Source organism: Macaca thibetana, chromosome 2 (assembly GCF_024542745.1).
Source record: "Macaca thibetana thibetana isolate TM-01 chromosome 2, ASM2454274v1, whole genome shotgun sequence".
Classification (NCBI taxonomy): Eukaryota; Metazoa; Chordata; class Mammalia; order Primates; family Cercopithecidae; genus Macaca; species Macaca thibetana.
The window spans coordinates 29,388,573-29,965,288 of NC_065579.1; the positions used below are offsets into that span (position 1 = coordinate 29,388,573).

The 576,716-nt window shown below is 37.2% G+C and overlaps 1 protein-coding gene, 1 long non-coding RNA gene and 1 pseudogene across 9 annotated transcripts; 1 reads left to right on the forward strand and 2 right to left on the reverse strand.

Annotated features, from left to right (window-relative positions):
- Positions 1-134,596: 134,596 nt before the first annotated feature.
- LOC126948115 (uncharacterized) lies at positions 134,597-380,660 on the reverse strand. Its single transcript, XR_007723343.1, has 6 exons — positions 380,650-380,660; positions 304,619-304,774; positions 286,460-286,524; positions 285,668-285,720; positions 283,973-284,049; positions 134,597-134,730 (listed from the first exon to the last, which is right to left on the reverse strand). It is a non-coding gene; the product is annotated as an uncharacterized LOC126948115 (long non-coding RNA).
- On the reverse strand, positions 201,697-203,915 carry LOC126948114 (UV excision repair protein RAD23 homolog B-like; annotated as a pseudogene).
- On the forward strand, positions 305,188-404,593 carry SATB1 (SATB homeobox 1). Of its 8 annotated transcripts, XM_050779535.1 has the most exons (13): positions 305,471-311,496; positions 313,191-313,273; positions 328,873-329,107; positions 332,763-332,939; positions 333,703-333,829; positions 334,603-334,726; positions 352,725-352,836; positions 355,097-355,551; positions 363,120-363,332; positions 371,715-371,870; positions 398,115-398,318; positions 398,905-399,000; positions 400,614-404,593. In XM_050779535.1, the coding sequence occupies exons 3-13, from the start codon at positions 328,897-328,899 to the stop codon at positions 401,124-401,126; spliced, it is 2,388 nt and encodes a 795-aa protein (XP_050635492.1). In that variant the 5' UTR covers positions 305,471-311,496; positions 313,191-313,273; positions 328,873-328,896; the 3' UTR covers positions 401,127-404,593. The 8 variants fall into 8 exon arrangements, with proteins under 8 accessions (XP_050635493.1, XP_050635492.1, XP_050635491.1 ...); XM_050779536.1 differs by lacking the exons at positions 305,471-311,496; positions 313,191-313,273 and adding an exon at positions 305,188-305,464; XM_050779534.1 differs by lacking the exon at positions 313,191-313,273.
- The last annotated feature ends 172,123 nt before the right edge of the window (positions 404,594-576,716 follow it).

The following is a 576,716-nucleotide window of genomic DNA, read 5'->3' on the forward strand; positions in this document are numbered from 1 at the left end:
TGGGAATGATGGGGTAGAGAATAGGAAAATCATGGGAAAAGGTTAATTTTCTTCTAGGATAGCAACATTTTGTTGCTATAGAACTGCATTTCCATTCTGTGTTTTAGGATGCTCACATCAATATGACATTTGGTTAAACTATGGCTATCATTTCAAGTAGAACCACCCAAGAGGTAAGTGAAACCCACTGAAATTTAAGCAGAGGTCTATCAGTAAACAGATGAGTGATTTTTGAACAAAGCACTCATGTCCGTTTCTGGGGTTGGATTTTCTCAGTTATGAAATGAGGGGGTTTGACTATAAAATAAGCCATAGGGCAAAAAAGTCATGATTACTTCCATCTCTAATGCTCTATTGTTTTTAACATTTTGGAATCATTGAGTTCCTTTGAGAATCTAATGAAAGCTATGGAACAAATGATAATGTTTCCAAATTTGAGACACAATGTAGGTATTCACAGATATTTTCTTCTCCCCTGACTCTAACCTCTCTTCCTAATCCTGAAACCCCTCCCCTGTTATTCTATAAGAAGGGGAAATTTTTCAAAGTGCCAAGGATGAGCACACAATAGGTACCCCAAAATGCTCCTTGAGCGAGCAAATGAACTGCATCTATCACATGATATCTATATCTTCTCTGTCTTCACAAATGCAATCATGCCACCATAAATAATTTATAAATATCCACTTGCATTTATTGTTAAGTTATATGCAAAGTATGTAGTATTATTAATTCTAAGGACTGATTCATGCTCTATAGAAAGTAGATCAAGGATGCACAGAAGTGAGAATGATCTGGAATGTCAATCACTTCACTGATCACCCGGCTTTCTTTAGCTATTCAGGCTGGTATGTACTCGTTCATGAAGTTCTCTATTAATTCAAAGAGTATGCTCTTTCCTGAAAGAGTAGAGCCCTTCTTACTCATGGATATCTGAGCAGATTTCCTCAAGAATCCCAACTGAAGCCACTACTTCGGTACAGTTTTCCAGAAGGCATTATGATGATAACTAACTCATTCAAATTAATTAGCTCTTTTTAAGACATTAGGTCATTTTCCTAGTTATCTTTCTACTTTCTTATTATTTTTATTACCTCGAACACTATATAATTTTAATAGAATCCAGTATCATTTGAGGGGAAATAAAGAGTAAAACTCCTAAAGTACTTAGCACAAGTGATAAGGAATGAGGGGTTTTTGCCCATAGATTAAAAATTGGCTGTCACTGTAGCATTTGATTGTGGTTATGATCCTGTTTATTGCCAGGTGGTTTGGGTGGGAGGCCTTTTTTTAGCTGTATCAGTAATACCAACCAAATGCCACCGTGGTTTCTCATTACTAAAGTCTGGCTTTTGACTCATCTCAGAAAAATCTGGCATAAATTGTGTGTTATACAACTGCACTCCAAACTCTGACTGCCTTGTATAAGCTAATCCAAAACATCTGTCCTGCACTTTGTGCTCAAAATCCCTAAAAGAGGATATAAGATAATGGGAAATAGAAGGTCTGCCTTCTGCGCTTTAGTTATTCAAAACTTAGGGCCTTAAACAAACATTCAGAAACAAATTTGTCTTCTATAATCAATTCCAAGCACATGTTGAAATAAATAAATAAGGGTGCATAGCCCTTCTCCAATACCCACCGAGCTGGAAGCAGTCTAGTCAATCAGTGTGTCTTCCAGAATCACCAAATTCTTATTATTCAGAAGATATTGCTTGTGGTTGACTGGTGCACTGGCAACCCCCAATAAGCAACCCTTCTGGTATTCATGTCCTTGTATATGCATGCTCCTTAACCCTTGACACTAGGCTTGGGCATGTGACTTGCTTTGGCCAAGCAAGTCTGTTTTTAGCAAACCTGATACAAACAGAAGCTTCATAAGTGTTCACACTGAGTATCTTCTTAGAATGTTCCATCTTGGAAGCCAATTGCTGTACCAAAAGAAGTTCAGTTTGACTACTGAGTGATGAGAGTTGTGGAGGAAGGCCCTGGAAGAGGGGAGAATGTCTTGGAAATCTTAGCCCCCCAGCAAAGCTCCAGGCTGAATGCAATAAAATGAGTGACTTCAGCTAATCTAGATGAGATAGAAAACTGCCAGTTCAACTTAGTCAACTCACAGAATGAAGAGTAATAATAGAGTATCATTGTTTCAAATCTCTAGGTAAAGTGACAGAAATTAAACATTAGTTATACAGGTTTCACTTCATATTTCAGTTTATAAACAATGAATGTATCTCATGTGTCATATACTACAACATATAATATAGTGTATATAAATAATTTGATATGAATGTCATTTCTTGTTTTTTCTTATTTGCAAAAGTCCAAACTCTAATGTCCATAGTAGGGGAAAAAAAAACTGTCAAGTGTAAGTTGCACTTTAATTCCAAAAGTATTTTTCTCCATGTTTGTAGTCAAAGTAAAAGCATCAACTAAGAATTCTTAAATTATAAAGTAATTTTATAATTTTATAACTCTCCCAGGCTGAGAGTGGTGGCTCATGCCTGTAATCCCAGCACTTTGGGAGGCCAAAGCAGATGGATCAATTGAGGTCAGAAGTCTAAGATCAGCCTTGCCAACATGGTGAAACCCCATCTCTACTAAAAAAGTACAAAAATTAGCTGGGTGTGGTGGTATGTGCCTGTAGTCCCATCTACTTGGGAGGCTGAGTCATGAGAATCGCTAAAACTCAGGAGGCAGAGGTTGCAGTGAGCAGAGATGGCACCACTGCACTCCAGCCTGGGCAACAGAGTGAGACTCCATCTCAAAAACTAATAATAATAATAATAATAATAATAAATAAAAGTATAGACAGATGAATGGACATTTTTGTTTATTAATTGGCTGTACTCAAGACTAAAGACATTAAACATACAAATGTGTTTCAAAACTGAAGTGCAAATCTAAATACATTTCACTACCTTGAAAACTGTGTTTTCTAATGAAAGACTGTAGGTCTAAACATTTTCTTTAGCCTCCACCAAACCAACGAGTTTAGTTGATAAATCAGGTAATTTTTTTCTACTTTTGTTCAGATTCAGATATAAACTACAGTAAATTTTATCTAGTATTGTCACAATAGTAGTAAGTACCACTTACTGATTGTTAAGCACTAGGAATTCTATTCATGGCTTTGCATGTGCTAACTCATCATCACAGCTTAAAAGGTGGATATAGTTATTCTTGCTCCATTTTGAGGGAAAAAATCAAGATCAGAAGGAAATTTTTCAAGGTCACAAAGCATATAGGTGGCAAAGGCACTTCTAAGTACTTGTCTTGGAACCCTCTGTTCCCACAGTTCTCTAAGCCAGGATTCAGAAAATTTTTCTGCAAAAAAGGTAGAGATAGTAAATATTTTTAGCTTTGCAGGATCATACATTCTCTGTTACAACAGCTCAACTCTGCTATTATAACACAAACGCTGCCTTAGGCAATAAGTAAATGAATGGGTGTGGCTGTTTATCAACGTAAGTTTGTTTATAAAAATAGGTGGTGCTGAGGTCAGGAGTTTGAGACCAGCCTGGCCAACGTGGTGAAACCCCATCTCCACTAAAAATACAAAGATTAGCCAGGTGTGGTGGCGCACACCTGTAATCCCAGCTACTGGAGAGGCTAAGGCAGGAGAATTGCTGGAACCTGGGAGCTGGAGGTTGCAGTGAGCCAAGATTGCACCACTGCACTCCAGCCTGGGTGACAGAGCAAGATTCCATCTTAAAAACAAACAAACAAAAACAAAAAAAAACAAACAACAATAACAACAACAAAAACCAGATGTTGGGTTGCTTTTAGCTTGCAGCTGTAGTTTGTGAACTGCCCCCACCTCTACAACTTCAGACAATGATTGTCAGACTTAAGCATGAATTAGCATCAACTGGAGGACTTGTTAAAACAGATTGCTGCACCCTCCTCCAGAGTTTCTGATTCAGTAGGTCTGGGATGGGGCCAAGAATTTACGTTTATCACAAGTTCCCAAGTAACACTGATGCTGCTGGAATCAGGGCCCACACTTTGAGTACCACTGCTCTATTCATACAGGACATAAGTTGCTGACTATAAGGTAGAACACTACTCTAATGACAACATTTATTTTGCCACATTTTTAATGAACTAAAGCATTCTGGGATGAGAATTTTTACTGGATGAGAATTTTTATTATTTTTATTCAGACAGGAGCTCACTCTGTTGCCCAGGCTGGAGTACAGTAGCACAATCTCAGCTCACTTCAAACTCAGCCTCCCAGACTCATGTGATCCTCCCACCTCAGCCTCCAGAGTACCTGGGACTACAGGCACATACCATCACACTTAGCTAAGTTTTGTGGGTTTTTTTTTTTTTTTTTTTTTTTTTTTTTTTTTTTTTTTTTTTTTTGTAGAGACAGGGTTTCCCAATGTTTCCAGACTGGTCTCAAACACCTGAGCTCAACCAATCCAACCACCTCAGCCCTGGCAAAGTGCTGTGATTACAGGCATGAGCCACCATGCCCCACAGAGAATTTCAATTAAAGTCTAATTTTTATTCCCATTTCCTCTGTCTTACTTTGGATCATGCTTGGAGGCAGTTGTGAAGGTCAGGAACAAAGGGAGGGGGAGATGTGATTAGGTGTGCTAGAGTGAGTTCTAAACACAGATTTCGAATTCTTGTCTCCACTCTGTAGGGTAAATGCCCCTGGCTGCAATAACTTAAGCATACCCTCAGGATGACCTTGTTTTGTATGGCAAACAGATCTGAATGTGTGTTCGGAGCTGGGGAATCCGGCGTGGCCAACGGGGAGGTTTGTCCCTCTTCGATAAGAAACATCTGAGCCCCTGTTTCATGGAACACAGGCAGTACAGGGGCTTGAGACCCTGAGTTTTGGGTTAAATAAAGGTTGCCAGGTGGAGGTCGTTAAGGGGAAGAGTGAAAATGCTACATAAACTTCATGCTCTTTGCAAGTGGTTGCAGTTTTCCTGCCAAGCCTGCCGCCACTGGACCATTTCTGTAGATAAGCCAGTTCTCCTGTCCGGTTTGCTGCCACTGGATTCTATCCCCTGTGTGTGTCTCCCTGTCTGACTCTGGGTCTCTTCTGTCTCTTGAAAACTGGTGCCTTTCCTATGGAGGTTAATAGGTATTCAGTAAAATACACTCCTTACTCCATCCCTTCATGACTGTTCCTTCTTCATTCTTGACGATATCTTACGTGTGACAAGCTTTAACCTCATCTTAGACAAGATTTACATATATTCATACATAAACACATATTTGTGTATGATATTTAATGTGAACTTTGAAGGTTATGGGCTTAGGATAACATAATCTTACAGAATAACCAACTAAGCTTTCTACAGAAGAAACAAAATGCCATAAGTCTCAATGTTGGAGTGAACCAAGAGGTAGATGAAACAGTGATTGTAAAAAAGCCAAAGAAAAATGACACACTGACTATACACTATCTCAGAGCCACGTTCTAAACTACTGAAGATATAGCAGAATTCATTTCTTTATTTTTCATAATAACCTTATAGTCTGAAAGACATCATCGCAGGTAGTTAAAAGAAAGGACTCCTGAGTCATCACATACATGAGTGAATTCCAGGTGTTCCCTTACTATGTCTGTGACCTTAGGCATAATTTTTGCCCTCTCCTATCTTCATTTATAAAACAGGATGTTGATTACATCTCTCTTGGAGGGTTATATCAGGATAAAATGAGTTAATACATGGACAGGAACTGAGTATATGGTAAATACTTATCAAAACGGTGCATACAGCTGACTACATATGGTAATTGAAGAGACTGAGTATAAGAAAGATTGAATGATTCATTCTAAGCTATTTTATATACATAGGAATCAACCAAGCAAGAGTTGAGCCTGTCTATGGCTGATTCCAAAGCTTCAGAGCCTAAGGGATAAAAGCACAAGCCAAAGAAACGGAGCATCCAGTCTCTTTTAGCAGGACAACAGGCTTAAGAACACACACCAAGAGATAATCCCAGTATCAAAAATACAGAGAATTACGCAGGAATGTTGGTTCATCGGAGAATAGACTTTTTGAGTGTGGGCCAAAGAAAAGAGTCCAGGTGGAGCCATATTTGTGTGAGGTGAAGAGAGGGCACTGGTACAAAGCAAAGCTCAACTGCCCTGGATATAAACGATGTTGCTGGAACCAGGAGAATATCCCTGTGGCATAATAAAGGCCACAGACTCAGGATGACCCACCCCAAAAACATACCCATAGCACAGATAAAATTACAATGAAGGAAAATCCCTAAATCTGAAAAGAATGCTTTTAAATGATTTATTTAAAAATTGAGTAGAAAGTGTTATTAAAATGATTTGCTACCCGTCAATAATAATAAACGATAAATGGGGGAAAATCACTATTCCTTTGCCATTGCTTCTCTCAGACTCCAGTTATTTAGCTAAGTAGGGCAGAGGGGAAGGAGTGCCTGAGGTAGCTGGGAAAATATTAAGGAAAAAAATTTGTGAAAATAATTTTACAAGCCTTTCTGTTTTCCAACAAGGGGCATATCTGTCCCAGGAGCCTTGCAGCTGTGCCTTGAATAGAGCAAGCTATTAGGTTTACAGCTCCCTGAAAATAGTTTCACACAGCTCTGATTGCATAGGGCCCTCTGAGGTCCTGCTGCAGGTTTGGTTTGGTTTCATAGTGATTTTATATTTCCTGTTCAAGTTTTTATTAGTTTTATATAGATACATAAGCATGAAGGGTCAAGGGGAAAGGAGAAACACAGTAAGACCAAATGGAGGTTTTCAGTTAGTAATAGGAATTTAAGGAAACAGGATGTTGCTCAATTCATAGGAGGTTGATGCTGGAGTCTGGAGAGCCAGACCCACATTTAGTCAAGGATCTCATGTCAAATATCTATGCAGAGTGGACCTATTGCATCTCTCAACTTGTATTCCCCTCCCCTTCTTCTACGTTCTTCTGTGTATGAAGACTGTCTTGCCAAAGCTATTTCATTGTTGTAGACATTAGGAACAGAGAAAAAAAATACCCTTGTGGACCAAGGTAATTCTAAATCTATTTCAATTAATGTTTAAAGGCAGGGGCCCAGAAGCCATACTGCCTGGTTATGAGTCCTAGCTTCTCCACATTCTAGCCATGGGATCTAGAACACCAGTATCCTCATACCTCACCTGTGAAATGGGGACAATAGAACTTACCTCATATGGCTGTGTGTATGTAGAAAGTCTCATTTAAAAATAAATGGGAGCCAAGGTAAAACTTACAATAAATTCTTCTATATATCCACATACACATATACTTAGAAAACTACTAGGCATACAATGACTGAAATAATATATGTTAAATATTTAGAACAGTATCTGTCTCATAGAAACTGCTCAATAAACATCTCTTAGTATTATGTTTATTATTATTTTTGCTGCTGTTACATGTTTAATGAAGTGTTAATTTTACACAACCAACTATCTCATCTTAGTTTCCTGAGATGCTGCTATATATGCTCCTGGTCTTCTAGTACCCTTGGGTCATGGTGGAACCATGCATGTGATTTGGTTGCATGAAGAATCAAGGCCAGTGGACAAACACTCATCTGTGGTAAACCACTCAGTACTTGTGGAAGTGAAAAAGTGTCCTCTAGAACCGTGCTTGTCAAATGTTAGTGTGCATGGGAACTGTATCGGAATCTTATGGAAATGCAGCTTCTGATTTAGTAGGTCTTGGGTAAGCCTATGTCTTTGCATTACTGCTAATCTGCAGACTATACTTTGAGTCACCAGAGAATCTATGAATGAGCAAACAACCTAGGCTCCAGGCCCACCTCTCCGGCTGAATTCAAATGGTATTTTTCACAATTCACTTATTTCCTTCACCCTGTCAGCCAGCCAAATAAACACTGGGAGCGTACAAGAACTGCAAGAAATGTTTTGAGGAACGCAAAGGTGACTGTGACATGCACATTCGTGCCTTTAAAGGATTTACCATCTAATGGTACAGAAACACACACACACACACACACACACACACACACACAAAGGAAGGCCATCCAAGACTGCAAGGAGGAGCCAAAAGTGTCCAGGAGAGGAAGAATCATACTGGCAACCTAAAGAAGCCAGGGCAAGTAACACATATAATGTTGTTTTGCCTCAAGATTTGCCCCTCTACAAAATGGAACTAATTTTTTTTTTTTTTTTGCACTTGGCTCCTAAGGCTACACTGAGGGCAAAATGAACTCATCAAGGTTAGAGTGCTTTTGCAAGCAGTATCCTATGTAATTGTTGTTAATATCAGCAGTAATATCCATATTCCAGTTATAAATAGATAACTCACTTGGAGTGATTCTATTTATTATTGTACATAATTCTAAGTATCACTTTTTGTAGTAGGAAATGGCTCTCTTTGCTGACTTCATGACTGTAGGGCAAATGCTGTGTTTTTGACATGGGAGAGGAGGAGTACCCTGCATGGGGACTCTGCATTCAGCTCATAAGTAACACGGTGGGGTTGTGGAGAAGGCAGTTCCACTTCTGTCTCACAGCCTAGGATTCTGGGTTATTAACTCGGGGCTGTGAGGAGTATGCAGGTTGGGGAGGGAATATTCTAAAGAGGTGTGGTCAAATTGTTCAGAGAACAGCAAGCGTCGGAAATAGAATAATAGAAACTATTCCATTCTTCTGATTATGGCAACACATAGGAAACCTACCCATCCCTTTTCCCACTTCAAGATGAACTGGTTACCATTTTTAGGGTTCGTTTTTTTGTTCTAAACACAATGAATTTTAAGTTGCTGGCCACCCACGATACAGAGCTCTCTGTGGGTTAGCGTGAGACATTCGTAGGGCCGGCATCACAGCTCAGCTTCTGCCTCTGCCCAATCTACTTACCCCTCCTGCATTTCCACAGATGTTGATCCTGAGGGCACTCCTTAATAAATACTCTGCTTGCTAATCCTCCCTTAGAGTCTGCTTCCTAGGGAAGCACAGCCTGTGACCTCTTTGACCATTCCTCTTTTTACCTTGTGGCACATCTAAACAAAATTGACTACTCTCAGTTCCTTGAACAAGCCACAAACTCTAACCTCTATGTTCATTTGCACATGTTCTGTGTCCATCACATAATACAATACCTAGCACGTGGCAAATATGAAATAAATAGTTATTGTTGAAAAAATACGTGTCCTTGTATCCGGAAAAGTCCTCCTTACCCTTCTTCCTCTAATCTTCCTTTCTTGAGTAACTACTTCATCCTCATCTCTTCAGATAATTCAACCTGAATGTCACTTCCTCTACCAAACATTTTCTGATTTCCCTTGTCCTTTTTCCTTTCTTGGAACTGCTATTGTTCTCTTCGCTCTATAAGAAATTTTGTTAAACTGTATCATAGCAGCTTATTTGCCTATTTCCCTTCATCCTATGCAAACCTTGAGTTGTTTTTGAACACCTTGAAGTCATGGCTGTTTTTCTCACCTCTGTTTATACAGCAATAGTTGTCTTTTTTTTTTTTTTTTAACCTTTTTTATCCAGGATCAAGAGGTGTTTAAAAATGAAACTTAGATCTGAGATATCCTAATACAGATCTGCATTAGAATCGCGGGAGAAATGTTAGAAATGTAAATTCTCATTCTTGACTTCTGACTCAATAACTCCAGGATGAGGGCCCATTTCTGCCACCTTTGGGAACTGCTGACAAAAATCTCAGCTTGACTATCCACCATTTCTACTGAGAAGAGATCCATTTAGTTATATTTTTTTAGTATGTTGACATTACAGTTGAACCTTGAACAACATGGGTTTGAACTTCTGGAGTCTAGTTACACGTGGATAATTTTCAAATAAATACAGATGAAAAATACAGCATTCATGGGATGCAAAACGTGTCTGCATGGACAGCCAACTTTCAGCATTTGCATGTTCTGCAAGGCTGAACGAGGGTCTTGAGTAAGTGCAGATTGTGGTATACATAGGGGTTTAGAACCAATCCCTCACGTATACCAAGGGGTGACTGTAGCTTGATCATTTACTTTTAAGCATGACTAAGCTCTTGGTCAGGAATACACCACCCAATTATTTCTTTGTCCCTATGGAAAATGATACTGTGCCTTCCAGAGATCCAGTTTGGTAACAGCATGAGAGCACCACAGACAGGCTGCCTGGGTTGACCCCTGGTCCCACCCTTTGCGACAGTACAACTTTAGACAAATTACATCTTTCTTTGTGCCTCAGTGTTCTCACCTGCAAAATGAGAATAATAATAATTTGTACCTCATGCAGTGATTGTAAGAATCAAATAAGTGAATGCATGGGGAGTGTTTAGAACTGAACTTGACACAGGGAAATCTCAATAAATGTTACTTATTTCTGTTACTATAATGATTACTGTTTTTTATTATGATCTTAGGAAATTATCTTCTAGAAAAATATATAACTATAAGGGACATATTGACTAACTGTGAATGTCTAAAAGTTTGGCAGAGGAATGTATAACAAAATTCACAATTTGAGATTCTAGTCCCATGACATACGTTATCTTCCCATTGTTAGTTGCTTTTCCATGATCTCCTGGTTCCTGGTGCCTGAAGATTTTTCTCACATCTTGTTGTTCTGGCAGGGCTTTCCAAGCTTAAACAATATGCTCTATAGTTCAACATTCTACAAGAGACTTGGGTGAAGGATGTTTTTTATATCTCGGAAGTTTAAAATTGCGCAATCCTTCAGGCATAGTGTTTCAACTGAGAGTGGCCTGTTTTCTGAAAGCAGTCTTCCGTACAGACAGTAGTATATCAATTTGTTACCAACTTGGAGATTCTGGCAGAAAACTGTGAAAATTACATACCTGTAATTTGGTTTTCTCATTATAGGGACCTTGACCAGTCTGGATGCTATAGAGTAAGGTCATTGACATTGAAAAGAGAGCAGCTGGACTTAAGAATTTGATGCCAAAACTCAGCAACCCCTCCTTTCCCCTCCGCCTCCACATCCCCCTCTGGCAGGAAATTACACCCAAACCACAGAAAACATTGCACATGCTTTCATCCAGAGAGAAATAATAAAGTTGATCAGCTTAAATTAAAAGGCTGTAACCTATTTTTTACTGGGTGTAAATAAGTCAGGTGTAATAATCTAGCTTACTTGCCTACAAAAGTGTTCATCCACCTAAAGGCGACAGAAAGCTGAGATTTCACAGAATCAATTTAGGGTGAACTTGAGGAAAGGTTTGCACATAAAAACTCCCAAAAATATTACTGTGAAAGTCTGTGAACTTTTTTCTCATTGAAAAAAATAATTGCCTCTCAGAGCCCCCAATTCTAGATAAAGACACGAAGGATGCTTGACCTGTAAAAGATTAGAACTATGTGATAGATTTGAAATCTGTCATGTAAAAGATAAATTCATTTTTTATTATTCCCCAGTGTAGAACTTGGGCAAATGAAGAGAAAGATATTAAGGCAGTGACTCTGGGTCAACATGAGTTTAGGATGTAGAAATGTCATTATATTAACAGCTGGCAGCCTATTTACTCCTAAAAAGGGAAGAACATTTGCTTACAGATATACCCTGACAATGTCTTAAAGAAGATGAGTATTATGCTGAATTAGGTTTGGAGAGTATGTTCTTTGTACAGTGACATCTTCTTTGACCCCTCAAATTTTCAATAAAATAAGTAAACCAGCACAAAGCTAATTTCTAGAGGATCTTTCATGGACTGGTGGAGGGATTCAATGTTGCCTCCAGGACAATGTAGGATGAAAACAAGGACTAACACGACAGCTGGAATGTTGATGGACAGATGCATGAGGAAGCAAACTACCAGGAATTTGTGAAAATTATGGATGGGGGCTCTGAATTTCCAGAGAAGTTCACAGTGAACTGACAAATCCCTGATAGACAGGGAAGCCCTGGTTGACAGCTTATTTTCAACAGAAAGAACTTTCCTATAATGCTCTCCTAGCTAGTAAAGTGACTCCCTAGCTCCTATACTTACTTCCTTCCTCAGGGCTAACAAGCCCTACCATGGCATCCTCACAGGGCTGGACTCTGATCCCCCTGGTCAAGGAGTTGAGAGTCCATTGAGGGAGATGAATTAATTAAGAGATTTACAGCTCAAAAGGCATAATGGAAGATGCAGCCCTGTTTATTGTGCCTCATGAACGCAGAGAAGAAGTCCCAAACTCAGCTTTGGAGGAAGATGGTGTTAGAGAAAGTTTCTCAGAAGAGGTGACAGTGGGTTGGGGCAGGGGTAAATTTAAACAAACAGTAAGTTCAAAATGTAAAATTGTTTGTACTTTGAGGGAGCAGCAAGCCCTTGAGTGTGGCTAGCTCACAGGGGCTAACGTGGGAGATTCAGGGCTGCCTTTCAAAACAAGCACAGGAAGGTAGCCAAAGGCCATGTCTAGAAGGTTTCCTAAGTAAATCTATAGAGCTTGGATTGTCATCCTGAAGACAATAGGAAGCCACTGACAGTTTTAAAGTAAAGAAACGCTGTGATTACATTTGGTGATTGAGAAAAAATGTGTTGAGGATCTCTAGACAGCTATTTTGTGGAGTTTAGACATTTGCTTGTCCAATGCCATCCTCCTAGCCTGAAGACCTATGTGTCCTTCCAGACATACCTCTCTTATGAAAAATTATGTGATCATCTCAACCCCCTCCTTTGATCTTTGTCACATTTGTTTTTCGCTCCTGTGTCACTTACCTCCTTGTATATTTTTTAAAACGAAGCATTCTTTAAGTGTCATTTCACATCTAAATCTTTGGAAATTTTTCAAGACAGACACTCACAAGCCTACAGGACGCAATCAGGTAAGTGAGTAAAGCAAACCAGGAATAAGAGGCATTTGTCTGCATGGTGCTGTGGGTTGAATGTGTCCCCCCAAAAGTTTCTGTGTTGGAACTTTTATTCCTTAATGCAGCAATGTTGGGAGGTGGGGCCTGGTGGGAGGTTTTTGGGTTACGCGGGCCTAGGCCTCATGAAGGGATTAATGCACTTCCCTCAGGGTGGGGATAGTTCTCACAAGAGCAGGGTTACAGAGCACATAACACCACTTTGTTTTCCTTTCACATGTGCTCACTTGTACTTCTGCTTTTCTCTCCTGCTGTGAAGCCCCACCAAGCCCTCACCTAACGTAGCCACCTGGTCTTGGACTTCCCAGTGTCCAGTACCATGACCTAAATACATTTTTCTTTAAAAATTACCCAGCGCCAGGTAATTTGTCATGGCAACAGAAAATGGACTAAGACACATGGTAAACATGTACTAATGCTCTTTACTTCCACAAAAAAAAAAGAGGTAAAAAAAAAAAAAAAAACGAACCACACGTTTATGTACCATAAGAAAAGCAATAGCACAAGGGCAGTGCTAATAGAGATGTGTAATTAACCACAGTATTCATGAAGCAATAGGGAGTGATGAGATCTGTAGTCAATCAGAGAGACCATTCACTTTTGTAAGAAAGGTAGTCGCTACTTGTCCCAAGTAATTGTTGACATGCAGAGTTAGAGATACGGTGTGTAAGATGTCTTGATTAAAAAGGGGGGAAAAAAATCAAACTCCAAATTTTTATATGAAATATCCTTATACTTAAAAATTGGTTGAAAACTTTTCTGAATATTACAGACTAATATCAGCATATCAGTGGCCCAGATATATCCCACATACCCTACAAATTACAACTTCTGTAATCCTTTTTTATATGACCGGGAAGTCTAGAAACTTGCTTAATATAAAATATAATTTGAAAACAAAGTGCTTTTGTTTCTGTGATATTTGATACCCTCATCTTTATCATTCATTGAGCCCTGACTTTGTGTTGACTTTCATTGCTGTTTATTTTTCATGTTTATTTTTAATGTTTTCAAAGAGATGAGACCTCCCAGATATCATAAATCACCACTTCAGCATCTTTCTCTCCCCAGCACATAGCATGGTAATTTTTCCTTTGATTAGGCTCTGTAATAATTATAAAAACTAAAATCCATTAATTGTTTACTACAGGTAAACAATTCATATTATCTCATTTGTTTCCTAAACCAATATTATAAAATAGCTACTGATATTTTGATTCGTACTTACAGATGAAGAATTCAAAGATTGAAAAGATTAAACGAAGTGTCCAGGCTTATGTAGTTACGAAGTTGTGGAGCTGGGACTCAAATATGGCAGGCTGGTCCCAGGAGGTACTATTTTACTACTAAAAATGCCAGTGATGTTGATGATGTCAGAGAACTTGAAGCAGGTATTTCTTTTGGCCCACTCAAGCTCTATGATTCCTCAGGGCTATTCCTTGAATGTAAGTCATTTCAAATAACTTTCAATGCATAATGTCCTGTACGAAAAAGGAAACTGGGGTAATCTTTTGATTTTATGAAGATATTTGTCATGTGGTAATTTATAAACCTTGGAAAAGTAGTTTTTCAGCCTTGGATTCACAAAGATGTGTCCTGATTCCATTCATATTCGATTTGAATATAATGGCTTCCATATGCATCCAAATATTCCTAAAACATTAATTTAAAAAAAAAATAAAAAGGCCGGGCGCGCAGTGGCTTACACCTGTAATCCCAGCACTTTGGGAGGCCAAGGCGGGCAGATCACAAGGTCAGGAGTTCGAGACCAGCCTGCCCAATATGGTGAAACCCCGTCTCTACTAAAAATACAAAAATTAGCCGGGTGTGGTGGCATGTGCCTATAGTCCCAACTCCTCAGGAGGCTGAGGCAGAAGAATCGCTTGAATCCAGGAGGCGGAGGTTACAGTGAGCTGAGACCATGCCACTGCACTCCAACCTGGGTGACAGAGGGAGACTCCATCTCAAAAATAAAAATTAAAAAAAAAAAAAACCCAGCAAATTCAAGTGGCAATTCAATCCATTAGCTGTCTCCAATGTGCTAACTAGTAGTGTCACTAACCATTTAATAAATACATATATATTTCAACGTGAAGTGCATTTATACTAATAAAATACCACTTTTCTCTGCTTTGCATATTGGAGTTCTATGTCAGATTTTGTTTGCATAATGCATTCTGCTCTGTGAAAAAGTTGGAAAGCCTCTTCCCTAAATATAGCTTCTTACTAAGTCATTCCCCACTCTCCCACCTAATTACACATGCTTGAGCAGTCAGTAGAGGCCGATTAGCATTGTATTATATTTATGGAGTCTAAGACGCAATGAATTGTAAGATGTACTATTATTTTATGTACCAAAAAGGGAGAAAAACACTCCCAATAAAAATGTGGTATGCCATCAATTCAGAGATATTAAATTGTTAAAAAATAAGATATTGAATAAATAGAATATAGTAATTAAGAGCTTGAACTTTTAGCTCAGATTACCTAAATTTGAATTCCAGGATATCTTATATTCTGTGCCCGTTGGAAAACCATTAAGTACCTTCAGCTGCAAAATAGGAATATTATTACAATCTAACTTAGAGAGCTATTGAGAGAATTAAATAAAAGAGGAAATGTAAGGTCAGAGGTTTGGGGTATAGTAGGTTCTTCATAAATGTTTGCTATTGTCATTATTATGAACCCTAAGAAAGCCCTTGCTATTGGGTTTTGTGTTCCTGCCCAGATTTATACGCTGAGATCTAATCCCCAATGTGATAATATATGGACAAGGAGTTTTTGGGAGGTGATTGGTCATGAAGATGGAGCTCTTACATATGGGATTAGTGCCCTTATAAAACAGGCCCAGCCTTGCCTCTTCCAACCTGTGAAGACATGGTGAGGAGGTGTCATCTATGATCCAGAAAGTAGGGTCCTCGCGAGATACGCAATCTGCTTGTACCTCGATCTTGGAATCCCAGCCTCCAGAACTGTGATAAGTAAATTTCTGTTGTTTATAAGGCACCCCATTTATGGTATTTTGTCATAAACCAAGAAATCCCTTGATCCTATGACTTGACTATATGAAAACTGTTATAGACTAAGAAATCCCTTAATCCTATGACCTGACTGTATAACGTTTTTCCCATTAGGGGCAGGGGCGGAGTGATCAGACTTGTGTGATACCCAAATAAATGCCGCCAGGAATCTATGCTTCTCCTTTTAATCTCCTTTTCAGAAGCTCTTTTCTTTTAGTCAGAAGGGTGAACACATACCTGATTGAACGGGCTTTTATCGCTAGAGGAGGAGGTTTGCCTGATGATATAAAGCTCTGTTCAGATGCCAATTTAATATTTTCTGATGGAGAGGTTTTAGAAGCTTTTAGCCCTCCTTGGTGACCTCCACATCACACAAATAGATTTCTCCTGATCTTATGTCCTACTGTCCCAGAGTTGTAAGGATGGAGTAGATTTTCCTTCTAAAGTTTTGGTCTTGAGTGCAGTGGTGGGGCAGTTTATTTAGATAAATGATGAAATAATGGATATGCTAATTAACTTGATTGTGGTATCATTTCAGAATATTTTCTTACATCAAACCATCACGGTGTATACCTTAAATATATATAATATTTTTATTTATCAAGTATACCTCAATAAAGCTGGAGGAAAAAAAAAGAAAAGTAAAACGTAAAGGTTTTTCAGAATTCTAGTTTTGGAACTAATTTCAGATGCAGTTTTTATCCCAAGTTAAAAAAAAGTTCTTGGTCCCTTTGAATTGTGTATACTAATTATTTATGTATGGAATTCTTATGTGGATAAATTTGGCAACAACTCTAGCCTATTTTTTTGGGGGGGGGGCGGGGCAGGAGGTTGCTCTTTTGCCCAGGCTGGAACACAGTGGCATGATCTCAGCTCACTACAACCTCGACCTCCCAATCAAAGGTCAATTCAACTTAGCCTCTTGAGTTACTGGGACTACAGGCATGCCCCCCCGCACCCCCCCCCCCGGCCATGCCCAGCTAATTTTTGTACTTTTTGTAGAGACAGGGTTTCACCATGTTGCCCAGGTTGGTCTTGAACTCCTGGACTCAAGTGACTTGCCCACCTTGACCTCCCAAAAAGCTGGGATTACCATTGTGAGCCACTGTGCCTGGCCTGACAGCTCTGGTCTTAACATATTCTTGAACTCCAACATGTCTTTCCAACTGCCTGATAGGTACTGCTAATGCCTCAGACTGTGGCTTCATCAACTCATCACACTGGAAACCAAATTCATAGACTTCTCCGAAAACAAGTGTATGAGCTAGGCTGTGCTTTAGTAACAAATAATACCAAAACCTCATGTCATAGTCCAATGGAGTGTCTGGGCTCCTTCCATTGTGTGGCTACCCCATCTGGTAAAATTTCCAAGGTCATTTCAGAAGGGAAAAGAGGACTTGGAGGTTACCAATCATGTTTAAAAGACCAGGACTATCCATGGTCTATCTCATTTCTATCCACATTACATTGGCCAGAATTCAGTCATCAGGAATCCCAAACCTATTGATTCTATCTCAATGGCAACTGAAAGTTTTTCCTCTTTTCCACCCCCATTGATATTGTTCTTTTTCAGATATTTTAAATATTTTATCTGTACCACCAAAGTAGTTCCTGCAGAGGTATTCTTGCCTAATGTCTTCTTTCTTCCCACCCTTGCAGATAAATCCTTTACGCTACTCCCAGCTTACCTTTCACAGACCTTATTTATCCTCGTGATTGAAAAGGGTTTTCTTGGAAAGCCTGTGGGGTAGGACTGTATTCCTTGCATGATGTTCAGGTGCTGTTAGGTGCCAGTGCACCCCCTCATATATAACACTTTTCAGCCTAACCAGATCTCTTGTATTCCTAGAAATATCCTTCTCCTATGCATGGTCTAACTAGTCAATATTTTTCTGTTTTTTGAAAGCCTACCTATTATGCAAGATTTGACCTAGGTGTATTACTTTCTCTTTCAAGTATGTCTTCATTCACCTGGTTGGAATGAAATGATAATTTCACAGGGGTCCTAAAGCATATTTTAAGAACTCTTTTTTTCAGACTTTTTTTCCCCATTCTGATGGAGACTTAAAGTTAATGACCTATGAACCGTCTCCCTGACTTGACTGCTTGCTCCTTACAGGACTGCAGTAGATACTAATCTTCTTATATTTACAGCATTAACCTCAATGCATTAAATATCATAAATACTAAATATATATTTTGTATATTAACTAACTTTCTAACACTTTTAGCAATTACTAGGACTAAAGGATACTACAAAATTTCAAGTATACGATTATTTGTTTTATTTTCTTCTATAACATGACACATTTTTGAAAGAGGAGTTTTGCTGCATTAATGCTTAAATTATGTTCTTTATATTAGATAACTTATAAAAGTATGCTCAAGTTGGAAAATAACATAGGTCTTTGTCATTTCCTTTAAAGTCTGAAAGCCCTAATGACTGATGACATCTGGGGCATTAGGTAAAAAAAACATAACAATAGCTTTCACATACAGTATTTAATCCTGCACCACTCTCTTCATCTACCTCGGATCTGCTCAACACATTTTCTCTATTCTCTGTTTCTTACCAAAGAAAAACTCTGGTTTTCAGATCTATTGGTTACTTTTGGCTCCACTTCTCTTACTTCATTCTCCCAAACTCGTGGCCTTCTCCTTGAGTCCTTAGCAAGATACTTTCTTGGATTTGTCTACTAACCATCTGGCTATATTTCCTTAATAACTTACTTTCTATTTGGACGCAAATATGTTTTTTTTAGCAAAAAAATAAGGGAGAAATCATGGAATAAAGGTGTATCAGAATGTTTTGGCCTGCAATCAGGAGCAAGCTGTAGCTCAAACTGATATAAATAATATGGAGATTTATGAACTCTCATAATGAAAGTCCAAAGGTTGGGATAAGCTCTATAACTGCTTATTAGCAATTATCTTTGCTCAGTTCTTCTTTGTGTTTGTTTCTTTCTTGGGCCAGTAAGAAAATGGATGTGGTAATTCTAGGCATCACACTAAGCAGAAGGAAACTATTCTTGTGTTTTCTTTTCAAAGAAAGAAAACCTCTCACAGAAAGTCCCTATAAGACTTTAGTCATGGTTCATTGGCAGGATTGGGTCATATGCTATTTATAAAACCAACCAATGGCAAGGGAAATGGATTACCCTAACTGACTAAAACAAATCATGTGGAATAGAATGAATTATGAGGGGTTAGCCTCAATAAGTACTGCAAAAAGAGAAGGCAAGAAGGAGGGAGAAAAGGAAGGAAAGAGGAAGGAAAGGAAGGGAAGGGAAGGGAAGGGCAAGCTAGAATTAAAAGTAGAATTAGTCTTTTTGTTTTACAAGCTCACCCTTTGTAAATAATTGTAGTACTTCAAAGATTTCTGTTAGCTCTCTAGATTTCAGTGGACCTTAGTTGCAAAACTTAACTTCTAGGCACTTCATCAGAGGGGATTATATCTCTGGAGGTTCATCTGACACTTGAATGCACCAGTCTGTAAGGCATTCATGTCCTCTCTGCTCACAAGTCGTTGACCAGAGCTAGTCATAGGGCTCAACTTAACCATGGATATCAGATGGCAAGACATTCAAATCTACCATATGCATGGAAGTCAGAAAGCTAAAAATATTTGATGAACAGCATTAACAACTGCCATAGTCCCCAAAATATTCAGCCCATTCAAACAATCAAAAAATCTTAGTGATTTATCACAACATAAGTTTATTTCTTACTCCGATTGCATGTCCATCATAAGTTGGCAGCAGAATTTTCCTCCTCTGAGTCACTCAAAGGCCAAGCTAACAGAGGCATGTATCACAACACAATTTTTCACAATCATCATAGCAGTCGCAAGAGAATGTGGCAAACTGTGCACACTAGCTTTTAATGCTTCTGTCTGGAATGACTCTTGTCACTTCCACCCACATTTCATTGGCAAAGAAAGCCATATGATTATGCCAAAAGAGGGAGCGGAAGTGAAATTCTTCTCTGTGCCCAGAAAGCAGAGAACTGAACTCCAAACTCTGCCTAGCTTAAAATCTTAGCACATACTCCAGTTGTGTCCTGTGTTGGATTTGGAAGACTTCCAGGGGTATGCATATACGAGCGACGGGGGCATGATCAGCTTTTTCTCTTTCTGGGTAAACTTCCACTTCCACTCATTACTGAGTCATTCTTTGAACAAGTAGCTATTAAGCACCTATTTTACCAGACACTGATCTAGATGCTTGGGATATAGCAATAAACAAAATAGACAAGGGTTTCCATCTTCACTGAGTTTACACTCTACTAGATAGATAAATTAAATATATGAGAGATATAAGCTCTAGAGTAAAGAACATAGTAGGAAAAACGAATGGAAAATATCAGAGAGGTGCTATTTAGGTAGGGGTGTCCGGAGAAGGTAACAGTTAAGTAGAAATGGAGGTAAAGGAGTGGATAAATGGAGGAAGAGTTTCCAGGCCAGAGAATAATAAAAGTAAAAGCTCTAGAGCAGGATGTGGCCTGGCTTATTGAAAAACAGTAAGGAGGACAGTTTGGTTAGACAAGAGTGATAGGTGTGGGGTGGGGGAAGAGAGTAGAAAGACATGAAGCCAAAGTGAAAAGGAAGAGCCAAGATCTAGTGTGGGTTTATCAAGATTTACTGCGAGGCGAAGCACTGCAGATTATTCTCTTTAAGCTCCACTCACTTTGAAGTGAAAAGGAAGCATGACTCTTCCCTATTAGTTGGGGGAAAAAGAAACTTGTAGCATGTTGACAATTTCATGGAAAAATGATTCTCCCTACTAACCTCTCCAAATTCTAGTTTATTCCTTGCCTTCTCTTACGCAGGCTGGAAGAGAGTGATGTGTTCATTCTGAAAGAACCCAAAGCTAGTCCTGCAGAAATATTTCACTACTTAGCTTTGTGAGACAGATCACTCATCACTTATAACCAGAAACTCCAGGTATTCAGAAAAGTTGGATTTCATAACTTCATATCATTGCAAGCACAAAGCTGGATCTGGAATAAAGTAAGTGAAGCACCTAGGGCACAAAATTTAAGGAGGCATTCACTTTCAGAGATGTGCAAGCACAAGGTTGAAACTTCATAACAAGATAGTAAATAATGAGTGCCTTCTCAAATTTTGTGCCTGTGTGTTTCAGTCTAGTCCCCATCTTGGAAAGCAAATATAAACCAATGAAAGTTAACTTAAACAGAAAAGGTATTTGTTAAAAAAGAAACTAAAAAGCATTTGTTTGCATAACCCATAGAATCACAAAGAGTGCTAAGAAAACAGGATTGGATACTACACAATGAGGAACAGGCCCTCATTCATGCCACAGATCCGGTGATTGCATCCCAGTTGCCACTGTTGAACATACATATCCAGCCTTGAGCTTCTCACCACATTAGAACTGGATAGTGTACCAATTTCATCATAACCACAGGCTCTGCAGTTTCTGAAAAATGGATTTAACTGCTGTTGTTGCTGCTGCTGCCACCTGTCTCACCAAAATTCATAACAACACTAGCTTCTAAGTCAAAGTTGGGGAAAAATGATCTGAATGGTACACCCTAGGTCATGTGTCCAAGATGCAGAAGACTGAGAAAGTTAGTATTTGCATTTGTGACTTCTATATTGAGGATAAGCTTAGATTCATTATATGGGAAATTCTCTAAATATATGGGAATTTAGATCCTGGATGGTCAAAAACTAATGGCAAGTGGCAATCGATACTATAAAATAATTGGAAGCTATGATAAGTTCTGTGAAAAAATAGGGATTAATAAAGAATAAAATAAGAGGAGTCTACTTGAAATACAGTGGTCAGCAAGGGATATAAGCTGTGACCTAAGAAAGGGAAGGATCTAGCTATGCAAAGTCTGGTTACAAGTAGAGGAAAGAACAGAGTAAAAGTCCCTAGGATGGGAAGGAGCTTGGTATGTTCCTGTAACTAATAACAGCTGGAGCATAAGTGAGGCAATATGGACAGGATCATACTGGGTCTTGTAGGCTGTGGTTAGATATTTGTATTTTACCCCAAACACAAAAGGAAGTCATTGTAAGCTTTTAGCAAGGAATAAAATTATCTAATTTCAATTTTTAAAGAAAATTGCTTTGCCAATGTCTAGAGAAGGAATTGGTAGGGAAAGAGTCAAATCAGAGATATTAGTTGGGAGGCTGTGTGGTATTCCAGGGAGAGAACATGGTCTGAAATAAGAAGGTGACAGCAGAGATCGGGATAAACGTTTGGATCAGATGCATATGTTTGGAGGCAGAATCAATGACTTGAATTTGGTAAGTTGGGGGAAAAAAGGAATCATGGACAATTGCTAGATTCCTGGACTAAGTAATTGAGTGAATAGTTGTAACTTTTACTGAAATGGAGAAGTGGAAACCAGTATGGTAGTAAAAGTTCAAGAGTTCTATTTGGGACATGTTCGGTTTGTAATGTTAGTATGTCATCAAATAGGCAAGGCCTCAACTCAAGCTGTGAAAGTACCACAAGACTTGTAACAAACCAATTTACAAATATTTCAAGTAAAACTAGTATTAAACATTCCATGACTCTTGGAGTCCAGAAATACTATGTTGGCTTTTCTCTTTGTTTTTTTTTTTTTTTCTTTATTTTTAAAAAAATAACCAAATGTTCAGACATACAGAAAAGTACAGGAATAAAAACTTGCAAGACACCTGTATATCCACCATCCAGATTTAACAAATGTTAACATTTTATTATATTCGCTTCAGATCTTTTTTTAAATACCTAACACAGTACACACACTCTACTCCCTCACCCCATTTCTCTTAACAGTATGATGTCATTTATATAAAATTCCAAAATACTCAAAACAATTCTATGGATTTTTAATGGACCACTGCACATCTAGTAAAATTATAAAAACAAGCATGTCAGGACGTGCCAACAGCAAAATATAGTTTTTGTTTTTCTAATTTACATTGAAGGTAGTGTCATACCCACACATAGGGGTTCTGAGAAATCACACCTCAGTCATTTTGGAGTGTGGCTTTTCCCCTCACTTGAAATCTTACAAGAAATCTACTGCTATGGCAACCCAGGGACATTGGAGGGAACCTCTAGCTTGCAGTTCATTGGAGTCACATCTGAAATGCTCTTTGCCTGAATTGACGAAGACCCTTTGGGAGCAGAAAGGTTGAATCTTTGCAGCATCTGCTCCCTCATGCCAAATGTGCCTCCAGAACCTGTCACCGCTCCCAGTGCCACCACCACTTGTGTCACCAGCATCCACAGTGCCTTCTCATCAGAAGTCCCAGAACTTGGCACACACAATCTCCAACCTCCCAATTCCAGGAAATGTAATTCTCCCTAAAGTTAGACCTCCCCTTTGCTCCTTCAACATTGCCAGCCTCTAGCTTTGGAGCAATGCAGTCCTCAGTCACCAGCTTAACAAACTAAAGGTGTCTTATTTCCTCTAGGGTAAGGGAAGCCAGCACTCAGAACAGTAAGCTCTGTCAACCTTCAAAGAAAAATGCAAAACGATCTCTTTTATTTTTTTCCCAATGAACTTATAAGCCACACTTATGGCAAAATGCCATTCATTTCTCAGACGGGTTATCTTCTCCCACTGAATGCACTTTCCCTTTTGCACATGGCCCTGCTGACCACACTCTCCAATGGAGCTCACCTGGAGTGTTCCCAGCAGTAACTTCAGTAGGTTCTTTTCTCTACCACTGTTCCTTTGCCCTCTTAGGAGATGGCGTGCAAACACTGGACATTTAACTATTTTCATCACTTACTACTCTGACTTCCTTCGTAGTTTCTTTCTTTCTTCTTGATTTCTTAATTCCAATCATTTCCTATTCTTTTCAGAGAGGCTTTCTCTTTTTTCTTATTTTTCTGCCTTTTATTTCATTGGTAAACCAAACATATTACTTGATAAATAAAAGGGTATTTCTAACAACACAACAGAATAAAGTAAAGGAAAACGAAGTACATTTTAAGGTAGGAATTCTAGTGTCCACTGATCCCTTACAAAAGAATATGAAACAAACAAATGCTCTAATCTACTCAAGCCAGTAACAGGGCTGAAAAATCCACTTCCAAATTTCTGCTGAATTCATATGCACCTATACCTTCATATACTTCCTAATTAAATTTGCTTTTCTCAAGTAACTGTTCACAAGTAATAATTAAGTAAAAAAACAAACAAAAACAACACCACCACCACACACACACAATGTTTTTTACTTAACTTAAAACATATCGATTTTGTGGGGAAAAAAAGTACTTGCTACATTAAAGAGCTGTATTACAGGATTTTGTGGAATAGATTAGAGACCTAACCACCACTAATAACATTGTTTCTCAGACACAATGAGCTCCAAGTTCCACTTAGAAATTTATTATTTTTATTATTATACTTCAAGTTCCAGGGTACATGTGCACAACGTGCAGGTTTGTTACATATGTATACATGTGCCATGTTGGTGTGCTGCACCCATTAGCTCGTCATTTACATTAGGTATATCTCCTAATGCTATCCCTCCCCCTCCCCCCACCCCATGACAGGCCTCAGTGTGTGATGTTCTCCTTCCTGTGTCCAAGTGATCTCATTGTTCAGTTCCCACCTATGAGTGAGAACATGTGGTATTTGGTTTTCTGTTCTTGCTATAGTTTGCTGAGAATGATGGTTTCCAGCTGCATCCATGTCCCTACAAAGGACATGAACTCATCCTTTTTGATGGCTGCATAGTATTCCATGGTGTATATGTGCCACATTTTCTTAATCCAGTCTGTCACTGATGGACATTTAGGTTGATTCCAAGTCTTTGCTATTGTGAATAGTGCTGCAATAAACATACGTGTGCATGTGTCTTTATAGCAGCATGACTTATAATCCTTTGGGTATATCCCCAGTAATGGGATGGCTGGGTCAAATGGTGTTTCTAGTTCTAGATCCTTGAGGAATCACCACACTGTCTTCCACAGTGGTTGAACTAGCTTACAGTGTAAAAGTGTTCCTGTTTCTCCACATCCACTTAGAAATTTTAGCAAAGTAACCCATTGGTAACTCTGTACACATACAATAAGACAAGGAAAACAATTCCTACTTTCAGTATGGAAAAATTACGTTTTCTATAAATATTTTATTTATTTCAGCACAACTGTTTTATTTCAATTATTACAGAATTATCTAAATGTCTGTCTTTCCCATAAGGTTTTTAAATACAGGACAAATACTTATTAAGGGAATACTAAAGGTGTCTGGAACTAAGTGAACAAGATAGGCAAAACTTCAGTTTTTTATAAACTGTGTATTTTCCTTCATTCCTATTTTCAGGTCCAAAGTTGCTAAATAATAAAAGTAGGGTATTTAATTACTCCTAGATTGAGTTCAGAAATTACTGAAATTCTTACATATCTGAAAGCTTTCAAAAAGTAGGATAAAATCATTTTTGTATCTCTCATGCTGAGAATATGTATGGCACACAATAGGCTTGCAATAAATATTTGAAAATGGAAAATTATCTATCTAGAATGCTATTAGATATAGCCCTGCCCAAAGGGGAAAAAAGATAATTCACAATCTCTTTGAATCCTTAGATTGTATTTTCTCAGCATCGTGGTAGTATTCCATGTTCCGTTTTTCTCACACTCTCCCAACCCCAAATCCCTAAATGGCTGAATTCAGGGAAGCAGGACTGGACAAATCAAATGCCTCATTAAAGATGCCTGCAGAAATATGCCTAAAGATGAAATTATAGCTCTTAGACCAGCACTCAAAACCCTGGAATAAAATAAAAGAGAGGAGGAGGGGGTGGAGGCAAAATTATGTGATTTGACTGTGGTTACTTATCCAGCAAATGTTTCTGAAAGCTACTAACTACTAATTGTGGTAAAGGTTTTTAAGCCTGGAAATGGTGAGTCTCTCTCTCTTTCCCTGACGCTCTATAATTCATGTGCAGTTTGGGAATGGCACTATGTCTTAAATACAATAATATTTTAGAAAAATTTGAACACTCTAAGTTAATAGGTATACCAATTTGGAGCCATAAAAGAGATGCAACTCCAGAGATTTCAAATAATTTAATAAGGCGTTACCATTTTTCTAAAGTTCTGTGGTACTTTTTTTCCACCAGCCTAGAAAGCTCTACCATGTGGCCTCATTCAAGGCTGCAAGCAGGAAAAATTACTGACTTCCTTACGCCTGCCGGGCGCTCTCCAGTAAAAGTGTTAGGCGTCAGGCATTGTCATTCTAGGAGGTTCTGTAGAAAACTTCTGCCCTGACAGATCTCCACTGGCTTCTTATGAAAATCAATGGAGAGAGGGAGGTTATGTTCTATTGTGTACCAAGCTTAGAGGTTTTTGCCCCCCACCCCACAACTCCTTTGCCTTAGAAAAGGCCCACAGCGGGGTCTAGTCACACTGTAGTCATAATGGCCCATAGGCCACTGAGCGACATTTAGGGCCTGCTGAAGAGAGATTAATGTTTATTATTATTGCCATTAATGGTATTACTGTTATTGTTGTTATTATCCATTGCTTATTGGAAATGAGCATTCTGTGGTCTTTTGAAACATTCCACTGCTTTCCCTGCAGTGCTCAGAACAGCCAGTTGCTTATCTACCAGGGAACAAAGAGTCAAAGTCAAGTCATCATTTTTCACTGTACTTCTTTTGGTGCCACTGGCCTTACATTTTACATTGCTAAGATGAATAAGAAGGCAGGAAAAAATGTTGTATTAGCTAAGGCGAAGCTAGGTATTTCTAGGAAGCAGACAACATCCTTCCAAGTGCTAACCAACAGACTCAAGTGCCTTCCATCTTGAAGCTCCCAAGTCCAACTTGGTGACTGACTCCCTTCCAGCCAGCTTAATGGAGGAAAGGCCATGCATGGGAGGTCTTAAAATTGCACAGACTGCTCCTACTCACATTAACTGGCCAAACTTAACCATAGAGAATCTGAAAAATGCAATATAGTAAGCAGTGAAGACAGGATTGGAACCTGAACAAGTAGACTTCAGAGACTTGGTTTTCAAGTGTTGGAGTGTTGGGTCACTCGAGGTACCAACAACATGGATGGAACTGAAGATCATTATGTGAAGTGAAATAAGCCAGGGACAGCAGTACAAACATCACATATTCTGACTTACTTTTGGGATCTAAAAATCAAAACAGTTAAAATCATGGAGACGGTGATTAAAAGGATGCTTACCAGAGGCTGAGAAGTGGTAGTGGGGTGCTGGAGGGGAGGGGAGGATGTGAGGGGCCTCGAGGTACCATTTCCCTGAGAAAGTGACATTTATGTGCAGACAGAGAGCACAGGGCAAGCAAATCAAACAGCTCCTTGCAAGTTGGACCATACATGGAGGGTTGAGTTTTGTTTTATCTTTTGGTGCTCCTTATTGTTTCAGGAAAGTCAGTATGAGCTCTCTTGAAGCAGCTTTTGCATTTCTGGTAGTGAATCATAAAATGCTAGACGCAGAACAGACAAGCAAATGCAAATATCTTTTATCTGGGACTACTGAGTTTCTTCAGAGGAAAAAGCTCCAGTATCCAACCTGGAGATAAACAGCTCGCTACTTGGGATCTGCTTGCTCTAGTGGGAGGTAGGGAGGTTAACTCTTCCAAATAGATTTTCATCCAATTTTCTGCTTTCTTCCTTTTCGTTGTTGTTTGTTTGTTTGTTTGTTTGTTTGTTTGAGACAGGGTCTTTCTCCTCTATTGCCCAGGCTGCAGTGCAGAATGCAATGGTACAATCATGGCCTACTGCAGCCTTGCACTCCAGGGATCAAGTGATTTACCCACCTCAGCCTCCCAAGTAGCAGGAACCACAGACATACATTACCTTCCCAGGCCAATTTTTGTCTTTTATCTATTGCTTATTGGAAATGAGCATTCTGTGGTCTTTTGAAACATTCCACTACTTTCCCTGCAGTGCACAGAACAGCCAATTGCTTATCTACAAGGGAACAAATAGTCAAAGTAAAGCCATCGTTTTTCACTGCACTTTTTTTGGTGCCACCAGACTTAAGTTTTTCATTGCTAAGATGAATAAGAAGGCAGGAAAAAATGCTGTATTAGCTAGGGCGACGTTAGGTATTAGCAGACAAGGTCTCACTATGTTGCCCAGGCTGTCTCGAATTCCTGAACTCAAGTGACCCTCCTGCCTTGGCCTCCCAAAGTGGTGGAGTTACAGGTGTGAGCCACCATGCCCAGCCCATTTCCTCCTGTTTGTAGTCCCCCAACTTGCTCCTGCTCACCCACCTTATTGATGCATCTGAGCTTATAGTGAACTTCTTCCTTCTTTTCTGTATCCCCTACTACAAAAAAGACTAAGCTGTGTCTTCCTCCACTTTACCTTACCAATTCCCACACTTCTATATGTTTTCTGTCTGGAGAATTTTTCTGTCTAAAGAATTAGCATCTTTTCAAGTACAATGGAACATTTTTCAGGATAGACTATATTCCAGGCCACATAACAAGCTTCAATACATTTTAAATAATTGAAATCATACAAATTATTTCCCCCAATCTCGATGTAATAACATAGAAATTAATAACATAAATAATATAGGAAAATCACAAATATGTGGAAACGAAACATATTACTAAAAAATGGGTCAGGAAAGAAATCACGAAGGACATTAGAAAATACTTTGAGATGAATGAAAAATTAAGATACAATATACCAAAACTTAAGGAATACAGCTAAGGCAGTGCTTAGAGGAAAATTAATAGCTGTAAATGTTGTATTTAAAAAGAGGAAAAAATTATTTTATATTTTTATTCTTTTTATTTTTAATTTTTGTGGGTACATAGGCATATAAATTTATGGGGTACATAGTAGGTATATAAATTTATGGGGTTCATGAGATGTTTTGATACAGGCATGCAATGTATAATAACCACATCATGGAGAATGGGGTATCCATTCCCTTAAGCATTTATCCTTTGTGTTAAAAACAATCCAATTATACTCTTTGAGTTATTTTAAAATGTGTAATTAAGTTATTATTAACTATAGTCACCCTGTTGTGTTATCAAATAGTAGTTCTTATTCATTCTTTCTATTTTTTGTACCTGTTAACCATCCTCCCCTCCCCTCCAGCACCCCACTACCACTTCTCAGCCTCTGGTAAGCATCCTTTTAATCACTGTCTCTATGATTTTAACTGTTTTGATTTTTAGATCCCAAAAGTAAGTCAGAATATGTGATGTTTGTACTGCTGTCCCTGGCTTATTTCACTTAACATAATGATCTTCAGTTCCATCCATGTTGTTGCAAATGATGGAATCTTATTCTTTTTTATGACTGAATAGTACTCCATTGTCTATAGGTATCAATTAATCTGATGATAGGCCCTTATGTTGCTTCCAAATCTTAGGTATTGTGAACAGTGCTGCAACAGACATGGGAGTGCAGGTATCTCTTCGATATACTGATTTCCTTTCTTTTGGGTATATACCCAGCAGCATATGGTAGCTCTATGTTTAGTATTTTTCAGGAACGTCCAAACTGTTCTCCACAATGGCTGTACCAATTTACATTCCCACCAACACGGTGCCATGGTTTCCTTTTTTCCAGATCCTTGCCAGCATTTGCTATTACCTGTCTTTTGGATAAAAGCCATTTTAGCTGGGGTGAGATGACATCTCATTGCAGTGTGATTGTGATGCTCTTTTCTCTGATTATCAGTGGTGTTGAGCACCTTTTCATATGCCTGTTTGCCATTTGTATGTCTTCTTTTCAGAAGTATCTATTCAAATAGTTTTCCTATTTTATTCTGATTATTACATTGTTTTCCTATAGAGTTGTTTGAGCTCCTTGTATTCTGGTTACAAATGAATTGTCAGATGAATAGTTTGCAAATATTTTCCCCCATTTCGTGGTTTCTGTCTTCACTTTGTTGATTGTTTCCTTTGCTATGCAAAAGCTTTTTAACTCAATGTGATCCCATTTGTCCATTTTTGCTTTGGTTGCCTATGCTTGCTTTGGTTCCTTATGCTTGTGGAGTGTTGCTCAAGACATTTTTGTCCAAATCAATGTCCTGGAGAGTTTCCCCAAAGTTTTCTTGTAGTAGTTTTATAGTTTGAGGTCTTACAGTTAAATCTTTCATCCATTTTGATTTGATTTTTCTATGTGGCAAGAGATGGGGCCTAGTTTCATTCTTCTGCATATGGATATCCAGTTTTCCCAGTACCATTTATTGAAGATACTGTCTTTTCCCCAGTGTGTTTTCTTGGCACCTTTGTTGAAAATTAGTTCATGGTAGGTGTGTGGATTTGTTTCTGGGTTCTAGATTCTGTTCCTTGGTCTGTGTGTCTGTTCTTATGCCAGTACCATGCTGTTTTCATTACCATAGCTCTGTAGTATAATTTAAAGTCAGGTAATGTCATTCTTTTTGCTTAGAATAGCTTTGGCTATTTTGGGTCTTTTTGGTTCCATACAAATTTTAGGATTGTTTTTTCTATTTATGTGAAGAACTTCATTAAAATTTTGATAAGGATTGCATTGAATCTGTAGATTGTTTGGGGGAGTATGGGCATTTTAATAATATTGATTCATCCAGTTCATGAACAGGGATATTTTTGCATTTGTTGGTGTCCTCTTTAATTTCTTTCCTCAGTGTTTTATAGTTTTTCTTATAGAAATCTTTCACTTCTTTGGTTAAGTCAATTCTTAGATATTTAACCTTATTTATGTCTACTGTAAATAGGATTACTTTTTAAATTTCCTTTTCATATTGTTCACTCTCAGCATATGAAAATGCTACTGATTTTTGTATGTTGATTTTTGTATCCTGAAACTCTACTGAACTTGTATATCTAATAGATTTTTGTGGAGTCTTTAGGTTTTTCCAAACTTGATATCATCTACAAGCAAGGATAATTTTACTTCTTCCATTCCAATTTAGATGGTCTCTATTTCTTTCTTTATTTATTTTTTTGTCTGATTGTTCTAGGTAGGACTTGCAGTACTATGTTGAATAACAGGGTAAAAATGGACATCCTTGTCTTGTTTCAGATCTTAGAGGGAAGGTTTTCAGTTTTTCCCCATTCAGTATGATACTAGATGTGGTTCTGTCCTATATGGCTTTTATTATGTTGACTAAGTCTGATGTTTCTTTGTTGATTTTCTGTCTAGAAGATCTGTACAATGCTGAAAATGAGTTGTTAAAGTTTCCAGGCATTATTATATGAGGGTTGATCTCTCCTTTCAGCTCTAATAATATTTGCTTTATATATCTGGGTACTCCAGGTTTAGATGCATATTGAAAATTGTTATATCCTCTTGTTGACTTGACCTCTTTATGATTATATAGTGACTTTATTTGTCTCTTCTTAAAGTTTTTGTCTTGAAATCTATTTTGTCTCTACTTTCTACTGCTCTCCTTTGGTTTCCATTAGCATGGGATATCTTTTTCCATTCTTTTATTTTCAGTCAATGTGTGTCTTTATAGGTGAAGTGTGTTTCTTGTAGGGAACAGATCAATGGGTCTTGTTTTTACATCCATTCAGCCACTCTATGTTTTTGGAATGGAGAGTTTAGTCAGCTTATGATCAATGTTACTATTGATAAGTAAGGACTTATTCCTGCCATTTTGTTATTTGTCTTCTTGTTGTTTTATGGTCTTCTCTTCCTTCTTTCTTTCCTTCGTGTCTTCCTTTATTGTTCTCTGGTGATATGACTTAGCTTCTTGCTTTGTATTTTTCTGTATCCATTGTATATTTTTTGGTTTGAGGTTACCATAATGCTTGCAAATACTATTTTGTAACCCATTATTTTAACCTGATAACTACATAACATTGTTTGCATAAACAAACAAACAAGCAAAAAGAAAACTAATAAAAACTCTACACCTTAACTTTGTCTCTCTGGTTTTCAACTTTTTGTTTTTTCTATTTATATCTTATTGTACTGTCTATGGCTTGAAAAGCTGTTGTTGTTTTTCACTGGTCACTGTTTTTCCTTCATACTTAGGATAAGATTAGTTTACACATCACAGTTACAATGTTATCATATTCTGTGTTTTTCTGTATATTTACTATTACCAGTGAGTTTTGTACCTTCAGGTCATTACTTATAAGTCATTAATGTCCCTTTTTTTCTCACTGAAATACTCCCTTTAGCATTGCTTATAGGAAAGTTCTTGCGGTAATGAAATCCCTTAGTTTTTGTTTGTTTGGAAAAGTCTTTATTTCTCCTTCATGTTTGAAGGATATTTTCACCAGATGTACGATTCTTAGGTAAAAGTTTTTTTCCTTTTGGCCCTTTAAATATGTCATGCCATCCTCTCCTGGCCTGTAAGGTTCCAACTGAAAAGCCTGTTGCCAGACATATTGGAGAGCCACTGTATGTTGTTTCTTTTTTCTTGCTGCTTTTAGGATCCTTTCTTTACCCTTGATCTTTGGGAGCTTGATTATTAAATGCCTTGAGGTAGTCTTTTTGTGTTAAATCTGCTTTATGTTCTATAACCTTCTTGTACTTGGACATTAATATCTTTCTATAGGTTTGGGAAGTTCTCTGTTATTATCCCTTTCCATAAACTTTCTACCCCATCTCTTCCTTTACCTACTCCAATAACTCAGATTTGCCCTTTTAAGGCTACTTTTTAGATCCTATAGGTGTGCTTCATTTTTAAATTATTTTTCCTTTTGCCTCCTCTGACTGTGTATTTTCAAATACCCTGTCTTCAAGCTTACTAATTCTTTCTTCTGCTTGGTCAATTCTGCTATTAGAAGACTCTAGTGCATTATTCAATATAACAGTTGCATTTTTCAGTTCCAGAATTTCTGCTTGATTCTTTTTAATTATTTCAATCTCTTCATTTAATTTACTAATTTATTTAATTTAATAAGTCAGATATAATTTCATTTACTAATTCATTTAATTTAATAATTCAGATATAATTCTGAATTATTTCTTTATATTACCTTGAATTTCATAGATTTTTCTCAACACAGCTATTTTAAGTTCTTTGTCTGAAAGGTAACATATCTGTTTCTCCAGAATTGGTCTCTGGTACCTTTTTTAGTTCATTTAGTGGGGTCATATTTTCCTGGATGTTCTTGGTGTCTGGACATTGAAGAATTAGCTATTTAATGTGGTCTTCACTCTCTGGGCTTGTTTGCACTCATCATTTTTGAGAAGGCTTTCCACATACTTGAAAAGACTTGGGCGTTGTCATCTATGCTGTATTTGCTTTAGGGAGCACCCCGAGCTCACTAACACTGTGGTTCTTGCAGACTCACAGAGGTGACACTTTGATGGTCTTGGACAAGATCTTGTAGAATTCTCTGGATTACCAGGCAGAGCCTCTTGTTCTCTTATCTTACTTTCTCTCAAACAAATGGAGTCTCTATCTGTTCTAAGCCACCCAAAGCTGGGGGTGGAGTGACACATGCACTACTGTAGCCACCACCACCACTATGACTGAATTGGATCAGATCTGAAATGAGCACAACACTGGGTCTTACCCAAGGTCTACTGTAACAACTCCCTAGTTGCTGCCTACATTCACTCAATGCCCTGGGGCTCTACAATCAGTAAGTGGCAAAGCCAGTCAGGCCTGTGTCCTTCCCTTCAGGGCTGTGAGGTTCTCCAGTCCCTGGGTGGGTCCAGAGGTGCCATCAGGAATCAAGAACTAAGGTCCAAAACCTTAGGAATCTATGTGGTATGCTATTGTACCGCAGTTGATCTGGCACTCGAACCACAGACACAGACCTTCCCACTCTTCCCTCCACTTTCCAAAGGCAGAGGAGCCTCACCCCATAGCTAGCATTACCAACAGGCCATGGGGAGTACCACCAGACTACTGCTGATGTTCTCTTAAGGCCCAAGGACTCTTAGGTCATCTTGTGGTGAATGCTGCCTGGCCTGGGAATTATCCTTCAGGGCAGTGGGCTCCCTTCTGGTCCAGGGCAGGTCTAGAGCTGTCATTCAAGAGTCAAGTCCTGAAATTGGGGACCCCAAGAGCCCACTTAGTAGTCTATCCCTCTGTGGCCATTCTGTACCTAAGATACAAGATAAAGTCCCCTTCACTTTTCCCTCAGCTTTTCTCAAACAGTAGAAGTTTTGCCCCACAGCCACCACAGCTAGCAATATGCTGAGTCTCACCCAAAGCTGGCAAGTCTCAGAGGCTCACCCAAGGCCCTCGATGTAGTACCTGAGTATTTCTCATGGTTATTCAGGGTTCAAGGGCTCTTCAGGTAGCAGTTGATGGATGACGCCAGGACTAGGTCCTTCCCTTCAAGGAAGTGGGTTTCCTTCTCACCAAGGGTGTATATAGAAATGTCATTCAGGTGCTAGGGCCTGGAACAGAAGCCTGCTGACTCTGACTGGTGCCCTATCCTGCTGTGGCTGAGTTGGTATCCAAGTTGCAAGATAAATCTTCCATAATCTTCCCTCTCCTCTCCTCAAATGGAAGAAAGTGGTCTCTTTTGGAGACGAGCTGTGCAGCCTAGCGAGAGGTGACACCAGCACTTTTAACTGCCCTAGCTGGTGTCTCAGTAGGTTGCATGCTTCCCAAGTCCACTGTCTCTGGGCTCAGTTCAGCACTAGGACTCACCTATGAGTTGCAGTCCTTATGGCCTAGATTGCCTTTCAAGTTTACTTACAGACTCAGAGAACTTTAGCTCATAATGACAAGGTCTGCAGGAATTTAAATTTGGGACTGGAGATTCCCCTCCAGCTAGAGCTGGTTTAAATTCTACATCAGCTGAATTTGGTCCGGTTTTCCTTTCTGCCCTGACAGAACATCAGTGAGTTTAATGCCTCACAATTGACAGGCTCTCCCGCACCCAGTGCCAAGCAATGCTTTCCACACCATACAGCCACCACTGCTGGGTGTGGGGGAAGGGTGACATCAATGATTCAAGACAGTTTTTTCTATCTCTTCTGTGACTCTTTCAGTGACGCAGAGTTAAAACGAGGTACCACAGGGATTACCTGATTTTTTTATTCCTATGAAGGAATGTTTTATGTGTAGATTGGTGTTAAATTAGTGTGCTGGTGGTGGGGAGACAACTAGTGGAAACTTCTATTCCACCATCTTGCTCGCCAAGATATTCCTTATTCCCTAATGAATCACCACATTCCTGATTGAATCAGAGAAAAGTTTTAAATCATAACCTAACCCCTCACTTTAAGGCACTAGTAAAAAAAAAAAAGGAAAGTACATTTAATGCAAGGATATGAGATGAAATAATAAAGATTGGAGTGAAAATTAATGAAATAGATAATAGAAAAAAGTAGAAAATCAATGAAACAAAAAATTGGCTGTTTGAAAAAAATTAACAAAATTGACAAAACTTTAGCTAAAAGTCCGAAAGTAAATGATCAAAGATTTAAATTATTAAAAGCAGGAATGAAAGACGGAACATCACTACTCACCTTACATAAATAATAAAGATGATAAAGGTATGCTGTAAATAACTGTATGGAAAAAATAGGTTATGATAAAATAGGAAAATTCCTAAAAAGACAGCAACTACTGAAAGTGATTCAAGACGACATAGAGTATCTGAACAGGTTGATAACAAATAAAGACGTGGAATTAGTAATAAAAAATTCCCTCAAAGAAAAGCACAGGCCCACATTGTTTCACTAGTGAATTATACCAAACTTTTGAATAAAAGTTTGATAACAGTATTAATGTTATTTTTCCTGAACAGCAATAAGGTTATGTAAGAGAATGTTTTTTGTTCATGGGATATACATACTGAAGTATTTAAGGGTAAAGAGACATAATATAATACTCTGAAATGGTTCCCAAAACTCTGTGTGTGTGTGTGTGTGTGTGTGTGTGTGTGTGAGAGAGAGAGAGAGAGAAAGAGAGAGAGAGAGTTGGTTTGTGTGGGTAAACGACTCTATGTGTGTGTGTTGTGTGCGGAAAGAGAGAGGGACAGAAATAAACAGAAACAGAGAATGATACAAGAATGCAGTAAAATCATAACAAATTGAAAAATTTAATTAGAAGTAGAAAGATGTTTTGCACACTATTTTTATAATAATACAAAGTAATTTTGAAGTTATTTTCCGATAAAAAGTTATTTTTATCGGAAGTAAATTTTGAAGTAATTTTGAAGAAAGTTACTTCAAAAAGTAATTTTGAAGTTATTTCCGATAAAAAGCTATTTTCCGATATATATATATATTTTTAAAATACATATGATGAAGTGAGAATTTCATTCTAGGAATACAGGGATTGTCAAATATTAGGAAATCTCTAAAATAATGTATCACAGTAACAGAATTGAGGAAAGCAATTATATGATCATATTCATATGTGGAAATTTGACAAAATTTAAGTCAATCTTGAATAAAGGTTTACTGAAATAAGAGCCAATGGATATTTCTTTAACACAATAAAGAATCTATATAGGACTACCAGCTCTGCCAGATATTAAAACCTAAAAGTAAATTTTTAAACATCTATATTTAAAACAGCAAGTAAATATTGTTGCATAAATATATGGAAAGACAAATAGAGAAAAATATACAAATAATAGTGGGAATTAAGTGTTTTCTAAAAATATCAACATACAACAGTGCAAGAAAGATGGAAATTTTTATAAATAATATTAGGTTAACTGAATAGTCATTTTGAAAATAAGCAAATATAAAGTAGATGTTATCTCAAATACACATAATGCATACATTTAGATTACAGTATTAAACATAAATTTTGAAACTGTACCAACCATAGAAGAGAATTTTATGATTTAGGAATGGAGAAATTATTTCTATGATTCTATGACTCAAATCTATAAATAACTGAAGATAGGTAAATTTTATTACATAAAATGTTTCTAAAGGCAAAAAATAAAGACAGCAAATATAAAAAACAAAAAGCACTAAAGAAAAGTTAGTATGCCATGGGCTCCTAAAACCTGAGGAAGGGAATGAGCAACCTAATAAATGAGGAAAGACATGACAGACAGCTTACAGAATAAGAAGTAAAATCACCTCCTTAAACATATGAAAAGATACTCAACTTCACCTAATCAGGGAAGTTAAAATAAAACTGCACAAGGTTCTCCTTCTCACCTACCAGTTTCACAAAAAATAATAATAATAATAATTGACAACCTAGTCCCCTTAGAAAGCTGTGCAAAAATAGCAGTTTTATATTTTGTTGATGGGAATATAAAATGGTAAAAGCCCAATGGGGGGAGAAAAATTACATATAAATTACCTTTCTGATCTTGTAACTCCACTTCTAAAAATCTATTCCTAAGGTAAGCTGGCAAAAACAAGCCAATTTATGCACAAAGTCTTTCCTTGCAGAAAATTTTATAGTAGCAAAAGACTGTAAACAACCCAGATGTCCATCTTTAGGAGACATCTATGCAATAAAGTACTAGGCAGCCTTTAAAAAGAATGAGAAAAATAACTGTATGTTGAATGATTTTTAGGACATATTTTTAGACTAAAAAAATTAAATATGCCATTTTTGATGTAAAAAAAATTGTGCTATATGAATTTATCAAATAGAACAAATATAATAAGGAAGAACTGACATCTTTATCATACAAAAGGAAGGTAAGTCGTGACTTCCAATTAAATTGAAGGATGTAAAACATAAATACATACATAGACATATATTTTCAGGTGGTCCCCGAGTTACAATGGTTTGACTTATAATTTTTTGACTTTACAATGGTGCAAAAGTGATAGGCATTCAGTATGTTCTTCGACTTGTATTGGAGTTACGTCCCAACAAAACCATCGTAAGTTGATAATATTGTAAGTTATTTGGTTTTATTGGGATGTAACCCTATCATAAGTCAAGAAACATCTGAAAGAGACAGAGAAGAAACAGAGAGAGACTTAAGGCATGGCTAATACACTTGTGGAAGCTGGAGGATACTCCAGCAGGCTGAAGACTCGCAAATGAACCAAGGCTGCAGTTTGAGTCTGAAGGCAGTCTACTGGCAGAATTCCTTCTTGAGGGAAGGTCAATCTTTTTTCTTAAGACCTTTAACTACTTGGATGAGGCCCATGTACTTTACAGAGGGTAATCTACTTAACTCAAAGCCTGCTGACTTAAATGTTAATCTTCTAAAAATACCTTCACAGAAACCTCAGAAACCTAGAAGAGGTTTCTTGTCACCATGGCCTGGAAAAGTTGACAAAATTAACCATTACAATATTTATTTCTGCTCCTTGCAAATTAGTACCACATAAAACAATAGTAAAGGAGAAAAATAAAATCTATAAACTCCAAGTAACAAAAAGTATTAAAAGAAAGCAACAATAAAATAGAGATGGCACCACTTGGAAACAACAAATGGAAAGTACATGGAGGAGTTGTGCATTAGTCTGCTCAGGCTAACATAACAAAGTATTATCCACTGTAATATAGTTTGGATATTTGTCCCCTCTAAATCTTGTGTTGAAATTTGATCCCCAATGTTGAATGTGGTGCCTGGTGGGAAGAATTTGTGTCATGGAGGTGAATCCCTCATTCCCTCATGAATGGCTTGGTGTCCTCCCTTGAGGTAGTGAGTGAGTTCTTGCTCTATTCATTCACAAAAGAGTTGGTTGTTTAAGAGTGTGATACCCCTCCTCCTCACTCTTGCTTTCTCTCTCGCCATGTGACATGCCTTCTCCCCCTTCCCTTTCCACCATGATTGAAAGCTTACTGAGGCTCCTGCCAGAATAATATGCCAGTGCCATGCTTTGTGTACAGCCTGCAGAACCATGAGCCAAATAAACCTCCTTTATTTATCAATAAAGGGATACCAGTTTCAGGTATCCCTTTTTAGCAATGCACAATGGACTAAAACAGACTGGGTGGCTTAAACAACAGAAATTTATTTTCTCACATTTCAGGAGGCTGGAAGTCCAAGATTAAGGTTCTGGGAGATTTGGTTTCTGGTAAGGGCTTTCTTCCTAGTTTATAGATAGGGGTTTTCTCACTGCATCCTCACGTGGTTTTTCCTAAGTGTGTGTGCTCTCTAGTGTTTCCTCTCACAAGGACACTGATCCTACTGGATTGACCCTATGACTTCTTCTAATTTTAATTACTTTCTTAGAGGCTATGTCTTCAAATATTTGCTTCATGTATGAATTTTGAGGGTATACAAATAGCCAGTCTACAGCAAGTTGTTATTAATTTAGCAGAGAAAAGAAAAATGAATCCTTCAGGTATAGGAGAATACCAAAGAGAAGCAAACAGTTTTGCCTTGCAGAATCCAAGGAAACTCAGATTTGGAGGTATAGGTGAAAGTAAGGTGAGGGACAAAACTGAAAATAAGAGAATTGATCGAAAGTCTCAATATCATTCAATGAGATCCCTGGTTGCTCTCTCCCCACCTCATGTAACCAGATGAACACTGTGCAGAAGACAAGAAATTTAATCTGTGAAAAAATTGAGACTGAGAACCTCCAGATTCAAAAACCTATGGGGTGAAGCTTAAGAATGAAAATAAGGAGATTAAGATAAACCATAGGCACAAAATCCGTCCACTAGCAACCTTCTCCTACCAGGCACCAGAGTAAAAGCACCTACTCACTAGCCAATCCAATGAATGAAAAGTGATCCAAAGCAAGGTACTCACCATAAGGTTCTAGAAAGAACAAGTCACATATCAAAGACTGAAAATCATAATGACTCAGGACTTCTCATTAACAATACTGGAAGCAGAAAGACAATGGAACAATATGTTTAAAAACCTGGAGAATAATAACTCCTAACATAAATTTTGTGCTCTGTCAATCATCAATCATGTGTCAGAGTAGAAGCGTGTCATCAGAAATAGAAAATGTTGTAAAATATACTTTCTATATTTCCTTTATACTTCCTCTATTTTCTTCTCCATCAAAACCAAGAGAACACTTGAAGATAGTGCTACATCTAAAACAGAGCATTACATTCAAGAGAGAAAAAAATTTCATTGGATGAGGGTGAAGGGAAGTCCCAGGATGAGTGTGTTGGTACTAAAGAAGACAAATCAGAATTAGAGAAACATGATGAAAGATTCCCAGAGAGAGATAAATATTATATAAACAGAATAAGAAAATTTAAAAAAATCAAAATAGATACAAACACCTGATTCATTTAGCTAATGGAAAAAAGTACTGAGAGTAGTTGTACATTTCCACTGGCATATTGAAAAAGAATTACTGATAGGTACAAGCAAAGCAGGAGTGTGAACACATTATACAATTATTTTATTGAGAAAATAAAACTGATACAAGTAAGAAAATTGAATTATGTGATACCTTTTGGTCTTGCAGTGAAGAATATTTAGAAAAACACTAACATGTAATAATTATGAACATTGATTTGATACCTCAATAATGGAGAAAGGAAGCACAGGACATAAATCCTCTTTTATGACAGTATAAACTCAGTAAATAATGTCTAAAATTGAAAAATTGGGAAATATATGTATAAACATGTTATCTGAACATATGGAATTAAATGTAAAATAACAACTATTAAGGGGTGAAAGTGGTTGCCTTTGAGAGCAGGTGTGTTGGTAGAGATGAGATAAAAGACTGTTGGCTTTTGTTATGAGCTTTATGGTTTCATTTATCTTTAAAAATTATGTGTAAATGTAACAAAGAAAATTTGAGCTGCAGTTTACAGTGACCTCTCAACACTGACTGTGAGGAACCTACACTAAGAGGTTCTTTTCTGCTTGAAATGGAGTCTGAGAAAACCAGGAACATAAGAAATTGCTCCCTTGAATGAAGCCACTTTGAAAATGTTTAGTGCAGTCAGTGGGGTTGTCATCAGGTCTTTGAAAAGGATATGTCCAGCATGACTTAGAGGAGAGGAGAGTGAAGCAAAATCAAGACAGAGCCATGAGTCTGCTGGATTTACGAACACCATTTGGTGGTCTTGGTTGCATAGGACTTTAATGTGGTGGTAGAGGTGGGAAGCTGATCACTGTGGATAGACATGCAAATAAGAAGTAAGACAACAAGGATAGACTTGTTTAAAATAAATTGTAGGAATGATCAAGCATGAAATAGAAGAGAATTTAAGGTCAAGTGACATAGTTTTGCTTGCTTGCTTATATATCTTTAATATGGAAGAGGCTTGAGCTTATTTCCATGCTGGGAGGGAGGAAAGATAAAAGGAGATTCTGGAGAGACGATAACAGAAGGGGCTATTTTGCAAGGTAAGAGATGGTAAAATCCAGAGCTGGGGGAAGCGATTCCTTTTTAAGTAGTTTGTAGCCATGGAAGGGTTTGATCACCTCTCTCTCACACACATTTTTTCTCTCTCTCTCTCATATTTTCTCCTTTAATTTTGATTGTATCTTCAGTTTCCTAATCTGAATTTACCAATAATTTCAGTATCAGTATTGAATAGTCTCAGCCAACAAAAGTGTCTATTCACACTAGTTATAAAGACTTTTGTTTCTGTCCTACCACAATGGGAAAATCTTAATTTTTTAAAAAAATATTTTTGCTAATGTTGAAATAAAGAAAAGTCCTGTATTTTCTTTGCTAAGCAATCAGCAACAATTCTGAAGCAATTCCAGACCTATGTTAGGTACTTACAAATATTAGATTATGAGAAGGTTATTAGTAACACAGCCATTTAAAAACAGAAAAGTCTCATCAGAAACAGGAGCTCTATTTGTACTGAGATCTGCAGATGACAAGCCATTTGATTTTGAAATGTGATGAATCAATTTTCGACAAAGATAAGGTAGACATATCCTGGTCAAATGCTGGTTGATTTCTACTGTAGAGTAATCAAGTTGACAACACCTAAGTCAATGACACTCAAACTTTTCCTTTTCTGATAGCCCACTACCATCACCATCATTTTCCTGTAAGTCTTTCCTTAGCCTTTCTCCCAATCACAGTTAATGGCATCTCCCAAAAATGCAACCATACAAAAATTTTACTAGCTATTACCTCCAAAAGTCCATGGATAACTTCAAAATCCTCATTTATTTTTTATAGCAGATCTTAAGAACTGAGAAGAAGAAAATATAGAAGACAAATGGAACCAGATTGTACTATCGATGCATGGTACCATCTAAAACATTATTTGGCTGCTTTACCCTTGATCTGATGAGCCGCTGACATTCCCTAATAGGCTCCTCAATTTTTCCCTTTAATTATTAAATCTATTCAATTACTAAAACCTTGCAAGCTTCAAATAAAATGTGTCAGGAAGACTCTGCTACTCACCTAGTCTGGAACTCAGAATCAAGAACAACATAGGAACAATCCAATGACTATTCTCTGAAAGGTTCAAAAGAATCAGGAATTGGGTTGTGGATGAACAAAACACAGCATATATGCCACTTCAATCCTCACTTTCCACATCAGCCCAGTCCAATACATCACAAAAAAGTATAGCATGCTTCTCCTCAGAGTCTGAACAAGAAGTCAGAACCCTTCTCAACTAAAGACTATAGTCAACTTCTTCCAATTAACTGGAGTTAGTACTTATGATAAAACTTATTTGCCATCACTCATCTAGAATTTGAAAAGAAATGATTTGTTATTTCCATTTTCAGGTACACAGAAAACTGAGAAAAAGGACTGGCACTTCTGCTGAAAGCAACTAAAGTATGACGAGTGAAGAATAGAAAAGCATCCATGATGTAGCAAAAGTGTGAAAATTCCTGGCTTAAAACTGACAGAAGGGAGACCCTAGAGAGGTAAGAAAGGCACCAAAACCAATTTCCTCCTCGAAATCATTTACCAAACCAGACACACTTAACCACTGGCTTTTCACAAGCTAGGATGACTTCAGGGGCAGAAAACGAAGCCTAGAGCCTACCCAGGAGGAGTCGTCCACAAAAAGATTCCCATACTGATTCCACCGAGACTTAAACACTTAATATAATAATAATCCCATCTACTTCAAAGCATCTAAAATATCGCCTGTCTTGAATCTTGGTTCTAAGCAGAAAGGGAAAATATATTTCCTGAGAATTCATAATCACAAGTCAGCTGCTAAAAGTTTATAGCCTAAATTCTTACTAACTGGGTAATCTGAAAATTTTCAGGTGAAGATTCAGCTTAAAGTGGTCCCGGACTGGTAATAGCATCAAGCACCTAACAAAAATAAATACAAGTTCTTTACATAAGATACCATTTTCATCCGAGACCTCAAAACATTTCCAAAGATAAAGTTCCAAGGGAAATGAGCAACTTTCAGTCAAAATTTACTAACCCTGCAAGGAAACCAGGCCCATAGCATGAGAATAATAAAAAAACTATACAATTATAGAAATATAGAAGCTATAAAGTATAGCATTAGACATAAAATATACAATAAATATATTTAATACGGTTCAAAATAAAAGGAGGCTTATAATATAATAAAACATATAATAAGAAGTAGATTTGTAAAGAGCCAAATATAACTTCAATAAACTGAAAATAAAATTGAAATTGTATTTTTAATGGATACATTTAATAGTAGAACCAATAGATCCTGCAGGTGTGTTAAGAGACAAAAGCTAAAAGATAAGGCAAAATATAGTATCCAGAATGCAAATCAGAGAGAAAAATATGCAGAAAAAAGTGCAAACCAGAGAGAAAAATATGGAGGAAAAAAAAGACATTGGCATAAGTGGGAAATAGAGTAATTAATTACATTAATATCAGATGAAACAGACTTCAAAATAAAAAGTACTGCTAGATTTTAAAAGGGTCAGATCATAATATTAAAAAGTTTCATTTCCCCAAGGCATAGGATGTTAAATATGAAAGGATCTAATATATCACTTAAATAAAAAATCGATAGAAGAGTAAATCCACCCTCATAGAGAGATAGTTCTATACTCCCCTCAGTAAATATAAAGCCATACAGGCAAAAAAATAATAATTTTGATGAAATAAACATATATTAAGCTCTGCAACCAGCATATGTACTGACTACATCATTTTTTACCCTATATGACATTTATAAAATTTGATCATATACTGAACCATAAAGCAGGTATCAACATAGTTCAAAGGACTGAAATAAAACAGAATATATTCTCTCACCAATATGCAATTCATCTAGATATCAGTAATCAAAAGATAACTATGAAAATTCCATAAGTTCAAATGTTAAGGAACATACTTCTAAGTAAACCAAGGATCAAAGAAGAAATTACAGTATACATTAAAAATTATTAGAAATAAAGAATTTTTAAATACTACCTAATAAAAATTGTGAGATGCAGCAAAAGCAGTATTTAGAGGGACTTGTATTGTCTTAAACGCTTATGTCAGAAAATAAGAAAAGTTACAAATTAGCAAGATAAGGTTTATTTCAAGAAGTTGACAAACACAAAGAAATTAAAAGAAAAAAGATAAGGTGGAAAATAACAAATCAGAAAACAAGTGAATTCTAGAATGGAATGGAACAAAGCAACCAAAAAAGTGGTTATATATAAATCATAATACAATGTGAAAATCTCTTTTCGGATTTATTAATAAGAGAAGCCACAAATAAACACTATCAGAAAGGAAAAGGAACACATAACTACACATTCCACAAATATTAGATATGTAATTTACGTCAAAAAGTTAAAAAACAGGTCAAATTCCTAGAACAATTTAGAAGAATTTGAAAGCCTGAATAATCCCATAATTAGAAATATTAAATTAGTAGTTAAAAATATGCCTATAAAGTAACCCCAGTCCTGGGGTTGTTTTTTATTGGATTTGTTAAGATATAATTTGTGTAGAGTAAAATCCATACTTTCTCTGTATAAGTTCAATAAGTTTTGTCATGCACAGGCAGTCATGCAACTATTACCACAATCAAAATACAAATATTTCCATCATCCCCCAAAGGTTCCCTTACATGCCTTTGTAGTAACTCCCTTCTCGTACTCCAGCTCCTGGTAACCACTGACTTGATTTCTGAACCTATAACTTTGTCTTTTTCAGAATTTCATACAAATGGAATTAGACAAATGTAGCCATTAGTCTGGCTTTTTGTCATTTAGCATAAAGGTTTGGAGATTCTTCCATGTCGTTTTGTATATCACTGGTCCATTCCTTTGTAATGCTGAATATGCCACTGTAGGGATGCACAATTTGTTTATCTATGCACCAGCGGATGAACAATTGGATTGTTTCCAGTTTTTTGGCAATTATGAATAAAGCTTCAATAAACATTCTTATACAGCTCTTTGTGTGAACATATGTTTACATTTCTCTTGGGTAAATACTTACAAGTGGGATTTCTGGGTTACGTGGGAAGTGTAAGTTTAACGATGTAAGAAATTGCCAAAGTGTTGCTCCAAGTGGCTGTATCAATTTGAACCCCCACTAGCAGTTCCCGTTGCTCCACATTTCTGTCAGTGCTTAGCATGTCATTTTGTCAACAAAGAAAAAGTTATTCCTCTTCTGATAGGTATGCAGTGGTACGATTTTACTGGTGAATTCTACCAAGAAGTCAAGGAACAAGTAATTTCAACAGTAAACAAAATCTTCTAGAGAAGCAATAAATGAAGACACACGCTTTGTTTTATGAAGCTAACATGACCTTGATGCCCAAACATGACGAGCACAGAACACAGAAGGAAAATTGCATAACAAATTTTCTCATAATGTCAGATGAGACTACTCTATACCAAATATTAGCAAACTAAATCCAGCAGTACATAAAAGGATAAAACAGATGACTAAGTTACGTTTATCTCAAGCTTATTAAGGTGCTTTAATATTAGAAAATAAGCTCACATAAATTAATACAATAACCCAATTTTTAAAAAATAAATTCTGGAAAAACTTTTCTAAAATTAACATTAATTCATATGAAAAAAAGAAACTCGGCAAACTAAGCATAGAAACAATCTTTTTTTTTTTTTAACCAGATAACAGGTGGTACAAACAAGGTACAGTGAACATCACACTTAATGGTGAATCATTATAGGCAATCTCTTTAAGATTTGGAACAAGAAAAGTGAGCTATCATTATTTCTGTGTGACATTTTACTGGGTTCCTAGCTATTAAAGAAAAGAAGAGAAAAAAAATAAGGATCAGGAAAGAAAAGTGATAACTCTTAATTATCACTTAAATAGTAAATTTTAATTAATTCATTAGTGTGCAAATGGAATGCTTAATCTCTCACTGTCCAAGATTTTACACAAAAAGAATGGGTTCTCATGTATGCTTCTGACACTAGCAGTTGTACCACGATGAAATAGTGATGAGTGATGAATAACACCAGGTTGTGGGATTCTCTGTTCTCTTTTATTCCCTGTAACCATTGCAGCCTGACTTTGCTGCACCATTATTTATTATGAGGCACTCAACAGGTTGCTGGAGGAAATTCATAAATCAGACCATAAAAGTAACATAATAAAGACAAAAGAGGAAATCTTGCGAGTAAAAGGTTAACAGAGGAGGTTTTCTTGTTGTTTGCTGTTACAGGTTGAGAATCTCTTATATGAAATTCTTGGGACCAAGAAGTGTTTCAGATTTCAGATTTCTTTTCGGATTACTAGTCGAGCATCCCCAATCCAAATATCTGAAATTAAAAATGATCCTATGAACATTTCCTTTGAGCATCATGTCAGTGCTCAAAAAGTTTAAAATTCTGGAGTGCATTTCAAGTTTGGGATACTCAATCTGTATTTGTTTGCTTGTTTGTTTGCTGTACTTGGGAATTCTTGAATGTCTTAGAAAACATTGAAGTACAAGGAAGTTTATAAAATCTTTAAAAATCATCAGTCATTTAATAAACCACAGAAACTGCCTCTTTGCTAATCTGCCCAATTTCAATATCCATGTAGGATGTTAGAAAGATTCTCAACCTCTAAAATGACTATAAGTTTCCAGCCAGAATTCGGGTTTCCAGGGTCTAACAAATAAAAAAATTGGCTATAAGTACAACCAACTATGCAGCCTTTCATATTTTCTGAATGTGTAGCTATGATTATTTTAATATGTATGGTATTCAGTATCCAAATCTATTCACTTGTTTATTCAACAAATATAGACTGAATGCTTCCTATGTGCCCTAGAAACATAGGTGTGAATAAAACAGACAAAAATCCTTGTCTTCATAGAGCTTACTTCTTGATTAGGGAGACAGACAGTAACAAAATAAAAGAACAACATAGAAAATGTCCGCTGCAAACAAGTTCTATGAATGAAAATGAGATGGGGAGTAGGGAGGACTGAGGATGGTGTGGAATTTAAAATTTTGAAGGTGTTTTCGGAAAAAGTTTCACTAACAAGATCAAATTTGAGCAAAGACTTAAAGAAGAATTTAAGTCGTGCATTTCAGAAAACAGTCAAAATCAGAGAAACTAGACACCAGTCAGTCATGCAAAGTTAACAATGTAACTGTGCTTTTGACACCCCTGTAATTCAATAATTTGTGCCTCTAAAGTATTTAAATTGAAATTGCTGTACCCACTGACCCTCTCAGCCATAACAGCTGTAGCACAGATCAAGGGGAAGGTCTTAGGACCAGAAACAGGACATGGGGTGAGACTGGTAGACTGTATAGTACAATCAGGGTTGGGGGGTAGGTAAGGTGTACTAAAATTGAAACTACGCTCATTACTAGATCTTGTCTTGGATTGAAGATGCTTTATGCATCTCCTTCAGCTTTTTGACAGCAAACTGCTATTAGAATATATAAAAAAAAAGATTTAAGAGACCAAAAAGGCAGAAGCTAATACTGAAGTCTTCATGTCTATGCATGGGCACACCTGTGTACATGTTTTCATTCACTGGCTTGACTCATTCAGGTTCTTTCTATGAAGAAAACTCTCTTAGTTTGGATTTTCCTTCAGAAGATATCGAGACATGGATTCAAGTCCAAGTAATTTATTAGGGCAATGATTCCAGGAAAGTACAGAAGGGAAATGGGGAAAGAGACAAAAGGTAGGTAGCCAATAGAGGTTTATGGAACAAGTTCCCACTAGGTCGATTGGAGCTAAATTCCACTGGGGAATTCTGGGAGCCAACGTGGGACATATCCTCAGAGTTATCCGCCAACCTTTGCTGAAGGATGCCTAGAGGGGCATTAATTTCCAAGCACACTTGGTCACCTGATACTCAAGGGGAATGATCTTGACTAAAGAAAGTACTCACACAAATAGTTGCAGCTGCTGGAATTTGGATGTCAGATAGTGGGTCCAGAAATGTGCTGAGGGAATGTGTGTACAAACAGCAACTGATAAATTGTTTAAGAGAAAAGACTCTAGGATTAAAATATTATTGGTCACGCTAATTCTTTAACTGATAATCTAGTAAGTATGAGAGGAGTAACCATTATGCACAAGGCACTGAGTTTTATTTATTTATTATAAATTATTTTATTTTATTTTATTTTATTTTATTTTATTTATTTTTGAGACGGAGTCTTGCTCTGTTGCCAGGCTGGAGTGCAGGGGCACAATCTCGGCTCACTGCAACCTCTGCCTCCCGAGGTTCAAGCGATTTTCCTGCCTCAGTCTCCTGAGTAGCCGGGACTACAGGCGCCCGCCACCATGCCCAGTTAATTTTTTCTATTTTTAGTAGAGACAGGTTTCACAGTGTTAGCCAGGATGGTCTTGATCTCCTGACCTCGTGATCCGCCCGCCTCGGCCTCCCAAAGTGCTGGGATTACAGGCGTGAGCCACTGGGCCGGGCCTATTTTATTTGTTTTTTTTTAAGTTCTGGGGACATGTGCAGGATGTGCGGGTTTGTTAAATAGGTAATCATGCGCCATGGTGGTTTGCTGCACCTATCAACCCATCACCTAGGTGTTAAGCTCAGCATGAATTAGCTCTTTTCCCTAATGCTCTCACCCACCCTGGCCTCCCCTGACAGACCCCAGTGAGTGTTGTTCCCCTCCCTGTGTCCATGTGTTCTCATTGTTCAACTCCCACTTAAAAGTGAGAATATATGTCCTTTGGTTTTCTCTTCCTGCATTACTTTCCTGGGGATAATGACTTCCAGCTTCATCCATGTCCCTGCAAAGGACATGATCTTGTTCCTTTTTATGGCTGCATAGTATTCCATGGTATATATGCACCACATTTTCTTTATCCAGTCTATCATTGATGTGCATTTGGGTTGATTCCATGTCTTTGCTATTGCGAATAGTGCTGCATACACATGCATGTTTCCTTATAATGAATGATTTATATTCCTTTGGGTATATACTCCAGTAATGGGATTGCTGGGTCAAATGGTATTTTTGGTTCTAAATCTTTGAGGAATCACCACACTGTCTTCCACAGTCGTTGAACTAATTTAAATTCCCACCAACAGTGTTAGTTTTATAATGAGACTAAGAAGAGTTGGCCCCAGTACTCACTGCAATACTGTATATTGGGAAGGCAGACACATAAATGATCTCAGAAATAAATAATTGTAACTGGTGGGTGCTAAATAGAGTAAGACACTAAGAGGATGTATTATAATGTGGCCTCTAGCCTTAGAGAATCAAGGAAAGTAGTCATACAAAGTAGTTTGTGGAGAGAGATAGGATAAGGAGTTCATTAAGTAATGGGAGAAGGGGTTAATGAGAGGACGACAAAGAGTAATTTCTATCTATACCCAGCAAATGGAAAAGAACAAGGCATTAATTTTGACAAATAGTAAAAATATAACACAGTTTTGTTTGGTTTGTTCATTCACCTTTTAACAGTGATGAAGAATTCCTCTTACCTAATTCCAATGGTCACCTAAAAATCCTATACCTGCATATAATTATCCACCTGTCGCCTTCAGCAGACCAGCAGGAAGCAAACACAGACACTGTGTTTCTCAGCCTCTGCCTTTCTTGCCAACAACATGCATCTTTGAAGCATCACTTCCTCCACTTGCCTGGGACAATCCTTCCCATTTCTGCTCCTCTACCATTCCCTCAATCTACTAGTATCATTGACATCCTATCTTCCACCAGTACAGTCTTCATCACTATTTCCCTGGCAGTCTTTGAACAGGCTCACTTATTTGACCTATGACATCTTTGTTTAAAAGTTGAGACTCCTGGCAGTTTCCCAAACATCTGCTCACTCTGCTTTTTCCCTTAAACCATACAGGGTCTTTCTAAAAACGGAGAGAGAAGTGTGGTGTACTCTTTGCAAATGACAACCTTTAACCTGAAACAACTCCTCAGAAAACTGTCTTAATATAACATGAAAGATAAAAGGCATAAACATTCAATTTCTTACTAAATGTAAGATCATTTGAGGCACTACCACCACATTGCCCTAATAATCTCTGTATTAGGGTCTGTTGTTAATTGAGTCCTCTATGTATTTCAGTTGATAAAACACCATATAAATTACTCATATTTAGGGATATGTGCCTTCCATCTTTCATTCAGCAGCAAATTCCCCCAGGCATCTGGGAGTAAACCTAGTAATTTAAATTTCATTTAATTATTTTGAATGAAAAATAGTTGTTACTATAAATGTTTGATAAATCTACCAGAAGTGTTTTTAGTATTTGGATGAGTATTGTATCTGATTTGTTAAAATATTACTGATATACATATACAATGGAAAGCTAGTCAGCCATAAAAAGAATGAAATTCTATGGTAACATGAATGAGTCTAGAGGACATTTTGTTAAGTGAAATAAGCCAAGTGCAGAAAGACCAACACGACATAATGCCACTCATTTGTGGAAGCTAAGTAAGCTGATCTCATAGAACTACAGAATAGTGGTGACCAGAGGCTGAGGAGGCTATGGGAGAGAGACGGATGAAAAGAAATATGTCAATGGGTACAACATTAGAGTTAGATAGGAGGAATAAGTTCTGGTGTTCTATTGCACAGTAGGGTGACTATAGTAAATAATATCATAGGGTATATTTCAAAATAACTAGAAGAGAGGATTCTGAATCTTCTTGCCACAAATAAATGACAAATATTTAAGGTAATGGATTTGCTAAATACCCTGATTTGATAATTACACAATATATACATGTATCAAAACATCACACTGTTCCCCATAAATGTGTACAATTATTCTGTGTCAATTAAAAATAAAAAATTTAAATAAAATGATGACAAATATAAATGACAAATGTTACTGAGAACTCTGATTCTTGAGCAGTCATTACATCAATTTTTAATGTCCTATTTTAATGACTATAGTTCATGTATCATACAATTATTGTTTGTTAGACTTTAGTCTATTAATAACAATATATGATCAATAATGCAACTTCTCTTTTATATATCATCTTTGAGTTTTAATATCAAAGAGGTAAACTACTCAGCAGCATTCTGACAATTTTTAACTACTAATTTGTTAGTTTTGCTTGTGTTTTTAAGGTATACTAGTAAAACTGACTCTCAACAATGCTGTATATTTTAACTTAAGATTTGCCATAGGGATCAATATACAGCAGAAAAATTAGTGAATATGAAAATGTCCAGGGCATAAATGAACTTTTTTTTTTCTTTGTCTTCAAGAGATTCAGGAATTGTGGCAGAAAAATAAATGGAATATATAACACTAAAATTTGGGGATCATTCTCCTATATAAAGTGGCTGCCTACCCAACACCTGAATAAATATTACCTGAAAAGCAGTTAGCAAAGGCATGAAGATAATTGATCCAGTCCCTTAAATTACAAGAAGTAGAGACCCACCTTGCCATTGCTTATAACTTTGAATGATCTAAGTCGTCAAAGCACTGAGCCCCTTATCTGACAAGGGACTAACATCCAGAATATACAAGGAACTCAAACAACTCGACAAAATAAATAAATACATAAATAAGTAAGCCCATTAAAAAGTGGGCTAATGACGTGAATAGACATTTCTCAAAAGGAGATATACAAATGGCCAAAAGTTATATGAAAAGTGCTCAACATCACTGAACGTTGGGGAAATGCAAATCAAAACCACAGTGAGATATCATTTTACCCCAATTAGAATGGCTTACTATTAGAAAGACCAAAAGTAACAGATGTTGGTGAAGACAGGGAGGAAAGGGAACTCTTATACGCTGTTGGTGGGAATGTCAATTAGTACAACCACTATGGAAAACAGTAGGAAAATTTCTCAAAAAACTAAAAATAGAACTACCATATGATCCAGCAATCCCACTATTGGGTATTTATCCAAAGGAAACTAAATCTGCTATCAAAGGAATACCTGCACCTGCATGTTTATCACTGCACGGTTCACAATAGCAAAGATATGGAATCAAGCTTGGTGTCTATCAACAGATGAATGGATAAATAAAATGTGGTCATATGGAATACTATTTGGCCATAAAAATAATGAAATCATATGATTTGCAGCAACATAGATGGAACTGAAGGTTGTTAAGTGAAATGAGCCAGGCACAGAAAGACACATACCATATGTTCTCTCATATGTGAGAGCTAAAAAAATTGATTTCATAGATATATAGACTAAAATTGTAGATATTACAGGCTAAGAAGGGTGTTGGTGGGAGGGTGGGGGATAAAGAGAGGTTGGTTAGCGGGTACAAGCATACAGGTATATAGAACAAATTAGTCCCAGTATTTGATAGCAAACTAGGGTGACTATAGTTGGCAACAGCATATGGTATGTTTCCAAGTAGCTAGAAGAGAGGACTTGAAATGATACCAACACATAGTAATGATAAATACTCAAGGTGATGGATACCCCAAATATTCTGACTTGATCCTTAGACATTCTATGCATGTAGCAAATACTCACATGTATCCTATAAATAGGGAAATCATTTTATATCAATAAAAACACACTCTTCCTGCATTTGAATTCACCATCTCATTCAGGGCAGCTGTGAGCTGGTCTGGACATGCTATGTTTTCCCCTCAGTTTCATTCTGCTGCCCCCTCTACCCTGCACTGCATCCCAGGAGGCTGACCTGTATAGATCACATCAACTGATTCCCTTGTCTCCTGGCTTCAAGTTGAGTTTGACCAATAGGAGGCACCACTGGGAGACTGGAGGGCAAAAGAGGAGGTTGGAGTCCCTTGACTTGTGGGTCACCACAGGTTTGTTGCATCCCTTTGTAAAAAGCCACATTTTCTCTCATGTAGACTTCTTACACAGCTACAGGTGCTCTCTCTGGATTCCACTAACCATTTCCTCCATTTGTCCCTTTAGATCAAGGGGTGGCAATGACTCCCTGGTATTGCTAGCTCTTGTATACTCTACCCCTTATTGGTTGCCTTTAACCCTGACCATATTTCAGTAAAGAGTTATTTTATTAAGTGATTCTTAATTAGCATGCTTCAGTATGCTATTTCTTTCTTGCCCAGACCCTGATTGAAACACTGCTGTTTCTGTCACACAAAGATTGAGGTCTCAGCCTTTGGTCCAATCCTGCAAGGAAGGGAAGGAAGTCTAATTAGGCAAGGAAGTCTAATGTATTCACTGCCATAGTCCATTACACAATGCTGCCTCCCATCTTGGGCATCACAGTACAAATTATTTACTTTTCATGTTATTATTGTAGGGATATATACTTCTCGAAGTGCTGATTGAAGCCATGACTGGCTACAGATTATGACTGTGAACAGGTCACCATAAGCCTCCTGAGGTTCATTTATGAGCCTGTATTTTAAGATTGCAGATTTCGGTTGGCCGGGCGCGGTGGCTCAAGCCTGTAATCCCAGCACTTTGGGAGGCCGAGGCGGGTGGATCACGAGGTCAGGAGATCGAGACTATCCTGGCTAACACGGTGAAACCCCGTCTCTACTAAAAATACAAAACACTAGCCGGGCGTGGTGGCGGGCGCCTGTAGTCTCAGCTACTCGGGAGGCTGAGGCGGGAGAATGGCGTGAACCCAGGAGGCAGAGCTTGCAGTGAGCCGAGATCACGCCACTGCACTCCAGCCTGGGAGACACAGCGAGACTCTGTCTCAAAAAAAAAAAAAAAAAAAAAAAAAGATTGCAGATTTCTCTCATGTTGTTTGAACCCAAGAAGCATCCCACTCATCAACACCCATTTTCTCTGCATTTGTATTTTACCACCTTGTCAGCCCCATACTAAAAGAAAAGACATGTTTGTCAAGGTAACACTGAGATCCAGAAATGAAGAGATTTTAGGCAGCAAATTAATATTCACTGCCCATACTCAGTTAAATTTCTTACAATTACTTAACACTACATATGGTACTTAAGAATAAGCATTGATAAGAGAAGTTCCCTAATCCTTCCCACATAGGCCAGAAGAGAAAGATATTAAAAACTTTAGTGAGTGAATTAAGATAAATATTAATACAGGCACACCTCGTTTTATTTCACTTTGCTTTATTGTGCCTTGCAGTTACTGCACTTTTCACAGATTGAAGGTTTGTGGCAGTGCTGCATTGAGTAAGTCTATAGTACCACTTTTCCAATAGCATGTACTCACTTCCTGTCTCTGTGTCACTTGTTGGTAATTCTAGCAATATTTCAAGCATTTGTATTATTATTATATCTACGGTGGTGATCTGTCATCAGTGATCTTTGATGTTACTGTTGTGATTGTTTTGGGGCACCATGAACCATGCCTATATAAGACAGTGGACTTAATTGAAAATTTGTGTTTGTGTTCTGACTGCTCCACTGACTGGTTATTCTCTCATCTCTCTCTCTCTACTTAGGCCTTCCTGTTTTCTAAAACACAACAATATTGAAATTTGGCCAGTTGATAACCCTACATTGTCCTCTAAGTGTTCACGTAATAGGAAGGGTCACTCATCTGTCATGTTATATCAAAAGCTAGAAAAAATTAAACTTGGTGAGGAAAGATTGTCAAAACTGAGATAACTAGACCTCATGGCCAAATAGTTAGACAACTTGTGAATGCAAATAAAACATTCCTGAAGGAAATTAAAATCACTGCTTTAGTGAACACATGAATCATAAGGAAGCAAAAACAGCCTTATTGCTAATCTGGAGAATGTTTTAGTGGTCTTGATAGAAGATTAAACCAACCACAACATTCCCTTAAGCCAAGGCCTAATCCAGAGCAAAGCTCTAATCCTCTTCAATTATATGAAGGCTGAGAGAGGTAAATAAACTGCAGAAGAAAAATTAAAGCTGCCAGAGGTTGGTCCATGAGGCTTAAGGAAAGAAGCTATCTCCATGACATAAAAGTGCAAGGTGAAGCATCAAGTGCTGATGGAGAAGCTGCAGCATGTTATCCAAAAGATATAGCTAAGATAATTGATGAAAGTGGCTACACTAAGCAACAGATTTTCAATGTAGATGAAACAGCCTTCTAGTTAAAGAAGATGCCATTTAGGACTTTCATAGCTATAAAGGAAAATTCAATGCCTGTCTTCAAAGTTTCAAAGGACAGGCTGACTCTCTTGTCAGGGTCTAATGCAGCTGGTTACTTTAAGTTGAACCCAGTGTTCATTTGAAATTCCTAAAATCCTAGAGCCCTTAAGAATTATGCCACATTAACTCTGCCTGTGCTCTATAAATGGAACACTAAAGTCTTAATGATAGCACATCTGCTTAGAGCATGATTTACTAATATTTTAAGTCCACTGTTGAGATCTACTACTACAAAAAAGAGATTCCTTCAAAATATTACTGTTCATTGACAATGCACCTAGTCACTCAAGAGCTCTGATGGATACAAAAATGTTAATGTTGTTTTTCTGCCTACTAACACATTGTTTATTCTATAGTCCATGGATCAATGAGTAATTTCAACTTTCAATGTTATTATTGAAGAAATGCATTTCGTAAGGTCATAGCTGCCATAGATTGTGATTTATCTGATCCATCCAAGCAAAGTAAATTAAAAACCTTTTGGAAAAGACTCGCCATTCTAGATACCATTAAGAACATTTGTGGCTGGGTGTGGTGGCTCATGCCTGTAATCCCAGCACTTTGGGAGGCCGAGGCGGGCAGATCGCAATGTCAGGAGATTGAGACCATCCTAGCTAACATGGTGAAACCCCGTCTCTACTAAAAATACAAAAAAAAAAAAAAAATTAGTCAGGCATGGTGGTGGGTGCTGTAGGCGCAGCTACTTGGGAGGCTGAGGCAGGAGAACGGCATGAACCAGGGAGGCGGAGCTTGCAGTGAGCTGAGATCACGCCACTGCACTCCAGCCTGGACGACAGAGCAAGCCTCCACCTCATTAAAAAAATAAAATAAAAAATAAAAAAAAAATAAAGAACACTTGTGATTCATTGAAGGAGGTGAAAGTGTCAACATAAACAGGAGTTTGGAAAGTTAATTACAACCATCATGGATGGCTTGGAGGGATTCAAGACTTCGATGGAAAAATTAAGTGCAGATGAGGCAGAAATTGCAAGAGACCTAGAATTAGAAGTTGTATTATTCCTTTCTCACTCTGCTGTAAAGAACTACTTGAGACTGCGTAATTCATGTAGAAAATATATTTAACTGACTTACAGTTCCACAGGCTGTGCAGAATGCATGGCTGGGAGGCCTCAGGAAACTGATAATCATGGTGGAAGGCGAAGGGGAGGCAGGCACATCTTACCATGGCAGAGCAGGAGAAAGAGAGAGAGCATGGGGAGAAGTGCCACACACTTTTAAAGCATCAGATCTCATGAGAACTCACTGTCACGAGAGGACAGCATAGGGAAACTCTTCCCATATGATCCAACCACTTCCTACCAAGTTCTTCCCCCAACATTGAGAATTACAATTCAACATGAGATTTGGGTGGGGACACAAAGCCAAACCACATCATTGCTCCTCTGGTGCCTCAAAAATCTCATGTCCTTCTCACATTTCAAACTCAATCATACCTTCCCAACAGTCCCCCAAAGTCTTAACTCATTCCAGCATTAACTCAAAAGTCCAAGTCCAAAGTCTCATCTGAGACAAGGTAAGTCCCTTCTGCCTATTACCCGTAAAATCAAAAATAAGTTAGTTACATCCAAGATGCAATGGGGGTACAGGCATTGGATAAATGCTTCCATTCTAAAATGGAGAAATCAGCCAACAGAAAGGGGCTAAAGGTCCCATGCAAGTCTGAAACCCAGCGGGGTAGTCATTAAATCTTAAAGTTCCAAAACAATCTCCTTGGACTCCATGTCTCATATCCAGGGCATTCTGATGCAAGGAGTAGGATCCCTAGGCCTTGGGCAGCTCTCCCCCTGTGACTCTGCAGGGTAGAGCCCCCTTGGCTGCTTTCATGGGCTAGTATTCAGTGCCTGTAGATTATTTATGCACATGGTGCAAGCTGTTTGTGAATCTACCATTCTGGGGCCTGAAGGATGGTGTCCCTCATCTCACAGCTCCACTAGCTGGGGCCTCAGTGGGGACTATGTGTGTGGGTTCCAACCCCACCTTTCCCCTACATACTACCATAGTAGAGGTTCTCCATGAGGCTCTGCCCCTGCAGCAGACTTTTGCCTGGACATTCAGACAATTCTATACATCCTCTGAAATCTAGGCAGAGCACTTCCCAAACCTCAACTCTTGCCTTCTGCACACCTGCAGGCCCATCACCATGTGGAAGCTACCAAGGCTTGGGGCTTGCACACTCTGAAGTCATGGCCTGAGACGAACCTTGGCCTCTTTTAGTCACAGCTGGAGCTGGTGCAGCTGGGATGCAAGGCACCATGTCCTGAGGCTTCATAGAGCAGCTGAGCCCTGGGCCTGGCCCATGAAACCATTTTTCCCTCCTAGGCCTCTGGGACTGTGGTGGGAGGGGCTACTATGAAGGTCTCTGAAATGCCCTGGGAACAGTTTTCTCATTGTCTTGGCTATTAACATTTGGCTTCTCTTTACCTATGCAAATTTCTGCAGCAGGCTTGACTTTCTCCCCAGAAAATGGGTTTATCTTTTCTGCCACATGGCTGAGCCGCAAATTTTCCAAGGTTTTATGCTCTGCTTCTTTTTTAAATGTAAATTCCAGTTTCAGATAATCTGTTTGTTCACACATATGAGCATATACTTTCAGAAACAGCCAGGTCACATGCTGCTTAGAAATTTCTTCTATCAGATACCCTAAATCATCTCTGTCAAGTTCAAAGTTCCACAGATTTCTAGGGCAGGGGCACAATGCCACCAATCTCTTTGCTAAAGTGTAACAAGAGTGACATTTACTCCAGCTCCCAATAAGTTATTCATCCCCATCAGAGACCACCTCAACCTGAACTACATTGTTCATATCACTATCAGCATTTTGGTCAAAACCATTCAACAAGTCTCTAGGAAGTTCCAAACTTTCCCACATATTTCTGTCTTTTGAACTGTCCAAACTGTTCCAACTTCTGCCAGTTACCCAGTTTCAAAGTCACTTCCACATTTTCAGGTGTCTTTATAGCAGTGCCTCACTTTCCTGGTACCAATTTTCTGCACTAGCCTATTTTCATACTGCTATGAAGAACTACCTGAAACTGGGTAATTCATGAAGAGAAGAGATTTAATTCTCCACAGGCCATACAGAAAGCATGTCTGGGAGGCCTCAGGAAACTAACAATCATAATGGAAAGCAAAGGAGAAGCAGGCATGTTTTACCATGATGGAACAGGATACAGAGAAAAAGCATGGGGGAAGGGGCCACATATCTTAAAACCATCACATTTCATGAGAGCTCACTATCATGAGAGAACAGCATGGGAGAAATCTGCCCCCACGATCCAGCCACCTTCCACCAGTTCCCTCCCTCAACACTGGGAATTACAATTCAATGTGAGATTTGGGTAGGAACACAGAGCCAAACTGTATCTGAAGTGGAGCCTGAAGATGTGGCTGAATTGCTGCAATCTCATGATAAAACTTGAACAGATGAAGAGTCACTTCTTATGGATGAGCAAATAAAGTGGTTTCTTGAGTTGAAATCTACTCCTGGTGAAGATGTTGTGTACATTGTTGAAATGACAGCAAAGGAGTTAGGATGCTACAAAAACTTAACAGATGAAGCAGCAGGAGGGTTTGAGAAGACTGACTCCAATTTTGAAAGAAGTTGTACTGTGAGTAAAAACCTATCAAACAGTACCACATGCTACAGAGAAGTCTTGCATAAAAGGAAGAGTCAATCAATGTGACACATTTTATTATTGTCTTATTTTAAGGAATTGCAACAGCCAAGCCAAGCTGCAGCTACTACCACCCTCATCATTCAGCAGCCATCAACATTGAGGCAAGATCCTTCACCAGCACAAAGATTACAACTTGCTGAAGGCTCAGATGTGTGTTAGCATGTTTTAGCTGCTGAGTGTTTTTTAATTAAGGTATATACATTGTTTCTGTAGGTATAATGCTATGGTAAACATAATGGATTACAGTATAGTTTAAATATAATTTTATATGCACTGGGAAGCAAAAAAATTCATGTTATTTGATTCATTTCAATATTCATTTTATCGTGGTGGTCTTGAACTGAACCCTCTATTTCTCTGAGGTTCATGCCTGTAGTTCCAAATGTGGGTTCAAAACTTTAACCAGTAGATATTTGGAGCTGGGAATTTGGTTTGTCATAAAGTTACACAGAATTAAGTATTAGCATTATTATATAATTGCTGTTGTTATGCCTTGGACATCTACAGGGTTCTTGGTGATGAATGAAACGTCTAGAAAGGTGTGATATCTGATTACAAAGAACTACCATTCTAAAAAGCCACAGACCAAGTAAGAAGGGAAACAGAAGAAAAAAAATATTATTTTCACTGTTCGTTTTGTCATTTCCTTTTATCCTTTCTTATTATGAAGAACAGAGGTGGTGGGCAAAGAGCAAGTAACTGGCATGTGCACACACAAATCCAAACTGTCAACAATTCTTCAGCATCTATTGAGATTTGCATCCATCTAAAACGGTATCTCCAAATATGATGAAAACAGGTAATATATCCTGCTCAGAAATGCAATTGAACTGAGAAACAAAAATCTCAACAGAGACGTTCATTTGAGAAATTTTGCTATAGCAAAAATTACCAGTGGTCAGAATGATTCCTCTAGATCATTGTCTAAACAATGCCTAAAAGCTAGTGAGAAAAAAACAAAAACAGTACTACTGTTTTTCTCCTTCCAATCTTTGGGCTTCCTTTTTGAAAAAACTCAAGGATTCAGAGCTGATTTTTAGTTGCAAACTTAATAAAGGGGAAACTTTAAAAATATATCTAGTGAACTTATATAGTATAGAGTTGAATGCCTGGGGATTGTAGGTTCACATGAGGATGTGAGTTTTGGTTTTGCTAAGAAACACAGGCACAAATAAAAGAGAGAGAATAAAGCATCATAATATGAAGCAATTTATAGTGTTTGTGAAACATACATTTATCTATAAACTATAATGTCAAATTACATACCAGTTAGAGTAAAGAAGAATGACTAAACATGATGGAAGGTAGAGGAATAACATTTGTTCTTTTTCTAATTTTTAAAAATAAGCCATGAAGAAGAAATATTATATCCCAGGAACAATTAATGTAGCTGAACAGGCATTGAATTTTGCTCCTAGGTTTACCAAGAAGTCGTTGGAAGGACTTTCCCTGAGGCCTTATTTTCTTTAACCTAGAATTTGGGGGAAGGGCGGTGAGGGGGTGGACCAGATGATCTTTAAGATCGCTTACTGTGCCAGAATCAAATGTATTCTAAATCTATCATAAGTTCCATTTTATACACATACGAACACACAAAAGAGATAAAAATGCCAGTTGTTATCTTTTTCCCAAGGCTTTGGTTTTGTTTCAGACCTTATTTTGGAAGGGGAAAAAATCACAGATGAATCACTGCAAATTATGATACCAGTCATGGATCTTATCAAAATTGACGACTCATCCATTTTCAGCAGTTTTGCTAGCCATAGGAAAAATGCAATTTTTTTCTCTTCCTCCTCCAAAGGCCAAAGGAACATGATTGCATCTTTTCTCCAATCTGTAAAAAAACAGCTATGATCATTTTTTATATTGTTTTGTACGCTTTAATGTTTAATTCATAGAAAACAAATTGTTTAAGTTCATTTCGAAGCCAGTCTTTTCAAAAGACTAATGTTTATGTTTTGATTTTCTGGCTTGTAGTCATAATATTTAATATAATGATTATTAATATTTATTGTAATTTATTATTATTCATTTAAAGTTGTTTGGTTTTAGTTTATGAAGTCCTAATATTATATAATAGTGAGAACATTTAATTTGAGTCAAGGGCATATATATTTGTGTATATCTTTTCTACTTATAGTGTTGTGACCTTTTAGGTTTTTTTATTTACTCATTTATTCCTAATTTCCTCACTGGTAAAATGAAGAAACTGATAAAAACATGTCAAATTTACTATCTAAGGATATTGAAAAATCAAGTAAAATAATTATGTGAAACCATTTAAAAATTGCTGAGCATGCTGCAACTAATATTTATCCTAATTATTATTCTCCTACTTGTTTTTGTACTCTACACAGTAATGAAATTCTACACATATTTCAAGTTGGGATTCACAATTAATTTTATAATTTCTGTGTACTTTTGAATTTATGGTTGTCCAGTTCTGCATACATAAATTCTTAAAAATTCAAAACATGTTTGGCTAATCCAGAACCACCATTAACATAAAATGTGAAGAAGTAGTCCAACTGGCTCAGACAGCATGCTGATAGCTCCAGTGTATTCAGCACGACTAAATGTTCACAACTGGTGGTTTGTTCAAATACACAATATGGAAATATCCTCGTAGATTAAAATCTTAAAGCAGCCAGAAGTACTACAACTGTGATGGCAAAATTTAAAGACAGGGCAAATTTCCAAATGTAACCTTTCACTCATGTCTGTCCAAAATGTAATTCTTTTCCATTCAGTGAAGTGACTATTTTGGCAGTTTTCCTGGGATTCCACAATGGAAGGAGTTTTTGATTATTGAGGCCACTATCAGGAAAATAAACTAAGAGTTGTGATTGCCATACACAGACCTATGGAGATCCTGAGAGTTCATAAAGATGGAAGATGTTATAAAGTGTCCGTTCTACGTGATGTGCAGAAACATGGTGACAAGGTTTATTTTGGATTTCTCAAAGAAAATCATTATAGCAACCTGGAAATTTAGTGTGGTTCCTTGAATTTAAGCAGTCTGGGGAATTATTGGGTTTGAATTACTGGCAATAGTGAAGAGGGCTAAATACAGTTTCAAAATGAAAATTAGTATTATGTTGTCAGGAAGTGAATGAGCAAAAAGGTGCAAAGGCAAAAAAAAAAAAAAAAAAAGAGAGAGAGAGAGAGAAAGAGAAAGAGAGAAGATCACTGGGGATAATACCAAAAAGTGTAACATAAATTCAGAGATGACAGAGCAGGTGAAGATTTTCAGTGTGGCCACGACAATGTCACCTACAGCTGAGAATCAAAGAAAGAAGGAGAGAGACAAAGCAAGGAAGCCACAGTGCAAATGTGAAGCAAGTTCACTTTACTACGTTACCACTTGAGGTCTAAATGAGATCTGATATTTTCTCTCCCGTCCCCTTTAATGCCCTCATTAGAAATAGTTGAAAGGGTTAGAACCCCCAAAATTTCTGGAGAAAACATAGCTGCAGTTCAGTTTTCTAACAAAAAGAGTTAACTCCAAACTGCCTTGCCTGCAACATTGAAGCCTGGCTCTCAAACAACAAATCGCAACATAACTTTTTTCATTTTGGTTTTTATTAAGCTTATGTCCACCCTCCAGTCAGGGATCACAATTTTCCCTCTGGCTCAATAGAAGCTTCAGGGAGAAGGCTTTACATTTTTCATTCCTTGAAGTATTTCTGATTCCTTGCAATTCAGATATCCTGTCCCACAATTTTATTTTACAGGTTCGTAAATTGGAAATGACCCATGGTAGAGTATTGGAATCAAAATCCTGAACTCAAAATGCTATGCTATGAATAGAGTGGCAATATACAGGTCATTTAAGTTTTTGAGTTCTTTGAACTTCAGATTTTTATCTGCAAATAGGAATAAGCTCATAATTTGAAGAGATATTTTGGGGATTAACTGAGATATAATAATTAAATTTAAGAAAAGATACTAGACTAAATGTTGGCTAGCTTCACCTCTGTCTGCTTCTTCTTAAACAATCCTTGGAGAGAACTGCATCAAGAAGTGAGTAAAAGAAAATCTTTCTGAATAAAAGCAAGGACTTTAGAGATACATAAACCTGTTTAGAATCCCAGCTCCACACTTAGTAGCTCTGTGAACTTTCTGGATTCTTAATCTCTCTGAATCTAAGTATCCTCTTTTGTAACAGGAGGATAGTACTTCATGTCCACTAGGATTTCTTTAAGTTGAAATCATTTATTCGATGTATTTGTTTTATTCATGCAACAAAATATTTTGGATTGTCCCAGGCACTGTTCTAGGCACATGGGAATACATTAGTGAACAAAACAAATAGAAATCTCTGCCCCATGGAGTTTTGAGTTGTGGTGGGAGAAGACAAATGATAGATAATAAATACAACAAATAATTTGAATGGCACACTAAATGGTTGTAAATGCTATAACAAAAAAGAAAAGGAAGGGGTTTGAAAGTTTGGCAGGAAGTTTTGTGAGTTGAAAGGAAGGAAGACCATGTTTCAGTGTGAAATGTGATGATCAGGGTGGGGCCCACTGAGACATGAGATTAATGCAAAATCCTGAGGAGGGTCAGTAACTCAGTCAAGTGGGAATAGGAGGGGAAGAGCATTACAAACTTCAGGATCAGATAAGTAAAAATTGCAACAGCAAGGAAGCCAGCGTGGCTGGAAATAAGTAAGTAATGAAGAAACTAGTAGGAAAAAGGTGAGAAGGGCAATAGGAACCAGATAACACAGGGTCTTAAAGGCCATTGTGAAGACTTTGATTCTGAAGGAAATGGAGACCCTTTGTAGGGTTTTAAGCAACACAGTGATGTAATCCAATTGATGCTTTTGGAAAATCCTTGGACTGCTGTGTTGAAATTTTTTCAACTGGGAGGACACAGGACAGTAGTGGAACAACCGGTTTAGAGGCAGAATATGGAAGACAAGTAAAGCAAGCAAAAAATAGTAGAATGATGAGATGTTGTAAAAATGTAGATCTAAGTCAAAAGTAAAGCTCATAAGATTTCCTGATGTAATTGAATATTACATGTAAAACATAGGGAAGTGAATGAAGACCTCTAGATTTTGTGGCTGGGCAACTGGAAGAATAGAATTGTCATTAGCTTGGATGAAGAAGACTATGGGTTGAGCAAGTTTCAAGGCAGAGAGATTAGGAATTAAGTCAGGCATAACCAGTTTCAGAGGTCTATTAAACACTCAAGAAAAGAGTCCAATGTACAATTGGATCTATGAGTCTAGGGCTCAACAAAGAGGTCTGAATTGGGTATTTCAACTCAGGAGTCATCAGCATTCAGAAATATCTAAAGCCATGGGACTGGATAAAATCAAAGGCAAGTGAGTAGAGCTAGAGAGAGAAGAGGACCACAGATCAGGAGAACAGAAAAGTAACCAGTGAAGCAGGAAAGAATTCAAGGGAACCCTCCTGGAAGCCAAATCAAGAAAGCATATCTAAAAGAAAGGAGGGAGCAGTGACTACAAATGCTGCCAGTAGGTTGTATAGGAAAAAAGGTGTGAGAACTGATTTGGATACAAAAAGATCATTGTTAATTTGATAAGAGCAATTTTGGCAGAATGGTGATGGGGGTGGAGGATGCCTAATTGTGCCAAGTTTGAAAGATAACAATAAGAGAAATGTTTGAGAAAATGAGAATAGATGCCTTTATCAAGAAGTTTTGCTGAAAATGAAAAAAAAAATGGAATGACAAATGCTGTGAAAAGTAGAGTCAAAGGAAGGCTTTTTGAGGTGGATGAAATTAAAGCATGATTCAGTGTTGATATTATATATGTTAAGCCCCTGTAAAAAGACTTGTCCCCTGGCGGTTAGTATTATCTATATTTCCTATGTACCAGTTCTTTTTTTCTTTTTTTTTTTTTTTTTTTTTTTTTTTTTTTTTTTTGAGACAGAGTCTTGTTCTGTTTCCCAGGCCAGAGTGCAGTGGCACTATCTCAGCTAACTGCAAGCTCTGCCTCCCGGGTTCACACCATTCTTCTGCTTCACCCTCCCAATTAGCTGGGACTACAGGCACCTGCCACCATGCCCAGCTAATTTTTTTTTTGTATTTTTTAGTAGAGAAAGGGTTTCACCGTGTTAGCCAGGATGGTCTCGATCTCCTGACCTTGTGATCCACCCGCCTCGGCCTCCCAAAGTGCTGGGATTACAGGTGTGAGCCACCGTGCCCAGCCTGTACCGGTTCTTAAACTGAATAACCCTGGCTATCAAAAAATATTTATGTATTCATACTTTCCAACATACAAGGACCTGTGAATATAAGTGACAAGATTGGCCTATACCTGAAAGGGATGGGAAAACTCAACTGGAAATAAAAGTCTTTTCCTGATTTGGAAATCTCTATCCTATGTTCAAGACAGTCACACTATTTCAAGGAAAAATACTAAAAAGAGTTACCGTGTTTTTTTGTAACCATTTTGGAGCCATCACTTTTGCATCAGGAGACACATGATTTTCCTGAAATATCTCATTCTCTTATTTATAAAACAAAACACATTTTCTCGAGATATAATGTCATAGTGATGCTTATATCCTTAGCTTAAGACTTCTAGCACTCTTCCAATCTATTCAATTCACAGTATAGTTGGAACACTATGGAAAGAAGAAGAAGAGAAAGAGTAGAAGAAAGGTTAGATCAAGAGGAAAAATAAAGTGATTAAGCAAGGAGAAGAGTTCCATACAAGTGACTGTAAGTGATTCAGCTACATGGGTAAGACCAAGTAACTTCCATTACAATTATTGAAGTTTATATAGGATTTGGTGGTGTTTGTTTTGTCCAATCTCAGTTTTCTGATAGTTGCACCTTGAATTTTCCCTTGAAAACTATCATTCCATTATCACCAACATATTTGGTGGAATGTAGATCTAGTTGCTGTGTCCTCTCCTTGACAAGCTGTAAGCAAAAATCCAAGCTGAAATATTAAACTCTTCATCTTGAAGGAAGTGGCATCAGGAAAGAAGAGTCGTCATTGTCTCCTTTCCATGAAAATCCCTTAAGAGATAGTCTATTGGGTCCAATTTCCCAAATGCAGGGCTCATCTTGAGTCAATATGCTCTGCTATGACTTCACTCATTGTTCACATAGGTATCCATTCCATTAGGTCAGTATCTGCACTGTACCTGCTGTTAAGTATTTTGTGTATAACATCTACATTGTCCTGGTCTCTGTCAATTTCAAGGCTCAGTTCTTCAGCTCTTCCTTTATATCTGTGAGTCATCACACATCTTAAAAATCAATTTCCTTCCACTCCTTTTTTCCTTTTAAAGTCAGGTACAGCTACTTGCAACCAAAGAATGCTAGAAATAGAGTGGACTAGTCTGGAAACCTGACTGTTACTGAAGACTTTCAAAATGACCTATTTTTAACACACCCTTTCCTAGGCTTATACCTGTCCTTGTGTGCAACTTTACTCCTTTCACTACTTTTACACACTGACTTGATAAGATCTCTCACTATCTGGTAACAGTTGGAATTTCTGCTTCTCCTACTCACCAAGTCCTCAATGGCACAAGAACAGATTAATGCTTAAAACTCTGTTCCCTTATTTTCCTTGGAATCAAGCAATGAAACAGCTAATGTGAACACAGAAGAATTCTTGAAATCATTTGTGTATTCTAGACCACCATTTTTGGAAAAAACAAGATCCTATGTCTATTAAAAATTCTTTTAAATATATAAAATGAAAATTAGTTATCTAATTTCATTAGATGCCACTCTCAAAAGCCTTTGCTCCTGGCTATGAAACCTTCATTTGAAAGCCTTTTCCTTTGAATTCTCTGGCACAGTTTTATGGGATGCTCAATGTAAACAGATGCCTCATATAAATTTCATTTTTATAGGTAGTTAATATACTAATATCCTACAGGGATAATTTAAACTCCCAGGTGTCCAGGTTTTAACTAGGCTACAAAGAAAATTTAGCCAAGGACAACAGGACAAACCACCTAAGCTGGAAATGTCATGGCTCTTTCACGAGGCATAAGGATTTTAGCAAACTTTAAAATAATGTCACACAAAGAACAATCTGGATAGGGAAGAGACTCATTAACTGAGGTGAATCAAATTTAGAGATTTTGTTGGAGCCATTTAGAAGCATGAAATCCTTGTATATATTATTTATATACAGAGTTCCACATTGGAACTTGGAGTAGTAAAATGTCTCATAATGAGATGGCATCAAAACATTAACTCTCCCTACCAGGCTGACTGTTCTGCAGTGATAGAAAAGGATCTATGCTATTTGAGATTGTAAAGTGCAAAAATATAAAGTAGATCAATAATATTCATCACACATATACATACATGTCTGCATGTAGTAAAGTTCCTGTTGAGATGAAATTTAAACCTCTGCAGGCATAGCTACCAGTCAAGCTTTGTATTGAGAAGTTAGCTGGAAGCAGATCTTTGTCTCTTCCCTAAACACAAAAGTGGTCTTTGTTGTTACTCAAATATAAGTTTGGGAGTCATTCCTTGCCCTGTTGTAACATCCTTTTGTAGCTTCCTCCTCAATGTGACATGGAATACTGAGCTCAGAACTGGAAAGGAAGCTGGTACCCTGACTTGAAGGGCAAGAAGCTTATTGGAGGAAAGAAATCCCTTTCCTTTGAAGAATAGCTATTCTAAGAAACTCTGGAAATTGTTAGCTTAGTAACAACAGTTTTACAAAAAGAACAGTAATGGAAATGGGATGCTGGACTAAGGGCCAACATAATAACTGGGATTTGCTGGTCCATGGGGTTTCCGCAGCATCTGTCCAGAGCCGCAGATTCCTTAGGCATAAAAGTGATGCCTTCGGGCAATGGTCCAGTAAAAGAGTGTGAATGAACTAAAAGAGCTGTAATGCTAGTATGCAAGCATAACACAATAATGCTACCTGTGCAGCAGCTGGACGTCTGCACTGCAGTGGGGAGCCAGTGAGTGAGAAGTGTTCAACCAGCTGACCAAAAGGCTGCAACAGAATGAACAGCTGCTTAAAAGTGGACTGGATAAGTCCAACAGTCCTCTCCAGTATCCTCCAAGGTGCACTTGGAAAGCAAGATGAATTATTTCAGGGATGGAAATCCCTGGAGGTCTTGACAATTTGGGGGTACAGTTGGCCTGAACAAACAATTGCTGAATTTTCTCCTAATCTAATACGATAGTTAATTTTAGGTGTCAACATGGCTAGACTATGGTGCCCAGTTGTTTGGTTAAACACCAGTGTAGATGTTGCTATAAAGTTATTTTGTAGTTGTGATTGACATGCATAATCAGTTGACTTTAAGTAAATGAGATTATCCTCAATAATATGTGTGTGGTCTCCTCCAATTGGCTGAAGGCCTTAGAGAAAAAAATAAGGTTTGAAGAAGAAAAAATGTTGCCTCAAGACTGTAACATGGTACTCCTGCCTGAGTTTCCAGGATGCCAGTCTATGGATTTTGGATTTGCCAGTCCCCACTATTGCATGAGCTGATTACTTAAAATAAATTCTTTCTCTCTCCCCCAACCCCCATAGACAGACATATAGAAGACACATACATACATACATATATTTTTATATATGCATATATACATATATTTATATGCATATATAAATATACATGCGTTTATAATATGTACAGGCACACACACATATATATATCTGGAAAAGTGAGTGAGTGAATCATTATTTGGAAAAATGCAAAATATATGACCTTGGGTGTACCTTCAGGCTGGTAAGGCAGTCTGTTTTGTTTACATACATATACACAGTTTATAAACATAGATTTATATTGTTCTATCACTATAATGCTCAAACCCTCACATGGAGTTAAAATGATTTATTTAGAGCTGCACATTTTGCCAATATAAGAATCACTCCTCTTTTGAAACATCCTTCATCTCTTCCTTTTAAAGTACATTTTCTGTAAATTATCTTTCTAACATTACACTCTACTCGAAACGAAACTACAAGAAAGGGGAATCTCAGGCAGGCTCTTTTTGTAACCATAAATTCAAATAACCCCAGAGCTTTGGCAGAATTCCTAAATTCTCTTTAGGTTTCAGAGACAAATAGGCAGAGACTGAACAAATGCTGGGGAAGAAGAGACCTAGTGTAGAAACTGAGAACACTAAGACCAAAAGAGAAAAGACAGAGAGCTATTCATCCGAAGAAAGGGAAAAGCCAAAGTTCAAACCTAAATAGAGGAGAGACCTTAACTCAAATTCATTCATTCATTTACTCATTCATTCAGAATTTGTTAACCAGTTACCATAAACAAGACTATATGCTTGGTATTATGAAGTGGTTCGGGGAAGGATAGTACATGGGCTATGCCCCCGAGGGCTGTAAAGTCTGCATTCTGGTCCCAGTTTACACATGAAGAAACAGAGTATGAGAAAGTTGAAGAAATTTGGTCTTCCTAGAATGTATCCTTTAAAGTAAGACAAATGTAACAATAACTGTAATACAAGATAGAAACTATGAGATCTCATTGGTGCAGAAGGGAAGTAGTCGATGAGTCTATAGAGGAGTAATAATAAGGTGCACTAGGATCGCAGGATGTAATGATGCCTTGCAAACAGAAGGTGGGTATCCAGAATTCAGAGTCAGGTTAAGATCTTTAGAGGCCCTAATCACCAAAGAGATTTATGGTGGTACCTATCTTCCTTCATCACCGCCACATGTAATTCTAAACAAAATAGTACTTAATGATTTTTAAATTAAAGAAATCCAGCCATGTCCAGATTATTTCTCCATGGTGATCACTTTATTGCTTTTCTTGCAATAACACATTCTTGCAAAAAAAATTTGGGGGGTGCTCCTATTTTGCTGTTCAACAAATTCATTCTCAGTCTGTCGATATCAGGATGCATAAAGTTTTATTGCTACACAGTCATGTCCATTCATTTATGTGTTATCTATGGCTGCTTTGCCACTACATTTGCAGAGTTGAGTGGCTGCAATACAGACTGATGACCTGCAAAGCCTAAGGTATTTACCATTTACCATCTGGACATGCACAGAAAAAGTTTGCCGACTCTTTTGATTCATAGAGTAATTCAACACAGGTAGAAATGCAAAAAGGTATGCAAGTAGTATTCGTTTACCTGGGAAGTTAGGCTAGCAACCTAATAAGAAGCCTCACAGGATGGTAATTAGGTAGTTAGTTAGGAAGGTACTTTACCTTTATGGACAGAACCTTCCAATTCAGTCTACTCCTGGGAGTAGATCACCCAAGGTTGGACTGAAAATTGATTAAACATCATGAAATTAATGTGTATGCAAAGTATATCACATTTATCAGACCATCGTGACCACGTGACTATCCCATCCTCACTTCACCCCAGTAAAGGCAATCATAGTCAAACTCACAGTCAGAAGATTGCTTGATCACCGCAGATTCAGAGGGAAGGGCTGAACTGAATTTTAATGGAGCCATAATTCCGGAGCCCACAGGTTCCTCCACAGTGTGTGGATAGGCATTGCTAGGGTTTGCCTTGGTAATCTTCCTTTTACTACGTTGTTATCTTCCCTTCCTGTGAACACAGTCTTTCTTTGGAAATCTAAGTCTATTTAATAAGGCCACATTCGAGTTTTGCAAGCCCAGTCTCCAGTCCATGCAATCCCTTTAGGCCAAGATTTGCTCTCATCTATTGCTTTTCTTTCTTAATTTTCAAGGGCACCTCAATGTAGACATGAAGTTCAACTCAGAGGGATTGATGGCTTTTTTTTCTCTTCATTCACACAAGTTTAGAGGCGATTCAGCCATTCTCATTGTCATGCACCTCACTATGTGAGTAATTACTTCCTCAGGAACTCATTTGATGCCACGAGCATGTGTTCACCTATTCAAGAATGTAGACAAAGAGCTCATTTAAAGACCCTAAAACCTTATCAAATCCTGATTTATACAGGTAACCACATCAATAAACACATCAAAATCCTGCTGGGTAAGTGACAGTCACTAAATAAAACTGAATGTGTCTTTCCTGACCCTGATTCCGAAGACACAGTTCTCGCTCTCTCTCCAACCCCTTTTGGACTGTAGCACCTCTGCATTGGTGGAAAAGTCCCACTGACCACACTGCTCTACTCTGTAAGGCATATGACACCAGAGCTATTTGGAGTTTTTAGTCATTTCCTTGTCCATGTGGTCAATAACTCAGGATAACACTTAATTATCATTTATCAGTTTCCTACTTCTTTTCATTATGCTGACATGGAGCAGTCTAGACTACCAGTTGCTCATTGAAGAAGTGTTTGAAAGGAAAAAACATTAACCTTCTCTAACCCTTTGAAAGATGGAGAAAAAAGAGAAATAACATTCTTAAAGTCAGTCACTGTGTTAGATAATTTCCACATAAAGTATTTACTTCAAAGCTCAAATCACATACCCATTTCATAGACTAAATTTGAGGGTCAGATAAATTAAGTAACTCACCCAAGTTTTCATCACTAGTAAGTGGTAAATGCAGGAATACAAACCAAAATTTTGTTCCAAAGTCTAACCTCATTCCATCAATGTGTTGCCTTTTTCCAACATCAATTAGTTGGTAGATTTGGTAGCTCTTGAAGCCACTAATGTGTTGTTACGAAAAGCATCTGGTTTAGAACTCATTCTTGGTTTTAGGTTTCACAAACTTACCATCACACTCACAGCTCTGTCAATTACTTTCTGGAATAAGGTGGAGATCAACAACATAAATAAAATGATATTTGCATTATCTTTCCACAATGTGAACTTCCTACTAGTCACCAAGGAACATCAGCTACCATCAATAGTCATTTAAATAGCTCAGCAGATATTTATCTAGTACCTACTATGGACCGGCCACTTGTACGGAGCTTTTAAACAGATTCTTGCCACAGATAGACCTAATGGCTGAACATAAAAACTAAAGAAAAGACAATGAACCCCATATAGGCTTGAACAAACTAGAGTTCTGAAGATGTTGAAAAAGAAACATGTTTTTAAATCACTGAAATCTTTTAAATGTATAGAAAAAGCAGCAAGGTACCAGGGTATGATTAAAACTCTGTTAACTGCACAGTTAATCTGCCTTCTACTCAGAGCAGCTGACACCAAACCTGCCCTATCAAGAGATCCTGTTTGGTAGTGAATGTTCACGCTTACTAAATCACAGCCAACCATTTCCAGTCAAAAGAGTCAAGCAGACCCTGGCAATGACATCAGCACTTGATGATATCTCAGCTGCCCTTCTTGGAAGCTTTCTTTCTGTCTTCTGACCTGTTTGGGGTGTGGTAGCCAGTACCACCTACAACATACCAGGATATTAAACAAATTAGATATGAAAGCAGGTTGAGGGGGCATGCACTGACTAGAAAGAAACTAGAAAGTTATTTGCTCTTTGAACTTCAGTATGTTTTTCTATAAAATGGTATGGTACCCTTGTCTCACAAGGGCATTGAAACATAAATAAAATAATGTTTATTCATTTAACAAAAAATAACCAGACACTTACTATAAACCAAATACTGTGCCAGGCACTGGGGATACAAGAGTAAACAAAACAGACACTGCTATGTGCTCGTAGGTTTTTGTGTGTAGACAGACATTAGACGGATAGTCACAGAATGAGCTAAGTAATTAACATTTATCAAATAATATAAAGAACACAAAGTTCAGAATGCTAGAGGAGTATATAATAAACTCGCCCTATAACAGACTGAATAACAGCCACCCCCAAAATATCCATGTCCTAATCCCCAGAACCTGTGAATGTGTTACCTCACGTGGCAAAAGAGACTTTGCAGATGTAATCAGGTTAAGGATCTGGAGATGGGAAGATTAGCCTGGATATCTAGGTGAACTCAGTATAATTACAAGAGTCCTTAAAAATGGAAGAGGAAGGCAGAAGGATATTTGACTATAGGAGGAAGAGGTCGGAGGGATGATATAAGGAGGACTCAACCTGCCATTGCTGATTTTGAAGATGAAGGGAGAGGGCTACAAGCCAAGAAATGCAGGTGGCTTCTAGAAGCTGAAAAAAGAAAGAAAATGTTCCACTAGAGTCTCCAGAAAAGAAAGCAGACTGCAGACACTTTGATTTTAGCCCAGTGAAACCCCCATCTGATTTCTGACCTGCAGAACTGTAAGATAATAAATTTCTGTCTGTTATTTTAAGGTACTTAGCTTGTGATAATTTATTAATAATATGGCAGCCATAGAAAACTCACACAGTGCTAAACTTAGTGGAGCAGGAAGAAGAGAGGGACAGAAAAAGCCTCTGATGAGTTTAACTGAAACTTAACAGGTGAGTTGGAGTTAGTCAGACAGAGTGCCATGCCCATGAATCCCCATCCCTCCCTCCTCACTTGATACCCCACAGCCTGGCATCAAGGTCCATGGCTTCCTCACTGATGGCTGCTGTAGGTTTTCCTGAAATAGCTGGTCCAGGAGGTCATATTCCTGACAGGGTCCATGGGGCTAGATAGTTCTGAGACTGAGACCACTTGCCACCATATTCCCACAGTATATGCTTTACTCTTTCAACAAGTATTTATTGAGCACCTACTCTGTGCCAATATCTGTTCTAGATGCTGGGGGTATAGCAGTGAACAAAAGAAAAAGTTAATGTTCCTGTTGGTGAAATATAACTGAAGTTCATCTTTATGCAAAAGATTAACTATTTGATCATAAATTTTTCTGAAAAGCAGAACCACACATGGAAAAATTGGTGTAATCTTAGAAAGTGCTATAGTTTGGAAAGTGCCAAGATAAAATAAGTTTAGTTCAATAGAGACCCCATGAAAAAAAAAATAAATGCAAGCCCTGGTAATTTAGTCTTGACAGCTAGAAGAATCAATTGACTTTTCTGTTTCCCAGTTTTTACCTGAATGTTTGACCAATGTGAACCGCAGCGAGCCACAACTCTGGCTCTTGGAAGTGCCAACGTTTACACAGGATCAGCCTCTGGATTTACAATTGGAGTAGCCTCCTCCTGAAATCCTAGTGTTAAGACTTAACAACAGGTTTTATTCTAAATCTCAAAAGTGTGAAACTCACAGATAGTTGAAGAGATAACAGAAACAAATGGCACCACACAAAAGAGCTTGGCATAAACACTATTAAGGTTATGTGCAAACACCTACAAGAATTTATTTTTGAGATGGAGTCTTGCTCTGTCACCCAGGCTGGAGTGCAGTGGCATGATCTTGGCTCACTGCAACCTCTACCTCCTGGGTTCAAACGATTCTCCTGCCTCAGCCTCCTGAGTAGCTGAGACTACAGGTGCATGCCACCATGCCTGGCTAATATTTGTATTTTTAGTAGAGATGGGGTTTCACCATGTTGGTCAGGCTGGTCTCAAACTCCTGACCTCATGATCCACCCACCTTGGCCTCCCAAAGTACTGGGATTACAGGTATGAACCACCACACCCAGCAAGAATTTATTAATTCAATTATTTTGTAGCCAAAAAATTCATTGGAATTTTCAATACTTAACAATATTGAAGGTCAAGATTGTTTTAATTTGTATTAACTTGTTTTGTGTTTAACTCATTAATATAACACTGGTCTAGCATAGTTGTGTGTCCTACGAAATGGACCCCCCAAAATGCCTACAAAATATGGAAGAGAGCGTCTCACCCCAGTTGAGAAAACTGAGGAAACCGACTGAGATCTTGGTGAAGCATGTCCTCGTCAGACAGTTTAAAGCATGTTGCAATCATGCATAATGAAAGAAAATTCTGAAGTAGCTTCAACTGCCTATTGGTTTGAGAAGGTGACCTGCCAGTCCCCGGATACTTGGGTGGGAGACATTAATCAAGCATTCCTTTGTCAGCGTTCGTTAAATATAGTTAAATGATCCTATCTGCCTGGGCTGTTTAGACCTGTCAGAAGTAATCTGCCCCTTTCTGAGGATTGCCAAACAGGTTTTCATCCCAAGTGACTCAGTCATTTATTCCTGTTTAAATACAAATCATACTTACCTCTGTAAGTCCTGGCTCACCCTTAAAAATGCCACCTGTGCTTTACATGCCACACCATATAAAGTGACTAGAATTGTTAGAGATTCTTCTCATTTCTTTGAATACTGCAAAGAATGTGGCCAAATTTTTCCCCAGGGATTGGGGAAAAGTAGAAAGTAAATTGAGGGCAAACAACAGAGGCAGTACATGAGGATTCTCAAGCAAGACTTGGAAGGATAAACTTGAATGATTTTATACTTGTTGACCCAGAACCTAGATCAGGAAAGCAGGTGCTATCCAAGCAATGCACAAATAACAGGTAAAAAAGCATGGTTAGGAAATTTCTGTTTGTACTACACGATGAAGATTTACAATATGGAAGAAAAAAATGAAATTCTTCTTCACTGGAACAAGTACTCTTAATATTGGAACAATGAAAGGAGAGCTGTTCCCTTCATTCTTACAGGGGTACTGTTTCGTTTTGTTAAAGCCACCAAAGTGGTTTATATTTCCTCCTCTTTGGAGCCAGGATATTTGCACAATGGGACTGCAGCAGGAGACGTCATGGGTCAAGAAGCAGGCATTGACAATTCTTTACCCAGAACCGGCTTCTGGATACAAGAGCCTTAGCAAAGTTCGTATACTTTCACCTCATAATTCCTCTTCTGGGAATCTCTTCTAACGGACTAATGAAAAATTTATGTGCAAAGATGTTCATCTTAGCTTTAGATGTAATTGAAGGAAAAACAAAATATAAAATAAAGGGACATACCTATATAGTTAACAAAAAGTTGTTGGTTTAATTATGGAGCATCCAAAGAAGAGGAATATTCTGTAGACATCATATAACGTTCTTATAGACATTATAAGAAGTTTTAAAAACAAAAAACCAATTTGTTTTTACTCATTCATACTTTTCTGTACTTCTTTCCAGTTTTTCTACAAAGATCATGATTGGTCCTGGTTAACAGGAGACAAAAAGCATGAAGATAGCTGTGAGAGTTCTGACGTATAACATGAAGGACAATTCTGAACAAGGCTTCTCTTTAAAGCAGTTACGTGAAAGACTCAGTATTTATTCTTAGTCGACCAATTCTTTTGTTGTTGTTGTTGTCGTTATTGTGTTTCTATTTTATTTTATTTTATTTTATTTTTTGGCAGGGATCTCTCTCTGTCGCATAGGCTGGAATGCAGTGGTGTGATCTCAGCCCACTGCGACCTCTGCCTCCCAGTTTCAAGTGATCCTCCAGCCTCAGCCTCCCAAGCAGCTGGGATTACAAGCACTTGCCACCATGCCTGGCTAATATTTGCATTTTTAGTAGAGATGGGGTTTCACCATGTTGGCCAGGCTGGTCTCGAACTCCTGGCCTCAAGTGATCCACCCACTTCAGCCTCCCAAAGTGCTGGGGTTACAGGCGTGAGCCACTGCACCCAGCCTAGCCAACCAATTCTTAATCACTCAATCATCTTTTATATGTGGCCGTATTTAAGAGCTACCAACTGATTTTGCCTCGCCCATTCTTTTACTTGTTTTCTGTCAGAAAAGCCTGATTGATAATTTATGTTATCCTCTTGGGGGGGAAAAAAAGTTGAAGGTATGATCTTCCATAATTATTTCATTAAACAAGTCCTTCACTTCATGTGATACAATTGAAGAGGTCTTTTTGTTAGTTGGTACTTAAATAAAAGGAAAATTTGCATTTATATACCCACAAGAGTGGACTGAACTGAGAATCTTCAGATAAATACACTTTCCCTTTACTATAGCGGTTTTCATGCCTTTCTTAGTAGATTATAAACTTATGTTTGAATTGCTCATATTGCCCCAAATAAGATTTTGAATTCTTATGTTTCAACAAATCCTGCTAAACAAATAAATGAAGCCCCTGTTTCAGTGGGCGTCCATATTTTGGGGGGCTTCAAAAGGCATTGTTTAAATTTTATGCTGAATTCTCAACATTGTGTGTAAGTCAAAGAGAAATTCATGTGATTGAAGTGGAGGTGGGAGAGGACAGAAACTGAGGGTGACCATATCTTATCATGCAAGCTAGGATACTCTTGGGAGGCAATATAAATAATTGCTTTGGGGCAACATATTTACAAATCATTCCTTTGTGCTCTAGGAAGACCACAAGTTCAAATTGACCAGAAGTAGTAAAGGAAGTAATTGGGAATTGTCTACATAAAATAAACATCCCAGTATTGGGGGCGGAGGATGAGCAGAGATACTATAACTGAAGTGCAGAACCAAACAAGAAACTGAACAAAAGTTACACTTGGAATACAGAGATAGAAGGCTAATTTGGTCAATTTAGAAAGTGCTTGAACAAAACAATGAGGAAAAAAATGAACCGTCCCCAGATTAGCAAAGGATAGCTGCATAGGCAGCTTATAGGGGAGGAAAATACAAATGGCAATGGTCAATAAAAACACAAAAAGATGTGCAATTTTACTCATAATTAAAGAAATCTAAATCAAAACAAGAAGTTATTTTTCACCTAAATAGATGGGCAAATGTTTAAGTGTGAAGATGTCTGATATGAGTTAGCCTGCAGAAAAGCAGTCTTTCTTAGCACTGATGATCAGAATATCCACAAGTTTAAATTTCTTAGATGGCCATTAGGCAACAGCTATTAAAATAAAAACATATTGTCTTTGACCTCACATTAACATAGCTAGAAATTGACCTGATAGATACATGTGCAAAAGCAAATACATGTATACAAGAAATACGAACCGTAGTTTTTCATAGCAAAAAGAAACATGGAAACAATCTAAATGTCTACTATTTGGGGAAGGATTAAATATATTATAGAATAGAATGTCCACATAGTAAAATACTGTGCGGCCAAAATAAAAACTGAGAAGTTTTGTATGTGCTGGCGTGGAAAAATCTCAGACATCGGTAAGACAAAAAAACAAAAGCGGGGTCAGAACACTGTGTTTACCATGGTTTTTATTCTGTATATTATTAAGAGGGTACTAACAGGTATTATGTATGGGTTTTTAAGATCACACCAGAGAGCATTACCAGTGGTTGTCTTTGTTAGAGGGATTGGCTGAAGGAGTGGGGGAACCGGGGGTGGGGGAGACTTTTACTCTGTTTTGTACCTTTCTGCCTTGTTTGAATTTTCTAAATATGTTCTTGCTCCTATCATAAATTTTTAAAATGTCAACAAAGGTTATCTGTGCAGTGGGATTACTGTAATAAATATTATAAAAGGTAGAGAAAGCTATGTGTGGAGAAAACAAAATGTTAAGCCCAAGTCAAGACGAATTCCATGCTTTCAAAACCCTACTGCCTCCATTAACTGTGAAAGAGTTTGAAACAGAAATCCCTTCCTTTGCAAAGTATTTAGCACTTGAGCCATGCATTGGCCCAAATGTTTATTACAATACTGAAGTTACAAAGATGCCGTTTGTTGCCCTTTACTGAAAGAATGACAGAAATATGCATTAGGGGTTGTGGAAGCAGAGAACATTCCATGATGGATGTCAACGTATTCAAAACAGAGCCTGGAATGTCAATTTCACCTCTATCTTTAGACCTGGCCCTCAGTAAACAGGAGAGACCACTATTTCTATGGAGCCTTTCCTAGTATCATTCCTTTAAAACATAAAAGCCATTGTTATCCATAAGACCAAATTATTTGATCTATAGTACCTTTCTGAAAAGGTGGCTTTGAGAGGTTGAAGTTAGAACTGGCAAATAGAGGCCTTCTCCAGTGACACAGTGAAGATCTTCTAGAAATCTACCAAAAGGACAGCTGTCTCACAGAAGCCAGCCAGTGTAAATCACCAGCAGAACTAAGGATATTCCGTTCTTAACTAGGTCAAGAATGAAATGTGAGAGTGAGGGGAGGTCTAAATATGTTCACTTTTCCTTTGGTGAGAGAAGGGCATCTCCTCCTCTCTAGGCCCAACCCTTCATACTGGGCTGGGGCTACTGAGGAGGAGATACCCCAAGCATTAAAGGGTAAAACTAAAGGGACTATGCCTTTTTAGATGTCCAGTTCTCCTTCATCTGTCACAGGAGACATATGACTTTTGACACCCTTCCATTTAATTTTTTTCAAACTAACATTCCTATCAGAAGCAAAATACTTGTATTTATGACATTTTTCTACAAGTCTTATTCCCAATTCAGTATTTTTAACAAACAACAGTTCCTCAGCAGTCCAGTTATGAGGCTTTGTTATTCCATGAAATGAATGTTAAAAGTAATAGTCTTTGGGCATCTACTATTGCCCAGCACTGTGATAAGTGCTTTACATAAAATCACCCTGCATGCTCATGGATAGGAAAAATCAATATTGTCAAAATGGACATACTGTCCAAAGTAATTTATTGATTCCATGCTATCCCCATCAAGCTATCATTGTCTTTCTTCCCAGAATTAGAAAAACTACTTTAAATTTTATATGGAACTGAAAAAGAGCCCATATAGCCAAGAAAATCCTAAGCAAAAAGAACAAAGCTGGAAGCATCACACTACCTGACTTCAAACTATACTACAAGGCTGTAGTAACCAAAACAGCATGGTACTGGTATCAAAACAGATATATAGACCAATGGAACAGAACACAGGCCTGAGAAATAACATCACACTTCTACAGCCATCTGATCTTTGACAAACCTGACAAAACAAGCAATGAGGAAAGGGTTCCCTATTTAATAAGTGGTGTTGGGAAAACTGGCTAGCCATATGCAGAAAACTGAAACTGAACCCTTCCTTACACATTATACAAAAATTAACTCAAGATGGATTAAAGACTTAAACGTAAAACCTAAAACCATGAAGACCCTAGAAAAAAAACCTAGGCAATACCATTCAGGATGTAGGCATGGGCAAAGACTTCATGACTAAAATGCCAAAAGCAATGGCAACAAAAGCCAAAATTGACAAATGGAATCTAATTAGACTAAAGAGCTTCTGCACAGCAAAAGAAACTATCATCAGAATGAACAAGCAACCTACAGAATAGGAGAATATTTTTTCAACCTATCCATCTGACAAAGGGATTATAACCAGAATCTACAAAGACCTTAAACAAATTTACAAGAAAAAAAAAAAAACATAAAAAAGTAGGCAAAGGATATGAATAGACACTTCTCGAAAGAAGGCATTTATACAGCCAACAAACATGAAAAAAAAATCTCATCATCACTGGTCATTAGAGAAATGCAAATCAAAACCACAATGAGATACCATCTCACACCAGTTAGAATGATGATCATTAAAAAGTCAGGAAACAACAGATGCTGGAGAGGATATGGAGAAATAGGAACACTTTTACACTGCTGGTAGGAGCATAAATTAGTTCAACCATTGTGGGAGACAGTGTGGCGATCCCTCAAGGATCCAGAACCAGAAATACCATTTGACCCAGCAATCCCATTACTGGGTATATACCTAAAGGACTATAAATCATTCTACTATAAAGACACATGCACATGTATGTTTATTGTGGCACTGTTCACAATAGCAAAGACTTGGAAGCAACCCAAATGCCCATCAATGATAGACTGCATAAAGAAAATGTGGCACATGTACACCATGGAATACTATGCAGCCATCAAAAAGATGAGTTCACGTCCTTTGCAGGGACATGGATGAAGCTGGAAACTATCAGTCTCAGCAAACTAACACAAGAACAGAAAACCAAACACCACACGTTATCACTCATAGGTGGGAGTTGAGCAATTAGAACACCTGGACACCGGGAGGGGAACATCACACACTGGGGTTTGTTGAAGGGTTGGGATTAGGGGAGAGATAACATTAGGAGAAGTACCTAAGGTAGATGACAGGTTGATGGGTGCACCAAACTACCATGGCACGTGTATACCTATGTAACAAACCTGCACGTTCTGCACATGTATCCCAGAAGTTAAAGTATAATAATAATATAAAAAGCACCCTGCGGAGTAGGTACTATTACACCTATTTTACTGGTAGAAAAACTGAGGCTCAGAAGGGCTGAACCATTTGCACAAGATTTTACAGCTAGTAAGCAGCTGAGTGTCTAGTTAAATGCCTTATGGATGTGACAGAATGTCTCTAAAATTAAACTGAATAAAGATGAATTTTCCCTAAGAGTCTGGCTTCCCTTGTCATACATAAACAAAAGACTGGACATTACACAACCAAGCAAAAGTGAAAATCTAAGAAAAGAGATGTTTCAGGTTCATTCAGCACGTAGGACTTTCTGCATTGATCTATATGTTCTACATCTGTGCTGTACAATAAAATAACCATTAGTCACATGTGGCTACTGAGAACTTGATATGTGACTAGTATGATTTAAAAACCGAATTTTTAATTTAATTTAATTTTAATTTAATTTAACTTTAAATAAACAAATGGCTATTGTTCATATTAGACAACGCAGTTCTAACCAAAGTCATTCAAGGAGTATTTATTTTTGGTGAAATGGAATCAAAAGAAGAGGAAGTAGAGGGAGAAGTAATCATATAAAATCACAAAGTATTTAGAGCTGGAAAAAACCTTTATGAGACCATCTCATCCAACCCACTCATTTACACAGATGAGTAAACTGAGACCCAGCAAGATCACACAATTTGCTAAGGTCACTCAAGTTAGTAAAGAGTCAGTCATAAACCCTGCCTTTTAATGAATTTTAAGCTATGCTGTTAAATTTCCAGACGTGGTGTTAATTGCATAGGATTGAGTTAAACTAAAAAAAAAAAAAAATGATAAAATGATTTTCTCTTTACTCTTTTTGAAGTTTTTATGAATTAAGGAACAAACGATAAACAGAGTTTTGGGCAGAATGCCTTTCCTTGCCTCTTGCCAAATCTCTATCAGTAAAAAACAATTTAAGGTAAAATTCCCACAAGGCAGGAAAGCATAAGTAAATATAAAACTAACCTGCTGCCTAATTCCATGGCCTTCTGTGAGGGAAACACTAAGCACTTTGGAATTGTATTTTGATGCCCCAATTCTGTTACCAAAAATCGGACTTCAAATTATAATATTCCCTAAACCATGCCCTCTTTCCCACCCTCTACCCACAAATGGGCAGAGTCCTGCATATCTTTCTCACTGAGAAGTTCTTCTATTTAATTAGGTTAATAGGTTACAGATAGGTTAATTGGGTTAAATCCTGGGCAGAGCAAAAGTGCTTTCTAATTGCTGCTGCCATTCCATTACCTGGAACTGAGATGGATCTTTAGCATATACTAGTCTATATTCCACTCGCAGGAGGCCTATTTAAGCACAGTACATGGTGGAGACTTACAGGGCAGTATCCCTCCCCTAAACTCCTGCAAAGGCATTTTTGAAAAGAGTGCTTTCTGCCTAAAATTATTTCTTCGAGGTTTCGAGTGAAACAAGTCATTAAATTTTTTTTTTTTTTTTTTGACAAATGAAAGGGGGAAAAATGCCTTTTCAAATCCAGGGCACTTGAAAGTTTCATTTTCCTGTTTTAATTTGCTTCAGCGTTTCAAGGGAATAATAATAGTTTTTTAATGCCAAAGGTGGCTTTCATCACTCAAAGCCTTCTAATTTCCTCCCTTATTGCAAGTAATGTGTTAATAGTTCTAAAATGAAATATTACCTAAAACACAACTTGGTAATTTTCCTCACAGTTCAAAGTTATTTGAAAAAGAAGCATCACCTTTTACAAATATTTACTTTGCAACAACGGAAGACGCTGCAAATTATCTGCAATAGCTCCTATTCTCTTCTTTTTTTGTGCTGTCTTTGAATCTTTTGTTGGGAAGAAAGAAATAAATGGGAAAAAGGAAAAGAAAATCTCTCCCTTCCCTTTCATGTTCTAATACCAGGTTCCACCTAAGGACCTAAATTCTACCTTTACAATTAAATAATGTGTGTGCGTATGTGTGCGTGTATATATATACACATATATATATGAGAGAGAAAAGCTTGGTATTCATGGTCTCATTATAGAATATGCACACCAAAGAAAGGATGTACATAGAGGCCATAGAGAATTTAAAAGATTTATTTATGATGTATTACTGTAATTTTTAATTTAGACATGCAAATTTTTTAATTTGCACCGACTGCTTTGCCTTAATGGTTTTGATTAATACTTGGAGGTAGTGTTTGTGAAAGAGATTTATACTGTGATTCATCTGCAAAATAATCAAATCATTACCAGCTAATGACAAAGCTGTGAAAAATGATATAGATATTGTGTAACTTCCAGCTATGGCTGAGCACGTGGAGGTACCCAATCCTTCCAGCAAATGTGGACTTGTGTTAATAACTGCTGGGAAGTTCGCTCTAGGTCCACTCTAATTTGGCAACAAAAAACATTGATCTTAATAAAGCTGTCTGATAAAAGAAGCAGTGATTAACATCCCAAACCCTCCATTCTACTACTCATGCCAAGGCCCTTTTTTTTTTTTTCCAGGAATGAAATTCCACTGCACTTCCTGCTTATCGCTTCATCTCACCTCAGCCTTCTCTGACTCTCCAGATAAGGCTGCAGACAGCCCAAGGAGGGGGTGGGGAGCAGGGAGTACCAGTGGGAGCCCACACTAGTGGCTGCAGGTGGCAGTTGCTGAGAAAGAAAAGCAAAGCACAGCACAGTGAATTCCCAGAGCCTGAACCCCTCCGGAGCCAACACCCATTCCTTCCAGAACTCAGCAGCATCGCTTTTTCTAGCGGGCCTTGAAAGACTGAGTGACTCTTGCTAATCCTGACAGCATCATCAAAGGTGTGGAGGAAGCTCCAGAGCATATACCCAAAGTCAGCAGAGCCACTCTCCAATGGTATCAGGAAGCAGAAGAGGGCACGAAGCAGAAACCCACAGATAATCCCCAAATCTTGTGACAGCCGCTCCTGTGACAAGCTGCTCCACCCCATCTCTCACCCAAGCGACTAACAGGCAAAAGGGCAGATTGGGATTTTACCTCCCTTCTGCCTTCCTCTGCACCACTACCACCAAACGATAAAAATTAACATTTCTTGAGGTACTTTTTTAAAATGACAATTAAAACTTGTATATGTTTTTCATGTACAACATGTTATTTTAAAATGTGTATGTATTGTGGAATGGCTAAATCAAGCTAACTATCTTGAGGTCTTACTATGTGCCAGACATTAGAGCACTTTGTACCTACTTTTTCATTAGTCCTCACCACAAACCTATGAAGTAAGTAACATTATTCCCATTTTACAGTTAAATAGTTCTCTTAATATTAATTTTAAAAATTGCAATATGATGGAGGCAAGACTGATTTCTGGTACATTCTAGCGTCATACACCCTGCCCCTCAAACCATGTCGTTATCTGTCTGAAGCTCTTAGTAAAGAATAAAAATACCCGAAATGAGGGCACTCAGAAGAGAGACGGAACGAGGTAGAATAAGGGGGGGGGGGGAAGAAAGGCATGTATCAGCCACAGTTAATACTGAAGCAATCATATTTTAACTAATTACCAAGAAATCTAGCTCCTTTTTTATTTCAGTATTCACAAAGGAAAGCCCCAGTAAGTTGATAATCATTAATATTTCATTGAATACCAATCCATATTTTCCACAATCATGACATAGACATTCCACTTCATCAGGAAGCCATTTTACAAAATTAGAAAAAGCCAGGCACCGTTCTGGAAAGCACAAGTCGAGACTACTTATCATTATTATTTATTACTTACTGGGTGCCAACTGGGTCCCTACTGTAGAGAAAAAGTTATAAAAGCCTCATGCAGAGGCAAATGGTCCCTGTTCACTAGGTTCACAATTCAATTCTCATTTCATGACTACAACGGACCCTGCGTCTTTAATTACTGGTAACTGTGACTGCCTTGGAACCACAAAAGGAAGATCAAAACTTTCTATCACTTTCTAGACATAAAGATAAATGAGAAGGGAAGCAATAAGTATAATTAATTTTAACCATAGCTGGGAGAAGAAAACTTTCGGCTGTGGTACCATACATAGCGTTTTATCAGGAGAACCACTCTCCTAGCAGAGCCCCTACCACTGATTCCCAGATATGAAACAGGCTGCCATTTCAAAGAGAACCAGGAGAGGAAAGCCAATGTCACATGGCTTTCATGACATTAGTTCAGCTCCAAGCGTCAGAAATAAGCATGTGATTTAACTGTACATGTTGCCCAGGAAAAGCAGGAGGAGTAAAGCCAGTAAGTTCAAAGCAAAGTTCAAATTGAAGCCATTCACAGTGAGGCCACATCGTAAGCCTTTGGACAGATGAGCATCTTGTGTGATTCAAGCAAAAGATGTAGTGTAAGTAATGAGACTGAAGTGATGAAGGAAGGGGAAATGCACTCTCAGAGGTAAACTTGCACTCAAGTCGTTGGGACTTAGCTGAATAACTTCCCCTAATGCTTAGACAAATAATACTGCTAAATTCTTGGGAATCAGACCATGTCTCCACCCCTCAGCTTCCAGGAGCTTCTAAAAACGGACTGAGCTAGCTGTAGGAAAAAAATAAATCCAAAATATATTCTTCATGATCATTTCAGAGAAGGGACATACTCCCTATCTGTCAATACTGTGATGAAAGGGGCAAAACTTGACTCTATATTCCAAATCTGGACAGCAATCTCAGATGTTTTTAAGGAAGGCCAGAGATCTTCCTTGGGAAAAGTTTTACTGGCTTCTCTTCTGCCACCAATTAACAGCAAATATTCTGAAATCCAGTCCCTGTCCTAGTTCCTCAGCCACCCTCCTCCAATATCATCAGCAGTTGGAGACTTTGCCATTGCCAAGGATTTCAGTTGTCTTTTATGTAATGTTTTCTACTTCCACCAACTCTTATGCAAGACTCTGCAAATCCTCAACTTTATCTAAAGAGTGCTGTCCAGCAGGACTTTGTGTGATGATGGAAATGTTCTATATCAACACTGTCCTATATGGTAGCCACCTGTCACATGGGGCTAGTGCTATGGGATAAAGTTTTAAGTTTATTTAATGTTTAATGATTTAAATTTAAATTGCCACATGTGATTATTGACTGCTCGACTGTGCAGTACAGTTCTAAAGAGAGCAACGTGGATTTTATCAAAGATGTAATAGCATAAATGGAAGAAGTTTATATTGCACATACCACAGAACTCTCTTCCCCAAGCTCCCTTGCAGCTAGTTGTGGCCATACGACACAATTCTGTCCAATACAAAGATAGCTGAGGGCTACTGGGAAAGTTTATTTCTTATATGGAATCCAATTTCCTATTCAGCCATTTTGCTTTTCTTCTTTATGGGTGTGTTCATAATAATCCTCACGTGTAGCAACCACCTTGAATGCTAATGCCATACATCAAGATTGGCAGGGCAGAAAGTTGGTAAAAGGGCTAGCACACCTGGAACCACTTCACTAATCCTGGACTGCCAACCTGTGAATTTTTGTGCCATGGGACAAATAAAGCTCCTACTCATTTAAACTACTCTTTGCCTGTTTTTCTGTACTTGTAGAAAAATGCACTAATCCTCCTGGATATAAGTAGGTCCCGGTATAAACGTTTGCTACATAATGCCTTGATGTCTACAAAACTGGTATAAAGTCAAACTGTAAAAGCTGTCTTATCATACCACTGCACCTACTCATTATCCTCACTGCTCTCTTTAAGGCCACCCCAGGGAAGTACTGTGAAGTAATGGAGCAGATTTTACCAAATTGCCCACCCCTCACTAGGCTTCCCTCCCTTGTGTTCTGTTTCTCTCCTGTGTTTCTCTTCTTAACTAATTCTCTGTATTTTTCCTCTCTCCCTTCAGCAGTGAGTTTACTATTATTCATTATTCTTGTGATACCTCCCGAAAATTGGGGCATGGAGGGAGGACAAGGTAAGCTTGGTCAGAGACTAAAGTCACTTTAGTCACAGAAGGGCAGGGAGAAAAGGGTATTTGCATATTAGGAAGGTGTTCCTTTCCATTAAAAGTACTTTCATGGCCAGGCACAATGGCTCACACCTGTAATCCCAGCACTTTGGGAGGCCAAGGCGGGCAGATCTCCTTAGGTCAGGAGTTTGAGACCAGCTTGACCAACATGGAGAAACCCCATCTCTACTAAAAATACAAAATTAGCCGGGCATGGTGGCACATGCCTGTAATCCCAGCTACTTGGGAGGCTGAGGCAGGAGAATCGCTTGAACCCAGGAGGCAGAGGTTGTGGTGAGCCAAGGTCATGCCATTGCACTTCAGCCTGGGCAACAAGAGTGAAACTCCATCTCAAAATATATATAACTGACATTTATTTATTTATTTAACCATCTTTACATCCCTGGGATGAATCCCACTTGATCATGGTGGATGATCTATTTAATTGCTGTTGAATTCAGTTTGCTAGTTTTTGTTGAGAATTTTTGCAATTATGTCGATCAGAAATATTGACCTGCAGGTTGATTTTTTGGTTATATTCTTGCCTGGTTTGGGTATTCATTTCTGGGTACCTATTCGAACGAAATGAAATCAGTATACTGAAGAGACTTCTGTGTTCTCGTGTTTATTGCAGCATTATTCACAATAGCCAAGATATGGAATCAACCTAAGTGTCCATCAGTGGATGAATAGATAATGAAAATATGGATAAAGAATAGTTAAAGAAAATATGTAGACAACGGAATACTATTCAGCCATAAATATATGAAATCCTGCCATTTGTGGCACATGGATGAACCTGGAAGGCATTATAGTAAGTGAAATAAACCAAGCACAGAAAGATAAATACCACATGATCTCATTCACTTGTGAAATCCAAAAAAGTTTATCGCATAGAAGTACACAGTAGAATAGTCATTATCAGAGGCTGGGAAGGGTAAAAGGAAGGGGATAATGAGGAGAAATTGGTCAACGAGTACAAAATTACAGTTAGAGAGGAGGAATAAGTCTTAGTGTTCTGTAGCACAGTAGCATGACTATAGTAAACAATATTATGGTGTACATTTCAAAGTAACTAGAAGAGGGGATTCTGAATGTCCTCTCCACAAGGAAATGTTAAATATTTGAGGTGATATGCTCAATACCCCGATTTGATCATTACATGATATATACATGTATTGAAACATCACACAGTATCCCATAAATTTGCACAATAATTGTTTCAAATAAAATTAAAAATTAAAAACATTTAAAAACTATTTTTAGTAAGTATATTTCCATCACGTGCCTAGGAAAAGGCTTCCCTGTTCTCACTTCTGAGATCCTGTTCACTCATCTTTTTTTCTGACTGATGACTCTTAGTTGGGTACCTGGCATGTACTAAGGCTCTGCTTGGCCTTACATCTATGTTATTTCTTTTTAATCCCCAGAACAACCCCAATAAGTGAGCCTGCAGAAGAACTTGGGGGCAGGGTAGACTTTTAAGGGTTTTTCAAGACCGCACTCTGTGGATACACACACCATGGATAGCCCTTCATCTAATTTCTTCAAAATTCTTCCTCTCGTGTGTATGCCAATTGCATCTATCGATCCCAGTTTATAGATGAGGAAAGAAGGTTCAGAGAACAAAAGCACTTTGTCTGTAATAAGTCAGAGTGCCAGGATTTGAACCTGGCATTTCTGACTGCAAGTCCAGGACTTTTCCACAGGAAGGAATAGGAGACTTGCAGTTTATTTTTTCATGTGAACCTTTCTATGCCAGCCACTGAAGGAAAGGGGTCAGCTTCCCTTCTTAGAAGAGAATGGGAATGCTAGGGTGAGACCTGAATGATTAGAGAAGTCAGGAAGCCAGCTCTGTGCCCTGTAAGAAGGGCACTCAGCCTCTGTGTCCTCCAGGATGTCAAAGGTGTTAATAAGCTTCCTAACCTCACAGGGAAGTTGTGAGGATTAATCTTATTTAAAAGCAGTTTGCAATCCAGTGATGAAAGATGTTCTTAGTGTGTTTTTTGGCCCTTCTCATTCTTCCTCCCTGAATCATGACTCATGAAAAGTAATGGAACAATACGTAAGGTGCAGGGAACAATGGGGACAGGTAACTGACAGTGAGTTAAAAGCAGAATAGGACAGAATAAAAAGAGCAGTGTCAGTGGTTCTAAAATTCATAGACTATGACCAGGAACCACTAGAAGAATATGCTCAACTAATCCCCCTTTTCAATAATGGAACAAATATGCTCAACTAACCCTGGACACTCAAAAGTGCAACAAGGGTATCTTTCACCCTTTATATCATCCCATCCCAAAGAAGGAAATCCAGTGTCAACTTTTGAGAAGTGCTTTTTAGGGGCAAAGTTTAGGTAATGTCCTGACTTCTGATTTTTTCCTGTTCTTTGCCCATTGGTAGATCTTGCCTGATGAAAATGAAAAGAGACAGGTCATTCCATTCTTGATCATTTGGTCACTTGGGCTTAGGTGTGTCCCCAAGGCTAAAACATCTTCTTTAAAAGCTTTCAGAAAGTTGAAGCCTTCTTTACATTTTCCCCTCCTTCTCTCTGTCTACCATGGCATCTGATTTTCTCTTTTTCTAATTTAAAAGGATGAGGGTGGAAATAGAAGGGCAAATTCTTTTCAGGGTCAACTTAGCATCAAAGTGTCTCAAACTCATGTCTAACGAAGGGATTCAAGAATAGAACCCCAGAGAGAGAGAGACCTTTAGGGACAAAGTGGCCTTTGAGAGCTTTTCAAATCCACATACTGTATCTATGAATAGCCCTTCACTAAATTTGCTGATAATTCAACCTCTTGTGTTTGAACCAATTGTATTTCTATCCCCAGTAGAAAAGTGTTACCTTGCAGTCATAGACTATGAAAGCAAATGTGTCTACCCTCCTAGACACTAGAGAAATGTGAACGGAATGGAAGGAAGAAAAAGGTTGCTTTCCTTCTGCCCACAATATGACAAATGTCATCTCTAGGACCTAAAGTGGACTGTATTCGTTCTTACTGTGATCTTTCAATCCATGTGAGCAAGAAAAATACACAATTAATCATTCAACAGACATTTACCAAGGACATTCTATGTGCTAGCATACATGAGATGGCAAATAAATACAAATTAAGAACAGAGGAGCAGAGAAAAAATATTTTGTTTTAGGATCAAGGTACCCTTGACCAATTTGTGGGGAAAAGACAACTAACTCAGAGGCTAAAGCTTTAAGAGAGAGAGATCAGGATGCCCAAAGTAGAGGCACCGTTCTTATTTGGGCAAAGAAAGGGCACCCCTGGCTTGACTAACGTATCCTGTGTCTCGTTCCTCAGTTTGTGCACTGTCCTGAGAGACTAGCCAAGCACGAGCTGGTACCGAGATTCTGCCTTCTGTGGGATTTTGCCAAACAGAGAGCCTATGGGCCACATCTGCCCAGACATGACAACTTTTACTCATTCACACAATGACATAGTATATGGTGTTGGCTTGTTTTCCTAACTAAAAAGAAAATGTCCCTGCTACAGTTTCATTTTTTAAATACAGTAACGATCCTGTATGGACCAGAAGAAAAGAAAATCACTGCAATACATTTCTCAGTTGGTGGATTAAACAAAATGTTTTATCATTGATTTCTGAGCACTAAACAATCCAGAGATGTTGCCGGTGTCTATTTAATAGAACTGCCAAAAGACATTTAATTTTTCATGTGACACACACCCAGAAAATTGAGCAAATTTCATCCAAATGCTTAAGCACTAGAAATGATTCAAATCTAATAAAGCATTAAGGCCTTGCTTTGTCTGTATGACACATGTGGCAGACCCTCCATAAACAACACAGTCAGAACCTAGTTTTTAATTCTTTTACATAAAATCACCAGTTTAGGTTCTGCTGGGAAACCTTTTGGAAGGGTCTCTTTGTAAATAAAGCAACCAATTCCTTAAAATAAAGTTGGCTGGTAGTACGGTTTCTTTGGGGTCTGAGCGGAATCTTTGCTGATCAAATGCTGAGGCAGGCCTGTACAATCAGCTGTTGTAACAGAATCTGTTGGTGTCTGCCGGCGCTCTGAGTGACAGCAGTGTGTAATCAAAGAGACACGCAGATACACATCAGACGGCAAGAACACAGAAATAAGCAGTGGGATGGGAATATTTTGGAACCTAAATGGACCTTGGCACAAAACACTTTGAAACTGCCATTTTGCAGAGTCTGATAATTTTGGTTTGTTGCACTTGAAATCCAGAAAGGGAAGGGAAAGGAAGAGAGGGGGATGAAGGGCTAATTTTTATGGAGCACATCCTACACTCCAGGTGCAGAGGACTTTGCTTATTTCATGGGATCTAATCCTCATACTCACAATATCATGTTAGTTGCTTTATTCCTATTTACGGATAGGAAAACCAAATCTTAAGAAGTGAAATAGCCTGCCTAAGGCAACACTGCTAATAAGTAAGGGAGCCAGAATGCCAATCCTGGTCTGTTAGACTCCCAGGTCCATACTTTTCCACTTCCTTTATTTCCACTTTGTGGTACAAATCAGGGGGAAAACACTTCCTTTATCCAGATGTTAGGGTTTCTCTGCATCTGGTGCTTTCTAAGTATTCAAGTGGAGCTGTCCTTCAGCAAGTACTCTTCACCTTGTCTGCCCTACCATACAAGAAGGGGAATGCATCTTATTCAAAAAGTAAACTCCAGTGAAAAGCTTGGCTAGGTTCAACTGGACAATCATCAAACAGTTTCTCTAATCAACTTTTGTGGAGAATGGGGGGCAGAACACTATGATATGAAGTTCAAGAGTGTGACCAGTCCCCTGCTCTGGGCAGTTCTCTCAGCATCATCTTCTCTACATTTACATAAGAGGAGACATTAAAGCAAAATTCTAGCATGCCCAATACCTGCAGGTTCTAAAAGTACAAATCAGTCATGAAAGCCAGGTTCCCCCTCTCTGAGCAAAAGAGAAGATTTACAAGAAAGCCAGTGATGTTCTTTGAGGGGAGTCAACCCACTTTATGTAAACCTGAAAGATCAGTTAGAGTTCCCAGAATTCACCCCCAGAGTGTGCCCCTGAAGTCATCAAGTGAGGGACTGTGAGAAACAGTATAAATGGACTCAAAACAAAACAAGACTCACCTGATTACAAGTTTCATTATGAACCTCGGGTTTTTTAGAGCTGGTGACGTCACATTGCTTTGAAAGGTTGAAAAGGATGGGGGCTGGTGTCCATGCTCAATGTTCACGTGAACTTGGCATGTCTTACAGGCTTCTCCACTGACATCACACAAAGCCTCATCCTCACTCAAGGCCTCATTAGCTTTCTAGGCCACCTCTGCCCTGCTCCTCTTTAAGAGGTGGTAAACAATCAAGGGTGGACTTTTTTATTTTCAAAGGCAGCTTCCATTACCACCTGATAGCATAATCATCCTCAGTGAATGCTCTGACTGTGAGCAGTGGAAAGGAAGCCCCAAAACCCATACATTTTTCATGTGACACATCCCCAACACATAATTTGTATTTCAGGTAATATGAGTTTTGCTGCTCAAGGCATGGTCATGGATATGCAGAATTGGCCTCAACTGGGAACCTGTAAAAAATACAGAATCTGAAGCTCCATTTCAGATCCAGTGGATCAGAATCTGCATTTTTATAAGATGACCATGTGATTCGTATGCATATTAAAGTTAGAAAAGTACTGAGATAGACCAGTGGTTCTCAAAGTGTGTCTCCAGGACTAGCATCAGCATCACCAGCAAGTGTGTTAAAAATACAGAATCTCACATCTACCCAATCAGAATTTTTTTTTTTTTTTTGAGGCAGAGTCTCACTTTGTTGCCCAGACTGGAGTGCAGTGGCACAATCTTGGCTCCCTGCAACCTCTGCTTCTGGAGTTTAAGCAACTCTCATGCCTCAACTTCCCGAGTAGCTGGGACTACAGGCACACAGCACTACACCTGGTTAGTTTTTTGTATTTTGGTAGAGAGAATGTTTCACCATGTTGCCCAGGCTGGTCTCAAACTCCTGAGCTCAGGCAATCCACCCACCTCAGCCTCCCCAAATGCTAGGATTACAGGTGTAAGCCACTGCGCCTGGCTCAGAATTTTCATCTTAATGAATCCCCAGGTGTTCTGTACCCACATTAAAGTTGGAAAAGCACTATTTTAGTTTCAGGCAGACCTGGCTTACAGTCTTGGCATCACCTCTTACTAGGGGGAATAATCTTAGGCAAAGTATATAACCTCTTGGAGTTTCAATTTCTTTAACAGTAAAACAAGGCTAATAGAACCTTCTCTCAAAAAATTCAAAAGGATTGAATTAGTTCACGTAGGTAAAGCTCTTAGCACAAGGCTAATGCATATTAAGAGCTTTGTAAATAGTTGTTTTTAGCTTTTGCTGTTTGTTCCTTTTCCCTTTGTCTGTCATTCTCTACCCTAAAAATATTTCCATGAGGCCTTCTTGGGTCCCTTCCAGCTTCAACATGGTCTGATTTAACAATTAGTTCTTTAAAAACAAAAAACAAAAAACTGCTGAGTAGCCACTAAACCAAATCTTGTAACTGTAATAGAAACAAAACTGGATTAAGAATTAGTTCCTCATATATGCACAAATTTCTTTTCTTGCTGAGTTCAGTTTTCTCCAGTGTAGAATGGAAGCAGCAGGAGGACAGAGACCATAGCATGTGTGCTAAGCGGTTACCACATACGAAGCACTCAGATAATCATACAAGAGGGAACAGAGCAGTCATGGCCCCTTCCCTTGTGGATTTTCCTTATTTTACCATGGAACTCAACAAACAAACATAATTGCAACTGGAGTAAGTATTGTGAATGAGGACTGTATGAGCCAGGCTAGATGGATATTAAAACTTAGATGGTGAAGGCAAAGTGAAGTGGGTGGAACAGGAGACATAACCTCTTGGAGGGAATGATATGTGAGTTGATACTTAAAAAGGGAGGGTAAGAGATAATTAGGAGAGAGAGAACTACAGGCATACGTGACTAGAAGTGCGAAGAGCCTGAGTCAGAGGGGACTTTGGAAAGTCAAAGAGCCCAGGAGAAGGTGGGTTTGACTGGAGCCATTCAGTAAGGAGACTGCTTCCTAGAGAGGCTGGGAAGGTAGATGGAGCCAGATTTTGGCTCTTAGCAAACCAGCTGTGTTATAACGTCGAGAGGAAAGGGCAGGACACTGCAGCAGCAAACTCATGAACATAGGTGGCTGAAACAAATTTCACCACTAACCGCATTAATGAATGAGCTCCTAGAACCTAAGAGGAACTCAATAATATTTGTGAATAAAGAAAAATGAATAAATGGGTGAGATATACAATTCAGAAGGGCCAATGATATAATTTAGGCAAACGTTAAAAAGTAGGAAAAGTGTTTTGGGAAAGAACACAAGGCATTGCTCCTCTAAATATGCCTACTTTCTCCTGCATTTTAAATTTTTCTTGCTCTGCTGGATTTTCTTATCCACCTACAAACTTGTTGTCATATCTCATGTCTTTAAAAATAACCTTGTATGGCTTCTACATTGCACTCCCGTTACTGCTCATTTCTCTTGTATCCTTTGCAGAAAAATGTAGAGTTGGTGATTCTCCCTTTCCCCGCTTTCTCTCTTCCTTTTTCTCTCATAGAGAAGCCACATAATATTAGTACACAAAGCAATATATGTGATGTATAGTTATATCATTAACCTTGATGACAAAAGTGGACACCCCACGAGTGTTCCACCTAAGTATTAGAGCCTTACCGATTCCATTGAAATGACTTGTATATTAGTCTCCATTCCACTCCCTGCCTCCATTCACCAAAACAACTACCTGAATTTTGTATTCATCATTCCCTTTCTTTTATACATAGTTTTGTCACAAATGTTTATATTCCTAAACAACATGTATTTAGTTTTACCCCACATTTTGTACTTTATAAAAACGAAAACCCAATCACACAAAATCAATTCTAACTGGAATTGTCAATGGCAAAATGTTCAGATTTTGAGGTGAAAATAAAGGACAGTATCTTTACAACTTGCAATTAGAAAAGGATGTTTTAAACAAGACACCAAAATCACTAATGGTTAAAAGAAAAAGCAAAAACTCCTCTCCTCATGCATAAACAATGTCTTCTCCCATTCTCTCTGAGATGTTACACCGCCAAGAAATTGAACCATTAGTAGCTCATTATTTTTAGTTAAACTTAACCCTAACACTATGGGATTCCTTTAAAACACAAATGTCCTCTAGAAATTGATAATGTATTACGTCTGCACTATACATTGGATTTTCTGGGAAGCAGTCTCTAAGACAAAGATTAGCATAGATAAATTATTATTATTATTACTATTATTATTTTAAGGAGGATCTTGAAATCAGCAACTAAGGAGTAATGACATTGGCAAGAAGGAAAGGAAATAGGATTAGACAGGGAGAAGTTGAGCTGTGATGCAGTCTCAACGGAGGCCTCACCCTATGCCACAGGTAGTTCAGAAGCTAGAATGGCCCCTCAGAAAATTTCCAAGTTGAAGCACAGAGGCCCTTATCTCCTCATCTACCAGGCATTGGAGGCAGTCGATCATGGGCATGAAGGCTCTCTTCAGTCAAGCCAGGTCCTTTAGGGATTGGCAACTGGGTGATATTTGCTGTCAGTACTTCCAGAAGCTGGGGTGTATGTTATTCCTGAAGGTAAATCTGGATGGCACGTCACAGCATTCACCAAAGTTTCTCACTCCTTAGACTGGTTGAGTGTATTAGATATCTTCTTGAGCCCAGAGAGATCTAATGGCAAGAGAACACCACGAATGGGTGGATTGACAAGGGAATGAGAGAGAAGAAAGCAGCTCTGAAAGCAACTTGGTACATGTTGAGAAGGGAACATTTGCTGGGTCATTGGTATTAAGTCAGGATTATGCAGCATACCAGCTTCAAACTATTTCCTGGGATCCACCCTGATCCTTGCCTCTAATTAATACTGAATTACCCAACAATCAGACAAGTATATTCTTAGAGAACCAACCCTACAGGAAAAACTATACACCTCACATACCCCCATTCATCTTAAAAAGTCCGCTTTGACAAACTTACCTAGAATTTTGCAATCAGAAAATCTAGAAAGGAGCTATTTTCATTTCAGCATGAACAAAAGTGTTGAATCATTTCAAAACATAAAATTTTGTACTTTGAATTAACAGGTGGGAGAGTGGCACTGAGCCAAGGGAGTAACCTAACCTTTCTAGCACTTTGAGTCCTTAGTCTCTTAATCAGAACCATGCCTCAAATGGAAACCCTGAGCTGCAGGTAACAGGGAGCAAGAGCAGCTCAATGAGGTAGATGCAGGCTTACAGTGGAAGCCATAATAGAATCCAGTGCCCTCTCAATAGATAGCATTGCAATTATCAGCTGCCACAGAACTCTACAATTTTTGAGAAAGTAAGAAGATTCTCAGCAATTTCTAAAGACTGACCCCAAAAAGAGAGCAAGACAAAGCCATCAAGAAATAGCCGGTCCTCCCTTTATGGTTATTTGATGTTGCTTCATTCGGGCTGAATAGGTAGAAACAATTGCAACTGAACATGAACATGCAGAGGGCAACATGAACTTGTAATTGTTCTCCAGAATGTTAGCGTTCAACAAACAGCATTTTTGCACGATAGTAATAGGTTTCTTACTTATAGCTGGGGGAAGATCTTCCAAGTACATTTGGGAAATTCTGTATATTGCACCTCTCTTCTGCATAGTCACAGTGCCCATTAGCTTATTGAAAGATCTGAGAAGTCCTGCAGCAAATAAACCTTTTCCATCTTGTTGGAATGTGTGGTCTTCAAGAGTTAAGCCCAGAACACGCTTTCCCTGGAACACCCATCAACCTTTTGCCAAACTAGCATATGAAGCACTCATTTGGGAAAATGCGGTTCTAACCTACCTGATCTATTTATAGAAAAAGAAGCCTGAGGATTGGAGAGGAAAGGGGTCCTTTCCAAGGTCATCACAATTGTTAGAGGTGGAGTTGAGACAATAACCCTGGCTTCATAGCCTTCCAACCAAGGTTCTCTTTCCACTAACTACTGGGAAGAAACTCAGATTTGCTATTTTATAATATGGCTATTGATTTAAGGTTGACTTAAGATGGCTGCAAGGATTCATCTTAAACAGAAAACATTTTCCTTGTTTTGGTTACTATGGGTTTTTATATTCTTAAGAGTACTTTCAACCCTGGTCTGGGAGAGAAAGAGACAAAGAAGGCATAGACATACTCAGCTTGGTAAGGGGAAAGAGTGTCTTACCTAGGCCGTTGAGGTCTATGTGTGTCCTTTAAGGACTTTTTAGACTTCCTCTGGGAGGTTGAATGACCCAGTTGAGGTTTAGAGAGGTGGGACCTAGAACAGTGGAAGGTGAAAATAGGAGAAAGCAATGGGACCCCAGTGATGCGGCTGCAGAACAGGCTCCTAGGAGAGAAACCACCATGAGAGGCCTCCCTGTGATGGACACTAGGAAAGGAATGTCTGCTTCCCAGTTTGATGTGGCCTCCTGTGGGGCAGTGCCCCTCTTTGGTACGCTCCCCACTCCCAAGGTCTGTAAGTGAAGGGCAATACGTAGCACAGATAAGTGCCAGCCCTGGAAAATGCTACCTTGATGAATGCAATGTGGGTCAGATCCACATTTGGAGTGCAAAGCATAAAAAAGAAGGCTGAAGCTCCAGAGAGAGTGGGGTACTGGAAGCCACAGGTGGTCAAAGGAGATCCTGGAATAAGAGTTTGGAGCAGGAGTTGGCAGGAAGCAACTGCATCTGTAAGAATTTGCCTCCCAACCAAGGGGTGCCTAGATACATTAGAGAAAGAGCTGAATGTCTTTATTCAAAGCAGGATAGAGCCTCAAATAAATTTATTTCAATATTTAGGTAAAAGGTGAGCCAGAAGGCTAAATGGGACATTTAAGGTATGCAATGAGATAGGCACAAAAAATTTCATACGAGAAAATCTCTCAACATGGCTCCTAATTTATTCAATTGGAATGACCACTACTAGCTTCCTGTCACCACCTACCCAAGAGGCTTCAGCCGCCTTTGCTGCATTTAATTGTTCAATGTGGACCCAGCCCTACTACAGTCACTAAAGCAACAAGCAAACACTGGGCCAGTCCTACATACTCCTTAATCCCTTAATCAAATACCCCTAGGATTAAGTAGCAAGATCAATGGGGAATGGGCATGGAGAAGACTAAGAAAATGCACACATTCAATTTTTAAGACTGAAATGCTACCAAGATTTCAAAATTAAAAGTCTTTAAAATCCTAAAGTGTCATGTCACAATCTTCTAATTGGCCTGATACTACACACTGCTGGCATAACAGTTCTGACTTAAGTTTTAATTCCAAATAGCCCTAGAATACCTTAAATCGCAATATGGTCCTCTACTTTTTTCCCAAAACTTTAGCGAACTTCATAACAAGTTGTTAAGTTAGATGTTTCCTGGTTGTGACCCACACCTTCCTGGTGGTGACACACATTTAAATCCTTTTTTCCACTTTTTCCTACAAGGTAGGCTTGGCTCACCTGTACATGACAGAGCCAAGTTTCTCCTCCCTATCAAAATTCAATATCCTTGAATGTAATTTCTGGAGCTGCCTGATATTCAGATGTATGCTTTCTCACAATGCCATGAGAAACCTGAGCATTGTTTTCAAAAATACCACTTTTGTTTTGTTCAAGTGGTATGTGCCTCCTCCCACAAGAAGCTTACATGAGCCAGTCAGTTGGAATCCAAGGTGGATGAGGTTTCAGAGTTATGTTAGTTGCTCTCAACATGCTTCAGAAGTTCCTGCTTGGGGTAATTGTAATGGTTATTCCAGACTATCCCTTTCTAAGCAGCAAGACTTAGAACCCTTCTCCACAGCATTTGCCCAAGCCATTGCCCTTCCAGAAAGTAAGTCCAAATGGTATCTTCAAAATCAGATATTAATGCCCCATGCATTCCAACAAGACAGCCCATCTGCAATTAGTTTTGTTTCTACTCCCTCCATAAGCAAAGCTTTTTCAGAGTGCATATCATAGTGTTTAGCCAAGAAGCCAGATGCTTAAATCAGTATTTCCTGTTCCAAAGGCCACTTGTCTGCCACCAGCAAGGCTGGAGGATTTTATCAGATAATGACATTGCTATCCTCAACCATTCTTTGTGGAAGAATGGCTATTTTTCAAAGAAACAATTCTGAAACATTGGTAGCATGTTCATTTTAAATGAGAAAGGTTAACGCAGTCAACCAGATTAAACACACTCAAAATTTTGAGGCCAGAGAGCTGAAATGAGTTGATGATTTCATATTTTAAGTAAATGTGGGTGTCAGATTTTTTTTATTATTCTTACTAAGGAATGGATGTGAGGAAAAGTTTCTAGGTGGCACAGCTGAAGGGTGTGTCTGTCAAGGAGTTTGTAATTTAGCGGTGTTGAGTAACACGGCATGTTGTTTCTTCTTTCTAGTGAGAAAAGCAAGGACAATATGCAAAGCTATGGGTCTGGAGGATCATCTGGGATTAAATGTTGAGAACAATGCAATAGAGATATGGAGCTATCAGAAACAAAGTCCTGTAGTTGCAAAAAGATATTCTTTCTCTTAGAAAGTTTGGGAAGAAGTTGCATAGGGAAATAATGGAAGCTATAAAGACTAAAACTTGTTCCCATTCTGCCGTAATTGTTTATTCATGTCCTAATTAGTCCTTTACTATTAAAGAAAAACATTTCTAGAAAAGTCAGTCATAAATCTACTAGACAAGAGCTTGCAAACTCTTTTGTAAAGGATCAGATAGTAAATTTTTAAGCTTAGTTGTAATCTGTACTAACTGCTCAACTCCACCATTGTAGAGGGAAAGAACCACAGTGAATGAAGTTGGCTGTGTTCCAAAAAAACTTTATTTACAAAGGCAGAAAAAAGGCTGCATTTGTCCAAGGTGGATTTTTGTTGACCTCTGCCTCAGACTATAAGTTTTATGAAGGAGAGAGCCTGTATTCCCAAGGCCTAGGACAAACATACCTAATTTTATTGTGCCTCACTTTACCGCACTTTGCAGATATTCTGTTTTTTTACAAATTGAAGGTTTGTGGTAACACGAGTCAAGGAAGTCTACTGGCACCATTTTTCCTATAGCATGTGCTCACTTCCTGTCTCTGTGTCACATTTTTGTAAGTCTCACAATATCTCAAACTTCTAAATGATTGTGAAATCTGGTATGGTGATCTGTGATCAGTGATCTTTGATGTTACTACTGTAATTGTTTCAGGGTGCCATGAACTGCGTCCATATGAAATGCCAAACTAACTATATATGTTGTGTGTGTTCTGACTGCTCCACCATCCAGCTGTTCTACCATCTCTTTCCCTCTCCTTGGGCCTCCGTGTTCACTGAGACACAACAATATTGAAATTAGGCAAATTAATAATCCTATAATGGCCCCTAAGTGTTAAAGTAAAAGGAAGAGTTACACAACTCCCACTTTAAATCAAAAGCTAAAAATGATCAAGCTTAGTGAGGAAAGTATGTTGAAATCCAAGACAGGCCAAAAGCTGGGTCTCTTGTACCACAAGGTTAGCCAAGTTGTGAATGCAAGGAAAAAGTTCTTGAAGAAAATTAAAAGTGCTGTACCAGTGAATATGAGAATGATAAGAAGCAAAACAGCCTTACTGTTGCTTCTTATCTGCTGATCTGAGAACATTTTAGTGATACGGATAGAAGATCAAGCCAGCCACAACGTTTCCTTAAGTCAAAGCCTAATCCAAAGCAACATTCAAACTCTCTTTAATTCTTGTAAGGATGAGGAAGACAAGAAAGCTACAGAAGGGTTTAAAGCTGACAGAGGTTGGTTCATAAAGTTTAAGGAAAGAGGCCATCTCTATAACATAAAAGTACAAGACGGAGCAGCAAGTGCTAATGGAGAAGCTGCAGCATGCTATCCAAAAGATGTAGCTAAGATAATTAATGAAGACGGCTGCATTAGACCACAGATTTTCAAAGTAGATGAAACAACCTTCTATTAGAAGAAGTTGCCATCTAGGACTTTCATAGCTAAAGAGGAGAATTCAATGTCTGGCTTCAAAGTTTCAGAAGACAGGCTAGCTCTCTTGTTAGGGCCTAATGCAACCAGTGATTTTAAGTTGAATCAAATGCTCATTTACCATTCCTAAAATCATAGGGCACTTAAGAAATATGCTAAATAGGCTCTGCCTGTACTCTATAAATGGAACAACAAAGCCTCTATGATAGCACATCGGTTTACAGCATGGTTTATTGAATATTTTAAGCCCACTGTTGGGAACTACTGGTCAGAAAAAGGAAGATTCCTTTCAAAATATTACTGCTTATTGACAATGCAGCTAGCCACCCAAAAGCTCTGGTGAAGATGTAGAAGGATTTTAATATAGTTTCCATGCCTGCTAACACAACATCTATTCTGCAGGCCATGGATCAAAAAGTAATTTCAATTTTCAAGTCTTATTATTGAAGAAACACATTTCGTGGGGTTCCTTGGGGTGGTTGTTGCAATAAGACAATAATAAAGTTTAAATAGGTCCCAAAGACAGTGTTCACCTAATCCATCTGAGCAAAGTAAGTTTAAAACTTCTGGAAAGGACTCACCATTCTAGGTACCACTAAGAACATTTGTGATTCAGGAGAGGCAGTCAAAATATCAACATTCACAGGAGTTTGAAAAAGTTTATTTCAGTCCTCATGGATGACTTGGAGGGGTTCAAGACCAAGACTTCAGTGGAAAAAGAAACTGCATGCAAATGGTGTGGAAATTGCAAGATAACTAGAATTAGAAGTAAAGCCTGAAGATGTGACTGAATTGCTGCAATCTCATGATAAAACTTAAATAGATGAGGAGTTGTTTCTTAGGGATGAGCAAACAAAGTGGTTTTCTGAGATGGGATCTACTCCTGGTGAAGATCCTGTGAAGACTGTAGAAATGAAAGCAAAGGATTTAAAATATTACGTAAACTCAGTAGATAAAGCAGCAGCATGGTTTAAGAGGATTGACTCTAATTTTGAAAGAAATTCTACTGTAGGTTAAATACTACCAAACAGCATTGCATGCTACAGCGAAGTTTTTCATGAAAGGAAGAGTCAATTGATGCAGCACATTTTACTGTTCTCTTAAGAAATTATGACAGTCACCCCAACCTTCAGCTAACACAACCCTGATTAGTCAGAAGCCATCAACACTAAGGCAAGACCCTCCATAAGCAAAACGATTACAACTTGCTGAAGGATGAGATGATCACTAGCATTTTTTAACAATAAAGTATTTAAAATTAAGGAATGTACATTGATTTTTTAGACATAATGCTATTGCACACTTAACAGACTACAGTACAGAGTAAACATAACTTTTATATGTACTGGGAAGCCAAAAAACTTGTGTGACTCAATTAATGGTAGTATTCACTTTATTGCTATGGTCTAAAACTGAACCCACAATATTTCTGAGGCATGCCTGTACGTTGTAGACACTCAGTAAATATTTGTGAATGACATCAAAATGTTGGAATATGGCCCTAGCTCTATCATTGTGTGATGTAGACCATTTAATCTTTTAGATCCTCAACTTTTGAAAATATGAAATGGAAAAAGCAATGTTTACACTGCCTGTTTTAAGGAATGTCTCATAATAATGTAAGATAACAAAAAAAACACCACATTTACTGAGCTGTTAATAAGTACCATATTAAGCTAAGTGCTTTATGTCCTAGTCTTCATTTGATCCTCACAAACCTACATTATTTCCCTTTTGTCAGATAAGGAAACCGAGCACCTAGAGATCTTAAATAGCTTAGGTCCCATAGCAAATGACAGAAGCAAGATTCAAACTCCCGAGCCTGCTTAGTTAGTTAATCACTACATATGGCTTAATTTTCCCCAAGCTTGGAAATTGAAATGAGTTGTTACAAAATTTGTTTGTTTTTTATGAATCATGGGATAACTTGCTCTGTATGACCAACAACTTCTTTGTACTTAGCTGTCCAATCCTCTTAACCTTCAGCCACCATCACTGGGGAACAGAAAGACATGCCTGATAAATCACTTAAGGTCTTTTGGGTAGTGGGTAATTGCTGGTGAACTAATGTAAAGAAGGGGAAATATTTATTAGAAAAGTACTAGATTGCTCCTAGAACTAAGGAAGAGTTAAATAATGCCTTGGGATGAAAGCAGACCTGTGCAACAGGACATTGATAATGAAACAATAGCTCCAAAGCATCTTCCTCTAAGTAGCTCAACTAATATTTTAAATTTCTTGGAAAAAGAATCTCTTTTCTCCTCTTGCAGCAGGCATTTCTGCCTTTATATTAGTCGTCTATGGTCATGGAACAAAACTAGTGGCAATTGTACAACAACAGATGAAATTAAACCATAAAGCAGGTAGCCACCTCTGTGGACCTACATAAGTGGAATACTTCATTTCCATGCCATGTTCTGTCTCCAGCTGACTCTACCCGACACACATTGCCCCCTTATGACATTTTGGCTTTAAAATAAGAAAATTCGATATTTAGTGTTTCTTCTAATCCTCCACTATAGCCTCCTAAACACACAAATAAGGGCACTGTTAAAAGTTCCAAATGCCACGACTACCCTCCCACATTCAACTCCATACCCCTTCTACCTATTTCCTTAATACACTGTCTTTTTTTTTTTTTTTTTTTTTTAACTTTTAAGTTCGGGGTATGTGTGCAAGTTTGTTATATAGGTAAACTTGCCCCATAGGGGTTTGTTGTACAGATTATGTCATCACCAAGGTATTAAGCCTAGAAGCCATTAGTTATTTTCCCTAATCGTCTCCCTCCTTCCACCTTCCACCCTCCAATAGGCCCCAGTGTGTCTTCTTTCCCTCTATGTGTCCATGTATTCTCATCATTTAGCTCCCACTTAAAGTGAGAACATGTATTTGGTTTTCTGCTCCTGTGTTTGCTGAGGTTAATGGCCTCCAGCTCCATCCATGTCTCTGCAAAGGACATGATCTCATTCTTTTTCATGGCTGCATAATATTCCATTGTGTATATGTACATTTTCTTTATCCAGTCTATCACTGATGGGCATTTAGGTTGATTCCATGTCTTTTCTATTGGGAATAGAATACACTGTCTTAGCCACCCATCTTTAATCTTTTGATCACATGACCTATTTATGCTCATAATCTTTGATCAGCCCTGCCCACTCCACCTATAATGGCATATAAATATGTTGATAGCAAAATTATCATGCTTGTTTGTTTCTAGGTTAGCCGTAGTAATAAAATTCATTCTCATGACTCTAATTTTGTATGTATCTGTTTTACAATTTCCATGACTGAAAATATAGCTTTAGTGTCACGACCCAATTTTAATGCAAAATGGAATAATTATTCTTATTCATTTTTGTTTTATAAATATATTCTTAATCATATTTCTACAATAATTTTTAGGATGTGAGCACTAATTTCTGGTCAGCACAATAACAGAATGCCTGATAAACTTGACCTTCCTTGGTACAGCATGCTTTCTGTTCTCATCACATAGGGAGTCAGAAACTTTGGGATAGTATTTGGATATATATGAACTATGGAAGGTTGGAAATTTGAGACTCCACTTTTGTGTTTTCCTTAATTTGTAGTTGCATTTCTGCCCCTCTGTACTTCTACTCCTCAGCCCAGAACCACCTGTTTCTTTCCACAAGCCAAGAACTTACACATTATACCAGAAGACAGGGCCCAGAATCCAGAGAGATCATAAAGCTCTCTGCCACAGAATATCTGGAAGGAGTTTGAAAGGGTCTGGGGCATTTTAACCCATGGTGTTCTGTACAGTTCAGTTTTTGTCGGTATTTTCTTCTTCAGATCTTTAAGTTACTGTGCCAAAAATAAAAACATTCCTAGCTAGTAATAATCACTTCAATTTATCATCCTAAACTAATTTCCAGGTACTTTGTTAAGAACTTAAAAAGCACTATCTTACTGAATTCTTACTAAATTCCAAAACCCATGTTATAGATGAAGACATCAAGACTTACAGAGATCAAGCAGATCGATCGGCCACACAGCTGTGAAGAGGAAGCCGTAGAATTTGGACCCAGGTGTTCTGATTCCAATTCCTGAGCTCTAAATCCCTTACATCCCTTACAGTTTTTTCACTCTTACCTTGCGACTTGCTTTGACCATTATACTACTGTTATTATATAATCACATTATATAATTATATTATAAAAACATGTTATAATCTACTATTATAAAATGTTATTTTGTTAAATGACTTGTAATAGTTTTCTATCTTTTCTGTCATTAAATTATTATGATTGATTCTATAGCCTCCAGCCAGAAACCATATCTCTAATTTCATCATGGAAATTAATAAATGGTAAAATTCATTCATTCATTCAATTTGTATATTTTGCTTATTATGTAGCAAACCCTTTGCTAGGCTCTATTATAGAGCTAGAAATTAGTGGTCCTTCTGTTCGTGGAGTTTGGAGAGCAAGACACTAGAAAAAAGAGGTGAGACAATGAGAGAGAAAGAGAAAGAAAATGAGAAAAAGAATTGGCAAAAAAATTACAAATATTTGCTACACAATAGGTCAATAGGTAAAATTTAATCAAAATTTACTCTGTAGACAACTTTTAAAGATTGATTCCAGTCCATAAATTTTATTCTGTAAGTATGGAAGTATCTGACATTCCTCTGATTAAGGCCTGTCTGAGCCACTGGATTCTGCGGGGAAATTTAGGGTTCTTTTCCACAAAATATCATAGCACATTCTCTGTAACTAATTCGTTACTATTAGCCAACTTCAAACTGCCTCCATTATTATAAATTTTTGGAAATCATGATGAATAAAGGAATGGAATTGATTTATAAACAAAGAAAATATATAGACCATTAAGTACTAAAGAAAATGAATTTTGTCTTCAAGACTGGGCTTATATGTGGGAAATCGCAGTAGTGTTAATCTAAGAAGAAATATCACCTCCTTATCCTCAGAAATAGAGACTACTTTAGTACTAACAGAGGGTCAAATTTAATTAACAGCAAACACCGCAGTAAAATTTTCAGAATGCAACCAATTCTTTAATTGTTTTTCATTTTCCAACAATAAGAGTACAATAAAATTCTGCTAACAGAATCTAGGATAGAAGTCAGTCCCCTATATTTTAACCTACATGACAGAGGAGCAAAATGTGTAAGAATATAAGAAAATCTTTTTTTTCTTAGACTTCTTAGTGACCAAAATAATGATACAAAATGACCAAGACTAAGTCAACTTGAAGTTTCAAGCTTTCTCTCAGAGTTAATTTTAGTTAAAATGATTTTAGAGCTTCTAAATGGGGACTTTTCCCCTCTTGTTTGCTTGATTTTTGTTTTGTTTTCTTAAAATTTATTTTCCCTTTGGACATTCCACTTATGCCAGGTTTGGGAGGAGAAAAGCTTCGATAATTCTGCAAGATGGTTGATTGCTATGTTTTGGTTGATTAGGATGAGGTTCCAATAAAACATCAAAACGTATTGGTGTGCCTCTCAGTTAAACCTTCAAATCCTTAGAGGTGTTTCTCATCACTCAAACAACAGACCATAAAGTTTGCTTTATGCAAGTAGATTGATTCCTTTATTTGTACTCACACACAACCATAAAGGTTTATCTTCTGATCAGAGAAAGAAAATAAACAAAGCAACAAAGGTCTTCACAAAAGTGAGTAACAGAGCCAAATGAACAAGTTCTTTGTTCTTTCCAGGTTAACAAGAAATAGAAAGAAAGCAAAAAGTAGAACTAGAACAGAATTCGGGCTCCATGCTTTTTTATGTTACTTTGATTCATGTTAAGCAAACTTCAGTGTGTGTTTAAAATCTTGGGGATTTATATTATTAACCAAACAAGAATTTTTACAATCAGGGAACATTTGTCTGGCTTCCCCCTCGCCTCCTCCCTCCCCACCCATCCCCCCAACCAGCACACACAATTTTTGTAGAATATTTTGTTGGCTATAATTAAACTATGTGTGTTAATTAGGATTAGATTTTAAATGCACTGCTTGGGAAGTTGAAAAATACAGGATCTGAATGAGCCCAAATTGAGATGACACTTGAATTTTCGCAGATGTTTCCATAATCCTAATTTCAAATTGATTGTACTTCCTGAACAGTGAGAAGCCATTTTCAGTTATTTATTCAGACGTGTGCACTAGTTTTCCCTCTGCCAGTGGGTAAAAAATATCTAGTACTTTCGTTAACTCCTTCAAATAAACTGATTTTTTGAGGCAGGTTTTATTGGGAAGGGTGCCAAATAAGTCCCACCTGCTCCCAGGGTCACCCCAGAGCCCATATATAGGCCCAAGAAAAAATCTGGACGCCAGCAATTTATCTTTTGCCTCCCACTCATGATGGGTTCAGCTGGCCTTTGACTATCGTTGCTCAACAGGCCAGGGAAAAAGCAGAGAGAGGGTAAAAGAACTTTGCAAATTGTTGGCCAGCAACAGCCCACAACATGTGACACTTGATTCAGCCGCAAAGATGTGCAGCATACTATGCTGCATAAGCCCAGGATTTGGACCCCACAGCAGAGCCACCTGTAAAACACATTCCCAAATAAATGGCCTGTAAAAAAGATAAGGCCCCGCCAAATGTAAGTGTGTCAGTACCAAGCGGCATTTCAGCTAATGCTGAAAGTCCAACACCAGACTTTGTGCCTGAAAAAGAGGGTGGTCTTCTCTTATGTATATGTAGGTTTGTTGCAATTTCTCTCTACATTTTATTTTATGCTCAACCCAGAATCCAGAGAGTCTTCAGAAATTCTGTCTTGGAAGCAACCCCATTCCCCTGACAAGTCTCCTATTTGATTGTAATTCCTTGCAGCTTTCCTGTTGGGGGGGGCCTCTGCTGAATTAGAGGCATCGTGCCTTCTTCCACCTGTAACGATTTCCCACTCAACTGTAAGACAATGGCCATGATTGATCTAATGAGGGACTGGAAAAGCCAGCTGATTGCTATAAATAGTTGAAAGCAAAAACTTGTGCTTGGTTTCCCAAAGAATTTCTCATCAACTCTTGTACCCTAACCTAAATAGGTAAGCAGCCGCATGGCAAATTAGGTGAAACATTTAAGCTTTTTCTTGGTGGGAGTTCGTACAGAGGGCAAGGCAGAATTCAGGGAGCAAGAGATAATTGATGGAATATTCATGTTTTAAAGTAACAATCACATGTAATTCTATATGTCCCATGAAGGCACAATTCCCTTTTTTAACAGAAAGCAGTTTGGATATTTTATGGCTGTTTTTAAAAATATTTGAAGTTCAGTGGAAACAGCTTTTGTGCATTCATTTGTCAAAGAAAATAGCAAGCTACAATGGTACATAAAAGCAATTCACATACTGTCACTGAAAATCATATAATTTTTTTCCTCATTGCATCTTTTAGCATATAATTCATACAATATAAACATATAATTCATAATTTATATGTTCCTTAACCCTGGCTGCACATTAGAATCACCTGATGATGACCATACTCCTGATCAATTACATCAAAGTATCTAGGCCTGGAATTCAGGAATCAAGTGTTTTAAGCTCCACAGGTGATTCCAATGGGCAGTCAAGCTTGAGAATCAGCTATTGTGCTAGGAGGTCTCCGATAATAAGATGGAGAATTTTTTCTCCTGTCCTATATGTGGAAGGAAAAGAGGCAAGTAAAATGGTCCCTGACTCCCTTGCCCTGTGATTTATCTGAGGATTAACATTTCATCTCAGGTATGCCTGCACTTGCTCCTGATCTCTCCCAGAGCCTCCTCCTCTGGCGATCACAGCGACCTCTTCGATGTTTTAGTTAAGTAACTTGCTAGGGCTACCAGCTGTTAAGTGGAAGAACTAGATATCAAATCAAACCAGTGTTGGCTCCAGTTCATGGTTTTTACCATTACAAAGGCAAAGGTTAAATACTGTGAACCCATGAGCCAAACCCAGCCCAAGACTTGTTTTGTTTGGCTTGCACAGAAGTATAAAAATATTTAAATTTGTGTGTCCATATGCTGGGTGTGGGATCTCCAGTTTACCTGAATGCCAACCATTCCCTATTGTCTTGACATTGAGCACATTTCAATCATTTACATTAATAATAGCTTGGTTTCTGTAGACATTTGAATTCACATCCCTGTGCTAAGGCAAGAAAGCCCCTTGTAAGTATGGGGAAGTCACAAAAGTGTAAATTCTGTCACATATTTATATCCATTACACATTAATAAAGACTAAAATTGACCTGCCTACTCATCTGATGGTAACAATTCTCATATGAGGAAAGTTAAGAAGGAAAGTTCAGATCTAAGGATAGGAGAAACAATTATATATGAAGATGTGAGTTCCTGAACACGAGTTATTTTTTATACTCTTATCATTCCAAATTTTTATTTTAGATTCAGGGGGTACATTGCAGGTTTGTTACGTGGGTATATTGTATGGTACTGAGGTTTGGGGTACAACTGTTCCTGTTATCCAGGTAGTGAGCATAGTGCCCAATAGGAAATTTTTTCAGCCCTTGACCCCTTCACTCACTCCCCACTCTATTAGTTCCCTGTGTCTATTATTACTATATCCATGAGTATTCAGTGTTTGGCTCCTACTTATAAGTGAGAACATACAGTATTTTCTTTCCTGATCCTGCATCAATTCACTTGGGATAATGCAAAGGACATGGTTTCATTCTCTATTTATAGCTGCATAATATTCCATGTGTATATGTACGATTTTTTCTTTATCCAATTCACCATTGATGGGCACCTAGGTTGATTCCATGTCTTTGCTGTTATGAATAGCGCTGCAATGAGCATATGAGTGCAGGTGTCTTTCATAGAATTATTAATTTTCTTGTGGATATATATCCAGTCATGGCATTGATGGGTTGGATGAGAGTTCTAAGTTCTTTGAGAAATCTCCAAATTGCTTTCCATGGTGGCTGAACTAATTTACATTCCCACCAGCAGTGTGTAAGCATTCTCTTTTCTCTGCAGCCTCACCAGCATCTGGTTTTGGGTTTTTGTTTGTTTGTTTGTTTGTTTGTTTTTTCTTTTTTGTTTTGTAATAGCCATTCTGACTGGAGTGAGATGATACCTCATTGTGGTTTGATTTGCATTTCTCTGATTAGTGATGATGAGCTTTTTTTTCACATATTTATTAGCTGCTTGTATGTCTTCCTTTGAGAAGTGTCTGTTCATGACTTTTTCTCACTTTTTCATGGAGTTGTTTGGTTTTTGTTTGTTGATATGTTTAAGTTCCTTATAGATTCTGGATATTAGGCCTTTGTCAGATGCATACCTTGCAAATATTTTCTCCCATTCTGTAGAATGGAAGAAGGAGGAGTCCAGTTTCATTCCCACATTCTTGTCTTTTATTCTGTTGAGAGTTTCTTTTGTTGTGCAGAAGCTCTTTAGTTTAATTAGATTCTACTTGTCAATTTTATTTTTATTGCGATTGCTTTTGAGGACTTAGTAATAAACTATTTCCCAAGGCTGATGTCCAGAATAGTGTTTCTAGGTCTTCTCATAGGATTCTTATAGGTTTTTCTGGTTTTGTTTTTTGTTTCTTTTTGATTTTGTTTTGTTTTTGCTTGAGACATGTTCTCCCTGTGTCACCCAGGCTAGAGTATAGTGGCACAATCATTGTTCACTGCAGCCTCTACCTTCCAGGCTCTAGGCATCCTCCCACCTCAGACTCCCAAGTAGCTGGGGCTACAGGCACATGCCACCACACTAGGATGTTTTCTGTTTGTTTGTTTGGTAGAGACAGGATTTCGCTGTGTTACCCAGGCTAGTCTCAAACTTCTGGGCTCAAGTGATCCTCCTGCTTCAGCCTACCAGAGTGCTGGGATTATAGGCATGAGCCACTGCACCCCACTGTATTCTTATAGTTTGAGGTCTTATATTTAGATTTTTAATTCATTTTGAATTAATTTTTGTATCTGGTGAAAGGTAGGAGTCCACTTTCATTCTTCTGCATATGGCTAGCCAGCTATCCCAGCGTCATTTATTGAATAGGGTGTCCTTTCCCCATTTCTTATTTTTCTCCACTTTGTCAAAGATCAGGTGGTTGTAAGTGTGCAGCCTCATTTCTAAATTCTCTGTTCCACTGAACACAATTTATAACAAGCATGTTCATTTGAAACTGGTGCTTTTTACTAATTCCATTCATTCACTCATTTATCCATTCATTCATTCACTTAGTACTTACCTGCTAGATAGAAGGCACTTTAAAGACAAGAGAGAATCCCAAAGGATAAAAATTAACCTGTGAGTTCCATTAAGTGCCAAGCATTTTGGTAGGCTTTTTGCAGACATTTTTTTCAGTTAATATTTAAGACATTCAACAACCTACCTACAAGTATGCATATTTTACTAATAGAGTAAACTGCGAGCATAAGGAATATGAGGGACATTCTCATTCATTCCTTTAATAAATATGAATGAGCAACCACCACATGCCAAGTGCTATTCTAGTGTTGATGACCCAGGAGTTTAAACAAGACTGACGAGTTACCCACCCTCCGTCAGCAATGTGTTGGAGCCATCTTGCTGATTATTGGAATTTCAGGAATTTTGCAAGCCTATTGCTAAATCACTGGCAACTTGAATTTTGTCATGTCAAAAGTATTTACACCATGGAAATCAGGAGAAAGTATAAATTAGGGCTTTTTTTTTTTGAGAGTCAATTTACAGCACACCACTATTTGTATGTGTGGTGATAATTTGTCTAAGTCAACTTATGAAGTCTTAGAATTCTAATTCATGTCTGTCTGCCTCTGAAACCAGAGTCATGTCTACTTTGTCACTGAAAAAGTCTTTACCCTCAAGAAGTCTGTAATACAGGCAGAGAGAAATACATCAACACATAAGAGCATGAATTCTAATATAGAGACCTGGATTTAATTCCACCTGCTACTCGCCATCCATATGACCTTGAGGATGTAACTTAACATCTCTTTACCTCAGTTCCACCACTGTAAGTGGAAGAATAATAAGACTTACCTTGTTGGATTGTTGTGAAGTAATTAATCAATACTATGTAATGGTTTTAAAACGGTATCTGGCACTTGGTAATGACCATGAAAGTGTTATTTATTATTATTTAAAAGAATAAGCAAAACAAATGAATGCGTGTGTCTACAAATGTCTGTACCATAGAGAAAAAAAGATATTTTGAGCGTATATATATTAGAGAATTATGACTCTCATTCCCTTCCATTTTGCTGAATTGTATAAATGCTCTTGCAATTGTTCAAAGGTTGTAGGAATCAACTGATTTAACTGTAACTATTTTCATCGTAGTGGAAGGAAGAAAACTGCTGTCTTAGGCTGGAGATTCATTTGAATTCAAAAGATTATTCAGTCTATATCACTATATCCAATCATAGGCTCACCAAAATTCTCAAAGATTTAAAGTAATCGAGAAGCTTGCACCCTCACTGTGTCTACTGGACTGCCTATACAAATCAGTGCACAGCCAAGTTGTATTCCATTTTTCTGTGATTCTTTAAAAGCAGGCAGCTTGAGTGTTTAAAAATATTTAAAAGCATGTAATCAAGATTAGTTGGGTTTTTTTTCCTCTTATTTTTTTGTTATTTGTATTGATTGATTACACCAGCACCTTTTTAAAGAGGTGTTAAATTCCCAGTGAAATATAAAAGCATTGTTATTCGAAGCTACTCATCTGATGGGAACAATTCTGATATAATGGAAGTTAAGAAAGGGAGAGAGGATCCAAGGATAGGAGAGACATTTAATCATCTATCAAGAGGTGTGTCCCTGAACACAATTTGTAACAAGAATGATTATGCTTCAAAGAAAATTAAACAATAAAGGAACTTTTACTTTAAAAATTAGATACAGTTATTGTCAGTTAATAAGATTAACTAGGATTTGAGCAATCTATCTAGAAGTGGCCATGCAATTCGTAAGCTCAAGATTGGAAGTTTCCTGATTGTTATTCAAGTTATTCAAAGATCTACAAAGATCAGCAAAAATCGAAATTTGGACTATTTCAGAATTTAAGTCCATAAAGAGCAAGTGTGTCATATTTAGTGTTGCTTATTTTGTCAGATATCAGATTAAGCAGTCATTAGTTCAATCAAATTACTTAATATTATTACTTCGTATAAAATGCTCCATAACTTCTGTACATATCAAAGTGTATAATTTATACCAAAATCATTACTTGCCAATATTTGGGGAGCTTAGTAGGAAATTAAAATGCTATCTAGTCTAGCCAGCTAGAATGAAATTTCTTTTATAGGGATTCCTCTTCCTCAGTCACTGTCATAAACTTTGTCAAACTTTTAGGCTAAATAGATATACAGTATACACTAATGGTCTAGAATAAATTACTCTGAATGTTGTAATATTCCAATGCTCTGAAACTTACTGCCTAGACACATAATGATATGTTTCAACTTAACGTTGAAAAGAAGGAAGAAAAGTTACCAAAATGATGTACAAAAGAAAATTAAAAGTTGAAGAAAGCAACAGAGAATAAGGTAAATCTTGAAATGGTGACCAAGCTTGATGGTAACTTTCAAAGAAAGCTGGCAGTCAGTGGTTGGGGGCGCTCACTCTGTTGCTCTCTCTTTCCATTTCCTTATTTTCTACCACTTGAAATTTTGAGGATTTTTGAGGATTGACATTTTGAGGATTTGTTTTACTTATTTTTTAACCTTATGAACAGCCTCATGACAAACAAAACTTTGTGTGGTTCCTACCTTCTCCAGAAACATCATCTACATTTAAGTCAATGAACATGATAGAATGTCTAGACTCTGTGTCATGTTATAAGAGTCTGGGTCTCCAGAAGATTCTCACAGATAGACACATACACCATATATTGAGAAATAGTTCACCTCAATGAATTAGATAAAGGGCATTGAGAATAACCAAATTAACAACTCAATAACAGATTTTATTACATTTTTATATTCTTTTATTCTGGTGATAATTAATTGTAAAAAAGTTGGAAAATTCAGAAAAGCCCTCCAAAGACAAGAAAAGTCTCCTAGAGAAAATCATTATTACCACCATTTTTATAGATAGACTGCTAGCCTCAAAGACAAATAAAAAAGAATAAGTGTTAGAACTGTTAAAGGTAGAACTGAAAAGTTTTTACACCTGATTAAATGTGGTGGAAGGAAAGTCATCAAAAATAACCATGATTTTCAAAACTAAACAACTTGGTACACAGTGCTACAATAAACTAGATAAGGAGCGCGAGATGAACAGTTGACTTAGTGGGAAAAGGCAGATGATAATTTAAATATCCAAGCTACAGGTAAACAGCAATAAAGCCACATGGAAATTCTATATATGTATGGTTAGGCCAAGAAAAAACTACCAGTGATACTCTTAAGATATCCATGTTTAAGTTGGGTACTTAAGTTTTTTTTTTTTTCCAATTTTTTTATTTTGTTAAAATACACACAAAATGTACCATCTTAACCATTATTAACTGTACAACTCAATACTATTTAATTTATTCATAATGTGTAACCATTACCACTATCCATCTCAATAATTATTTTCATCTCATAAAACTGGAAGTGTATACCCATTAAACAATAACTCCTCATTTCCCCCACCACTTCCTCTGGCAACCGCCATTCTGCTGTCTGTCTCTATAATTTTGACTACTCTAAGCACTTTATGTAAGTGGAACCATACACTATTTGTCTTTATGTGCCTGGCTTATTTCACTTAACATAGCGTCATTGAGATTCATCCTTTTTGTAAGATATGTCATAATTTCTCTCCTTTGTAAGGCTAAATAATACTCCATTCTATTTCTATACTATGTTTTGCTTATTTATTCATCCATCAATGAACAATTTGTTGCTTCCACATTTTAGCTATTGCAAATGATGCTGCTATGAACAAGGATGTACAAATATCTCTTCAGGACTCTGTTTTCATTTCTTGGTGGAATTGCTGGATCATATGGTAATTACATATTTAATTGAGAAGCCATCATACTCTTTCACACAGAGGGTGTACCATTTTACATCCCAACCAACAGTACACAAGAGTTCTAATTTCTCCACATCCTCACCAACACTTGTGTGTGTGTGTGTGTGTGTGTGTGTGTGTGTGTTTCAGTAACAGCCATTCTAATGGGTGTGAGAGGTGGTATCTTGTGGTTTTGACATGCATTTCCCTAATGATTAGTGACATCATGTTCTTGTGCCTATTGGCTATTTGTATATATTCTTTGGAGGAATTTCTATTAAAGTCTTTGCCCAGATCTGAATCAAGTGGGTTGGGGTTTCTTGTTGTTCAGTTTTAAGAGTTCTGTATATATTCAGAGAATTCATTCATTATCAGATAAATGATTTGCAAATATTTTCTCCCATTCTGAAGATTGTCTTTTCACTCTATTAATATTATATTTGATGCACAAACTTTTTAACTTTATTTTTAAGGATAATTTTAAACTATGTATGACAAGTTATGAATTGTGATGAGAATTAATGAAACAGACTGTATTTTGATCCTGCGCCTCAGTTCATATGAATATGTTAAATGTACGTATATTTTTTATAAGGCACACCTCCCAGGATCTTTAATATCGCTTAAGTCAAAGAGATAGGCACTTAAAGTCAAGAAATTGATTCACAAACACCTTCCATCAATGTTCACCAATAACTTCTAATCTCAAATACTTACAAAAATGTCAATTTATTAAAACTCCTGTGTCATGAACTTTCTTCCAGTCTAAAAACAAGACAACAACGTCACCAAGAGTTAAATTGTTAATAACAATAAAAATAAACCACATAGCTAGGACTGAGAGTGAGAAGCTTGGAGCCTTGACCACCCAGACATTGGTCACTGGGCCACTGTGGTTGCTACCAGTCCAAACACAAGTGACAGACCCATCCTTGCCTTCCCTATTTTTACAGACACTTAAGTGTCTTCCTTCAGTAGACTTAGCCCACTCAGATCATGAGCAAATAAATAAGTAGTAGATACTATTGGTTATCTACCCAGTTTTTATTTTCCCTTTATTCTTTGCTAGAAAATTCCCTATTCTGTTCATGCTGGTCATGATCCTAGACCTGGACAATTACTTTGATTGTTCTATGCCAACAATGAGACATCCTTTCCCTTTTCCTAGCTGTTAGTCTAGGAACATGTGGCCAATGAGATTTAAGATAAATTCTGATTCTGGGTTTTAGATTTGCCTCCTTAATGAAAGAGCGAGCGATGGGAGTAGAAAGCCCTTTTTCCTCCCCTATACCCCCACCTTCCACGATATAATACTTTAAGCTTCTGCAGCCATTTCCAATCACATAGAAACATCAAAAACATGCTTAGGATAGCAATATAACAAAAATTGGAAACTCATGGACCTTTTATGACATCTCTGGAATGCTATGTCAACACTGGACTTCTTACTTCAAAAGTGTCTGTTATATTTAACCATTAATTGACCTTAATTTGCAGTTAAAAGCAATCCTAACACAGTTTATAAGATGCCTAGTATATATTAGGCACTCATCATATTTTAATTTTAGAATAAATTAATAGGCAGTCAAATGATCACCAGCCTCAGACGCCCATTATAAAGCCTAAATTTAACCTAGCTGAAAAGTGTGCTTGGCATGGGTACCTACATCCCAAAGTCCTGCATACTTCACCTAACACTACTTTACTCACTATCCATATCTGGGTGTCAAGTTGTTTTCTTGATTTGCATCCCAAAGTGGTCTTCTTGATTTGTGTGCCTTGACACCCAGGCGGCTGAGTTTCTGCAACATCTTGCTTCCTACCTTCCAACCCTGCGGGGCTAGACAGTCTTCATCAGAACAATTTTAACTCCTCTGGGCATTGCTGTGAACCACTGGTCACCATATCTTCTTTTCTTGCTTCTTCTAATGCCCTTGAGAACAGCCAGGTTGGAATGGAATGAACAGGAGCCTGGCAGGGTAAGAGAAATGGAAAAGGAACACAGGCCTGAATAATCCATCAGCTGGCTAATCCATCTCTGAATAATTCATAAACTGACTAATCCAACCCTATCATCCTGCCTATACATCTAGGAAAACAAAAAGGAGCCTTCAGGCAGCTAGCCTTTTAGCTTCTTCCAATGAGCTCCAATATCTCGGGGCAAAGCCAAGAATTGTTCCTGCCACCACCACATCCACGGGGCTTGCAAGGGACAGCTATTCAGTTATATGTTCTCTGTGGTTTTACTAGCACCACAGTAAAATACTTCAGGCAGAGAAAACAAAACATCAAAGAATTCAAAGGAAATGAGATAATCAGAATCAAGTCTCCAGCGTTCCCAGGAAGAGCATCTTAATGGTTAAGTAAAAACGACACAAAAACAGCACGCTTGAAAATCTGATTCTACACCTCTCTTCCTTCTTAAGGACAAAAGTACACAGTTCTCCATCCCCTTTATGAACTCACTTGATAAAGATCCCAGATCATTCAAAAGGGAAGGCAGACTGTACCTCTTTATTAACCTGGCATGGAGGAATGGCTAAATACCAGTGTTATCCATTATCAATACACTGCCAGTCTTTGACATAGGGAGTCCGTGCTTTAGGGGAGAAATTGTTTAATCCACAGAATATTCCCCAGCAGCTATTATGGGACAGCTGTAATATAGAGAGATTTTTTTTTTTAAGTTGATGAAATTGGAAATCAGGTAGCCAATATCTACATCTGAACTTTGTTGAGGAAGATTGCTGTCATTACACATCACTATTTGTTGAGTTATAAAAATCCAGAGATGTTTTCCCCACTTGAGTGAAAAGGAAAACTACACTGGAATGAAAGCAGATAACTGCCATTAGCTAGCTTGGCAGTGGTAGAGTCTTTCATTCTCCACACCTTCTATCTTTTGCTGAGTTCACCTCTATGCTGGTGCTGTTCTGCGCATAGGGACTCATAGGAGAAACAGGCAAAGCTTCTGTCCACGAGAGTTCACAGATTCTGCTACAGAATCATTCATCTAGAAATCTTGAATTAATCATACTGGATACTAACTAACATTCTGGATTTGCCTTAATGTAACCACATATAATTCCATATACTGTTGCAGCCAGAGGAAACCTTAGGGACTGCCAGGAAAGGAGAAGAGATAACAGAAAGTTCCAAAGGCTCATCAACCAATTTGTTCATCTCTGAATAATTAAGAAACTGGCTACTCCAATGTAGCACCTCCAAACTAGAACCTGGCACACAGTAGAGATGTTCAATAACATTCGTTAAATGGATAAATGAACACTCTATACATACAAATATATAAAAAGGCAAATCCATTTCTGAGAGGTGAGAAATCAGACGCAGATATGAAGTGTCCCAATCTCTAGTTCATTACTTTGCCATGCAACATGCCATACAAACGAAAATAAAATCTTTTATGATTGATCTAGACCTTCTTTGTCATTCACACTTTAAGGTTCTTGTTATCATGCTTTGACCTGCTTCATAAATTTTAATAGAGTATTTTTTAAAGTAAATATTTTGTTGACTTACAGCATGCAGACAGAAAAGTGCACGAACTATAAGGGTGCAGCTCAAAGTGTTTTTACCATGTAATCATACCTGGTTAACCACCATCAAGATTAAGAAATAGAGATTACTAGCACTCAGATGCCTCCCTATGCCTCTACCTTTACCGACCGCCACACCATGCACACACAAAGTGCTATTCTGACTTTTATCATGGTAGATTACTTTGGCCTGTTTTTAAATTTTTATTTAGGTAAATTATTAACTGTGCTTTCTTGCATTTGGTTTCTTTTACTTCAATTTCTATTTATGAGATTCATTCCTATGACTGCGTATATTTGTTACTGTAGAATATTCCATCATATGCGTACACACACTTTCACATGCATGCATACATCACAATTTATTCATTCATTGTACCATTGAGGGACATTGGAGTTTGCTGCTATAAATATTCTAGTTCATATCTCTAGGCGCAGACATGTACCCATTTTTCCTTGATATATATACTGGGAAGTAAAAATGTTGGCCACAAGTGAATGTTAAACTTGATTAAAAATTGCCAGTTTTCCAAAGTGGTTTCAGTAATTTACATATCCATTAGCAGTGAATGAGAGTTCCAATTGTCCTTGCGAATATTTTCATTGTCAGTTCTTGTTTTGTTTTGTTTTGTTTTTATCCATGTGGATGGATATGTGGTATCTCACTGGTTTTAATTTGCTTTACCTGATGACAAATTAATGTTGAGCACCCGACCATTTAGATAATTTTTTATTAAGTATGTTCAAATCTTTTGTCATTTTAAAATTAGGTTATGCTACCTTTTTATTGATATATAGGATTTTAAATATACTTGGGTATGATTCTTTGCCTTATTTTGCATTGCAAATTTGCATTACCTTTGACCTTCGTAGTATGTCTTCTAATGAGCAGAAATTCTTCATTTAAAGAAGTCTAGTGTATCAGTCTTTTTCTTTATGGTTAGTTCTCTTTGCAACCTGTTTAAGAGAGCTTTGTCTACCCTAATTTCATGAACATACTGTCCTACATTATCTTCTAGAACTGTGTCATTCACTATTGTTGCCAGTAGCCACATGGGACTATTTAAATTTAGGTTAATAAAAATTAAATACAACTTAAATCTAACTTTTTCAGTTGCACAAGATATATTTCAAGTGGTCCATAGCAGTATGTGGCCAGTGGCTGATGACAGTGATGTTTCCACCATTTCAACTAAATCCAGTGGACAACACTGGTTCTAGAAGCTTTCTTGTTTTAACTATCACATTGGTATCCACAATCCACCTGCATCTAATGTTTTGTATGATGTGAAGTAGGGCCATTAAGTCTTTTGTTGGGCCCATCTATAAGATATTTGACAATCAAGAACATTTGCATGAGACTCCACTGGAGCAAAAAATAAACAAACTTTCATTGTGTTATACCAATGAAATTTTGGTGTCTTTTTTTAGCAGCTAGTGTTGTATATCATAATGAATAAAGTCTATAATGTCACTATTCTATCTGTTCTGGCTTTTCTTAACCTTCAGTTTCAATGCACGCTTTCTTTTGGGCTAGGACTTCTAATTCCTATCCTACTTGTCCTTCCTTTTCAGCAATTCAATTTAGATTGCCTTTGGAACCCCATTTGCAGGCTTCCTTCCCATGTCTGAAGCTTTGAAAATTGCTGCACTTATATTCACACATATAGGATAGGCTATACTTTACTGAGAATATGCTATGTGCAGACTACAGTCAGTCCTCCATATCCATGGATTCTGAATCTGTAGATTCAACCAACTACAAATCAAAAATATTGGGGAAAAAAAAGCATCTCTACTGAACATGCTGGACATGTACAGACTTCTTTTTTCTTTTTGTTATTTCCTTAACAGTACAACAACTATTTGCATAGCATTTACATTGCATTAGTTACAATAAGTAATCTAGAGATTATTTAAAATATACAGGAGGACACATACAGGTTACATAATATTATGCCATTTAATATAAGAGACTTGAGCATCTGTGGATTTTGGTATTGGAGCAAATCTTGGAACCAATCCCCTGAGGACACTCGATGACAACTGTTCTCTTAACAAATGTCTAACTCTCTGTCACCAGATTTTACAAGAATATTATCTCATACTCCCCTAATCTGATGGGTTCCACAAAATATGGCCCAATAATTGTAACATGTTCATGCTTTCTACAGAGGTTACACGTTTAAAAAGGACAATTCCAAGACATGTCTTTCACAGATACCTCTTTAATTATAACCTGCCATGAACTAAAGAGACACTATCCAGAATTTATAAATGTGGGACTGTATAGAGTGAGAAGTCCTATTTCTCTGTAAGTGGAGCCAGGTCAAATACATCAAGTAATTGGAGACTGGCCATCACAGCCTATACTAGAGTAGAGTCCTAGGGGCTCTTTGAGATTGGATTATTACATGAAGTTGACACCAGCAGTTGGATCATAAAGGTGAGATAAAGAAGTGCCATTGATCAAACATGGAAACCTAAATCTGTATTTGTGTGTCTTGGGTCAACTTTCCCTAAGCGGACCTTGAGATGAGGATCTGCATACAAGGAATTTATTAAGAAAATGCTCCGGGGAAGCGTAAGAAAGAAGCAGCAGCCAATCAAAGTGACAGTTTCAAGAAGAGTACCATCTTTAGTCTCATCTCACAGGGCAGTTCTAGAGTATAAATTACCCAGTTCATGGCAAGCAAACTGGGCTTTTATGTTCCTATCCTGGTTGATCATTGTTGGTGCAGAAGGAGCAACCAAACGCCAGTACAAGACAAGCTCCTACATGCACAGCCGGCAGTCTGTTCATGTCGGCAAAATGGCTACAGTAACCTGCAGACAAGCCTCCAATGTGAGTCACTCCGAGGTACAGGTTGTTAGAGGCAAAACACACACAGAAGCTGAGGAAGGGGCATCTAGAAATCTGGAAAATATCCGTGGGCTCTGAGAAGAGTAATTTAGTGTCTGCATATCAGCTTCAAGGGGGAAGGTTAATGGTAGGAGACAAAGTCAGAGGTCACGGTGCAGGTGAATTCAGAAATAGCCCATGATCAGGCCAGATAGTCCAGCCTTCCTTTTTACTGGTTGAGCCTGCTGAGCATGGTTGAGTTTGTCTAAGCCACAGGTACAAAACCAGAACAAACTAATTAGGTGGCTTGATCTGATTGACTTTTTTACATAAATTCCCAAGTAATTTTTCTTCTGCATGAGAGTTCTACAATTCAATAACTGCATCATTCATACTTTCATTCTCAAATATTGTCGAATTTTACCATATGTTAGACACTGCCTGAGGAATAAAATGAACAGGCCCAACATGGCTCCTGCCACATGAAGCTTATAATCTAATAGGAAGAAGCTAAAGTGCAGTGAGGTAAAGGAACTTGTCCTACGTGAGAAAGCTAGGAAGAGGCAGACCCATCATCTCAACCCATATCTCCAGACCCTGTACCTGGTTCTCTACATCCAGTTGCCTCCATGAAAGAAGTAAACAATCAAGTCACTCATGGCAATATGTACGGAATAACTACAGTTTCCTTCCTCCCAAAAAAGCCTCTTGTGATGGGGGTAGGGGAAGGAGAAAGATCAAATGAGTTTTACTATCTTATTAACAATTTTGAGAGAGGTGTTGATTTTCATTAAAAAGACAATTACAAGGCCGGGCGCGGTGGCTCAAATCCCAGCACTTTGGGAGGCCGAGACGGGCGGATCACGAGGTCGGGAGATCGAGACCATCCTGGTTAACACGGTGAAACCCCGTCTCTACTAAAAAATACAAAAAACTAGCCGGGCGAGGTGGCGGGCGCCTGTAGTCCCAGCTACTCGGGAGGCTGAGGCAGGAGAATGGCGTGAACCCGGGAGGCGGAGCTTGCAGTGAGCTGAGATCCGGCCACTGCACTCCAGCCTGGGTGACAGAGCAAGACTCCGTCTCAAAAAAAAAAAAAAAAAAAAAAAAGACAATTACAAAACTGTGCAAAAATTAAAAATCAAATTCAATTTTTGTGTAGAGAGCACAGAGCTTAAAAAAAAAAAAACTATCCTTTCTCTTTTATAAACACCTTTCCCAAGTTGTGAAAAGACTCGGTGATAGGTATATAATTTTACTGATCCTTTAGAAGCAGCTGAAATGTGGAAAAACCAGAGAGCTGGCTTAGATTAGATCCCCTGCCTTAGCTTCAGCTGCCTAAATGTGGTCATTTCAAGACAGATTCCCAAAGTTAATTATGTTTTCCTGTAAAATGTAGCATTAATTGTAAGTGTAGAGTATTAAAATGGAATGTATAATACACTATTCAGATGGTTTGTTGTATTTTTTTTCCCAAATAAGTGTACCGCACATGATGTGCCTGTAATGGTATTAATTATTTATCACTCTATGTGGAGAAAATATCAATTATAATAAAGTGTAAAAGGGTTATTAGCTTTTCTGAACAATAAATAAAGTGGAAGTTGTGAGATCAATATGATGAATATATTAAGTTAAAATTCTCTTTTGCCATCACTGTTGATAGGATTTTATGTACCAGTCTCATGAAAGTGTTATAAACATTTAAAAATGAAATATTTTAAATAAAAATAAAATCTATTAAGGAAGGTAATTTTAAATATTTAATGATATAATTAAGTCTTATTAATGTAACATTCTTTATTTTTCAGATTAAAAATTCACAGGATTGTCATCCCTTTCATCTTAATCAGATACCGTGTTTGTGGTAATTATTTGTTATGTATTTTCATTAACATTTGATGAATATTAACTATTTGAAATAGAACAGTTTTTTTTCCTTGTCTGTGATTACTAATATGGGCTACTTCACAGCTACCAGATGGAGAGCCAGAAACAACATAGAGAGATATTACCCCCACTCTACTATTTCAAGGGCAGAGAACAATCCAAGGTTCTTCAAGTTTAACCTCATACTTCCAACTGTGAAGAACCCATGGCTTTGTCATGCCTGAAAAGGCCCATCTCAGCATCCTATGGGAAGCACAGGGTTTAGAGTGATTTAAAACTGGATTCAACTCACTTCTTGTACTTTTCTCTTTAGTTTTGGAAAATTTGCTAGACCTCCTGAGCCTCTGTTTTTTAATCTATGAAGTGGGAATCACAAGAAATTGTTTGCAGAGTAGCCACATAAGTTAGAGAAAATATATAAAGCATGGCTCAAAATAAATCCTCAATAAGGAAAAAAACTTAGTATACATCCTCAAGTATTTTAAATGATGGTGTGAAAAGCAATAGAGTAGTTTCTGATTCACATTAGCTGGAGAAATAACAAAGGACAGTAATACTGTATATCCAATAACACAGTTCGTTTCAAAGATCATGCATTAAAAATTAGTGAGAACTGTTATGCTTCAAGGGACACCATTAGGAAAATTAAAAGGCAAGCCACAGGATGAAAGAAATATTTTCAAATTATATCTCTGATAAAATACTTGTATTCAGAATATGTAAAGAACTCTTACAACTCAATAAGAAGACAAAACTCAGATTTTAAAAATGGGCAAATTATTTGAATACAGGTTTCCACCAAGAAAATATACAAATGGCCAATACGCATGTAAAAACATGCACAACATAATTAGTCATTAGGCAAATGCTAATTAAAAGCATAATGAATTATTTACATTCCCACTACTCATCAACTAAAATAGTATAATCAAAAAAAAAAAAAAAAACAATGCTAGGTACTGATGGGGATGTGGAGAAATTGGAAACCTCAGATATTGATAGAGGAAATGTAAAATGGAAAACAATTTGGCAGTTTATTACAAGGTTAAGCATAAACTAACCATATGACACAGCAATTCCACTCTGAGGATTCTACTCAAGAGAAAGCTGTTTACCTGTCCTTTACAATGCCAGCACCTGTCATCCTACCATTAATGTTTTTCACATCTATTCACTCCTAGTTTCCTGTAGCCCCTGAGAAAGAAGTTAAAGGAAATGGGTGAAGGTACATGCTAATCACAAATAAGAAGGCTTCCATGAAAAGCTAAGACTTACAGTTTCAGCCATCAGCAAATTTATTTCCAATTTTTTCTCTTTTCATATGTCAAATATATTTAAGGATTAAATATCAAAAATTTTCTTTTTGACATCTAGGATGTACCGTCAATGTCTCATATCTAAGAGAGTACACAGTGAACTGACTCAACAACATTTATAGAACACCATGACACTATACAGAAACCAATTAAGCATGGACCATACCCTTCAGGATAGCCGAAAGTCATGGACTGACACTCGAGCTAGCTGCGTGTTTAACTTTTGGCAAACTTGACATTTAAACCACAATGGTTTAGTGCCATAAACTTTCCTAGGTACCTTAACTTTCATAATTTCACACTAAGAAAAATTGTATAGGTAAAGCTATTTAGTTGCCTTGCACTTTAGTTTACTTGTAGGAAAAACACATGCCAGAAACTTCAGTGTTCAACCAAGTGGCCTTGATTGTTTGAGGTTTGCCATCAGAACTTGTCTAAGTTCCATTAATGAGTTAATGTGTGTAAGAAAAATGTGCACGCATGTATACAAATGCAATCTTCTTTTTGAGGGGAGAGGAAAGATAGGTGTAGTCTTGACATCAACACCCTTGCACTACATTTATCACAGCTTTCCAAGAAATTTTGCACTGAATGAAATTTACAGCAGAGCCCTAAAATGAAAACTTGGTTCAGGGGATTTATGAGAGAATGAGAGAATGACAGAGTAGCTAATACTTCCTGATACCAATAGAGATGGTGTACCGAGGGAGTACAGAAGGTGATAAATGCTATCTAGATAAAAAAGAAAGAAATGTTAAGATTGCCTGTATCATCTTTGAAATGTTGCAATGGTATAATTCTCTATGTGTAATTAGAATTCTACTAATAATTCTACTAATAGCCTCTGTATCACAAGATACTTCTACCCCCTGTGATGCTGTAAAAGACCTCATGGGAGGAGAGCATAACGATATGGTGAGGGAGAGAAAGAATAGCAATCGACTGTAAAAGTAGACAAACAAACTACATCCAACCAATACTGTTTACACAAAACACAGTGGCATTGGGTCGTTTATTTTGAAGACTTGGTTTTGTCTCCTTTTTAATTATGAAGGATAAAATAAAATTGAGTGACTGAGAGGAATAAATAGATAATGAAGTATCAAGGGTTTTTATATAGAAGCTCCTTATTTAAATGACTGTCTCCTTCAACTGTTTAATCTAATTTCTGCAAGGCAGGTTTTCACTTGTTCGGCTCATATAAATGCACAGGTATTACAGGTATTATTAAGACACTGTGTAGTTCACACCCAGAGCTTGAAGAACTACTTTAACCCCTTAAATGCTCAATGAAGCAACTAATTCACTACTGGTCTTCTACTCTTTCTGTTCCCTCCCCTCCATGAATGCTTACAATAGCAACTGACTTCTAGAACGTGTTTTAACACTGTATATATTCAGACTTACGTGTAACATCCACCATGTACTATAAAATTCCAGTCAATAACATACCTTTATTTATCACCTCTATCCAGTGTCTTCATCTAGGTATTAGGAAATATGTGAAAGTTAATTCAAAGTGTATCCTCAGGATGCTTGGAGCCATAGATCTATAACGAGAAAACTTAATCTCACACACTTCCTTAGTAGCTCAAGTTACCATACAACTTAATGTACCAGGACATTTCTGAGAATAAAAGGAGGCACTATTAATCATACAAGGACAACAAGCATAAACTAGGAATGTCCTAGTCAAACCTGGGTAAATGATCATCCTAGTTATGGGTGTACAAACCATAAAAGCTATAAAGGTTTAGAGAACAGAAACTTTCCCATTGTCTAATAGGAAGCCCCATTTCCAATCTTGATGTCTTTTTTATATATGATTGCTGAAACAAAAGGTATTCAGATGGAGTCCTCTGTTCAATGCACACGGATTGCAAGTGTGGTTACACTTTTTGTACAGGACCATAGTGTGAGGACCAGGTACACAGGTGTAGTCTGGAGCTCAGACAATTTTTACTGTCTTCCACGAGTACTCTGTTTTTCCTCATCTCATGTTACTCCTATTCCAGCCATGTCTATCCTCGACGTTTTCCTCAAGGCCCAAATCAGATACTTCCTCTTATACAAGCATCTACGTGTTAGGTAGAATCACCCTCCCCACACACACTGCTGGATCTGTTTCTTCACTTGTTGGTTTCATCCATTTCCATCTTTGAGTACATATGGACATATCACTCATCCTAAACTTCTGGTTTGATGATATAGTAGCCAACCTCCAGGATGTCTCCAGTGATTCTCACCTTCTGATATGAATAACTTTAATGTAGTTTTCTCCTTCCCCTACCCTACCAGATACACAATAATAGGGCTGATGTGTATAACTAATGAAGTTTTGTCAAAATGACAGTGTGATTTTTTTTTTTTTTTGAGACAGAGTCTCACTCTGTCGCCCAGGCTGGAGTGCAGTGGCATAATCTCAGCTCACTGCAACCTCCACCTCCCAGGCTCAAGCAATTCTCCTGCCTCAGCCTCCGGAGTGGCTGAGACTACAGGCACATGCCACCACGCCTGGCTGATTTATTGTATTTTTAGTAGAGACTGGCTTTCACCATGTTGGCCAGGCTTGTCTAGAATTCCTGACCTCAGGTGATCTGGCTGCCTTGGCCTCCCAAAGTGCTGGATTACAAGTGTGAGCCACCACGCCCAACCCAGAGTATGATTTCTGATGCTACTTCATAAAGGACATTGAGGCTCCCTTCCTGCTCTCTGTTGGCTCTGGGAGAAGCCAGTTTCCATATCATGAGGACAATTAAGCACCCCTGTTCAGAGATCATGTGGCTTCGTGATGAGGCTTCCAGCCAATAAACAGCACTAATTTCTCAGGAGTATCGTGAACCACCTTAGAAGTGGGTCTTCTAGCCTCGGTTGAGCTTACAGATGACTGCAGAAAGTCTGACTGAAAACTCATGAGACCCTGAGCCAGAAGTACCAACAGCAATGTGGATCCTGAATTTCTGACCCACTGACCCATAGAAACTGTGAGATAATAAATGCATACTTGAGCCACTGAGTTTTGGGGTAACTAATTATGCAGCAATAGATAATATGATAAAAGCCAAAATGTTTAATTTTCCCAGTACTTAGTATGGTCTCCAGCACAGAACAAGGACACTATAAATATTTCTTGGATTGAAATGAGTTAAATTGAATTATGCTGTAAGACTGAGCACTGAGTTTACACATGATCATGCCTCTGAGGAAAGTAGGTACATTTCTGACCTGATGGGCAAGCTTTCAGGAACAATTCGCTCATGTAGGAATAGGTAAGAGTAATTAATAATATCTAAGATTTTTTGAACAGTTGTACAAAGCATTATGCTTCCAATGTATTAATCTCACTTTATCTGCATGAAATTCCTTTGAGTTAGATATTATTGTTTTTATGTGATAGACAAGGCATTGAGACAAAATAAGTTAGGTGCCTTGCCGTGACCACCTAGCCTAGCAAATAGTGGGACTAAGAGTTGAACAAATTGATTCAAAAGATTATCCTCTTTACCATTACATAATCTTGCCTATCAAAAAAAAGTCAGATGTTCAGAGTGTCCTTAGTGACAATCTCAGAATAGTCTCCTTTTTTTTATTTCAATAGTTTTTAGGGAACAGGTGGTGTTTAGTCATGTGAATAAGCTCTTTATGGTGATTTCTGAGATTTTGGTGCACTCATCACCCAACCAGTGTACACTGCACCCGATGTAATCTTTCATTCCTCCCCTCCCGCCCTTCCCCCTGGGTCCCAAAAGTCCATTGTGTTATTCTTATGCCTTTGCATCCTCATAGCTTTGCTCTCACTTATGAGTGAGAACATACAATGTTTGGTTTTCCATTCCTGAGTTACTTCACTTAGAATAATGATCTCCAACTCAATCCAGGTTGCTGCCAATGCCATTATTTCATTCCTATGCTGAGTAGTATTCTATGGTATATATAGATCACATGTTCTTTGTCCACTCATTGATTGATGGGCATTTGGGCTGATTCCATATTTTTGCATGAATTATGCTGCTATAAACATGCATGTGCAAGTGTCTTTTTCATATAATGACTTATTTTTCTCTGTGTAGATACCCAGTAGTAGGATTGCTGGATCAAATGGTGGTTCTATTTTTAGCTCTTTAAGGAATCTCCACACTGTTTTCCATAGTGGTTTTACTAGTTTACATTCCCACCAGCAGTGTAAAAGTATTCCCTTTTCACCACGCCAACATCCTTTTTTTATTACTATTTTTTAAAATTATGGCCATACTTGCAGGAGTAATGTGGTATCACATTATGATTTTGATTTGCATTTCCTTAACAATTAGTGATGTTGAGCATTTTTTCATATGTTTGACCATCTGTATATCTTCTTTTAAGAACTGTCCGTTCATGTCCTTAGCCCACTTTTTGATGGAATTCTTTGATTTTCTCTTCCTGATTTGTTTGAGTTACTTGTAGATTCTGCATATTAGTCCTTTGTTGGATCCACAGTTTCTGAAAACTTTCTCCCACCCTGTGGGTTGTCTGTTTACTCTTCTGATGATTTGTTTTGTTATACAGAAGCTTTTTAGTTTAATTAAATCCCTTCTATTTATCTTTGCTTTTGTTGCACTTGTTTTTGGGTTCTTGGTCATGAACGTTTTGCCTAAGCCATTGTCTAGCAGAGTTTTTCCAATGTTATCTTCTAGAATTGTTACTGTTTCAGGTACTAGATTTAAGTCCTTGATCCATCTTGAGCTGATTTTTGTATAAGGTGAGAGTTGTTTCATTCTTCTACATGTGGCTCACCAACTATCCCAGCACCATTTGTTGAATAGGGTGTCCTTTCCCCACTTTTATGTTTTTGTTTGCTTTGTCAAAGATTGGTTGGCTGTAAGTATTTGGCTTTATTTCTGGTTTCTCTATTCTTTTCCATTGGTCTATGTGCCTATTTTTACACTGGTGCCATGCTGTTTTGGTGACTATCACCTTGTAGTATAGTTTGAAGTTAGGTAGTGTGATGCCTCCAGATTTGTTCTTTTCACTTAGTCTTGCTTTGGCTATGTGGGCTCTTTTTTGGTTTCACATGATTTTGGATTATTTTTTCTAGTTCTGTGGAGAATTATGATGGTATTTTAATGGGAATTGCATTGAATTTGTAGATATTTTTGGAAGTAGGGTCATTTTCTCAATATTGATTCTACCCATTCATAAACACGGGATGTGTTTCCATTTGTTTGTGTCGCCTATGATTTCTTTCAGCAGTGTTTTGTAGTTTTTCTTGTAGAGGTCTTTCATTTTCTTGGTTAGGTGTATTCCTAAGTATTTTATTTATTTATTTATTTTTTTCTGAAGCTATTGTAAAAGAGATTGAGTTCTTGATTTCATTCTCAGCTTAGCTATTGTTGGTATATAGCGGTGTTACCAGTCTGTGTACATTGATTTCGTATCCAGAAACTTTACTGATTTTATTTATCAAATCTAGGAGCTTTTCAGATTAGTCTTTAGGGTTTTCTAGATATACGTTCTTATCATCAGTGAACAGCAACAGTTTAACTTCCTCTTTACCAATTAGAATGCCCTTTATTTCTTTCTCTTGTCTGATTGCTAGGGCTAGGACTTTTAGTACTATGTTGAATAGAAGTGGTGAAAGTGGGCATCCTTACAAGTTCCAGTTCTCAGGTAGAATACTTTCAACTTTTCCCCACTTCACACAATGTTGGCTGTTTATTTGTCATAGATGGCTTTTATTACCTTAAGGTATGTCCCTTCTATGTGATTTTGCTGAGGGTTTTAATCATAAAAGGATGCTAGACGATGTCAAATGCTTTTTCTGTGTCTAATGAGATGATCATGTGATTTTTGTTTTGAATTCTGTTTATGTGGTGTATCACATTTATTAACTCACATATGTTAAACCATCCCTGTGTCCATGGGATGAAACCCACTTGATCATGGTGGATTATCTTTTTGATATGCTGTTGGATTCAGTTCACTATATTTTGTTGAGGATTTTTGCATCTATGTCCATCAGGGATTATTAGTTTGTAGTTTTCTTTCTCGGAATAGTCTTTCTTAACTTTTTGAGAGTTGTCGATAATCCAAACTCTAGACAAGGTGTTCTCAAATGTGGCACTGCAGCATCAGCATTATCTAGTTCTTAGAGGTGCACTCAAGCCCATCCGTGACCTACTGAATCAGACTGACTGAGGAGACCCAGCAATCTGTGATTTAGCCAGATCTCCATGTGACTCATACAGGCTCAAGTTTGAGAATCACTGGTCTAGACTGCCTACATTTCAAGGGCGGTTTGACCAGAATAGATAGGGAACAGATATACAGCCACTGAGCCTGATTCTAAATTCCAACGTTGGCCCTTCCCCAGCTAGATACCGCCTCCCTAAGTCAGTCATTTAACCCTTAACAAGCTGAGTAACTGAGCTGCTAAACACGTGGGCAACTCCCGAAAGTTGGCAGGATACCACTGAGAAAGATATGCAAATAGGGGGTTTATGCAGGCTTTGATAACACTTTCAATATTCCTTCTTGAATTAGCAAAGTCTTTGAGTAGGTAAGGGACTGTACCTAGCCCTGGGAATTCCCCAGTGAGCGATAGGATCCTTGGAAAATCCAAATCTTAGTCTGATGGAGTTGCTGAAGAGTTTATTCTCAAAGGTTTAGTCCAAAGAACACTCAGCCTACAAACACAGACATGCATGCATGTGCATGTGTGCATACAGACACCCCACTAAAATCCAACCCTTTTGTTATAGAAATTCTAACACACCTCTGACTTCACAGGGAAATTGCTCTTTTTATTTGAATAATAATAGTAATTAATATAATAATAACAAGTATACTTAACTTAATGGATTGTCACCTGAAACTCTTGGTTTGAATTATGTTTGTAACATGGAAAATTATTACTTTTGAATGCTTAATAAAGTCATGGTGAAATTAGGTAAGCTTTCTGTCTCTTTCCACACCTTCACATAGCTATGGTTTTGTGTTTTTCTTCTCAGGTTATCATGAATAGCACACTCACCTGCCTTATTTTTTAATGTGCAAAAGAATAAAAATGGGAAACATTTCCATATGAATTTAAAGGCTAGAAATTATCAACACAAATTTCAGAAAATACAAGGTTTTGCCTACACTGTACACACATTATTCTTTTGTTACTATTTGAATACTTAAAAGTACAGTATAAGCCTTAAATATTTAAGCATTATGACAATATTTCAGTAACAAACACACCATCATGCTCCACTAAGAAACTTCAGCGAAAAGCCCAGTGTTATTTGTTTTGCTTTTATTTATACTTAGCAAAATCAGAACAGATGAAACTCAAGTCACATTGGAAATCTGGTGACAATTCATTAAGAAATGTCATCTTACCTAGAAAAGAGAATGAAGCTACTTCTAAGGCTGACTCTTAAGAGTCACTGGAGTTGGCATTGTAAAAGTGCACTAAGAAATGTACTTTAACTGGGTGCGTCTAGGCCTTTAAGGACCATAGGAATTGCCTGAGAGATCTTGTTAAAATGCAGATCTTCATTCAGTAGATTTGGGGCAGGGCCTGAGATTTTGCACTGCTAACCAGCTCCCAGATGATGCTGATGATCCTGGGCCCTGGACCACACTTTGAGTAGCAGGACTCAATTCTGGCTCTCCAACGGCAGACATTTCCCCAGAACAAACCTGACAATGAGAAGGACCACTGCCAAAATTATATCCTGATTGTTGAAAGCCAAAGTAAAAAGATCATTCCATTGTATTAATCATTATAATTTAAAAAGTTGATATAATGTCTTCCTTTCCTGAGGTAAGATCCCCAGGCAGTGCACCTGAGTTTATTTTCTGTGTAATCGTGGGTAAGATTCTCAGCTCTTGGAGCCTCAACCATTTAACTAATATTTAGTGGAATCCTCCCAGGTCTCAAGCACTGCACTATACCCTAGAGATAAAATGGTGGACTCAAAATCTGGAGAAGACACACATGGAAACGGGTGATTTCACAGATTCTGATAAGGACTATAAGAGTAATAGGGCCAGGTGCATTGGTTCACGACTGTAATCCCAGCACTTTGGGAGACCCAGGCGGGTGGATCACCTGAGGTGAGGAGTTTGAGACCAGCCTGGCCAACATGGTGAAACCCCATCTCTACTAAAAATACAAAAATTAGCCAGGCATGGTGGTGCATACCTGTAATCCCAGTTATTCTGGAGGCTGAGGCAGGAGAATCGCTTGAACCCAGGAGGGGGAGGTTGAGGTGCACTGAGATTATACCACTGAACTCCAGCCTGGGTGACACAGCAAGACTCCTTCTGAAAAATAAAAAATAAAAAAGAGGAATAGGCCCAGGAGATCACGGGATCCCAGAAGGAACTGCCAAACAAACTGACACCCGTATGACAGATATGAATTAGCCAAATGAAGGGAAACGTTCCTGGTATGGCTACTGTTTCAACAGTGGCCCACAATACAGGATGAATCTCTGTGTCCATAGCCTTTTGCAATGTGATGTTCTGATCTTCCTGGCATGAGATACATCTACTTCTCCTTTGACTCTCAGCTGCCTTTGTGACTTGCTGTGATGAATAGGAAGTAGAAGTGATGCCTGGAAATTCTAGAGCCTAGGCCTTAAACGCCTTGTAGCCTCCATTCCCACCTTCTTAGAATATAATTGTCATGTAAAGAAGCTTGAGCTTGATGCTTGAATGATGAGAAACCATGTGGAGAGAGATGTCCCAGCTTTCTAGCCATCTTTGCCAAGAGCCCAGATGTGGGTGAGGCCATATTAAAACCTCCATCTCCCGCTGGTCCACCAGACAAGTGCATCTGTGTGAGTGTTCCCAGGCAAGAGAGGCCCTGCCCCTAACTTCTTCTTTCCCCATTCTTCATGTCCCTTACTAACTGTGTCTGCCACCCTAGCTTATCCAGATTTTGCTGGAGAGGGTAACATCTCTGGCAAGGAAGAGATGATGTTTGCAATAGCAAGAAAAAGGTGAAAGTGTCAAAGCAGTAGATTTTGAACGTTCCACCAGGGTACCTGCCACTGGCATATTTTTTTTCTTTTCATTTCTCATGAGATGAGTTTTCTGGAAGAAAAGACTATGACCTGAAAGATCTCTTAAATCTTTATCCTCCATGATATATCCCTGGTTTGTCAATTAATAAATTTACCACTGAGGTCAGTGACTGTGTTCTGGAGGATTTAAACTACCTCTTTGGAATGGAAAAATGTTTCCAGTTCTCCATGAATGCCTGGAGAGGTGTTGTAGAGTTGAAGACAGTGTAACGGAGCTCTGCAAAGTTTAGGAGTTGCTTTTCTGAGAAACTTTGCAAAAATATAAACGTTATTTTAAAATGTCTTCAAGAGTTGAGGAAGGTATGAAGATCAGTGGAACCAAAAGCTAGGTTATCTTATCCCATCCTTGACTTAGGAGACAATTTAGCCCCTATCCCATAAGATACAATGTAAGACACATACTGTTGGCTTTTGCTGATCAGCATAATCCCATCACTGTCTATTAGAACAATCTGACTCTCTCTGGAAACTATTTTTACCAGGGCACAAATACCTCAAGCCTCATGCCCAACCCTCAGAGCAACTTTCCTTGTCCCAGCACAACTGCTAACCTGGAAAATGTCACCAAAAGAAAGTGCCCTCCCAGCAGGTTATCTGTATTCTCCTGAGGTTGCATAAAATGCAGCTGATGGGTTTAACTAAAATTACCTCAGAGAAAAATCTCAATTTCCCTGCCAACAAGAAACATTATGTGAGACCAGTGGTATTAGACTTTGAAATTCAAGAGGAGAATCCTTTGCAGTCTGGAACATTCTATATAGATAAGCTTCCTCTTTGGGGGAAATGCTTGGCCTGGAGCCTCCTGGGGGATTGACAGGTCTACTCCGTGTCACATTTATAAGTAAGAGCTATATGGTCAAAAGGAAAACAGGGAGAGACTTATGAGAGAAAATTATGTAACAAAAAAATAGTTTCAAAGGTTTTGTGGAGGAAGGCGTGGTTTGGGTGATGGAGAAGAGTAAAGTGTATGTTAGAGAGTATAGTTTTTTATAGGCTGAATTTATGTACACCGGTATTAAGTTTCTTTCTAATGAGCTAAAAGGACCTTCCACTTTTTCCTGAGTAGATTTCTATTCAAGTCCATGCTTGGTAAGAAAGTGCTAACCTCATAGTCCTGACATACTGATATGTTGCATGACTGTGAGGTATGTCTCAAGTAATTTTCTACTGATGCTAAAGTATGAAAATGTGAGGTTGGGTGATTTTTAATATATATATATTAAACAGATTTAACGTAATTCTATGAATTAAGCCCAAGTAGAATTATAGGTAAGGATTGGGATTAAAGACAGTATAGAACACAAAGAAGGGAGTATATCACTATTCCTGAGCCACACATCGTGTATATCACGTAAGGAAAAGATTAGAAACTTTTGGTCTAGTTCTAATATATGCCACCTACCTTTTCCCAGATCCCCAACCTTAAGTGCAAATCAATTGATTCTCTTCCTACTATAGGAGCACATTGATCCACACTTCCAACGGTCCCTAGAGATCAGTGTGTCACATGCCACTACAATAATTAGTACCAACAACTGAGAGTAAAGCAGTGAAAAACTTTAATAATAACAGTAACTAATACGTAAACCACACAAATCTCAAAATTGGCTTTTCATTCACACAACTGTCCAAGGCTGGTGTTCAGCTGGTCTTCTACTCCGATTCAGGGCTCCAAGCTCCTTTCCTCTTGAGGGTTACACTGTCTTCAATACAAGGGCCTACAGAAGGAAAAAGAGAAAGTGAAGAAGGCACACCCATCCTTAACTATATCATTGACACACATAATTTCCATTGCCATTCTACTCAGAAGAATTAGTCACACAGTCACATCTAAATACACAGCAAGCTGGGAAATAGAGACCCTGGCCAGGAAGCCAGCAGAAACAACTCTATACTACAGATGAGAAACATAAATATTTGTGAGCCCTACTCCATCTCTACTACATGGGAAGGGAAGTCACCAGGCAATATTTTTTCCAGCTCTCCTGAAAGTAACAGAACCATGGTAAGATTTAAGCCAATTAGATGAACTCAACCAGTATTTTGAATCTGGACCTGGCGGATTAAGGAAGAAGGAAGGAGGGGGAATTATTTCCGCCTACAGTGAAAGTGGCATCAACATACATAATGCCAATGTCTGCAGCCAGGGTCTATTGCTGATGTTATCAAAAGCAGGTGCTGTGGCAATACACACCTAGATGTGTTCTCATGATGCTGCGTCAAGGGAATTATTTGGGCAATCCTTCTGATTCCAGATGCCCTTAGAATCCACTTGTTTATAAAGCTTAGTTTTCCACCCTTCCCGGAAATTCTATGAGCTATCCTGTTTTCAATCAGGAAATTCCTTGTCTACTTGTATCAGTAAGTGTCAGTTTCTGTTGCTTGCAGCTAAAAATCCTGACTGATATAATAATGAATGATGCCATGCTGAGCGGTGGTGGTATAGAAAGATGGAATATTTATTAAAATAGTGATGTTGGTTTATTAGGCATCTCTTAAGTGACGTTAGTGAAATTCCAATTAAAATAACCTCCAAAAACTTTTCAAGAAATTTGCAGCATTGTTAGAACAAGTGCCAAGACTTCCAAGGTGACTGTATTGAAGGAGATGATGTTGCTTGGATTGACACATAAAAGGTGACACTTTGTGATGATTTTTAAAACAATTTGTAGCACATAATGATGGATGATTTAACCTATACGAATGAGGCATATTACACTATGGTTTATGCTGGTTTAAGAATTCTCAGCAATGTAACCAGTGTATCAATATATGTATATATAGCTTTATAGATATTCAAGTTTTTATGTTATTATTACCTTTTCCGATACTTTATATCTTGCCTTTATAGATAAATAAGGCTATATGACTGCAAGAAGTACATATCACTCACGGAATATTTCCAAATGGTTTTCATTTTCACCTCGGTGTAGTAGGTAATTTATCTGCTGACAATGAAGATAAAGTGTCCTCTCTTCCATGAAGGTTTTTTGTTTGTTTTGTTTTGTTTTTTGCTTAAAACATCACCGACATAATATTTTTTCTAAACCTATAGTTAATGGTTAGAAGGTTCAAACCTGTTTTTGAAATCCATCTCTACCCTCACACACAGTGGTGTGACCTTGGGCAAGTTACTTGTCCTTTCCAGCTTCAGATTTCACCCCATGAGAACGGGTTAGTGGGAGAGTGGAGAATTAGATGTAAGTTATCATCAAGGTTTAGCTTTCTTTTGTTTGAAGCTGATTATATATTTTAAGTAATTAAACAATGATATAAGTTAATTTGTTGCACAAGTATCCCTTATAAGAATGAATCATGAATTAAGGATTATGAGACATCCACTTTTGTGCACCTTAGCCATCTCTCCTACAAAAATACAGAGTGAAAACCTAACAAACCCGTGAAAAATGTTGTCAAGTAACCAAGCTAAATCAGTCACCTGTCTTCCTGAAAAATACTGAAGAATCATTGGCTTAGAAAATTAATTCACTAAACAGAGTTCTCATTTTTGCTATTTATACTGATGTATAATAAAGAGTCCATTTCCCACTCCAGATATAAAGAGATCAACTAAGCACAAAAGGTAGTGACTTCATATTTGCTTGTTTAGTTTAGCAATGCATCGTCCATTGCAAAGCAAACATTATTTAGAGGCTTCAATTTACTATTTGAAGTGGAAATAGAATGGATGGTGTTAATTGAAGTATCTGAGTTGTCATTTTATGAATATTTTAGTTCCATTATATATTACTCACTTGTTCAGATATGTCAGCTTTCTTCCCTCCACCCGCCCTTCCATGCCTTAAAACATCTCTACTCTGGTAAATAATTAAAGGATATCCAAAAAAAGTCAAAAGGAATTTGACATCAGGATATCTCATAATGGATAATGTTAAAGTTAGCCACAAATAACAAGTGTCTCTTAATTAGCTACTGCTAAAGGAATTACCTAGCAGATCCTGTCAGTGAAAACTCAGTCTGAATCGCCTCTCCATTTGTAATGTCTTAGAATGGTCAGAGCTGTTGTAATTCTCAAATGACATATAGGACCTCTGCTATGGTTTGAATGTGTCTTCTCCAAACTTCAGTGTTGTCAGTGTGATAGTAAAGGCCTTAAAAAATGATTAGGCCATATGGGCTCCTCTCTCAAGAGTGGAATTATGTGCCCTTTTAAAGAGGTGTGACGGAGGTAGTTGGCCCCATCTTGTTCTTCTCCTTCTGCCATGTGAGGACAAAACAAGAAGGCCCTCACCAGATGCCAGCAACTTGATTTTGGAATTCCCAGCCTCCAGAAATGTAAGAAATAAATTTCTGTTCTTCATAAATTACCTAGCTTGGGGTATTCTTTTATAGCAGCACAAATGAACTAACACAGGCTAAATAAGGCTTTCATTCAAAGGCTACTTGCTTAGACTGTGTGGGTCTTCTGACTTCCATCCCCAGATCCTCAAGCCTGACACCAAAAATGAAGCCACTAATGAAAATGTTCACCTATCAACACTGATGATCCTAATTGGCCACACCAGTCTTGCCCCTCTAGGCCACCTAAGCTAAAACAAAAAGCAAAAAGTTAAATAAAAAATATTTCAGATGGCAACAAAGGTAGCGAAGGACAAAGGAAGATGGAGGAAAACATTTCAGATAAGTGAGAAAGAATCCTGGTAGAAAAATGAACCAACACTGAGGTAACTCAAAGGGGAAGTTCTCTAATGTTCATAATTGTATATTGCCATTAATGAAAGCAAGTGGATTGAAGAGAATATTGTGTCATCTCTGATATACATCTCTTGTACAAAAGACAGGTTGAATTATTTTACTAAAAGATATTTCTGAATAAAATGTGTATTGATTTGGTTGTGGTGCTATTGAAAAGTAGCGTAGGCAATAATATTGAATCAATATAATATATCGAATCTATAATATATCAGATAAATATAAACCCACTGTTTTCCAAATCATTTAATAGTAATATGTTTTTAGTGAAATGTTACAGAAGAATACAGTGGAAAAATAGTACAGATGAGAACTTTTTATTTATTAATAAGCAATATAAAATGACAAACCACATAGTATCTACTGACTTGTCTCATGGAAAACTCCCTAAAAATATGCGGAATCATAGTCAGAACTATGTATTGAACATGCAGCAACTACTCTCTGCAACAAATTATGGTTTAAAATTAAGAAGTCAGTTTTTCCTCATTTCAAATACATAAGCTCAGTAAAAAATTTAGAAACTGTTAGTCCATAGACAAGGTAATGTAAGGCAAATTTTAAAGCATTTTCTACCCCGTAATTTTTTAAGAGATAGGTTCTTACTGTATTGCCCAGGCAATAGTGCATTAGAACTTCAAATTCCCAGGTTCAAGCAATTCCCCCAACCTCGGCCTCCCATGTAGCTGGAACTACAGGCATACACCACCATGCCTGTCCTTACCCAGCCATTTTTATTTCGAGGTTTAGTCCTTTTTTGTAAGCAGAAGTTGTACATTGTTCAAGATTTATATGTGATTACTTCTAATGGCAATTTCAGTTGACTCCTTAAAGTTTTTAATCTCTGTATCTTGTATTTAAAGTTCTATTTTCTACCTTCTTTTGGGATTCAGTAACTTGGGAAAGAATCTACTCAATCTTGGAAGAAGTTTGAATAATAAGAAATCTGAGTCAGCACCAACACTTGAGTGTAAATATATCAACAGCACTTATATCTACATCTAGTGAACTTAGCCAGGACTTATCTTCATTCATTATGTCCTGGAAGTCAGATTGTGTGGGAACTTTACATATTCCTGTGCTCTGTGTCACATTCCCATTCAAAGGTGATATCAAACACGGAGCAAATAGCATTAATATAATGTTCTTTTCCCCTGTACTTGGTCCAATTAGGCAGCATTGCTCCAAAGAATAAATGCTCATGAAAATAAGAAACATTTAGATAGGAAAGTTATAATTGCCTGTGGCCTAGAAATTAGATTGGTTCACATATGTTTACAGTAGAATCTTTAATTAAGATGTCTTTCTTATCAATACTTCAGCAATTATTTGTATTGATGATGGACTGTTATTATCATGGCAGGGTAATAGAGAACCTCACAGAGGTGTCTTAACTCATTACTTCTAAAATATTTTCTGCCTTTTGAATTTTTTATTTGACTCATTTACCTAAATGACCTGGCACTTATCAACTCCTTTCTGAACTGAAAATGAATTTGAGTATTCGCTTGTATAATATTTAAGGATACATTTATTTGGGCTAGAGACTTCTGCTCCTTAAGAACTCCATGGAGTAATTCATTGATTCATCAATTCAATCATTTGGCAAATACATATTAAGGGCCTATTAAGTATCAATCATGGTACTCTGATGGAGTTGATAATGAGAAAGATAATTGGTCTGCCCATTTGATACCTCTCACAGTTTAGGTGACAAACATGAATCTTGCATGGAACCCAGACTGAGACCAAAAATTGACAATGGGGAAGATGATTTGTCTGCCCATTTTGTACCTCTCACAGCTGAGGTGAAAAACATGGGCCTGCTTGCATGGAACACAGGCCAAGACCAAAAAAAAAAAAAAAAGAAAAGAAAATGATAATAGAAATTCATTTCCAGTGGACCCCCTTCAGCCATGCTGATGATATGTGGGATATTTGGGGGTTTGGCATGTCCTGTCTATTTTTGTTAAGGAGTCACCCTAGGAAGATATGCTGAGTAAGTTTCACATTAAGGGAATGCCTTCCACACATTTAACATTTTTTTTTTTTTTTTTTTTTGGAGACAGGGTCTGGCTCTGTTGCCCTGGCTGGAGTGCAGTGGCACAGTCTCGGCTCAATGCAACCTCCACCTCCCGGGTTCAAGTGATTCTCCTGCTACAGCCTCCCAAGTAGTTGGGATTACAAGCATCCGCCACCACGCCTGTGTGTGTGTATATATGTGTGTGTGTATATATGTGTGTGTGTATATATGTGTGTATATATGTGTGGATTACAAGCATCCACCACCACGCCTGTGTGTGTGTATATACATATATTTAGTAGAGGTGGGGTTTCTCCATGTTGGCCAGGCTGATCTTGAACTCCTGACCTCAAGTAATCCACCTGCCTCGGCCCCCCAAAATGCTTGGGTTACAGGCATGAGCCACCACGCCTGGCCCCACACATTTAACTTGGAAGAACATTTCTTCTCATGTCTTTACCCCATTGACCTCCACCTGACTACCTCTGCTATTATTAGACTCCCTTGCCTCCTGATTTAGTTGCCCCTTTCTGATTTGTACTACCCTCTTCCTTCCAATTTGATATACAATCCAGCCTCTCTCATATCTGACCTTATCTTCCCTCCCGTATCCTCCTTAGCATATTCCAAAATGGCCCTAAGGAAACCCTAAAATTTCCTCTTCCCATTCACTGTCCTGTGGAACTCACCCAGCCATATTTATCCCTGCTGTCTGAACCCCTTTCTCTATCTAGCGATGCTCATTCTGTCTATCACCTCTTAGGGCCTTCAGCCTTCTCTTGCTCTCTCTGCATTTCTTTCTTTCCCAGAATGCTCTCAGGTAATAAACTTGATTGCACGCATTTGTGCAATGGACAGAAGGTATCATCTTAGAAAAAGCCTCTTGATCTGTGCCCTTGGTGGGGAAATGTCTCTCCCATAATTTGTCCACCATTAAAACTTAAGCATGAGGGTGTAGTTAGAGAAAAATATAAGATAGGAAAAAGGTCTAGACAGATAAAAAGGGAAAATAAAAAGAATCATGTTTCTTTAAGACATGGAATTATGTAGACAAGGAAGAGGTAGAAGTATGAGATTGGAGAACTGCATGGCAATTGTATATCTGTAGGAGTAGGTGGTTGGGAATTAGGGGTAATGTTGGCCTGATAAACAAAGTTGAGATGAACACAGACATCAAGGGGCTTTCATCCTGATTTACATTTAGTACCCTGGGCTGAGGCTTCTGGCTCATCAATGTGGAGTCTGCCACATGAAAGTAGTCTTGCTGGTATAGGCTACCTTAACCAGATGGAGAGTCAGAGTTTAGTTCTCCTGAGTCAAACTTGATTCTCACAGGCATGGATGGGACTCAGATGTGTCTACATGGGTTGGAAGGGCACCTGGATGTCAGCTAAGGGTCTGGTATAGCTAAAGACTACAAAGCAGATGTTTGGGCCTGATACATAGGAGTTGTCGCTGTCTCTCAGCTGTATCCACAGCACCAGGGAGTGCCAGATGGTATCAAATATACAAGAGTAAACTATTGTGTTCTGACTAATCCAAGAAAGAACGGAGACACCAAGGACTACCAGGTGCATCCTTCAGCAGTAGATGCCAGCAGGGATGGAATTAGTTATACTTCAGAGCTCACCATTCCAGGAACAGCATAGATTACTAAACAAAGATCTGAGAATCTGTTTCCTCAACACCTTAAGAAGATGGTAAGTCTTTTTTCTACGTTCAGCTGTTCTGTTGAGAAAAAAAATGGTTTGGGGTCCAGCTATGGGAGAAGATTTTGAAGAAACATGATCTCCATTAGATGATGTTACTTAAAGAGAATGCCCAAATTACGGATCACATAAGGAAACATCCAAAAGAACTGATATTGGATAGGTGGGTACTTATGAGGAAGAGCCAATAATTGATGAAGAAATGTTAAAAACTGCATTTTCCTTGCATACTCAAGATAAAAATCAGTGTGAGTGATTTTTTGACCCAATTTCCTTTGCTTTTTTGTCTTAGCAATTGTAAAAGCAAATCCCTATTGCTTTGAAAATGGGTAGATAGAGGGCATCATAATGTCCCATACCTGATGCCTTTAAGATAGCCAAATAAAGGGGTCTTCCTCTGCTCAAGCTCCACAACTTATTTACATTTTTGTTATTCTTAAAATTTATGCACGTTTCTGTATAAATTTTAAGGTTTATTTAAATTGAAGGTTTCTGCCTAGTAGAGAACCTACTAAACATGTTTTTAAATATTATCTCTTGCCCCTATTCACACCAGCACCCAAGGGACTATACAAACTTTTTTCCCTGACATTTGAAAGCATTAAAACAGCTTCAAGGCTGAAGGAAACATTTTCCCTATAATCCCTGAAAAGTTTAGTTGCTAAGGAGACAGAGGCCTTAGCGACCAGGTAACAAGGCCTCTGCAGTATATTCATATGGTTATTCAATGCAGGAGCAGAAAGCAAGGGACCATTGGAGAGTAGAAACATAGATTTCCCAGCATCTTAAACCTAAAGACCTCACTTTGCACTTCTTAAAATAATATTGTTTTTGGAAAGATTGCAGTTAGGGCTCTGTGCCACCTTGATTTGTTATCACCCAATTGAAAAACACACATCATCCTCAAAACAGTCACTTTCTAGAGAAGAAAGGGTCCAAGGAGCAAGTTTCAGGTAATGACAGAATAAATGACAACCACCCACCATACACTCTACTTCCAAGGGAGGCCCCAAAAATCATCCCTCTGTAATGTAGCTAGAAAGGAAGTGAAAAGAATGCAATTCTAAAATAGAAAGAAAAAAAAGTTGATGAATAGATAGAGCAAAAATATAAGAGCAGTTCAAGTTTTTCTAAGTGTATCAAACAAATCATGCTTGTCCATACTGAGTGGCTTTTGTTCATATTCTTTTCATCATAGTCATAGAGTTGGTGATATGGTTTGGCTCTGTGTCCCCACCCAAATTTCATCCTGTAGCTCCCATAATTCCGTGTGTTGTGGGAGAGACCCTGTGGGAGATGACTGAATCACCGGACGTGTCTTTCCCATGCTGTTCTCATGATAGTGAATGGCTCTCAAAAGATCTGATGGTTTTAAAAACGGGAGTATCTCTGCACAAGCCCTCTCTTTGTTTGCTGCCATCCATATAAGATGTGACTTGCTCTTCCTTGCCTTCCTCTATGATTGTGAGGTCTCCCAGGGATGTGGAACTGTAAGTCCAATAAACCTCTTTCTTTTGTAAATTGCCCAGTCTTGGGTATGTCTTTATTAACAATGTGAAAATGAACTAATACAGTAAATTGCTACTGGGAGTAGGGTGCTGCTGTAGATGCCCACCAATATGAAAGTGACTTTGGAACTGGGTAATAGGCAGGGATTAGAACAGTTTGGAGGACTCAGAAGAAGACAGGAAAATGTGGGAAAGTTTGGAACTTCCTAGAGATTGCTGAATGGCTTTGCCCAAAATCCTGATAGCAATATGGACAACCAAGTCCAAGCTGAGGTGGTCTCAGATGGAAATGAGAAACTTGTTGGGAACTGGAGCAAAGGTGACTCTTGTTGTTATGTGTGTATTTTGCCCCTGCCCTAGAGATTTGTGGAACTTTGAACTTGAGAGAAATGATTTAGGGTAGCTGGCAAAAGAAATTTCTAAGCAGCAAAGCATTCAAGAGGTGACTTGGGTGCTGTTAAAGGCATTCAGTTTTATAAGCGAAGCAGAGCATAAAAGTTTGGAAAATTTGCAGCCTGACAATGTGATAGAAAAGAAAATCCTATTTTCTGAGGAGAAATTCAAGCTGGCTGCAGAAATTTGCATAAGTAATGAACAACTGAATGTTAACCCCCATGACAATGAGGAAAATGTCTCCAGGGCATGTCAGAGGTCTTCACAGCAGCCCCTCCCATCACAGGCCTGGAGGTCTAGGAGGAAAAGGTGGTTTCATGGGTTAGGCCCAGGGTCCCTGTGTGTGCAGCCTAGGGACTTGGTGCCTGCATCCCAGCCACTGTAGCCGTGGCTGAAAGGAGCCAATGTAGAGCTTGGGCCATGGTTTCAGAGGATGTGAGCCCCAAGCCTTGGCTGCTTCTACATGGTGTTGAGCCTATGAGTGCATAGAAGTCAAGAATTGGGGTTTGGGAACCTCTACCTAGATTTCAGAACATGTATGTAAATGCCTGGATGCCCAGGCAGAAGTTTGCTGCAGGGGTGGGGCTCTCATGGAGAACTTCTACTAGATCAGTACAGATGGGAAATGTGGGGTCAGAGCCCCCACACAGGGTCCCTGCTGGGGCACTGCCTAGTAGAGCTGTGAAAAGAGAGCCACCATCCTCCAGACCCCAGAATGGTAGATCCACTGACAGCTTGCACCATGCACCTGGAAAAGCTGCAGACACTTACCACTAGATGGTGAAAGCAACCAGTAGGGAGGCTGTACCCTGCAAAGTCACAGACAGTGAGCTGCCCAAGGCCATGGGAACCCACCTCTTGCATTGGTGTGACCTGAACATGAGATATGGAGTCAAAGGAGATCATTTTGGAACTTTAAGATTTGACTGCCCCACTGGATATTGGACTTGCATGGGTCCTGTAGCCCCTGTCTTTTGGTCACTTTCTCCCAATTGGAATGGTTGTATGTACTCAATGCTTGTACCCTCATTGTATCTAGGAAGTAACTAACTTGCTTTTGATTTTACAGGCTCAAAACCAGAAGGGACTTGCCTTGTCTCAGATGAAACTTTGGACTGTGGACTTTTGAGTTAATGCTGAAATGAATTAAGACTTTGGGAGACTGTTGGGAAGGCATGATTGGTTTTGAAATGTGAAGATATGAAATTTGGGAGGGGCCAGGGGCAGAATGATATGGTTTGGCTCTGTTTCCCCACCCAAATCTCATCTCGTAGCTCCCATAATTCTTGTGTGTTGTGGGAAGTGGGAGATGACTGAATCATGGGGCGTGTCTTTCCCATGCTGTTCTGGCAATAGTGAATGGCTCTCACAAGCTCTGATGGTTTTAAAAATGGGAGTTTCTCTGTCCAAGCCCTCTCTTTGCCTGCTGCCATCCACGTAAGATGTGACTTGCTCCTCCTTGCCTTCTGCCACGATTGTGAGGCCTCCCCAGGGCTGTGGAACTGTAAGTCCAATAAACCTCTTACTTTTGTAAATTGCCCAGTTTCAGATATGTCTTTATCAGTAGCATGAAAACACACTAATACAGTTGGTTAGAGTATGTGAAAGCTAATGAAATCCCCATGCCCCCAGAATGCACCACAAACTCTTCTTAGCTGTTTTCTTCTTGTGATTAGAGGAAGAAAAAGGAGAGTTAAGAAAGGGCTGAGAAAGGATGCACTATCAGGCAATATTCTCAATTAGCCTAAACTTTATGCATACTTTAATATAAGATGGAAAAGACTGAATATTTTACTTAACACATTCTAACACATGACAATGAAATAGATGTAATTTTGCATATTCAAACAGGTTGTTTCCTATATCAACCATCAACCAGGTTCTATTACTTCACCCTGTTCATTGAAATTAGCAAATAAAAATTTGAGAGTAGAAGCAACACTTCATCTTGTCTGACCTGCCTGTAATGCCCTCTTTCAATATAGAAAGTACTTTGAATTTAAGGGAACCAAAATGCCAAATCACAAGAAAAGGGAATTCTATCACCTGGCCAAAATTCCTCCTAATCAAAGGCCAGAAATAACTGTCCTCATAAAACATGACTATTTTTACCCCTTTCTTTTCTTTTGACTCCAATTTTCTCATATGATTAGCAAAAAAAATTATTCTAATAAACTGGCTCATGAGGAGATTTGAGGTTAGGCAACTATATTTATCAAAATACAAAGTACACAATTTGAACAAAGTTTATTGAATGGGCCTGGCACAGTGGCTCATGCCTGTAATCCCAGCACTTTAGGGGGCCAAGGTGGGAGGATCGCTTGAGCCCAGGAGTTTGAGACCAAGCTGGGCAACATGACAAAACCCATCTCTACCAAAAAAATGTACAAAAAATAGCTGGGGGTGGTGGCACACACTTGTAGTTCCAGCTAATGGGGAGGCTGAGGAGGGAGAATTGTTTGAGCGCAGAAGGTTGAGACTGCAGTGATTATGCCACTGCACTCCAGCCTGGGCAACAATGTGAAACCCTGTCTCAAATATATATATATATTTATATATATATTTATATATATATAAATATATTTATTTATATATTTATATATATATAAATATATTTATTTATTTATATATTTATATATTTATTTATATATATAAATAAATATATTATTTATATATAAATAAATATTTTATATATAAATAAATTATATATATTTATATATTTATATATATTTATATATATTTATATATATTTATATATATCTATATATATATAGAGAGAGAGAGAACTAATTTTAGTTCTTTTTAAAACAAAATTCTGTCATAATTCACAAGAACATCATTATTTTTAAGTCAAACTATTAAGCAACAGAACATGTAGCTAATGTAATGCATGTTTTCTTGTCTGTTTCTCACCACTGTTTAAATGAGTTCTAAGTTACATGGTTTTGGGGTTCCAAGACATGGTAGTTGGTTTTTGTGAAAACCTGTGCTCACAAGAGAATTATGTGTACAGTGAACACAGGGAAACCTTGCATGCATTTTTTCTAGTAATAATGGACAAAGAAGCAGCAGGAAAAATATGATAAACATAGTAGATGCTTAATACATAATTAAGTAATGAGTAATTGCTAAATGTATATATAGTACATTATTTTATGGCCATGTAATATTTAGCTTATTATTATATACGCAAGGTTGTTTTGAAAACTTTAAAATGTATTAATTTTTCAAACTTTTACCCCATAACATTAGCCTGGAAACATGTCATTATGCTTTATCTGTTAAGCAAATAAGTTACTAATGGCATTTTCAGAAGGCTATAGGCCATGAAAACAGACACTTTTATTCCAACTTCATAAAGATTCACAGGAAGAAGGTAAAATAGCCCACAAAAGGTGATAGAATGACTAAAATAATGACAATATCTTACACTTGTATTAAGAATTTATTTGGAGTAGTATTTTTTCCAATAGAATAATTCCAGAATGATACTATTCAAATGAAAGTTCTGAGTAGTGGGTACCTGAAACAATTTTAATGTTTTGACTTCTGACCTGACCTTCCCACCTTTCTGAAAGCTTTTTAGTCATTGGAATTTAAACTTTATTGCCCAAGATGCTGGCCCAATATTAATGCTCCCATAATAAGTCACTATTCCTTTTTACACAACACTCCATTTCCCTCATATAGATCAGAATTTTTCAATTAAACTCCTATTTAATTTTTCTCTTCCCTTTAGAATACTAAAAGGGATATTGTTTTCTGATTCTTCTTAATTGTTCTCCTTTTTCTGATCCAAATCAATTGAAACATCATAACAGCTTCAAAATTAATTACACGATTTCCCCTCTGCTTGGATAGATATGTACACATCTCAGAATGTGACGGCTGTGTTCGTATTACTAATTACTCACGAAACCCTTTGATGGCTATGTGTTTGCACTGGCTCAAATGAAATAGCCCACCTTTAATTGGGAGTTGCTTTGTTAAAAAGAAAAGAAAAAGACAAGATACAGGCATTGATGATTTTAGTTTTCTGTGATTGAATGGAATCTCCTCAGTATTTTTTGTCCCACTGGCTCAATTTCTGTTTTTCCTTTTTTAATCAAGTTTACATAAAAAGGAGCCAACCATTTGACTCAAAGAGAGTAATTTTTGTCTGGCGGGGAAAGCTGAACAGGTTCCATTCAATCAGAGAGAGAAGACCTGCCTTTCCATAGCCCTAACTAATCTATAATATGGGGAAGTCACTAGAAATTGTTTTAAAACTCTTCTTCATTGTTTCATCTTTCTCCCCATGTTAAGTAAAGAATGAACTTTAAAGAGAAAACACCTTAGAGAATCTGGATTAATTTGGAATTTTTTTGTTGATTTGTTTGTTTTAAGAGTAAGAGGAAATGTGGTTATCATATTAACAAAGAAGAAAAATTTCTAGAGAAATATATTAGAGATAAAGAGTCATTTTTTAATTGCCCCTAAGGTAAGTATCAAAGAGCTGCCTCAGAGGGCTGAGTAAGGTGGGCATTACACAACATCAACAGGGACCTCGTACAGAGGTCCATATGCAGAAGTCATCCTGTAGGATTGTGCAACATGGTGCCCAGATATTTGTGCAAATGGGAAATTGTTGTGTGTGATACTTTAAAAATCTTTTTTCTTACATAAGGACTTTGTTATTTTAAGATAAATCAGAAATTATTTTTCCTCTCAAATGAGAAAAAATATTATTTGTACTCTCCACAGTACCTAGTTCTTGGTGCTCTATAAATATTTTCTGAGGGAACAAATGAATGAGCAAAAACTACTATATTTTTGGTTTTCTTCTCTTTAGCCTTTTTTTCTCTACTTCTGCAATCATTTTCTAATATAACAGTTGAATATAAAACTGTTATATATTAGAAAAAGCAAAATCAGAAGGCATTTTTGCAAAGTACAATGTAGTATGATGGCTTTTCGTTTTGAAATTTGAATTATCCTTCTTAAGTTTAGGATGATTTGGGGGTAGAGGTGGGGAAGAGTCCTTAGCAAACTGGAACAGTTGCATCGATCATTTGTTATTAATTATAAGTTATATAAGTCCCAAAGAATTCCTAAGCCAACTGGAAGGGCTATGTTAGTCTTCAGAAAAAAAACCCATAACTTACTGTCACCTTGTGTTTAAACCAGAAGCTCTATAATGTTTCTTTCCTCCTAGCAGCTCACTACCATCTAATTTCCCAATAAATGTGACATCATTTTTCAATCCATAATCAAAATCAGATTTTAAATATTTTAAATATGTTTGAGAAAAGCAGCATCTATTTATATTTATATTTACACTATCTGATATCAAATTATTCCCTACAAATCTTGCATGAAAGACAGGAAGGAGAAAAGGTAAGGAAATAGATGCCTGTTATCAGGAGATGGATAAAAAGAAGGAAGGAGATGCTTCAGAAAAAATGAGTCTCAAACATTACAAAATAGCCCTTCTTTGCCCACTTTCAGTCCTTGTATCTCTGAAAAAGCTCAAACCTGAAATAAGGTCATACACACCCTGGGAAAAAAATTAATAAACAAGTTTAATTAGAAATGAACCATTGGTACATTGGTATTCTACTTCTGCCAAGTGTTTGGGTGGTTTCCATAGTACACAGCTGTATCATTGCTATGAAATTACTAAGTATAGAAGGGACCCACCATTATCCAACTCTCAATAATACACTCTTTTACAGTTTTCCAAAAAAATGGACACAAATATCCTTTGGGTATGACCTTCTAGTTCATCATCAAACCTATAAATGCATTCTTCAGCCCTTGGAATAAACATTTGTACTCACTGCAGAAACTTACTAATCAGCCAAGGGAAAGAATTAATTAAAACTCATCCAATAGATTTATATCATTCTTAACTGTGAACTAACAATATGGTTCCCAAGTCTGAGATAGAAAATGTTTTGGTAAACTCTAGATTTAAAAAAAAAAAAAAAAAATTAATTTTTTTAATTTTAATTTTTAGATTTTTTTTTTATTTTCTAATTTGAGGGGTAATTCTAGATTTTATCAGTGGGATGGAGAACAGGGAGTAACTAAAGTCATGTGCAAGAGGGAGTAGAAAGGAACAGCTGTAAGAAATAATACATGCAAAGACCGTGGTAGAAAATCTCCACATCTCAAGTCCTTCAGGGTCTTTAACGTTACTAAGGTTGCGTTTTAAGGTATGGAATGTTACATTTTTGTCTTTGTTTGTTTTTATTGATATAGCTTGACATGGCCCTGCTGAACTTTTGAATCTAGGAGGTGCATGATGAAGACCATAGGTGAGAGCTAAAAGCCTCCTTTAGTGTGGCTCTACAAGAGTTTATCACAGGGAACTGAGGAAGATGAGTCCCTAGGAAGGCAAAAAATTTAAATGTTATGGCGCAAATTAAAATCATTTTTATCAGAATATTTGTGACACATAATAGCATTCAATGAATACCCTCTCATTTCCCACTAGCCAGCAATAATGTCATACTTTCTGGAGAATGCGGGCTAATAAAAATAATTTTTCATCTATATCGAGTGCCTACTATGTGCCCAGCACTTTACTAGGTATCTTTGATTCTTTTTAAAAATTCTCTTTGTATGTAAGTAGTTGCCACTTTCAATATTCTCATCTGTTGAACGCGGCTGCATTTCCTGCTGCATTTCTTCCTCCAGAATGAGGAGGTTAAGCCTCTCTGTGGGATAACTCCTTTGCCTGCTCCCTCAGCTTTTTCCTGATCACCACAGCTATATCCTCCATGTTTATATAATTTCTTATCCATAACACTCTCCACTTCCAGTGCTAATCGGGTGCATTAAAATAAAATAGCAAATGTGATGAGTGAAGTGTACAGTACAAAATGATACTTATAACATCAAGCACTTTCAAAAGTATATAATATTTGCATCAGGTCATCAAATATATTTCCTACTGCAGGACAGTGCTTTTGTTCTCTGCTTTCTTCTAACGTGTTCCATCTCTCACAAGTGAAAATATACTTATCTTTACCAAGCCATTATTACATTATCTTCAACTTGCATGTGTTATTACTCAGAGAAGAAAATATCATCATTCTATATGAACAGAGTACAATCCTAAGCAAAATATAGTATAAATGCATTTGTCTATAGCAATGTTCCCTTTAAACATGTTGGAAGTAAAAGCCCTCAAATTCCTTCATTGTTTATAAGTCCAAAGCTAGGATTCCTTCAAGAATCTGGATGCTCAAAACCTCAAATTAAAAAGCATACTCTGAATGTAGCTGGATATCTTCCACCATACTACTTTAAAGAATATATTAAAGGGAGGGCGAAGGCAGGTGGTACATTTTTAACTGGCAGCTGAATATTTGCTTGGCTTAAAGCCAAATGAAATAACACAATCCTAACTGACTGGTACACTTTCTCTCTGATCTCTTTAAATTTCTCTTTTGCAAATTCTTTATGACATTGAAATTTCTTAGAATTCATCAATATTATAAAACAATGAGATGGTTATAAATGAAGACAGCTAGTAACAATAATCATAATAAAATGACTATCTTTTACTGAGGATTTAAAATGTTCTTAGACTTTCTGTGATCATTATGTCCCATGAAAACTGCAAGAGGTATACTGCACTCCCATTTTAAAGATGAAGGCACTAAGATTAGGAAAAATTACATCGTTTGTTCAAGGTTCTGGAGATAACTAGAGGGAAGACAAGATTCAAACTCAAATTTATTATTTGTTTGTGTATTTGTTTTGCTCCAAAGCCCATTTTTCTCTACTCTAGTCCCAATACTCAGGTTGCCTATATTCCCTTCCCTTGATTCCCTATCTTTATAGAGTGCTATCTGAAACTTTTTCAGGTTCTGTTGCTGACTCCAGAGAGAATGCCACTAGAAAGTGACTGTTTCCAACTCTGCTGTTCACAGAATGGCTCCCACGTGGCTGGTACTCAATCAGTGTTAAATAATAACAGCTCAACCCAGTAATGAGAAAGCAGGAAGTGCTCCCTCTTTATACTTTTAATGACTTCATAGGGTTCTTTTTTGTTAATTGTTTAATCACAAATTTCAGTTATTGCTATTTACATGCTCTTTTTCAACTTTTGAATACAGTCTTATTTCTATTTTGCCAAGCTTTCGGAAACACCAAATTAGAAACAAGCCTATTGTCTTTCACACAATTTCTGCGCTGTGAAGAATGAAAAACACCACCAGAGTGCCTGCGTGCCTAATAAGGGAAAAAGAAAGAAAGGAAAAGAAGCCATTGTAAGTTGTCTAAGGAATAATACCTTTAGGTCAAGTGTCTCAAAGGCCGAAAGTCACTCCTTCTGTAACAGAAAATACACCCATGCCACCTTCATAATGCTAACAGACAAACCAAAGAGGCTTAACTTTATACAGGTAGAAAATCAAATGGAAGTAAAGGAGTCATTGAATAAATGTAAAACAGATAGGCTTCTGTGATGGTTTGAGTGATTGACCTCTTCTTCAAAGAAAAAAAAAAAAAACAAACACAGATTTAACACTCAGTCTTGGTGAGTGAAATTAAAGATTAAAAGAAAAAAAAAATTACCCTGCCTGGAGAATTAAGAAAAGGGTAAGTACATTAAGTTTGAGCCAGCATTGTTACCATTTTATGATAAACCCCCTGTACACACTATATAGTGCTAAATGTTAGATGGCCTCCACGCCCTAAAACATTTGAAATAGATGTGTACCTCAGAGAAGCTGAATTTTTAACCCCACGCTGAAAAACAGATATCCTTCTCATAAAACCTTTTTGACATTCAAATACTAAGATGACAGATAATTTAGTCCCATTAATTACCAACTATACAAACTTTCCTACTATTGCATACCAACCTTGAAAATGAACAATAGCATATGTACTAGGAGAGTGAAAAGCCTTGAAAGAATGCTTGGGGAAGTCCAACAGAAAGCCTGAAATACATATTTCCAAAGGTGATTACATTTGTTCCTGAGGAATGCCTTTTGGTTCCTAAACCTAGCAACCATCCAAGGAGTAAAGGGTTTATTGGAAAAGTAAGAAAAGAGAAGATATGAAATAGGTTTCAAACTGGGCAAGCTCCCTGAAAAATTCTGTGTGACTATACAGTGCTTCTTTAAATTTGTATATTTTTTGCACCACACTTAAAATTTGAGTATTCTAAATAAAATCCAGATCATTAGGTTTCCTTTAAATATCAGAAGATCTGGAAAAGTGAGCACGTAATTCCACAGGGCAGTAAACAGCTGGGCTGAGAAATGGTTACTGCCTTCCATCCCCTTCATGGGAAGGGCTTGTGCTCTTCGGTTTGCTGAACTCTCTATTACTGACACCCCACCTTCTTGCTTCACTTCCATCATCTGTATGGCACCTGTGAGCATTTTTAAGGCTTTTACCTTTTTCGTAAACATTGGAGAGGGAATACATGTGCTATGTATTTGAACTTTTCTTACCTAAAGTTTTTAGAATATTTATTTGTGGATGTGAATATGTGGAAATAATAATACACTGAAAAGCTTCTATATTCATAGTTGAATGACATGACTTTCATCCCACTTCAACCCTTAATTAGGTGAGCACTCTGAGGCAAACTATTTTAACCTCTTGGATCTGGATTTCTTCTTTAGTAAAATAAAGATATCCTACTAAGTTACCTTTAGTTTCCTTCCAGTTCTAGATAACTGTGCCGCTCATGTGGCTAAATCATGTGGGTTCGGGAGTCGACCTGATGTGTATGTTACCTCTTGGCATGAGGGTGAGAGTGGATGGGGAAACCATCCTAACGACATCCTAATGACACCTTGTATGTGATGATAGAAAGGTGATTTTAATCCCCTCTAAACAGTAAAATTCTAAGGGAAAGGAGTAGGAAAGTTCCTTTTAATAGGACAGAAAATTGAGATATTTAATTTCAATTAAATACAAATAATAATTCTGTATGACAAAATCCTCCTGCTGTAGGTTGAATTATATCCCCCTCCAAAAAAAAATGACGTCATAAGTCCTAGCCCCTAGTATTTCAGAATATGACCCCATTTTGGAGTTGGGTATTCATAGAGAAAATCAAGTTAAAATGAAGTAATTAGAGTGGGCCCTAATCCAGTAGGAGAGGTGTCCTTATATATAGGAGAACTGTAGACACTGACAGACACATTCAGATGTAAAGACACAGGGAAGACACCATCTACACGACAATGAATGCCAAAGCTACCAGAAGCTAGAAGAGAGGTAGGAGTAAATTCTCCCTCATAACCACAAAGGAACCAACCAACTAGAGGAGAGGTAGTAAATTCCCCCCCCCCCCCCCCCCCCCCCCCCCCCCCCCCCCCCCCCCCCACCCCCCCCCCCCCCCCCCCCCCCCCCCCCCCCCCCCCCCCCCCCCCCCCCCCCCCCCTCATAACCTCCCCCCCCCCCCCCCCCCAGGTAAGCTCCCCCCCCCCCCCCCCCCCCCCCCCCCCCCCCCCCCCCCCCCCCCCCCCCCCCCCCCCCCCCCCCCCCCCCCCCCCCCCCCCCCCCCCCCCCCCCCCAACCGTGATCTTGGACTTCTAGCCTCCAGAGCTGCGAGACAATAAATTTCTGTTGTTTAAGGCAACAAGCATGTGGTACTTTGTTATGACAACTCTACCAAACTAATATACCATCTTACATCCATTTTCTCCAGCTAGCTAGAGGCGTGGAATTGTTTTAGAGGGAAGGGGGTAGTGAGGGTTAGTATCAGGGCAGAAAGGAAGTAATAGCCTCATGACCCCTACAAGAACATTATGCAGATCATCTTGATTTCTTCAATTGTACATCGCCAGGTAATAAACAAGGGTCAGTGTTTACAGTTCTTGCTAACTCTTATGAATCTTGAAATAATTTCCTAAACTGAGTGCAAGACCAACTATATAATCTACAAGACCTAGTGCTAAATCAAAATGCAGATCCCCTTGTTAAAAATTATTAAGAATTTCAAGATGTCAGTAGCAGAATGTTAAATCAACCCTGGAACCCTGTGTGACTGCACAGGTTGCATGACCATGAAGCTGGCCCTGACTGGGTCCTACCAGATATTTGAGAAGGCACAATGCCTTCATACCCCATTCTTCACTGGGTAATTCTGGAATGTATCTTCTCTTTGTGGAGCATTCTTGGCTTGTTCACAGTTGGTCAGTTCTAAGTTTTCTAGCAACTTCTCACCATCATTTTCTATAAGTACATTTATTTGCCAAATATATTGAATTCAGTGTTCCAGTTGACTACTGAAAAAGTCTGAAATCATGTATAGGGTAGAGGTGTAAATATCTGCACGCTAAGGAAGTGTGTGAGCAGTGAAATTAAGGAGACATAAACAATGCCCTCTAGGCATTCAAAAGAAAGGCTGTACTTCCAGTTAGGTTGCTCTTGGAAGAAGTAATATTGGGGTAGAACTGTGAAAGGATAGACTGGGTTTTGTTAGGCCTTTATGAAGACAATCCAGACGGGAAAAATTGTATATGCAAAAACGCAGAAATGAGACACAAACAAGCACATTTTAGGAACATGGCACTATGGTATAGGTGAAAATGCATGTCACCATCCTGGAATAAGTTGGAGCAGGAGTAGATCAGAAGGCCTTTTCCTGTCTAGGAGGGTAAGAGCACAAGAGAGCTGGCTTAGTTACACTGAATAGATAAAAAGAAGCAGTAAAGACAAGACTAATTTAACTTCAGATTAATTTTATGTCTGACAATAGATGGCACCATCCTTGCAGATGCATGTAACACTATCTTACCAAATAGTTTAACACTAATAATTATTTTATCCCCATGAGAAAAAAAAAAATCTTTACAGAAAATCTTTCTTGAGCAGAGAAAATCCCACCCTCTTTTGGTCCTTTCAACAAACTAGTACCTACTTTGTATTGAGACATATCATACTGAATTTCAATTATTTGTTTTCAAGTCCATCTTCCCCCACAAATGATGAGTCCTCCAAAACAGAGACTATGTCTTACAATTCTTTCTATCCCTGCATCTGGCATAATGCCTAGTTCATGGTGAGTGTTCAGTAAATATTTGTTGATGACTAAATAGATTGCTATTTTATATTATAAATGCTTTCCTTCTATCAATTCATGAATAAGGAGTATTCAATAAAAAACCCCAGAATATAAAAGGCTTCTCTTGAGCCCTGGTTATTAACAATAGTGAATTTTTCTACTTTCAAATACATTCTATTTCTGGAACCCATGGTACTTCACCTTCCAGTCTGGTTTCATCATCCCTCAAAGTCCTTGGCCTATGGTACCTGGTTGCAAAGTTATAGGGCACTACTGTTTTCTTACCCTTGGCGGTGGGCTCTTTTCTAGCAGACTGGCCCATATGGAGATGAAGGTGAGGGACCCCAAGATATATTTACCTAAATCAACGACAGCAATGATTTGGGTGTAACAGCCCCTTCCTGTGCAAAATGGCTCCCTGAAGTTCAATGCAAGGACTGAACTCTAGAAAGCAGTAAGCCTGAAAGGCAATGTGCAGCAGAGGCAAACTCATCCTTACCCATCACCTCAGGAGTTTCTTTGCCAGTCAGCTCGGAAAGGTTCTTTTAATGTTTCCTCCTGCCACCTTATCTTGTTTATGGTCCTTTAGTTTCTTTATAATTTCTGAGAAATCATTTGATGACACTTTTACTTAACGGCTTACTTCAGAGCATAAAAATAGAAAGAAAATTCCTCTGTTAGATTGCCTTTTGAAAGGAAGGCACTGTGACATAAAGAGTACTAACTGTTTATACCGATAAAAACTGCCTGCAATACAGGCTGGTAGGTGGGGAGTTTTTAGATGGCATCATGATGTGAAATATTATGTGAAACCCTTACCATGACATCCAGGGACCCAGTGGTGTTCCTACAGCTGCATCCTGGGTATCATGGCACTTACAAAGAACAATTTTAAATCACTTTGATTTTAAAGCAATTGAAATCAGGGTGAACATTAGAACATAGTTTTATCATTTTAAAAATCATACCATGGTGTAGCCCCTGAGTTTAGCAGTAGCAGCAGGAAAAGACACATCTTTGAAAAGACAGTGAGGTGGACTAGGAATTAAGAGTGAAGTCTTAAGATCTATAGATATGGATCTTAGCAAGGTGCTTCCTTTCCAGGGTTTAGTTTTCCCATCAATCAACTGAAGACAGTAAAAATGCCAACCTCCCAGACAGAATAAACAAAATAACACTCTTGAAAATTTAGTAGATTCTATAGCATATATTACTTATTCAAATTATTATTATTATTAGCATGGGTTTGGAGTTAGGCATCTTAAGTAGTTTGAATCCCATTTTGCTCAACAGCTATTTATTATGTAGCCTTCAGCATAACTTCACTTTGCCTCAGTTTCCACATCTATAACATTGGGCAGAATGTCTTCATAAGACTAGTGCGCAAGTATGAAATGAGAGGATATCTATGCAAAGTATTTGGCAAGGTGGCTGGTGTGTAATAAGCACTCAACAAATGTAAACTACTATTGTTATTATTACTCTTGATGCTAAGATTATTCAAAGGGCAAGATCAGTATTCCCTACAAAAAATAAAATAGCTCCTTGTACCCATGCTGATGATCTTGCTGAGGACCAAGAAGCTCTTTGCTCTTTGCTTCTTGGTCCTCAGAAGTGAAAATCTCCAAAGTGTAAACCTTCAAAAATGTTGTAATCCTTTTTTAAAAAATAACTATTTATTTTGAAATTATTTTTGATTTACAGAGGATGGTAAGGGTGTATATAGAATTCCTGTATACCTTTCACTAAGTTTCTCTTAAGGTTAACATCTTACATAACCATGATACAAGATCAAAAGTAAGAAATTAATATTGGTATAATGCCATTAACTAAATTACACTTTGTCCAGATTCACTAGTAATATGGTTTGGCAGTGTCCCCACCCAAATCTTGAATTGTAGCTCCCATAATTCCCATATGTCATGGGAGGGACCCAGGGGGAGATTTGTAATTGAATCATGGGATTGAGTCTTTCCTGTTCTATTCTTGTGATGGTGAGTAAGTCTCATGAGATCTGATGGTTTTGCAAAGGGGAGTTCCCCCGCACAAGCTCTCTCTTGCCGAGTAAAACGTCCCTTTGCTCTTCCTTCATCTTCTGCTATGATTGTGAGGCCTCCCCAGCCATGTGGAACTGTGAGTCCTTAAACCTCTTTCCTTTATAAATTACCTAGTCTTAGGTATGTCTTTATTAGCAGTGTGAGAACAGACTAATACAACTAGTTTTCCACTAATGTCCCTTTTTCATTCTATGGTCCAACTCAGGATTCACATAGCACTTTGTTGTTGCATTTTCTTAGTTTCCTCCAATCTGGCACAGTTCCTCAATTTATCGTTGTTTTTCATGACCTTGAACTTTTTGAAGAATACTGCTCAGAAAATTTGTAGAATGTACTTCAAGCTCAGTTTGTCTGATGTGTTCCCATGATTAGACTAAGATTATGAGATTTGGAGAAGAATATCACAGAAGTGAGGCGGCCCTCTCAGTGCATCATACCAGGAGGTATATGATATTGTTATGCTTTATTATTGGTGATAGTCACCATGATGGCTTGGTTAAGATAGTTTTCTGCCAGATTTCTCTACTGTAATGTGATTTTTTTTTTCTTTTCCTACTCTATTGATTAGAAGTGAGTCACTAGTTCCAGCTCTCACCCAAGGAAAGAAGAAATAAGCTTTCCTTCCTGGAGGAAGGAATTCATGAACATGGTGAAAACCACCATAGTAATTAATGAATATGTTGGAGAGATACTTTGGGGTAATGCAAAAGTTTCTCCTTTAACTTTTGCCCACTCATTTTAGCATTCATTAATGTGTCTTGGCTGAACAAGTATTACTGTAGTGTTCTAGTGATAATTTTCTATTTCTCTTATTCTGCCTGTATTTATTATTGGGAATTTCCATGTAAGAAAGTTTTTATTTACTTATTTATATAAATATGCACTCATAAATATCTATTTTCTTCTTTGGGCTATAATCCAGTACTACTGCTATTTATTTTTGTTGCTCAAATTGTTCTAGCTTTGGCCATTGGGGGCTCTTTAAGCTTACTGACTGTTATATTCTTTTAAATTTTTTTTTTATCACTTTCTTAACCACAAGGTGCTCCAATCTCATGTTATCTTTTTCCTGCCTCCACTCTTTCTCCAGGAATCCCTAATTCCTTTTATTGATGAATGGTGTTTAGAAACAATGTTCTGGGCACTAAGTATGTTTCTTGCTACTAAGGTGTCACTACTGCCTGTCCCTCTCAGGGAATATATGTGAGTGTAGTAACTGATAAACACACACACACACACACACACACACACATATACACACATGTAATTATTTATATATTTAACTGTATATATATATATATATATATATATATATATATATAAAATTAACAAGTTCATACTGATATATCTGAATCTAATCTACAACCACAGAGATCTTTGTAACAGACTTCTCCTATTTATTCGTAAACTTCTTTCATTGGCAATAAAAAGTATGGCATTAGTTTTCCACTGTATGCATATTTTTTGTTCACTCCTAGTATACATGTGAACTAGTTTTAGAATTGCTAATCTATATCACTGTGGGAAGCAATTTCTCAATTAGGGTAAGTAGTTTGTGTACAGCCCTTTTGCACAAAGGACTTATAGCATCCAGTTAAAGTAATGTTCTTTAAAAGTTTTGCTTCTTTCCTCCTTACCACTTTTAGTTATTATATCATACATTTGTTTTTACATTCTGTGTTCCTCTTGGCTTTCCCTGGCATCCTGGTTAATTTTTTAAATTTGTATGAGTAAAATTTATTTTTTGTGATGTACAGTTCTATGGGTTTGACAAATGCATAGAGCCTTATACACACCATCACAATACCATTCAGAGCATCACCCCTAAAATTCTCTCATGTTACTCCTTTGTAGTTCACCTCTGTCCCTACTCCCTCAATTCGGATCTGCTTTCTATGGCTATAACTTTGCTTTGTCCAGAATGTTATATAAAAGGACGCATATGACATGTATACTTCTGTATCTAGCTTGTTTCATTAAAGAAAATGAATTTAACACTCATTCAAGCCATTGCATGAATCAATAATTTGTTCCTTACTTTTGCTGAAAGGTATTGCATTCCAAGCATAAACTACAGTTTGCTAATCCATTCTCCTGTTGCAGGACATCTAAGCTGTTTCCAATTTTTTAGCAATTATATATAAGGCTGTTATAAACATTTACATACATTTTTTGTGTGTGAAGTTTTCAACCGACTTGGTTAAATACCTAAGAGTAGGATTGGTAAGTCATAAGACAGGTGCATGCTTAACTTCATAAGAAACTCCCAAACTGTTTTCCACAGTGACAATATCATTTTGCATTCCACTAGAACTAGAGTTCCTGTTAGTCTGCATCATCATCAGCATTTGGGTTTGTCAGTTTTGTTTTGTTTTGTTTTAACTATCTTAATGTAATGGCATCTCCTTGTTATCTTAGATTGCATTTCCCTGAAAACTAATGATTGTTGAGCATATTATCTTATCCTTATTTGTATTTATATATCTTTACTGATAAAGTGTTTGTTCAAATCTTTGCCCATTTTTTAAGCTGGCTGTGTGTTTTTATATTGTTGGGTTTTCTGATTTTTTTTAACATATTCTGGATGCAAGTATCCTATTAGACATGTCCAGTCTATAGGCGTATTAGTTGGGGTTCTCTAGAGGGACAGAACAAATAGGATAGATGTATATATAAAGGAGAGTTTATTAAGTTGTATTAACTCACGTGATCAGAAGGTGAGGTCCCACAATAGGCTGTCTGCAAGCTGAGGAGCAAGGAAGCCAGTTGAACCCCCAAACTGAAGAACTTTGGAGGCCAACGCTCAAGGGCAGGGAGCATCCAGCATGGGAGAAAGATGGAGGCCAGAAGACTAAACCAGTCTGGTCTTTCCACGTTCTTCTGCCTGCTTTTCTTCTGGCCACACTGGCAGCTGATTAGATTGTGCCCACCCAAATTGAGGGGATGGTTCTGCCTCTTCGAGTCCACTGACTCAAATGTTAATCTCCTTTGGCAACACCCTCACAGACACAGCCAGGATCAATTCTTTGCCTCTTTCTATCCAGTCAAGTTGATACTTAATAGTAACCATCACAATGGACTTTCTTTTCAATCTCTTAATGCTGTTTTTGAAAGAATAAAGGTTTATACTTTTAATAAGGCTCAGTTTATCAACATATTTTTCTTTTATAGATTTTGCTTTTGGTTTCATAACTAAACATCTTTTTTCCCAAACCAAAGGTTACATGAATTTTCTTCTAGAGGTTTTATGGTTTTATATTTTACATTTAAGTCAATGATCTATTTTGGTTATTTTGTGTAAAGTTTGAGGTATATGTCGAGCTTCTTTTTATTTTTTTTTTACATACGGATATCAAGTTTTTCCTCACCATTTGTTGAAAACCATCTTCTCTGCCTTAAATTGCCTTTGCACATTTGCCAAAAAATATGTTGACTGTACTCATGTGGGTCTATCTTTGAGCTTCATATTTATTTATCTGGTCTACGTATCTGTCTTTTTGCCAATACCACACTGTCTGTGTCACATCTGAGTCTGTTTCTGATGATTGCTTTGTCTCTTCCAAGTGTGCTTTACTTGCCTTTGCATATGTCACACATATTTTTGTTGAAAGCTGCTCATCTAGTGTAAAACAGTGAATACTGGGGTGACTATATATTATGCTGGGAGATGAGCATACCTTTCCTTCTGCCGGGCCTTTAGTGCTGAAGGTTTATGTAATCTATTCAGGAGTTGGCTGGTTGCCAGGTTTGTTATTGCTATAGTTACCCTTATTGTACTTCAGACTTCAAATTCTGCTAGTCATACCATCTCTTTAGGCTGGTGCTGGCTTCTAAAAGGTCATTTCCTTGGCATTTACTTCCCAGTTGGATTTGGGTCTTCCCTTTATGCTGCTCTCCAAAGACAATCTGTCTCTTGCAGCTCTCACAGGTCTATTCCACTGCTATTATTACTTGATGTTTGTTAGCCTGGTGTTGGGAAAGTGGAGGAGGGAAGGCATCATCTGATGCTCTGATTAATCCTCAATTCTAGGTAGGCATGGTGTCCCTGAGTCTGACAAGAGCGGGGGTGGGGGCCTTCGCAAATTCTCCTGCCCCTCTCCCAGCTGAATGCTGAGCTGTCATGCAGGCCCGCCCCTCCCCAGAGGTTGAAGTCTATTTTTTGTTTTTCCCTTCTGTTCTCTTCCCCCACCTGCAGTGTATTTCCACCAGTATATCAAGGCAACACTTTTTCTTGCCTTATTACAGATTAAAATTTTTAGTTTTTTGAGGAGATGGTTCTAGAAGCTTCTGCAGTGGCTGCTATTCCCCTCTCCCGCACAGCACCAGGAAGGAAGCTCTGAGCAACGGCGCAACAACAGTGGGAAGGTTTAAAACAGAGGATCAGTGACAAGATAAAGTTTACGGTTGAAAAACACATGGAGTCTGGTGTGAAGTAGGACAGGACTTGAGAAGACTGGTTACAAAGCTCTTATGGCAGAGTAAAAGGAAAACCAGTTGTCTTAAGAGCTGGCATGAGAATCCCTCTTAGGATGGGAACTGTGTCTATTTAACAAAATCTCATGAGGGGCCACTTAGGTGTGAAAAGATAGACCCTCAGAAGAGGAGAGAACAAAAGATCACTTGAATTTCTCAGTGGAATAGAATGCAATAAATTGGGCTTGTTTTGCTGAGGGAAAAAAAAGGGATAGGAAAGCAGATCAACAGTGTTCAGGCCAGGGCACCGTGTGGGAAGGTATGATCAGAGAAATATCCCAGGGCAGAGAGTATCTAAACTGCCTTTATGTATAAGGCTGTCTAAACTTTTAATATAAAGTGACTATGTTTCTGTGAGGTAAATGTCCTCTGTTGCACCAAATTTTCAGTAAAATCAACCCCATACAACAAAGAGAGTGTTCTAAGAAATTATTATCTGGGGGGAGATGGGGAGTCTTGGAACCAAGAGTAGAGACTGAGTCCATTCTGGATCAATTAAATACACAACAGCAGCAGTGCAAGAGGTTGGGCAAGAGATGCCATTAAAATAAGAAGAGTCAGGGGAAGTAAAAATTGCATGCCTAGAACAAGAATGACACTTGAACCTCCCTCCCAAAAGAGGACACATTTCGCAAGCCAGCTATTCTGGTATTTGAGACAGGGTGGTCTCAGCTAATCCTTTAGTTCATAGTAAGAGTATGAAAACTTAGAACTCTTTGCCAGAAATAGGAAAATGCTCAGGAATAGAGCATATAACTGAGGCATCTGTTGCACACATTATCTAATTTTAACTATATATTTTTAATACAAATATATGTACTTTAATAAAGGCACAGCAAACAGTGTATCAAAATAAGCCATTTGGTCTCAAATTTATACCATCAAAAGAAAGCAGCAGTGTTAGATTAACTTATTGAAACCACTTGGAATTATTTTAAAACATCATTATATCTCTGGAAAAGAAAAACAGTTGAGGTTACTGTCAGAGAATATTACTCTGGGAGAAGATAATGTACACTTCATAAATTGTTATGTTTAAAATTGAATCAGTCTACTCCAGAAGGAAAATTGGACATTTTTATGATGACCTGGATGAAAACAGAGGTGGGAAATGAGAAGTCTCACCTCCAGGTGACGGGATTATGAAAGTGCCTTGAACTACTATTCTGAAAATGTGTCCTACGAAGACACTCAAGTCTCACCGCACAACATACCGCTTGCAAAAGGCAAATTGGGCATAAAATGCCAATTATTTTACACCTGAGACACAAAAGCAAGACATATTACAAACAAGTATATTTTGGGAGATTCTTTCAAAACAGTTAATCACTAACTTTGGCTCATAGTCTGTTGTATGAACTTCAGTACCAAACAAGAGGCAGTTGGAGTTACTGTCAACAACAGAAGCACTACATAAGAAAGTCAAAAATTTTAAAGAAAACCTCCTGTACATTTATATTGTAAGAATACATCTTGTAAACAAGGCAGAAAATGTCACTAAAAACTCAAGGTATTATTCTTAGAAATATTCACATTTATATTATCTTGTGTGTATCTATGTGTGCATGTATGTGTGTGCGTCTCCAAAATATCTCATGACCTTTGCTGAAACTAACATGGAGAATTTATATTTCTCTAAATGTGCTTGAATTTGGTCCATAATAGAGATATCAAAGCAGTGTCAATTTAAGTACATTTCAGACTGAGAATTTTTAAAAATTAATCCTGATAGACTTAATGCCCTTTAGTATCTGTCTTGATTTGGTTCCCAGAAGCAGATCCTGACATAAGGATTTGAGTGCAGGAAGTATATTTGGAACATGATCCCAGGAAACTGGAAAAGGAAAGGGGACATGAGACAAGGAGGAGAAAAATCCCATAAGGCATACATTATCAAGCAGATAACTTGCTGTGGACAACTGAGACTCAATCCTCCCAGGGAACTGTAGGAGATAATATAGGAAACACCTCAGAGTTATCCCAGCTGAGGAATATGGAGAGCAGGTATTTATTCACCAGTTCCCATGTGCCTTTTGAGCACTGCTTCTAGAGGCATTTGCACTCTTCAGCCTGCCTTGTGGTTGGGCCACCCATCCTTCCAGAGAAAAAGCCTCTGGAGAGCACTGAAAGTGCTTTCATAAGCAGCTTTGGAAACGTGTAGAGACCAAAGCTGAGAGAATGTGTGCAGGACACTCAACGTTCCTACCACAGTGGCATCTAAAGGTCTCACAAACAACTGTGGAATGAAAGGATGACCAACTAGTAAAGAATTGAGTCTTTTCTATAGGTGGTTCTGATATCTTCTTCTTCCTGTTCAAGACCTCTTTGTTTTTGCAGTAAACACCTTAGTCTTTGGGAAGGGAGAAAAGGAAGAATTATGAGTGTATTGTTTGTGTTCCTGGCTTAGTCTATATAAAATTCATGTAATTGTATCTTAGGAAATGGGGGAAGGTGTCTTATGCTATTCCGGCTGCTATAGCAAATATCTTAGACTGGGTAATTTATAAACAACAGACATTATTTCTCCCAGTTCTGAAGGCTGGGAAGTCCAAGATCAAGGCTCCAGCAGGTTTGGTGAGTGGTCAGGGCCCATTCCTTAATGGCACTACCTAGGTGTCCTCATCTGACAGAATAGATAAAAGGGCAAAAAGGGGCACTCCCTTCCACCTCTTTCATAAGGTTAGTAATCCTATTTACAATGGCTCTGTCCTTATGACTTCATCGCCTCCTAAAGACCCCATTTCTTCATAATATCGCATTGGTGATTAAGTTTCAACACATGAACTTTGGGGAACACATTCAGATTGCAGCAGAAGGAAAGAGTGGAAAAATAATGACTTCCAGTACAAAGGGCAGCAGAAATGAGTAGAGAAAACAAAATTGATTGTATGGTGTCTGCTCCCCAGCCCCATCCCAAAGAGTCCTGCCAGAGCTCTATGTCTCATGGGAAGAAACCAAGAAACTCTGGTAGACAACAAAGATAAGAAGTTCTATTTGATGGATACGTGAGAAGCTGTGACACCATGGGAAGGGGAGTTTTCTTGATTTTTCTGTACAGATCACAATGTGTCCTCAAGGCTATGAGGACCACAGGGAATTCAGCACTGTTTGATATTCTGAGGGAAGGCATGTGAATTTCAGGACACTGGAGGCAGCACCCTCACAACAGGTAAGTATGACCTCAGGGTGGGTTTGGGACACTGTGGTCCGACTGAGATAGCCCTCTCAAATGCTTCCCAGGTAACCTACCACTGAGAGAGACAGAGTTTAAGATATGGGAGACATGTTCATGGGTACCCTGAGATATTGTCAAAGACTCTTGGAAATAATGAGAAAACCCCTTGGCGAGGGAGGGGAGGTTACCACTGGAGTTGGTGGAAAAACAGACGTCAGTGATGAAGTGAGGAATGGAATGAGGCTCAGATATTGGCTGGGGAATCTGGTGGTACACACATTCCTGGGACACACATCCTGGTGGTCCGGGATAGACCAGGTCTGGAGGGAAGTGCATGAATGAAAGAAGCAGGACAGGAGTGAGGCATTTAGTGGGGCTGTGCAATGGCTAAGAAACAAGGATCCATATCTTCAACAAATGTTGATTGTACTTCCATTACGTTTCAGGCTTTATTCTCCACACTGGAGATATATCACACAAGAAAGAAAGTTTCTACTCTCATGAAGCTTACAGTTTAATGCAACAATAGTATTCTGTGTGCATGATACTATGCAATTTATTCCACTTTTTAATCACCTTTTTTGTTGTCAGGTAATAATTTTGTAAGTGAAAATAATTCTTTTAGGATTAGGCCATGCAGTTTTTGCATATAGAAATGTCCCCAGGATGAAATAGGTTTTGTGTTTTATTTGGGGGGGGGGTCTTGTTCAAAACCTTAATATGCACAATGACTCAATTAGTATAAGCTATTCTTGGTAATTTGATCGTGCAAGAGATTGGCTAAGGTAATGGCCTGTGATACAACCCTGGCTAACGAGATTTACAGGGAAGTCTCCTAAGGAATTTCTCCCCAAAAAGTTCCTTCTCTGATAAAAAGAAACGTTTAAGGAGAAATTTCCTTTTTTCTGCCGCTCCATATGGTTGTGTGAGGACATGACACCTAGGGTCACAGCCATTACTTTGTGTCCATGAGGAAACAAACTGAGGGGAAATGCCAACAGAGGATGAGAGAACAGATCAGGGAAAGAACCTGGATCACTGGGATCATCTCTGGACACTGAATTAACAAGTCTTGGAAATGTCTATTTCCAGTGCTCCTGTTTTGTAACCATACAAATTCTTCTCATTATTTAATTTTTTTTTTTTTTTTTTTTTTTTTTTTTTTGAGATGGAGTCTTGCTCTGTCGCCTAGGCTGGAGTGCAGTTGCTCGATCTTGGCTCACTGCAAGCTCCGCCTCCCGGGTTCGCACCATTCTCCTGCCTCAGCCTCCCAAGTAGCTGGGACTACAGGCGCCCGCCACCATGCCCGGCTAATTTTTTGTATTTTTAATAGAGATGGAGTTTCACCGTGTTTGCCAGGATGGTCTCGATCTCCTGACCTTGTGATCTGCCCGCCTCAGTCTCCCAAAGTGCTGGGATTACAGGCATGAGCCACTATTTAATTCATTTTTAAGTTACTTGCAGCCAAAAGCATGGTAACCGATGGACTGAGTGAGTTTACCAAAGAATCAATCAAGAACACTTTTTAACCATTTGTACCACCTGGGTTATACCACTATATACAAAAGTGTTGTTTCTCAACCTGAAGTAAATCTAGTTATTTCAAGGCATTCTATAGACTGATTTTCTTTGCTTCAGTCTCATTTTTCTTGATATAGAAGCCTTATGTTTTTCTCCATATAGCTAAAAAGGTATGCTTAGTAAATTGAATATACTAAATACACCAATTGATATATTTTAATAGCACAGGAGTTACAATTCAAGTTCCAGTATTATAGTGAACTATTGTTAGAATTCCAGGTAGAGCGTTTGCTCTTTATAGTAACTCACTTAGCATCATAATCATACACTCTTAAGGTCCAGAGAATACCCTTTACATGGATCTGCCATCCCTCTCCTTCAGCACTGCTCCTGTCCTGCTCCCCACCTACTCCATGGAAGGATTATCTGCCAAAGTTATTTAACATAAGAAGCGTCATTAGACAGTATGATAACTCCTTATTACACCCTGACCTTATTTCTCCTGCAATGTCTTTATGGTCCCCTAAATCAAACCTGGTAAATCTTTAACACCACCTTTGAAAAGTCATATCAAAAAAATAAAGAAAAGAAGTAACCAGTTTCCCTCACTGTCAGATTTTACTGTTACATTGTGAAGACCTTTCAAGACTTTTCCAATATAACTATGTCAGGAGGAATCTTGAAATATATCATATGATCTGAATTGCGGATGACAAATGGCTTGAATTTCCCATCATCCCAATGTTGTCTATTTGGCCTTCCTCCTCACTGACTCAGGACAGACAGTGGGACTCCAGCCTCAGGCCTGCATTAAGTATCACATCCAGTAAATGAATTTATTTCTTTTACCAATATCATTGCATTAGAGAGACTTGGGGGAACACTGGCTTGGAAGAACATTCCTGGTAGCTGCAGATAGTTCTATTGTCTTCCTGTAGTCTTAATAAAGATGAAAAAAGAAGAAGATAGAACGAGTACAACTTTATCTCAGTTTTATAATTCCCCTCCATGTGTTCACACAAATCCACCACATGATAAAATCCAAACTTGCACAAGAGTGGGACTGTCTGGAGCCAATGAGTTCTCCACCTGCTCACCCTTCTCAGAACCACAGAGTTCACAGGTGATATGATGGGAGGTGTCTCTGGTGCTGGGTGCCAAAACCCCTGATCCAATTTATTCCCTTCCTGAAGGCTTCCTTCCTCATATGTGGTAATCACACCTCCTCACCTTCCTCCTCCAAGAGCTTTGTTAACTTTCCTGATTTGTTTTCCCCTGCTTAAATAATCCAAAATCTGCTACTGTGTAGTACATTGCAGAAGAACAGATGCAGTTGGGTGCACCTGGGGACAGCTGCAGTCTGGACTCCGGGCCCCCATCAATTATCACCCCCCTTACACTCACCCTCCCCTCCATCACCATCACGTTACCACCTGTGCTTCGTGTGTTCCTGTGACTCCTTGGGAAAAAATGCAATGAGTGGCATTTCAGAGTTTCTCTGATTCCCATATTGTGTACAGGTCTCCCTTCCATCCTTCTTTTTCAACATACTAATTGTAAATGCAGATACAAAGAAATGCCTTCAGAAAGCACAGGCTTTCAAGCTCAACCCAGACAAAGGTGTAGCAGCTGCCAGAACTCAAATACTATCTGATTTCAGTCTGAGGCATGGCTTTAAAATTCCTGCAGGCTCACAATTCCCCTTGTCTTCAAGGGCAGAACTGGGCCCAACCAGGAGGCAACCACTGTGAGTCTGAGGGCCGCCCAGCAGTGTGAGGTTTTTCAATATATTATAATCATTAAAACACCTGTGCTAAATAACCTAATCCAGTATGAAGTGTTCCTGAATCTCTGAAATTACTCATTTCTTAACTAGCCTGGCTCATTGATTGCTTTTCAGTCAGCACTGGAAAACGGAGGTAAAGCCAGGTTCAAAACCTCTTGAAGTACTTGCTCACCTGCATTGTGAGCCATGATACATCTGCTTTGAAACTTCTTGCTCTGTTATCCTCCTGCAGCTCTCGTGAAAACCAACCCAGATTTAAACGGCACTAGGAAGGCAACTATAAGCAGCCTGAAGAAGCCAGCTCAGAGATGAAAAGGTGCTGTTTATTTGGATTAAGAGTGGAGTGGAAACAGTCTTTCTTAGTAACATTTGATGCTCTGATGAAAGATAATACAGGGGTGAGTCATGCAGGAATGAGGGAAATGCAATTTTAAATGAATAAAATCCCTCCTGCTTCTCAAGATGTACTGACTGCCCATGTCGTATGCTTAGTCTATTTTAAAGCAGCTGGTCACTTAAATCAAAAATCACACAGATGGATGAAAAGTTCTCACAGGATTAGAAAATGTCTTTAAAATACCCATGGCCACATGGGCTCTGTGTCCATTGGCAAGGTTGGGACTTAAGCCTCTTTGCCCGCAAGCTTGTAGACTCCTATCATTCAAGTAGACTTCTGGCTGTAGCAGTGTTTTGCTTTCTTTAAATGCAATTTCTTCTATGGCCAAGATTTCTTTCTGAAACAGCAGGATTCAATTCAGGTATGGGTGAGTGTCATAGGGACAGATGAAAGGAAGTCATATGACATTCTTTAAAAATTTATTTTTTGTTTAATCTCTGATATACAATATGAAAATATGAAATTGGGCCCACCTCATACCAGGGTTCTACTGAACCTCTGGTATGGTTTTAAGACAAGCTATAGTTGTACCCTCACTTGAGCTTCTTGAGCATCTATAGACTTACGTACCAGGAACTGTATTAAGGTATTTTACATAAAACATCTCATTTCTTCCTCATAGCAAACTGGTGCAGAAGATCTTCTTGGTTTCTACATTTTACAAATGAAGAAGCTGAAATACAGGGTGTGAGAGTCCACAAAGCTAGTAAATACCAGAACCAAAACTGGACTCACACATCCTAATTCCAAAGCCTATACTGTACTCTACTATACAATTTGCCAAAAAGAAAACTAAGTAGTCACAACACAAAAATTGTTTAACCCCAAGAATAATGTAGAAATGTAAAAGTCAATAACAATGAGATACACTTTTCTTTCTCAAGCTGGAAAATATTTGCAATGACAGCATCTGGCTAGTGCAATAGGATGCAAGTGTTTTTAATTTATTTTTCATGTTTCTGAATTAATAACATATTATTTGTGTAATTAAAACAGGGTTTTTTTTAAAGGTATTGAAAATTGTGACAATAAGATAAAATGATTTTATAGATCAGCAAATCTCGACTACATTGTATAGGCAGATACAAATTTGGGATTAGTTATAAAAAACCAACATTTTCTTTTTTTTCTTTTTTTTATTATTATTATTATACTTTAAGTTCTAGGGTACATGTGCATAACATGCAGGTTTGTTACATATGTATACTTGTGCCATGTTGCTGTGCTGCACCCATCAACTCGTCAGCACCCATCAACTCGTCATTTACATCAGGTATAACTCCCAATGCAATCCCTCCCCCCTCCCCCCTCCCCATGATAGGCCCCAGTGTGTGATGTTCCCCTTCCCGAGTCCAAGTGATCTCATTGTTCAGTTCCCACCTATGAGTGAGAACATGCGGTGTTTGGTTTTCTGTTCTTGTGATAGTTTGCTAAGAATGATGGTTTCCAGCTGCATCCATGTCCCTACAAAGGACACAAACTCATCCTTTTTGATGGCTGCATAGTATTCCATGGTGTATATGTGCCACATTTTCTTAATCCAGTCTGTCACTGATGGACATTTGGGTTGATTCCAAGTCTTTGCTATTGTGAATAGTGCCGCAATGAACATATGTGTGCATGTGTCTTTATAGCAGCATGATTTATAATCCTTTGGGTATATACCCAGTAATGGGATGGCTGGGTCATATGGTACATCTAGTTCTAGATCTTTGAGGAATCACCATACTGTTTTCCATAATGGTTGAACTAGTTTACAATCCCACCAACAGTGTAAAAGTGTTCCTATTTCTCCACATCCTCTCCAGCACCTGTTGTTTCCTGACTTTTTAATGATTGCCATTCTAACTGGTGTGAGATGGTATCTCATTGTGGTTATGATTTGCATTTCTCTGATGGCCAGTGATGATAAGCATTTTTTCATGTGTCTGTTGGCTGTATGAATGTATACACCAGTAACAGACAAACAGAGAGCCAAATCATGAATGAACTTCCATTCACAATTGCTTCAAAGAGAATAAAATATCTAGGAATCCAACTTACAAGGGATGTAAAGGACCTCTGCAAGGAGAACTACAAACCACTGCTCAGTGAAATAAAAGAGGACACAAACAAATGGAAGAACATACCATGCTCATGGATAGGAAGAATCAATATCGTGAAAATGGCCATACTGACCAAGGTTATTTATAGATTCAATGCCATCCCCATCAAGCTACCAATGAGTTTCTTCACAGAATTGGAAAAAACTGCTTTAAAGTTCATATGGAACCAAAAAAGAGCCCGCATCTCCAAGACAATCCTAAGTCAAAAGAACAAAGCTGGAGGCATCACGCTACCTGACTTCAAACTATACTGCAAGGCTACAGTAACCAAAATAGCATGGTACTGGTACCAAAACAGAGATATAGACCAATGGAACAGAACAGAGTCCTCAGAAATAATACCACACATCTACAGCCATCTGATCTTTGACAAACCTGAGAGAAACAAGAAATGGGGAAAGGATTCCCTATTTAATAAATGGTGCTGGGAAAATTGGCTAGCCATAAGTAGAAAGCTGAAACTGGATCCTTTCCTTACTCCTTATACGAAAATTAATTCAAGATGGATTAGAGACTTAAATGTTAGACCTAATACCATAAAAATCCTAGAAGAAAACCTAGGTAGTACCATTCAGGACATACGCATGGGCAAGACTTCATGTCTAAAACACCAAAAGCAACAGCAGCAAAAGCCAAAATTGACAAATGGGATCTAATTAAACTAAAGAGCTTCTGCACAGCAAAAGAAACTACCATCAGAGTGAACAGGCAACCTACAGAATGGGAGAAAATTTTTGCAATCTACTCATCTGACAAAGGGCTAATATCCAGAACCTACAAAGAACTCAAACAAATTTACAAGAAAAAAACAAACAACCCCATCAAAAAGTAGGCAAAGGATATGAACAGACATTTCTCAAAAGAAGACATTCTTTTTTTTTTTTTTTTTGAGACGGAGTCTCGCTCTGTCGCCCAGGCTGGAGTACAGTGGCGTGATCTCGGCTCACTGCAAGCTCCGCCTCCCGGGTTCGCGCTATTCTCCTGCCTCAGCCCCCTGAGTAACTGGGACTCCAGGCGCCCGCCACCTCGCCCGGCTAGTTTTTTTGTATTTTTTTTTAGTAGAGACGGGGTTTCACCATGTTTGCCAGGATGGTCTCGATCTCCTGACCTCGTGACCCGGCCGTCTCAGCCTCCCAAAGTGCTGGGATTACAGGCTTTAGCCACCGCGCCCAGCCAAAAATCAACATTTTCTTATTACAAGTAAAACTGCACTAAAATTGGCAAATGCTTTGTGAATTTAACGTATTCCCTTTAACAATGTTTTTTTTCTTTTCTTTTCTTTCTTTCTTTTTTTTTTTTTTTACTTTATTGAATTCCAACATGTTCCCATGAGTAGAGGAAGATAGCAGGAGCTAGAATTCCCACTAGCCTGGGGAAGTGCATACCATCCACAGTTGATGTTATCCAAGAGGCAACCCATTACTCATACATCACCAGTTGGGTGAAAAGAATTTACAATGGGACATCTCCACCTACAAATTGATGGTTTAGGGGATGATATACAAAGATGGCATCTGGCCATAATAAGGGCAAGGTCAAAGTCTAGCTAGCGTCTTCATAGGAATCACTTTTCATCATATAGCCACGGCATTATGCAAAACAAAATTTGAGAGTAAAAGCTACAGAATACTCAGACTATTTCCAAACTAGATGTTGAAAGTCCACCAACTGCCCCAAACACTTTGTACTTACATGCCGAACTACTTCGATCCTTAACTTCTTAGCCTATACCCACAAATTAAAGGATGCTGACTATAACTCCTTCCCTACTTTTGCCTCTTTATTCATCCACTCTAATTTGGCTTTCCAAAAATTAGACTACAATACTCCTGGGGCCAAGGATTTAGGTCCAAGCTCTCTGGGTAACAACCAGTGTGGCTCTGTTCCATGGACTCATGCTCTAACTCCTGCCAACCTTCTCAAAAAAAAATGTGTACAATTTGGCCAAAGAAGCCCAAAAGAAATTATTTAGCTCCACTTTTTTTGCCAATGTGGCAACAATCAAAGCACGTACTCTATAAAAGGTAGTTCACTGACATTTTTCTGGACTGCAAAAACAAGTATTATACGGCATTAAACCATCCTGCAACCGGCACACTTTTGCCGTTTGTTTACTTCTTCATCTAACAAATGTGTAAACTGATAGTCAGAGGCACACTCTTTGACAAGTTCGAATATGCTGAAAATATGAGAGCCCAAATGAGTGATTGTTTCCACCACTTACAATAGGATTATGCATTTATCACATAAGGAAAATATTACAATTCGATTGGGAACATAGGTTACAACTCAAATATAAAATACTTATAATATGTGTCCATATCTGACAAACACTGCAATCTATTTTCATGCTGTCTTATCAATTTTATCTCATAGGAATTGTAAGCTTCTGTTTGTAAACACGGTGTACACATATAAATATTTATATTTGGCTATAAATAACTATATACATATATGCGTACTGTGTGTGTCTGTGGGTGTATATAAAGGTATATATCATAATGTGCTATAGTTCACACCAAAGTTAAGACTGAAGTGATTTTGCATAAAAAATCATATGTTATGACTTCAATAAAGATATTTAGTGAATGTCTTATATGTGCAAGGTCTTGTGCTAAGTGCTAGCTAGCAAGGGAAATAAAGATTAATAAAAAATTTAATATATATGCTCTCAAGTTGCTTACAGTTTATCAGGTAGTCAAAAAGTAAACAAACAACTATTAAGTAAATTTAGCTAAGTGACAATGATAGAGATGTAAACAAAGTGTCATGGGTATTTCAAAAACTATATGTAGATATAGATGTAAAGATGAATATAGATCAAGGTTTGCCAAACTTTTTCCATAAAAAGCCAGTTTGTAAGTAAATTAGTCTCTGTGGGCTATACTGGACTCTACCAGTTGTAGCCAAAAGCACCCATAGACAATATGTAAATCAATGGGTATAGCTGCTTTCCAATAAAACTTTATTTATGGACATTGAATTTTTAATTTCTTATAATTTTCACATGATACACTATTTTTCTTTTGATTATTTTTTCAACCATTTAAAAATACAGCAATCATCCTCAGCTGACAAGCAGTACAGAAATGGGAGGTAGGCTAGATTTGGCTTGAGTGCTATGGTTTGCTGATTCCTGATCTAGATATAGACATAGATAAAGAGCTAGAGATCACAACAAATTGGGGTGTGAAAAATAAGAACTCAGAAAAAAGCTTCCTGGAGAAAATAGTTTTTAATGAGAACCATGAAGGGAAATGTTTTGGAAGAGTTGGTAGTGTGATGGGAATGGTAATGAATGGCAAAGGAAAAAGTAATTTGAGGTTACAAGAGAGCCAGATTAAGGAGTCTAATGTTGGCATTGAGGAGTGCCAGGCTAAGAAGTCAGTAGGCCCTGAGGAATCAAGGAAATATTTTTAAATATGGGGGGAAAAACGATTGCAGCTGCTACGCAGTAGTGGAAAATTGGAGGATTTGGTGAGAAAAGGGATGGAGCTGTTATAGTCATCCAGCTGAGTTATGATAAAGGCTTGATTTTCTAAAGTAGCCATGGGACTGAGAACGGAAGGTGTGATTCAAGGGACAATAATTAAACCAGCAAAACCTAATGGGCAAATGAATATGACGCATGAGAAAAAGGAAGGAAGCAAAGCTAACTATGCGGTTCCCAGTCTAGAGGACATAGAAAAGCTAATGTCATGATCAGAGATAGTTCAGGAATAGTTTCAGAGGGATTTCAGGAAGGATGACTAAAATATCTGGACATACCAAGGAGGTGTAAGCACACAAAAGACTTGATGTTGCAGTGGTTTTGAAAATAGTTTACCAGGTATAACCTATCTTCTTTAACCTGAAGGCCATTGCTCTCATATCATGAACAGCTTGCCACGGTTTCGAATCATCATAGTACATTACCTCCCAGTAAAAGTTTTTTGGATGTTATCAAAATCTGGGTTCAAATGGTTGTCATTCATCTTACATGTCTTGGTAGAGAATGTTAAGTGTCACTGCTGCCAACTATTTCTAAACTTGAACTTTTAATATCTCATGTTAGCAAAAACATCTGAATAAGTGAATGCTGAACTTCTTTCCCAGCTTACTTCTCTGCTTGCAAACTGTAAGTGTGTTCCTCAAGGGAGTTTGGACTTCAGATGCAGTTTGGGAATCAGTAACATATAAAGTGACGCTTTCCTACAGAACACTCTGCAGTGGCGAAACCGTTTTGTATCAGTGCTGGCCAATGTGGAGGCCATTAGCCTATGTGGCTGCTAGTGAATACTTGGAATGTGGCTAGTCTGACTGAAAAACTGAATTTTAAATTTACTTGATTTTAATTAATTTAAATTTAAATAACCATTATGTTTATGTGACTAGTGGTTATTTTATTGAGCAGCACAGATATAGATGACAATTATAGCTGAGAGAGTGGTAAAAGAATTCAGTAGGTAATAGGAAAAGTACATACAAAATTCCAGAAAGAGGTGAAATTTAAGAGTGGGAAGAGGCAGAGGAGCTATAAAGGAAAGCATGAGAAAAGGTGGGTAAAAAAAACCTCCAAAAAAAAAGTAACTTAAGGAAATCTAAGAAGGATAAAAGTTTTAGAAAGGAAGTGTGGTTAACAGTTTCAGCAGAAATGTAATAGACAAGGAAGTGTAAGATGAGGACATTTCCATGGATGGTGGATATTAGGTGGTCACTGGTGACCTTTGATACCTACTAGAGTGTAATAGGTGAAGAATCAAATCACAATGGGTTTAAGAGTGAACTAAAATTAAAATAACAATTACAATCACATTCATAGCATCATGCACCAGAAGTATTTCAGAATGTAAATAAACAGAATACATCCTTTTCAAATTATGCGTAGTCTAATTCATAAGTTATCAGGCAAAGCAGACTAGGAAGTATATTGAAATGGCTCTATGTCCTGAATTCTAGCATGCCCCCAATTATAAAGTGTGCCATCAATGTAGCAACAGTTTTCTCTGGAGGGGAAAGGGGAAAATTACCACTTACCATGCACATACCAGTTCAAATAGCCAGCCCTCCTAGATTCAAGAGAATATAGTACATACAAAAGAAAAGTGTTTTTCTTTAAAATGTATGGCTTTTTTTCTATCAAAGAAGGAAACTTTGCTATATGGATAGATTCTAATCAATATTATCACAGATTTTCACAGAATTCTGGCTAAACATTCTTGTGTAGATGGGAACTACAGTAAAAGATGTATGAAAGTTGCCAAGAGCAGTAATAGTTTTAGAAGAACAAAGAGTATGAGACAAGCAGAGGGGTAGGTTGACTTGGGTTCCAAAAAAAAAGTGAAGACAGTATTATACTGTCATCACTGGTCTCAAAAGAGATGAGACTAGCATAGGAAACAAAAATCACAATGAGCACATTTGAAAGACCACATATGCTTAGGTTAACTCTGGTTTCATGTAAATTCACTTTTGAGTTCTAGTGCCAAAGTACCTTTATCTAAGGTGCTGCCAACATCCTTGGAACTGGCAGAGAGACAGCCAGAGGAGACACAGGCCATTTTTACCTCTCTTCTCCCACCTCATCCCCACTCCTGACTTTCCTGTGCTTCCAGCGGAGAGTCCTACAACTCAGACTTCCTTTACCTTCATCTGTGCAACGAACATCAGCATTGCATCCAGCTCATAGCTTCAGTTTTTATATACACACTGAAAAATATTCACTTGTATTAAAGAGTGTAGAACAATAGAGCTAGAAAAGACATTTTAAAAACCACTCCCAATCAGATACCTGTCTGAGACAGGTACTTTTTAACCTGCCCCCAAAGATAACTATTTTATTTCCTTCTTGCAGATCCCTAGGTACAGAAACATGACATTCTGCCTTATTTGTTTGCTGTAGGATTTTATCCAGTTGTTGCTTATCATGAACAGAGACTTGTATCTTCATGGCAAAATGCACCAAACTTGATACAGGAGCCTTTGTTCAAATGTGTACTATATTTGAATAAACACGTCTGGGTCACTAAGTTCTTCCCAACAAATGTTTTAACATCTTCCTGTTTATTTCTTCCATTTGTTCAATTCACTTCAAAAATAATAATCATTGTTCTTTACCCTTTTGTCCAGTTTGTTACTGTGTCTTGTATTTTTTTTTAATTAGGGAAATTTAGCGCAACATGTTATGCCTCTGATTTTAAATGTCGACAGTAAAGCTCTCCAAACTCATGATTTCCATGGCAAATGTAACTCAGTCTCATTGCCGAGTCACAGAGGCACAAGCATTAACATTTTATGCTATATGACAAAATACTGCACTTTTGGAAAGGGCCAGAATTAATGTTACTATGACAACTCCAAATTTCTGACTTTTATGCATGTAAAATTTCAAGGATATGGCTGCATTATAACACAAGGTTGTTTATAGAATCTCACTTGAGCACTAAGATATTTATTACCAGTTCTCACTGAGACCAATAGAAAGTGTCATACCCCTCCCAATACCAATGCACATTCAGTGAAATAGATGGTAGTGTATATGTGGTTGCAAAATATTATGAAATCGATTAAAATCTTATTTCTTTTCGTAGCTGCTGCACTTATAAACACATATATACAGTATGCAGCACTGGATATAAATACAAATAAAACATAAAGAGAAAACATATAAAACCTCATAAATATACAGTATCCTGCCTTATCAATATTCATTTATGCATATGTCTGCACTCACGCATTAATAAAAGCACATATATTGGATTTGAATGTGTGAGGGATGGATAGTGAAGCTGTAATCAAGATATTCAAGCTCTCCTCTTCATGGAGAAGTATTACATTATCTCTCTCGGTCTATTATGTTTTCTGAAATTTCCAAATGTATGTTTTGGCTTCTTCAACTTTAGTCTTTTGCATTTAAGTAATGAGAAAGTTAAGTGCAATAAATGGATCACTCAAGGGCATTACAAAGAATGTTTTGATCTATTTAGAGCCTTTAACTTCAGAGCAAAGGCCTGGTTTAGTGCGACCTTAGTGAATTCAAACTGTTTTGTTTCACTAACGAGTAAAGCATTTATTTCAATAGAATTAATGTATGACTGGCTTCTCAAAAAGGCTCCATTTCAGGAGGGTTGGGGACCTGATTTCTAAACCCTCTCAGATATATTTTTAAGAAAATGTTTTGGTATAAGTTTAACTGATGAAAATTTGAGAAGTACGTGGTCTTACAATTCCATTTTATTTGTATTAGTGATTACTTGTGAATATGTAGTTTTATTCAACAATTCAAAGCTCTGGGACGCCTTTGTGAGAAAAGTGGATTTTTTCTCAATAGACTCTTATGTTGCTCCCCAGGGGATGCAGGGGTGCAGGGTTCTGCACTCTTCTTTTCACTTGGTAACTGATAATATTGGGCCAAACCTAGATCTGAGATAAGATTACTTATTGCTTTCTGACACTTCCTGTCTCTTAGGTGTCTTCCTTTTCTAGGGCTTTTGTCATTCCTTTGGCAACTATGAATAATGCATCAACACCCTTAGGAAGGACCAGTTGTTTCACAGAGCCAGGATAGATAATTAGCGAATTACATCATTACTTTCCTATTATTGAGCCAATCATCAGTATAAGTAAAATGTCCATAGTTTATACAAGATGTTTGTGCGTTTTGAGTTTTTTCCTTTCTAGAAAGAGTTTACAAAGACATTTACATAGCACTTCTCATGTCTTCTTACTGAAACAACTGGAAGAATGTAATGGGGGCCAGCGGCAGCTTAGGACAGAGTGAGCCACAGGGTCCTGCGCAGGAAATAAAACCAAGCCTCAGAAATGGAGCCTTTGACTTAGTGATAGCTCACATTTACTGAGTTCTTACCAAGAATAAGTCACTATTCTAAGTGCTTTACAGTTACATATTTTAATACTCACAATAACTCCATAAGGATAAGTACTCTTCTCCTCATTGCATGAATGAGGCAGTGATGCAGCAGAGGGCTAAATGGCTTGCCCAAACAACAAGAAAATACGGAAGCCACAACCTGAACCCAGGCAGTCTTACTCCAAGCCACAATAGATTGCTTTTATTGCCTTAATGTTATCATCCCCCTTAAGGAGATTCACTTTTTCCAGCATGGTTTTGGATCTTCTTGAGGCCCCCCTACTACCATCTTTCATCTGAGGATGGATAGGTCTTACATAAGAGTGAAAGCTTACAAAGCAGTTCCTCTTACTTCAGATACCTTTGCCTTCTGCATGTTTGATATTCAAATATATCATTGCCCTTAAATCCTCCTTGAAAGAAGAAGAGACCAAACTTAAACTTCTTTATGTTTAAGTTTTAACAGTACAATTCTTCTTTACAATTTTATAGCCTTTTTTCTTATTAAAGTGATAATCCCTTGTCGAAAATTTGCAAAACACCAGAACAATTACTCCTAATAGTTATGCCATGTTAATTATCACTCCTAGTAGTAATGCTATGATAATTAACACTTTAACATATTGATTTTCCATCTTTTCCATGCACATTTTTCATACATTGTATATAGTCATTGCTAATGACATTTAATGCCAGTAAGCAATCATTAATATGTCAGACTATTCTAGGTTTCATAGGCAATCGTGCATATTTACGTTATATCATAAGCCTTAAGCCTTTATGTTATTTATTACCTGTTCAATGGCTTGGTATTTTATTATGTGTAATATCAAATGTGTCTACAATTGCACATTTGTTCTTTTCTATTTTTAACTGTTATCGATAATACTGCAATGAACACCTCTGGGTGTTCCAGATTATTACTGACATGGATAGGATACATTTCTAGACACAGAATTGCTAGGTCCATGGGCTGACCCATTTCAGGCTCTTTTTGGGTAATTAATACAAATTTTCTTCCTAGAACCTACCATAGAATTATTACTAGAAGCCTGAAACATTTAGTGAAACAACTATTGTTTGTGGAATTTAAGTTAACGGATATGCCGTTTCTGTTATCAAGTTAAATAATAGGAAAGTTCCATGTTTGAAACTCATTAATGTGGACCTTTCAGAACAGCTCTCTCAAAGTTACATGTCAAGAGTAAGGCTTTGGCTTTCACTGAGGACAATTAAGACCAAGTTCATGTGGAAAAAAATATTGAAAATATTGTCTATAGTGTTAGTCAATATTCCTTAAAAAAGGGTAGAAACAAACTGTCCTATCTAATTAACTGGCATACATTCATCTTTTTCCATAGAAAAAAACTGTAATTTTATTTTTGCTTTCACAGTCAGGAAATCCAGAACTAAAACTTAAGTAAACATCATGAAGTTTCCTACCAAATTAAATACAAACTTTTCATTGACAAAATGAAAGATGCCTATCATTTTACCCCAATCATTCTGCCCCGATCTAACATTCTAATTACATCTCCTGTTATGGCCATAAGCTAACTGTGTCCTAGACAATTTTAAGTTCCATCATTTTGGTGATCTCAATTGTCTTCAATATCGTCCTTATATGCACAGTGCCCTCCTTTAAACACCTTATCTGAGTCTTACCTGGTAGCCTATTTCCTTTAGTTGCCTTTTTATGTCCAACTTGGTGACTCAGTTATAGACCCCTAGAGGTCCTCTCTCATGTCAGTATCTTATAGGGAGATAAGGTCTCATATCTTAGATTTATTTAGTGATCTGTATGGAGTTCAATGTGTATTCCTGACAGAAATACAGTGAGGTAAGAAGAGTCTATTACTACCCTTTTATAACCCTTAAGGACTTGAAATTCTTTTTTATCATAATAACCTCTAATGAAGCCCTAGTCACTTAAGCTAGCAAGTCATTCTTCCATACAATAGAAACTTAAACTGCTAAACAGGTCCCACTTTCATTGTTAGGACTACAGTTTAGTATAAGATCTCAGCTAGAATTCACTGAGTGCTTAGCAAAAAACAAACGTTGACTCAGTACTCATTGTATGTATCTAACCTCTCTCTGAAAGAAGAGGACATTTCTGAAAAGCCCCTTTTCAGTTTACTAAAAGTTTAGGAAGTTCTTACTGTAACCCTGCACCAGAAAACCTTCCTCAGTAGCACTACTTCAACTAGAATAAGTATGTTTTGTAGAAACATCTTTGAAGAGTGCTTGTGTTCTATGTAGAGCCATTATTTTTCAATATGGAAGCTCAAAAAACTAACTAGCTTGTGCCCCTCTGTATCCCCTAATCATTTCCTCTCAAGTTTCCAGAATCACTTGAAGAGGAGTATTCACTTTGTGAACCTTTCTTCCTTTATAACAATTTGACCTGTATGCCTCAGTCAAGAGTAGAGCTGTAAAATGTGGCTAAACAAGGCACTTGAGGAAACAAATTCAGGGTCAGTATTCAAGTCAGCCTGGCAAAGAAAAGAATTCACTGAATGAAGTCACCAGGTAATGAGTAGGTTAGAGGCAATTGAATTTCATCTCTGGAGAAGTCTTAAACTCTTGGGAAGGCTAGGGAAGGAAAACAGACTTGTTGATCCAACAGGCTCTTTAAATCTCTCATGCCTCAAGAGTGAAAATGTCCAAAACTAGCCATTGAGATAAGATGAGGCAGCTTTAAAACAGGCAGTAACAGTTTCCCCTAATCTAATTTTCTATCAAAAACCTGAAACAAAGAAAATGCAGAAACCATCATCCAGATCCTAAAGACCGGGAAGTAGCTAATGGAGCCATATATTCATCATATTGATTGGCCCATTGATTTTTTTCCCCCTTCTTAAGCGCCTGTTTCTTGGTCCTGTGCCAAAGATGCTTTAAAAAGCTTAAACAAAACTTATACCAAATCTTGCCAATGGCTGCCAGGGAACCTACAAACTAACTTTCTCTGTTGTCACAAGTATAGTTGCACAGTTGAATCCTGCCAGAGGAAAATACAGAGTTTTGGATGCAAAAACCTGCTAAATCTATCTAATTAAGAACCCAAATTGAGAAGGGAAGAAAAAAAAAAGCCTAAGTAGTGAGCCTGTAATAGTTGAGTCAAGAAGGCATGAAGAGAAAGACATTTTCTTAGGTACCCCAGCTAATAAAGATTGAGGGAATGTGATCACAGAATCAGAAATATGAATGGAGCATATTCATTTTCCCAGGACCAATTGAAGAATTTTGAATATTATCAATTCCTTAATCCATTGGTTTCCAAATTCTATGGAGTTTAAGAATTATCTGAAGCATTGTCTAAAATGCAGATTCCTGGATCTACCTTCAGAGAGCCTAATTCAACAGGGAGCGGGACTTTGGAACCTCTCTTCTAACAAGCAGATTCATAGGAAAAGGGGGTCTTTGGATCAAACTTAGAGAAACACTATGAGTGGGTTTACAGAACAGCTTTATCTGGGGACCACTGTAGATTAATTGGAGAGGTATACAATGGAAGTTGTTAGATATTTGGATGATTGATAATTATCCCTTCATTCTTTGTGGTCCATTTATTCTTCTACACAAAGTAATCTAGAAAGTCTCTTGCCAATTTTGGAATAAAAGAGATACATAAAAACTGGTGTTAGTTAAAAAACATTTAACTGCAAGTAGCAGAAACTGAGTAAATGCAAGCAAATCAACAAAATTTTTTTCTGAGGCTACAGTGATGATATCCCATAGAGTTCTGCAGCCTTACAAAGACACAGAGAAGGGGAATTAGAAATTCGTCACAACACTCCACCTCTCTCATCACTGCACTCCTTCTCATGATCTCTCTCGTTATCTCTCTCTCTCTCTCTCTCTCTCTCTCTCTCTCTCTCTCTGTCTCTCTCTCTCTCTCGGGACTTTCTCTCCCTGTTTCTCAGTTTACAAGACAGGAAATGGCTGCCCCAACCACCAATCCCAACCAACTAATACATACGAGTTCCACACACTGAGACTAAATTCCAGGTCTGTCTTGGGTTGGTTGTTACCTATGATACAATCAATATGGATACATATTGGTCATCTAGAAGTCAGGGGCCCATATGAACGATAGAAGGTAATTCTGTGTGGGGATAGTTATGAATTTAAAGTTTCAATCACATGCTTTCAAGGGTCTCTTTCTACCTCAAATCCTCTCTTCCTGATCAGAGATATGTCACAACAAATCATGTAAAATGTAGCCTTATAGCAAGGAACTGTAATGGTCCACATCTTGTTCTTTCTTAGAAGGAAAATAAAATAGATGGACAGGATCTGGTCTCAGCACAGGGTCCGCCCAAGTCATGATTATCAAATGGATGAAAAGTATCTGATTCTCCTTAATTTCTTTCCAAGCTCTTACATCCCAGCTGGATCTATGTGCTTATCCCCATTCTTTTCAACGAGCAGGGTCTCTATTATTAGTCATTTGTAGCCAGTATGTATGGGCTAAGTTGATCTGTCCCTTATTCCATGGGAAAAGATGACCACATTAAGCCTAAATACACCCATTTGAATGACAGAACATTAATTTCATCTACCCTAAAGAGATCTCGCTTTTCTGAGGCATTGGATATGTGAGTTATTTCTTGTACTAGGATTTTGGTGACTCACATTTGAACAGTAAAGCAAATCAAAATGGACAAAGCATGATCAGGAGTCCTGATCTCAAAGGCAGACGTATTCTCAGATATATTTTTTGGTACTTTATGACCTATATGCCACTATCAGGAGATTTTTCTGTTTTTAAATATTTAAAAGGGGTGAAAAAGTTCATTTCAGCTTCAGCGACAGGCAAACCCCATGGTACCCTTCCACAGTCTGAACAGAATTTTCTTTCTGAAAAGATTCATCTTCCAAAGGTTGAAGGTAGAAGTATAAGGGGTTGAGGGTGGGGCTGAGCTCGATCACAACCTAGTAAACCTTGACCTTCCTTACAAATTCCGTTGTCTACTGCTCATGGAGCTTCTCATCTGCCCAGGTGTTCTCTACTAGCAGCCAGTTTTGGCAGGGGAGAGAGGTATGTGATGTGGGGTGTGTGTGTGTGTGTGTGTGTGTGTGTGTGTGTGTCTGTGTGATGCTTTTTAATCAAGCTACAAACTTCTCTGCTGGGAATTTTATAAGCTCTTCCTGGATTTGTTTTGTGCACTTGAAGAAATAATTACCAATAAGCATCTGGTCTCTTGAAGCTAAAGGTGCTTACAAAGACTCCAATTGGAAATCTGAGGTCATTTTCAAATGAGTCTCCTTTTGAGTCCAGTAAGTACAACTTTAAGCTTTCAGCCAAGGTGTGGCCCTTTGTTCTTTAAGACAGGGATGAGTTCGTGCTAGTGACATTCAGTTGGGCAGATAAGCTAGTGCCAGTGAAATCCAATAGGACAGGAAACAGCAATTTGTTCCTGCACCTTTTCTACCCTCTGGGAATTCACACTCAGAAGGGAGGTCACTCTACACTGAGCCACCTTGTGGCATGTGTGGAGAACAACAGCCAGAGGCAAAAGCCATTTTATTCTTGGCTGACAAAACAGTATTTTAAGGACACTCTCTGGGAAGGGTGTGGTGGTGATTCTGTGAGACGCCCCAAGAGAATAAGCAATTGTACAGCACAACTTGCTTCTGCTACTCCGTTTGTCTTCTATAACTGAACTCTTTAGAGAGATGATATTATTGTAGTGATTAAGAGAGAAAGCTTCGGAGAGCAACAGAAATGAGCTAAATCCTGACTAGTCAAATCCCGACTCTCCTTCTATCATATAAATGTAGCCTTATACTGGATACATAAACTTAAAGAAATTATTCAGCCTCTTGAGTCTCTGAAAAATGAAAATGGTAATGGTACCCAACTCATAGGTTTGTTGTAAGAACTAAATGAGATAATGCATAAGAAGAAATTGGCATAATGTCTGGCACGAAGAATGGACTCAAAAAATTTTTAAGTAGGTAACATGTAAACATTGTTGTCAAACTTCTTTGGGGATTTCTTACAATTTCTTCTTTGAAGTTAGAATCATGCTTTTTTGTATTGTTAAGGAGCTGATGGTAGATTGTCTTTCAAGGAAAGGGACAGAATCCTTTTTAAAATGCTATCAAGTCAGACTACGAGTTGTATGATTGTTAGCTTAGTTGAGTAGAAGCTATTTCTAGCTTCTCACCATTTATGAAGATGATGTCCGCTTGTGTCAAGGTAGGCTTTGAAAACTCCCCTTTTTCTTTGTCTTCACTCGGCCATTTTTGTCCAAGCTAGATATCTTAAAGCATCAGGAAATATTAGCCAGAGAAAACAGATCTGTTGACCAGTTTCAGGCACCTAACACCATGTCCATTCAGATGAAAATTGTTAGTCACTCCAGATCACACAGAATGACTGCATCTAAAGCCCAGCTAACCCACAACTAGTGAGTCAAATATTCCTTTCCCATTTCCTCTCTCTTACTTATTTCTCTTTATTTTAACTGTGAATGAGTAATTTTAAAGTGCTGATCTTCTGGATATATCCGAGAACTTTGCCCCTACCACAAACCCTTTGACTCTACAATGGACAATCTGTTGAAGACAAAAAAATACAATGGACAATCTGTTGAAGAAAAAAAAAGTTAGAGAAAAATATTATCCAAACCCAATAATAGGCTTCCATACTGAGTGATTCCCCCACCACTGTCTGGGCAGTATCTCAATTACAAAAATAAGTAAACATAAATATGTAGGTGATGGGGTTGAAATCTCATGTCATTATTGGAAGTCAACAGATACTCAAGGAGATGCTTCTCAACAGTATTGAGATTACTCAATACTGTTGGATAACTCAACTGTTGGATAACTCAACAGTGAGTTATCCAGTTAACTCACTGAAAGAAGATCTTAGGAAGATGGATTCAGCTGTTATAATAGCCAAAGTCTCAGGTAATGGGGTAAGGTTACTACTTTTCTTATCCACTTGGAATATAATTCAGATGGCATAGAAACCAGAGTCAAGGCATAAAATGAATAACCAAGTGTAGGGATCTCAATATTTCGAGTATTAATGACAGTACACATGTTATTTTACCCTCTTCCTACAATATATTCACTTTTATTTCAATATATTGTAGGTAATATGAGAGAGGGAGAAGGTCCGTTGGTTTTCCATCTCTATTAAGGTGCTCTATGTATTTTGTTAATTGTATTTAATTTTGAGAGATACTACATGAATGGGAATTGTACTTAATATCACAGGAGTTTACCATTGTGTAGTATTTCACAGTTGAAAAATCTTTTTTAAGTGGGTTGCTTGGTTTGATCTTCACACCAATAAAATATGTTTTATAAGTTCTTATTAGAATTTGCATTTGATAAATGAGATTCCAAAAGATTAAGTTACTTGTTCAAGTATACTCTGCTAGTAAATGATCATACTGCGATAAGTTTGTGGTGTTAGGGGCTTAAATGTAATGCCAAGGAAGTTTATGGAACTTCCTTTCCTGAAAATCTTTTTAGAAACCAACAATTCTCTTCTAACTCAGGGGTTTAAGTGTTTTTATATGTGGTCCTGACTAAAGGCAAGCAAAGAGCCCAGAAGGCCTCATAAGTATTCTGCTAGCCCTGTAATTGGGACCATTTCTTTCTCTCTAAATGGAAGCACAGTGATGATAATAATTAAGCTTTAGGCTTTCATATTTCCTTTCATCTGAGTTCTTCAGCCGGACAGGAAGGACCCACCCGCTTAGCATGATATGGTTTTTTTCAAACTGGTCCATGTCCATTAACCATCTAGACTTCCATTAACCATCTAGACTTTGTTTATTGGTAACAGCAAACAACTTATGGAAACCTCAGGAATTTGAACCCCAAATGTGTGGTCAAATCTACTTTTTACAGAGGAAGGTATCATAGCTTTACAAAACTTTCTGAATAAAGTTTGTGCTCTTATACATAATAATGAAGTTAAGGAACCATCAAAGTAACTTGTCAGCAACATCTGCAAGTTTAGTGGGAAGAGTCTGAAGGCAGAGTGCAGATAGAAATGTGAACACTCCACTCTATCCCGCCTCCTCCCAGCATTCCACCTGCAATAGACTGTATTCATATCTCCCAGAGGAAATATGCTATTACTGATAATATGATCACTGAAACACTGGGAGTGGTTGGATACAGAGCTCTGGCAGTGGGTTAATAAAAGGCCTAATGAAGAACAAAAAATTCTGCCAGTCACTGTAAAAAAATATTGCCCTCGGGAAATTATAAATCAGACACCATGGTGTGAAGTTAAATATATATATATATATATATGTGTGTGTGTGTGTATTTATATATATATACACATATATATATATATATAAAATACATACACACACACACACACACACACAGCATTGCCTTGCTGATAAATGCTGGAGTGGGCAGACTGGTGACGAAACACATAAGTCACTGGATGCCCTTGAAGTTTCAGTCCACCTCAGCATGATGCAGTTAAACGCCTCAGCTGTGCAAAGCCAAAACCACATTTGCTCAGCCTTGTCAGATCACACTGCACTGTGTGGTAGAAACAGGATGACTGATCCACAAATTAGTTGTACTTCCCAGAGCCTTACTTGCCTTTTCCCTTGTTATTTTTATCTTTTTTTTATTTGTTTATTTGCTCAATTTTACAGCACTAATCTCAATAGACTCTTAAATACTGCTTCTGGATACAGACCTGTATTTAGGGTTTTCTTAATGTATCCACATTGAACTTGTCTGGTGGGCAGCCTCAATAATTCCATCCACCAACATAGGAAATGTGATGAACAAAGCAGGCCCCGACTAACAGTAATACCTTACCTTTCAGCTAAATTACCAGAGGTCTAGGAAAGAAAGAGTTGACCTTTCTAACACTAGAAACAATCACACACCTTGACACATGAACATGGTGACTGCCTGATTAATACTGAGGAGCTATGGTTCACCTCCTTGGTTTTTCACCTTCACTGAGTCATTGAGTTCCTGCGGCCTTGCTCCTTTAAACTGTTGCTTTCTAACACACCATTTTCTCCCCAGAGGGTACTTCTGCCATCTTCTCACCTGGTTGATTGCGTACCGACTGTTGACTTTACATCTGAGATAGGCATGGCCCCAGGGGATTTGGAGGAAAGATGGCCAAGGAGTACAGTGAGGTCAACGTCAAGGAGAACCCCTCCACCCCCACCAATGAAGCCTGCTTCACATCTTACCTGCTGAAGCTGGTATCTTTCAATCTACCCTTGAAAGAAATGAGGAGAGGCTGAAATGTTTCGTATTTCAGGGACTCCTCTGCAGTGTTAGGGTGTGGGAATAAACTGGGATATCTAGGGAATTCCTTTCCATTTTCAGGGATCCTAAAAAGACAATTCCAGAAATGTGGGGAAGGTCTATTAGAAAACCATCAGATTCCTTAAATAAATTGAACCACAAACCTCCAACAGATAGGACAATGAAACCTCTCTACTTGTAATAAGCATCTGGACATTTATCTTAAATTCTCTTCCCTGAGATTTACATTTTCCTGGAAATCTCTGAAATATTATCGCAGTTACCACCACTCTGGTTTCAAAGGGTCTATTGTATTTGTATTTCTTTTTTTACTGAGGTGATGAAAGAATATGTAAACCAAACTTTACCAAGGATTCAGGGATGAAAAAATTAGAAAAAAATAGACAATAACAATAATATACAGTTTGTGAATCTGAATCACACATGGCAGCTTTGTAAAGCTGTCTGATGGAGCATTGATTCCCATATGGCAGAGCAAATCCCTGATGGACTTTTCATTGGTGCACAGTGCAGCAAAATGGAAAGAAAAAAGATACAGTGAGATTTTCATACTCAATTATAATATATATTGTAAATTATACTTATTTATTCTAAGAGTGTATCCTTACTTTTATTATCATAAATACTCCTCTCTTTTAATAGTAGATTATATTTTCTCTTTTGATGTCTTTGTTTGGTAAAATACAAAGTTAATCATTCTGTGTTACTCTTCCACTTTTAAAATTTTACTCAGCCCAGAAACCCAAAAGTCTGGGAAACACCACAACAAACTGGTAAAGCCCTTCCTGTTTCCATTCTGCCTTAACCTTTCCTCCAGAGGCTACCTTTCCTCTGTCAGTATGGAGAACATGACCTCAAGCATATCCAGAGTTCTTAAAGTATTAGCCCCAAACAACAAGGTTTCCCCTCAAAAATATAGGAGTTCCCTTTCACTCTAACATCAAACTATCAAGTTGAAGCTTTTATTCTGAGGACGATCCTTTTAATCTAGCTTTGAGAGAAAATTAGTTTCTGGGAGGTGCTGCTAAGGTGATATCTATTAAAATTAGATAGAAATGGCAGAGCGGCTCTCTACTGCTTTGCACAGATATCCTCATAGGCAAGCCAAATTCCCCTTTCTCTTCTGTGTACATTTATGTACATTTAATAATAGTACTGTAATTATTTAATAATTATTATTACAATGATAGTATTGTAATTATCAGATGGAGCTTTGCAGTGCTGCCCAATGTACGACCCACAGACTTATTCGTAGAATAAATCCCTTGACGGAATCCAGTCATTTTATTTTATGAATATAAACTTATAATTAATTTTATTCAATACCAAATGAACAACCCAACCAAGTTAGTTGATCTAACATTTAATAACTCAATAGGTTATTTGTAAATAGTTCTTGATCACATATAAACATGAAAGTTTATTAAATGACACATTGTTTACCCCTGAGAATTAAAAAAAGAATTTGTGTTTTGAGGGTCATTTTCTGCCCAAAGGAGACCCCTCATGTGTAACAGACCACAAACCATTCTTTAAGGATGAGCACTTTGGGAGCCCTACACTGCAGATGAATGAGCCATGCCTGTAGACCAGAATATTGGCTTGCTAAATTCTTTCCGGATTTATTTTCTTTTGTTATTCTTGAGCTTTTAGGTAAGTTTGTTTACTTGTTCCCACTGTGCTGAGAGATCTTAAAGAAGAGCCTACGTCTACATCTGAATTAAGAGTACTGAGAGATAAGTCCATCACATTTGAACTAGAAGTTAGAGAAGAGAAGGAACAGGGGCTTCTGTGTGGCATATGGTTACTGGGAGGTCTCCCAAGGGAAATAAATATGCATCTTGGAAATGGAGAGAAGTTTACAGGCACAACCACCTCTCTCCCATTTGGAGATTCTTTGTATCGGCCAATTTTAGAGAATTGGGTCTTATTTTGTTAAAGATATCACTAGATGCCATTAGATGGCCAATAAAGATAAGGTCAGAAAATTGACCTTTGAAATTGGTACCGTGAAGGTTGTTGATGGTCTTACAAAAGCAGTTTTTGTGAAGTGGCAGGAGTAGAAGTCATTCTAGAACTTGCTGAAGAGTGAATTCCGTAAAAATGTAAAAGTAGCATTTGCAAGCCACTCTTGGGAAGCCAGACTGTGAAAAGGTGGGGACAATGGGGTAATAGCAGGAGTTCCAGAGTCAAGGAATTGTGGAGATGGGAGATAATAAAGCATTTTTGTGTTACGGGAAAGATCATTTAGGAAGATAAAGATTGATGATGAAGTGGGGACAGAGAATGAGCAACTGAGCAAAGACTTTAAGAAAGTGAGAAGTGATAAGGGATGAGATCTGGAGTATGTGTGCAGCTACCAACATTTGAAAGGGGAAGGGATATTTCCTTCATTTTAATAGTAAGAAAGAAAGAGATAAGTACCCTTGCAGACAGCTTTGGATCACCAATTTTGGTGATGAAGAAAGTAACAAAGTTTCCATCTTTTAGTTTCTATGTTCATAACGACACTAGATTATTAGCTAAAATGAGAGGGAAAGAAATGAGAGTAAAACAAATTTTAAAATACTGATTAATTTTTTAATGTAGAATTATGGAGTAATGTTCAGATGCCATTTAAGGTCTCTGATGTTTTGGTTTATTCCTCAGCTATGAGGAATAAGCTATATCTGCTCCCTTCTTCATGAGCAGATATGGAAAGGGCAAGAAAAGTCAAACCAAGATTAGAATTTTACAAAGTTTATACAGCAGAATGATACAGGGCAAGAGCATTTGAATATTTGGTAGGGAGAAATTAAGTTAATGAATCATGAAATCTAAGCTAGAAAGGAAGGAAAGTGATAAGATAAATGAGTTGAAGGATTATGAGTAAGCAACAGGATCAATGGATTTACAGCTATGAAGTAGGAAGTACCAGAATTATGGGAAGTTGTGGTTGGAGAGAAGAATATATGCATTTGAGATTTTGGAGTGGGTGGAGATGGAAAGGTCAGTGCAAAGAGAAGTGAAGAAGCTGAGAAGCCAAGTTCCCAAGAATGATGACAGGAAATAAAGATACCGAGGCCAGGCCAGGCACGGTGGCTGTAATCCCAGCACTTGGGATCTGCCAGGCAGGCAGATCACCTAAGGTCAGGAGTTCGAGACGAGCCTGGCCAACATGGTGAAACCCCATCTCTACTAAAAATACAAAAATTAGCTGGGCATGGTGTCGTGCACCTATAATCCCAGATACTTGGGAAGCTGAGGCAGGAGAATTGCTTGAACCTGGGAGGCAGAGGTTGCAGTGAACTGAGATCGCGCCACTGCATTCCAGCCTGGGCGACACATCCAGACTCCATCTCAAAAAAAAAAAAAAAAAAAAAAAAAAAAAAATACAGAGGCCAAAAGTTAGTGAAAGGTGGAAAGTGGCTAGGAAAATATCTAAATGATCACCATGGGAAAAAGACGATGACCTATCTAGAAGGATTGAGCCTCAAAGATGCAGCGTAGGAGGAAGAAGGGAAACTTTGATCTAAAGAAAGCATAGTGTAGAGGGGGACACCATGTCTCCTCCCAGTTGTGAAGGGTAGAATGTGCTAAGAAAAGAAGAGAGAGTGAAAGGGTTGCCGAGTAATGAGGTCCTCAGAGGACATCCAGGTTTTAGTCCATGTGGTGGTGTACATTTTATTGGAGAATATGAGGCTGTAGTGCTATTTATCTCCCAAAAGAGAGGTCAAGATTTGAAAATGAGGGAAGTGGATGGCTGTGCCAAAGTTGTCCAGGGATAAGAGTTCAAAGAATGGAGAATGAGGAAAGAACAAGTAGAATTGTGAGGTATGATGGAATTATTCCTAGTTACTGCATTTTCTGTAAACACAGCCACAATCATGTCTCCTATTGAGTATCCACAATGTATGAGGCATGTATTGTATATGCATTATCTCATTTAAACTTTACAACAAACTGTGAGGAAAGTTGCCTCATTGTCCATTTCACAAAGGATGAAATTCAGATTTAGAGAGACCATGTAACTTGCCCCCAAATATACAGATTTTAAATGACAGAGCTTAACCACTATTTTATATTGCCCATCACTTAGTAACAGATGTATTCCTGAATGAGTCTATCACAATCTGAATTTTTGCAAACCATGCCAGAGTTGCAATTCACAACATTTCTGGGAATACTACTGCAAATCCTTTGTTAATGCAAAAATAACTGCCCCAAATGGACACCTCCTCAGTAATCTGTTTGTCCAATCTCAATATGCTTGAAGCATGATTAATTTTTATTGAAAGGTGTAGTTACATAGTATTCTAGGTCAGAGATGATCAAAGACTTTTACGGACAATAAGTTTTCTAACTTAAAAAAAAAATTCAAAACTCAATAAGGTCAGTGGCAAAAGCAAGAATTACACCAAGGTATTATGACACTACTCACTATAAAACATTGCAATTCCTTACTCATTAGCAGAGTTTTATTTTTCATGGGATGTATTTCAAATGAGGATGTGCTATAAGTAGAAAACAATACATACGGGTTCATTAGTCTTGCTCTTTTAAAGATAAATGCTGTATGTGGGATAAATGCTGTGAGCAAGAAATTATAAGCAGGTTCCCATATGCTAGATATCTATTTCCACAGCTCCTATCATCATGGTTTCTGGGCACTTTGACAGATAGATGAGGCTAATTCAGGCAATGCAGTACATTCAGAGAGTAGGTGAAAATCCTCTTTCTCTTTTGCTCCCTGCCTCAAAAAAACAATAATTAATTGGAAAGCTAAAAGAATGAAAGATTTCCTAGAATAGAAAACTAACAGAAAAGCCATGCAGAAGAAGCAGTTTTAATCTTTTTGTTACAAGTAATAATGTTGACTGTATTACCCTTTGATCAAGGTGTTTGGGAATGTATCCTAAGTAAATAATCCTCAGTGTGGAAAACGTTGTATGCTAATCAACACAGCATTAGATAGGGGAAAAATACAAGAGCAAACAAGAAAGAAAAGTGTTCAAAAGTAGGAGATAATTGTGAATAATTTATGGTATTTATTCTCTGAATATTGTGTAGAGTTAAAATCACATAGTAAAAACTGTGCACAAACCATAAGAATTTCATTCTTTGGAAAAATCCTTAAAATACAATGTTAAATGAAGAAAGTAGACTACAATATTATATAAATAATGTGATTAAAGCTCTAAAAAGAAAAATACAATGCATAGAGAAAAACTTGGGTTTCAGTGTTGATACAGGAGTGATTTTTTTATTATTTTAATTTTTCTGTATTTTTTAAATTTCCTTTGGGAAAAATATCTTATTTTAAAAAATAATAATGTAGGAATTTGGAGATTTAAGAGCTTGAAATTCTACCAATAATGACATTTTTAAAAATCCATTCATATGGATTTTTAACAAGTACCCCATTACTGGCAAACCCTGTAGTATTTTTAATAACATTTTAATCAAATTTTCCCAGTTTTTACATATGTTAAAGTGCATCAAAATGTGGACAGTTTGATGAATTTCGACAATTGTACATACCCATGTAACCACACCACAATCGAGATAGAGGACATGTCCATCATTCCCAAAAGTTTCTTTATGCCCCTTCCCAGTCAAATCTTCCCCCACTTCTTGAACAGGAAAAAACTGATCTGTTTTCTATTACTATGATTACTCACTGTTCCTGTTCTAGAATTTTATGTAAGTGGAATTGTACAGTTTTTATTCTTTTCTCTCTGGCCCCATTCACTCGGCATCATGTTTTGAGGTCAATCCACCTTGTTGCATGTATCAGTAGTTTGTTCCTTTGTATTGATGTGTATGCATATGCCACATTGTGTGTATGTACCATATATGTTGATCTATTCATTTGTTCATGGTCATTTAGGTTGTTTTCATTTGGAAAGATGTTTTGGACATTTGTGTTCAAATCATTCTGTGGACATATGTTTTCATTTCTTTTTTTTTATTTTATTTTTCCATAAGCTATTGGGGTACAGGTGGTATTTGGTTACATGAGTAAGTTCTTTAGTGGTGACTTGTGAGATACCCAAGCAGTATATACTGCACCATATATGTTGTATTTTATTCCTCACCCCCCCCACCACACCCACTCTTTCCTCCAAGTCCCCAAAGACCGTTGTATAATTCTTATGCCTCTGCATCCTCTTTGGTGCTAAAAGCTAAAAGAATGAAAGGACCCAAGAGGTATGCCTTGCATTCTACCAGTGGAATTCCTATGCTGTATGGTAAGTGCATATTTAACTTAAGGTTTAAATTAAAAAAAAAAAAAAAAAAAAAAACTTTCACAAGCGAAAATCTTTTCAACCTTAGAATAGGCGAAAATTTTTTAGAGGGGATGCAAAAAGCACAAGCCATAAAAGAAAAAATTTATATATAGGACATCATCAAAGTTAAAAATTTCTGTCCTTCTAAAGACAGCACTAAGGAAACAAAAAGACAAGCAGCAGACTGGCAGAAAATATTTACAATACATATATGTGAAAAAGAATTTGCATTTGAATACATAAATAACTTTTACGAGTCAATGGTAAGAACTCAAACATCCAATAAAAACAAGGCAAAAGATTTGAACAGATATTTCTTCAAAGAAGATAAACATGCATATGAATAAATGCTCAATATCATTAGTCATCAGGAAAACGCAAATTAGAACGATGATGAAATATCATTACACTTCTACTAAAATGTCTACAATTACAAAGATTGATAATACCAAATGCTAGTGACTATGTGGAGCAACTGGAACTCTCAGACGGTGTGTATTTTTAGTGGAATGATTCATCTCACATTGGTATCTTAAACAAGTGAAGAATTATTCCTTTAAGTCAGGGCCTGAGGTTTAATTAATGTTCATATTTAGTCCTTTTCTCATTATACCTTCAGATTTTGCTAATTTCCATGGCTAGATTATTGTGTATAACCTAGCTAAATATCAAATGGTCTCTACATCAGGAAAGACACAATTGTTACTGGCCTGGTAAGTTATTTTAAGATATTATCTCTATAACTACCAATTAATACATTCAATACCTCATTATCTTTGTTCTATTTTAATTTTCATAAATCATTTTGGAGGCCATACTGTATCTCCTTCTTACCATGTAAATCTTGTAATGCCTTTGGTCAAAAGTAATAAAATTCAAATCAAACACAATTAGCAATTCATGAGTTATCTTTCAGTTTATACATCAATTCCAAAAGCTGACTCAATTTATAGACTCAATTAGAATGTCAACTGTGCTAGGTTGTGGGGTTTGAACTGTGACTTTGGGAAAATTCAAACATGGTTTTATTTACTCTAGAACTTTAATTTCCTGTAATCCTCTCACAATCTATAACAGCACAATGATCTCTTTGAAGTGAAAACAGAGAATCACTCTTGAATTTTACTTCTCTACACGCCTTATTTGCTCTATTTTTGTGTTATTGTGATTTTCCAAACCTAAAATAATGATTTGAAGTACAACTGAGAGGAAAACAATTTAATATGTATTTTTAAATTCCAGAATAATTAAATTCTCACAATATTTTAATGATTTGGGAGATAATTAAACATAACATGTGATATCTAAGCTTAGATATCGCATGCATTCTGTGGTTTCCTAAATTTTCTGTAGATTTTACTCTGTATCAACTTACTGTCTCATTTTCAGTACCAATATTGATGGGCTCCGCTTCATTGTTTGATCCTTCCCAAATTTATTTAAAATGTAGTCACACATAGATTAAATCATATGTCAGAATTGTTCATGGTACACCCTGTACGTTCCTAAAGAAAGATATTTAATTAATTAAGAAAAAATAGTAGCATTCTGTAGCAAAAGCAAAAAATGCAAGATCAAAACTCCAGGTAGACTCTTTAAGCCATTATGAGTGACCTCTAAACCACAAACAATGGTAAATTCTTGGGAAAACTTTGCTTAACTGGCACTCACAATGCATATTAACTCAGAAGCACAACCCGGCCAAAAATATAAACCACTCAGTGGTTATAAATGTGAAAAGAAAATTAGCACATGAGCAAAAGGAAAAACACATCTTTGGTGTCAACCTTTCCGTGAACTTCTCTGTTGTGATTACAGTTGTTTGCTGGGTTTTGCAAAGGTGTGATGGACAGGGGGAAATGTACACCTGGAGGGAACTGCGCAGCTGTCAATAGTTGCAGACTGAAACTATGTTAGGTATAATTGTGTTCATTGTTTGTATTTCCTGATTCACAGAGCCCCTTAAAGTCACTGCAAAGGGAGCAAGTCTTACAGAGGTTCCCAACCATGTCTGCATATGAGACTCACTAGAGTGTTTTCAAAAATATTCAAATGTCTGATTCTTTCTACAGGTTAATGAAATAAGAACCTCTGGGTATGGAGCCTGGATATCAGTATTTTCTAATAACAGCTGGTGATTCTGATGCATAGTTAGGTTTAAAAAACACTATATTAAAGCAAACGTTAGTAGCTTTTTCCAGCCCAGGCTTCTAAGATGATAGAGAAAGTAGGGACAAGATTGAAGGGCCCAAAGCTATTTCCAATTTATCAGAAAGTCCAAGAGAATTATACATGCAATGTACAATATCCAGGTTCCAATATCAACAGATGGTTGATCTGTAGTTATATTGGATCAATAGTGTATTGTGAAAGACAGCTGATGAACATAAAATGAAGAAATGAATTATTACATAAGAAAATATTTTTAGTACAACAGTTTAACCATTGACTCCATTTTGGGAAAAACTAAAAAGAGAATCTCTGAGATAGCTGTGTTTGCCTATACAACATCCATTCTCCTTCTTTTGAAAACAATAGCTCAAGTTTGTAATGGGGAAATATCCCTTCCCCAATGTCAGTCTGAGTCTAATTGAACATACCATCTGATTCTGAGATGAACATGTGACTCAGACCTGGATAATGCCAATATTACAACCCTTTGGCCAGAATAGTGATTCAAACCCATGAAGATGATCTGAGTCAAGCCATGGGAGTGATCAGAAGTCAGCCCTGATACTTTCTAGCGTAGTAAGAAGGAAACCTGAGCCACAAATGAGAGAAAAGTCTGTGTTACTAAAAAGGCAATGAGGAGAAAAGCAGAGACTAGCAAAGAAGACAGATGAAACTGGTCTTGTGCTCATAGGCTTGTCAGTTACGTAACCGGGTAAATTTAATTTTGTTACATTTGTTCATTCATTCATTTATTTGAGGAAAGCAATTTTGAACAGAAATTCTGCTATCAGAAACCAAACAAGTTCTAATAAATATAAGATCCTGTATTAGTGAAATTATCAGAACTAATAGGACATCTAGAGATACTTTACTATTCTATTTTTCTTTGTTTATTTGATTGTTTGTTCAGACAAACTAAGGCTTTAATTTCCCAGAACTAGAACCTCAAGCAAATTTCTAGTCAGTCATTCAATCCATCAACAAGTATTTAATGAGCCCATCCGTGTCTATCACTCTTCTAGGCATGAGAAAATGAAACTAAGTGGAAGGCTTTGTCCCCGCCTCCAGTAAGTTTACAAACTAGTCAGAAAGACATAGTAAGTATATTTGAAATAACTTGGAGAGAAGAAAGCTCATAAGTTTCACTCTAAAGGAATATTAATTAACATGCTTCAAGTGTTTTATGTGAGCCAAACATGAAACATTGTAGAAGAATCCTAAGAAATAAATAGTACAACCACTGCCCTCAAGGAGCTTACAGTTAAAGACATAAAACACTGATGGTAGAGATGATTTAAGTGCATTATAAAGCAACATGCCATAACATAATAATAAAAACAATACCTCAGTATTAAGGTCTGAATAGGTAGCATGGTAATTACCAATTTACTCTAATAGCTCAATTTCTTCCATGACTCTCAAGGGCTACCAACTTAAATTTCAGAGGTTGGTGTTTAAACACTGGATCTGTAGGATTGGGGGGTGTTTTCCCAACTCTACCACAAATTCCAGCACTTCCATGTAGAAACAGATCACCTTCTAAAAAATAAATCCTAACAACTTTTCATAATTCTCCAGTTCTCCATCATTCTACAATTTTTCATCATTCTCTAATTGGTATCCTTTAACTTTTCTTCATTTTCTAACTCTCTATCAATTCTCTATACTGTTTACAGTTCAGTTTCCAAAGTTTTCCAAGTGTAGTATAATCTAGTTCTTGTGTTAAAGATACAGGAGGAAGTGAAACAATGACCACTGGAATGTAGAATTGGATTCACGTTGACAAAATCCATTTCTTTCTTCTTTTTCTTCTTGTTTTCTTCTTCCCTTAAACCTCCAAATCCAGACTTTTTTGAAAACAAACTACTATTGGATGAAGACTAGCTTTTGTACTCCAAAAGAGTAGTCTCTTAATCAAAATGACTCCCAAGCATATGTGCATCTGTGTTTATGTGTATATTTATCTGTGTATGTGTGTGTATGTGTATGCATTGAGGGTTAAGATTTCAGACTCTGGAGCGGGGAGAGGTACCTGGAAAGACTAGGAATGAAATTTACCAAATATGGGTCCTTATTTACTTTACGTACTCCTTCATCACTTCTTCTTGTGGGGAAGGGGAGGGGTAGATTAGATTAGTACTGCAAATACGTACCAAGAACACAAAGAATATCTCAGTAATGGAATCAGAGAAAATCCAATAATTAAACGTTCCCTAGTGTCTATTCTGCTGCCTTACTTCCTTAATTTTCCTTTTCAATTCTTATTAACCTTTCTGTTAATGCATGGATAGGAGAACATGAGGCACTGAAATGGAAATTACATGATTTGGCTACTTATAACTCTTATTTTTAAATAAAAAGTTGACATTTAATTGAGAGATGGAATAATAAGGTTAAAATGCTAGCCAATGTGATCCCCACCCGCACACCCAGAATGGTCTCTTACCATGTCTTTGGTTTACTCTCTGCTTAGTCAGCTAAGCTGTTCTCATCTGATTGTTTCAGAAAAGGGATTTGACAACATAAAACAGAAAAAAAGTAATCATTTCTTGGGTTTTGAATTCAGAAGTCTAAACAATGAGGCAAAAGAGTAGAAAGGAGTCTTCTATATAAGATTCATAATATAGCAAACAATTTAGGATAAAATATGATGAAGTGCACAGCTTTCCCTAGGTTTCCATGGCCACTTTAGAAAACAGAATTCCCTGCATGTTGATAGAAGTCAAAGCCAAAAAAAAAGCAACGCAAACCTAGACCTCGGTGTGTCTCCAAGGGAGGGGCATTGTCCATGCTTCTAGGCCAAGTTCAAGGCAAGGGCCAATTGCCTGAGAAGTTTATGGAATCTAGGTTGAACCAAAGGAGGCAAAACCTAAGAGAAAAAAAACGACTGCTATGTGCATTTAGGCAGATAGAGCCTTCGACAATATCAGAACTTCCCTCTTCTCAGGGTGGCAGAGGAAAACAAAATTGACTTTTGTTAAGTGTGGCTCAGACATAGCAAGAGAACCACTGAACCCAAAGTGATTGTGCTTACTGGAATAAGGCATATCTCCATGGTGACTCAAGTGGACTAATAGCTGCAGTCCAGATGGGACAACTTCACAGCCATTGCGAACAGAGATCACTGTGGATAAGGCAATGGATGTCTTCAAAGACACCTATAAGGGCAAAAGACGTTGAAGACCAGATTTGCCTACTGCCACCTCTGCCCATGCAGAGTCAACCATATGCAAAATCTTAACATTAAATCATTTATAAAGACAGATGGTATATCTGTTAAGCTCTATAAAAAACTGACAGGTAGGCCGGGCGCGGTGGCTCAAGCCTGTAATCCCAGCACTTTGGGAGGCCGAGACGGGCGGATCACGAGGTCAGAAGATCGAGACCATCCGGGCTAACACGGTGAAACTCCGTCTCTACTAAAAAATACAAAAAACTAGCCGGGCGAGGTGGCGGGCGCCTGTAGTCCCAGCTACTCGGGAGGCTGAGGCAGGAGAATGGCGGGAACCCGGGAGGCGGAGCTTGCAGTGAGCTGAGATCCGGCCACAGCACTCCAGCCTGGGCGACAGAGCGAGACTCATTCCCAAAAAAAAAAAAAAAAAAAAAAAAAACTGACAGGTATAGGTAATCAAAATCTATTATTCAGATGAATAATAATGTTCAAGTGACTGTTTCTAATGCAAAAACTTTTCTTTCATATTGATGATCACAAATTTCTGTGAGTGATCTCTTTCTAAAATGAAGCTGATCAAAATTTTACAACTGACAAATATGATCAATAGCCAACACAAACCTTAGAGTAATAAAATCTGAAACTATTGCACTTCACCCTCTTAAAAACAAAGACAGGACTGAAATATTTGCAAGCCAACAGGCACCAATGGCATGGCTTCAAACAAGGCTCAGTAATAGTGCCATTTTCCTTACTCCCAGAGCAATGAGTGGATGACTTAAGACCAGAGCAGAGTAAACCTCTGAGCTATTATGCTGGAAGTAAATTAAAAAGCATTTATAATGTCACTCATTTGCTACCTCCACACTTGCGTAATATTTACATCATATTGCAGTATGCTGCTTTGAAATGCCTTGTATATTTCCAGGATCTATGCTTACTGCCATCAACCAAAGCTGTTTGAGGACAGGGACTGTGTCAAATTCAATGGAAACCTCTTAATTTCGTTAGACTTTTCTCCTGTATTGATATTGTTTCCATTTATTCTTCTTATAGCTCTCTTTGCACTTTGCTCCTTGACTTGAAACATTCAGTAAATAATTACTGACCACCCACTATGTGGGATGTAAGGTCCTAGGCCCTGAGAAAAATTATGTAAAGAAGAAAGACAAAGTTTTGGCTCGCATTGAGTCTACAATCCAGTGCAGAAATTTAATTTTTAAAAAAGAATATATGAATTAAACAAGTTCAGATTGTGACTGGTGCTAGGAAGAGAGTAAAATAAAATGCTATACTATAGCAGGATAATATGTAAAGCCTATTTTAATTTAGGGATATCAGGAAAGGCTACTCTGAAGAGATGTCTTGTGAGCTGAGACTTGAAGGATTATAATGAATCATATAATGATCATCTTGTAATGATCTGAAAACAAAAGGGAACTGCAAATGCAAAGGCTCAGACATAGGATCAGTCATGCTTTTTGTCAAGGAGACCAGTGTTTCTTAGTCTGAATGATCTAGAGAGGGAGTGATAGAAGGTCCTAGGAAAGCAGAGAGGGATCAGCTTTCATTGGACTTTGTAGTACATATTGCCACTCTCCCTGTGATTCTTCTCTTCTCTTTCTGACCATTCCATCTTAATCTCCTTCATGAACTCTTCCTGCTCTGCCTGGCTCTCAAATACTGGTGTTTTCCAGATTTCAACCTTACCTCTATTTTTCCCCTTCTGGTTTTTCCCAGATTTTCTTTTTTTTTTTTTTTTTTTTTTTTTTTTGAGACGGAGTCTCACGCTGTTGCCCAGGCTGGAGTGCAGTGGCGCGATCTCGGCTCACTGCAAGCTCCGCCTCCTGGGTTCACGCCATTCTCCTGCCTCAGCCTCCTGAGTAGCTGGGACTACAGGCGCCCGCCACCGCACCCGGCTAATTTTTTGTATTTTTAGTAGAGACGGGGTTTCACTGTGGTCTCGATCTCCTGACCTTGTGATCCGCCCGCCTCGGCCTCCCAAAGTGCTGGGATTACAGGCTTGAGCCACCGCGCCCGGCCTAGGGTTTTTCCCAGATTTTCAGCACTCTCAACCATTTGCTGGAAACTCCAAAATCATTATTTCCAGTTGTACAGTGTACTAATTATGACTTTAAAGCCCCAATGATGGCCGAAGAACTACACAAATGTCAACATAGAAGAGTTGTCCGAAGCCAGGCATGGTGGTCCACACCTGTAATCCCAGAACTTTCAGAGGCTGAAGCAGATGGATATCATGAGGCCAGGAGTTCAAGGCCTTGGCCTTCCAAATTTCTGGGATTACAGGTGTGAGCCACCATGCCCAGCCCAGAGCAATATTTTTAAATGGCAGTCATATCATGTTTCTTATCCAATGTTTTCTCATTTCTCTTAAGTATCATCCAAATTCTTTACAATGATTCACCATCTACCACCACGAACATCATATTTCATCTCTCCTCTGTCCCTTTTGCTCACTCTTCTCCAGCCACACAGGCCTCCCTACTTCTCCTTGAGCATGCCATGCAAGCCCTCAATCATGGCTTTGTCACAGGCTGTTCTCTCTGCCTTAAAAGCTCTTCCCCTCCGGATGCACATGGCTCACTCTTTAACTTCCTTCAGATTCCTTCTGTGACAATCTTACATAAAATAGAACACCCACCTCCCCCATCACTTTCTATGGCCAATACTCTGCTTTATTTTCTCTTTACTACCTTTATTTCTCTATTTTCAGCACAATTCTAAATTAAGCGGGTATTTTTAAAATTTATCTGCCTCCTCCATTAGCATATAAAATTTATGACAGGAATTATTTTCTTAGTCATCTTCAGTCTTCTGCTCCCACAACAGTACTTAGCACACAATAGTGGTTCACTAAATATTCCTTGAATGAATTAGCAAATCTCCATGCCCCTATATAGGCTATTTTTTTGTGTGTCTGACATATTACACCTTTTCTCTTGGTGTAATTCACTCTTCTCAGCATGGATACATCAGTGAACAAGTTGGGTGTAATGCACTGGTGCGAAGTGTGAGATATAAAAAACTCCCTTTCAATCTTCATCAAAGGTCTGCTGTAGAAGAAAATCGGCAGCCAAATTCTTATTCTTCTCACAAGCAAAATATGCTTGTATCACAAGTCCTTCAGGAATTCCTACCTTTCTATAGCTTCTTTTTCCTGAGGTGTTACTTGAATGTAGTTCATAGGACCATTTCCAGGTTCTGCAATTCCTCCACTGCCACCTCCACCTCCTCCTCCTCGACCATCAGCTTCTCAGACTGGTTCATTTAACATCTGAATAAAATGCTCCTTGTGTTGGCTAATTTGCTGAAGTAATTGAGGATTCTCTCCACCTATCTACTGTAGTAACGCTGGAAGTAGGGAAGTATTCTGTTGAATAATTTGTCTCATCTGTTGAAACTGAGGCTGATTCCATAAAAATTCAAGGGGATGTTCCAGAACTTGTTGTTGTCGTTGCTGTCGTAGTTGCTGCAACTGCAGCCAGTGTTGAAGACTGAGGAACCCCAGTACTAGCTGCTTGGTGGGGGTCAACCACAACCTGATTTTAAGTCCAGGGATTCCCATTACAAGACGCTCCACTGCCCTGTCAAGGTTCTTGAAACTGGCTCTCGGGGCTGCAATTACTTGCTCTCATTCATAGCCCATTGGCGTGATCTCAGTTACCATATTCTCATAAGGCTGACCCGTCACAAGTGCACTCGTTGCATCTTCGAAAAGGTTTGACCAAGAAGAATCTCACAATGTACAATCAGTTGATGTCGGCCTAGTAGCCACTGGTGTCTCTGCTGGCTTTTCTGCAGCTTTCTTTTGTTTAGTTGCACTAGCAGGTGCAGGTTCAGAAGACACTGTCACTGATACTGGAGTGATAAATGCGGGTGTGAAAGTGGAAGCCAAAGCAAGGACAGGGGTTGGAGCCTGAGCCACAGTTGTTGCTGTGGAGGAAGTTAACTGCTGTAGTGCTGGCAGGAGCTGACTGCTGAGTTGTAGCTGGTGCTGGTGTTGACACTGCTTTGGGTTTGGTCACCATAACCATAACCACCACAAAGATTTTCTCATCAATTTTATATTCTTTGAGAGCAGCATCATCATTGAGGATTTCGCCTGCATAAATTAATTTTTGACCTGCTACCGGAGAGGCCTCTTTCGCCTTTTCAGATTCTATCTTCTCTTTCAGTGCTTTCACTGTCTCCTCCGGGTCAATGTCTATCTTGAAGCTCTGTGGCTGGAGGGTCTTCAGGGTGACCTGCATGGGGCCACTGCGTAGCTCGGCTGCGGGGCCTGCGCCGCGTGCTGGCTGCTGGTTGGTGGGGGGCGGGTCTGTGGCCTCGTTAGATAACTTTTCATTTCTCTTGGAATAATCCTTAGATATGCAAATGATGAGTTGTATAATAAATGTATAGTTATTTTAATAAGAAACTGCCAAAATGTTTCCAATGGGGCTGAGTCATTTTGCATTCCCACCAGGAAAGTGTGAGAATTCTAGTTATTTCACATCTTTACTGACACTTGGTATTATCATTCTTTGTTATTTATGCCAATCTATTTCTTATAGACGTCATGGCAGGCTAGTGTCTGCATAACTAGAGCAGAATTCAGGGACACTTAGGCCTTACAGAATAACAAGAACTGATCTGCAAATGCGTTTGCATAGCAGCTTGATGAGGCCCATATAGTCAAGCCTGGGGCAAAGAAAATAGCCAAGGCTTTCTGTACCCAAGAGCTGAAAGGGCACAACAAAACCAAAAGGACTGTAGGATTTAGAAGATAAGGATGCACAGGATAAGGATGCAGCCAGAGATCACGGTTGGACTACAAATGTTAGTAGTGAACAGCAGCACAAAAATATGGAGAAGTAGTGATCTGATTAATGACTTGGGGTGTGACAATATTACAGAGAACAAAAATCCGCCTTCAGACTGATGCCATGTCCTCACAGAACTTAGATATAATCTTAGAGAGCAAAAGAAGAATAAAACTATGCTTTCCTTAAGTTGACAAAGCTTAAATTCTAAATCTACCAAGTTTATGTCCTGAAGTGACTGAATTTACTTAAGAATAGCAATATTAAGCTGTTGCCCAACAAGCAGTTTGTAGGTAAGGATGGAAATTCAAATTGTTTACTAAAAATACATTTGACTTCTGCATATTTGTATTTTCTGTGTGAAAATTCACCCACATCATAACAACATGTTTCCACCTATTCAGATGTCCTTGCTTAAAAAAAACTGTCCATCTTTGAGTTTCATGTGTATTTGGTAGTGATCATGACATATATATTAGAAAAATGTGTAATAAAAGAATATTTCTGTAATCCCAGCACTTTGGGAGGCCAAGGCAGGCAGATCCCTTGAGGTCAGGAGTTTGAGACTAGCCTAGCCAACATGGTGAAACCCCATCTCTACTAAAAATATAAAAATTAGCCAAGCCCAGTGGCGTGTGCCTGTAATCCCAGCTACTCGGGAAGCTGAGGCAGGAGAATCACTTAACCCAGGAGGCCGAAGTCGTAGTGAACCAAAATTGCACCATTGCACTCCGGCCTGGGAAAGAGAGGGAGACTCTATTTAAGAAAAAAAAAAAAAAAGATTTCAATTAAGACTCTAAAACAACAACTTGATATAGTTTTTGTTTTCTTTTTTTTAATTATTATACTTTAAGTTCTAGGGTACACGTGCACAATGTGCAAGTTTGTTACATATGTATACATGTGCCATGTTGGTGTGCTGCACCCATTAACTCATCATTTACATCAGGTATATCTCCTAATGCTATCCCTCCCCCGTCCCCTCACCCCATGACAGGCCCTGGTGTGTGATGTTTCCCTTCCTGTGTCCAAGTGTTCTCGTTGTCCAATTCCCACCTATGAGTGAGAACATGCAGTGTTTGGTTTTTGTCCTTGCAATAGTTTGCTGAGAATGATGGTTTCCAGCTTCATCCATGTCCCTACAAAGGACATGAACTCATCCTTTTTGATGGCTGCATAGTATTCAATGGTGTATATGTGCCACATTTTCTTAATCCAGTCTATCATTGATGGACATTGGGTTGGTTCCAAGTCTCTGCTATTGTGGATAGTGCTGCAATAAACACATGTGTGCATGTGTCTTTATAGCAGCATGATTTATAATCCCTTGGGTATATACCCAGTAATGGAATGGCTGGGTCAAATGGTATTTCTAGTTCTGGATCCTTGAGGAATTGCCACACTGTCTTCCACAATATGGTTGAACTAGTTTACAGTCCCACCAACTGTGTTAAAGTGTTCCTATTTCTCCACATCCTCTCCAGCACCTGTTGTTTCCTGACTTTTTAATGATTGCCATTCTTCTGCCAGTTTTCAAAGGGAATGCTTCCAGTTTTTGCCCACTCAGTATGATATTCGCTGTGGGTTTGTCCTAAAGAATTCCTATTATTTTGAGATACGTCCCATCAATACCTAGTTTATTGAGAGTTTTTAGCATGAAGGGCTGTTGAATTTTGTCAAAGGTCTTTTCTGCATCTATTGAGATAATCATATGTAGTTTTTGTCTTTGGTTCTGCTTAAAAACAAAAAAAAAATGAAAAAGCAAGCTTTCAATTATGACTCTAAAACAACAACTTGATATAGTTTTTTGTTGTTGTTCTTGTTTTTGTTGTTTGAGACGGAGTCTCGCTCTGTTGCCCAGGCTGGAGTGCAGTTGCGTGATCTCAGCTCACTGCAAGCTCCGCCTCCTGGGTCCATGCCATCCTCCTGCCTCAGCTTCCTGGGAAGCTGGGACTACGGGTGCCCACCACCTCATCTGGCTAATTTTTTGTATTTTTAGTGGAGATGGGGTTTCACCGTGTTAGCCAGGATGGTTTTGATCTCCTAACCTCGTGATCCACCCGTCTCAGCCTCCCAAAGTGCTGGGATTACATGCGTGAGCCACCGTGCCCGGCCAACTTGATATAGTTTTATGGTTTAGAGAGAATTCCTCTGCAGTGGAAATGTTAACGGCTTTTATAAAAGTAATGAACATAAGCCTGACATTGGTACATATATAGTGTAAAAATATACATCATTAAAGACTTCTATTTAATATCAAGTATTTTTATGAATATATTTAAAATGAGAGATCATAGCTGTGTGTATGTGTGTTTTTGTGTGTGTATACATTATTATATTAATTATAATATATATTATATTTTTTTTCTGGTACTTATTTTCTATAAAGTCTCCATAAACACTGAATTAGTGAATACTAAGCCATTCACTAATTTCCCTGTGGGAAATACAGAGCTGGGTTCCTGTGAACCTTTGGTCACATTTTCATTAAGTAATCAACATATAACTTTGTTTTATGTGTGTTTCTATTTAAGGAAATCCTATTTAATACATAGAGTTGATTCAATAACATTGAACTCACAGTCAACAGCACTGTAACTCATGCCTGATATTCATGTTAGATAAATAAAGCTTATTTAACACGTGTAATTATGTCATTTTCTTCATAAGGTACATTACAGACTTCTTCTGCTTGGAAACACTAGATAGCACTTCAGTGCCTCAGCACTATACTTGGGGCCATTTAAAACAGAGAAATCACCAAAAGCACAAAAATGCAAAAATAAAAAGATGTGGCACTAAATAGACAATAAAAAGAATGCTTGTTTAGGGAACGAGAACTGAACAAGTAGGCAGGGTTTTTTCCTGTCCAACCTCAGCTGGGATGAGGTTGGGTGCAAGAAACTGCATGTCCTCAAATGGCAGTGAAAGTGCAACAAGTACTGATTTTGGAGTTACAGGTAAATTTCAGTGAGTAGGCAATACGCAATCCAAATATGCAATCCACAAATAAGGCTTGACTGTACATGTGTGTGAGTGTTGTGTGTGTGTAGTGGATAGTGTGCTCCTTGAAGATGCAAATATTGCTGACATACCTTTACATAAAAATAGTTATGTATGGATACCTTATATTGAACAATCAGTATTTTCTAAATTCGATATTGGTAGATAAAAGGAATTTAACTAAGGCTGTTTCTCTCCGGAAGTGTGTTAATAACTTATAAATAATCATTTAACCTCAGACTTTCCCTAGACTAGATAAAGTACTTTGCATAGTTGATGTTACCTTTGTGAAACAATTTTCTCTAAAACACGAATACCCCAGAATTCGGAAACCAGTCACCTATTGTTATACGTCCTGTTTGCCAGGCTTAGAAAGCTTATTGCTTGGAGTTGGGTCTTTGTGGCCATTCCTTAGGGAACCTCCCAATTTAAGACTGTAAGATTCCTTGTTATATCATACTTAGCACCCTGATTTATCCTTTCACTTTCTATTTCTTCCCCAACTCCTTCTGGAAAAAGCCAATACAATACCATCCATATTTTAAATGAACTTATGTAAATTTTTATCAAATATAAAACTCTTTCTATACTTTTTTTAGACGGAGTCTTGCTCTGTTACTCAAGCTGGTGTGCAATGGCGCGATCTCTGCTCACTCACCCTCCGCCTCCTGGATTCAAGCAATTCTCCAGCTGATTTTCATTTTTTTGTCTGTTTGTTTTCTGGGTATTTTTGTTGTTGTTGTTGTTGTTTGTTTGGTTTTTTGAGATGGAGTCTCACTCTGTCACCAGGCTGGAGTGCAGTGGTGCGACCTTGGCTCACTGCAACCTCTGATTCCCTGGTCCAAGCGATTCTCCTGCCTCAGCCTCCCAAGTAGCTGGGATTACAGGCACTCGCCACCATGCCCAGCTAATTTTTGTATTTTTAGTAGAGACGGGGTTTCACCATGTTGGCCAGGCTGGTCTTGAACTCCTGAGCTCATGATCTGCCCACCTCAGCCTCCCAAAGTGCTTGGATTACAGGCCTGAGCCGCTGTGCCCAGGCCTATACTTTTAATATATTTTATTGGCTCAGGGAAGATATGTAATTGGTCATTCATTCACTTGTTTTAAAAACTCATTTAAGAAACGATGATTGCATCAGTATTACATCCTAGACCATGATCATTCTCTGTGTAGGAGTCCATCGTCAACATAAATGCCATCCAGCCAGCCCTCTGCTAGGTCTAATCATCTTGATTTGTATTTCTCCAATCATCTTCAGTTTCTTCGTGTTTCTCTTTTATTATCTTCTTTCTTGTTCTGAAGATCTGCTTTTGGTTCAAAAGCTCAGAACTGAATTCAGCAAACATATGACCTAGTGCAGATAAAACCAATGACCCACAATATATTACCTTGGTATTAAGACAAAAAAAGTATAAATTTTTCTAATTATAAAACTAATAAATTTTATTGCCCTAAAATACTTGAAATGGTAAATTTACAAGGAAGAGAATAATACAAAATAATAAAAATCCCTCTAATCCCAGCACACAGAGATAATCCTCTTTATAATTTGTTGTATTTCCCTCCTATGCATATTGTTCTAAATAGTTCCAGTAGACAACTTACGCATTTTTTCTTTTCCACTACTGATAATTTAAATTTTTAACGAATATCATAATATTCTGTTTTATAATGACATAATTTAATTACTCATTCCCATGATGCCAAACATATTTCTTGCAATTATTTAACATATATATAGTTGATTCATTAATATGGAACTCAAAGCCAAAAGCACTACAACGCATGCCTGATATTCGTGTTACATGAATGAGGCTTTTTTACACACATAAGTTTGTCATTTTCCTCATAAGATACATCACAGGGGCTTCTGCATGGAAACACTAGACAGCACTTAGTGCCTCGGTGCTATACTAAGTAAAATTATACTCAATAACGTTGCAAAAGATTCGCAGACTATTCAAGTAAAGTCTTAGTCATTTTTGTGGTGGTTGAATATGGCCTGTTATTTCTGATTGATATACACAATGTAAAATTTATTCTTGGAAACTATAATACTCTGTGTTCTCTTACTTTCATTTGTGTTTATCAAGGTTGCTTCAAATTTATTTCTATTAAACGTGTGGATTTGGCAATGGAACTTTAAATGACTGTATTTATAAATAAGTGAAACTTGAACAGAAAATACATAGAATAACATCTCTGCTATAAACAAAACAAATAAAAAATATGTTTTTAAAATAAAGAATGTTAGGATAATACCAAAAACGAGCAGGAAGTTTATATATGCTAGAGTTCAAATTAGCCAGTAAAGATGACAACATTTGGCCTATTTAGGGCAGTTTATGTAACAATAAATTACATATTTTATATCATGCATGATGACTAAAAAAAAAAATTAGAGCTCTCATTACTCAGATCAACATTTTCAAATATAAGTATTTACTTTATCATTTTAATCAAATCAAATATTCTCACCCCTTAGCATTTACTGAGCCTCCCACTCACCCTAGGGAACATGGCAGTGCGCTTCAGTTTGCTTTGTATTTGCTGAAAATGGCAATTAGCAAGTCAAAATAATTTTTATTTTAAACAAAATTGTTAACACACTGCTAATAGGTAAAATCATGTGTTCTGGGAAGTAATTTGTGGGCAAGTGGTCATGATACAAGCATTTTAAAATAGACTTCAAGGAAGGGACACCAAATTGGAATGTTGAAAAGTATGTAAATGTAGGTAATGTTGCATGGAAGTAAATCTCATCTATCATTCCTCCGGAAATGCATGTGGTAAGATGGCACTTCCCTACCTCCTTGAAGTGAGATGTGTTCATGTGACTTCCATGGGCCAATGAAATCTAAGGGTGTATGTCACTTCCAGATGACAATTTGAAGAACCACTGTAGAATTTGCCATGACTTTTCCTTTCCAGTGTGATTGTGGGTGCACATTTTGAGACAGAGACTTCATCTACTGAGTTCTTGGGTGACTAGAATGAACAGTACTACTGCTACTTTGCTTTGGAAATGTGGCATGAAATCTCAGTGGTTTCAAACATAAGAAATACACTTTCATTGTTTGAAACCACTGAGATTTGGGCTACTGTAGCATAACCCTGATTTATCCTAACTACTACCACCTCTATGAAAAAAATCTCCAGTAAAAAGACAAAAACATAAAATGTTTCTTATTCTCTGAGTAACTCTAGCTGCAAATGACCAACTAGAATTGTGGTGGGGATGTGGGTCTTGTGAACTGATTATTTTTTCAAAGCCTATGGATCTGCTAATATTTGACATTTGCCTTTAACACACACAGAACTGCTGGATTTTCCTTATTCTATGAGGTAAAATCCTCCTCTTAATTAATTTTATATTTTCTTTTTTCCATACTCATTCACCCCACAAACACATATTTGTTACCTAATATGAGCAGGTGATCTGAAGAATTCAAAGATGAGATGAAACTCATACTTGAGGTCTTTATCACCTAAGAATGGGGATAAAATATTCACATACATTAGTGTATAAAATAGGAAGTGAAGTCCCCCACTCATAATCCCATACTTGGGAACTGATTAATCTGCTGTATAGCTTTTTGGATTGTAATATACATATAAACATCTTTTTTTATATAAATGAAAATGTATTCTATGTGATTTTCTGGAACCTGATATTTTCTCATTCTTTTAGAGTATCTTTCCACATGAATACACATAAATCAACCTCATTATTTTTTAATGGCTGTCTTGTATTACATTTAGAAATATCTCAGTTTCTATATCCAAGCTTTCTTTTGTACATCTTTTTAAAAGTATAATCACAAAGTGGATAGAATATTCTTATTTACAAAATACTTTTTACTACAAAACTACATACATTTATTCAAACTGAACATAATATTAAATTAAAGGAAAAGAACTCATCTAGGTAGGTCCTAATTCAAAGTTGCCAAAAAGGGAAAAATTGCCTGCTTGTTTGTTTATTTATATATTTATTTATTTATTGTTGTTTTTGTAACTGAAATGTCCAAAGATCTGTTCTGGACATATCAGCTATGCTTCTTCCTCATTGTTTTGTTTCCTCTTTCATAACATTCATAGGTTGGAGCAGTTCAAGCATACATCCTCCAGACTCACACTCAGAAGAAACGAGTTTTCTACATTCCCAGGGGCTCACATACCAGTCCCAAAACTCTCTCAGGATTGACCAACTTTCAACTCATAAATAACACCCTTGAGGAGTCAATGTGGCTAGTGAAATTGGGTAGGCTTTTTTACCAGGCTTGGGTCTCATCTTCCCTCTCTGGAGTTGAAGTAATGAAGCACCTTCTTCAAAGCATGCTATGTGAGTGAGAAGGGGATTTGTTTATAAAGACAAGGAATGATAAGTGAGCATGGCCAAAAAATAATTAATATCCTCTACAGCCCCGCTGTATCTCCCTGAACTCCTATTAGCCCTCCCCACAGGCTGCCACTCTTAACACTCTCTCGTGTTCTCTCACAAATTGTCTATGCATCTGCAAGACACACACGCAAGTGGAATCACACTATAGATTGCTTTTTGTTATTTCATTTTTCATCAATATTCTATCCTAGGCTTTATGTTTCAGCCCACAAAAATCTATTTCAGGCTTTTCAATGGCTGTATAATACTTCATTATAAGTATATACTATAAATCATTCAGCTAAACTCCTATTTATGGACATTGGGGGGTGGAGGTGTTATAATGACAAATAATGTTTCACTGAACATATTAGTATTAGTCTGTTCTTGCGTTGCCATAAAGAAATACGTGAGACTGGGTAATTTATAAAGAAACGAGGTTTAATTGGCTCATAGTTCTACAGGCTGTACAGGAAGCATGGTAGCATCTCCTTCTGGGGAGGCCTCAGGGAGCTTCAAATCATGGTGGAAGGCACAGCAGTATCTCACACCTCACATAGCAAAAGCAGGAGCAAGAGAGAGTGAGGCAGGAAGGTGCTGCACACTTTAAATGACCAGATCTCAGAACTCACCTCAGTATGCAAGGACAGGGCCATGGGGGATGATGCTAAACCATTCCTGAGAAATTCACCCCCATGATCCAATCACCTCACACCAGGACCCACCTCCAACACTTGGGATTACATTTCAATATGAGATTTGGGTGGGAACACACATCTAAACTATATTAATACTTATACACAAATCTGGATGCATTTATTCAAGTTTATCTCCAGATTCAAATCTTAGACATAAAATTACCGGGTCAAGAGGACATCAGTATTTAAAATTTTAACACACATGTTTAAAAATAGAAATAAAATTAGAGGTTAAAGGTCTTTGCCCTCTCATCCACAGTATATGGGAATGCCTGAGTCTCACTGTATCTTTGTAGTTTTGCTCAAGTGATGGCTGAAAAACAGTATTTCATTTTTACTTTATTCTGAATGTCACACATTTTTATTGTCCAGACGAATGCCATTATCTGTGAATTGCCTATTTCCATGTTCATTTTCTTCTAGATACAAAATTTATCTTATTAAGTTATTAGTACATTAAGAAAAGTAGCACCTAATCTACTGCATTAACATATTTTTAAAAAACTTTTGACTCTTTTTATGCCATTTTTGTTACATTAAATTTTTTTAAAGCTTTATGTATTTATGTTTGTCAATCTCTTTTCTTATAGTTTCTGGATTTGGTATGTTACTTATAAATCACTTTTAAATTTACACTAAACTCACAATGTTTTCTATTCCTTCAATGGCCACATTTTTGTTTAAGTCATTGATTAATCTGCAATTATTGTTAGTCTTGGGAAGTGGTCATCATTAATCATTTGTTTCTCTCATCTTCTAGGTACATAGTAGATTGCATGTACACACCCAGTGGTAGATTGGAGCCAGATAAGTAGCTCTGGGCAATCATTTGTGAGTGGAAGTAGCACAAGTCACTACAGGGTAAACATTTCATTGCCAATGCAAGAGCTTATTTTTCCCTCTGATGCAGCATCACGCCATGTTTGAGATGGTAGCTATTCCACCAGCAATCAGCCTGGTTCTTTGAATTATAGAATCGACAGGGGTCTCCTGATAACAAGAAGTGAAAAATAAACTTTCGTGGTATTAAGCCATTAATACTTGGTTGCTTTTTAACTGCAGCATAGCCAGCTGTATCCCATCTTTTCTTTGGGGGACAGTTTTGTAGCAGATGCTGTTAGTGCCTCTCATATTACCTCCCTGTTAGCATCTGTTTGCCTTTGGCCCAACTTCCAACTCCTAGCACCAGTAGTTCTTTGTTAAGGGTGTCCTCACACTGGTGAAACTCACTCTGCCACCTAGGTGTTCAACAGGTTGGAAGCTTCTGGAAATAATGTCTCTAGGAACAACTCTCAAGCAATATCTGAGGAGTGTTGGTGTATAAATACTTAGTTACCTTACCCCTTGGGTAATGTAACTTTAAGGCAGAATAGCTTGTCTGGGCTTCAAGAGCTTTCCCTGTGGGACTATGCTTCAGTTGCTTCCTGGAACTGAAAGCTGTCTTGATAACACGCTCTTCCAAAATAACCTTTCTTTCATTCTTTCACTTAATCATTCTCCTACCTTTACTCTCTAATAAATTACTCAACCTTAAAAGCTTGTCTCAGTGTCTACATCTCAGGTAACCCAAGCTAAGTCAAATTTAAATAGCAACAGTTTGGGGACAGAGAATGTCAGGTAGAGAAAGCAGTATGAAAATAGATGTGGAGGTAGAAAAACAAAGCATTTAAAGAATAGCAAGTTATTTGGTGTATGGATTAAACTATATGCAAAGGGAGATAATATGGGATATCATTGGGAAAATAGATTGGCAAGATCATGAAGGATCTTGAATGATAAAGTGTTTGGGCATTAATTATGTAGATTCTTAGCCTATTGTGATGTTGCACTTTCCTTTCATTTTCTCTCATATTCTCATTATGGATCAAAAAGAAAAGGCCATCTGCTAATACAGAAAAGTAAAGAGAAGCAGTAGGCAATTTTCTCAATCATTAATCACTCAATAATATCTATACAAGAATTAGACTATGGCAGCTGTGTATTTCTAACCTCCATCCCGCATCCCCTTGCCTTTCAGATGAAAAAGTGTAAAAGACATTTTTTCTTAACAGAATCATTAACAAAATTTCATACCCCAAAAAGTCTGATTTAAGAAATTTAGAAACATAGGGTTATTACCTACTCATTAGGTTAAGCAAGCACAAACTCAAGAAGAAAAAAAAGGCCAACTAAGAATTCCTTAGTTTGGCATATCAAAAAGCTGAAACCTCTCTCTGGAGATCACAGGCCTTAAAAAGGCAGCATACGGTAATCATAAAAGCATCTGATACAATACAAAAGATACAGGATTCTAGTTTCTGTGTGAGCTTAACCAAGTCACTTCTCCTCTTTGGGATTCAGTTTTTACACCTCTAAAATAATGGGGTAAGACTAGAAGAACACCTAAAAAATGTTACCCTAAAAAATTATAGGCTTCCAAATAATTGTATTTGGTGTATGCTTTGTTAGTAAGCAGAACAAACACCTACCTTTAGCTGATTCTGCAATTCCAAATTTTTGTGGCAGCTTTATATTTTCTGCTCTACTCTCTTAAATCACCTTCCTCCTCTATATTTGCCTTCTCTTCCTGTACATTCCTAAAAATACATTATGCAAATATTTTCCCTAACCACTGTATTTTAAGATTATGCTGTCCCTGACCTTGGGAGAGTAGAAGTTAATTTTTTGGTTGCTAATGATTGAGTCTTAGGGCTTAATAAGCCCTCCAAGTCCCCCAAGAATAAGCCCTCCAAGAACAAGAGGATAATAGCTTTAAGAAGAAAGCAAACACCTCTAAAGACACTCTAGGAGTGGGGTGGTGCTGCATAAGTCAGGGAATTACCAGATGAAGCTCCAGGAGTGTAGAAATTGCCAGGAATGCTGAGGGCCTTTTAGTCCAAGAAGAGCTGTGTAACAAGAGCTATCAAATTATTAGGGTGCATTATTTGGGTGCCCAGCAGTCCCATGGCAAGGGGAGGGGGTTTCTTGGGCAACAATTGTCAGTATCCAGGGATCACACCATTGGTTCTTCCTATCAACAGAGATGAAAACAATTCTTATCAACCTTGAGCACTTAAGGTGTTGACCATTTGACAGGAAACGCACTTGACCACACTTTGCCATAACACTTTGCTTAGTGTTTATCTGATTACAACTTTGGTAACTCCATTCTCACAACAACCCAAGATGTCCATATTCCGAAGAAGATACGGAGGAGGAAAATGGTGTCAGCCATTAGAACTTAATGTGAATTAAAACCTGGAAGAATTAAAGTCTATGAAGATGGAATTGACTTCTAAAAATATAAAAAGCCATTCAATTATCCCATGCTTACTCACATTTGCTATTAATATTTAACCTTTTTATTGTTGTTGTTAAATAAATTTGAAATTCTCCTCTAACAAGGGTGTCTCAATTTTAAACTAAATGGTTATATTTTAACAAAAAGTATGTTTATATAGAGTAAGAACAACTAGTATGTATATGACTAAAAAATCACTTATGTAATTCAGAGATAATATAGTAATTTTTGATGTGATGATGACTGAATTAAACATTTTTGAATACTTTTATTGGTGAGAAAAATCTAGAAATATTTTTAATGAAACAGAATATAGTGCCATGCAAATAATTGAATATTTATTTACTTACAGTTAATTCAAAGCTTATTTAATGTTTCCCATGAGAAGAGCATTTCAAGAATGTAGAGGTCTGGTCTGTGAAAATTGATACCTTTCCATCATGAATTAATCAGCATCCTCCGACTTGAACAGGTGTTGGATGAGAAAGTTCAGGCTTTCCTGACCTAAGGCAGCAGGAAACCAACAAACTAAAATTCCTGTGATCTATTCCCAGACTGCAAATTGAAAATTGAAACACTATTTCAAATTATAGTTTGTAGTGTTTTATCATAAGCCAATATTACTCTGTATTAAAGAAAAGGAGGCTTGAGAAACTCAGAGAATAAAATCCACTTTTGCAGTTTACATGAGATTACAGCTGTGGAAGAAATTTTTCTGCTGCTGCTAAAGCCAGGAAAAAAAAAATCTTTGTTTGTTTTTTGTTTTTTGCAGAATTTGCAAAAACAATAACTTTAAATCAGCCATCCTGATCTACCACAGGCTCTGGGTAATTATCCCCAATAGGTCCCTTTAGTGAGTCAGTTTCTATTTTTTTCTCCAAAAGTAGTTTCTTTCTGACATTTTCACGCAGTCTTTCTGTTTGCTAAAATAATAAAGTCTCTTATTACAAAAACATCAACAACTGTCAAGGATTTTGTTTCTCCAAGGCTCAGCTCTCAAGTCTTCTGACTTAGTAGCTAATATGGCAATCTTAATCATGAATTTCATGCAAATCCTTTTTTTTTTTTTTTTTTTTACCAGATTAATGAAACAAATAAAGACTGGCCCACTGCTCTACTTAGTTGTCAAAAACCTATGCTGCAAACCTGAAGTCTCTTCGTGAATTTCTGGAATATTCTTTTATTTATTTTTGTTCTGGTCTTAAAGAACCCAGTATAAGGCAGGAAGAAAAATCAGCTAAGGAGAACTTCCACTTCCTGTCAAGATGGAGAAACAGGAACAGTTTACTCTTCCACTTGAAACAACAAAAAAATAGACAAAACATATAAACGATAGTTTTTAAGACACTGAGTCACCAGGCAATGCAGGATACTGAGCCCTCAGATATGTGAAACAAGTGATGTGGACCCTATGATTCCTCTACCTTACTACCTTAAGGGAATTTCTAGGCCACAGAACAGGGAGGGGAACCCAGGTGGAGTGTAGAAGACTCCATGAGCTGAGGAAATGAAATGGAGGGTCTGAGGAGACCAAAACAGCTTGAGTTCACAGAACAGAGTACCAGAAAGGAAAGAGCTGGGCAGAGAGAGAACTTCAGATCTCTGAAAAATATTCATTCTGAGTATGGGTAAATGCATTCATGTAGAGATACTACCTACAACCAGAGAAAGGACCACCCAAAATGGTACCTAGTGAGCACTCACTGGAGAGAATAGTGGCTGCCATTCACCATGAAGACTGGAAAACCTCAAGATTTACATGGCATTGAGTATAGTATTCAGAAGGGTCTTGCTTCAGTAGTAATAAATAATTAGCCCATGACTAAAACTACTCTGGTCTAGCTAGTAATTCCTAAAAACAAGAGTAGAAAAGATCAAACTGTTTCCAAGTAACTTAACTGTGTCCCAGAACAAAGCTCAAGAATATTTATAGGAACACAAAAATATACAGCATCCCACAAGGTATAATTTACAATGTCTGGCATCCAATCAAAAATTTCCAGACACACACAAAAAAACAGAAAAATATGATACATAATGAGGAGATAAATCAATCAATTGAATCTGATTAAGAACTAACCACAGATGTTAGAGTTAGCAGAGAAGGATATTAAAATTGTTATTATAATTGTATTCCATATGTTCAAAAAGTTAAGCAAAAACATGAAAAGCATAAAAAGATCCAAATCAAACTTTTAATGATTAAAACTAAAATGTGTAAGATGAAAAATATACTTTCCAGAATTAACAGCAGATTAGACATGGAGGAAGAAAAGATTAGTGAACTTGAAGGCATGGAAATAAAAGCAACTCAAAATGAAACATAGAAGACATAACTGTTAAAAACTGGACAAAGTGTTAGGCGTGGGACAACTCAAACAGCCTAATATATGAGTAACTGAAGTCATAATGGAGGGGAAATATTTGAAGATATTATGGATGAAAATTTTCCAAACTTGACAAAAATGACAAACCCGTACATATAAGAAGCTTAGCAAACCCTAAGCAAAAGAAACATAAAGAAAAGAATACTAAGGCACAGAATAATAAAATTTATCAAAATGGGTGATAAATAGGAAATCATAAGCAGTAGAAGGAAAAAATATATATACAGAAACAGAAATAAGGGCCACAGTAAATTTCTGTTACAAACAATGTAAAAGTAAAAAACAGTAGGGCAATATCTTAAAAGTATTGGGAGGAAAAAACTATTCTAGAATTCTATACCCACTGAAAAAAAAATTTCAAAACTGAAAGCAAAATAAAGACTTGAGACATATAAAAGCAAAATAATATGTCAGTCTCTTTGAGAAAATTGATGAAATTAATAAATCTCTAGCCCAACTAGTCAGAGCAAAAGAAGGAAGATACAAATTGTCAGCAGTAGGCATGACAGAAGTGAAACCAGGGTAAATTTTACAAATATCAAAATGATACTAAGGGAATATTATATACAACCTTATTCGAATAAACTCTACAACTTAGATACAGCGGACAAATTCTTTGAAAGATACAAACTACTAAAGCTTACTCAAGAAAAAAATTAGGTAATATAAACAGCCCTCCACTATTAAAGAAATTAAATCAGTAGTTACACAATTTCCCACAAAGAAATGCTGAGGTCCAGATGGCTTCACTTGATAATTCTACCAAAGATTCAAGGAAGAGATAGTGTCCATTCTACACAAATTATTGCATAAAATTGAAAAGGAGAGGACATTCTTCAACTCACTCTATGAGGCCAGAATTAGATGTCCAAAACAGATAAAGATATTACAGGAAAAGAAAACTGCAGGCCAACATCCCTCATGAACATTGATGAAAAACTTGTTACTGAAATTTGAGCAAATTAAATCCAACGCCAGGTTAAAGGATAATATATCATGACCAAGTGTGCAAGGTTGGTTTAACAATAGAAAATCAATGAATGTAATCCACAATAATAAAAAACAAAAGAAATTTATTAACTATATGATCATCTCAATAGATGTAGAAGAAAGCATTTGACAAATATCAATGTACGTTCTTTATTTGCTTTAAAAAAGGAATTTTACTGCTTTAAAAAAGGCACTTTCTCAACTTAATGAAGGGCTTCTACAAAAACATAGCTTAAAAAAATAAGGAATAGCTAAGATCAGGAACAAAGTAAGATATCCACTCTCACCACTTGTCTTTCACATTATGTTGGAATTTCTTGTCAATGCAATAAAGCAAGAAAAAGAAATAAAAGATATCCAAGTTGAAAAGAAATAAATAAAACTCTTTATTCACAAATGACACAATTATTCATGTAGAAAATCCACTGGAATCTATATTTTTGAAATAAGCTACTAGAATTATTAAATGAGTTGAGGCAATGCTGCAGGATAAAAAGATCAATACATAAAAATCTATTTTGTTTTATATATTAGCAATAAACTACCAGAAGTTAATATTTTGAAAACAATGCCATTAAAAATGGCCTCAAAAATATGAAATAATTAGAAATAAAAATGTCAAAAGATTGTAAAAGACCTGTGCACTGAAAACTATAAAACATTGCTGAAAGTAATTAAATATCATCTAAATAAATGGTGAGATACACAGGTTGTGTATTCCTCATCCAAACTGCTTGGAACCAGAAGTGTTTGGGATTGTACATTTTTTTGGATTTGGAATATTTGCATATGCATAATGAGATATCTTGGGAATGGGACTCAAATATAAACACAAAATGCATTTGTTTTATATACACCTTATGTACACAGCCTAAAGGTAATTTTATACAAAATTTTTTATACTTTTGTGCAAAAAACAAAGTTTGTGTACATTGAACCATAAGAAAGCAAAGGTGTCAGATGTGTAATTTTCCACTTGTGGCATCATGTCATTACTCAAAAAGTTTCAGATTTTAGAGCATTTCAAATTTCAGATATTCAGATTAGTAATGTTCTACCTATGTTGTGTTCATTAGTCAAAAGACACAATAATGCTAAGAAAGCACTCTTCCCAAACCAATCCATACATTTAAACCAATCCCAATTAAAATTCTAGCAGGGTTTTTGTAGAAATTAACTGATTCTAAAATTGATATAAAAATTCAAAGGACCCAGAATAGCCAAAACAACTCTGAAAAAAAAAAAAAGATGAACAAATTTAGAGAACTAACACTTATTATGAAGCTACAATAATCAAGACAGTTTGGTACTGGTGTAAAGATAGACAAATAGACAAATGGAACAGAAGAGAGTCCAGAAATAGACCCACACATATACAGACAAATGATTTTGACAAAGTTTCAAAGGCAATTCAGTAGAGAAAGATTAGTCTTTTCAACAAATGGTGCTGGAATAATTGGATATATATATATATATATGCAAGAAAAAAAATAAACTTTGATCTATATCTTGCACCATAAAATTAACTCAACATGAATCATAGACCTAAATGTAAAACTTAAACCTATAAAACTTTTAGGAGAAAACTTCTGCAACTTTGATTAGGTAAAGATTCCTTAGATATGACACCAATATCATAATCTGTAAAAGAAAATATAGATAAATTGGACATTATCATAATTTTAAAACTTCTATCTTTTGAAATACACTGCCAGCAAAATGAAAAGACAAACCAGATATTTGGGAGAAAATATCTGCAAACCACATATCTGATTTAAGACTTATATCCAAAATATATTTATATATATATTTAAAATTCTTAAAATTCAGTAATAATAAAACAATGGACAAAAGATTTGAATAGACACTTCATCAAAGAAAACAATAAACATGAAAAGATTCTCAACACCATTAAGTTAAAATCACAATGAGATAGCATTATAGACCTATTAGAATGGCTAATTTAAAAAAAATACACCATATCTGGTTTTAGCAAGAATTCTGAGCAACTGAAACTCTCATACACTGATGATAGAAATGTAAAATGATTCAACTACTTTGGAAAACCATTTTACAGTTTCTTAAAAAGCAAAACATACACATACATATAATCCATGCAACCTACTTCCAAGTATTTCCCCCAAGATAATTAAAGTATCTGTCAATATAAAGATTTGTACACAAATGTTCATAGTAAACTTATATGTAACATCCTGGGTTACCCAGGGGCCTCCAGCGGGACAGAACTAATAGGATATATATATAAAGGGGAGTTTATTAAGTCTTAACTCACACAATCACAAGGTACCACATTAGGCCGTTTGCAGGCTAAGGAACAAGGAGAGCCAGTCCGAGTTCCAAAATTGAAAAAGTTGGAGTCCGATGTTCGAGATCAGGAAGCATCCAGCACAGGAGAAAGGCTGGGAGGCTGGGCCATCTAGCCTTTTCACATTTTTCTGCCTCCTTTATATTTGCTGGCAGCTGATTAGACGGTGCCCACCCAGGTTAAGAGTGGGTCTGCCTTTCCCAGTTCACTGACTCAAATGTTAATCTCCTTTGACAACACCCTCACAGATAACCAGGATCAATACTTTGCATCCTTCAATGCAATCAAGTTGACACTCAGTATTAACAATCACAAGTCCACCCTGTCAACTTGACCCACACACATCTCCTGAGATCATACATACTCTTCAAATAACGATACTAAAATAGGTCATAATTATGCTCAAGATAATACAACTATCCTTCATAGTACTACCATTCATAAAGCCAGAAATGCACCAATCCTCAACCCAGATACTATTACCTAAAGTTAACAACACTTAAATGCTGATAGGAAGTCAAAATCTTATGTCACATAATAAAGGAAAAAGAAAGTGAAGGTTTTTCTTAGTACAAAGTGTACATGCATAAACATGGTTTTAACAAAATCAAGAGGAAATATTCATGACAATTATAGTCCTCGTTTTTGCAACTGGTCACGTAGTCGTAGCTGGTATTGATGACTACCTTCTTCTACTACCCATTCTGTATGCTCTTTGCCTTCAGCAAGCACCTTAACAGGTCATAGTTTTTTTCCTGGTGGAGTGACCCAAATCTTCATTCCTGAAGAGTCTGGGCCATCTGTAGTCCTGCCTGGATTGGGCTGCTGTAGTTTCCCATTGACTTTAATCACAGGCATGGTAATACTAAGAGATGCCCTAATGGGTCTCCTGTATTCCATGCATACTCTTCCTTGCTTCTGTTGTGGAATAGTAGAATGATTTCATCTTGGGATAGTCCAGGTAAATCACCCCAGCCAACACTGTAACTCCCTTCTTAGCCTGTTGACTTAAAGGTAGGAGGAACCCAAAGTGTCCAGGTGGCAATATTAACCTCCAGTTTAATGGAATTGTTGTGTCTCCAGGTGGCAGTGTTCTTCCCTCTGGAACTAAGACCTCTAGGCAGCAGAACGTAATGTTGCGGGAACAGGAAGCAAAAATGTTGCTAGTGGATCCCTAGGGGTGATGGTGAATGCTGATGATCAAGGGATGCCACTTCCACTTCCACCCTTTGATTCCTGGCTATGGGAGAAAGAGTACCATACATTGGATGCCGATTCAGAGCATACACAGCCTTCTGGAGAACTTAGCCCCAGCCCTGCAAAGTACTGTCGCTTAGTTGGCATTGTAATTGTGACTTCAAAAAGCTATTCTACCATTCTATCAACCCATCTTCTTCAGCATGATGTGGAACATAGGAAGACCAGTGAATTCCATGAGCATGAGCCCACTGACACACTTCTTTAGCTGTAAAGTAAGTGCCTTGGTCAGAGACAAAGCTGTGTGGAATACCGTGACACTGGATAAGGCATTCTATGAGTCCACAGATGGTAGTCTTGGCAGAAGCATTGCATGCAGGATAGGCAAACTTATATCTGGAGTAAGTGTATATTCCAGTAAGGACAAACTTCTGTGCTTTCCATCATGGAAGAGGTCCAATATAATCAACCTGCCACCGGGTGGCTGGCTGATCACCCCAAGGAATGTTGCCATGTCAAGGGCTCAGAGTTGGTCTCTGCTGCTGGCAAATTGGGCACTCAGCAGTGACCATAGCCAGGTTAGCCTTGGTGAGTGGAAGTCCATGTTGCTAATCCCATGCATAACCTCCAGCCTTGCCACCACGGCCAATTTGTTCATGGGCCTGTTGGGCAATGACAGGGATGGCTGGGGAAAGAGGCTGGTTGGTGTCCATAGAATGGGTCACTCTAGCCACTTGATTATTAAAATCTTCCTCTGCTGTGGTCACACGTTGGTGAGCACTCACAAGTGATACAAGTATCTTCACAGTTTTTGACCACTCAGAGAGGTTCATCTGCATACCTCTTTCCCAAATTTCTTTGTCACCATTTTTCCAATCATGCTTCTTCCACGTCCCTGACCATCCAGCCAAACCATTGGCTACAGTCCATGACTCAGTATATAATCGCACATCTGGCCATTTCTCCTTCCATGCAAAGTGCACAACCAGGTGCACTGCTCAAAGTTCTGCCCACTAGGAAGATTTTCCTTTACCGCTGTCCTTCAGGGATGTCCTAGTAAGGGGTTGTAGTGCTGCGCCTCTCCACTTTTGGGTGGTGCCTGCATATCATGCAGAACCATCTGTGAACCAGGCCCTAGTCCTCCCTTCCTCTGTCAACTGATCGTAGGGAACTCCCTATGAGACCATCGGTGTAGGCTGAGGGAGAGAAGGCAGGGTGGCAGAAGTGGAGACCACGGGCATTTGAGCCACCTCCTCAAATGCATGTAACATGTAACTTACTTGTGCCTTCATGACCTGCATGTAACTTACTTGTGCCTTCAGGACCTGCTCAAGCCCAATCATGTATATACCACTTCCATTTGATGATGGAATGCTGCTGCACATGACCCACTTTATGGCTAGATGGATCAGAAAGCACTCAGTTCATGATAGGGAGTTCAGGTCTCATGGTGACTTCATTTCCCATAGTTAAACGTTCAGTTTCCACCAAAGCCCAGTAACAGTCCAACAGCTGTCTCTCAAAAGGAGAGCAGTTATCTGCAGAAGACGGCAGGGCCTTGCTCCAAAATCCTAGAGACCTCCACTGTGATTCACCTATGAGGGCCTGCCAAAGCCTCCAAACAGCATCCTTATCCACCACTGACACCTCAAGCACCATTAGATCTGTTGGGTCATATGGCACAAGTGGTAGAGCAGCTTGCACAGCAGCCTGAACCTGTTGCAGAACCTTCTCCTGTTCTGGACCCCACTCAAAACTGGCTTCAGGTCACTGGATAAATGGGATGGAGTAACACACCTAAATGAGGAAGGTGTTGCCTCCCAAATCTAAATAGGCCCACTAGGCATTCCTCTTTCTTGGTTGTAGGAGGGGCCAAATGCAGCAACTTATCCTTCACCTTAGAAGGAATATCTTAACAGGCCCCACACCACTGTACCACTAGAAATTTTGCCGAGGTAGAAGGTCCCTGAATTTTAGTGAGACTTATTTGCTGTCCTCTGGTATGCAAATGTCTCACAAATAAGTCCAGTGTGTTTGCTACTTCTTGCTCATTGGATACAAGCATCATAATGTCATCAGTGTAATGGACCAGTGTGATATCTTGTGGAACCAAAAAGCGATCAAGATCTCTCCAAATAAGATTATGACACAAAGCCAGAGAATTGATATACCCCTGAGGTATGACAGTAAAGGTATATTGCTGGCCTTGCCAGGTGAAGGCAAATTGCTTCTGGTGGGCCTTATGGACAGGAATAGAGAAAAAGGCATTTGCCAAATCAATGGCTGTATACCAGGTACCAAGAGATGTGTTAATTTGCTCAAGCCATGAAACCACATCTGGTACACTAGCTGCAATTCAAGTCACCACTTGGTTAAGCTTACAATAATCCACTGTCATTCTCCAAGATCCATCTGTCTTCTGCATTGGCCAGAGAGGAGAGTTGAATGGGGATGTGGTGGGAATCACCACCACTGCGTCCTTCAAGTCCTTGATGGTGGCAGTAATCTCCACAGTCCCTCCAGGGATGTGATATTGTTTTTGGTTTACTATTTTTCTAGGTAGAGGCAACTCTAATTGTTTCCATTTGGTCTTTCCCACCATAACAGCCTCCACCTTACCAGTCAGGGAACCAATGTGGGGGTTCTAGCTGCTAAGTATGCCTATGCCAATTATGCATTCTGGCAACCACAGGTTGAGTCCAGGGGCATACTGTAATTCAGACCTGAGCTAAAACTCCATTAATTACCTAACCTCTGTAAGCCCCTCGTTTAACTAGAGGACCACAATAACATTTTGGGTCCCCTGGAATCAATGTCAGCCCAGAGCCAGTATCCAGTAGTCTCTGAAATGTCTGATCATTTCCTTTTCCCCAGTGCAGTTACCCTACTAAAAGGCTGGAGGTCTCCTTGGGGAAGGATGGGAGAAAGACTAACAGCATAAATTATCAGTAGTGTAGTGAGGTCCTTCCTCAAGGGAACTTCATTCAAGGTCTCTGGGTCTGTAAACTGGCTCAAGTCTGGAAATTGATTGAGGGGCCATGATTCTCTGTTTTTATAATTCAAATTAGCCTTTTGTCCACTCGACCTAGAAGTTTTCTGCTTATATAAATTAAGTAGGAATGCAGTAGGCTTCCTATCAATTTTACATCTAAGAACACCATGATTAATTAACCAATGCCGGAGCTCTACACGAGTCAGACTATACTGATTGCTGCTTTCCCCCTACTGTCTATTAAAGTAGCTATGCCCACCTTGCCTTTGATGGTGGAGTGCTATCACGTGGCCCCTGCCACCTCGTGATCCAATTATTCCCACTCTATTTAAATTTTGTAGTTGAGCAACTGAAGCTCCCACTGTTAGATCTGACATACAGAGAAGAGCAATTACAGGGCTCTTCAAAGATGCAGGTGCTGCCCTCATAAACCTATTTCGCAAGGCATTGGTCAAGGGAATACCTTCTGGACCCTCCCAGCTGGGATGAGTAGGCCTAAAGTGACTAATCCTCTCCATCATCCCAATCTCCCTAAGCCTTTGGATCCCTTTCTCTACGTTAAACTAGGGGAGATCAGGCATTTCCAGCTTGCTCACAGTGGGCCATCTTTTGATCCATATTTCAGCTAACCAAGCAAATATACGATTAGAACCTTTTTTAACTCCCTGAACTGCAACATTTAATGCAGAATCCCTACCTATTGGGCCCAAATAAAAAAATTCAGCCTGGTCCAACTCTATGTTCCTTCCACCATTATCCCACACACTTAATATCCATTCCCATGCCTGTTCTCCAGATTTCCACTTATATAAATTAGAAAACTCAAGTAGTTCTTTTTCAGTGTAGCGCACCTCCTCATGGGTCCCACCCTCAACCTCACCTCTAGCAGACCACCAGGACTTTAGTCTAGTTATAGGTCTAGAAGCAAACAGGGGTGTTGGGGGTGGCTCCTGAGGAGAATCAACATTATCTTACAGGGAAACTGCCTCAGGGGAGGCCATCACTGTTGCTTCAGGCAGCGCAGGGTTTATCTCCTCAGACAAAGGTGGAAAGGCTAATGGCTGCATGGGTCAGGGAGGGGATATTGCCACTACTGGGAATGGGGAAGCTGTTTCTTCTGGCAAAAAAGGTTCATCAGAGTTTACAAACTCAGTGTCCCCAGCTTCATCAGGGTCCTCCCACACATCCCCATTCCAAGTTGCAGGATCTCAATCTTTTCTAATCAATGCCCTCACTTTAACAGTAGACACCTGGCAAAGCTGTGCATGTACCTTTCATTGCAGATCAACCACTCTCATGATAAGAGTCTGTGTCTGTTTTTCCACAATTTCAGCCCTTTCTCTACAGGAGATAAGACTCTCGCTCAGGGAAATCTTAGCAGATATGAGGCTCAGTATCTGCTTCTGAGGCCGGGAGTTGGAATCCCTGAGTACATCATCTTCTTTCATCACTTTGTCCACTGAACTTACAAGGAAAAAACCAGCTTCATTATGTTCCTTGGTTCTCCACATATGGTCAAAGGTATTATGTATAGAGTCAATAAACTCCTTCCCTCTCACGAGCAGTGAATTAGGAGTATCAAACGCATTTATTTTGCATAACTCTCTAAATAGTTTATGCTAAGGACTATCAGTATTCTCTACACTATTAGAAGTAGAGTCCTTAGCATTTTTGGGTCTAATCATATTAAGAAGCCAACTCCAGAAACACCAAAACTAACAAAGTAACTCCATCCTTAATGTTCCTCTAAAACCACTCCTGGTACCAAAATCTGTATTAGTCAGAGTTCTCCAGAGGGACAGAGCTAATAGGATATATATATATGAAGGGGAGATTATTAAGTATTAACTCACAGGGTCCCACAATAGGCCATCTGCAAGCTGAAGAGCAAGGAGAGCCAGTCTGAGTTCCAAAATTGAAGAACTTGGAGTCTGACGTTTGAGGTCAGGAAGCATCCAGCACAGGAGAAAGGTGTAGGCTGGGAGGCTAGGCCAGTGTAGCCTTTTCATATTTTTCTGCCTGCTTTATATTTGCTGGCAGCTGATTCGATGGTGCCCACCCAGATTAACAGTGGGTCTTCCTTTCCCAGTCCACTGACTCAAATGTTAATCTCCTTTGGCAACACCTTCACAGACATATGCAGGATCAATACTTTGCATTCTTCAATCCAATCAAGTTGACACTTACTATTAACCATCACAAATCCCATAACTGTAAACAGCACAGTGTTCAGCATAGGAAAACGGAAAAACAAACTGTCATATAGCCTCACAGTGGAATAATACCCATCAATGATAAAAGAATGAACTAATGATACAAGCGACAACATAGATGAGTCTCAAAATAATTATGCTGCTGAAACATGCCAGACTCTCCTGCCCTCCAAAAATACATACTGTTAGATTCCATTCATATGTTTCTAGAAAACAAACTAGCATACTGTGATTTAAAAAAATTTCTGTCTCATTGATCTGTCTAATATCAACAGTGGGGTGTTAAAGTCTCCCACTATTATTGTGTGGGAATCTAAGTCTCTTTGTAGGTCTCTAAGAACTTGTTTTATGAATCTGGGTGCTCCTGTATTGGGAGTATATATATTTAGGATCGTTAGCTCTTCTTGTTGCATTGATCCCTTTACCATTATGTAATGCCCTTCTTTGTCTTTTTTGATCTTTGTTGGTTCAAAGTCTGCTTTACTAGATGCTAGGATTGCAACCCCTGCATTTTTTTGCTTTTTATTTTCTTGGTAAATATTCCTCCATCCCTTTATTTTGAGCCTAAGTGTGTCTTTGCATGTGAAATGGGTCTCCTGAATACAGCACACCGACGGGTCTTGACTCTATTCAATTTGCCAGTCTGTGTCTTTTAATTGGGGCATTTAGCCCATTTACATTTAAGGTTAATATTGTTATGGGTGAATTTGATCCTGTCATCACGATACTAGCTGGTTATTTTGCATATTAGTTGATTCAGTTTCCTCATTGTATCATTGGTCTTTACATTTTTGGGTGTTTTTGCAGTGGCTGGTGACAGTTTTTCCTTTTCATATTTAGTGCTTCCTTCAGGAGCTCTTGTAAGGCAGGCCTGGTGGTGACAAAATCCCTCAGCATTTGCTTGTCTGGAAAGGATTTTATTTCTCCCTCGCTTATGAAGTTTAGTTTGGCTGGATATGAAATTCTGGGTTGAAAATTCTTTTAAGAATGTTGTGGCCAGGCGCGATGGCTCACGCATGTAATTCCAGCACTTTGGGAGGCCAAGGTGGGCAGATCATGAGGTCAGGAGAGCGAGAGCACCCTGATTAATATGGCGAAATACCGTCTCTACTAAAAATACAAAAAATATATATATGTTAGCCAGGCGTGTTGGGGGCACCTGTAGTCCCAGCTACTCAGGAGGCTGAGGCAGGAGAATAGCGTGAACCCAGGAGGCAGAGCTTGTAGTGAGCTGAGATGGCACTACTGCACTCCAGACTGAGCGACAGAGTGAGACTCCATCTCAAAAAAAAAAAAAAAAAAGAAAAAAAAAAAAAAGAATGTTTAATATTGGCCCCCACTGTCTTCTGGCTTGTAGGGTTTCTGCAGGGAGACTGCTGTTAGTCTGATGAGCTTCCCTTTTTGGGTAACCTGACCTTTCTCTCTGGCTGCCCTTAACATTTTTACTTTCATTTCAACCTTGGAGAATCTGATGACTATGTGTCATGGGGTTGCTATTCTCAAGGAGTATCTTAGTGGTGTTCTCTGTATTTCCTGAATTTGAATGTCGGCCTGTCTTGCTAGGTTGGCGAAGTTCTCCTGGAGAATAACCTGAAGTGTGTTTACCAGCTTGGTTCCATTCTCCCTATCACTTTCACATATACCAATCAATCACAGGTTTGGTCTTTCACATATGATCTTTTCCATATCTCTTCGAGGCTTTGTTTGTTCCTTTTCATTCTTTTTTTTCTAATCTTGTCTTCACATCTTATTTCAGTAAATTGATCTTCAATGTCTGATATCATTTCGTCTGCTTGATCAATTCAGCTATTGATACTGGTATATACTTCAAGAAGTTCTTGTGCTGTGTCTTTAAGCTCCATCAGTCATTTATATTCTTCTCTAAATTGGATATTCTATTTAGCAGTTCCTGTAACCTTTTATCAAGGTTCTTAGCTTCCTTGCATTGGGTTAGAACATGCACCTTTAGCTCAAAGGAGTTTGTTATTACCCACCTTCTGAAGCCTACTTCTGTCAATTCATCAAACTCATTCTCTGTCCAGTTTTGTGCTCTTGCTGGACAGGAGTTGCGATCACGTGGAGGAGAAGAGGCATTCTGGTTTTTGGAATTTTCAGCGTTTTTTCACTGTTTTTTCCTCATCTTTGTTGATTTATCTGCCTTTGGTCTTTGATGTTGGAGGCTAAAGACCTTTGGATGGGGTTTCTGTAGGGGAGTCCTTTATATTGATGTGGATGTTGTTGCTTTCTGTTTGCTAGTTTTTCTTCTAACAGTCAGTCCTCTCTTCTGCAGGTCTGCTGCGGTTTGCTGGAGGTCCACTCCAGACCCTATTCACCTGGGTATCACCAGTGGAGGCTGCAGAACAGGAAGGATTGCTGCCTGCTCCTTCCTCCAGAAGCTTTGTCTCAGAGGGGCACCAGCCTGGTGCCAGCCGGAGTTCTCCTGTATGAGGTGTCTGTTGACCCCTGTTGGGAGGTTTCTCCCAGTCAGGAGGCACAGGGGTCAGGAACCCACTTGAGGCAGTCTTTCCATTAGCAGAGCTGGTGCGCTGTGCTGTGAGAATCTCTCGTCAGGATCAGCTGCTCTCTTCAGAGCTGGCAGGCAGGAATGATTAAATCTGCTGAAGCCCACAGCCACCCCTTCCCCCAGGAACTCTGTCCCAGGGAGATGGGGGTTTTGTCTGTAAACCCCTGATGGGCTGTTACCTTTCCTTCAGAGATGCTCTGCCCAGTGAGGAGGAATCTAGAGAACCAGTCTGACCACAGCTGCTTTGCTGCACCCAGGCCAGACCTCCCAGCCTCCTTAGTTCAGCCATTGTGGAAGACAGTGTGGTGATTCCTGAAGGATCTAGAACCAGAAATACCATTTGATCCAGCAATCATCCCATTACTGGATATACACCCAAAGGATTATAAATCATTCTACTATAAAGACACGTGCACACATAGTTTTATTGCAGCACTATTTACAATAGCAAAGACTTGGAACCAACCCGATTGTCCATCAATGATAGACTGGATAAAGAAAATGTGACACATATACACCATGGTATATTATGCAGCCATAAAAAAGAATGAGTTCATACCTTTTGCAGGGACATGGATGAAGCTGGAAGTCATCATCTTCAGCAAACTAACACAAGAACAGAAAACGAAACACTGCATGTTCTCACTCATAAGTGGGAGTTGAACAATGAGAACACATGGACTCAGGGAGGGGAGCATCACATACTGGGGCCTGTCAAGGGGCAAGGGGAGGGAGAGCATTAGGACAAATACCTAATGCATGCGGGGCTTGAAACCTGGATGACAGGTTGATGGGTGCAGGAAACTACCATGGCACATGTATACCTATGTAACAAACTGTACGTTCTGCACATGCATCCAAGAACTTACAGCAAAATTTAAAAATAAAAAATAAAAACTTTACAAGATTTTGGGGAAAAAAACAGATCAGTGATTGACTGGGGCTGGGATGGAGCCACGAGGAGAGACAGAAGAAAAGGATACAAAGGAGCATGAGGAAAGCTCTGGGGGTAATGGAAACTTCCATTATCTTGATTATGTTGACATTTCGTGGGTGTAAACATAGGTCAAAACTTATCAAACTGTACACTTCAAATATGTACTATTGACGTTATTGCAGTTATTCCTCAACAATGCTGATAAAAAGTTTAAATATGAAATAAGTAGAATTGATTCTTCCTTTTATACAAGAATAAAGATTGAAGTGGTGTCTTTGATGACCCAACAAATAATCCTCAGGCAGAAACCCTGAGAGGAAACAAGGTTCATCTAGAAGTACAACTAATTCCTCTTTACCAAAAGCTAAAATAGGTAAGGTTGTATCTAGGTGTCTGGAGCCTGAATGTTTATTTCAGGGTTCATCTTTAAGAAAAGATATCCAAATGAAAAATATGATATTGAGTACAAAAGTGATGATTAATATAGAATATTAAACCAGAAAATCTTTCAAACATTAAAAGACCAACAAAAACTACAAATAACACAAAATTCATGAAAAATAAAATAATATTTTATTACCTAACCACTTAATACACTGTTTTACAGCTTTATTGAAGTACAATGAATAAAAAATAACTGCATCTTATAAAATAGTTGTATATTTAATATATACAATTTGAAGAGTTTGAAAATACACATACACCCATGATACCATTACCACAAGCAAGGTAATATAGCATATCCACTATCTCCAATAGTTTCCTTGTGTCCCTTTGCTTTTCTGCAAGTGATAAGAACGCTTCATGTAAGATCTATCCTCTTCACAAATTTTTAAGTGCACAATACCACATTATTAACTGTGGGCACTATGCTGTACAGCAAATCTCTAAAACGTATTTATCTTGTATAACTATAACTTTATACCCACTAAAGAACTCAAAAGCAGAAAATAGAATGGAGGGTTCCAGAGGATGAGTTGTTAATCTACTTCTTAACACTTTTTAATGCAAACTCTTTGATAACCTTTTCATATGATGATGATTTTTATAACATTGTCTATAAGAAAATATAAAGATAATTCATTCTTTCTTACACACACACACACACACACACACACACACAGCATCAATAATTGTATATGCGGTATTATTTGTTATGTTCCTGACAGGAAACTTCCTTTTTCACTTCATATTGATCAGAACTGAATCGTCAACTGGCAGTTTTATATTTCTGATAATTGGAACAATTTCCATAGAGTAGCATCTGTCTCTACATTTCACCAGAGGTTTCTCCTCACTACACATATACTTCTAGTGCTAGACACCTTAGTATCCATTCATATCCTGATAAAATCTCTGATCAAGCAGGTTCTTGTCACGATGCCAGGTGAGTTGGCACAGCTGAAAGAATATGTGTTCCTAGAAGGCAATCCTACACTGAGATGTCTACCAATATCTTAAATAAATATGGGAGTGTCTATGACATGCATAATATACCCCACTTTAATTGCATTCACAATAGAACTTTCCCTTAGCCAGAGTCCAAAAATTTCTGCGATCATTCCCCTATTAGCCAAACCAAGCAAAAATATAATGGGCCGGGGAGGATTAAAGTGGGGAAAAATACAGTAGTCTTGACCAACTGTAGTTAAAATATTTAGCTTTTCAACTTTGTGAAAAATCATATAACCACATGAACACATTGCTAGGGTCTCTCTCAAAGCCTTGGAAGCGCCCCTCCAACGGAGGGATCTTAAAGCTTAATCTTTCTTAGTTTCACAGTAAAATTACCTTTGAAACGAGTCATTATTACTTCTTCCTACACCTTCTTATTTTGTCTGTACTGTTTACTTTTTTCTTTACAGTGATTCCTCAGTTTCTCAATTTTCTCAGGATATACTGATAGGGATCTGGATTTATATGTGATACATATGACACCTTGAAAACCATAGCTATGTGTTCTTATCACATTTAGGGGAAAGACTGGAGATAACAAGGAATTATCACAATAAAGGAAAATATATTTTGCTTAATCTATGTTAGCATATTTTAATGTTTCACAGGGAAATGAATGCGCACATACATTTTTCTAAATTAAGCATATATAAATAATTTGAAAACTTATCAAACTTAGACCCCAGTTTTTATTATTCCTACTGGAATTAAAACTTCAATTAACTAGAATTATCAGAGAAAGGCATCATTTAATTAGTTTTCTTTTCTGCCTAACCTAAAATTATTAACCAAAACATTCTTGTTTTTGTTCTGTATTGTTCAGAATCTTCGTAAATTTTAAGTGGGCAACTTTTCTCACTTAGCAAGAAGAATAGCCTGAACGTAATCTTATTTGATTAATTAGTTGCTGAATTGTTTCAGGAGTGTGATTGTGGAAGTCAAGTCTCATCATACCAGAGATTTGGAAGATATAAATGTTTTTAATGAAGGACCAGTCCTGGGGAGTGCCTTATATTACTTACAACTCCCATGTTGAAATTGACATGAACCCCATAAAGTAGCTCAAACTACAAGTTGTTGTTTGAGCAAATATGTTTACAATTGAGTCCAGAAGCAGGTTTTACTTCAGGTAAGGCTTGATCCAGTAGTCCAAAAGTTGTTGTTATGACCCTGAATTCCCTCTGTCTTCTGCCCCAGTGACTTCAAACTGAGGTTCTACACAGTGGTTGCCACACCAGAAACAGGCTCTCTCCTATAGGTAAAAAAAAAAATGTTTCCACCATTTCAGAACTCACATTTTTTCGCAAGACAGTTAAAGAAGAGAGCTTCTCATTCCAAGGTGACAAGGAAATATCTCCTTCTATCTCATTGGCTCTGATTGAGCTATCTACTTATCTTTGAGCCAGGCAGTATGGGAGGGGGAAATGAGAGAGAGGAATATAATATAGTGGTTGGCCTAAGTCAATCTGGGCTCTCTCCTAAGACAGGCAGTGGGGTCAATTCCATACAAACTAAATGTCTGTGATGTGGTGTGATATGGGGGACAGGGAGTGAAGATAAAATTTCCCAAAGGAAAATAATGGTAAGGGAGAATGGATGTCAGGCCCACAACCAACAAATGTCCACCACAACATCCATGAAAAGGCTTTGAATTTAGGCTCAGACAGTCCAGAGTTCACAACCTGTCTTAGATTGTTTTGTGCTGCTATAACAGAATACCAGTATCTGAGTAATTTCTAAAGAAAAAAAATGTTTTCACAATAGCAAAGACTTGGAATCAACCCAAATGTCCATCAGTGACAGACTGGATTAAGAAAATGTGGCACATATACACCATGGAATACTATGCAGCCATAAAAAAGGATGAGTTTGTGTCCTTTGTAGGGACATGGATGCAGCTGGAAACCATCAATCTTAGCAAACTATCACAAGAACAGAAAACCAAACACCGCATGTTCTCACTCATAGGTGGGAACTGAACAATGAGATCACTTGGACTCGGGAAGGGGAACATCACACACCGGGGCCTATCATGGGGAGGGGGGAGGGGGGAGGGATTGCACTGGGAGTTATACCTGATGTAAATGACGAGTTGATGGGTGCTGACGAGTTGATGGGTGCAGCACAGCAACATGGCACAAGTATACATATGTAACACACCTGCACGTTATGCACACGTACCCTAGAACTTAAAGTATAATAATAATAAAAAATAAATTAAAAAAAAAAGAAAAAAAATGTTTATCACAGTCCCATACACTAAGTCCAAGATTGAGGGGCTGGCACCTGATTAGAGCCTTCTTGTGGCATCATCCCATAGTGGAAGTCAGGAGGGCAAGAGAGAAAGAGGACAAAACTTGGCCTTCCATAATGATCTCACTCCTGTGAAAGCTGGATTAATCCATTCATGAGGGTGAAATTCTCATGGCCTAATCTACCTCCTACCAGTCCTACCTCTTAATATTGTTACAATGGCAATTAAATTTTAACATTAATTTGGGAGGAGACATTCAAACCTCAGCACAATGGAATTCTATCATTTATTATTTATAGGACTTCCAGCAAACTGACTTGTTTACATCAGTTTCCTATTCTGTAGAATGGTCATAATAATATAACATCCCAAGGTTGTTATGGAGGCTACATAAGACAATATACATACAATGAATAATATAGTGTCCAATACAGAGTAACAATAATTGTTGCTCTTGTACAAATTCTTCAATCCAACGAAAGCCTGCTATTAAAATGGAAGGATGGAAAATTATCTTTCACAGAGCACAAGTCACCACTCTGGTTAAAGGAAAAGCAATATCCGGGAGCAACTGACTTTGGACAGTTGGCTTTACCCAGTGTGTAGAAAATCCTCTAACAAACTTCTACTAAGAGGCACATTGGGATGGAAATATTTCTGGAATTCCAAATTCAAAATGGAATTCATTTTTTCCAGAGAAATAGTGATCTGATGATCGAGTTCCTCCAGCAACTCAGAATATTTAATTTAGTCCACAGTGTAGCTGAAAAATAGTAACTGCACAGGTAAATTTGGTGTGATTACAATGATATTCTGCCCCCAAATAATTATATCTACACCAGGATTTCTATGGGGAAAACACATTTGTAAGTGACTTCAAAATAAATTTTTAGTGTACACCCCATTATAAAATAATGAGCCAGTTTAAAGTCTGGCTGCAGTACATACCATCTCAACACATCATTGAGAGTGTTTATGTATGTATACCTATATGTATGTGTGTATATATAGATATGTGTATATATGTGTGTATATATACACATATATACATGTATATACACATATATACATATATACACATATATACATATATACACACATATATACATACACATACACATATATACACATATCTATATATATACACACACACATATATAGGTATACGTACATAAACATGCTCAATGATGTGTTGAGATGGTATGTACTGCAGCCAGACTTTAAACTGGCTCATTATTTTATAATGGGGTGTATACTAAAAATTTATTTTGAAGTCACTTACAAATGTGTTTTCCCCATAGAAATCCTGGTGTAGATATAATTATTTGGGGGCAGAATATCACTGTAATTTAGATTTATGTATATATATATATATGTATGTATATATACACACACACATACATAAATCTAAATTGAATTATGCAGAAAATTTTTGGGGGCAGGGTCTATGGGTGCATAGAGGACATCAAAACAACAGATTATTCAATGGTATGTGCCACTTCACAAGGTACTGTCAAAGTCCATTCCCTTTGTTATCTGAACAGTCATTGACTCTGTGCCGCATAGTTGCATCACCAAATGTTTTTTCTTGTACTTCTACATAAAATGTTCTTTTACATATATACAATGGCATTAGAAATGCTTGTCTTTGGGGAAGAAAGGACAAAAGTGAAAAAGAGAGTTCTCATTAGCAAACTACTAAACTAGACCAGGACATAGTTCTGCCCTGATACAACAATTAATATGATAGTTTCTAGAAGGCCTTCAGGTTTCCTGGCATCCTCAGCTACAATGAAGTTTGCTGCTTTATTTTTTTAATTTACGGTTCTCCCTCTGTGGAAGGTTGCAGGTGTGAAGCAGCTGTGTTCAAGGTAACATCTCATACATTTGCACAGCGTGACAGACTGGGCTCACATCTTTTCTTTTCTTTTCTCTTTTCTTTCTAATTTGAGTTTATATGATTTCACTGTAGTGCTCAATAGCCCTTTTGGCCAAGGAACACTTCCTTCAATCCAACCTAAAATCCTCGTACTGTAACAGCAAATAGTTTTCTTTTTAAATTCACTATGTAGAAATTCGAGCACAGCTGGCCAATCTATGTTAAATCCTTTCATAAACTTGAAGATCATTATTAAATTTCCTCAGTCTTCTCTTTTCCTGGCCATAGAATAATCCCCACTCATTGCTATACCATTTCTTAGTTACAAACTATTTTATCATCTCTTTTTTTTTTTCTGTTTCCCATATCCCAAGTTCTCCTATCCTTCCTGCACTGTACCCCTTACTTTGGTTAGGAGGCTGACCAGGAGGTAGTGTAATAAGGAGAGAGTAATGTGACTGTGGACATAGCCTTCAGACAGGCCAGGATTTGAATCTTGGCTCTGTTGCAGACCTTTATTTAAACACTCTTGCAAATTACTGAACACTTCAGTTCCTTAGGATGTAAAATAGAGACAATTCTAAGGGTATTGTGAGAACTAAATAGCTTTCTACACACACCCCCACACACACAGCTTTCTAGGCACCACCAAATGCTCAATAAATGCTTAAAATGATGTAGTAATCACTGCAGTGACCCACCCAGGTTTCCCTGAATTCCTTTACTGTTTCCTGAATTTCTTCCTAGGTCCAGGACTCTTATTTCCAATGGCCTGTCCATTTGTCTGTTTTTAGAGGATTATCCTATGACTGTGAGAGAAGTAATTGGGAGTTTACATGGCCCTTAGATGTTCTTAGCTATGACTGATGATGCAAGTGTATGAAAATCCAAGTTCCTCCCAGTCGCTTTATGGCAGACAACTCAATTTATGCTCTAAGGTTCCCTTGTAGATTTAGGCCAAAGCTCCCTATTATGAGACTTGGCCAAAAATAGCATACTTTGTTTGACTTCCCCTTTCCTCTCCTCATACCCACTCTCTTACTGATTTCTTCTGGGGGAACTTTCTTAATAAGTCATTTACACAAATTTTCATCTGCTTCTGGGTAATTTTTAAGACATGTACCAATATAATTATTATTCTCACCTCCGCATAGTGCAAGTTGTTCAAATGCTTCTGTTTAAGAGACAGAATATTGATTTTTGTTCAAGTGGACAAATGTTCTGAAAAAATTCCCAACAAGGCAACTTTAACTTATCACACCACAGATGAAATGTAGAGTATAGTGAATTCAGTGAATTATGAGAAGTAAAGGAGGTTTAGTGAATTATGAGAAGTAAAGCAGGTGGCATGGGCATTTATAAGATAATTCATAATAATTCACTCTTTAGAAATTGTTTTCCTTTCCCCACTTTGTTTCTGTACTGCTAAGCCTACAAGGAATGAAACATTTTCTAGTCTGTGAACTAGATTCTGCTCTACATCAAGAAAGTGTGATTTCGGTACGTCTCATCTCCTTTCCTCCCTTCCAAGAGAGCTAGGACTAAAGACAGCATGTCAAGATGTTGCAACAAGTCCCCTTACCTGAGTCACTGTGAAAAGGAGACATGAGAATCCAACACTTGAGAGCCAAGCATGGACACATAGTGCAGCTGGAGCGGGAAGAGAAAAGTGGAGATCCTACAGAGGCAGGTTAACGGCAAGAACAATGAAGAACCTTCAAGAAGCATCCAGAGTAATTGCCAGCCAGTCTCTTGGGTCATGGCATATGTGGTGGCATATCAGGCTATCTCAAAAGTTCGACCACAGAGATTTTAGAGCTAAAGACCACCCAGGATGGGAGGGGGAGGTGTCTATTGAACATCAGTGTCAAGCCAACCACATCACTCCCAATGGGGTCATTAAAGGACTTATGTAACTTGTTCTTCTCATGGATTATCTCTTTGTTTCTATTCTCTCCTCTGTACCCCACTCCTATATAGGTCACAAATTAAAAAATAAATTTTCTGTCACTAACATCAAAGAGGAAATCAAATAACCAACAGGAATCAACATGTTTAATGTTCTCCTCTGCCCTAAGGGGCAGTCTCACACCTATCCTATACTACATAAGTTTTGTGACAGCCTTCTCTAAGCGGCTGCATTTTGGTTAGTTAAGACTACTAAAAATGCAATTCCAAACATGTGGAGCAGCACTATCTTTATTTTTCACCTGCATTCGCCTTTCTTGCATTTCATGGGGGAAAGTTGTATAGTTTTCCAACTTTGATCACTACCTTCCATCTCTCTTCCCTTTTTCTAATTCTAGTTCAAATCAGATGGACCTTGGGGGCATTCTAAAAAATTAAAGGGATATGCTTTTGTTTAGCCAAGATTACCTTCCACTCTGTAGCAAAATTAAACTCCCTACCAAATCCATCCACACAACTGCAACGCCATTCACTTTTTAAAATTGGGGCTTTACCTTTAAATTGACAACTACAGAGAGGACTTTTAACCACTTACATTAGGCCAGTTTTGTTGTTTTACAAAAGAGGAGAAATCAATTATTTATTTTTCTCTACCTTTTGCTCTTGCCAAGGCCATGACATGATAAATACATTGAGAAAGCAGAGCAGAAGCACACACACAATTTTTTCACAAGGCCTCTTTTCCCTGTTGTCATGGTTTCCATGAAGATTGTTACATATAATACTATTCAGATGATGTTCTATTTGTTTGTTTGCTTGCCTACTTGTTTTGAATATTACATTCTTTCAATGCTTTAGTGTGCAAGAAGGTGGTGGTAAGGAACTTAGAACTCTCAATATCTAGTTCCCTCACTCCAGCTTGCTTTCAAACAAGTTATTTACACACGAGCACATTCTTTTATTTAATCCATAGAGGTTGACAAGCTGTTTTGGGTTACTTCAGACCTTGTGCTCAACAGATATAAGTTATTCTGAAGGTCACTGATCAACTCTATATTGTTAAATGTGGTCACTAAATTCCATTCAGTGATTTCCATCATATTTGTCTTTTCAGCGACACGTGACCTTTCAGCAATCAATCACTAGATCTGCTTTGAAACATGTTTTTCACTTGTCTCCTAGGACATGGTACTATTTTTATTGATTAATTGATTGATTGATTGAGATAGAGTCTCACTCTGTTGCCCAGGCTGGAGTGCAGTGGCGCGATCTTGGCTCACTTGCAACCTCTGCCTCCTGGGTTCAAGCGATTCTTCTGCCTTAGCCTCTAGAGTAGCTGGGACTACAGGCACACGCCACCTGTAAAAAAAATTAGTCCAGCTAATTTTTGTATTTTTAATAGAGACAAGGTGTCACCATATTGGCCAGGCTGGTCTCAAACTCCTGGCCTCGTGATCTGCCTGCCTCGGCCTCCCAAAGTGCTGGGATTACAGATGTGAGCCAGCACGCCTGGCCAGTACTCTTTTTGACCTCATTCTCAGCTTCATTGGCTAGTTTCTCCGCATCTCCCTGAACTCCAAGGTTCAGTTCATAAATGCCTTCTCTAAGAGGTGTTCTAAGGGATCTCATCTAGTCTCATGGCTTTAAATGCCATCTATATGCTGACGATACTTAAATTTCTATCTCCAACTTTGCCTCTTTCCTCAACTGCAGACTCATATATCCAAGTGCTTACTTGCTACCTCCACTTGAATATCTAATGGACATCTTACTCTTAACATATCCAAAATCAGTGTCTTTACATACACATGCCACAAACAAACCTCCTCCAGTCTTCCCCACCTCAATTCATTAAATCTCCATTCTACCAGTCACTTAGATTCATATCTTGGTGGTAGCCATAACTCTACTCTTACTCTAACAGGCATCATCAAATTCTATTGTTTCTACTAGAAAGATGTATCCAGAACTTGACTACTTACCACCCCTACTACTATCATCCTGGTCCTATCCTCTCTGAATAACTTCTGTAGCCTTCTAACTGATCTCCCGCCATTCACCCTTGCACTCTTTTCATCTACCCTCAGTCAACATAACATTCATTATTCTGCACAAAACCCTCCAATGTTTTGTGCACAAAAAGCTCCAATGGTTTCCCACGGGACTCAGAGCAAAAGCCAATGTTCCTTTTATGGCTTGTAAGATCCTATGTGGCCTGGTCTTCATTACCTCTGTGATGTCATTTATAACTCTCTTCCTCATTTACTCTACTTCAGTAATACCAGCCTCTTTAGCTTTCCCCACAAAAATGTCAGGCATGTCCCAGCCTCACAGCCTTTGCACTTGCTATTCTCTCTGTCTGGATTGCTAATCCACCAGATATCTGCACGGCCACTTCCTCGACTCTCTTTAGGTCTTTCATCAAAGTCACCTTATCAATGAGACCACCCTTGGCTACTCTATCTAAAACTTTCCTTTCTACCCTCCTTTCTTGACTATTAGCCCTTACCTTTTTTTTGTTTGTTTGTTTTCTTTTTGTTTTTGTTTTTGAGACAGGATCTGGCTCTGTCACCCAGGCTGAAGTGCAGTGGCAGGATCTTAGCTCACTGCAACTTCTGCCTCCCAGATGCAACCAATTCTCCCACCTCAGCCACCCAAGTTGCTGGGTCTACAGGCATGCACCACCATGCCTAGCTAATTTTTGTATTTTTCATAGAGATGCGGTTTCACTATGTTACCCGGGCTGGTCTGGAACTCCTGCACTCAAGCAATTCACCCATTCAGCCTCCCAAAGCGCTGAGGTTACAGGCATGAGCCACTGCACCTGGTCCCTCATCACGATCTTATTTCATTTACTTTGTTTACATGTTTTGTTTATTATTCCTCTCACTCACTAGAATGCAAGGTCCAGGAAGGCAGAAGTTCTTTTCTGTCTTGTTCATTACTAAATCCCAGCTCCTAGTGCCTGAGCATTATAGTTTCTCAATAAATATTTGTTGAATGAGTAACATTCAATACAGAGATAGTTTTATCGAACCATTGCATTTAACTTAAGCAAAAAGAAAGTAGGCAGAGTAAGAGTTGCTCTGGAAATGGATTCAGGAGTGGTCACCGGGGGACTGGACCAATCATTAATGAAGCAACATGAGATGTCAGACTAGAACTTGTGACCATCCAACTTATTTGCCGCCAAATACATCAGTCATTGGATGCACATGGTTGGGAAGAAAGAGATTTCACCAAAATCATCAGGCTTGTTAGGCTCCTAAGAACTTATTTTGTGCTAAATTATCTGCTAAGGTTTTAACCAAGCCCTCAACTTTCTTCCATGCAGTAGGCTTAGCAAATTTACTAACCAGTAGTGATGGTTTTATTAGGACCTACATCATTGTCCTCTTCTTTGAAGTGTGTGTAAACATGAAGTTTTTGGCCTCGATATAGTGAAAAGAATAATGAGAGTTTTGTTTAAAAATTGGTTTTTCATAAACTGATGACAAGATTGGTCCCATAACTTGGAGATTCAAATCTCTCTACCCAATCCTTCTACCCTTTGTTTTTATGATTTTTACAATTCTCCTTTTTGCCAACTATTTTGCCCTCTCTTTTGTTGTTGTTATTACTATTATTTTTTAATTTGAAGGTACACAGCTGGTATCCTACATGGTTCATCTGAGAGCTACAGAAAATTAGTCAAGGATAAAGAAGTACCTGCAATTTTATTACTCAGTAGAGACCAGTTTAGACAACTTTTCAGAACTGTGGCAAGTCTTCCAGTTTTATTTGGTTCGTTGTTTGGTTGTTTGTCTGTTTTTTCTGCTTCGCTGATTTCATCACACCTAAGGCTGAGGGGAACTTCCGTTCCCATATTATATCACCTACAGGCGTGAAGGTACCTATAGGCATTTGTGTGTATTTTCTGTTCATTTGGGGATTTGGTATATTACTATTAGGGTGTGGAAGATTTGTTTCATACAGGGAGTTATGTAGCATCTTCAGGGGATCTGAGACCTAGAAAACAGCAGTCCTATTCAAGGAAGACCATGTTACCAGGGAGCCCAGTTATCAATCAATGTACCACAAAAATTAAACTGTCTCTTATAACAGCAGTTGAAGCACTGTGGGCAATGAATTCTTAGGGGGTGGCAAAACAGATGAAATCCAGTCATCACATTTTACAACAGATCTGCTGCTTGATAAAGTACAACTGGAGAGCAGACTGTTAGCAATAAGGCCATTTCTAAGAATAAAATGAGTTTGTAAAAGATCTGTTTGAATTATTAACTCCAAAAAGTGGCTGGAGAAGAAAATGATTGCTGATATCACTGGCTTTTCTCCTCACATGTATGATTAGAACAAAGGGAGGCACAGGAGAGTAGGGAAAAGAAGTGAAAGCAAATTTCCCTCCGACATAAGGAGGCACATTTTCACGCAGTGCCTCATCGATACATGGAGAGGCCACCTACCAGGTAAAGAAAAACACTGCGGCCATTGAAAACGCAAGCAGATGCCGGAGCAGGGGAAAACGACACTCATTTTTACCAAATATTGTTTCTTTTTGTGCTTGCAGAAGCATTTCTTTAATACCAAGTGGACACATCTAGCCTTTATTCTGCACCCTGTAGATTTCCACTCCCCGCTCCCAGACCCCCAGTCCAGATTCAATTTTAAATGCGAGCCATGTTGGAGGTCACAAGAAAACAGCCAAGGTGACCATTAATATCTTTTTCTTGTTCTGAATTTACAAACAGAAGATGAATCAATATGGAAAGATAATGTTAGTATTTTCCAATTCAATATTTTTCACCACATTAATGCTGAGATTTGAAATTTCTCATCCGAAGCAAAGCGGAGAAACATGTTAAACAGGTCACAATACTCAATGTTCTCCTTTGATTTTGTAAGCATGTTTTCTCTATGTTGTAAGAAGACAAACGAATGCATTTTGACTTCCAAATAGAAGACGTTTAGTTATGGAGCCTCGTCCAGTGAAGGAAAACAAAGCCACACTATCACTGCTACTGAAGATTCTGGGGTACTGTTTAGCCTTTTCCTCTATAGAAACTTGTTCCCAGGACCCTTCCAAGTCTTAATTTTCAAATTCTTTCAGTAGAAAACCCTGAAGTCTTCTTAAAAGAATGTACAATATAACCTTTCAGAATATGTGGCGCACATCAACCATAAATACTGTTAATAAGTAATGTCAATGTTTGTTGTTTATTTCATTGCTAAAAATGCATTCCTTTACTATATAAAGAAATTGAATGTTAAGATAGCTGAATAATATTTAGGACCACTATGGATTATGTTGCTCTTCTTTTAAAAAAAAAAAAAAAGTGGGAGTAGAATTTACATCTCAAGTATTGCAGACCTGATCAGAACACTTCAAGGAAGACATAATAAGACCCTAGATAAGAAATAAAGAAAAGGTGTTACAGGCCTGTTTCCTCTGAAAATCTGGAGAATGAGAAGCATATGATCAAAGGCTACTAAATCATAATGGATAAATAGATTCATTCACCAAATTCTGGAATAATAGAACTAGAATATTTGAAAGAAGTCGCTTCAGATTGAATTATTGCTTATTGTTTGTTATTGTTTTTAAGAAAAATTTCCAAATAGGGTAGACGTTGATTTAGAAAGCCAGTGTTTTCTATAAAATTGTATATATGATCCAAATATTATTTGGTTTCATTTTATTTGTATACATTCATAATATGTTAGGCATTCTTCTAAAGCCTTTTTAAAAATTAGCACATTAATCCCCACAAAACTTCAGGAAGGTAGGTACTCTTACTATCGTCATAATTCAGATGGAAACTGAGGCTCAGAGAGGGTAAGTAACCTGCTTGATATCACACAGCTGGTAGGTGGAAGAGTCTAGCCCCTAGGCTTCGTGCTCTTCACTACTCCATCATCTCTCATTAAATCATACATTCAATAAATGCTTAGTCAGCACCTACTGGGTGCAAGTGGCTGTGCTAAGGTAAATTAGATATTTCCTTTCTTCAAAATGTTTATAGATTAAGAAAAGGATCAGACATGGACACAAATGCCTACAGCCTAAGAACACATAAGATGGAGGAAATTACCTGACAAAGATGCCTGGAATGTATGAAGCAACTCCATAATCTCTACAGGTAATCTGAAGGAATTGGGAAGTGAAGAAAAAAAGAGAAGGACTTAGGAGGAGGGACCAACAAGCACGACGATGATAATGGTGAAGCGAGCCTATAGTAGTTACCATTTAAATCTTGGGAAAACACAATTCTTCATGGGAGAAAAATGGATTCTTACAAAATACTAAGATTTTGCCAATTTCAATGTGCTGTGGACTCAGGAAGTCTAGGTTTGTTAGAGCAAAACTTGTCTCTCTTGCCCTTTCCTCCTTTGACAGCAAAGAAATTGACCAAATATTTCAACATTTAAAAAATACAATTCATATACCTTAAATATATACAGTAAAATATACAATTCAGGTACTACACACATATAATAAAGCTAAATTTAAAAATAAGGATTGACAATGCCAAGTGTTGCCGAGAATATATTGAGAAGTTTCTTTTAGAAAAAAACCCGGATGCACATCTACCTTCTGACCCAGCAATTCTACTCCTACGTATTTTCCCAAGAGCAATGAAAACAGATGCCTACAAAAAGACTCGTACAAGGTTGTTCATAGTACTAAAAGGTGGAATAAGCTAGGTATCCATCAATAGGAAAATGGATACTTAAACAATCTCTTATACAATGGGAGATAACTCAGCAACAAAAAGAAAATGACTAAAAAACAAAACAACATGGACGAACAGCAGAGACATTATGCTGAATGAAAATAGCCAGGCACAAAAGACTGCATGCTGTATGATTCCATTTATATGCCGTTCTAGCCTTGGAAAAGCAATTATATTGTGGCATCAAATCAGAACAATGGTTGGCTCTGAGATGGGCAGTTTAGGGACTTAGAAGAAACATGAAGAAATTTCCTGTATTATGGCGATGTTCTATATTTTGACAAGAGTTTAGGTGACTCAGACACAAGCATTTGTCAAAACTCACTGACTGGTAACTAAAGACTTCAAAATTCCATTTCACATAAATTTTACCCCCAAAGCAAGAAAAAGAAAGTGAAAAATATTGAACTCTTTTAGTTAAAGATATGCATGAAAGAGGATTTAGGTGCAAAGCATACTCATGTCTACTTACTTTGAAATGCATCAAAAAATAAGATGGATTGATGGATGGGTAAATAGATATGTGAGAAAGCAAAGACACTAAAATGCTAATTATAGAATCTAGCTGATAGGTCTATTAGTAGTATAAACCGTACCATTTTTTAGCTTTTCTGCATGTTCAAAATTTTTCATAATAAAATGTTGAAAACATACAACTCATATCTCTCTCTCAGATCTATCTATCTATCTACCTACCTACCTACCTACCTACCTACCTACCTACCTACCTAAAGGGTTTTGAAGATTGAATTGCCAACAAGTTAAAGGTACTTTGCAGTGAGGAAAGCTTAGGTCCTTATTTTTCAAACTAGCCTTCTTTATTGAAGCACAAGAGAAAATAACCAGAGAGGTGACACCACTGTACATCATAACTGAAGGAGCCCATTTTTATGGTACTAGACATATGTCCTATATGTGTTATAAAAATAATTTGACTATAGACGTCAAATGGGTTTTGAATAAAAAAAAAACTGGAATAGATAAACAAAAGATAGTGGAATATAAGTGTAGTCTCTGGAGGCACTGGGAATTTATTGAAAGATATATTTTGCTTGTTGTATAGAAAATTTGGAGAAGCACATAAGTGCACAGAGGAGGAGGAAGAAACCATTAATAATCCCACTACCAAAAGAAAAAAAATCACTTTAATAATCGTGACTTAATAGTGTGAAAAAATTATTTCCAATCATTTCTCTTTTCGTATTTTTAACAGAGTTAAAATGGTAAATACCATACTAAAGTATAGTATAAATATGTTTCATGAGAATAAAACTTTTTATTAATAATCTTAAGGAAGGCCAGGAGCAGTGGCTCATGCCTGTAATCCCAGCACTTTGGGAGGTTGAGGAAGGTGGATCACAAGGTCAGGAGATCGAGGCCATCCTGGCTAACATGGTGAAACCCCGTCTCTACTAAAAATAGAAGAAATTAGCCGGGCATGGTGGCACGTGCCTGTAGTCACAGCTACTCGGGAGGCTGAGGCAGGAGAATCACTTGAACCCGGGGCGCAGAGGCTGCAGAGAGCCGAGATCGTGCCACTGCACTCCAGCCTGGGCGACAGAGTGAGACTCTGTCTTAATAATAATAATAATAATAATAGTAATAATAATAATAATCTTAAGGACTACATAATGTTATTTTTAATGAGTATGTCACATTTTACCATGGAAACATGGGCATATAGTTTTGTTGTTTGTTTTTCATTTTATTTTGCTATAAAAAGTAATATTGAAAAGAAACATCCTTGGGGGAAAAATTATTTACATTCCTATTATTTTTAGGACAAAGAACTTCTGGAAATGTAATTTTAACAGAGTGTTTAGTTGGCCTGTAAGTTAAGAAGAGTCTTCTTGTACTCTTAACAAAAGTACTCTTATTGCTACAGACAGCTCTATGACATTACAAACAGGTTTAAACGCCATTCCACGGTTTGTCAATATTCCTCCAGCTCATGAAAACAAGTCTGTCTACGCCTCGATTCATGCAGACAGACTTACGCACTGGGTAGGGGGAGGAAGGGGAGGCAGGAGATGATGAACTAGATTTGAAAGTGTCCCAGCACGGAGAGAATGAAATATTTTCTTAAGTGAGGCAGAAGCCTAGCACTGAGGAAAAGAAGGGAAGAGTTGCTCTTTTTCACAGTGTGAGGCTGGGCTTGAATCTCTCCCAGACTGAGGCCTGGTGGCCCCTGGGTGGCCTCTGTATTATAGAAAGGAGGCCCTCTTTGAAGGTAGTGGGCACAAGAGGACAAGGTGTTTTTTATACATAGCTGAAAATGGCGTGAGCTGAAGAGAGACACTCAGAAATGGGGATTTATAGCAAAAGAATTTAATTAAACTCAATGTATCCTGCAAGCCAGAAGACCCGGTGTAAGGTAAGAAAATATTTGTCTCTTTCTCATTCTCTGTCTCAGCAGATGACTCAGATCCAGCAGTTTGCTGCAGGTGGCAGTTACCAGTCAAAAAGAGCTGACTGATAAACATTCAGGAATTTTGCAATCTGGCTTGGTAACTTGAAATTGGTCAAGAAGCAGTATTTACAGCATGGAAACCAGCAAATACTACAAGTCACACCTTTCCAGACCCTTCCCATCCCCAGAGATCTGGTGTATCTGTTCACCACACCTCAAATCCAAAGCTCCTTTTCTGATTTCTCTCCCAAATTCAAGACCCATTATTGACACTACATTCAGGACATCCCTATTTGTCTCAAATTCATTAGAGGACTTATTATTCTCTCCCAGGTATGATCTTACTAGTGTGCTCTGCATTTTTGTTAACAATTTATCATCTTCCCAAACAGCAGCAACCAAAACCTGACAGCCATATTTGACACTTTACTAAGTAATAAACAAGAAGAAAGAAAAAAAGGAGGAGAATTAGTCAATAAATTAATTTCTTATGTCAGCCCTTGTGACAAGCCTTTTACATACATTCGTATAACATCTCTTAAAGAAGGTATTATTCTACTTCTGCAAAGAGAAAACAAGTTCAGGGAGGTTATGTTACTTACCAAACTTTGACAGTTAATAAGTTTCAGAACTATGATTTGAGCCTTCTGAGTATAACCCAATATGTAAACCAATATGCCATATTTCTAATCAATTCATTGCAAAATCTGCCCTCTAGAACTTTTTCATTGTTTTAAGGAGGTATTATTTGCATACAATGAAATGCACAAATCTTAAATGTACATTCCCCCAGTGTTGATGAAGATAAACTGTTGTAGAACTCACACTTCTATCTATATATATAACATTTCCACTGCCCAAGCACATTTCCTCCTTGTTTGTTCCAGTCAATCCTCCTTTGTTACAGTCAGCATAACACTGCCCTAACAAAATATTACAAATTGAGTGACTTATAAACAACATTTATTACTCACAACTTTGGAGGGTAGAAAGTCCAAGATCAAGGCACTAGCAGATTCAATGTCTGGTGAGGGCCTGTTTTCTGATTTATAGATAGTGCTTTCTGGCTGTTTTCTCACCTGGTGGAAGGGGCAAGACAGATTTCTGGAGTCTTTTAATTGGGATTAAGGGCAGTAAATCCCAATTATGAGGGCCCTGTCCTACTGACCTAATCACCTCCCAAAGTCCCCACCTCCTAAAGTCATCACATTGGTAAGTAGATTCAACATATGAATTTGAGGGAGACACAAACATTCAGACTACAAAACCACTGCTTTATTTCATCACAGGTGAGTTTTACCTATTCTGGACCTTCATATAAATGAAATCATATAGCTTTTGTGGAAAACTTCTTTAGTTCAGCATTTTGAGAATAATTTATATTATTTATGTATATCACTAATTTGTATATTTTTATTGCCAAGTAATATTCTATTATATGAATAAACCAAAGTTTGTTTATCTACTATTTTATTGATGGACACTGGAGTGACTGGCTATTACGAATAAGGATGCTTTAAACATTCTCATACAAATCTTTTTGTTGACATATGTCTTCATGTCTTTTTAGTAAAACCTAAAAGCATAAGAGCTGAGTCGTAGGTCAGGTGTATGTTTATATGAGAAATTGCCAGACTAATTCTTAAGTCGTTCTGTTATTTTATACTCTCATTATCAGTGTATGGTGATTCCACTTGTTTCACATCCTCAACAACGCTTAGTATTGTCAGTCTTTTAGTTTTAGCCATTCTAGTCACTGTGTAGTAATAACTCATTGGTTTTAATTCACATCTCTCTAATGATTTATTATGCAGTCCTAGACATCAAAGAAAACACAGGCATATATCTTAGTGACTTAGGAATAACAAAAAATTCCTTTCACAAGACACAGAAAGCACTCACTATTAAAGGAAAAGCATAAAGATATAGTAGACTTCATAGAAATTAAAATCAGAATAAAATAGGTTTAAAAGCCACATGTATGTACACACAATATATACATGCAAAGGACTCGTATCTAGACTATGTAACAATTTCTATAATGCAATTTTTAAAAAATCTAGTGGAAAATTATGGGCAAGAGACTTGAACAGGCACTTCACAAAGGAATATATATATATACAACATATATATGTACATATGTGTGTGTGTGTGTATGTGTGTATATATATATAAAGGCCCAAAAGCACATAAGAAAATGCCTCATAGCATTTCATCATTACCTTTTATAGGAGTCATCATTTTTTATTTTTGTACCACAGTTTGTGAAAGTATAACTCCCAACCCAAACTGTATAAACCTGAAAGTACAATGAACATTTAAGGCACCTTTGTCCTACCTCCACATTATATATACATGTGGAGGAGTGGAAAACTCACAAATATTTTTAAATCATTGAGCAAATGAATTAACATTGTATATCTTAAGACATTTTAACAGACATTAATATTGCAAACAAATGAAGCAGTAATAAGGCAGTGACTAGAGAGGAAAAAGAAAACAGATAACAAGAGTAATAAGCCTAAGAAGTGGGGGAGTGGGGGAAGTATTTCTCACAGACAAATGAAGTGAATTTAAAACGCTAGTGTAAAATAAAAGAGGAAATAGGGTTAGTAGAATAAAACAACAAAGATAATGTGAAGCAAGCTTTCCCAAAATAAGACACCTACTCTTTTGCATGGGCAACCCATCTCTGTGTGGGTAATTTTGCATTAACAAAAGCCCAGGGGAAGCTATCAGACCAAAACAGGAAGCCGTGCATGTGTGCTCAGGTGGAAGTTGCCAAGACATGCCCCTTGTGTACTCTGCTGTGCATTCAGCTTGCCAGAAAACTCAGATTCCTTGTCAGAAGTTAGACCCAGAAAATGCAGATAGCATCATTACTGCATCCACAGTAGTGTTTTCAGATTCTGGTGACATCATCTAGGAATTCTCAGCACATCATAATTTTAACTCCTATGGGGCATCCTCTTTCTGAGATAAAATTTGTCCACTGAGCCATTTGTGAATGACTTATATGAAACCCATTCATCCCCATGATTCACAGACTACTGTTCAGTATTTATAGTAACTCTGTAAAGAATTTTCTAGAACTATAGGCTTACTCAAACCATCTTTATAATTATTTCAAAATAATAATGCACACTGTTTCAGATGATGGCCTCAAGACTCAGTTCTTTTCAGGCTAAATCTCTGAAAATATTTAAATGATCTTATTTCTATCTCAAATTTCAAACTGATTTGTATGAATCATTTAATTTCCAAGTGAAAGATTTTTTTTTCTCTCCTGATCAGATACTAAAATATCAGAACTTTGAAATGTGGAAATTCTGACCAATAAAGGCAATTTTCATTATTTTTTCTTTTTGGGATTCTCAGGAGGAAAACAAAAACTAACCTTATTGAATAAGTTACATTTCATGACTAGGGCAGTGGATTAGAGGTAAACCCTGGGTGAGGTATATATGGGTTCTGAGAATAGAAGGGAAAACAGAAGTTTTAAAAAAGAGAGAAAAGTGAAAAAATTTAGAGAAACCTAAAAAATGAAATTCCAGAGGGATATCTTATACTTAACTGTAAAATATGTGTGCGTGTGTGTGTGTGTGTGTGTGTGTGTGTGTGTGTATGTTTGTGAGGGTGGGTTGGGAGTGTATGGGAGTCAGGAAATGAAAAACTTAAGTGAAAGTTATAGTTTTGCTGGGAAAACCTTCAAGGCTGGATTTTTCTATCATGAAGTGAACATATAAAGCTATTTTATAAAGCAAAGGAGATGGAGACAGTTAACTTATAAATAGATCTAATTCATACACTCATTCATTCATAATTTAAACCCTGCAATAGGAAATATAGAATGTTCTAAACTTAATCTCATCCCCTTCTTCAATGCATTATGAAGCTCAAGACATAGTTTTGAAACAAATTAAAGATACTATCTTTATGTAAAAGATAAAATTTGTTATTCTAAGATATAGTAGGTGGGTTTAGCCAATGTGAATCTTGTGTCTTAGTCCCACCCAAAAGTCCTATAAACGAATCCAACCCAACCTCAGAATGCCCATAACTACATGCATACTGAATTTCTGTCTGACCACCTGGACTTCAGCCCAAACTCTCATGCTCTCCTTAGCTTCCAGGTTCCACATCTGAGCTCCTGACATTGCTCTAAGTTCTTCTGAGTTTGGTGCCCTTGTCTCAGCCCTTCATTCCCACCATGCTCTCAAGATTTCAGTATTCAGTCTCTCACACCAGATCTCCAGGTAAGAGTCACCCACATAGCAACTTGACCCAGGTTGGTGAAACCAATCAAACATTTGCTTACTCCCATTAAGACTCCCTATAGAGAAACGGTTACATTCAGTAATTCTATTTGCCATCTTTGTTGCAAGCGTTCTCTTCTTTTTCTAGAAAATATTCCTAGAAACTAAATCAAATGCAGGAGATGGCTCGGCAGTTATCAAGAGAAGTCATTGAAATAACTCCTGCAAAGTCATTGACGGTTGGGGAAGCAGAAACTAAGGACTGGCCATTTGCTTTTTTTAAACACCAAGCTGAACAAATTTTCTAGCTGTTTCTAAGAACTACAAATTGTAATTCATTCCCTTATACCTTGATAAAGTTGGGAGATATGAAACAGTTAACACCAACTTAAAAGAATTAACATGTCTGGGAAGGTTTGAAATGACATTTTGGATTTCAGAGTGAATATGCATGCAGACACATAAATGAGCTGAGTATAACATCAGGGTGTTAATATATTAAAGATTCATAAAACAATAGCAAACTATACAAAAATATTGCTTTCCTTGCACACTCTGCTCAAAGAAAATTTCCCATTTTACTTTTAACATTTGGATCCAACTGTTTTTATAGCCAGATCTTTGGTTTTAAAATGGAGGATAAACGTATTTATCTCTAAGCAAAACATACCGAGATAATAAGAACTCCTTTAAAAAAATGACTACGCCTGAGATGCCACCTCAGAAGTATTCTCCAATTGAAGTCAACCATCTAAAACACACACACAACATACACACAGATGTGTGTATGCCATATCTGAAGCCAGAGACCTAGATAAACATAAGGAAAGGAGAAGCTGCCAATACCAAATGGCAGAGTGCTCTTCAACCTGGGGCATGGACATACTACCTCAAACCACTCTTGAAGCCTCACTTATTTCTCATGTTTTCTCAAAGAATAGCTAAAAAGAGAAAAAGTGCTGTGTCCAGGATTGGTAGAAAACAAAAGTAAATGGTTCAAAATTCTAGAATGACATCAAGGTAAAGGCAAATTGATTACAGTTATCATTTTCTTTGTCCTTTCCAATTTATGGTAAATGGACTCTGATAATACATGCTTGGGGTTCTTCTGCTCGCCTTGACTGCCCTCTCAGGGTAATGATGGCTTATATTTTCCAATAAAAAATCGGATATAGAATATACATACATCCTATAAAAGATGTACGTACATCATTTTTCAGATGTTTTATAATTTTTAAATGCTCAAAGAGGGTCTCTTATTTAAATGACCCCCAAAATTATACATGTCTAAGTTCTAATTTTGGCATTTGAGACTATAATGTGCATCATATCAGAATAGTGTCCCATTTCAGAATCAGTGAATGGGTTTGCTAGACCAGAACGTCAGACTTCAGCATGCTATTTTTGTATTTTGTTTTACATCACAATTCAGATCGTTTTTGTGACTACCTATCCCTTTCTAATTTGAATTTTGCTGGATGGTTTAAAGCTTTTAAGTTCTTTCTATACATTCTTTAAGATGCTTAGTTAGCATCTTACATTTTCCCCCCAGGGTTTTATTTGTGCATAATTCTTTAGCACCCCAGGCAACAGGCTCTGAAACAGTTGTTGAGCTTTCTGTGGCCCCCAAACCATTCTAAGGAAAATGGGCAACTTGGGAGCATCCTGAAGGACTTGGTGCCTGGGGTAATGTGTACTGTTTGTTTAGTGAATTAGCACCTCAGAAAAAGATCGTAAAGAAGGTGTTCCTAATGGCATGGAGTGCAAAAATAGGAAGCTGATTCAATCTGTTTCAGCACTATTTGGTGCTCCGTAAGCACTATCCAAATTTTAGACTCTGGTTTAAAATTGATAACCTAGAAGATGTTTTTAGCCATGTTTACAGTATTTGAAGATACTATTTAGGAGATGTCAGCTGGAATCTGTGATCTTGGAGGCACTTTGAACGAGAATGTGGTTTATTTGGTCATGGAGAATTCAACTGCCTATTTTGTTCTCTTGTGCTTCTTTGCTGGAATGTGGTGCTAATTTTCCAGGGATCTCAGTTCCAATGTAGATTTTTAAAATTCTGTACTGTAGCAATAAATTTATAATAACTATTTTATGATCTAAATATATAAAACAAGTGAAAAGGATACCTGCATTATTAGGGTAGTAACAATGATAGCTACTGTTTATGCTGTGCTAACTAAGGCACAGTTATAAGACTAAGCTATTCGCATACATCTAATCTTTATAATAATGCTACAACTTAGGTACTATTATCTATATTTTTACAGGTAAAGAAACTAAGCCTTTACATTGCTAAAAAATGTTGCCTTAACTCCAAAGTCTAAGTTTTTGACCTTTGCACTACACTGCCTCCTTCTCTAACGCATTTAAGTATACTTTGAAAATGTATAACAATCTCTATAAATGTCAGGTGGTACTCTTATCATGGCTACTGGAAAAGAGTCTTAATCTTGCACTATTCTTATTGCTGCCATCTAAAGGAAGCGATACCCTAAAGTGGTATGAATGGTATAGCTATCCTTGTGAGTCATTTAAGTGAGTGTAGTTATACCTTGGGAATTGGGTGCAGTAATACTTCAAAACCAGTGTTTTACACTTTTAAGAACTCAAGATATAGGCCAATGTCACAAGAAGCTGTTACTATTTATTTCTGAGTGAGAGAAGGAAGAGTCTTGATATAAAAAAAAAAAAAAAGCAAACAAAACAACTACTTCAAGACTGATGAAGGCCTACCTTGGATGCCTGCATTTTTCTGAGGCAGTTACAAAGAAAATGTTTACATTAGGAGAGCACTTCAAAATCAGTTCATTTATCTGCTCCCTGGAAGATACCCATATGTTAAGTTCCCTAAGGAAAAGATCTTGTTGGTGTGACACCACAAGTTAAAGATGTTTGTTTCCATTATTCATCACTATTATTCTGAAGAGAGATATCAATTGAAAGTCAAAGGTCAATACTTCTGAAGCAGAAAATTCAAACAATATGTTTAGTACTTCAGTAACACTTCCCCAATTTTTGTGGATATGATGTCTCATAGTTTAAGGATTATTGTTGTCTTGCATGTTTCTATGAAAAATATATTATTTATCAGTCTTCCCTGAAGTAAAAGTAGGCATTACTATTGAGACGTGAGACTGTTCTTGCCAACAAGTCGATGACACGGGAAGCAATAAGCAATTGCAGGTTATCAATAATTGCTTTGTTAAGCAAACAGAGTTTAGCAATTTCTCTCCAGTAAAATATTGCTTTCATGACATCAACCTTCTAACTGAAAAGAAGAGTTAATTTGTTGTTGAGGCAACCAAAGTGATCTTAATTACAGCTATTGGTTTGGTCTCATCCACAGATTAGAATAACTATTTTATTGATCTCAATGGATTCTCGGATTTTCAAGAATTATCTTTCTCTCTCTCTCTCTTTATTGTGCTCTGTTTCTCTCAAAATTGTGCAAGAATGCTCAGGCCTGAGCTAATGTAATAAACTTCTACTTAGGAATTCAAATTATGTACCCACTCTACCATTATCAGTCAACACTGCTTTGGAACGGGCATAACAACAAACAGCCTCTGTCAGTTGAGAGGGGATGTCACTATATACTGCTTGATAAGGTATGATACCTGTGATCACACACCTTCAGGAAGGAGCAGATGGGGTGTGTTAGGGTGAGAAATGTGAATAACCAAACTTGGTGACCATCCAAGCCAGGAGTAACCCAAGAATTGTAATTGGAATATGGAAAAGGGCTACAATGCATAACTAGTTTCTGCCCATTTCTATTTTTAAAACTCTTATTTTAAAAACAATGAAAAAAAACTGTCCCCAGTATCCCCTTTCAGCATTTTTATTTTTCTCCGCCCTAAGAAAATCTAATTTATTGTACACAATTCTTGTTTTGCGTTATCACCAATTTGTCCCATTTTGTTTTAAATTGCACCATGTTTTATTCTGGAGGGGAAACCTTGAAAATTTCAGCCTCTCATAACAACAATATGGTAGAGAACGTTTAACTTTTATCAGCCCATATCTAAAGATACAAGTAGAAAAATCACAGGGTTCTATGTAAATTATTATTCCTGATTTAGTGAGAGACAATGGCTTTGACCAATTAATACATACTTTTCAACCTTTAAAACAATGTGGAAAAGTCCTTAAAAGATTTCTGACAAAAGTAGCTAAAACAATGTGCATGTGTGCATGTCTGTGTGTTCACACACAAAGGTAAAAGCCAGAATGAGAGGTGAAAATTAAAACTAATGGGCAGAGTCTCAAAAGTCTAAGTACTGTGTTCAGTTTGAATCTTAAAGAAGGGTTTGAGTGGTTCATATTCTATCTAAAATGGTTTGCTCATAAATAATGAATGACAGAAAGGCAGCTTCCATAACTAGTCCCTTTCCACCCAAAAAGAAATTTATGATTCCTTCAAAATTTTAAATCATTTCAGACTGCGTAAAAAGAATACCTTTAGGTATTACTCTTGACCAAAGTTTTACTCAGGTAACTTGCTAGCATTATATTCCATATAGGCAGGGTTACTCAACCTCAGCACAATTTGGACCAGATAACTGATTGTAACTGTTCTATAAATTGTAGGATGTGTAGCACCATTCCTGGTCTCTAGCCACTAGACGCCAGTAGTAACTCCCAAGGTTGCCGGAAAATTGAAAATGCCTCCAGTCATTGCCAAATGTCCCTTGAGGAAGACAGGGACAAAACTGCACTAAACTGAGAACCACTAATATACGAAATTACTAGTAGTGTCTGTGTATTTTGGGAGAGAAGAGCGGGGAGGCAGAGGGTGGAGTTTCTTACTAAAGAAACCTAACTGAAAGATAATTTCTCGGCCGGGCGCGGTGGCTCAAGCCTGTAATCCTAGCACTTTGGGAGGCCGAGGCGGGTGGATCACGAGGTCAGGAGATCGAGACTATCCTGGCTAACATGGTGAAACCCCGTCTCTACTAAAAATACAAAAAACTAGCCGGGCGTGGTGGCGGGCGCCTGTAGTCTCAGCTACTTGGGAGGCTGAGGCGGGAGAATGGCGTGAACCCGGGAGGCGGAGCTTGCAGTGAGCCGAGATCACGCCACTGCACTCCAGCCTGGGAGACACAGCGAGACTCCGTCTCAAAAAAAAAAAAAAGATAATTTCTCATTTAAGATGCAACTGTACGCTGAAAGACATGGCCACAGGCATCTCCTCTCATAAGATGTGAAATGTATCTCCCCCTCTCCTCAAATTTGACCTTGCCTTGTGAAGAACTTTGACAAAAAGAATGTGCAGAAGTGACATTGTGTGACACCTGAAGCTAGGCCTTAAAAGGTCTCCAAGTTTCCAATTTGTTGTATTGGGGTGCTGTCCTGAGACCACTATAAAAGGAGGCCAGTCTAGCCTCCTAGAAGATGAGAGAGCACACAAAAGCAAAACAAGATGCCCCCAGGAACAGCAAGCACCAACTGCCAGACATATGAATGAGGCCATCTTAGACTTTGCAGGTTAGCCTATCCTTCAGCCAACTCACCCTCATGAGTGAATCTGGATGAAACCAGCAGAGGAAGCACCCAACCAACCCATAGAATCAGGAGAAATAAGGAGTTGCTTTTGTTTTAAGCCTCCAAGTTTTAGGGTGGTTCGTTATACAGCAAGGACTAACAAACAAATGATTCCTCAGCTTGGGCTCAAAGGATGCTGCTATCAAAAGACTCCTACATGTGCTATGCAATGTGGTGGATCAGATCCAGAGAGGTGAATGACTTATGGCTCAAGTCATGAAGACAAAGGTCCTAGTGTCTTCAGAGATTTCATACAACTTCTCAATAGCAGATTTGTCAATTATTTGTCAACAAGGAAAAAATACATTTATCAAATACAGTATCAACAATGTAGGAAGTGTATAAAAGGAGGAGGGGGAGGCTATAGTTTTCTACCTGTTTTAAAGCAGATTAAAACAAAATCTTGGCTATAACTGAAAAAGAAATAAAACATGGTGCTCTAGAAAAATATAGCAGTATATGAATTAAACTGATAAAGATTCTAAAGGTTTCCTGTTGATAATTTATCAAATTGGCTATGCTGGAAGAATTTTCCCAAAGTTTCCTTTCACTTTCAGTTCCAGATTACAGCTGATCAAAATAGAAATTCACATAAGGTTTTTAAAAGTTGGAGGTGGGCCAGGCACAGTGGCTCACACCTGTAATCCCAGCACTTTGGGAGGCTGAGAAGGGTGGATCACCTGAGGTCAGGAGGTCGAGACTAGCCTGGCCAACATGGTGAAACCCAGTCTCTACTAAAAAAAAAATTAGCCGGGTGTGGTGGCATATGCCTGTAATCCCAGCTACTTGGGATGCTGAGGCAGGAGAGTCACTTGAACCCACGGGGCAGAGATTGCAGTGAGCCGAGATCACATCACTGTCCTCCAGCCAGGAAAACTCTATCTCAAAAAAAAAAAAAAAAAAAAAAAAAAAAAGTTGGAGGTGAAGCTGTAGTCATTATACTCTGAAGTATGTCATGGCTAGATGCAGAGGTGCCTATAGATTCCAGCTTGTCCTTACTTCACTTCTGTTCCATGTCCAGTTCTGCTTCTCATCTGTGGCACTGCTGAACAACTGCTACCCCAGACACACCACCTGACACAGAGGCAACAGCTTTCCATGTACTTCTCTACTTTTTCCTCTTCATGGTACAACTTCAGCACCTGGACATGCTTAGCTTCCCAGATTTTCCTGTAAGCTACTGGCTCTCTCATACCAGTGTGTCAAAAGGATCACTAAATGGTCCTTTTATTTGATTCTTCAACTCCTCCTTTTGGACATTTCTTCAACTTTGCCCTCACATTTGTATAAGGTCTTTCTATTATGGACTCTGTGTATCATAATACTTTTGTTCCCCAATTGAATGCTGACAGACACACTAACATAACTGTTCAGAAATGAGATGCTAAGGATGAGATTTTGCTCTGGCATTCTATGTGATCACAGTTTTTATTTTGAGGATCCCATATTAGTTTGCTTTTCTAGCATCAGTGATGCTGGAAAATGTCCTTACATTATAAGGTACACACAGCTCACTCATTCTTCAGTTGGCATGGAGAAACAGAGGGTAAGAAAAAACATTAAAATCATTCCTGTCCCTCACTTGCTCCAGTTATAAACCCAAGAGGACTCAGAGGTATTTTTACAGAATAGCATGGGGGATTTTGATACTATCTGAAAAGATAAAGATCTCCTATGCAAAAATTGTATTGAGGAATAGTAATTGTGGATATTTTTTAAAACCAGAAATAGAGAAAACTAATACTAGACATTTGGTGAGACAAGAAAATGTTTATGGCGTTTGAAGGAAAATGTACATCAGAAATAACTGAAATAGGTTTCAGTGCTCATCATAAATACCAAAATACCAAAAGAAGAGTCTGTAGGCAAATGTAACCTTGAGAAGTATAAATTAGTAAAGAAGAAAAAATTTTCTGTAAGATAAATTCAAATGTGTCAGGAAGAAATAAATGCTAGGTAGTCCATGCTTCCTAAAATCGAGCTTTGGACTTCTGAAAGTATTAGGTGCACAAAAAGTTATGTTTGTGGTGTATTTCATGGTGGCAAGAAGGAGTTTTGAAACTATATAAAAAGGCTACAAGACTGCAATTCTGAAATAAATAAATATATATATATATATATATATTTAAGTTTGATGGATCGAGTCAAACATATGCCATTGGTTTTCACTTATTTTGGGCCCTAAATACTTAACCCAAGACCAAAGCAGTTGCAAAATCTATACCAGTGGTTCTCTAACTAGAGTGACAAGAAATCACCTGGGGACTTGCTAAAAATAAACCATCTGTACTTATAGCCAGATATTCTGATTCAATAGATCTTGAGCAGAACCAGGGAATTTGTACCTTCTGAAAATGTTCTAGGTTATTCTGACCTAGACAGTCCAAGGTCGCATCTCGGGAAACAGTTATCCAGGCCCAACAGAACTGAATTCCACTTACGTAGGAAAATACATAAATGTTATTTAAAGGTTTTAAAATAAACCATAATGTCCACCATGCCACTTTGCTGAAGAGGAAGAAAAGAAAACTCAACCATACCATTTGCTTTTGTCCCCAAGGAAAATGCATGTAAGTTTATTATTTGTGTGAGTGTGTGCATCGACATCCTGTGCTGATGACCTTGATGTGGTTGCAGCTGTGCCTCAGGTGTGAAAGCATGAGGGTCTCAAGTTTGCTAGCAGGCCCAGGGAGGTGGCTCCAGACAAAAGCAAAATCTTCTTTCATTGCGTATTGCTCATTCCAAAAAATGCATAAAATTGATCATGTGAATTTCCTGATGCAATGAAAATATCTATATTTTCTTTCTAATAGAGTATATTTAGGAAAATCAAGGAAAACTTTGGTTCACCGTAAAGTGTTTACTTTCAGCAGAAGAGGTAATGTTCAAACATTCAGTTTTGAAAAACAGCAGAGGAACGAACATTTTGTGTTTAAGGATTTCTCAATAATTCAGATGTGAAATGGGATATCAATTTTCCAAACTTGGCATCTCAATTTTGCTTATTTTTCTCTGAGTGAAAATGGCATATCTGAAATGTCACTGCATTTAACAACGACAAGTGTTTCAAATGTTCTCTCTTGCAACCCTGCTTTGTAGACTCTGTTTTCCCTGACTGAAATGCCTTCCCTATACCTTCTTCACCTAACTAAATCCTGTTTTCCCTAGACACTCAGCTCAGACTCCATCTCCTCCAGGGGCCTTTCTCTGAAATGCTCCTCCCCCCAACTGCCTCGCCCCCTAAATTAGACATTTCTTTTGACACGACCTCATAGTAGCCATAGCTTCCCTTAGTGCAGTATGATACTGACTTCTGTAGCCCCTTTGACTTTGCCAATAACCTGGGAATTCACTGAGGTCAAAAGTCTCGCCCTATTTGTTTCTGTGCATTTCTGGGGCTAAGAAAATAGGAGTTTAAAAAAAATCTGCCTAATAAGAGGACGTTAAAAATTGAACATTATTTGTCATACATTAAATCCTAATAAAGCATAACATTAGTGTTTCAGCATTAGTGTCATATATGTACATTTTTAAAAACCAGGTCATTAGTTGTAAGATGTGTAACGACATCAAGAAAAGCAAACATTGTATCACACAACCACAGCAGCAAACCCATACATCATCACATAACTAAGAAAGTAGCATCATATGTTATGTTTAACTGCTGCAAAGTTAGCATGATTAGTAGGTGTTTTCCTCCTCACACTGAAAAATACAAACACACACACTCAAAAGCAATAAAGTTTTCTGACCCTTTTTGTTGGCTCCACATATACCACTAAGCTGTGCCAATATTGATCTTGCTACTTTCTTTGGTCTTATAATAGGAATAATCCAGAACTATTCTTTGAGTTATCCTTACCAAATTGTCCTAACCAAAAATAAGAACACAGAAAAGTCTGTAATTTTCAAAGAAAAGGCATAAGATATTTTCTTTCATTGATTTAATCATTTAAAATACAACTCCACCACTTAATTAGCATTGCTTACTTGAGTACAATTTTACATTTGTTTTTACTGTCCAAAACTTTTTTTAGTACAGATTGCTTATTTGTTTTGTATTCTTTTCTCTGACTGAAACTTGAGCTGTGCAATGCCAAGCAAACTATGATTAAGAAAATTAGTTTGCTTTTAATCAATTAAAAAGTTGGCACATGAAACTCATAGCTCCTTAAAAGAATGACTAAATAAAGAAGAGGTAGTTTAATAGTAAGCACAGTGAGACAATAGTCAGAAGGTAAGAAAACAGACATTTTTAAATAGATAGAAGTGACAAATCCATATAATGTATAGGGTTTACTCCAATAATCTCCAAAATTAATATCTTATGAAAGAGTGAGTGCAAATCACTGCACTTTATTCAGTGCGATCAGGTTGGATATAGGTCTGCCTATAAAGCTATCATTGCACAGGCATTTATATCCTCAGCAAACAAATATTGTTCAGGTAGGAAGATGAACACATATGGAAGGGCAAAACGTGAATATTTCAAATGGAAAACTATTTATTGAACTCAAAAAGAATAAAGACCTCAAATAGTTGTACCCTACATTCACTCAAAAATTCCTATATCACTTTATATCATCTTAGAAATCAAAAAGCTTTATGATTTCAAATATAGTCCAGGTTGAGATGTGAGTGAAGATGCATTTATATTTTTAGAAGCAAAATACCTGGTTTGTTTATATATATATATGTGTTTATATATATATACATATATATATATATAAAATTTCTTTTTAAAAGAGGGGCACCTACATTTTGGATTCTGAGATAGGCATGAACAAATATACTCATAGAAATTATTCCAAAAGAAGTAGACATTGATGTAAAATAACTTCAGTATATTTTAGGGAACAATGCTGGGGTAATGCGAATTTGGAATTTTGACTAATCAAAATAATTTGGCAATTTAAGTAAAAGATAAATGCAAATTTACCTATGAAAACAAATTTCCTTTTTTTAGAGTGCTTAAGGCGGCACTTCATAATCCTTTTCTACTGTTTCACCTCCTTCATGTCTTCACAGAAATGTTTCTTGCTCAATGAGTCCCACCTTGAAGACCCTATTTAAAATTTAAAATTAAAATATCTCACCCACATTTCTGATCCCCTTTATCTTGGTTTCTTTTTCCTTTTCTGCTTTACTTTTTTCATAATACTTTTTACTAAGTATTTAACTTATATAATACATTTATTGCTCAGTCTTTCTCCCCATATAAGAAAATAAATACCTCAAGAAAGGGATGTTTCATTCGAGTTGTTCAGTTGTGTATCCAAGTATCTAGAACAGTGGCAGGTGCTTGAGGGACACACAGTAAATTAGGTGACTTTCAGTGAATTTTTATATTGTTTCATAAAATCAAAAATATATGCATTTTAGTAAAAGCCACTTTATCAATATATAGAAATTGTATTTATGTATTATTTGACATCAATTCACGGTATAAATTTCAAGCAATTTTTAAATTTTACATAATCAAAATATTTTCATATAAACTTTTGTTAATATAAATATGCATGAAACTTCTATACATTAGACTATAAAACTATTTTGTTTACCAGTGTATAGACTTAAAGATATGCCTCTATGGGGAAACTGACTTTTACAAGAATAGGTTAACAAAACACAGAATTCTGAAAAAACTGAAGACATGGCTTCACTTTCTACCCAAAATTTTGAACCTGAAAACTGCCTTAAATCTGACATAAGAAAAATTTTGAAAGAAAACAATCGAAAGGCATTTTCATAATACATTGTTTTATACCCATTTCCTTGATGATCTAATCCATCTCCATTACCGATGTACTGCATCTATATTACTTATCCATTAAATTGCAACACCTGCTCCACATCTGTCTTGCTGGAATAACCTCAATGCTTTGTTATACATAGGACTATGAGTAAAACAAGTACTTTTTTTTTTTTACTTTTATTATTACACTTTTATTAAATTTTCTCAATGTCAACTTTTCTAGTCAGAGAAATGTGACCTTATTGTAAATTCTACTAGAAAGAGAGTTATCCTTGACCTAAGAATGCCTCTGCTCTTCCAGGGAACATTGTAATCTTCAACCATGCAGTAATATTTGGAAAGAAAATTTAGTATCTGCCTTGGAGTTTAGGGATGAATTGCCTCATCCTCTCAATATCACATCTGGCTACTTGGGCTCACAATTTAGAATTACACGTGATTCCCCACTACCAATACTCAAGTAACCAGACAATTCTAATACAATTTCATTTTGTAGCAGCCCATGATCTACCCATTATGTATAAAATACGTGATGTAAAATTTGCACAACATATAACAGTACTAAAATTATAAAACTTTACTGACACTACTCCTCCTGACTACAGTGTGGATAAGGAAAATATAACAAGCAAAATAAATTACAAAAAGATGACCATTGTGGTTGTTGGTTAATGATGTAGCTCTTTACATGAGATGTAATGCCAGCTTCTAATAAAAGTGCATTTAGGGAAGGTATTGGGTCAAGTATTTTATGCTCCTCTTCCAGTCTCTAATGCCATTGCAAAAGGTTAGATGACAATGATCCTTCTAGACTACAGGAATTACCTCCTAAAAGATTTTCCCTTTCCAGTCCCGTCTTCTTTCTCTTCATCCTTCATGGTACTAAAAAAATTTTTTTCCTAAAAACTTTTCATCCTGGCCAGACAGGGTGGTCACACCCTTAATCCTAGTACTTTGGGAGGCCAAGATGGGAGGATTACTTGAGGCCAGGAGTTCGCAACCAGCGTGAGAAACATAGCAAGACCCCATATCTACAAAAATAAAATGAAAAATAATAAACCAGTGGGGTGTGATGGGATGCACTTGTAGTCTCAGCTACTTGGGAGGCTGAGTCAGAAGGATTGCTTGAGGCCTGGAAATCAAGACCAGCATGGTTTACATAGCAAGATGCCATCTCTATCTAAAACAGATAAACACAAAATTTAACCCCTTTTCAGCTACCTACTATGTATATAATAAAATCCAAACACCTTAAGAAAGTACACAGAATGAGAGGTCCCAACTTGCTGTTCAGATCACCTCTCTCTCTATTTTCTCTCACCTTTTTCTATGTGCCTCAGAAGAAAATGCTTTAGTGTTTGCAATGTTCATGATGTTCCATTTGATTGAGATCTCTATGCCTGCATTGTCTATCCAGTGATTAACATGGAACCTGACACATACTAGATAGCAACCAGTAGATTCCAGATTCAAGATGGTTGGTTAAAACATTTAACCAGCACTCTCCCTTCCAAATCACAGAAAAAAAAAATGAAGGTAAAAATATGTTCATAGCAGCACTTAGGAATCTGTGACCCAATATATGTTCAAGAGAAAGCTCTTGCCAATTGTGTTGATTTTCAATTTTTAAGAAAAATCTGTTTTTTGTTTTTTTTTTTTACATGGACACAATAATGAACAGATTAGCAAACTCAAAGACCAAGCAAACCATTCTGTCAGAATGCATTGAGAAGGGTAAAGGTGTAGAAAGTGTGAAGAAACAGAAAAAAAAAAAGTATAGATTTAAAAGTTTCAATTTCAATTTCTATTTAATAGAGACTCTATAAAGACAGAATTAATAAGGAATAAGGTTGGAATAATGAAAAAATAATAAAAAAATTTCCCTGAGCTGGAAAAAACAGATGCAAATCTTTAATCTAACAAGACTATCAACTCCCAAGCAGAAATGTTCATAACCTGGTGAAAATGTAGAACTTCAAAAATAAAGAAAAAAATCACAAAATCTTCACAAAAATATGAAAAGAGTTATTTTCAGCTTCAAAAGCATGAAATTAGAATGAGAATACAAAAGTATCATCTGCAATCTGGATCCTAGAAGACAATGAAAAAATGTCTTCTTGGGTTCTGAGATTACATTATTTTTGAACCAAGAATTCTATGTCCAGAAAAATTATCAATCACGTATAAGAGTAAAGGAAAACATTCATGGGCATAAAAAGACTCTGACAGCTTAAAATCCACAAACTTTTTATACAAGAATTACTCAATTCAGTACTCAAATGAAGCAAAAATATATATATATATATGTGTCTCTGTGTGTGTTTGTGTGTGTGTGTACATATGCACATACACATGCAATAAAGAAAAAAGCATAAGATTTAAAAAGTAGAAAAAACAGAAAGTCATTAAAATCTTGATTCTATTTAAATTATCATTATTTGTTAAGTAACAGGCATTTAAGGCAACTGTGTAATTCTTAATCTCCAGAAATAATTTTTTAAAATAGGATATACCCATAAAAAAGGAGAATATTATATTACGTACTCCTTTATACCAATACACTGGTAATCTAGAAATCAAGATTCCAGAATCCTGGATTCTAGGTTACAATGGGTCCATAATCTTAGATGTTAAAATAAATTATGTTTTTATTTCCACTCACCTCTAACTGAAGTTTAGTATGGCCTTCAATTATGAATTTAGGTTACAAACACAGAGATATTAGCAATATTTGTGACCTTCATCAATAACAGTCATAGAAATGTTGACAGATGCTCCTCGACTTATGTTGGGATTACCTCCTGATAAACCCATTGTAAATTAAAAAGATCTTAAAGTCGAAAATGCATTTAATAAACCCAAGGATTGAACATCATAGCTTAGTCTAAACTGTCTTAAGTGTGCTCAGAACACTTACATTAGCCTACAGTTGATCAAAATCCTCTAATACAAGGCTTATTTTATAACAAAATGTTGAATATCTCATGGAGTTTATCAAATACTGTACTGAAAGTGAAAAACAGAATGATTTTATAGGTACTCTAAGTACAGTTTCTACTGAATGTTTATTGTTTTCACACCATTGTAAAGTCAAAAAATCTTAAGTTGAACCATCGTAAATTGGGGACCATCTGTATGTCACTTTTCAGTTGGTGCATCTATGTGAAACTATCATTCATGACAGTCATTAGATCAGCCTATAGATTGCACATAATCTCCAAGTTTCTGTCTGCAGATGCCCCTGCAAATGAGCTGACCACCCACCAGGCAAATGTGCCTACTTATCTACGTTCTCATATTGGTGACCCAGCCCCTATTTTGCTCTCTAAAATTTTTATCTACCTATATTCATCAATATGTGAAAGGGGGTGAGTTTTTTCATTACTTATTAAAGCTTTGCAGAAGACAGAAGAGAATTTTTAACTCTCCATAAGGCAGTATGGTATGTTATAATACAGATAACTGTTGAGCTAAAAGTATTAGCCTTGGAAGTTCAAACAAATCACATGATCGAGATAACTGTTGAAGTATTATTTAAAGTAACTTATTATTCACAGATTGTGTGGTGAGACAGGCCATACATGTTGCAAGTTGCAGGAGTAGTAGTTTCTTCTTTGACTTGCTCTTCAATTCCCTTTTTGTACACTGTGTTATGAGGTAAAGGAGGCAAGCACATAGAATACATATTATTCAAGCAGGGTTTATACATTTTTATTCCATAAAATTACTGAGCGTATTGAGATAGCATTGTGCAAAAATTGTGTATGTAAACAGAAAACACACACACACACACTTTTGTAGGAAGGCACAGAAAGTCATGTGACTCCACTCCTAAGTAGGATTTTTTTTAATGATTCTAAGAAGAGGTCTTTATCAACTTCATCAACTTGATCAACTGCCAAAGAGTTCCACAGGAAAGAAACAAATCCCTAATCTAGATGAAGGACAAAGTAGATGTTTTCTGAAGATAAAAATTACCAAAACAAACTTAGGAAGTAGAAGAAAATTGAGATAGACCAATAATTATAGGAGAAACTAAAGAAAAGGATAATCAAAGATTGGCATACAGGCATACACACAGGCACACACACACATACACTAATATCACCCTTACCACTACTCAAAGACTTGTACCAAAATGCTGCTACCAAACTTTCAAGGAACAAATTTCTTTGAGCACCGAGTAAAAGGAAAAAGCGAAGAAACAAAAGAAAGTTACCCAAGTCATTCTACAAGTCAACCAGAATAAACCCTGATATCGAAACCAAAAAAAGCGTATCTACATAGGAAAACTGTTAAAATATTACATAAAAATATATACAAAATTCCTAAATGAAATAACAACAAAGCGAATACATTTCTTCCATGTAAAAAGAAGGAAAAGAGAGAAAAGATACACAATTGAGAAGGTTTATAAATTGGTATATGGAAGTCAAGGCTTCAATTTTCTCTATATTATGAGACATCATCAACCTCTGAGAGGGAAAGTTGGAGTAGATTCAGGGAAATCTGACTTTTGAGGGGAATGAAGACCATTTGAAATAATAGTGGCAGACTGTGGTAAGGTGACCTAGCCAGAGAAACTAGCAGGATTGCCAGGTAGTATTGAGTGTCTTAAAAGGTGGGACATAACTGCCCTATGGCAGGATTTCCTTCAACAGTGCTTGTCTGCTTAGTTACCCAGGGAATTCAGAGTTGTGGTTTTGCAGATGGGGCAAAAAAAAAGACAGCGTCAAATGAAATAATAACTATATAAGCTGGAAAAAGAGAGAAGTGAAAAGCAGACAGGAAATGAAGAAAAAGGTCAATAATCTATAAATCCTGCTGTTGGAACAGAATCGTGAGAGTAGTTGATAAGTATGATAAGTAGTTGATACGAATAATCAGAGTAGTTGATAAGAAAGGGCATTACATAATCACATTATGCAATACTACGTAGCAATTTAAAGAATGAAGTAGATCTATACGCACTAACATGTAAAATTCTCCAAGATAAACTGTTGAATAAAAAATCAAAACAGAAGTTAGCATGTGTGTGTGCACGTGTGTGTGTGTGTCCCCTACCAAATCATGAAATTAGAAGGAAAAGGGCTTACAATTTTTATTTTACTTCCCCATGGTTTGAGATTTTTACACCTACTATATATTTTAATTTTAAGAATATTTTAAAAAGCTATTTTCATGTTGGAAAAATGGTATTCATAATTCCTTTATATACAGATTCTTCTGTTAACATTCTATTTGTTTTTATCCACTATTTTTTGATGCAAATTTTTTTCTTACAAAAGGGAATCACATTGTGCATACTGTTTTTAAACAGCTTTTTTAACCATTTCCATGGCATTAAATATTTCTCTAGTATCATTTTTAATGGCTGAATAGAGCCTGGTTGTTAAATATTTATGCTTTATCCAGTTCTTGTTTCTACCAAAAACACTTACATAAAAATCTTGTAGCTATAATTTTGCAAACATCTAACACTATTTTCTTAGCATGAATCCCCTAAAGTAAAAATGCTGGTTTAAAGGTTTTATGCAAAATTTGGAGGCATTCAACAGATATGGCCAAACTGCCTTCCAGAAAGATTTTAAAAATTTACACTCTCAACAACAGCATACAACAGTGGCTCTTTCCATGCCATTTTGCCAACACTGAGAGTGTGATTTCTTTAAAATGTTGAAAATCTACTTTCAGGATCATGTCGCTAAAACTAGATTTATCTTGAAGATAAGCATTTTTAAAATTCTAACTCTATATTAAATTATATTTGCAAACTCAAATACTGTAGTGATGACCTCAAAGCAGTCAGTTTGATTCTGTGGGATGAAGAAATCAGGGTAATACTTGTGTGCCTATCCAGACGTTTTCCTGAGCTTCTGTTCTTTGCCAAGCAGTTGCACTAAAAGACTGAGGATTAGGTTTTCAAAGTCTCATTCTAGCCTCCAATGAGTACAATTATTAAAATTTAAATATAGCTTTAAAATTTGCGCATTGGACCTTTGTGCCATTGAAGAAGGTCAAGTTCAAGCCCCTTATTTAAAAAGACCTCTCCCTAAGAGATCACAAAAGGAAGCCTATTAACATTACATTTTTCCTTTTTCTTTTCTTCTTTGTTCATTTTAAAACACAGCTAATACGGACTGAAAGCTAAAATTGTAGAAAACAGTCATGGTTTATACTTGGTTGATGCAGCATCAAAATTGAGTGTGCTCCCACTGAATGAACTGGACATGATTATTAGTGGAAACCCTTGTTGAATTATCCATCTAAACAAAGCCTAGCTGTTTTGTTTTCTAAACAGAACTACTAGAAAGGACACATTAAATATTGCCATCTTGGGCATTTCGGGAAATTCAAAGTTTGGTATGGCTAAAGTTTGTTAGTTATTCCTGTAAAAGACAGTGGTAAGTTTTCAAATTGGAATGCTGTTTGAAATGCTTTAGCACTAAACTTCAAGACTATGAAATGGTCTAATTTAAAAAAATTATTTCTTTTGGAAAGACAAAAAGATATTTGCTGCTATTGCTACAGTTATGCTGTATATATGCAAATAAAAAATAATCTACTGAGAAAAAGATGAAGATGATGGTTGCAAATGGTTTTATTGTGTAAACACAGCCATACTCTTCAAATTAATTATGACAGTGTTAACTTTTATTGTTCATTCTCATGTAAAAATTTCAAAAATGCTACAATGCTGAAAAAGAGTAGCTGAGGGAGATCAAAGAGGATCAAAAACAATTGAAACCTCTGGTGTCTTAGCAGTTATCAAAGAAAATCACATATCTCCCAAGACATTCAATACTTATTTATTTCACTAAAAACACACAGCTGAAGCCAAAAAAAGAAAAAAGATACCACAGTAAAACGTTATTTTTGCTCTGTAGTTTCACCCAGGATCTTTTCAAATGTGTAAAGAGCTGCTTATCTTATTTAAAAAATTATTACAGAACCCTAAAACTAAACTTTTACTTTTCCTACTAATTACCTATTTTTGTCATTGTCGAGCTCCAATTACAAAAGGTCCATGTTAGCCACGTCTATTTCATTTTATTTCCAGCACAATTTTTTGTAATAGCCCTATCAAAATATTAAGTTGTTAATTTCAGTTGAGTTACCACATAAGAGTGGTGCCATGTAATAAAGGAGGTGCTAGACCACATGGAAATTTACCAAAGGGGATGTGCTGAAACCTGGTTACAAATTTCCCGGAAGCCCTCACCCACCTCAAAGATACAAAAGTGTCAGGTTTGAGAGATGAAAGAGGAATTTCTGAGGAGGATCACTTAGAAAAGAACTGCTTGAGTCCAGTTCCCAAGGGGAAGAGGGGACACTGCTACCTCCTGCACTATGAAGTCAGATTCATTTCCAAAATCCTGTACTTGACATGACAAAATTTGCAGTGTAGAACAAAGACTGGTAAACTTCAACTGGAAATGACCAGAAAGTGCATATTTTAGCCATTGTACACCACATATTTTCTGTTGGAGCTACTCAACTCTGTAATAGCATGGAAGCAGCTATAGACAATACGTAAATAAGTGTACATGACTGTGTTTCAATAAACTTTATTGGACACTGAGGGCACCAAAATTTGAATTTCATATAATTTCTAATATGCCATGAAACATTATTCTTCTCTTTTTTTTTTTTTCAACCACTTAAAAATGTAAACATCATTCTTAGCTTCTGGACCATACAAAAACAGTCAGCGGGCAGGATTTGTTTGGCTTTCACAGTTTCCCAACTGTTGGTGTAGAACAGGGGCGTCCAATCTTTTGACTTCCCTGGGACACACTGGAAAAAGCAGCATTGTTTTGGGCCACACATAAAATACACTAACACTAACGACAGCTGATGAGCTTACAAAAATCACTAAAAAAAATCTCATAATGTTTTAAGAAACTTTAAAAATTTGTATTGAGCTGCATTCAAAGCTGTCCTGGGTGACAGGCAGCCCCAGAGCTGTCAGTTGGACGAGCTTGGTGTAGAACACAATTTAGTACTGAGTGGTTCAGATGTAACAATAACAGAAGTGTAAGGAAAAGAGATACATCACTGAGATCCCTTCACAGAAAAGTCAAAACTTAAATTGAATCTGGAAGACAGTAAAATAATTTGGATGAAAGGAAAAAGGGATATTTCCAGTCAGCAATAGCATGATGAGTTCAGTGTGGTATTTAATAAATAATGAGATTATGCTGAGTAGAGCAGACAGCCCTTATCCACCAGCTATTGGGTATCTGTTGAGTATATATGTATATGTATACACTCAACATGTAGTGTTGCATATATATATATACACACACACATATGTGTGTGTGACCATAAAGTAGGTAAAATGTAAATATTGCTTCTCCATCTCTCTCTTCTATTCTTGTAGAACTGCTTTTAGAAAAATATTGAACCTTTACCTTCTAGCCTTCATGACTCAAATTTTCTTCTAAAATTTTCTTCTCTGTACTTCTTTTATCTTTATTCTGGATTATTTCCTCAGATCTGTTTTCTAGTATCTAATTCTTATTCTTAATTGTGTCTAATCTCGTGTGTAACACTTTCATTGAGGTTTTAATATCAACAGCTTACATGGGTTATTCTAAAATTCCATTTTTTCCAAAATCTTCCTTTTCTAGTTTCATAGTGTCATTTTTTTCTTAAACAAATTAAACATACTTATTTCAAACCATATTTTAGATTTTTAAATTATCTTTAGTTTTTAGAGTGTTAATTTTCTGGGTTCATTGCCAATGAAGATTTGTTTCTTTGCTTTATAATTTTTGATAGTAAACTGACATTCAATAGCTTTTGACCTGAGAGACTCTCATGCTCAGGCTTATGAAAACTTCCCTACAAAGTGGTTTTGCATTTGGCCCTGCCAAGCCCACAGGAGTGTTACCCATTTCATAACCATTTCTACCTTCATTTCTTAGATTCTGTACCATATAGATAGTATGAATTTGGATCCCGCAACTACAAAGAGTGCAGGTTTGAGTCTGATAATTTATGAGTGATTATTTGCGTGGCCCCTAGCATAACCGACAGGTCTTTGACACCTCCCTGGCCAATGATCGGTCTTTCCTACACCCTGTGTTGTCAAGGATGCAGGGTTCAGTTCTAGCTCCTTACCTTATCCAGGCCTGAAGCTTTCTTTCCTGTCCCAGAAATGGCATTACAACTTCAGTCCTGCCCTCAGGTCCAGGGTTTCGAATGTCTACCGACCATCACTTTCTGTGCTGGCACCAGGGAATTTTCCCTGTTTGAGTTTACCGACACATTTCATACATTTTTGAAACAATATTTTATCTAGGATTACTTGGAGGGTAAAAGGAGACTTGCCATTCACTTCTATCTGAGAAATTATCCAGAAGACCCAGTGGCTTTTATTTTCAAGGTGACAAGAGAAACCCATGTGAGGACTAAGAGGGTGAAGATTTTAAATGTGGAAAGGAAGAAAGCAAAGATTTGAAAAAGGCAGAAAAATAAGATCCCATCAGAGAAACAGAGGACTAAGAGGTCTCTGTAGGTAGATGTTTTATATGTTTAACTTTTTATTTTGAAATAATTTTACATGTACAGAAGATTTGTAAAGATAGCAACGAGCTCCCATATACCCTTCCCTCAGCTTCTTCTAATGTTAGCATCTTACATGACCAGGGTACAATGATCAAAAGTAAGAAATTAACATTGGTACAATATCATTACCTGAATTACAGACTTTATCAGATTTTGCCAGTTTTCCACTAATGTCCTTTTTCTGTTTCTGGGTCCAACCTGGGATTCCACATTGTATTTAATTCTTCATCATCTTAGTCTCCTCCAATCTGGGAGAATTCCTTGTCTTTCATGATACTCTTGAGAAATACCTGTCAGGTATTTTGTAAAATACTCCTCAATTTGCATTTGTTTGGTTTTTTCCTCATGATCAGATTGAGGCTATGTATTCATGGGAAAGATACCCCAGAGGTGAGGTGCTCTTTTCTTTTTTTTTTTTGAGACGGAGCCTCGCTCTGTCGCCCAAGCTGGAGTGCAGTGGCTTGATCTGGGTTCACTGCAACCTCCGCCTCCCGGGTTCACGCCGTTCTCCTGCCTCAGCCTCCCTGGTAGCTGGGATTAGAGGCACACGCCGCCACGCCCGGCTAATTTTTTTGTGTTTTTAGCAGAGATGGGGTTTCATCGTGTTAGCCAGGATGGTCTTGATCTCCTGACCTCGTGATCTGCCCGTCTCAGCCTCCTAAAGTGCTGGGATTACAGGCGTGAGCCACCGCACCCAGCTGAGGTGCCCTTTTCAGTGCATCATATTCGCGGTACCTGTTGTCAGTATGTCTTACTACTGGTGATGTTGACCTTGATCATTTGGCTAATGTGCTGTTTACCATGCTTTTTAATTATTGTAAAGGTTTGTTTTGTTTTTGTTGTTGTTGTTGTTGTTGTTTTTGAGACAGAGTCTTGCTCTGTCGCCCAGGCTGGAGTGCAGTGGCACAATTTCGGTTCACTGCAACCTCTGCCTCCTGGGTTCAAGCAATTCTCCTGCCTCAGCCTCCCGAGTAGCTGGGATTACAGGTGCCCACCACCATGCCCGACCAATTTTTTGTATTTGTAGTAGAGACGGGGCTTCACCATGGTGGCCAGGCTGGTCTTGAACTCCTGACCTCATGATCCACCCACCTCAGCCTTCCAAAGTGCTAGGATTACAGGTGGAAGCCACCGCACCTGGCCCCAAATAACCATTTTTCTCCCATAACATTGTCCATTAATTTATGCATACATAGGCAGATCCTCCCTGCAGCAATGTTTCACCAGTGTTCTGGTGTTCTCACAATGATTTTCTATTTCCTCCTTTCCTTTTACATCTATTATTTGGAATTATTCTGTAAGAAGTTGTCCTTTCTCTACCATTTACTTTTATTCAATCGTTTATTTATATCAGTATGGACTAAATTGTGTTTATTTTATTCTGCTTCATAATTCAATGTTTTATTTTGTCTTCGAAATTGTTCTAGCTGTGGCCATTGGAAGCTCTTTTAGGTTGGCTCCTGTGTCCTCTCAGTGTGCTCCCACCCTTTTCTTGAGTACTTACTTTTTGGTACCATGACATCCTCCAAGCTCATCTTCCTTCATCCCTGCCCCAGCCCTAGACAAATCACTTTTCCAAGGAGCTCTATAATTGTATTAAACCACAGTGGTAGATAGTTTGAACCCTCTCCTTTCATTCAGGGAATGAGAACAGAGTCAGCAAAGCAGCTAAGGAACTTTAGGTAAGTCCAACATTCAGAGACTGAGTAGAGAAGGGGTTGGGAGCCAACAAAGGAAAAGAGAAGGAACCACCAAAGAAATGGGAGCAAACTCAGAGCATGGTATCAGAGAAGCTGAGAAGACATCCTCAGCTCTAACCTCAGGGTCCCCCATCATTTCCTACCTGATCTATTTCCCACCTTCATCTATTCCCTCTCTAGGAAAACAGGAATTTTCCAGGCAGATATCCTTACTGTCCTGGCCTAACCACATCCCTAACTCTGCTGGAACTGCAGTAAACATAGCCACAACCAGCAAATTCAGCCCTAAGGACTTTAGACCTTCATCTCACAAGCTGAAATGTTTTCCCCTCCTCTCTCCTAACCAAATATCACTCATCTTTCCAAAGCCAGGCAAGTCACAACTTTTCTTGAACCTTTTTCCAAACTCTCAGCCTACATTTATCCACTGTTTTTTTTATAAATATCATGGTTCTTATCTCTTCAGTCATTTCAGTACTTGCAATATATTCTCTAAAAATTTTTTGTTTCATATAATTTATTACCCAACAATACTGTAGTTCCTTTAGGTGAGAGCCCATACTTCATGCTGTCTGGTATGCACAGTAGTTAGTAATATCTAACTAATAATAGACATTTAGTAAATATATGTCAGTTTAACATTTATATCAACAAATCAACCACTATAGATAGTCATCAAAAAAATAGTTGAAAACTGGGAAGATTCCAGCAGCTATCTTATCTATTCAGGAATGTTAAAAAGTACTCCTTAAGAAACAAAATTGGAATAGCTATCAAATTCCTTATGGCCTTAGTCATACTACAAGAAAATGTAACCCTGAGCCACAGCAATTCTTATTTCTCATCAGAAAATAATTTGTCAGGATATTTATGGCTTATCTATTCATAAAGTAAGTCATTATGGTATTTTACACAACCCTTTCTTGCTTTGTTTTAGAACAACTACCTAATTTTCTATTTTCAAAATCAACTACTTGTTATGGAATAACTAATATGTAAAGCTATTAAATTTTCAAAGGACAAATGGAAGCATATTAATGGAATTCATTTTTTAAAGGCGAATGATTATTTTCCATATTAAAAACATAATGCTTCTTTGTCGAACGGTCAAGAAAATACGTATGAGAAAAAAATGTATTTCATAATCCCATACCCCAAATCAGAGACCACTAACATTTCATTGTATAATATACCATATGTACATATATGGGGGTGGTGTATGAGATGATTTTATGCAAATTATTTTGTAACTTACCTTTTTCACTTAATGTTTAGTATTTTCTCACATTACTAAATAAGTTTCTACATTATCTCTTTGTGGTAGCGAATAGAATGTCAGATTGAATGTATCTTCATTTACTAAACTTCCAATATGTGCCACACTGTGATAAACATTCTTATGCTAAATCGGGAGCAAAACTGGGAACACAACCATAATTATTTCATTAGTATAAATTTATAAAAGTAAATCTCTCTGTATGAATAGCTTTATACAGCTTACGGGTTTTTGTGTTTTGTTTTTTAATGACCAGTGCCCACCTGCCCATCAGAAAGGTTGTGCCAATTTACCATCATTAGTAGTTAAAGCAACTTTCAGATACTATATCATTTCATATTTCTAAAAAAAACCATGTATCTTTCTGAAGAGTCTCTATAAAGATGATGAAGTAATGCTACATTTTCTTTTATCTACTATGGGAGCGCCCTTTTTCCCTTCAACTTTTATACATTTTTAAGTATTTTGCTTCCTAATATAAAAAATGCAAAACAACACACATTATTTAGCATGAGTAGCAAAGAAAGCACAAGGTCATCTGAGCAATATAGTCAAGAGAACATGGCTGCAGCTAAGGAACAATAATAAAATTGATTAATCAAGCTCCTAATTGTAAATATCTTATCAAGAAAAATTATCTTAAAGTAAGTTTTTCTGCTTTCTTTGGTATTATTAGTGTATTTGCATGAAAGATAATATTTTGCGCTTTTATTTGAGATTTACCATTTTTTCTTATAAAAGAGAATCAAGCTTAGCCAACACCTGCAAGTGCACAAACCCATCATGGAAAGATAGCTGACACATTTGAAGTAAGAAATAATGATGTTTCCCAGTAGAAATGTGATCATTAGTTATTTATTTGTATTTATACTCATTTATACACTAACCTTTACACAAAAAATTTTAGACAGCAAATTTATATTTTAAATAACAGAATAACAAAATAATTGGTTAAACTTATTATTTTAAACAAACCAATAATTCCAAGACAAAGAGAAATACAAATATGTCAATATGATAGTTCTGCTTGAATTTAAAATTTGATTCCATGAATTGTCTGCTCCTATTTGAGCCACAGGTCTTCACTGCTAAGAAACATATCAAACTTAACTTAATAAAAAACATTAAAATGACAATTGAATAATTTTCAATTATTAATACTTATTGCAAGAGAAAAATGTACACAAGTACTTAAAAGAAACAAATGGTTAATATATAAACTTTTCCATTTCTATAGATAAAAGTCAGAAGAGCAGTGTTGGACTAAGATTACTTTTGAACAACTTTTGAAACATTTGATCAGGCTGCAGTTAAAAACCAGCCCACTTTCCCCTTCAAAGATCTGAAAGGCAGAGGATAAAATCAACATTTTCCTTTCTACTCGCCCAGCATCAATCATGGGTGACAATCTCTACAAGATTGCTTTAAGTTGAACAATCTTTTAAACTAATATCGTATTCTTAAAGAGAGATGAAGTTGGCATCTAAGAAAAAAAGAAACACTTTATTGATCCCTAAAGAGACGTTAAGAAAGCCAAAGATCACATAAGCAGTCTGTTTGGCAGTGGCAACAACATAAGGAAAAGCTATCACTGAACATGACAGGGTCTACCAGGATGCAGAGATCTGCACATACAATCCCATTTTGCTATTTGTAATATTATTTATATTTCCTGCAAATTGGACAATATACATTTGGTAAGTCAAACAAAGTTGCTTCTAAAACAAAGAAATACTGGGCAAAAGAACTGATAAGTGATTAGCAAAGTCAGGTCTACTCCCATCAAGCACACACAATATTTATAAGACATGTACCGTGTGATATTGCTAGAGTGGCTACAGGACCGCTGAGCAAGACTCATGCTTCTCGAAAAATGCCTCCCAGTTTAAATGCTAAGAGAGTGGCTCTGTAAATGCATGTTACACTTTGGAAGCTCCTAATATTGTGGAGTAAAAATACACACATCTGCATGCGAAATGCTTTATTCTCTCATTTTAATTTTCCAAATTTTAAAACGTATTTTTTATTGGTATGAGTTGTCTCTATGATTTGAGCAAATTATCTGTTTTTCTAGCTTACATGTTTGGAAGAGTGTTTTTTTGGTAGACTAAGAGTATGAATTTAAAAAATGAAATATTATTTTCCAGGAACCATAGTCATTACAAACTTTTGGAGGAAGAAAAAAAATTCATGTAAATTGGTACTGTGCAACTCAGTAATTCTGAGAGCTTTAGTTCCTTCTTAGTAGAGAATGAATTGTGTGTGTGTGTGTGAAAGGATGTGACTAAATACGGTGAGTCTTACTGAGAACTTAAAATTAAACTCCAGAAGCAGCTTCACTTATACCCAGTGAATGCCTAAGTAGTCCATCTTTTACTGCATCTCATTATGTGCAATAATGTCATATTTTGATTAATGTGTTTCTTCTTTGTTTTTGTTTCTGGTCTTATAGATATATGGTATATCTCCTATATCTTTTAAATCTCTGACCAGTAAGCACTTTCCTTTTCTGACTGTACAGAGGAGAGAGGAAATACTTTAGAAAGGACCCCAGACTCTTGCTTCTCAAAGACCAGCATCATGGCATCATCTAGTAACTTTTTATAAAATCAGATTCATGGGCCCCTCCCCAAACATACTGAATCTCAACCTACTTTAAACAAGATCCCCAAGAGATGCAAACACAAATCCAAGTTTAAGAAGCACTGTCTTGAAGCACCTTTACTCCTCCCAGTTCTGGTATTTCGCCCCCAATCCCTCCCACCCCCGATTATTCTTCCATTTAGAAAGAGAGGCAACTATGTGAACAATGGCCCATTTGCAAATAGACAAGAAATAAAGGTAATTATATTAATCTACTCTCTGTTTATGATCTCCTTCATCATCTAGAAACATCCACCCTCAGGGTGGGGGGGATTTGAACTATTACAGAAACACTATAAAGAAAAGGAGAAAGAGAAAGTTAATGCTCAACCTATAACATCGTAAGTGGAATGTTTTATGCTGTGAAGAGATAAAAGACTTTAAAATCCAAGTTTATTAAGAGAAATAATGTTTCTATCATCCCTTCCTTTCCCCCTTTTACGATAACACAAAGCAAGCAAATGTAGGACACAGGGTTTTTCATAGACTAGAGAAGATATCCATTCTACCTATTATGCAGGCCATGTTTTTTTCTTAGATTAGTTTTATTTTGAAATAATTTTATATTTACAGAAAAGTTGTATAGATAGTAGAATTCCTGTATATCCTTCACCCAACTTTGCCTAATGTTTATATTTTCTATAACCATGCTATTAAGTTGGAGATTAAAAACTTCACATTAGTACTATACTCAGACTGTATTCTCACATCCCAGTTTTTCTACTGTCCTTTTCTTTTCAGCCCAACTTATGAAACCGTATTAAATGTAGTGCATTAATGTCCTCCAAGTTGTGATTGTTTCTTGTTCTCTCCTCGCCTTTCAGGACCTTAACTGTTCTGAAGAGAATTGGTTAGGTATTTTATAGACTGTCCCCATTTTGAGTTTGTTTAATGTTGTTTCATGATTAGACTATCCTTATAGCTTTGGTGGGAGAAAATAAGAGAGGTGATGTTAGGTCATGAATGTTTATCCTTGATGTATAAGAATAAACTCCGGAGGAAATAAAAAGCTTCTCCTTCTGGACCCCAGAGATGGCAGGGAGAGAAAAGAGGCAGAAATAGGGCAAGTAAATAAGATGATCTTAGGGTTTCGGTTTTTATTCTCCTCTGCACACACACCTTTTTGGGGCTGACCCTTATGGGAACAGCAGCTTAGTAACAGCTAGGTATGTATAGGGTTATCACAGGTCATCGGGTTAGTGGCTCACTTTCCCAGATGCAGGCTCTGGGTGGTTGTGTGCTGGTAAATGTTTAATAGCTGGCTGGGGGGTGGGGAGGTAAGGGAGGGTGGAATGCTGATTTGTAATATTTGCCAATTTCTAAGACATAGTATTTCTATCATGGCCGATTTCAAGCTACCAAAGTGATGTCACTGAATGCAGAGTTGGGAAGAACTGTGTGGCGGCACACCATTAAATATCATTATGTAGTATTTCCACCATACACATACGATAGGCAAAGATAGTAGTAAAGTGTAAAACAATAAACAGGAAGTGATGAGTTGGAGACATTAATTCTTTATTTTTAATATAATATATTTGATTGTAAGTTTATATTGTTTAATTTTCAACAATGGCCATGTTTAAAACCTGGCTCACAAAATTCCTGAAAATTTAAGAATCAGCTAAGGTATAAGCTGCCTCCAATATTCCACTGCTTCTAGAAGACTGACCATTTGGTTCAGCACAACATTCCATGTGACTCAGGAGGTACAGAGGTGACAGCAGAAGGTGGGTAGATACATGGGACTTAGAAAGCATCTGTCTCATCATGACCTTTGTGTGGGAAGCAGGATCCACCAGGCTTCTTACTTCCCCACTGACAGTGTTGGTGGACTGGCAGAGGTCTAGGGGAAAAGAGGTCATGGGGTCTTTTTGATGCTTGGGGAAACGTTCAGAACTATGGCAGTAGCGGTAAGAGCAAGCACACAACATCCCAAAAGATCAGTTGGCTTCTAGTTATATTTCAGTGGTCCCAATTCCAGGGGAGAAGATAAACTGAGCCTCTCCATAGTCGAAACTATTGATTATTTAGAGGATAGTGCATGATCCCAGGGTGTCACAAGATTATAATAAGACCCCACTCATGTACCCAGATCTATGTTGGGAATGAGATGGAAGAGGAAGGTAGAGAATCTAAGAAAGACTGTGCATTTTCCTATAAGAGACCGTGTCATCTATAACAATGTCACTCAAAGTGTGGTCCAAGGGCCAGTGCCAGTTCACAAACTGTTCCTGTTCGGGGGTGATATAAATACAGATGAAAGTTCATATTTAGAAACTTATATCATAAATTGACATTGCCATGACATCCTAGTATGTGATCAGTGGACTGATCTTGTTAAATAGGATATAACCAGTTCAGGTGTGTGGAACTGGCATGGTGAGTTGCTTGTGGCAGAAGCTGAATACTGGTCATGTGTAATAGAATTATGTATTTGGTACATGATTGGAAAAATCAATCAGTTTGAGGAGCATTAATCTAAAATAATTTTTAAATAATCACTTTTGGATATGAAATAAACTCTGAATAGTTTGAATCGGAGGTTCTTAAAGTGTGGCCTGTGGACTAAAAATGTCAGCATCACCTGGGAACTCATTAGAAATGCAAATTCTAGGGCTCCACCTCAGATGTGCTGAATCAGAAACCTTGAGGGCAGACCCAGTAATCTGTGTTTTAACAAGCCCTCCAGGTGACTGATGCATGTTTGCATGTTTGATTTTAAGAACTACTGGCTTCAATGTTGAAAGTGAAAGAAATATGTTCAAGCTAAAGGAGAATGAAACGCTATAATTAAGTGTCAATTATCCCTGCTAGACTGCAGAGCTGGAAACCATGAAGAGGATCAGACCAGGCAGAAAAAAGAAAGACAACTAAACTTTCTTTGCACACTATATTTGAATGACATGCAAGTAGATGAGGCCAAGATCTAGAGTTGAACACTCATAGTGGATGATCATTTTGGATTTTTCTCTACAAGCTTACTACTACAAGCTTACTAGTTGCAGCTCCACATTCTTTTTCTCTCTTTTTTTTTTTTTTTTTTTTTTTTGTGGTACTGATGGAGTTTCACTCTTGTTGCCCAAGCTAGAGTTCAATGGCGTGATGTCAGCTCGCTGCTACCTCTGCCTCCCGGGTTCAAGCGATTCTCCTGCCTCAGCCTCCCAAGCAGCTGGGATGACAGGCATGCACCACCGCCAGGCTAATTTTGTATTTTTAGTAGAGACGGGGTTTCTCCATGTTGGTCAGGCTGGTCTTGAACCCCTGACCTCAGGTTATTCACCCGCCTCGGCCTCCCAAAGTACTAGGATTACAGGTGTGAGCCACCACATCTGGCAGGCTCCACATTTCTAAGCATAACCCATTTCCCAGCCCACATCAGCCTAGAAGGGTCACAGTACTGGCAACAGAAGAGTATTTCTCTAGCTTTATTCTTACCATACAGTTGCTGGCTTGCTGGCTTTTCTCACATTCCCTACAAATACTACTACTATTAATAGTTGAATTAATAGTTCAATTACCCTCTTAGCTAATTTGTGTCAGCCATCTTTCTCCCTCTCTGCCTGGGTTGCTCTCCATTCCTAGGTTGCCTCCTTCCCAGGCAAGGTTGATCTGGTTTTAGTTTAGTACCTGATCAACCTGGATATTAGTCGTATTACAGCCCAGAGGAAATTATTTCTGCTCTCTATTTGTGCTCCATTATTTACCGGGGAATGCCACAGGATCTTTTAAGACAAACTGTAATGTGCATACAAATCACTCAGGGCTCTTGTCAATGTGCAGATTCTGATTCAGTAGGTCTAGGATGCCTGAATATCTGCATTTCTAACAAGCTCCCAGGTGAAGCCTATGCTGCTAGTTTCTGGACAATATTTTGAGAAGTGACGTTGAGAGCAGTGATTTTTTCTATTTTTATTATGCCTTCTCCCCAGGTATTGAACACAGGTGAAAGGGCAGTCTTAAGGTAATCAACTGTCCTGGTTTGACAAGGATTGTCCTGGAAATCCTACATTGTGGGATTTCCCTAACTCTTGGGCAAACCAGGATGACTGGTCATCCTAGCCATCTGGATTGGTCATGCTAGCAATCTGAACAGCTCACCTCCTGCCTCTCCCCTCCATCTCCTTCCCAGCTGACCATGATACCTCTGTCTTGACTCTTTCCCCTTTAGGATAAATGTTTCCCTGAGGGTCTTCATTTTTCCTCCATGTAATGTGCTCTCCTTTGGCAGATTTGTATCCACCAGCCCTAATGACATAGGTGGCTTAGTCCTTGGCATAGGCTTAGCTGCCTACTTTAAACCAGTTTGGAAGGTTCCATTTAATGTTTCCTCACAGTTGGTCAGGACTAAAGGCTTACTTACTTCTGCAGAAAGGTTGGGGCCATATTTGACAGTCTGCTCTCATTTTTGTTTTCACATAAACATTCTCATCCTGCCTGGTCTCTGCAGACCAAGTGAGTTCCCCCAGTGCCTGGAAGTAATGCTTGTTCTGCTTTATCTCTTAGGTAAGTATGGGGATATTATTTGGAAATAGGAAAAAGCAAAATCTTCATCTCTGGAGCTCGGCAAATACAGTGTGTTTTCCAGTACTTCTAATTGTCCTTTTAATGCTGAAGTCATAGATATTATAGGTACAATCTCCTGCCTTATCATCCTAGAAATACAGCTGTGATTATGTCCACCCACAGTTGAAAATCTTCATTAGCACTGAACTTACAGAAAAATAATTTCCAAACTCCTCACTTTAATACAAAGTCATGGTTCTCAAAACTTTGCTATGCATCAGAATGACCCAGACAGAAACAGATTGCTGGGTCCCACCCTGAGTTTCAAATTCATAATTATTTTGCATTTCTAACAAGTTAACCGCTGGTATTGACACTGCTGGTCAACAGATCACCTTGTGAGAACCACAGACCCATTCCAGCTAGCCACATTCACATCCCTAACATCCAGTTCTAGTGCATGCTTCCAGAAAGAACCCCTTATTCTCTGCTCATATTGTGTGCTTTCCTACTCCATACCTTTGTTTAATTCATTTACTCACTTATAAATTCATTCATTCAACCAATAACTAATTATTTCACCAAACATTTTTTAAATACCAAAATGACTGGCTCTGTTAAGTGCCATCATGAAATTTATGGTACAAGGGAGAAAAGGAAAAACGATACCCTTTTCATTTGCAGAGTGTTTCTTGGTTGCCAAAGAGCTTCCACATCCAAGCTCCCATTTGATCTTCTCCACAGTCCTGAAAGACCAACAGGGCAGGGATTATTCTACATCTCTCACAAGTGAAGAAGCTGAAGGCTAGAGGGGAGAAGTGGTTCATCCAAGGTAATGCCAATCTGTCTTTCCAATCCTGGGGCAATGGTTTTTCTCTCAATTATACTACAGTTGTCCCTCCCCTTGGCATGCGCAGGGGATTGGTTCCAGGCCACCCCACAGCATACCAAAATCCTGGTATACTCAAGTGGACCCTGCTGAATCCACGTAGAGGAAAAGTCGGTCCTCGCTATACATGGCTTTTTGCATCCAGCAAATACCATATTTTTTATCCACTTCTAGATGACAAGAATCCACTATACGTGGACCCACACAGTTCAAACTTGTATTGTTCAAGGATCAACTGTGCTTCAGTCATGACTCATTGTATTTCCTCTCTCCTTGCTTTCCAAACTATACCCATTCTTTAAAGCCCAAACACTACCTATTCCATGAAACCTTTCCTGGTAACCCCGGTTAAAATGATTTTTCCTGCTTAAAACTAGGACAGTGCTTTATTTTGTCTCTCTAATGGCATTAAAAAAAATCTCCCTTTCTAGATGCTAATGTCCTTGAGAACAGAACAATACCTGACTCTCCTTTGTGTCTCCGATAGCACTCAGTTCTTAGTTCATAGCAGAAATTTGATAAAGCACTGAGAAATGAAGGATGAAGAGATGCAATTTTGCCTGTTTTAAAATTTACTCATAAGATAATCAATGAAGGATATATGTAAAAATAAAAGTAGAGCTGTCTGTTATCTTTTTTCTACCTCCATAAATAGGGGTGGGAAGGACTAGCATTAATTGCTTGCTGGATGCCAGGTGTTTCATGTTACAACATTTTTGCTCTCATAACCTAATAGACAAATAATAGATAAATACAATTGTTCTCATTTTCAAGCAGACGTAGTGAAGCTCAGAATTGTTTAGAAATTTGCCCAAGTTCAGACACTGAACTCATGTTAGAGAGGGAACCAAATCCAATTCCATTTAAACTCATGTGGCAAAATGAACACATGAAATTGCTTCTAATTATACTATGATAATAAGAAATGATCCAGTATTTTCCTATATAAAAAAGCAATTCATATGCATCAGTAATCTTGAGATCTTTTGGTAACATTTTTTCTCACTATTTTACTGCTTTTTATTGATTCACCACTTGTTGGTTGAATCCTTTGATCCACTTTTTCAAGAAGGAAAATGAATTTCACTACTACCAGACTCTGGTTCTTCATGTAACCAGTTATTTATGGTTGTGAAATGCTGTCCTACTACTTAAATGGTAAATCTGTCTTAATAAGCACTATTGTGTCATAACAGAACTTTTGTTAGCAAACAGTGTGGAAGGTTTGGGGTAAATCCTGGAATGGGTCGCGGGAGGCATAAATCCAGAAATGCATTCATGAATAAGCCTGAGAGGAATAATAACTCCAGCAAAAATGAAAAACTCAAACATTAAAGCAATGTGTTAAACATTTACCATATGATAGAGCTGAGAATTATTAGGAAGTTTAACCAAAGGACTTTGCCAATGAATGTCAGATGGACTTAATTGAGGCAATTAAAACACAGACAGTATTAGTGAAATGGTGGACTCACCTACAAGGATTCACATGTGGGTTCTGCAGCTAACTTCTTACAAGAGCAGAGGCCTGCAATATCATGAAAACCAAACAGACACATTAAAGGGGATTGTTCTCACAAATGTATGAAATGCCAATTTGTATCCTTCCTCTTACAGGGACTGCAATATCCTCCCTGGTAAAATCCTGTCAGTTCCATTGGTAGGGTTTGTTACAAAGGTCTTATATCACTAGCCATTAAGATAGCTAACCATAAGCCTTGGTAACCTAACAGATATATATATTCAATGTTAATGAAACAACTTCAAGTAATGAGGGAGTTCAACCAAAAGCTTCCAAATTTTTTTGGATCTGCCAGGTGGAACAAAAAGTTTTAAAGCACATCCTAGTCTCTCTGGGGCACTTAATTCAGAAAAATCCCTTCATAACAACTCTTCTATTTTTTTTAAAAAAACTTTCTATTGTTATTTACCCTGTCAGGTAAAAAGTCATGCATCAAGAGACAGGTGGAATTGGTGACATTGATAGATATTTTCTCTAATTCAGTACTGATAATGTTAATGTAACATTGCTTTCAATAGACAGTTTCAATCACGCATGTATGTATGTTTAGAGATGTGACACAAGCAGGGAACCTGAGCTTACTGAAAGTTAAAGAATACATCAGATATTTGATTTTTGTCACTGCCTCTGGGAAAGAATTCAGAAGCAACCCTTCAGCCAATGGCAGGTAGGTTCCTAGAAACTTCAGTATTGGGGAATTCATAGTAAGGATGAATAAAGATCCACATACAGAAATGAAACTTACTAATAGATGTGCCCATCTGAGGACCAGCTGGAGGGAACTGTTTTTTGCCTGGTCACTGAGGGACTCTGAAACAATAAGCTTTGGTAGTAAAATAACAATAACAACAAAATAGCTTATGCTTGCATATTTTCCAAGTAACAAATAGTGTTCTAAATAATTTAATCCTTACAATCACGTTATTAGGTAGTTACTACAATTATCTTCATTTTGCAGGATAACTTAGAAACTCAGAAACAAAAGGTCAATAACTTGTCCCTGGTCACACATCTAATAAGAGATGACACAGGCAGTCTGAGCCCATGTTCTGATCCAACACATGCTACTACTTTTTCGTAGTTGTTTTTTAATATAGGTAACCAACACACATTACTAAAAATGTGAGAAAATGAGAAAAGAAACTATTGTGCTACTAACCTCACATAACTGTCATTAACCTTTTGGGATATTTCCTTTTGATCATATTTATATGCATACATCATATCAGAAGTATTTGCCATGTTGCTAAAAGGGTTCAGAATTTTCATTTTTTAATACCTGCAAAATATCACTCAGACCATGTATACTGCACTTATTTAGCAAATGTTAGCTATTTAGGTTGCTTCCAAAAGCCTAAATAAAGCAGGTTAAAGTGCATGTGGAGCCATGCAGCCTGGTTCAAATCCTTGCCTCTCTATGCACTAGCTATATAATCTTGAGCAAGTTACTTGACTTCTCAATGTTTCAGTTTTCTTATCTGTAAAATGAGGATAGTAATGTTAACTAGCACCATAGATTGTTGTGAGGATTAACCTGCATTAATTGAAATAAAGTATTAAACATTGTCTGTAGATAGTTATTACTATCATAAGTAAGTCTGTAGTGAGTATCTTCATACATGAGGCATGTGCATTTAAAAACTTACATCCTATGGCACATTCCCAGAGATAAGATTACTGAGTTAAAAGACATAAATAATTTTTGTTCAAATAATAAATTCACATTGTCAAAGTATTTCCAAAAAGTGGTATATAGGTTTACATGCCACCAGTTACATGACAGAAATCATTTTCCAATACACCCTTTCTGACTTTGTTAGGTATTAACATCAAACTTTCTACTGCTCATAAGTATGTTCCTCAACAATTTCTAATCTGCTCATATACCCACCTATTGAGTTTTTAATTTCAGTTAATTTTTCAGTTCTGGAATTTCCACTTGATTCTTTATCACAGTTAATAGTAATCTGCTGAAATTTTCTATCTCCTTATACAATTTTTAAAAGATATCATAGATATTTTAAAATTTATTACTCCTATATCTGGATCTCCTCTAGCTCTGTTTTCAGTCATTTTTTCTTGTCTTCTGGTATGCCTGGTAATTTTATTGAATGCCAGACATTGTGTATGAAAAATTGTAGAGATAATTTGGACCTCTGGAAGATCATCTCTTCTTTAAGTGATGTTTTACTTTAGTTTCTGACAGGCAGTTAGGATCTCTCTTAAATTCTTTGCTCTCAAGCCCTCTCCACTGTGGAGCTCTCCAGTGCTTTTAAACAAATGTTTGGTAGGTTTTATTCAACTTTTCTATTGTTCTACTTGTCCTTATAGGATGAGCTGATCTAAATGTAACAGCTGAAAGTGTAAGTCCTTGACATCAATTTTTAAATGATTAAGCCTAAATATAACACATTTTTTCATTCTATTGTATATTCATTTGATTATTATTAAGGCTGGATTTTTATGTGCTTGCAAATAGGTTATATTTCATATTTTATGAAATGTGATTTCATTCTTATCTCATATATTAGGTATGAGTTTGTATGAGCTCTTGTGAAATAATCATATCAACCCTTTGTTATTATGTTCAAATAATTGCAATTGCACCTAGGCGACTGTTTGCTTGTTACACTGTTGTTTTAACATAATCCAGTGTTTAATACAATCAAGTCTATTTTACTGTTCACTTAGCAATTTTGTTACAATGTTTTAAGCCTATAAAATAAAGTCTCATTAGACTTCCTAAGGTTTGAGTTTGGGTAATGCATTTTATGTATATAATGAGTGTAAAAGCTGATTTTTTTCCAAACTGTTAGTCCATATATTACAAAACATTTTCCCTCTCCTTTAATTTGTGGTCCGGCCATTACCAAATATTTCATTTTTATATATAATTTGTTTGCCCACATGTTTTGCCTCATTAATATATTTATTTTGGTGCCAGTATGGTTTTAATTATTATAACTTTATATTTTAATATTTGATAAGAATAGTCACTCATTATTCTTCTTTCTCAAAAATTGTACTTTGCTATTCTTGACTACTTTTTCTTCTAGAGTTATAATAAATCAAATTCCTCTCACCACTACCTCAAAAAGTAAAAAATGAAAGGGAGATTGTTATTATATTTCCATTAAACTTGGGAAATAATTAGCAATATAAAAATGTTATCCTTCACAGTTGAAACCAGTCTATGAATTTGTTTTTTATCTCTTTTAAAAGTTTATGTGTGAGTTAATGATTGCTGACATTTACACTGTTGACTTATGTTAATGTTTGTATGTTTTAATATTTTACTAATTATTATTTAGGTTTTCATTGACTACTTTGGAGTTTTACACTATAAAAATATTTTTTCAATACATAATGTTGTATCTCTTTTTTCATTCTATGTAGCTTTTCTTTCTTTGGTATGTTTTATTACATTGATCAGAGTTTTATAAATACTATTAAATAATATTATTAAGGTAAAATCATTATAGCAACTTCCATCCCATCTTGTTATAAATATGTACAATTTTAGTATTCTGAACTAATTTTGATATTAATAATTAGGATACAATATTTATTATGTTGAAAAATATTTTATTTTTTCTATTTTCACCATTTTATCAGGAACAGATAGTAAATTTTCTCTTCTGCTTTCAAAAAACCTATTAATAATTTATTTCTTATTTAACCTACTGATACAAAGTACTTCAGTTGTGTAGTTCCTAAATTTGCAAACTTTTGTACTGCTTGGATATATATTATTTTGTTGTGGTAAATAATACTGTATTTTTAAAACAGAACGTACAAATTATTTTTTATTTGAAGTTATTTAATGCATAATCTTTCAGCACTATTATTCCTTCAGTAGAATGACATTAGTAACAAGTATAAAATAGTCCCTTTTGTCATGTTTACTGTTTTGGAGTTTTTTTGCCAAAAATTCTGTCCTGTTTGATATTCATATTGTATTTTTGATTTGGACGTGAACATGTTAGGCTGGAAAAAACTTTGCCATTAAAAAATATTTCTGTGTCCTTTTTCTTTAAGTATGACTTTTTTAAGCACCATCAAATCATTAGACTTTCATTTTAATTTAATCTAAGGATCTTTCCATTTGAATAAGAAAATTTAAGCCATTTATACTTGTCATAATTTTTAAGCTTGATTGAACTTAAACTTTCTTCTCTTAAATCGTTCGTTATTGTTGTCTTTCCATTTTGTCTTTTGAATGGACTATGTTTGTCTTTTTATCTTTGATAATTATTTAGAAAATAGATATCCTGCTTTCAATTCAACTAGTGCCAACACTAAATTGTCTACAACTATACTTACATGCATTCTTATTTAATGACTTGAAAATAAAGCAACAATGCTGCTTCTTCTAATGCTTTTATTTCCTTCCTCTCCTCTTTCCACATTGTGATCACTAGGTATAGATGCTTTATTTAAAAATGTAAAACCCTCCAGGATTATTTTACTGAAAACATTGCTCCCTTAGTAAAAAATATCTAGCTATCAGCATCAATTCCCAATTCACTTTGATTTCACTATATTTCACTTATTTTGTCTTTTCCTTCAATGCTTAGTATTAATCTTTTTTACTGGAATTTCTTATTCTTGAGTTTTTATACTATCTCACCTCTCAGTGATCTGGACAATATTTCTCTGCAATTTTTGCAGAAAAGACTTTTGGTTGTTATATTCTCTGATACCTGGAAGATTTTGTTATTCTGTTGCTTTTATGCATAAGTTGATAATTGGGTAGGCATAAAACGTTTTATGGAACAACTCCATTTCTACATAAATAGCTGTAGTTCCAAATATACCATCGTGTTAAAACTAATACTAGCTGGTACAATGAAAATGACGTAGCTTAGTGCATCAGTGGTGTTATCTCCAATTCCATTTGTAAAATGGCAGCAAGTAGAAGTAATTGAACTCTCATAAGGAAACAACCAGACTTTCTAGTATACTTCAAAGTTGTTTCTCTTAAAATTATGTGGACATTTACCTGTGTTCTTTAAAAAGTTCTTGTTCTATATAAGAAAGATGAAGGCAATCTACAAAAGCATATATGTTTTTCCTTCACATGTGCTTTAAGACATTTTCTTTGTCCCAGAAATTTAAAAATTTATTTATTTATGTCTTGTATTCCTTAATTTTGCTCAAAAGAAACCCAACAATGTCAGTGTAGTTGTTACATATGGAAAGTTTTCTTTTATTGTAACTAAAGTTTTTACTTCTGATCCATCTGCTCTATTTTTAAAACACTCATTATTTTATCTATAAATTCAAGAAAAGAATGTTTATTTAACAATAATAGTAAATACTATATGTTAAGCTATCTCTTTGGGGTTGGGTAACAACAAGATGTATATTGCCATTAAGTAGCCCACATTCTAAATTAGAGCTCCATAATTGGTCATCTAATTACCTTTTATCCATTTAACTCTATTCATTTCCTTGGATGTTTAGACTAGTTATGAAATTTTTCCTCTATATCTTTGATTTCTATTTCTGCAGAACAGAACTTTCATCTAGTACATTTTTTCATTTGGTTACGATCTATTCTTATTTTCATCTGTTCTTGTTTAATTAAAAACAATATAGTCTCTCCTACTATCTTGTTATAATTACATTCCTAAGAACATTCATATTATCAAATTGGTATTATAAAAACAATTATTTCCAGAGGAAAGGGGGCTAGGGGCCAAAGAGTTTCAAATGCATAACAATAAAATAATTTTACTACAATCTCAACAGTAAGTGTGTTTCTATATCTCTAAATGTTTTTTAACTGAAATTACAACTAATGAATTGGTCTACAAAAACAAGTATATACATTCTAAACATTACTGATCAAGTAATGGAATACCTACAACATAAAATAAGATCAGACCTTAGATAAGAAATTTCCAGGACCATAAAATAAATTACATCAGTTTGTGACTGCCCATGGTAAAAACTATAACAGTAATTGAGCAACTAGCCATTCAAATAAACATATTCCCATTTTATTTTTTTATGGAATAACTCCATTTCTACATGGATAATTCTAGTTCTAAAAGTGCCATCATGTTAAAACTAATAATAACTGGTAAAATGCAAATGATGTATCCTAATGTATCAATGGTGCTATCTCCAATTTCATCTATAAAATCCTCAGGAAGTAGAAGTGATTGAACTCTCATTTGAAAACAACCACAGTTTCTGGTACACTTCACGTACTGGGAGATGTTAATTGCTCCACCTCCAAAAGCTGCAAGGAGACCCCATGAAGTGGGAACCCAAAAGGAAAAGAACCCATGCTTTCAATGTGCTTCCATGAAATTCTCCTTTTCCTATAAGCTCACAGAGTCAGCTTCTGGCACTTACAACTAAAAAACAAAGGAGAAAACAGAAAAGATCAAAGAAAAAATACCTGTTTGGTGCTAACATACTTCAAGTCACTCATGCACTAGGCTCAAGAAGCCATCAGAGGGGAAGTTTTTTATGTTTGACCATTAAAATGCAGAAATAAAATTCTGGCCAGGAGCAACTTTGACTCTGTTAGCAGAGGAAACTCTCAAGATACTTCAAGGTCAGCAACACAGAAGACCATATGATAGGGTTTGGCTGTGTCCCCACCCAAATCTCATCTCGAATTTTCACATGTTGTGGGAGGAACCTGGTAGGAGGGAATTGAATCACTGGGGCAAGTCTTTCCCATGCTGTTCTCATGATAGTGAATAAGTCTCACAAAAAAGAGGAGTTCCCCTGCACAAGTTCTCTCTCTTTGCTGGCTGCCATCCATGCAAGACATGACTTGCTCTTCATTGCCTTCTACCACAATTGTGAGGCTTCCCTAGCCACGTGGAACTGTAAGTTCAATTACATCTCTCTTTTGTAAATTGCCCAGTCTCAGGTATGTCTTTATCAGCAGTGTGAAAACAGACTAACACACCATAGGATCATGTTAGCGAGCAAACTGGAATTGAAGAAGCAAACCCTCCATCCCTTCCAATAACTAAAAGTCTTATTTCTTATATTTTTATTGTTGATAGTTTTCTTTTCAGATGATTCTGAAGCTTTTAAAAAGTAATTCAGTAGAAGAGAGTTCATCTACTGAAACTCACTTTGTGTCTTTCTAGAGTCCCCTAAATTGGAATCTTAAAACATGCATATTAGGATAAAAAAGCAGCTTAAAAACAGTTTTGTTAAATAAGTCTATTTTTTAATTCAATGAATGATTTTAAAAATTAGCTTCATTGTTTTTTAATTTACCATCTGTTAACTCAATAAATATGAGTTCTTAAAGTTATCCTAATTGTCTTGGAATTTGCTGTTTTTGAAGTTGATTAAAATTATTAAAATTAATTTTATTGTATATCCAGACTAGAACAAATCATGTCTGGATTTGAATAGATTTTGGCTAATAATTTATAAATAAATGTGCCCATTTCTACAATGAACCATCTTTGTTTATGGCCCTTAATATGTATTAGTCAATATGTAGACATGCAGAGAAGAGATGCTGATATTAGATAATCAGAGAAGTAAAAAACCAACACAACAATAATTGTTGCCATTAAAAACTGTGACCAAATGCAAAATTTTTGTGAACTCTGTCTCATATCTAATGAAGAGGAAATGTAGAGTGGTCATCAACTGTGATGCAATTTCTTTTCACTCCACATTACAAGAGATGAAAGAACATGCTATGTTTCTTTAAACATCATCCTGCCTCTGGTCACAGTTTATTGGAATAAGGGTGGTCACTGGACCCAAGCAGGCCAATCAGACTCTTCCCTGAGAATTGTGAAAGACAGGAAGATGGTCCTTTCTCAGGGTGGATTGACTGAAGATGGCTCAAGAACAATTGGAAACCATGATTCACTGTGTGAACTGAGGAGGCGGGGAGCTGGACTACTATGGGGAAGAAGACAAAGATGAGATATGGAGAGAAAGAACTGACTTGGTTCCCTACAGCACTTCAATAGTTCCTCTATTCCTTTTTTTTTTTTTTTTTTTTTTTTTTTTTTTTTTTGAGATGGAGTCTCACTGTCACCCAGGCTGGAGTGCAGTGGCACAATCTCGGCTCACTGCAACCTCCACCTCCCAGGTTCAAGTGATTCTCCTGCCGCAGCCTCCCAAGTAGCTGGGACTACAGGTGTGTGCCACCATGCCCAGCTGAGTTTTGTATTTTTAGTAGAGACGGGGTTTCACCATGTTGGCTGGGATGGTCTCGATCTCCTGACCTCATGATCCGCCCACCTCAGCCTCCCAAAGTGCTGAGATTACAGGCATGAGCCACTGTGCCCGGCCAGTTCTTCTATTCTTAAGGTTCCATTGCATCCCTGATTTTGGATTGCATGAAAATTCCCAATGTGCTTTGCTTAAGCTCACAGAGTCAGCTTCTATCACTGCACTGCAGCCTGGGTGATAAGAGTGGGGCCGTCTCAAAAACAATAAAACAAAACAAACAAAAAACTTGAGCTAAATGCACAAGTAATGTTTGTTTAAATAGGAATTTCCAGACATCACTTCTCACTCTGCTTTTCTTTAGATAAACATAACTTTTAAATTTAATTAATCATAGAAACGTGGTCTTGCTATGATGCCCAGGCTTGACTTGAACTCCTGAGCTAAAGGGGTCCTCCTGCCTCAGCCTCCTGAGTAGCTGGGACTATAGGCACATGCCACTGTGCTGAGTTTTACATTTTAACATGTAATGTACCTATTTTTTTATTTTATGGTTATTGTTTTCTATGGCTCATCTAAGAAATTTTTGTCTATCTACAATTTACCTTATGTTTCCCTATAAAAGCTTCATACTTGGATCTATAATCGATTGCAAATGAATTTTGCATATGGTATGATATGGATAAATGTTGTTGTGGTTTCCCAAGTGGATATCTATCTATTCCAGCATTATTTGTTGAAAACACTTCTTGCTGCACATTGGATTACTTTGGTGAAGGTAACAGTGGGGCGAGGGTATGGAAAAGCCATCTGAAACTAAACTAATGACTTAATACTAAAATGAAGAGGTAGAGGTAGACATTTTATTTTTATTAATTGTATTAATGAGCTTAAGGAAATGGTAGCAGCTTCTTCACTCAATAAAAATGGGGGTTATTCATTCACCAGAATTTGCTTCCATGAACTCACATGTAATACACCTAAGACCTACCTGATAACTAAGTCAACTCATTTTTTTGTTCCATACTGTTGCCTGCTTACCCCTTTTCATTATCTGTATAGTGTGTATCCATTTATGTTTCAAACATTAATGGGAACGAGGTGTGCTGGGATCCAGGCTGGGGCTGTATTCGTTAGGTGAATACATTTGTCCAAGATTATTAAATAAACACAAACTGATAACCAAATCAAGGGAAGATTCAATTGATGGTCCTGCTTGTTTCTTTGTCCCATTTTGTTTTGTACTAGGGTTTTGTCTTTTCAATTGCATCAACCAACTTCCAGATTATCTCATGAAGATCCTAGAGTAGTAATATTATTGTATGTCTGAGATGACTTCAAAGTGTCACCTCAAACATACAATAATGATTTTGACTGATTCTCAAAATCCACTGATTCCCATAGCATAAGTCACAGATCACTTGCACATACATTACCTTCATAGCTGATATGGTTTTGCTCTGTGTCCCCACCCAAATCTCATGTCAAATTGTAATCCCCACGAGTTGAAGGTGGGACATGGTGGGAGGTGACTGGATCATGGGGGTGATTTTAATGGTTTAGCACCACCCCCCTAGTGCTGTCTCAAGATTTGATGATATCTGATGGTTTAAAAGTGTGTGACGGTTCCTTGTTTGCTCGCTCTCTTGCTCGCTCTCTCTCTCTCTCTCTCTCTCTCTAGTGCTGCCATGTAAGACATGTCTTGCTTTCCCTTCAACTTCTGCCATGATTTTAAGTTTCCTGACGCCTCTCCAGACATGTGGAACTGTGAGTCAATTAAACCTCTGTTCTTTATAAATTACCCAGTCTCAGGTAGTTCTTCATAGCAGCGTGAAAACGCACTAATACAATAACACACGTGGAAAATATTTAATATTTGCCCCAAACACTGAGGTAAATAGGTGAGGCAACTGGCACTGGGACTGTGACCATCTTAGGTCCTTCTCAGACCCTGCTTTATCACCTTGAGGGCTGAATGTCTCAATGTCTTAGAATACTGGTTATATTTTTGTAACATTTTTGGATCATTCATCTCTAAATACATCTTAAAAATGCTCAGTAGTGGTAGGAGATCTATAGTTTTGGCTTAAAAACATCCATTTTCCTTATTTCTAAAAAAATTAATTCCAATTTGTCTTTGAGAACCATCCCACCTTCACGTCCAAGCCCACATGGTTTGAGTAGAGTGACTGTACTCCCAAATCCAATGTGGGCATTTGACTCAAGGCTGCTGAGGAGTGAATCACAGGTGCTGACCATGGTGATGAGTGCAGGTTTGGGCACCTGACATAAACTAATACAGTCAAGTTGGGCGTAGTTCTTTAGCTGGAAAATTAAGGAAAAGGAATACTCTTTGTGCTGGGGTTTCATGTTAGAAGAATGGAAGCTAGGAGAAAAGGCAGATTAAGAATGAAGTTCTTAAAAATGAATTCCTTAAAGGAAAAACCAGACTAAGAATAAAGTTAAAAGAGAAGAAAGTGTAACCAAAAGATGGCTGATGACATTATTTGAACAGCTAGATCTAAATATGCCTTAAGTAGTCCTTGCATTGTATTTTCCAACTTATGTGCACGGAGGGGAAGAGAGGGGGACAAAAAATGAAGCAAAATAAAAAATAAAACCTTCCTTTTTAAATTGGATTTTTGCTCCTTACAACCCAAGCCCCAAATCTATGTGGATTGCTGAATAGCATCTGGTTCTACCAAATCTGAATTTCTGGGCATGGACTCAAAGAACCTGCATTTTAAACAAACACTCTATTTATTCCATACACACTAAAGTTTAAGTTTAAGATCACATCTTTGTTTTGTGGCTGTGGAAACTGAGACTTTAACAAAGTGTCTTTCCCAAGATCATTCAACATTATCTATTTATTCAAGGTGTGGAGGATTATCAGTAAAAAGGACAAAAATCTCTCTCTTTATGGACATTAATAAGCCAGCTGGTTAGTAACAGAATGGGAAATAGAATTCAGTTCAGCTATTTTCTTTTTTATGACTTGATTTCCCTAAGGTCATGCTCTAATAATTTTCTTCTTTACCCCAACACATTTCTGGTTTAAAATCTGAACATTTAAATGGCAAAGATTCTACACTTGGGCAGCATTCATAGCACATAAAAACAGGAGGTACTTTCACAGTTTTGAGGTAAATGTAACTAGTGTATATGGTCTGGTAAGCGTAAGCATTTCCACCAACCTGATAAAGGAGAGAGTGCAGCAGAAGGAAGAAAATGCAGTTCCCATTCTTCCCCACAAAGTCCCAAGTGGCTGAAAGATCTTTTAAGACTCTTGTTTTTCTTTAAAATTCATGCAAAATGCTACAGTTAATTCCATTATATGTGTGACTGTTTCCATAAGAAAATAATTTCTAAAATCCTCAAGTAAAAAATAAATATTCCAAAAATAGAAGCCATAATTCTCCTTTGGCTTGTGTACCCCCAGCACAACATCATGTCATCCAGGAGTAAGTACTTATATCCCACTTACATCCTAGTAAATTCATTTTTCTATTCTGAAGCACTGTGCATCTACTAACCCCATCTACTAACTGTTAGCATCCCTGTAACATGGATGAGGAAACTGAGGCATAAAGAAATTAGGAGATTTGCTCTAGGTCACATAGGTAGCAACTAATCAAACCAGGATTAGAATCCAGACAGTTGGACACCTAAAGTGGCTTTGCCTAGATGTATTTATTTACTCCAAAGTTCACGTAAAGTATAATTTGCTCATGCTGCCCCTTCATATTCAAAACTCACAGAACACATAAAATGGATGATTTTTGTTGGTTATAAGTTAGACAGAAAACTCAAGAACGCTGACTTTCTTTTAGTCAAGAAGATTAAATAAAATTTGTAATCTGTAGAGCCAAGTTGTCAAGAACTTAAAGACCTGATGGCCCAGTGAATTGAATGACTTTTAAGAATATGGATGTATCCATGGGACCAAATCTACAAGAAAATGGTCAGCATGTGTTATGAAAGGATACCTAGTATTTCTAACATTTTAATGGTTATAGGAAAGTGTGGGGTAGTGCTGCATATTTCTGACTACTGAGTGGAAGGCAAGTCTGGCATCAAAGCAAGAGAGCAGCTAGGAAGAGTAAGCAATTAGTGGACTCAATTAAAAAATAACAAAAATTAAATATCCTCAAGACAGTCCTTAGGCACATGGCTATGGGATAGGTTGAGATAAAACAGACAATAGTCTTCCTTTATTTGAGGTTTATCTTCTGGAGTTTCAGTTACCTGAGATCAACTGCAGTCTGAAAATAGGTGAAAACAGTGTAATAAGTTAACTTTGAGAGAGAGAGACCATAGTCTCTTTTATTACAGTGTATCATAACTATTCAATTTTATTATTAGCTATTCTTAGTAACATCTTACTGTGCCTAATTTATAAATTAAACTTCATCACAGGTATGTATGTGTAGGACAAAACAGTATACATAGGGTTCAGTACTATCCAGTTTCAGGTATCCACTGGGGATCTTGGAATATATAACTTGCAGATAAAGAGTGGCTACTGTTCTCCAATGGATATAAACACTTTGACCTTCAGTAGAAATACACATGCAAAAGCTATACAAAATTTGTCTGCAGGTCAAAACTAGCTTAAGGAATAACAGCGTACTTTAAAATATGGATAAATTGACAACATTTAATATTCAATTTTTCATATAAATCTAAATTTCCTGCTTTTCTTTGGAGAACAGAAGATCTGACATTTGGCATCAATGCCATTTACTATCCCATTTGGACAGAGGATATATTCTTCACATTGCCATAGCCGCACCACTGCTTATGGTCTTAACTTGGTCTGCTTTAGTCAGGTACATCCATGCATGGCCCAAGGTAGACATAAGAGTTTGCAATTCCTGATGTATGGGATAATGTCCAAACTCTACAGAATGTCTGCAAGGCCCTTCAGAATTTTTAGCCTTTACAAAGACCCCATGTGCCAGCCTCACTGAATTCCTTACAGTTCCATAAACAATAAGCTTTGTCATGTTCAGTGTCTTTGTCATGTTCAGTGTCTTAGTCTCCCTGCTTGAAATATCCTCTCTCTACCTCCTCTTTCTGCCTGGAGAAATCTCACTTATCCTCAAGACTTAGTTTAAGTGTCAATTCCTTTACTTTTCTAAATCCTGCCAGCTAGCTATTTGCTTCTTTCTAAGTGTTCACATAACACTTTGTGATTCTATTAGCATTATAATGACTTCTTATTCTGTCTGCCCAATCGGAAAATGTGTTTCTTGAAGAGGAGAACTCTTAATCATCTCCACATCCCCAGTCCATAAAAGAGTTCCTGGCTTCTACTAGGTAAAAAATGAATATTTACTGAATGAACAAAAGTAGGATGAATGAATGAATGAAGGATTTTTAAAATTTGTGTTACAAGATCATATAAGACATTTGACGTTCACAGCAAGGGAAGTAGCTACTCAAGACCAAATTTCAAATTTTGATAATGATCATGACATTTTCAGATAACAGTTGTTTAAAATGCCTATTTATTATACCCTTGCCAGGAAAATAAGTCCTGAGAAAACAGAATGTATATAATATTAGTAAATATAAAAGAGTGACATAAAAACAAACCACACTTTGTTAGGGGTTCTAAGGGTACAAGAGGTTGTAGTGGTGCATTCAAAGAGACAGTAGAGAGTAAAAGAAGTCACACAATGTGTTGCGGGAAGTCAGGGACCCTGAGTGGAGGGACCAGCTGGAGCTGTGCCAGAGGAATGTAAATTGTGAAGCTTTCATTTTACTATGGACACATATAAGTTCCCAAAATTAATATTTTTATAATTTCTTACACCTGTCTTTACTGCAATCTCTGAACATAAACTGTGAAGATTTCATGGACATTTATCAGTTCCCCAAATCAATACTTTTAAAATTCTTATGCCTGTCTTTAATCTCTTAATCCTGTTATCTGTGTAAGCTGAGAATGTCCATCACCTCAGGACCACTATTGTGTTAAACTGTACAAATTGATTATAAAACGTGGGTTTGAACAACATGAAATCAGTGAACCTTGAAAAAGAACAGAATAACAGCGATTTTCAGGGAACAAGGGAAGACAACCATAAGGTCTGACTGTCTGCGGGGTCAGGCAAAAAGAGCCATATTTTTCTTCTTGCAGAGAGCCTATAAACGGACATGCAAGTAGGAGAGATATCACTAAATTCTTTTCCTAGCAAGGAATATAATATTAAGACCCTAGGAAAAGAATTGCATTCCTTGGGGGAGGTCTATAAATGGCCACTCTGGGAGTATCTGTCCCATGCAGTTGAGGTAAGGACTGAGATACACCCTGGTCTCCTGCAGTACCCTCAGGCTTACTAGGATTGGGAAATCCTAGCCCTGGTAAATGAGGTCAGACAGGTTCTCTGCTCTCGAACCCTGTTTTCTATTAAGATGTTTATCAAGACAATACGTGCACCACTGAACATAGACCCTTATCAGGAGTTTCTGATTTTGCTTTGGTCCTGTTTCCTCAGAAGCATGTGATCTTTGCTCTGCCTTTTGCCCTTTGAAGCATGTGATCTTTGTGACCTACTCCCTGTTCATATACTCCCTCCCCTTTTGAAATCCCTAATAAAAACTTGCAAGTTTTGCGGCTCAGGTGGGCATCACAGACCTATTGATATGTGATGTCACCCCGGTAGCCCAGCTGTAAAATTCCTCTTTGTACTCTTTCTCTTTATTTCTCAAGACTGGCCAACACTTAGGAAAAATAGAAAGAACCAATGTTGAAATACTGGGGGTGGGTTCCCCCAATAACAATGTTTCCCTCTAAGCTGGTGGCTACTCTGGCAGTGTTTGCCCTAAAAAAAGGAAGACTTGGGCCATAAAGTGGCAGGAAGAGACTGTTTAGCTGGCAGGTTATCATATGGACAAGGATTACTACCAGAATTGTAGTCCGCACAATTGTGCACCACAGCTGTCTACTCTTGGGTACAAGATAGGCTGCACTATCTGACCTCCTTGTAATGATTCCTTGGAGCCACACAACTAATCCTGGTTAATTCTTTGTGAGGCCATATGATGTGTGTCATTTCTGGGCCATAGCATTTAAATGTCAGCATGAAACCCTCCAGAGTGATCTTTATTTTTGCCATAACAACATGAAATATTCAAGATGGCGACTATTCCATTAGCCAGGGATCTGGAGTGACAGACTTGGAACAGACCAGCTAAACTGCAATGGATTCAAAGCATAACCAAGAAAACAACGTTTGCTGTTATAGGCCACTAAAAAATTGGAATGGTTACTCCAGTACAACAACGTCTATCTTGACTGATAAACAGATTTGTTCTGTTTGGCTGCCACTGGCAGGACGAAGACTAATGGTTGGAAGTTTCAGGAAGACTAATTCTGCACAATATAAGGTAAAAACATAATAAAGTATATAAAGATAGAATGAAATACTTTTGAAATTATCCATTCACTTGCACAATATATAGTGAACTCTACTCTCTGGTAAGTAATGTATAGGTAAAAATCCTTGCTTTAATGGTGGTAAGTAGTAAGTTCCCCTTCACACCCAAAATGTCTGCATTGAATGGCCTCTAAAGATTTGATGGAACAAATTAACTTTAAAAATACCTTCCAACCTAGAGCTTTAGGATCTCTAATTCCTCTGGTCTTAAAAGAATAGAAAAATACATACGTGTGTGTGTGTGTGTGTGTGTGTGTGTGTGTATACACATATATATTTTCCTCAAGTATTTCTTCAATTCAAACCACTAACTGATCCATTGTCTTTTCACATTTTGATGTCATTTTTCCAGCAAATAAGTTCTTTCAAGGCCAATGCTGTTTTATCCTTTCCCTTGATGTTTCTTCTAATGTTTAGTAGGCAATATTTTATTGTCTATTCTTTTAAGGAAATAACCAGTGTAGCTTTTGATACCAGCTACTGTTATTGGCCATTTGATATGTTCCAGATTTGTCTTTCAATCATTTAAGTTAGATTTGGACTTGCTAAAAAAATCTAGTAGCACAACTATATTATTGCATTAGCTCATTCGAGGTGCTATAACAAAGTATCTTGGACTGGGTAATTTATAAGCAACAGAAATTTATTGCTCACAGTTCTGGAAGCTGGGGAGTCCAAGATTACAGCACCAACATATTCGGCGTCTGGTGAAGGCTCACTCCTTGCTTCACAGATGGCACTTTTATTGCTGTGTCCTCACACAATGGAAGGGGCAAGGTAGCTAGATTCAGCCTGTCTTATAAAGGCACTCCTCCCACTCATGAGGGTTGGAGCCTTCATGACTTAATCACTTCCCAAAGGCCCTACTTCTCAATACTATCACTTTTGATATTAGGTTCTAACACATGAACCCTAATATTGGGGGAACACTAACATTCAGACCATAGTAACTAACCAAATAACTTCCAGATTAAATACCCCTTTCTTCTGAAAAAGGGTCTTAGCCTTGTGCTATGAAATCTGTGGCCAACTACAATATTTTATTAACATCTTAATATTTAATAAATTCCTACTATGTGGAGGTGTAACGTTTAAGAGCTTATCAAACTATGTTATTTAATGCACTGCACCCAGAATTACATAATTCTGTATTCTAATAGAGCCTATGAGCTCTCTATACAAGACTACTTGGAGGAAAAAGCAAATTCAAAAAATGGGGAGCAAAATGGTCTCTTGGTTCAACTCAGGGGAGCATATCATACTTTCAGTTATAGGGGCTTGGCTGATAACTTGGGGAAGCAGATGAGTATATAAGAGTGCAAGAAAGAAAACAAAACAAACCTTTTTTAAAAATTTCAAATTTCTGTTGAGCTTCATATCAGGCTTTCAGAATTGGAAAATCAACTGCCTGCTACCATAAATTACTGTTATGCAGTAATTAAATACTGAGAATGTATTTTTTTCCATTCCAAACCTGATGTCTTTCTCAGATACAGATATTGTTACTGGTTAGGAAATTCAGCATTTTGGTAAATCAAGGCAGGAGGATTTAATGTCTCCTGGGACATGTGGGGGCAGAAAGTGATCCTAGAAGGAAAACATTTTACTATGTTTTCCTCATTATAATCATTTATATCTTTTTGCTTTGCTTTACACAACTAGGAGTTGTGGTGGGCACTTGTGTCTTTAAAAAGGAGGGTTGGTTCACTAAAAGAACCGTAATTCATAATTTAAAAAAATTCCTATATGTTTGGAATTATGGTCTCAGCATAAACTGATGATCAACTGAAAAAAGATGAATAAATTCCAGTGAATTCAATAACCATGGATACGGGGGGAAAAGCAGCATGAATACATGCTGTATTCTCCTTTATTTAGAAAAACCACACAAAAATACAGCACAGTTGATGTGTTTGTTACCAGGGCTTGAAAGTCGAATCAACCACTGTGTAAAGGATAAAATAAGACTGCACGGATATCAGGATTTTCCCAGCGTGCTTTATTCATAGCCATCTGACACAACAGGACCTAACAGAGCTTTTAGGAAAAACTGAATTCTCAGCCCACATTCACTTTCCAGGAACTTCCCTGCAAACAGTGCTGTGCGCTGGCAGGATGGAAATCTTAGCAATCTCCCTCCTGCTTCCACAGTTCCCTCCTCTCTCAATAAAATTATTTATGGGGACTTAATGAGAGAGCAAGCCTTGTGTGAAAGGAATTCAAGAAAGTGCGGCTTCTAAAAATACACCTAGGCAGCTCTACAGTCCTTATTGTTACAACCTGACGTTTTGCAGTTCATGCCATGAACCTAACTACACTTCTTGCCAAATACACACACGCGTACAAAGAGGAGGAAAAGTAAAAACTATGTTTTCTCTTTCTGCAATCCCTTTAACTCTGAGTAAACAGTAGTAATTTTCTGTTGACATACTCAATGCAAATTTCCCAAAGGCTACACAATACAAAACAAAAGACCTGTTAGCTTCCTCAGAGCTGAGGGGAGGAGAGGCAGGGGGAGAGAAAGTTGATGGAGCTCCAGTTTCTCCTAAGCCGGCGGTCCTGAGCCTCCAGTCACCCTAGTCTTTTTGTAGAGATATTTTGAGTTTCAGTCTCCACTTGGGAAGGTTCCTTGACCCCTTCTCTCCCAAGTCCCCTGTCAATAAAATCCTCATCTCTCCCGCTTTGCCCCCAGCTTTTTGAGGAAACTGGACCTTGCTTAGGCGTCTTGTTCCAGTGGGCTGAAAAGTACAGCTGGTGACGTGAAGATAAATATTTAAACAAATGGGCTGGGTCACAGCGTGGGGGTCTTCAAGAGAGGGCCTGCTCCTCCTTCCGCCACGTGCTCCTCACTTGGGGGGCAAGGCTCCTGGATAGGGGGCTAAGAGGGACGAGGGTGGCATGAAGGGAGATGGACAGACCAGGCTGTAAGTGAAGGAGGCCCTCTAGGAAACATCGTCTCGACCGAACATTGACAGAGAAAAAAAAAAAAAAAATTGGCCCACATGCCCCTAGTGGGGAAGCATACACCCCACGCAGGCTGGGTTGGGGTGGGGGTGCTTCGAGGCCTCTCACCTGACTTCCTCCTCCGCCTGCACACACACTACAGTAACCCCCTCTACTCACCCCCCAAAACCCAGCCAAACAACGAACAACAAGAGGAAGCCGCAGGCGACAACAGGAGGGGTGCGCGTGGTGGGGGCCCCGGAGAGGTGAGGGGGCAGGGTTGGCGGGCGACGAGAACGGCGCCGCGCACCCCAAGCGCACCCCCAAGCGCCCACACTTACCCCTCGAGGCTGAGGGTCCTGTCTTCCGCGCCAACCCCCGTGCGCGCCCCCTCGCCCGCCCTCGCCCCTCCGGCCCGCCGCCCCCCACACCCCGGCCGGCGCGCTGGGAGGGAGCCCGGGAGCCGCGCGCAGCAGCGGCGACGGCGGCGGCGGCGGCTCGGGCTCGGCTCAGCTCGGGCTTCAGTGCGCCTAGTGTAGCCAGCGGCCGCCGAGGCTCCCACCGCCAGGGGGAGAAGCCGGGCGGGCGCTAGGGAGGCGGGCCGGGCCCTGGCCGCCCCGCTGGCCAGCCCGCGCCGCACAAGCTCCGAAGCGGCGGCTGCGCGGGGTCTGCAGAGCCCCCGGGCGCAGCGTGCCCGGCCCGAAGCGCCACGGCTGGATGCGCGTCCCGGGTGGCTGCGGGCTCCCGCGGGGGGCGCTCCGGCCGCTCCGGTGCGCCTCCAGACTGCGGGCGCCGCGACCGCCGAGCCGAGAGCAGCTCCCGCCGGCCCCTTCCCCCTCCCGCCCCCGCCGCCGCCGCCCCCTCCCCCTTCTACCCCCCCACCCCGCCCGTTAACATCTCCTCCCTCCCCCTCCTTCCCTTCCTTCCCTTGGCCCCGCGCGCTCGCTCGCTCGCTCCTCGCCTCGCTCTCCCCTTTAAACGCCCACTTCGGATGGGGAAAGAGGACAACTTGAAGTCAAGTTGCAATTAACTTCCGCGGCAGCCGCAGCTCCGGCGGCGGCGGCGGCGGCAGGAGAGGCAGAAGCCGCCGCCTCGGAAGTCCGACGCCGGCGCGCCCGCCCGGGGAGCCGTTCCTGGTTTCAGGCCCGCACTCGACAGCCACCGCCGCCCCCAACGTCCATGCCTGAGTGAGTTCTGCTCTTTTGCCTCCCTTTTCCCCTTGTTACTCTTACTGTTTTATCTCTGTCTCTCTTTTTCCGGAATCAAACCAAACTTCTCTGTAGCACCCACCCCGCGTCCCCTGTTGGGGCGGCTGGGCTCCCCTCTCGTGGGCGAAGGGCTTCAAGGGTCTTCTGAGCCCCTTTTCTCACGCAGTCGGACCTCGGACGGGTGGGCTGGTAAAGTAGGGGAGAGCGATCGGGATAGGGCACTTGAAGATGCCGTTCGTTCTCTGTCTGGGTGTGGACACATCACCACACCTGCCCAACAGACCCTGGCTGAACAAACTCCTTCAGGTCACCGGTGTGGCCCCTTTTAGAAGAGGAAAGGGGAGTGGAAAAGACCGAAGGAAGCAAATGGGGAAAGGGGGAGCCTCTCTGTGCGTTCTGGAGCCGGGCGGGCAGTAAGGTGCCTGGAGGAGTGGGCTGCGGGAGTGCTAATGTTCCCCCACCGGATCGCGAGTCTGCTCAGCATCCTTTCCCGGTCCATCTCCGCCTCCCTCCGCTCCCTGCCGGCGCGACTGATTGTAAGCATCGGCGAAGAGGGGCCTGGGAAGTTTGTGGCAACTTCTGCATCCCGGGAGCTACTCGGGCGCCGGGGCGCTCAAGTTGGAGCCCGGAGTTTGAAAGCGGCGGCACTCCCCATTTCGAGCCCTCGCTGGCTGTAGCGAGGCTGGTCCGGGAGAGGCTGCTGGCGTGAATGTGGGTTTGGAGTTGGGCAAGAGGCAGAAGAAAGGGCCATCCTCCTAGCTGGGGCCGGGACATCACAGGTGCAGCCTCGGAGTCCACACCGTGTCTCCCTCCTGCTCTCCAGACCCGAGCGCGGTGGCCTTTTCCTATTGCTCCAGTGCCAAGGCTCCTGGGGCGGCAGAACTGGGGTTTGGGAAACCACGACGAGAAGGACGAAGCAGGCAGGTGGCAGGTCCGGGGAGTGCCACGTGCGTACCGGGGAAACACAGGTTCCTCTTGGGATGACCTCAGAAGACCAACAGGGGAAAGGGGCATAGGGATCTCCTTGAAGGTTTTGGCCTTGGCCTCCACTGGGGTGTTGCAAATTTCACTAACAAATGTCAACCACAGGGTCCTCTCTCAAAGTGTCCTGGTTGGCAACTTTGACCTCTGCGCCCTTCCTTGGTGAACTTTCTCAGCGGCATTCCGGACTTACAAGCAAATGTTCTAAGACTTGGACTCCACATGGTTATAAAAGAGACAGGGAAAACAGAAAGATGCCCTATTCCCCGGAGAGAACCTTACTGCTCTGACTGACTGGGGTTCCATGTTTGCACACTTGGAGGCCAGGGGACCTGACTTTCTCAAGGGGGAGGGGGTAGGGTAAGAATGAGTAAAATGTGGCCACTCGGTGTCAGATTTTGTCCTAAGCAATCTCTGATATTTACGGTGTTTGTACTGCTGACAGAGTAACTCATCCCGTTGAAACTTAGTTGAAATTTACACTCTATCTAAAGTGGATTTTTCTGAGATGTCAGTAATGTGAGATTTATTCTGTGGTCAAATGTAGCTGCAAAAATCAAAAACAAAAACCCATGCTTTAAGGCTGAAGAAAACCAAGGTTGAGGTGTTTGCTCTAAAAACCTCTCATCTCCTGTATGATACTAGTGCTATGATTTAGCAGTAGTCCTTTATTTCTATTGCATATTATTTTCGTAGAACAGTAGTACATTCATATACTGGCTGCTCTAGTCTGCTGGCAAACATTAGCATTCAAGCTTACATTTTTGACAAATGTGCAGACAGGAATAGCATGAATAGGCATCTTAAATATTAACAACCTAAGCATCTGTTGTGAAACAAATTTAATATATTTACTCTGTTTTTCTCACATTGTTAGAAAAGGTTATAATAAGTGCATAATTTCAACTTTAGTTAGCAGGAGTAACTGGCTGTATCTTTCACTACCTCTCCAAGTGTTTAACACAATCACCAGACATAAATACTTTAATTAACTTGGTTAAGCACATTATTAAATACACTGTAGACAATGTGTATATACTATATTAAATGTAACAGTAGCAAACTGTGTATTCTATTTATACACATTTTAAATGACTATGTATTTTATAAATATACCAAATATGCTTATTCTTCATCTTCATTTGATACTTACTCATTTTTTTTCTAATGAAAACAGTATTTTAAATGAAGTTGTTCAGTCATATGCAATACATAATATGTAAACAGTAGCTATAAAATACAAGGCATTGTCAAATTTGGATAATGCTACATCTAACATTATACAAGAGAAATAAAATCATGATTCAATTTTGTATTTCTTTCTGAATAATGAATATAAATGATGTATGAAAAAAGAACGAATAGGGATTTCCCTCCTAAAGTACTAGCTCCTTAAAATTTGGTAGGAGGGCAGGATGGGGTGAGAAAAAAGAGAGAGAAAACCTAAATAACTTCCAAAAGTCTGAATAGTTATTTCCAGAATCAATGCATTCCTCACTTTCCCACAAGCTGAAATATGTAATAAATAATAGTTCTTTGTATGTAAAAGTATTCAAAAGGAATGTTTTTTGTTCAGATTTGTAAGAAATTAATATATTCTTTGGTCGATAATCTACAAAAGTAGTTCTTTTGTCTCCCAGCATCTTAAGAACGACAACAAAATGAATATTGGTTTATTTCTGCAAAGAAATCTGTTGCCAGCTATATGAACTTGTGATTAAATAAGACATGATATGCTGAGTGATGGTAAAGAAATCCTGCATTAACTTAGTAAAGACTAAAATATCTGGAGGAGAATTTTTAGTTCTTTTTCATATGACAGGTTGTGGATTGTAAATTAGGCCTAAAAGGTCAGGTGACAGGCACCTGTTCCTCATTATTGTAAAAATATTTTGGTTACAAACACTATTAAGCTAAACACAACATGGATATACAGCAGGGACTCTATAAAGCACTCTAGTGGGTTTTCATCTGCTCTGTAAATTTCCAAAAGGACTATACATAGATATACCCTTTACACACATCGTTTCTTCCATACATGTTGTCTTGGATGACTGTAATTAATATATTAGTACTTGGAATTGATGAAGCATATAAAATAAATGCATATGACTAAAGCAATCTTCAGACTATTTCTAGATGATGTAGTTGAATGCAAAAATGTTTTTTAATCTCTTTTTCCTTTTCAATATATTGATTATCAGAATTCTGTTCATGTTACAAATAGAAACCTCCCCAAATTGCCTTTTACACTTTTTAGATAAGATAGGTTCTTATTTTAAATGATGCCACGAAGTATTTTGCTCAGTACTCATATATAAAAAGAAAATTAGTTGCTATATACTGTCATAGCTTTATGGCATGCATAAAATAGAAAAAACACGTTTTACATGAATGCTGTTAGGAAGGGTATCATCATTTGATCTTCAAACTTGCCACTTCTCTCAGGAGAGTTCAGCAATATTTCTATTGGAATTAAGGAATGGGGTTTGATTTTTATGAATGGTTTATCTTCAAATATTTCAGAGAGCAGAATAAGCATACATATTGAAAAGACCAAAGTGGCACAAGGTTGCAAAATATTAAAGGTGCCAGATGCTTTTAATTAACAAATGAGGACTACCTCGAGTAAATCAGATAACTCAGATTAAGTTCTATGATATTTCAAAATGTTTTTTGTCTTTTTTGGTTTTGTATGGTTTGTGCTTATTATATTAAGTATTCATTTTTAGCATTTGTGATCAGATTACAGAACAGTCATTACTCTTGCTTTTCAAATTGATTTGGTTTTCAAACTCTAAAACTCTGGGATGATTTTTACAAATTGGTTTACATTTTGACAGAACAGAGTTAAGTTAATTAATAGATCAGGCACGAAAAATCATCCACAGTAGGGTATATTTTCTGGTAAAATGAAAGTTATGTTTCAGCATGATGAGCATCAGGCTTCAGTAATCTGTTCCTCGTGTGGAATGAACACTTCCTACTTCGAGCTAGCAGGCACCTACTGTTTATTTACGCTGCATTAAACTGACAGTGCAGCAATCAGAGGAAAAATATTACTTACCTTCCTGAAGTAAATACCAGTTTATAGGTTAGTGCACGTATTTATATTCCTGTCACCACTAAATAACGGCTGTGTCTCCATTTTAATACCTACCTGTGCTATAATCCAGGGCTTCAGACTCTTCCTAGTTGGGGATAGGGGTCGAGAGGAGTTTTTCTTATTTCCCTATGGCAAAACTTTAAAGACAAGTAATTTCATCTTCTCATTTCTGTCATGTGAGAACCAGTTGAAAGAAATGTTATGCACTTTTACTTTGCATACCTCAACTATAACATCAAAACCCCAAAAGAATCTGCATGCCACTTAAAATAGTCATCTTAAAGCAACCTCAGGATAAATATGTTCAAACACATTCAAATGTGTTTTGCTAAATTAACTTTCTACAAAGTTCCAAAAAGATTAAACTATTTGATTCCTCAGATAATAACTTCAATAAAATGTCTCCTCTTCCAAGTCTTACATGGAATGTTTGAGTTTTTAATGGAGTTCTGAAAATATGAATACAAAGTGGGGCTCATTGATTGATTTATTGATTGACTCTCTGAGCTTTTCTCTGAAAGTAAGTCTTACCTCCTTCATTTGACTTCTTGTTAATCTGCCATCCTTAAAATAAGGGCGATTTCTACCTTGTTATAATACTACATGTATTTGTTGTTTTTCTTTTAAGTTAAAAATCCTTTCTCTTTCAAGACCCCTTTGAAACATCAAAATACTGTTAAAGTTGAATTCCAGAACTCACAATTAATTTGAGAAAAGGCTTATTTTCACTTAAATTATCTAAGAAGCGGTTACACTTAACTGTCTATACACAATTATCAATACCTAATCACATATTCCACTGACATCAGGGTAGAATATAGTCTTAATACAACATATAAATCAAATCTGTTACAGAAGATTCTTCTCCACTATACCGAAGAAAAAGTGTCTACTATAGTAATTTATATATCGTTCCTAAATGATGTTCTCAATGGTAAGTCTATTTAAACTTGATGTCTTCATAGAGTATGATCAACACATTAACACACATTATTTCATACTTTTGAACTTATGCCAATGGTACCTTTTGCTGTTTATTTTTTTAAGTCTTTTTTGAGATTAGATATTTCAGAGTAAATAGATACAGATTGTGTGTATATCTATTCAGGGTGAGATTTAGTAGTGTAGCATTTCTCCAACATATTGACCTATTTTTATGCTTTCAAGTTATTTTGTATCACTTCTACAGTTGTTGCAGTTTGAAAGTTCATAATCAAAATTCTAATAACCTCTTTCAATGGAATTTCAAGGATGTAATTCAGTTTATGTGGTGATGTAGTTTAGTTGCAAGAGATGAAAATTAGTTAACTGGTACCTCAGGATTTATGTCCCTGGTTTCTGCTGAGATTTATTCAGTCCAGTTATTTGACATTTGGTAGAGAAGTGGCTTGTAATCAAAAATTAAGAGTTGGTTCAGTTTCCAGTGGAGGAAAGATTTTGCTGGATAAAACATTTAACTGTGTAATATTTTATTACACTCATCACTCATTTTAGAGCCTGCTTATTGTTGCACACATTTTTGAATACCTAGGGGTGCACGTCCCCAGATAAGGCTGAAATGCTTGCAGAAGAAGCAGATGTCAGGCTGTACCTGGCTGTGCCTTTACTGGTACCTATGTGGACTTGAGCTGGCCCCCCCTCCTCTGCACCCCTTCCCCCCCAGGTGTGCAGGAAGTAGAGGGCGTTATACTGGGTGAAGTGGGTGGACTCTACCCAGAGCTATGACCTGATTTGTGACGCACCCTCAGAACTGCAGTAATGGTCCAGCTGCTTCACAGGCAACTGGTAACCACCTCATTTGGGGATGTTTCTGCCTTGCTAGCAGTGCCAGAGAAAACTTCATCATTGTCACCTCATCAAAGACTACTTTTTCAGACATCTCCTGTAGGGCTAGATTCGGAGAGCAGCTTCTGATATTTGGAGGGTAAGTGCCAGAAAAGTTACTATAACGTTACATATGGAGAATCAGGACTCCAGCCACAGTGACAGATAGGCATTGAGTGTTCGGGGGAGGGCTTTCTGTTGGGATGTTGCTTTTTCTCAGCTCTAGAAAATTTGGGACCAGATACTAAAAAAATTCTTCAGTGGGCATTTCTCCCAGGGAGAATTATTAGACCTTCTTGAAATATTTAAAGAAAAGGTAGTCAGTAATCTGTGTGAGGGGGCAATTCTTTAGATTCAATTTTCCTGGAAGCTAGGCATGTAGTAGAGTTGATTGCTAGAGATTCCTCTATAGTCTTATTCAGTGGTTCCTGATATGCCATTAAGAGCATGTAAATGACAATTTGGCCTTTTAATGTTTATAATGTTAAGGACTTTAAGGCAAAAGAGGTTTTAAGTTATAAATATTTTATTAATTATTGTAAATAAAATAGAACCTAGTGTATGCAGATATCTTTGAAATGGAGATAGTCTTGAATATAGCATATCCATAATTAGCTGTTTGATATTGAATGCAATTGAGTTTTCCTGTTCCAGTGAAACAGACAATGGAAATCATTGGGGACTAACAACAGGGCTATGTGATTCTTGATATAGCAAGCCTTTCTTTCCCCCAGAAAATATTTTATCAATGAATAAAGTACTAAATTAAAATGCATACAGTTTTAATTTTTTAAAAGAATCTATAGACTTCGTAAAATAATCCAAATGCTTCCCATTGTATTTTCACCAACTGAAATGATACTTGGATAGATGTTCTGTTTAATGGTAGACAGTTATCTCCAGACTGTGGGAGGAAAAAACAATATTTTAATAACTACGTTTTAAAATTTTTCTTAGAGTTCCATTTCCCTTTGGGTGGTTTAAGAGGACTCAGAAACAATTTAGAACATTATCTTAAAAGTTTAACAATGACAGCTTGTATAAAATCACTGTATTTTAATAATACTGTATGCTTATTAGTGTTATTAGAGGAGTAGACAGTTAATTACAGCCTTTTCTGAGGCATGTTAACTATATATTAACAACCATGTTAAAAAAGAATGATGTATACCCTTAACATACAAGCGGCTGCTTGCTTGATTCTTTAAAAAAATTCTTTTAGAATGTATGAGTCAGGGTTTTGGTTCAGAATTATGAAAGGTTTTCTATTAAAGCAACTTAATTTTAAAACTTTTCACTGGGTTATAAAATTTTTCTACTTTTTTTTTTTCTTTCTATAGTGTTGACCTGATAGTTTTTGCCAGTGTCATTAGAAATTATTGCCCCTCAGTGGTTTTAGTTTTTCCAAATTGTATTCTGAGATAGCCACGTTTTCTGTTTTTTTTATGACTTTGGCCAACATAATCCATTAAAAGCTTATTCAATTGATTTTGCTCCTCTTAATATTTCTTTTTGTGTTATAATTTTAGTCACTTTTTCTTTAGCCAAATTGTGATTACTTCCAACTCTATATAATCTAATGTTTTACATACATTTCAGCAGTTAATCACAGAGGTAGTTCTAAGATTATTTCATTGTCTAAATCTCAAACCTGGATTTTCACTATGGCTTCCGGCATGACAAAACAATGGGTGACTGAAACTAGAGGGATTTAAAGCTAGACTTAGCCTTACTTAGACAATTCTATCAAATTGCTTAACTATTTGAATTATCTTGGTTGATTTGAATTTGTAGATCTCGTAACCTCGTAATATGCCTCTTAAAAACGCACTAGTATTCCCACTTTCTGAAGTTTGTAGAAGCTGCTGTATATTTCTGTAAGTATTAAACTACAAAAAGTAAGTAATAAGGTACGTCTGTGTTATATAAAACAGAAAGTTCATAGTTAGCATTCTGTGCCTTGTACATATTGAGCACTCATTAAAGAATTGCTAAATTAAAAATAAAATATAAAATGTAGCTTGTGCCGATAAAGATTAATTGGCGAAGAGACTTTTCTTTCTAATTTTCTGTTTTTACTGGGGTTATCTGAACACTTAATCTGCATATGCCTCATTTTCTGGATAATTGGATGTTTTTTTTTTTTTTTTTTTTTTTTTTTTGTAGTAGCACCTGGGTCTCTGTTCTATCCTCATTGTCTGACCTTCAGTATTAGGTTAAGTATCCCTGCTCAGCTTCATTCTTTGGTGTTTGGTTGTGGTAACAAACAATACTGGAGTCAAACGGAGCACTCTCCTGAATTCCTTGCAATTTGAGCCACCAAGTAGCCATCCTTCTGATATTCCAGAACCAAAAATACTATGGACTAGTGCCTCAAGGCTGATTGACCTTCTATCTGTTCTTTCCTACAATAATGATTTTTTTCAAGCTCCCATTGAATAAATGCTACTGTAATTATTGCATAAAGAGGTATTTTTCATTGCAGCTTAAATACATTGTTTGAAAAGTATTCTAAGATTTGGGGTGTTTATATATGAATATTTTACTCCATTCCTTAAAACTAGTTCTGAAATTGCAGTAGGGTTGTGTTAGCTGCATCTAAAATATTCTGAAAAGTTCTAGGCATTCTATGAAAGTTATCCAAAAAAGACACTTCCTTTTAAAATTTATTTTCATTTTAAAATATGAGTGGGGCTGCTTGTAAGACAGTCCTATTTAGTTACACAAAAGACAGTTTCTTAAGTGGTGCACTGCTGTGTGACCTATTACATTATCATGCACATTCTGTCTCTTTAAAAACACAGTCTCCTCTATTTGCCCTATTAATTGTTGATATGTTGCCATCCACGAGACAAAAATTAGAGCTGTAATTAAATAATCATGTGATGCTCCTTAGTGCCAATGAGAGCAAACTCATTTTTCCAGGCCCTGATGGTCACTGATTATTGTATTACTACTGGCTTGCTTTTTTTTTTTAATGATTCTCTATCTGTAGATTACCTAACTACTGTCCTTCTTTTCAACATTAAAAAAAAGTAGAAAACATTCAGCCAGTTAATTGGCTAGAGGTCCTCAGGGACATAAGGTAGACATACCTTTTTTGCTTTTGGTCACCTGGTAGGTTCTTTGGGGAGGCTACATCAATGGTGTGGTTGCCTGCCATTTAATTTACACTGGTGTTTTGGCTGGGATGGAGGCATATGGGGAATGCCAGGAGAATTACAAAAGGAGCCGGGTATTAAAATTCAGAAATGATTAAAATTGAAATAAAAGGATGCTGCATCTTTGCCAGTACTCTGGCAGTCATAATGACACATAGAGATTAGTTTCCACCTTCATCTTTTCCTTCTTTCTCATTTCCTCTTGTTTATTGTTGACACATTTTCCTTATGTCTGTCTCCTGTCTCTGTATCTTTTTGCACCATTATGCATTCCTACTTCTCCCTCTTTCTTTAAGCATGGAGAAGCCTACTTAACCGTATTATAACAATAACAGAATAGGTTATTAATATTTAATATGCACATGATTAAAATTTCTCTCCCTTAAACATAGGTCAGCTGTATTATTACTAACCGGCATGTAATTTTTCATTTAAAATATTCTTATTCTGCCCCATGCCGTTTCTGAAATGCAGTCTACTTTAGTAGTGATTTAATACACAACGTTTAGAAAATTGTGGTCGGCTAGTGAGAAAAGAATTTACCAGTCATGGATAATCAATTATGCATGAATTCAAATGTAACAGATGGAATCTGGTGAGTTAAAGTTTCTCTTTGCCTTAGCGGTTTTTTTTTTTTATTTGTTTGTTTGACACCTGTCTCTTATATAGAGATAAACATCCAACATAGCATGTGAGAAATTTAGTTATATTTGTATTTTCTCTTTCAAGTGAACTTAATTTTTTAAATTAAAGAAAGATTTTTTATGTGGTCTTAAAGGTTATCAGACTCTATCCATTCATTTTATAGATACGAAACCTGATCCTGCTTAACTAATGAAGGATCACTCAGCTAGTGAGTAGAGTAAGAAGCAAGACCCAAATCTAGTTTCTCTATCTTTTCTCCACTACTTTTCCCACTATGCCATTTATGCTCCTGTTTTTGGGAGTTACTTAATAATAGGGGTATTATACTAACTCTGAGTTCTAAAGGCTTTCTGATGAAAACTGTGGTAGACTAGTTTTAAATTGTGAAATACTCTCTTGTATGACATGCAAATATTATCTGTATACATATAAAAATATTATGCTATGTGTATATTTTATACATATATATATATACTTATTCACACTTGGATGTTGGCCAAACAATTGGATTTTTCAAACCTATTGAGAATGCCACAAGATTTGGTTTTACATCCTAAACTGCGGCATATGCTAACCTTAAAGATACATTTACACTTGGTTGCAGTGTTGTAAATTTTTAGTGACAAAACCCCTTTGTGCAAAACAAACTAAAAAGTTATTTTTGAGAGCCTTGTTACCTCAAAGAAGAGAAAAAAGGTTAATTTTTATTAAATATAATGTGAATATGTAGTGTTTCTTCAACTGTAGAAGTAATAGAAGAACAGTGGATATTGACCTTTAAAGTGGTCTAGTCTCAAAACAGAAAGCTGGTTCCCATCAAAATTTTTCATAATGTGTTATTTGTTTCTCTCCCAAGTGTATTTATGTATTAAATAATACAAATGAAAAGTCTTTGCAAAATAAATAAAAATAAATGATTAAAAAACAGCCTCAAGGCTCTCTAGTTCTTTATTTAAAGTTCTACTGTGGCATTATTTGTCAACTTTTTGCTTCATATTGGCTCAAAATGTCCATGTATAGTCCATGCTAGTTATCTAATAAATTTTTAAATGAACACATTAATAAAGAAAAAGGCACCTACAAGATAGGTAACTGGATATGCTTTAACTATAGCTATACTGTGAAGCTGTTTTTTAGTATTGTATTTAATGCTTTTACACATAATAAATACATCTTTGTAAGTTGGTTTCACTATATTAGCATCCCTTAATTATGCATATAAGAAAAATATAGATATGAACTTCAATAAAATGATTTACACACGAATTTCCAAATCATTAAAAACTCCATCAATGCAAGAGTTCTTAATATAAAATCAGTAGGAATAGATGATATAAAAACTGTGGAACAGTGTAGGAAAAGATATTTCAAATTATTATATGTAGAAATACTTTCATCCTTATTACTGTCACTAAAAAAGTGACCCGATTAAATTTGAAAACCTTTTTTTAAACAAAATGTTGTTTTATTAAAAAAGTAGAATCTAAAGTCCTTATATGTAGACAATTTATAAATTAGTACTTTATACAATTGTTACAATTGCAGCTGTGCTGCATACATGAGCATGACACTCAAAGTACTGTTTAACTGACAAAATCTATTTCATGCATATAGTTAATTTTTACTGTTTTGAAAAACATTCCAAAAGAATTTTTTGGACTTAAGGAACTCTTGTTTGTTTTTGTCTATGCTCCTTTCTCTTTTTTTGGCTAAGATATTGTATTGAATAAAACCTTAAAAGAGAACCATTTTCTTACACTGAAGGAACCTCAAAGTGGGCGGGATCTTGGTCTCTAATTACCAATCCATGTTAATTATCGTTGGGTCAGGTATTCATCATATTAATTATGTAGCATAGACTGGACTGTAGCTGTTAGCAGGTAAGGACAAAGCAATGTAAGATTGGGGGTGGGGATGGGATTGTTCAATGTGATATAGCTCATTGTTTCTCTGAGGCTTGGCATGATATTTTCATGATATTGGAAATACTGGAAATATATCTGCCAATGTTAGGCATACACGAAATATTGTTTTGCTTTTGTGTTTTTCTGAAAGTGTTTATGTGGTTATATATATATATAACAAAATATGTCATTTTGACTATTTCTAGGTGTACAATTCAGTGCCATTAATTACATTCACACCGTTGTGCAACCATCACCACAGTTTGTTTCCAACTCTTTTTCTATCAGCCCAAATACAATGTGCTTTAGTTTTGAATATAATTTCTCCTTCACTTCAACAAATTTCAAGTGTTATAGTAGTATTTAATTATTGTCCAGGTGTGAAGCATTTGTTGCTGATGGTGGCTTTCCTTCCCAATGGACAATGCCTCGTCCAGTGCCTTATGGTGGTGGGCATAGCAGTACAATATCAAATATTGCCTTTGGCTGATATTGCCACAAAAATGACCTGGACAAGGATTCAGGACCATTGTAACCTCAAATTCTTTCTCCCTCCAATTAAGCTAGGAAAGATTAGAAATAACATTCACATCAACTAAGGAAATTTGGTTGATATGTACATCTTGGTTAAAAGTTGATTGGGAACAGTTGCTGTTTGATTTCACTGGAATTAAATATTGGAGGATTTTACCTCGAGCTTTCTGAGAATATTAAAGGCACAGCAGCTAGGTCTAGGATGCTTTGCAGTTGGCTCCTTGACATGGACAATCTAAATACTTTGGTTCTGTTCAAGCGCAGTGACAGTCTGGAAATAAGTTGAACAGTTTTCAGCCCTTCAAAGAGAAGCCCACTCAAGGTTGAACAGTTGTCTGGGAGAAAAATCATCTTATATTGAAAAAAGAATTAGAGGAAACTTGGATGGTTCTGGCTCCAGTAAATAATAGACTGGTTTGAGAACTGTACTTCCATGTATAATTTTGTGGTTAGTCACTTATGTCTATGATGATAAATCACATACCTGCACAGGATTTCTGGCACCCCAGTAAATCTCAAACAAGTGTCCAAATGCTAGTTTATTATGGTTCCTCAAATAGCATGTATTTATTTGCCAAATCAATGATCCAATAGCTTCCTGACCCCACTTTTATTGCCTTTTTAGAAATGTGAAACAAGTAGCTTGCCCACACATACATTTCTCAAATTTTGGTCTACTGCTGGTTCCTACAACGGCTTTAGCTTTTCCAAGTGACTCCAGGAGTGAGTTAAAAACCACCTCAGAGATGTCCTGGCAGGCATATTTGATTCTTTATCTCCAAAACATCACCTAACCTGGTAGATGCCAAACCTGGCTGTACATCAGAATCACCTTGAGAGCTTTAAAAAACTGAATGTCTTCTCCTCATCCTCAGCCATTCTGATTTAATTGCAGTGGGGTTTAGCCTGGACATCTGGATTGTGACCCCAGTACCTGGTTTTACTTCCTAAGATTGTCAAAGAGAATCCAGAGAAATATACATATGTAAACCTTAAAGATGCTTAGAGTCTTGCAGTTTGGAGAGGCAGACATAGAGAGAGATATGAAATGTCACATTGCATTCAGGACAGGCAGTGTGATGGAGCACGGAGAAGGAAATAACTAACAGCTGGAGAAGGCTTCAGACTGAAAAGGGGAAATCAAGTCGCACGTTAAAGGAGAGAGCAGAAATGAGGTCCTCAAGTGAGAAGGGTCGGGAAGGGTACTCCACGAGCTATAGGAAAAAAATGAGGCATCTTTGTGGACTCTAGGGCAATTTCAAGAATGCTTCCTTCTTCTTACTCGATTTTGGATCTGGGTCTAGATAAAGCTACCAGTTTTGATGGCATTATTACCATTGTGCCTTGTCAAATAAGTGATCCATACTGACATCCATGGAAGGAAAGGTAGCTAATTTTTTTTTTTCTAATAAAGTTCCCAATAAAACAGTATTATTTCTGAGTAAAAGGCCCAGATATCCTGTCAGTTTCCAGAAGCCAGCTGCAATGGCTGCTCATTTTCCCTCTCCAGATCTCCTAAAACAAACATAAACATTGGTTTTTTTCCCCCTCAACTATAATGACCTTTGTCTATTAAAACTGTATCATGAATTACTACTCTGTATTTACATCTATGCCAAGTAATTAGGAAACAACTTTTGATCGCTATCAGTCTAGCTAAAACTGAAACCCAACTTCTTAGGGGAAGAAAACAAAACCAAAAAATCCTTAAACCCTATATTTAGAGTTCATTATCATCACTCCTTTAACTCCCCTGCAACATTTTGAAGCTTTTTGCCATCATTCTCTGCAGAGCATCATTATTTGTTATCTGGATGCCCTCCCAGTTCTAGTAGGTATCTACATTAATGCTTCCAAAAGAGCCATTTCTAAGGGTAGCTATGCTTATATAATGTAGGTACAGGGTTAAGGGTGGGAATGACTGTGGTTTCTAACTTCACCTATGAGATATTTAAATGTTCATGGAAAGCAGCTTTTGGAGTAAACACATTATTTAAAATGTATTACAGAACCCTTTCAAGTACAGACATGTCTAGAAAGTTCTTAAATTTGTGTTTAGCAGTATACGGGCCTCATTTCATGCAACTTTACAGATCTACAGGCTAATTCTAAAATGGAAAATTATCTTGATTCAGACGTCATTGGAATGTCTGAAAGCCATTTAGCACCTCTAAGACTCCTCGTGGCCAGGTCTTGGATTCCCTTAGTTGTCTTTTAAAGGAGTTCTCTAGGGTAAGCAGTGTCCAGTGGAACTTTCTGCAATGGGGAAGTTCTATAATCTACACTGTCCACTTAGAGTATTAGTCACATGGGGCTATTGAGCACCTGAAATGTGAATGAGGAATTAAATTATAAATGTTATTTAAATTAATTCAAATTTAAAGGATATAGCCACCTTCTTCGATGTTCCCTCTTCCTACAATCTCTATAAAAAATTGTCACTGCAATTTGTAGTGGAAATTGGTTGCAAGTGACACTGTGAGCTTTTGTTGCCATTTATTCATTTATAAAATAAATATTGCAAGGACACTGTCCAAATTCCTAGTAATATGGCAGCGAGCAAGACACCCAGTCTCTGCTCTCATAGGGCTTACAGTCTAGTAACGGAGACATTTATTAAGCCAGTAATTACCCAAATTGTTAATTAATTAAGACTGTGATGACTGTTTCAAAGGAGAGATACAAGATTCTGTGAGGGTATATAATGGGGGCCAGAACTTCTTGCATAATTACTCAGTAAGTTTAATCAGGGTTCTAATTATTAACTAGACAAGAAAAGCATGAGGCAGCTTCCTTTCCCCAAGTTCAAGGCTGGGTCAGGTTGGCTGCAGGAGGCACAGCTCTCAGAGTAGGGCAGCTAGCATGTGCCATGCCATGACCTCCAAAGAAGTGGGATCTGTTTAAGACGTAGGATCTTAATCTGATTAAGCTGTGTGCACACACATACTGCAAACTTCTGAACTTGAACAAGTAGATTTTTCCCAAACTATGCAGTTGTAATGATGTCGGTCACAGATAATATGTGAGAAGAAGGGTGCAATGTTTACAGGATATTGCATTTCTTCTCCAATATATATTTTGACAAAGTTGTTTGGGCTGCAGCCCCAGCTTTTTCCTCCCTGCTCTTTCAAATTGGTATTTGGTCCATTCAGGAAACGATGCAGAAATCTGTCCTGACATCCCAGACAGACAAAATGAGACACATGACAGCAAAACATATGGCTCAGATACACATCCTTATATGGCCAACATAGACCATATTCCCAGAAATTCATATATGGAAAACACCACCTGCAGCTAAAGCCAAAAAACAAAGAGTTGACACGACAAAAAGAGCAATATGCTACATAAATTGTGCTGCTTTAAAAGTGTAGAGATAGCCAACTGTATTTGAATTTAAAAAGATGAAAAAAAAAAGAAAAAAACCATGTCCTTAGAAAGTGTTATGGTGGTAAGCATTGCTTTGCTAACACAGCCACTGGCGGAGTTGCTATATCTTAAAAGCATTCGAATTCTAAATGTTTTTTCTGTTTATTACAAATGTATGTGCTATTCAGAACTCTGAATGTGTTTTAATGCATTCGGATATCTGCCTGCATATTTATCTTAATACATTGCCATCTGAAACATGCAGTAGTCCTTTCATTAAGTTTTTAAAAATTTTGTGTGTAGCCAGGATAATGCCTTCTCATGTGATAGAAAATTGATGCACTCTATTTTAAATGTGCATCCACATGTTAAATAGTTCATGTATTTGAATTGCAATATTTTATGTTCTTGAGGTTTTCTATTTTGATGGCCAGATTTATAACGTTTATTTTAACTTTTTTCAATACTTTCTTGCATCATAATTGCTTAATATAAGATCCCTGTGTTGATGTTTTTTCCTCCCACTGTGATAGTTTATGTTCACATATGCCTAGGAAGGTGGTATTTTCTTAATTATTGCTATGATTTGAATACTTGTCCTCTCCAAAACTCATGTTGAAATTTAATCCCCAATGTGGCAATATTGAGAGGTGGGGCCTTTAAGAGGTGTTTGGATCATGTGGGCTTTGCTCTTGTGAATGGATTAATCCATTCGTGGATTAATGGGTTAATGGATTAATGGGTTATCATGGGAGTGGGACTGGTGGCTTTGTAAGAAAAGGAAGAGAGCCCTGAGCTAGCATACTCAGGCCCCTTGCCATGTAATATCCAGTGCCACACGGGACTCTGCAGAGAACTCCCACAAGGAAGAAGGCCCTCACCAGATGAGGCCCCTCCACCTGGAATTTCTCGGCCTCCACAGTGTAAGAAATAAATTCATTTCCTTTATAAATTGCCCAATTTCAGGTATTCTGTTATAAGGAACAGAAAACAGACTAAGACAAATTTCTTTCTTTTTTTGTTCTTTATTTTTAATCTGGCTTTACACTGACCAATACTCAGTGGCTTATAATGAAATATTCTAAAGGATAGTTAATATATAGTAATTCATTTCATCAGTGATGTATACCACTAGTACATAAACCTCTATGTGCCATTTTACTTATGTCATTTCTTATAGTTAGGGAATAAAAAATGTGCTTGAGGGAAAGTTTATTGTGCTATATTGTTATTCATTATAATATAGTCAATATTAGATGCCTTTATGCTCATTTGTTCTTTTTATCATTTTCCAAGGCCATGTCAGTCCTTATTACATACTTCCATGTTTTGTGTTTATCAATAGATCTGTGACTCCTAGATAAAAGGTGCTATTCAAATTTAAGGATTGCTGTATTAATTCCCATATTATATTAGCATTGACCAGGTCATCAGGAGGGTAAGGCAATCAGATGGCATTTTGTCTTATTTATTTCTGTAAAATGATGTAATAGCATATTTACAATATTTTATTTCAGTCTATCTTAATATTGATATTTCCAGTGATCTCTATTTAGTGGTGTTTTCTCTTAGTTTAAATTTTATTTTGCCCAACAGCTTTCTCATTTCTTATACTTTAGCTAACATATCTTCCTTCAGATTTCCCCACATTTTAACTTTTAAAAATTTACTATCATTTGGGCTTTTTACTAAAAATTTGCCTTAAATTTCTTTTCCTATTTTTGATGCTGTGTTTTCTGTTTTATTTGATAGTTCATTCTTTTGCTCAAGGCTTGGGTTTGTGTGCCAAGATTCATGGTTGCCTTCCCAGATTTTGACTAACCTTTCTGGTTTGTGGGTGAAACTTGGGTGCTATTAGAGTGGTATATTTTCATTGTGTTTCTCCTAAACTTACTCTCCCCCAGGAGGTCATCATTTCCTACACTTTTCTGCTCTATCTTTTGGCTTTTCTTTAGATTTGTAATGTAAACAGTGTGCCTTCAGTGTATTGGTGGCTTTACAGAGCTTAATTTGCATGTTTCCCTCTTATCTCAGTACTTGTGCTAACTTGTTGCTTTTTTATGTGTAACAAAATATTTATCTGACTAATTTTTCTCTTTTCCCTACCAGCATATTCTGAAAAATAATTCTTATTTTTGTTGTTTAATGATTAACTGCCTTCAGGGTGCTAAAGTGCTAGAACTAAAACCTAAGCGATAAATGATGCATTTCTATTTTGGGTTAGATTATAACATTATTTTTACATGAACTATATTTAATAGATTGTCTAAATAAGACGATCGTACTTATGTGGTAATGACCATTTATCTAACTGGGTAACCTATCCTAGATTACAGCAGAAGTGTTTATTGCTACAACAGATGTATTTACCAACCCAAACTTTCCTTTTTTGCCCAGGGTAAATTATTTGAAGAATGATAGCATCTTTTCCTTTATAATAACAAGTCAGGTCTCTTTCAAGTGACCCAAATTTTGTTAAACTCGGCCACGTATTTCTTCTTCCAAAGTATTCTGTGGCTCAGAGGTGAGGGCGATTTGAACCAACGTCTGACTAGTACAGAAAGCTCTTACTCAGTTCTTTCTAATGTTGGCTCTTCATAGTTTAAGGACCACCCTCCTTAGAGGATAAACACTCGGAGCGTTTCGAGGCTCCTGGCCTTTACTGCTCTACAAATGTTTCTGCACCCTCCGCGCTTCTCCGGAGAGATCTGCCTTCCGTCTGTACCCCTCCAGCCACTTCCTGATGTCTCCCTACCTCAGTCCTCAGCGCCTGTCACCTGCGTACCCGCGCCCTTCTCCTGCGGGGCCGCTGCGTCCCCCTGTCCGCCCACCCCGCCTGTCCCTCTGCGACGCTCCAGGCGTACTCCTTTTTGTGGCTTTTGTGGCGTGTGGGTGGCTGGTTAGTTTTCTCCCCTGGCCCTCGCCCCCTCCTCCCCGTCATTTTCCTTCCCCCCGCCCCCCGTGCCCGTCCTGCCCCTCCTCCCTCCTCGCTCCCACTCACACACCTGCCCCTGCCGCCCGCGCGTCGCGCGCTCCCCTCCCCGCTCCGGCGGACGCTGCCAGGGAAGCCCCCTCTCCTCCTCCCCTTTCCTCCTCCCCTCTGCGCCCTCCCTGGCGCGTCTGGCGGCGGCCGGCGCTAGCCCTCGCGCAGCGCCCTGTTATTCTGGGTATTGTGTGTAATAAATGTCGGGCCGCCTCACTCTAATCAAGCTCATTACAAATTCTTGCGCGCCCAGGGCCGGAAATCGTGCGCTCCCCCCACCTTCCCTCACTCATTCACTAGTTACTTGTCTTTCGGCTTTTTAACTCGCCGCCCCCGCCCCCTCCCCCAATCCCGGCCCTCCAGCCCGGGTTTTAATCCCCATCCCTTTTCCGCCCGCTCCGTGCACCCTGCCCCCCCACGCCGCCTTCCTCCTCGGCTCCGCACCCCCTTCCTCCTCTCCTCCCCCCTCCTCCGCCGCCGCCGCCGCCGCCACTTTCTCGCTCGCTCCCGTTCCCCGGACGCGGCGGATGAGCCGGCCCCGCTGGGGAAGGCTCCGGGCGGCGGCGGGCGGCCGGGAGGAGGCTGCGTGCTCGGGGCTGGGGCTGCGAGCGGGGTGATTTTGTATTAAAATGAGGAGGAGGAAGAAGAGGCACCCACAGCGGCAGCGGCGGCGGCGGCGGCAGCAGCAGCAGGAGCAGCGGCGGAGAGGGCTGCAGCCCGGGCGGACGCGCGGAGCCGAGCGGGGCACGGCGGCGGCGGCGACAGCGGCCGGGATGAGTCAACTAATAATTTAATGGGGGCAGAGACGGCAGCGAGGGGGAGAGCGAGCGAGGGAGAGAGCGAGAGAAGCAGCCCCGTCCGGGGACTCGCGCTCACACTCACGCACACACACACAAACACACACACACCTCTCCCTGTGCCACCCAGCAACACCCGGCCTCGTCACAACAACAACAGCCGCGGCCGCCCTCTAGCCTGCCTGGGGGCCCAGCCGAAAGCCAGGGCGACTCCAGAGGACGCTGCCCGCCCCCCTCTTTCATTTCAGGAAACTCCTGATCAGTTTTGTTGGGGTTTCTGGGTTTCTTCCCCCCCCAAGTCCTAGTGCCATTGTGGTGCTCGTTGTTTACCTCGGACTCTGGACGAGTGAGAGCTTGGCGACTTTTTGGGGGGAGGGGGCGGGGAGTTTGTCGCTGCCTAGGCGGTGGAGGTGGCTGGGGGTGCCTTCTGATCTTTCTCCTCCTCCCCCTCCCCCCGAACCTCTTCTTTCCTCACTTGCTGGGATCCCAGACGCTCACAGCCCCGCGTCAATGGGCAGGGAGAGGGTCCTTGGGGCTGTTGTCAGCGAGGGCAGAATCAAAAGTGGCATTTTAGTGCCTTTCCGGGGCTTTTCTCGCGACCCTCTGCCCCCCACCCTCGCTGTCCCCCGCTAGATGCCCTCGTTGGGGGTGCGAGGCTGTGGGGAAAAGTTTAAGGTTTGTTAATATTAGTCACGATTGTTGGGGAGGGGGGTGGGGGTGATTGGAAGGGAGGCAAGGTGGCCTTCCCAGTGCGCGTTCTTCGGGTTTGTTGGAGAATAATATTGCAAGTGACAGCCAGAAGTAGACTTTCAGTCCTCACACCGAAGAACCCGAGCGAGCAGGAGGGAGTGAGAGACGCGAAGGGCCTTTTTTTTTTCCTTTTTGGAGACGTTGTCCGCAGTGATTTTTTTTTTTTTTTTTTTTTTTTTTAGGGGAATCCTCAGTCACCACCTCGTTTCCCCAGCACCATCATAGTGTACAGCTCATAACGGGTTTTGCTTTGTTTTTACGATTTCCCCCCAACGAATCACTTGTCAGATCAATTTTATCTTCTTCCTCCTCCCTGCTTCCCACTCTCCCCTCCTCCCCATCGCAAACCCCGTTCTCTGAGGTTAGACATTTTACAAACGCATATATGTTGGTTTTCGAATTGTGATTTTTTTTTTTTAACCCCCTTCTCATGGCTACTCTTCTAGACGTTTATTTCTGCCCTTCCCCCGCTTAGGGGGGCGGGGGTAGGGGAAAGGAAAAATAATACAATTTCAGGGGAAGTCGCCTTCAGGTCTGCTGCTTTTTTTTTTTTTTTTTTTAATTAAAAAAAAAAAGGACATAGAAAACATCAGTCTTGAACTTCTCTTCAAGAACCCGGTCTGCAAAGGAAATCTCCTTTGTTTTTGTTATTTATATGCTGTCAAGTTTTGAAGTGGTGAGTTTCAGGTCGGTTTTGCTAATTTCACTCAGTAAAACTGCAGTGTTTCTGTTTCTAGATAGTACTTTGCTTCTTTGTCTCTTTAAAAGGTCACAGTGAAAGCTTGGCCTGGATCGTGCCGGCCATATGGAATGGATAAGGGCACAATCTTAAAATGTGATTATGGGGTTGTGTGGGGACGAAGGAGGCGATCCAGCTAGAAACTCATTGAAAAGGATCTCACTTTGCCAAAAAAATCGGTTCTTAAAAAACTATAATTTCGTGCTTTTCTTTCTTTTTAAAGGAAATAATTGTTAGAGTTCACTGTTTTATTAAGTAATTATCATATATGGTCTTAGTTTATGGGCAGATAAATGGGATTTTCAGAAAGTAGCTTGCTTTCTGTGTGGCAACCAGACATTACACTAAAATGGGTTGTAACGTGTGTAACTCAAACTCTTCAGCCTGGCATCTGTTGAGACCATAGTTAGTTCCTGCTGCTGTCATCCAGGCAGGCCTGTTGGAGATTGCTCTTTTCAATTCCAAACTGTGGTTTGGTGAACTTTAGCCCGAGCATAGAGTTTAAATGAGTAAATTGGGTGTTTTATGTGCATTTAATTTTGGTTTGTAATGTGAAGCTTTTTACACCATGACTTAGTGTTTAATAGATGCTTATAGGTGGGTATTCAAAGGACAGTTTTTCATGACCTATATGATACTTTGATTGTCAATACATTAACTAAATTATAACATATCACTTTCATTTGCTGTACGGTTTATAGTGTTGTTAAGCTTCATGATTACTTAATATGTTTTATAGCATTAACTTTGATGCTGTTGTCTACACCCCCTCCCTTTTTTTCCTCTTAAATTGCCCCAAGGGCTAAACATTTTTCTTTTCAAATCATATGTTTTAAAATTCATCTTCTGCTCTATAGGATGAGGCAACCAATTTCAGAAAAAGCAGCTCTGTATTATCCACATGAAACATTATAAAGAGTGTTTTGAATAAGTTAATAATCATTGCTTTCTAATTTTGGCTTTAGACTGCAGTTTAATATAATGGAAAAGAGTAATCTTGATAAAAAGTGGTTTAAAAAGGCACATTTATTGTTAATGAACCTCATAACCAAAAACAGATGGGACCTCGATCAACGGTAAACCTTTAGTTCTCAGTGTGCCACTCTGGAGTACAAAGATAAATAGCCGTTAATTTTTCTCAAACTTTATAGTTCTTCAATTGGCATTCTTAAGGTTGCTTTTAAACTTCCAGATTAACATTACTGCCCCCCTTTTCTTGATTATATGGTAAGAAGTAGGCTATGGTTAAACAGAAGAAAAAAATGTTTACAGAAAAGCCATGCTAACACAAACTGGCTTTCAGCAAATCCAGATTTAAATAGCTTCAGTGTAACAATTTACAACAAAAACAAGCCATGTCAAATTACTAGACAGCTAGGAAAAATGGTAATTATTCTCTCTGGTTTTCCTAAATATGATGCCTTATTTTCATAAGCTCAATATTTCAAATACCATCAAAGTTCATAAAATAATTCTACTTACCTGTTCTTATCAATTCTAATTAAAACTATGCTTTAAAAATGACTTTTATATTATCTAATCACTTTACTATAAATGATGTGAAAATTGATGTCTAGTATATAACTGAAAATAATTATCTGTTAATTTTTTTGAAGTTAATTACAATGTTAACGCCATTGCATGCTGAGGTTGTTTCTGAATACTGGATATTTTGTTTTACCAGTGTCATCAAGGTTTTTTGTGTGTGTGTGTGTGTGTTTTAATTGAGCTTGGCACTTCAACCTAATGTGTATATCAAAGTGTATTCTAAATTTTTAAAAAATATTTATTGTTAACAGCCCTCTATTGCTAATGGACACCTAAATACTACAAAACACATGAGTTTTAATGCATCAGTACATTGGATATTTGAAAACCCTTCACTTCTTCCTGTTTCCTTAGGGGTAAACTGATCCAATCACATGTTTGACCCAAGACTTGACTAGATCTGTCACATAACTCTTGAAACTTTGATAGTGGAAAACTTTTTCTGTGCATTAACTTATAAAAGCCAGTGGGGAGTTTAAAAAACAGTTAGATGTTTGTTACCTTCTTTTGAGATTGTGTATGATTTTTCTCAGAATTTATATCCATATACATATAAAACATATATGTATATGTATATTACATGTACATACACATATAAACATATACATTAGATTTCTAATATTTTGAACTGTGATCATCTTTCCATCCTTTATTAAAGTGTTTCTGCTGATTTTGTAATGAGTTTCTAATTGTTAAAAATTGGGACTACATAAATAAAATTTGCTGTTTTCTTTTTAGCTATACTTGTGATAATTCTTGTTCTAAAAGTAAGCCCATTTCTCCCCACTTAGTTTTTTTTATAGGCCAATTGCCTTTTTATTCGTGTGTATTGGTACAGTTTCCACAGATCATTTTGTTAATTTAAATAAGAATGTAAGGCTATTATCTAGAAATATAGTAACATCTGTATCATATCTAGATAGGCCATTTTACCAATACATTATATTTGTGGAGAGATATCTAGAGCTAAAACATTTACATAGGACACATATATACACGTAGGTCCCCACCCAATTATAACATGTCTTCTTTTTAAATTCTGGCAGGTGATCTTTAGACAGTGACTGAGTATGGATCATTTGAACGAGGCAACTCAGGGGAAAGAACATTCAGAAATGTCTAACAATGTGAGTGATCCGAAGGGTCCACCAGCCAAGATTGCCCGCCTGGAGCAGAACGGGAGCCCGCTAGGAAGAGGAAGGCTTGGGAGTACAGGTGCAAAAATGCAGGGAGTGCCTTTAAAACACTCGGGCCATCTGATGAAAACCAACCTTAGGAAAGGTAAATACTTTCAAGCCAAATCCTGGAAAGCTGAAAGCCCTATTGTCTACACAAGGCCACACTGGGGGGAGGTGGGGTGGGGAGGAGTGGCAGAACATGGTTTGTATACCCTGCCTTTATTCTCTTTATGATCTTAAATTAGTTACATTCTGGGTCCTTAGTATCAATCATGTTGGAAAGTATAGGCTCCATGCTTGGATGGAGCGTTTTACTATAGACTGGAATCATTGAACATTTTGGATAATAAGGACTGAATTAAATATAATGGTTTTAGTTTACGCAAGGGTCCATTCAAAAGGTGTTACAGTAGAGGATCGTAGGTGGCTGTTGCTTTAAACTAACCTGATTAAGAATAAAACACTTAGGTGGTTTGAGAGCTACTCCAGCTTCTTCCTAAGATTTTTAGTTGTAAGGCAGTTTCAGAGATCTTGGAAATCTTATGTAGACGTTTGGTAATGTTATTTTTTGTGGCTTATTTTCTTAAGAGCAAATTCATTAGCAGTAAAAATTCTGATGATCCTGGTTTTTAATTTTTGTTTTAATTGGGTATTTTTGATGAAGAAAGAACAAATTTAGGAAAGTTTATAAGGGGAAGATGTGTAACTGTGTGACTCTTTTCTACCAGTATTAAATTGATGCAGTTTAACAACTTTGACTGTGTTTAACAGTGTTGTTCCTGTAAAGCAGTGCCTACCCTGGGTGTAATGCATGTGCCTCATAAGGAGCTTCATTTTGTGTCTGAGTAACATGTGTAGGAATCAGATTTTCCTTATATTTGCTAAGCAATGGATAAAAATGCTATATTTTAGCAACCAAGAATATTAAGTAGATAAAGTTAGAAGGCAGAGGAATTTCATTGTGTTTGATGCATAACATTTATCATACAATCATTTATTTTTTCCTTGGTTTGGCGAAAACAAAGAATATATTGATCCTGAAATGAACAGACACAGCAGTCCGTATTGTTAGATCTTTATCTATTAAAAATGGAAAAACAGCACTTCAGCAAATTCTTTGGCCTCTACTCATGATTACCCTATTTATTGATTGTTTGCCAAGAATGTATGCATCTTAAGAAAGCCAGGGTAAGAGCATTAAAAATATAATTTATTACGGCTTTTCAAACAGAGTGCATTAATATTGTACTGTGAAGCACTGGGGCTCTATAAAAAAGACTTTCTGACGCCTGCAAACATGTAAGTTCCATAAATTCCTAAATAGGAGATTTCAGCTGTCTCTGGTATTATGTGATATTTGCACAGCAAACTTTAATGCCAGGACAGTTTTAGACAAGGATTCTACAGACTTCACTGCTCCTTATGGCAGACGTGCTGTTTACACAGGCTCATAAACCTTCAGCAAAAGCTTCTAAGACTGCCTTCAGGTTTAAATCATGTGGTATTTTTAGCATTCAGCAGTGACCAGTGCTCTCCCCTTTAAATGCTGGAAGGTTATGAAGTTGCTGTAGTTGGAACTCTCGCCAAACACTAGCACGAATAATCAGACAGTTCAGAAAAGGCTTGTGTTCAGCATTACTCCCGGGAACGGGAGGGTAACCGCAACAGTTTGCTAGAAGGTCTGTAATTAGATGGTACTATTGTCACTTTATAGCCATCTTTATTATTTTAGGGTACCTCTAAACATGATCAATAAAATCCACAATAAATCCAATATATTTCAATAGTTTGAAAACCCCACAGTTGTTTTATAGATCTAAGGAAAAGCGTATTGTAGAATACATCTGTTTCATCCTACAAAAGGAAAATTCAATGTGTATGTTTTTGTTGTACTTACCCAACTCTTTGAAGATATCAGGACAGGAGGAGGAAGAACTGAAAGTACAGTAAATTCACTTCCTGCTCAAATGCTTTTTTGTTTTGTTTTGTTTTGTTTTGCTTTGGATGTATTCTTAAAATGCAATTTAATTGTAGGAGGGTCTCAGATACTCCAAATAACAAAATTGCTAAAGTCTTTTTGTGGGTTTTTATTAACATTTTCATCTTATTTTTCATGTGGATGGTTTCTATCTGACAGGTGCTAGATGAAAATTATGGCTGAGATGAGAAAACACTACTAAGAAAAAGGGATTGAATGCTTTTATTTGTTTAGGCGATTTTGCCAAAATACCTTCAAGCCAAGGAAGGAATCACCAGTTTGCATATTGCTATTTTTGCTGTGGTCTCCCCAAGTTGTCTTCTGATCCCTGACGGGTTCTCTCTCTGGTATAAAACAGCTGAATGAATGACAAAAATATTGGCAAGCTCTGCGGCTTGTTTTTCATGCCTAGCCTGTTGGTACCTCCGAATGAGTTTGTGAGTTTTTCTAAGTAAACCTAAAGGGGTTTATTTGTCAGACCTAGAATCTCTTGTGAACAGTTCGCTAAAGCTTTGGTGAAGACTCACATGTAGAAGGATATAGCTGTTTGATTGCCGGCTTTTGTTCAGCAGAAACAAGCAAATAGAGAATCTTTGAAGGGCCTCTCTGGTGTCAGTAGGAAATCTTGATTTTTTTAGCTACGGTTGGTGTGCACTAAGACATCTTCAGAAGTTGGTATGATTCTGTGAGTCCAGAGGACAGAGCTTATAGAGGCATTAGTATTGTAGGACTAATTGTGGATCCTGGGTGCCCTGTTAAAGTAACCCTTGTCATCATTTATGCTAAAGATGATACCCTTCTGGCAGTTTGCCACAGTACAATTCAGATGCATCTGCTTTTAACCCTTTTCCGTTGTCACTGGAAGTCTGACAGTGCGCTGCATAAACACCTTGAGTACCACAGCATTCCGTAATACCAATTTCTAGAAGCAGTGTCTTTCTAATAGTGGTGTGGCCTGTGCTTGTTAATCATCTGGCTACTGAGTTACTATATTGGATTAAAATATATAAAGAGAGAGCACACCAAATCTATGCAGATTCCTTTTTCCTAGTATGTCCTGATAAGGTCAGTTTCCTTTTCTCTCTCTCATTTTTACCTTATTTGCTATAACAAAGCTTGTTGATTTTAAAGACTTATGGGTACTGTGCTATCTTTTTAGGTAGGTTAAATGAGTATACATAAAGCAAATGTTATTTGTCTAGATTATGCACATATTGAAATTCTGTATTATGATGACCGGTTTGGTTAAGTACTTTTTGTGGAACCAGTTAGAGTTAATATCTAAAAAAGGAAGAAAATGAAAATTTCTTGGTCGAAGATAATTTGTTTGGACACAAGCAGGAAAAGTTTATTATTAGCAAAATCATGTAGGCAGTAGAAAGGTGGGTTCTTCTGAAGATAAACAGTGAGTTGTGTTTGCATACTGTATACTACTCATAGCAAATTAAGGAAGACACATTTTTCTTTCGTCACCATTATTATTTGATCAGAAAGGTAATTCTGCATTCATTGCTTTTGGAAAATGCACTGTTAATTTAGAGCACAACTTACCTTAGGACCAAGTTCACATTCTACTTCAATATTTCTGTTACAACTTTAAATAATATGAGAATGTATATATTTGTGTGCATGTGCCTGTAGTTCTGTACCCAGTCTGCCTTGGAAGCACAGTGAATCTCTTGTGATTATTTATTTTCATAGCTAATTTTTCCTCCCCCCACCAAGCTGTATTTCTGAAGACTGTTGGTTTTCCATCCCTCTTTCTTCATCTTTTTGATAGGAACCATGCTGCCAGTTTTCTGTGTGGTGGAACATTATGAAAACGCCATTGAATATGATTGCAAGGAGGAGCATGCAGAATTTGTGCTGGTGAGAAAGGATATGCTTTTCAACCAGCTGATCGAAATGGCATTGCTGTCTCTAGGTTATTCACATAGCTCTGCTGCCCAGGCCAAAGGTAAATAATGTGTACGTGGGGTTGGAAAAATTGCTTGGCATTCTTTGTTTACCTTGCAGAGAAAGCACTGAATATTTTTATTCAAAGAACTGTAGCCTGTGTATTACATTGGTTCCTTTTAGGCTGTGGCTTTAAAAAATTGGCTTAATTCAGTTTAGTTTAGTTAACACACATTTTGCTCATGTGGAATGTCGAGGTAGATTTTTTTTTTAAATTACTTCAGCTGAATCATTAGTATGCTTATTGACCTTAATAATCTGCTCCACTGAGGACCCACAAGGAAGTGAGGAGCGTATTTGAGCAGATGGACTGTTGAGAGTCAATTTGCATTTATGACTGAATATCTAGTTCTGTTTCTTTTATTCTGTTTCTGATGGTTTTATGGGCTGTAAAGTATTTTTCAATGCTGATTCCCACTGCAATAGAGAATCTTATCTAAATCGTAAAGCCATTTAGAACTGGTTCAGCTATGTCTTATTAGAACTTCCTGTAAGTTAGGAAAATGTGGCCTTATGCATAGGTTTTATTGATGGGGTTTTATTTCCAAAATAATAAACAACCCTACAGTCATTTACATAATTTTACAATTTGGAAAGCTAAGCTGTGAATATTTTCATTGACCTGCCTTTTAGAGGGAAGGGAATCATTCAGACAGAAATAACGGTATTGCTTGTGGTAGGGGTAGTAGGAAAGAACACCCTTCTACTAGATATATTATTTGAGGGTAAAATATTTAGTGACATATCCTCTTTATCTGAAATAGGGCTAATCCAGGTTGGAAAGTGGAATCCAGTTCCGCTGTCTTACGTGACAGATGCCCCTGATGCTACAGTAGCAGATATGCTTCAAGATGTGTATCATGTGGTCACATTGAAAATTCAGTTACACAGGTGAGTCAAGACAGCAAATCTAGGGTGAAACCTTCTTCTTACCTGATCTTTTGAAATGAAGCATCTCTCTCTGGTCAACCTTCAATTTTTTTTTTTTACTCCGTGTTTCAGAAAGGTTAATACAGATCGATTCGATTTTGTTACCCTATCCTTCTGCCTTTTTTCCTAACTTCAATGTATAATTTAAAAGCAACCCCCCCAAACACACACACAAAATGTGTGGGTTTGTGCAGGTTATCAAAAGAGAAGACTTTTTACGTTTAGTCAATTAAATAATGCATTACAAGAAGGCATTTTACATAAAGTTTACTTAAGAAAAAAATATTTTTGCATATCATGAACAGTGCCATCTGTGTACATTTTGTGAAAGACTGTCTTATTCACTATTACCACAATCTTATTTATTTATTTTTTTATGATTTTAATTCGTATGTACAGAGTAATGAAAGGAAATCGGTTAATACGTTAAAGCTTTTCACGATGGCTCAGGAGAAAGCAGTACACCTTAAATTGTCTTCCCAAGCGCATCAGAGCAGGAAGGTAGAAGTAACATGAAAAAATAGCCACCACAGGCAGCTGATGTATAATTCATGCATCGATACAGCAGATGTGTTGTATAAAGTAATTAACTAATCGGAACAATCAGGAGACCGAGAGCAATCTCCAGATGCATCTGTTTGATGCGCAAAATGAAATCTGTCTGTCTTAAAGGAATGTTCTGCAGCGGGATGCAATCTTGTAATAATCCCCTTTCTAATCTATGTCTCAAATAGTTGCCCCAAACTAGAAGACTTGCCTCCCGAACAATGGTCGCACACCACAGTGAGGAATGCTCTGAAGGACTTACTGAAAGATATGAATCAGAGTTCGTTGGCCAAGGAGTGCCCCCTTTCACAGGTACTTAGCATAGCATGTAATAAATAATAAGACATCATGGGCAACCCTGATTTGAGGTTTGATGGAGCTCCCTGGTTTAAAGCAACTGGTATCTGAAGCAAGAATCTGCCAAAAATGTAAAGTGACTTGACCACTGGTGACCTTTTAAAATATGCCTGATTTGTTGTGAACAGAGCCTATACGCTTTTTCTCCCTTGGGGAAAAGAGCCAAAGGACTGTTTACAGGAAAAACAGTTCAGTGGAAGACTCCGCTGGCTAATTTTTAGATTTGTCTTCTGAGTGCTATGAGCATGATGGCTACATTCTCCTGAATGCCCTTATTGAAGAAAGAGTCAAGGTGGTACTAATCCCACAAAGCTTTGGTGAGAGGGAATGGCAGTGGCAGTGTGAATGCGTAAAACTTCACCGTGCTATCTGAATAAAACAACAGTACAATTCTTGGATATTCATTACCAAAAAATTAAAAGTATTTTAGTACAAATAATTATGAAAATAATTACCCTTAACTAAAGGTTGAATAGTGGTTAATTCATTAGGATTTTGTGACCAGTTTTGTGGCTTTGGTTTACTACTTTTCTGTTTTTTTTTCAGTGGAATTTTCTTTTTTCCCTCTGAGATACCTGTCATACCATCAGGGATATTTGAAATGAAATAAAGATTTTTAAATTATTTTCCTTGATTTCTTTGTTTAGAATAAATTTGGTGGAGGGCAGCTAAAACTCTAGATAGAGACTGCCTACCTGCTTATAGACAGAAAGTCAAACATCATTTTTGATGAAACTCAGCTGATTTCAAATAAAAAAAAAAAGGATGCCATGAATCTACTCTTAAAGGGCTGCTTAAAATGGGTTTGGGTACTGAGGGGATGACTGTAACACATGTAAATATATAATATGTTACAGTCATCCCCTCAGTACCCAAACCCATTTTAAGGCCATTCCATGATACAGTATTATTAAAATGTTGGTCCAACTAGATTTTTACCAAATTTTTAATGTTTTCTTTTAATTTGAGTTTTAATTCTGAATATTAGTCTCAGCCATTTGAACTTGAACTGTATGACGCTGCTGTAAACATTTCTGCAATTGAGAGCTCTCAAAGTGTATTTCTGCTATATTCTGAGTAGCAGATATTCTCAAAATGTATTTCTAATATGAGGCTCATGAAGATTATTGGGTACCTTTGAAGGGAATCTTGTAGGCTTTGTGCTTCTGTTTCATAGAAACTCCATGCATTTCAGATTTGCTAAGTTACATTCCAACATTTTTACTTTGATATTTGCTACAAATTTTAGGAATGAAGCAAATGAATTAAGTTTATATTTAATAGCTTTCTATATTCTTCTACAATAAGCTATAGCCACAGTTTATATATTCTCTGTATTGCTAAGTGTCCATTTCTTGCAATTCAGAGAAAACTCTTTTTTGTCATTTCAGTTACACCTTCAGCTGATCTCCTATCTTCCCTCTCTCACCCTTGGAATAGAGAGGATAGGAATTTATAACCATCAAATAAAAATAATTTAAATTAATTAAACACAATTAAATCAATAGGATGATAGAATAAAGGGGTGACTCTTACTTCTGGGACTTTGTTTTGCAGACAACTCCAGATAACATGTTACATGGTTGCTAACATTTGAAAATTTGAGATGATCTAGAAATAAACTTGTTAAAAACTCAGTTAAAACATAATATAAACACCCAGTAGTGGAATCGCGTGTGTCTTTATGTTACTAAATGTCCCATTGATCGTGGAAGCATATTCAGACGAAGACTTAAGGCATTTACTATGAGCTGAAGAAGAGGATGTCGGTAGAGATATTTATTGATACAGTCAGTGAGAACTAATTGTTAAATGACATCAACATTCAGCCAATAAACTCCACCTCGCTATAACTTATAAATAGAATTGTGAATTTACTTAATGTTATCATAGAAAATGAATTGCATACAGACAATTATAACATTAAGTAGAATGACAAAATGTAATTCAGGACTTGGTTTTGGAGTCATACATTGATGAATTTCTGTAGAGAGAGGTTTGCAGATACATGGCCTCCTGTGGCTGGATACCTCACTGTAATCATTAAGTGATGGAACTAGGCTACAATTTCAACATCAATTATAATTACAGTATTCTTTTCTTTAAAAAAACTTCTAAAAATTATGCATAGTTTAGCAGTGAAAGCAAATATTTGAAATTAATTTAATATTTAACAGTATGAAAAAATGCAAATTGTTCTCTAAATGAGGGAGTTATTTTATATTTTGCTGAACATCTTCTCTTTTTCTATGAATCTGATACTCCAGTCAGAATGTTTTCAATATAAACTGTATTCTTTGTGCTTCTTTATTATGTTTTTCTGTCTAGAGTTATTAAGATGAGAGATGCAAGTTCCCTAAAGCCTATGTCCAAAGTATATGCCGAGTTTGACAAAACTACTCTTTTTCCTATGGTTAAGATTTGGTGATGAAGATGGTCATGGTGAAAAAAGCCTAGCAAATAAATATGGCCTCAGTCTTGTGCAAAATGGGACCTAACACCAAGAAATGCCAAGTGTTAAGCCCTTTCTTCCCCTATAGAGTGTTGATTCATTCATGCGAGAGAACCTTTAGCGTGCAATTCAGCATACACATTTTACTGTACAGTAAGGGTTTTATTTTGTTGAATATGATAAAGTACTCCAGTAGCAAGTATGGCTACAGGGTCCCTAAATATTATGGTTAGTAGAAAGTTCACCCTGTGGGCAGGTAAATTCCTTTTATAGAGCAGGGGCTAGGAGGAGTGGAACTGGGGAGCCACCAGGATTTTGCCTGGGGTGTTGAATAAGCCCTACCTCCTGTGCTCTTAGGACGATTGTCTAATACTTGGTAAGCAAATGTCCATTTGAACTTGGATTCTTAGAACCAGAAGGGATTATCCTTCCTAGGCTCCTCCCTTTGACAGTTGAAGGAGCCAGTGTCCCTGGAGATTAAAATCACGGTGCCGGTTAATGACTAACACAAGTCCTGACTTGCTAAGCCTATGTCCTTGCCTGTGATAAATTTTAAAGTGCTGATTTAGCTACTTGGGAGGCCGAGGCAGGAGAATCACTTGAACCCAGGAGGCGGAGGTTGCAGTGAGCCAAGATCGCACCACTGCACTCTAGTCTGGTGACAGAGTAAGACTCCATCTCAAAAAAAAAAAAGAGGAATATTTACATTTGGGTACAATAATGTTTTCTTTGCTAATATTCATAAGGTGTTCTCCAGCTGCAGAAATTCCATAAATGGGCTTGGTTTGATTTACAACTCATACTTTTATTTCTGTTATCACTTTCCTATCATAAATCTGCCCAAATAGACTGACACTAATTTATTAAATTATTTGTACCACGTGTTTTTTTATTTTTGTAAAATGTTCTAAGACATAAGAAATGCTTAGCTCATTATAGGTCTGAGGTTAGATGTTTTGTTGTTACTTTTGTTTTTTTCGGTGGATGTGGTTAGATAAGTTGAATGTTGCATTCTAAACTGCAGCTAAGGAGAGAATAAATTCTAATTTGGGGACCAGAAAGCCTGTAGTCATAAAACTTTTGAGGATATGGATTTGGGAGAAAAATTGGAATTTAAAAAGTAAACATTTCTATTTATAATAAAACATTATATTTTGATGCTTATTTTCCCTGGAGTTTTAGAAATTGCATTTAAATACTAGATAAATATATATACATTCTGATACAGTGTAGATCCATTTTGTTAAGTAAAAGGTCAGCTATTCTACCAGCATAATGTCTGTCTTCTAAAAATGTTTAGGTCAAGTATTTCATGGAGGTCTTGATCTGATTTGCACAATTTTACCTTTCCTCTGTCACCACACACGGGCATATATACACACACGCACGTGCACCACACACGTGTCACAACTTTCACATTTTTAAGGCATTGGATTATTTTCTATCTTATTTCTCACCTGGAAAAGATATCTTTAAGCCAAGTCATATAGAGTGGGTGAGAAGTGTTATTTTTATTTTCAAGTAGCAAAATACATATAAAATAAATTTAAATTTGAACATTACATTTAGAAGTAATATTGAGAAAGGTGATTTTCCAATTTTCCTTTTATTCACAGCATCCTAGGATCTCAAATATGTTGGACAATTTATTTATTAATGGCAAAATAGATTTTAAAAAGAAACTACCCCATACTCCTGAAGCTTAGCTTCAGTATTGCTCTCCTGAAATGTGACAGTCATTTCCATAGGAATTAAATACACGTACGTGTTTAGTTGATTTTCAGTCTGGATTATAAATGATACTGGAGCAACAATTACAAATCTATCATGTTATATAAATGTGTTTTTAATAAACTGTACTTTATTTCAGTTTTTGGACTGAAATAACATGTTTCTTAAAATTTTAAGTCAGCTTTAGTAATCACGTTCTTAAGAGAATAGCCAGCATCAGTGTTCATATATTGCATTTCACGTGAGAGTCTAACATATGAAATTTGTTCACATTCATATACTCAAAAGTATGTATTGACAATCTGCCGTATGCCAGGCATTCCATTTCCTATGTAGTGTTAAGGATATAACATCTTATTAGTTGAAATAATAGTATTACACTTTGATTTAGTGCTTCTGATGTATCGAGAGTGCCTTTGGTCCCCCTAAGTAGGATACAGTCTTATATCCCCATTTTTAAATGAGGAACCTGAGGCACAGAATGTTGACATGAGTGTCCATGGCTGCATTGCTGGTGAAGCAGAAGAGTAAGACTTCATACCCAGAGCCTGTGAGCTTCACCAAGTAGCCCTTTCATCACATACCACAGATAAAGGAAGTTTAAAAAAGACAAAATGAAAGCCTCTCGGATGAATTGGATAGGTTTTATAAATACACTTTGATTTTTCTAAAGTACTGATAACTACTTGTAGTTTTCCAAGTGTATTTATTCTCATTGCTGAAAATTTTCTTTAACGTGTTTTGGTTTTGTGTCTTTGGTTTTTTGTTTGTATATTGTCTTGTTTTAAAAGTACATTGCTGTCATTTCAAGCCCCTAATCACGGGTGATCTAGACAGGAGCTGACTTTTGGGATAACTTGGCATTTGGGACGTTCTAGAAGATTTGCCAGTATAGTTCTGTGCAGTTATTTCTCTTTCCTATTCTTTCGTATCCTCAAGACCAGTAGGCATAATTATGCTAATAGCCCTTTGTTTTGAACCCCAAGATAACATTAGGCATTTTCATTAGAAATAGTGGGCAGATGAATTTCTTAGGTCCGTTTGAAAATACAGACTCCAGTCATCAGACTGGCCTGATCCAATGAACGAGTCTTTTCCGAGCAGCTCCATTTTAAAATAAAATGATTCCTGTTTGAGCTGAGCTGGACGATTTTATACTTGCCCCTTCCCAGTATAAAATTATCTTATGTTAAAACATCATATATTTTGAAGAAGAGCTCTACAGAGAATCTTCTTTCCTTTTTAAAATTACAAAACTTTCCTTAGTTTTTACCCTACTGACCATGGGAATCTCAGATTATAAATGTCTGCCTTGCCAGGCACTAAAGTACTTGATACTAATTGGGTATTATGACCACTTTTCAGCAATTGTATTACTGTAATGGTGGGATCCATAAAGGAAATGGTAAGCCTGTCTTATATGGGTAGTTGTGTGAATTGCAAAACTTAAGTCAAATAATTTTTTTGCCTCGTCTTTTGAACCAGTCATGACATCATTCTAGTTCCTTTTTCAACTTAGTGAGATGTCTGCTCTGTGTTAATATTATAATATGTATAATCTACAACAGAATTGTCCTCCAAATTGCAAGTTTTCCTTTTTGAATCTAATATATCAGGCTCATTTTTAGATGACTTAGATACATAAGGATTTTATTGTAGCTTGATGTTAGCTCTCTGTAACCTTTCAGATATATTAATCAAAAAAGCCAAACTTAATAAAGCATCTAACTTAAAATGGATTGATCTCAAATATGTTATAGCCACTATCTTTTCACAATAGTAAAACATAAAAGAGTTTAAGCCATGCCAATTTAGAGAGTGCTTAACAATATGTAACTACTTTATTTTCACTTAATAGATTTTTTACCTGTGCCTTGTTTCAGATCTGAACAGGTTTCCTTTGACCTCAAAATCACTAATGCAAGGAAAATTACCATATCATGAGAGTATTTTTCCTCTTTTTTTGTCTGATGCTTAGAATAATAAATACTCCCAAGGCTTAGGAGCAGACATGGCCTGAGAGAAAGCCTATTAAATGCTATTTTCTAATGGTTTTAAAAAACAGCTTAGGCAAATCATGCTAACCAAACTGATTTTCTTGCTAAAACAGAACTAGTTTTAGCGTATATTTTAGACATCTTTTTTCCTCAATTACTACTGAAACTTCAAATTGGGCTCTATCTGGACTTGCTTTATAGATCTGCTTCATCTCATGCCAGATTTGGGCAAACTCATAAACAACCCCCCACTCCAAAAAAAAAAAAAAAATCCAGATAATCAAAACAAACAGATACACGAACTCAATTTCCCCGTCTTTCGTTGGAAACTGCTTGATTATAACGTGCTCTGAGTATAAAAAACATAAGAGAGCCTTTAACATAACAGAGGAGAGCCTCAGCCCTGGTTCTGCAGCTCATTGCCAATTGAAGCAAGGAACGCTCTGGCTGTTGGGACTTTTAAATCTAGACTTAAAAGTTATTTGTTCTGTTTAGCATTTTTAAAATGATTCTATTAGGAATTGTGTGTGCTTCAGTTTTAATTTTAACTCATAATGATTGTAAAGCACCCTGGGATGCTTGCTTGAAGGGCGCTTCAGAAATATAAGATTGCATTGTGCTCTAATATGCAGTCTTATGGGGTGCTGGAGTTTCACCATGGACAGTTCATAAGGTTGCAGAATTCCTCATGGCAGAGAAGGTGGCTCGCTGACTTCTTTAGCAGTCCTTTTCTCTCATTCTTACTCTGAAACTTTGTTCTCTTTCATCATCATCTTTCTCTCTTAAAAAAAATTGATTATTTTCTATTGTAATATTTTCCCATAGAAATGCTAATCTAGTTGACTCAGGTTGAAGATGCAAACCAGTTGATAGGTTGGAAGTTAAGAAAAGAGTAAAGTTTTTAATTGCTAGCACTATTTGAGATCACATTCTTATCTGAATAACAAGACATGATACTTCATTACTGGATACCACCATCTCAGGCTTGTCCCATTTTACTGTCCACCTGGTATTTGTTCCAAGGCAGTTCAGAAATGTAACAAGTATTAACTTTGTGAAATGTCGCAATGAGACTCTTCTCTGTGTTGAAACTCCTGGGTTATGATAACATATGACACAGCTTGATCTAGTTTTCTTTTTACTTTTTAATGGGACTATTTCTTTAGAGTAATGGCGTTTCTTCAACAACTTCATTCTGTTACTTTTTGTGTGTTTTTGTTTGTCATTGCTCTCTAGCATCCCTTTAATTAGCTCCCAGCATTGTAGGAATCAGGAATGTGAGTTCTGCTGTGGCCAGCTATATAAGCTTGGGCAGCTGACTCCATGACTCAATTTTCTCATCTGTCAAGTAGGAAGATAATAGTACCAATTTCTCAGTCTTGTTTTGAGAATTAAATGAGCTGGTACTTAGAAAACATTTAGAACAGTTTTCAGTCCTAAAGTGTGCCATAACTAGTTGTTTTTCTAAAATGTGGGCATTGAGAGTTTGAAATCCCACTTGCACATGCCACATGGTCTAAGTAACTCTCTGGCTACATGGAAGATTTTGGTGCAATCTTCATTTTTAGTGAAAACAACCAAATACTTTTCATTTGTGAAAAAATTAAAGGACTATATTATAACTCAAACTCAACATTAAGGAACACTTGCAATCATTATAAAGTTATGACGTATTTTAAAATGGAAGTGGAAGACTGAAGCTTGTACTTTAAATAAATCGATCTGGAAGTTTAGCAAATATGAGACCCTAGACTAGACAATGTCAAGTAGAATAAAGATGGGACCGTTATCAAGAGGTGAGCTTTTGCCAGTATCTTTTCCATTAACTAACCTCGCCTGTACTCCCAGCACCCAAGGTTCTGTCCTCTCCTTATGTGCCCATCGTAGCATTTTCCACATTGTTTTGAAATAGTCTGTGGACTAACTAGGCTGTCTGCGTGCACTGTAATTGACTGTCCCAAAGGAACTAAGTTGTATTCATCACTGTCATAGATCCTGACACACAGTAGGAACTCGGGAATATTCGTCAGACTTAACCTTGTAGGATTTGCAGATGTTTATTTCATAAACCAATATAGCACATCAGTGGTTGTATTAATAGTACTCTATAGATACTTTTATCTACAGTATCCTATCTCATGAAATATTTTTCTGTTATACTTAATTCTGTATTTTTACCTAACAAAGAACAAATCACTTCTGAATTTTTCTCTTAAGAAAACCTACTGACATTCCAAGCTGTCTCATGCTTTTATATGTTTGATAATGTTCATGAATATGTGTACTAAACTTACACGTTTGTAAGCACAACAGTAGCCTTGGAGTTACAGGGAACTCAGAGGTCTGAATGCTTAAAAAGACCTAATTATACATCACAGTTAAGAATAAGCTTTAAAAACATATGCAGCATTTTTTAATTTTTAAATTTTTCTTCCACAATGGTACATGTATTTCCGCCTGGCTAATAATTTTCATTTTGTCTCAGTTGCATTACATTTGAGACCCACACTTCTTTACTGTTATTTTTATTTGTTTATTTTCTTCTCATATTCAAGAGTAAAATGGGAAATTTTCAATAACAGTAAGATAATTTACAAAGATGCTGACATTGCCAGTACGGAAATGTTAACAGTATCACCCCGTGTTCGCTTACAATGTCCATTCCTCAGTTGTGTTCTAAAGTCTACATTTGGCCTAAGAGACTCCATTTAAGGCTATCAACATACAGTGTTTTAAAGTCATCTGTGTAAAGGTCTAGAGTCACCTGAATTTAGAGAGAGCTGCAAGTGTAGATAACTGTTCAGCCATTCCATAATGGGCCTTAGGGACTTGGTTTGTCCACCTTCTAAGCATGATCACCAGCTCAGCCTGGAAAACACATGTTTAGTGATGGATGGAGCTCTTTATTATATGATTTACAACCCATTCCAACACATTTTTCTCATTTCACCATAACTTCTAATGAGACGATTACCAGAGGATGGCATTTTCCTATACTGTGAAGGATTTTCATAATATTGATTGAGATGAAGCCAGATTAATTTGATTTTTCTTTATGATCTAATCCAGAGGTGACATTGGTTTATATTTATCTGGTAGACATGGGAAGTCTTATCTGAAAGCTAACAACGATGAATAAAACACAGAAATCAAAGCTGTGGTTTAGCCCTCAGTCATCTGTGAAGTCTTGGATCAGAGCTGAGTGGGGTCCATGGACCCCACAATCTGCTCTAAGGTTTTATGCAGACCCTGAGATTATAAGCCAGTTTTGAGAATGCATGGGGGACAGCTTTCATAGGTTTTATGTAATTTCCAAAGTTAGTTCTGTGACCCCATAAATAGCTAAAAGCCAGGAGATATTTTACCCCCAATTTTTAGGCAGTATGGCTTAAAAATCTAATATGCTCATGTACAGAAGGAATGCAATAGGGAACATAAAGTCTCCTGTAAAGAGTTACAGAACCTAATTCTAATATTTACTTTTGGAAAATGAATTGCTTGAAGTACTTTAGTTCTTGTTTTCGCTCTGTGGTTTAAGGTTTTTTTGTTTGTTTGTTTGTTTTTTAAAAAAAGTTCTATTTAGGACCTCTGGAACTTAACACGAATTTGGTATCTTTTTTTTCTTCTATTTCTAAGTACAGGTACTAGACATTTTAATCTCTAGAGAGGATGAGTGATTTAACCACACAAGGGCATCAGAGAAAGAGATTTCTCAAATGGGTACATTGGTATACTGTAGTGCCTAAGATTCAGAATCAGGAAACAGTTTTTGCAATAAAATCAAATAAAACTCTTTGGATTCATATTTATCTAATGAAAAACTTGTGAAAATTCTATTTGGATATAACATAATATTTAACTTAATAATGAGTATATTTTAAGTAGTCATAAGCAGGATGTCAGTGGGGCCGTAACCTTCCTAAAAAATAAGACTCTAGTTGGAGACATTTGCACAGTGAGTACCTGAGAATGAATAATGTGCGTTACAATTGAATCTTCTTTAGTCCCTCTGTTTGAGAAGACATACAGATTTCATAGACTTTTAAAGCTGTTAAGAGGAGACGTTGGAGATTATCTAGTTCAGTTCCCTTCCTGTTACAGCTCCTGTGTGCAGTTAATTTGGAATATTACATGCACTTAATATACCTTTTAAAAATATTTTATAGTTTAAGCTATTTACCAATATATTCATTTGGTTTGAGTAAGGTTTCAGTGTGATAAGAAAGGTCTGGCTAGGTACTTATACAAAAGGGCAGAATACAGAATCTGGTCAGAACATATTATCTGGGCATTATATAATTTACTTTATGGGAAGAGCCATGTAAACTGTGAACCAACATTTTCTTTAAAAGTTATGAATCGAGTATTTAAATCAATAAAATTTCTGTGCTTTGATATGATCACATTTCCATCTTTAGGAAATACAGTAGGAAAATAAAATAGAATTGGATGTGTTCTCTTTGTGCTTCCTTTTGTATTCCTTTGGAGCTTTGTACTGAGTTTCCAATTTTAGCAATGTGCCAGGGTTACTTTGTATGAAAATGCCATTTTCAGGCACTAGGATTGATCAAGATGGCAAGAGCCATAACTATGACAACTGGAGTTTAAGTAAAATTTAGAAGTGATTAGTCTCTTCTCAACAAATTGAGATTCCAAATATGCCCCAGTTGTATCTCCCAAGAGAATAGCTTAAAAAGCAATAGAGGATCCAGAGGGAAAGATTTGGGAAACAGAAGCTAACAAGCACAAACAGAATATTACACTTAGAAATCCTGCCATTCGCTCTTATAAACTGAAGCCCATTCCCCGTCCTTCCCACCCCCAAAATACCAGATGGGAGCTACCTGTTAATTTTCAACAAATTCATTTCTTGTCAATATATCATATCTCATACGATGCCTCTTGGAGCTTGTTTGTAGTATTTGGTGTCCTTTGAGATTAAAAGAAAACCTCATTTACGAGGAATTCCTGTGAAAATTGTATTTGAATGTGGAGTTGATGTGAAGTTAAAGTTTGACCTTTGAATTTTCCACGGCCAGATAAAAAGCTGCTGTAAAAAATCAGGCCATAGGTAGTCAGGACATGCACAAAAGGGTGGGAGATTAGAATGTATGAAGTTGCACGTCTCAAAAAATAAAAATATAAAATAATAAAAGCCAGTAGTTTGACAGAGTGTTCAGTAAATGCTCATTTTATTGAAAATTACAAAAAGGTGCTTAATGCCTTTGCGCCATTAATACAATACATTAAAAGGTTACTGTCAAGATTAGTGTTCCATCCCTGAAAATTAACTATAGGGCTTTACACATCACCATGCACAGACTGAGAAGTTAAAGGTTTTTTAAAGACACATTTTGCATTGTGCAGCCATTTATTTCAGAAAACAATTATTTTAGACTTTGTGCCAAAGACATTAGGAATGATGTGCTTTCATTTAAAGCACGGACATAACAGATACGTATTATAAACAAGGTAGAACCATGAAATTCTCCTTATAGAATAAAACCTGTGCAAGATTATTTCCCTTGCTGTCTCTCTAGAGTATTCCAATTCAAAACATACATTCCTTCCTACAGAAAAAAGATATTCAGATTCCTTAGTTGAAATTAATTAGCATTCAGAAACCAGATAGCATGTTTTTGGGTATTCATGAGATCTCTGTTTGAAAAAAATGTTTTTAACTTGTAGAAATGTGTTGCAACACACAGATGGGAAGAAAAAGAAAAAAAAATCTCTTTAGCAAGCACTGTGTGTAAAAGGAATATTACATTTTGCACGCTCCTGATTGCTCTGTGTAAACAGTTTTTGACATCTGTCTTTATAGTTTTCAAGGAGAGGAAGACTTTGTTAAAAGAATCATTTTTATACAGCAGTCACCATTTCAGTCTTGCTTTACCTGTATTATGAAAGCAGATGGTCTGCATGTCTTTTGAATATTTATAACTATCAAAAACAATCTCTTGCTATTCACCCTTAGGCTTATGAGATGTCAGGACTGTTCTGGTTGAAAAAAATCATCTTGGGTGTTTACAGAAAGAGGATTACATTAAGCTAAAATGACTATACATTTTCCAGTTTAATATTTGTCCATCAGCTGTTTAATCGTATTTAGATAATTGTGTAAATAAGATGTTGTAGCCCTTGCCCTCTCTGCTGATGGAGCCTGAAAGCTTTAAACATGGGTGAACCACCATTTTGTAGATGCTTTTGCTACCTCCTCCCCACCTCAGCTAAGCCATCAGCTAGTCCTTGGTAAGTTTTGATCATGATATCACAGTCCTGGGTTTTTTTTTTTTTTTTAAAGTAGTGCACAAAAAGCAAGTATGTAGATCATATGTCATACTAGGAAGCTGCTGGCTTCCTGTACAGGCTGTTTAGTTTATTAGGGTATATTGTAATATGCAAATACGGTACAGCACTCCAATTACCCTTTAAAGCTGACATGGTTTTCTCTTTATTTTCTATGAGCATGCAGAGCTCTGAGGGTATTTTGGAAAACTTTTGGTATAGTGGGGGTTAACTGTTTTTTGACTGGAAGCTGAGCAATCAGAGATAACAGATTTTGCTGTGGTTGGTTGATTTGGCAGAAAAGCATGAACAGTTTTGGTTTAAATGATTGAATAACCTGATTAGCATTGTTTTGGGGTGGTTTTTTTTGGTTGTTGTTAAAGGCACAACAAAGCAATTTTAAGGGTAATCAGATCACTGCCTTTCCCCAGCTGATGAATCTTTTTTTGAGAAGGGCTCACCTCTCTCAAAACTCCTTCGTTGGCTACTAAGATGAACAAGTAAAAAAATAAAACAATCTTCCTTCATTTTTTAAACGTGTTAAAAATATATAACTACAGTACATATGATATTGTAGCAGGGGTTTAAAAGAATATAATTTTTTGAAAAATTATGTAACCTCAACCGATTCCTTGTGGTTTTTGTTTTTCAAATTTGAAAGAGCTAGAGTATTTTAGAGCAAAGGTTCAGAATGTTCTATCTATCTTTAAGTTAGGCTTTAGAAAAATTCCACCCTTACCTTTTCACAATTAGAAAGGTTATAAATAATGTATTTGGCTGAAAAGGAAGCTCAGCCTGTGGCAGATGGTATCATTCTAGAGTACTGGGGTTTCTGTGAAGATGGCATTCTTTCAGATCGGAACTTCAGCAGACTCTCAGAAAGAACCGAAGCTCCTCATAGGGAGTAGACATGTGCTTTATGGATCTTAGAAAAGCTTACAACTTGGCTCCTGGGATGAGAATATTGTGTCACACTGGGGTTATGAGACCCACAGCCAATTTCTGCCGACTTTGAAATTGTATTTCCCAACACTGGAAACTGTGGCCTGTTTATTGGTTGGTACACCGTGTAGCATTTGAACTTGGGATTTCAACCGACTGAGTTTTGTCGGTTGGTTTATTTTATTCTGTGAACATTGATGTTTTATACAGACCAGCCACTGAATAGGAAACTTGCCATACAAGTTGTGTCTTTTTCAAAGTGCTTTGGATAGCTCATATAAATAGACACAGAGAGAGAACTGGAATAACATAACCACCGAGCACTGCAACTTCCGAGACATCTGTGTGGATGTATTTTGAAAAACCTGGGAAGGGATCTCTTGCAAATTAGTGAACAAAGGTTCTTGAAACTATGATTTCTATCATGACAGCCAAAGCGATGGATTTGAAAGATTCGTGTCACAGTTAAGCTGCCATTATCTTTGACCTTTAAGGGGAAGAAAAAAGGGGAAGAGGATTTCTGGTGGCTTGTTTCAGTAACCCTTTTTAATGATCACCTAGTTTGTGTCCAGCCCTCTGATGAATCCAGAATGTATTGAGATGAGACCTAAGGCCCACAGTCCAGTGCAAAATAAACAGCAGGATGAGTGCTCTAGTGCAGGAGGTTTGGGAAGTTAGGAAAGGCCTCATGGAAGCAAGGATGCCCAGGATGTATCCTGAAGGATGAGCAGCTGTTAGCTGGAGATGGAAGAGGGCGTGGGTCATGCATCCAAGCCAGAGGAGTGGTATTCCTTCTTGATGCTTTCTACCAGATATAGGCCAGCTTCAGAAAACACCACCAAATTGGAGTATGAGAAGAAATGAAATACTTCCCTTTGGTGTTCTCCCTTACTATTCCTTGACCCAACTTGGAACTTAATAATTTAATCAGTATACTTTATTCTACATTAAAAAGACTCAAAATACTGTGTATCATTTGAAACTTTTATCTGATACTCCTTTGATATTTAAAGCATAGTCACCTGATGTGAAATGTGATCATATAATGAAAGCCCAGTGATGAGGAGGAGGCAGAGGGTTGTCATAGTAATTAACATCTCTTCAGTTTATACATAATATGTTACAGACTCTGTGCTAATTGTATCACATCTATTATTTATTGTCTGTCCAAGGGCAAATACTATGTCTCTTCAAGTCATTTTCCTAGCGAGTTGCCCAGTGCTTGGCGCATGGTAGAATATAAGTATATGCTAAATGAATTTTTAAAATGCCTGAATGGATGAATTCTCAGAACAACTCCATGAGGTATATGCTATTACCATTCCCATTTAGCATGGGAAGTTGTGATGGAATGGTCAACTGTTTGACCCAAGGTCATGCTACCAGTGTGTGACACATCCTCACTTGAATGTGTGTTTATTTCTATTCTGTTTTGTCAGATGAACATTTAGTGTTTATTTTATTATGTGCCAGGCATTGAGCTAGAAAATAATATGGTGCCCCAGACCTGTGTGAACTCACAGCTTAGTGCAGTCTTTTTAAACCAATATCTCCTTTTAAGTGACGCAAGAGTCCCAAGCCTTTCTGATGTGGAACTTGGCCTACTATCTGTACGTCCCACCACCTAGGAAAATATTACCAATCATGACTTTCTTTTATTTGTGTTATCAAAACAATAGGTGTTTTTTTCCTGATATTCTAAATTTAAGATTACACTATTGAATATGATTTTTCAAATGCCATGTGCACCACAAAATTCTGCAGTCTCTTTCCTGCCATTGAAACCGGCTGACTGGTCTATTCCAATGCTATGCCTAAGCCTTTAGTAGGAATTTTACCACCTGAAACACACACACAGACACGCCCACACATGCTCCTCATGAAGTGACTATATGAGCAATCTAATTGGACAGATTATTTCATATTGTCCAATAAAATCAGACATGACTCCAAGTTGCCTGAATTAGGAAATATTTCCTAGTCACTCAAAAGCACAGAAAGATAGGGAATCCAAAAAGTTGCTTTGTCATGCATTATTAGTTATGAATTAGCTTTTTGATTTAAGTCTTGCTTAGGCTATTATTTACATTAATCAGAGTTTCCTAAGCATACACCATGTGACAGAAAAGCACTTAAGCCCAGAACCTACCAATTTAGGGTTAAGTAGGGTAGGGGGAAGTTTTGACGATGATGCATATATGGATATTATTTTCCATGTATGGATAATAATAAACTGTATAGCACTATTACATATAGGGTCTAGTTTTATAATATTTAAGACATTTTTTCACACACACATCATGGATTCTTCTTCCTTCCATCATCCCCTACATTTTCCACTGTTGATATACAAATCACATTAAATTGAGATGATCTATTTACATATCTGTGTTCTTAATGGATAGTAAACTTCTTGTAGGCAGAGGCTGTCTGCCATCTTTGGATGACAGGTGCCTCATCTTTGTAGGCAGATGCCTCTGCCATCTTTGCATCCTTAGTACCAGCCAGGCATATAGTAGGTGTGCAGCAAAGAGCAAATTTCATATATAGAACTGTTGGCAAACTGAAGTAGACTGGATGTTTTTCAAAAACCTCAGCAAAATTTGGATATTCTATACACTTCTAAAAAGTAAAACATAAACCACATCTAAAACTTATGTGTATATTAACATTTAAGAAACTGCCAGAATATCTAGATAAAGAGTAATAATTTTTTAAAAAATTGGACCAGAGTGGAAGAACATCAACTGTCATCCATTTGCAGAAGAATCACCATTATCCATCAGCGATCTCAATAGTTTTTATTAGTGTCTGACTTTATTGATCCCTTATTACAAGAGAGTAAGTGAGATTGAAGCTGACAGATCAGGTAATCTTCTGGCTCTGGTTTTGGCAACTTTGCTAAGTGTCTTTTTACACTGTGGACTGTGGGAGGCTCTTAGTGAAATTGCAAGCTATTGGATTAATGGCAGAGCATCATGAACACATTAAGAATGTCTTTTTAGAGATATAAAATGTGAAAATGACTATAAAGTAGAAAGTGTCAAAAAAAAAAAAAAGATATCACAGTGCCTCTTAGGAAAGATAGCTGTGTTTTACATAAATAATGCGACTCCAGCTTATCCTTCACTGGAAGTTCTTTAGAGATCCCCCAAATTTACATATTCCGGAAATGTGTGCATGCTACAGAATTAACACTGATGGTGGATGTCAGGAGAATGAATAATAACTGAAAGAGCTTTACATTAGAGGTAACTTAAAGAAGATAATTATGTAAAAATACTTTTTTCCCCAAACTGGCTTTTCTGGTTGCTCACTGCCTTTTGAACAGTGCTGCCTTCTATAAACTGTTTCACAATAGACCAACTGATGTCTAAAATGTGAGTTCTGTTTCTGCAAATAGGGTTGAGGGATAGATTGGTGCTGCAAAATCTTACTCCTAAGACTCGGTAGGGAGTTAAGTTAGCTGTTACTATAGAATATGGGTAACGGGTTAAAATGGACCATGAATTTAGTCCTTGAAATTAACATAACCAAAATTTGCTGGGAAGATTGAAAAAGATTTTTTTAAAAATCCTCCTAGTATTAAAATCATGTTTTTCTTCATTTTTTAAAAAAACCCCTACTTAGTAATACATTAAAATCATGTCTTTCTTCATTTTTGTGTGTTAAAGAGCTGACACTGTTTTCAGAGCATTTATTAAAAGCAGGATAAAGAAAAGTCACAGTAGGTCATGGTTTTGTGGTATCCTTGAGAAATTGAGAAGCATGAAATGTATAAATTTAAAATTTTTATAATCAGTTTGAAATTCAGAACTTAAGCTTTACTATTCATGAAGCCAGTAATAAGATTGCAGAATGTTTTTCTCTTGATAAAGGATCTCTGTGAATGGTTTGTTTCTTCTCAAATACGATCAGTTAACCTTTGATCAGTGTTAATGCACCTCCACTTTGAATCCAAATAATAGACTGGAAAGCGCAAGTGCTGTTTCTCAAATTTTAATATACATGCGAATCCCCTGGGGACCTTGGTAAAACGCAGGTGCTGAGTGCACTGGTCTGGGGTAGGGCCCAAGATTCTGCATTTCTAACAAGCTTCCAAGTGATGCCCATATTGCTGGTCCCTGGTCTATACTTTGAGTAGAAAGGATGTAGAGTCCAGTCAAAAAATCACAAAGTCACATATATTTATGAATCACAATTATAAAGTCATCTTCATGTGTTTGGATTTACTGGGACCAGTGGAAGTTTGACAGCCTAGGAATGGATGACATTGATGGAGATTCAGTAAATGCTAAAGCAAAGTCTGTGGGTTTGATAGCTCTATACTGGTCTCAGTGGACTGTTGCTTTCTACTTAAATAAGCATTTGATGATCTACTTAATGAATTTTAAGAAGTCGAAGCTTTAGGCTAAAGTGAGAAACCAAAATGTATTGGTACTCAGTTGATTAAAAAAAATACAGTTGCCACAATTGAGATCATTTCTGTGTTCCATCTTGTGCCGCTGTGTATTACAAATGTTCTCCCCCCTTCTTCATGCAGAGTATGATTTCTTCCATTGTGAACAGTACTTACTATGCAAATGTCTCAGCAGCAAAATGTCAAGAATTTGGAAGGTGGTACAAACATTTCAAGAAGACAAAAGATATGATGGGTAAGCAAAAAAACGTTGCAGCAGTGGCTACATACCATTACGTGTCATTTGGGGGTTTATCAAAGTCACATCTAAAGCCAGGTCTTTTGATTGCCCAATTAGAGATCAATTTAGAATGTTTCTTTGGGGGTGGGAAGTGGGTATGAGTATAATGAGATAATTAAATTCAATAAATGTTTGTGTTTAAATCAGCCAAACTGACTTGGTTGTCAGACATGCAGAAAATCGAGGCGTTAGGAGGGGAGCTGTCATTTTTTAACATCTCAGTGAAGACCTAACCAGGCCTTGAATAGCTAATATTAGCTGTGATTTCTTTCAGTGATAAGTCATGCTTTTAGGTTTTTTGTTTTTGTCTGGTTGAATGAGAAAGTCCCTACTTTTACACCCAATTTTTAAGGAAATTAAACTTCTTAAACTATATTTATAGTTTCCACAATAGAGATCAAGTGATTTTTATAGCTCTAACTCCCCAGCCCCCATGGATGGGCACTTTGATAAGCATACTGCTTTACCATTCATACCAGAGCAATTATTGCATCATTTCTAAACTTTTAATTCCAAGAGAGCATTCTATCTTAACACATAACTTTAGGTGAATATTTGTTATGCAAGAAGTACACTAAAATTATCTGCAGTGTAAAATGACAGATAAAAGTTGTGTATGGTACCTAAGCATTTAGATGACGGCATTTTCTCCCTGTTGAGTTTGTTAATGTTCACAAAAGCAAACACTGTGATTAAGGTTAATGTTTTAATTTTTATTAATATTCTCTTTCACCTACTTGTACCCTCCAAAACATATATTTTAAAATAATACAGGAATGGGCATTATGTCCTGTTTTAAATCTATTTCTGTTTATTTCTTTACATTCATTTAATAACTTTTTTTCTAAAAATTTTTTAAGCAATAAGAAACCCAAATTTTGAGCATGTTTTAGCTCTTAATATTTGAAGAAAAACCATCCATCTACCAAAATGGATTCTTTGCCTTTTATAGCTTAAGGCTGTAATGAAGACAATGCATCATTTTTGGAATAATTGCTTGAATTACTACTCTCTGTGAATGGCCCACTTGGGCTGATATCACTGGTAGAAACTGAAGGTTTCTTCCCCAATTCTTAGTTATATTTTGCATATATCAGGAGCTATAGCACTATGATAAAGTTCCTCTAAATGTAAAACCTGCATATTTAATGAAAAGAGAATTGATGATTAAAATCAAACTAGAGTCTATACATGGGAAGTCTGTGTACAATTTGGAAACTCCTGTTTATGTACAGCTTCATGCTCAGCCCTTCCAGCCAAGAGCATCGAACCAGTCTCCTCCTCGTACAGAAAAGCATTTACACACTTAGAGATGATGCTCAGCCAATCCATATGAGGAACCTAGCCAAGGGAGAAGCATTCATCCTGGGTAGGTGGGAATAAATTGCAAAATCATGACAGCATCACCATTGTACCAGAACGATTCCCTGCAAGATTGTCTTTAGCATCTGGTGATGGCCATAGCTTCCTGAAGAAAAACATTTGGATCTTAGCAACACTGGGTATACTGGCTTGATATACAATAAATCACTTGCTTTATTCTAAAAAGTATTTCCAGATATACCTACTGCCCATGATGGTTAGAATTAAAATGAAACAAGGCATATATGATATTCAGCAAGCATTCAATATGCACTTACTATTATGCCCATTTTTGTTTATTACGTTAACTACTTCTATTCACTGCTAGGTAAAAATTGAAAGTAGGTAACATTTTATGTCATATTTTTTCTTCTACACCTTTTTCCTAGAGTACTAAAGTTAATGAATACCATGAGAATATATTTGTAAAATTTTTAGTCGCTTATTATAAGTTTATTTTCTCAGCTAACTGTTTTTAGTTGTCATTAAGCAAATGACATTCTTTTAGAAGCCATTTTTTAAAAAATATTGCTTATAAGCCTTCTTGGGGTAATAAGTGAGAGTGAACAACTAGTCGGAAAGAATTTGGATATAATTGATTTTATGCCTTAAATCTAAACCACTTTTAAAAAATGAGATTAGGAGTGCTGTCCCACTTCCAAAGTTTGTAGAATTGTTCAGAAAAGGAGAGAAAAAACACAGCCTGGTAAGTTGCAACTTGAAATTTTCTTGGTTTTTTTGGATTTGGGGTGTGCCCTGTGCCTACCCTTTTTTAATTTAGGAAGTGATTAGAAATCTTTATCAATGCTAATCATTGCTGGCTAAATGTGATTTTACTTTTTGTCCACTTTAGTTGAAATGGATAGTCTTTCTGAGCTATCCCAGCAAGGCGCCAATCATGTCAATTTTGGACAGCAACCAGTTCCAGGGAACACAGCCGAGCAGCCTCCATCCCCTGCGCAGCTCTCCCATGGCAGCCAGCCCTCTGTCCGGACCCCTCTTCCAAACCTGCACCCTGGGCTCGTATCAACGCCTATCAGTCCTCAGTTGGTCAACCAGCAGCTGGTGATGGCTCAGCTGCTGAACCAGCAGTATGCAGTGAATAGACTTTTAGCCCAGCAGTCCTTAAACCAACAATACTTGAACCACCCTCCCCCTGTCAGTAGATCTATGAATAAGCCTTTGGAGCAACAGGTTTCGACCAACACAGAGGTGTCTTCCGAAATCTACCAGTGGGTACGCGATGAACTGAAACGAGCAGGAATCTCCCAGGCAGTATTTGCACGTGTGGCTTTTAACAGAACTCAGGTCAGTTGTGTTTGGTAAATGGTTCTGTGTTGTCTCCCCTTTTCTCTCTCTTTTGTCCCATCTATAACTGAAGTTTATTATTTTACTTCTGTACTAACATTTTCTCTCTCTCTCCATGTGATCATATTACCTATTCCTAGTGGAGCCTCAATTTTATCACGCCTTTTCCTATGATACACTTCTGAATCAAGGGAAACCTATGTGCAGATTGATCCCAATTCAGGGGCTTTGAAAGACTAATTAAATGTCAAACATGTTTTAAACTGGCATTACTTGTGCTTTTATATAATGGAATCTTAAACTATAGTAGATAAGAAAAGTTTCATGACTCGGTCAAGGCCATTGGCAGGATTCCAGGCTTCTAGCCTATCGTCTTTCCCATGTATGTTATGTTACTGCCCATATCAAACTTAGGTATATAAATGTTCCCTGTTAAAGTTCCACAGCAGTGTTGTCATCATCGTCGTCGTCGTTGTTAACATCTTGGAAGGAATAATCCACTTAATTCTAAGCAATCATTTTGAAAAAATACTATATGATGTATTAACATAATATGTTGGTAAGCTTTGTGCTCTCCCTCATGCTGTTGTCTTCCAAACTTCATTGTCTAGACCAGGCATCAGCAAACTTTATTCTGTTATCGACTAGATAGTAAATATTTTAGGTTTTGAAACACATAAAATCTCAGTTACACTGTAGAGTAATAAAGCAGCCACAGACAATAAATGAATGGCACCGGGTATGGTAGTATCTCGGTAAAACTATTTACAAAACAGGCCATAGAGTAAGTGTGGCTGGCAGGCCTTAGTTTGCGGACCCATTTGTAGAGACCTCACTGCCTGCTTATTGATACCCCTAATGTGCACAACTTTGTCTTCCTGGCCCAATTCCTGTGAAGATACTGTCTATCAGCGTGGAAGATGTTTAAGAGGGTCATGGGAAAAAAGTGATGTATATGAGAGGTGACAAGATAAAGATATTTGAGAAGCCCTAAACGCATTCTATTGAACTGTGAATGAGAATAATTTTTTTCTTTGTTTTGAAACTAGTATGATACATTATATATATGGTGTTTATTTTTGGCCCAGGTACACTAAAACAAAACAAAAAAACAAACCAAAACAAACAAACAAAAAAAAAATGAAAAACCACATAACTTTAATTAGAATGAGGACATTATGCCTTTTCAACTTTTTTGTTTTACCGCTGTTCTTTCTTTTGTCAATTTATCTTATTTTTTGGCCTGACTCCCATTTTCCTTTCATATTTAAGTTACTTTGTTTATTACGTGATTATGATTATAAGAATAAAATTCTGGTACAGAAATAATCTAGTATTAATTCCTAGTTGGCAGAGTTTCCATACCTAGGAGAATCCCAGCTGTGACTTATTTTTGGCTTGCCTTAACTAGATGGGGAGTTAGGAGACCTGACAAAGCCTCTAATTCAGTGTTTGTTTTCAGTTGATTCATCTTTTTTTTTTTTTGTACGTTTGTCTATTTTTAAAAGGGCAGTTGCACAAGGCTATGTCTCAGGTTAAAGTTGTGTGGTTTTACCTAATTCCATATCTTTATAGCTTAAGAAACTGTGTTCATTATTAGCTGGTAAAATTAGTATGACACCTATATTCAGTTGGGGGATAATTATTGAAAATGAATGAAAAGTCAGCCCTCTAAGTATTCCTGTTTCTGGTAGCATTCTTTATTTTAGTAAATATTGTAAGTACTAATAATTCTCCATACTAGGCCAAAAAAAGTAGGTCTCTACATAACAGTTCAATAATGCTTTTTTGAATTGAGTTAAAAACCCACAAAGACATCGTGACATACACACAAATTATATATGTGTGTGTGTGTATATGTATGTGTGTGTGTATATGTGTGTGTATATATATGGATATATGTTTATATATATAGTTACTGGTGTCTTAAAAATTGAGCAAATAGTTATTTCTTAAAGCACTAAGTGTCCTTTATATAGTGAAGAATGCTAAGATAGTAGAACTCAGAGAAGTGAGGATAAAGTTGCCACCCATCATTACAGCTTTTCTTTTCTTGGGTTTATGATGTTGTAGCCATTACTATGAGGAGTTGGCCATTTCTTCTGCCTTTGGTCCTTAAAAGGACAAATTCTACAATATCTACAGGTTTTGTTACTGGAAGAAAGACAAAATTTTCTCTTTTATACCATGTTAATCTCTTTGAAAAGGTAATCATCTCTGTGGTTAATAAAAACAGTGACTTTATTTTTCTGAGAGTGAGAGGAGAATGAAAACCTTGTATAGCTTGATTACAGATACCTCCTTATTAATAATAGCCAATTTAGAAAAAGAAGTCATTACCAAAAAATTATTAGTGCCCTGGATTATGAAGGAGGTTTTAAAGCTTTATATTGATAATTGATACCCTTCAGTCAAAGTAGATATAGGGCCATATTGAAGATGTTTGACTTAAGAGGAAATTTTTATATATATTTCAATATTAATTCCTTGAGAACTAGCTTTTGCACATGCAGGCATGAATGTATTTTCATTGGTCATTCTTAAAAACCACACATACATACACAGCTGCATTTATTTTTTAATGATTATGCATTCGTACGACTGGATGTAGTGTGTTTATTTCAAAGTGTATGCATTTCAATAAAAGCAGGTGCAGAGTGAGGGTATGGTGTGAGTGTGGAGTACGAAAATACACACGCTAATGCATATGTATAGACAAGGAGCTCTGCAGAGTTAAATCGCACATCACACATTTGTGTGCACCTAGTACAATGTGCAATTCCAACTCTGACTTTTAAAAAATTAATGTAAAATATGTACATACAAATACAAAGTTATATGATAGGGTCAGATAAAAACACTGTCCCTTAAAAACAACATTAAGACCTTAATATGATAGATAACACTTTTATGAATTGAGGATTATTTTAGTCATTGACAGCTCTGTATAACTTTAAAATCCTGGGTCTTATGTTTTAACTCTTGAGAATTTTCTCATCATCTTAATAGGGTTCCCTATATTAACACATTACCCTCTCAAGACTTTCACACATGGCTATTTTTTTAAGCCTACCTTTTCTGATAATTTATGGTAAACTTATATAACTACTTGTTTTAAGGAATTTTTCCCCTTCTGAATTGATGGGCATATGTTCTTTAATTGCTGTTGAAGATACCAGCTTTTCGCATATGTCATTCATTCGGTTATGTCTATTTTGATGTCTTTTTAATGGAAACCTATGGCTAAAAGTAATTGCCAAAGCATCTAGATTTATACTTTTCAATTCACTTCTCTATCTTATTGCTATTTAATGGTTCTGACACATGCGAATACCTTCTTTAATATCCTTTGATTTTTTAAAAGAATAAAATCCAGAGTTTAACTCTGATCCCACTCTGTGGCTTTTTTCCCCTTTTTCTTCCCCCTCCTCTTGTCTTTGGCACACTTTATTTTCCAGTAAAATAAAGAATGAAGATGGATTATTCAAAACTGATAACAGTAATGGACCATCATGTAATGTTTTATTAAATTTGAGTTCTGTAAATTATGTGGTGGAGAGAAATTTGCCTGCTTTAGTATAACAGAAATTGCTACTGTGTTTCTATAATTCTTCACAGTGTAATTTAAGAAAAGTCCACTATCCATATCACTATTGAATAAAAGGTAAAAAGGTGCTATTACCCAAATATGACAGTTCTCTTGTCTGCCAAACGACAGAGATAAATGTATCTACTAAAACTTACTTGGCATGAGTCCATGGTAGTAGGTGGAGTTTGAAAATAGTCTTTTACCTGGACATGTGATTAAAAATTCACCAAACAATAGAGGCAGGTAGCCTTGAAGAATATTCTATGTATTTTCTTTTTAGGAGGGAGGTTTCATCAAATCATATTTTCTTTCTGAGGGCTTTGAAGTTCCATGAAGCTGATAAAATCTATTTGAATCAGTGATTATGTTCAAAGAGGAGACAAACGGGAGGCCAGACAGGCCTTTTGTTCAGATTGGCAGTCTCTTTCGCTTATCTGCTGTTTTAAAGAATTCATAATTAGCTTTTGGAAATACTGATAATATTTATTGGAGGTTTTTTCTTTATTTTACAACTACTAATGAATTTTACTTGTAATAACTTGTAAACTGTTTTTGGAATGTAAAAACAGGTTTAGGAATTCAGCAGTAAATTCATTCTTTAGTTGAAAAAATTAGAACTCTGACTTAACCACTATGTAATGACAATGCAAAATAATTTTATGTTTTCATAGATACAGCTCACATCTAATTATTGGTAAGATGTGAAGTCCCAATGAAAGGCAGCTTCTGATTTTCAATAAAATTAATATTTATGAGGTACTGGTAACGTCCTACATAACATACAAGTTCTCAGGTTCTTTTCAGACATAAGAATGACTAATTTTGTTTAATTTACTTCAACAAATTTATTGAGCACCAATGATTCTTGATACTGATGACATATTTTAGTTCTGATGTTTCAGCATATTCTGTGACATAATAAGTAAGGTACATGATGGCCTTGGCATACAATTTTTTAGCATGAAAAATTTTTGGTAAAAGGTTGCTCTTACCGTCCACTATGTGGGGCATTAATACAAATGACCTTGACAAGTCTATACTATATCTTCAATTATAGGAAGTGGGAACTGGTTCAGCATATAAATATGAATGCAGCTATTCAAGTAACAACAACCAGAACAGGACCAAAGCATGCATTCCCATATCTGGGATCTGATAACAGTCATTTTGCATCCAAAATTATTCTAAAGTGACTTTTTTTTTTTAAATAATTATCACTAATCAAAATGTTTTCTGACAATATTTTCAAGCATTTCCACCAGGGGGCACTCCCCTCATTGAAAGCTCTGGGCCAAAAAAAAAAAAAAAAAAAAAAAAACCCCGAAGGTTTCTGAAACACCTGAGACTGTCTACACTGGCTGCTTTAAAGCTCCTTGAGTGTTTCAGGGCTTGAAACATCACTTTACACCATCATCATATTTCAGACAAACAAAAAACTTTGTTCCAGTAGAATAATTAAGTGGAAGTAAAATGTTTTGCCCCTAAAAACACGTGTATGCTCAAATAGGAAGTCACACCAACATCAAAATATAGGTAGAGATCTTTTAAAATTTTCTCCCAGGTGACATACCATCTTCCAGTCTCAACCATGTGGAAATGACTTAGCCTTACATTAGCAAGACTTGAGAAAGAATATTATTTTGTATGTTTTCCTGTATTTGACTTTCTCACTATAGATTTCTGCTGCCTCAGGAAATATTTTTGATAGAAATACGTGATATAGTACTTGTTTTTTGGGATATTTATGTATCTAATTTCAAGCTTCCCAAATAACATCCTAAATATTTATAACTATCTTTTTGCCCTAATTTTTAAAATTATTACACAATTTTATGTTTGTGGGAAAAACATCCCACAAAATGCCACAGAACTTTTCACTGTAGGCCCAACATGAGTGCCAATAACTACCACTAGAATTTACTTATAGGTAACACATCTTATTCTTAAGTTTCTATCACCTATTTGTGATTGTTTTCTCCATTGTGGTCTTTATACACATGATCAGTCCATTTAGTAGATATTTATCAAACGTTTACATGAGAGGCATTGTGCTGGGATGATGAAAGTGAATATTAGATTATTATGCTCAAGGAATTTGTAGCATATTGTGTTTATACTGATGTTTGCATGTATCCATATCTGTGTAGTTGAGAATATATTGCTTTGTCAAGTACATTTGTTAAGACATAACATTTGGTGGAGAGGAGTAAAGAGCAAGGGTTATTTCATTACACCTATTTTCAAACTTTTTTTTTTTTGAGACCTGAATGTTTTACTTTCAATAAGAGACAACAGAAATATAGTCAAACTAATTAGTTGGCCTTGTGCAAATTAAATAGCTGGATGATTGACTGCCTATTTGACTGAATTTTAGTTAAATTGACTAGATGTTTTGCTCTTGTGTAGACACAGTTACAGCATTACTCATTAGTATCCTAAGTAAAAGGACATGTGCCCTTCATTCTTCAGTCACATTTCTTAGGGTAAAACCGAAAGTTCAGGTCGAATTTCCAGGCTTTAGCTGTAAGAGACTAAGTGAGAGACAACTTTAAAGTGGACTCTGAAGCACTCTGCACCTATTTAAAGTTCTTCTTAAATACCAGCTTATAAATCATTTTAAGAAGTATCAGTACTTTTGTATTGTCTGCACCCAACTGTTACATTTAGGCAGTATGGTACATTATCTCTAAATCTGGGAACAAAACCAGGTTTGTACTTCTAATAAACCATGAAAAAAACAAATGTTTTAACCTTGGGGTTTCATTGTTTTGACATGACACGTTACCTTCTTTCCCCAATATACCTTTAACCGTTTCTGCATAATCTTGGAAAGCAGATTTGCAACTTCTGTAGAAATCTTGACAAAATTTTATTCTGAAGCTGATACTCTGCTAAGTGAAGAAACCAAATATGTCTTACTATTCCAAGCATTATTTCATGTACAAGTTAAAGAAAGAAGGGCTGCTTAGCCCTTGTGAAATGAACAAAAAATTTTTCCAATACTTTTGTTTCATATTGTCCCATAAACGCAATGGGGAGAACCACCCATTTTTGGAAGAGTTCTTCCAAAAGTTAAAAAAATTAGTTGAAAATTGATGTTCTGTTATTTAGGGCGTAAAGACACCTTAAGAGTTTTCTAATGATTTATAAATTTCTTCTATCACTAATAACAATTTTTATTCCCCAAGAAATTTGATAATTACAGAATTTGATACTCTCTTCCTTGGCATGCTATGATGGATTTTCACAATGTTGAAAAGTGGTTAATATATTTCAATTCTTATCTCTGGTTTTTAAAGTTCAAAATATAAACCTGTTACCCAGTGGTATAATACAGCAGGATAGTATTTAGAATCATTTGTGATAGTCAGTGGGGTTCTCTGTAAATGGTAAATTGAAAGGGTCATCTAGTGTCATGTACTTTGATAAGTTGGAGTTTAAAGAATAATTTTAAACATTGCCTGTGAAAATACAGTATAAACCTTAGGTGATGCTTTAGTAATAACGTTTGTTCTAATATGTTAAAATTCATTTTCTGGTATTTTCTTTGAAAGATCTACTTCTCTAGGAATGGCTTTGTATCTTTACATATTGGGCTGTGGGCATTACGCTGCCTTTGTCTAGGCAGCTTGAGAACTATACAGTTCAATGCTGTTGCATTATGAGGATTTCATTTATTCTTAACTTCCCTGGATCGTCTCTCTGTGAAAGATTTCATGGCAAGTTAAGCTACTCAAAGGCAGGAGACCAATTAGGCAGTTTCAGTTTATGTTATATGTAAAGCAGATGCTTAATAAAATTAAGAGTACAATTGAGGCTCTCTTCTCTACCACTTCAATTGTAACTAATATATTCCTATGCAGAATTAATGCCTCTGACTGTTCATTTTCTAAACAGAGTGGAGAAGAAAAGGGAAGGATCACTGCTGGCTAAGCAGAGCACGGGAGCAGGCTCACCCTGTGCCTTTCATTTCTTGCAGGGCTTGCTTTCAGAAATCCTCCGAAAGGAAGAGGACCCCAAGACTGCATCCCAGTCTTTGCTGGTAAACCTTCGGGCTATGCAGAATTTCTTGCAGTTACCGGAAGCTGAAAGAGACCGAATATACCAGGACGAAAGGGAAAGGAGCTTGAATGCTGCCTCAGCCATGGGTCCCGCCCCCCTGATAAGCACACCACCCAGCCGCCCTCCCCAGGTGCAGTCTCCTTTGCCTCCTTGCCCTTCTTTGTTTAGCACTTTTTTTTAATGCTTGAGGAAGAATCTCAATAAGAAATTCGATAGATAGATAGATAGATAGATAGATAGATAGATAGATAGATAGATTGATTGATTTAGATGTTTTTAAATTCCTATAGTTGCTTGAGGATAATTTGGTCCCAAATCATTAATTCTCATATAAAAACAATAAGCTGCTAATTAGATAGAAGGAAGAAAATTGCTTTGTGTTCCTTCATTCTTGGGGTTATTTGGGGGTGAAAGTAGTCTTTAAATGGGATATTTGTCTCTACTGTTGTTATTAAGTAAAGAAGTATTTTAAACTCAATAGAAAAAGAATAAAGTCAGTTTTTTCCCAACTAGTTTTAGAATCGCCATTTGAATAGTAAATAAAAATAAATAATTTCATTTGTATTTATACTTTCCAATACGAACTGCAGCTGGTACCAATTACACACCATCTCATTTGTAATCTTTCATAATTAAGTTTAATAAAATCCTTGAAGGCAGCTTTAAATGGGGCTGATAAGGAATTCTATCCATATTCCAAAATATGGGCAAGTTTTCTCTTTCTTTAAATTTTTGGAGTTTTAGGAAAGAAAGTTGCCTTCCAGGTAACTTTGGGTATGTGAATCTGTATTTTTTAAACTAAGTTTAAAAAGTAACCTCATAACTGTTATAATTCAGTAAATCAATTTGCATTACAAATCCTTAGATAAAAATTTGCTAGTTAGTGTATTAGACTCAAAAATCACAAGCAATTTTTTTTTCTTTTCTTTTTTTTTTTTGAGACGGGGTCTCACTCTGTTATCCAGGCTGGAGTGCAGTGGCGTGATCTTCGCTCACTGCAAGCTCTGCCTCCCGGGTTCACGCCATTCTCCTGCCTCAGCCTCCCAAGTAGCTGAGACCGCAGGCACCTACCACCACACCCAGCTAATTTTTTTGTATTTTTAGTAGAGACAGGATTTCACTATGTTAGCCAGGATGGTCTCAATCTCCTGACCTCATGATCCACCTGGCTCGGCCTCCCAAAGTGCTGGGATTACAGGCGTGAGCCACCATGCCTGGCTGCAAATGTATTTTCTTACATGTTTAACTTGTGACATTTACAGCTCTTAAAAATAAGGTCAGCTAAAATTGGATAAAAATTGAACATGGAAGAATAAGTCAAAATATTCGTATGACAATGTCATAGTGAAATTGTATCTTGATGTTACTTTATTCTCATCAATAGTAGAAAGTAGTCATACATTTTCATGTATAGAAATCTAGAAAAAGCTCATTCAGCACTAAAGACTGAAAGTACTACAGATACTCCATAAGTAAGAAATAAATATTTAGCCACTTGTTGAGTGGCTAAATAATAAACTGCTTATCATAAGGTTCTGAAACAATTTTTTTTAGAAATGTCACAAAATCCATTTTCGCTATTTTATTTAATGAAAATCAATCTGGTCTTGATGTCTACAGGAACAGACTATAAGGAAATCATTGCTATAATTGTGAATAAAAAAGCCATGCTTCTTTAGGAGAAAAGCATGGCATCTATATACATATGTACATACCCACCTGCCCATGCACACAAAGTTACTGAATTTGATCTCTAAATGCTTCTATAAAATATTTCCTAAGATAAAGAAAGAGGAACTCGTTACATATAAAAAGTATGACTTCTAAGAATGGTTAAAGAGAAAAGATAAACTGTGACTTCTAGGAATGATTAAAGAGAAAAAATGTACGAAATGAAATAATTTGGTTTGGTACTTTTTCTGTAGTGTTTAGTGTTAATACACACACTTCTATTAGTTAACTTTGCTCCTAAAGTCATCACTGGCAGGACTCTGAGCAGAGAATTACTTTACTTGTTACTTAATCTGCAATACTAATAAAAGAATGGCTTACTTAAGACCAATATGAACTTCAATATTGAACTGCTTTAAAAAAAAAAAAAATCTAGCCAGATACTTGATTTTGTGGTTCCTTAATACAGCTTTTGTTTCCTCATTTTTCTAGGACTCGATTTTACTTACTTTCTAAATGTGATTTTGGTATCCTTACTCAAGTTTTTTCTTGAGCTAAAGTTATACCAATTTCTTATTAAGTGATATTTCTTTTCATATGCTGTTAAATTACTATGGGATAACTTTCCCATATGTATGCTTAAAGGCTTTATCTGCTGATAAGTTGGGATAGAATATATGTTTAATTTATTTTTGCCTGAATTATTGGTTAACTGGTTGAGCCACCCTTAGCTGTATTTGTTTGTTCTAAAGAGGAGTTGAGACCAAGCCCATAGTTAGGGTATTCAGCCAGTGATGAAAATATACAGTATATACATACTGTAAATGCTTAGTGAAACTCTTTAAAATAAAACATTTCTATTAATGCAGTATTACTATCTATAACCAAACTCCAAAATGATTAACTGACATGTGTATGGGTGTGTGTAATTTTATTTTGTTGCTACAATATAAATCTTTAAATTATTAATATTATTATAATGGAGATCACTACCAGTTTGTTCACATTCTTCTGTTTAACCATGATTCAGGGAATTAAATTTTAAGAAATTCTTAAGGTATTAAAGGTATTATCAATGCAAAATTAGTACTTTAGATTTGGAAAAACACGTTATAGAGCACTTGAATTAGTACTGTCTTGTAGCAGCAGTCGACATAATGAAATAATGCCTAAACTGGAACCAGTATGCATATTTAAAATGATTTAAAATAAAGGATAAAATGGAGAAAACCACAGATAAACAGACAGCAAAATTTTGTCTTTTTAAATTTTACATTTTGCCAAAGAGGAGTCCATATGAAATCAGTATACATTCCATTTCCCCCAAAATGAAGAGCTTTGAAACATATTTTGAGACAAATCTTGGGTTTGGGTTGCACCTGAAACCTGATTTCTTTCTAAAGAACCACATGTTAAAAGCAGAGGCCCTCAGTGGTTCACAGAAGACCCAGCCCCCATTAAGGCCTGGGAAACTGGATTCTCTTCCAGCTCCTTACAGAGTGTAAAACATACAGAAGATCATTTTGGAGTGCCCTTGGGGCATACCATAAGAAGGACCTAAACTATTGAGGGACTTGAATTCTAAGTCATCTTCAAGAAAGGACTTCCCTGGCTAGTCAGGCCCCACCTGGGGACATCTAGCCTCAGGAAACACCAAGCTCCTTGGTGGCCTGGTCCAGGTGAGATGCCTCCCTGCAGAGGTATCCCTTGTGCTCCAGGAGGGGCAGTTATGCCCTGTGCTTCATCCTCTGCCTGGGCTATAGGCTCTGGGCCAGACCTGGTTTCTGCAAGCATATTTTTGCAACTTACATGCTCTAATTCAACAAATAAGAATATCTTGCACCTGATAATGATTCACACCCTAACTTGATAAAAGCCATTCTGAAAGCAACTGAATACATCAGTTCATTGAATCTTCATACCAACCTTTTGCTAGAAGAAAAATGAGAAAACCAAGTTTAAGGTTTAGTCAGTTTTCAAATCCTCTGCTAAGTCTCTTGCTCCTTCCTCTACTTCAAGCCACGTCCTCAGAATACAAGCAAACTTATTTTAGAAAGGGAAAAGTGAAACTTGGAGATCTTTTCGTTTGTCATAGAGGATGGGAGGTTTTATTGTTAGAATAGGAAGAGGAGCATGTGCGAAAGCATTGTCCTAATAAAATAACTTGTTTCACAAATTATCTACTTGGGAAGACGAGGCAATGGCATTTCTGGGATTGTGGGGAAAACAGCCTGTTTTAAATTTTGGTCTTATGAAAATATCTGGGAGAACCCAGTCCTCCCATGTTCCTTGGTCTTAAGGTTTCTTTTCACTATAAGCTTTGCAAATTTTCCTGAGTTTATTATAGGAATTTTGTCAACAATGATAATTCATCATTATTATCTGAGAATTATATATTTTACAGAATTTTAAGTGATGATTTCTACCGTAGGAGTATTTTTTTTAAATTTTGTTTGTACATTTTACTATGTGTGACTTTTGGAGTTAAATTAATTTAGCAGTTTGTTTCCATGAAGGCTGTTTGAAAGCATATAATTATCGAGTTACAGCTTTTACATGAATTACACAAGTCTTCTTTTCTTCATTTTTTACATCTCTTTATGTAATTCTTTAGTTTCTACTAAAGGTGTGCTATTTTATAACAATGCTTTAGACAATTTATGAAGTTAATATAAAGAGTATATAATTAATCTGGTAGTTGCACTGTTCTCTTTACAAGAAATACCTCTATGATATAATGAAACATAGGTTCATCTTGATCTCAGGTTCAGTTACAGGCAGGAACTTAACACTTGGTAAAAGTTTTATTTCTTATGAATCCCTTGAAGATCATTTTAAGATATTGCTTATGTAGTTAGAAAATGCATTCCATTAATTGTCATCTTTTAAAAGCTAGGAGACTTTTAAAGTCTCGATTTGGAAAATAATACTGTTCCTGGAAAGAAACAAATATCTACAAGTGTTAAATCATGGTGCTAAAGACAGTGTTAATAAAGTTCGAGAGTGGGAAATATTTTCCATCACTAATAAGCATCCATAAAATAGGATATTTCTTATTTTCATTAATAAGAAAACATAATTTTTATACCCTGAAAGTAAATTCAGATTGGATTTTAATATTAAAATCAATAGCTATTAAAAAATTAGACATTAATGAGCTAGATTTATCAAAGGACCACCAAAAAGCAAGTCCAGCCTGCTCTAAAAATTAAGAATTTTTTCAAGTAAAGAAGGTGCATGTAATGTCATGAACTCTAAATAACTTTGTGGTTTCTAGTTAAGTTTAGATCTCAGCATCGCCCTACCAACAAATTGTTTAACATGTTTGATTTAACGGAGTTTTCTCAATTTTAAGATGGGACAATCATAATACCTCCTCCAGGCTGCTAGGCAAGTTAAGAAGTTAACATACATTAATACAACGTCCAGCACATAATAAACAACTAATAAATGTCAGTGTTTATTATCACCATTATTAAAACTACATATAGGCCGGGCGCGGTGGCTCAAGCCTGTAATCCCAGCACTTTGGGAGGCTGAGACGGGCGGATCACGAGGTCAGGAGATCAAGACCATCCTGGCTAACACGGTGAAACCCCGTCTCTACTAAAAAATACAAAAAACTAGCCGGGCGAGGTGGTGGGCGCCTGTAGTCCCAGCTACACGGGAGGCTGAGGCAGGAGAATGGCGTGAACCCGGGAGGCGGAGCTTGCAGTGAGCCGAGATCCGGCCACTGCACTCCTGCCTGGGCGACAGAGCGAGACTCCGTCTCAAAAACAAAAAAAACAAAAAACAAAACAAAAACTACATATAACTTTAATTTTGTTCGTGTAAAAGCAGTGTGCTTGCAGGCAATTCCTCATCTATCAAAGTAGGATGTTCATCAATCAAGGCTAAAGTAGAGTTCATTTTCTGTAATCTAAAAGTATGATTTGATGCATTTAGCAATCCATGAAGAAGCAAAATAGAGTTTTCATGGAAAATTTGTGTCCTGCCACACAATTTTAGTGAAATAAAAAGCAGACCCTAGTGCTGCACCCTATCCCCACATGGGAGGGTAAATAGTAGAAGCTCCAATTCTTAACTACTTCCCCGGCGCCGCCTTAATAATGGAGTAGTACACCCTACCTTGATAAAAGCTATTCTGAAAGCAACTGCATTTATTTTACCTCCTGTGCTATTTGCGGAGAAGAGCTGAACAGTAGTTTGTTTTGCCTGGAATGAACTACTTTATGAATTTTAATGTGTGATATAATATTAAAAGCTAAACCAGGATTAAAGAAGATTTTTTTTGTACTGAGCTAAAATAGTACTTAGTAGAGTGAGGTATAAAAGATTTTTGTTTCCATTTTTACCTGGGGAAAAATTCAGCTTTCATATTTCTGAAAAGCTGTCCAAGTCAGTTTCCCTTAAGCAATAGCTTGTGTTTAGAAAAAAAATGTGATTCTAGAATTCTAATAGCTTATCTATTATAAGATGCCTATCTGGGCCAACTAGATGGTAAAGAAGAGCTTTCCTAAATATTTTAAAGTGAGTAATACAGAGATACTTTCTAATTTTGTAATCATTAAAGTTTTACCCTCACATTCATTTTAAAAAAAAAAAACATTTCTTATATACTTCTTTTTCACTTTTGATTGTGTTGGCTACTAGGAAATGATTTTTTAAAATAATTTAGAATTGGTGCTTGATTGTAATTGCTTTATAGTAAAAAAAAAAAATTAACCAAAGAAGTTTTTAGAAACAAAGTCACAGGGTTGAAACAAATGATTATAACACACCTCAAAGATAAATTCTTAAACATCCTTTTTACAAAATAATGAAAATTATTGTAAAAACAGATCGAAAGACCAACTTTCCAAAGTCTGTTCTTTTAACTATTGCTTAGCAGATTGCTACCAAGGATATGTTTCTTCAGTGTACTGGACTTGGTGCCCCCATTTCCATAACATTCAATTTTCAAAATGATTGAAATGGCTTTTCTTTTCCCTTTCATTTAAGCAGTGAGAAAAATAGGTATTAAAAGGGACCCCATGGGGTGATCAAATCTATCCCTCTGCCTCAAAGCAAGACCACCCCAGAGCAAAGTTTCCAATCTCACCAAAGCAACTTTGTAGGCAATTTATGATAATGCGTTAACTCTTCTGGCTCTTAAAGTGGTGTTTAGCAGATTATTGCTTCAAAGCCCTGTATGTGTTCTAGTGGCCTCCAGTCATTAATATATCTCTATGAGTGCCCTTGCTTACTAGAGTGGCAAAGCTAGAAGGGGAACTCTAGAGAGGAAGCGGATGAGGCCCCACCTTTGGTCACCTGTCCTGCCTTACCTGCTGTGTCCTCTTCAGGCCTGCGGGCCAACTATTTCCCAGCATTATCTTTTCCATGCTTGGAAAGGTGGTATCGTGGTGGAAGCATCTACCAACTTTCTCAAGATAAGCAAGAGGTGAATTATTTTGCTAATTGGCCAGAACTTAGGATTCAGCAGGCACATTTTAAAGAGGTCTCCTATTTATGCTTTAAGTACGGAGAATTGAATCACCGAATATTTTAGGAACAGAGTAAAATAAATCTCAAAGTCCTGCAGCTTGACTCAAAGGGTATATCATTTAATGCCAAAAAAAAAAAATCGTTTGTTTATTCTACAGGGTACTTCATTTTCTATTTTCATGGTTTATGTGAGAAATTGTCCAGAATGATAAGTTTCTAGAGGATAGAAACCTGGGTTCTGTTAGGTAACCAAAGAGATGAGGTCCTTAAGGGATTAGTTTGCTGGAAGAACCATGATTTTGTATCTGTAGTAATTTTTCATTTATATTTTCATCAGTTTCCCAGTAAAAAATCAGCTACATGGTTTTTATGTAAATTTTCCAGGCTAGTTCATACTACTGTGTAATAAAAAATAAATTTGGAGTTTTAAAAATGAGATGAGTAATAGTGTCAGTACATTTTGAAGTTGAGATTTGATTTCACCTTCTAAAATTTTGTGGCATTTTACTGCAGATACCTGCTTATCACTATTACTAAAGGCATTGATAGTGATTTTTCGCTCAAGATTGTACTTTTTGAATATATTAGTAAAGTCACTGATTATATATTTTGTGATGCTTACAGTAATATTTTATTAAATATTGTGAAGCATTATCTTATTGTGTGGTTTCACAAGTCAAAAGGAAATAGTTATATACAGGGGTGCCGGAAAAGATGAAATAATTACACAGAACAGCTTGGACATGCACGTGTAAAATGCAACCAGCCTTTATGATAATTAAGCAAGGCACTCTACCTGCTTCATGGATGGATAGAAGATTTAAATATGCAGTTCTGCAAATGGCTTTGTTATGGAAGATTTTTAAAATGAAACATAAGAGGAAAATGCATAAAAATAGTCTAAAATTAAAAAGGCCATAGTATGTAATAGCTATTAGTGATGCAATTGTCTATTAGGCACCGGGCACCCAGTGAAGATACAGCACTGTGCATTATGATTTTAATTGTGAATTTCCTTTGTTAGGATTGCAATGGAAGGTAATTGGGAGACAATTAGTTTAGGGTTTTCAAGTCTTTGAAACTATTTCGTTTTCCAGAAAACTTACTTTATGGCATTATAATTCCTGGTTGTCAGCTGGCAGTTGCTGTCATATTACAGATGCAATCACCTGTGACAGTGTGACTTCCTTAACTTAAGCAATCTGATCTCAGGGCAATAACTAATGTTGAATGACTGCACTGTTGATCACCTTGATCATAAAAGGAGCAACAGTGTCCAGTTTGGATGCTGAGCCTGAGAAGCTTCAAAACAATTTAGCCAATGAAAAATGACAGCCATGTTCAAAATGTTTTGTAGGTGAAAACAGCTACTATTGCCACTGAGAGGAATGGGAAACCAGAGAACAATACCATGAACATTAATGCTTCCATTTATGATGAGATTCAGCAGGAAATGAAGCGCGCTAAAGTGTCTCAAGCACTGTTTGCAAAGGTTGCAGCAACCAAAAGCCAGGTAAGAGCCTCTGTTAGGCATTGAGAACGTTTATCTGTGTTGCCTGTGGAATTTTCATTAAAAGGAGTGTCTATTTTCAATATGAACTTGCATCACGGAGAGGCCTTTATGTCTAGGATTATTTCCAGAGCTCTAAAATGAAACAATATTCAAATTCAGGTTATAGGCACTTGGTATTTTTTTTTCCAATAGCCACTCCCCAGACCAAGGATTTTACGGTAAATCCCCAAGTCAGTTAATAGGTATTTTCAGAAGGATATCATAATGGATAGTCAGTTTCTCAGTCTGGTCTATTGTATAGAATAAATAACCTGAATTACTATTATTTCATTATTGCTTAGATGATCTTGATGTTTTTTCCCGCTAAAATGCTACAAAACTTTATACAGTTTGCTCTGTTCCAATTCAGCCATCTAATGTGACATTGGTGGACTAGTGGTGAGAATAGTTGCCTCTCAACTCAGCTGTCTGCAACTATTAAATACACTTATTAAGACAAACTGACACACAAACATACCTCTTTGCATATTAATGATTTTAATTTTTCTGTGGAATATACAAGACGCACAGATTGATTACAAGTTCTCCAACTCTGAATTACAGCTGAATAAACTTGAATTGGAAAAGTTGTAAATTTCTACCAAACTAAATAAAAAAGGATAGATTGTATAGTCTTTTATCAGGATAATTGTCATATAGTAATAATTCATATTCATCAAAAGTGGAATCATCTACATGAACAAATTTAGTTATCTATAAACCCTTCTCCAAAGCCAAGAATACTTTTTAAAGGACCAGAAGAACACTAAACTCTTTTCCCCTTTGAAAAAGGATTTCATAACACTGTCAAGGTGAGATTTAGAGGCAAATAGGGACTCCAGGTAAGATTTTAACAACTTGAAATTTTACACAAGTGTATTTTCATTATCATTAATGAATCCTAAAAAAGCCTGGCTGTTGTCAACTTCTGATAAAATACACAATTGTGGGAGTATTTATAATACGATATATTTGTATCATAATAATCTTTTCAGATTTTCCTAAAGTTTTACCCTATCGACATTTATAGTGTTACTGACAGGAGTTTTGCTTTAGAAGAATGTTGTTCTTGTTTAAGTTATAGGCTTGATGAAATACTTAAGGGATATCTTGGAAATGTTATATAAAAATGATTAAACTCAGGCTGTGGACTGTAAAAATTATAGCTTTATAGGCCACATGCCTGCCTACCCTTCAATCACTGTCAAAGTGATAATTTCTACAATAATATGTTTCTTTTATTGTGAGATTCTAAACATCAAGTGCTGTTTAAACATTAAACTGAATTGTTTATGTTAGTGCTGTACTCAGCGTGTCATACATCAGGCCACCGTAATCTCTCATGGAATGTAAAATTCTGTCATGAATCATGGCTTGTATATCGGAAATTACTGTAATTTTGATTGGAAATTACAGGGCTCTTGAAATGTTTCTAATTATGATAGAATGTTAGAGCCGCTTTAAACCTGTGTGCTTCTTCCGATGTCTTCATTTACATGCCAAGACTATGCGTTAAAGAGAAATGTCCTGGTCTCACTTTACCCCCCCACCTACTTGCTCACCCCACACATTCTTGTTTTGGCTCTTTAGCCTAATTATGATGAGGATCTCATATTTAAATATATATTATCTTGCCTTTCTTTCTGATTCTACATTTTTTTTTCTGACCTGTCCAATCAGTAATAATCAGACTGCATTTCTACAAAAGCCACTTTCCCTAAATCTCCAAAATGGAGAAACTGGACATGTATCATTATAGTAAAGGTTAGCTTTAAAACAAAAATTAATATTATAACTTCTTAATAACCATATTTAGTTGTCTGTCACCTGTCATTTAATTCAGTCTACCCCCACCCCCTGCCATCATTTTCCTTTCTGATTCCTTTTGATTCATAGTTCCTTTGCTATCTTTGACTTCATCCTTTTAAATGATACCCCAGGTTCTCCCCAACCTGGGCTGGGTACTGATTTTGGAGCTATTTGGACAGTAGCAGCAATTGGCTAATAATGTCATGCAGGTGATGTTCTAAGCCGTTTTAAACAACCCTGCTCTTTGTACCCGGTCCTACACAACTCCTTATGGGTCTCTGTGCCAGCACTGTAAATAAGCAAATTCCAAGCATCTTCTGTGATGGTGTGTTTCCCAAAACCCCCAAAGCTTTTAGCTGATGACTCATTACTGTTTGAGAGAAAATCAAAGGGGCCAATTGTGGGCTATGGGAATCAAGCAAACTATTAACTTTATTCCCTTGGATAGTTATTCTCAACTTCTGATTTACTCTAACGTCCTAGTACAGCATTTTTGTAGTCTTGTCTTAGTTGTTCAGTTTAATGTTAGCACTACCCTGTTTATGAAAATATGTTGAAAGATTGATGACTGCTTAAAAAATTAGTCCTAAACCTGTGTACATCACTAACAAACCTGATTTAATAAGGAAAAGTGGCCGTTTGCTTAGGTTCTGTTCTCATGCTATGATGTTTTGTGAAGGAAACAGAAAAACTAACAACAACAACAAAAACTTCAAATCAGACTGACATTTTTAATGGTCAAAATGTTGCACTTCTAAAATAGATATTTAGACCTCAGATGTGTGCTAGGGCTTGCCAAAATGAGGCAGCAGTTCCCCAAGACAAAATGTGTGTGAAGCCGGAAGAACCAGAGTCTCTTCTGTCTCAGCCCATCTACCTCTGCTTCTGTGTCTTGCCCTGGTTGTCTGGGTTGACTTAATCATCATGTTCTTTGTGCTAGACCCTATCATACATTATAGATTATCTGCATTAATTTAGTAACCCTGTGAGCTATTATTTTCTTAATTTCACACAAGAGTTTCTTAACTAATAAATGTACAGCCAACTCCAAATTCTCTTCATTTCTCCTATTTTAGACTGTCTTTAGGGTTCAAGGCAGCATCATCATCACTGAAGTACTACCCTGATCTGGGGAAGAGGGATTAGGGACAGTGGTCTTATTGATAGTGCAGACAGTGAGGGCTTTCCTTTCTTCATTGACATGTTCGTGGAACACAAGGTTCTTACCACACAAGGTTCTTACACAGAGCCTTCAGAATCCAGGCTCTATCATACTTTATGGCGGTGGGTGTACAGGATGGAGGAGTCAAAGGAGGCCAGCTCTGATCCAGATTGTGTCATAGGTGCTATAATATTGGGAAATTTTAACTTTTTAGCCCAGGATTATTTTAACATAGAAGGCACATGCTAGAGCTTTTAAATTATATAGCACTGTACCCAAATGGTAATGTTTCATAATGTGCTAAGCAAGAGGTTCAGTCCTCCACATGGATAAGAGATTTATTTATCATGTATTTGTGTATCATAAATACCTTCAATTTTAAAAGGTAAAGCGTGCTCTGTAGTGACTAATGCACAGAGTATTTTCTGTAAAAGAAACCGACTCATGTGGATTCCGCCATTTCACATGTATTGTCTCTTCTCTTCAATGAATAATAGATATGGAATTGTTTTTAACTCTAATAGAAATGTCTGAATAAAATATGCAAGTAAAAACTGAAGGTAGGCTACTTTTTGTGCTTGGTTAGGAAAGCAGGCTAATGCAAACTTTAAAAAGATGATATGCTTTAAACATAATGTGAATAGCTACAAATGAATACACTTTATATTCTGGGTATTCAAATAAGCAGCAGTTTTTCCAAGTGAATCATATTGGAATTTTATCAAACATTTAGTCTGATAACATTCAAATAATTATGAGAGCAGAATTTGCTAATTTTACTGTTTTTAAAAAAATAGTTGATTTGGGTAATAACCATCACAGTATCAAGGTTCAGTTACTGTTCATTGGTTATAGTGTTTTCATATGGGAGATGGAAATGGAATTTTTTCCTTAATGGTGGCAGATGTTGGAATCTAATTTTATTCCCCAGCAAACCCCTTGAGAGCTCTGAGACTTAAGGTGTGTGTCCAGCAAGGGGACATTAGCAGCACCGTAGGCCTTGCCTTGTACACTGAATTGTTACATTGATTTTCATGTTTGCATAGGTGGAGCTTGCAGATACATAGCGCAGTAAGACAGTAAAGGGCTTTCACAGAACCACACTGCGTCATCACTTGTGCTTAGAAAATAATTTCCTTTAGTGTTTTATTGAACAATGTATTTGTTTTGGGTAAAGCAACTAGCCAATGAAAATTCTATTTGACTAATATACTTTTGATATAATATTTTGCAGTCTGTGAGTTGTAGTACTTTCTGGCTGCTACAGCTTTGGCTGATGAATAGGTATGTTTTTAATACTAAAAAAAAAAAAGCATTTCTGACTCTGCAAAAATAACATGGCTAGTAGAAGAGACCAAATAATTTAAAGCCTTTTCTTTCATCTACTTTTCAGTCGCTTTTGTTTGTCATTGAGATTCATGGCCCCTAGGATGAGGGAGAGGGGAAAACAAGGAAGAAAGAGAGAAAAAGAATACCTCCATTTTCCTTAGGTTTATAGGTGAAGAAAACATCATTCTGACCTTTTGGTTTGGAAATTCTCACACAGTAGTGGATGTCTTAAATGCAAGTAAGAAATATATAACAGGCTGAGTGCGGTGGCTCACGCCTGTAATCCCAGCACTTTGGGAGGCCGAGGCGGGCGGATCACAAGGTCAGGAGATCGAGACCACGGTGAAACCCCGTCTCTATTAAAAATACAAAAAATTAGCCGGGTGTGGTGGCGGGCACCTGTAGTCCCAGCTACTCAGGAGGCTGAGGCAGGAGAATGGCATGAACCCGGGAGGCGGAGCTTGCAGTGAACCGAGATTGCGCCACTGCACTCCAGCCTGGGGCACAGAGCGAGACTCTGTCTCAAAAAAAAAAAAAATATATATATATATATTTTATTATATATATATAATATATATATATGTTTTATTATATATATATAAAATATATATATGTTTTATATATATATATAAAACAAATCACTGGGGCTAGAAATAGGGCTAAAAATGTAATTTTCGTTGCTGAAAATAGAGCTATAGTGACAAAATCCAAGAATAAAATCATGGAACCATTGACATTGCATTCTGTATGGTGGCATGCTAGTAAAGGCATCTTTTATTCTGTTAGAATTAAATTACACTTCAGTTTTTAACTCTGTGCTGATTCATTCTTTTGGAATGTTCATGTAACAGACTTTGCTGCGACAGGGGTTCACCTGTGTGGCCTTCTATTTAAGGCATACAGCAGGCCCTGCAGATGTGAGAATCATGGTTTCTGTTATTCCTAGTGCTACATCCTTTTGTAGCAGTCTGTGGGATCTTCACATTGTGGCCTAAGAGCCCCTTCTCTTGGGCAAACGAAGCCTTCTTCATTCACTTGCTAAGGAGAGAACTGCCCCTTTGCATGTTCTCCATCTAAATGTGTAGTGGACACCCTGAGGTGGATACAGCTTCTGTTTCCCTGGACCTACTTGCCTGGAAGAGGAGGAGGCAAGAGAAGTATTTGTGGGGAAAACAAGAAGACACGTAAGACAGTCCAGAGTGTGGTCCCTGCATCTCAGCAGTCTGCCGGTGTTAAGTTTAACACAGATCTTTGGAGGTCCCTGTGCTCCATTCTTGAGTAAGAAGGATATGGAATTCATCAGTCTCCTATTTAAGGTGTTCTATATTAGTAGCCATTTAAAAAAATCTCTTACATCTTAATGTTGGGAATTCATATTGGATTCCGTTTTCTAAAACGTTGACGTATTTTCGTATTTCTAGTTGAATGCCAAACAGGACTATTAAAATTAATGACTTTAAATATTGACATAATCTAATAGTTTGAAGGTACGTGATTGTATATGATTTTTTAAGAGCTAATTGAGTTTGTGGATCTGAATATGCGTTCTTTTAAGATTTCTGCCTTCTAAAAATAAGTATGTATGTTTTAGTATATCTAGGATTTGATCAACGAGGTCCAGAATTCTTAAATAGAACAGTTGCTTACCTATCATATTTTTGGCTAAAAAGTCGTATCAAGGGGTGATTTATCCCCTAGATACTTGTTGGTATTATCTACTTTTTAAAAAATGAGCAGAAGATTGTGTTGCTTCTTTGAAATAATTTAAAATTTTCACCTTTTTCCCATAAATTTAGAATTAACTGAAAGTCAAATTTATTTTCTCTTCGACCCACTTAATAAGCTTAACTGTTACAAATATAGACATAACTCATTAAGCCTCATTTCTCCATCTTTAGAAGATGTCATAAGAAAATTTTTAGACCAGATTTGAAGAGAATTAATTTGTGAATATTGAGCCAGCTTTAAGGAGGTTCATCATGTGAGGAAGCACAAAGAAGGTCATTGCAAGAGTGGTCCCTTTGCAGCAATCCAGCATATATGTTCTGAAGCATGGCTATGCCAACTATATATTCATAGAACCTGCTTTAATATGAGAGCACTTTTGCCCTAAAATGTTAGTGTAAGCTGAAAAGTGTAAACTAAGAATATTCTCTAACGTTTTCTCTTTTTGGAAGCTCTTCTATATTCAGCTTTGTCAGTTGAAGAGTTCTTCAGGACAGGTTCGGGTGGGCACTACTGAACGTAGGGGAAACAGCAAATCAACAAGGTTTCACTCTATCAGGAATTAATCTTAAAACTGAGTGTCATTCAGTTAAACTTACCACACAACTACTACACTGATACAATCCTTTAACAATCTACCAAGTTAGAAGACAAAAGTGCTTTTTCTTAAAAGTCTCAGTAGTTGTCTTTTATGTTTTTAATAATGAAGGTAGGTTTTATTTTAACTTTATCTTCCTTTTCTCCTCGCATGAGAAATGAAAATAAAGACCCTGTGAAATGAATGAGCTATGAAAATGCATTTATACTAAATGACAATAGAAAAATAGCTCTGGAAGAAACTGTACCATTAAAATCTCACATCAATGAAAGGTGCTGAGAGAGGAATGGAAGAGCTTATGTTAGTAAAATGAATCTAATGTAGAAATTTTCTGCCCTGCCAATAATATCGATGGTATCTTAAAAAGTAACCTTAGAGATTACTCATTTTTCTAAGTATACTTGTTATGCTTTTTGATATGCAACCCATTTGCTTGGCAGAATCTGACACAAATCATAGACCACCCATTTAAAAATATGTATCTATATTTTAGAGATTAGTAGACATATAACTACTCTATAATTTATAATTACATACCATGTAAAAATAGAAGTTCCGAACCATTTATGGAATCAGCATACAATTGTCAAATTGATGATTTTTTTTTCCCTAAGTCTTAATCTACTTCTGATGTATGTTAATAGAAAATCTCTTCTCCTTTGATTTTGTGATTCAACTATTCCAGTTGCCTTTGTGTATTTTTTTTTTTTTAACAATTCCCTTTTCAACCAGGATGCTTCAGGAATTGGGTTTAAACACACTGTTTCATAAACTGCCAGCCTCCTCGGCCGCCTCAGTGCCTCTGATTCCGTAAATCAGATCATAGGCAGCATGCTGTCATATAATAAGGTGTCTGATCCTTATTACCAGTTTGTTGATGCACAGACTCCTTCAAATTGACCATTGCAACACATGGTTTCCCCTGAAACTAGCTGTGATAATTAGCGTGGTTCTAATGAGACAGAATGTCACTGATCTTGTGCTGAACTGTCGAGTATCGACGCTACGGATGGGAACTGTCAGAGCCTGCCATCTGTGACAGCGCTTGGCATATTCCAGTGGCAAGGTAGAGCATGCTCAATAGAGTATTTTCAAACAAATGGCCCTTTTCTTGATGAGGCCTCTGTTTGCTGTTCAACAGGAAGAATGCATGCCCCAACTCTGTCCTGTGCTAAACCCATGTTGAGGTCCAAATTTGAATAAATATTTAAATCCGTTATGTGTTACGTAAGAGAGGAATCTTTTGTTTAGCAGGTGAATCTTAAGTGGCATTCCTTTCCCTGTTTGAGTTTTTTTTTTTCTTTTTTCTTTCTTTTTTTTTTTGCCTCTCTCAGTTGTCCCATATTGTCAGTTAACAGTACAGCAGTCATTTAAGATACTTTTCCCCGATTTTAAAATTGCCTTGTTTAGAAGAGATTTGTTGGGGAGTTGGGGATGGCTTTTAGTGATAAAGCAGTCTGATTTAGCAGAGGGAAAGGGGAAATGAAAGAAGTAGTTCAGAATGTGTATAAGAATACACAAGTTGGATAGAAGAATTAAAATGGACAAGACAGATCTATCGGCTCCAGAGAAAAGTAGAGATTTTTTGCTATAGTAAAAGTCCAGCGCTGCTTATCATTCCAAAATATGCTTTGTTGCTTTTTATTTCCTCCTCTCTGGCAGACCACACAGGGCTTGTTCTGAAGAACATTTTCACTAATCTGATCAGGCAGCCAAATACGCCGGGAAAACTGCTTTAATGATCCCACTAATTACCTCAAGTCAATATGAACTGTATTATTAGACTGAGGGAAAATATTCCATTAGGTCTCCCCCTTGGGAGTTTCTCCGCTTTGTGATGTCACTGAAGCCTTCACCCTCTCGCTTGTAATTAATTTTATTTACACACGCAGGCACGCACAAGGTCACACCTGCACAACCGGCGCTGGCCAGGGAGCTTGTGGCACTCCGGCTTAATCAGATCTGTCATAATTACCATTCTGCATGTTTCTGACACACGCTGTGAAATATTTCAATTTAACTGCCGCTACCAGCACAACCAGATGTAGTGCGAGTGTGGCTGCATTGGAAATATTATTCCTCAGGATAAACTCTCTCCTCCTCCTTTTTCCTCCCACCCCCCCCCCCTTTTACAGCTAATGTGGCACAGAAGCTGATGTATCCTGTAAATCTTGAATGCAGTGCTAGATTGATAACAGGCGATTAGACAGTTTAACCACAAACAGCTTGTTCATTTTTCACAAATGAAAACCACATGTGGTGTAACTAAAATTTCAGGCCCCCCCTTTTTTTTAAGGGTTGGGATATGTATGTGTGTGTTAGATATTCTTAAATAAAAATAAAATACGATTAGAAGTTGTGTCTAGAAAAATGGAGTTATCTAGTTTTTTCCAGGTTATTTTATGAAAACCTTCATCAAATTCCATTTTTATACTTTTACCGAAATTCAAATGGGTAAAAGATTGTATTCGGTATTGGGCTTTTCATTTTTTTCCGTAAGTTTTTTTTGGGGGGGGATGGGTAGGGTGCCTAATGTCCCTCGATTCTATGCCCTATTATGTTTTCAGTGTTAAACTGTTTATTTGAACCTAAATTTTGAAAGAATTTCTAAGACTGGACATAAGTAGTTTTCTAAAGGACAGTTTTTCTTATTTTCTTTTAATGCAAAGTTGTTACTTTAGGCTTTATAGTCAGATACCAGACAATCAAAAAGCAAAAATGGCCCCAGTTAGGAACTTTATTTCATGGAGACATTTGTGGATTTGTGTAATTGATTTGAAAGACAGAGTTGGAAACCCTGAGGATTCTGTTTTTATAGAAATTGGAGATAACCTGGCAAAATGCAGGCACAGTAGGTAACTGTTTAAGGCTAAAGTTATCACCAGTCTCAGAAGAATCCCCCTGTAAAAAATTGGATCCATAAGAAGGCAGATAAGCTGGTGGAAAACTAAGGCTAAGAGCGGAGGAGGAAATAGGATCAGTAGTGCTTTACAATCATACCTCCCGGAGCCAGATCACAGCAATCCACTTTAGAGACCATTTAAAACATAGATAGAACCTACTTAAATATCTTTTAACTCCAAATAAAATACACTCTTTTTCTTTGTATCTTTATTTTTGTTTCATGACTTCAGTTATGAACCTAGCTTGGAAACTTCTTAGAATGGTGGTGGTGGTGATTCCTGTTATCCAACTGAGAGGTGTACTTTCCCAAAGAATAGTGGGTGTTTTTGGTTTTTTTTTTTTTTTGGTTTTTTTTCCTTACTCATTTTCCCTCTTGCTTAGTAGTTTCCTCATGTTGTGTTTCTTTTTCTTCCTTGTGTAATTTTTGCTTCCAAGTTTTTTTTTGGAATTTTCTTCCCACTTAGTCTGGCTATTTATTTTCCATGTGTTTTGGATTTACTCCATGATAACTTTCAACTTTAAAATCTGATATTATTTCTTCCTATTCATAGTTTCTTTTGGCCTAAATATCACTTTAAAGGGAAAATAAAGTACTGTCTTTGCCTTTTAGTTAGAACTCTTCTTCCATCTAATTTAGGTCATTTGTTTCCCCAATCTTTTACCTCTGTAATCATTTTACAAGATGTGCAGTTATTGTAGAAGATTTGATTCAATTCCATATCACAGCACTCTCCTGATGAGTACAGATACCAACTCAGAATCCTTCTTAACACAGAAGTAAAAATACCCATTGCTAATCAGTGAGATAAACCCATCCCTGCTGTAGTCACTTGTATTTTAGGATTCCCAAATGGGGGTTTGCTATTCAAAGCATAGTTGTGTGGGATGAGTCTAAGAAATAAGAAAAGTGGAGGTAAATAAAGTTTATGGTTTCATTGCTAATGCCCTTGCTTTAATAACCCTGAAGGATTTTTGCACAGCTACTTGAAGATATGTTAGGGATAAGCCAGCATGCAAATTGAATCACATTTTGCAGTCACTGGTGAAGCTCACCATTAAAAGGAGTCCTGAATTGTTCCTTTGCTAATGAAAGATTTCACTTGCAAGATAAAAAAATTATCCCCTGGTTTTTCATGTTTGCAAACATTTTTGTGTATTTGTTTTCTTTGCCTGGCATACCTGTTGATACAAAAGGGAACAGAAAAGAGGAGGGGAAAAAGTTGCTTCATTACGGATGCTGTTGTGTATATGGAGTTTAACAAGATCAGTATTCTGAGTACAAAGAAAGAGCACATCTTTTCATTAAATTTCATTAGACTACAAGAATCCCACGTTTCAAAGAAAATTGTTTATTTATGGATCCTTCTAGGTCCCTGTCTAATAAGGAGACATTTTCCATTTGTCTGTTAACAAGTCACAGATGAAGAGTCAATAGAAGTGTTACAAGCTTTATCTTGCCCCAACTCAATCCACCATCCTCAGTCACTCTGCAATCGCTATTCTCTGGTGGTCTCATATCCTCATGAAAACGTGCAGGAAGGAAAAGTGATTCCTTTTAATGTTCTTTGTTATTTTCTTCTGGACCCACTTCATCATTGCTGAAGTCATCAATATCATGTACAGGGTAGCCCAAGCTGAAAGGAATTAAAGGGCATGGCTCCTGATTTTCTACATATTATAGAAATAAGGTAATAGTAGCTAATTTGTAAACTCACTGATGTTTTACCTAGCAACTTGTACATGAATTGCATCATTCATGGAAAACATGGGGAATTGGAAAGAGTGGTAGTCCCAGTTCCACTGCTAACCTGCTGTGTAGCCCCAGGCAAGTTGTTTAACCTCTCAGACATTGAACTTCCCCTTCAGGAAAGTAAAATAGGTTGGGTCATACTGTATCTAATGTCCCTTGAAGTTCTAGGTCTGTGTGTTTGTGACTGAGACAGGTACACAAATACGACAGAGGATGCTATTTTGATTGAAGACTGCTGACAGGTGTTCCAGTCTGGGAAACAGAAGGTAAGATTTTGAATAATGGAAGGGCTTAGTTTGGGGGATAGGCAGAAAAGTGGTATTTTGGGGTCTAGAGCCAAGAAGGGTTATTTACGGGTGTCATATAATGGGTAGAATCAATTGTTGGAATCCAGTATATGAACTCCATGTTACATGGTGTGAGTTGAGCTCATGATTGATACACTTTCTTCATCTGAGACTTGTTGATAGATGACTGAGAACTCTCCCGTTTGTCATACAGAGACCTAACAGAGTATGAGATGAGCCGAATTCCACTGGGGAATGGGCTTGGTTTAATATGTGGTGGGGTGGTGATTGCTAGCATGATATGATTTGAAGGTTGCTAAAGACTTTCCTCTTTAAATATGTCTCTTTTTTTGTTTGCTTTTCAATTGATGCCTGAAGGTCCACTCTTAGCTGGTCTTTTGATTGACTGATTGAGGGATAGAAGTTTTTTCTGGCACATTAAAAACTTTAATAGCACATTAAAGAGGGAAAAACAGGGCAATGTGAGAATACTCAGTTGATGAGAAATCACAGATTTGGAAGAGATTAGGGAGATAGGGAGTAAACACAAAGGAAAAGGAAGCAGGGAGTGAAAGTTCATTTCAGAGAATACCTTGAAATCCATTTTTTCAAGTTTATAAATTGGTACCTGTAGCATTTAATAGCTGCTGAGATGTGTCCATCCCCAAATGTCTCCTTTAAATGTTTACCCATTTAACTTATGGTACCAACAGGAGTGCTACTTGTCATGGGTGTTACTTGACTGGTTCATTGATGAAGTATTTGGTTGTTTAAATGAAATGCAGATTAGGTAAAAATAAATTACTTTCAACAAGGTCAAGGAAGTGAAGGTTGTAAATAAAATATACATTCACAAACAGACAAATGCTATTTGGAAATCTAGCTCAGTCCATGCCAAGCTGTTACTGTCTAAATTACCTTCTTTCTTCCTGGCTTGCAATTAATTTTTGCTTGTATGTTTGGAGATTGGGGGAAGGGTAATAGCCTAATGGGTAGTGATTTTATTTTAGTATTTTGATTAAAGAGACTAAATAGCTTGGACCCTGGATAACCATAAGGACGAAAGCCGTATCCATCAAGCTTAATTTCTAAACAGAAGTTTATGCTTGTATTTCTGAGCAAATTAGCGCTGAGCTACATATAATATAAAGTTATGAGATGGTTATGTGCTCAATTATTTTCTACCTGTCTCCCCCCTTACCATCTTTTCTACTCACCTTCTTTGATCTTCTATTAGACTGGAGGGCAAGGCAGAAGGCATCTAGTTAGACAGACAAAAACTGTAAAGCCATGTGCTTTTTGAGAAGCAGTGATGAGAGAGCAGGGACTGGTGTTTGATCACTGCTGGTTTCCTGGCATTTGCAGAGCCACTCCCCTCCCCCACCCTACCCACCCACACATCCAGTGCTCGTGCCACTCTTCCATTTCGTAGTATCCTGTCTGTATCCTGTATGTGTCCTACTACCTTATCTCCTTCTATTTGGAAAACTCTTGTGTCTTTGGAAAAACTTGTTGGTGTTCTCCTGGCAGATAGACATTTCTGAAAGGACACTTTGCTCATCTTATTTACCTTTAAAATTACTTGGATGATATGATGCCAATAACCCCGTAAGAATTTAGATGCTTTATTCAGAAATCGTAAGCCCAATCTCTGCATTTGTAACAGGACCAAGAAGACAATGAGGTGTATATGTGCTAGTGCAATTGTAAACCAAAAAATTGTAAGCTGTAGAACCATCGTTTAATTAATCTCATTCAGAACTGAAATATATAAATCAGATGAAAGTTTTCTCCATTTTGATCTGAGGATTGAATGGGGGCAGGGACCTTCTCATCAATCCTTTACACATACACAACGCGGGTACTTGTGAAACACCTCTAATGGAAATCTGGGGCTGCTAAGGACACAGTCTAGGAAACCCTGTGGTAGTGACTGTTTTTCTCTAACCCATCTCTAAGAGGCATGGTCCTTTAGTGGCAAAAAAAAAAAAAAGAAAAGGAAATTTGTTTCACAAATCCGTAAATACTAAGATTTTCTAATATATTAAGAACTTACAGGAGATAGTTCTGGAACAGTATTTGAAGTGTGTCTATATGTACATGTGTGTGTATATACATCCATATATATATTTGATAGCTATGTTTGTATACACACATACACGTTTGTGTGGGCAAGAGGAAGGGCCTCCCATTTAGGGGCTCTTAACCTTGGCCCACCTTCTCCCCCAGGGAACCATGAACTTGGATGAAAAAAATGACTTTATTTTCTCTAACCTCTTCTTACTGAAAGTTGGCATTTTACTCAATTATCAATATAGGCAACAAATCACAGCAATACCTATGAATTTGTCACCATTAAAAAAAATCACGAAATATTTTCATATCCTATTATGTTGTTCTAGATATCTTAAAATATCATTTATGCCCATCACTATAAAATTACAGTAGTCATTAGAGCTGTTGCTAAACCTTGTTATTTAGTGTGTTAATAAAGAAGTATATATATTACTGTATCACAAATTTTTGATAGCTGTATTTCAGTATAATTGGTTTTGTTTGTAATCTTATGTATTTTATTTTAGGCACATAAAAACGCTGTTCTGAAAAGGCATCCATGGGCTTTACCAGACTCCCGGAAGGGTCCATGGCACAAAAGAGGATAAGATCAATGATTAGATAAGTTTTGTAGAGGAAAAATATATATATGTCTTTTATCACATGAGCCAAGGGATTCTCAAATTAACCTGAGAAACATTTACTTTTTTGTTTATTGCTTTTTGGTATGCTTGCTTTTCAAGCATCCTTCACTCCAAAGCATGTAAACAGAGGTAACAATGATGCAGTGACATTTAAAACAAACCACCAAAACAGAAACCTTACAAACTTTTCTCTGATACTCGCATGCCCATATACAGTGCTGTAGGACTTTGTGAGAGAATGCTTTTGCCTTTAGATTAGACATTTTTTTTCCAATTGAACTAACTCTACCTTTAGTATCAACTTAAACCTGAAGTTTAAGTGGTTCTTACCTCACTGGACAAGAAGTTTTGTCCCCACATTTCCTGTTAGCCTACACAATGACTAGCACATAGATGGCACTCAGGAATTCTTTGTAGAAGGATAGAATGATTGAGAAGTAAATTTTAATCAGCTCCCAATATTACTCTCACAAATGCCACACTATTCCAAAGGGAGTCAGAGTGGGACAGTGGGAAGAGGCGCTGGAGTGGGCTCACAAGGACGGAATAGGTCATGCCTCACTGCTGCCATTCTCCCCTGGAGCCTTCTCTGAGCTTGCTTTCCCCAGATGTAAAATGTGATCAGAGGAGTGATTGAGACAGTCTGTGCAAAGCCCCAGTCTCCCTTGTCTCCTTTTATTGGTAAAATTATAACCCAGCCATTGTCACTGAGACCCACATGATGCTTCTAGAAATATTTATGCTTGCCTTTTTTAATGCCTACTTGTGAATCACAAGATTTGGGTCTTTCAAATTAAGCCAGCTTCTGATTAGCAGGTTTGTATAATGGATAAAATGATGGGGATTTGGCCACAAAATGGGTGTTACTTTCTCAGCAAAATCATAGGCAAGTTGGGAGCTCATAGTGACCCTGCTTGCTTGCTTGCTTTTAGGATGTGATTCCTAACTTCTACAGTCCCAAATTGCCTTCCCCTGCTTTTAAAAATGTTTTGTTATCTCTCCTAAAACATCAAAGAGGGAATATTTAAATTTTTAATTCCTAGCCCCAAAATATGCATAATAGGGAGTGTAGCTCATGTTAGGATATACGTGCGGTGTTGAAAAGTTTTACATAAATCAATTTAAAATGCAGTGGCAGAAATATTTATCTAAATCAACCTGGTAGTAAATTAATTTTGTAAGCAAACAAACTACCCTGTCAGGTAATTGTCACCTTAAAATTGTTCATTTTATGATTTCTTATATTTATGTGGGGTTTTGGGTTTGGGGTTTTTTGTTTTTTGTTTTTCTTTTTATTTCTTGCACATGGCATATTTGAATATTCAGCAATATTTTTTCCTAATGACCTTCATTATTTTGAATATAAAAATACTGTAAATTTTTAATAGTGACTTTAGGAAGCAACATAATAAATTTGTTTCGTAACATTGCAGTATGAGAGCACATACTCGTTTGGCTTAAGAAATTTAGGAAAAGTAAAGTTTCGTAGCATAAATTCTTCTTTTTAAAGAAAATAATAATTTTATTTGCCTTTGACAGGGGTTTTTATGGTGCTGTCCTGTCTTAAACCTATTATGCTGAGTTCAGTTTGAACCTTATTTTTTTTAAATACAGAAACATCATTATGAATACAAATTGTTGGACTTCGTTACTATACATGAGCCCTCAGAAATTGCAGAGGTGTATACAGTATTTTACCACTAAATGGCCCAGATTGGGCCATTTTTGTATCTTTCTGTGTACCCCCATTTGCTGCCATTTGAATTTGTTGTGGTGAATCTTTTGCCGTATTTTTACGTTCACTCACTGAAGTGTGAGCCTCAGGGTGTTTCCAGGCTCTTTGGGTGAAAGAAAGTGAGGAGTTTGCCACTCAAAGGGCTATTTGTGTTCACATTTGTTTGTGATAAATGTAACTCAAATAGCAGGGTTGGGGGCGGGCTGGAATAAAGAAACCCATCAGAATTAGATTATTGAAGAAATGCTGTGGGACTGAACCATAGCAGGAGGAATGGAAAAGAAGGAACAAATTCAAGAGATATTTGAGGGAGTATTGACAGGAATTCATCAGTTATGGAAGAGACAGACAAGAAAAGTTAGATTTTTAGTTAAAGCCACTTGCTGTATGTTTTCATTACAAACTAATACCTAGCTACTATAGAAAAAGTAGAAGATACAGGCATAAGGAAAAACATAAAGTTATCCATAAATTTAATCACCTAGAGGTGACCACCTTAAGGATCCTGATTGTCACTCTTTATACATATACACACGCATGCACATGTGTCTATGTATATATGTGTGTATGCATGTATGTCTTACATTTATTCATGTGCTGAACATAGCATTTAATTCCCTATTGAGGTGTATTTAGGCTTTATACAACTTTCGCTAGTACAAATAATATGAATTTAAACATTATTATAGTTAAATATTTACATATCCTTATTTCCTAAAATCCTTAAAAGTGAAATTATTGGATCAAAAAAGACATTTGTTTTTTACAGATGATTGCTAGATATTTCCACATTCTGCAATTCACAATGTCCTTCAGAAAGACTATGCCAATTTATGCTTCAAATAACAGCCTTTCAGCCTAGGTGATTAGGTATGTGATAATACTATTAACTGAGTAAAACTTCCTAGGAGGAGAACCTGGCTTAGGGGAAGATGCTTGGTTCAGATTGGAATATTGTAACTGAATTATTTTCTTTAGCTCCTTTGATACTCAAATCCCTTGTGTGATAATGACAACAACAATAAACTAATAATAGCTTACATTCATCATACTGTTATTGTGTGCCAAGACCTTTTCATGAATTATTTTACTTAATTCTCACAACCCTGTGAATTAAGTGGTAAAATTAGACCCCATTTTGTAGAGCAGAAAATTGAGGTTTCGCGAACTTGAGTAATCTGCCCAAGGTTACAAGGCTGATAAACGGTAGAATAGATATTCAAATTAAAACCCAGACTTCTTAACAAATAGATCTTAAAAGTCCAGTGGAGGAAATGAGGTTACAGTAACTAAGTAGTATTCTCAAGAAAATATGGTAAAGAGCTATTTAAAAAGGGTCATAGACAGTCAGTTCAAAAGCAGCTGGTCTGTTTTCCCAGCCTCCTACTAATTCATCTTGTTCTCTTATTTGTTATTTTTCCTATTTTAAATATTGTCCCCTTTTCAAATCCAAACCAGTAGTTCTCTTCATCAATGAAGAATTCCTTGACAACCCTACTTCAACTCTTGTTCTCCACGTGGATCTCACTTGATGTCTGCCCATCAATGACCTTTATCACGTGCTATTTTGCACTAATAGTTATTTTTGAATACCAGGTTTTCCCACATGTGCTTGGAGACATTTAAGTGCTTTCAATAAAGTTTATAAGACCTTTTGGTAGTTACTGTGGAGCAGGCATTGGGCTGAATGTATTCTGTTTCACTTGTATGCCTACTGTCCTGTGAGATTAATACCATTATTACCTGCAGTTTGTAGAGGAAGAATCTTGAGGCTTAGAAACTTAATTCAAGTTCACATAGATAAATGCCTATACGGGATATAATCATTTTATTGATATACGGAAGTGCTTGAGCCTGTCTTGAAAGACAAGTAATACTTGAATGAGCACCAAAAAAAAAATAGGAGAAAGGGCTTTCCCATTAGAGAGAATCGTATAAGGAATGGAGAATAGAATGTAGGGTAGTGCTCAGCAATAGCTAATAAATAGTCCAACAGATTTGGTCATCAGTGTCATTGGGAGGAACCTCGAAAGCAGCCCCTGGGAATGTGAACTTTTCTCCTACCTTGGGAAGCCACTGAAGGTCATGGTGCATGGTAGGGTAACTATGGGCAGTTTGAAAGTGGAAGACTAATGTAATGATTCTCACTCTGGGATCCGATTTACAAGGATATCACAGAGATGGTTAAGAGGATTCAAGAAAGCTTAGTGAAGCCCATTTCTTTACCTATCAGTAAGTTTCACAGGCGAAATTAAACATCAGATTAATATGCTTTTTTGTAGGAATCACATCAACTCTGTATGATAACACTGGTTCTCTATTCTTCTTCAAAACTCTGGTCATCATTGACTTACTTTTCCCCTAACTTAAGAGAGGGAAAGGAGTGATTACTTAAAAGCTTTTTTTTGTTCAGAAGTCAAAATAATTGCCCATTGGAAGTAATTAAAAAAGAATGTTGTTGTCTAACAGAGTAATTCAAGGAAGACTTGCTCCAGTTCTGACAAGTCAATAGTGGCAGAATGGAAAGGAGTAGATGGTTCTTAATGATGGAAAGAAAGACTAAAATTGATGAAAGTGTTACAGCATGAACCTTGGGAGTATTGAGTTTTGTATTTTTTTAATGACACCAGCTATGAAGAATGAGGAGAAAATTAAAAGTTAACATTTGAAGAGAAAGTGCATAAATGTTAAATAGGAGCCAGATCATATCACTGAAATTTATGTTATGTCAAAAAATATATCTTAGGCTGAGGGGAAAAAAACAGGAACTTTTTTTTTCAGAGTGCTTATTCAAGTATCAGATACATAAGCCAGAATTTTATTTGTTTTGTTTCAGCTTTGACTAAACTACCCTAAAAGCAGGTTTGACGTATATATGAAAATTAAACTTTCAAATTAGGTATATTTCAAATCTAATGTTTTAAAAATAAATTCAGAGCTTTTTTGGGAAAATCTCTATTTCAATTAAGAGCTCATCTTTTTGCTAACTGGTTTAATGGGTTGTCTAGAATTTTATACTTTTATCTTCATTCCTGTTTTATTTTTCTCCCTCCTCAAATTCTCCCTCTGAAAATATTTTTTAAAATGTGAGATCTCCTTGCTCAACAACCTATTTAAGTCAGAACCATTTGTAAACTACTCTGGCCAGGTTGTCATTTGATAATCTTGTTATGGACCAAATGATTGGTAGCCTAAGAAAAACCAAATCCACGTGTGCTCTAAAGTTAGTGGCTTTGAAAAAGCAGAAAAGAGGTAAACATAAAAACCATTACAAACAAATGATTTGCACTTTTTTATCTGATTAAATTGTAAACGAAATGGAAAAATAAAGATCATTTACCAGTGACTGTGAGTATTCCTTCCAAGTTCACAAAATTTTAATAGAAATTTTTCTCCAGGTTTAGGCAAATAATTTTCTTTATGTGTAACCTTTAGAAACTCTGGTAGAGGTGTGTAACTTCTTAATGACTAAGTGGCAAAAATTTACTCAAGCAAAAAATTTCTTGATAGCCATTTTATGTCCTATTATTACCCCAGTATTGGAACGCACAAATTTTTGGCTAAGGTATTGAGTCTGTTAAATAAACTGGAGCCTCTAGAGAGAATTCAAAAGCAGTAACAGTTTAGAAGTTAAGAATAGTAACATTTAAAAAGATTATTATGTTTTTTTTTCTTTCAGCAAATATAAGTATCAGAGACCACACTTTGAAAAATAAACATATTGGGGGATACATACGTGCACACACATATGTCTTTTAAAATATATTTCTTTTTTAAAACCCGTCTTTGAATCAAGTGGATGTAATGTGCTACTTTTAGAATGGAAAATGCATTTACTGGCACGTCTCTGTTCAAATTTATTTTCCATGTTTTCTTTAATAAGACCAATGTTAACTTAGCAGGAAAAGTTACTTACAGTGCCAGCTGAGGTTCTTTTCACTTTACACAAAGTAGATGTTATTAAGCTGGGGAGAAAGATTAATGCATTTCCTGCTAATTCCATAGAGGAGAACATGTATCTTTATTAATGTTAATGGTGGGGGCCTCTCATAATGTTATAGAATAATCTGCTTTAGCAAAGGTTTTTCTTCTAAAGAACTTCATAACATTTAAAGGTTAATATGTTAGGTAAAGAACAATATCTTAAGACAAGTGTTTTTATTACAGGACATGATGGGATGGTTTATATTAAATTATATGATGATTTGAATGGGAAAGAAGAAAAAGTGCATCGCTTCTTGCCCTCAACTTTAATGCCTTTAATCAAATAATGACCTTCTGGAAAATAGTTAATTTTAAGCATTTGGAAAGATCAATACCACTTTGCCACCAAAAAATGGTCTAGATGATGAAATTTGATGTATTTAAAGTATCATTTCACCCTTTTAACCTAGTAAATAATTTAAAGTGCTTTCAGTATTGCTTTGCCACTGTTTTGTTTCTCACTGCACAGTGTTATGATTCTTCATGAAAAAAGGTCACAAGTGGGTGTGTGAAGCATTTAGACCTCACACCTAGAAATGGGGTTGTATCTCCATTAGGTCTTGGGTGTTTCTGCATTAGGACCCCCGCCCCAAAAGTAGTATGTTTAAATAGTACTTTGAGGCAGAGTGTGCATAAAACATATGAAAATAGAACCCTTCTGTAACTATACTGTTGTAATGTTGTTTTAGTTGTTTTTTCAGACAGAAAAAGGGGTGGTTTAAAACATTATTAGTCACTTTGCATCTTTGTGATATCTTTAAACCGTTATGCTAAAGGTGAAGGATTTGGTAGCTCTGACAATTAGAACCCATTTTCCCCCAGCTTGTAGAACACACTGATATGAAATTACCCTTGAGTGCCGACAGCTTTGTTTAAAAAAAAAAAAAAATTGCCCTCTATTAGCATGTTTGTGGGCAGATTAAAAACTGTCTTCATTAGCATAAGTAACACTTACAGATTCTTTTAAAAGTAGAAAATTATTTGCTGAATGATAAATTGCTAGCTTTATAGTTAGTTGTTGTTGAAAATGTACTCATTCAAATGCCTGGTGTAGTTTAGTCTACAATACTGAATTTTTTGTTAGAAGTACTATTTAATGGATTATGTACTTAATCCTTGTTCCTACTACTTGCTGAAATGTAATTCATGCTTTCCACTAAAATGTTTGTATCAAATACTTTCCTATTTAGATTGATTTCTTTTAATATCATATATTATTATACTATATGCCCCAGAGATTGGAACAAAATATTCCTGCAAATAACACATAAAAGATGAGGGTGAGGGGGAATAAATACAGACTGTAAAATGTTTTGCTTTTTAGAACTCAAATTACCATTCTATTTTTTCAGATGTATTTTTCCTTCTTAGTTGGAGTAAGAATTATTTGTCATTTTCTTTCTCTTTTTATAGCTCTTAGTTTTAAAATGTATATGTACATAATGATAATATATACATATATGTATATTGCATTAAATGACTTTTTTTCTCAGAGAATACCAAAGTCTGTCCTGGAAAAGTAGTTATGTTACATACTCCCAGCTTTGTCACAGAACAGGCCTTGTTAGGGGTTCTCTTTTTATGCATGTGAGGCTTTATAAAGTACAATAAATTCATTTATGAAAGGAGGTTACTTTCTTGACTCAATTAAAATCATTGTGCACCCCTTATCTGTTAAAATGTTAGAAGCGAATTGACTTGAATTAAATGTTCTAAAAAGAGTGGAGTGGAAATCAGAGATTGCGTTTGGTTGGAAATTAGCAGCTGAGAGATGAAGGTGCCAGGATTTTTATTTAAATGTGGTACAACAAGATTTTGTCAGTAAAGCACATCATTAGAATATTGAGTTGAGAACTGCTAATTTTTCCTTTAAAATGAGCATACAGTCATGTGTTTCATGGACCATAATAAATTGCCATTGTGTTATCATTGAGTTTGTTTTGCTTTTTTGCAGTACTGATTTGGCAGTTATTCTGCATTTTCTCTTTTCCTTTTTTTTTTTTTCAATCTTACATTTCTTTAATAGATCCCTAACCAAAACCAGTCAAAAGAATGTTATTTATTTCATGCAGTCTTAGGTTTAGCATCTTTTGCACCATTTTCTTGCTTACGGTAGCAAGACATTTGCAGATGGTTCTTGGTTACTATAAAGTACATAACAGTATTTCCTTTGTGGCAGATGGATTTAAGACTTTTAGTTCTCAATAAATGTAGGTTTACAATACATAACTTTACAGGATTTGTGTTGTATATAACAGGTTTGAACATATTATCTCAGAATTCATCTGCATGGCATTTTCAGCTTATTCAGGGTCCATGCCAGTTTTTTTAAGTAATAGGGGGAGCACTGTGATTGATCGCAACAGCTCAAGGCGTGATTTTGAATAGAAACAAAGGGTTTAGAACAGAAGGTGTCAAATTAAACTTTGTCAGTTTGAAAAGTAGTAACATCCTGAAAGTTTTACTAATTTATTTACATGTGGCTACTGTTTATATTTTGCCTCTTTATATGCAGTGTAATGTTTCTTGGCAAATTTACTACATTTAAAGTTTAGGTTGTTCCTTGTACCATTGTAGTTTTCTGAAAATGAATCGGTCTCATTATTTTAAGGCTGTTAGTCCCCTGTCTTTTCTACTGTTCAAAACAGTTGTGAGCTAATTTAATTTAGAGAACAGTTCCCTGTTCCTTCCTATGGTCTTATGTATATCAAGTCCCAGAGACCTCTCTTAAAAATGTAATTATGTTTTGTTTTGTTTTGTTGGTGTTTTTTTTTTCTTTTTGCAACAAAGCACTGCATTTCATTCTTCATCTCTGCTCCCCCACATAAGTCTATGCAGTTATCACTTAAAAACTAGTACAGTACTTTGGGGAATCATTAGTTTTGTCAGATATTAAAAATACTGTGACATACTCATTTTCTTCCCAAGTTTATTTGTTCTAACAATATCATTTGTGGAAAACTGACCTAGAAAAACGTATTGAAGCATTAGAAAGCATTTGGCTTCTTTAGTCATTTTCTGCAAAACATAAATCAGATTACTGTCATTATTAATAGAGTAACAATCAATAGGATTTGAGGTAGTCAAAATATTCCAAGGTATTTAAATAGCATTAGAATAAATTATCTTATTTTTGCCAGTGTAAATTGGGAATGAGCCAATTTATTTCTACACTGACAGAGAGCTAATGTGTCAAAATGTCTGTTTTCCATTATTTTTTAAGAGCAATGCACATCAAGAGAAGCAACGCCCCCCGCTTTAAATTTTTTTGGAATACCCTTTAGAGCTAACAGTTCCCAGCTGCACCGTTAAATATTTTTCTAAGAAGCATCTGATTTCAGTCTCTTAAAATCATCGCATTTCTTGAAAGGCTAGTGGAGATAGGCTTCAACTTATAATTCATCAAATTATTTTTAGATAAGGAATTAGAAGTATTATTTAAGGGCAGAGGTTAATAGCAAACTACTGGAAATGTTATGTTAGTCATGGGCAATTAATAAAAATAAGGATCCGTCTCGTAAGTCTAGAGACACGGAAGTGACAATAAGAGCAAAATATTTGTTGAATGAGTCGGGGCTCTTTTTCTGAAATATTTGTTAAACCAGCATGAGTGTGATTGTTTAGGAATTAGCTATCATTATTAGCCATTTTAAAAGAACTAATGATTTTCTTTTCCAAAGAACATCTGTGATCCACATGTTTTTTCACATATATCCAAGTGCTAACTGATCTCTGCATTACTTTAAAAAGTTTCTAAAGGATGTGAAAAATCACTGGAGTTTTTCAGCTCTCTCCAAGAAGCTTTTCTTACATGAATCATTCTTAATTTAACTTTTAGCAATTTTTAGTTACAAGCATTTATTTCTAAAAAAAATTCTTAGATGCTCAATGTTTAGCATTTATTGCAATAGTAGAATACTAGCCGAGTTTAAAAAAAAAAAATCTGCTCTGTTCTTCGTGAACCTCTAACTTCTTTGGAAAGGTATATAAAACCGTGTGATCTGCTGTGCTCGGGTAGAGGGGTCCTGTCAATTATGATAGCTAAAGGAGGCAGACAAGGGGGAGAGGGAAAGTAATCTCACCCACAGTTAATATTCAAGCCTACTGGAAGATAATATATCTAAAACCTACATAGCAACAAAATTTAAAGGTAAAATATAAAGAATAGCTTAGTTGTAGGAAAATGTATATTTTCATAGCTTAATTCAGATGGCAAATATTTACCAGTAAGAGCTAAGTAAACATCTCCAGGGCACCATATGCATGTGGGTCTCAGATACTTCAAATGTTCACATACAGTTTTATAGTTAATACATTCACATAAATACAACTGAAATATGTCATAGTATTCTGGAAATAAACATAGAATTGCCATGGTTAGAAGAGAAGCAAGTTCAGTGACACTGCAGTCACAATGATTTTTATGTTTTATTTAGCTAACAGTCTTTCAGGTAAATCTTCAGTTTACTGCCTGCTATCTTAACCTTCAATTATGCATTCAGTGGCATCAAATGAGTGCATGGTTACAAGACCATCCCCATGCATATATTTGCTTAATTAAAAGACCTGTTGAGTAGGAATACTAGTAGATGTCATGAGATATAGCAGTCGTCACAATGAGCTGGTTAACAGATAGGCCTTGGGAAGCTAATATGTCAGTTTTCTACCTTTTCTTTTAAAATATTTCAAGTAGGCCATTTTTGGGAGAACAGACCATGCTTCTTTCCACTACATGTTGCAGTCAAAGAAGAATTTTCTCTCCAATGGTTTCAGTTTGAGAAGGGAAGGAAAGTCATGCCATCCTCTGGCCTCACCCCTGGTAACATAAGAAACAAAACCTTCCTTGGCTAGATCTAAAAATTTCATAATAAAAAAAATTGTACTTCCATTTTCATCCAACTAATTTATTTAAAATTTCCAAGAAATGTCTTTGTCTTAGATCGAGTTCCCTAAATGCAGAGCCTAGGATGGGGAGTCAGGTGGTGATGATTTGGTGGGGGCCCTAGAAGAGAGGAGGAGGATAGGGAAGAGAAAGAGGTCCCGTAAGGATGTGGTCTTAGGCAAAGTCTAGCCCTAGATTGATGGAGGAGGGAGCAAGAAGAATGGGGATGACTATCTCTAGAGAGTAAATTGAAGGGTAGAGTAAGTTGTCCATTTTCAGAAAAAGGGGCAGGGACTTTGTGCCACTGGGTCAGGCAGTCACTGGCCACGTGGGGTGAGGAGATCAATGAAGAAGTGTAGAGATGGCTTCAAGACATTTTTCCAGAGCAGAGTGCAGGTGAGAGGTATTAGCAGGCAGCAGAACAGCTGAGGGATAGCTGCCTTGGCTGGTGGGGGTCTGGATTGGACACCTTCACTCTCCCCCTTCATTCCATTGTTTAGTGTCCATCATTGCAGCCAAGGTGAAGACTTGAGATGACTGGAAAATGTGTTCTCATGATCATTCAGTTCTTGATAGATAACCTCAAGAGTAAAAAACTGGGCCTTGGAAGCATCAGAGAGGTTCAGATTTTGGCAGTCATTGGACATTTCCTTCTCTCTTAGCCCAAGAAACCTATTAAATTCTTGCCTGACAAATCATATGCTCCCACTGCAGCAGGCAGAAAAATAGGACTCCAGTGTCTCTTTTTGGAGAGTTCTTTCATAGCAAATTCCTTTAATGCCCATTCTAATCATTATGCCTTATACTGGACAACATTCTTGCTGGTACAATTGCACATGTCCTTTCTGTTTCATACATGTACACACACATAAATATTCACACATGGTTTTCTTTCAAATCTAAAAATTGCAAACTTAGGAAATCCTTTTAGAAAAAAAGTATTTCTAAAATCTGTCCTGCCCCTTAAGCACTTCAGTATCTTCAAATGGTCAGCCACTCATCAGACAGGAAAGTTGTGTAAGACTGAAGCTCATCAACTTTGTTTTTTCCTATTTCATATATTTAAAAATCTGTGATAAATGCTCTCTTACCCTCAGAGTCGGAAAAAATATGTCCCTCCTTTGAGATGCAAATCTGAACTTTGATTAGAAACAGAGTCTGCTTCCTTGACAGCCGCAGATAACCCCTCTTAACAAGTTAAAAAAAAATTTTTTAAGCAGATTGGCATGTTCTGAGCTTATGAAAAAGTTAATTCATAGGGTTTTTCCTTTTTAGCTCCTAATGGAAAATGCCAGCCCCCTTCATAGGCACAAACTGACCTATTATGCCCTTGTCTCTAAGGGATGGTTATGCGAGCTGTTACGCTGGAAAGAAGATCCTTCTCCAGAAAACAGAACCCTGTGGGAGAACCTCTCCATGATCCGAAGGTTCCTCAGTCTTCCTCAGCCAGAACGTGATGCCATATATGAACAGGAGAGCAACGCAGTGCATCACCATGGCGACAGGCCGCCCCACATTATCCATGTTCCAGCAGAGCAGATTCAGGTTCGTTTACTTTGGCCAATTCAATATAGCAATAAGTAAATAAAGCTTTAAACTTACCAGGGAAATTAGCGTTTCTCTTCCTCCTGCCAGTCTAAACATAGGCTTTTTAGCAAGAGATAACAATACACTGCCATCTTGCTCAGGGGGATAAAATGAAAATGAACGTACTTTTTCCAACATATGTATTGTGTTCCTCTTTCCTCATCTCCCAACCCCCAAAGCAACAGGAATGCCCTTTCTACACTCCTTGTTTGGCAAATGTCTCTTTGTTGGTATTGGGTTTTGTGTTAAGAGCTTAAAATTTTTGTATGTTTTTCAAAAATCACAATTTAAACCACCACCTATTTTTTAATTAATACCACAGTGCCCCTGAGGAAAAGAGCTACTGCTGTGGCTGTAAAGGAAGTTTGTAGAATCACAGTTTTATACATTGGATTCTGTCCAGAAAGAGGTGGGGAGGGAAGCTGAATTGGAATCTGGCTTTACAGTCCTTGGGCCTTCCTTCACCTTGTATTTAATAGCTGTCTCCCCACACTTTACAGAATGGAGGTTAGGGGTGAGTCATATCTGTTTGTCTTTCCTTTAGAGCCCCTCTCCCACCACCCTTGGGAAAGGAGAGTCTAGAGGCGTTTTCTTACCAGGCCTGCCGACCCCTGCACCATGGCTCGGTGCTGCTCCTCAGGTGAGCGGGCACAGTTACCTATGCCAGCAAGGGACACGGGGTGACCTAAAGACCTGCTCCCCAGGTCAGGATTTTCAGACCTGCAGAGGCCATACTAACCATGGTCATGGCCAGAGCTCACTGTGCCAGCAGATGCAGCCTTATGCTTTGTTTATCATGTCATGGGACTTGTCACCATTCATCTCCTGAAGACACTCTCCTGTGAATTTAGATGGAAAAGTTCTGGGATCAGGTAGTCATTAGAGCTCTTAGGGCCCCAGTTGCTTAGGAAGCGTGTTGTCACTGAACTTGAGCTGTATAGCTTATTTTTGTTAAAGGGGATGATTTTAGCTTTCTCTTTCAAAGTAAAATGCCATTGCCTTCCAGAGTCCTAAAATTCTACCTCTGTTGAATCACCTGCATTCTGCAATTTTTTAATATTTCTGTGAAAAATTATATATGTGTGTGTATAGATATGTATGTATAACTAAAAACAATAATAGAATTGTTTATCTCCCAGGACAAAAAACTTCTCAAGTATGTATTAAAGATAAAACAAGTTGGCAGAGAGCTTCCCTTTAGGATTTCAAGCACTAAAATAATCGTGAAAGCCTGAAAAACTTACTGTTTAGCAAAAACGAAAAAGAGAAAGATATATGTTAGTTAATTTAAAAACTACTTATCTGAAAATGCAAATTGTTAATAAAATTGCTTCTTAGGGGTATGAAAGGACATGCATAGAAACGGTATCAGCATTCTAATATTTTGCCACTTAGGTTGATTTGCTTTGCTGGTAAGAATTATGGATATCGAGTGTACAGTATGTGCATGTGTGACATATTTATGTATAATTGTGTATGGAAATTATAGCACATATACATATACTAATTATGAAAAAGTGTCTGTATACACGAAATTTAAATCCTAATCACATCTGAGTTTACTATAGACAAAACAGTTCGCTAGCCGTCGTATGGTGGGTTGAACCTTTTGAGGTAAGAAAAAAGCTTGCAGTGTCAGCCTAGTGCAATTTGGTAAGAAATTGTATGTGTATTAAACTGGAACTGTCTGATAGAAAATTCACAAATGTGAGAATATCAGAAATCCTTTAGTCTCATGACAGATAACACTGAATAAGAGCATAAGCTCATCTTCTTCCTGGCCATCCGATGAGACGGAGCAGAGCACAAATTTCTTTCCCCACTGCTCTGTAGCTCACCTTTCTAAAATGTCTTTGAAATCCTTGCCTCTCAATCTTCATTTTAAATCTTTGTTAATTATTTACATCATAATGTGATGTGCTGTCTTCGCCTTTGATGCGTATCCTTCTAGTGAAGTTTATGGCTCACATTTTCAGAGAGCACTGAGCTTTCACTTCCTCTGCTGATCTGTGATAAGGAAGTGCAGTAGCCCCCAAAGCTCTATGAATTCATCCCTTCCTAGTTCATACCATTTTGATTTTTTTTTTGTAAATGCTGTGGGCCATTTAGCTGGCCTACCTTTTCATTCTAAATCTTCATCCCTATCAAAAAAGCTCTATGTAGGACCCTGGACCACATGTTTCCTGATTCTAGACAGCTTTGTGTGGAACTCCGCGATAGCAGAGCTCTGATTGTCTCCTTGTTTCTTTCCAGCAACAGCAGCAGCAGCAGCAACAGCAGCAGCAGCAGCAGCAGGCGCCGCCGCCTCCACAGCCACAGCAGCAGCCACAGGCAGGCCCTCGGCTCCCCCCACGGCAACCCACGGTGGCCTCTCCAGCAGAGTCAGATGAGGAGAACCGGCAGAAGACGCGGCCACGAACAAAAATTTCAGTGGAAGCCTTGGGAATCCTCCAGAGTTTCATACAAGACGTAGGCCTGTACCCTGACGAAGAGGCCATCCAGACTCTGTCTGCCCAGCTCGACCTTCCCAAGTACACCATCATCAAGTTCTTTCAGAACCAGCGGTACTATCTCAAGCACCACGGCAAACTGAAGGACAATTCCGGTTTAGAGGTCGATGTGGCAGAATATAAAGAAGAGGAGCTGCTGAAGGATTTGGAAGAGAGTGTCCAAGATAAAACTACTAACACCCTTTTTTCAGTGAAACTAGAAGAAGAGCTGTCAGTGGAAGGAAACACAGACATTAATGCTGATTTGAAAGACTGAGATAAAAGTATTTGTTTCATTCAACAGTGCCACTGGTATTTACTAACACAATGAAAAGTCCACCTTGTATTCTCTCAGAAAACCTTTGTTGTTCATTGTTTGGCCAATGAATCTTCAAAAACTTGCACAAACAGAAGAGTTGGAAAAGGATAATGCAGACTGCACTAAATGTTTTACTCTGTTTTACAAACTGCTTGGCAGCCCCAGGTGAAGCATCAAGGATTGTTTGGTATTAAAATTTGTGTTCACGGGATGCACCAAAGTGTGTACCCCGTAAGCATGAAACCAGTGATTTTTTCTTTTTTTCTTTTTTTTTTTTTTAGTTCTTATTCTGGAGCCTCAAACAAGCATTATACCTTCTGTGATTATGATTTCCTCTCCTATAATTATTTCTGTAGCACTCCACACTGATCTTTGGAAACTCGCCCCTTATTTAAAAAAAAAAAGAAAAAAAAGAGTTTGTTACTCTATTGTATGTTACAAAAGAACTATAGACTGTGGAATGCAGTTTAAAGATGACATATGCCAACAAATGCCTTGTATTATATGGCACTGCCGTAATTCAAATTTGTTTTTATTTTGGAAATAAAAGTTCACTGTAATTTTTTTTCATTCTCATTGTTACATGATTTTTTTAAAAAAAGGAAAAGAAAATGTGAAACACAATTTAGTCCTCATTATTTATTTGTAGATCCTGCAGCATCACGTTGTAATTAATTTTTTGGACGTTTCCGTTAAATGTAATATTGCTTCTCTTGTTACCATACTGATTCTTTTCTATTTATAAATGTATTTTGATGGGCAGTAAAACAAAGTGTCTTAAAAGTTTTAAATAGAGAAAATGTGCTTTACACAGTTGCCTATAAAAAGTGCTCTATGTTATCCAAGCAATTCATACTATAAGCTTCACTCTTATTGTTGTATGCAATTTTTACTATCATGCAAATAAGCTTAGGTAAATAAAACTAATAGATCACCTTAGAAAATTATGCAATTAATGTGAAAATAATTGATGTTTGCAATGTGTCTTCCTTTGGTTTACAATCAATTTTAAAGCTACATCTGTATAAAATTTCTGTATAAAGGTGTATTTCTTTTTTATGAGTTTATGGCTATGAAAACACCAGCTATTTTGTTACAGCTGGCTGTTTTTATAAGTGTATCACAATTTTCTTTATGCAGAAATGTTCTGACTAGGAGTGGTTATTGACTGTAACTACACAATTAAAATTGTTTGTATCGTATGACATGGTAGGGTTTGTCTGCTTATGTGAAGTAACTAAAGAAGAGTCAAAGGATGGCCCTCTCATTTAGGTGCATGTTAATACTTGATATTTTACTGATTTTAAAAAGAGCATTTGACAAGTTACTTGAAACACTGTAAATTGAAATCACAAACACATGCTCATTTTTAAATAGGTATGAAATTTCACAATGAAAATAATCTGTTTTGGTTAACATTTTGCTTAATAAATAGAGATAGGATGGTCAAAAGACTCTCCAACAAAAACATAAATCCAGTCTCTAGCAGTTATGTTCTTAGAATGGATTCATCTATGCTTATTTCACAATACTTCATTCATAGCAACGCTTTTCCTTAACCTTATGTACAAATATTTCTAAAGGCCATTAATAGTAACAAAATAGGGCAAAAAATGGACCTTCTGTATAAAAGCCCCTTAGCTTTTTTTTTCACAAGTTATAAATGTAATAAGTTAATAACTGAGCTCATAAGTGTATGTCATAACTATAAGAGCCACATGAAGAAAATAGGAATGACACACCTGGTATTTAAACACAATCTTCAAAATTCTTGCAACATTAAACATAGTAAAATGCCAGAATATAAAATGAGGTGTGCTAATGGTAACAGGATTGAGGCCAGCATTACAGTTTGGAGTGATTTTTCTTTCATTTGCTTCCTCACTTTGTTTCCTAGATGCTAGTAGGGGTGTCTGGGTTGCTTGAGATACCATTCTGTAATTGCCCCTTCTCTGCCTACCATTTTCTCAGGCCCTGATGAGCTTATTGGTAGGCAACTGGGCTGCTTTACTGTTGACTGAACTTGTACTTTAGAAACTGAAATGGAATCATTGAAAACTCAATAAAGCTTTAAAGTTCCATTTACTTTAGAAGCACAACTAAGCTCCTCTGAAGGCAGCTGGTTTGTTGCAAACTTAAAATTGTACTGAAAAGTTGCCGCTTTTTATTAAGAAAACAAACATTCTTGCTCACTAGAGTTCAGAAAAGTAATAATTTGAGCCAAAGGAATTTGAATTAAGAAAATAGAAACTAGATTTCATGTATTTAAAAATAGAAAATAAAATAGAAACTCAGATGCCATTAAGTTATCCTCTTCCTTATATCCCCTAAGTTGAAGGGAAAAGGCTGGATACAGCAGAGAGTAGAATTGATATCCTTAATTTTTAACCAGCCCAACCCTTAGCACAAGGTGTCAAACAGGTATGAGATTTAGTAATTTTTTTGGAAGGAGAAATTGGGTTGCAAATAACTTTCCCATTCCTAATAACCTGAATTATTTTGAAATAATGTTTTCAGTGAAATGATGAATGTGTGTTTGGTAATCAACATAACAATGCTAACGAAATTCCCACTTAGATTTTTTTAACTTTCAAAAGTCAGCATGGTTTTGATAGTTTGATATTTTAAATGCCCACACACACACACACACAAGCACATGTTAAACAATGATAGGATGGAGTGAGCAAAAGTGTTTTCAGGGAAGATGGCACATTTTAGAAAAGACTTGCTCAGATGATCTTCCATATTGCTCCCCCAATGTCATTTGTCACTCATACCAGTCCTCTTGTTACCTGTAGCTATGGTAAAATTCCTTTAACAAGCTTCATTGTGTTCAAGTATTTCAGAGACTTTTAAAAGCTGGGCATGACATAGCGTTTTGTGCTGTTAAGACCTTAGCACAGTCAGGTAGTTTACGGGTAATATTCAACCTTGTGCATCTGAATCTGTCATGGATTCCCTTCACTCAGCACTTTGCCACTAATTTGTATTACAACTCTGTGGCCATATAATACTTGCACATTATGCAAAAAATAAAATGTTGATAGTATCTCTTTGCCACACAGTATGCAGAGTTGACACAGAACCTTTGAAAACCAAGGTAACTAATATGTATGTCCTGTTTGTGTGGCGCTTGGTAACAAAGTCTGTACATATTATGTATAAAGTGTGTATTGGTTAGCATTTAGTACTAAGAAATTCTGAGTTTCAGTGTTTTCTTTTTTCAAAGTAGCGATATCTATATCTGTGTTTATCTAAAAATACTAGCTTGAATAGAAAACATTCTCAAATGGTTCAAGATTGAGTAAAAATGAGAATCCCATACATTCCATTATTAAATTCTGCCCTATTCCCAATTGTTAGCATCTGGCTGATATTAAGGTCTTTGATTGTCACAATATTCTTAATAAATGAGACATTCTGAACTGCCTGGTGATATTTTCAAAAACAGCAATTAAAATGTGTATTCCCTATAATACAGCTGATAGAACTGTTGTGTTAAAGCAAGTTGGAAATTTGCATGCTAGTGTGGGAAACCAATGGAGGTCCAAAATATTAATCATATCTAAAATATCAGAAAATAATACTAGTCTTCCTTATGCATATTTTTGTTAAGAGGGCTTATTATGAATTCAATGTTTCTTCTGAGGCAATCATTTTAATGTAAATACTAAATACTTGCATGTCTTTTGACAAAGGCTAAACTACAATCTATTAATATGCACATTTTTGATAAAATATAAAGCACCCTAATTAAAGAAATTGTGGTAGAAGGTGTATGTCCTGAATACTATACCTGTTTAACAATACCAAATGTTAAATAAAATAGTTTGAAATTAATGTTTAAAAGATGAGCAACATTTTTAAGACTTTCTCACATTACCCTACTTATAGGGAGCATATATCTCCAAATTTAGTCCCATCAAAAGAACACCACCAAAATTACAGCTTCTTGCCTTGTACCAAGGTTGTGCGGTTATCTTTTCCCAACAATTATTTTCAGCTGCTCATACACTTACTGTGATCAAAAGCACTTGACTTGGGCCCTGTTCTCTATGATAGTGGCTGATGAGCCAATGCAGTAGAGCAGTATGTTATGCAAAGTAAACACTTGCAAAGAAACTCCGAAGTGACATATTTTGCAACAAATGTTGAACATTATTTACTGTGAGTTGAATCAGAAATATTTGCCTTTTGTGGTACTCAAATACAAAATTTTCATTACAATGCCACTTTAATGCATGCCTTTACGCCACCACCCCCACCTGACACAATGATGTCCCTTGTGCTGCTCTGATTTTCCCTTCACGGGAGAAACAACAATACCTGTTAGATGAGAATGTTGAAGAATATTCAAATATTTAAATATGCTTATTCGTTAGTCTGTGGCAATGTGAGGCAAAATGAGCATTTGTCCAGAGCACAAACCTGTTGAACAGAATCTTAATGTGGGGACAGGTTTCATCTATTCTACCTTTGTTTCCAAAGGGAATTGGCAAACATTTGTTTCGCTAGATCTAGTACAAAGGCTTTCTCCTTCTGAGGCCCCCTTCCTAGCACCATCCTCACATGTTTTAAATATAGAAAAAACATTTGTAGAATGCTTCGTTTTATTAGGCACTGCCACAAACATATCTTGTTTAAACCTCTCCATTCCACTATGAGGTATTTAAGGCAGGCACTGATATTCTCACTTCAAAGACAAGGGAAGGGAAACTCAAATAGGTTAACTGATTTGTTCAGCTGTTAAGTGGCCACATTTCTCTCAAACTCAAGTCTATCTTCACATTTCTCTCTCTCTCTCTCTTTTCCCTAATAAAAGCTTTCTCAAATGCAGAAAATGCACACACACAAACCTAATGGCAATTCAAAATTTTCAGAAATATATTGTAATGCATATTTTGCTAATATGAAGACTTTGATCACTAATTGAAATCAAGTGTGTGGAATATTTCATCATGAAATAGTGACCTCCAAAGACCTATACACACCAAATGTCTTTTAAAGACAAACTTAAATATATGGAAAATTTCAGACACACACACCAAAGCTCCCATGGATTTATCACCTAACTCAACAATTGTAACATTTTTCCATCAATAAATACTTCATGAACCTCATTAAGATAAAACTTCTACAAAAATCTTTAAACTGTTCAATTTAGTTTTTACCCATAATATCGTTATGACATCATCTTTTTGTAAGATATGAATTTTCTGATTTCTAGAGAAAACATTAAAACTTGAAGTTTTTCTCAGAGCTCTCTGAGCATTTTCAAAAAGCCAAGTTTTAGAAGGAGAACATGTGAGAATTCCACAAATATTTGTAATATAAAAAAATAGAGACAAAGCAGTCTCTCTTTATTTATAAACAATACATGCTTTCATATCATTGTTGAAACTAAAGTACATAATTTTCAGTTATGCATAATAAAATATGTAATTAAGCAACATTCCATGGTGGATTAAAGAATTAAAAGCTTCAGGTGCAGAAAAGAATTTGTTGGCATTTTCCTTTTCAAGGTGGTATTTTGAGGTGTTACTTTTCATTTTCCTTTGACATCTTACACACAAATAAATAGACAAAAACAGGTGAGAAGCAGAGAAAATGAAGAATTGGCTCTATTACAATAGACCTGAAAAACATAACTAAGTAGAATATTTGCAATATGCCCAAGAAGGCTAAATGAAAAAGAACAGAAATCTTAGCTTGGAGAGAAAAATCCCTAAACAGAGGTATATGCCTCAAGAAATAGAAATAGCATAATAAAAACTTAACTGGATTTGGTAATTCCTATATTTCAAACTACATTAAATTAATCCACACTCCAGTTGGTACAGTCCAGCAAACTTATTTTTCAAATGAAGAGCTAAATTTAATTAATAATTCTGTGCTGTAAACACTGAAGTTGATACAGGCATTTGGCATTTGTCCTATTTTTTTAAAGGATAATACATCATATAAAATCAAACTACTTAAATGTCAGAATGTGTCAGGATGATTCTGAAAATAAATTATTCTACCAAGCATCTAAGAAGAAAATAATGCTATAGAAATGAAACTGCATCTAACATCAGTAGGACTTGCTATCTAGTGTCTAAAATTGTTCATGTAATGCTTAAACTACAGTTATAATCAACCATATAAGATCAACTAAATTCAATATCATGTACTTATATCACTCAAATCCTGCCACAGAAATATGTTCAGTGAACGAATGAATGAATGAAATTAGACAATAGAAAAACCATTGAACAGATTGCATGGGCATGAGAACTACATCCTATCGACAGTCCTCTTAGTGGGGTATTCTAAATTGACATGCAAAGAGGCATTTGTGGGCCTTTAAAATATCATATCTCATGGTCCTGTTGAAATATAACATTGTTGTACATCTGATTACAAAAAGAATTTGCCAAGACTTTCACATATACGACAATGAAATAGTATCTAAAAGAAAAAAATACAACAAAAATAATGCAAACTTGAAAATAACACAAATTGGAAGGAAAGTTTGACACACAGAAATGAATATCATGAGATCCTATACAATTTATTAGAGGGGTCTACCAAAATTATTGATGTATGATTAACATAAACTTTACCGATTTACAGTATACAATTGTTTTGACATATATGTGAAAAATATACATGAAATGTTTGTATGTATATACAAATACATACATACACACAACTTGGAAACATATTGAACATATCCATCATCCCAGTAGTTTCCTTGTGCCCCTAATCCCTCCCTCCTATCCTTTCCGTTAGCATCAATCACCACTCCCATGAAATCATTGATCTGCTTTATAATGAAAATTAAATTCAAGTACCCTAAGTCTTCTAAATTTCTTCTTCTTCTTCTAACTTATTTCAGTGATTCTGGGTACTTTCATTATGAATTTTAGATTCAGATTGTCAATTACTAAAAAAAAAAAAAAAAAAAAAAAAAAAAAAAATACAGGATTTTGATTGAGATTGCTTTCACTCCATAGATCATTTTGGGGAGAACTAGCATGTTAACAATATCTAATCTTTAGATGGATCCATAAACACAATACATTTCTCCATCTATTTAAATCTTTACTTTCTCTCAGCAATGTTTTATAGTTTCCATGTACAGTTCCAGCACATCTTTGTCAGATTTATTTCATATTATTAGCAATACTAAATTATCTCATTTTTCTATTTGATTGTAAGTGATATTTTTACACATTTTCATTTCTAATTGTTTGTTTTTAGTATAGGGAGATACAACTGATTTTCTTTTGTATATTGAGCTTTTATTCTACAATGTAGTCTGAACTCACTCAATAGTTCTAGTAGCTTTTAGATTTCACCATCAGATTTTCTGCATAGACAATCATGTCACCTCTGAATAAAGACAATTTTATTTCTTCTTTCCAATCAAAATCCTTCTTTCTTTTTAGTTCCTACAATGTCTAGTAAAATGTTGAGTAGAGATAGATAGTAAGAACAGATATCCTTGCTTTGTTCCTGAAGCTAAGTGCTAGCTCTGTTCTAAGCCCTTTACAATACAAATTCACTTATGCTGTAAAAAGACCATGGAAGGTAGCTACATTATGATCACTACAGAAAGGTTACGTAACTGGCCCCAGTGGATATGCTGTTCAACTCTCAAAATGCAGTTGTACTTTTCGCCCTATACTCACTGGTCTATCATGACTTACCACAAGGAATCAGCTTCTGATTAGGTTGTCAGGCTAATCCATAAAATCCTATTTAACCAAAATTAAGATGAAATATGGTAATGGGAGTAGGAGGAAAATTGTGCAAAAGAATAAAACTAAGAGAAGAATAGGAGAGCTAGGAGAAGGGAGAGGGACACAGGAAGAGAAGGATGAAGGGTGTGTTGGAGAGATGATAGGAAGACTTTGGCTGGTAAGTGCAATTACTCAAAGGGGAAGCATACCTGCTGCATGTGTTCATATTATGAGTGAAAAACAAATTCTAGGAACCACATAGAAATTTACTTTGTAATGATTCTAAAGAGATTACCTATTTATAAGTTTGGTGCTTTCTATAAAATGCCTTAATTTTGGAAAAAGAATGTATTTATACACACAATTGACCCTGGAACAATGACAGAGTTAGGAGCACCAACACCCCACACAGCCACTTATAACTTCTGACTCCTCCAAAACTTAACTACTAATAACCTACTTTTGACTTGAAGCCTTATCAATAACATAGTCTATTAACACGCATTTTGCATGTTATATGTGTTGTATAATGGATTCTTACAATAAAGTAACCTAGAGAAAAGAAAATGTTATTAAGAAAATCATAAGGAAGAGAAAATACATTTGTAGTGATGTACTGTATTTATCGATGTCATAAGCTTACGATTTACTCACAAGATGAATCCTCTGTCTAAAATGCTGGGCCACCATGGCTGCAGACCTCAATCTATGATACATATCAAGCAATTTAACTTTTTCTTGTAATGTCATCACTTTGCTCTGCTTCTTGGAAGCACTTCCAGTATCACTAATGACACTTTGTATGTGTCCCATGTTACTCAAGATTTACAATATTCCACTAAACATCATGAAAAAGACACAGTAACTACGAAAGATCACTTTTTACTGAGATGCAATTTACTGGAGAGAGGAACAGATCACATGAAGGTGATTAATTAGTGTCACATGGTGTTTTAAGCAGACACTTGAAGCATGTAAGCTCAACACAGTGGCTACAGAGGTACAGTAGGGACTGCCGTTAATTTTATGCAGTTATGGTTTAACACTGCACCTTTACATTTGTTTACATTTCTCTAGACTGTGAATGGCACATGTACAGTCTGTTTGTGTTCCTAGGTTCTGATAATTTTAACTTTTTAAAATAGATTTATATATATTTTATGGTAGGGAATGATAAAAATAGACTGGTATCTACGTATATTTTATGCATTCATGACATACTTAACTTTTTCTTAATGTTTTCATTATTTCTAGGCTACGTGGTTCTTCTTCAAGTTTTTTCAAATTGTTGCAAATATCAAAAAAAATCCCAATATCTTTATTGAAAAAAATTCATGTGTAAGTGGACCTGCACAGTTCAAACCCATGTTTTCAGCATCAACTATATAATGTTAGAGGAGATAAAATGATAATGCCCTAGATCAAAGATCAGCTAGCTCTTGTTCATGTGCCCAGTTTGACCTACCACCTGTTTTATAAAGTTTTGTTGGAACACAGCCGTACCCATTCATTTACCTATCTCTATGGCTGCTTTTGTGCTACGACAGCCAAGAGTGGTTGTAAAACAGACCATATGACCCACCAAGCCTAAAATATTCACTCTCTGGTCCTTTACACAAAATGTTTGTCAACCTCTGCCCTAGATCACTAAGCTGCGCCTAAGTTTGCAAAGGTCAAACATTAAAGCAATTTTCTGGATAACTTGTATCAAAACAAAATAATCATTTCAGTGTTTTTCAGAAGAGTTGGAGCATATATTAACCGAAAACTCTTTCACTCCCAGTTCTACATTTCACTTGATGTGTATGAAGAACCTAATTTTTCTGTTTCTATTAATTACATTGGCCTACACAAGAGCATGAGATCAGAGATCCTACACCCTGTTGCTCACCCGTAAATATTCTATAAATTTAGAAAATTATTGAGTAGAAACTTCACCCCTTCTTGATAAACTCTAGAAGTGTTAATATTCTTGGCAAAATTTTTTTTGCACTAATTGCTGTATCCATCTGCTCTGTGAGATTGATTAGACTGTGAGAGCATTTGCTCTCTCCTGCAATCAATGCTTCCTGGCCCAGCAGAAAGCTAGAGCTGTTTTATTTCCATCCTGAGAAGGACGCGCCACTGACAACTGTAAGCTTTTCCTTTGAGGATTTGAGATTAAATTGGCACTTGGTTTGATGGTCCTTTGGGAAATGATTCAGTCTAGAGAGAGTTCCATTGAAGTAAACCAAGACCACGAGGATTTAAATGATTCCTTCTTATACAAAGAACCCTCCCCCAGCCCCGATTTCGGAAAGGCTATTTTTTGACACCCAGTTGTTTGGTGCTATATCCTGAAGAAATGTTCTACTGACCACTGGAGAACCAATGTAGAACAAAGGGCTCTGCCCTCATCTCTCTTAACTATCTGGCTCATGAAACCTGCAGAGACTGAGTAATGCTGTCAGTGTGTCTAGGAGAAAGCAGCTGCAAGGACTAATTCTGTCTGGATTGGCTGATATTTATCTGAATTTTATTTATTTATTTGCTAAAAATACACTCATCACGATAGCCTCTGGTAAAAAAAAAAAAAAAATGGGGAAAACATGAGAAAGACATAATAAAATTTTATGCAAAAATAGCAACAAATTGTAATCCTCCTCATGGATCTTAATGTAACACCATATTGGACAATCATTCCAGAATCTGGGAGTATGTGGTATAGTGTACTACACAGAATAAGCAACTTGATTTTACAGATCAAGTGTGAAAAGATACTCTTCTCTGTAAGCCTCACAAAACGAATCTGGAGAGTATTTCATTTAACAAAATTGTATACTCTCCTTACTTTGAGCCAGGCAGTGTTAGTTTAAAATTCCCATTTCCAGAAAGGCCAACTACAACAGGAGTTCCCACACACTTGACTCTTCATACATGTCTAAGGAAAGCTGGGTTTCCACTGGACCAGAAAGAATTGAGAAAAATAAAAAGACAATGGAGCTCACTTTTTTACAGTGCTAAATTTGTGCATCTGAAAGGACTGAATCTTCTGAGCCTTTAGTCTTTTACTTCTGGCAGTAAAACACCTCTTCTGTGAAAAGATGGTGATAAGTTATAAGAAGGTCATTTGTTTTCTAGTGTCTTTATGTGGTGCAATGAGTAGAAGGCATTCTTACAGAGACCACCTTCAAAGATTTTTATTTTTTTTTTTTGTTTTACATATTTACAACATTTAATACCTAAGAACCTTTGAATTTGGCCAGCAGTTGTCAAACCTTTTAGACTCAGAATTTATTTACATTCTTAAAAACTATTGAGACTTTCGCTTCTGGGAAAATGGAGCAGATATACTTTTCCTTATTCCTTCTGCTGAGTACAATTAAAAAGCCCTGAACATTATACATAAAACATGCACTGAAAGACTCTGAAAGTGGACAAGAAGAAGGAAGACCAGGTAGGGGCCTCAGGACCAAAGGAACAACATAGTGATATGTGCCCTGGATTTTCTTTTTGCCTCATCCATCCCAGACTTGAAGCTGAAGAGGCTAGCAACCCAGAAATAGCAATGGATATGACAAAGGAAGTCTCCCAAAGCCTGTTCTCTCTAACTGAAGGAAAAGAGAAAGGACAGCTTAGCAAGACAGAAAACTTTTCGACCATAACTATGTTACTCCAGCCAAACACTATAGAAAAACTGTGGCCCTACCTCCACCCAGGCCAAAAATGTTGAGTGGGGAGCCCAGATTTCTACCCTCGAGAGGCTATAAAAAGGTTCCCCAGTGTCCCCAGGCAGTGGTGTCCGAAGAGAGCCTACGGGACAGTCAAGACTTTTATCACTGCCCAGTGGTGACAGAGTCACCCAAACCACCACCCAATTATGTCAGTGGAAGGTGCAAAAGGAGTAGTAACAAGGTACTCCCACTTCTCCCAGCCAGGGAGATGGCACTGGAGTCCTAGTGGGGAGCTGGAACTCCTATCCCCACTTGGCAGTAAAAAGGTGGCATCCCTACTTTCCTTGCCAAAGCAATGTCAAAAAAAGACAGCTAAAATAGAGGATTTAAATAAGATCCAGAGTCTCATAACATAATACCCAAAATATCCAGGTTTTAAGAAAAAAATAAGAAATTATACTGCAACCCAAAAAAATCTCAAACTGGATATAAAAAAGGAATCAATAGGGGTAAAGGGAGAGGGGATGATAAATATGTGGCACACAGATGATTCTTAGGGCAGTAAAATTACTCCCTATGATACCATAAGGGTGGGAACATGTCATTGTAAATTTGCCCAAACCCGTAACATGTACAACACCTTGTAATGAACCCTAATGTAAACTATGGACTCTTGGGGATGGTGATCTGTCAGTGTAGGTTCATCGACTGTAACAAACGTACCACTGTGGTGGGGGATGTCACAATGGGCAGCTATGCATTTGTGACCATGAGGGCAGGGATGTATGAAAATCTCTGTACTTTCTGCTCAATTTTGCTGTGAACCTAAAACTTCTAGTTTCCTATTTTTGGTGGTAAAACACCTCTTTTGTATTCTGTCTGTTAGAACTAAAAATTCATTTTTTTGCTCTAAAAAAATGAAGCTTATTAAAAAATGTTTAAACCTAAGTATTACTTACACTAGTTTGAATTAATATGTTATGAGAAGATAAGGTTTTTTTTGTTTTGTTTTGTTTTGTTTTTTTTGAGACGGAGTCTCGCTCCGTCGCCCAGGCTGGAGTGCAGTGGCCGGATCTCAGCTCACTGCAAGCTCCGCCTCCCGGGTTCACGCCATTCTCCTGCCTCAGCCTCCCAAGTAGCTGGGACTACAGGCGCCCACCGCCTCGCCAGGCTAGTTTTTTGTATTTTTTAGTAGAGACGGGGTTTCACCGTGTTAGCCAGGATGGTCTCGATTTCCTGACCTCGTGATCCGCCCGTCTCGGCCTCCCAAAGTGCTGGGATTACAGGCTTGAGCCACCGCGCCCGGCGAAGATAAGGTTTTTAATGTTGTTCATGACTGTGGGGAGCAATGAAAATTATTTCAGATTAAAAAAACAGACCTAGGCTGGGCACAGTGGTTCACACCTGTAGTCCCAGAACTTTGGGAGGCCAAGGCAGGCAGAGTTTTTGAGCCCAGGAGTTCAAGACCAGGTTGAGCAACATGACAAAACCTCATCTCTACAGAAAATACAAAAATTAGGCAGACATGGTAGTGTGCACCTGCAGTCCCAGCTACTTGGGAGGCTGAGGTGGGAAGCTCATGTGAGGCCAGAAAGGCAAGGCTGCAGTGAGCCATGATTGTGCCACTGCACTCCAGCCTGGGCAACAGGAGGGAGACCTGTCTCAAAAAAATAAAATGAAAAGAAAGAAACATGGACCTATTATGATTGCTTTGCTCCACAATGAAATAGAGAAATATAGGATATATTCATTTTACCCACTTTTAGAAAAAAGATCAAGATAGAAAAGAATTTATATGTGTGGCTTTTTAAAAGATCATCTTTATAAAATAAACATATTAAGCATTAAAAAATACAATATGTGCAGACATGGAGATTACAGAAATGTCAGAATTATCCAATACAGATTTTAAAGCAGTCATATAAATTGCTTCAATGAGCAAGTACAACATGTTGAAAACAAATGAAGAAATACAAAGTCTCGGCAAACGAATAGAAGATATAAACAAGAACCAAATAGAAATTTTAGAACTGAAAAGTACAAAAACTAAAATAAAAAAAAACTGAGGGGATTGGCTGAACAGCAGACTACAGACAGAAGAGAAAAGATCAGTGTATGGAGGATAGAACAATATATGTTACCAAGTCCGAACAACACAGAGGAAAAACACCACCCCCAAACCCAATGAGCAAACAAAGCTTCAGAGATCTGTGAGATGATCAGTAAAGATCTAACACTGATGTCTTCTGAATCGTAGAAAGAGAAAGAAAGCAAAGCTGAAGAAGTACTTACATATTATATATTTTACTTTTTTAGTGTATTTACTACTATATCCCACTTCAAACCTCTATGGATTCCAATTTCATTGAGTTTGGCTATTATAAATATATCATCTGGAAAATTTAAAAAAAAAAGAAAAAGAAGTAATAGCTGAAAACTTCCCAAATCTAGCAAAAGACATATAGTCAAATTGATGAAAAGTAAAGACTAAGAAATTATCTGGAAAAAGCAAGAGAGAAACAACAAATTACAAACAGGGGAAAAACAATGTGAAAAACAGCACATTTCTCATCAGAAACCATGGAGAACAGCAGAAAGTGGCATACCATTTTTTAAGTACAGGAAGAAAACAACTGTCAATGCACAAGTTAAGAAGGGGATGGGACGGAAAGTGGGTCTGACTATAAAAGGGAACCATGAGAGCTCACTGCGATGATGAAAATGTTCAGTATCTTTATTGTATCAGTGTCAATGTCCTCTTTGTGATATTGTGCTATCATTTCCAAGATGTTTCTCTTGGGGATAACTAGGTAAAGGATGCATAGATCTCTCTGTATTAATTCTTAAACTGCATGTGAATCTACAATTATCTCAAAATAAAAAGTTTAGTTAAAAATAAATTGTTGAATCAAAAATAGAAATACCATATGATCCAGCAATCCCACTTCTGGGTATATATCCAAAAGAATTGAAAACAGGATCTTGAAGAGCTATTTGCACACCCATATTCATAGCAGCACTATTCACAGTAGCCAAGAGGTGGAAGCAAATCAAATGTTCATTGACAGATGAATGGATAAACAAAATGTGGTATATACATACAGTGGAACATTTTTCAGCTTTAAAAAGGAAGGAAATCCTGTCACATGTTACAACATGGATGAACCTTGAGGACATTATGCTAAGTGAAATAATCCAGTCACAAAAAAACAAATACTATATGATTACACTTATGTGAGGTATCTAAAGTAGTCAAATTCATAGAAACAGAAAGCAGAATGGGTTTTCCAGGGGCTGGAGGGAGGAGGAAAAGGGTAGTTGTTGTTTAATGGGTATAGAGTTTCTGACTAATGAGGTGAAAAAGTTCTGGAGCTCTGTTTCATGACAATGTGAATTTACTTAACACTACTGAACTGTACACTTAAAAATGTTTAAGATAATAAATTTTATGTTATTTGTTTTATTTACCACAATTAAAAAGAAGGAAAAAATTAATAAAAATCCCAAAGAATGTTTGTTTATAAAGATGATAGCTATTAATATTTACCATATTTGACATTAAAACAGAAATTTAAAATCTGTGTATTTGTAAATTCATTTAAAATGATAATTATAAAGCCATTGCTTATTAACATAAATACATTTTTATAAAAATTGCCATATTTCTGGAAATAATTTACAAGAATAGTGGTACTGTTTTACATTTTGCAAACTTCTTTTTTTGTTTGTTTGGTTTCTTTGAGACAGGATCTCACTCTATCACCCAGGCTGGAGTACAGTGGTGGAGTTGATCATGGCTCACTGCAGCATTAATCTCCCAGGCCCAAGTGATCCTCCTACTTCAGCCTCCTGAGTTGCTGGGACCACAGATGTGCACTACCATGCCAGGCTAATTTTTTTTGTTTGTTTTACTTTTTGTAGAGATGAGGTCTTACTTTGTTGCCCAGGCCATCTCAAATTCTTGGGCTGAACCAATCCTCTTGCTTTAGCCTCCCAAAGTGCTGGCATTATAGGTGTGAATCACTGTTCCTGGCTTGCAAATCTTTTTAATGTCTGCCCCCTCAGAAGAGAGCTGGATTTTTACATCTGCTTCTGCATTCAATTGCTATCATGTTACACATTTTGTAGACTCTGGAAAACTACACTGTACATTCATGAAAGAATAAGAATAAACAGGCCAAATAACTCCTCATTATTATTATTGTGAACATAGTTTTAACCTTGCAGATCCCAAAAAAATTCTTGGGGATCCCAACATGTTTCAAGATTACACTTTGAGAACCACTAAACAAGACCATTTATCACCCCAACAGAAAGAGCACTGTAGTGCATTGAGCTATTGGTCACGCAGTTCTTGACTCCCATGTGGTAGTGTTTACATCCTCATTCCTGCCATGGAGAAGTGCATTCTCCCACCCCTTAATTTTGGGCTTGGCAATGTGATTTGCTTTGGCCAATGAAATGTTAGCTGATTTGAGAAAAGTGTGGGTGTTAAATGTCTTGGGTAGCTACTTTCCCTTCAGCTGAAACCCCATAATAAACATGGAGCAGACATGAGTTCAACTTACAGTGACGAAACAAACTCAACCAAACACCCAGAGTAAAGCAGAACTCAACTGAGCCCACCTTGATTAGCTTAATCCACATACTGCAGATTCATGACTAGAAGAATCAATACTTATCATTGGATGCCACTGAGTTTTGGGTTGGTTTATTATACAGTATTACTGTGACAATGATTTACTAACTAAAGCCTAAATCTTGTCAATAGAATAACTGAGAAGAAACAGCAGGATTATTCAGATAAAAGAAAGATAAAAGTAAAGGGCAAAATTATAATCTTATCAAAAGAATTCTGATCATGAATCTTGTCTTAAATGAGGTCAGAACAAAAGAAAATTCATTAAAAACACAACTAAAGTTCAGTGAAATGAAAGACAAATTCTTTGATGAGAGTAGCCATGAAATATTACTGAAGCTGACCCAGACAGGAAGAAGCTCTCTTTCCTTGCATAGGGAAGCTACTAAAGGTGAATTCCAGTAGAGAATTTTAGAAACCATGTAGAATGAAGCCCAAAGTTGCTCTTCTGGGAATGGGAAGGCTTGGATATTTATCCACTGATTTCTACCTCTCATTGATAGTAAGATGCCACTCGATCTATTAAATCTAGTAGGTTTGAATTGTTATCATGATAGTTATTCTTAATATAATTTTGTTGACAAAGAGTTGCCAACTATAGCAGGAAATACTAGAAATGTGATTGTGGTGGAACAGGCAAACTGAACATATTCCAGATAACCACTTACCTGGGAATATTATCAATTCACACGTTGATTAAGCCAGGCCTTTCATAATGTGGTCCAGAGAGGAATGCCCTTGGTTCTTTTTAGAAATGCCAGTTCCGAAATATCTGAGGGTGACTCTTATATCCATGAAATGTCAGACTTATTTAGACTGAAATTTAGGATCTATGGATTTGGAAATAACAATCCGTTGATAGGGAAAGCACAGAACACTGGAGAAAGATTTTTTTTTCACTCTAGAAAAAAGTAAACTACAGTCTATTAATTTCCAGATTCAAATCTCACCTACACATATCATTATATATTTTATTCTATTCTGTTGTCCCCAACAACTCAATTTTGAAATAGTGTGGTTTTGAAACAGTGTGGAGGACATACGAGGATATCTAAAACTGGTGACAAATCAATCATAAGTAGAAAATCCTGCAATGAAGAAAACGCTACCAAAATACAGAGAAAAATCTCTCTCCAGGATATTCACCACAGATCTTTATTCCTGAAAATGTTTCAAGGTTGTTTAATTGTTTTAAAAATGTTATCATGAAGTTCCTCTTCCTACTAGCTAAAATGGGTAGGGTGACAGTGAGGTGAAATGGGAATTCAATTTACAACCAAAAACAGTATCATCCATATGATTCTCCAATCAATAGGCCTCTAATACATGAAAATTTACTTTCCAGTTTTCCAGTTAGAGATTGAAATACAAAACAAATTCACTTTCACTATAAATGTATGTTAGAAAAAAATCTTTATCAATAAGACTTAGGTATAATATTGACCTGGTTTTAATTTATTCCAGTATACCTTTCCATGTTCAGAACAGTTGTTTCACTGGAATAGAGATTGCTGGCTAGATGACAATTCAAAAAGTTAAGATGGGGTAAATTTAAGAGAATCAAAGTCACAGAGCATATCTTCAAACATAATGGAATGAAACCAGTAACAGAAAAACATGGGAAAGTCTCCAAACACAAGTTAAACAATATACTTGCAAATAATCCATGGGTGAATGAGGAAATCCAAAAAGATGTTTTAAAATATTTTGAAGTGAACAAAAATTAAAATACACTACTTTCAAGCAGTGCTTTGAAAGAAATTTATAACATTAAGGGCTTGTACTAGAGAAGAAAAAAGTCTCAAAGAAATAACTTAGTTTACCATCCTTATAAATTAGAAAAAGTAGACCAAAATAAGCCAATTACGCAGAAGGAAGAAAATAATGAGCAGAAATTTTAAAAATAAAAACAGAAAAACAATTAGAAAATAAAACCAAAAGCTGATTCTTTGAAAATATCAATAAAATTGATAAACCTCTAACAGGATGACAAAGGGAAAAAAAAAGACTCAAATTATGCATATCAGAAATGAAAGAGGAGATATCACTACAAACCCAGCAAATGGCAAAAAGAAAATAATGAAAGAATACTATGAACAATTCTGCATACATACATTTGCAAACCAAGATGAAGGGGACTAATTCCCCTAAATCCACAAACTACCAAAACTCACCCTAAATGAAATGTGTAACCCAAATATCTCTATAATTATTAAATAAATTAAATTTTAGAGTTAAGAAAAAATATTTTTTTAAAATTTCCAGGTTCAGGTGATTTCACTGGTGAATTCTACCAAACATTAAAATGAGAAATAATACTAAGTGTGCACAGAATTGAATTTTCACAGAATAGAAAAGAGACACTTCTCATTCATTTTATGAGACTATTATCCTCATACAACACCAAATACATTAAAAGAAAACTACAAACCAGTATCTCTCTCAAAAACAAAGTTACAAAAATACTTTTAAAAAAGAGCAAATTGAATCCAGCAACATATAAACAGAATAATACACCACAAACAAGGGGGATTTGTCCAGAGAATGCAACACTTGCTCAATGCTTGGGAATCAATCAATGCAATCTACCATATTAGCAACTGAAAGAAGAAAACCCACATGATAATATCAATGCGAGAAAGCATTAGAAAAAATTCTACTTACAGCAAACTAGAAATAGAAGTAAACTTCCTCCACCTGATAAACGGCATCTATAAAGAAAAAAAGAAAGAAAGAAAAAACCCTACAACTAACATCAAAATGTGGAAAGGCTGAATGCTTTCTACTTAAGATCAATGGAAGACAAGGATGTCCACTCTCACCAACCTATTTTGTACAATAGGGTGAGAAAAAAAAAAAAAGGCAAATGGTCTGGAAAGAAGGTTAAACTAGCCCTATCTGCAGATAATATGATATATTTTATGTAGAAAATTCCAAGAAATCTGTCCAAAAAAACCTTCAGGAGATAATAAGTAAATTTAGAAAGGTCATGGAAATCAAGGTCAACAAGTAAAAATAAGTTACATTTCTATAAACAAGCAATGTAAAATTAAAAACTGAAATTTAAAAACAATACCATTTATAAAAGCTTCAAAAAATTAAACACTTAGGTATGTATCTATCAAAACATGAACAAGATCTATGTATTAAAGCTATAAAACACTGCTGAAAGAAATCAAAGAAGTCATAAATAAATATATTGATGGATTAGAAAACAGCAAAATGAAAATATCAATTCTCCCCACATAATATGTAGATTTAATGCAAGTGATCAAAATTCCAAAACGATTTTTTGTATATTTATGCAATGTTCTAAAATTTATACAGAAATATGAAGTAAAAAGAATAGCTAAAACAATTCTGAAAAAAAAAGTTGAAAGGAATCATATCATCCAATTTTCACACTTACTATACAGTTACAATAATCAAGGTAGTACTGCATTGGCAAAATGATAGACATAAATCCATGCAACAGAATAGAGAAGACAGAACTAGACTTGCACAAATGTGCCCAACTGATTTTTTACACTGTGCAAAGGAATTCAATGAAGGAAGCATAATCTTTTCAGCAAAGGGTGTTAGAACAATTGAATGTCCATAGGCAAAAATATTAACCTCTTCTGCATCTGTTGAGATAATCATGTGGTTTTTGTTTTTAGTTCTGTTTATGTGATGAATCACATATATTGATTTGCATATGTTGAACCAACCTTGCATCCTAAGGATAAAGCCAACTTGATAGTGGTGGATTAGCTTTTCGATGTGCTGTTGGATACAGTTTGCTAGTATTTTGTTGAGGATTTTTGCATCTGTGTTCATCAAGGATATTAGCCTGAAGTTTATTTTTGTTGTTGTTGTTGTTGTGTCTCTGCCAGATTTTGGTATCATAATGCTGCTGGCCTCATAGCATGAGTTAGGGAGGAGCCCCTCCTCCTTAATTTCTTGGAATAGTTTCAATAGGGGTACCAGCTCTTCTTTATACATCTGGTAGAATTTGGCTGTGAATCCATCTGGTCCTGGGCTTCCTTTGATTGGTTGGCTTTTTAGTACAGATTCAACTCTGGAACTCGTTTATCAGTCTGTTCAGGGATTCAATTTCCTCCTGGTTCAGTCTTTGAAGGTTATATGTGTCTGGGAATTTATTCATTTTTTTCCTATATTTTCTAGTTTGTGTGCACAGAGGTATTCACAATAATCCCTGATGGCTTTTTGTATTTCTGTGGGCTCAGTGGTAATGTCCTCTTTCTCATTTCTAACTGTGTTTATTTGGCTTTTATATCTTTTCTATTAGTATTGCTAGCAGTCTATCTATCTTATTAATTGAAAAAAAAAATCTCCTGGATTTGTTGACCTTTTGTATGGTTTCTCATGCTAAAGTTTGTTCAGCTCAGTTCTGATCCTTGTTATTTCTTGTCTTCTGCTAGCTTTGGGGTTGGTTTGCTCTTGCTTATTTAGTACTTCTAGTTATGATGTTAGGTTGTTATTTTGAGATCTTTCTAACTCTTTGATGTGGGCATTTAACACTATCAACTTCCCTCTTAACACTGTCTCAGCTGTGTCCTAGAAATTCTGGTATGTCGTGTCTTTGGTCTCTTTAGTTTCAAAAAATTTCCTGATTTCTGCCTTAATTTCATTATTTACCCAAAAGTCATTCAGGAGCAGGTTGTGCAATTTCAATGTAATTATATAGTTTTGAGTAATTTTATTGCACTCTGGTCCGAGAATATGGTTGTTACTATTTTAGTGTTTTTTTTTTGAAAGGCTTTCAATAAAATACAACATCCCGTCATGTTAAAAACCCTCAACAAACTAGACATTGAAGGAACATATTTCAAAATAATACAAGCTATCTATGACAAACCCACAGCCAACATCTTACTGAATGGGCAAAAGCTGGAAACATTCTCCTTGAAAACTGGCACAAAACAAGGAAGTTCTCTCTCACCACACCTATTCAACATAGTACTTGAATTCCTGGCCAGAGCAATCAGGCAAGAGAAAGAAATAAAAGGCAAACAAATAGGAAAAGAGGAAGTCGAACTATCCCTGTTTGCAGATGACATGATTCTGTATCTCTGGCCCAAAGCTCCTTGATTTAATAAACAATTTAAGCAAAGTTTCAGGATGCAAAATCGATTTGCAAAAATTAGTAGCATTCTTGTACAACAACAACATCTAAGCCAAGAACCAAATCAGAAATGCAATCCCATTCACAATTACAATTGCCACAACAGGAATAAAATTCTTACGAATACAGCTAACCAGGGAAATGAAAGATCTCTACAACAAGAATTACAAAACACTGATGAAAGAAATCAGAGGTCACACAAACAAGTGGAAAAACATTCCATGCTCATTGGATAGGAAGAATCAATATCATTAAAATGGCCATATTGCCCAAAGCAAGTTACAGATTCAATGCTATTCCTAACAAACTACTAATGACATTCTTCACAGAACTAGAGAAAACTATTTTAAAATTCATATGGAACCCAAAAAGAGTCTGAATAGCCAAGGCAATTCTAAGCAAAAAGAACAAAGCTGGAGACATCACATTATCTGACTTCAAACTATATTACAGGGCTACAGTAACCAAAACAGAATGGTACTGGTATAAATACAAAAATATAGTCCAATGGAACAGAACAGACAGCCCAGAAATAAGGCCACACACCTAAAACCACCTGATCTTCAACAAAGCTGACAAAACAAGCAATGAGGAAAAGAGTCTCCATTCAATAAATGGGGCTGAGATAACAGGCTAGCTATAGGCAGACAACTGAAACTAGATTCCTACCTTACACCACATATAAAAATCAACTCAAGATAAATTAAAGACTTACATGTAAAACCTAAAACTATGAAACCCTGGAAGACAACCTAGGCAATACCATTTTGGACATAAAACTTGCCAAGAATTTTATGATGAAACCCCAAAAGCAATTGTAACAAAAGCAAAAATTGAAAACTGGGATCTAATTAAACTTAAGAGCTTCTGTACAACAAAAGAAACTATCAGCAAAGGAAAGAGACAACCTACTGAATGGGAGAGACTATTTGCAAACTACGTATACAACAAAGGTCAATATCCAAATCTACAAGGGACTTAAATAAATTTACAAGCAATAAACAGCTCCACTAATAAGAGGGCAAAGGACATGAACAGACATTTTTCAAAAGACACATATGTGGCCAAAAAGCATATGAAAAAATGCTTAATTAACATCACTAATCATTAGAGAAATGCAAATCAAAACCACAATGAGATACTATCTTACAATAGTCAGAATGGCTATTATTAAAAAGTCTAAAAACAACAGATGCTGGAGAGTTTGTGAGGAAAAGGGAACACTTATACACTGTTGGTGAGAGTGCAAATTAATTCAGGCATTGTGGAAAGCAGTGTGGCAATTCTCAAAGAACTTAAAACAGAATTACCATTTAACCCAACAATCCCGTCACTGGGTATATACCCAAAGGAATATAAATCATTCTACCATGAAGACACATACAGGTGTATGTTCATTGCAGTACTATTCACAACAGCAAAGACATGGTGGAATCAACCTGAATGCCCATCAATGGCAGGCTGGATAAAGAAAATATGGTACATATATATCAGGGAATACTATGCAGCCATAGAAACAAATGAGATCATGTCCTTTGTAGCAACATGGATGTAACTGAAGGCCATTATTCTAAGTCAACTAACACTGGAACAGAAAAGCAAACACTGCATATTCTCACTCATTAATGGGATCTAAATGATGAGAACACATGGACACTAGGAAGAAAACAACAGATACTCGGGCCTACTTGAGGGTGGAAGGTGGGAAGAGGGAGATCAGGAAAATTATCTCTCAAGTTCTATGCTTATTACCCAGGTGACAAAATTATCTGTACACCACAACCCCCTGACATGCAGTTTACCTATATAACAAACGTGCACATGTACCCTTGAACCTAAAAAAAAAGTTTAAAAAATTAACCTCAACCTAAACTTCACATCTTTTATAAAATAAATATATAAAGACGCCAGGAATAGTGACCCATGCCTGTAATCCCAGCACTTAGGGAGGCTGAGGTGGGAGAATTTCATGAGGCCAAGAGTTTGAAACTAACCTGGTCTACATAGCAAGACCCTGTTTCCAAAAAAATAAAAATGAAAAAAAACAGCTGGGTGTAGTGTCATGTACCTGTAGTCTCAGCTACTCAGGAGGTTGGGGAGAAGGATTGCTTGAGCCCAGGAATTCCAGCCTGCAGTGAGCCATGATCACACCACTGCACTCCAGCCTGAGTGACAGAGTAAGACCTTGTCTTGAAGAAAAAATTAACCTAAAATGAAACATGGGTCGAAATGTAAAAGTGTAAAAATTTTAGAATAAAAAGAGAAGGCCGGGTGTGGTGGCTGATGCCCGTAATCCCAGCACTTTGGGAGGCCGAAGAGGGTGGAACACCTGAGGTCAGGAGTTTGAGACCAGCCTGGTCAACATGGTGAAACCCTGTCTCTACAAAAAATGAAAAAAAAAAAAAAGAAAAAAAAAAACCAGGCTGGGCATGGTGGCAGGCACCTGTAATCTCAGCTACTTGGGATTCTACTTGGGACGTAGAATCACTGGAACCCAGAAGGCAGAGGTTGCAGTGAGCCGAGATGGCGCCATTGCACTCCAACCTGGGTGACAGAGGGAGACTCCATCTCCAAATAAAAAAGAGAGAGAGAAAAAATCCATGTGATCTTGGATTTGGCAATGAGTTCTTGAACATGACACCAAAACCATAAGCCATAAAACAAAAACATCAATAAATGAGACATACAAATTAAAAATGTTTGCTTTGCAAAAGACACTGTTCAGAAAAGAAAAGCTACAGATTGGGTGAAAATATTCACACATCTTATATTCAACAAAAGATTTATATCCAGGATATATGAATTCTCAAAGCCAACAAATAAACAAGCCCATTTTTTACACAGAGCAAAAGCTATCAACAGACACTTCAACAAAGAGTGTATCAGAATGTTGAAAAGATGTTCAACATCATTATCCGTCAGGGAAATACTGATTAAAACCACAAGGAGATACCACTACACACCCATTAGGTTTAAAATATACTGAAAATACCAAGTTTTGGAAAGGATGTGGAGTAACTGGAACTCTAATACATTGATTATGGAAATGCAAAATGAGACAGCCACTGTGGAAAATTGGTTGCCAGTTTCTTACAAATTTCAAGATATGCATGCTTTTTAATCCCACGATACTACTACTGAATATTTGCCCTAATGAAATAAAAACTTACATCCACACAAAAATCTGTACACAAGTTTAAAGTAGTTCTATTCACAGTTGTCAAAAACTAGAAACACTCTAGATGTCCTTCAAACAAACAAACTGCAGGAAATTCATACAATAAACTACTATTGAGCAATAAAAAGGAATGAAATTTTGATAAATGACACAAGTTAAATCACAAAAGCATTGTGCTGAGTAAAAAAAGCCAACCTCAGAAAGGTTACATTTTATATGATTCTATTTACAGTTGAACCTCATTATTCATGAATTCTAAATTTACACATTCACCTACACACTAAAATTTATTTGTAACTCCAAAATGTATACTTGGGACATTTTCATGGTCATTTGTAGACATGCGCAAAGAGCACATTCCCAGCTGAGGTAGAATAAGACAATACTCTGCTTTCTTGTTTCAGCTCTCATCCTAAAGAAGTGCCCTTTTCAAAGTATATTTTTTTGCATTTTTGTGCATTCTGTTGGTGATTTTGCTGTTTAAATTGGCCCCCAAGCATAGTGTTGAAATGCTGTCTGTGTTCCTAAGTGCAAGAAGGCTGTGATGTGCCTTACGGAGAAAACATGTGTGTTAGATAAGCTTCATTCAGGCATGAGTTACAGTGCTACTGGTTTGAGTTCAATGTTAATGAATCAACAGTCTACAGCAGACCCTTTGTATCTGTGGGTTCCACATCCATTGATTGAACCAACCACTGATCAAAAATATTTGGGAAAAAAAATTGCATCTGTGTTGAACATATAAAGACTTTTTTGGTCATTATTCCCTAAACAACAGAGAATAACAACTATTTACATAGCATTTATATTGTATTAGGTATTATAAGTAACCTAGAGATGGTTTAAACCATACAGGAGGATGTGCAGTAGGTTATATGCAAATGCTGCATCATTTTATGGTAGAGACTTAGGCATTCACAGATTTTGGTGTCCATGGGAGGTACTGAAACGAATCCCTCAAAGATACTGAGGGACGACTGTATACTGAATAAGATATCTAAACAGAAACACATATAAAACAAGATTATGTATTGATAAGTTGATGAAGATGTTGTGATGAGAGGCTCCCTGTTTAGCCCCAAGTCAACAGTTTAGTATTTGCTAATTCAGTATTCATAGCAACTTCATAGAAGATAACAACTAAGAATCAACTGCATATGATATTCCAAAAAGGCCCCACTATAGGGATGGAAAATAGATCAGTAGTTTTGTGGAAGTGTGGAAGGGGAGTGTGAAATAGGTGTGATGACAAAGGAATGGCACAAGGGATATCCTGGAGGTGAGAGAAATGTTCTGTGTCTTCATTATGGTGGTGGATACACAAATGTATACATGTATTAGAATTTATGGACTTGCATGTTAAAAGAGAAAAAGTCATTTCACTACATGACAACGTAAAAATAAAATTTTTGAAAGCTTAGGAAGGCTACGTTATTGCAAAGGGCTTCCCTGCACTGATTATAACATACAAAACTTATATTCTATGTTTCTCCTTACACTGACTAATAACTGATGACTTCTATACCTTTGAATGATTATGAATTTGAACTCACATAGCTACAATCTACAGATTAAAACATTTGGAACATTTCACTTTGCTGAGTCTTTTTACAATTTGTATTCTTCAAAATCAACATACAAGAATCACTAGCATTCCTATGCAACAACATCCAAGGTGAGTACCAAATCTGGAATGTAATTCCATTCACAATTGCCACAAAAAGAATAAAATTCCTAGGAATACAGCTAACCAGAGAAGTAAAAGATCTCTACAAAACAAAACACTGATGAAAGAAATCAGAGAGCATACAAACAAGTGGAAAAACATTCCATGCTCATGGAGAGGAAGAACCAACATCATTAAAATGGCCATATTGCCCAAAGCGATTTACAGATTCAATGCTATTCCTATCAAACTACCAATGACATTCTTCACAGAACTAGAGAAAACTATTTTAAAATTCATATGGAACCCAAAAAGAGTCTGAATAGCCAAGGCAATCCTAAGCAAAAAGAATAAAGCTGGAGGCATCACATTATCTGACTTCAAACTATATTATAGGGTTACAGTAACTGAAACAGTATGGTACTGGTATAAAAACAGAAACATAAACCAATGGAACAGAATGACAGCACAGAAACAATACTACACACCTAAAACCATCTGATCTTCGACAAAGCAGACACAAACAAGCAATAGGAAAAGGACTCTCCATTCAATAGATGGTGCCGGGAAAACTGGCTACCCATATGCAGAAGATTAAAATAGACTTCTTTAAACCATGCACAAAAATTAACTCAAGTTGGATTAAATACCTAAATGTAAAACTTAAAGCTATAAAAACCCTGGAAGAGAAGCTAGGCAATAACATTCTGGACATAAAATTTGCCAAGAATTTTATGATGAAGACCCCAAAAGCAATTGCAACAAAGACTAAAACTAAAAAACGGGAACTAATTAATCTTAAGAGCTTCTGCAGAGCAAAAGAAACTATCAACAAAACAAACAGACAACCTACAAAATGGTAGAAACTATTTGTAAACTTTGCATCAAACAAAGATCTAATATCCAAGGCTGGGCACAGTGGCTCATGCCTGTAATCCCAGCACTTTGGGAGGCAGAGGCAGTTGGATCACTTGAATTCAGGAGTTTGAGACCAGCCTGGCCAACATGATGAAATCCCGTCTCTACTAAAAATACAAAAACTAGCCAAGTGTGTAGTGCATGCCTGTAGTCCCAGCTACTCCAGAGGCTGAGGCAGAAGAATTGCCTGAGCCCAGGAGGCGGAGGCTGCAGTGAGCCAAGATTGTGCCACTGTGCCACTGCCCTCCAGATTGGGTGACAGAGTCAGACTCTATCTAAAAAAAACAAAACAAAACAAAACAAAACCCTAATATCTAGCATCTATAAGAAAATCAATTTTACAACCCCATTAAAAAGTGGGCAAAGAACATGAACCAGACACTTTTCAAAAAAAGACATACATGTGGCCAATAATCATATGAAAAAAGCTCAATATCATTGATCACTACAGAAATGCAAATCAAAACCACAATGAGTTACCATTTCATGCCAGTCAGAACAGCTATTAGAAAGTCAAAAAACAACAAATGCTGAAGATGTTGTGGAGAAAAGGGAATACTTACACACTGTTGGTGGGAGTGTAAATTAATTCAGCCATGTGGAAAGCAATGTGATGATCCCTCGAGGAGCTACAAACATAACTACTATGTGACTCAGCAATCCCATTACTGAGTATGCACTCAAAGGAATATAAATCATTCTATCATAAAGACACATGCTTATGTATGTTTATCGTAACACTATTCACAATAGCAAAGACATAGAATCAATCTAAATGGCCATCAATGGCAGATTGAATGAAGAAAATTTGGTACATATACATCATGCAATACTATGTAGCCATATAAAAGAATGAGACCATGTGCTTTGCAGGACCATGGATGGAACTGGAGGCCATTATCCTTAGCAAACTAATGCAGGAACAGAAAACAAAATACTGCATATTCTAACTTGTAAGTGGGAAGTAAATGATAAGAACACATGGACACTAGAGAGGGAGAAACAGACACTGGGGCCTACCAGAAAGTGAAGACTGTGAGGAGGGAGAGGAGCAGAAAGCATAGCTATGGAGTACTAGGCTTAGTACCTGGGTGATAAAATAATCTCTACAACAAATCCCTGTGACATGAGTCTACCTATGTAACAAACCTACACATGTACCCCTGAAAGTAAAATAGATGTTTAAAAAATCAATCAAAAAATGGACAAAGGATTTAAATAGATAGTTCTCAAAAGAAGACATACAAATGGCAAACAGGCATATGAAAAGATGCTCCACATCACTGATCATCAGAGAAATGCAAATCAAAACTATGATGAGATATCCCCTTTCCCCTGTTAAAATAGCTTTTATCCAAAAGACGGACAATCACAAAGGCTGGCGATGACATCACTGATCATCAGAGAAATGCAAAGCAAACCTACGATAAGATATCGTCTTACCACAGTTAAAATAGCTTTTATCCAAAAGGCAGACAATAACAAAGGCTGGTGATGACAAGAAAAGGGAACCCTGGTATCTCCTGGTGAAAATGTAAGTTAGTACAAGCACTATGTAGAACAGTTTGGAGCTTCCTCAAAAAACTACAAGTAGAGCAACCATATGATCCAGCAATTCTACTTCTAGGTATATACGCAAAAAAAGAGTGGAAATAAGTTTGTCAAAGAGATATCTGCACTCTTATGTTTGTTGCAGCACTATTTACAATAGGCAAGATTTGGAAGCAAACTAAGTGTCTATCAACAGATGAATGGATGAAGAAAATTTGGTACTTATACACATGGACTATTCAGCCTTGAAAACAATGAGATTCTGTCATTTGCAATAACATGGATGGAAGTGGAGGTCATTATGTTAAGTGAAATAAGCCAGGCACAAAAAGACAAACATCATATGTTCTCATTTATTTGTGGGAACTAAAAGTCAAAATAATTGAACTCACAGAGATAGAGAATAGAGGGATGGTTACCAAAGGCTGGGAAGAGTACTGGGGGCTCATGGAGGTGGAAGATAGGGATGATTAATGGGTCCAAGAAATAGTTAGAAAGAGTAAGACCTACTATTGATAGCACAACAGGGTGACTGCAGTCAATAATAATTTAATTTTACATTACAAAATAAATAAAAGAGTAAAACTGGATTTTTTGTAACACAAAGGATATACTTCAGGAGATGAATTCCCCATTCTTTATGTGATTACTATACATTGCATGCCTAAATCAAAACATTTCATGTACCATATAAATACATACACCTACTATGTACCCACAAAAAATAAAAATTAAAAAAATTTACAAAATAATAAAAAAATTATCCTTGTTCCTAGGACTCTTCTGAAAACCACATTTATTTTACTTAAAGTCAACTGTTTTGAAGTGAGCTAAAAAGTTCAGCATTCTTCATTCATGTGACATGAGATTTTCAAAGTAGCAGTAAAGGCCAGTATCTTACCAACTGCCTCCTCACTTGCCCACAACCACCATCACCACCAAAAACTGGAAATGTTAGAAACATTGAACTGAACTAAGCTACTAGTACTTCATAATTAAAATGAAAATATTAAACCTTAATATCTCATTACTGACCAAATCAGTGAGTATCTTACCTTCCAGAAATAAGATATCAGGGTTTGCTATGGGTATTTAAATGTACATACAACAACAGAACTAACTGATGTTTAGAATTTTTTCACTGTTTGTTAACTTAAAAATATGTAATAGAAGCGTTAGAATATAAACATCTATTTCTATTTTTCATGAACTTAACTTGGTATAGCACATAGGTGACATTTTATACACTAAAACCACCAAAGACAGTAGACGTATTTTTATTTAAGATCTTTGTGTGATTAGGGAAATGTTTAGAAAAAAACAGAGCATTTCTTTTTAGGAGATGCAAAGTGGTTTTAGGCCTATGAGACTGTAAACCCAGAAGAAATCATTCTGCCCTACAAGGCCAAATGTTGGGAGCGAACATAGCATAAACACATGAAAAGGAAATGGGATTGTTGCACTAATGAAGGAGTAGTTGAGATCAACAGACTCTTTGGGATATTCTGAGGCTTTCTCCTGGACGAGTGGGTCAGGACCAGCCTGAGCAGAAAATGTTGATAGTATAAACTTCTGTTTTTGCTTCCTTTCTCCTTTCTTCATGGAGTTCTGTTCATGTTCTTTGAAGGCAGATACTTTTTGGGGGAGTTGAGGAATATCAATGACAATAAAAAACAAAGATTACGATAACATTAATTGGCTTTTTAAAAGTCAGGACCATATGATCCAGCCATTGTATGCCTAGATATTCACCAAGAGAAATGAAAGCATATATCCACACAAAGACTTGTATACAAATGTTTGTAGCAGCTTCAGTCATAGTAGTCCCAAACGGTAATGTCCATCAATTCCATCAACTGGTGAATGGGTAAACAAATTGTGGCATAATCACACTATGGAATATAACTTAGCAATAAAAGGGTTAAATTACTGATATATACTACAGTGTAGATTAATTGCAAAACATTATACTGAATGAAAGAAGCCAGATACGAGAGAGTGTATACTGTATTATTCTATTTAAAGATAATTCTACAAGAAGCAAAATTGATCTATAGTGACAGAAAGCAGATTAATGGTTGCCTGGGGCAGGGGTGGGGACGATTATAATGGGACATGAGGGAACCTTTTGGGGTGAGGGAAGTGTTTTGTCAATTGTGGTGGTGGATATGCCAATAAATAAATTTGTCAAAACTTACAGAAATTGTTTCACTTAAAATGGGTGAATTTTAATTTATGTAATTTATATCTTATTACTGTTGGTTTTTAAAGAAGACAATCACTTTTCTTTACTTCTTTCTACCAACTATCTGGCTCTGAATTATTATCTTTCCCTTCCTCCCTCCCTTCGTTCCTTCTTTCCTTCCTTCCCTATCTGTTTCTTTCTTTCCTTTATTATTACTATTATTATTTTAAAACTCAAATACTCTTCAAGCTACAGATAGTTCCACTGATCTTGGGATAAGAAGAAAATCAATATCCTCTGGTCACTACCCCAAAATATTAAAAAGGGATTGAGAGAATGCTGGAATTATTTGGAATCAGGTGTGATAAAAACATATGCAGTCAACTGGTAGAAGGCATAAATCATACCTGCATGTGAATTTCTGAAACAAGCTCAAGCTTAGCATAAAATATGGTGGACAAACTCTCTGAAGTGGCCCGCCTAGCAGAAGGCAAGGCTTTCAGGCTGTCAAAGAATTCAGAGGAAGAAAAATGTTTTGGAGGCTAAGATATTGCCAATGGTGACCCAAGCTGACTGAATTACTCTAACAGACAAGACAAAGATGGCGCTTTCTCTTATTGTCAGATTTGGGCTCACTACCAAGATGGATGAAAGAAATTGTTAGGGAGAATTTCTCTTCTGGGACACTATGGTCACAAAACAGGGCATTTAACTCTTGTTTTACATTATTCTAATGTTTGGAGTCTAATTCCTATCTTCACATAAATTTTATTTGGATCAACAAAGAATTCCTTCAAAGAGGAAAATGTTTGCTTGGTTCACTGAGACAACAGTTTTCCTTTAGTTTTTAATTCATAGAAATCAGGGTTCTTCCTAAGGACAATTTATTAAACAGCTAAAATTTTAGTCAAGGAAATATCTTGATATCATTTAAAACAAAAATTAAGCTGATGTAAACTTTTTTCACTTTCAATAAATTATATTTGAAAGCACAATCTAAAACCCATTTCTCTGCCTAAAGTTCACCAAGCAAAAAAGAACCAGTAAGATTGTATCAGCACATACATGTGGGTACACAAATCAATTTGGCCAGACAGGACAGAGTACGAATATGGATAAGATCAGCAGTGTTCTTTTCCAGTTCGGTGGACAAAGCCACATAGTGGTCGAATGGTTTGACCAAACATATTGTGCCATTGGTATAAGTGCAAGAGACACACCCAAGTGTGTGTGTGTGTGTATGTGTAATGGTTTCCTGTTCCCACAGGTTAATGGCTATATCTTGAAACAATAATCACTGAAAGTTTGAAATGTGACTACACCCCACCAAAAAACAACCAAAAGTTCGTTAGTGAAAGAATGTTCTAAAATTAGCAGCATGACATTATTTGCTAGAATGACATTATCTGCCAGATACATAGAGAAAAATGTCACTTCTGTACAGTATTATTTTTAATTATAAAAACAACATATTGACACAAAAGATATTTTGAAAGATAAAAGTCTAATGTCATCATCTTAATAGGACTTTTTGTTTTGTGCTTTTATTATTAGCCCATTAAAAATAAGTATCTGTTTACTTTATTGAAGTCTTATGTTACTTACAATTGTGTTTTGAGAACCTATACCAAGAACACTTTGAAGAAACAGTTCCATTTTTTGCTGTTTTTTCTAAATGTTCTAAAATAAAACTGTTAAAAATTTCTGCAATAGAACGTAACTCACAAGGAAATGAACTCTTTTAGTGAAAGAACAGGTTTTTTTCTTAGTTCTATAGTACCTTAATTTTGATTCTGAAACTCTAGAAAATACCTACTCTGCTTGCCAGAACGGTTGATGAAATCCTACTATGCTATAAAAGAATGAATTCTTGGTATCACATGTAGTTCTTTAGCAAACATTCTACTAGCTCACATACTAATGTTATTTAAGGCACACTGTATTAGTAATGTCTTAGTTCAAAGCACTGCTTCTAGATAATATGAGTTAAGGTTTATTTCTGCTTGTTAAAAAGAAAAAAAAGAAGTATCCTTTCCCCCATCCTCAGGATGGCAGCTGATATTCCCAAGGTACCTGTATTTCTTTCATCTTAAGACTTGATCCATATGTAATGCTAATATAACCTCATCAGTTTGTATATGCAAATCAATTTTCAAGAACCCAAAGTTCTTGTCCTTGTCTCTGTCTGCCCAGACCAGAACCTTCCTTTCTTTCAAAATCTCCTCAGAAAGTTTCTGGGACGCTCCAAAGGGCTAGACTTTATCTGGCACATGCTGGTCTACCAGTTATTTTTCGCAGGTTTTCAGTCAGATTGGCTGTCATGGTATCATGCTGTACAGGTTGTTAAATATTTTACATTGAACCCTCTGTATGTGCTGACAAACTAGGCTATATGTATGGACAACTACTGGCTCCCGTTGCTTCTCCTATCTGCTTTGCACGGAGAGCGACCCGTTTCACAAATAAGCCACTCTCTAATTTCACTCCTGCCATTGCCAATGGAACTTACCGTGAAAAAGTCTGCCATCTACGCTCCTAAAGCCACCAGTCTCGGATATGTCATGACAGACTGTGCAAAGGGAAGGAGAATGACTCTTGCCCACACTCTGGCCAGACTTTGTCACCTATAACCTAAAGTAAACTTGCTCCTGCCCAGAGCTTCATGAAGTCCCTCGTGAAAGGAATCACGTTGTCCTCAGACAATTCACCCGATAGACCCAAACCCAGCCCGTAACAACTGGGTCAGTCTTAGCTGTTTCACCAGAGTACTCATCACTTCTCCACGTTTTGTGAGTTCTGCCCTCAACCATATTCTTCCCTTTTCAAACAGTCTCAAAAAGAAAGTTTTCATGAATATCAGTGAACGCTACCAGATAGGCGGTAGCTTAGGAATGAGTATAGATCTCATCAATTGCTACCTGGATCCCAAGTCAAGTCAAAAACATACCCCTTCAAACTTATTAAAAGGTATCAGGCCTTGGAGGGATAAATGTACACACTCGTGTACATTAAAAGACTTGCAGAAGGAATAAGGGAGAACACGGAGGAGTGGGAAACTGATGAAGCCATTTGTAGCACTTATATTCAAACAGCGATTTCTTGGGTATTTATTGAAAGCGTTGACTGTTGACAACATAGACTATTCTACCTCCACTAAGCAATGACTGCCTTCTTAACTCCAAAAGAAAAAAAAATGCATCAGAATCTTTTATTTTCGTTTCAAATGGCAGGAATTTAAGGTATAGGCCTATACCTTCAGATTTAGAGCTGCAACAAAAATCTGGCGTTTAAAGTTTCCAGTTTGTGCTGGGCTTGGTGGCTCACGCATGTAATCCCAGCACTTTGGGAGGCCGAGGCGGGCGGATCACAAGGTCAGGAGATCGAGACCATCCTGGCTAACACGGTGAAACCCCGTCTCTACTAAAAATACAAAAAAATTAGCCGGGCGCGGTGGCGGGCGCCTGTAGTCCCAGCTACTCAGGAGGCTGAGGCAGGAGAATGGCGTGAACCCGGGAGGCAGAGCTTGCAGTGAGCCGAGATCACGCCACTGCACTCCAGCCAGGGGGACAGAGCGAGACTTCATCTCAAATAAATAAATAAATAAATAAATAAATAAATAAATAAATAAATAAGTTTCCAGTTTCAAAACAGATTCTGTGAAAGAATGAAAACACTGATGGTTAAGCGGCCATGGTCAGGTGAAAACTTTAATGATATTGGCCAGATTCTATTCCAAGCAGCCTCTTCAAACAATCAGACATGATGCAGTCTTTCAAATAACATATGAAGTCCCAATCAGTGGAGACGGAATATTTCCAAAATTAAAAAATGGTGACATTCCACAGCTGATTTCACAAATTAAATCAATGCATCAGTGTAACTGTGGCATCTCATATTACTTTTGCTTTTTTTAAGTTATGACTCTAAAAGAAATGCTCAAAAAGTTAGTACATGGTCATGTAATACAGTAATGTTATTATTTAATGAGAATTATCTTCAATATAAACTTATATCATGATTCCAACTTTGCACACAGAAGGGAAGGTAACATTAAGTGCTGAATATTCTTGGTGCCTAGATTATATTCTCATTCAATGTGGTAGAGGCTGTTTACCAAAATCTTGGTGCTTTTCTTCCTGAGCACATAGTTATGTTAATTTTCCAGACTTCCTTGTAGTTGGTTATGATCATGTGGCCCAGCTCTAGCCATGGTGTGCATATAAAAGTGATGTAAGCCATTTCTAGGCCAAGGCTTTTAAGAAATGGCAATTTTTTCTACATGCTCACTTTCCTTTTATAGGCTGAATGTACATAATGGCAAGTGCTGGAGGGGAATGTGATGTTCAATGATTCATGGGTGTAAATGAGTATAGTGGATAAAGAGGATTGCAATTGTATGTGTCGCAGAAACATAGACACATAGGACTGTCATGGTGAGGGTTAGATCATGAGGACTATTTTTGTCTTACCAACATGTACTGGCTGTGGAGCTATGGAAGAGTTCTAAAAAGAAAAAAAGAAGCTACTTGTATTTAGAAAAATCAGTCCAGCAACATTAGAGAGGATGGACCAATGGCTCAGAAGTCTGGAGGTAGAGAGTCAAATAAGGAGATGATTGCACAAAGCTTTACATAGAAGACAAGAACTTCGTCAATGAGAAAAAAGAGCAACTGGGCATTCAGGAAATGCCTCAGAAACACAATTCATAAGGCATGTGATTAGATGGATGTAGATAATGATGAAGAGAGATAAGTTTAAAATAATTCCTGTTTTGTGTGTGTGGTTTAGTTTTGCCTTGAAGGCAGAGTGGATTATAATACCATTTACAAAGGAAGGGATTTTTTTTTAAAGGAGCATAATGTGGGGCAAAGCTGAGGAATGTGGTTCTGGATGTCAAAAATGTACGATGTTATCACAGATGTAGTAGGCAGTTATATATCTGTGCATCTAGATTGCAAGAGAAGTCAGGGAGTGAACGGGATTTACAGACCATCAGCAGAATTAGGAGTAGAAATATTGAGCGAGGATGTGGCAAAGTACAAATGAAGAAAAGACAAGGCCAGACAGACGAGTGCTGAAGAGCACCGATTTCCGAATCAGGGGAAGTAAAGCCTGAAAGAATGAAGAATGTTATAGACGCAAGTGATTTGACAGATGTTGATGAGGAGAGAATTTCTGAGAAAAGAGAAAAAGTAGATACTGTTGTTTTGACTGTCAGGCCTCCCATTCTCCATGCTTCTTTCCTTCACTGCGAGTAGTGTTGTTCAGAGGGCTGGCCTATTCTCTGCGATGAAACCAAATGAGGCCAGGTCCCTCCTTTTCCTACCCTGAGCCAATATAGATCTAGGCTGGGCCAGAGGGAACATTCTCTGTCATGACTTTCTGTTTTGAATGTAAACAGCAAGAAGGTAGGGAACAATGGAGAGTTAAACCACCTCAGTGACAATGTGGACAAGTCTGAACCTGTTATGCGCTCACAGGAGGAGTTCTTTTACCAAGTTCACCTGAGCAGATTTGTCCCTCCTAATTTTCCAGTTTCCTAATCATTTTCCCAATAAATTCACTTTTACTTAAGCTGGATAAGGTAGAGTTAAATGAGTGACACCTAAACACTCTATAATAGTTTCACTATATAAATAGAGTAGTAAACGCAGGTTCAGTAAAACTAAAATCACCCAGAATCATAGTTAATTATGATGTAGATGGGACTAGAATTTGTCTCTTAACTTCTAGGTTAATTTAAAAAATAATTTTAATTATGATAAAATACACAGAACATAAAATTTATCATTTCAGTCACTTTTAAGTGTAGAGGTCTGTAGTGTTAAGTACACTTACTTACATTGTTTTGCATCTAATCTCTAGAACTCTTTTCCCCTTGGGCTAAGATACGTTTGGTCATACTACTTGGGTAGGTACTTTTCTATATCCCCTCAGTATTCTTTCTCCCCTTTGCTTTTATGGTAAAAGGACTCCTCCAACCTCTGCAAGTTTAACCTGGGCACATGGCCACCCAATACAAATCTACTTTCCGAGTATTCCTTGTAGCTAGGTCTGGTGGATGGATGTGGGAGAATATGACTTGTGCAACCTCTAGATTGTATCCTTGAAAAGAAACAGCAACCCTTCTTTTTTCCCTCCTATTGAAAGAAGCGTGGACTATGGGCCAAGATGTTGAAGGCAATATGTAGAGACGAAGGCAGAAGAAGATTGAAGAACACCCAACAACTCATCAAGCAGAGAGCCCATGATAGCTCAGCCTCCTATATGCTAAAAACAACAACAAAATCCTCCTATACCCTTTAAAACACTATTATTTTGGGTGCATCTGCTACAAAAGCTAAACTAATTGCACCTCATACAACCATACTAAACCTTACTTTCCTTACTCTTCTCAAGCCCCACAAGAAAAACGGAAATAGTTTAGGTTCTTTCCTTGCTGAAATGTTGAATAGACAGACTCACATTTAATATCTTTGAACTGAAAATCCAAGAACGACATTTACTTTATCTGGTAAGCAAAGTCAAGTTGATGGAGACACACATGCATATAATGCTACAATTGAGTGGATGGGGAAGCCAGGAGGAAATCTATTTTAGACAATGTGTTTGAAGTGAGACCTTGGTACCAAAGCTTACCAGATAAATAAGGAGGGAAAAAAAATCTCTTTTATTCAGGTTTATTTCCAGAAGATAAGTGTGTGCAGGTGGGGCGGGGGGCGAACAACAAGAATAATGCACAAACATTTAATGTATTCTTACACATGTGAAAACTAGGAATATTCACTCAGGAGCCAGTAGTTCCACCAGGTGGTAAAATGCTGGATAAATAATACAGAAAAGAACGTTTTGTATTTTAGCAAACCATGGAGAGCACTATAAACGTTATTCATTCTATTCACAAAAGCCTATAATTCTTATGAAACACTCCTTTATATAAAGATAAATTATAATACTTAACACTCTTCTTCTAGAGACTTCTTAGATAAATCAATCATGTACTACTTCAAATAACGACAACAAAGCTACTTAATTTTCCTCCAGTAAGGTCATTTAGTATATTCAGCATAGATGCTCAGCACCTTAAACTCTCTCATCAAGGAATCAGAAAGACTGTGGTACGAACTCTACCTCAACCACATGGTAGTACACGATTTGGAGAAAGCTACTTAGCTTTTCTGAGCCTCAGTTTCCTCACCTGAAATTTTAGATAATTATGTTTTTACTACAGGGTTGTTATGTTCTTTAGAGAATATAATTATGTAAAGTGTTCCATAAATAGTGCATACTGCTATTGTTTATTATTGTTATTACTATTTCTAAATGGTAATTTCATTATAATAAAGCTTGATAGTTGGAAGCACCCCCTTCATGTGTCTTTTGAAAAATTTTTCTTGGCCCTGGTGATGTTCTTGAATACGAACATTGAGTTTTAAATTAGAGAAATTACAATTCAAAAAACTTTAAGGAAATATTTTACCTGAATTAAAATCAGAATGAATATTTTCTTAAAAGAGGAGAGAGAGAGAATGAATAAGAGAGAGAGAGAGAGAGAGAGAAATAGACAGAGAGAGAAAGAATTCAGTCATATATAAAAGTGCAGAAAACAAAAGAGTAAAAAATAAATTAAAATAGCAAAAAACTAAGATGTCGCCAGGCATGGTGGCCCATACCTGTAATCCTAGCACTTTGGGAGGCTGAGCTGGGAGGATTGTCTGAGCTCAGGAGTTCGAGACCAGCCTGGGCAATATGGCAAAACCCTGTCTCTACAAAAATACAAAAAATTAGCCAGACAGGGTGGTGCACACCTGTAATACAAGCTACTCAGAAGGCTGAAGCAGGAGAATCACTTGAACCTGGGAGGCAGAGGTTGCAGTGAGTAGGGATTGCACCACTGCACTCCAGCCTGGGTGACAGAGCAAGACTCTGTTTCCAAAAACAACAATAACACAACAACAGCAGCAACAACTAAGATGTCTAGTATTTTGTTGGTGCTCAATAAATATTAAGTATCACTAGTGTGAAGTTTATTATTGAAAAACATTGCATCAACTTACATAGACCAAAAGCTTTTGGAAATACAAGGAACAATACACAGCATATTATTTTACCAAATTACTTGATAATACAGGTAAAAAGTAAATAATGACATATAAAACCGAAGTAATACAACTTTTCTAATTGAATAAAATACACACACACACACACACACACACGCACGCACACGCACACATTAGTCTTTAGACCCTTCAGAAAATAAAAATAATATATATATTTTAGGCAAGTATAGAACATGTACAAATTTTATTTGTCAAAAAGAATCTCCACTACTTCTAAAAAGCTAGATTTACATAGGCTATGAATGCCAATGCAAAGAAAAAATAAATTAGTACTTCAAACTAAAATTTAAAGGCCAAATTACAAAAAAAAAAAAATTTAAACTTAACTTTTGTGTCAAAAGGGACAAAAGCATTACAATTACAAAAATATTTAGAAAATAGCAATAACAATGCTATGCATCTGTAACTGTGCATTGTGGCCAAAGATATACTTTGAGGAAACTTCATAAACTTTCACTTTTTAATAAGAAAGAATTTTAAAAAACAAAGCAGATGTTTAACCCAGGGAGGGGGATTTGCTGAGATCCTAAATAGCTTTAATCAGATAATATTCATTTTAACCAGGTAATGTGTAGCCTGTATCAACTATCTTGAATTAAGATACATTGAGGTAACAAATGACTCAAAAATTATAGTGGTTTATAATAACAAAGGTTTATTTTGAGATGATTGCATATACTCATCATGAATTGGCTGCAGCTCCACGCTTTCACTCCCATCTCTAAGGTGATAGAGTAAGACCTTAGGGAGCTGGCTCATGGCACAGGGAAAAGAGAGCATGTTCATGCTTCTTCAAAGTTCTTCTCAGTTGTGGTACACGTGTTTTCTGTTCACATATCTTAGCCAAAACTGACTTCAATCAACATAGTGTAAATGTATAATTCAATCACAGGAAAGGACAGCAAATGATTTGAATAGTAATGCAATCATACCACTCTTCTCCCTGTTGGTCACAAATATTTTTTCCTTCCCTTCTGCATGTAAAATACACTCAGTTCATCTCTAAAGGACACAACACAAATGACTCCTCCAATCATAGTATCAGTCTTTAATAACAGAATTGTGATAGTTTATACCAGGTGTGAATAGGCCTCCATCTGGTTTGGAGATGCATGAACTAAAAAGAAATCAGGGGCAGGATAATCACAATAAACACACCCTCTTGGAAAGGGAAAGAGTGAGAGGTCATTGCAGTCACTGATGCATAACAATGTCGAAAGCCCTTTCAACAGAGCCAGGACTCTAAACCGTGGCACTGGAAAATATATCTTTAATAAGTTCTGGTTTTGACCCTGCAGTTAATGGCCAGTCCATTATTCTTCATGGATCTTGTCCATTTCTGTGAGGTCCTGCCTTTTCCATGTTCCCTCTTGACCACATATAAAACCTAGGAGAACAGTTCCTCCTTGAGGACTGAGGGTCCTTGACCTGCTTCTTGGCTACAGAAACATGAGGGTCTGTGTATAATCTTTCTGATGTGTTAGTGAACAGAATATAAAATACTGTCTACCATAATACAATCTACCACACATACTTATTTTTGTTTCTGTTGAAACCTTCCATGGAAAAACAGTGTTACCAACTTGGGACCATATTGGATTTCCTTTCAAACATGTATTTCAGGTTCTAGGTTTTTTTGTTTAGTTTCGTTTTGGTGTCTTTTTTTTTTTTTAATGAGGCTCACAACTTGCCTCAGAGAGACATTATTTTGGTTAATCAGCTTATTGTTTGATACGCGTATATAGTTATCTTGACTTGGGGCCATTAGTTCTCAATTGGGTCAGTAGTTTCTAGGAACTTATTCTGCATTTTTGCAGCTGTCCACCAGGTCAGAGGAAAATGAAATTTATCAAGGTATGATGGTTTTTCTTATCTCGCTGTAATGGCCTTAGAATATTTCACCTGCAATAAAAAAAAATAGCTACCTATTGAGCTACTGTAGTCTTTTCCCCGAATTAATCTCAATACTAAATCCTGTTTCTCAAAAATAGGAAATATGAGTTAGGGTTTTTAAATTCTTTTAAGTATTTCTTTTACATTATGGTGTTTTCTTGAAGGTCATTGTGAGTTGCTTCATGGTTTCATGTTTCAGTTTGGTTCCCATTTACATTTTAGTTTCAAAATGGAAATATATTTATTCTCTTTTCCGGTTACTAAAGTAATACATGCTCATTGTTTTTTAAAAAAAAAAAAAAGTGCAAAATGAAATTAGCAAACTCTAACCTGATCACATCATCTGCTGGAAAGTGAGAATTTCCATTTGGACACCTCATATATGAAACAGAAGCAGCTGGATGGCACAATCCCAAAATGTGCCATCTACTACTACTGCCATATGTGTAGTAGATCATCTCCACCCACCTGTACTTATGCAACCAAATCCAGTTTATCACCAGCTAATCAGCAGCACTCAGAGACTTTGCTTTCTTAATATGGGACAGAAACATGTGCAATGTTCTGTCTTTGCAAGACCTACTTCATTTTCTCTACCATGAACCTCATTCTCCAGTGCCTAGACTGTGTAATTGGGTTTTGTGTTTGGCAGTAAAATTACTTCACTCAGAGCTCAACATTTGAAGTCTGAATCTTTTATTTTCTTTAATAAGACATTTTTGAGGCCGGGCGCGGTGGCTCACGCCTGTAATCCCAGCACTTTGGGAGGCCGAGGCGGGAGGATCACAAGGTCAGGAGATCGAGACCATGGTGAAACCCCGTCTCTACTAAAAATAGAAAAAAATTAGCCGGGCGCAGTGGCGGGCGCCTGTAGTCCCAGCTACTCGGGAGGCTGAGGCAGGAGAATGGCGTGAACCCGGGAGGCGGAGCTTGCAGTGAGCCGAGATTGCGCCACTGCACTCCAGCCTGGGCGACAGAGCAAGACTCCGTCTCAAAAAAAAAAAAAAAAAAAAGACATTTTTAGGAGCTTCTTGCCAATTTTAATCTCTGCCTCTTGTCATTACAGGATTTTTCCTATATTTTTATTTTCATCATTTTATGTGTCCATCTTTTAATTTTTTATTTGTAGGAGTACGATCCTTTTGTGAACTATGTTCAAGCTTTTATTTCAATTTGTTATTTGTTTGCTGTGTATATTTTCATACATAATGTTTTACATATTTATGGAGTGTATTAGTCCATTTTCATACTGCTATGAAGAAATACCCGAGACTGGGTAATTTATAAAGAAAAACAAATTTAATGGACTCACAGTTCTACATTGCTGGGAAGGCCTCATAATCATGGTGAAAGGCGAAAAAGGAGCAAAGTCACATTTTACATAGCAGTAGGCAAGACAGTGAGTGCAGGGACACTGCCCTTTACAAAACCATCAGATCTCATGATTACTCACTACCACAAGAACAGCACGGAAAAACCCTCCCCCATTATTCAATTACCTCCCACCAGCTCCCTCCTATGACATGTGGTAATCATGGGAGCTATAATTCTAGATATTTGGATGGGAACAGAGTGAAACCATACCATGAAGTAAATGTGATATTTTGTTACATGCATAAAATGTGTAATGATCAAGCCAGCATGTTTGAGGTGTCCATCACATTGAGTATTTATCATTTCCATGTGTTGAAAACAATTCAAGTCCTCTCTTCTAGCTACTTCAAAATATAAAATACATTGTTGTTAACTATAGTCACTGTCATCTGCTGTCAAATAACAGAACTTATACCTTTTATCTGGTATGTTTGTATCTGTTAACCTACCTCTCCTTATACCCCCTTCCTATCCACCCATTCCTCCTAGCCTCTAGTATCTATCATTCTACTTTATACCTTTATGAGATTAACTTTTTCTTAGCTCCTACATACAAGTACATGTGATATTTGTCTTTCTATGCCTGAGTTAGTTCACCTAACATCATGGCCTCCAGTTCCATCCATATTGCAGCAAATGACATGATTTCATTATTTTTAATGGTGGAATATTATTCTGTTGTATAGATATACCACATTTTCCTTATCTATTTGTCCATTGATGGACACTTATGTTGACTCCATATTTTTGCTATTGTGAATAGTACTGCAATAACTATTCGAGTGCAGGTATTCCTTTGTTATACTGATTTCTTTTCCTCTGGATAGATACCATGCTGGATTGCATGGTACTTCCATTTTTAGTTTCTTGAGAAATATCCATACTGGCTGAACTAGTTTACATTCCCATCAACAGTGTGTAAGAGTTCCTTTTTCTCCACAGCCTCGCCAACATCTGTTATTTTTTTATCATTTAGATAATCATTCTAACTGGGGTAAGATGGGTATCTTATTGTGGTTTATTTACATTTCCCTGATGATTAGTGATGTTGAGCATTTTTTCGTATACCTGCTAGCCGTATGCATGTTTTATTTTGAGAAATGTCCATTTATGTCTTCTGCCCACTTTTTAATGGGATTGTTTTTATATTGTTCAATTGTTTGAATTCCTTGTATAATCTAGATATTAGTCCCTTGTCAGATGAATAGTTTTCAAATATTTTCTACCATTCAACAGGTTGTCTCTTCACTGTTAATTGCTTTCTTTGCTGTGCAGAAGCTTTGTAGTTTAATATAGTCCCAGTTGTCTATTTTTGTTTTAGTTGTTTCCACTTTTGAAGTCTTAGCCATAACATCATTGCCTAGACCAATGTGTTGAAATGTTTTCCTCATGTTTTCTTCTAGTAGTTTTATAGTTTTGGGCGTTACATTTAAGTATCTAATCCATCTTCAGTTGATTTTTTTATGTGATGAGAGATAGGAGTCCAGTTTCATTCTTCTGCATATGGATATCCAATTTTCCCAGCACTATTTATTGAAAAGGGTATACATTCCCCAGTGTGTGTTCTTGGTACCTTTGTCAAAAATCAGTTGGCTCTAAACATGTGGATTTACATATACTGATCCATTGGTCTATTCTGTTTCATTGGTCTAATTTTAGATACATATGCTGTTTTTGTTACTATAACCTTATATTTTTAAGTCAGGTAGTGTGATGCCTCCAGGTTTGTTCTTTTTGCTCAGGATTGCTTTGGTTATTCTGGCTCTCTTTTGGTTCTAAGTGAATTTTAGTATCATTTTTTCTATTTCTGTGAAAAATGACATTGGCATTTTGATATGCATTTCACTGAATCTGTATATTGCTTTGGGCAATATGCTCATTTTAACAATATTGACTCTTCCAATCTATGAGCATGGGATGCCTTTCCATTTGTTTGTGTCCTCTTTAATTTCTTTCATCAGTGTTTTGTAGTTTTCCTTGTAGAGATCGTTCACCTCCTTGGTTAAGTTTATTCCCAGATTTTTTGTAGCTATTCTAAATGGTATTGCCTTCTTGGTTACTTTTTCACCTATTTCATTATTAGTGTCTAGAAATGCTACTGATTTTCGTATGTTGATTTTGTATCCTAGAATTTTACTAAATTTCTTTGTCACCTCTGAGAGTTTTTTTGGTGAAGTCTTATGGTTTCTCTAAATATAAGATCTTGTCATCTGCAAAGAGGGACAATTTGACTTCCTGTTTTCCAATTTGAATGTATTAATTTCTTCCTCTTGCCTGATTGCTCTGACTAGGACTTCCAATACTATGCTGAATAGGAGTAGTGAAAGTACACATCCTTGCCTTGTTGCAGTTCTTAGAGGAAAGATTTTCAACTTTTTCCCGTTCAGTATGATGTTAGCTGTGGGTTTTTCATAGATGGCCTTCATTATTTTGAGATACACTCCTTCTATGACTAGTTCATCAACACTTTTTATTATGAAGGAATGTTGAATGTTTGCAAATGCTTTCTCTGCATCTATCGAGATGATCATATGATTTTTGTCTTTCATTCTGTTGATGTGATGAATCATATTTATTGATTCATGTATGTTAAACTGTCCTTGTATCTCTGGTACAAATCCTATTTTATCATGGTATATTATCTTTCTTATGTGCTGTTAATTCAATTTGCTAGTATTTTGTTGAGGATTTTTGCATGTTCATCAGACATGTTGGCCTGTATTTTGTTGTTGTTGTGTCCTTGTCTGGTTTTAGTATGAGGGTAATGCTGACCTCATTGAATGAGTTATGAATTCATAGTCATTATCACATGAATTCTTTTCCTGATCAATTTTTTGGAATAGCTTGAGGAGGACTGGTATTAGTTCCCAGGATGTTTGGTAGAGTCTGACAGTGAATACATTCAGTCCTGGGCTTTTCTTCATTGGAAGACTTTTTATTAAATTCAATCTTGCTACTCATTATTATTCTGTTCAGATTTTCTATTTCTTCCTGATTCAATCTTAGTAGGTTGTATGTTTCCAGGACGTTATCCATTTTCTCTAGGTTTCTCAGCTTGTCACTGCATAGTTATTCACAACGTTTCTGATTATCTTTCATATTTCAGTGGCATTAATTGTAATGTCTCCTTTTTCCTTCTTATTTTATTTCAGCCTTCTCTCTTTTGTTCTTGGTTAGTCTAACTAGTCGTTTATCAACTTTGTTTATTTTTGAAGAACCAATCTTTTGTTTCATTGATTCTTTGTGTATATATATATTTTTAGTTTCCATTTCATTTAGTTCTGTTCTGGTCTTTATTCTTTCTCTCTTCCTGTTGTCACTTATTTCCTTCTTGTCATTATGGATTTGGTTTGTTCTTGCTTTTCTGGTTTCTTGAGGTGCATCATTAGATAGTTTATTTGAAATTTTTCTAATCTTTTTATGTAGACATTTATTGATATCAATTTCCCTTTTAGTACTGCTTTTGCTGTATCCAGGAGATTTTGGTACATTGTGCCTCCATTTTCATTTGTTCGAAGAAATTTTTTTATTTCCATTTTAATTTCTTTATTTACTCAACTATAGTTCAGGAGTGTGTTATTTAATTTCCATGTATTTGTATTGTTTCCAAATTTCCTTTTAGTATTGATTTATAGTTTTATTCTATTGTGGCTTGAGAAAATAGTTGACATGATATGTATATTTTAAAATTTGTTGAGACTTCTTTGTGGTCTAACAGACGGTCTGTCCTGGGAAACATTCTATGTGCTAAGAAGAATGTGTATTCTGCCATTGTTAGATAAAACACTCTTTAAATGCCTGTTAGGTCTATTTGGTCTAAATGCTAGTTTAAATGCAATGTTTCTTTATTGATTATCTGTTTAGATAATCTGACTAATGCTGAGAGTGCGGTGTTGACGTCCCTATTATTGGATTGGAATCCATCTCTCTCTTTAAATCTAGTAATATTTGCTTTATAAATCTAGGTGCTACAGTGTTGGTTATATATATTTAGAATTGTTATTTCCTGTCTCTGGATTGCTTATTTTATCATTATATAATGATCTTGTCTTTTTTTTTTTTTTTTAACTGTTTTTGGCTTAATGTCTGTTTTATCTAAGTATAGCCACTCCTGCTTGTTTTTGGTTTCTGTTTGTATGGAACAGCATTCTCCATCTTTTTACTTGCAGTCATTAGATGTCTTTACAGGTAAAGTGCACATTTTGTAGGCAGCATATAGTTGAATCATGCTTTTTATCCATTCAGTCAGTCTATAGCTTTTAAGTGGAGAGTTTAATCCATTTATGTTCAAGATTATTATTGATATGTGAGATTTTGTTCCTGTCGTATTGTTTTCTGGTTGTTTTGTAGAGTCTTTGTTCCTTTCCTTTTCTCTTATTGTTTGTTATTGTGATTTGGCAGTTATTTGTGGATGTGTCATTTGAGTCCTTTCTCTTTCTCATTTGTGTGTTTGCTTTACCATTTTTATACTCTTAGGTGTTTTTATAATGGTAAATCTCATTATTTCACATCCAGGTTTAGGACTCCCTTGAACATTTTTTATAGGGCTGGTTTAGTGGTGATGAATTCTCTCAGCTTTTGCTTGTCTGGGAAAGACTATTTCTCCTTCATTTGTGAAAGATATTTTTGCTGGGTATAGTATCCTTGGCTGGCAGTTTTTTCCTTCCATTTCAGCACTTTAAATATATCATCTCATTCTCTCATGGCCTGTAAGATTTCTAATAATAAGCCCACTGTTAGTCAGTTAGGGGTTTCCTTATAGGTGACTAGATGCTTGCCTCTTGCTGTTTTTAGGATTCTCTCTTTGTCATTGACTTTAGACATCTTGTCTGTAACGTGCTGTGGAGAAGGCCTTTTTGCATTGTATCTGTTTGGGTGTCATTGGGCCTCCTGTATCTGGATGTCTAAATATCTTGTTGGACTTGCAAAATTTTCTTCTATTATTTCATTAAATAGGTTTTTGTATCCTTTTCTTTTCTCTTCACCTTCTGGGATACCAATAATTCATGTATTTGGTTGCTTTATGGTGTTCCACGTATCATGAAGGCTTTATTCATTCCTTTTTTATTCTTTTCTAAAAAAATTTTGTCTGAGTAGGTTATTTCAAAAGACCTACATTCAAGTTCTGAGATTCTTTCTTCTTTTTGATCTAGTCTATTGTTGGAGCTTTTGAATGTATTTTGTCATTGAGTCAATGAATTCTTCAGTTGCAGAATTTGTTTGGTTCTTTTTTGTGATATCTATCTCTTTGGTAAATTTCACATTCATATTCTGAATTTTTTTTTGTACTTTTTTTTTGAGATAGAGTTTCACTCTTGTTGCCCAGGCTGGAGTGCAATGACACAATCTCGGCTTACTGCAACCTCTGCCTCCTGGGTTGAAGCGATTCTCCTGTCTCAGCCTCCCAAGTAGCTGGGATTATAATCCTGCTACCACACCTGGCTAATTTTTGTATTTTTAGTAGAGACCAGGTTTCATCATATTGGTTAGGCAGGTCTCGAACTCCTGACCTCAGGTGATTCATCCACCTCAGCCTCCCAAAGTGCTGGGATTACAGGTGTGAGCCACTCTATCTGGCCTGTACTGTTTTTAAAGTTCTTTTGTATCTCGCTGAGCTTCTTTAAAATCAGTAATTTGAATTCTTTTTCCAGGATTTTGTGGATTTATTTTTGATGGGATGTGTTTTTGAAAAATTATTGTGTTCCTTTGGATGTGTCGTATTTTTTGCTTTTTCATTTTTCTTGTATCCTTATGTTGGTATCTATGCATCTGGCATGTAAGTCACTCCTTCCAGTTTTCTGAATTTGCTTTTGTAAGGAAGGACTTTTTCCTAAGGATGAATCTATGGTGTTAGTTGGCTAAGGCACTTTGGCTTTGATTCTTGGTGTATGCAGGAGAGTTTTCACTGCGTGATCTGTTTGTCTGTAAACAGCATCAGTGGTATTTGATATTTCCTTGGTGGCTTAGAGTGCAGTTATTAGTAGATGCTGTGTGTGGTTTTCCTGGGAACTGGGATGCCAGGTAGGTCAGCCTTTGGGCCCCAGTGGTGGGCTGGGTGGGTAGAATGTGCCTCTCTTAAAAGAGAAGCTGGCATGGCACGGGCAATGGCAGTGGCAGTTGTGGGGCAACCCTCTGGTTCCTGATCACTGTGCTGGTGCTGGCAGTGGCTGCAATGGCTGAGCAAGTCAGTCTCCATGCCCACAGGTAGCAGTGCAACTAGGTGCCAGCTGTGGCGATAGTGGCCCAGTGGTTAGGCCCAACCTCAGGTCCCTGGGAGGAGTGTTCAGGTACCATTGGTAGTGGACTGGGCTGGGCAATCCCCCGGTTCCTGAACTGTGTGTTGTTCTGTCATGGCAGGGGAAGGAGGGATGAAGCTAGGGCAGGCTGTCTTGCCCTCAGGCCCCTTGATAATGTGTATAGGAACTGGCCATGGTATGCAGGGGTAGGGTAATTCCTAGGCAATCAGTGGAATGTTCAGGTAGGGGGTGGCAGTGACCATGCTGCTGCTGTGCCACTGGGGGGCAGTGCTATCTTCAGTGATGCCATCCTAGACTGGCAGGTGGGGAGTGTGCATGCTACTCATGCCTCAGCCCTGGGTGTGGTAGCCTGCAGTTACTCATGCCTAAGCCAGCTCTTCTCTTGCACCTCAGCCTCAGTGCTGCTGGGCTTCAGGATAGTGTGCAGCCTGTTGCGGATGGACTTCTAAAATGGCACCTTGCCATTGCTGCTTAGGTCTCAAAAAGAATGTGAGGGACCCAGCACAAGCTTTCCTCCCTGGCACAGTGCTTGTGGTACTATTTCTTGTCAGCTCCCTACATTAGTTTCAGGGCCTGTGAGGGCTGAGGGGCTCTTCCATGGCTAGGATTGAAGGAATCCAAGGTGAGAATGTGGACTGCTGATCCCAGCTAATCCCAGCCAAGTAGGCTGCCTTGCTTCTTTCTCCTTCCTTGCTTTAGGTATTGCCTGTCACTTATATGTTGAATTCCAGTGTTTTCTCTTGGATGATCTATTTAAAGTGTGATTATCTACTTGCTATTTTGGTTCTTCTTAGTGGAGGAAGCAAGTATAAAATGCCCCTAGTTAGCCAACTTGGAGCCTCTTATTGTGTACTTTTTTACATAAAAGCTCAACTTTGAAAAAAATAGTTAAAACTGCCAATTCTTTCCAAAGTATACTATTTTTTTTTGTATTTTTCTTTTTTTCAACTTTAAGGAAAATGTTTTGAAAATTTGCACTTAGTATACCTGAAATTCCATTTAATTTATAATAATTTTCACTTTATATGTGTGGTTGTAACTGGAATTGGTACAGGGAGGTTTATAATTTTTACATTTTCTTTGCCATATATACCCTGTATTGATGTAAAATTACCCTCTAAGACAAGGACATCCTTTACGTGTTACACTGAATTGTGAATAGTGCTACTTTGCCTAATTTATAATCCTTTGGGTATATACCCAGTAGTGGGATTTGCCAAACAACATGGTTTCCTTGATCAGCACTTATTAAACCTATTTTAATCTGTACTTTAATGTTTAGTGGTACAGCTTTGTATCCGTTTTTGATGTATGCCATTGTCAGCAGATAGTGGGATTTTGGTTTGATCAAATATAAATCTTGGCTTTTAATGTGGTATTTTAATCAATTAATTTTTTTAAAAAATAAATATTTGCTTTTAACTATCATTTTATCTGTGAGATCTATTTTATGCTTCCTCATTTTTTCACTTTTTTCTGACTTTTGCTATCAAAACTGTATTTCCGTATTTCAAATTGTCCAAACTTTGTAAAGATAGCTTCTGATTTTTAATTCCATTAATAGTTATAATTAACAATTTCAAAATAATATTTAATCTCTATTTCTCTAATTTTCAAAACCTTAGAAAAACAACAAATTTTGAGGTTTTTTCCCACCCCACATAAATCAAAGTTCAGTACACTTTTTCAGATATACCTCACTTTTCAGTCTTTCTTAGTATAAGATTTTAGATGCCCATTATTGTAGTATATGTATACATACTATATATATCTACAGTTATAAATACTATATATATACACATTATATATACTATTTTACTATGAATATATACCAATTATATCTTTGATTTTGAAAATAATTATTGACAATTACCATTACTTAATAGCTAGTTTTCAATAACATTGTAATGCTTTACACTTACTGTTACAGTTAATTGGCAGTACTTACTACTTTTTGTATCCATCCTTTTTCTTGAGTGTTGTTTCTTTACCAAGTTATTTTTAAAATATCAATTTTTTCCAAGAAGGGCATATGTGGGGTGTATTTTAAGAACTCTTGAGTATCTAAGAATGTCTTAACTCTATATAAAATCATTGAGTCAGAATACTTTCTCCAAACTCAGTAGATATTCATTTACAGATATCTGCCATTTAGTGTTGTGGAAGAGAAGTCTGATCTATTTTTATTTTTGTTCTCTTAAGTAACTTTTAGATAGAACGTGTATTATCAGCACATAGCTCTTTTTCATTTATTTTATATATAATAATTTTTCCATCAACATAACATATAGGTAGTTTTAAAATGATGACAAGGTATGTCAGCTATTTATTTCAGCATTTTAAAATTACCCCCAAATTTGGGGGCTTAAAAAAAACAGACATTTGTTATCACTTCTATGGGTCAGAATCCAGTAGAGGCTTAGCTGAGTAATTTTGACTTAGCATCTCTGATGAGGTTGCAGTCAAGGTATTGGCTAGAGCTATAGTCATCTGAAGGCCTGCATGGAGCTGATGGTTCACTCACATTGGCTATTGGCCTCAGTTCCTTGCTGGTTCTCATCTGGATGCTTTCATTCCTTACCACATATAACTATTTTATAAAGCAGCTGACTCCCCTCAAAGCAAGTGGAGAGAGAGAGAGAGAGAAAGCTGTGAGTTCTTTTATGTTCTAGTCTGTAAGTCACACACTGTCATTTCCAGAAGCAAGTCACTACTAAATCTGCTCCATTCTCAAGGGAAGAGAAACTAAGCTCTTGAAGGGAAAAATATAAAAGAATGTGTGGCCATGTTTTCTTAAAGCATCACACAGAATAAGTTTAGCTGTGGGTATGAATTCACTGAATTTTTTTCCCTGCAAATTATTAGCTCATGAAATCTTCTCTTTCTTTAGTTTGAAAGGCTTTTTTCAATAATGTTTTTGGTGGTTTTTTTCTGTTGTATTTGCTTAAGATTTTCTTCATGAATTCTAATTATTCTAATTATTATCATCTTTCTGTTCTTTATAGTTATATCTTTTCTGTAACTTTCATATCTGTGTTCTTTTCCTCTAAAATCTGATAAAGGATCCCAAGTTTGTGTTGTACGCCAATTCTGCCCTTTCTGACCTCAAATATCATTTTAAATTCCCTGTTGCATTTTTAAATTTATCTGCAATATTTTCACATCTTATCCACATCTGTTTTTCCCTAATACTTTTAACCTTTTTGTGTCAACTTGTTGGCTTTCTTCCTGAATTATTCTCACCATGCATATTTCAGCTCTTCTTCATCAAAGTAATTTTTCCTTGTATGAATTAAAGATGCCAGAGTTTCATGATTTTCTTCTGAACTAGAAGCTGATAATTTTTACAGTCACACTTGTCATTTGAACCCTCCAGATTGGCATTATTTTCTATAGGCCAACTGGTGTTTTCTTTTCACTTTCTTTATAATCTTGTCATATGTCAACACATAAGATGTATAGGTTCCTTGGTTCTGTCCACTTGCAAACAGATGGTAAAATTCCTTATTCACCATAACAACTAAAGGGCAGGCTGATAAGCTTACTCCAAGTTCAATATCTACTTCCTAGAAGGTGCTCATCTATTGTAGCTTTTCTTTATTGATATGGCATCTTCTGTTGCTACTGTCTGGCTTTATGATACTGTGAATAGGTAGAATGACCAGAACACAGCACTTTTTGATGCACATTTCCCAGCATTCTTCCTATCTCTGCCCCTAACTTCACAGATTTCTTTATGGGGCTACGTATCCTAGGATGGGAGGTATTACCACCAGCATCCCATTTGTTTCATCAGTTGCATCTTGGGTATAGCTGTTTATGTAGAAGTGCACAAAAAAAGAGGTATTGAAAGGAAAGAGTGGCACTCTTAAGAAGAAACAGCTGTATTGCAAAGAATAGCTTCTAATGTTCCATTTAGTGAAGATCTTGAATTCTGAGTAGGAGAAAGAGAGTGGGAATGCATATAGAGTCTATTTTTCTTCTCAGAGGGCTTTTGTATTAAATACAGGAGATAAAGGTTGGGCATCTCGTGAGGTAAAACTTAAATAGTTTTTTTTCTTGCCCAGTTTTTGTTGTTGTTGTTGTTGTTGTTGTTTTTGTTTGTTTGTTTGTTTGCTTTGTAATTAGTGGTCCTTTGAGAGTCTAACGTTAAATTGTTAATAAATCAAACTTTTTAGAGTTTCTATGAGCTTTCATTATTTTCTGGTCTTTATAGTTGTTTTAGTTGGAAATTAGATAAAGCTGTATTTTCGTGATCAGCCAGAATGGAATTTTAACCTGGAACTATCTCATGGTATTATTTACATTAGCAAAAAATAAAATAATTTGAATGCCCAACAATAGAGGATAAACCAAATAAATTAAAGCATCTCTTTGTGAAAGAACACTTTGTAGTCATTAGAAATCATACTGCCGAAGCATATTTAGTGGTATAGGAAAATACAATTTACCATTTGGTGAAAAAAAATTACAGAACAGTATGTACAATGTGGTTCCAATTTCATAACGTGAAAAAGGAGAAGAAAAGAGGCCGGAGAGATATATAACATTCACAGAGGTTGTCTGGAGTGTGGGGTTTGTGGTAATCTTCATGTGTTATTTTGAACTTTTTGTCTTTAAAATTTTTTAAATTTATATATTTTTTAAACATTTTTTATTAACATACGTATTACTTATCCAAATAATTCTATTTAAATTATCAGCGTATATCTGCAAGTTAATTCATTTGCAAAGATCTTATCTTCTCTAAGTGTTAATTACATATTGTGGTTTGGGAGTCAAAAGGGAAATATATTCCTAGGTATAGAGAGAAATTTCTATGTCCAGTTAAGAGCAAACATATGAGAACCACAGTGTTCTATATTTAACGTAACACTAATGAGATACAAATTTATTGTCTTTTAAAGTAATTGATATATAAATATTCTAATGTGTGCATGCACCCATACGTGTGTGTGTCTTCTAAAATTGATTTGAGGGTATTCAATGACCACCTTATTAGGATACTGGTATCCTATAGCTGTAATAAGGCAACATCTGGCCACAATAAGAAAGACTAATCAATAGCCACTGTGTAGTCCCTGGACCAGCAGCAACAGCATCACTTAGGCTCATATTACAAATGCAAGTCCTCAAGCTTCACCCTAGACCTACTGAATCAGAAACTCTGCGTTTTAACAAGCCCTCCAGATGATTCTAACACGTGTCAATCTGACAGACACTGCCATGGTCATGGTAATGTGAATACTATCAAAAGAGCAAAAGCCTTTTACAGGTGTGGTCACAAAGAAACAAGAACACTCTACAGCAGAAACCTGATACTCAGCTAGATGACTATTCAAAAGACATGATTGATTGTGAGTGCCAGATTGAACCACAGGAAAGTGAGAACTTGATCTTATTTCCTCTGGAGTTCTGGTAAGCCACATGTATTTATTGTGGAAAATAAAGAACAAAAAATACAATGTGTATTATGAAGTTCTTGTGAGCCCATCACTTTAATTACAATGTGTATTATGAAGTTCTTGTGCGCCCATCACTTTAATTTGTATACCAATCATAATGTAAGAAACAGCGGGGGCCCAGAAGTATGTTGCCCTGTGCTTCCATAGAAATGATTTGCGAGCACTCCTGCCCTGTGGAAGAAAGGTGCTTATGTCAAGGAGCCACATCTAAGGTCATTTGTTGGACTGCACTGCTTAGTGTTGGAAAGATTGAAGGTATGAGAGCTCAGAGACCTTAAAGCAGGACAGATGTTCCTAGTCTCCCTTTCTTCTTTCTTCTTAACCTGTGGTTGGCATGGTAGAGGAGCCCTGGGCTACCTCCCATTTGGGAAGAGGCATCTTTATGGTGAAGCCTGAGCTAAAAAGGTTAGACGCATCTGCTATAGACTTTAGAAAGAAAATCTCTTCCTTCCACTTCCTTATTTGTGATGTCCTTTGCTAGCTAGTGGGCTAGTGATGATGTTTGTGACTGGGATGTGGATGTAGGTCCAGGTGAAAGGGGCCAAAAAGGGCACTTGCCTTAGGGTTACAGGTAATGCCGGTACTGGGAGTCTTCATCTCTTTAATAGGTTTTCCAGATTTAGAAAAAAACAAAACAAACAAAACCCCAACGCCCAGGGAAAGGTGAATTTTAAATAAACAACAAATAATCCTTTAGTATAAATATGTCCCATGCAGTATTTAGGACTTCCTATGTACAATAACTATAGAGTATAAGTTTTTCTTATATAAAATATAAGCAATATTTTATATGTATAATATGTTATTTTAGTATAATTACAATTTCATAATTATGCTTGCATATCCTATGTCACTAGATTGGATATTTTTTGAGCGGTGGACTATACATTATACCTCTAGCATGCAATATTTGGGACATACTAATACCACTTCTTTGTTGTTCATCTGAAATTTGAATTAACGGGGTGTCCTGTATTTTATCTGGCAACCCTACCAGGTACACTTTGCTCACTGGGAGACTCCATTAGGATTGAGGCAAAAGCCTTATGAGAAAAAATATATATATATTTAACCTGAATATTCATCCTCCTTTAGGAATATGGCCTAGTAATAGGCAGATGGCTAGAGATTTGAGTGTTTAGTGCTCCTGTAACCCAAAAACCCTGAAGCTATCTTAATATGATTCAACCAGTAATGGAACACCCAACCAGCTATAGGTTTAAAGTCATTTTTTTTCTTGAGTAATTTCCTGATTTCTCATGAATGTTGACCCTCAAGGAGGTGAGGTTGGGGTGGAGCTAGTTCTTTTTCATGACCCATTATCAATTTCTTGTGATAAATGTTTTTTTTGGTTCACTAACTGCAGAAAATACAACCATAGTTCTTCTGCATACAATTTCCAAGTAGAAGTAACAGCATTGCTGATAAATGGGTCCCTCACTAGGACTAGCAGTCAAATTCAGCCAGGAGCTCAGGAAAGCAATTGTGATTTAGACTTGATTTTTACATTCCTATGTCCATTACCGTTTACCTAAAACAAACAACAGCAAAAAAGACTTTCAAAAAAAGAAAAACGACATTTTATGAAAAAAAAAATCAAGTCCAAAGCTCATCAAAGAAGGCTAAAGGAATTTATTTCATGTTCTCCAACTTGGCCTATTTGTCAGTTTGGAGGCACAGTTCTATGCAAAGGTTTTGTGTACTGCTGGTTTTCAGCTGGGGAAGTTGTGTATGAGCTATTGCTCCTCTCCCAGGTGAGAACAGGTGTACACCACTTTAAATTTCCCGTGGATCTGATTGCATCATTTGTTATATTATCCAACATAATGACATGAAATACGTAAATAATAAAATGCCAGTTGCCTGCTGAAAATTTAAAGTGGCAGATCCTCTTTCTTCCGCTGGAGAGGCTGCTATCTGTTGATGGAGCTTTCACCACTGAAAAATGATGATCAAGCTGAAGGGAGCCACAGGGTGATAAAGTGAATACAAAAAGGAACAGCAGGACATTGCCCCATCTCCACTCCACACAACTGGAATATCTTCCTGCAGTTATATGCTTGACAGAACAGGTTAACTTTAAAGAATGCATTTAAATTGTAAGACTGTGGAAGGGAGTATATGCAAAGGTTAAATGCTCTGCTCTAAAGAAAGGGTAAAAGAAGTTGCAGCCTTTTCCACTGTTTGTTTGCTTGTTTGTTTACATATATATGGTTCCTTTGGCTTGCTTTTTTATCCAAGCGTCAATTTGATAGTTAAGTGTTCATTTTGGGTAGAATCTATAGTTCCAGGGTTGGGGTGCAACAACATAATATGTCGATTAAAGTACTTCCCACAGATTTGGGAATACAAGGCAAAACTCTTCCAAGTTGATTCTACATACTGTTTGTTTTGCTACCTAAGTTCTTTAAAAGTCCAGAAAATTTCCCTAAACTTGGGTAACATTATCATCAGATTCCCATCTGTAGCATTAACAAAATGGGCCAGGCACGGCAGCTCATGCCTGTAATCTTAACACTTTGGGAGGCTGAGGCAGGAGGACTGCTTGAGCTTGGGAGTTCAAGACAACCCTGGTCAACAGAGTGAGACCCTGCAACGTAAACATTACATTTTTAACTAAATTAGCTAAGTGTGGTGGCACACACCTGTAGTTTCAGCTCTTCAGGAGGCTGAGGTGGGGCACCGACTTGAGCGCAAGAGGTTGAGGCTGCAGTGAGCTATGATTGGGCTGTTGCACTCTAACCTGGGCAGCAGAACGAGGCCCTGTCTCAAACAAAAAACCAAAATTGAACCACCAACTCTTATATAGTTGCATTCAACACAAACATACAAAGCACCCGTTTTAGAAGTTTTGTGTGAAGTGCAAGGAGTATGATCCCAGTTGAGTGAATAAAACAGTTTCTGCTCCCAAAGGCCTTACAGCCCTGTCGATCATTCTAATATGAAGTCAGGATTTCAAATCTATGATGTAATTTGCAGCCAAGAGATAAAGAAGCTTCATAAAACTATCATTATTCACCTCTGGTTTTCTTTTAAAAAGAGCAAAAGATATAATTTTCAGCTAGTGTTTAAACCATTGGTACAGAAATGACGAAGTCTAACTCAGCAAATGTCTCTAGATGCTAATACCAGGTCAAGAATTGTAAGGGATAAGCATACATATGGAATATGAAAATAAATAACCCATTAACAAAGCAATGTTTGTGCTAACCAATACTGTTGGGCTTTGTTCTGGACCAGAAAAAAAATAGGTATACAAAATATATTCTGGAGACCCTACAGGAGACAGAAACAGTGTGGTGCGGGACTTAACGGGGGATTTGGCTATGGAGTAATTGCTGGTGTGTTGGATAAGGAATGGATGCCAGCACTGTACACAGTTATGAGAATTGCCAGCTCAAAGTATTATCTGCTTATGAATTAAGAATGCATTTTGATGTAGCTCTGCTAATTTGCCTAAAGGAATGAGAGTGAGGGCCATAGGAATAGAAAAAGCTTCCAGATTGGTGAGATACTGATGACCTCAACTCTATGTCAGTTGTAGTTGAATATGTATGTGGGAGGAGAAAACATTATGTATTTATATTGTTACCATTCTGGGCAGTGTTTTGGATGGTGCACCATCTGACTATAACTATTCTGACTTAAAACTTGTCATTTACAACAAAAGTGAAAATGAGGTTTTGAGATATTTATTCGGAACTATCAGGATGTCTTATGTGCTTTTCTTTGTATACGTTAGCATCCCTTCTATGCTCTGTTTACCCTTCCCATCCCTCCACTTTCAACTTACTCCTTCTTCCTCTAGGTAGGAGAGTAAAAATGTATGATGAACTGTTGATGGCTTAAAAGTGGAAATCTGGATTAATGAAGTGTAAATGGTATTTCTCCTAAAATAGAATGGTTACACCAAGTTTCATTATGATTATATATGTACATGTCTTATCTCACTTATGTTTGTCTTTGAGGACAATGACTTTATACCTCCATGACCCCTCTACTATACCTTAAGCAGAATAGAGGCTCACTAAGTGTTTACTGGATAAATAAATAAATGAATAATTCTAAAGAATCATTCACAGTCCTATTGCAAAAGAATACATAATACCATATGCTTCTATGGATTGAAGATTTTTTTAAAAAACAACAATTAAGGAACAAAAGTACCAAAATTTGTGCACCCACAGCAAATAGTGCTTTCTAGTTCCAAACTTGCCCAATTAATCACTGTTGTTATTATAACAGATCTCAATCTTACCATCGACATGGTAGAGCATCAACTCAAGTTTGTAGAATGAGCTGGTCTTTTTCCTCAAGTCCTGGCTTCATTTGATCATAGTCCTTCTATTCAAAGAGTTCACATTTCACAGTACAATTAGAGCTCTATATAACTAGTTCTGATATGCTTGGATAGTAGAGGCCAGACACTAGAAAATAAAATAGTTAAGCTATGGTCCTTGGAATCAGATGTTCATAGATTTGAATCTCAGCTCTGCTAATTGCTAGCAACTTGACCTTGGCTTTAATTTCCCTTGTTTGTAAATAAGACAAAATAATTGTGAGAATTAAGTTAGATAGGCGTATAGAGTACATGACACACAGTAAAAGCTTTTATGTGTTAATGTTATAGAATATTGGGAAAGATATGATCAATTTTTCTGATGAAAATTGGACGTAAATTTTAGGCAAGGCCTTAAAGGATGAGCAGGGATTTGTTTTATTTTATTTTGTTTTAGACATATAAATAAGAGAACAAGACTCCAGATACAGGAAACCATGCAAGCAAAGGCACTCAGGTAAGAAAATATATATGTTCAGAGGTCAAAAGGCCATCCACATACAGTGCCTAGAACACAGTGAAGAGTACACAGGGATGGCCGGGAGGATATTCAAAGCCATGGCTTGCTCATAGCATAGATAATGCTTAGAATCTATCTCCTGACTTTCAGTGAATGAGTTCTTTAATAAATACCAGTCTTCCTGAACCTAAAATTTAAATTTCCAACAGTTTTTAGTATCGCCAAGGAAGTTTAAATTCAGTCAACGCAGATTGCTGGGTAGAGGATCTTTATTCAACCCCCTGAAAGCCAAGAGCCTACCTGTTCTGGGTGAATATTAAAGCCTTCTCAGCATGCGCCGACAATGAGGACAGATGTTGCCGCCAATATTTTTAGACAGAATTCAGAGACCTGCTAAGAATTCTGAGCAGCTGAGCATTCCACTCTCCATATAGGCTATTAGTCATCCCACAGACATATCTTTAAATGCCCTAGTATGAAGTTTGCTCATCTTGATCCTGCAATTCCAACATCAGCTGTTTGTGGATGGTTACTTAGTAATTGTGATTTAAAGAAGTGCAGTGGGGTCCATTTAGAGTGGACCAACCTATTTATAGACAGGAAGCCCAGAATTACTGCCATGCTTTGGGAAAATTATAGTGCTACTTATAATGACTTCTTACTTTCCATTACATTTGGCTTGGGGAAAATAACAACTGTAAGTTTTTAACTTGGTTTTTTGGATTCTCTATGTAGGAGTGCAGTGATTAGCATAAAATGTTCAATGGTATATAGATGCTTAGCATAGTAGGTGTTCCATGGCATATGACAGGCATATTTTCAATAAACATTTGTTGAATAAATGAATGAATGAATAAAATCGGCTGATCTATACTTTTAAACTGTATCTCAGGATGTGTGAATCATTGGTTAAAGATGACACCTATGGTTATGCTACTCCATGGAAAAATGAACCACGATACGTTCTAGAGAGATTCATGGGCTGGTGTCAGTTTACTGACCTTGAACTACTCATCTAACTTCTTTTATTTCCTCTTCAGAAAAAAGAAGGATTTGAACTCAATGGCAACTCATATCCCTTGTAGCTCCAAAACCCTATGATCCAAATTCTGGTTTGGCTGACACCAGAAGACATAAAATGGTCCCCTGTAACACTGTCCAAAGTTGAATTATTTTGTTTCACATTTGAAGCACTGCAATCCATCTTAATTTTTTAACAAAAATAATGTTTCCTTTCATGGTTTGCTGCCTTATTTGAATTTTTTCTTTTACACTCCCCTTGCGCTTAGTACATATTTTTCTTATACTGAGTCATTTTTAATTCTGATGTTTCCCTCTCTAGCCAGGGAATCCTGAGAGGCAGAGTCCATGCCTTATTCATCTTTGTATGCTATAAGCACCTAGCACAATGCCATGCATAACGGAATCCCTTTTTTACAATCCCAGTGTTATTTGTTTAGCAGTCATCCTGGAATAATGGTTCCACCCTAATTTGTGGGTTTAATAAAATTCAGCTACTGCAGCAGCCAACCCATTTTATCTCTCCCTCCTTCATTAGGTTCTAGCCATGTAGCTGCCTTTCGATTCCTCAAAAATGCCAGTTTGTTCTGGCTTCTGGGACTATGTCCTGTCTGACATGGTTTTTCCTGAGGTCCTCATTCAGGCTTCAGGACTAAAGGCACCAACTCAGAGAAAAATTTCCTGGCCACCCACTCTAGGTTGCCACTCAGCAAATGTTGCCTCTTCCTTATCACTCCACTACCTGAAATGACCATCACTTAAAAACTTACCGTGTTTGTCCTTCCCACTAGAATATAAGACTCACAAAAGCAAAAGAGTATGTCTGTCTTGTTTTTCATTCTATTGTTAAAGATTTGTGAAATAACTTGAGTGCCATCTTCCTCCCTAGCAACACCAGGTCTCAATCACCTGCTGCTCCTTTTCTCACCCTCTTTTCACTGCTCCCCACCACCCTCTATGGCACACCTTTGCCTATGGCACACCTTGGTCAAGGACCATTACTCAACACTTCCATGAAATATCATTCACCATGTTTTCTTTTTGCTACCTTCAGCACTATCAACCAGAGACTTTCTTACATCGGCCCCATTTTATGACTAAAAATAGAAAATGTAATCTGTAAGCAAGTACAGATTTTGTCAGCGAACAGAGAAAAATTCTTTGAAATTTTAATGCGATGTTACTGCTAGACATTACATGATTATAATAATGGGAATGGAGTTGAAGGCATACCGGAAACTTGCCAGTTTATGGAATAAGAGCATGCTAATAATAATTGTTATAAGACTTCATTAGCACTGATACTATCTTGGGTACTATATATAGAGGAAAGAAAAATAAATAGCTCATCATAAGGAAAGCAAATAAACTAATATTTAAAAAATAACTATAGTTTAGTGACATAAGATAATATTTTGTATGTATTTTCAGAACAGCTTTCGGAACAATGAAATCCCTCACAGAACAGTTGCCTACAGAAAGCCCTGTTAAATAACTTATAGGCAGAAGAGTAGGTGGAAGCAGTTTCAGACATAATCCTGCTGCAGTTGCAAACTTTCCCTGAGGTTGCTGTGGCAGCCATTGGACTGTTGCTTCTCAGTTTATTTTCCACCCTTCCCTTGCTCTGCAGTGTATCACAAAAGGACTGAGACATATATTTCCCAGTTCCTTTGCCAACTGACTTTCAGTCAGATTCTATCAATGGGAGTTCCTGGCAGGAAACTGGATGTGAAAGGAGGGTAAAATCCATTGCATTTCTTCCCGTTTCTTTGCTTTTGGCTGTATCTCTAGCAGTGGCTGTCTCTCCTCCCTGGTTCCAGCTCTCTGGAGGGAAGCCCTGGCACCTGAACTTGAGCTACACCACCTCTTCCACTTGTCCTTCCAGTGTTAGAGACGAGAACAACTTTTTGCTGCTGTTAATATCTCAGCTGTCTAGGCATCTTCTATCTTCCTTTTTGTTCTTCCAATATCTTTCTAATTATTTCCTCTAAACATAAACTTCCCTCTATTAGATGATCTGGAGTGAGTTCTCTTGTCCTGAGTAAATATTGATGAATACAATAGTTTAGTAGTCAATTCCAAAACTACTAGGCTATTGTATCAATTTAAATTTTCAAATTTAAATTTATGAACCCATGGTCTTTATAAAGATCTTAAGAAAGAGAAAAATGATCTCCACTAACTTGGACCATATTCTCTTCAAGTACTTTATACAATGCTTAGTCTCTATTGAAAAGAAAGTAATTGAAGTTTAAGAATGAAGGATAATTCATACATAATAATAATGAAAGCATGATTTAAATATAATAATGGGAACTTTAGCTTTTAAAAGACCCACTTAAGCATCTAATTAATAAAGGAACAAGGAAGGGCAATAGAAGGTTTTCAACACAAAGTGATTCGACTGAGAGCAAAAACAAAAATAGCTTTCTCAGAAGCCAAGAATATTTGCTTGTTAAAAGGACATGGACATCTTGAAACTCATTTTACTGAATTTGAGAGTAAGATAACTGGAAAATCAAATGACATTCAACAAAACACTTCTAGAGAAAAGTTATAAAACTCTATACAATATGTAGGGAAGGTAAACAAGAAGGGATTCAAAGGTTTTACTAATGACCCCATCCAAAAGAGTATTCATGATACTGAGACACAAGGCTTGTGTTCTAACAGTAGACACAAGCTGTAATGGCACACGGGGACAGGAATATTGTTAGAAAACTGGAAACAAACTAGACAAAACATTATTTTAAAAGTCTAATATACCTAACCCAAATAATGTAAGACATAAACCTTCATTCCTTTCATGAAGATACAGCAGATTTGGCAGTTTTTATATCACCTACCATGGAATTTTCTCATTTTCAGACTACACTTTGCAAAAGACATGATCTGAATGAATATGCCTCAAACTAAAGTTTCTAAAAAATTGTTCAACCTGAAAAACATTGCTTCTGCACATTTACTATCCTTCTTCTAACCCTCCCCAGGCTATTTCAAATCTTTCCTTTCTTCTCTGACTTTTGCAGTATAACTCCTGAGATCTATGAAAACACTTTCTTTTTTTTTTTTTATGAATTCTTTTCTCTTTTCACAACATATCATGTTCTCATGATCTAAAAAGTTGTCATTAAAAAAAGATCAGGCACAAATACATTCTAAGGAATACATGATTGTTAACAATTTAAAATGCTGCCTATTCTAGAGAGAGAAGTTAAAGGTATGAAGTATTAAAAAGTCACTCATTTCAGTTCTAGCTCCAACACTTCATTTGCTTTTTGATAGGTATTAGACGAATTAATTAACTTCAATATACCTCCATTTATTTTGCTCTTTAGGAGGATAACACGGGCATGCATCACTTAACAATAGGGATACCACCTATGAAATGTGCTGTTAGGCAATTTTGTCATTGGCAAAAATCATAAGAGTGTACTCACACAAATGTAGATTGTACAGCCTGCCACACACCTAGGTTATATGGTATTGAGAGGTGACAATGTGCTAGCAGCCCTCACTCTTTCAGCGCCTCCTCAGCCTCCCGCCTCGGTGTCCACTCTGGTGAAGCTTAAGGAGCCCTTCAGCCCGCCACGGCACCGTGGGAGCCCCTCTCTGGGCTGGCTGAGGCCGGAGCCCTCTCCCTCTGCTTGCCGAGAGGTGTGCAGGGAGAGGCACGGGCAGGAATAGGGGCTGTGCGCTGCGCTCACGGGCCACTGTGAGTTCCCGTGGGCACGGGGGCAGGCTCGGCGGACCCCGCACATGGAGCTGCCTGCTGTGGGGCCCAGGGCAGTGAGGGGCTTAGCACCCAGACCAGCAGCTGCGGAGGTTGCCCCAGGTCCCCCAGCAGTGCCAGGCTGCTGGGGCCGCACTCAAATTCTTGCCGGGCCCTAGCTGCCTCCTGTGAGGCAGGGCTCAGGACCTGCCGCCCGCCGTGTCTGAGCTCCTCCCCCTGCAGTGGCCTCCCGCGGGGCATGAGCCTCCCCGATGCGCACCGCCCCCTGCTCCATGGCGCCCAGTCCCATCTACAGCCCAAGGGCTGAAAAGTGCAGGCCTGCCTCGGGACTGGCGGGCAGCTCCACCTGCAGCCCTGGTGGAGTATCCACTGGGTGAAGCCAGCTAGACTCCTGAACTGGATGGGGACTTGGAGAACTTTTATATCTAGCGGGAGGCTCGGATGTGCACCAATCAGCACTCTGTGTCTAGCTCAGGGTTTATAAATACACCAGTCAGCACCCTGTGCCTAGCTCAGGGTTTGTGAATACACCAATTGGTACTCTGTATCTAGCTAACTCTGTATCTAGCTAACTAGCACTCTGTGACTCTGTGTCTAGCTCAAGGGTTGTAAAGGTACCAATCAGCACTCTGTCAAATCGGACCAATCAGTTCTCTGTAAAATGGACCAATCAGTTCTCTGTAAAATGGACCAATCAGCAGGATGTGGGTGGAGCCAGATAAGGGAATAAAAGCAGGCTGCCGGAGTTAGCACTGGCAACCTGGTTGGGCGTGCTTGCATGCTGAGGGTTGTGTTTTTTTGCTCTCTGCAAAAAATTTTGCTGTTGGTCTGTCTTTGGGTCCATGCTACCTTTATGAGCTGTTACACTCACTGCAAGGGTCTGTGGCTTCCTTTTTGAAGTCAGTGAAACCAAAACCCACCAATTCTGGACACAGTGTGGCCTATTGTTCCTAGGCTACAAACTTGTAAAGCATGTTACCATATGGAATATTGTAGGTAATTTTAACACAGTGCTGTATATTTGTGTACCTAAACACAGAAAAAGTGCAATAAAAGTATGATACAATCTTACAGGACAAGGGTCCACCATTGTATATGCAGTCAATCGTTGACTGAAACGTTATAATAATGGGTATGATTGTCCTAACTGTACTGTATTAGTCATATTTCTTAGTTGCAAACAACAAAATCTACTTTGGCTGTGTTAAGGTGAGATCAAAAATTTTGAAGGATATTAGGCTTGTTATAGAATCTGTAGGAGTAATGAAAGAACAGGCTCAATTCTAAAGTTTCAGAAACAATGAACAATGCGCTGAGGCCTGAAGAATTAGATGGATGAGAAAGGTAATACAGCTGTATCCTGAATCCAACTGGACAGGAATTCTTCTGCATTCACCATTGCTATCCGCTGCTTCTGCCACCCACGTCTGAAAAATGGTTTTTCCCCCCACCCATTCAGAGCCTTTTACTTCAGGCTGTTCAAATCTGAATGAAGCATGAGCAGACCATGAAATTATGGCACATCTGCACCCTAGCTGCAAGGGAGTGTGTGGGAAGTGAATGTTTGTGTACACCTTGGGAAGGTGGGACTCACAGGGAATTACGAAAACAACAGATGCCCATTGTTAAGGGCTCACCTCATATAATTGGAGTAAGGCATGCTTGTGATAATCCACATAAAATGTTCAGTAGGTGTTCAGTCCGGAAGACCTCTTTACCACATAGATTTTATCAATAGTTGTAATAAGAAGCTGGGAATGAACTTGTTACCCCAACCAAGGACCAACTAAAAGTTTGTCAGAAAAAACTAGCTCAGCCACTATAAGCTCTCACGTGATTAATTCCATAATTGCTTTAATGAGATCAAGAACAAGGCCTCAGTCATTGAATATGGGGACCACAGGCTAGATGTAAAGTAAGGACTTAGAAAGCAGATGAGAGGATTCTGTAGGTTTACGTGAATAGATACAAGGGAAGCCTGGGAAGCAGAAATTTGAACAGATATGAGAGAAATCAGGAGAGATTTAATTGTAAATAAAATCCTACTTACAAAGACATCTTGGCCTTGTACAACTGCTTTTGTTCATTTATTTCTAGATGAAGGATATTTGTGATTGTTTATACTTCGGTTGAATGGTACTTATGAAAAGAGGCTATTGTTTTAATGGCAGTCACTGAAATACAAAACACAGAATATGTAACAAAGGAAACTTGGGACCCTTATATTACTTTCCTTTCCTTTTTCAAATTCTACTTTGAATTGCACACCATTGTGTAACACAGATGATGTTATTTTTCCAACATCAAATAAGGTAAATGGTGGTTTGCAAGAAAGCCTGGATGTTGTACAACCATTTCCTTAGCTCCTAGAAGATGTGCATATATCCTGCTTCCCTTTAGCATATGAGGCAACTTCAGTTTATTTAGCATATGAGGCACCTTCGGTTTAAAATGCAGATGTTCTTGGTTACAGTTGCTATGTGAAATGTTATGAGATAGAAATTACTGTCATAATTAATAATAGGTAAAGGTTTTACCTTTGATGTGCTGCATTCTACATTTGATTGAGTCTTTTTGATTGTATTTATTGTACATCTCTATCATCCCATTGGTTTTCTGGCTGTTTGTGTACTTAACTTGATGTCTGTTTCTATTTAGTCAAGGCTATTAATGCCTTTCAGACTTATTTTCAACTGCTTTGTAAACCCATATGGTTTACGTTTAAAGGGAGATTTACACTATTACACTCCTGGATATTAAAACTCACTTGTGTCTTTCTACATTTTGCTATCCTTAGAAAGATGCTGTGATTTATTGAGAAGGTGCACATAATTTTGTACTCACAGTAGCTGAAATAAGAACAAAGACAGTTCAGAAAATAGGCTCTCCCAAAGCCAGAAATTTTAGTAAAATAAAACTCCTATCGGGTATATGTGAATGGGGAATAATTCCATTGGTAACTTTCAAACCCCATTCACATATACTGGGGAGGTATTTAATATAACATCTTGGTGTTATATTAAATTGGATTTTATGATTGGAATGGACATGGTTTGCTTTTACTTGTCCAGCATCTTTTATCCTTTCTTCTGGAAATAGCATCCTAATTTTGCTTTGGAAAATGTCTCATCCCCAGTTGAAAACAACATTGATAAAACTGTTCATCAAGGAGATCTGACCTCTCTTGGCAAATGGGTGGGCACATGGTTGAAGAGACATTAGTATCCTTCCTGGAATGTGAATGTTGAGTATAATTCCCCAGGCTGAAAATAGTTGAAGGTGATGTATTCTGACCATGTACCCCTAAAGAGACTGTTAAGTTTTGCTACTGACCCCTTCAGTGCTGTTTGGCTTCCAAAACTTGAAATTTAGCTTTTCTTCCAATTCTAAGGGTTCTCTGATATCCATTTTATAAGATCATGCACGGTTTCTTTTCTTAGCACATTTTTTTTTTCTTAGCGCCTTTTATTTGCAACCAAAGAACCCTGATGCAAACACTGGGAGGTGGAGTAAGGGGGCAGCAAACACTGTCAGGATAATACGCAGTATTTGGAATTGGTAATTAGGCAAAACATACAATGGAAAAACAACGAAGTTATTGCCTCTGGATACTCAGCCTCACGCCCGTTGGAAACAAAAGTCTGGAGTACGTGTTTCAGTCCCACAGAACATGAGGAAACTGAAGTGAAGTTGGCACTGGCCATCTTTAAGGGGAGAGGATGGTAAACTGGAATAGGGAAATTCTTTTATCAAGGCCCCAAATGAAATTCAGAGACTGTCCTGACCATGCTGGAAGAAATCTCATGCCTCATATAGACAAAGGTTAAAATCACCAAAAATCAAAGCCCAGAGTAAGATTCACAAGTTGCTGAATTGTAATGATGGTTGAATTCACAGTCACAAAAGTCTTTTACGTGAAAGTTAGGTGGTAATCTAGCCTGTGACAACAGCAATGGTGGCATCTGGAGAGAGTTCAGGATGTTTGTAATACCCTGGACCCAACAAAATCCTCTGAAAATTTCCCATGAAATACTCCCTTATCTCATGAGATATTCTCTTCATTGCCTGATGAAGCAGAGATTTTGTGCAGGATGGGGGAACTGATAGAAGCTCCCCTAAATCCCCCACCATTATTCTAGGCCAGAATCTGTTCTCAACATAGAATGGGGTGAGGAATTTGGAGTTAGAGCAAAGAAAAGAGTTACAAAATTTTGCTAATGTATATTATAAAAATATGTGTGTTGTGAAGATGGACTCTCAAGGCAGTTGATAAAAAGGCATAGATTGGTCTGAATTCTTTGATATGAGTGTACCTTGAAAATGTCTGCCCTCAATGTGTTAGTTCAGACAGCTGGCTGTGGTTCTGAAACTTTCTAGGTCAGTTAATACAAACATGGATTAAATGTTTTCCTCAGTAAATGAATTGACAGGCCAGAAATTCTGTGGCATAATGTAGAACAGTGGTTCTCAAACTGTGGTTCCTGGACCAGCAGCATCAGCCTCCTTTGGGACTGTCTAGAAATAAAGACTTCCAGGCTCCACTCAGACCTGCAGAATCAAACTCTAGGGTTGGGGCACAACAAACTCTGTTTGTAACAAAACTTTCAGGTGATTCATATGCATGTTCAAGTTTAAGAACCACAAATGTAGGGGAACAATTTAAGGAGTGGGAGGCCACAGTGCTGGCTGTTTCTGTCAGGTACTTCCTGCCCACTCACCCCAAACCTATGCCCTTCTAGAGGGCCTGAAAAATTATCTTGTTCAGGAAGGCCTTGAGCAGAGGGCCATAAAAATAACTCTGTTGGCCCCTTTCTGGGATGGCAACACTCATGGAAAGGACTGCAATAGAAACTTCCCTGACTCTAGTGGGCATGATCTCATAGCAGCAGAGGGAACAGATGCCAACCATAATAGGCATCAAGGCTGGTGGGGTAGCCCAAATATTCAAGGCTTATTCCGACCTGCAGATAGTTCTGGGTGTTCTTAATTAAATGTGAACACAAAAGTATTAAAATTAATAAGCAACCACCCCTAAGTCTTCTCTTGATTTATTTAATGAACAAACCAACAAAACACTCTGGGTCTGGTAAATAGAAGTCCAACTTGAGTCATCATCCTTAAGACCCACAGCCCTTCACCAGGTCCCAGATCTGAACTGTATAGCCCCAGAGTCCCAGCCATGAAGGAACAGTACGATCCTGGGAAGAGAAAGTCCGTAGCTATACTATTGGTGTTTATTTCATACTTTCTGTGTGCAATAAGCACAGGTCCCTGGAAGGGACCTGCAAACATGTATCACGGTAACTGTGCACTGGAAAAAGGTAACATCTAGAGAGAGTTTCACTTAATTCTGCCTCGTGGTATGTCTAATATGATCTTGAATATTTTCAAGAGTTATTTTCCCAGATATCCAATATGTCGTTGGAATAGATGTTTCTGTAAACCTTCAGAATTCCTTCTTTAGATTATTCAGTAAGTTGTGACTATTACAGAAAGGGACTAGTCATACTGATGCTGCCCCTTTTCCATCTCAAAGAGGTAAATCAAAAGTCACTGAGCCTCATTGAAGGGAGTATGGTGATCAGAGCCTATGTAAGAGACTTCATAAGAATAGGGTATCTTAGTCCATTTGGGCTATGACAAAAACCGTAAACTGGGTAGCTTATAAAAACAGAAATTTATTTCTCACAGTTTTGGAGGGAGGAAGTTCAAGATTAAAGGACCAGCAGGTTCGGTGTCTGGTGAAGGCCTGCTTTCTGGTTCAAAGATGGCACCTTCTTGCTGTGTTCTCATATGCTAGAAGGAGCAGGACAGCTCCCTAGGGCTCAGATCCCATAAAGGCTCTGTCCTCCTGACCAAATCACTTCCCAAACATGCCCACCTCCTAATTCCATCACATTGGTGATTTTCTATGTATGAATTTGGGGAGACACAAACATTCAAAGCATAGCATATGGGAAGCGTATCATTCACATACAAATCACTAAAACTAAAGGTGGAGTTAGAGCACTGATGATAAATGAGGTGCATCCTAAGGTGCATGGCATAGTTGTCAAAAGCATCAACTCCAGCACCAGACTACCTGGGGTGAGCCCAGCTTTGCCACTTACTAGCTGTGTGACTGTAAGTGTCACTTGATCTCCATGTGTCTAAATTTCTCCCTGTCTAAAATGGAGATGGTAGTATTAATTTCCAATAAGTAGGGTTAGAGTGAGGAATGTATGAGTTAATATAACTTTATTTAACAAGTTAAATAAACCTCTTGGACAATATTTAGAACATAAATGCTCTATAAGTGGTTAGATAAAATCAGAGAAGTTCAGAACTATGGCTTAGTTTGCTTTTATTTATTCATACTCAATGACCGTATTTGTCCTGTGGATCACTGTGTCAGGGGTTTAAATTGGTTCACATCAACTATATTTGATATATTCATCTAGACAATGGATAGTCCTTTCAGTGTATATGTTTAGTTTTCTAAGGCTTACATAACAAAGTACCACAAATTGGGTGGCATAAAATAAAATAAATTTATTCTCTCACAGTTCTGGAGACCAGAAGTCCAAAGTCAGGGTGTCAGTAGGGTCATGCTCCTCCTGAAACTTGTAAGAAATCTTTCCTTGCCTTTTCCTAGCTTATGGTTGTTTGTTGGCAATATTTGGCATTTCCTGGTTTGTAGATGCATCGCTCCAATCCTCTGTCTTCATATGGTGTTGTCCCTGTGTCTCTTCTCCTATAAATAAACCTGCCATATTGGATTAGGGGCCTACCACCTTCCAGTATCACCTATTTTTAACTTATGTTTGCAGCATACCTATTTCCAAATAAGGTCACCTTCTGAGGTACAGGAGTCAGGACTTCAACATATCTCTTTTGCAGAGACACAATTGAACCCATAATGGTATTTTTAAATGAATTGTAATAACTTTGGATAGGCATATGTTCTTGATTTTGCCACAGATCCTACAACTCCATATTGTCTCACACCCAACTTGCCTTATTTATTCATATGACTTGCTTTCCATTTGCTCTACACCATGAATATTAACAGACAATTGGATGAGAAAAAGAGAAACAACTTTATTAAAATGTCATATTCAAAGTTGGATTATATTCCACATACCTAGAAACTTCCATGCATCTATACTTGAATGCTGTAGAGAATACCAGATTTCAGACTTTTTTCTTTTTAAGGGCATGAGCTTTAGAGTTGAATTTACTTGGGGTCAGAATGCAACTCCACTACTCACAAGCAATGAGTCTAAACTGAGTTTGTTTCATCATCTACAAAGTAAAGGAATTAGCATTAATCAAATAGAATTGATCTACAAAATGAGGAAAATAATATCCATCAATGTGAAATATTTAGTATAGTTCTTAGAACTTAGTAGGCCCTCAAAAATGGTAGCACAGCAACAGCAGCAGTAGGAGTAATAAGAATGGCAGTTATTCTTAGGTAAGTATTAATATCAAAATGGGGAAATATTTACTTTAACCATGCATTGTGTTTTTTAATTATATTTTTGCTTATATATTCTTATTCATCTTTTTTGCTGATTGCAGGTTTAATTTTGCATCTTCTTCTAAGAAAATAAGTCCTTAATACTTATCAGTCCTTGTACCACAGGGTCTCTTGCCTGCTGTTGGCACAGATTGACCCTCTCTGTGCCCAGTGACATTAGTACACCTCTTGAAAATTAATTCCATATATTTTTTATATTCAGCTATATCTTCTGCATGCTTTTAGCATTCAGACTTCATGTATCCTTGGGTCTATGTTTGCATTATTTGTTCACCCATAGAGAAGAAAGTCAAAGGAAGATTAATTCATAAAAAAATGAATGATTGTTGAAACTCTTCAAAACCTTGATTTACTGCATAATTAGTAGACAACACAAGAAAACAGAATCTCTTTCCGCCTGTGAATTAAGTAAATTGATTAATTCATTAATTACGTATGATAACTCCATAGATAGCATAATTGTATCACTGGTTAACAAAACACAGCAGAAGAATCAAGCATGTTTTCAACATGGTCAAAAATTTAATTTACAATATTGGATCTGTCTCTCAGAATCCTAATTAAAGATCTCAGGCCCTGGCACGGTGGCTCACGCCTGTAATCCCAGCACTTTGGGAGGCTGAGGTGAGCAGATCACGAGGTCAGGAGATGAAGACCATCCTGGCCAATATGGTGAAACCCCATCTCTACTAAAAATACAAAAATTAGCTGGGTGCGGCAGTGCATGCCTGTCATCCCAACTACTTGGGAGACCTGGGAGGTGGAGGCTGCAGTGAGCTGAGATCGTGCCACTGCACTCCAGCCAGGATGACAGAGTGAGACTCTGTCTCAAAAAAAAAAAAAAAAAAAAAAAAAAAAATTTAGAAGAGCCATATGTAGTCCAAACATATTACTGGAAGGAGAGTTGTACTACTTATAAAGTATGGTACAATTAACAACGATCCTCTTTTCTCCCAGAATTTCTTCTCAACAAGAAATAACCCATTCATTGGCTCATTAAACAAATGTTGCTGAGCATACAGGATACAGCAGTGAAAAAATTAGACAAAAATCTCATCCCTCATGGAGCATACATTTGAGCACTGTTCTGTTCATTATGGTAGCCGCTAGGCACGTGTGACTGTTTACACTTTAAATTAATTAAAACTAAAAATTCGGTTCCTCACTTTGACTAGTTAAATTTCACGTGCTCAGTAACCATATGTGACTAGTAGTTGTCATATATATCTATATATTTTTTTGAGACGGAATCTTGCTCTGTTGCCAGACTGGAGTGCAGTGTCACTGCAACCTCTGCCTCCTGGGTTCAAGTGATTCCCCTGCCTCAGTCTCCCGAGTAGCTGGGACTACAGATGCCCACGCCCTGCTAATTTTTTTGTATTTTAGTAGAGACGGGTTTCACCATGTTGGCCAGGATGGTCTCAATCTCCTGACCTCATGATCCATCCGCCTTAGCCTCCGAAAGTGCTGGGATTACAGGTATGAGCCACCGTGCCCCGCCTAGTTATCATATTTGACAGCACAGAAGAACATTTTCAACATTGCAGGGAGTTCTCTCAAACAGCGTTATTCTACAAAGTGGAGATAGAGAACAAAAATTAATTAAGTAAAGAAGATACTTTTAGACTATCATAAAAACTCTGACAGAAACAAACAGGGAAAATGTGATAGAGACCATTTGGGGACTGGGACAGACATCTCTAATGAGAACACATTTTAACTAAAACTTAAAAGAATTCAACTACACGCAAAGCTGTCAAAACAAAGGATCAGCACGTGCAAAGGCCGCAAGGCATGAATGAACCAGATGTATTTGAGGAAAAGAAAAGGGGTCAATGTGAAATGTAAATGCAAGGAAGAAATAGAGTTGAGTACAGAATCTTTTGAAAATAGAGTTGAATACAGAAACTTTTCAGAAATAGGGTCAGAAGCTGCAATAGAACAGGGTCTCAAGAAAGGACCTCTTTTATAATGGGAGAAAGAAGAGCACACTTGCATGCTTAGGAAGCTGATGCAGTAGACAGGGAAACAATGAGGGATCTAGGAAAAAGAAGGAAAGATCTTAAGAAAGTAACACTAGAGGGATACAGAGCATAAATTAAAAAGAGTTGGTCTTCTATTGTACTAGGAAAAAAAAAAACAGAAAATGAGAGTGGAGATATAGATACGTTTGCAGATTAAGTGGCTGGGTTGGAAGATAAAAGAGTTCCAGTAATGTTGCTTGTGGCTTCACAACACAGTTTTTTAAAAAAATTGTTGAAGCCGCAGTTGTAAGATGCAATGAAGTAAGTCATTTTTCTTCGCCTTGGGCTGAGAAGAAACCATTTCAGTGTCCTCTGAGTTCATTAGCTGAAGACTGTACCAGATAGGACTTTGGAGTTAGACCTGGTATCGACTCTTGGCTCTGTCAGTTAGGACGTATGTGCCTTTGAGCAAACCATTTAAATTATCCTAGCCTCTGCCTCTTCATATGTAAAATTGCAATTATCACAAATTTAGCCCATTAAAGTTGTGTATAATATGTAAGAGGCAATATACATATAAAGTATATTTGAAAAGACAAGCAAAGAAAATATAAAAGCAGCAAACAGAGATTGAAGAACAAGAGGGGCACACTATTATTAATGTCAAGGAAGGAGATAATTCAAGACTAGGAAGTGGTCCATAGACTCACATGATACAAAATAATGAAAGGAGATTCAAGCTGAGGGAAGGCTGCTGTACTTACTTGTGAAAATGCCACTGATGATCTTCAACATAAAAGTTTCTGTGAAAAGGTAGTCACCAAAATCAAAATGTATGGGCTTTGTACATAAGTAAGCTGTGAGAAAACAGGCAGATACTATAAAGTTTGAGTGGTAAGTAAGGTGAAATAGATACTATTGATAGTAACACAAGAGTAGAGTTGGAACAAGAGAAGGCCCTCTTTCGGTATGAAGGAAATGGAGCTATGCTTTAGGCAGACGAGAAGGAGTTATGCTAACGGAGAGAAGATGCAGGACAGAGTGCCCATGTTAGCAAAGAGCAAAGTACCTCAAGGACTCCATAGAGCTGGGACCTTAGAAAAGCAAATGAATTTCTGTTCTTATAGACAGAAAAAAAGGAAGGATGAAAGCTGAAGGAATCAGGTTGATATGACCTCCAATAGAGAAAAAACAAAGAAGTAGAATTCTAAATGAAAACCAGAGTTACTAGGAAATCAGAAAAATGGAATGAACAGGTTTAAGAGCATCAGATTTGGGTAGACTGAGAAGTCTTCAAAATTAGGATTTACCTGTCTGGAAGATGGACTTTCCCAATAGCCTAATAGGAGTCACCCTTCTTGGCTTCCAAGACACAAAAATGGCAAATTCTTTTTTTTTAATTAGTCTTTTTTCATGATCTGTTCTCAAATACGTTCCATGATAGCAGATCAGGTCTCTCCTTCCTGGATTGCAAATGAGTTTCTGACCCATCATTACAAGATGTCTTTCAGTTCATTCTGTCACTCTGAGATTTCCTTAGATAGTCCCAAAACACTGAGTCACAAACTTGTAGATACTCTTACAGTGGCTAATCAAATGTACTGTGAGTGGAACTTATTCATTGAATTCTTGATAGAAAACCTTAGTCTGTTGCTTCTATGAAGATCACTAACAGAACATAGCTAAAAATCAACCGATTCACAGATTGATGTAACAGGTACTTATATTGGAATGAACTGCTCATCAGAGTTCTCATCTTATTCTCTCTCTTTCTCTCCATTTTCTGTACCCCACAGAAGGCCTGAGCTGTACAATGGAAATGATCATAAGACAAGTTCTCTCCACTATGGCCTCCAAGCACATATACCATTTCATTAATCAGCTGGTATTCCCAAAACCTCCAGGTTGTAAAAGGAGTCTATTTGTGAAATATCTCGCTATGGCGTATAATAAACAATGCCAGAGTGAACTGAAAACAGACTAATTTAATAAGCAATTCCTTTCCCCTACACTGTTTAAATTTACATAATCAACTGGCTATAATATTTAGCATACTTTTAATGTTTCTCATTTGTTTACACTACAATTCTGTGCTTCAGACTTCTCCATTCACCAAAATAGTCATTGGTCTACTAAGGGTACAGAACAGCAAATATTCCACTGGTAATCATTATGTGAATATGGAGGAAGTGAGAAGTGGAGCTACTGTATTTTTCTTGTTAATTACAAACCTAATATTCTATTAAAATGTATGAGATGGCAAAATCTCAACAAACTCTTTAAAGCTATTACTAGCAGATAAAGTATTCTACCAAAGTATTAATATTAGCATCATTAAAATAGTTTTATCAAGTGTGCGTTTATCTCCAGATTGGAAACAATGGCAGCCTGAAGGCGAGAAATGCCCTTGAGTATTGTGGTATGAAAACCAACAGCAGTTTTAGAGTCACATAAAATCTTCTTGCGGCTTCACAACTAAAGAAAAAAAATCTTGAAGCCACAGTTATAAGATGTAATAGAGTAAATGAGTCTATTTTTCATCACCTTGGGCTCTGAGAAGAAAACATGGCAGAGTTATATCGATAAGGGAAGAGCTCAGATATTAAAATACATTAACTTTACTTTAATTGATTTAAACAGATCCAGAGCTTTCTTAATGCACATGATGTTATTTCTGCATTAGTGGACAAAATAGATCTGCGTTAGATTGCAAAGCTCCATCTCTGTATCTCTGTCTGGTATGGAGAGAAAAACCTCTCCATTTCTTAGTCTCTCTTAAAAAACAAAACAACACAGGAAACCATGCATATTTATTAGCTCTAGCCAAATAATTTCTTCCTTTATCTTCTCCTTGAAATGTCTTTTGGTAACATCAATACAGTGTTCTCCTATAGCTCAAAAAGCTATAATCAGGGAAAATAACAATAGATAGCCAAAGTTTCTTCTATACTCCATAAGAATAAAACCTTTACTTAGACCCCTCCAAATCTCTGACTGAAATAGTTTATATCATCAGTTTCTTCCTCTCTGTTATTCTCTTTGTTTCTGTAGCACAGTTTGAAAAATGTCAGATGAATCACTGAAGGGCAGAACCAACTAGAAAGGCTCTCCAGACATGACATCCAATCTCGCATTCACGGATGAGGAAACTGAAGCTCAAAGAAGGAAAGTGACATCACAGAACTTGTTTATGACAGAGTCGACTCTAAACTCTTGATCTCCTTTATGTCATTTGAAACATTTGTATGAGGTGCCAGAGAAAAAGTGAAACGTGTAAGTATAGGCTTCCATTTCAACTCACTCCTTTTAAATTCAGAAAATTTTAATTTTTGGTCAAAAATCTATAACAATCCCTTGTTCTGATATGAGAAGAATGTGAAAAATGTGTAGCTGTTTCTCTAGCAGTCAAATCAAATGATGAAGCTTCCTCTTTGTTTTTTGGTCCATAGAAAGTATTTTCTTCTAGAGTCTGCAGACTGGAGTACTGCTTTTAATCTTGGGTTTACTGAAGCACCAGTCAAGGCCATAAAAAAGTTAGAAACCTATATTGATTCTCAGAAAGGTAAAGTCCAAGGTGATGTAGAAATATGCTGCCACCACCCCCACTTTCAACATTCCACTGCACATACAAGGATCAGCAAATTAAAGAATAATCCATGTTAGCACACTCTGCGGAAGCCAAAACTCTGTATTTCTTTAATAATCCTAAAACAAATGCTATTGAATGGACTGATTTAAGTGCTTTATTTTATGGAAATATTTCCAAAGAAAGCCCTTCTATGTGGTGCATTAAAAGGCTTTTATAAAAGTATATTAATTATATGCTGAAAGTTGAATGTACCATTGAGCAAGAGTACTTGCTGGATAAAATACCAATATACTATCACATAGATCTACTAATTTAGGCTAGTCCTGATCTTAGATTCCAGCTGGGATCTGGAATTATTTAGCAATTATTGAGCTGAGCATAAATATTTAGAGACAGTTTTTGCTAACAAATCTTGCCTCTAGGAGCCAGGCCCATAACAATATTCTTGGCACTGGCTTTCCACACATAAATCAAGGATCTAACTTCACACCTTCTCTATTTCATTTTTACTATTTTGTGTAGTACCATCACTCCTTTTTAAATTTCTGTTCTCTTTTTGCAGTATCCTGTAGAACAGAAATCTGACTGACCTCATGGGGCCTGTAATGAGAGTCTGAAAAGTTGCTCAAGAGAAACAGGTTGAGTTCTTTTTGAATATTCCATTTTGAATTTGTAAAATTTTTGAGAGTTTGGGATTTTCCGGGCCTGGGATCTCACTTTTGTAAAATGTGCTCCTGTTAAGCATTCTCTCCCTTTTTTTGTGTCTGTGCACACATGTGCACAAGCATGTAGCCCTGATCCATGACATGGAAGGCTATGAAAAGCACTAGGATATGTCTCAACCTGCAGGAGATTCACCTGCTTTGAATAACTGACCAACTGTTAATATGAAATCAAGTGTTCAAAGCAAGATATGCCCTTTGGTGGAGTGGAGTAGGTTCTCCTATATTATGTGGGTTTTGAGCACTATGACTCCTGTTAACTTTTATCCTTTGAAAATGTAATTCCTCTTTGGAAATAAACAGTTTGCTGATTTTCCAACTCTCTGCTGAAATTTCATTGGGAGCATCATTGACAGTAGCACTCCAGCTGAGTTCTCTATATATGGTAAATAAATCATGTGAACAACAGTACCCAATTTCACATTAATTGTTTGAAAATCTCCACAACATCAAACATTTTGTTAAAAGTCTAGAAAGAAATAAGTGTGGCTCTTTTGTTGTTGTCGTCGTTGTTTTGCTTCGGAGTGATTTGTTCTAAATACAGCTTAACAGGCAGATGACTGGTTTGTGACTAGAGTATCTTTTCTGAGATGAAAAAGCAATACAAATGCTTCCCAAAAGGATGCCAACCAGGCTCAGAGCAACACAGGGACTATGGAATGGGTGCACCTGGGGAAATCCTTATCACAAATTGGATTGACAGGGAGGACTCAGTATCTTTCCCAGCACACGTGCCTCTGAAAAGCTGAAAGGGAATCACAACGCTTTAGGAACGAGATCTGGGAATTGCCTAAATGTGAGAGCTTCAAATTGCTCAGGCATTAAGAGAATAAAAACATGAAATGCAAATATTACAGGAATAAAGGGGGAGAAGATATGGCACAAAACTCATAATCATTGAGAAATGGGAGCAGAATCTGAAGCCATACTCTAGGATTGGTTTTAGGGAGATCACTTGTTCCTTATGAAGGGCATCCTTCACTTGCTTTCCTCCCTCCTTTTCACAGCTGACTCCTGCACACCATTCCTGAACAGAAAGAGAAAATGGGGATTCCTTCAGAATTCAGTTGAGCATGAAAGAGGAACATCTATTTAGACCTTTGTTGGTCAAGGCCTTTTTCACTTGTGAAAAAAATTACCAGACTACAGAAATAGGTGAAAACCAAGTCATAGTTGTCTGCAAGAGTTGCTGTAAGGGCTAGAAATTAAAGGCTTTGATTTTTTATGTGATGCCTTCTTGACTCTTCTAGAAAGTTAAGATGCCAATGCCTCTATTACTACAAGGGATTAAACAGCATAAAGTAAAACAATGAACATTATTCCACAAAACTCACCCAAAAATGTTGAAATGTTGTCATATTTCTACATGGTTCCTTAAATTCTACTTCTATTTCCATTTAGAGTTTGCTTTGCAGGTAAGATCATGGCAAATTTTGCTTACATTTTTACTTTTATAAGATGGAATCCAAAATCCCTGCTTTAACGGGTTTCTATCTAATCAATCATGCTCCCCAAAATAAAACAATATACTTATTTTATTCTGATGAGCCCACTCATGTAAGTTATGAGCATGGGCATTGGCATTAAGGCATTGAGTTCCAAAGCTATATGAATCCTTAGACATTATTTCACATGAAGACTTCTGGAAATAAGAACACCTGACCCCACTGAGGTCAAGGAACTGACTGAAAATCACAAAAGCAATTTTAAGCTAAAGGGCAGAAACAGCAGCCTAGATTCTCCCAACATCACTTTTTTCGCTCCATGCTCTTGGGATTTTGGCAGACTTGAGATTTTGCATAGCTCAGTATCAATGGAAGCTTAAATGTTGGGGTATTAGGATAAAAGAAATCAATCCTGTTGACTCTTCTCAACAGAAAATAAGAGGAGTTTGTTCATAAAATGAACAATGTGAGATCGTGGAGTTTCCCCAAAAGTATTAGCTCCTATATTTTCTCTTCCTCCTCACTCTATAGAGCATATTAAATAGTCTTAGGAGGGGGCAAAATGTTCCTTTGACAGAGGTGTGGTTGATACATTTATGAGCACAAGAGAGTGGGAAGCAAGAGAATGGAATCAGGAGGTTAAACTCTACCCAGGGCTTTTAGGAAGCATGGGCTGGCTCATTACCTTGTATTGAGACCTAAACTGTTGCTTTCTAGAATGGGAACAACTTTAACCCACTGTATTGCTGACTTGACTTCCTTTCTTTATAATAGTGTTACCTATAAATCCCACAGAACTCTTTCCAAGGGGCTCCTTCTGCACACAATGTACACAGTGCCTTCTGGGCTATCATGCTACATAGCAAAAAAGGAATATGCTATTCTTATTAAGAATGAGGACTCTGCTACCCGTTATACCTGAATTGGATCTTGAGTAATTTGCTGAAGTTTTCTTAACCTCAGTTGCCTAATTTGTAACATGGAGCTACTGGAATCTCCAAAGGTGATTAGGAATATTGAATGACAGAGTGTGTTTAGCATAATCTGAAAAAAATGCCTGTTTTATAATAAACTTGCAGTAATGCTTGCTATTGGTATTATTATTATTATTATTATTATTAAAAGATGCTGAATAGTATTTCTGGAATCATTTCATGACCAAACAGGGAACAACTGAAAGTGTTATTCCTTAAAAGCTTAACCTATGTTTCCACCCGTGGCTCTGTAACATTTGTATATCCCCTAAGGTTCTAATGTTGTACATGCAGCTGGCCCTTAAGTGAGATGGGCTCCTACCCTGGAATTCTTTGTCTTTTTACTGGAAGCTAAAAATGTAAAGGCTCAGATATGCTAGTGATCCCTGGAAGAGGAAAGCAAAAACAGTAATACTAATTAGTAGCTACCAGAGCTGTTCAGCATGGCAATAAGCTGTGAATTTATGGTTTTGTTAAGAGTCAGGATACATTTGAAATCTTTTATATAATATTAGATATGAAAATACACACCATCTGGACCTCTTGCTGGTAGCCTTGAAATGTCTACATCTCACAGGAATCAAACCCATTTTACCTGCTAGGGAATAAAACACCTGTTTCACATATTACTTCACACTGGGTGATGAACATTTCCACTATCTCCAGCCAGAAAGAAAAAAATGAAACTGTGGCTTCACATTGTTTAGTAGATTTTAAAAAGCTAGCAGGGCTGGGGGCTGTTTTACTGTCTTGTTGGAAGAAGGCTCTGCAAATCGCCCCTGTAACAACCCCTAATAATTTGGGGGAGTTCTCTGTAGCCCTGGTTACTATCAATAAAATGCATTTTCCTCTCATTATAAATCTGCTTATGAAAACACTTAGTGAGATGAGCCAACTGCATCTTGGCTGCTGGTTGTATCTTGTAATGGATGGTCCCAAAGCGGATAGAGGACTGTAATTCACTGGAGGAACTCTGCTGATGACATAAAATAGTTGAACAGTTTATGAATAGTCCTAGAATCTTGAAAGAGAATGAGGTTTTGCATTCTTTCCTAGGACATCTGTTGTTATTCTATAGATATCCTTCTGCAAACTTGGGGAAGTGGGGGCGGTAGCAGGGGAGCTTCCTTAGCATGTCTTTCCTTTTCACTTGCCATAAATCCTTTTGTTCTTCAGCTGAAACCAAACTGCCCTGGTAGGAAATCAGGTTGCTTTTTTTTCTTTAATATAATCACACTACCATTATCTCCCTTGAAAAATGTCACAATAATTCCTTAATATTTTCAAATATCTAATCACTGTTCAACTTTCCAGTTGTCTCATGATTTTTAAAGTTTATTTGTTTGAGTCAGGATCCAAATAAGATCTGTACATTGCTATTTCCTTGCAATGTATTGCCTACCATTTATTCTTGCATAACTATTTGTCTTATAAATTATTCTTGCATAACTATTTGTCTTATAAAGGTTCCCATAGTCTGGATTTTGCTGATTGCATCCCTGTGGTGTCATTTAACTTGTTCTTATGTCCTCCATATTTTTGTATATTAAGATAAGATATAATATATACAGTATGTTCTGTATGTTAAACACTTGATTGAATTCAGGTTAATTTATCTGGCAAGAGAGTTTGATTGGCAGTATTTCTTCTCCTACCAGGAGGCATGTATTAACTGGCAGCTTGTGTTCTTGTCACATCAGCAGTCATTGATGATCAATATTGAGATTCACTAGTTCACTAATTGAAAACGCATTGCTAAAAGCATTGCTATTTTAGTCCTATCACACCTTTCCTGTGTATTAATTGTAATAAGAGGAAACTTGTTCCTGATCCACTCTTGATTATTCAGTGAAGCATTTCATATAGGAAAGGGAGACCACATACATTATTTTTCTCTTTCTATATCAATTTCAAAATAGTGATGTGGTTTTCTAGCCCACCCAAAATTACCTATTTTCCAAAGTATCATTATAAACTCATATATTTAAACATATTTGAAATGTTTCAATCAATTGAAGTTTTACACATTTTTATGTTGTTTCTTGAAGAGGAGATTTTTTGACATGGCTCTAGTAAACTTTAGTAGCTTCCTTACCATCTGCTACAAGATGTTCCAGACTCGTTTTGTACATATGCTGCCTCAAACCTGGAGTCGACAATTTGTTAAAGGTGTCCAGGCTCCTCTTAGTGGGAAATGGTATTTGGATACTATCATCTGGACACTAGGATGGATCATTGTTACTGGGTTGGTCAATGTTTCTAGAATTTTTCACTGGAAAGAACTCAGTGATACATACCCATACCATTAATTAGTGGTAGTGATGCTTTCAATTCTAATTCAAGACCACAAAACTCTTCAATCTCAAATGTGTCTCTTCTCTTTCCCTTGCCAAGAATCCCAGTTCTCAACAGTGACAACAACAATGGTAGAACTGGAATATGCCATAATTACCCGGCTGCTTTATCACATAGTATACGCACAGCAGGGTCAGAATAGCAATATCTACCCTACCAATGTAATATGATTACTGAAAATAGTTTATGGTTTTTTAAATTTTTCTGTACATAAGATACATCACATTAGAAATGTCAAAGTACAGAGTTTTGATAGCAAATGGAATTGTTTCTCTCTGTTGTTATGCCACCAACTGTAAATGCATTAGGTCCATTTGTTTCTTTTAATTTCATTTCTTTCTCTCTCTTTTTTTGAGACAAGGTCTCAGTCCTTCACCTAGGATGGAATGCAGTGGCTCCATCTCAACTGTATGAAAACTCTGCCTCCTGGGCTCAAGCCATCCTTCCACCCCAGCCTCCTGAGTAGCTGGAACTAAAGGCACACACCAACAGGTTCAACTTTTTTTGTTTTATAATTTTGTGTAGACACGGGGGCTTTACCACGTTGCACAGGGCTGGTCTCAAATTCCTGAGCTCAAGCAATCCACGTGACTCAGCCTCCCAAGGTGCTGGGATTACAGGCATGAGCCACCACACGTGGCCTCATTTTATTTTTTCTTTCTAAAAATTACTTTTTAAATTTTGTTTTTATTTTGTAATTGTGTAAAATATTTACATGATGTGAAAATCAAATCTACAAATAAAGCAAATTAAATAAAGTCTAGCATCTATTCCTATCCCCTAATCCCGCCCTCTTCCCATAAACCACAGGTAATTTTTAAAATTACTTCCTCCAAAGATTATTATATAGTATTTTAAAAACCAAATTATGGCTTAACCATTCAGTAGCTCATTTCTTAAATATAAGTAGATATATTTTATATCTGTCCCTATATAGATATATCTTTTTAGATAAACAGTAATTCGCTATATGAACTTTTATCAACTTTGCTTTTTTGAGTTCAGGTACAACTTGAAAATCTCATAGTGGCATACAAAGGAATTTCTTGTTCCTTTTAATTGCCTAATACCCCATTCTATGGCTACACTATAGTTTATTCAATCAGTCTCCTATTGTTAACTATTTGGGTTGATTTTGGACCTTTGTTATTAAAAATAGTTCTGTAATGAGTATTTTAGTGCATATATTTTTTCATAGTTTTATCAGGTATCTGGCTGAAGTAGATACCTAGAAATGGGATCACTGGGTCAAAGAGTAAATGGGCATTTTTTGCCAAATTCCCTTCCTGTAGATATCATACTATTTTGCACTCCCAGAGCCAATATAAGAGAGTAAGTCCCTGTTTTCATGGCCAACATCTTCCTTTAAATGAGTAGCAGTTGGTATTTTACCTTATTCCCTTTATTTCGGGAACAAGATAAAATGACAGTCATTTCTCTGAGGGACATTTGCAGAAAAAAGTCTTTCAACATAGCAAACATTGAGAGAGATTTATAATGATATCTTGCTCTACTCCAGTCAGTCAAGAAGTAGGAGTATGAAACTTACACAAAGAAGTTACCAACTTATGAAAATGGTCACATTCCTTATTCCTTTAATTTAATTCCTTATTCCTGTAATGTTTGTTGACTAAGTTATTTCTTCCTTTTAATTCTTTCTTCATGTGATTTTAAATGGTTTGGCCCCCTCCGTGTCCTACTAATCATCAGAATGAGTTAGTGTGTCTTCTTGTTTACCTATTTTAAAATATTCTGGGTTGAAAAAAATGATGCACCAGATTTATATCCTCAACTTACTATCCTCTATGGCAGTGTTACTCAAAGTGCACTCCATAGGCAGTGCCAGTCCACAAACTATTTGCTACCACAGTGAGATAAGCACACAAATTACAATAGGTATAGCAAAACTCTTATAGTAATTTGACATCATGTCAACACCAAGAGCATGATCAGTAGGCTTTACAAAGGTATTGATCTATGATGGAACAGATATGTTTAAAAAATGTCCATTTGCCACAGATAGTTGAAGTAGCATTGCTCTGTGGTCCTGTGTTTTCTTTCATCATTATCCTGAGATCCTGAGCCAATAGTTCTACATCTTATGTGTTTGCAGAATCTCCTTTCATTTGATTTAATCTTCTAATACAATTTCTCCGTTGCTTTGGTTCAGGGTTTTCCAAAGTAGGCTGTGCTGTACAGTTATACAGATGTCATTTATGTCTTCGCTGCGGAACTTCTCAGGGCCTTTTTATGCTAATGTGTGTTGTCAGTCTCTCTAATATCCCAGAGGTAGTTGCCTATGGAAGGCTTGTTTGTAAGTGTTTTATAGAATTAGGTTTGCAGAGGAGACACAGGGAAATTCTGGTATAGGCTCATAATTTTCTTTCTACAAAAATGACAGAAAAATTGGATAGTTCTATCAAATCAGGCATGAAATTAAGGCAGGGCAAAAACAAACAAGCAAAAACTATCCCAAGACTTTAGATCACCGGATATGTCTTAACCTCTAAAATTAACCTTTATTCCACACCTTCAGAATATCTGATTATTTATTTGATGCTGAAAGATTAGTTAGAAACAAGGTCCTGTAAATTTTTTAATAGCTTGCTGTAATGTTTAATAATTTCTATTTTCTGAAAGTTCTCCTATGCTATAAATCTTATTGGCTTTATTACAATCAAAATTATCTTCTCTGTGTTTCTAAAGTACTTCAAATTTCCTTTTCCATGTTTAATAATTCCAAGGCTAGAACTCTATATATTCAATCTTTGCCTCCCAAGAGCAGAATATTTCTACAGTAGCTTTCAATCCATGTGATAGAGATATAAGGGGCCTATGTTCTGGAAGCAAACACACTTGGACACAGGAGTAGTTGTAAGATGTCTAAGGAGACACTGGTTACTTCAAGAAGATTTTTGCTTTGGTGAGTTGAAATTCTGTGATTGACCCTTATTCCCCTTTATCTCTAGTTGTGTTATGTTGTATTCTCAAAATGAATTCCAGAGGTCAGTTCCCCCTTCTCTCAGTGAATTTTTTCAGTTAATATTTATTATTATTCTTCCTCATTACCAAAGACTTATTCATTGCAGAAACTTAAGAAAATATAGAAAAGTAAATATTTAAAAACAAAAATAATCCCAAATACCATCACCTGACATTAAAAACATTCTGGCATCCCTCCATCTGATGCTTTCCCCAAGAATACATATTATCTGCATATGCAATAGGTATTCAATCTGTACAACATTGTATATCTATTACATATATGTAGCAACATATGATACATATATTAGATGACAAGTATAATAAAAAATAGGTTTGTATATTGCAAATATCAGTTCTCATTACTATATTTTATTTTATGAATCATTTTTAGTGACTGCATAGCTCTTCATTTCATGGATTTGCCATACTTTCTTTACATTAACTGCTGTTGTGTAACACTCAGCACTATGTTCTAAGCAAAAGGTAACACTTAATATTATGTTCTGTGATTCTCCATTTTGTTGTATATAGTGGGGGTAGATTTATTTTTATTTTCACTGTTGTATAATATCCTATTGTGTTAATATACAAACATTTATTTATGTAATCTCCTCTCAATGGGCTTATGTTTTGATATGTTTGCTATTATTTTCTGGTGCATACTCAAGAATGTCCTTATTATTCTGGGTCAAATGATATGTGCATATTCAGTTTTATAAGACAATGACAAATTGTTTTCCCAAGTGGTTATATCAATTTATACTTCTATTAAAACAATATGAGAATTCCATTTCATCCAGATTCTGACCAATATTTGGTTTTGTAGACATTTTAATTTTTCATTCTGAGATATTTATAATGTTCATCAGCCTATTAAGGACTCTGAGAAGTTCTACAAAAGAAAGTTGTTTTATTTCATTTTATTCCAGATTTCTCAAAATCTTTGACCATGGAAGCCTTATTTTGTAATTTACCCATGAAACTTATGCATCAGAGCCCATTTTTGGGAGCCTTGATCTGAACTAATGATGAAAACTAGATGAGGGTATGAAATTCGGTGAGCAGAAACTTCGAGCCCACAGTTGGAAAACTACTAGTTCAGTACAATCGTAGGCAAAGAAATAGGGTCATAGAATAATGCTTCTCGAAGGTACAAATTTATGGTTACGAATCAGTTCTTACTACCAAATCATTCACGAATCGATAATTTTATAACAGTCCACTGATTACATATTTGAACGTTACCACTGTAGAAGTTTCTAAAAGCTGAGTTTCAGTTTCTGTACTGATCTCATTGTGAAACGGTGACACGCGTTCATGGACTGGCATCATCCATGGACCACACCTTAAGGAACACTAACATAAAGGATAGTAATTGAAGATGAAAATCTAATACATCATTTTATTTAATGGAGACTATTTTAAAAAAAATAAATAAATAACGATATGTCCTTTCCCTGGTGATAGTGACTAGTCAATGCCTAAGTAAAAAGGCCAGGCTTGGGCGTGGTGTCGGGCGCCTGTAATTCCTGCTACTCGGGAGGCGGCGGCAAGAGAATCGCTTGAACCTGGGAGTCGGAGCTTGCAGTGAGCCGAGATGGTCCCAGAGGGAGATGGTGTCACTCTGGGCGACAGAGCGAGACTGTGTCTCAACAAGAAAAAAAAGAAAAAAAAAAAAAGGCCAGGCTTTCTTGCCTCCATTACGGATAATGTTGATGAGTGATGCCGGCTCCAGAACTCCCTGTGGGATGGGCTGAGGCTTCTATTACAAATGACTTGAAGTTCACAGGTTCCAGAACAACTTTCCCTCCACCCAATTATGTTTGCTTCACTTCCTTATAGATCTTCATCTTGTCCATGAGAGCATTTCCTAATAATTCTTCTGCAAGTAAAGCTCAATCTCAGTGTCTGTTTCCTGATTAGCTCACCTAAGACACCATATTTTATATGCTTATGTGTCAGTTGTGTTTCCTTTTATAGGATATTTGTTTATATTTTTCCCTATTTTTTAATTTATTGGGTTTGATTTTTTTCTTGTTGATTTGTGAAAGTTATTAATGTTCTTTTTAAATTTTGTGGCAACTGTCTTTTTTCATTTTGTGTCTTGTCTTTTCATTATCTTTATGGTGACTCTTGATGGGCAGGTAATCTTATTTTTATGGCAGTTTAATTTGTCAGTCTTTTCTTACATAGTTAATTATTTTTGTGTTTTATTTAGGAAAGACTTCCATACTCTGAGATCAGAAATATATTCTCCATATTGACTTTAAAATGTTTTCTATTTTGTCTTTCACACAAATCTTTAATTTATAGGGAATTATATTTACAAGGAGTGTTAGGTAAAGATTTTATTTACTTCTACAAGGATCTCATATCTATCCATATTGCTAAACTCTTCTTTCTAGTAAATATTTTGGAAAATTTTTTTATATTAAAAACCACTTCCTCTTTGGAAAATGACAATTTTGTTTCTCTCTCTCTCTCTCTCTCTCTCATGTTTTTTAAACCTTTTTTCTTGTTTTATTCCAATGGCTGGGAATTCAAATTCAGTCTTGAATATATGTAGTAGGTAGTGGGCATTTTTGTCTTGCTCCTGCCTTCACAGGATCATTCTCACCATTAAGAAAGATATTTGCTTTACCTTTTGGTGATAATTTGTACAGGCTAAAATACATGTTTATTTCTAAGGGAATTTAAAAAAATCATTATCAAATGCCTAAATTCATCAGATGTTTATTTTGCCTATATCCTGAATATCATGAAGATCAGATGTAGTTTTATTTAGTCTTCTTTAAAATTTTTTTTTTAATTTTTTAGAGATTGGGTCTTGCTATGTTGCCCATGCTGGTCTCAAACTCCTGAGCTGAAGTGATCCCCCCTCCCACCTTGGCCTCCCAAATTGTTGGGACTACAGGCCAGAGCCACAGCACCTGGCCTTATTTAATCTCTTAATAGTATAACTCATATTTATAAATTTTTCTAACACACTGTCCTTGTAGAAGTATGATAAATCCAATTTAGTCATGACATATTATCTCTTTTATTTGCTTCTTGAATCATTTGGTCCATATATTGTTTTAAAAGTTTGTTACTATGTTCATATATAATGGTGACTTCTCTTATACTCTCCATTGTCTGGCTTTAATATTAAAGTTTTATAACATTCAAAAATTGAATTAGAAAATTTTTTTGTTTCCTATATTTTAGAAATTTTATGAAAGTTTAGAGTGATTTGGGTTCTTTGAAAGTTTTCTAGAACTCCTTAAAAAGCCATCTGGAACTAGTGTATTCGTTGTAGAAGGTTTTAAGCTACTGATTAAATTTTTTAGAGCTTATAGAGTTATGCAAGCTTTGCAATTCTTGAGAAAGTTTAGTGTCTTAATCTGTTTTGTGCTGCTATCACAGAATTCCACAGACTGGGTAATTCAAAATGAACAAAAATTTACTAGCTCATGGTTCTGGAGGCTGGGAAGTCCAAGACTGAGGTGCCAACATTTGACAAAGGGCATTCTTACTGCATTACCCCATGGCAGAAGGCAGAAGGGGTCAGGAGAGAGTATATATAGAAAAGGGTGCCTAACTCCTCTTTTTATGATAAACCTATTCCCATGATAACACCATTAGTCAGTCCATTCATAAGAGTGGAGCCCTTATGACTTAAATACATCTTAGAGGTCCCACCTCCGAATACCATTACATTGGTAAAGAAATTCTAATGCATTCTTTTTGGAGGGCCACATTCAAACCATAGCATTTGGTAAGTGACATTTTTCTAGGAATTCTTACATTTTGACTATGGTTTAAATTTATTGCTACAATTGTTTATAATATTGTCTTATTTTCAAAATATCTGCTGGATATGCGTTTTCTACTTTTTACCATGATTTTAGTGTCATCTCTTTTTATTTGTCATTCTTGGATAGATTTCTCTATTTTATTCTTCTTTTCAATGGACCAACTTTTGGCTTTCTGGTCCTTCTCTATTGTGTTCTCTTTTCTATTTTTTAATTTTTCTACTTTCTTTCTTTCTTATCTTGTTGAAGTTTTTTCTAACTTCTTAAGTTGGACATCTTCATTTCCAGCCTTTCTTTTTTTTTTAACATAAACATTCAATGGTACAGGTTTTGCTCTAGGTACCACTGTGGCAAAATTCTATGTTTTGATCTTAATATTTTCATTATTGTTTAGTTTTTGTGTATTGTTATATTCCACACAAGTTCATCTTTGGCCACTTATTTGAATTTATGTCATTTTGTTTCCAAATATATGTTTTTGTTTTTTGTTATTGACTTCTAATTTAATTCTATTTACAAAGAATGTGGTCTTTATAATAATGATTCTTTGAAATTAGTTTAAAAAAGTATTTTGTAACCCAGCACATAGTGCTTCCATGTTTATTTGAAAAGAATGAGCTTTCTTTTTTGTAATATTCCATAAACGTCCCGTATCAGAAGTTTCTTAGTTTTGCCCTTGCAATAGTCTTGCTTTATTAAATTTTTGGCCATTTGGAAGAGGTATATTGAAATGTCTTACTATGATCATGGACATGTAATTTTCTTCCTGATTTCTACCAACTACTGATTTACTTATTTTGAGATATTTTAATGATGCATAGACATTTAGATTTTTATGTTTTTCTGGCAAATTTCCCCTTTTAGTCTAAGACTAGATTTCTTCCCTAACACAGCCCATATTCAATTATTATAGTGCCCTTTGTGGTAAGCAGAATTCCACAAATGTGCCCCCAAATTTCCTGTCTTCTTGCTATGCCCACACTACACAATCCCTGGGACTATGATTTTGATGACTTTTTCCCCATGGTTATGTTGTGGTACTGTTGACTTTAACAAAGGGAGATGACCAGGGTGGGCATAAAAGGCTCACATGAACCTTTATGCAGACAGTTTTGCTGGCCAGGGGCAGAAACAGAAGCCAGAGAGATTTGAAGCATGAAGAAAGATTGGATGCAAGAGAGGTCTCTGTTGCTGAGATGGTAAGGATCCAGTGTAAAGACCTGATAGTAGCCTGTAAGAGCTGAAAACAGTCCCTGATTAACAGCTAGCAAGACAATGGAGACCTAAATCATACAGCAGCAAGGAAATATTTTCTACCAACAACCAGAAGGTATTCAAAGCAAATCTCTCCCTCCTTAAGCCTCCAGGTAAGAATACAGCCTGCCAACACTTTGATATCATCTTTATGAGATCCTATGCACGGAGTCTAGCCATGTTGTGCCCATCTTCTGGCCTATGTTTACTGTGAGATAATAAATTGGTGTTTTTTAAACCCAAGTTTGTGATAATTTCTTACAGAGCAATAGAAAGCTTATACAACCTCCTTACCCTTAAGAATGCTTTTTGTTGGGGCAGAGCACAGTGGCTCACTCCTGTAATCCCAGTACTTTGGGAGGCTAAGGCAGGCGGATCATGAGGTCAGGAGTTTGAGACCAGCCTGGCCAGCATGGTGAAACTCCGTCTTTGCTAAAAATATAAAAAATTAGCCGGGCATGTGGCATGCACCTGCAGTACCAGCTACTCAGGAGGCTGAGGCAGGAGAATTACTTGAATCCTGCAGGTGGAGGCTGCAGTAAGCTGAGATCACACCACTGCACTCCAGCCTGGTTGACAGAGCGAGACTCATGTCTCAAAAAAAAAAAAAGAAAAAAAAGAATTCTTTTTATTTTAACATCTATTTTGTTGGTTATGATTACAGTTATAACACTTCCCTTTTGTTAGTATTTTGGACATTTTCCATCCCTCTGTTTTTAGGTTTTCCATATTATTATTTTTTAGACATTGTCTTATAAGCAGCATATACCAAACTGTAAAAATCCAAACTGAAAATCTCTGTGTTTTAATTTAAGAATTTTGTCTAAATGCATTTAGTGCAATTACTAATGTGTTTAAATTTGGATCTACCATCTTTTTTTCTGTGCTTTTTTCTTCTGTGCTTTCTTCTACTTTCTTGCTTTTTAAAAATTGGCATTTTCTTTCTTATTGAATGTTTCCCTTTTTATTAGTTTGGAAGTTGTACATTCTAACTCTATTTTAGGGTTTACACTTAAATTTTACTAGGCATATTCAATAAAAATATGGGAAATTTTGTGAATTTAGATGTCATTCTTGTCCCTGGAACCATCAAAATGTTCCTACATTATTTAAATTTACTAAACATGTAACTAAAGAGAGAAGTTGCCCAGTGATTCTTTGCCTTCTCGCTTCACCACCTCTGAAAAAAGGGAGGAAGGATGTCTTCCTATTCTTCCCTACTTTGTCCTGTCCGTGTTGATATCATCTATATACAACAGCGTTCAGATTCCAGAACTCCTGCAACTCTTGACAAGTTACCTGTTTTGAGTTTTACTTTGCTAATCTATAAAGTGGGGATAGCAAAACCAAGCTTGTTGGAGTTTTTGAGATAAATAAATTAGATAATATATGTATAGCAGGTAAATGCCTAATGCTCAATAAAATCATTATTTTTATCCATTAAATATATTGATTTTATTTTTCATATCATAACTTCCTTTGATTAGCAACTTCTGTCTTCTCAAGGATATGAATATCTTTATGTATGTCTGTGTTCACATTATATCCCATTTTGTTTCACTGAATTACACTCCCATATCGACACAGTAGTCTGTTAAAGGCCTTTTCATATAGGGTTTGGAGTGTAAAGACTATCAAGTCAAAAGCAGTCCCTAAGGAGCACCATTCTGTAGGTTCTCATAATACTTTTGAATATGGAATGAGCGACCAGCAATAATTACAACCCTAAAAATCATTATCACCTTTACAGCCAAGGAGGACAGGGCAACTTCAGTAAGTTTATGTAAATTGAAAAGCGTATAATTTTTAACCTATGTATTTGGACTTCAGTAAAAGCCAAGTGGAGAGCATTGCTCCAAATAGGCTTTCAAAAAGAGTTCATGAGATTTTAGTAGCTTTCTAAATTTGACCATGGATGCTTATACCTTTTAATTTAGTGGATTTGAAATGCTTGGCTTCAAGTAGCATGTTGTAAGAAGGTTATTTCTGGACCTTCTCCATGTGTAATGTATAAAATTAGCATCCTTCTTTGGCAATTGAACCTCTTCCTTTCAAAGCTAACCCAACTCATCAGATTGTTATAAATGAAGACTAATTAACTGTTCTTCTGCTTTAAGTTTAAATCCTTTATTGGCACAGATGCCTAGAGGTCAAGTTTGTGTGGCATGAGTCAAACAAATGATCATCAGTATTACAATTACACTGAAGCACAAATAATTGAAAAAAAAAAAACAAACTAGAATTACCTCTTTGTGATCATATTAAAGTCAAAATGTAATTGTAAGTGTTGATCTTCAAAGATTCAACCCAAGGGTGAAAAAAAGGAAGTCTACTTAAAGCACGTCTCTCGGACCTTCACATTTCTCTCTTTTCTGAAGTTGAGCAGCTGCAATGGAAACTGCCAACACGTCTGCCTTGCACATGAACAATGAAAAATATACCCATGATTGCCAAGTTAGCTAGAACCCACGATGGTAGAGAGGCCAATGCTGTTAAAAACGATGCAGATCCTCACTAAATAACAGTATAAAAAGACATGTCCTAGATCACTACTGCCAAGGGAAGGGAGGAGAGTCCTTTGAAGACTAAAAGACACAGAAGGCCATGTTGTTCTATTTTTCAAGGAACTGGGAACATTACAGGCAGGAAAAATGTTAAATGTGGGTATAGACAGGCAATATAACAAGGTTTCGTTGTGTTTCTACTTTCAAAAAGTTTCAACAAAATGAGAAGATTGAATCATTCTGCAGCAAGACCTCATGAAAAACAATCTATGGGGCATTTGAGGAAGAGAATGCATGTAGACACTATGCTTATCTCTGGGTTGGCCAAGGCCAGAGCCGGCTCCCTCTGCTTGTTGGGAGGTGCGGAGGGAGAGGCGCGGGCGGGAACCGGGCCAGCACGAGTTCCAGGCGGGAGCCGGCTCGGCCGGCGCAGGCTCGGCGGGTCCCCGCACTCGGAGCAATCGGCCGGCGTGGGCAGTGAGGGGCTTAGTACCCAGGCCAGCAACTGCAGAAAGTGCACCAGGTCCCCCCCCTCCCACAGTGCCGGCCCGCTGGCGCTGTGCTCGCGGGTCTCAGCTGCCTCCCCGCGGGGCAGGGGCCGTACCTGCAGCCCGCCATGCCCGAGCTTCCCCCTCCACCCCACGCACCGTGAGAAACGCCGCCCCTTGCGCCGGGGCGCCCGGTCCCATCGACTGCGCAAGGGGTGAGGAGTGCCGGCGCAGGGCATGGGACTGGCGGGCAGCTCAGCCTGGGTGGAGCCACTAGGTGAAGCCAGCTGGGCTCTTTTGAGTCTAGTGGGGACTTGGAGAACCGTAAGGTCTACCTAAGGGATTGTAAATACACCAATCAGCCCCTGTGTCTAGCTCAAGGTTTGTAAATACACCAATCAGTGCTCTGTATCTAGCTAACCTAGTGGGGACTTGGAGAACTTTTCTGTCTAGCACTCTGTCTAGCTAAAGGATTGCAAAGGCACCAATCAGCACTGTGTCTAGCTCAGGCTTTGTAAATACACCTATCAGTACTCTCTCAAAATGGACCAATCAGCTCTCTGTAAAATGGACCAATCAGCAGGATGTGGGTGGGGTCAGATAAGGGAATAAAAGCAGGCTGTCCAAAACACGGGGGCAAGCCATTTGCGTCCCTTTGATTGCTGTGTGGGGTATGTTCTTTGACTGTTTACAATAAATCTTGTTGTTGCTCACTCTTGGGGTCTGCCCTTCTTTTATGAGCTGTAACATTCACCACGAAGGTTTGCAGCTTTACTATTGAAGCCAGCAAGACCACGAGCCTACTGGGAAGAATGAACAACTCCAGACCTACTGCATTTAAGAGCTGTAACCCTCACCGCATTTAAGAGCTGTAACACTCACCATGAAGGTCTACAGTTTCATGTCTGAAGTCAGCGAGATCATGAAGCCACCAGAAGGAAGAAACTGTGCACACATCTGAACATCTGAAGGAACAAACTCTGGATGCACCATCTTTAAGAACTGTAACACTCATCACGAGGGTTGGCAGCTTCTTTCTTGAAGTCAGTGAGACCAAGAACCCACCAACTGTGGACACACCAACAGATCCTTTCTTTGTGGCTGCTAGCACAAGTACCACAGCGCATGGTGTGGCCCACCATAGTGAGCTTTAGTTGTGGTAGCTGCTGCTTCTATGTATTTATACCCAGGCCGACATGTGCCTTTCAAGATGCAAGAGAGGACAATACCCAGCTTAAAGCACTTGCCGGGAACTCTAGGGCATTTTATATTTATTCACCTTGCTCTTTCTCCAAGATGCAAGCCTGCCCCCAGCACGGCAGGTTAAATGTAAGCTTCAGGGACTATGCTCCTTGAATCACTCAACTCAGCACCAACTCTTCCTACTCTCATGGTGATTTCTCAGAGACTGTCTTGCCTGAATCTAGACCTTAGAGACGTTTGTTTCTCGAAAACAACAATTTTCTGAGGAATTCACCAGTAGACTGCAGTGCTGGTGAATTTTTTTGTGCTACAGTCTTATCAGAGATGAAACGCAGTACCTTGTTTCTCTCTAGTCAGAGCCAGCATTATGTTCCTAAAGAATTGACTTCCCATTGGTGAGGTAGACTATTGATACGGGAAGTTGATAACATTGTGTTTTGTAACATTTCAGATACAACATTTAACATGATAACATTTCAGAGCATGTAGAGAATTCGAATCATGGTTCTACCACTGCTTGATCTTACAAAAGTTACTAAAGCTTTGTGCGCCTCAGTTTTTTGCATCTGTCAAATGGAGATAAAATGGTACCTACCTCACAGGATTATGTGGAGGATTAAGTGACTTGAAACATACAAAGCGATTAGAAAAGATGTTGAATAGTGACTCTAGCCCATAGAGTCAGGCAAGAAGGTACCTGAGGGAAATCACTATGGGACTAGGAAGAGCTGGGTTTGAGGTGAGTAGTTCAAGGAGCATAGTCCCTGAAGCTTATGTTCATTTAACCAGCTGTGCTGTAGGTAGGCTTGTGTGTGGAGAAAGCTCCATCAGGGTGTTTCTGCCATCCTGCCATAAAGGAGGCTGTATATTTCAAACACTAATAACAACATTAGCCTGAATCTGGATAACTCTAGAGATTAGAAGGAAGATAGAAAATTGTGAATAATACAAGGGGCAGAAACTGGATTGCCGTATGACCCACCACATGCGGTTGACTACATGGTACCCATGTAGGCTGGGCCTTCGGGCACCATGGCCTGAAAGGTTCCAGAGGCTGAGCTTGGTATGCAAGGAGTGGAATGACAACAGAGCTGGAATTTTAAATAATCCATTTAGGCTTGAGCAAAAAACTACACTGTGGCCTGAGAACCTAGATCCTCCTCTAGTAGTTTGGATTGTGTAAACCACTAAGATATTATATAAGCAAAGATAGGGGAAGATAGCCCTTGAAATGGAAAATTTACCAATGATGGATCTATCATAATTTTGAGTGATAGCTAGACTTAGATATAAACAAACCAAAAAAATGGACTCTAACCTTTTTTGCTGTTAAATCTGTCAGTTACATAGATCTTTTCTATTCTTTAGCTGCTTTGCAGGTATTAAGGATGACAGCAATGTTTGGACAATTTTGCCAAGCACTTAGGGGCTCTATCATGAATTGTGGGAAGCAGGAAATGTGCAAGCAGCATAGGAGTGCACCACTGAGGAGAGAGTGACTATTCTACAGCAAAGTTTTCCTTTCTGGTGATATAAAAAGCAGTGGGACATTCACTGCTAATCTCTTTGTGATGACATAAGGAAGAATCCTTATAAAGGTTTAGGACTCTCAGGGAGAGATGTATTTCCCTTTTGAAAGGATATTTCTATCACTGTAGAGCACTGAATTTGGTTTCTGTCACACATATCTAATATGATGGGTGTTGCATGTGAAACGCAGCACCTGTGACAACCTACTGAGGGACTGCTCAGAGACTGCTACTTCTAGGAATTCACTGAAAGCCTTGGAAAACGTGGAGAATCTCCATTTTCATAGTTAATGGACTTAGGTATAATAGTTTCAATTGTCTGAAATATCATATTTGATTTTCCTTAGAATATCACAGTGGTGAAAGGGCAGGTTCTGGTTCTGAAGTTGGTTCAAATCCTAGCCCTGCCACTTCCTGGCTGTGAGACCTTGAGCAAGTTGTTTAGTTTCTCTATACCTCAGTTTCCCCCTTATTAAAAAGCAATAATAATAACCACTTAATTTCAATGAGGTTAAATATACGATACATTTGGAATCAATGAATTCAATACACCTGTAATCAAACTGGCATGTATTAAGGACTCAAGAAATGTTGGCTTTCAGTCTTTTACTAATACTATCATATTTATACCCTGGAGAATGCCTGATGCAGTCATTTGTGTCATACAGGTATGCATACTTGAGGTCCAGCCCACCGGATTGTTTGGTTTCTACATTGGATAAGCACTGGGGAGTCCCAGCTGGAGTTGAAGTTCTGCTCACAAGTAGAAATTTTAAAAGGCTAGACATTCTGGGGGACTGGTGGTTTGTACTACCAGGGTCTATTGTATTAGAAGATAGAAGACCTTCATGGAAGACCAGTAAGGAACCAGCTGAGACACAAGCTCACCTTGGGGAAAGAGCCATCAGGTACACAGCATAGTTGATGAGCAGTGGCCAAGTCATTGAAAAGAAGGGGAAGGGTGATATCAAATACATCAGGGGAGACTATTTTGCTCTTCCTATATTCCTTTGTTATTGAATACTAAAAAATTAGGGGCTATTAAAAAGCACTATTTTCATGAAAACCCATACTAGATTGTCATGAGAAATCCTTAAGAAAATCCTTAATGTAATGGTTTCTCTTCCTCTAGGAATAAAGGATTGTGACCAAGTTTGCTAAGCAAAAGAAGCTTGGGAAATACCAATCAGATTCCTACCAGCTGTCCATTGGGGAATCTGAATGTTTTTACTATGGGCAGGAAACTTCCATTCCTTTCTTTTGGTGATGAAGAGAGTCTGAAAGATTGGTGATGACTAAAAGAAATAGAGGTGGATTGTGCTCACTCTGGCTGGTCAAGGTAAATTGAACAACCTCGTTCTCTAAAGCTGATGATATTTCAGGATGGACCTGGCTGAGTTGCATTCAAATTTCAAAATTCTTCTGTTTGGTTGAATTTTTTCCTTTTTCCATTTCCATATGTTGTTACATGGACGTCTTTGCCTCTAGCCCAAGTAAACTATGATGCCAGAGTCCTCTGAATACAACCATGCATACTATTTTGCTTTTGGACTGTATTTCAAATAGGTTCTTATCTCCAAAGGTACATCTAACAGTAAATATACTCTTCTCCTCCACTCAAACTTCTCCTCTGCTCCAGCCTCCCCTCTGTGCTTTCCTGTCAAAAGAAGTGAGGTTTTGTTGACAAAGACCTGTTTTAAAATAGAGACATTCATCTTAAGGATAATACACTCCACCTCTCCAAAAAGGATGAGGCAAAGAAACAGTTACTGTTGGAATGAGAATAGGAAACCGATGCTACACACCATATCTGCTCCAGGCATGGGATCTGGCTTCCATTGAACTCTGGCCTGCTTTTGCATTGTGACTGGCCAGGGGACCAGAAACCAAAGGCGGCCTGGTCAGGATGCAGCCATGAATAGAGTGGGCATGGATCATTTACAGAAGATTAGCTCACAATACCCCTGGAAATAAAGAAGTCTAATAGGATCTGGGGTCAGAAAGCCTTCACCTTGGTTACCATCTGAAGCTTTGGGTTTTGTCTCAGGCATATTCCTTGATTGTAATTTTCTAAAATCCAGTAAAACCTCTTGTTCCAATGACTTACTGATGAATTTCTCTACAGGCCACCTCCCTGGGAGCTATTGAGAACTTTCACATATCAAAGCTGTTGAATTATACATCCCTTACACAGAATACTTCAATGTATTGTTAAATGTCTTGACAGTGGCCCTATTTATCTGATATTGCTAATCTGACTTAATCTAGTCCAACCCCCCACCCCCAAAAATGTCTGCTAGGCGCCACAAAATGCAAAGGAACTCTCTTCTTTCTAACTACAAAGCTTGCTGCTTAATTGTACAAATATTTGTGGTTTTGGCAAAGGTGAATGCTAATTTGTTGTTTTAGTATAAATCTGGAAAGGTTAGGAGAGTGCTAAGAAAATAGGAGCTACATACATGTGATGTGCTAAATACTTGGGAGATGCTGAGGTTCTGCAAATAGGACTCTACAAGTAAAAGCTTGCAAAAAATCTGAAAGGAAACATTTTTCGTAGTTATCGGATACACAGAAGAGACAACAGAAAAAAAACAGGCAAGAACTGGCCCTAGGGGTAAAAAGGAATTTTTTTTTCTCTATAGATGTGTCTTGCCTTCATTTGGTTGCTTACTGCATTTGATTTTTACTTTAGAAATTGGTTTAGGGATTATAAGGGAGGGAATGATTTAACGAGTCATAATGCTTCAGCCTGGAAATTAGAATATTCAACAATGAGAGATAATCAAATAATTAAAATTACAAATATGCCTTTCTTTATGCATCTCTAAAATAGGTGTAGTGTCCTGTTAGGAAGATGAATTAGCTAATGATTAGGAAGCACTTAGAGACCCTCAGGTGAAAGTTTTATTGCTTTGCTGGATTTATTTGTCTGAGTTAAATGTTCTGTGGTCTGAGGCAGTGCTTCTCAAACTTCAGTGTGCATACGAAACCCGGGGGGCTCTTGTTAAAATGTGGATTCTGATTCAGTAGGTTTGGGGTGCTGCTCAAGAGTTTGTATTTCTGGTCAGCTCCCAGTGTCAATCTGCCATACCACACTTTGAACAAGGATCTAAAATCTCTGTTTCTCAAAGCTGGCTATAAATTGGAATCAGCTGTTGATCTTTGTAAAAACTTTCCAAAGATTCCGACTTAATTAGCCTGGGGCCTCTGCCGGGCATTGGGATTTTTTAAGTCCCTCATTTTCTTGAATCTAATCTGCATCCAAGTGTAAGAACCACACTGGTCCAAGGACCTGGTATTCTGGCCCAGTCTAACAGGTTGTGTGAGAACTAAATGAGATAATGCAGCAAAGTACTTGGCCCAGGCCCTGTCACATAATGGTCCCTCAATAAACCTTAATTGTTACAGGCAGCCTTGGCTGTGACAAGAGATACCACCCAAGGTGCAGACAACACTAACTCACAGAATATCAGGCAGATGTCAAGGATATTGGCAGACGTCAAGGTCAGCGATAGGGCAGGGGAAACTTTGGCCCTTAGTAGCTGCACAGCAGGTATCTCTGTGTAAGCAGAGCAAGAGAGGAGATGTGACAGCTGTGTAGCTGCATGTCATGGCCTCTGTGTGAACTTGAGAAGGACCCGTAAAAGGGTGGTTTACACTATGGAAAACAATAGGTCAGGTCCTCAAAAAATTAAAAATAGAATCACCATATGATGCAGCAATTCCACTTCTGGGGTTATACCTAAAGGAACTGAAAACAGAGTCTTGAGGAAGTATTTGTCCACCCATGCTGATAGCAGCATTATTCACAATAGTCAAGAAGTGGAAGCAACCCAGGCATCCATTGGCAAATAAATGGATAAACAAAATGTGACATATGGGCACAATGGCATAGTATTCAGCCTCTAATAGGAAGGAAATTTTGACACACGCTGCAACATGGATGAATCTTGAGGACATTGTTCTACATAAAATAAACCAGACACAAAAGGATCAATAGTGTATAATTCAGCTTACATGAGGTACTTATATTAGTCAAATTCACAGAGACAGAAAGTAGAATGGTGGTTGCCAGGCGATGGGGGGAGAAGGGAACGAGAAGGTTGTGTTTCATGGGTACAGAGTTTCAGTTTTACAAGATGAAAAATGTTTTGGAGGTTGGTTGCACAGCCATGTCAGTGTACTTAATGCCACTTAACTGTACACTTCAAAACAATTAAGATGGAAAACTATGTTATGCGTATTTTACTATAACTTAAAAAATAATATATATTTAAAAATAACTAGAAAAGTGGATTTGGAATATTCCCAATGCAAAGAAATGATAAATGTTCGATGTGATGGAAATCCCAGTTACTCTGATTGGGTCACATTACGCATTGTATGCTTGTATCAAAATGTCACATGCACCCCCAAAAATATGCACAATTATTATGTATCCATAAAACTAAAAAGAAAAGTTTTTTAAAAAGATGTGACTCAAGTGTCCTCAGTATGAGTGAACAAGGAATCAGAAAAATGTAGGCTGTTATATAACTTGCCTTTTCCTGTGGACCTCTGGGATATGGAAATTTCTAGGTCCATAAATAGAATATATTTGAAAGTATCCAGTAGGACAGTTGGGCTATTAAAATGATAACTTTATCAACAGACTAACAGTTAAGAACTTACTGTGAAGATAAGGGGGGGTGCCCAAGATGGCCGAATAGGAACAGCTCCAGCCTCCTGCTCCCAGCGTGAGTGACACAGAAGATGGGTGACTTCTGCATTTTCAACTGAGGTACCAGGTTCATCTCACTGGGGCGTGTCAGACAGTTGATGCTGGTCTGCAGGTGCAGCCCAATCAGCGAGAGCTGAAGCAGGGCAAGGCATTGCCTCACCTGGGAAACTCAAGGGGGAAGGGAATTCCTTTTCCTAGCCAAGGGAAATCGAGACACACAACACCTGGAAAATCAGGTAACTCCCACCCTAATACTGTGCTTTACCAAGGGTCTTAGCAAATGGCACACCAGGAGATTATATCCCACACCTGGCCCAGAGGGTCCCACGCCCACGGAGCCTCCCTCACTGCTAGCTCAGCAGTCTGAGATCTAACTGCAAGGCGGCAGCAAGCCTGGGGGAGGGGCGCCCACCATTGCTGAGGCTTAAGTAGATAAACAAAGCCTCTGGGAAGCTCGAATTGGGTGGAGCCCACCGCAGCTCAAGGAGGCCTGCCTGCCTCTGTAGACTCCACTTCTCGGGACAGGGCATAGCTAAACAAAAAGCAGCAGAAACCCCTGCAGATGTAAAAGTCCCTGTCTGACAGCTTTGAAGGCAACAGTGGTTCTCCCAGCATGGAGGTTGAGATCTGAGAACAGAGAGACTGTCTGCTCAAGTTGGTCCCTGACCCCTCAGTAGCCTAACTGGGAGACATCCCCCAGTCTGTACTAGGTGCAGACCAACACCTCACACCACACACACCCCTGAGACGAAGCTTCCAGAGCAAGAATCAGACAGCAACACTCACTGTTCAGCAATATTCTATCTTCTGCAGCCTCCACTGCTGATACCCAGGCAAACAGGGTCTGGAGTGGACCTCAAGCAAACTCCAACAGACCTGCAGCTGAGGGTCCTGACTGTTAGCAGGAAAACTAACAAACAGAAAGGACACCCACCCCAAAACCCCATCAGTATGTCACCATCATCAAAGACCAAAGGTAGATAAAACCACAAAGATGGGGAAAAAGCAGTGCAGAAAAGCTGGAAAGTCAAAAAATCAGAGCGCATCTCCCCCTTCAAAGGAATGCAGCTCATCAACAGCAACGGAACAAACCTGGATGGAGAATGACTTTGACGAGTTGAGACAAGAAGGCTTCAGTCAATCAGACTTCTCAGAACTAAAGGAGGAACTACATAACCAGCGCAAAGAAACTAAAAGCCTTGAAAAAAGAATGGATGAATGGATAACTAGAATAATCAATGCAAAGAAGACCTTAAAAGAATTGATAGAGATGAAAACCATGACACAAGAAATACGTGACAAATGCACAAGCTTCAGTAACCCACTCGACCAACTGGAAGAAAGAGTATCAGTGATTGAAGATCAAATGAATGAAATGAAGTGAGAAGAGAAGTGTAGAGAAAAAAGAGTAAAAAGAAATGAACAAAGCCTCCAAGAAATATGGGATTATGTGAAAAGACCAAATCTACATCTGATTGCTGTGCCTGAAAGTGATGGGGAAAATGGAATCAAGTTGGAAAACACTCCGCAGGACATCATCCAGGAGAACTTCCCCAACCTAGTAAGGCAGGCCAACATTCAAATTGAGGAAATACAGAGAACACTACAAAGATACTCCTCGAGAAGAGCAACTCCAAGACACATAATTGTCAGATTCACCAAAGTTGAAATGCAGGAAAAAATGTTAAGGGCAGCCAGAGAGAAAGGTCAGGTTATCCACAAAGGGAAGCCCATCAGACTAACAGCAGATCTCTTGGCAGAAACTCTCCAAGCCAGAAGAGAGTGGGGGCCAATATTCAACATTCTTAAAGAAAAGAATTTTCAACCCAGAATTTCATATCCAGCCAAACTAGGTTTCATAAGTGAAGGAGAAATAAAATCCTTTACAGACAAGCAAATGCTTAGAGATTTTGTCACCAACAGGCTTGCCCTACAAGAGATCCTGAAGGAAGCACTAAATGTGGAAAGGAACAACCAGTACCAGCCATTGCAAAAGCATGCCAAAATGTAAAGTCCACTGATGCTAGGAAGAAACTGCATCAACTAATGAGCAAAATAACCAGCTAATATCATAAGGACAGGATCAAGTTCACACATAACAATATTAACCTTAAATGTAAATAGACTAACTGGTCCAATTAAAAGGCACAGACTGGCAAACTAGATAAAGAGTGAAGACCCATCAGTTTGCTGTATTCAGGAGACCCATCTCACATGCAGAGACACACATAGGCTCAAAATAAAGGGATGGAGGAAGATTTACCAAGCAAATGGAAAAAAAAAAAAAAAAAAAAAAAAGCAGGGGTTGCAATCCTAGTCTCTGATAAAACAGACTTTAAACCAACAAAGATCCAAAGAGACAAAGAAGGCCATTACCTAATGGTAAAGGGATCAATTCATCAGGAAGAGCTAACTATCCTAAATATATATGCACCCAATACAGGAGCACCCAGATTCATAAAGCAAGTCCTTAGAGACTTACAAAGAGACTTAGACTCCCACACAATAATAATGGGAGACTTTAACACCCCACTGTCAACATTAGACAGATCAACAAGACAGAAAGTTAACAAGGATATCCAGGAATTGAACTCAACTGTGCACAAAGCAGACCTAATAGACATCTACAGAACTCTCCACCCCAAATCAACAGAATATACATTCTTCTCAGCACCACATTGCACTTATTCCAAAATTGACCACATAGTTGGAAGTAAAGCACTCCTCAGCAAATGTAAAAGAACAGAAATTATAACAAACTGTCTCTCAGACGACAGTGCAATCAAACTAGAACTCAGGACTATGAAACTCAATCAATACCACTCAACTACATGGAAACTGAACTACCTGCTCCTGAGTGATTACTGGGTACATAACGAAATGAAGGCAGATATAAAGATGTTCTTTGAAACCAATGAGAACAAAGATACAACATACCAGAATCCCTGGGACACATTTAAAGTAGTGTGTAGAGGCAAATTTATAGCACTAAATGCCCACAAGAGAAAGCAGGAAAGATCTAAAATTGACACCCTAACATCACAATTTATAAAACTAGAGAAGCAAGAGCAAACACATTCAAAAGCTAGCAGAAGGGAAGAAATAACTAAGATCAGAGCAGAACTGAAGGAGATAGAGACACAAAAAACTCTCCAAAAAATCAATGAATCCAGGAGCTGGTTTTTTGGAAAGATCAACAAAATTGGTAGACCTCTAGCAAGACTAATAAAGAAGAAAAGAGAGAATAATCCAATAGACGCAATAAAAAATAATAAAGGGGATATCAACACTGACCCCACAGAAATACAAACTACCATCAAATAATACTATAAACACCTCTACACAAATAAACTAGAAAGCCTAGAAGAAATGGATAATTTCCTGGACACTTACACTCTTCCAAGACTAAACCAGGAAGAAGTTGAATCCCTGAATAGACCAATAGCAGGCTCTGAAATTGAGGCAATAATTAATAGCCTACCAACCAAAAAAAGTCCAGGACCAGATGGATTCACAGCTGAATTCTACCAGAGGTACAAGGAAGAGCTGGTACCATTCCTTCTGAAATTATTCCGATCACTAGAAAAAGAGAGAATCCTCCCTAACTCACTTTATGAGGCCAACATCATCCTGATAACAAAGCCTGGCAGAGACACAACAAAAAAAGAGAATTTTAGACCAATATCCCTGATGAACATCTATGCAAAAATCCTCAATAAAATACTGGCAAACCGGATCCAGCAGCACATCAAAAAGCTTATCCACCATGATCAAGTGGGCTTCATCCCTGGGATGCAAGGCTGGTTCAACATATGCAAATCAATAAACGTAATCCAGCAGATAAACAGAACCAAAGACAAAAACCACATGATTATCTCAATAGATGCAGAAAAGACCTTTGACAACATTCAACAGCTCTTCATGCTAAAAACTCTTAATAAATTCGGTATTGATGGAACGTATCTCAAAATAATAAGAGCTATTTATGACAAACACACAGCCAATATCATACTGAATTGGCCAAAACTGGAAGCATTCCCTTTGAAAACTGGCAGAAGACAGGGATGCCCTCTCTCACTACTCCTATTCAACATAGTGTTGGAAGTTCTGGCTAGGGCAATCAGGCAAGAGAAAGAAATCAAGGGTATCAGTTAGGAAAAGAAGAAGTCAAATTGTCCCTGTTTGCAGATGACATGACTGTATATTTAGAAAACCCCATCATCTCAGCCCAAAATCTCCTTAAGTTGATAAGCAACTTCAGCAAAGTCTCAGGATACAAAATCAATGTGCAAAAATCACAAGCATTCTTATACACCAATAACAGACAAACAGAGAGCCAAATCATGAATGAACTCCTATTCACAATAGCTTCAAAGAGAATAAAATACCTAGGAATCCAACTTACAAGGGATGTAAAGGACCTCTTCAAGGAGAACTACAAACCACTGCTCAGTGAAATAAAAGAGGACACAAACAAATGGAAGAGCGTTCCATGATCATGGATAGGAAGAATCAATATTGTGAAAATGGCCATACTGCCCAAGGTAATTTATAGATTCACTGCTATCCCCATTAAGCTACCAGTGACTTTCTTCACAGAATTGGAAAAAACTGCTTTAAAGTTCGTATGGAACCAAAAAATACCCTGCATTGCCAAGACAATCCTAAGCCAAAAGAACAAAGCTGGAGGCATCACGCTACCTGACTTCAAACTATACTACAAGGCTACAGTAACCAAAACAGCATGGTACTGGTACCAAAACAGAGATATAGACCAATGGAATAGAACAGAGCCCTCAGAAATAATGGCACACGTCTACAGCCACCTGATCTTAGACAAACCTGACAAAAACAAGAAATGGGGAAAGGATTCCCTATTTAATAAATGGTGCTGGGAAAATTGGCTAGCCATAAGTAGAAAGCTGAAACTACATCCTTTCTTTACTCTTTATATGAAATTAATTCAAGATGGATTAGAGACTTAAATGTTAGACCTAAAACCATAAAAACGCTAGGAAAAAACCTAGGTAATACCATTCAGGACATAGGCATGGGCAAGGACTTCATGTCTAAAACACCAAAAGCAACAGCAACAAAAGCCAAAATTGACAAATGGGATCTAATTAAACTAAAGAGCTTCTGCACAGCAAAAGAAACTACCATCAGAGTGAACAGGCAACCTACAGAATGGGAGAAAATTTTTGCAATCTACTCATCTGACAAAGGGCTAATATCCAGAACCTACAAAGAACGCAAACAAATTTACAAGAAAAAAAAACAACCCCATCAAAATGTGGGCAAAGGATATGAGCAGACACTTCTCAAAAGAAGATATTCATACAGCCAACAGACACATGAAAAAAATGCTCATCATCACTGGCCATCACAGAAATGCAAATCAAAACCACAATGAGATACCATCTCATACCAGTTAGAATGGCAATCATTAAAAAATTAGGAAACAATAGTTGCTGGAAAGGATGTGGAGAAATAGGAACACTTTTACACTGTTGGTGGGACTGTAAACTAGTTCAACCATTGTGAAAAACAGTGTGGCGATTCCTCAAGGATCTATAACTAGAAATACCATTTGACCCAGCCATTCCATTACTGGGTATATACCTAAAGGATTATAAATCATGCTGCTATAAAGACACATGCACACATATGTTTATTGTGGCACTATTCACAATAGCAAAGACTTGAAATCAACCCAAATGTCCATCAGTGACAGACTGGATTAAGAAAATGTGGCACATATACACCATGGAATACTATGCAGCCATAAAAAAGGATGAGTTCGTGTCCTTTGTAGGGACATGGATGCAGCTGGAAACCATCATTCTCAGCAAACTATTGCAAGAACAGAAAAACAAACACCACATGTTCTCACTCATAGGTGGGAATTGAACATGAGATCACTTGGACATAGGAAGGGGAACATTACACACTGGGGCCTATTGTGGGGAGGGGGAAGAGGGGAGGGATAGCATTAGGAGATATACCTAATGTAAATGACGAGTTAATGGGTGCAGCACACCAACATGGCACATGTATACATATGTAACAAACCTGCACGTTGTGCACATGTACCCTAGAACTTAAAGTATAACAATAATAATAATAATAAAAGAACTTACTGTGTGGCAGATACCATGCTAATCCCTTCATATTGATTATTTCCATTTACCCTCATTTTAACTCTGTGCGGTAGGTTCAAGTATTATCCCATTTCCAGATGAGGAAAAAGCTCAAGGTTTCTAAGAAAGCAAGAGCTGGGCTTCTAACTGAACCTAAAATTATGCTTTTAACTACCACATCATCCTATGCATATAATATACTACTAGGGAACATTTCTTTAGCTTTCAGTCCTAAAGACTCATATTACATAATGGTTAGAATATGAGACCTACTTAGCATTTGCCACAGGAAAATATTGGTGGCTAAATTACTCAGCTATTTAGAAAGATTGAATACTTTTTCACAAAAGAGAAGAAAGCATTTGGATTGCAACAAGAACGTGTGTAGAAGCACTCTGACTTCATAAAAGGCTTTATGTTGGTGTAGTGTGTTACTAGAGATCTTTTCAGTTAAAAAAGTCTAGGCAATGGTATTTTGGGCAGACTAAGTGACCTCTTGAGCTTTGACTCTTTATATAGATTTATACTACCTAAAGGCTAAAACTAAACTAGAAGGTAATTATTTTTTTTTAAAATGCTTCTTTTAAAGACATAAGCCTTATGGAATATCTTATGAAATGATATGGGGAAAAATAAATATATATAAATACACACACACAAATAAGGGAAGCACTATAATTTTGAACAAAACATAAGGAAAAATAAGTCTCTGTCTTTGAGAACAGTTTGGGGAGATGCAGCATGCATTCATGGCATTAGTCAAAGGCAGGGCTTCATGTGGTGATCTGTTACCTCTGCATTTACTTTTTACTATGTGCTAGACACTGTTGCTAGGTACTTTGCATATCTTATTTCATCGGACCCTCTTAACCACTCCACAAGCTAAATATTATGATCCCCAGTGTACAGATGAGAAAACTGAGACCCAGAGAGTTTGAGTGACTTGCCCGAAGTTACACATCTAATCAATAGATGAGCCAGGACTGAGATCCAGGTCTTTTAACTCCTAAATCTGTGTGCCTCCAGGGATGCTGCGCCAGGGAAGGCTTGGGACACATATCACAGAGGGGTAAGGGAATGTTTTAGTAGACAGAGTGAGTGGGAGCTTACAAAGGGTGATGTCAAGGACTTTGGGATAATGTTCCTGTGTACTCCCCTCACCTCCATGATATGTCCCTTTCCATTTGTGTCACATTCTCTGTTTAGTAATTGTTGGCTATTGCATTATGTCTCAGGTTACCCCATTTTAAAATGAGATATTTGTGACAGGGGTCAAATGTGTGAATTTGTTTATTTCATAATATGAATTAGTTTATCAAGTCAAGTTCCTAAATGATCTGAAAATCGAGAAAATGGAAATGTAGATTGACTGGTCAAGGGAAGGGATCAGTTTGAAGCCCACTTGGGGGAAGCCTCACTGGAAACCCAGATTCATGAGGCGCTGGGTGTCTATGAAAATGGACAGATTGAGGAGCACAGAGGGACCAAGGACAATCCTCCTTCTAATTCACCATTTACAAAAACAGTCCTGAGATGATGCTTGAAGAAAACATTCAAAAATACATGAGGGTCTTCCTGACATAAACTAAGATTGAGGCAAGAATGAGTGGACAGGAAAGGGGGTAATCTCATTGGAGAAGGGGATCTATGTTGGGGAAACGTGAGATGAGAACCTACTGGGTGAGATGGGATAGTGAAAGAAGAGGTGCTAGTGAGCCACTGCATGTTTTAGATGGTGAAAAATGATGGGTCAGGACATAATCTGAAGGATAATAAAAGGGAGAAGCAAGACAAAAGGTTGCTGACAGAAACTCAGCTGCTGATGACATGGAGCAAAGAAGAGAACCTGGGGAATATGTTAAAAGGCAAATAGGCAAGATTTGGGGATGAATTTCAGCCTCAAGGACTTAAGAAAGGTCTTTAAACAAGTGGGCAAGCTAAAAGTTTGGGGGAGAGGATAATAAGTTCAATTCGAAATTGTGGTGAACATAAATTTGTACTGGTAATAATTCAACACACTCTCTGATTTTAAAATAAGCCATCATTTAAAAATTTTTTAAAACACTGTAGAATTATTGAATTATAATAATACCAGCCAGTATGCATAGAGAACTTTATGAATCCCCAGACACTGTTGCATATTACTTCATTGGATTATTGGAGTTGGAATTCAAATCTATGACTTCTGGCTCCTCTTAGAATCCATGTTGACTCCTCTATCCTGCTTGCTAAGCCCCTCTTCTCAATGATAGGAGGGTGTAAACATGGCCAAATTAATCTGAAAGGAGAGTTTCAGCCATGGGTGAGGAGAAGGAAGTATTTGTCTACAAAAATGTCCACAGCATTTATCCAGGCCTCTTTAAATAACTATATAGGTTGGCAGCTTTTTCCAGCAAGTTGAATTTTCTCAGAATTGTAACCATTATATGAAAGCGTAGGCATCTTTGTTATCTGATCTGCCCTTTACTATTTCAGTACTCTGTCTTGAAAATGATACAGAATACTAGTCAATCCCGGAAGTGAATAATGAACTTCTTTGAGCACAGAAGGTCTTGTTTAATGTGGCTAGCAAATAACAAAGATAGTATTAGAGTGATAGATCAAATGACCCTGCCCAGGTCAAGCACATGGGGATACTGTTAGTTGTGTTCATTTTATTTATTTATTTATTTTATTTATTTATTTTTATTTATTTGAGACAGAGTCTCACTCTGTCACCCAGGCTGGAGTGCAGTGGCACGATCTTGGCTCACCATGAACTCCACCTCCCAGATTCAAGCAATTCTCCTGGGACTACAGGCACCTGCCACCACGCCTTATTTATTTATTTATTTATTTATTTTGTATTTTTAGTAGAAATAGAGTTTCGCCATGTTGGCGAGGCCAGTCTCAAACTCCTGACCTCAAGTGGTCCACCTGTCTTGACCTCCTACAGTGCTGGGATTAAGGCGTGAGCCACCGCACCAGTCCATTAGTTCTTTATTTTTAAACAGCTTTATTGAAGTGTAATTTGCATACCATAAAATTCACCAGTTGTAAGTATATAGTCCACTCATTTTTAGTAAATTTATAGAGTAAAACCACACTCTAATTTTAGAGCATTTCCATTCTCCCAAAAAACTCCCTCATGCCTGTTTCCAATTAATCCCTGCTGTCACCCCCTACCCTAGGCAACCTCTGATCTGCCTTCTGTCTGTATCAATTTGCCTCTTCTAGACACTTCATACAAATGGAATCATGCAATATGTAATCTTTTATATCTGAATTCTTTCACTTGGCACTTATATTGAGGTCCATTCATGTTGTGGCAAGTATCAGTACTTTACTTCTTTTTCTTGTTAAGTAACATTCCACTGTATTGATACACAATATTTTGTTGTCTACTCACCAGTTGAACTTTTAGATTGTTTCCAGTTTGGGGTCATTATAAATACTGCTACTGTGAACATTTGTATACATGTCTTTGTGTAGACATTACATTTTCTCTTGCACAGACTCCTAGAAGTGGAATTGCTGAGTGGTATAGAAGGTTTAATTAAAAAAAAAAAAAAAAAAAAAAAAAAAACAGAAAAACGATCTAACTGCTTCCAGAATAGCTGTACGATTTAATATGCCCACCAGCAATGCCTGAAGTTTGTAGCTTCTCCATACACATCATTCCCAACATTTGATAATGTCTGTCTGTCTTTTTAATTAGGGCCATTCTGTAGGTGTACAGAAGTATATCATTGATTTTAATTTGCATTTCTCAAATGACTAATGATACTGAGCATTTTAATATGCTTATTAGCCATTTATATTTCTTTTTTGGTAAAATGTCTATCAAATATTTTATCATTTTACAATTGGGTTGTTTGTTTTCTTACAACTTGTAGCACTTTGTTATATGTATTCTGCATAAAGTCCTTTGTCAGATATATGATTTGCAAATATTTTCTACCAGTGTGTGACTTATCTAATCATTGTCTTAGTAGTATCTTTTGAAGCACAAAAGTTTTCAAATTTGATAAAGTTCAATTTATCCATTTTTTTTTCCTTTAAGGATCATGCTTTTCATATAGGAGCTAGGAACTCTTTGCCCCACCCAAGATCACAAAGTTTTTCTCCTATATTTTCTTCTAGAAGTTTTATTGTTTTCACTCTCATAGGTCTACAATTCCTCCTTATGATGCCTACATAAGGAATATAGAAACAAGACTGTTCATTGAGGTTACACAGAATATAATATCTTTTTTTTTAATCTTCAGCGTATTCTGGAGGTCAAGCAGAAAAAGAATCCCTGAAATTTGAATCCTAGAGGACAAACACGCTTTTGGTGGGGAAAGTGTTGTTTTTTCGTAAGACTTTGATGTAAGTGTGGAGGAGGAGAGGACAGGGCTGGGATATGCTGCAAGCATGTCCTTTTCCAGGTCAGCCAATCAGAATGTGCTAGATGCAATAGCAAGTAGAACTGGCCATCTGGTTTCAGCCTAAAAATGAAAAGGAACTATTTAAATCTGCTGTCTATATGCTCTAGGCATTACTTAGTACATCTGCATGTTCAATAAATAAAAATCAATTATAAATTCTATTTCTTTTTACAAATCTATGTTCATTTGATTACAGGAATGGTTTCGGCACAGGTAGAGGGAAATGTGAGGACAGGTGATTAACCAGGAGGAATTTGATATAAGAGGCAAAATCATTTTGATTTTCCAGGAAAATTGAAGATTTTATGTTAGACCTACCAGAGAATAGATAATTTCAAGAATGTAAGGATCTTCCTAAATATTCTCTTTCCTCCTCCATCAGCTACTTTAAAGTATGCAGTAGCCACTAGACTCTTAGCCTCTATCAAATGAAAGTTTTCATATTCTTATCAATTATAACAGAAACATTCATAAAGAACCATCACAGGGCTAATAAATAACATCTTAAGAAAAGGTAAACAAATAGTGATGATGATGAGAATGACAAAGGAAAGGAAATGTGCTCAGAGGATGGCTCTCTGCAAATGCCAGATGGAGCAGGAAGGGAAGGATTTGGCCAAAAGGGAATGCAGTAGATGTCTCAGTTCTTTCCAGGGAGCAGAGCCGTCAGTGTAGGACTAAGAACTGATATCATGAATTAATATTTTAAAATTAATGTTAATTACAAAATAATACATTAGCATCTAATCCTTCCAAAAATAAAAAGTATTGCAAATAAAAGTAAAAATGCTCTTTCTACTAGCCCTATGATCCCCAGAGCCACTCCCTTTCCCTTTTCAGAGATAACCCTGAGTAAGTGGTTTGTTGTGGCACCTTCTAGAACTTTTCACTGGATTTACGTGCATACACGAGTTTCCATAAAGTATGTAACTGTTTAGGGTTTGTTTTTTTTTTTTTTACATAGATGGTATTAGATTATATGACTCACTGTGCAACTTGCTTTTTTCATTTATCAATACTTCGTAGGGATCTCTTCACACCAAGACAGGGAGACCACCCCATTCTAGTTGTCTAGATGTGGTAGCTTGAAATAGTTAAGGGTTTTTCCTATGCAGCTGGACTACATGGGTTCACATCTCATCTCTGTCCCTGCTGAGTGACCTTCAGCAAGATACTTAACCTATCTGTGCCTTACTTTCTGCATCTCTAAAATGGGAATTAGGATGATACCTACATTAGAGAGTTCTTATGCACATGGAAAGCACTTATAACAGGATCTGTGACATTATAAGTAGTCAATAAATGTTACTGATGCAAATTTAGATTGTCAACATTATTTATTTTGTTATTGCTAGTAATGAATAGTTCAATGAATTTCCCTAAACATGATTCTTTATGCATCCATGTAAGTGATTCTGTAGAGTAGATACCAGGAAATGGAATTCCATAGATGTAGGAATTAGATATCTCAGATATAGCAGTAATGCAAAATTGACCTCCAATTTCTATTCCTGTCCATGAATGAGAGTACCCATTTCTCCTGACTCATGCCATCAATTAATGTCTTAAATGTTTACTCCTCTAGACAGCAAGAAATGATCATGCTTTAATGTTTTAATTTGAATTTCTCCAGTTATAATGGGAACAAAAATATTTTCATATGCTTATTAGTCATGAAGGTTTCCTCCTAGGTGAATTCCCTTTTCATAACCTTTGGCTATTTTTATATTGAGTCATTTGATTTGCAGAATTTCTTTATATGTTCTGCATGCTAATACTTGGTTTGTTACATATGCTGAAAATATTTTCCCCCAGTCTAGGTATTAATTTATTAAAGTACTCCAAGAAAAACTTAACCCATCCTCAAGTAGTCTTGTAATCAGTGGGGTCCCAGGAGAACTAAACCACACAGAGACCACCACGGCCACACTCAGACCACAGCTCTAACAGATTGAAAAATGACACAGATGAGCTGAGGGCTGTGGACACAGCTTAGAAAACAACTTCTGTGCCAGACACCCTTTAGCTCCCCTGGTCTAGGCATGAATGGTTCTGAGGGCCTATGTATTTTGTTAATTTGATTATTCATATGCCTTTAACCCCTGAAAAATGGTTCCAGGCAAGGAAGTGGTGACCAGCAAGCCCCTGGGAAGAAGTACAATAGATGTGAGAAACAAGAATAAGAATAAACTGTCATGAAATTCCTCCAGGACCTTGCTACTCGAAATAGCAGCAGTAGCATCACTAGGAACTGGCTAGAAATACAGAATCTCAGCACTCACCCTAGACTGACTGAATCAAAATATGCATTTTAGCAAGATCCTAAAGTGATTCGTGTATACATTACAGTGTGCGAAGTGCTGCCCCAGGCCTGTTTAAACAACAGCACTAGCTTCTTAGTGGGCCTAGAGTTTCTCTCGCCATCTGTTATGTATTGAATTGTGTCTCCTTCCCTCAAATTCATATGTTGAAGTCCTGACCCTCAATACCTCTGAGTGTGACCTTATTTGGAAATAAGGTCATTGAGGATGTTATTCATTAAAATGAGGTCATACTGGAGTAGAATGCGCCCCTTAATCCAATATGACTAGAGTTCTTAGAAAAGGGAGAAATTTGGACATGGGCACTCACACAAGGAGAACATGTGAAGGTGAAGGCAGAGATGTAGTGATGCAGTAGAAGCCGAGGATGCCAAAGATTGTCAACGAACTACCAGAAGCTTGAAGAGAGGCAGGGAATAAGTTCTCCTTCACAACCGATAGCCCACACTTTGATCTCGGACTTCTGCCTCTAGTAATGTGAGACAATACAATTCTGTTGTTTAAGCCACTTCATGTGGTACTTGTTACTGCAGCCTAGCAAAAGAACACATCATCCCTTAGGTTTCCCATGGCGGAGGGACGGACCATGCAATGCCCTAGAAAAGACCCCTAGGTTTATCCTCTGGATGATAAAACAATCTAAGGGCACAGATGAATAGGGCACAGATGCCACCTCCCTCTCAGGCAGTCACCGTGCTCCAGCAGTGCCTGCTGCATGCTCTGCACTTTTTGCAGGGTCAAGCGACGCCTCCCAAGGCTTCTGGTAGTTGGCTCTCTGACGCTGCTCACACTGCAGAGCACTGGAGCTTTTTTTTACCTTTAAACAGAAGTGGGAAGCAGGTAAGGAGAGGAAAGGCTGGCTGATGAACAAACCCCATTGTCGTTGCTTTTGTGTTTCTACTCAAGTGTTTTAACTAATGGGCTGTTTAGAGAGAGTTTGCCTTGGTGAAATTAAAAGCAAAAAATGGATTTGAAAGAGTATCCATTTCTTTACCACGCATTAGTGACTCAGAGCAGTTAAGTCCACAGTTTCCCATTTACTCACAGCCTGTTTAGGCAGAGCCTGTGGCCTTTATTGAATCACAGAGTAGACAAATCACCATCTTCCGGATTAAGGTTAGTTTCCTCCTCCTTGGGCTTTTCTGAAATGCGCAGTACCTGGAAACAATGTACTTTAGCCACTGACTGCTCTCTGTACATTACCTAGGTTTATCTCTGTGCATTAGAATATAGCATTTTTTGTCCTAAATAGTTCTTTTAGAATGATGCTCAATTCTTCCAGAAAAGGTTTTTTTTTTCCCTAATAACAATAGCAAATGTTTATTGTGTAGTTAAATGTGTTAAGCACAGAGCTCATACCTCACACATGGATTGTCGTACTTAATCTTCATTGCTTCTGTCCCAGGTAGCTGATATGATTATGTTCATCGCACAGCAGAGAACACTGAGGCACAGAAAAGTTAACTCAGTTGCCCACACACAGCTAATAAGATCTGAGGCATTATCTTCCTGGACACCTGCAATCTCCAATGGAATGTAGATAACAATAGCTCTGCAAGGAAGGCTCACTTATGACACATTTTACTCCTAAAGGATCTTTTGTTCCTGGCACCACATAGCCATGAGTAGGAAGGGCGTAAGCAATGGAAGGCCAAAGGAATGGGATGTTGAGATTTTGTTCTGGAGATAGCCAGATGCAAAGGCTGAATCCAACTGAAAAGATCAAATCAATTCAATAGACTAGGCTCACCAAGACTAAAGTGCCTCCATGAAGGGAAACAATAGTGTCTAGGGCATGGTTCTCAAACTTGAGCATGCATCAGAATCCTTTGGAGGGCCTGTTCAAACATTGAACTCTGGTGCTGGACTCTGCTCCAGACTTCCTGATTCAGTAGGTCTTGAGTGGGACCTGAGAAGTTATCTTTCTTATAAATTCCCAGGTAATGCCGATGCCGTTTCCGAGCACCACAATGAAAATTACTGGGCTAGAGGCTAAGAGCAGAGTCTCTTAAAGAGAAGGGAGAACATCAACAAGAGCTAAATTTAAGTCCCAGTGCCACCACTGACCAGTCGTGTGACGTTGGGCAAGTTTTAATCTTCTCTCTACTTCTGTTTTCTTTAGCAAAAAAATTGGACTTAAAATTGTACCTTATTTCTCACATTAATTATGAGACATGAACAAGATACTGCATACTAAAATAATTAGCACAAGACCTGGTACTTATTGAGCATTCAACAAATGCTAACCACTGCCACCACCACCACTGCCATCATCATCATACTTTTTGTTGTCTTTTTGTTGTTACACACAGTTTATTCTTACACCTCTCCTCTCATCTCTAACACGCCAGACCTCTTTGTGTTTCTGTGTGAACAATGGATCTTCATAATAGGTCTTATATCATAGGTCATAATAGGTCAATAGGTCTGTTGTGAGGATTAAATGAGTTACCCTTTATAAAGAATTTAGCACTTTGCCTTATACATAGAGCTTATTATAATTACTTCCTCTTCCTGCTATCAAATGCATTGTACTAATTGTTTTATATACATTACATTATTTAATCCTCAAAGTAACCTTGAGTGGTAGAAAATGTTATGATCATTTTATAAATGACAAAACTAAAGCATCAGAGGTTAAGTAACCTGCTCAGACTACGCAGTGGTTAAGATTTCAACACAGATCTGTTTGACCTAATAAATACTACCCCTTTATTGTTTAATAAGAGGCAGTATATTGCTCAAACTTATAACTCGTTTCAGAATGAATTGGGACCTCCTGGATTGGGGACTGTGAATTTTAACAGAAAGCAAGTTTTGATTTAGAAATGTGGGTTTGGAAAAATAGTTTCACTTATTGGTCCACAAGACAGACGAAGGCTTGTTGCCATCATAACCCCCTTTGCTTTTTAGACAATCAAGGTGACTTCCACCTTGTAAAAATATGCTGAGAAAGAAAACAGAACAGCCATGAGCTAGGCTCATGCATATTTTCCGTGTCACCAGCTGAAAAGCATTAATCTTATTCCTGATTCTACACCTTGTTCCCTTGCTGGGTCACCGTCTATCCACACAGCCAGACTTGGGAATGTTGAAATCATAGTTATAATAATTTGAAACTGGCCAATGCAATGTCACAACGTTAGACTCAGATTTCCCTGAAGAAAGAGGTATTTAAAGAAAATCTAGGCACTAGCTTTGAATCTACCCGAGTTAGTTACAAGATGAAAATGATTTTTCTTTCTGTAATTATGGAGGTAGTCCCCAAAGATGTTTATTATGTTAAACTGGCACCAAGTGTCAAGGAGTGTTCATAGGTAGCTTTCAAGGTTATAGAGGAGGGCCAGATATTTACAGAGGCGGGAGCCACAGGCTTGACCTAGGAGAGGAATGCCTTCCAACTGATGCATGTGGTTAATGTTTCTAGGAAGGAGAAGCCTCTAGCAGTGGAAGATCAAATTTCCATTTACCTGGAGGCAAAAAATAATCATAAACAGGTGCTCTTGAATGTTCAACCATGCTGTCTGAGTTCTTAACCAAATACCTCCTCATCTACCTCAGGCTTCAGTGAGGAGAAGGCAGTTTTAATTTGCTTCCCTTTTACCTCTGGCTCCCTTAAAAAATATAAAATAAAATCTTTTAGGATAACAGAGCATGTGTACAGAATGTGGTTGTAGCCAGAAGTTATCCCATAGCTCTGGCCTGTGACCAGTTTGCCTGGGAGGATTTATTTTAAGCTATTCTTATCTGAATTCGTCTGGCTGCGCCAGCATGGGAGCTAATTCTCTGACAATAAGCCTGCTGGGGTGTGTTTGGGTCTCTGTTTGTTTGTTTTGATGTGCACAAAGACTGCAAAATGGATAGCGGCATCACACTCCTCTCTAAATGAGAGGCGCAGGCTGGCACAACAGGGGAGGCTTGACGATATTTGGGAATCTGGGTAGCGAACAAACAAGCACTTCAGGGAAAATGCAGGTAGGCACATTCTCTCCCTGCAGGGAAACCCAGAAGCACAGGGTCTCTTGAGATGAATAGGACTACCAGGATTAGAAAATTCCAGCCTGTCAAGATCACGGGGAGACATCCAAAGCCTCTGTGCAGGCAATGAAGTGAGCAGAAATGCTGAATTCTGAGCTGCAGTTGCTTGAAGGAGCCCCTGACTCGGCATTTTATACCATTTACACACCCAACTGAGGTGTACTCTTGCTCATCTTCTGCTATCATCCAGTCTTTGCGGGCAATAACAGACTATTAAAGCGTCTGGCTTCAGTTCCTTAACCTCCTCAATTCCAAACCCCTGAGTCTTTGCCTCTCTTCACCTCAGCCACAAACCTCACACATCCCCTCTCAAAACTGTTCCATTGCCAGAAAGTCACTCACTGGAATTTACCCCAGCTCCTACTACCTCATGTCCACCAAGCACACGCCTTTTATCTTTGACCAGTGGGCACTACCTCTTTTCCATTCCATCATCATCATTCTGATAAAACCTCTCAATACAGCCTAGACCTTCTTGCTTCCTTGATGTTGCCAGAACTCCACTCTTGGGAATACTGTGGTCTGTCAAATCCTAGGAGGTCAAGATGTTGATGTTGGGGTGATGGTGTCTACTGCACAGTCATGCTGTTTGACCTCAGGTGGCCCTTCAGCCTATGCCAACATATTTGTGTTGTTCTCTAATTGACTGTCAAAGTCCCCCATGGTTCTTGTTCCAAATGCTTCATTTCTCCCTAATACTGCCACCTTAGCCCTGAATCTTCATTTGAGAGAAATATCATGACAGTTAAGTTCACCCTGAAGACTGAGTGCATGCAATAGCTAAACATCCTCACTTTCTTTTCTCTTCACCTCAAGATCCCTCTACCCTCAGCTTCTCTACCCTCAGAGGAGGAGATACTTCTCCTTTCTGCCAACAGTCATTCAACCTTATCCCATAGTTGGATTTTATTCCTTATAACCTCAACGATTATTTAATCTCATCTTCCATCCTTCTTTCTGTGACGTCAATCTCTTCTTGCCAATAAACATGCTCAGATCTTCTCTATATTTAAAAGTAAAACCTTTCCTTTACCTTACAACCATCTTAAATTGCTAATCAATCCCCATCCTTCTTTAACAACCACATTTAGTAAACAGGTATTTCAAGACATGCATACACCCTAATTTTATTTTATTATTTTGTTTCTTGGCGTCTGGATTCTGTTTCTCACTCAGCAAAAACTGTTTGTTCCAAGATTACCAATGAAAATGCCAAACCCAATGTCTGCTGCTCCCTTGGTTTCTGTGACTTTCCACCATCCCGGTTCTTTTGTCTTTTTAGCTGGTTTTTCATATCTTCTAAACTATTAATATTGTTTTACTCCCCTCAGTGCTTCTCCCATCTCTACACTCGCTGTCAGCAATCTCACCTGCTTTCCTGGCTCCAGATGCTATCACCAAGCAGAGAACTCCTAAGACAAGGTCTAGCCTCTCTTCCAAATTCTACCCTATAAATCCAACTGTTAGCTGGATCTCCGAGGAATAATACTAGTAATGATAATATCCACAACTTATTCAGCACATACTATGTTCCAGACACAGTACTAAATTATCTTGTTTAATTTCTTCCACAACTCAACAAGTAGACATTATTGTACACTCTTTACAGAGAAAACCATCAGGGCTCAGGGGGATTAATTAACTTGCTCAAGATTATATATTATATGGCAAAGGACTAGTACATGAATCTGATCCTGGAAAGAGCATTAGGCTAAGGGTTAGAGGATCTGAAATCAGGGTCCTGACTTTGACACTAACTGGGTTTGAGTTTTGAATGGATCATTTAGCCTTACCGGGCCATGGCTCTCTTATCTATACGATGATGGTAAAAAATCCTACTAGTGTTACTCAACTCTGAACGTGCAAGTTCTTATAGTTCTATTGTAATGTATTTCTATGACATCTGAACTCCAACAAGATTAAAATCAGTTACTCGATCATACAAGTTCAAATCTATTGTACTCCGTCTGGGCATAATCATTTCAGAATGTCTGGCAAGTGCCCCTACAAGAGATTCTTTCATTGATGGGTGTAGGATGTGCTGTTCCAAGACCATTATTATGATAGAAACGGTAGCTGTCTGTACAGGATGATCACTGTACCAACCAACTGCAAATAGTGAGTTTGGAACATGTTTAAAAAGCTCTGCAGTGAGCTGAGATCACGCCACTGCACTCCAGCCTGGGCGACACAGTTAGACCCAGTTTCAAAAAAAAAACCAAAAGTATTTGAACTTGGTAATAAGGCCTTATAAAAAGTCATTTTTAAAATCTAGTGGTTTCAAAAAATGTTACATTCAAATTGGTCTGTGAAATATCCTGGATGACAAAATGAAAAAATACATGAAATCATCCAGAACAAATCACTATGTAACCAATTAGGACCTCCTAAATGAAACATCTGTGATTTTTTTTTAAACTTCTACTTTATTTCTTTACAAAAGTAATAGAAACAACATAAAAAGTATAGAAACTATGTTAGGAAAAAGAAAAAAAATTCATAAGCCTAAGTCCCGGGAACATCCACTATTAACATTTTGTGTATAATTTTCTAGCCTTTATTTTTTTTTTTCTACATGTGCTTTTTTTTTTTTTTTTTTTTTTTTTTTTTTTTTTTTTGACGGAGTTTCACTTCGTCACCCTGGCGAGAGTGCAGTGGCATGATCTTGGCTCACTGCAACCTCCATCTCCCGGGTTCAAGCAATTCTCCTGCCTCAGACTCCCAAGTAGCTGAGATTATAGGTGTGTACCACCACACCCATCTAATTTTGTATTTTTAGGAGAGACAGCGTTTCACCATGTTTGCCAGTTTGCTCTTGAACTCCTGACCTCAGGTAATCTGCCCACCTTGGCCTCCCAAAGTACTGGGATTACAGGCGTGAACCACCACGCCCGACCTACATGTACTTTTAAAAAATAGTGGAATCCTATTCTAAATACTGTTTTTGATTGGATTTTTTACTTTAAAGTACATCTTTAATATCTTTCTATAGTATTATGTATTTTTTCTTCAACTTCTTTCTTGAATGAATGGAGGCAAAATAATCCGGAGTCAGGATGTTCCATCATGTATTTAGCCTATCTTTTAATATTGGCTATTTAGGTTACTGCCAAATTTTTACTCTTCAAAACAATGTTCATTGAACAGTCATATAATTAAGCCTTTGCACAAATTCTTAAATATTTCAAATAGATTTATAAATATTGAATGGGAAAGTTAAAGGGTATGCAATTTAAAAATTTTTTTGATATATTATTACCAAACTGTTTCCAAAAAGGTTGTACTAATACGTTGTCTACCAGCAGTATAGGATATTTTCTGCTTTCTTCCAACCAGTGCATCATATTATTGTTTCAGTTTTTGCCAAATTGGGAATTGTCTTAATTTGTATCAAATAAAATGCATATCAAATATTGTGTCCAAATTGATATTAATTGGACAACTGTAACTGATAACTATATAGCTACAAATAAATTGGGCACTATATATATAGTGCTCTCTATAACAAGAAAAATTTATTAGTGTTATTAATAGCACCTCATTATTGATAGCACTAATAAACTCTTAGTGCTATCAATAATAAAGTTATCGATAAATTATTTTTCTTGTTATACAGAGCATATACATATATACATGTGTGTGCAGTGTGTGTGTGTGTCTGTGTGGTCCTCTATAAAAAGCAAAACAGCTCAAGAAAAGAGAAAAGCAACTCCAAAAGTGTTATGGATATGGAGTAAAATGTATTTCTTGAAGCCGTTGGTGTAAAAAACCATGCCAGGACTGGTTGTACAAAACCAAATGAAAGAATAGACCAAAACAAACAAAAACAAAACACAAAAATGTCCTGATGAAATAGACTTTAAAGGAAAAAATGAATTGATCATAAGAGAAACTACTACTCTTGGGGAAAAATATTTCCTTGTGATTCTATGAGAAATAGAAAGGTAGTCACATTACACATGATAATAGTTAATGCAAAGAAGTTTGTGACACAGGACACAAGAACTGATTCATACATTATGCTAGAATAAAGCATTCTGTAAAATGTTACAAGGCTTAGGCAATGAAATTTTTTATGTACCAAGAAAACTCTTGGGTACATCATTGGGAAAATGTCCAGCAACCCAGTTAATAGAATGACCAACTCACTTATCATTTAGTCCTCAACAGCCAAAAGGTTTAGAACTGATAATCTCGGCTCTCACTAAAAAGGAGGCAGAACAGTGGGGTGTGAAAGGTTTCTAAGACTGGGGTTTACATCCTAATACCATCAATTCCTAGCTGTGTGACCTCCATTGGGTAAATTGTCCAGAGCCTCAGTTTCCACTTTGGTGAAATAGGGCTAATGCTATTGTCTTACTTACCTTAAAGAATTGTCATAAGGCTCAAGTAGGATGACAAATGCGAAAAAGATCTTTGTAAACAGTTAGGACTGGGGAATCCAAAGTTAAATATGGTAGGATATTGAAATCCATAAATCTCACATGACTAAGTTGAAAAGATATCCATAATATTTTCCAAATCCAAAATGTTAGTCACATTCTTAAATCCCAAAATCTAGAAAGGCTGTAGGGTCTAGTTTTGCAAACTATTTTAATAAGTATCAAGATCAAATAAACGTATGTCTTTCTGTGGGCTGGGAAGACTAACTTTCTTAATCTTGTCTTGGCAAATCCATATCACAATTTGAAAAACATGTTGTCTCCAACCCATCTGACTCTGTCTCCAATATTATATTATGCTCTACATCCCACCAGGTGCTCGGCCTAAAACTCCAGAGTCTTTTGATGTTTGTCACTTTCACCTCCTCCCACCCTATCAAAGTAACTAAAAAAAAAAATCATTTCATGAAGATATATGTAATATTATATATATATATAAATTCTTTTTTTTTTATTATACTTTAAGTTCTAGGGTACATGTGCACAACGTGCAGGTTTGTTACATATGTATACATGTGCCATGTTGGTGTGCTGCACCCATTAACTCGTCATTTACATTAGGTATATCTCCTAATGCTATCCCTCCCCTCTTCCCCCTCCCCACAATAGAACCCACCGTGTGATGTTCCCCTTCCTGTGTCCAAGTGATCTCATTGTTCAGTTCCCACCTATGAGTGAGAACATGTGGTGTTTGTTTTTCTGTTCTTGCAATAGTTTGCTGAGAATGATGGTTTCCAGCTGCATCCATGTCCCTACAAAGGACACAAACTCATCCTTTTTTATGGCTGCATAGTATTCCATGGTGTATATGTGCCACATTTTCTTAATCCAGTCTGTCACTGATGGACATTTGGGTTGATTTCAAGTCTTTGCTATTGTGAATAGTGCCGCAATAAACATACGTGTGCATATGTCTTTATAGCAGCATGACTTATAATCCTTTGGGTATATCCCCAGTAATGGGATGGCTGGGTCAAATGGTATTTCTAGTTCTAGATCTTTGAGGAATCGTCACACTGTTTTTCACAATGGTTGAACTAGTTTACAGTCCCACCAACAGTGTAAAAGTGTTCCTATTTCTCCACATCCTCTCCAGCACCTGTTGTTTCTTGATTTTTTTTTTAATGATTGCCATTCTAACTGGTGTGAGATGGTATCTCATTGTGGTTTTGATTTGCATTTCTCTGATGGCAAGTGATGATGAGCATTTTTTTCATGTGTCTGTTGGCTGTATGAATGTCTTCTTTTGAGAAGTGTCTGTTCATATCCTTTGCCCACTTTTTGATGGGGTCATTTTTTTTTTCTTGTAAATTTGATTGAGTTCTTTGTAGGTTCTGGATATTAGCCCTTTGTCAGATGAGTAGATTGCAAAAATTTTCTCCCATTCTGTAGGTTGCCTGTTCACTCTGATGGTAGTTTCTTTTGCTGTGCAGAAGCTCTTTAGTTTAATTAGATTGCATTTGTCAATTTTGGCTTTTGTTGCCGTTGTTTTTGGTGTTTTAGACATGAAGTCCTTGCCCATGCCTATGTCCTGAATGGTGTTACCTAGTTTTTCTTCTAGGGTTTTTATGGTTTTAGGTCTAACATTTAAGTCTCTAAAACATCTTGAATTAATTTTCATATAAGGAGTAAGGAAAGGATCCAATTTCAGCTTTCTACTTATGGCTAGCCAATTTTCCCAGCACCATTTATTAAATAGGGAATCCTTTCCCCATTTCTTGTTTTTGTCAGGTTTGTCAAAGATCAGATGGTTGTAGATGTGTGGTATTATTTCTGAGGGCTCTGTTCTGTTCCAAAGCTACTCCATCAAAATTATAAAATTAGTCCTCAAAACTCAAAGTTAAAATAAAGTATAACTTAAGTAGGTGAGTAGATATCTTGAGTGCTATATTTTTATTCTGAATTATTTGCTATACAATTTGTTTATTACTTTGCAAAACACAAAAATAACTTCCAACATGAGTTTTCTTCTCCCATGTGCAAATTAAATACTTGCTATTGGAATTATACATTGGTTGGCTGAAATTGGCTAGCTCTTTCTTATCAGTGGTCAGCGTTTCCTGTCCCAGAATTGACAATTATCATGCCTCCTGCTCACCCTGAGAATTTTAACAAGTACATATTAGCACATCTGAAGGGCTGTTGTCTATCACTTCTTGGTAGTTGACATATCTTTGCTGAAAAGCCACACTATCAAAATACTGTCTGTGACTCTTCATTCTAAAGAGGTTATTTCATGTAAGACAAGAAAGAAGCCAGATTTATTCATTTATCTAGTGTTTACTGTGTGCCAGGTACTATTATAGGCACTGGAATATGGTGTTGAACCAGTCTTCTTGCTGTCATGGCCTTTGCATTCTAGTGAAGGAGACTTATTACAAACAAATAAATCAATGCCTGTCTAATGGCACAAGGTGATAAGTACTGTGATGGTTACATTTTATGTGAAAATTTGGCTAAGAAATGATGCCCAGTTTTTTTGTCAAATGGTAGTCTAGATATTGATATGAAGAAACTTCATAAATATGATTAATATCTTCAATTGGTTGTTTATAAAGAAAAGATTTACATTTGATTATGTGGGTGGGCTTCATTCAATTAGTTGAAGGTGTTAAGAACAAAAACTGAGGTGTCGCCAGAAGAAAAAGGAACTCTGTCTTAAGACCATAACACAGAAATCCCCTGAGTTTACAGTCTACCAGACTGCCTTACAAATTGCAAACTTGTCAAACCCCTCCATTGCATAAGCCGATTTCCTAAAATAAATTTATATATTCATACATAGATTTATTCTACTGGTTTTCTGTCTCTGGAACACCCTGACTATTATAAGTACTATGAGAAAAATGAAACAGGTGAAATGGAGAGACAATGTGGAAATCAGGGGGAGACAGCTTGGAAAGGTTGTTGAGGGAAGGCTCCATGGGGAAATGACATTTCAACAAAAGCATGAATCAAGTGATGGAATGAACCAGGCAAAGAAAGAGAGAGAAGATATTCCAGCCGAAAGGAATGGTAAGTGCAAAGGCACTGAGGTGGAACTAATCTCAGCGTGTCTGAAGAACAAGAAGTGAGACTGGGTAGAGCAGAGTAAATGGGGAGAGGAGTGAAAGGCGATAAGTTTAGGGAAATGGGCAGGTGAAAATCTTGTAGAGTACAGTAGATATAAATGTGACAAGGAAGCACTGGAGAGTTTTGATCAGGGAAGCAATATAATCTGATACACATTATGAAATAATTGACACTCCAGTGCTGTGTAGAGAACTGACTAACAATGAGAAATGGAAGAGGAGAGAGATCAGTTAGGAGATCTTGCAAGCCAGCTGTGAGATAATGATGACTTGGATGAGGGTGAAAGGAATGGAGGTATTGAGAAGTGTTCAGATTTGATATATATTTTGAAGGTAGAACTGATGTCACCTTATGCTTTCCTATCTCTTTAATAGGGAATATGGTTAAAAAAAAAAAAAAAAAAAAAAGAGAATCAAGAATGATACCCAAGTTGTAGCCCAAGCATCTCAACATAAATGATGCCATCAAAGAGATGCAAAGCCTAAGATTTAGTAAGTTTTGGAGTAACTGAGAACTTAAGAATTCTGTTGTGAACATGATCCATTTGAAAGATCTATTGGATAGTTAAGTGAAGGTGTCATGTAGACAGTTGTCTATCCTGAAAAATTGCCCTAAATCATGGTAATCCATTTTGCATCCTGGGCATCAGTTATGCACCAGTGATCAGCCAGTGGGTATATTGTTTATAGATTGCTCTCAATAGTCTCAATCTGATAGAATGTTTACTTAAAGGTGGTTGCTCTCCTTATTAGCTATCCAAATACTGAAACAGGCAGTTTAGGAAAAAGGATAAATTATTATTACTTTTTTCCCAAAACAAATTTTTTAGGGGTTTTCACATATCCTTTTAATGTGATAAAATCCCAATCGGATATAATAAAAGTGCAGTTATTAAACAAATAGTCATTAGGTAAAAAGAGAAGAGGCGATATCTATTAATTTGTTAATCCCTGATAGATCCAGTTAATGCATATACCTATCTTTAAGCAGGTGATTCTAAAATTTCTATAAAGTAGTACTAGACCTAGATTCCAGCAGAATGTGATTATAATTGATTCAAAAGAAGATACGCTGCTAAAGTGTTACCCAAATGTAAGTTTCAGTCATAAGCTAGATCCTGCTTCACTTGAGCAATACCTTTCTTTACAAATATTGGTCCCATGAAAATTCCCAGTAAAGCAAACTGCCTACCTAATTGATAGAGCTTTAAGTTCAAGAAAAAGTTGCACTTTAATCCCCCAAATCACCATAAGTTGTCCTTTACGTGTTCTTAGGAAACAGGACCTGTATTAAGCATTTCCATTTCTGTCATGCCTGCTCTGGACAAAGGGCCATCATCTGAGTTTGTCACATGAAATCCAGCCAATTCCATCATACTTTGCAAGAGTCCAGATCTCTCTCACTGCCGACGCCTTTGGAGCCACAAAGTGACAGTCAGCCCGGCTGTTATGGATGCCCAACACATGGCAAACCTGAAAATAAATGTTATGAAAAAGGCCACAGGGCCATAATAGAGTTGTTATTAGAGCCGAGATGAGTGCTGCAAAATGACTGAACATCCACTATCCAGAGAGGAACAGAAATTTCAGAGACTGTTTGGGGGTAGATGACTGATGGAGTTGGCTAGTTCCAACTTCCATTTCTGCAACTGACACACAGAAGCAGAAAAAGCTGAATGTATTCTAAAGCCTTTAAAAAAATGAAAATCCAAACAAACCATGAGTGGGGCTAGTTTACAGTCATCAAATGGTGACTTTCATTTGATTTGGAAAGATTTGGAATACTTTTCTGGTGTGTTCTATCTTTTCTATAAGGAATTCAGAGCTTATTATACTCAGAAATCTGAGAGCCAAATAAAAGAGAGATCTTGCCTCAACTTCTCTGACGAGGAGACAGGAAGGAGTAGTGTGGGCCCAAAACTTCAGGGCTCAGATCCCGCAAAAAGTCATCACTCTTCATCTATTCAACTTCCTGTCTTCGTAAGTATTAATTTTGAAAAGAATGTGTAAGTCGAAGCTTTTCTTTAAGATTGACTATACTTTGTCAAATGATGCAAAATGCTTTTAGCCAAAAAAAAATCTATCCTTTATCATAAGGCACTCTTCATCATGGCTTTTTAAATTCAATGTAATTTGCTTTTGGAGTATAGACAGGTTCTGCTGCTCAATTGATAATTCAGGATTCAGTTTTCAAAATAAACTAAAGACACATTTGGGATTATCACACATTTTACTGAATGTCTATCCAAACATCTAACACAAAAGTTTTGAAAAGTCAATTTTCTGACCATTCCTCTGGTGTCATTCTTAATTCTGTCACCTTGACATCATGTTGACTTCTTCAGGAAGCAGTGTTAAGAGGAGTGAAAATGTGTCATCAGGCAGTGTTGTGGGTGAATGGACTACTCTGAAGGCATTAAACTTTTATGGATGTGTTTATGTATTATACATGTACAAGTCAGCAAATCTGTATTAGAAATAATCTGCAGAAGCAATAAATAAATGCTGTATTATTAATATTAGTTTACATGTTCATCAAATGGCTCCATGTTTGTGACCAAAATCCCTCTTCACATGAGCTATCCAGCCCGCTCCTGCCCTGAAGCTGGCATGTGCCCTTTTCAGCTCTGAAAAACCTCAATTTGCATAAAGATCCTCAGCCATCTGAATTAGCTTTGTTTCTGTGCGGAGCTGTAAAGGTTGAGTGGTAAGGGCTTAAAGAATCCTCTTAAATAATTAAATGGAGTAAACAAAGTAACATCTTGAAGAGTGAGGGGTTTTTTTTTCCTCCCCGTGGGAGAAAAATAGCAAATTCCTTAAGATAATATATTAGATGGAAAGGGGCAAACATTTGTAATGAATAGAGTAGGGTTTGGAGGAGTGTTGAAGAAGCAATGCAGGTTTTTGGTTAGCTACTTCTGTTGCCAGAGATGGTTTCTGGGGTCTTCTTTATCAACGTGTCGGCAAGATCTGTGAAAAGTGAAGATTTAAAAAACAACATTGCAGGCGGTTACAGAGGATACTAAAGAATCATCACTAATGACATAGAAGGGTGTGTGTGTCTGCACAGGAGAAAATGGAGTTACCTCTCTCAAAAGTGTGTCACGAAAGAACAAAGACAACTGTAGGACATAAGGGAATTTTTGAGGTTTCACACTGTTCTGCCCACCAGCTGATGATGAAGCTATAGATAATTTTCAAAAAACATAAAAATTAACAAAAAGTGAAAACAGGAACATTTTCTGATGCTATTGATAATTTAATGAAACTGTAAAAACACTTATGTGAAACTGAATTTTATTTTCCAAGAGATAAAGGAGAAATGTAGTAGACTTCCAGAGCAGGTTCATTTTTGCCATCAGAAGTATAGCTGAATAAGGTAGCCTCAAATGAAACCGAGAGTCAAAGGTTTTCTTCATTCCTTTCTAGTGTGTCCATAACTCTTCTGGAATCTGTGAGCTTGCAAAACAGTCTAGCACACATTTGAGCTTTCAAGATGCATGGCACATTCAGACTTGATGTGATGTTAGTAGCTCCTGTCATGAGTAAATTCCTTTGCACAGTGGCTTCAAACTACCTGTCCATCAATTGATTTCTGTTATTTGGTTCCCCTTATTTCTTGATTTTCTGAAAGTCAGAACTTAGCTAAACAAAATGAAATACAACTTTCTACATGTAATCCTTTTACTTCCTCATTTCCACATGGCAACATATCTTCTTACTCCAAACACTGCAGTCTTCAAAATCCTACTCAAAACCTCTTTCTTCTATAAACTTCATTCAGTTTCTTTTCATTTATTACAGTATCCTTTCAGAATTCATTCATTCATTCAATCATAAAACTTTTTTGGAGGACTTACTATACATAATGCAAAAAGAAAAAAAAGGATTGGAGACTACAGAGATAAACAAGTTGCATTCTCTACTCTCAAAGAATAAATAGTCCAACTGGCTAGACAGGCAATAGATTGTGGTAACTGCAGTGAGAGAAATGTCTAGGAACAGGGGAGTGCACCTGAGGGGGTGTCAGTAGAGAGGCTAATGCAGAAGTTTCCTGAAAGATATGATGTCTGTGATGAGTCTTAGAAGATAAGTAGAAGTCAGCCAGGCTGGACATCCAAGTATGAAGGGTAGTACCAAGCCTGAAAACAGTATACTAGAACTTCTCTTCACATTGACGCTTTTGCTGCCTAAGTGTTCATAATAGTCTGTCTTGGTTCCACCTTCAGGCTGACTTCAGACCTATCTGAGGGAGGAATTAAGTGAGATAATGTGTTTATCACAAAGTGGTGGGAGATGGCTTCTAGAATTCTTATTATGATTATTAAACCTGGTTTCTGCTTTATCTCTTATTTTCCTGAAGTACCATTAAAGTGCTCTAAGTACTCAAATCTTGCTACTGGTTTCTTTACTCCTCTTGTCACTCTGGTAGCAGGCAGGGCAGGAGGTAGCTACCAAAGTGAGAATGTGGACTCAAGGAGGAAGTGAAAGATGGTCACAGAATCAAAAAGTGTCCCCAGACTTCCTGTTAGGAGCTCTCTGCTAATGTCCCCAGGGTGTTGACAGTAACTGTTCTAGGGGATGAGGCGAGGGAGGAGCGCAGTGGGCTGTAGAAAGACACAGCAGCTGGCTTCATTACTACATCCCTAACAAAGGGTCTCTATAAATCAGACAGGAGGGAAGTGTATGTTCGGCAGGGGGAGGGAAGTTGGTGGGTGCTTGCTCTTTGGCAAATGGTTTAGAACTCATTGGGGCTTACAACCGTAATCTGCTGATTTGGGAGCCATGGCCAAAATCGCTTACTTCTTTTCTAAGCGTTATACTAACAGTGAATATAGGTTTTGTTTTCTGGTTTAAATGTGAAGCAAAAAGGCACATGATATGATTTTTAAGTAATATGTTCTCAAGTCTCTTTCGTTTTAAGAAACTGATCTTCACCAAAATTGCATCATTAAAACTGGTGGTAAATATATGTATACAATTTTTAATATAAATCTGTCTCTCAATCAGTTTCCACATCGCCTGTACATTTATATCAGATCTCAGAAGCCCACTGAACATTAGCAAGAGAAGTGTGAAAAGACAGAAATAGTATCCAGTCCTTGCAGAATGTCTCTTTTAGCGGAGTGGGGAAGCTGAGGGGAAGAAATAGTAGTAATATTTTTTGTGTGTGGCCCCATTACTTTTTCAAAGCATTTTCCACCTTTAATTTAGTTGTGACTTCCAGTTGTTTTTGACAGATGGGAACATAAAAACAAGTAGCAGCCAATCAAGTGACACCCAAGCCACATTTCCTATAGCTGCTGTATCCCAGGTTTAATCTTTGCTTTCCTCTGCCAAATCCCTCTGCTTTCTTCACAATGAATGCAAGTCTCTGATCACATCTCAAAATAGCCAGCACGTTCCTCACTCTAGCTTTGTGACCAACGTCAGGCACCCAGAAAAGCTCTAGGCAGAAGTCACGAATTCCAACAGCCCACTGGGACCAAAGAGGTGATTTAAGAGAGGGAAGTGGGCAAGGTGGAAGACACCATGAAAAGGTGGGAACCCAAGAGAATGCAGGCCTCCCTGAAACACAGCGCTGTGATGGAGTGGACTTCAGAGGGCCAATTATACACATGTCTTCCCGAAGCTCTTTTCGGTATCCTCATCTTGGTAACTCAAAATTGACGATTTACGCCACAGGAATTGTCAAACTTTGCAAATCAGGGCTTCCACTCCACTCCCAGAGAGTTGGTTATTAAACATTTACTTGCACACCAATGCGTAAGAGCATTCAAATCCAATTTTTAATTACTGGTGTATGAGCCAAACAAAACTCATTTGCTCCTGTGTCTGCCCCAAGTCTCCAGGTTTGAGACCTCTGCTCTAGAGGTTAGGCTGTCTTTGGCACGGTGACAAATTTGAATATTTGTTGGTTCTCCTACTCCTTCCTTCTTTTCTCCCCTCCCCTCAACTTTCTGACTTCTGAAGGAAAAGACCAATAAAGTGGTTCTAAAAAATTATTACAAAGGAAACAAACTAAAGGAAAGAATACAACTTGCCAACAGGTGTTTGGATAACTTCAGTCTCAGAGTTACCTTCTCTCGGTTGAAACTCTTCAGCCCACCTCTATTGTTAACACCTGTGAAATTGTTCAGTCAAACAATCCCACAAGCCCTCTTCTGTCTCTCAAATGTGTAGTCTGTTACATTTCTTGTCAATGAGGCAGCACATAATTCATTTAGAGGGCCACGTGAAGTGTTCGTAAATAACAAATTAAGATTTAGTTCAAATATCCCTGACGGGGTCTTGGTGTGCTTACCAGGTTTATGGATCTGTTTCATGGGAATGCACTTTACGAAGTTGCATTTGTGGGTTGTTTATTCAGTTAATAAAGGTATACATTATATATTTGTCACTGTCGTAGATATGAATGGAAGAAAGGGAAATAATCACTGGAAAAAGTTGTTTCAGATTTTTGCTAGTTAAAGTACTGTGTTAAAGAAAATGGAATAATATGACAAGTATTAGATACTTCGTTAGATAACATAAAAATAATCATAAGTATTACTCTATTGTTTTGTTTTTATGAAATTATTTTCAACCAACTTTGGAAAAGCTTGGTAAACAAAACTTGTGCATCATCTAAAATCAAGTTCTTACGCTGGGGTTCACAGACCCAAGAGGGCATGGATAGAATTCAGGATGTCTGTGAACTTGAATGTAAAAACAATTACAACATTGTTTTCATCACTTCCAACTGAAATTTAGCATATCCTTCCATTATGAATAGAGTCAACAACCTATGGTACTATTAGCAGTACCTGTCTGTCACTAATAGAAATCACAGATTTTTTTTTCTATCAAATTACAGTTGTTGTAGATATCTGAAAACATTCTTTATACTCTTCATTTCTTCAAAATTATAGTAATTATTAGATCCACTGCAAGATTTTATTTTTTAAAAGCACGTACATTATTACATCACACATTTGACTTTTATATATTTTGATAACTATGATTCCATGTAATTGGTTTCCTTTGTAATCCCTATACATTCTATTTTATTCACTTAAAAATATTTTCCTGAGAAAGGCTCCACAGACTTCACCAGATTGCCAAAAAGGATGGGATCCATGGCACTAAAAAGACCTAAGAACCCCTGTTCTAAAATTGGCCCCAAACTTCATTTATTCGTTTATTCAACAACAATCAATAACATTTAAGTGCCTTCAAATGCCCGGCAGTGTTCAATGAACTAGGGATATAAGAACAGACAGACAAAATTTCTACCTCAAGGACCTTATATTATATAGAAGATAATTTATTTTCCCAAAAAGGGTAATTCTTTAAACATTTAATCTCAAAAGCAACAAGAACAAAAACTCACAAGTAGCACTCTCCAAAACATGGTCCATGAAACATAAGCTTGGGCATTGTCTGGGGTTTTGTTAGAAGTGTAGAATTTCAGGCCCCATCCAAGAATATGTATTTTAATAAGATCTCCAGAAATTAGAAAGTTTGAGATGTGCTGGCCTAGACTTTAGTCATTCATACTACAATCCTTACCACTTCCTTCTTCCCATTTGGCCTGAACAATGATCTAAAACAATGACAAAAGTCCCAAGGAATTAGGAGACCACTAATAAAGTCAAGTGTAGACCAAACTGATTTTTCCAAGGCTTGTGAAAGAGAGCATGGCTCTTTTGAGAATTCTATTTCTAGCAGTACCAAAGAGTACAAATCCAAGCTGGAAAAAAAAAAAGAAAAGAAAAGAAAAACACGATTGGAAATCTTGTCACATTTTCTCGTGCCTAATTTGGTCATTCCTTTGTATGAAGTAAAACAAGCTCATCTTGTTTAGTGTTACCTCAATGGAGTGAAATTGGCTACACCGTTCTTTCACTCAAAGAACTATTCATAGATTTCTATTCTCAAGCATGTTATTTATATTCTGCCTAAAAGTAGGTTTCACAGTTATTCAGAATCATGCAGCATCAACTGAATACTTCTTTAATTTTGATCTGAAAAGTGAAACACATTTGAATTTCCTAATATAATATTTGGGGAGAACCCCAAAGTGTGAACATTGAGAAAACAATGATACATAAAATATATTAGAATCCAGTGATTACTTAAATCTTGAAATCAGTTGAATTCTATGTATGGTGGAGGCTTCTGAAATTATATGCAAACTGCAGTGATGTGGTTTGATAATCTAAATCTTATTAATGATCCAGGGGCAGTGCTCTCTGTCCATTGTAATCTCTGACCCTGTCTTTATTTAAAATTCCAACTTTTTTTCATCATTAATTTTTTGCATTAACTTTTATTTTTAAAAATATTGCATTAAAATATTTATCTTGATTACTGAGATTTTGGACACTCCTTAAATTTTGTACTTGAGATTCTGGTCCTTACCCTGTTGGACATACAAGGTCAGAGATGAAGAAATAATTACAATTAGAGTAAATTCTAAAAATGACAAATAAATATTCATCTTTTGCCTAGCAATTGTATTACTCTTAAAATACTACCAGTGTCATTAGAACAATTTTTTAAACAAACATAATACTTGCGTCACACTGCATATATATGCCACTCATAAACACAAAGATCTGTTTTTCTCAGCACACATTACAGGCAAGAAATTCTTTCACTTAATTAATAGGTAAACTGAGGCTTGGATCATTAACTCATAGATTCATGATTTCTCCTAACTGTTCCCAAGTAAAATGTTTACCAAAAGATAACCCCACTGTCCTGTAAGAAGCAGAGTTTTATGTTTGTACATTGTGTGAAATGCTATTGTCATCAAAGTTAATCACCAAGAAAGCCAAGGCCAATAAATAGCTTAGATGAATCGGAAAATTTGATCTTTACTTGGATTTAAATTAATGAAATTATACGGTATCAAAGACAGCACCTCACCAGGGCAGTTTAATGTTAACAACTTTCATAATAGTCTCAGAGGGCATTATTAAGAGGAACTCTCTCAATTGCCTGATTTAAAAAACTGCATTGTACCAGTATTTTTGCAAACAAAATGTAATGTCAAATAGAAAGGGGTACATCATAGTAAAACTAACCTTAAATCCTATCATCCCATAAAGCACAAATAATTCCAAACTTCCCCAATGGCAATAGCTGAATAAAAATTGCCTAGTGCCATACTGAATAATGCCTGAAAGATAGAAAATAAGTAAATAAGACATAGTGATCAAACCTTTCACTTGCTACTATGTTAGCTTTGTTTGGTTTTAAGAAGCAGAGCCCAACTCAAGCTGGTTCAAGTTAAGAGAGATTCATGTTAAGAATGCATAGAGAGCAATAAGGATGATAGAATCGAATGGAATGTGGCTAGTTTTGAGATTTTCTGCAAGTGTAAAACACATAGTGAACTTTGAGAAGTTAATATGAAAAAAAGGTTAAAAAATTACATTACTGATAGATTGATATTGGGGGAACCCGTCCCCAATATTTCAACATAGGTTCTGTTTTCCCTAAGTGTCAGCCAGCTGAAAAATAAAGAGAAAGAGTACAAAGAGAGGAATTTTACAGCTGGGCCTCCGGGGGTGACATCACATATTGGTGGGACCATGATGCCCACCTGAACCACAAAACCAGCAGGTTTTTATTAAGGACTTTAAAAGGGGAGGGAGTGTACGAACAGGGAGTAGGTCACAAAGATCACATGCTTCAAAGGGCAAAGGGTAGAACAAAGATCACATGCTTCTGAGGCCAATAAAGATCACCAGGCAAAGGGCAAAATCAAAAACTCCTGATAAGGGTCTATGTTCAGCTGTGCATGTATTGTCTTGATAAACATCTTAAACAGCAGAAAACAGGGTTTGAGAGCAGAAAACCGGGTTTCTTCCCCACCCTAATAAGCCTGAGGGTACTGTAGGAGACCAGGGCATAGTTCAGTCCTTATCTCAACCATATAAGACAGACACTCCCAGAGCAGCCATTTATAGACCTCCCCCAAGGAATGCATTCCTTTCTCAGGGTCTTAATTATTAATATTCCTTGCTAGGAAAATAATTCAGTGATATATTCCATACTTGCACGTCCATTTATAGGCTCTCTGCAAGAAAAAAAATATGGCTCTATTCTGCCCGATGCCACGGGCAGTCAGACCTATGGTTGTCTTCCCTTGTTCCCTAAAATCGTTGTTATTCTGTTCTTTTTCAAGGTGCACTCATTTCATATTGTTCAAATACACATGTTTTACAATCAATTTGTACAATAGTGGTCCTTAGGTGATGTACATTCTCAGCTTATGAAGATAACAGGATTAAGATATTAAAGTAAAGACAGGCGCAAGAAATTATAAGAGTATTATCTGGGAACTGATAAATGTCCATGAACTCTTCACAATTTATGTTCCTCTGCCATGGGTCCAGCCGGTCCCTCTGTTCGGGTTCCCTGACTTCATGCAACAGATTGATAATATTTTGGATATATTAGGTTACATAACATATTGTTAAAATTAATTTCATCTGTTTCTTTTTACTCTTCTTAATATGGTTGATAGAAAATATAAAGTTGAATATGTGGCTTGCATTTGTGGCTCCCATTCTATTTCCACTGGACAGTGCAGCTCTAGAGATACTGGTATTGGGTTTATGTTAGGGGAAGGGATTCTCTTTATGTAAAACAGGGAAGGCAGGTGGAGCTGAGAGTGAAGTTTCCTTTAGAAAAGAGTGAGGGCCTGACAAGAATAATGTACTGCTAACCCACTGAAGGATAGGAGAAACCAGTGTGTAGACACTAGATACCACAAGACTGTATGAGAAAACACTCTCCTTCCTTCTTGTCCTCCCTCCTTTTCTTCCTCCCTTCCTTGTTCCTTTCTTCCTCTTTCCTTTCCCTCCTCTCTTTCATCCTCCTTCCTTCTTTCTTTTCTATTACTTTTTAAGAAAATAAAAGAAATCTTTATGATCGTTAGTGGTTCATACAAGAAAGCAAGTCATGACTAACCACTTACTGTAATCCTTGCTAGAAAATCAGAAAGGGAAATGAGCAAAATTTAGAAATTAAACTTTTATTAAGCTAAAAACTGAAACTGAATTTCTAATTGTTTCCTAGGGATGACAATGTCTTGTTTGCAATGGAGAGCTTGTTGCCCATGCCTTACTGAATTGTTCTTCCTAATCAGCTTCACAGCATTTGAGGTGATCCTTGAAGGTCTGCGCAGACCATCGTTTATGTGTATGTCAAACAGATTGCATTTGTAACATTTAATGCCCACAATAACAATAATAAAACATGCTGGCATGCGCTGTATATGTAAACACTTTCTTCTGAATATAGAGCCAGTGAAATGTTTTAGGAACTTTGACATTTATAGCTGTATTTATAATCTTTTTTGGATCATTTCCTCACAGAGTCACATGTTTGTATATTTTAAATTCTCTGGAGAAATAAAAATGTTTAAACATAATATAATGATGTGATATGCATTTTATGAGCCCTTGTTCACCATCTAAGCATGAGCAAAGAGAGTTGTATAGTGAACCCTGGGAAGGGTTTCTATATAAATGTCGAATTTTCTAGACATATGTGACAATGCCAGAGATTAGAAAGAGAAGGAGGAGGTATGTATTCAACTCAGGCAGAGATTTTTTTCATTTTCTTTTCTTTTTTTTTTCTCTGCTTAAAACCATACTATCCTAAAAGTAGGAAACTAGACATTACGTATTTGGGAATATACACTGTGGAGAGTTCTCTGGGTGTTACATGCACTTTTTTCCTACTTTCTACGAGGGTAAAGGAAACCCAGGAGTTTTATTGTCATGCTAAACTCACACATCTTAGGAATTTACCTACTGTTTATTTCTTGAAATTTCTTAGTCTGTAGCACAGCAGCACAAGGTGTATTCATTATGGTCATAGAAAAAGTTAATGATTATTCAAACAAACAAATTACAATCCCTTTATTTTTAGCTACAGCAATGAAGTTATGTATAAGAAACATTTAATTTGATAATGCCAAGTATCTTACACGTGCTAATTTATTAAATATTCACAAACCTAAACAGTAAGTGACCAAAATGGTATTCAGGCCAGGATATATCTCACACTGAAAGCTGTGAGGTGTACCACTTTTGAATGAGAGTGTATGGTTATTTAAAAACATATTTTCAAATTCTTTGGCATTCCTAATGAGAGGTGAGGTCTATTTGTATTCCCCTTGAATCCAGACAAACCTCAGTGATTGGTTGACCAACAGAGTATAGTGGAAGTGACTCTGTTAGCTTTAGAGGTTAAACCATTAGTAGAAGGTCATTCAACTTCTATCCCATTCATTGTGGACATTCATTTTTGGGGCCCTAAACTGTTTTGTGAGAAGCATGAAACTGCCATGTTGTGAGGAAGCTCCGACTACAGTTTGGGGATGATTCCTTATGTAACTTTATGTAAAGATTTAAAAATATTATCATTGTATTTTTAAATTTCAGGAAACACTTCAAAGCTTTTTAAATGCATACGGATTTTTCTTTTAGTGCAGCACATGTGTTAAACATCTAGATTTCCTTTTCTTTTTGGTCCTCTCATTGATTCTCATTTTCTGGCCAATATCACATTCTGCTAGTAACTATAGATTATAATTTGTTTTCTTGTTTGGCGGGATAAGTTCTCCCTCATTGTTCTTTTCCAGAAATATCTTGGCTTTTATTTTCTCTTCCAAAGTCTGCAGATGCATTGTTGAGTTTCTCTAGAATTGTAAATTAATATTTAATTGAGTTATTGATAATTTATAAGGAAGTAATATCCTTAAAATCTAGGAACATGGTCTTCTCTTCACTTATTCAGGATTTCCCTAAGTTTTATAACATTTTTTTTTCATCTAAGTCTTGCTTCTCTTGTTTCATACCTAAGAATTTAATTATTTTGTTAAAATTGTGAATGAGACAATTATTTAATTTTGTTTAGTTATTTCTAGGATATGACTCTTGGAGTTGGTCTCTTGATTTTTCTGTCTTAGTCTGCTTGGGCTGCTGTAACAAAATACTGGCTGGCTTAAACAATAAACATTTATATCTTGCAGTTCTGGAGGCTGTAAGTCTGAGATTAAGGTGCCAGCAAGGTCTGGTCCTGGAGAGGGCCCACTTCCTGGCTTATAAACAGTCACCTTCTTGCTGTTTCCTCACATGACAGAAAGAGAAAGGAAGCAATCTCTCCCTTGTCTCTAGTGAGGGTACCAGTGTCATCATGAGGTCTCTACTCTGATGACCTACTCACTTCCCTAAGGCCTTCATCTTCATATACCACCCAATTGGGGATTAAGATTTTAACATACGAATTTGGGAGGGAAGGACACAAACATTCAGTGATTAGCATTATCTGTTCTCACTTCAGCCTCTTCTATTTTCTGAGTATAAGATGGTATCATCTGTGAATAATTACTACGTTGTCTCTTAGTTCCCCCAAATTTACAGTTATTTTTCTTTATTGTTATATCGATTGAGACTTCCAGTAAAGTTTTAATAAGTTGAGGTGATATTAAGCACATTTTCCCTGCTCCTGAATCTAATGTTTCATTACTAAGCATAATACTTGCTGTTGTTTTCTAATAAAAAACATTAATGAGATAAAAGGGTTCATTCTATTTGTAGCTTTCTTAGAGTGATAAAAAGGGGATATTGAATTTTATGAAATACTTTTTTGGCTCAATTAAGATATGTTGTAGATTTTCTCCTTTAATCTGTTAATGTAGCAGAATAAATTAAAAGATTACATCATATTTGTTCAGTCAACACATACTTATTGAGCACCTATTATATGCCAAGAACTATGATAAATGCAAGAAATAAAAATGAGAATAAGATGAACAAGTTCTATGCTCTAAGGCTGATTAATCTTTACATTCTTAGGATAAACTCTTTTTGCTATAGATGTGTTACTTTTTTCATATGCTGCTGGACTTGATTTGATATTGTTTAGCTTCAGATTTTTGCATGTATGTTCATTAGTGGGATGAGATTATGGTGTTCAAAGCCCCATTCAAAACTGACAGCCTTACAATTTCTCAGCAAACAAATAGATCAAAGTATAGTGTTTCTCCCTATTGATTCAGATCTTCTTTCAAATCCATGACATTTTGTAATTTTCTTCCTTTAGATCTTAAACATTTCTTATTAAATATAGTCTTAGATAATTTATTTATTTTCTTATGAGCGGAATGTTTAAATTAAATCTTCTAGTTAATTATTGCTTGTATATATAGAACCGATTGATTTTTGTACACTTGGCTGATGATTTGTTGCCTAGATAAAATCTCTCATTAAGGCTATTAGTTTTTTAATTGCTTTCTTCCTGTTTTTGAGATTTCCGTATAGATAATCACAATGTCAGTAAAAAATAACATTTGTCCTCCTCCTCTTCAAAACTAAACTTTTTTTTCCTTTTGCCTGATCTTATTTTCTGGCTAATAAATTACAGAACAATGTTGAATAACATTCATCACAAGGAACTTTCTTGTATTTTTTTATTTTATCTTTTAAAGTGAACATTTCTAGAGTCTTATTTTTAGATATCATGTATTGAGATAAATATGCTGGATCAACTTGAGAAAGAAGACTTCATTCCTATCCTTGTACTAGTTATCAGGTGTTCCACTAGAAATAGATGTTGCATTTTTTTCAACTTAATTTTCGGTATACTTTTGGATGTTCAGTCCATTTCTCTCCCATGACATATTCATGTGAAAATTATAATAATGAATTAATAATATTAATTATCTCTTCATTTTTGAAACAAAATCTTCTAGGAATTTCTTTGCATTATTTCATAAACAACTAGATAAATTTAACATTACATTTCAGATTTTGACGTTCATATTTCTGAAAGTCTCTTATCTCTTCCCTTTTTGTATTAGTTTTGTCAGTTTTGCTTTGCTTTTTTTTTTTTTTTTTTTTTTTTTTTTGAGACAAGAGTCTCGCTCTGTCACCCAGACTGGAGTGCAGTGGTGTGATCCCGACTCACTGAAACCTCCAACCCTCAGTTCAAGTGATTGTCGTGCCTCAGTCTCTCGAGTAGCTGGGACTACAGGTGCCCACCATCATGCCTGGCTAATTTTTGTATTTTTAGTAGAGACAGGGTTCATCATGTTGGCCAGGCTGGTCTGGAACTCCCTACCTCAGGTGATCCACTGGCCAAGGCCTCCCAAAGTGCTGGAAATTGCAGATGTAAGCCACCTCACCCAGCCTGTTTTATCAATTTTTAATGTTAGAGTTTTGCCAGTAATTGAATTAGAACTTTTTCCCCACATATTTTAATGCCCAGAAAAAGTTGATAAAGTCAGAAAATTGTTCGTTGTTTAAAATTGAAATGCTTTTTTCTTTAAATGCCCTGCACAGGTTAACTTTTACATTTGTTTTTCAATTTCTTCTTGAGAATGTTTTCTGCTCCTTCATCAGTTAATAATCATATTTTATATAAATGAGAATGATTCATTATATAAAGATTTTCAAATGTTTTTATATCTGAGATGACCTCTCCTTTCCTATCTGCAATTTTTGTCTCTTCTCATTATTTCCTTTGGAGGTTTCTACGTTTTATCCGTTTTGTTCTATTTATTGTTTGCTTTTTTTAAAGAACCAATTCAAGTCTTATTTATTCTATTCATTTTTGTCCACTAAATTTTTGCTTTCATTTGTAATAATTTATTCTCCTTTTTTCCTTAGGCATGTCTTCTTTTGTTCTTAGCTTCTTAAGTTAATGGTTTAATTCATTTGTGTCTTTTATTATTTAAAAATAATAAAAGTATGTTTTGTAAATTTTCCCTTGCTTACAGCTTTTACTAAACACCAGGTTTGATTCAATAGTGTTTTTATTATTGTAATTTTTAAGTATTTTATAATTATATGTGTAATCTCCTTTTTGACCCACAGTTACATGAGACCCTATCTCTTAAAAAAATTGTTATTCAACTATTTTGTTGCATTTTGATCAAAAAATTTGGTCTGTATATATCTGCTTTTTATAAAATTCTGTGGTTTTCTTTGTGATTCAATGTATATAAAATTTTTGGTGTTTCATATATATTTAAAAAGAGAACTATCATCTATTTGAAGTTATTGAATTTCCATGAATTCAATACATTTTCTTATGCATTCATTTCAGACTACTTCTTTTTCCAGTTCTAACAGTTTTTGCTTTACGCTTATTATATACTCTGTTGCTTGGCACATAAAAGTTGAATTCTGATACACTTTCATTTGGGATCTTCCTACCAACAAAGAAAAAAAAACATCTATGAGACATTTAATTTTTTTGCTTGAAAATCTATTTCATCTTATATGATTGTAATTCTAACTTCTATTGGGAAGGGTAGCTGTAACATATTTGAATGCAATCTTATGTTTTTTACTTTTCTGAGTTACTCTTTTTTAGGTGTCTTTGGTAGAGAACTTGTTGATTGGGACCTAATCTTTGCCATTTAATATAATAAAATCATTACATTTATTATAAATTACATGTTTGTGCTTACTCAAATACATTTGTGCATATTCATGTATTATTGTGTTTCAGTTTCTTGGCTATTTCCTTTGATATTTATCCTTAATTGTTATACATGTTTTCTTTTCCCCTTTCTCTCTTCTAATGTAAAGGCATCGTACTTTGAAGTCTGCTAAATCTTACTTTTAAAAAACAAACAACACTATTTGTCTGTCCATATCAAGGGGAATCATTGTCTACCACTTTCCTCCAATGTACCATGAAGACATTATCATCTCATGCTATTTCTTCCTACTACCTCTCTTCTAATGCTGGGAATATAGAACCAACTTCTTATCTCTTCAACATTACTATGTACATTCTATATCTTCTCATTCAAGAATCATTGATCAGGATTGCAAACTCGGTTGAACTACTGTATATTTACAGCAATTTAGACTTTATCCCATATTAAAATAATTCAGTGCTTACTGCTGGTCCTTTCATAGCACACCTTCCTTGTCCATCAGGGTTTTTTATTTTATTTTATTTTATTTTATTTTTTTTTTACTGGACTCATTTCACTGTTGTCTGAAAAAACTTTCATTTTTTTTTCATGAAGAGAACCTGATTGATTTTCTTTCTAACACTTTGTTTCACAGAATGCTTTTTTGCTGATTTCAAATGTGAGTGACATGTCCAGATACAGTGTTCTTAGATCTTATTTTTTGCCTCAAATTAGGCCTCTATAGAGATTGTTATATTAATTCCTGGTCTTGATTTGTCTTCATTTGTTGCTAATTTGTTTGTTGTTTTTGTTTGTTTTATTTTGTTTTCTTTTTCCCCTTCCAGTATACTTTTTTGGAATTAAAATTTTGGACTTCTATAGAAATTGGTCTCTTTATATTAATTTTACCTAATTCACATCAAACCCATTTGATCTGAACATTGACTTGCTTCTTAAGTTTGGGAATGTTGTTATTTTCTATATACTCTAGAACCACTGCTAGTTTTTTATTTGTTCAGGTGTCTTCTTTAGGGACAGTGGTTGTCTTCATGTCTACTTCATTTCTACTCTTTGCCCACAAATTCTAGCATTTCCTTTCTCAGTGTTTTCACCTCTTTTACATATTCCTTTAGTTCTGGAAGAATATGCCTCAAATTTGTCCTTTCTATTACTTGATTATAAGTTTTGCTAATTAAGTACTTAATTCTAAAGTACTTTTAATTTTCATATTTCATATTTAGTTTTGTAACATTGTCCTCATTTTATCTTCCTCTATATTCCAGTTTCTCAACCAGTTTTCTTCTCACTTCGATATGTTTTCTTGTCTCATTATTCATCTCTTTCTTCATGGGGTCCTTCAGTGTTGTTTACATCACAAAGCATATGTTGTTTAAAATTTATTCACATTTCCTGTAGTAAATCTTTTTCAAAGTATGCTCTTCCTCTGCCTCTTGAGTGCTATATTTTCATTTCTTAAAGTTGCAAAAATTTTCACATGCCTCATAATGAGGTTTTATTTGCTTGTTTATTCATCCTTGTATGATGACTATTTTATCTGGCCTGTTATTTTTCTGCAAAATACAGTGAATAGATTTCTCTTGAATCCCTTCATATTTTATATGTTTTTTTTTCTAATCCCCTCCTTAGATTTTATGCTATATAATGTTTTGCCCATTCAGAGATTAAACATTCTGTTGGAAGATTTATTCAGACTTTACACGAGTTGAGGTCATGTTTCTCTCTGTGTATGGCACAGCCGTTGTTCCAGGGGCTGGATCTGACATGGCTTGCCCTTGTTTTTTTGCTACCATGAAACAGATTGAAAAAGAGCCTTTGACCTTTGTGGAGAATCTCCTACTCTGTAATCCAGCCATAAGCCATATGGTGCCCCCAGAAAGGCCTAGCCTCAACTCGCGGCTACCCTCAGGTTCAGTAGGACCTTCGAGCAGAAGGAGCCACAGTGTCTATTTTGCTGTTGCTGTTGTTCTATAATCAACTCCAATTTTCATCTTTAACCACTCCTCTAAAATCAAGCCAAAATGATTTCTGGCCTCCAGATTGTGAGATTACATAAACATGTTTTGTGCTTATTTTTCACCTTCTGCTGCATTAGACCCTACTGACCACCTGCTTCATAAACTTTTCTCCTACCTTAATTTCCATGACTCCACTCTCCACTTTCTGTCTCCTTGCTCTATTTTCCCATCTCCTTTCTGTTTTTATATATTCCATTCACCCAAACGTTAGCTCAAAGGTCCCAGCATTCCTTTTGTGGGGTCTTTTGGTTTTTTTTTTTTTTTTTTTTAATCACAAAACAATCTCATCCCTGTCTAAAGCTTCAACTGACATCTGAATGCTGATTTCTTTCAAATCTATGTCCACAGTCTGGCCCTTTCCCGTATGCTACACTTCTAGCTGACATAGAGCAGCCATGTGAAGATATTCCATGGGCACCTCAAAGGTTTTCTCTTTCCTCCATGGCTTTGTATTTCTGTTTAGAGATACTAGTAACCCCATCCTCAAAAATCTTCCGGCGCTCCCTGCTTTTCCTCAAGCCCTGCATTCAACCAGTCACCAAATTCTGCGTGTTCTACCATTTTGTCATTTTTTTTTGTGGGGGGGGGGACGGAGTCTCGCTCTGTCGCCCAGGCTGGAGTGCAGTGGCCGGATCTCAGCTCACTGCAAGCTCCGCCTCCCGGGTTTACGCCATTCTCCTGCCTCAGCCTCCTGAGTAGCTGGGACTACAGGCACCCGCCACCTCGCCTGGCTAGTGTTTTGCATTTTTTTTAGTAGAGACGGGGTTTCACCGTGTTATCCAGGATGGTCTCGATCTCCTGACCTCGTGATCCGCCCGTCTCGGCCTCCCAAAGTGCTGGGATTACAGGCTTGAGCCACCGTGCCCGGCCTTGTCATTTTTTTAAATTAATAACTTTTCTTCATCCATTCAGGCCTGTATCCTCCTTGCCTAAAACAATTTCATAACTTCCTTATGTTTCCTGGCTCATCCATAATTCTAAAAGAATGATTATATTTACATGTAAATATAATAATTTTACTTCCTTCCTAGAACGCTATCATCTTCAGGGCAAAGTCTATATATCTTATGATTCATATTGAACTTCCCAAAATGTCCAGAATGCCCACTCATTATCTCCCTCCCTCCATTTGCACATGCTGTTCCTTATTCTGGAATTTATCCTCCTCCCTTTCAACCTTGTCTTCTTGGGAAATTCCCAGTCATTCATCAAGACTCATCGCAAACATCATTTCCGTTTTGAATTTTGACCTTACCGTCCAGAAATATTAATACCGCCCAGTTTGTCATTTCTCTATGCTCTCACAGCACGAGGTATACACACTTCTATGCCAGCAGTCAGCATATGGATTTACAGTGGGTTTGTTTACTTTTCAGTCTCCCATATGAAGCCATAAGCTCTTTGAAGACTATGACACTGTTTTTCAATGGTCCACTTAAGTCTCCAGGGTCCATTGCTGCAGCTAGATCAGGTGTTTTAGCTATTCTGTCTTGTGGTGCCGACCTTGAGCAGTGTTGCTATGAATAAACCCATAATGCTCTGTGCCTGTGTCCAAGTAATGTCACAGCCAAATGGGGGAAGTGAAGAGAAATGCTGCTATCATGTGGCATTCAAGCAGTAACTCCTAAAAGGGACAACTTATTTCTCAGGATAGTAGACACTCATGCTGACTGTGATAAGACAAAACATAGGGAGAAAATAAGGTGTTGCTAGAAACTAACATGATCTAATGATGAAACTTTCCAAGACATAAATGATTGTTTTTCAAATTTGCCTTTATCTGTAAGTAGAGTTGTGGGGATAATATAATTCATGAAGATGTATTTTCCAAAGAGGTTAAAAAAAAGTTTGTCATATGCCAATGAGGGATTGACATTTGATTGAATCTGGTGACCTCCAAGAGGAACCTGCTATGGGACTGGGTTTTCAACAATTCTAATTTGGTATTCTAATGGGTAGCTATCCCCATTTTCAAAGTGTTTGTTCTTATTGACATGTATTTGCCTTCTTGTTTACATTCTCTTATTTGTATTAGCCTCTTTGATTGCCATTTCTCTCTCTGGGTTCTGAGGTTCAATATTCAACCAATTCTACAATAAGCATTTGGTCATGTTTTGACATCTCTGAAATTAGAGTGTGTTAGTACAATTGTTAACATCTTATTGTCATGGGTTGGCCAGGATCATTTGTAACTTTGCCACCATTGTCTGTGCAAACTTGGTCATTAATTATTGGTGGCCTGACAGACAAACTGTAACCCCTTGCCCCAGAGGACAATTTTTTGTATCCCCCACTGGTGTGAGGGCAGGACAGGATTTTCTCCACTCTGCATCTTCACTAGAGTGATCTGGACTCTCCATTTCTTTCATCTGTTGCCAGAAAGCTTCTTTGCCAGGGCTACAATGCCCAGTAGTCCAGAAGAGATGTTAGCTGAGGGAAACATGAGGTCCCATCCTGCTTACCATTATTTCAGTGTAAAGATAGATGTCTTTCCATGCAAAAGGAAGAACAGTCAACCTCAGAGTTCTTCCTCTGTACCACAGAGATTAGGAGCAAACACTTCTGCATTTCACTAAGGTAATGTGTCAGCCTCTCCACATCCTAGCATTACTAGATGTGTTTGGAGGAAAAGAGTGCTCACTCCTGGTGGCATTCCAAAAGTCACATGGTAGTTTCTGTTCTACACTGCCTGCTTCTGCTCTTTACTCTCAGCTCTACCACTGGTCTGTCAGTGTTCATTCAAGAAAATAGACACGTGCCAGATATTCAAATGGAGAGGATTTAATACAAGCAATTGGCTACACAGATGTTGAAGACTAATGGCAAAAAGAAGACCTAGAAACAATAGTAGCCACAGGAAGCAGCTACAATTCCGAGGTCTGAGGGAACTAAAGCTCACCAAAACCTAGGAGTCAAGAGGAAGGGCCCATTGTTGCCAGTGCTCAGGGAAGGAGGTGCCACACACTGATAATTAGGTCTCCGAGGGAGTGCAGACACAGGGCTGGTGATAGTTCCTCTAAGGGCTGGGTCTGAAAGGGTTTTTAAAAGCTGGAGACTGGAGCCATAGCTGCCCTCTGCTGCTAAAGAGATGTGCCATGAGCTGCAAACAGGAAGTTGTTGTCCAAGGACTCTTTCTCTCATCCTCCCATCTTGCAGTCTCCTGTCAGTGCTGCTCAAAGGCAGAATTTAATGGGAATCTATCCAGCTGAGGAATCTGAGAAATGTGGCTTTCAGACTCCTAGTAGAATATAGAGAAAATGTGGGCTTGGGGCTCAGAGACAAGAAAGATATAAATGGCACAATAGGCCACTGAGTTCTTTGCAGCTGGCTACCGCCTGGAACTGGAGACTTTTTCCGCCCAGGTGTGATGCGTCCATCAAGGGATACCTCTCAAAAGAGGGGTGATTTGAGGAAGACCACGTTTCCCCATGTTGTCCCCTTGTGATCATCTTCCATAGCACCATGAGCACCAAATAACATGTACACAACATATTCCACTGATGGGAATTAAAACTATAAGGAAAAGAACTTAAGTTAGGGTACATAATGTGGCTATTCTTAGTCTAAAATAGGGATTCTCAACCTTGGCGCTACTGACATTTAGAGGTGGATAATCCTTTGCTGTAAGGAGCTGTCCTGTGCATTGTAATATGCTTAGCAGCATCCCTGGCCTCTACCCACCAGATGCCAGCAGCACCCTGCCCTAAGTTTTAATGATAAAAAATGTCCCCCAACATTGCTGGATGGTTGGAAAGAGGCAAAATCACCCCCAGTTGACAGCCATTGGTCTAAGAGTGAAGAACAAAAATTAAACCTTAAGCATTTCCCTGTGGGTATTTTCCAATTCCCAGATTTACTTCTCTTCAAAAAGAGCCCTTCTAATGTCTTTCTATTACAACTATATCCCTCTTTCTGGAACATTCTATATCTTTCCCACAGGACAGTTGGTTACATCATGAAGAGATCCCTTCTCGTAAGAAGGAGGGGTGGATATTATAACTCACAACTCACATTTCCCAAAGTGTAAATTATTTGGTCTAAAATAGCCTCCAGAGCCAGGATGCATTATGGCACTCAATGCCTGGCCCATCTCAAGGTCTCTCCGTTAATGTGTGGTGGCAATGCTGTAATATTCAGAAGCTAACTGCCTTCACCTCACACACATCCCATGCAACATGAAACTATACTTCTCAGAAACCATGCAGTTGACACTCATATTGAAGGAGGAAAATTTTCATATATACAATATAATCTTCCTCTTGCTCCAGCAGAAATAATGTTTCACATTATGGTATGGTGCATCATCAGTTTCTCTTTATTCATTCTCTGACAACCAGACCATGCCTACACACCTGCTGATAAATGAGAATCTCTTTAAGCAACAAAGCCATATAGCCCTCTATAGCTACATACACTTTGAAATGACATCTTGCTTTACAATGTAATCTTAGTTTTAGGTAAGGTAAGCCACTACAACCCTAAGTGGAAAGCAATAAGAATAAAGATATATTTTCATCTTTTTCAGGTTTGGAAATTGGAGTGGGAGGATGGAAGACTGTTCTTTTAATTATACTCTCACTGGCTTAATGATCTCTCGCTGACAGTAGTGCCCTAGATGTTTAAATGGACATTCTAGAACATCAGCTTTTGGTGGTAGTTATGAACAACTAGAAAAAAACAAAGACTTGTCATAAACATAATTGGTTTGTTAATCCTTACCACATTCTGGTGTGATTACAAATAAAAGGGAAATAACTCTCAGTCAAATATCAAGTAAACACTGAGAGCTGACATCCTTTCCCTTTTTGAAAATAAAAAGCCCTATGTTTCACATACAACTTGAGCACTCTACCATATTTTAACTGGCATATGTCTATTTCAGAGAGCAATGTCATAACACCTGTTTTTGGGTTACAGAAAATACTGATGTTATTATCTTTAACAGGATAGATCAGTTGAATGGATACTGGCTCTGGAATTACAAGGCATGAGTTCTAGACAATACTTTGCCATTAGCCTAACATGTCTCATTTAATGCCTCTGGATTCAATTTTCTCATGAGGTAAACACTAAGTATATTTTCCAGTTCCATGATTCTGTAAACCAAAGATCACCTTCCGTAAAACATGGATAAGATAAAAAATACCTCCACTAAGATAGGTACAGCATTAGTCACTGTCATTATCCAAATGAAGTCGACTCACTGTGGTAAACCATATAAATCTTTGTCAGTGGCTTTGGTGCAAGAGTTACCCAAATCTGCCTTTATTTCAGACAATGCATTACTGTGAATAGCCAGATAGTGAACAGAACCTGGACAATTGTCTGCTCGTTAGACTCATTCATTCATGAAGAGATTGATAGTGGTACAATATTTGCTTTCAAATAGGCTGTTTTATTGTGATGGTAAAAATAAGAGATGATGAGATGAAGCAGTAATCTAATGCATTAATGGAATACACCTTTTTTTCCCAAATCAGTTAGAAATCTCTATTACAAAGTATCCTTTGTGGGTATGAATAAAAACTGATCAAATGGTATTTCTAGTTCTAGATCCTTGAGGAATTGCCACAGTATCTTCCACAATGGTTGGACTAATTTACACTCCCACCAACAGCGTAAAGGTGTTCTTATTTCTCCGCATCCTCTCCAGCAACTGTTGTTTCCTGACTTTTTAATGATTGCCATTCTAACTGGTATGAGATAGTATCTCATTGTGGTTTTGATTTGCATTTACACACCGGGGCCTGTCAGGGGTTGGGGGCCTAGGGGAGGGATAATGTTAGGAGAAATACCTAATGTAGATGACAGGTTGATGGGTGCAGCAAACCACCATGGCACATGTATACCTATGTAACAAAACTGTATGTTCTGCACATGTACCCCAGAACTTAAAGTATAATTTTTTAAAAAAGTTGATAAATATGTAAACATTGAGATTTCTTTCCATAAATTGTGGATTTTGCAGAAATAATTGGTATATGCCTAAGTAGTATTTTTTACTCTAGCTCATAATTACTCAATTTATTTTCCCATTCTTTCTTCATCAGTTTGATCAGTTTTTTCTTCCTTTTGAGGCCCCAAAATACAGTTACAGTAAGTTTGTGAAAACTGCTTTATATGAGGAAATGGTTATATCTTCAATCACCAACAAAGAAATAAAAAAAGGATTTGAGTACTGGAAGAGCCATCATACATCACTCATTCAATATCTACTTGTCCATCAGTTATTTCCTAAAATTGAGAGTGATCTTAAGTTTAATGTTTTCTTATCTCCTTCACTCTTCTTTAAGCACTAGGAACTCTCCATCCTTATAATTATTTCAAATATGCCATAACATTAATTACAATCAAACAATTCTGTATGCTAATCAGATCTTGAACTCAGAGCACTCCTAAAACTATTTTTGTTTGTATATGTAATAGTATTCAGTTTGAACTATTCTTGGCTGATGTTCCAAGACAATAAAGGTCACAATTCAAATCAAGTTGTGAGGTATCCACGCAGGACATGTAAAGGTAGTCTTTGATAACAATTTTTTGTAATTCTTAGTTGAACATCCACCTTTATCCTATGAAAGAAATTTGAAGAAGATAAGAGAAAAAGGGTCAAATTAAAAGTTAATATTCTGGAGAGAGCTGTTGTGATGCTATGAATCCTGCCCTGCCCTCAAAGTGGAGGCCATAATGGGCAGGCAATAAGTTTTGAGGAAACCACTTGGAGAGCTTAATATCAGTCCTTTGAGCCTGGCTGCGACAGTGGCTTTGTGTCTTCCCCATTCCTGAAAAAATTAACATAAGAGAGGCTGACTGGTAGTAGAACAAAGAAAGATGGGTGTGTTGGAGTCAGCCTGCATGCCCAGAGTTTTTGTCACTTAGGATTTGTACGTGTTCTATGAACCAGAAATGGGCTTCTTTGCAAAGAGAGTGCTGAAATAGACACCATCTTAAGTGCTGTCCAAAAGACTCTGCAGGCACAAAAAGACTAGGAGAGAGAAGTTGTAAGTAAACCATGGACTGCTGACAAACTGAAGAAGTAGTTTGGGATCAGCTGAATGGGTGCATTTACTCATATCAAGGGAACTGATTGTATGATTTTGTATGGATTATCCCTAGAAAGCAGAACCTGAGACAAGAGTTTGAATATAGATAGGCTATTTTGTAAAGTGAATGAAAAGGAGTGGGAAACAGGCAAGAAATAACAGGAACAGAGGAAAGCTTATACAAGTGTGTTATTGAGCTGGGAGCAAGGAAGTATGTGTCTCAAAATTGTCTACATGACAAACTTCACATGTTCTCACTCATTTGTGTGAGCTAACGACTGAAACAATTGAACTCATGGGGACGGAGAGTAGAATGATGGTTACCAAAGGCTGGGAATGGTAGTGGGGTGGCAGGAGTGAGGATGGCTAATGGCTACAAAAATGCAGTTAGATAGAATGACTAAGATCTAGTATTTGATAGCACAATGGGGGGATTACAGTCAACCATAATTTATTGTACATTTTAAAGTAACTAAAAGTATAATTGGAATGTTTGTAATGAAAAGAAATGGTAAATACTTGAACTGGTGGATACTCAATTTACCCTGGTGTGATTATTATACATTGTATGGTTGTATCAAAATATCTCATGTGCCACATAAATATATACATCCACTATGTGCTCATAAAAATTAAAAATTAAAATTTTAAAAAATGTCCACTTTTCTTCCGGAGAGACAGGGGAAAAAAGCGTTTATCTACGGAGCATCAACTACCTCATACTTGCCTGTGTGTTTCAATTGGGTTCCCAGAGGTGTCATACACAGCAGCATCAGAAAATCCACACTGCAGAAAGAAAGAAATGTATGGTGCACCAGATATGAGATGCTACCAGTTACTTCTGAAGTCTGTGGTTCCCAGAGCAGTGAGGAAACAAAAGGTATTTAGTCAAGAAGATGGGAGGTAAGGCATAGAGATGTCTGATACATATGATGTCTTCAAAGAATTCAAAAAAGTATCATCAAAGAATGTATCAGATTTTAAACTTGACAAACCCAAAGAGAATGGAATCTAGACAATCATACAGGTGTTTGTCAAGTTCCTGCTGCTTTCCTCTAAGCCCTTCTCTCTTATAACTATGTTATAATACTAATTATTATTATATTTAAATTATATGTTATAATAACATATATTATTATTATTATAACAGTGGACTGGAGATGTTAAACAACTGTTATTCCTTTAAAGGAATAGTAGATAAAAAATGAAGTAACTTTATGATTACATCCAACATGGCATTTCTGTTTAAAAAAAAAAAAAAAAAAAAGCAGTTAAACAGCTGCATATGCAATAAAGTTTTGGCTTGGCCCTGCCATTAGTCATAAGTTTATGCATCTGTGGAAGTCTGCTTTTTCATATGTGGAGGACAAATCAGAAAAAGGACAAGAATCCATCTTGTATTTGATGCATTTGTTTTAGCATAATGAACGCCTGGGAATTTTCAAAACCATGATCCCATGATGCTATGGACACCACCATTCCACTGAGTGAAGACTGTTTCCATATAGCCTTATAGAACTCTATCAAGCACAATCCCAGAAGCTGCTATTCAGTGGAGAAAAATATTAGGGATTAATGCTATGATCATTTGCTACCATCCTCCAGGATTTACTCTGACCATGCCTTGTATCCCATTTATTGCAGATATCACCAAATGCTGAGCCTATGAAATTAAAATAGAGGTCTCCTAAAAAAGAAGAAGAATCAGATGATCCAGCAAAAATAGAGGGAGAAGACAACAGTGCAAGACCTTCAAAGTTACGAAAGGAATACTATATCCAGCCAAACTGTCAATTAAATAAGAAAACAAAAATAACCCATTTTGAGACATGTGAAGACTACAGAGGTTTACCTCTCATGCAGCCCTTTCCATAAAATTTTTGAGGATATACTCCAGTAAAATAAAGAGGAAGATGTAGATTGTGCAAAATCATAGATCTACCATAACTCAGAAAAGATGCCTCTGATCACCCATTCTAGGTCAATTCTGACCTTTCTTTATCACACCACCTTGGTCATTTCCTTCTTAGGCTTATAAAAATCTATATTTATTTCCTGTAAGTTTACTTAAAACGTATTTGTTAACTTCCTTATTCATGGCCTCACCCATTAGAAGGTAAGCTCCATAAAAGGGGACTATGCTGTATCAAGGAATCTTGCATAGTGTCTGGTATTTAGGTAACAGCCAATAAATATTAAAGAATGAATAGCATATCTCTATTTTTTAACTTGAGTTAAACCAAACTCCATAGGTGAGACTTCTAAGAGCCTTTAAAATGCTTTTTGAATTTTCATAATGGAGGCATAGTAGGAATTATAGCCTAAATATAGAATCCTGGTAGCATCTTAGAGGGTTGTTAATGCTTTGTGTAACACACCGTGGCACTTTTAAAATTGTAAATCAGTTTAATTTTTATCACAAATATCCAACACTTTTCTCTTATGAAGAAGTAAGAGTCATAAATTAATTTATTAATTTAGAGATTTCTCCCAGTACCTGTTTCTGTTTGTTTGTTTGTTTGTTTTCCTTAAGAGTTGGGGCCCAGCACAGTGGCTCACGCCTATAATCCCAGCACTTTGGGAGGCAGAGGTGGGTGGATTACCTGAGGTCAGGAGTTCGAGACCAGCCCACTTAACATGGTGAAACCCCGTCTCTAAAATACAAAACTTAGCTAGGTGTAGTGGCGGGCACCTGTAATCCCAGCTACTCGGGAGGCTGAACCAGGAGAATCGCTTGAACCTGGGAGGCGGAGATGGCAGTGAGCCAAAATTGTGCCATTGCATTCCAGCCTGGGCGACAGAGTGAGACTCCATCTCCCAAAAAAAAAAAAAAAAGAGTTGGAAGGTTCCTTTAGTATTACCTCAACTCACCACCACAACTACATTGAGACATGTGTTGAGAGGTAAACTTACTTTTTTGAAATAGATAATCTTCATAAGGTTAATTTTCTCTTTGTAATTTGGTGATCCACTCAATTTCTAACTTATTAGACAAGGACAAAATGTGGGGGTCACCTCTCTGCCCTTCACACCACAGAGCACAGCTGCAACGTAAGGGTACACAAAGGAGCCTATCTACCACCCATTGCTCTCAAGTGTTATCTACTGGATTGCAGTCCAAACTACAACACCAAAAACACTTTGCTAATTTCTCCCCACTGAGAAACTAATATGGTTTGGTTGTGTCCCCACCCAAATCTCATATTAAATTGTAGTTCCCAAAATCCCCATGTGTCATGGGAGGGACCTGGTAAGAGGTAATTGAATCATGGGGGCAATTATCCTAATGCTGTTCTAGTGATAGTGAGTTCTTATAAGATTTGATGGTTTTATAACAGGCTTTTCCTCCTTTGCTTGGCACTTCTCTCTTCTGCTGCCGTGTGAAGAAGGACATGTTTGCTTCCCCTTCTGCCATAATTGTAAGTTTCCTGAGGCCTCCCCAGCCATATGGAACTGTGAGTCACTTAAACGTCTTTCCTTTATAAATTACCCAGTCTCGAGTATGTCCTTATAGCAGCATGAGAATGGACTAATACAGAAACCAAAGATAAGAATTTAATATAAAAAAAAAACCTGTACAGAGTCTTACCCCTCTGAAAACTTCCAGAACAGAAGGCACTAACTATACTCAATATACGCCACAGTTCAAGGAACACCAGCCTTCTCATATGAGAAAGAATTAATGCAAGAACTGTAGCAATTCAAAAAGATGGAGTGTCCCCTTACTTCCAAACAAGCCCACTAGCTGCCAGCAATGATTCTTAGCCAGTCTGAAATGGCAAACATAGAATTCAGAATCTGATTGGCAAGGAAGCTCATCAAGATCCAGGAGATATCTCAAACCCAATCCAAGGAAGCCAAACAATCCAGTGAAATGATTAAAGAGCTGAAAGATGAAATAATCATTATAAGAAAGACCCAAAATAAGCTTTTTGAGCTGAAATATTCACTACAAGTATTTCATAATACAATTGGAAGTATTCACAGCAGAATAAACCAAGCTGAGGGAAGAATCTCAGAGCTCAAAGACTGGTTCTTTGAATCAACTCAGTCTGACACAAATTTTTTTTTTAATTAATGAAAAAAACCTCTGAGAAATATGAAATTATGTAAATAAAACAAATGTATAACTTATGGGCATCCCTGAGACAGAAGGAAAGAAAATAAGCAACTTGGAAAATATATTTAAGGTTGTAGTCCAAGAAAATTTCCTAAATCTCATTAGAGAGGTTAATAGGCAAATTCAAGAAATATAGAGAACTCTGGCTAGATACTATACAAGACAATCATCTCTGAGGCACACAGTCATCAGATTTACCAAGGTCAAAGGAAAAAAAATCTTAAAAGCAGCCAGAGAAAAGAGTCAGATCATGTACAGAGGGAATTCAATCAGGCTGGAAGTAGACCTCTCAACAGAAACCTTACAACACAGAAGATACTTGAGGCCTATTTTCAGGATCCTTAAAGATAATTCCAATCAAGAATTTCAAACCCTGCCAAACTAAGCTTCATAAGTGAAGGAGAAATAAAATCCTTTTCAGACAAGCAAATGCTGAGATAATTCATTTCAACTAGACCAGCCTCACAAGAGGTCCATCAGGGAGTGCTGAACATGGGATCAAAAGAATAACACCTGCTACCACAAATACTCACTTAAGCACATAGCCCACAGACACTATAAAGCAACTGCATAACCAAGTCTACATAACAACCAGCTAATGACAATCTCATATCTCATATCATAAAATATCTCAAAATCTCATATCAAAATCTCAATCTCAAAATCTCATATCAATACTAACCCTGAATGTAAATAAGCTAAATGCCCCACTTAAAAAACATAGGGTGGCTAGCTGGATAAAAAGATAAGACCCAATCATCTGCTGTTTTCAAAAGACCCATCTTATATGTAATGACATCCACAGGATCAACAAATTGCAGAAAGATCTACCATACAAATGGTGGAAAAAAGAACAAGAGTCACTATTCTTACATTAAATAAAACAGACTTTAAACAAATGGGAAACAAAAAAGAGCAGGTGTCACTATTCTTACATTAGATAAAACAGACATTAAACCTTTAACAATTAAGAAAGAAGGGCATTACATAATGAGTACTATCCCCAAAGAAGACTTAACTATAGTAAATATATGCACCCAACATTGGTGCACCTAGATTAAAAAAGTTCTTGACCTATGAAAATGTTTATATAGCTGCATACTACTACAGAATATACATTCTTCTCATCTGCACATGGAACACATTCTAAGATCAACCAAATGCTAGGTCATAGAGCAAGTCTCAAAAAATTTAAAAAATTGAAATTATACCAAGCACACTCTCAGAGCAGAGTACAACAAAAACAAAAATCAATATCAAGATGATTTCTCAAAAGTACACAAATAAAGGAAATAACTCTTTTCGTTTCAATAGTTTTTGGGGTACAGGTGATCTTTTGTTACACAGATAAGTTCTTTAGTGATGCTTTCTGGAATTTTGGTGCTCCTGTCACCCGAACAGTGTACAGTGTATCCAATATGTAGCTTTTATCCCTCACCCCACTCCTGCTCTTCCACCCTCATGAGTCCCCAAAGTCTACAATATCATTCTTATGCCTTTGCATCCTCATAGCTTAGCTCCCACTTATAATTGAGAACATACAATATTTGGTTTTCCATTCCTGAGTTACTTCATTTAGAATAATGGCCACCAGCTCCATCCAACTTGCTGCAAAAGACATTATTTCATTTCTCTCTCTCTCTCTCTATATATATATATACGTGTGTGTGTGTACATATATACACACATATATACATATATACATGCATATATTTATCATAGTTAAGTCTTCTTTTGGGATAGTACTCATATATATGTGTGTATGTATGTACGTATATATACACATTTTTTATCCACTCATTGGTTGATGGGCACTAAGGTTGGTTTCATACTTTCCAATTGTGAGTTGTGCTGCTATAAACACGCATGTGCGTGTGTCTTTTTCATATAATGACTTCTTTTATTTTGGGTAGATACCCAGTAGTGGGATTGGTGGGCCAAATGGTAGTTCCACTTTTAGTTCTTTAATAACTCTCCTTACTGTTTTCCATCGTGGTTGTACTAGTTTACATTTCCACCAGCAGTGTAAAGTGTTCCCTTTTCACCACATCCATGCCAACATATATATATAGCTTTTAAATTATGGTCATTCTTGCAGGAGTAAGGTGGTATCTCATTGTAGTTTTAATTTGCATTTCCCTGACAATTAGTGATGTTGAACATTTTTTTAATGGCACTGGTACAAAAACAGACACATAGACCAATAGAATAGAATAGAAACCCTATAAACAAAGCTACACACCTACAACCACTGGATCTTTGACAAGGCCAACAAAAGCAAATAGAGAAAGAACTCCCTAAATAAATAGTGCTGAGATAACTGGCTAGCCATATGCAGAAGATTGCAGTTGAACCCCTACCTTTCACCATATACAAAATTAACTCAAAATGGACCAGAGATTTAAATGTAAGACCTCAAACTATGAAAATTCTAGAAGTCAACCTAGGAAATACTCATCTCAGCATTCATCTTGGCAAAGAATTTTTGGCTAAGCCCTCAAAAGCAATTGCAACAAAAATAAAAATACGCAAGTGGGATCCAATTAAAGATCTTCTGCACAGCAAAAGAAATTATCAAGAAGTAAACAGACAACCTACAAAAAGGGAGAAGATTTTCACAAACTATGTGTTCAACAATGGCCTAATATCCAGACTCTACAGAAAACTTAAAGGAAACAACAAGCAAAAAAAAAAAAAAACCCCATTAAAAATGGGCAAAGGACATGAACTGACAGTTCTAAAAATGCGAAGTAAAAGAAAAATGCTTTATTTTAAAAATCAACTAAATACAAAACAGACAGTAATTCAGAAAGCACATGACAAAAAAACTATAAGGTACATAGAAAACAATTAGCAAAATCAAAGAAATAAGTCTTTTTTATGAGTAATTACTTTAAATGTAAATGGATTAAACTCTCTATTCTAAAGACAGAGATTTGAGGAATAGATTTTAAAATATATGATCCAACTGTTTGCTTTCTAAAACGGATTCACTTTAGATCTAAATACACAAATAGATTGAAAATGAAAGGATGGAAAGGGATGTTTTACGAAAATAATAGACAAAAGAGATCATGGGTAACTATACTACTTTCAGACAAAATAGACTTTAAATAATACAAGATTGCAAGACACAAAGAAAGGCATTATATATTCATGTTTGCTAGTACAACTAGACAGAAGATAAGTAAGAAAATAGAGGACTTGAAAACACCACCACAAATTAACTGGATGTAACAGACATATACAGAAATCTCTATCCAACAACAATAGAATGTACAGTCTGCTCAAGTGAAAGTGAAAGTGGGGCATTTCCTAGGATAGGCTATATTTTAGGCCCTAAATTAAGTCCCAATAGATTTATAAAGATAGATATTATGCAAAGTATCTTCTTTGACCAAAACAGGATGAAGTTAGAAATCAATAACAAAAGGAAAATTGGAAAGTTGACACATTTGTGGAAATTAGAGAGACAAATAATGGTTACCAGCATCTGAGAAGGGTAGGAGAGTAGGGGGATAGAGAGAGGTTGCTTAATGTGTACAAAATTACAGTTAGAGCAGAGAAATAAGTTCTAGTGTTCTATAGCATATTAAGGTGATTATAGCTAACAACAATTTATTGTCTATTTCAAAATAGCTAAAAGACAAGAATTAGAATACTCCCAACACAAAGAAATAATAAATGTTTGAGCTGATAGACATCCCAACTGCCCTGATTTGATTGCTACACTTGTATACATGTATTGAACTATTACATGTATCCCATAAATAGATATAATATTAGATATCAATTTAAAATTAAAAATAAGTTTAACAAAACAAAAAATAATAAGTATTACCAAGAATATGAAGAAGTTGGGGAACCCCTCTGCATTATTGGTGGGAATGTAAAATGATATAACCACTGTAGAAAATTAAAAATAGATTCAAAATATGAGTCAGCAATTCCACTTCTGAGTACATATTCAAAAGAATTGAAATCAAAGTCTGGAAGATATATTCATACACACATGTTCATAGCTGCATTATTCATGATTAGCTGAAAAGTAAGCAACCTAAGCGTCCACAGAGGAATGAAGGAATAAGTAAAATGTGGTATACATTTATCATATTAGTCAGGGTTCTCTACAGAAACAAAACCAAGAGGATATACATAAAGGAAGAGATTTATTGTGAATAATTGACTTACACAGTTATGGAGGCTGAGATGTCACAAAACCTGCTTTCTGCAAGCCAGACATAGAGCAGGCAAGCCAATATTGTAACTCCAGACTGAGTCTGAAGGTCTGAAAACCAAGGGAGTGAATGGTGTCAATTCCAGTGAAAGGACAGAAGAAATCTGATGTCCCAGCTCAACAGGTAGGCAGGAAGCAAAGAGGGGTAAATTTCTTCTTCCTCTGCTTTTTGCTCCACTCAGGTCCTCAGTGGATTGGATGACACCCAATTGGGGAGGGCGCTTTACTTTACTGAATCCATCCATTCAAATGCTAAACTCATCTGAAAACACCCTCACAGACACACCCAGATATAATGTTTAATTTGGGCACCCTTTGGCCCAGTCAAGTTCACACATAGAATTAACCATCACACATCCAACGGAACATTATTTTAGCCTTCAGAATGAAGGAAATTCTGACAAAGGCTACGACATGATTGAATCTTGCAGACATTATATGAAGTGAAATAAGCCAGTCACAAAAAGACAAATACTATATGATTCCACTTATGTGAAGTACTAAGAGTACTTAAAATCGTAGAGACAGAAAGTAGAGTGGCCGTTGTAGGGGCCAGGGGAAGGGGAAATGGGGAGTTATTTTCACATGCATGTATGGTTTCAGTTTTGCAAGACGCAAAGAGTTCTGGAGATGGATGTGGTGATGGTTGCACAACATGAATGTACTTAACACTACTGAACTGTACACTTAAAAGCTCTAAGATAATTATGTTATGTGTGTTTTACCATAATAAAAAATTTGCAAAAATCAGATTATACACACCTTTAAAAAGAAAATAATCACTCTCCAACTAAAGGAAATAATCACCCTCCAATAAATAAGCCCAGTCAAAACTACCAGTAGAACCACTAAGCCAACCCACAGAATGAGAAATAAGAAATAAGATACAATTTTTGGAGATACTAAGTTGGGGCTGGTGGATGGTTGTATGGCAAAAGATAACTGAAACAATTGCTTATTTCTAGAAAGGGAAACTGGGTGGATAGAAGACAAAATTAGGACATAGCTTTACTTCTCACTTCATGATTACTTTGTAGCTTTTGACTTTTGACCATTTTTATATATTACCTTTTTAAAAAAAACTAATTTTATTTTAAATTTTAAAAAATGTTATTTTTCAAAGCAGCAAAAAGAACATATAAATGTTCCCCTAGCAAATTGTTTTAATTATCTATTCCTAGTGCTGCTAACAAGGTAGAGACAGAGAGAAATTTTTCAGAAATATTTTATTACATGAAATTTGAATCAATTTTCTTTAGAAGTGTGTCTCTTTTGATCTAGCAATTCCTTGTCAAGAAGTTAATCTTAAAGAAATTATCTAAGCTTTGACTAACTATATTTAAGCAAATATACTTATAACTGCTCTACAATAGCTAAAAATACATTTTTTTGAAATCTAAATGTTAAACAATAATAGGTTAATTACTTGATTGTTACTTCCATATAGGGAAATACTATACAGCCATTCTAAATCATACTGTGAAACCTCACATATTCACTTGAACTAATTATGGTATGTTGTTAAGTTTTAAAATATAATAAAATGATATATATCACATTATCCCACAACTCAGAGCCACAAACCACTGGATATATATGCTGCAAGAAAACATTTTGCTAGAAAAAATGGACTTAGCAGAAAAAAAAGTTTCCTTTAGACATTCAAAGATTTCTACATTCAGACTGAATTATTTTATAATAAGAATATGTATTTTATTTATAGTAAGCAGATATTTAGTCCTGCATATAAACTATGCCAACATAATAAAAGTGATTTGTTTGAATTTAATAAAATGGGGAAATAATTTATATAAACAATACAAATGAAATTTTTAATTTTTTAATTCAACTATTATGCACCCTGAAAATGTCCTCAACACACACATTCATGACTATGGTATATGGTTATGTATGCATATATATATCCATACATTTATTCAATACACAAGGTATATGTCAAAATATTTATTTATTAAATAATGTTTAAAATATTTTTACTCCTAAAGTCATTGCTACATCATGCTTCTTAGATTTAAGCTATGAGTGAAACCTATGAGTCAAGAACAAGGGCAGGAATTCTTAGCAAGAAACTTTATAGGCTTTTCTAACATCACTGCTCATCTACGCAATAGCCATTCTTTCTTTTTCCTCCATAACAGAATCCCACTTCTATTCAGGTACTAGACATCCTTGTGCTTCAGAAGGCTGTCCAATGGGATGAACAATCCCAGGTCCAAAAGATGAATACTGATCCATTTAAGACAATCACGGTAATTGTATTCCTGTTGTCAGTTATTAGTTTAAGAATAAACACTTGACAAAATTCTTGCCAGAGACACATAAGTGAAGTCTAATAAGAGAGCTTTAGGGGAAGACTTTCTTGTTCTCAAAGATGGACCCCACGACGGGTCACATTCCTTTTCCTTCTTCTAGCCTTTCATTGTTGTTGCCTATTGTGATGGCCACCACCTTGTGACCATGAAGTGTAGCTGATATATTAAGTATGAAGGAATGGAAAGATGGAAGGAAGCTAGGTCCATAATCACATTATTGAATTCTTGAATTATTAAGCTCTGGAACTTTCCTACCTTTGAACTTCCTACCAACCGAGAGAATATTTTTTCCTTATTGTTTAAGTCACAGTGGGTTGGATCTTCTGTTAAATGCAGGTGAGACCACTCTGACTGATACAACCTCTCATAGCAGCTATACCTCATTTAACAACTTTAATTTTTCCAAAAGTCTTGCTGCTGTGTTTAAGTAAAATAATACTCTCATTAATTTTAATGAGGAAAATTATGGTGCATTCCATCCCAAACTAATGCATCCAACTAATTTCACAGATTGAAAACTCTATCAATCAAACAATGAGAACAAGTTCATACAAGTAACAATATAATAGTAAATAAACATAGTTTGTACACAACATAAAGATAATGAAGGTTTATTGTACTCATCAAGGATGATAACCAGTGGCGATTTTTGGAAAGAGATGTAAAGTTGTTACAGGTAGAGTCTCCTGAAACAGAGATTAGCATGCCAAAAGTTTGTTAAGGAGTGGTCTCAAGATCAGTATACTGTGAAACGGAAGAAAAGATAGCAAGATTGGGCAGAGTGGTCTCAACAAAGTCCTCAGCCAACTCCATTCATAGCTCTGACGTAGGGGCAGCCTTTCCAAATTATTCTGAACTGAAATGAAGAGACCAGAATTTTACAGGCTCACTTTGACCAGTTGTGGGATTCAGGCTGCCCCTGAAAATGCCAAGGTAGTTCTCTTAATCTTAGGGCAATTCCCAGAGAGGACTGCACCTTGAGAGCTGTCAGTGGATTGTACTTCTAAATACTGAGTAATAATCCTTTGGTACTAAAAGGAAACCTAGTCTGTGTATCACTGCATCAACTCTACAGTGGAGCCTTTTTTGGAAGGTGGTGGAAAGGCAAGTGACTGATTTTCATGTGCACAATGAATATTAGAATCATACAGCCTTGTCTTTTTCTTTGAAGCTTTGACCAAAAAAAGTAAAGTTGACTTTTGAAATACACAGAAATAGCATCATAGAAATGCTTCGTCTTCCTCCCTTTTACTTGGATTACATACACAAAGCAAAACTTGTGGACTCATTCAAGCATGGCAGGAAATTCAAATTTGTTTCACATGATATTCTTTGATTAGAAGCTATTGTGCTGAGTAAATTAGAAGTATGTCCTTACCTGAAGCAGTAATGTGAAAAATGATTTCTTATGATATGTTTATCTAGTGGATTTGGGGAATTAAATGTCTTTATACAAAAAAAATTGTTTGATAAATAGTATAAGTTTTCAAGTGTTGTTATATTCATTAAATGAACAATTGTTATATGCAGTAAGCTTATGTATAATGTATACTAACCATGTATCCATAAAACGTACCTCCCAATTGTCAGGTAACTGAATTTTCTTTACTTTTCTACAGCTGTCCATAAATCATTACTCACTTTCATGCTGATGGATTAAAGGTACAGAGGAAGGCACTACCTTGAAAATGGTCACTTTAGTTGACCATTTACAGAGTTGTCACTCTGTGGGATTTTTAAGCAGCATAGATACATTCAAATATAACACCATTAGGGTCAGTCTGTGATGAAACCCATATCTTTATATTATCTTGATACTAAACATTGTAAATATTCCCAAATTATCCAAAAAGAGGGCCATGCAAGGCCAACAAAAGGATTTTTTTTAAAAAGAGTCACTTACCTAGCCACAAATATCTTTCTTCTGCTATCACAGACATAGGCTCTGGGTGAACCGCTATACCCAAAATGCTTCCCAGAAGCAGACTCTGGTGGTGACCTACCCACTTCTTGACATAGATCAAATGGTATCTACTCTGTGGGAAAGGGCTGGCTGAGACAGCAACATGAAGACCAGAGTCTAGACACCAAGATTGCAAAGAATGCTGGAAAGAGAGAATTTACATAACAGCCCTGTAACCCAAAAGATCCTGTCTCTCTTTCATAAGACTTAGTCAAGCTCATTATGGAAGCAACCTCCAGCAGCTAATTGGCATTGCAGTGCTTCTGAGCTGTGACCTAAAAAAGGGGGGAGATGTAAAAGCCAAATAAAGTGACATAAAGAAATTCCCATCCTAGTCCTATGGTTGTCTTGTGAGCTATTTCTATACTGTATGTACATAAACAGCTCTTCTTGGGTGGTGGTTTAATGTCCCTATACCTTCCATTGCAATTACACTGAATGGAGCCACAACAAATCTTCGTAATGCCAATCTCATCTTTCCACCTCATTGACAGCTCAGGAAATGCATCTGAAATTCATAGTAGCCTCATAGCCTATGGCAAGAGAAATCCATGCTGCTAAAATTTTATTTTAGAAGTCAAGCTGGTTTTCCTCAGTTTAGGATGCTCCGTTTTTTAATCTTTTGCTGCCTACCACACTGTATCAAAATAACCAGCCAATATTGCTCAACCGTCAGGGGCCTCAGCTGCCTTTGAATTTTATCAGTACAAATAAATACTGGAACATGTTAAAAATAACCCCAAGAGATTAGCGTTAACGTTAATAGAATTAAGAGCAGAGGGGAAAATGTGTATAAACTTTAACTTCACTGCTCTCTCCCTTCCTTTGCTGACTTTAAAAAAAAAAAAAAAGGTTGAATAGATATTCAGACTGATTTCATGTTTAGGCTGATAGGGACGCTAGGCTGGGTCCCAAATTTGTGCAATGTTCAAAGAGAGAGAGATTTTAAAATCCCAGAAAAAGAGATATTTCCAAATTAATGGCATTGCCCGAATGCCTTGGCTCCCTGCACCCCACCAGGAAGGTTTATTATTTTCTGGTAAAATGTTGCTCGAATGGGGAGTGGTAGTCAGCGATGCGTCAGAGCTGCTCTTTGAACACATTAAAAAGCTGAATGCACAACAAAGAACAGATGTTCCAGCATGCCTTATTTATGCACCCATCAGCAATCTTCCAGTGACCACAAAACACAGCCTTTTTTCCCTCCTCCTCTCCATAATATTATTTTCTGATAAATTCACCCTCTTTATTAATTTATTTATTTTTGGCCCCAACTGAACTCCTGGGTAATTGTCTATGTGTGTGTGCACAAGTGTGTGTGCGTGTGTGCATATGTGTGTGTGTGTGTTATTTGAAAGTCTGCCTCCATCAAAGCTGAATTCTATTGAACTGTGGAACAGGTGTGGATTCTGCAATTAGATCACATTTCAGAGAGAGAGACACTGAGGGTAATAATGGCGGTGCATTCTTCACAGTCGAATGCAGCACCATAGCGACCAGCAACAATGAAGAAGAGGTATTAGTATTAGAGGTGATTATTTTTAGTTTATGGGATCATCTGATTGAATACAGCCATAAGGCGCTGCGTACATGTATTTGGGGCTCACCAGCTGTAAGACAAACTTGTTTTACTGGCACTTATCTGAAATGCCCTACTCACCCACCCTCTGCTCACAATTGGAATGGAAGTAGCGATTAGGAAATGAGATATAATGCAGATTAAATATTATGATGGACCAAGATACTGTTGGATTATTAAACTCCATTTGCTTTCACTGGTTTTAAAGGCATAGCACTTTTATATAAACCTCCAGCTCTAGATCTCTGAGCTTTAAAAGGTGGGAGGTGGAGGAGTGCTAGGGAGGGTTAGGTAGAGAAAAATAATTTAGAATCCAAAGAGAAGCAAGAATATTTCCTCTTCCTACACAAGAGAGCTGTATTTTTCAGTGAGTGAATCTAATCTGTGACCTCAATTTGAGCTTCAGAAAAACATGATACATTAATACAGAAAATACTCACCCCCACAAATTGATTTAATAGACTGAAAGTAAATAATGCAGCCAATTCTCACAACACTATTTGGTCAATTTTGGGAATTCTAGGTCTAGGTGGCATTTCCTTAATATATATTTTCACGAAGTGGGAAATATTTGGGACCGAACTCAGTGGTGTAAAATCAGCCCTTGGGAGAGTTCCAGCTGTTCCCTGGGACATCTCAGAATGGTGCTATGGGCTGGCTGGCAGCAGCTGCTATCCCTGAAAGAATAAAGGAAGTCAGACAACAGAGGGAGGGGTTTGCACAAAATGAAGTTGTGGGCATTCTGTGGACACATCAGAAATCTGGGCTCAAAAGAACGAGATGTGGGTAGCTTGGTAGGGTACAGATTACACCATCCCATGGGCACAGGCCTAGGAGCTCAGAATGAGAACTTCTGCTCTTTGTCCAATGGTCTTTGAACCCAGGATGGCTCAGGATCTGGGGTCTGCATCATGGGATATGAGGCCACAGCCAACACATTGCCAAGACCAGTATTCTTTTTCTGGTGCCAAAATAAGCTCTTCTGATGAAAGATCTGAGGGATGGAAAATGTTCTATTGTCCACAATGCTAGTTCATACAGAGAAATCTGTTACGATGACAGGAATTTTCTGTTTTGTATAGGTGGCCTAACCAAGATTCCTGGCAGAAAAAAAACGCATTTTCTGGCTAAGAAGCAGTAAAGCAGGAGTGGTGGCAGATGAATACCAATCAAAACGTGTAGCTTTTCTGTTACTAGCCAATCCACTAGTTCTCCAGCTACCAAATTCTTTTCAGCATTTGTTATTTCTCTCAATCAGACAAAATAAAGTTCTCATATTATAAATAAACTGAATCTAGCCATATGGCCTTGACTTTGGGTAAATCACTTTCCCTTTCTGGACTAGGTTTCTGTGAAATGAGGGTTGGAATTCAAATTGTAGTTCCACAAACATTAGCACTAGAACCCTTTTACAAACAAAGAGTTAGCTAAGAATTGGAGGTGCTATATTCAAAAGTGGCATTGGGGTCCCCATGCTTCTCCTTTCTTGCAAATGAGTTGTCTCTACTGAAGTCCAAGGTTGCTCAGAACCAGGTACAACATGTCTTATTTAGATAGTATTGCACATCTCTTCCAAGAGAAACTGTGATTGAATATCTGGGTCTTCCCCATAGTATTCCTACACAGGGTTAGTGACAAGGAGATGCTATGCCAGCAATCTCACCCGCCACACCCAAGATGGCATCTGCATCCTCTGTGGGTACAAGTTAATAGTCTCAGCTGTGAGGATTGTCTCCATGAGATCAGGCACCCAGTTGGTTAGCTCTTTTTCACTATATAGTTTGAAGTCACTGTCTGTTCCAGTTGTCATAAAGTCACAGGTTTTTGCTTCAGCTTTCTTTCTCTCTCGCTGGCGATGGAACAGTTTTCAGTGAGAGAGGACCCTTTCATTTGTCTTGGCAGTCACTTGCCATCACTCATTTTAATAGTCATTATCAAGAGCATAAAGATTAAGTGGGGTTTTGTACAATATTAGCTTTCTATTTTTTTCTCATTCAACCTCCAGATAACTCTGGTTCCATTCTGTGTCTTGTCCAATCATCACACTGAGTGTTTACCTTTAAATATTTGAATATATTTTCTTCTATTTTCATTTGTTTTGCAAACAGCCTTTTACAAAAATACCTAATAAAACATAGTCTAATTTTTCCCATGCTGGCTCAGTAACAGTGTCTTTCTTAGCTGAAGCAACAGGAAAGAAATGGCAATATTACTTATTGTTATTGACATGATGATGACTCCTTTGCAGATGTTACAATGTCAATGTTTTGTGGCAAATTTGCATTGTAGTTTAGCATGCATTAACACACCTTGCCATTTAGTCATCTCAGTGAACACTGACAAGAGCCATGGGTACCCTGCGTTGGCATAATGCAGGAGCCTGCAAGCTGTGGAAATGAAGTCAGACCATAGAATTCTGGTTGAAAGCTTTACATCATGGTACCAAGTGATCCAAACAAAATGTAAATCATAGCCTATGAAACAGAAGAATTCAGTAGCTCCCTGGTAATTGGTGTAGTAATAAATCAGGATTGAATTTAGCTTAAAATTATATATTCTTTGCCTGGTTAAAAAAGTCAGATTTATGAAAGAGTTGGTGGTTTGTTTGAAAAGCAAAGAAACATCTTCTTAATTTTTTCATCTAAATTTTACAAAGCCTACTTACCTTTTCAAAAAAAATTAAGACATAATGATAAAGCAACGTTGAAATTTTGCTGTCGATGCCAACTTAATGCGTAACAAAGTTAATGGCTAGCTATAGACACCTGTCTTTCAAATACACCCAAATTGGAATTTCTGAATGTTGTTTTTGCTACTATACTTTATTTCTTTCAAGCCTGGGAGAGAGCCTCAGCTCTAACATGTTCTGCATTTGGCCAAATACAATACATCCAACCTAAATACAAGGTATAAATAACAGGAAATTAGACTTTGACCCCAAATTCTTAAACTGGAGTAAGCCATTTCATTCATATACACTGAGATAAAATCAACAAAATAGGTGGCAGGGCATTTGGTCAAAGGGTATGTAAATAAATGTAAATTTTTTCTCTAGCTTTTAGTGTGTTTAATAAATTATGTTGGTGACCCTCATGGCAGAAACCTGACCACATGGGTCATGCTTATCTTCCAGCCCTTATTTCCAATCACTGACATTATAGTTAGTAAGAAGCTATTTTTCTCTTAAAATATATGTAGAGGAAAAAATGAGAATTTTCTGTATTAATGACACAATAATGGCATTGTGAAAATAAAATGGTGATGACATATCCACTGTGGGAATAATATGCCCTCAGGCTAACAAAAGCTGCTTACCTGTTTAACTTATTATTTTATAAACATATTTGAAATGAGCAGCTCAGTTCATCCTGAAATAAAACAATGCTACATTTTTTTATGCATATGAAAAGAGAAGATGCTAATTGCTCACCTACAATCCACCTAAAAAGCTGATGGAAATACATCTACAATAAAATCAGAACAATATCATTTCTAGTACCTGCATGACACTCATTTTGGTGAGTCTTCCCAAAAGACTTTTTAAAAGAAAATAGAGTTCTGATTCTATGTTTGCCATTAACCTGCTACGGAGTTGGGCAACCACTTGGTTCCTCGGCTCCCTTCCATCAAAAAAAGTCAAGACCAATTATTTGAGTAGAGTGTAAAGTGGATAGGTGTGAGTTAAAGAACTTTGTAACTGCAGAGATAAAAGGTTTTCTCTCATGGAATGCCATTATTATTAATATTATTGCCATCATCATTATTTATGCTCCCAGCACACGTATTGTGAAAATGTGTTATTCACGTAACAGCTATGCCCTCACCATGTCATTTGCAAAATCACCATGTTCTTCTCACAGAAATGTCACTGAAATGTCATTTTTACAATAGCTGCATTATGAATCTGCTATAACTTGAATTGCTTTACAATGAAAATGCAATTTCTTAGCAATTAAAATTATTCCACCCACCCCAGTCAAATAATAGAAAATCGCCTCCCTGTCCAATGTTGCTTATAGTGCACTGCAGAATGCTGCAAATTGAACAGAGCATGGTTTCCCACATGCCAGGGGAGGTCTACATCTTGGCCATACCAGTGGTTGCATTATACTCTCTGTGATTATCTGCTAAACCTAATGTAAAATACTGTAGCATATTACTAAAACTCTTACAAGATTGAAAGATTGCACTCACTTAGAGTCTTTGAGTTTTCCAAGGACCCTAACCACATCTAAGTTTGCTGTAACAATGCTAAATCAAGGTATGTAAAAAACTAATGTCACTTTTCATTATAGGAAGAAATTCCTTTTATAAATGCAAGTCATTATCATTAGGTCTACTTATATCCCCTTCTGGTATTAATTGAAAATTTTATTCTTCGTAACTGCCTCTCAGAAACTGTTGACTTGACATGCATTAGTATCATCACTAATAAGAATGTAGCAACGTACAAAGCATAATACAAGTTATCAGCATGCTGCTCATGAAGTGAAATTATTAATGGACATAGGGTCATGTTTGAAGAGATATTTAAAGGCTCACTTTAAAGGCTCATTCACTTGTTTTCAAATGAAATCTTACATAGAAATCCAAGATGTAAAAGGCTAAAATGTAGGGCAACAGAGATTGTTCAAGATGAGAGTCTATACCTAGACCTCTAGAAATAGTAGAAAATACGTGTTTAGAAATATACGTACAAACTGAAATACAGTTACGATGAAAAATAAAGAACAAGAGCTGCCATGGGATAAATACAAGTGTTACTAGCCAAGAAAATGTATGTGGGACACTTGGCATTTCTAGACTTCCTCTAGAAGTGCAGGTGGTATGTGTGCTTGAGCCAAAGAGTCAGGACAATGTTTTTAATAGCTGACAAATTAGGAGAAATAGGGCAGCCTCCATGCATGAAACATGTTACAGGTATACCCCATCTTGAAGCACATCCAATCCATACCCAAAGACCAGAGAAACTATGCTTATGTATTGAAGCCAGAATCCTCATGGAAGCAAAGAGGTAGTTTCAAACAGAAAAATGAGCAGACAATCAAAAATTCACAAACATTTAAGTAAATCCAACAACATAGGAAAAATAAACAGGATTGTGCCTGCAATCCCAGCACTTTGGGAGGCTGAGGCGGGTGGATCACTTGAGCTCAAGAGTTAGAGACCAGCCTGGAAACATGATGAAACCTCGTCTCTACCAAAAATACAAAAATTAGCTGGGCTCGGTGTTGCATGCCTGTAGCCTCAGCTACTCAGGAGGCTGAGGCATGAGAATTGCTTGAACTTGGGAGGCAGAGGTCGCAGTAAGTTGAGAGCACACCACTGCACTCCAACCTGGGTGACAAAGTGAGACACTGTCAAAAACAAACAAACAAACAAAACCAACAACATAGGAGAGATAAATAAAAGAACTAACTCTTGAAGAAATAAAGCTAACAAAATAAGGAAAAAAGCTGGGGGGGTGCACTTTAAAATCAAGATATTGGGTATTATTAGAGAGATTGCAAGTGATGCTACAAATATGAAAAGTGAATATTTACTGTACTATTCTGTTCTCATGCTGCTAATAAAGACATACCAGAGACCGGTAATTTATAAAGGAAATAGGTTTAACGGACTCACAGTTCCACAGATCTCTAGGGCAGCAGCAAAATGCCGCCAGTCTCTTTGCTAAAGCATAATAAGAGTCATCTTCACTCCAGTTACCAATAAGTTCCTCATCTCAATCTAAGACCACCTCAGCCTGGACTTTAATGTCCATATCACAATCGCGTTTAGGTCAAAGCCATTCAACAAGTCTCTAGGAAGTTCCAAACTTTCCCACATCTTCCTGTCTTCTTCTGAGCTCTCCAAACTGTTCTAATCTCTGTCTGTTACCAGTTCCAAAGTTGCTTCCACATTTTCAGGTATCTTTACAGGGGCACCCCACTCCCAGTACCAAAATCTGTATTAGTCAGGGTTCTATAGAGGGACAGAACTAATAGGATAGATTCATATATGAAAAGAAGTTTATTAAGGAGTATTGACTCACACACTCACAAGATGAAGTCCCACAATAGGCCCTCTGCAAGCTGAGGAGCAAGAAAGCCAGTTCGAGACCCAAAACCTCAAAAGCAGGGAAGCTGTCAGTGTAGTCTTCAGTCTGTGGCCGAAGGCCTGAGAGTCCCTGGCTAACCACTGGTGTAGATCCTAGAGTCCAAAAGCTGAAGAACTTGGAGTCCGATGTTTGGGGGCAGGAAGTGTCCAGCATGGGAGAAAGATAGAGGCCAGAAGACTTAGTCTAGTCCTTCCACATTTCTTTGCCTGCTTTTATCCTGGCTATGCTGGCAGCTGATTAGATGGTACCAACCCAGACTGAGGGTGGGTCTGCCTCTCCTAGTCCACTGACTCAAGTGTTAATCTCCTTTGGCAACACCCTACAGACACATCCAGGAACAATACTTTGCATCCTTCAATCCAATCAAGTTGACACTCAATATTAACCATCACAATGAACAACCCCCAAAATCAAAAGTATTATTATCAAAATTAAAATGTTAGTATATGAACTGAATAGCAGAATCAACATGGATGAAGAGCACATGATTGAACAGTAAGATTAGAATTAAAGAAAAAGTTGAGACTTTGGACTAAAAGATCTCATTGAATGCCAAACAGAATAAATTACAACAAATTATTTTATATACCTACATACAGAGAGTGAAACTTTAGATCACAAGAATGAGAATAAAGCTTATCAACAAATATTGCATGATCTCACCTATATGGAAAATCTTAAATGTCAAATTTATAGAAGTAGAGAATACAATGGTGGTTACAAGAGGCTGGAGTTGGGCTGTGGAGTGGGAAAGGGGAGATGTTGGTCAAAGGGTACAAAGTTTCAATTAGACAGGAGTTCTAAGTTCTGGTGATCTATTGTACTGCAAGGTGACTACAGTTAATAATAATGTGGTATACATTTCAAAATTACTGAAAGAGTGGATTTGAAATATTCTCACCACAAAGAAATTATAAGTATATGAGACAATGGATATGTTAGTTGACATGCTCATTCCACAAGGTACACATGTATTGAAACAGCACATTGTACCCTATGAATATATGCAATTATTATTTATCAATTTAAAAAAATACAGATTCGAAAGGGGTTTGGGAGAGATAAAAATAAAAAATAAAATCAGATTTAGAGTCTGAGTTCTCACTGGCAAAAGTGGATAGTAGAAGAGCATATAGGATTAATGTTTTGAGAGAAGATTGTTTTGTAGAAAAGTCCTATATCCAGCAAAACTAGCATTCAGCAGAAAGACAAAATTAAAATAACGATCATTCTAGACCACTTTGGAAGAAAAATGCATTCTTGAAAAATAAAACATGAGCCCCAGAAAGAGTAAAATATTAGACATAAGAAATGGTAGTGAACAAAGAAAACAATCACACTTCTATTTAAATCAAAAAATGTTTTGATATACATTGAAAAAGTAATTAACAATCTGGAACTAAAATCCCAAATGATCTCAACATGGAAAGAATTGTAATAAAGAGTGCGACTCCATTTCTGATATTTTGATACAACAGTCCTACCGTTTTCCCTTTTCCTTCTTCCCAGCATCTGAGCAGGCTGAAAACAAAACTCTGATTGTCCCTCCCTTGGTGCCAGCTGAAGTGCAAACCACATAAGCCTCTGCCAGTGTTCAAGAACCCTCACTGCAGCCCCAACCCCAGTCACAAGCTAAGATTGTCTCTTTTCCCTCCTCTTTCAAGCCAGATTTGGACCAGCTAGAAAGTCCATGCTGCTCTCCCCCAGAAAGCCTTAGGATGTGCATAACAAAACTTTTCATAACATGTTGGTAGCTATGTGCTATCATCAGTCTTTATACACACACAAAATTTTTTATGGGAGAGCCACGCCACCTCTATAAGATGACCACAATAGCTGTAGAAAGAGGGATGGGAATATCATGAGGGAAATTAAATACAGCCTAGTTAACTTTAGAGACTGACTATTTAAATCAGCACATTTAAACTATAAGTATTACTAAAGTAAATCCTAGAAAGTAAAATATATAAATTCAAAACAATTAAATAATTGAATAAAGAAAATGTGTCCAATTCAAATAGGAAAGAAAGAAAAGAAACAAGAAATACTTGTAAAATAAAAAAAAATTTAAAGAGTGTTCAAAAATAAGTTCATAAGGCAATAAATGTGAATGAATCAAAACCCATATAAACAACTAAGGACTCAGACTGGAGTAAAAAGGAAATTCACCTCCATTAACAACTAAGTGACATTTAGGCTGGGATAAAAAGAAAATAAAAACATATTAAAAACTAAATAGCTCTTAGGTTTGGGCACAAAGGAAATCCATCTTTATGCTGACATATACTGATAAGACCAAATTTTATTTAACAGGCCAAAGATACATTCTGGAAATAGATGTGCCATGGCAAATATCAACAAGAAGGAAATAATGTGACCTATTAATATTAGATGCAACTTTCATCACAACTTAATAGCAGCTTAATAGCAAAGGCCTTACAGAGGATACTTAATTTTGAGGGAAGCTGTAATATACCAAAAAATAACAGTCACGCATCTTTATGAACAAAATTTCACAATAAATTTCAAAGATAGTTTTAAAAAGTAAAGAGCACACACACTGGAGTCAATACACCTGAGTTAAAAATGCCAGCCCCAAAGCTTAGTAGCTTCAGATTTGGGGAAACTATCTCATATATAGTGCCTCGTTTTCTGTTTTGGAAAATGAGGTAATAATAGTACTACTTCATATAGTTATTATGAGGATGAGTTAAAATATATTAAGTGGATAGATGGATGAATAGAGATAGCTAGAATGTTACAGCAAATCGTTATCAGGGGTTACCCACAGGGTGTGAAGTAAGAAGGGGTAAGGAACAGGGATACTTACCTTTCTTACTTCACACATTTGCATTTTTATTTTAAAGAGCACTTATTATTTATTTATTTTTAAAACAATACAAATTTACAAGAAATAGCACAGTGCATATATCAGGAGGAAGAGGCTCAAAGTTCCCAATCCTTTATCTCCTCTTGCCTCTGCTCATCCTAAGTGGGGGGTCCTTAGCCTCTGGGTAAGTGAAAGAGAAGTCAACACCACTCTTTCTTTTAATGAACACACCTCCCTTAAGACCATAAGATTTGAAGGACCAAAACACTAATCTGGGTAACTGGGACAAAAGTTTGGTTTTATTGTTGTTGTTTTTGTTGTAACTCATATACAGTATACAGTGAAGATAAAAGTACTTACTGTTACTTTTCGCTTGAATGCTCTGGCTAAAAACCCTCCCTCCCTATGTCACTCTGATGGTGAAGCTTTTGCAGTGGTGATCACTAGGTTTTGAGGAAAGAGAGAGGTGAAATCAAAGTTGTTTTATATGAAATGAAGGAAATCAGTTTTGACATGACACAAAGGAATCTAAATGAAACATCTTTCTTTAGAAGTAGGTAAGATGTGTGAAATGACAGCAGAACTGGAGGTGGAAGAAACTGCTCTAAAAGAGCTGAAAATCTGAAAGAAAATTCTCATGTTTGTGGATGTAAGAGAACAGTGATTTAAGATTCCATGGAAGCAAAAATAACTGATCCAAAATCAATAGTGGAGGGCAATCCAACAACCAAGATTTTGGAGAATTTAAAGGCAGAAACAGAAAAAAGCTGTGTAGGCTCCAAAATTTGTATAAAGGAAGACTGAGGATATTTAGGGATGACAATCTGGTTGAAAGGGGAGGCCAAGAGATTTATCATGAAGCTGTGTTTGCAGAGCAAGCACATGGTTTTTAATTGGATTTATGTTTATTTTTAGTGGCTGAGAGAGTGGGTTTGATGGTGTGTGTGTATGTGTGTGTGTGTGCACGCATGTGTGTGTGTGTTTGATGAGGGGGAGATTGTAGTGGTCACTGCTTTCCCCAGCCAACATTTGGTTTTGCAAATGAAATGGAAGGTACAGTGAAAGTAATACATTACTAAGACAAACACTTTTGCTATTTTTTCACATACACTATGTCTGGTATATACTGAAGAAAACTAAATGAAGAAGCCAGTGGTAACAAGTTACCCTAGATGTCCAAATATAAGGCAATTTTTCCCCAAAATGTAGAGAAAAAGGAATCATTTGATATTCAAATGACAATAAAGACTCTCAGGTTAGAAGTTTCTACTATTACTGTACTTTGAACAACAAAGTCCAGTTTGTGCAAGGACATCATCCACAACATAGCTAAATCCAGGGAGGAGAGTCAGTATAATCTCCCCACAGGTCTCTACCAATCCCTGGTGGCCCATTGCCTGGACTTAATGAGCCAAGCACATGGCAGGCAGAAGACAAATCCTGTAAAGTCACACCAGAGAGCATCACTTAAAGTTTAGGCCGCTAAAGGTTGAATTAGGAAAAATCTATCCCATTACAGAAGACAGAGGGGGTAATTGCCAGTCTTCGCTTTGGATTTTTGCTAAATAGAAACATGAAAATGTCTCTCCTGAGAATGGCCAACTACAACACTATATTTATGCATGTTTGACAACATTTCTAAAAATGACTGGAAATTTATTTTAAAGTTGTCCCAGATTAGTAGTGTCTATAGGCACCAAGCATAAGCAAATACACATACTCCATTAAAGACATTTAAACCCAGATGTAAAAAAAAATTCCAAGAAACATTAATTGATAAACAAAAATTACAACACATATGAGAAGACAAAATACCTTGAGTAAAAGTAAGAAAAAAACAAAAAAGTGGCATAATCAGACATCTAAAGACCATAGATACTGAAATTATCATACACACAATATAAAATAAATTTATTTTATATGTTTAAAGAGATTTTTAAAAGGTGAGAAAAATATAACAAAGTAGTAACCGTTTCTCAAAAAATAACAGAGCAGGTTTAAAAAAAAAGAAAAAAAAAAAAGCCAAGTACGGTGGTTCATGCCTGTAATCCCAGTAGTTTGGGAGGCCAAGGCGGACAGATCACCTGAGGTCAGGAG

What these genes read in the sequence shown, in the direction of transcription:
- SATB1 (XM_050779536.1), top strand. Translation starts at nt 328,897, where the DNA reads ATGGATCATTTGAACGAGGCAACTCAGGGGAAAGAACATTCAGAAATG. An exon ending in GAAGACAAAAGATATGATGG is followed by an intron (nt 352,837 to 355,096) that starts GTAAGCAAAAAA and finishes TGTCCACTTTAG; the next exon opens with TTGAAATGGATAGTCTTTCT. An exon ending in TTCCAGCAGAGCAGATTCAG is followed by an intron (nt 398,319 to 398,904) that starts GTTCGTTTACTT and finishes TCTTTCCTTTAG; the next exon opens with AGCCCCTCTCCCACCACCCT.